Source organism: Phascolarctos cinereus, unplaced genomic scaffold, assembly GCF_003287225.1.
Source record: "Phascolarctos cinereus isolate Bilbo 61053 unplaced genomic scaffold, phaCin_HiC Scaffold_8;HRSCAF=390, whole genome shotgun sequence".
Lineage (NCBI taxonomy): Eukaryota > Metazoa > Chordata > Mammalia > Diprotodontia > Phascolarctidae > Phascolarctos > Phascolarctos cinereus.
Window position 1 is genome coordinate 71,985,807 of NW_027556291.1, and position 576,716 is coordinate 72,562,522.

At 39.6% G+C, this 576,716-nt stretch overlaps 3 protein-coding genes, 1 long non-coding RNA gene and 2 pseudogenes across 6 annotated transcripts; 2 read left to right on the forward strand and 4 right to left on the reverse strand.

Moving 5' to 3' along the window:
* The first annotated feature begins 59,259 nt into the window (after positions 1-59,259).
* Positions 59,260-324,856, forward strand: LOC144455004 (uncharacterized). The gene is made up of 4 exons (XR_013483637.1): positions 59,260-59,345; positions 69,097-69,153; positions 283,948-284,055; positions 316,818-324,856. It is a non-coding gene; the product is annotated as an uncharacterized LOC144455004 (long non-coding RNA).
* LOC110200378 (transcription factor IIIA pseudogene) lies at positions 119,805-130,600 on the reverse strand (annotated as a pseudogene).
* On the reverse strand, positions 142,392-143,553 carry LOC110200377 (ribosomal L1 domain-containing protein 1 pseudogene; annotated as a pseudogene).
* On the reverse strand, positions 194,844-223,066 carry FAAH2 (fatty acid amide hydrolase 2). Its single transcript, XM_078147891.1, is given in 10 exon segments — positions 194,844-198,500; positions 199,447-199,641; positions 200,840-200,951; positions 201,519-201,638; positions 211,135-211,242; positions 216,203-216,423; positions 216,965-217,060; positions 217,063-217,100; positions 217,774-217,856; positions 222,696-223,066. Coding segments are annotated over 10 exon segments (1,347 nt in total). The 5' UTR covers positions 222,894-223,066; the 3' UTR covers positions 194,844-198,324.
* Positions 267,930-375,431, reverse strand: TMLHE (trimethyllysine hydroxylase, epsilon). Of its 3 annotated transcripts, none has more exons than XM_020975549.2 (9): positions 375,130-375,431; positions 332,836-332,899; positions 331,012-331,193; positions 315,829-316,005; positions 284,210-284,486; positions 279,602-279,721; positions 276,595-276,831; positions 275,682-275,820; positions 267,930-273,660 (listed from the first exon to the last, which is right to left on the reverse strand). In XM_020975549.2, the coding sequence occupies exons 3-9, from the start codon at positions 331,190-331,192 to the stop codon at positions 273,529-273,531; spliced, it is 1,263 nt and encodes a 420-aa protein (XP_020831208.1). In that variant the 5' UTR covers position 331,193; positions 332,836-332,899; positions 375,130-375,431; the 3' UTR covers positions 267,930-273,528. The 3 variants fall into 3 exon arrangements, with proteins under 3 accessions (XP_020831208.1, XP_020831207.1, XP_020831211.1); XM_020975548.2 differs by having other exon boundaries at positions 332,836-332,937; XM_020975552.2 differs by lacking the exon at positions 332,836-332,899.
* Positions 375,432-527,374: 151,943 nt separating this feature from the next.
* On the forward strand, positions 527,375-541,756 carry SPRY3 (sprouty RTK signaling antagonist 3). Its single transcript, XM_020975683.2, has 2 exons — positions 527,375-527,593; positions 537,185-541,756. The coding sequence occupies exon 2, from the start codon at positions 537,231-537,233 to the stop codon at positions 538,095-538,097; it is 867 nt and encodes a 288-aa protein (XP_020831342.1). The 5' UTR covers positions 527,375-527,593; positions 537,185-537,230; the 3' UTR covers positions 538,098-541,756.
* Positions 541,757-576,716: the final 34,960 nt, after the last annotated feature.

Here is a 576,716-nt window from a genome sequence, read left to right on the forward strand (position 1 = left end):
TTAATTATTTGTAGTTTTTCCCTTTTGTTCTGTTTCTTCTTTTACGACATGACTAATGTGGAAATATATTTAACATGATTACACATGTATAACCTATATCAGATTGCTTTCTGTCTTGGGGAGGAGGGAGGAAGGGAGAAAAAATTGGAACTCAAAATCTTATAAAAATAAATGTCGAAAACTATCTTTACGTGTAATTGGAAAAAAATAAAATTCTGTTTACAAAAAGAAAAGACTCCAGATATTCTGGTATTATAAAAGTAGGAATGATATAATTTATCAGAGTCTTAACTACTGCTTGGTAGCTAACTTTGAAGTTGGGAAAGCCTCAGGCCAACCTGACATCATATGACAGGGACTAGACAGTATCTCTTACCTGGAGCTGGATTAATTTCAATAAAGTCCCATTTGCCATCAGAGACCTTGAAGCAAAGGCTTTGGAAACCTTCCAGTTCTTACCTTTGGGTTAGGCTGCAAAAAATTTTTTCTGACAGACTGAATACCATGCTGAAACTCCTTTTATAATGTTTTCCTTTTGACAAGAGTCATATGCATTCAAGGCTTTCAACATTCCCTTTTGATCAATATGAGTCTCTTGATAGTACAACATAATAAGGCCATCTAAGCATACAAGGTTTGAGGAATGGGAATAATTCTACTGGGCAGTTCCTACATCCTATTCTTTATCATTGAGACCCCCATAACCTTCCATTTTTGGACTTCTCTTTTGCTGGCATAGTTTTGAAAATGCTTGAATAAGTCACTAGTTATTGGTAAAGGCTTCTCACTAATTATTCTTCTTTTTATTGAAGTTCTCTTTACTTCCCTGTCTGCCAAGTCATTTCCAAAACCACATTTGCTGTGTATATATGTTTACCCTCTTGGCTTTTCCTAATATTACAGCTCTGTTCTCAGCTATCAATTTAGCTGCATGGACACACTAAATTTCATGCAGAATGCCTGTAATGTGTTAAGGGGGACTAGCACAGCATAGGAGGCTCTTAAACTTCCTGGGGAGTCCCATTGACAAGACAAGAAGAATATCAAATTAGGGTTCTTCAAGGGTCCATCAAGGGTCAGGCCTAATATCATCCTCAGTTGCCACTAGGCAATCATGATCCTACACAACTCAGTTCTCTGGAAACAGAGTAGCTAGATTGCAGTGGCCTAGAATAATATTTAGGAATATGCAGCTAGGTAAAATGAGGTTAGGTTTCTTCACATTGAGAGGCAAATACACTTACTGTACAGAAGAGTAGTCTCTTTTCCAGGAAAAGACATTCATTAACCCAATGCCTTTCTTACTAACCTTCCTCATGGTCATTTATCTGAGAGTTAGAGTGGCTTTAGAAAGGACTGAGGAACAGGAGATATGAATGAATTCTTGGACACAATCTTTGATTAAGGTTGTCTATTATTTCTTTTTCTTTCTCTTTATCATTCATCCTCTCTATCTGGGGGGTGTGGGGTGTGTGTTGTCCTTCATTCTCAAAGAGGACCAAAATGACAGCAGTATGTTGGGATCAAGGTATAACATGTCTGATTACGGCTGATCAGAACAATATGAGCTCAGAAGGCTCTACCATAGGTCAGGCACAAAAAAATAGTCCATGTGAACATTTAGAGTGAGATGTCCCTAATTTGCACATCTCATGTTTCCTTTGAGCTACTGAAATTCTGCTTTTCTTATAGAGCACAGCACCTTCTTTGATGTGGGCACACCACGTTGGGCAGTCCAGTGCCAGTGCCTCCCATGTCTCACAAATGATTCCAAAGTTCTTCAGAGAAACCTTGGGTGTGTCCTTATATCACTTCTGACCTCTGTGTGAGTGTTTGTCTTGTGTGAGTTCTTCATAGAATATTCTTATAGGCAAATGTACATTTGGCATTCAAACAATGTGGCCAGCCCATTGGAGTTGCACTCTTTGCAGTAGAGCTTGAATGCTTGGCAGTTCTGCTCAAGAGAGGACCTCAGTGTCCAGTACCTTATCTTGCTAGGTGATCTTCAGAATCTTCCTAAAACAATTCAGATGGAAGTAATCCATGCCAGGAAATGTCATGGTACTGGTTTCACAGGCATACAACAATGAGGTCAGCAAAACGGCTTCAGTTTGGTAGGCAGCCTAATACCTCTTCTGTCTTGTACTTTCCTTCAGAGCCTCCCAAACACTAAGCTAGCTGTGACAATGTGTGCATCAACCTCATCATTTATGTGTACATCCCTGGAAAGTATACTGCCAAGGGCCATGAACTTATCCACAACATTCAAAATTGATCCATTTGCTGTAACCAATGGTTCCACATATGGATGATGTGGTGCTGGCTGGTGGAGAACCTCTGTTTTCTTGGTGTTAATTGTTAGACCAAAATTAGCAAAAGCAGTCAAGAATTGATATATACTTTGTTGTATCTCAGCTTCAAAGACTGCATTGAGTATATAATCATCTGCAAACAAAAAATCATGCATGAACTTCCTCTCCACTTTAGTCTTGACTTGTAGCCTTTTCAAGTTAAATTTATCATCAGAGCAGTAGCTGACCTTGATGCTGTTTTTGTCCTCCTTGAAGGCATCCAACAACATTGCTGAAAATATCGTGCTAAAAATCATGGGAGCAAACACACAGCCCTGCTTCACTCCATTGGTGACTGGGAAAGTGTGAAAGCATTGCCTATTATCCAGAATCCATGCCAGCATGGAACTGATGTACAATACTTATGAACTTCTCTGGGAAATCAAATTTTGCCGTGATTTTTCACAAACACTCATAACCGACAATATCAAAGGCCTTGGTTAGATGGATGAATGTTATGTACAGACCTCTGATCTGCTTCTGGCATTTCTCCAGGAGTTGTCAGGCAGCAAACACCACATCTCCTGTTCCTTGGTCCTTTCTAAAGCCACACTAGCTCTCAGGTAGGTGACCAACTTCCAGGTGAATGATCAACCTACTGAAGAGGACTCTGGCAAGAATCTTGACAGCAATGACTAAGAGGGAGATCCTCACCACCACTACCTCTACTGTGACTGTCACAGGACAACCTATTTTCTTTGCCTTTATAGAGACAGACAGTGGAGGCATCCTTGAACTCCTTGGGGATAACCTCCTCTTGCTGCATAACCCAGATGATTTCAGACAGGTTTTGTATGAGTAGTGGATCTGCTGCCTCATAAATCTCAACTGTAATAGAATCAGCACCAGGTGCTTTGCCACAGGAGAGGAGCCTAATGACATTCAAAACCTCTTCTTCATAAAGTAGATCTACTTCCAGGAGCCAAGATGGCAAAATAAGCAGTAAATCACCATAACTCTCCCATATTCCCCTCCAGACAACCATAAAATAGTGCCCCAAAACAAATCCTGGAACAGTAGAACCAGCAAAAAGATGGGATGAAACAATCTTTTAGGTCAAAAAACATGGAAGATCAGCAAGAAAGGTCTTTATCACTCAGGTATCTGTATCACACAGTCCAAGACAGGAAACCATCCTAGCAAGCCCCACATCAGCAAACCAGTGGGAGGTGCTGAGCCTCAGTGTGGTAGAACAGGCAAATTACAACACCAGGACCCCCTACATGCCTCGGCATAGCCAGAGGAATGGGCAGACTCCAGCTCTGTGAACCACCATGTGCTCCAGTGTAGCCCTGGGCAAACAGGCAGCCTCCAGCAGCCAGACCACAGTTTGCTTCAGTATAGCCCCAGGGAAATGCAGAAACACCCCCACTGTCCTCAGCACATGCCAGACTCCAGCACTAAGATACTGGCTCAGCACCAGGCAAACTGCCAGAACCATGCAGCCTCTAGCAGTGCCAGCCATCCCCCCACCACACTCCATCAGTGCAGCACCAGACACGAGGGGCTCCTGTGGGCCTCATGGCAACATCAGTGCAGCACCAGGTAAACAACCAGGGCCTGTAGCCCCTGGCACAAGAAGCCTGAGACAGTGCCCCATCCTACGAGCAGAGTTCAAACTTAAAAGAAAGGAAAAAGCCAAAAAAGATTAGCAAAAAAAGAATCTTGCCATAGAAAATTATTATGGTGATGGGGAAGATCAAAACACAAACTTAGAAGAGGACAACAATGTCAAAACACCTATGGGCAAAACCCCAAAGAAAAATGGGAAGTGGTCTCAAGCCCAGAAAGAAGTCATGGAAGAACTCAAAAAAGAAACTTTAAAATCATATAAGCAAGGTAGAAGAAAATTTCGGAGAAGATGCAAGCAAATTATGTAAAAAGAGTCAGTAGCTTGGAAAAAGAAAAAAAAACTACTGAAAAAGTAAATTTGGCCAAATGGAAAAGGAAGTACAAAAGCTAACAGAGAAAAACAATTCTTTGAAAGTTAGAATTGGGCAAGTGGAAGCTAATAACTCTATGAGATGCCAAGAATCAATCAAATAAATTCAAAAGAATGAAAAAAATAGAAGAAAATATGAACTATCTCATTGGAAAAACAACTGACCTGGAAAATAGATACAGGAGAGACAATGTCAGAATCATTGGACTATCTGAAAGCCATAAAAAAAAAAAAAAGACTTCCCTGATATCCTGGAACCAGAGGGCAAAATAGGCATTGAAAGAATCCACCAATCACCTCAGGAAAAAGATCCCAAAATAAAAATTCCAAGTAACATTATAGCCCAATTTTAGAACTGTCAGGTCAAGGAAAAAATACGGCAAGTGTCCAGCAAGAAACAATTCAAATATCAGGGAGCCACAATCAGGATAACATAGGACCTAGCAGCTGCAACATTAAAGGATTAAAGGTCATGGAACATGATATTCCAGAAGGCAAAGGGGCTAAGACTACAACCAAGAATCATCTACCTGGTGAAACTAAGCATAATATTTCAAGGGAAAAAATGGTCACTTAATGAAATAGGATTTCAAGCTTTCATAAGGAGAAGACCAGAATTGAACAAAAAATTAGACCTCCAATATCAATATTCAAAAGAAGCTTAAAAAAGGGAAAAGGGAAAAGTAAACATAAGGAATTAATGGAGCTGAACTGTTTACATCCCTACATGGGAAGATGATACTTGTAATTCTTAAAAATTGTATCACTAATAGTGCAACTAGAAGGAATATACATAGACAGAGAGTACTAGTATAAGGTGAATTTGAGGGAATGACATAAAAAATAATTAACAGATGAGAAAGAGGACTGGGTGCAGAAGGAAGGGAGAAGTAGAATGGGGTAAATTATTTCACATGAAGAAGTGCAAAAAACCTATTACAGTGGAGAGAAAGATGGGAGGGTGGGTGATAGGCATTGCTCAGTATTGGCTCAAAGAGGGAATAATATGCATAATCAGTTGAATATATAGATCTATCTTATGTAACAGGAAAGCAGGAGAGGAAGAGATTAAATAAAGGAGGGGGAGACTGACAGAAGAGAGGGCAGACCAGAGGAGGTGTAGACAGAGGTAAAACACGGTTGAGGAGGGAAAGGGTGAAAGGAGAGAGAGGACAAACTGGAGGAAAAATATGATGGAGGGAAACACACAGTCAGTAATCACAAATGTGAATGTGAATGGAATGAACTCTCCCGTAAAACAGAAGTGGATAACAAAGTGGATCAAATACCAGAATCCTACAGTATGTTGTTTACAAGAAACACACTTGAAGCAGAGAGACATATACAGAGTAAAGATAAGGGGCTAGAGCAGAGCCTATTATGCTTAAGCTGAAGTTAAAAAAAAAAACAAAACAGGGGTAGCAATCCTGATCTCAGACAAAGCAAAAGCAAAAATACACATAATTAAAAGAGATAAATAAGGAAACTACAGCTTGCTAAAAAGGTACCATACACAATGAAGTAATATTAATACTTAACATATAGACCAAGTGGTATAGCATCTAAATTCTTAGAGGAGAGGTTAAATGAGTTATAGGTTCATGACCAAACGAGATAGAGAGCATTACAAAATGTAAAATAGATAATTTTCATTATATTAAATTAAAAAGGTTTTGCACAAACAAAAGAAATGCAACAAAGATTGGAAGGAAAGCAGAAAGCTGGGAAACAATCTTTGCAGCAAGTGTCTCTGATAAAGGCCTCATTTCTAAAATATACAGAGAACTGAGTCAAATTTATAAGACATTATAAGACATTGTTCCTCTATTCCCCAATTGATAAATGGTCAAATGATATGAACAGGCATTTTTCAGATGAAGAAATCAAAACTACGTATAGGCATATGAGGAAGTTCTCTAAATTACTTTTGATTAGAGACATGAAAATTAAAACAACTCTGAGGTACCACCTCACACCTATCAGATTGGCTAATATGACAAAAAAGGAAAATGATAATTGTTGGAGAGGATGAAAGAAAATTGGGACACTAATGCACTGTTGGTGGAGTTGTGAACTGATCCAACCATTCTGGAAAGCAGTTGGGAATTATGCCCAAAGGATAAATGAACTGTGATCTAGCAATTCCATTACTAGGTCTATATCCCAAACAGATCATAAAAAAGGGAAAAAGACCTACATGTGCAAAAATATTTATAGCAACCCTTTTCATGGTGGGGCAAAATATTGGAAATTGAGGGGATGCCCATTGATTGGGGAATAGCTGAACAAGCTGTGGTATATGAATGTAATGGAATACTGTTGTGCAATAAGAAATGATGAATAGGCAGATTTCAGAAAAACCTGCAAAGACTTGTATGAACTGGTGCAATTTGAAATGAGTAGAACCAGAAAAACATTGTACAGAGTATCAGCAACATTGTGTGATGATCAGCTATGAATGACTGAGCTCTTCTCAGTAACACAATGATCCAAGACAAATACAAAGGACTCATGAAGGAAAATGCTATCCACATCCAGATAAAGAACTGATGGACTCTGAATGTGGATCAAAGCATACTTTTTTCACTTACTTTATTCTTTTTCATGGTTTTCCCCTTGTTGATCTGTTTCTTCAACTGTGACTAATATGGAAATATGTTTTACATGACAGCACATGTATAACCTGTATCAAATTGCCTATCATTTTAGGAAGGAGGGAGGAAGGGAGAAAAATTTGGAACTCAAAATCTTGTAAAAATGAATGCTAAAAATTGTCTTGATATAATTGGGAAGAAATAAAATATTACTAAAAAGGAAAAAAAAGTACCTAATATAAAGTTAAAATAAAAACCTCTTCTTCAGTTGTAAGTTTGGCTAGAGAAGGATGACTTCAACCTGAGTTACATGGTCAATGGCATCAGCATTGATGATGGTCTGTTGAGAACACTGTGGATGTGTTCAGCCCATCTCTCCAGGATTATGTCTTTATCACTGTTCAATGTGGCTCTATCAATACTGAGTAGTAGTTTAGTGGATCAGGAGGATCAGGAGCTCCCAGAGGTGGAATCAGGATATTTGGAGCTATGGTGGACTCACTTTCCCCCATTACATCCCAAAATAACCCAAGTAGCTCACTTCCCTCCAACATTCCTACTGCATCCTCCCTCACTGTACTGACCGGATACCACCCATCCATGAGAAATCCCTTTCTTTATATATACAGGGTTCCAGTGGGAGTGAAAGGTAGAGAGTATAGGTAAAAAAGAGGGAAACGGAGGAGAAGACAGAGAGAGAGAGAGAGAGAGAGAGAGAGAGAGAGAGAGAAAACGAACCTTTAATTGTTTCACTTGCTCTTCTATTTTCCTTAACTTTTACTTTGCACTCAATCATGTTGGAGCTTGTTGACGGAATGATATCCATCCCCAAAGTACCAGTAATTAATTTACTTTAGATAAGGAATTCCAAAGAATCCCCTTAAGTAAACTAGCTTGTCTATTTCAATTGAACCTTCCTCTAAGCACTGCAAATTTGACTTCTTATAAATATAGCCATTCCACATATAACAGTGATATTAAACTTTTAAAAGAGATATTCTTGCTGGCAATGTACCAGACTTCCCATATTTTTCCACCATTTTATCCAGTGGAGACCCAGATGGGATCTCTTTAAAGCCTGTGCTCCCTATTTTCCATTTTACAATACCTGTCTCCAACTTTCTCCTGGCAGGGAGATTTTTTCTTACAATGTCAAAGTCTCTTCTCTCCTAGAAGGTAGTTATGAGTGCCCACTTACAGGGAGTTCACTTACCCTCCCTCCAGTGCTTAAGAATCCTACTGACTATTCCTTTCTATTCCCATTCAATAATCTTCAAAGGTCATAGTTAACAGGGATGGAAGGATCAAGTGAGGGTTTTTTTCTGAGGATGGGGGAGACATGGGCATGTTTACAGCAGGAGGGAAGAAGCCAGTAGAGAGGGAGAGAGTGAAAATAAGAGGAAAAGTGGGGATGACAGAGGTGACAATCTGTTGGAGCTGATGTGATGAAATGGGAATCTACTGAACTGGTGGAGGGATTAGCCTTGATAAAGAATAAGGCCACTTCATCATGTGAGATAGGGGGTGAAGGAGTAGAAAGTATCAGAAGGCCTCTGAGTGATAGGACATGAGGAAGAGGGAAGAAGAGGGGGTTCATGGTGAAAGTTCTCAATTTTTCTGTAAAATATGACACAAAGTTCTCAGCTAAGAGGGTGGAGGAGAGGGAGCTGTAGGAAGTTTGAGGAGGGATGAGATGGTTTAGAAAAACCTCTGTGGAGAGTAGGATAGTGAGTTGATAATTCAGCTTTGCCTAGCAGCAGTGAGGGCCCAGTTGAGGTTGTATAGCATAAATTGGTAGTGGACCCAATTAGAATTGTGTGATTTTTCTCCCCCTTTATACAGGAGCACATACATAGGAATGAAGGTAAGGAATGGTGGGAGTGATCCAAGGCTAAGACTCAGCAGGGCATAATTGGCAACATGACAAAGAGGCTAGGGATTCAAGAGAGGAGGACAGTATCGAGCTGAATTGTTTCACCAAAGGATCAAGGTGGGCAGAAGAGGAGAGAGTGTCTAGTGCAGGAGAGATGACCTGGGAGAGAATTGAGGGGTCAAAGGACTGGTGGTCATGGTTTGGATAAAAAGTAGGGTTAAGATAAGAGAAGGCAGAAGGAGAGGTGAAAACTCAAAAGATTCTGGTCAGATAAGGGTATTTGAGAATTCTTTTTTTTTTATTAATTTTTTTTATTGTCTAGGCTTAAGAAAAGGCTAATAATAATGCAGATTATACTTAAAGGGTTGTGTGCATATACTTCTACCTCTCCCCTTCCCTAGTCTGATTGTTAAACATTTACCAGTACACCCTTATATTGCTCTAGGAACATTGCTTGAGCCCAGCAGGAGAGCAATAGGAGGCTCAAGGAATGAAGTCATGACACGGCTGGATAATAATAATAACAATAATAATACCTGAATTATTGATATATTATAATAACAATGTAGCAATATTTAAATAGATATTAATATAGTGCTTTAAGGTTTTCAAAGTGCTTTATATTCATTATCTCATTCATAATACCCCTGCTAGAAGGGACCTTAGAGGACATGTAATTCCCCTGCCGCTATTATGTAGATTAGGAAATGGACACAGGCAATAAGTGACTTATCCAAGGTCACACAGGCAGTAAAAGTTGAGCTGAGATTCAAATCCAGGTAATAGGATCATAGACTTAGAGCTACTTGTTGTTTGGTTGATCAGTCATGTCTGACTCTTTGTGACTTCATTTGGGGTTTTCTTGGCAAAGATACTGGATTGGTTTGCAATTCCCTTCTCTGGTTCATCTTACAGATGAGGAAACAGAGACAGACAGGTTTAAGTGACTTGCCCAGGGTCACACAGCTAGTAAGTGTCTGAGACTAGATTTGAACTCAGGTCTTTCTGACTCCAGCACCCTATCCACTGTACCACCTAGCTGCCATCAAAAGCCATTTAATCCAACTCCTTGTTGTTGTTGTTGTTTTAAAGGGAAAAGAAAATAGAGATAAAATGACTTGCCCAAATTCACAGAGGTAATGTCAGAAGTAGGATTTGAACCTAGGTTTCCACTGTACCATGATAACCTATCTTTTAGTTTCAAATCCAGGGCTATTCGGACTGGAGCAAACTGAATTAGAAGACACTAGATGACAATAGGATAGAACCAAATTGGCTTAAACTTTAGGGTCTCAGTACAAATCATATCATATGTTATCATATCATATCATATCACATCATATCATATATCACATCACATCATATCACATCATATAACACAACATAACATAATATGACAGGACATGACATGACATGACATAACAAACATAACATAACATAACATAACATAACATAACATAACATAACATAACATAACATAAATCAGGGCAGTTAGTGGTGCAGTGGACAAAGTGCCTGGCCTGGAGTCAGGAAGACTCCTTTTTTTTAAAATTTATTTTGATTTATCAATAATCACTTCCACAAGCTTTTGAGTTTTAAATTTTTCTCTCCCCTCCCTACCTCCCTCCCCAAGATGGTGCACAATCTGATATAGGCTATACATATATATTCTTATTGAACATATTTTCACACTAGTGATGTTGTAAGTAAGAAATAGAACTAATAGGAGGAACCACCTGAAAGAGGAAACAAAATGCAACAGAAGGAAAAAAAAAACAAATAGTATGCTTCGATCTGCATTCAAACTCCACAGTTCTTTCTTTGGACGTGGATAGCATTTTCCATTATGAGGCTTTTGGAGATGTCTTAGATCTTTGTATTTCTGAGAGGGGTTAAGTCTATCAAAGTCAGTCATCACTTAATGTGGCTATTACTGTGTACAACATTCTCTTGGTTCACTCAACATCAAACCATACAAGTCTTTCCAGGTTTATCTGAAGTCTGCCTGTTCATCATTTCTTATAGCACAATAGTATTCCATTACATTCATATACCACATTCACAATTATGATTACTATCTGTGTTTTTCTCTCCATCTTTACCCTGCCCCCCGGTTTATGCTTTTCTTTCTCCTTTTTCCTTTTCCCTCCTCACTAGTGTTTTGCTTTTGACCACCACCTCCCTCAGTCCCACCTCCCTTCTATTAGCCCCCTCCCTTTTCTTCCCCTTTACCCTTACTATTTCTCCCCTCCCTTCTATACTCCTTCACTTTTCTTTCCCCTTTTCCCAAGTTAGATTTCTATACCTAACTGATTATGTTATTCCCTTCTTGAGCCAAATCTAATGAGAGTAAGGTTCAAACAATGCTCATCTCCCTCCCTTCTTTCCCTCCACTGTAATAGATTTTTGTGCCTTTTCCTGTACTTACCCTTGTCTGCCTCCTCCTTTTCTTTTCTCTCAGTACATTTTCTTAGATCAGCTTGATCCACTTACTTGGATCCATTTAACCCACTTTATTAGATTTTTTTCATCATTACATCAAAGTCAATTTATACCCATCCCCTTTGTGTATACCCATTTAACATGGTGTAATAACAATACAGTTCTCAAGAGTTACAAGTGTAATCTTCCCTTGTAGGGATGTAAAGAGTTTGCCCTTATTAATAACCTGTTGTTTCTTTCTGTCCTGTTTACCTTTTTGCGTCTTTCTCAAGTCACGTATTTGAAGATCAAATTTTCTGTTGAGCTCTGGTCTTTTTATCAAGAAGGTATGGAAGTTCTCTATTTCATTGAATATCCATCTCCTCCCCTGAAAGATCATGCTCTTTTTCACTGGGTAGTTGATCCTTGGTTGTGATCAAAGCTCCTTTGCCATACAGAATATCATATTCCATGCCCTATGGTCTTTTAATGAAGAAGCTGCAAGGTCTTGTGTAATCCTGATTGTGGTTCCATGATATTTAATTGTTTCTTTCTGGCTGCTTGCAGTATTTCCTCTTTGATGTGGTAATTTTGGAATTTGGCTACTATATTCCTTGGTGTTTTCAATTTGGGATCTCTTTCAAGAGGTGATTGGTGGATTCTGTCTATGGCTATTTTACCCTCTGGTTCCAGGACCTCAGGGCAGTTTTCCTTTATGATTTCCTGACAGATACTGTTCAGGCTCTTTTTTTCATCATGATTTTCAGGTAGACCAATAATTTTTAAATTGTCTCTCCTGGATCAATTTTCCAGGTCAGTTGTTTTACCAATGAGATATTTTACATTTTCATCTATTTTTTCATTCTTTTTGTTTCTGTTTTACTGATTCATGCTCTCTCATAGAGTCATTAGCTTCCATTTGCCCAATTCTAATTTTTAACAAATTGCTTTCTTCTATTAGATTTTGTACCTACTTCCCCATTTAGCCAATTGCATTTTTTAGGGACTTGTTTTCTACAGTTAATTTTTGTCCTTCCTTTTCCAAGCTATTGACTCTCTCTTACATACGTCTCATTTCTTTTCCCATTTTTTCTCTCCTACTCTTTCATTTGACTTTTAAAATCCTTCTTGAGCTCTTCTAAGAAGGCTTTTTGGACTTCAGACCAGTTCATATTCCCTTTTGAGGTTCCAGATGTGGGTTTGTTGACAATATTGTTCTCTTCAGAATTTCTGCCTTGATCTTTACTCTTCCCATAATAAGAATCTATCATACATTTCTTTTTGCTCTTGGTGTTTGCTTATTTCATAGCCTTTAAAGAAATTGAGCTCTCCTGCTGGGGAGCAGAGGGAGCTAACCCAAGCTTCTTGTGTTGGGAGCCTAGGGCCTGTTCACTGGCTTTGTGTGCTGGGGGCCTCCAGTGCTGGCAGTTGGAGGCTGTAGGGTTCTGGCAGCTTATCTGGTGTTGGGCTGGAATCAGCAACACTAGAGCTCTAGGGTTAGGATTGAGTAGTGTGGCTCCTGAAGATTTCCTGCTCACCCAGGCCTTTCCTTCCTTTCACTTTCTTCAGCTCCTTTCAGATGGATATTGCAGGATGTTTATCCACCAGGGGCCCCTTGGAGTGCTGCTTCCCTTAGCTTTGCTGAGGCATTGAGAGACCTGGTTGCTGTAGAATGCCAAAGCACCTGGTGGTTTTTTGAGCTGTTTTCCATCGGTTCCCCCACCCTCAATGAGGCACTCAGGGGTCCTGGTGTTGGTGTTTGTCTGCCCCACCACCTGGGTTTCAGGATCTCCTCTTGGTATGCTGAGGTGTGGTTTTCCACTAGCTTGCTGGGATGCCTCCTGTTCTGTACTGCTCCCCTTCCCCAGGGAAACAGTGGCCTTTCCCATTAATCCCTCAAGCTACCTGGGCTACTGGACTGTTGCATCCCATTTTTCTTTTGGTTGAGTTGTTCCAGTGTTTTTCCTGGGGTGATATTTTCTGGGCTTTCAGAGGTTAATAAAAGAGGGTAAGAATGACTCACCTCTTACTCCTCCATCATATTTCAGAGTTCTTGAATATGGAGGTGGTATATGGCAAGATCGAGGGTAGAGGAGCTGAAGATATGATGGATGCATGAGCCATGATACAGTGTGAATCTTTTTTTTTTCCATGGCTTTTCCCTTTAATTCTGTTTCTTCTTTCACAACATTACTAACGTAGAAATATGTTTACATGATTGCACATATATAACCTCTACCAGATTTCTTACAGTCTTGTAGAAGGGGGATGGGAGGAGGGAAGAGCGGAAGAAAAAATTTGGAACTCAAAATTTTATTTTAAAGATGAAGGTTGAAAACCATATTTACATGTAATTAGAAAAAAAATACTATATCCCCCCCAAAATGCTTGTTGACTGCTGTAAAAACAAAGAAGATAGAATGTGACAGGATTAGTCTGAGCAGTGGGGAGGGAGTGTGATATATAACCTGTGCATAAGGACATGTAAATCAAGAAAAATTGTAATAGGAACAATCTACTTGTGTAGTGGAGGGAGACAGTAAACATTAACAAGGACATATGATCCAGGACATAATGTGACATTAAAAATACTGAATGGGAGAGAGGGGAGATATGGTATTTAGAACTGATAGAAACAATCTGCTGGGGAGGGGGAGGGAGCGCAAGAAATTGTGATCCAAAATAAAATGTGACAGGAACAAACAACTCAATCTGGGCTCTGTGTGTGTGTGTGTGTGTGTGTGTGTGTGTGTGTGTGTGTGTGTGTAAGAAATGTGGGGCACTGGATGATGAGTGACATATGACACCTGAAGAAGGAAGTGGAGTACAAGATAGAATATGACAGGAAAAAATCTACTGGAGGGGATGGAGGAGAGATAAGACATGTATAGGAGGAAGTTTGTTGGTAGATAGTGTAAGTAAGAAGAACATCTACTAGTTGAAAACAAGTGAGATATGGTACCTGTACTAGGAATTGTAGTCAAAGATAGAATTTGATGGTTGTACCATTTCACAGCTCCACCGACAATGTATTAGTGTGCCTATCTAGTCAGCCTTATGTGTTATAGGAGATTTCAGCAAAACCTTGGGAGCGCAATGGGGAAAACAACAACAAAACAAAAATAGAATTTCATAGTAACACTCTACTGGGTGAGAAGGAGTAAGACATAGGGACAAAATGTGATCCCAGATGGAATGTGATAGGAAAAATCTTCTGTGGATGAGGCGGTGGGGGTAGGAGGGCCCACGTGCAAGGAAAGGTGAACCAAGGTAAAATGTGATAGGAACAATATATTAGGGAGGGAGTGATAGGAGATATGCCAAAGGAATTTTGATCCTAAATAGAATATGAAAGTAACAACCTTTGGAGGGAGTTGGTGTGATATTATCCATGCACAAAGAAGTGTAATGTGAGAGTGAACGTAACAGGAACAATCTATTGAAGGACAATGGAGAAATATAAAACATGTACAATAAGTCGGATCCAAGGTAGAATGAAACAGGAACAATCTACTTTTGAGGGAGGGAGGAGAAATATTACACACCCAAATGGAAGTCTGATGCAAGGGTAAAAAAAAAAAGCTACTTGGGGAGGGCAGATATTCCACAAGCCCAAATAAGTCTGAACCAAGATGGAATGTAATACAGACCATCAACATGGGGGGAGGGAGCTGAGATATTAAAAATGTGTGAGCAGTTCTGATCCAAGGTAGAATGTAATAGGAACAATCTAGCTGAGGGAGGAGATGGGGGAAGATTTTATACATGCACAAGTGAGTGTGATCCAAGGTAGAATGTAGTAGCAACATTCCATGTTGGGGGTGGAGGAGGTAGAGATATTACATATGCACAAATAAGTCTGATCCTAAATAGAATATATGAGGAATAATCTACATGTGAGGGATGTGAAGGGAGTTATTACACATGCATGAGGAGAGAACAAAATAGGAACAATGAGCTTGGATAGGGGAAATCTTACATAAGCATAAGGAAGTCTTATTCAAGATAGAATATATAGAAACAATCTACTTGAGAGGGAGGGGAGATATTAGAGCTGTCAAGCAAGTTAAATCTAATGTAGGATGTACTACTGGGAGGGAAAGGGAGATATTACACATGCATGAGGAAGTCTGATCCAAGATGAAATATAATAGGAACAATCTACATGCAACAGATGGGATGGTTGATATAACACATGAACAAGGAAGTATGATCCAAGAGAGAATGTAATAGGAAGAATCTAATTGGTGAGGGAGAAGGGACAGGTTATACATGCACAAGTACGTTTGATCTAAGATAGAATGCAATAGGGGAAATCTAATTTGAAATGGTGATGATAAGAGATATTACTCATGCACCATTATGTCTGATTAAAGATAGAATCTAATAGAAATCATCTACTCTATGATGATGAGAGATATTGCATGTGTACAAGTTATTTATTCCAAGATAAAATGTAATAGTAACAATCTACTTGTTGCTCCTCTTGGGAGGGGATGGAGAGGACATATTATTCATGCTCAAGCAAATCTAGATTCAAGTAAGAAGAAAATCTAGTGGGGGGAGGAGTCAAGGGGGAGAGTAAATATTACACATATACAAGTGAGAATCGAGATGTAACATAATAGGAAAAAAATTCATTGGGGCGAAGAGTAAAAATTACACATGCACAAGGAAGGGTTATCCAAGGTAGAATTTTATAGGAATAATCTATTTGAGGGGAAAGAAGATGGGGGGTATGACATATGCACACAGATTGTGATCCAAGAAAGAACGATGTGTTTGGGGTGGGGAAGGGAGATATATTACCCATGAATTAGGAAGTGTGATACCTGATAGAATATTATAGCAACAAGTTCCTAGGGCTTGAGAATGAGCAGTAGATATTATACACACATAAGGAATTGTCATCCAAGATATAATTTAATAGTAAAAATCTACTGAGTTGGAGGGAGAATGGTATGACATAGAATTTGACAGTAATCATCTACTGGGGGCCAAGGAAAGGGGGTAGGTATGACAGGGCCCATGGAAGTGGGAAACAAGTTTGAATGTTACAGGAATTATCTCTGGTCTCAGGGATATGGGGGTGATTTGTGACTCATGCATAAGGAAGCAAGAACCTAGAGAAAATGTAATGGGAACAATCTACTCTGTGTGTTTCTGGAAGGGGATGGCATGATATTCTCATAAGCAAGTGAGATCCAAAATAGTATGTAGTGAGAGTATAGAACTATTGACTTGATATATGAGTGGGGCAGTGGAGGAGACATATAACATGTGAACAAAGAAGTCTGATTCAAGCTATAAGATGACAGCAACATCCTACTAGTTGAGGGTGAGGGAGATATGACACCTGTACAAAGTCTGATCCAAAATAGAATGTGACGGGAACATCTAATAGGCAAGGGGTGGGGCAGACATGAGAGGAGCCCGAGGAAATGTGATCCAAAATAGAGTGTGACTGGAACAATCAACTGAATGTGTGTATGGAGGAGGGTGAAGTGGGTGGAGGGACATATGAAACATGAACAAGGACGTCTCATCTGAGATAGAATGTAAAAGCAGTAATACACATGGGGGGGGGTGGGATGATATGACACACACACAGGGAAGTTTGATTCTAGAAATAATGTGACAGGAAAAATCTAGGGGGTGGGAGGTGTGATACATGAATATGGAAGTGCGATTCAAGACAGAATGTGATAGAAACAATATGGGGGGGGGTAGCTGTAGATATTACCCATTCATAAAGAAGTATGAGCTCAAACTGAATGTGAAATAATCTACTGTGTATACATGCATGAGTACATTCATGTTTGCATGTGTGCTTGTGTCTATGGGGTGAGGGGGGAAAGATCACCCACAGACAAGGAGGTCTGATCCAAGATAGAATGTGACAGGGAAAATCTACTGGGGCAGGGGGAGGTGGGGCACTTGCACAAGGAATTCTGATCCAAAATAGAATGTGCCTGGAAAAACTCCTGGGTGTGGGTAGATGTGACAGGTGCAAGAACAATTCTGGTCCAAAATAGAGTGTGACAAGAGCATCTATTAGATGGGGGTGGGGGGGCCTGAAGGGGTGACATGTGCCTGTGACATGTCCACAAGAAAGTAGGATCCAAGATAGAATGGTGCAGGAATTATCTACTGGATTTGTTTGTGGAGAAGGGAATCATAGGCCATATGCTCAAATAAATGGAATCCAAGAATAATAAAGAAACAATCTACTGGGTGGGCTCCTTTTGTGTATGTTGTGTGTGGGGGGGGAGGTGATATGACATACTCAAAGAGGTGTGACAGGAAGAATAAATTAGATTGGCCCTCTTCCAATGGGTGGACATACAACACTTGTACATTTGTATAAGGAAACATGATCCAAGATAGAATGTGACAGGAATAATCTATTGGCTGGGAGTGGGGAAGAGATGACATTTAGAATTTGACATGAACAATCTACTGAGGGGGAGAGGGGAATTTATGACACATGCACAAGGAAATGTAATCCAAGATAGAATGGTACAGGAATAATCTCCTGAATGTGGGGGGTGGGGTGGAACTACATATGACTGGTGAACAAAGAAGTGATACCCAAGATGACCTAAGATGAAATGAGACAGGAATAATCTATGGGGGGGGGGGAAAGGGCATGGGAGAGATAAGATAGTTGTCAATAAAAGGGATATGACACAAGTAATTGTGATCAAAGATTGTGATAGCAATAATAACATTCTGTGTAGGTTGGGGCAGGAGAGAGTCAACACAGACATGAGATGGTGGTCCATGTGGTCCAAGATAGAGCATTACTGGAAAAATCTATGGGGGGTGGTGGTAGGAGAAATAGTAACATATTCATAAGGAAATGTAATCCAAGATAGAATATGATAGGAATAATATACTTGCAGGGAAAAGCAGAAATACTAAATATATCTTTTATTAACTATAAGGTAATAAAATTATATTCAGTAAAGGGCTACTGAAGAAACAAATTACTTGGAGACTAACTTAATCCTTAAGAATAGATGAGTCAAGGAAACAATCAAGAGTTTCGTTAAAAAAATAACAGTGAGACAACATACCAAAATTTTTGGGATGTAGTCAAAGCAGTCCTTAGGGTAAATTTTCTGTTTCTAAAGGCTTAAATCAATAAAAGAAAGAACAGATTAATTAATTGGGTATGCAACTAAAAAACCCTGGAAAACCAGAAAATTAAAACTCACAATTAAACACCAAAATGGAAACCCTGCATTCATAGAAGAGATTGACAAAAGTGAAAGTAAAAACAAAACAAAACAAATGAATTAATTAAAAAAAAAACTAGGAGCTGCTTAAAAAAAAAACAGAGTAGAGAAATCATTAGCTACCTTGATTAAAAAAATACCAGTATTGGGGCAGCTAGGTGGTACAGTGGATAGAGCACTGGCAGTCAGGAGGAACTGAGTTCAAATCTGGCCTCAGACACATAACACTTACTAGCTGTGTGACCCTGGGCAAATCACTTAACCCCATTGCCTAGCCAAAACAACAACAACAACAAAAAATACCAATATCAAAAATGAAAAAGGCGAATTCACAACCAATGAAGAAGAAATAAAGGAAATTATTAGCAAATAGTCTATTTTTATATCAATAAAATTACAATCTAAATAAAAAGGATGACTATCTACAAAAATATTAACTGTTCAGATAACAGAACAAGAAATAGAGTCACTTAATGTGTCTGAGTCTTAGTGAGATGTCAATGCTTTACTCATAAAAACCACCCAGCAAAACTGGTCAGTTCAAGGCCCGCTTTTTTCCTATGTGCCACTATTTCTCCCTCTAGTTCCCCCTTTATCTCTTTTAATTAAATCTGTTTTAATTGAATCTGTTTTTGCTGACACTGGACAAATCACACAATAAGCAGCAAATAAGCATTTATTAAGCACCTACAAAGAGAAAAGAATCTACACATACAAAAATATTTGTAACAGTTCTTTTTTGTGGTAGCAAAAAATTGGAAGTTGAGGGTATGCCCACCAAATGGGGAATGACTGAATAAGTTGCAGTATGTGATTGTGATGGAATACTACTGAACTATAAGAAATAATGAGCAGGAGGATTTCAGAAAAAACCGGGGAAGACATATATGAACTGATGCAGAGTGAAGTGAGCATAACCAGGAGAACACTGTATATAGTAACAGTAATATTGTATAAGGATCACTTATGAATGACTTAGCTATTCTCAGCTATGCAATGATCCAAGACAATTCCAGAGGACTCAGGATGGAAAAGGCTATCCACATCCAGAGAAAGAATTGATGGAGTATGAATGAAGATCAAAGCATACAATTTTCACTTCATTTTTTTTGTGTTTTTTTTTCCTTTTGCAAACTGTAATTGTTTTGCAAACTGTTTCTTCTTTCACAACATGACTAATATGGAAATAGGTTTACATGCTCACACATATATAACTTATATCAAATTGTTTACCATCTTAAGGAACTGGGAGGAGAGAGATGGAGGGAGAAAACTTGGAACTCAAACTTTTATAAAAAATGAATGTTAGGTTCTGCTGCTGGGAGCCAAGATGGCAGAGTAAGAAGTAAGTTGCTCTTACCCTCTTTTATTAACTTCTGAAAGCCCAGAAAATATCACCCCAGGAAAAACACTGGAACAGCTCAACCAGAAAAAAGATGGGTGCAGCAGTCCAGCAGCCCAGGTAGCTTGAAGGATTAATGGGAAAGGCCCCTCTTGCCCTGGAGGAAGGGAAGCAGCACAGAACAGGAGGCATCCCAGCAAGCTAGTGGAAAGCCCCACCTCAGTATACCAAGAGGAGATCCTGAAACCCAGGTGGTGGAGCAGGAAAACACCAACACCAGGACCCCCAAGTGCCTCACTGAGGGTGGGGGAACCAATGGAAACCAGCTCGAAAAACCACCAGGTGTTTTGGCATTCTACAGCAACCAGGTCTCTCAGTGCCTCAGCAAAACTAAGGGAAGCAGCACTCCAAGGGGCCCCTGGTGGATAAACATCCTGCAACATCCATTTTTTTTTCATGTATATCAATCTTTATTAGCATTTAAAATATATTAAAATATCAATACAGTAAAAGCAGGGGTTTCACTTACCCATAGAAAGATTTGGTAAAATCACAGAAATGGAAATTTACATCAACCAATAATATATTAAAATTCTATCTAAATCAAAGACTCCAAGGAAACATAACAAATGAATATGCTTTAGAGATGATGTTTTTCTTCAAGTAACTGGTATTGTTGACACTTCTATCCAAATAGATACAATATTAGAAAACCATAATATCTAGTTGCAAGTAGAGGGGGTGATAGCAGAACTTTATTATTTTTTCCCCTGATTTCTCTGTCATTCCCCTTCTGCAAACATGGTGGAATTAATAATGTGAGTGCATGTGCCATTCCCTTGTGCATGTGCCCATCCAAAAAGAAGTGCCAATTATGGAGGATCCCATAGGATTCTTGTTTCAGGTATAATTACTTCTAGGTAAACATTAGCTTACAAAACAGTTGAAAGTGGGAGACAATTTTTTTCAAGTCCCCTCCTTCTGATCATTCTTTTATGATGACATTATCTCTAGCTTTAAAAAATACAATAGGCTCATCGTCCATTATAACACAGCTTTTGATTGCACAGATTACATACACAACAGGACAAGCCCGTCCCCTGAATGTAATCAGTTATACAGAGCAGAAGCCTGACATAACACAGCTCATCTATAAAGGCAGATTGTCAGCTCCTTTCAGAAGGAGCTGAAGAAAGTGAAAGGAAGGAAAGGCCTGGGTGAGCAGGAAATCTTCAGGAGCCACACTACTCAATCCTAACCCTAGAGCTCTAGTGTTGCTGATTCCAGCCCAACACCAGGTAAGCTGCCAGAACCCTACAGCCTCCAACTGCCAGCACTGGAGGCCCCAGCACAAAGCTGGTGACCAGGCCCTGGGCTCCCCAACACAAGAAGCTTGGGTCAGTACCCTCTGCTCCCCAGCAGGAGAGCTCAATTTCTTTAAAGGCTATGAAATAAGCAAACACCATGAGCAAAAAGAAATGTATGATAGATTCTCACTGTGGGAAGAGTGAAGATCAAGGCAGAAATTCTGAAGAGGTCAACAAACCCACATCTGGAACCTCAAAAGGGAATATGAAGTGGTCTGAAGCCCAAAAAATCTTCTTGGAAGAGCTCAAGAAGTATTTTAAGAGTCAAATGAGAGAGGTAGAAGAAAAAATGGGAAAAGAAATGAGAGGTATGCAGGAGAGAGTCAATAGCTTGGAAAAGGAAAGACAAAAATGAGCTGTAGAAAACAAGTCCTTAAAAAATACAACTGGCCAACTGGAAAAAAGTACACTGAAGAAAACAAGTCCCTAAAAAATATAATTGGCCAAATAAGGAAGGAGGTACAAAATCTAATAGAAGAAAACAATTTGTTAAAAATTAGAATTGGGCAAATGGAAGCTATTGACTCTATGAGAGAGCAAGAATCAGTCAAACAGAAACAGAGCAACACGCACAGGGTAAAGGTAAAAGGCTGGAGCAGAATATATTATGTTTCAGCTGAAGTAAAAAAAATCAAGGGTAGCAATCCTGATTTCAGACAAAGCAAAAGCAAAAATAGATCTTATCAAAAGAGATAAGGAAGGAAACTACATCCTGCTAAAAGGCACCACAGACAATTAAGTAATATCATTACTAAACATATATGCACCAAGTAGTATAGCATCCAGATTCTTAGAGGAGAAATTCCGGGGGTTACAGGAAGAAACTATACTAGTGGAGGATCTCAACCTCCCCCTCTCTCTGAACTAGATAAATCTAACCACAAAATAAGCAAGAAAGAAATTAAAGAGGTGAATAGAATATTAGAAAAGTTAGGTATGATAGACCTCTGGAGAAAATTGAATGAGGATAGAAAGGACTATACTTTTTTCTCGGTGGTACATGGCACATACACAAAAATTGACCATGTACTAGGGCATACAAACCTCACAATCCAATGCAGAAAGGCAGAAATATTAAATGCATCCTTTTCAGATCATGATGCAATAAAAATTATATGTAATAAAGGGCCATGGAAAGATAGACTAAAATATAATTGGAAACTAAATAATCTAATCCTAAAAAATGATTAGGTCAAACAACAAACCATCGAAACAATCAATGACCTCATTCAAGAGAATGACAATAATGAGACAACACACCAAAACTTATGGGATGCAGTGAAAGCAGTTCTTAGGGGAAGTTTTATATCTCTAAATGCTTATATGAATAAAATAGAAAAAGAGGAGATCAATGAATTGGGCATACAACTAAAAAAACTAGAAAAAGAATAAATTAAAAATTCTCAGTTAAACACCAAATTAGAAATACTGAAAACTGAAGGAGAAATTAATAAAATTGAAATTAAGGAAACTATTGAACTAATAAATAAAATTAAGAGCTGATTTTATGAAAAAAGAAACAATCAAATAGATAAACCTTTGGTTAATTTAATTTAAAAAAGAAAGAAGAAAAATGAATGTTTAAAATGTTTTTATATGTAATTGGAAAAAATAAAATGCTATTTTAAAAAGCACCTACAATGTGCTAAGCAAAAGGCAGTCCCTTCCCTCAATGATAAGATTGAATGGAGGATTAAGTCATGGGAACTGAGTAGATTAGGACCTGAAGAATTATCAATATGTATGTTGAAATACCTTAGAATGGAAGCAGAAGTTGGAGTGACAAGAAAGACCAAGCCAGGCGCTGAGCTCATTGAGGAAGGAAGGAAAATACTCTGGGGCTTGGCCAATAAGGGCCACCGGGATATAGATTAGGTGACAAATTTAAAGACCATTAGCTACAAAGAAGGATGTTTCTGTGGAATGAGTTTACAATCTAAAACAGGGAGACAACATGTAAATAAATATATACAAAGCAAGCTAACAGTCTTTCTATGTCTCAGTTTCCTCATTTATAAAATGGAGTTTACAATAACACCTACCTCCCAGGGTTATTGTGAGGATAAAATAAAATAATATTTGTAAAGCATTTTGAAAACCTTAAAGCACTATATAAAGGCTATTATTGTAATTATACATATTGTTGGATTCTGCTTTATAATTCACTCTACTATCCTTTTCCTTTTCTTTTATGGCTGTGGTAGGAATAATTTAGTGGGCAGAGTAAGGAGGAGGATCTCACATATGGAAAAAGAAGTGTGATCCAAGATAGACTCTAACAGGAAGAATCAGCCACTCTTGCCTAAAGGAGATGGCCCTCATGGGTCTTACAGGATACATCACCAATTGCTCAGCAAGATGGGTGATGTGGGAGGGACAAATCAAACCTGCCTCTCTCAACGGATCTCTTCAGCCACAAGTACTACTAGACTCATTCATTCTTCAATGATTAGCATACATCTCCACATAGACTCCCCATCCAGGTGATTTAAACCTTTGCTACCATTGAATCCCACTTCCCACCCCGACTTTCTATTATACTCTCTGTAATGCCTGCCAAAGTATTAACAACCTTGCTTTCATGTAAAACATTGCCTTTCCCCCTCCTTCCATCATTCAACTCTTACTGAGATCTCATTTGTTCCTGATGACACTATATCCCTGGCCTCCCTTAACAAGAAAGGTTGCACTTTCCCACATGCCTCTCAATTCACTGATTGTTGCGGGAGGGGTCCAGATCACTCCTTGTCATTTTCAGACTCCTTTTACCTCCATCGTTCAGAAACACAGAAACATCCTCTTTTGTAATTTGCTGCCCTTGTTCTTCAGTCATTTCAGTCATGCCCAATTCTTCAGGTTCTCATTTGGGATTTTCTTGGCAGAGATACTGGAGTGATTTGCCATTTCCTTCTCTAGCTCATTTTACAGATGAGGAACTGCGGCAAACAGGGTGAAGCGACTTGCCCAGGGTCACACAGCTAGTAAGTGACTGAGGCCAGATTCGAACTCAGGAGAGGAGTCTTCCTGACTTTATGCTCAGCACTCTCTCCACTGTAGTTAATGGTCTTTAAATTTGTCACCTAATCCATATCCTAGTGGCCCTTATTGGCCAAATCCCGGGGTATTTTCCTGACATCAATCTCTTTTGAAGGACCTATGGACAGTCAGCGACTGACAAAGACATTTACTGCTTGGATGGTGGAGATGAGCCACTAGTGTGAAGACAGGGGAGGGGCAGAATGGGGATGGAGATGAAGGACTGGTTGCTTGTGTAAGTGGTCAGTTCTTCAGTAATTTCACCTTTTCATGATTTTGTGACATTTTGGAGAGGTAATAGTAGATAGAGAGTTAGCCCTGTGTCAGAAAGACCTAGTTTCAAGCCTTGACTTGGAAAGATGTTGGCAAATTACTTAACCTCTTAGTAACTGAGCTAAAATCTCCAAGGGTATAACTTGGGTGAGGGAAAGGCAGAAGGGCCCAGGTAATAACTATTCTCACAACAATAGCCATTGTATATACTTATGTGTGTAGCTCTTATGTTGTTGTTTTTCAATCTTTTCAGTCATGTATGACTCTTTGTGACCTCATTTGGGGTTTTCTTGGGAAAGATACTGGAGTGCTTTGCCATCTTCTCCAGCTTACTTTACAGATGAAGAAACTGAGACAAATAGCATGAAATGACTTGGCCAAGGGTACCCAGCTAGTAAATATTTGAGGCTGGATTTGAACTCAGGAAAATGATTCTTTTTGATTCCAGACCTGTCACTGTATCCACTACAGCACCACCTAGCTTCCCTGTACCTGCTATAGTTACCCTATAAAATGTAAAATCCTTAATTTCATATTTGGAGGCCCAAAGTTTAAGAAGGACAGTAACAAGCTAGAGAGTATCCAGAGCCCATGTGATATAAGGATCAGATGAAGGAACTTGGTGTGTTTAGTCTAGAGAAGAGAAGACTCAGGGACATGATAGCAGTGTTCATGTATATAAATCAGATTTATTTTGTTTGGCTCAGGAAGGAGAGCAAAGGTGAAAATTTAAGTTTAATGTGAACAAAAAACTTCTTATCAAGTACACCTGGTCAAAAAGTGGAATGGACTGCCCCAGGAGGTATATTTTTCTGATTGTGGCTCCTTAATAATTGAGTTCTTTCTGGCTGTTTGTAGTCTTTTTTCTTCAACCTGTAAGCTCTGGATTTTGGCTATGGGGTTCCTGAGAGTTTTCATTTTGGGTTTCTTTCAGGAGGTGACTGATGGATTCTTTTTATTTTCACTTTTCTCTCTGATTCTATGAGATGTGGGTAGTTTCGTGATTTTTTAAATCAATTTAGTATTTAATTACTTTTAACACTCATTTAAAATTTTTTTGAGTTCTGAATTATCTTTCTCCCACCTCTCCCATACCCATTAAGAAGGCAAGAAATGTGATATCAATTATACATGTGAAATCATGCAAAACATATGTCCATAATAGCCATATTGCCAAAAAAAGCAAGAAAAATAAAGAAAATTTAAAAAGTCTGCTTCGACCTGTACTCAGACTCCATCAGTTCTCTTTCTGGAGATGGATAGCATTTTTTGTCATATGTCATTCAGAATTGTTTTGGATCATTGTACCGATTAGAATAGTTCAGTCATTTATAGTTGATCATTGTACAATATTCCTATTGCAGTGTGCTGTGTTCTCTTGGTTCTGCTCACTTCACTTTGCATCAGTTCATATAAGTCTTCCCAGTTTTTTCTGAAAGCATCCTGCTTGTCATTTTTCACAGCACAATAGTACTCTATCACAATTATACATTACAACTTGTTCAGCTATTTCCCATTTGATGGATATCCCCTCAGTTTCCAATTTTTTGCCACCATAAAAAGAGTTGATATAAATATTTTTGTAGCTATAGGTCCTTTTCCTTTTCCTTTGGTCTCTTTGGGATACAGACCTAGTAGTGGCATTTCTAGGTCAAAGGATATGAATAGTTTTATAGCCCTTTAGGCATAGTTCCAAATTGCTCTCGAGAACGGTTGGAACAGTTTACAACTGCACTGACAGTGCTTAGTGTCCTAATTTTTCCATATCTTTCCAACATTTGTCATTTTCCTTTTCTGTCATATTAGTCAACCTGACAGGTGTGGGGTGGTACCTTCACTGGGTTTCCCTAAGCACCTCTCCCACATCTTTCCATTTTCCTCAAGTGACAGTGCCTTCTGCTTTACCAAGATTGATGTCATATAATCTGAGTTTTTTCTACCTCCCTTGCCCTCTAACTCACATTTGTTAAGTTTTTGGACACTGAATATTTATTTGGCACCTATAATGTGCCTAGCACTGTTCTGGTTATAGTACAAGGGTGGGGTTAATAAAAAAAAAGAAGGATAAAACATGACCCAGTAGCATACAGCCCTAACTCATATTTGCCAGATAATGTCTTTACATGGGAAAATGCCAGAAAAGTTCTTACTATCTAGTTCTCCTTTTTAAAATATTACTTGTTGGTCATTAAAGTCTTTGTTTCAAAAACTTCACTAGAAATGCCTTTGAAGAAATGGCAGTTCAGTGAAGAGTTTATGGTACTTTGAGTCAAAGGACCCAGGTTCAGATCTTGCCTCTGTCACTTTTATTTGCTTTTATTTGCCCTAAGCCAGTCACCTTCCTCTCTGAGCCTTGGTTGCCTCATTTGTAAAGTGAGGGGGTTTGATTAGACCCCTAAGGCCCCTTTTACTTCTGAATCTATGAACCTAAAATTATAGTTTAAGATTATAGTTAAATTTTAAATAAATTATATTCTAACTGATCTAAATATTTAGGAAGATATTTTAGATCTTTTCTTTCTTGTATTTTTAAAAATTAAACTAAATTAAACTTTTTTTTTTTTAACATTTTAAGTTCCAAACTCTCTCCCTCTCTCCTTCCCCACCCTGTGCTAGAGAAGGCCACCATTTGATGCAGATTTATAAATACATGTAAAACTATACTTCTATTTATGCATACTTCTATATATGCATACTTCTATTTATCAGTTCTTTCTCTGGAGATGGATAGCATCTTCCTTCATAAGTATTTCATAGTTGATTTGAGTATTTATAATATTCAGAATAACTTGGCTGTTCACAATTATTCTTCAAACAATATTGCTATTACTGTATAGAATGTTCTCTTGGTTCTGCTCATTTCACACTTCATTATTTCATACAAGTCTTTCCATGTTTTTCTAAAATCAACCAGCTCATCATTTCTTATACTGTAGTAGTATCACAATCATATACCACAACTTGTTTAGCCATTCCACAATGGTTTATATATTTTATTGGTTTTTTCATAAGACCAATTTCTAGTTTTATTTATTAATTTAATGCTTTTCTTATGTTCAATTTTATTAATCTCACCTTTAATTTTTAGTATTTCCAATTTGGTGTTTAATTGGAGAGCTTTAATTTGTTCATTTTCTAGTTTTTTTAAATTGCATACCCGATTCATTGGTCTGCTCTTTCTCTATGTTATTGAGGTAAATACTTGGAGATATAACTTTCCTCTGATTACTGCTTTTGCTGCATCTCATAGGTTTTGATATGTTGTCTCATTATTATCATTCTTTAATAAAGTTATTGTTTCTATGACTTCTTCTTTAACCCACTCATTCTTTAAGATTAGGTTATTTATTCTCCAGTTAATTTTTAAACTGTGTTGCCATGGTCCCTTATTAAATATAATGGTGTTGCATTATGATCTGAAAAGGATGCATTTAATATTTCTGTTTTTCTGCATTTAACTAGAAAGTTTTTATGCCTACCTTTTTCTTAGGTGTACAAAGTATGCTAGTCTTTACAGAAACATATTTACTAATCACACCTTCATTATGTATATAAGTAATTGCCCAATGAATTAGTAATCTCACCCATTTATTAATTTTTTTTATTCAGCTTCAATTTCAGCAAGTGATTTTTTTTGCCTCATTCTCATATTCTGGAGATGAACCCCATTTGGGACTTGTGGACTCTCAATCAGTGACTTCTTTACTAAATACACTTCTTGGGGGCAGGGACGATGTCTTATTTATCTTTATATTTCTAGTGTAAAATAAATTGTGTAATATAACTGTGTAATTTATATTTCCAATGTAATTTAACTGAGATTTTTGCTTTTACAAGGATCTAACTATACCTTCCTCCTCCCATCCATTTCCATAAATAGCTAGAGTCCTAAGCCAAGAATTAAATGCCAGGTTAGATTTAACATTGGCTTTTCTTTGTTTCGTACTTTGACTTTAATAATTATTTGTTTCAAGTTACTTGTGATTGATATTCTTCGGTACCCTTCCACTCACCCACATCCCAACCTTAGAGTAATTGCGTCCCATATCTGAATCTCTGCTTCAGTTCCCCACCCAGTGTCTCAATTTCTCCAAGACTAGAATCCTGCATTTTTATCCTCTCAATCTTGCTGACTACAGGAATCCTACACCTGAACATCAGTCCCTGTGACTGGGTTTTCTTTATCTGCTGTCCAATGCCATACAATTCTTTCGTCTATTGCTTGAACCTACTGAGATCCCTGGACCCTATCACTTTGGACCAGGTCTTCCCAGCCCAATAAGCCCCAGGTTGACTCATTTTATTACCAAACCCTGCTCTGCCACTTACAGGGAGGTCATACTCACTAAGTTCTTGTCAAATAAACCTTCGGTGAATAAATCAGTCATTTCTTTTTATCTCCTATCCTTAAATTATTGTCATTTTTTTATTTTTAAGAGAGTAGAACATGAGTGAAATAAGAAATCTTTCTCAAAACTGTCATCACTCTTGTGATTCCTTGCATTCGCTATCTTCTTTGCTGTAGCAGCTCTAGTTGGATGAAAGTGAGTCAGTGAAGAGGAATACAGAAGGGAAATGTAAATGAGAAGCTTAATGTGGACATGAAAGCCATATCAAAAGAGATTGTGCACTCTGCTCTACTGAGGAGGAAGGAGCTGAAAAATTGGCAAGGGCTTGTATAAAAACCATGGAATATGTATGGGTGTGTGGTAGGAAAGGGGCAAGATGTTGTCCTTCCCTTTAATTTACTTGCATAGTGGAAAGAATGTTAACATGCATAAAATAAAGAACCATATGAGCTAATGTTTAAAATTATGAGGTATAAACTGTATGCTACAGGAGTGAAGAACAGTGAACAAGGGTTGGGAGGCAGTGTGGGTGTTATAGTCCAGACAGGGACTGCCCACCCAGATAAGGATCTGACCTGAAGCCTTCTGCAAGTTATATTCCAGAAACAAAATCCTCTCCCTAGCCAAAATTTGTGGTCCCTGAAGATTCTGTGGTAATACCTTGGGACATCTTGACTGTACATTATGAGCATTCATTAGTTAGTATATAGCATAGTCACAGTTAATTTTCCTTAATACACAGTACATAGTATTTATCATCAACCTTAGAAGTGCATGTAACAAGTATGAGAACATGTAAAACAGACTATAAATATGTAAAACAGTAGCATATATGCATCTGTAGACAGATTATCCCCAAAGTCTTAGTGCTTAAAATCTTTTTTTTTTTGCTCTTTTAAACACTTTAATCAGCTTAACAATCTTGTGGTGTACATGCTGTTATTTTATTATATTTATTTGTTATTATATTTATAACATTTATAACTATCTACTTATGGTGACTCACACAGCCAAAGAAGCCACTTCTAGAAGTAACCTACAAAGCACTGTCAATAATTATGAAGTCATGGGCAAAAATCTTCATACCAGAAGGGTACAAGTTGTATTTTCCTCACTGTTGCAACTGAAGGAAAAAGATGAAGAAGGAAAAAAAAATCATTCCAAAAGTGAATAGCTAACTAAGGCAATAGTGTCTGAGAATGAGATTTCATTTAACCTTATTTTTCCTCTGTTCCCTCATTTGTAAAATGGAATTTGGATACAATATTTCTAAGAGTTTTCCTTAAGGGATCTTTTTCAGGAGGTGATTGGTGGATTCTTTCAATTTCTGTTTTGCCCTCTGGTTCTAAAATATCAGGGAAGTTTTCCATGATAATTTCTTTCTTTCTTTCTTTCTTTCTTTCTTTCTTTCTTTCTTTCTTTCTTTCTTTCTTTCTTTCTTTCTTTCTTTCTTTCTTTCTTTCTTCCTTTCTTTCTTTCTTTTCTTGATATACATTTATTTATTTTTAGTTTTCAACATTTACTTCCACAAGATTTTGAGTTCCAAATTTTCACCCCATCTCTCCCCTCCCCCACCCCAAGATGGCATGCATTCTGAATACCCCTTCCCCTAGTCTGCCTTCTCTTCTATCTCTACCCCCTGCTTCTCTTATCCCCTTCCCCTTCTATTTTTCTGTAGGGCAGGATAGACTTCTGTACCCCATTTCCTATATTTTTTATTTCCCAGTTGCATGTGAAAATATTTTTTTTTAACATGTGTTTTTAAAACTTTGGGTTCCAAATTTTCTCCCTTCCTCCCTCCCCACCCACCCTCATAGAAAAGGCAAGCAACTCAATATAGGTTATACATGTGCAGTTATGTAAAACACTTCCATAGTAGACATGTTGTGAAAAACTAACTCTATTTCCCTTAATCCTATCCTGCCTGCCCATTTATTCTATTATTTCTTTTAACCCTGTCCCTCCTCAGAAGTATTTGCTTCTGATTACCACCTTTCCCAATCTTCCCTCCTCTCTACCATCCCCCTGCTCTCTTGTCCCCTTCCCCCCCTATTTTCCTGTAGGGTAAGACAGATTTCCATACCCTATTGAATGTGTGTGTTATTCCCTCCTTAAGCCAAATCCTATGAGAATAAGATTCACTCATTCACTCTCACCTTCCCCCATTTCCCCTCCACGGTAAAAGCCTTTTCTTTTCTGTTTTTTTTTGTGAGATAATTTACCCTGTTCTACCTCACCCTTTCTTCTTCTCCTAGTATAATCCTCTCTCATCCCTTAATTTTATTCTCCAGATATGACCCCTTAATATTCAACTCACCCTGTGCATCTATCTATCTATCTATCTATCTATCTATCTATCTATCTATCTATCTATCTATCTATCTACATATAATTTTTCCCTCTCCAACTACCCTAATACTGACAAAGGTCTCACGAGTTATAAATATCCTCTGTCCATGCAGGAATGTAAACAGTTCAACCTTAATGAGTCTCTTATGATTTCTTTTTCCTGTTTACCTCTTCATGTTCCACTTGAGTCTTGTGTTTGAAAGTCAAATTTTCTGTTCAGCTCTGGTCTTTTCATCAAGAATTTTTGAAAGTCCTCTATTTCACTGAATGACCATTTTTTCCCCTGAAGGATTATACTCAGTTTTGCTGGGTAGGTGATTCTTTTTTGTAATCTTATCTCCTTTGCTCTCTGGAATATTATATTTCATGCCCTGTGGTCCTCTAATGTAGAAGCTGCTAAATCTTGTGTTATCCTGATTGTGTTTCCACAATACTTGAATTGTTTCTTTCTGGCAGCTTGTAATATTTTCTCCTTGACCTGGGAACTCAGGAATTTGGCTACAGTATTCCTAGGAGTTTTCCTTTGGGCATCTCTTTTAGGAGGAGATCGGTGGATTCTTTCCATTTCTATTTTTCCCTCTGGTTCTAAAATATCAGAGCAGTTTTCCTTGACAGTTTCTTGAAAGATGATGTTCTAGGCTCTGTTTTTGATCATGGCTTTCAGATAGTCCCATAATTTTAAAATTCTGTCTCCTGGATCTATTTTCCAGGTCAGTTGTTTTTCTAATGATATTTCACATTGTCTTCTATTTTTTCATTCTTTTGAATTTGTTTTACAGTGTCTTGATTTCTCATAAAGTCACTAGCTTCCAATTGCTCTATTCTAATTTTTAAGGAAGTATTTTCTTCAGTAATCTTTTGGACTTCCTTTTCCATTTGGCCAATTTTTCTTTTTTCAGGCATTTTTCTCCTCATTGGCTTTTTGGATCTCTTTTGCCATTTGGGTTAGGCTAATTTTTAAGGTGTTATTTTCTTCAGTATTTTTTTGGGTGTCCTTTAGCAAGCTGTTGACTTGTTCTTCATGATTTTCTTGCATCACTCTCATTTCTCTTCCCAGTTTTTCCTCTACTTCTCTTACTTGCTTCTCAAAATCCCTTTTGAGTTCTTCCAAGGCCTGGGACTGATTCATATTTTTCTTGGAGGCTTTGGATGTAGGAGCTTTGACTTTGTTGTCTTCTTCTGGTTGTATGTTTTGATCTTCTTTGTCACCAAAGTAAGATAATATAGTCTGATTCTTTTTGCACTTCTTGCTCATGATCCCAGCCAGTTCCCTGAGTTTTAAACTCTTTGTTAAGGTAAGAGTCTGCTTCCAATGTGGAGAATACACTGTCCCAAGATTCGGGTATATACAGCTGTTTTCACAGATACTTGTAGGGACCTGTAAATTTTCAGTTCTTGCAAGGTGGCAAGGTGTTTACTCCTTTCCTGGCCTATGCTTTGGTCTATTAATGACCACAAGCACTCCTTTCTGTCCTGGAACTGTGAGGAAGGTTCCCTCCTCACAGCCACTACAAGTTCCACCATGCCAGTGCTTCTCCTCACCCCAGGACTGCCACCCAGAACTGTGACCCAGATCCAAGCACGGGCAAAGCAAGAGATTCTGCACCAGCAGAGAGATCCCTGCAATCCACCCTTTGATAAGCCACTAGATTCCCCCTTAGTCTGTGGGCCTGAAGCTCAGGAGGCAGCCACTGCCCCAGGGCCAAGCTCGGGGAATGGTGCTGGGACCCTGCGCTTCTCTCTCTCTGCAGAAACAGACTTTTCCTACTGATCTTCTAAGTTGTCTTTGGCTTTCATAGGTTGAGAAGTCTGGAAACTGCCACAGCTGCCTGTGATTTCGTCCTTTGAGGCCTGCTCCAGGTTTGTTGCAGCTTGCGTGCCCACACCAAACTGCGTTCCTCTCCCAACCCAGCATGATATACCTTTCTGATCAACCATCTAGGTTGGCTTGGTCTGGAAATTTGTTTCACTTTGTCTTTTTGTGGGTTCTGCTCCTTAAAATCTTAATAGCTTAAAATGGCACTAAGACTTTTGGGACACCCCATATAACAAAATTACATATTGTAGACCAAGTACTAATGAGATAATAATTGTAAAGTGCTTAGCACAGTGCCTGATACACAGTAAAAGCTATATAAATATTAGCTATTATTAAGCTCAGATTGCACAGGTTATATCACATAGCATCACATAAGGCTACGTGTAATAATCACACAAATCTATGTCACAAGGAAGCATACATGCTCATGTAGCTGAGATACATGATATAGCAAAGGCAATACAATAGGTATATGGGATGGGAAAAGAAGGGAATAAGTATTTATATAGCTTCTACTATGTGGCAGGCACTATGCTAAACAAAACATGATCTGATTTAATCATCACAACAATCCTAGGAGAGTAGGTGTTATTATTATTCTCATTTTACAGTTGAGGAAACTGAGGGAAATAGTGGTGACATAACTTGCCCAGGGTCACACAGCTAGTTGGTGTTTGAGGTTGAATTTGAACTTAGGTCTTCTAAGCCCAGAACTTTTTCCACTGTTCCATCAACTGCTTTTTTGTTCAGTCATTTCAGGCATATCTGACTCTTTATGACCCCATTTGGAGTCTTCTTGGCAAAGATACTGCAGTGGTTTGCTATTTCCTTTTGCAGTTCACTTTCTAGATGAGAAAACTGAGGCCAATAAGGTGAAGTGACTTGCCCAGGGTCCCACAGATAGTAAGTGTGTGAGGCCAGATTTGAACTTAGGGAGATGAGTTTTCCTGACTCCAGGTCTGGCACTGTATACACTGTGCTACCTAGCTGCCCTCACCAATTGTTTATATATGGCATATAAGTCATACACAACACATCATATATTACGGTTTCATTCAAAGTACACAATATACATACTCAATCATGAGGTATCTCAGGATCAAGAATCTTTAGACCTGTAAGGGCTTTTGAGTGTTCTTATGCCTAGAAGGTTCTCCCTTTCTCCTCCCCTCTACAATAGAGAACTCCTAGCTTCCTTCAAAGCCCACCACAGATGCTGCCTCCTCCAGGAGGTCTTTCTGGATCTTCACAGTGTTAGCATTCCTCACTTCTTCCCTGCCCTCCAATTATTTTGTATTTACTCTGCATGTATCATGCTTATACTTACTGTCTACACAGTTTTTTCCCAGTAGAATGCAAGATATCAGAGGCCAGGGACTGTGGCATTTTTGTCTTTGTATCCCCTAGTGCCTAACATGATCAAATTGTGGATAGCTCACACTGAAGATCAGTAGATTGCCTCTCTTTCCTAGAGCAGAGAGGTCAAATTGAAATAGAAATGGATCCCTGCCAGGTACATTGGCTTTGAAAACAACAAATTAACATTATATACATTGTGGTGCATTTTTATTTATTCCGCTCAACATTTCTCAATTATATTTTAATCTGGTTCCTTTGTAGCCCAAAAGCCTGTGGGCCACGAGTTTGACACCTCTGCCCTAGGAGATTCCACAGCTGCAATATTGGGCAACATAGGGACCCTGTCTGGATAGAGGTTTCCCCTGGGCAGATCTGGTATGATTTCTCTGACCTGGAGGATGCCCCTATGAAACTTCTTCATCAGAATAACTCTGTGAATCTTCTCTATGTTAACAATTTTTAACAGTCCATCTTTTGATGAAAATTGTCTACTGATCCATTGATAGGTTCTGCTATCAATTATACAATCAACAACACAGAGATATGCTAAAAACTGGTTTATTATGATCACTGTATACAAGAATCAGTGAGCCCTCAGCAGCAGTTTCAGCAAATTTGTGGAAGTTTTAGTTAAGCAGAATGGGTACAATGGAATTTCAAAAAGTTCATAAGGGAAGATGATGATTTATAGACCAAAGAAGAGATGGCAAAGGGGGAAGATCTATATGTTTCACATGTGCTCATACTTGTTACTTGCAATTCTAAGGTTGAGGCTGTACACTATGTACTGGGTAGTCAGGAAAATTAACTATGACTATGGTACATACTAACTGATGAATGCTCATAGTGTGTAGCCTAGTTGTTGCAGTGTACTCCCACAGAATTTTCAGTTACTGCAAAAACAAGAAACTAGGTGGTATTAGCTGGTATTTGAGGCTGAAGATTTGTAGACAGAGCAAAAAACTAATCAGTTAGCCCGGGGGCTGTAATTAATCTCAACTTTATTTTATAGATTCTGGCTATTTACCTGACATGCACATCTGGCTATTTACCTGACATGCATATCTTAAGGAAAGTAAGAAAGTTAAGCCAGAAATTCTGTCTATCTGCAACTGTTGGATTTGTCCTATTTAGAGACTACTTTTTTTTTTAAAAGGCAATTGGGGTTAAGTGACTTGCCCAGGGTCACACAGCTAGTAAGTATCAAGTGTTTGGTCTAAGGCCATATTTGAACTCAGGTCCTCCTGACTTCAAGGCCAATGCTCTATCCACTGCACCACCTAGCTGCCCCTATTTAGAGACTACTTGACTGATTCTTCCTGGCCTTTATCTTCTTACTAACTGAGAATATGGCCTATGGGCAATAGGGGTTTGTGGTGGATTGCCTCACAAGGACCTAGATTTCTCTGGGATGGCTTTGTATATTTTGAGGGTTGGCCAGTTTTTCAGCTCTTAGATATCATAGCTTCTCACCTGTCCTCAGCTGGAATTTCCTTATAGCACTAAAATCATAGCAGGCACTGTGTTAGATCTTGGGGATATAAAACCAAAACCAAAATAGCCCCTTCCCTCAAGGAGGTGAAATTCTATGGAGGAAACCGGTGAGTGGTATGACATTTATATTTCTTTAAATTTTGCTTTGAAATTTTGTAAATATCTACTCTTCAGAGCTTAGTTATTCACGTTCATATGTATTTGTTGTGTCCCCCAACTAGACTGTAAGCTCTTTGAAGCCCAGAAATCTATTCAACAGAAGGCTGTTGAAAAAGTCTTTTGAAAAATTATTTTTCGTAAGCCCCATAGCATGGAACATAGTAGGGACAGCTGGTGGTGCAGCAGATAGAAGACTAGGGCTGGAATCAGAAGGACATAAGTTCAAATTCAACTTCAGATGATTTTGGGCAAGTCACTTAACCTGCTCCAAGTTTTACAATGGTTCCCTTTTTGTGTGGTATTTAAGGTCCTGCAGAATATGATACTGCTCAACTTTCTCAGCCTAATCTCATACTACTCCCTGGCACCCCCCTCCCATACTCCAGCTGAATTAAAGTATTCTCCACTCCCATACTTCCCTCCCCACTACCTTTCCTTGTTCTAATCCCTGTACCTTAGACCATTTGTGGAATTTCTGTGTATCTTTCAAATCCCAATTAAAATTCTAACTTCTCCAGAAAGACCTTGCTGCCTTGGATACACATGATTTTGCTTGTATCTCTCTCATCTACATATCTTGTATAACATAGTTATTTTCGCATGTTTGTAAGTTCCATGAGAGAAGTAACTACCTTTTTAACTCCCCTAACTTCTCTGGCAATCTTCTAAATAAAGTGGATGTTTAATGAATGGTCACTGAATTGGAATTTGGACTTTATTCAGTAGGCTCCAGAGGGAGCCATTAATGGTTTTTGATCCAGAGAGTGATATCCTGAGAGATGTTCATTCAGATTAACTTAGCTGAAGCATATGGGGTTAAAGGAAAATCACAAATTTAGAGCTGTAAGGAATTGTAGAGGCCATCTAACCCAACACCCTAATTTAAGAAATGAGAAAACTAAGGCTGGACTTGCCCAGAGTCCCATAGGAATAACATGACAGAGGTGAGGTTTGAACCCAGGTTGTCTAATTCCAGATCCAGTACTTTTTCCAGTGTACCATGCTGCTTCTCAAGATGAGCCTGGAGACTGTGAGATTAATTAAGAAGCTATTACAATAACAAAGAAGAGAAGATCTGAGAGTTTGAGCTTGGATGGGTGGTGACAGTGAGGACAGAAAAGAGATTGAATATGAGAAATATTGGAGATAAAATTGACAAAGTTTTTAACTAACTTTGGAAAGGGAAAGGAAGGAGAAGCCAAAGCTAATGGAACAAGGGTGACTGGGAAAATGTGGCATCATTAATAAAAATAGGAAATTTGAGAGAAAGGGCAAGTCTTGGGTGGAAAACATGAGGAATTCAGTTCATTACAACCACAAGATATCATTATAAGATATATGTTGTAATATATCATATTACATATATCTTCATATGGCTTTAATCTCCTTTTTTTATCCCAGTGAATGAAAGGCATGAGTTTTGTGTAGATTATCTCCCCCAGTTTAGCCCATTTTCAATTTACCCAACTGAGTAAGAAAACTCTAATGTTGTGTGACTTTGTATAAGCCAATACTTTGCATAGATGTGGCTTTCGCAAAAGGCCTATTTGGATAGGTAGCAATGGACACCTAGAGATGCCCAACCTATAATAAAAATTTCAGAATGGGGGAACAGTATCCAATTTAGGATGAGAAAGAGAATGACTACTGATGGAAATAAATTCAATGCTAACAAAATAGTTTCACAGGCTGCAGAGGACCTCAATCTCACCAGAGAAAAAAGGAGCAACAACTGATATTTATATAGTACTTTATGGCTTAGGATTTAAATGATGCCCACCAAGTAGGTGGAACTATGGGTCAAGAGTTTAGGGGAAAGATTGGGGCTGGATTGATAGATCGGGGAGGCATTTGCACAATTGTGAGAGGCAGCTTGGCTATGGATAGAAAGCCAGCCTCAGAGCCAGCAAGCATTGGGTTCCAGCCCCTCCTCTGACACATCTTGGCTATGTGACCGAATGAACTTCTAGGTTCTATGCCCTCCTCCCCAGCTACAGGCTGGGAGGGGCTGGGGCAGCATCTTGGGCATTGAAAAACTGTGGGGGAGGGGAGGGTCCGTCCCACCCCCAACTGTTACCTAAGGGGAAGAAACAAAAGTAAAATGCAGAAAGTGGTCCACTGTATAGACAGATAGAGCTCTTTTTTCCCCCTCGGTCTCCATATCCATCTCTATCACTGAAGGGGGATGGGGGTGGGGGTGGTGGTGAAGGGGCGAGGACTATATTTTCCCGTGATGCTCTGCGGAGGCCTCCATCCTTTCGGCCCCAAACTGATCCACTTGTTCCTTCAGACCCCTAAAGGAAGGCATCCAGGGGCGGGGCCACAGCAGGATGGAGTGGGGGCAGGGAAGGCTGAGGTTGCAGTTGCCTAGGAGACGCCGCCAGTATCCGGCACTCATCCTTCTCTGCCCCTAGGTGAGGGCAAGCCTCGGGTAGAGAGAATGGGAGGATGGGCTACGAAGGCGGGGAGGAGCCCTGGGTGCTGAGAGACGAGTCCCAACACACCGGAAGTCCTCGGCTCTGTGGCCTTGAAGCAAGTGAGTGAGGGGATAGTCGGGGTCGGGTTGGGGGGGCGTGGAGTGGGGCTGGGGTGGATATGCGAACCCGCTTAATAGCCCTCCTCCCTTCTCTCCCTCCCCTTTCCCTTGCCTCCTCAATCCCCCCCTCCCGTTCCTCCTCCAGTTCTTCCCCCTCTTCCCCTCCCATCACCACCTTCTTCTCTAAACCCTCCCTTTCCTCCCCCAACCCCCTGCTTTCTTCCACTGTCCCCCTCCTCTTTCTTCCCCTTTAAACCTCCCCTTTCTCTTCTCTCTCCCTCTAGTCTATGCTGCATACATCTTGTTTGTATATAGTTTTTAAATTTATTTTTTGCACTTGACTAAAATCTGCCTTCTCTCCCACCCCCCAAGAAAGAAAAACAAAATTCTTTAAAGAAATGTCTGTAGTCAAGCAAAACAAATCCCTGCATTGACAATATTCCCCCTCCCCAACCCCCCTCCCCGACTCCACCCCCCCAAGTCGCAGTCTGCATGCTGAGTCCTTCACCTCTCTGTCAGGAAAATGGCTAGCATGTTTCATCATTTGTTTTGTTGTTTATCCTTTGTTTTAGAAGAGGACCAGTGATATCAGGAGGGTGATGTCTTAACTTCAAGTGAATTGAATTTGAGTGAGGCAGAGCTGTTGCAAAGTCATTAGCCCCACTCTCTCCTCCAGGGTCGTGGGAGTCCAGTGGCAAGAGATAGGTCTGCACGACTGGTGTGATGGACCCGGATGTAGTGGGAAGCCTTGGCCTGTTTTAGCTAAGATTTTTCCCAGGTCTCGTTTTCAGCAAAATTATAGGATATAAAAGAAATCCACACAAGCCATGAATATGTCTGTATATTACTAATAAAACCTAGCAGGAGGAGATAGAGAAATTCCACTGAAAATAACTACAAAATACTTGGGAGTCTACCTGCCAAAACAAACACAGGAAGAGAAGCGGATCAATGGGGAAAGTAAGCATAATGACATTTTTTTTGATTTTTGTAATATATCCAGCAAAATTATTCTTAAAAAGTAGTTGTGGAAAGGTTTTAAAATGGAAATTCCTGAAGTATTAAAGAATATAATGAAATGCAAAATAGAGAGATCATTTACTTTTTAAAAAGTTTTTGCCTTAAGATCATCATTTCTCTCTTTGCATCCTTCAATTGAGACAGCTTAAATGCTGGACTCTCAGTCAAAATAATTAGGTTGAAACTAGCTGTCAGTTTACTTGGTATGTTTTGCACTGCCTGTTTTCTGTAAAATGGGATAATAACACCTTCTCTCCCTACTTTACAGGGTTGATATGAGGACAAAACAAGATAATGTATGGAAAAATGCTTTGTAAATTGCATAAAGCTCTGTGAATATGTCCACTATTATCTTTCCTTTCGTGAGCTCAGCTTTCATTAGTGCAGCTACAGCTACCTCCATTGCTACAGATCACAACTCTTTATGAGTTGCTGTGACCCAAAATATTCCTCACCTAGTAGTGAGTAACCTTGTGGCAATCAGCTTCTTCAAACTTAGCACACCTGGTGTTTGGATGACAGATATTCATCTATCACCACACTGGCTGGGGAAATTTGTCAGCTTGATAATGCCTACCATAGCTTCTGCTTTACTACCATAGCTTTAGAAAATTCAGGCTTATCTTCTTGGAGGCTTTATAGGGATATAAACACTATAACTGTCCCTCTGAGGCTATCCCTACATTGACAAACTAAATGAAATATTATGAAAGTAAGTAAAATTTGCATTAAATGTAGTTTTTGATTCTACTTTGAGATTGACATTTCTCTCCACTCACATAGCTACTGCCCTAACTGAAGACTTTGTCATTTCTCATCTAGATTAGAGTAATAACCTCATCCTTCTCTTTATTTTCAGCCTCTCCACTTGCTAATTCATACTCAATACAGCTGCCAAATTAAAATTCTTAAAACACAGGTCTGATCATGTTGCTTACCTTCTCAAAAATCTTTAGTAACTACTTACTGCCACTAGAATGATAGTAATCAAAAGCCAAGAAATATTTATTAAGCATCTACTAAGTGTGGGCACTGTGCTAAGCTCTGGGGATGCAAATTCAAAAAAACGAAAGGAGTCCCTGCCCTTGGGGAGCTTACAATCTAATGGAGAAGACAGTACACAAAAGGAACTGAAAAGGGGGAGGGGCACCCTAGGGTACTTGGCTCAGAGGACATGATGTTCTTGGAGTGGAAACCAAGCAGAGCAGCTGGTGGGAAATGACATGCAAACTCCCCAGCCTGCCTTTCCACAATCTGACTCCCATTCTTTCATATGGTTGTTGATTTCAGACCCATAACGGAAGGCATCCAGGGGCGGGGCCACAGCAGGATGGAGTGGGGGCAGGGAAGGCTGAGATTGCAGTTTCTTTTTTTGATTACTTCCTATCTTTTCCCTTCTTTGCAGAGGTGGAGGACTATTGGTATGGAGCACTGCATAGAATGTTAGACTTGGTTGATCTGTCGATTAATTTTCCTGAAGTTTTTTTTTTTTATTCCTTATTATAGAAGATGACTGTGTTTGGAAGAGAGGAAGAGATATGTTAGAAAATGAAGGCGATGTAAAAGCAAAAGAGATCTATAATTATTATGTTTTTAATTTCAGGCTTTTCGTATCCATTGACTTTCTTTATCAGGGAATGGATTTTATTGTTGTTGTTCTTATATCAAGTACGTATATAAATTGCGTATCAGTCCTTTCTCATAGATATTTGCTTCAAAGACTTTCCTGGAATTAATAGCTTTTTTACGCATTTGAGCTGCATTTTATTTGAGCAAAAGCTTTTCAGAATCACAGGTTTACAATTGGAAGGGACTCCATCCATCTAGCCCAACCCCTAATTTTACATATTAGGTAACTAAAGCCCAGTGAGGTTAAATGATTTGCCCAAGGCCACAAAGGTAGTGAGTATAGGAGGGTTTTTTTGATATTAATTTTTAAATTTTTGAGCAGTATATTGGTTAGACATGTGAAGTTATGCAAAACATATTTCCATATTAGCCATATTGTAGAAAAAAAGCAAGAAAAATAAAGAAAGTGAAAAAAAATCAATTTTTTGTGCTGAGTGCTTTAATCTGAATTCAATTAATCAGTTCTTGCTCTGGAGGTGGATAGCATTTTTCATCACAAGTCCTTTGGAATTGTGGTGGATTAGAGTAGTTAAGTCTTTCAAAGTTGATCATCATTATAATATTGCTATTACTGTGTACATTGTTCTCCTGGTTCCGCTCACTCCACTTTACATCAGTTCATATAAGTCTTTCCAGGGTTTTCTGAAACCATCCCCCTCATCATTTCATATAGCACAGTAGTATTCCATCACAATCATACACCACAACTTGTTCAGCCATTCTCCAATTGATGAGCATCCCTTCAATTTCTAATTCTTTGCCACCACTTAAAAGAGCTGCTATAAATATTTTTGTACATATGAGTCCTTTTCCTTTTTCTTTAATCTCTTTGGGATACAGACCTAACAGTAGTATTGCTGGGCCAAAGGGTATGCATAGTTTTATAGGCCTTTGGGCCTAGTTCCAAATTGTTCTCCAGGATGGTTGGACCAATGTGTATATATCCCAATTTTTCCACATCCTTTCCGGCGTTTGTCAGTTTCCTTTTCTGTCATGTTAGCCAATCGGATAGGTGTGAGGTGGTACCTCAGAGTTGTTTTAATTTGCATTTTAATCAATAACAAGGGGGCAGCTATGTGGCGCAGTGCATATAGAGTCAGAAAGACTCATCTTCATGAGTTCAAATCCAGTCTCAGACAAATTACTAGCTGTGTGATCCTGAGCAAGTCACTTAACCATGTTTGCTTCAGTTTCCATCTGTAAAATGAGCTGGAGAAGGAAATGGCAAACCACTCCAGTATCTTTGCCAAGAAAACCCCAAATGAGGTCTAGTGCCACACACCTCTCCTCCACTGTCCTCCTATGTTGTCCTGGGCTGGAAAAATGTCTCACCCTTACCTTTTGTTGGTTATACCGCTCCAGAATTGAATTTGATGTGTTACATTTAAGTTTTTTGGAGGGGGATGTTGTGATATTTGGGCTGGGCTGTAGTGCTTCCTCTGCTCTGCCATCTTGGGCTCAAGGGGCGAGGTTTGATATTAGTTACTTTCATTCCAGAGCCAGTGCTCTTTCTGTTGAACCATGCCATGGTTATCATATTAGTAGCTAAGTGAATGTTGTAGATAGAGTGTGTTTGAATTTCAGCAAAGTATTTGACAAACTCTCTTATACCATCTTTATGGAGAAGTCAGAGAGACATGAGCTAGGTACTGGTGGAATTAGGTGGATTCACAGCTGGTCAAGTGACAGTAACCCAAAAGTCTTCATAGAGTCTTTGGCATTTTTTTTCTTGTGAACTTAACAATCATTAAGAATAGACAGTTGAGGCAGCTAGGTGCCACAGTGGCTAGAGCACCTGCCCTGGATTCAGGAGAACCTGAGTTCAAATCTGGCCTCAGACACATAATACTCACTAGCTGTGTGACCCTGGGCAGGTCACTTAACCCCATTGCCTTCCTCCCAAAAAAAACAACCCAAAAGAATAGACAGTTATTCACACAGCAACAATCTTAAAGCTCTCTACTTATTTTTTTAAATTTTTAATTAATTTATTTTGATTTATTAACAATCACTTCCATATGCTTTTGAGTTTAAATTTTTCTCCCCCTTCCTCCCCACCACCCTTTGCAAGATGGCACAATCTGATATAGGCTTACATTTACATTCCTATTAAACATATTTTCACATTAGTGAAGTTGTAAGTAAAAATTAAAACCAATAGGAGGAACATCAGAAAGAGGAAACAAAACTCAACAGAAGAGAAAAAAAATAGCAACAACTTCCATAGTTCTTTCTTTGGATGTGGATAGCATTTTCCATCACGAGGCCTCTGGAGATGTCTTAGATCCTTGTATTGCTGAGAAGGGTTAAGTTTATCAATATTAGTCATCACAACAGTGGCTGTTATTGTGTACAAAGTCTCTTGGTTCTGCTCACTTCACTCAGCATCAGACCATACAAGTCTTTCCAGGTTTTTCTGAAGTCAGCCTGTTCATCATTTCTTATAGCACAATAGTATTCCATTACATTCATATACCACAACTTGCTCAGCCATTCCCCAATTGATGGGCATCCTCTCAATTTCCAATTCTTTGCCACCACAAAAAGAGCTGCTATGAATATTTTTACATGTGGGTCCTTTTCCCATTTGTTTGATCTCTTTGGGATACAGAAGTGCTATTGCTGGATCAAAGGGTATGCACATTTTTATAGCCCTTTGGGCATAGTTCCAAATTGTTCTCCAAAATGGTTTGATCATTTCACAACTCCACCAACATTAGTGTTCCAATTTTCCCACACCTACTCCAATGTTTATCATTTTCCTGTTTTGTCATGTTGGCCAATCTGATAGGTGTGATGTGGTACCTCAGAGTTGTTTTGATTTGCATTTCTCTAATCAATAATGATTTAGAGCATTTTTTCATATGACTATAGATGGCTTTAATTTCTTCATCTGAGAACTGTCTGTTCATATCCTTTGACCATTTATCAATTGGGGAATGGCTTGTGTTCTTATAAATTTGTCTTAATTCTCTATATATTTTAGAAATGAGGCCTTTATCAGAGAGACTGGTTGTAAAAATTCTTTCCCAATTTTCTACCTTCCTTCTAATCTTAGTTGCATTGGCTTTGTTTGTGCAAAAACTTTTCAATTTAATGTAATCAAAATTATCCATTTTGCTTTTTAATGTTCTCTATCTCCTGTTTGGTCATGAATTCTTCTGTTCTCCATAGATCTGATAGGTAAACTATTCCTTGTTCTCCAGTTTACTTATGGTATCAGCCTTTATATCTAAATCACGAACCCATTTTGACTTCATTTTGGTATATAATGTGAGATTTGGGTCTATGCCTAGTTTCTGCCATACTCTTTTCCAGTTTTCCCAGCAGTTTTTTCAAAGAGTGGGTTCTTATCCCAGAAGCTGGGGTCTTTGGGTTTATCAAATAATAGATTACTATAGTCATTGACTACTGTGTCTTGCATATTTAACCTATTCCACTGATCCCCCTCTATTTCTTAGCCAGTACCAAGCAGTTTTGATGATTGCTGCTTTATAATACAATTTAAGATCTGGAATTGCTAGGCCACCTTCCCCTGCATTTCTTTTCATTAGTTCCTTTGATATTCTGGACCTTTTGTTTTCCAAATGAATCTTGTTATTATTTTTTCTAACTCTATAAAATAATTTTTTGGTGGTTTGATTGGTATGGCACTGAATAAGTAAAGTAGCTTAGACAAGATTGTCATTTTTATTATATTAGCTTGGACTACCCATGAGCAGGTGACGTTTTTCCAACTATTTAGATCTGATTTTATTTGTGTGAAAAGTGTTTTGTAATTGTGTTCATAGAGTTCCTGGGTTTGTTTCGGGAGGTAGACTCCTAAATATTTTATAATGTCTACAGTAAGTTTAAATGGATTTCTCTTTCTATCTCTTGCTGTTGGGCTTTGTTAATATATAGAAATGCTGATGATTTATGTGGGTTTATTTTATAGCCTGCAACTTTGCTAAAGTTGTTTATTATTTCAAGTAGTTTTTTACTTGATTCTCTAGGATTCTCTAAGTATCATCATGTCATCTGCAAAGAGTGATAGCTTTGTTTCTTCTTTGCCTATTCTAATGCCTTCAATTTCTTTTTCTTCTCTTATTGCTAAAGCTAAGTTTCCAGTACAATATTGAATAACAGTGGTGATAATGGACATCCTTGTTTCACCCCGATCTTATTGGAAATGCTTCTAGCCTGTCCCCATTACATATAATGCTGCTGAAGGTTTTAGATAGCTATTTATTATTTTAAGGAAGACTCCATTTATACCTATGCTTTCTAGTGTTTTTAATAGGAATGGGTGTTGTATTTTCAAAAGCTTTTTCTGCATCTATTGATGATCATGTGGTTTCTGTTGGTTTTGGTGTTGATATGCTCAATGATGCTGATAGTTTTCCTAATATTGAACCAACCCTGCATTCCTGGTATAAATCCTACCTGGTCATAGTGTATTATTCTTGTGATAAGTTGCTGTAATCTATTTGCTAGTATTTTGTTTAAAATTTTTGCATCTATATTCATTAGAGAAATTGGTCTATAATTTTCTTTCTCTATTTTGACTCTTCCTGGTTTAGGTATCAACACCATATTTGTATCATAAAAAGAATTTGGTAAGACTCCTTCTTCACCTATTTTCCCAAATAGTCTATATAGTATTGGAATTAATTGTTCTTTAAATGTTTGATAGAATTCGCATGTAAATCCATCTGGCCCTGGAGATTTTTTCCTAGGGAGTTCATCAATGGCTTGTTCAATTTCTTTTTCTGAGATGGGGTTATTTAAGTATTTTACTTCCTCTTCTGTTAATCTGGGCAATTTATATTTTTGTAAATATGTATCCATTTCACTAAGATTGTCAAATTTGTTGGCATATAGTTGGGCAAAATAATTCCTAATTATTGTTTTAATTTCCTCTTCCTTGGTGGTAGCTTCACCTTTTCATTCTTGATACTAGTAATTTGGTTTTCTTCTTTTTTTTTAAATTAAATTAACCAAAGGTTTATCTATTTTATTGGTTTTTTCATAAAACCAGCTCTTAGTTTTATTTATTAGTTCAATAGTTTTTTAATTTCAATTTTTTAATTTTTCCTTTGGTTTTCAATATTTCTAATTTGGTGTTTAATTGAGGATTTTTAAATTTCTTCTTTTTCTAATTTTTTTAGCTGTATGCCCAATTCACTAATCTCCTCTTTTTCTGTTTTATTTATGCAAGCATTTAGACATATAAAACTGCCCCTAAGAACTGCTTTCACTGCATCCCATAAGTTTTGGTATGTTGTCTCATTATTGTCATTCTCTTGAATGAAATTATTGATTGTTTCTATGATTTGTTGTTTGACCCAATCATTTTTTAGGATTAGATTATTTAGTTTCCAATTATTTTTTAGTCTATCTTTCCATGGCCCTTTATTACATATGATTTTTATTGTATTGTGATCTGAAAAGGATGCATTTAATATTTCTACCTTTCTGCATTGGATTGTGAGATCTTTCCATGGTCCTTTATTACATATGATTTTTATTGTATTATGATCTGAAAAGGATGCATTTAATATTTCTACCTTTCTGCATTGGATTGTGAGGTTTGTATGCCCTAGTACATGGTTAATTTTTGTATGTGCCATGTACTGCTGAGAAAAGAGTATATTCCTTTCTATCCCCATTCAGTTTTCTCTAGAGGTCTATCATACCTAACTTTTCTAATGTTCTATTCACCTCCTTACCTTCTTTCTTGTTTATTTTGTGGTTAGATTTATCTAGTTCATAGAGGAGGAGGTTAAGGTCCCCCACTAGTATAGTTTTGCTGTCTATTTCTTCCTGTAACTCCCTGAACTTCTCCTGTAAGAATTTGGATGCTATACCATTTGATGTATATGTGTTTAGTAATGATATTACTTCATTGTCTATGGTGCCTTTTAGCAGGATGTAGTTTCCTTCCTTATCTCTTTTGATAAGATCTATTTTTGCTTTCACTTTGTCTAAGATCAGGATTGCTACCCCTGCTTTTTTTTACATCAGCTGAAGCATATATTCTGCTCCAGCCTTTTACCATTGCCCTGTTTGTGTCACTGTTCTTTTTTCTTTGTTTCTTTTTAAAATTTTTTTAAAAAATCTATTTATTTTTAGTTTTCAACATTCACTTTCACAAGATTCTGAGTTCTATATTTTCACTTCATCTCGCCCTTCCCTCCATCCCAAGATGGCTGCATTCTGAATACCCCTTCCCCTAGTCTGCTCTCCTGTCTATCCCTCCCTTCTCTTATCCCCTTCTTCTTCTATTTTCCTGTAAGGCAGGATAGATTTCTGTACCCCATTTCCTATGTTTTTTATTTCCCAGTTGTATTTGAAAACATTTTTTTAACATGTTTTTAAAACTGTGGGTTCCAAATTTTCTCCCTTCCTCCTTCCCCAGTCACCATCATTGAAAAGGCATGCAACTCAATATAGATTATATGTGTGCAGTTATGCAAAACATAATAGTCATGTTGTGAAAAACTAACTCTTTTTCCTTTAATCCTATTCCACCCCTCATTTGTTCTATTCTTTCTTTTGACCCTGTCCCTCCTCAGAAGTGTTTCCTTCTGATTTCCCCCTCTCCCAATCTACCCTCCCCTCTATCATCTCCCTGCTCTCTTGTCCTCTCCCCCGACACCTTTCCTTGTAGGGTAAGATAGATTTCCATACCCTACTAAGTGTGTGTATTTTTCCCTCCTGAAGCCAAATCTGATGAGAATAAGATTCACTCATTCCCTCTCACCTTCCCCCATTTCCTGTCCACTATAAGAGCCTTTTCTTTTCTGTTTTTTGTGAGATAATTTACCCCCTTCTACCTCTCCCTTTCTCCTTTTTCCAGCATAATCTCTCTCACCATTTAATTTTATTCTCCAGATATCACCCCTTCATCTGCAACTCACCCTGTGCCCTCTGTCTATCTATTACATACATATAATTTTTTCCCCTCCAACTACCCTAGTACTTACAAAGGACTCATGAGTTACAAATATTTTCTTTCTATGCAGGAATGTAAACAGTTCAACTTTAATAAGTCTCTTATGATTTCTTTTTCCTGTTTACCTCTTCATGTTCCACTTGAGTCTTGTATTTGAAAATCAAATTTTCTGTTCAGCTTTGGTCTTTTCATCAAGAATGCTTGAAAGTCCTCTATTTCACTGAATGATCATTTTCCTCTGAAGGATTATACTCAGTTTTGCTGGGTAGGTGATTCTTGATTGCAATCCTATCTCCTTTGCCCTCCGGAATATTATATTCCATGCCCTCCGGTCCCTTAATGTGGAACCTGCTAAATTTTGTGCTATCGTGATTGTGTTTCCACAATACTTGAATTGTTTCTTTCTAGCTGCCTGCAATATTTTCTCCTTGACCTGGAAATTCTGAAATTTGACTACAATATTCCCAGGAGTTTTCCTTTGGGGATCTCTTTTAGGAGGTGGATTGGTGGATTCTTTCCATTTCTATTTTTCCCTCTGGTTCTAAAATATCGGGGCAGTTTTCCTTGATAATTTCTTGAAAGATGATGTCTAGGCTCTTGTTTTTGATCATGGCTTTCAGATAGTCCCATAATTTTAAAATTCTCTCTCCTGGATCTACTTTCCAGGTCAGTTGTTTTTCCAATGAGATATTTCACGTTGTTTTCTAATTTTTCATTCTTTTGAATTTGTTTTACAGTGTCTTGATTTCTCATAAAGTCACTAACCTCCAATTGCTCTATTCTAGTTTTTAAGGAAGTATTTTTCTTCAGTAATCTTTTGGACTTCCTTTTCCATTTGGCCAGTTTTTCTTTTTAGAGCATTCTTCTCCTCATTGGCTTTTTGGACCTCTTTTGCCATTTGGGTTAGGCTATTTTTTAAGGTGTTATTTTCTTCAATATTTTTTTGGTTGTCCTTTAGCAAGCTGTTGACTTGTTTTTCATGATTTTCTTGTATCACTCTCATTTCTTTTTCCAGTTTTTCCTCTACTTCTATTACTTGCTTCTCAAAATCCTTTTTGAGCCCTTCCAAGGCCCGGGACTGATTCATATTTTTCTTGGAGACTTTGGATGTAGGAGCTTTGATTTTGTTGTCTTCTTCTGGTTGTATGTTTTGATCTTCTTTGTCACCAAAGTAAGATAATATAGTCTGACTCTTTTTGCACTGCTTGCTCATGATCCCAGCCAATTACTTGAGTTACAAACTCTTTGTTAAGGTAGAGGTCTGCTTCCAATGTGGAGAATGTACTGTCCCAAGATTCGGGGTTTTGTACAGGTGTTTTCAGAGATACTTGTAGGGACCTGTAAATTTTCATTTCTTCCAAGGTGGTATGATCAGGGGCGAGGTGTTCACTCCTTTCATGGCCTGTGCTGTGGTCTGTGAGTGACCACAAGCACTCTTTTCTGTCTTGGAACTGTGAGGAGGATTTTCTCTTCACTGCCAGTACAAGCTCCACTGCGCCAGCGCTCCTCACCCCAGGACCACCACCCAGAACTGTGACCCAGATAAAAGCATGGGCAAAGCAAGAGAATCCTGCACCAGCAGAGAGATCCCTGCAATCCACTTCTGATAAGCCACTCTATTCCCCCTTAGTCTGTGGGCCTGAAGCTCAGGAGGCAGCCACTGCCCTAGGGCCATGCTCAGGGAATGAGACTGGAACCCCACAACGCTTCTCTCTCTTCCTGCAGACACAGACTTTTCCCACTGACCTTCTAAGTTGTCTTTCGCGTTTGTGGGTTGAGAGGTCTGGAAACCACCACAGCTGCCTGTGATTCAGTCCTCTGAGGCCTCCTCCAGGGTAGCTTTGGCCTGAGCTCCCATGCCAAATTGGGCTCCTCTACCTGCCTGGCACAATATACCTTTCTGACCCACCACATAGGTTGTCATGGGTTGCAAATTTCTCTTGCTCTTTTTGTGGCTTTTACTGCTTTAGAATTTGTTTAGAGCCATTTTTTTATGGGGTATTTGGAGGGGTTTTGGGGAGAGCTCAAGCTAGTCACTGCTTTCACTCTGCCATCTTGGCCCCAACCCCTGTATCACTCTTTTTCAAATGTGTTTCCTGTAAACAACAAATTGTACGTTTATGGTTTTTAATCCATTCTGCTATCTGCTTCTGTTTTATGGGGGAGTTCATCCCATTCACATTCACAGTTATGATTACTATCTGTGTCTTTTTCTCCATCCCTTTTTCCATCCTGTTTATGCTTTTTTTCTCCTGCCCCCCCACTAATGCTTTGCTTTTGACCACCACCTCCTTCAGTCCCTCCTCCCTTCTTTTAACCCTTTCCCTTTTCTTCCCCTTTACCCTTGCTGCTTCTTCCCTCCCTTCTATCCCCCCTCCCTTTTCTTTCCCCTTTTCCCTCCTACTGCCTGTAGGGCAAGTTAGATTTCTATACCTAACTGATTATGTTATTCCCTTCTTGAGCCAAATCTGAGAAGAGTAAGATTCACACAATGCTCATCACCCTCCCTTCTTTCCCTCTGCTGTAATAGGTTTTTGTGTCTTTTCCTATAATGTAATTTACCCTTGTCTACCCCCTCCTTTCTTAGTACATTTTCTTAGATCAGACTAATCCACTTACTTGGATCCATTTAACCCACTTGATTAGATTTTTTTTTATCATTACATCAAAATCAATTTATTTCTACCCCCTTTATGTATAACTCCTTTAACATGGTGTAATAACAATACAGTTCTCAAGAGTTGCAAGTGTCATCTTCCCTTGTAGGGATGTAAACAATTTGCCCTTATCAACAACATATTGTATCTTTTTGTCTCTTTTTATGTCTCTCTTGAGTCTTTTATCTGAAGATCAAATTTTCTGTTGAGCTATGGTCTTTTTATTAGGAAGGTTTGGAAGTCCCCTATTTCGTTGAATGCCCATCTCCTCCCCTGAAAGATCATGCTCATTTTTGCAGGGTAGCTGATCCTTGATTGTAATCCAAGCTCCTTTGCCTTAAGGAATATTATGTTCCACGCCCTACAGTCTTTTTGATGTGGAAGCTGCAAGGTCCTGTGTAATCCTGACTGTGGTTCCATGATGTTTAAATTGTTTCTTTCTGGATGCTTGCAGTATTTTCTCTTTGACCTGGTAATTTTGGAATTTGGCTACTGTGTTTCTTGACGTTTTCATTTTGGGATCTCTTTCAGGAGGTGAGTGGTGGTTTCTTTCTATGAATATTTTACCTTCTGATTCTAGGACTTCAGGGCAGTTTTCCTTTATGATTTCCTGGAAGATACTGTACAGGCTCTTTTTTTCATCATGGAAAATCCTGTGTATCCTCAGGCCCACAGTGTATATAGCCCTGGGAAACAGGGTGTCACACCCAAAGGACCAAGATTGCCTCATTGGCCAATACCTCTAATGATAATGTTTTCATTCTACCCCAACTTTAGAGACCTGGTGCCCTCCAAAACAATTGTGGTTCCAGAAATGGAAACCAAAGTACTAGAAATTTCAGTGTACCTATTGTGACAAGACATTAACCTAAAACTCTGACCTGCAGCAGCATATCCAAGTATACATAGAGGGAAATCCATTGTTTGTAACTGAGGCTCTTTAGCCAATTTTCAATTTACTTCTTGTGTAGCATCATTTAATTTTATTCAATGGCTGGAAGTTTTCTTCTCCTTCCCAAGTTGATTACTTTAGTTCTTCCACACTTAGTTCTATGCCTTTTGATAGAATGATTCAATAGCTATGTTGTTACCTGAGAAAAGTATCAGGACCGAACATCTTATTAGTTGCTTCATTTGGTGTGAGAACAGGGGAGTGAATGATGCGTACCCTTCATATAGTTTGTTCTTGAAATTTATATTAAACATATTAAAACTTCCTTATTCCTAGTTGTTACTCCCAGACTCTCCCTCCATTGTCATTGCTCAGCAGGTTTAGGAAATCCAAGTTTGTCACTTAATCCAGATTCTGGTGGCTGGATCTGCCAGAACCCCTGGGAAATTCTTCCTTCTTTCTCACTGAGTTCAGTGCCTGGCTCACAGTTTTCCTCTCCACAACAACTTCCTCTTTCATACCATGCGAATGCTTTATTGCTGCTTTTCTTAATATGTTTTTCATTAAATGGCTTTGCTTTTATCCATGCCCTTTGGCTAAGTAGACTGGAAGATGGCAACACACTGGTGGAGGCTCATGAACTATCAAGTACCCTGAACCTGTATCTGCTTTTCCTGGATGACCCACTGTGTGAAGTGATGGCTTCCCAGCTGCTATATCTGTAATTCTCCTAGCATTTAGGAGCTCGGCAGTTGTTTGTTGGATTGTCTAATTGTTGACTTTGAATTCTGGATACAGAGGAGGATAAATGAGATGTATGTCCTCAGCCTTGGAAGAGTGGTATCAGCAAAGCCAGACCAATCAAAGGTCAGGGGTAAAGGGGCTAATCATCAGAGGAATGGGAAGGTAAAAGCTCCTTGAACTCATTAAATTGAATGGCAGCCAATTTCTATTTCCTCTTTGGTTCAAAACAGGGTTTTTCGCTGTCCCTATTCATCAAACAAAAATCCTTAAAATGTTTTCAGAATGAAAATGTGTTCATGTAGGTTTAATATTTGCCATTTAGATGAAGATCTGGAGCCAGCCTGATCTTCAAGTCAGGGGATAGAGAGGATAAAACTGGTATTTGCTGTCAACAAAAGGTTTCAGGGCTATTTTCAAAGCCTGAACCTAAATAAAGTTCTCATTAGCCCAGGGCTACAGTTGTGTATCCTGGTCAAAGAGATTTATGCAATGATGACTTTTTTTCTTCATGTGAGAGAAAGGCAGATGAAATATACAAATACTCATAAATGATCTACACATATATAAAAGTTGTCCCCAAAGTCTTAGTGCAGCTCAATCATTAAAGCTATAATAACTTAAAACTACCCTAATACTTTGTTTTGAGGATACCTTCTATATATGTGTAGGTCATTTAGGAGCAGAATATTCCATTTGTTTTAGTCCATTTCATCTTTATGCCATTCTGTCTTCTCTGTTGTGATGTATAAATGGTGCTTTTAAATTTATGACCACGTCTCTAAAGGAGAAGACAAATTCTCTTCAGAGAAATTGAGAAATTATGTTTGTCTGCACACTGAAGCTACTTGTGAAATCACATTTGTATGTACACTCAAGAAGCAGTGTGTCATAGTGGACAAAGCACTGAATGAGAGGCAAAAGATTTGGGTTCAAATGGTAGTTCTGACTCTTATTAGGAGTATGATCATGGGCAAATGATGTGACTTCTGTGAATCTGGATGACAACTGTGTCTCTACAATGGGGGTGGTACTGTTTGCATTGTTCTGTAGAAAGCATTTTGTAAATTCAAAGTGCTGTAAGGGGGCAGATTGTCCTGCCCTAATTACAGGTGACATACCCTCTGAGAGAATACTGAGATGCCAAAGAAAGAGAGGCTCATACCAGTTTGGTTATAAATAGGTTTTATTAGAGTTTGTTAGGTTAATTGAGTTGTTCAAGGGAGTTTACTTAGAAGAGGCCTGTCATCTTGGGTGGCAGCAGGACAAAGTAACTTTGTGGATCCCCACACCAACCCCAGGTCAGGTCAGATATTATATAGAAACAGAACAAAAAAGTCATAGTGCAAAGAATGGTCCAGGGTTACAAGCAAATGCTCCCATGGGATAGTTGGAGCTTCTTTTGCTGTTCACATTTACTCAAGGTAGTTTATATTCTCTGTGAAACTCAAGGTGATGTTTCTAGGCTCTGGTCTACAAGTGCTTTAAAGATATGAGTTATTACCTTATTAATCTTTCTTATTAATTGGGAGCTTCAGATTTCCAAAGAGGAAAAGTTTAACCCAATTGTGTATCCAGAAGATTAATGCAAACACTGGTAGGTGACTTCTATGAGTTTTCCTTTCTTCTTTGACTTATATATCCACCTCCCCCTGCCTACATATGTCCCCACTAGCTATGTGAGAAAGCATCTCAGTCAGTCATAGGTTTTGGACTAAGTATGGAACGTCCTTGAAAGCTTTTGTAGGAAGTGAAATGATGCCAAACAGGAAATCTGTTCTGACTGGCCAAGGGATTTCATCACCCTCTTTGGGGCCCCTATGCAAGCATAAAAGCATTGAGTTAACTGGAATCAGAGCTGGAAAGAGCCTAATTCCATCTAAACACCTTATAGAGTCACTGTGGGGGAGGGTAACTCAGGGAGCTCATTCATCAGTGTTTGTAGATCTTGGGCAGACAGTACAAACAGACAGGGAGTTGCATCTAGGATTGGGGAAATGCAAAACTCCTTTAATGACCCCAGACTTTCCAGAAAAACAAAGGCTTGTCTTTTAATACTGATATTTTTATGTTATTTTGTATGACTCAGAGACATGGAACACAAAGGACTCTGAAAAATTGAAAATGGGCATCCCAAAGGTGGTGATGCAAAAGGAAGTAGTGGGCGTGCACAGGCTGCCTGCCATATTGGCAAAATGGAATGAAAAGAAAATTATCAAGAAAATACATCCTAGAAAAGGACGAGGGGCTGGTAATATAGCAAGGGCAAGGCTGGGTTAACAAGTAGATGGCCCAAGCCTTTCACTGTTTTCCTTGTGATACCAAGAAAAAACCAATGATCTCACCAATTTAGATGTGCGCTTCAATAAGAGAGATCAGAACTCATCAGTGCCTGCCAGCCTATTGTGACTCCCTCCATAGCTTTCAGTAAGTTCATCAAAGCAAGTTCACCCAACATGCTAGAGGTTATCATTGTCAAAAAAAACCAAACAAACTTCTTCCTGTAGGCCCATCAAAGGTAAAATGAATATAAGGTGTGTGCTCTTCAGGCAAAGAGTATAGGAAATTATTTCATGGGATCATGGTACATAGAACTGGATGGGACTATGGAGTTTTCTAATCAGAAATTTTATTTTCTGACAAAAAGAAAAATTGAAAACTAGGAGAGGTGAGAAAGGACTTTTGAAAAATCCGTCTTCTAGGGGCAGCTGGGTGGCACAGTGGATAGAGCTCTGGCCTTGGAGTCAGGAAGACCTGAGTTCAAATCTGTCCTCAGACACTTACTAGCTGTGTGACCCTGGGCGAGTCATTTAACCCTGATTGCCTCAGCAAGAAAAAAAAATCCATTGTTTTGGTATGGCATCCCCTCTGGGCTGTCTCTGGAACCTGACATTTGCAGGTTTGTAGATTGGTTCCTACAGGGTGGAGGGTAGGGTGGGGAAAGGGGAAGACTTCCATCCTTACACATTCTAGGGTAACCTGTGAGTCTAAACACCTAGAAACATAATTCATAAGCCACCATGATCATTTAAACTATGGCATAATATCAATAGTGAGCCAGTGGACACAATTAGATCAAAGCACTGGTGGCTACTAATGGCATATTGAGAACAGTAGCCACAAGACATTCCCCTCCTAAATTTGGAGTAGATTCCCATAAATACTTTGGGAAGATTGGGATAAAACGAGGCCCATATGTAAGAAACACATGGTCAGGGCAGCTCCCACCTCTAGGAGTATACGCCCTCTATCTCCTTTCTCAGGTGTAGAGCCTGCATGCTGCTCTCCCCAGTATAGCGACCCTGCTGGGAAGGGCACTCAGATATGCTTCCCGGGCCACTTCTCTCAAATTTAGTCCTTATTTGCCAGGACCAATTCTCCCTTGTGTTACCAGACCTCCAACTCTTTGGAGCAGCTTCCTGTCTTGAATAAATGAAGGAAAGAAGCATTTATTAAGCATTTACTGTGTACAAAGCAATGTGTTAAGCACTGTAAATACAAATTAAAAAATGAGACAAGCTCAAGGAGCTTACAGTCTAATGGGGGAAATGACACATAGAGAAGGTTTCAGCTGCAAGTCAGAGGAAAAGTTCATCTGGTTCTTAGGGTGATAACAGAACAGATGGGCAGGACTCTTCTTTCATGTCATTTCCACTTATAAAATCCTGCCAGTTTCTGATGTGGAATCATTGGACAGGACCAATGACTCTCATGATAAGGACTTTCCTTTCTGGGTCTTTGGTAGTTGTGTCCCTATCTGCTCCCTGCAGGAACAGTCCCCAGGCCACATCTCCACAGGGGCTGCTCCCCAGGAGGATGGCTGAGGGCACTGGGCTGGGAGCAATGCTATTCTTAAGTCTCTTTCAGTTCAGGGTCCTAGGCTGTCCTCTCTCTCTCTCTCTCTCTCTCTCTCTCTCTCTCTCTCTCTCTCTCTGTGTCTCTCTCTGTCTCTGTCTCTCTCCACAATATCACTACCTGCCATGATGCTGATTCTCAAGGGATAGACAGTCTAACCACCTGCCTCCCTCCATGAACATCTCTCCCTCTATACTGTTTCTCTTGGCAATCTAATCAGTTCCTATGGTTCCCCTTGGCATCTCTATGCAGATGACTCTCAGATCTACTTGTCTGGCCCTAACATCTCTCCCAACCTCCAGTTTCACATCTCTAACTACCTATTAGACATCTCGAATTGTACACATCTTAAAGTCAACGTGTCCCAAACCGAACTCATTATCTTTCTCCCCCAAATCATGCTCCTTTTCTAACTTCCCTATTACTCTCTGGTATAGCACCATCCTCCCAGTTACCCAAGCTCAGAACCTAGGTATCATCCTTATCTCCTCACTCTCTTTCCCCCTCCCCCCATGGTGACAAGCTGTTGTCAAATCTTGTCATTTCTACCTTTACAACATCTCTCCTATATGATACTTTCTCTCCTCTTATGCTGCAACCACTCTGCTACAGGCCCTCATCTCCTCAATTATTGCAATAGGTAGGTCTCCCTGCCTCAAATGTCTTCCACTCCAATCCATTCTTCAGTCACCTAATAAATTGATCTTCCTAAAATGAAGGTCTGACCATATCATACTGCCCCCCACTATTCAATAAAAACCAGTGACTTCCTGTTACCTCCAGGATCAAATATAAAATCCTTCATAACCGGGAACCCTTCATAATCAGGCTTCTTCTTATGTTTCCATTCTCCTTACTCCTTACTGCCCTCCTCTGTAATCCAGTGACAGTGTCCATCTTGCTATTCCTCTAATATGACACTCCTTCAAACTTTAAGAATTTTCACTATCTGTCCCCCATGCTTCCCCATCTGCACCTCCTTGCTTCCCTGGCTTCCTTTAAGTCTCAGCTCAAGTCCCATCCCCAATTTATCCTGTATACAACTTGTTTGTATCTAATTGTTTGCAGGTTGTCTTCCTTGTTAGACTGTGAACTCCTTGTAAGCAGGCACTTTTTTTGCCTTTGTTTGTATCCCAGAGTTTTGCACAGTGACTAGAACATTGTAGGTGCTTAATAAGTGCTGGTTTACTGACTGACTGGATCCGCTACAAATTTATGTTATATAATCTCAACTAAGGATCACAGCAACAAGACAATGCTATGATGCCTACCTAATTAACTCACTATTCCACTCTCCACAGTGGCTCTTCCAAGCCTTTTCATCCCTCCAAAAACCTCTCTTGGCTATCTCTTCCCTGCCCTCTCAACTGAACATCTTGCCTCATGAAAAAAAAATCATAAATTTTTAAAAAATCGAAGCTATTCTCTGACAGCTCTATCTTCTTCTCTCCTCCTAATTATACATCATTTAATTACCTTCCCTTTTTCTCTCCTCCTTCTCTCCCCTTTCTTTCCTCCCTGTCTCTCATGAAAAGGTGGACTTTCCCTTTGGCAAAGCAAACCCCTTGCATGTATCCTTGGTCCCATCTTCTCCAGTCTTCTCTAGCAGGCTGTTCCCTCTATTATCCCCACACTTTCTTTCTAACCTTTGATCTCTCTCTATCTACTACCTCCTCTATTGCCCACAAGCATGCCCAGTTTCTATTCTTTAAAAAATATTATTTGATACTTTGATCCCTGCTAGCTACAGTCCTATAGCTGTCCTCCATTTCTTGGTGAAATTCCCTGGGACAGTCGACAATAGGTGCTGCTTCTGCTTCTCCTCTCACTTGATTGTAAACCCTCTGTAATCTTACCTCCAACCTCATCATTTAACTGAAACTGCTTTCTCTAAAGTTACCAATGATCTCTTTAAAAAATTATTGATATATTTTATTTCTATACTGCCAAAATTTCTCTCAGCATTCCCTCCATCTTCCCAGAGAACTATCCCATATAACAAATAATATTTTTAAAGAGAAAAAAAATAAGCAAAACTTATTAAAACAGAAAAATTCTGAAAATATGTGTAATGTACCACAGCAGTGAAACTCTCGCCTCTTTTAAGGGGTGGAGTGAAGGAGGAGGGGTTTTTTTGCTTGTTCTTTGTAATTTTGCAGCATTTATTTTTGCTTGTTTCGTGGTTGTCCTTTCTATTTGCATTAGTGTAGTCATGGTATATATTGTTTTCTTGGCTCTCTTTACTTTACTCGATGTGAGTTCATGGAAATCTTTCCATATTTCATTGACAGCTGGGGGCCACCATAGTAATAGAGCTCTGCACCTGGAGTCAGGAAGACCAGAATTCGAAACCAGCCTCAGATACTGACTTAGCTGTGCGACTCCAGGCAAGTCACTTCACCTCTGTCTGCTTTAGTTTCCTCATCTATAAAATGGAGATAATAACAGCACCTGCCTCCCAGGGTTGTTGTGAGAATCCAATGAGATAATATTTATAAAGTGCTTAGTACAGTGCCTGGCACATAGTAGGTGCTATGTAAATGCTTATTCCCTTCCCTTCCCCACAAACACATCCATATCTCCTTCATCCTTAACACTTTTCTCATTATTTTTAAAGATAGTTATTTTTCCATAAAAAGTTATTTATGTTGGCATGTAATGGTTTGTTAAAATGAATTAACAAGTATTTAAATTTTTATGAAGTTTAATTTTGAATATGGTAAATAATGGCTATAACCCATACAAACAAAAGCTCTTTGAGGTCTTCAGTAATTTTTAAGAGTGTAAAGGGGTCCTGAGACCACAGAGTTTGAGAATGCCTTATCTAGGCTGACTGCATAGGACACGTTGTGGCCTTTTCTTTGTTTACTCTCTCAGAGAGAATAATTATTTACCTCACCTCTTCCTTACTACCTATTTTGTCTGAGTGCGTAAAAACAAACAAAGAAACAAAAATATCCAGCACCACAACCTTGCTTATGGAGTCAGCCTAGATTTTCTCTTTCTAAATTGCCTAATCATTTCAGGAAGATGGCCAAGGATATGCTCAATGAGGAAAACCTCCATCTGCCCAGGCTTCAGGACCTTGAACAGCTCCATGGCCACTGAGGTAAGAGCTTATGAATGTTTGTTGACTTGCTAAGCAATTGACTGACATGTTAGTTCCATAGCATTCAGGAAAGCTTAGAGAATGAAATATCCACCAGTGCCAGCCAAGCCTTATCAGACACCCCCATAAAGGTGCTCTCTAGAAGAAGCCATGAGGATTCATGGACATTCCCTTCCGTGTCCTGAAGGTGGCAGGCATCACTACAAGGTCCACCATTTTGCTCTTCTTTCGGATGGGAAGGAGCTCACTAGCATACTCACCCTATTCTTTTGCTTCAAATGCCACAGGAGCAAAGGTGCCTTTGGGGTGGGCTGTATGAATTCAGAGTCAAAGACCTTGGCTTTGGTGGTCTCTTCCTAACTGCCTTAGCAGTAGGGTAAGCTTTGATTCATCTTGAAAGCATACAAACTAGAGGAAGGTCATAGAAATGACTAAAGTATTTAGCCCTTCAAATTAAAGCAAGCAGTATGCCAGCAACAATTACAACAAAAGACCCATACTATGTATTTTCTTAATTGTTTTCCTAACATTAAATGCTTTGCAGATGAGGCAGGTACAGCAGTACCACTGGTGTACTGATCAACTGTGGACTGAGGTGATACCAAGTCCTTTCTTTTTGCATATGATTTAAGCTGATCACAGGAGCCAGGTAAATATCACCCTAGGTAGAATGAGCTTGTCTTGTACCAGAGCAAGTCCAAAGTCCCTCTAGGCTAGTATCCCAGGACCCTTACTCCACAGGGCCTTGATGCTGGGCTGGCTGTAACACTCAGCCTGAATTCCTAGACTCCAGAGTTTCTGGGGCTTAAGGTCCCAGACTGGAAACTGCACTCCCTGCATCTAGAACAGAAAAAGATGAAGGAAAAGGCTAAAACCCCAGGCCCATTTCTCAAAACCACATGGCTTAAGTGGGCATAGGCAGGGGGAATAAGGAAACGGCTCTTAAGCTTCTCCCCTTACCACATAGTATTACTTCCTGTCAGTAGAACCCATCACTCTCCGATAGACAGGAATTTAGAAAAGGCCTGAGCATGGTCAGTTGGACACTTTTTTTGTGAGTCAATCAGTGTGAAGTGATTTTCCCAGGGTCACACAGCTAGCAAGTGTCAAGTGTCTGAGGTTGGATTTGAGCTCAGGGCCTCCTGAATAATCCAGGGGTGGTGCTCTATCCACTGCGCTTCCTAGCTGCCCCTTAGTCGGACACTTTTTTTTCTTTTAAAAATTATTTATTTATTTTTAGTTTTCAACATTCATTTTTATAAGATTTTGAGTTCTAAACATTTACCCCTCTCCTTTCCCCTCTCTAAGATAGCATGCAGTCTGATATACGCTATACATGTACAATCATATTAAACATATTTCCATATCAGTCATGTTGTGAAAGAATTAGAACAAAAGGGAAAAACCATGAGAAAGAAAAAAAAACAAAAAAATAAAGAAAAAATGGTATGCTTCAATCTGCATTCAGACCCCATAGTTCCTTCTCTGGATGTGGATAGCATTTTCCATCATGAGTCTTTTGGAATCATCTGAGAAAAGCTAAGTCTATCGAACTTAGCCATTGCACAATGTGGCTGTTACTGTGTACAATGTTCTCCTGGTTCTGCTCACTTCACTCAGCATTAGTTCATGTAAGTCTTTCCAGGTTTTTCTGAAATCTGCCTGCTCATAATTTCTTCCCCCCCACATATGTATGTATGTGTATATATTTTAAATTTTCCCCAGTTACATGTAAAAATAATTTTTAAGGTTAATTTTTGAAACTTTGTGTTCCAAATTCTCTCAATCGGGCACTTTTAAAGACACTTTCAGCTATGCAGCAAATAGAAAAGCTGTTCACATGCTGAAGGTCTCCTCTGTCCTCTTGCATCTTCCACATGAAGGTGTGACATCTTGGGTGGTTTAGGTATGCTCTAAACCCTAATTTTACTCTCCCCCCATTTAAAAAATTTGCTATCTCCCACAAATAGGCAAGAGTGCATTTTGAATGTGTTGTCCATGTCTCCAATCCAGAAAAGTCCTCTGGGGTCTTGAGGAATCATACGAATTGACCCTTTGAATCTCTATTACATAAATACCGGAAGTTTGTTGAATATTTTACCAGTTTTAAATTAGGCATATATGCCTACGTGCCCCATGCTAGTCAAAAAGAACCCCAGAGTATATAAAATCCGATTTTGTATGAGGCTAGAGCCATAGCCACTGTGGTAAGTAATAGAGTTAGTATTTGAATCTGGCTGCTCTGACTCCAAATATATCATGAAACAGAAACCATTTAGTCCAACTCTCTCAGCTTTAGAAGAGGAAGCTGAGGGAGGTGATGCAACTTTCTTGAGCTGACCTTGTGAGGGAGGTCATCTGAGGGAAAACTGCAACCCAGGTCTCCCTGACTCAGAATTCAGCACTGATCACTCTGCATCCTATATGTTCATTTCCCTAGGAAAATTGGACTTTGCCCCTGGAATCTCTCTGAGCCTTGTTAGTCTGACTTTGACCTTATTTTGCTCTGGTCCAGGACCCCACAAGTTTCTCTTTCTCTGGACATCTCTTGCCCTGCCTAGGATAGGTACCATTCCAGTAGGGGATCAGCCAGGGCCTCTTACTTCCTGGCTCACTCCAAGGCCCTCATCCTCCCACTGCCCACCTTCTGCCTCCTGACCAGGCTCTTCTGGCCCATATCCCTACCTGTTCACACCTACCGTGAGTCAGGCCCCCCAGGCCTCACAGGACACATCACTACCTTCCGTGGGCAAGGACCTTGACCAGTCTAATTACCTCCCTACCTCAATGGACCTTTCTCTAACCACTGATAGTCTGCCTGGATTAATTCTATAATGCATATCTATACCCCATTCCATACTTTCCCCATCCCAATATTTCTGAAACCTAGGGCTTTTAAAAAATAAGTCATGGTCCCTAAAGCCAACTATCCAACTCTCATCCCTTCAACCCTACACTACCACCCCTACAATGTCCCACCCTTCCCACTAAGCTTGATAGAATGCTTGCTTCATAATTAATAAACTTGCCTTCATTTTAAACATTTTCCTTTCTCATTTAGTTATATAAAAATAGATAAAGATTTTGATGGTGTTGAAATATGAAAGTAACATTCCACACCTGTGGTTCCCCACCTTACTACTAAGAGGAGACCTGTGTATTCTATCATCTGTTTTACTGGACCAAACTTGCTCATCTCATTGATTCTGAGCTTAGTTATTAGGGCCATTTTAAAAATTTTAATTTAAAAACATTTCTTAATTACATGTAAAATTTTTTTAACATTCATTTTTTAAAATTTTGAGTTCCAAATTCTCTCCCTCCTTCCTTTTCCCTCCATTGAGAAAACAAGCAATTTGATATAGGTTATATATGTACAATCATGCAAAACTTATTTCCATATTAATCATGTGGTGAAAGAAAACATAGACCAAAAAAACCCCAATAAAAATAATGAAATAAAAAAGTGTGCTTTACTCTGCATTCAGACTCCACCAGTTCTTCCTCTGGAGGTAGATAGCATTTTTCATCTTGAGTCCTTTGGAATTGTCTTAGATTATTATATTGTTGAGGATATCCAAGTCATTCAGAGTTGATCATTATATAATATTGCTGCTATTGTATACAATGTTCCCCTGGTTATGTTCACTTCAATTTGCATCAGTTCATGTAAGATTTTCCAGGTCTTTTTGAAAGCATCCTGTTCATCACTTCTTACAACACAATACTATTTCATCATAGTCATATACTACAGTTTGTTCAGCCATTCCCCAATTGATGGGCATCCCCTCAATTTCCAAATCTTTGCCACCACTAAAAAAGCTAGTATAAATATCTTTGTATAAATAGGCCCTTTTCCTTTTTTTAAACCCCTTTGGGTTACAGACCTAGTAGTTCTATTGCTGGGTCAAAGGTATGCATGGTTTTATAACCTTTTGAGCATAGTTCCAAATTGCTTTCCAGAATGGTTGTGTCAATTCACAACTCCACCAACAGTGTATTAGTCTCCCAATTTTCCCATACGCCCTCCAACATTTATTATTTTCCTTTTCTGTCATATTAGCCAGTCTGATAGATGTGAGTTGTTTTAGTTTTCATTTCTCTAATCCATAGTGATTTAGAGCGTTTTTTCATATGTCTATAGATAGCTTTGGAGCAGCTAGATGGCGCCATAGTGCATGGAGTGCCGGGCCTGGAGTCAGGAAGACTTGTCTTCCTGAGTGGAAATCTGGCCTCAGACACTTACTAGCCATATGACCCCGGGCAAGTCACTTAACTCTGCCTCAGTTTCTTCATCTGTAAAATGATCTGGAGAAGGAAATGGCAAACTACTCTAGTATCTTTGCTATGAAAACCCCAAAATGGGATCACAAAGAGTCAGATATGACTGAAGTGACTGAACAACAGCAACAAAATAGATAGCTTTGATTTCCTTATCTGAGAACCACCTGTTCCTGTCCTTGGGCCATTTATCAATTGAGGAATGACTTGTATTCTTATAAATTTGACTCAGTTCTCTATATATTTGGGAAATGAGACATTTATCAGAGAAACTTGCTATAAATTTTTTTTAACCAGTTTTCTACTTTCCTTCTAATCCTGGCTGTATTGGTTTGGTTTGTGCAAGACTTTTTAGATTTAATGTAATCAAAATTATCAGTTTTACATCCTGTAATGCTCTCTATCTCTTGTTTGGTTATAAATTTTTCCCTTAGCCATAGATCTGACAGGTAACTTTTTCTCATGCTCCTCTAATTTGCTTATGGTATCACCCTTTATGTCTAAATTATGTGCCCATTTTGATCTTCTCTTAGTATATGGTGTGAGATGTTGGTCTATACCTAGTTTCTGCCATACTGCTTTCCAATTTTTCCAGCAGTTCTTGTCAAATAGTGAGTTCTTGTCCCATATGCTTGGACCTTTGCATTTATCAAACACTAGATTACTGTGGTCATTTACAACTGTGTATTGTGTACCTAATCTGTTCTACTGGTTCACCACTTTATTTCTCAACCAGCACCAGATTTTTTTTTTCAAAGGCAAGTCAATACTTTTTTGGGGGGGGCAGGGTTTGGCTAGGCAGTGGGGTTAAATGACTTGCCCAGGGTCAAGCAGCTAGTAAGTGTCAAGTGTCTGAGGCTGGATTTGAATTCAGGTCCTCCTGACTCCAGGGCCGGTGTTCTATCCAGTGCACCACCTAGCTGCCCATAGATTGTTTTGATGACCGCTGCTTTGCAATATGGTTTGAGATCTATCAGGGCCATTTTTCAAGCCTTTCTAGCATGGCACAACCTTCCAGATATGGTGCTTGATTGGCAGAGGCTTCAGGACCCATGCTTGTAATGCATAGGAAAATGTTTTGAGCATAGAATTATCTCCTCTGACTGGGGCCTGCAAAAAGGATGAGAATTCTTTCAGTGGGATATAGTGGGTAAAGAGCTAGTAAGAAAGATAAGATCACTTCCCTATGACTGCCTTTGTAACCCTGGACAAGTCACTTCAGCTCTGGGCCTCAGATTTCTCATAAGTACTGGATTGTGCTGGACTACATGGTTTCTGAGATCCCTTCTCAATTAATCAGTATCCATTTATTAAGCACCTGCTATGTGCCAGGCACAGTACTAAGTCCTGGGGATACGAAAAGAGGCAAAAGACAGTCCTTGCCTTTGAGCAGCTCCAAATCCAATAGGGGAGACAACAAGCAAAGAAATATGTACAAATAAGGAATATATGAGATAAATAGGAAATAACTAACAGAGGAAAGGCACTGGGGAAGGCTTCCTGTAGAAGGGAAGATTTTAGTTGGGACTGAAAGGAAGCCAGAGAAGTCAGAGCATTCCAGGCATGGGGGACAGCCAGAGAAAAATACCTGGAGTTGAGAAATAGAGTTTTATTCATGGAACAGCCAGGAGACTAGTGTCACTGAATTGAAGAGTACATGTTAGAGAATAAGGTTTAAGAAGACTATAAAGGAAAAAAAATATTGTAAAGGGAGGAGGGGGCTAGGCTATGAAGAGCTTTGAATACCAGACAGAGCATTTTGTATTTGCTCCTAGAATCAATAGGGAACCACTGGAGTTTGTTGAGCAGGGAGGTGATATGGTTGGATCTTGTAGCTATAAAAATCTGTGGTAAAGAGAAACTGAAGCACAAAGTTCTTAGCACGATCAATTATTGGTGTGGCTAGCAAATACCAGTAAATTGGATTCAAGACATTTCAGGAGTCAAGGATGCATCTGACAACCAGGGCAACTCTTTTATAGCATTTTCACAGTGACTGTATAGACATATTTCACTCCTCATTGGTTGGTGCTGCTTACATCAGTTCCTTGCCAGGTGGACCAACATCCCCTTTGACTTTGAAAAGTCCCATGGTGGGCAAATATTCTATCATCAGATTGACTCATCTTCCCTCATGGTCAGCAAATCTCACAGATTAGAATTTTTGTGGTTGGACTTTAACTCATAGGAATAGGGAAGTTAAACTCTTACAAATTTTATTAATAGGGCCTACACAATCAAATCTGAATTTGATTCACAAATATTGATTCTGATTAGATACAATTCTCTATCAATAATTAATCATGGAATATCAATTTTCAGATTTCATGTTAGGCAACTGAAATTACAGGCTCAAAGGAGCTCAAACTCACATTGAAAATAATACAAAATAAAGCGGGGTACTAATTTTCAATTTTACAACCTGCAGTTTAGGAAAATCACTTTGATGGCTGAATAGATAATGGATTGGAGTAAGGAGAGACTTGAGGTAGGCAGACCCACCATTAGCTATTACAATGATCTAGTCGTGCAGTAATAAGGGAGAGTATAGAAGGGGGTTTATAGGTATGCATTGAGGAATAAGTCAAGGTAGAGTATCAGTGGTTGGAGAGTTGTGGTGGTGGTGTCAGGAAAAGAGGGTAACATGGGAGACGTTTTATTAAGATAAGATCAATAGAACATGTTACTAGATTGGATATGGAGATAATGAGGAATCAAGGATGATTTCTAGGTTGTAAGCCTGGGGGACTGGGAGGATATTGTTTTTCTCTATAATAATAGAGAAGACGGGAAGGGTGGTTTAAGGGGAAAGATAATGAATTCCATTTTGGACATGTTGAGTTTAAGATGTCTACTGGATGTTCAATTTGAGATGTCTGAAAGGCAGTTGGAGATGTGAGACTGGAGGTCAGTAGAGAGATTGGGGCAGGATAGATAGATGTGAGAATCATCATTACAGAGATGGTAATTAGATCTATGACAGCCAATGAGATCACAAAGTGAAGGAGTATAGAAGAAGAGAAGAGGATCCAGTATATTTAGAGGGTGTGATCTGGAAGAGAATCCAGCAAAGAAGACAGAGAAAGTCTGATAGGCAGGAAAAGAACCAAGTGAGATTGGTTTCCCAGAAACCTAGGGAGAAGAGAGTATCAAGGAACAGAGAGTAGTCAACAGTGGCAAAGGCTGCAGAGAGGTCAAGGAGAGAGAGGATTGAGAAAATGCCATTGGATTTGGCAATAAGAGATCACTGGTAACCTTAGAGAGAGTGATTTCTGTGGAATGATGAGGTCAGAAGCCAGATTGTAAGGGGTTAAGAAGAGAGTGAAAAGAAAGGAAGTTGAGGCACCTATTGTATACAGCCTTCTCAATGTGTTTAGCTACAAAGGTCAGAAGATATATAGGATGGTAGTAGTGATGGAAGGATCAAGGGAGGGTTTTTTTTTTCAGAATGGGGAGACATGGACATGTTTGTATGCAGTAGGGAATGAACCAGTATTGAGGGAGAGATTGAAGATAAGTGAAAGAATGGGAATAACAGAGGGGACAGTCTGCTGGAGGAGATGGGATGGAGTGGGATCACTTGAGCAGGTAGAGGGGTTAGCCTTAGTAAAGAGTAAGCCCACTTAATCATGTTAGAGAGGAGGAAGGAGGAAAAAGTGTCAGAAGGCACCAGAGTGATAGGAGATAAGGAAGAGGTGAGAAGAGAGAAGCTGAGAGAGTAGGGGAAGGAAGAGCCGGGGAGATTTGAGAGATGAGAAGGTTTGGAAGAGCCTCTGTGGAGAGTGGAAAAGTGAGTTGATAGGGAAGCAGAATAGGGTTGCCTAGCAGCAGTGAGGGTCCAGCTGAGGTTGTGTAATACCAATTTGTAGTGGATTCAGTCAGAATGGTTGCATGATTTTTCTCCATCTTTGTTCAGCAGCGTGTGTGTAGGAATGATGGGAGTGTTCCAAGGCTGAGGTTTGGCAGCCATATGATAAGGGGATTAGGGATTCAAGAGAGGAGAACAGTGTAGAATTGAATTGGTTCACCAGTTGATCAGAGTGGCTAGTACAAGGCAGATGGTCAGGGAGATAATTGAGGGGTCAAAGAATTGGAGGGCATAATGTAGGGTTTTGTAAGTGAAGGCAGGAGAGGTGAAAAGTCAATTATGGTTGACTTTCATGGTTGGTCAAGGGGATATAATTATGGTTGGATGAGGGGTATGAGTTTCAGAGTTGATATGATCTTGAAGGAAGATGAATTTTTGGAGATGTCGATGAGATCCAGGAGAGCAGCCATGTAACAGAAGACAGACAAGGAGGCTCACAGACAAGGAATGACTTATCCAGAGTCATACATCCAAGGCCCAAACCCTGATTGCTTGACTTGGAGTCTAGGCCTCTATTTTTAAACTTTCATTTTTTTTTCAATTAACAAGTATTTATTTGCCCTCCTTCCTACCTTCCCAACCCACTTGGAAAAAAAATAAAAATAAAATCCTTTTAACTAACGTAATAGGCAAAACAAATTCCTCCATTAGCTATGTCAAAAAATGTAGATCTCATTGTCTTCCTTGTATCTATTTTTCAGGAAATGATTCTCTAGAATCCTGATTAGTCATCACATTCATCAGAATTCTTAAAGTCTTTTAAAGTTGTTTGTTTTACAATGTTGTTATTGTATACATTAGTCTCATGGCTCTTCTTCACTCTGCATCAGTTCATATAATTCTTCACAGGTTTCTCTGAAACTGTTCTTTTCATCATTTCTTCTAGCATAGTAGTATTCCATTACATTCCTATGCCGTAAGAGCAACTATAAATATTCCTCTTTAATTGGCTGGACCAGTTCATACTAATGGGCCTATTTTCCTGAAGCCTCCCCAATATTTGTAATTTTCCTTTTTTGAAATCTTTGGTAATCTGATGGGTGTGAGATGGAAATACAGAGTTGCTTCAGTTTGCATTTCTATAGTTATAAGGGATTTGAATCATTTTTCATATGGTTATTTATAGCTTTGATATTTTTGAAAATTGCCTGTTCATATCCTTTTCTTCTTTATCAATTAAGGAATGACTTATTCACATAAACTTGAATCATTTTCCTATATACCTTAGAAATGAGACCTTTATCAGAGAAATTTGCTGCTGAGTTTCCTCCAGTTGCCTTCTTGCTTCTAGTTTTAGCTGTTTTAGTTTTGTTTGCGTTAAACACTTTAAACTTTTTGCAGTCAAAATTGTCCCTTTTATCTTCTGTGCTCTTTCTATTCTTTGGTAATCTATAGTTATAAAGGGCAATTTCTTCCTGACTCCACTAATTTGTTTATTTTTTTAAACATTCTAAATAATGTTTCTAACCATAAATTCATTTCTAACCCTAACTGTAAATTAAATTTCTAATAAATTATGAGAGAAAAATAAATTTAAAAATAAAAATAAAAGATGTTGTTAAAAACAAAGTTTTATAATATCTTTTTTCTTTTTTACCACAGTCAATTCCAGATATTTTCCTGCTCACATTGACCAACTTTTGAAACAAAGAAAATGAGGTAAGTAAAACTGAGTAACACTGTGAACATGGCTGCTAGTGTTTGCAATGTTTCATACTTCTTGTATCCCCACTCTCTACCAAGAAGATGGAAATGTTGGAGTCAGAATCAATTCTATCATCATTTGCCTTCTGCAACAAAGATTGGTTAGTATATCTCATTGGAGATCACCTTGTGTTGTCATCTTCTAAAAATGCCGGGCTTGGAGTCAGGAAGACTCCTTTTCCTGAGTTCAAATCTGGCCTCACATACTTACTAGCTTTGTGACCCTGGGCAAGTCACTTCACCTTGTTTGCCCCAGTTTCCTCATCTGTAAAATGAATTGGAGAAGGAAATGGCAAACCACTTCAGTATCTTTGACAAGAAAACCCCAAATGGGGTCATGAAGAGTCAGATGTGACTAAAAACAACAAGGCTTTTCTTACTTAGATTTTTATTTATTTGACTTTCTGTCATCAAAGTATTTCTTATTTACAGTTTAATATTTTATTAGGTTTATAATATCAGCACTTTTCAATGCTGCATGAGATTTTGTATTGCCCTCCAGTATCCAGTTTCATTATTTGTTCATGATGTGACCTTTTCTCTCTAGGGCCTCTATTCATTTAGAGATTATCTTGGTGGTGTAAATTGAATTTCTCCCAAACTGCTTTCCAGTTTTTCCAGCAATTTTTTTGTCAGATAACAAGTGCTTACCCCAATAGCTAGGATCATGGGGTTTATCAGACTCTAGGCTAGTAAGTTCATTTGCTTTTGTATGCTGTCTACCTAATCTTTTCCATTAATTGACATCTATTTTTCACCAGTACCAGATCATCTTGATGTTTACTGCTTTTCACAGTATTGTTTGAGATCTGGCGATGACTAGGCCCCTTTCTTTCCCATTATTTTTTATTTTTTGCATTGTCATTCTTGACCTTTTTTTCTTCCAGATGAATTTTGTGCTCTGTGATTATTTTTTCTATCTCTATGAAGTAATCTAATACTTTGGTAGTTTGATTGACATGGCAGCAAATAAACTTATTTATGTAATTATCATGTTTATTATATGGGCTCAGCCTACCCATAAGGAATTAATATTTCTCTGATTTAGTTCTGTTTTGAAACATTCTTAAATGTTGTTTTGTAGTTGCATTCACATAGTTCCTGTGTTGCTCCTATCTTGGTAGGTAGACTTCCAAATATTTGATATATTTTTTACTTGTTAATGAAAACTAAATGGAATTTTTCTTTTTCTTTCTTCCTGCTGAATTTGATCTGGAATAGAGAAATGCTGATGACTTGTGTGGATTAATTTTATATCCATCTAGTTTATCACCATTATATATAATACTGCTTCTTGGTTTTGAATATATATTATTTTGCATGTAAAGGGAGAATCCATTTATTTATGTGTTTTCTAGTGTTGTTGTTTTGTTTTCTTTTGAACAGAAATGGGTATTTTATAAAAACCTTTTTCTGTAATTATTGATATAATCATATAATTTTTGTTGTTCTTGTTATTGACGTGGTCAGTTATTTATTATGTTTTCTTAATATTAAACCAACCCAGAATTCCCGGTATAAGCTCCAACCTGAAGGGCATAATCTTTGTGATATGTTGCTGTAGACTTTTGGCTAATAGTTTGTTTAAAACTTTTGCATCAACGTTCATTAAGAACATTGGTTTATATTTGTCTTTCTCTCTTTTGCCTGTCTCTGATTTACTTGTCAAGGACATATTTGTATCATAGAAAGAATTTGATAGGGTCCCTTATTTTCATATTTTGCAAACAATTTGTATAATATTGGAATTGGAATTAATTGTTTTTTGAATGTCATTAGGCCATAGTCAATAAATATTTGTCAAGTGTCTACTATATGCCAGGCACTGTACTAAGCACCTGGGATACCAAATACAAAAAAAGAAATACAGTCCTTGCTTTTAAGGAGTTTACAATTGAATGGGGGAGACAAATACAAAAAAAGTTGAGGGAGGAGTTCCTGGAGGTCAGAGAAGTCCCCAGGGTAGGGGAGCCAGATGAGAAATGAGATATTCTTACCATGCTCCCTCCTTAAATGGAAGTGTTGTTCACAAGAACAAAGCCCAAAATCTGAAATAGTTTTGGGAAAAAAATTATTAGTACAGAACATAAGGGAATCCAAAACACAAGCTTGGGGAGACCCAAAACAGGAATGCTTCAAGTGGATCCAGGACCTGGGGGAACTCTAGATTCCTTGTAGCCATCTCCAGCCTTCCTGGAGAATTTCTGGGGTCAGGATGACATTCAGGGTGCAGTCTGTAGATAACTAGACATCTATTAAAGACTATAACGATTAAAAGTTTTCCAAACAATATAATGAAGCATTCTTTCCACAATTTTCTCTTCTTGGGCTTTTTGAAGCCCCACATTCTCATACTAGCGAAAGCATAATTACAGAAGCAGAAAGCTGGGTATGATATCAAAGGAAATTCATTGGAGTACCCTGAATCAACTGAGGTATCTTCCTTATTGTCCATTTTGTCTAAAGCTTGCTATAATTTATTTAAAGAGGGGTGGGAGCCAGACTGGTGACAAACTTTTCCCAATGTGTTATAGTCAGAGAGATCAATTTGAGTCTCAGGGGCTGTAAATCAGGAGACTAAAACTTAAAAGAAACAAATGTGGTCACAAGTATCAAAGAAATCAAAATCCCAGGTTTCCTTCAATGTCATAACAGCTGAACAAACTTAATAGAGTCATAATTTCATACATCCTTTAAGGAGACAAATTTCATTAAACAGACTGTTTAGGTAAATTGAGTCAGGCTGCAGATTAAACTACATTTAGAGGGTTCACAATGGACTGATTTAGAGGAGAGATTTACATATTACTAAGGTAACCAAGGAAACTAGGGTCAGGGAAATCTTTTCCTCATCTGCCCTCAGCCAGAGCAGCTGACAAATAACTAAATCACTTTAGTAAGCTCAAATTTTCTTTGTCTTCTATCTGAGAAATGTTAAACAGTTAACATTATTATTCTGTAAGTCAGGTTTTGGTCAGATGCGGTAAATAAAAAAGAAAACAGGCTTTTAATTGACCAAAAAGTTGCAGGAGGAATGGCCTTGACCTCTTAACAATTATAAAAGGAATTTAGGCATACTCCTCTTGCAGGCAAATATAAACACCATGAAACGAAAAAGCCAGAGCAATGTAATAATGATCATCAATATTAAATAACACTAAGTCTCCTTGTAACCCACTGTTAATCAGCACATTTCATCTTGAGGCCCAGCTGTCCCATGTAGTCATCTAGTCCCTGGAAACATTTTCTTTTGGAAATTTTGGAATAGGCCTTGTTCTCAGAGCAGCTCAGGGGAGCTCCTCCTAGTATATCCACTTCTCTAGTTCCAAGTCACTTTCAGAGATTCCCTAGGTAACAGTGCTGAAGTCTGCCAGTAACAGAACTTGATACAATTAAGTACAACCTCCTAAATTTGGTTTTCCAGGAATTAATTCATGTGATGAAAACCAGCTCAAACCTACAGAGCTAATCCAATTAACAACAGAGCTCTAAGAAGAACATCAAATTAGGAACCCATAATTCACCTGAAAATCCAGAGAATTTCAGTTCTTACATACCACTTGACCTTTCTATCTTTACCTGAATCTTTTACCTGATATGAACAATGCCATCAACAGGCTGCAGGAGGAATCTTTAAAAGGACCCATAACGGCCTGACTTGGAAAATGAGGATGAATACAAAATGAAAAATAGGATGAAGAAAACATGATTTAAAAATTCATTTACAATTATTAACACAAGTTTACACATAAAATTCTTAATCTATTTTGAGAACTCTTTACTATAGCATACCCAAGGCCTATATATTGTATTAGAAATATTTAGAAGCCAATTTACACACACACACACACACACACACACACACACACACACACAAACATCCTAGTTCTTAGAGAAAACAGTCTAATCTTGTTGGTTTCTTTTTTTGTTCGTTTGTTTTGTTTTTTATTTTTTTTGTTTGTTTGTTTTTAGGCAGTTGGGGTTAAGTGACTTGCCCAGGGTCACACAGCTAGTAAGTGTCAAGTGTTTGGTCTGAGGCTGGATTTGAACTCGGGTACTCCTGACTTCAGGGCCGGTGCTTTATCCACATAATCTTGTTGGTTTCTTAAAGTGAATTTTTCTACTCTCAATAAAATTTTAGAACTTTTACATATTTATCCTATCCCCCTCTTTTGAGAATATATACTATCATGTCATTCTGTAAGAATGAGATACTTTAAGGACATAAACTTATAGATGGCAAGCCTAAGAATTCATTTAATCAGTTGATTGGGATGTGGGGTCGACCACAAACTCATATTAAAAGTAGTAAAATCTTTCATACTTACATTCCATTATAGTAACTCAGAGATGTTTTAGTATTAATTTATTAATTAATAGATTTAGTATTGCAACAACAAAAACTTCTGTAGTTCACCTGATCTGACTATAGAAATTTAGGAATTACAGGAAAAAGGAAGGAATAGTCAATATGAAGACTGTCCCTTCAAGGTTTGACCTGACATAAGCATAACAGGCTCTGTTTGATTCCAGGTAATGTCATAATTGGAGGCAGCTAGATGGCTAAGTGGATAGAGCAGTGGGCCTAGAGTCAAGAAGACCTGAGTTCAGATCCAGTCTCAGACACTTAATAGCTGTATGACTCTAGGCAAGTCACTTAACCTCTGTTTGCCTTGGAAGCAGCTAGATGGCTCAGTGGATAGAGCACTGGGCCTGATGTTCAGCAAGACCTAACTTCAAATTCAGCATCAGACACTCACTAGCTGTGAGACCCTGGGCAAGTCACTTAACCTCTTGTTTGTCTTAATCTACTGGAGAAGGAAATGGCAAACCACTCCAATATCTTTGCCAAGAAAACTCCATATGGGATCACAAAGAGTTGGACACAACTAAATGACTGAGCAACAAATGTCATACTTAAGAGCTAATCATGCAGTGAAGTAGCCAGGCTCAGAATTAACCAGGTGAGAAAATTTCCTGTTCAGAAAGGGAAATAGCACAATGGGGAAACTGAGTCAAGAGGCTCCTATCTTTGCCTACTCAAGGTTGTCCCCTCAACTTTTCCAGGCATGGACCTTTAGCAGTTCTCAGACTTACTCCCTTTGGGCAGAATGTAGCATTCCTCTTGGTAATGGTAAATCATTGGCTTAACGACAATTCAGACAACCATATCTAAAATCAGAACTCAGAACGATATCAAATTACGGTCCCTAGAGATTTTACTTCAAATGGCAAAATTTCACTAAGCACAGCTTAAAGCTAGGTCATTATTATTATTTTCTCATGTTGCAATAACAATTAGCAATAAACACATATAAGGATATCTTATTTATCCTCCATTTATAAATTAAGAATAATCACATTCTGGAATTTCACACATACAGTGAATACCTGATACTCCAAGATCCCAAAAAAATGCTGGCTACTGTTATCCTTCAGACTCGCAGATTTTACCTACTAATGGTATTGCTTATTAACTCCAAATGCAAAAATGAAATGTTTGAATCTTAGGTCTGTTGTTACTAAATTGGTTTCAAGAGATAACCTTAGTATGTACTGTTCTGGGTACACTCATCATTTCAATAAGTGATAGCTAAACAGTCTATCAGATAAAACTCACTATTTACCATAAGCAAACTTGTAAGTCCTTTACAGCTTTACAAAACTGGTTGTCAGCAGCTTCTCTCAGAGTTGATAAGATTTTATGTCCCAGCTCAAACAAAAAATCCCAAAGAACCTCAGAGATAAGGACAACTGAAGAGGTCTGGGATACTTAATTTTTTCCTTTTCCCATCAGTAAATTATTATTATCCATTTTAAAGTGAAATATACCCAAATAAATACTTAGTAGTTTTCAAACATTGTGACCACATTTTTTAACAGTTTAATTCACAATCTAACAGCATCCAGATTAAAAGAGAGATTACTTTTCTAGTGATACAATTTATACCATTTGGGTATCATTTTTCAAGTTAACAGCATTTCCAAGAATCATAATATAAGAAAAAATTAGAAGCCTAACAATAATATAAATAATATTGTGGATTTAAAAACATAACACAAAACTTTTTTGTCAGTCAAATAACATCAATTCAGCATTTCTGAATCCTCTTATATAGAAAAATCACCATCTATCAATTTGGCATTCTATACCAATTGCATTAAGAAACCAGTATAGAATAAATACATTTAATAAAAATAATAATAATGAACATTTATACAACACTTATCCTATGCCAGGCACAGTGCTAAGTATTTCACAGTTATTATCTCATTTCACCCTCATGACAGCCCTGGGAGTTAGGTGTTATTGCTATCACATTTTACAGATGAGGAAGCTGAGGCAAACAGAGGTGAAATGACTTGCTCAAAGTCATGCAGCTAATAAATATCTGAGACCACTTTTAAACTCAGCTTTTCCTGGTCTATGCAGTTTCCAAGAATATTTACCACAAATATCCCAATAAGAGAAGACATCTCACTTTAAATTGTATAATTTAGTTTCAAGACAAATTTTAACCAAATCAAATCTGGATTTACAGTCATTAATGGTAGCATTCAAAATCTCAATTTTTCCCATGGGCCATTAGCCACCAGCATCTCAAATTATAGAGCCCACTGTTCTCAGCTCACTTTCAAAGGTTTATGGTGGCAATCTCATCTTCCCATTCCTCTTTTTTGGAACCCATGAGGCTGTAAGGATTGGGACATGCTCTTCCTTCAAGGACAGAATGTTAATATACTATATGCAAATTATTCCTGCTGTAAATTTATTTCTATAGTTGCCATTTGGTAAACATTATAACTTGATAGAATATTGTCTGTCTGAAATTGCTAACAGGCATTTCTCCAAAAAATAAAAAAAGTTTCTCAAATCTTTCTTATCTCAGTGCAGTCAAAAACCTTCCTCAAACCTCTTTCCAAAACTCCAAACCTTTGACTTTCAGACCCTCTATTCACATTGTCAATGCAAACAGACTCTGACTTCCTTTAACTTTTTCCTCATCCTTCTCCTCCTCCTTCTCTTCTTTCTCCTCCTTCTCCTTCCCTTCTTCTTCTTCCTCCTCCTCCTCCTTTTCCTCCTCGCCTTCCTTCTCCTCCTCTTCCTTCTTATCCTTCTCTTCTTTCTCTTCCTTCTCTTTCTACTCCTCCCTCCTATCTCTACTTGCTTAAACATTCTCTCTTGCATGTTGTTTTTCCTTCCAGTGGACTTAGAGTAAAGCCTACCAACTTCAAAACTGACCTTTCTTTTTACATTCTGATTTCTCCCTTCTTTTTACCTTTGTTACTTTCATAAGTCGATCTCATTACCTAATCATGTTCTAGACTAATATTCCACTGAATCTCTCCTGTATAGATTTCCTTATGCAATACTATTTTTTAGTATTTAGCAATACTATCATTGCTGTACTTTTATTTCTTAAGTTGTATAGTTTATTTCAACTTAGGGGGCTTTGCTACTAATTTATCTAAACAGTTAAATTCTGTTGAATATTTCAAACTAGCTTCAGTTCTGCTAATTCTCTAGCATATGAAATCACCTTCTACTAGAACAGTACATCTATCACCCTCTAAGAAGGGGAGAGAGACTATGTTGTTTGTGCTTAATCTTGATCCTAGCCTCAAACTTCCAAAAAAATCCACAAAGATATTTTAGCAGTTACAAAAACTTTTAACATAATTTGGAAATTTACAGTAAAGATATTACATTTTGATTAGAATTTTTAGTCTCTAGTTTATAATACCATAAATTTCTACAAACTGGGAAGAAGATTTCTTTCCTTTTCTTGTCTATATTTATCTCTTCAATTTTTAATTCGGCCAGGGTTGTGAAGGCAGAGAGAAAGAAAGAACCTTCTAGTTTTCCCTCTTTATCTCCCACTGAAAGTCTAATAAAAACGTCATTGAGAATATGTCCTTGATTAATATTACAGATATCTGGGAGAGCTGCTTTGAGACTTCACTGGTCTTCCCCACCTGTCTAAGCTCACTTTCTGTGCTGTCTCACAGCAGTCTTTCTGAGTGACAAGGCGTTCCCATTCAAAGTTCTTAAAGGTAAACAAAACCTTGTGTGCTAGAGAACCCTTAAAGTGGAAGGCCCAGTTAAAGCTCACCTCACTGCCTGCCAAATACAAGTTCCCCTCACTAGTGTAGGGTCCTCCTAAGTGAATCAGTGTAGATCTAATGCCTGTGCTCACCAAAGGTGTCGTAGTGGCTACTGGCCAATCGAAGGCCAAGTATCTTGGGAGAGTGGAAGAGAAAGACAGGAATAAAAAGGGAAAGATAAAAGGAAAACGACCACATTTTAATTTATCAGTCTAATTTTAACCAAATTTTTAGTTTTTAGCAACTGCTTACCAAGTTCTTCAGTGATCAAGTCAAGAGGATTACTTATTTGCCAATTAGGGTGGCCTGGGCTAATTCTAACCTCTCTAAGTCTCTCCATGGGCTAAGGCCAAGCACAGTCCCTTAGTTTTCTGAACACCTAGAGTTGGTGCCTGGACTATGTCCAACCTGAACCATGGGGGACTCACCAGGTTCTCAATGTGTGCGAAGTGATCCCATATTGGTCAGTCTCACCCATGCTCAATCCTAGAATCACAGAAACTGACTCAGCTTCCTTGGTCTGGCTACCACCAGGGAATCCCAGTCCTGACACCATTTTATTGTTCATGAGAACAAACCCCAAAATCGGAAATAATTTTAGAAAAAAATTATGAGGTCATTTTGGGGGGAAGGGGAGGGGAGAGAGAGAGAGAGAGAGAGAGAGAGAGAGAGAGAGAGAGAGAGAGAGAGAGAGAGAGAGAGAGAGAGAGGAGTTGGGGCTCACTCCCCCAGGTTCTAAAAGGTTTATATTATATAGGACTTTAACAAAGGTTTCTACCCATGAGTCACACATGAATCATTTGACAAAGGTTTCTACCCATGAATCACACAGGAATTGTTTGACAAAGGTATCCATGCATGAGTCACACAGGAATCATTTGACAAAGGTATCCATGCATGAGTCACACAGGAATCATTTGACAAAGGTAGCCACACATGAGTCACACATGAATCATATATACTTTAGTTAAGCAGTTTTACAGAGAGGGCAACTTGAAAGCCGGGTAGATTGAGATGGATATGAGTAGATGTGAAAAAAATAAAATTTGGGTGAAGCAAAAACACAAAGGGATCCTAAAATACAAGCCTGAATGGACCCAAAACAAGTCCTGGGTGTGATAACCCAAGATAAGAATGTTTTAGGTGGATCCAGGACCTGGGAGATCCCAAAATTCATTGTAATCATCTCCAACATTCCTAGAGAGATATTGGGGTCAGGAGCAAATAATCTCTAGTTAGATTTAAATGGTATAGTAACATGTTTTCCAGACAATTTAATAAAGGATTCTTTCCACAGAGGTTTGGAGTTCATGACCCCACCCTCCAATCAGAAAGGCAGAGGGTGGTGATGAGGGGAAGGACCAAGGCTGATAAGATGAGGGGAAGGACCAACCAAGGCTAATGAGATGGGGAGAATGACCAAGGCTGATGAGATCTTACAGGAAGAAGAGCTTTTCCCAATAATGAGCTTCTTGGGCCTGGCAGAGAAGTCAGAGAAGTCCCAAAGTAGTGTACTCTGGTGAGAAATGAATTGTGATAGGATTTGCTTGTAAATCCACCTGCTTCTGAGGTTTTTTCCCTCCTCCTTTAAGAGTTCATTTAGAGTTTATTTGATTTTTTTTTTTGAGATTGGGTTATTTAAATTCTTTATTTTTTGTTTTGGTAATCCAGATATTTTATATTTTTATAATATGCATTTCATTTAAGTTATTGGTATTATTGACATGTTTGAGAAAATAGTTTCTGATAATATCCATTTCTTCATTTGTTGTGAATTCTCCTTTTTCATGTTTGATACTGGTAATTTCAATTTCTTTTTTCTCTTTTTAAAATCACACTAGGTAATTGTCTATATGCAGTATTTTGCTGGATTTGTTTTTAAATAACTCCTAATTTTTTTTTTACTAGATAATTTTTTTAAACTTTTATTTTTATTTATTTAAATTTTGATTTTCAGGATTTCTAATATTGCATTTAATTAGAATTTCTTAATTTGTTGGTTTTTTGGTTTTTTAGTTGAATGTCTAATTTGTTGATTTGTTCTTAAATAAAGTGCTGATGGGGCATGTAAAGATGAAAAATAACATGGTCTGGGTCGTGGGCTAGGGGTGAGCTAGTGGGAAGGGATAGAGATGACAAAAAAGAAAGAAAAAGAAGTTTAATTAGTTATTAATTTACTTAAGTTAATAATAGCCAGCTATTAATGAAATGCACAGCGTACTGGCTCTGGAGTCAGGGAGACCTGTGTTCAAATGTGGTCTCAGACATTTACTAGCTGTGAGATCCTAGGCAGATCACTTAACTATTTTCTGCCTCAGTTTTTTCAGCTATAAAATGGGGATCATAATATCACCCATGTTCCAGGATTGTTTGAGGGTAAAATGAAATAATATCTGTAAAGCACCTTTTTTCCCCATCAGGGTGTATGGGGGAAGTGCCTTGAGAGCAGAGACTGTTTTTGCCTTTCTTTGTGTCCCCAGTGCTTAGCATGGTACCTGGCACATAGTAGATGCTTAGTTTGTTGACTTTACACACTTAAAAACTACATATAACAGAAATTCAGAGTTGCATGTATGAGCCTTTTTTTTTCTCCTCTCTTATTTGTGTGTTTGAATGTTTGAATTTCTTGAGGATTGCTACATTCATAATCCAAAGAAAATGCTTCATTCAGAAACAGTCTTTGCCTTCAAGGACCTTAGTCTAATGGGGGCCAGGGTGAGGGGATGCAGAGAGAAAGGGGATAGAGGAGTGAGTACCAGAGCAGGCCCAGAAATCATCATGATCCAAGGTAAGACTCAAATGAGATTAAACACATGAAGTGCCTTATAACCTTTGAAATCCTATATAAAAGCCAGCTGTTAATAGAATGTGAGAGCAGCAAATGAAAGATGCAAAGCATCCAGGGAAATCTGATGAGAAAGAGGACATTTTCAAGGCTGTGTGCAGGGAAGGCTTCATGGAGAAGGCCCCAAATGAAATAGGTCATGGAAGAAAGAAGGGGCCAATGGAGATGGAGGAGAAAGGCATTTACTTCAGGCATGGGGAACCATATGAGCACAAACATGATGTTGAGAAAGGGCATGCAGAGAGGAAGACTAGAGGGCACTTCTCTGCCAGGTCTAACTGGCAAGGGGGCAGGAAACTGCTGTTCAGGCAGTGAAAAGGGTATTTTATAATTTCCAAGACAGGCAGCAAGAGTAGTAGAAAAGGCTTAAGAAGTAGAAGGTTTATGTTGAAATCCTGATTCTCTCTGACCTAGGGCAAGTCAAAAATCTCCCTAATCTCCAGTTTCTTCTTTGCAAGCTAAGGAAGTATGAGCTAGGTGTGAATAAGGTTTGGACACCTCTGGAATTTCAGCCAGGTATGAGAGGAAGTCTGTGTGGATTGGTTAGGTTAGGGAGTGCATGTAAAACTATCAATCTAGTTTGGAATTTGGGGCTTTGAGTTCAATGATAGAAGCATCTGGCCAAGCTCCTGAGAGGAAATCACTTGGCATGAGGGTAGTGGGGGGTAGGGGGGGAGGTCAGTAGAACTCCTCAGCCTCCTCTCCCCACTTAAGCAGAGGAGGAACCTTGTGAAATTTGAAAGACTAAAGAATTTGTACTTTTCACTGAAATCCTAGCAGTGTTCTAGGGAGAAATGACAGGACGTGGCAACTGATTGGATATAAGGGGTGAGAGAGTGAGGAGTCCAGGATGACACCTAGGTTGGGAGCCTGAGGGACTAAGAAGCAGGTAGAGCCCTTGACTGTAACAAGGTAGGAACAGGGAAAGTGTTTGGGGGAAAAGATAATGAATTCAGTTCTGCACATATTGAGTTGAAGATGTCTGTGGGACATCTAGTTTGAAGTGTCCAATAGGCAGTTTGAGATACTAGACTGGAAGTCAGGATAGAGGATGAGAATCCTCAGCATAGAGATGGTCATTCAATCCATGACAGCTGATGAGATCATCCACTGAAGTAGTATATGGGGAGGAGAGAAGAGGGCTCAGGATGGAAACCTGGAGGATGCTTCCAGTTAATAGGCTGGAAGGAGGAGCCCACAAATGTTACAGGAGGAGCACTCAAACAGCTAAAAGGAGAGCCAGGGGACAGCAGGATCCCAAAATCCTAGAGAGAAAAGAGCATCAAGACAAGGATGATCAGCACTGTCAGAGGCTGCCAAAAGAATGAGGATTGAGAAAAGACCGTTAGGAAATCAGTGGGGATTTTGGAGATGGCAGTTTCAGCAGAATGATGAGATTGCAAGCCAGACTGAGAGGAGTTAAGAGAATGTGAAGAAAGGAAGAGGAGGTGCCTATTGTAGACAGCCTTCTCAAGGAGTTTAGCTACAAAAAGGAGGAGAGATATGGGATGATAGCTAGTGGGGATAGATAGGTGAGGAATTTTTGAAGATGGTGGAGACATGGGCATGATTATAGGCAGTGGGGAAGCAGCCAATAGACAAGGAGAAATTGAGGATTAGTGAGAGAGTAGAGATGATAGAGGGGACAGTTTGCTGGAGAAGATGAGATGGAATGGGATCACTTGTGCATGTAGAGGTATTATCCTTGGCAAAAAGTGGGGGCTCCTCTTTAGGTGAGATGGGAATGAAGGAATAGATAGCACCAAAATGCATCTGTGTGGTGTGTGATAAGAATCAGGGGAAAACATTGGCAAATGGCCTCAATTTTTCAGGAAATGTGAAGGAAAGGTTAGGGTTAGGGCTCTCAGCTGAGAGGTTGGGGGCAGGGGAGCCATGGGAGGCTTGAGGAGGGAAAAGAATGTTTGGAAGAACTGCTGTGGAGAGTGGGAGAGGGAGTTCATTAGGGAGGTTAGAAGGATTGCCTAGTGGAAGTGAGGGCCCAGTTGAGGTTATGTAACATGAACTTGTAGTGGATCCAGTCAGCATGGTTTTGTGATTTCCTCCACATGAGTAGGAGCAAAGGCCAAGCTCAGTGTTGGGAGTGATTCAAAGCTGGGGATTGGTAGGGACTGGTATCTTCAATAGGATATAGGGGCAAAGTACCTGAGGGTGGAGAGTTGAACTGTTTCACCAAAGGGTCAAGATGAGAAAAGGAAGAGATTTAGCCAGTACAGAAGTGATGATGTGGGAGAGAACTGAAGTATGAAGGTTCTGGAGAATGTGAGGAGAATCAAGAACAGGGGTAGAATTTTAAGGCAGAGAGAGAGAGCCTAGGACAAATTGGACACAATGGGGAAAAGCAGAATGAAGGCCCTAAGAGGAAGAGCTTGAGGGCTCAGCATGAGGACTTCCAGGGGCTAAGGGTTAGCCTTTTTCTATGTGTGCTGTCTGGGCTTGGGCCCACTTTCCTCTTTACTCCATAGGTATCAGTGGGAGACTGTGTCACAGATTTTGATGGTAGGGAGTTGTTTTGTACCAACTCTACCACTGTGGTACATACCCATGTAGAAGTGTTAATTAAGTTGAGTAGGCTACTGGATATGAAGCAATATAATGGAGAATACAAAGGTCATGAACTATGATGTCTTTACCCCACCCCAACCACTCAGAATTACCTGCAGTACCCTGAGGGGAGATGTAGCAACTGCCCTTCAGGAATCTGACTTGGCAGTGCTAGTGGGCATTGGAAGAGCAGCTCCCAGGAATCTGCTGACACGTATGTTATCTCATTTGATTCTAACCTCACTGAGATGTATTATTATGTCTGTTTTACACATAAGGAAACACATTGAGAGAGATTAATTGATTTACCCATGGTCATACAGTTATTAAAATGTCAGAGATGGAATTTGAACCCATGTTTCTTCAGACTGTTAAGTCCATATCCATCATTTTTTCTTCTTTACTACATAGGCTCTTTTCCTTAAAAAACAAAACAAAATGTTTTTATAAGTCATTTGCTGATATTTACCTCTCCACTAGAATTGTTACTTCTAACACAGAAAAAGTCAGGCAAAACTGAGAGCATATGTAATATTCTGCATGTGTAGTCCCCCCACTTCTGTAAAATAAGGAAGACCAACCATACTTGACTTTTGAAGAAATTAGATATTGTAATTCAAGGTCTCATTTTGTAAACTACCTCTAACTGCATCTCCATGATATCTGACAGATGGTTTTATGAATTGATGTGGCTAAAGAAAGTGATCCCTTGGTGAGCTGCCTTCTTGCTGCACCATAGGTAGATGGGTCAGAGGACCATGTGGCTAGAGGTGGAAAGGACCTCAGAGGCCATCAGTCCAACCTTTTGCTTCTACAGATGAAGAAACTGAGGCCCAGAAATGTTGCCCAAGGCTGCACAGGTACTCTGATCATCAGGGGCAAGTTTGGAACCAGGGCTTTCTGACTCTGGAGTAGCCACTATACTTTCTCCTGTACAATTCTGCAGATCACTAGGAAAACCAGCTGTGATTTCCCCAGGGGACATTAGAACTTGGCTTCTGCCTAGGTCCCTACAAAGAAAGAGTAAAGGATCCATATCCTTTGCTTCCATGTGAGCAGTCAGGCTGATAATATAGCAAATGAAGGATAAGTTTTATTTCACTTAATGGAAAATACAAAGCACAAAAGAGTGGCCCTTGATTACATGGACCAGCACATAGTAGGCCGTACTGGTACAGTGGGTAGAATGCTGGAGCTGTCAGTTCTTTTACTTGAGTTCAAATCTGGCCTCAGATACTGGTGTAAGTGTGAATCTCTTCACTTCTGTCTGCCTTGGTTTACTCATCTGTAAAATGGGGATACTAATAGTACCTACTTTGTGGGGTTGTTGTGAGGACAAATGAGAGAATTTCCTGATTTGAAAAATGAGGGGGATGGAGTCAGTGGCCTCTGAGGTTTCTTCCAACACTGAATCTGTGGTCTCTTGAACTGAAATACAGGAGCTACCTGTGTTAGCTGGGAGAATATGAACCCCACACTGGAGTCTTCAATCCCAGCTAAGAAGTTTGGAAATGTCAGAAAAACCTTCCTGTTTAGGGCTGTCCCAAAGTGATGGGGCTGCCTGTGGGTCACAGTGGGTACTCAGGCCAAAGAGGGACCACCACTGGGTCGGGTTGCTGCAGAAGGACATCTTGATCAGGTATGGGGCTGGACTAGATGGCTTCTTGGGTCCCTTCCAGATCGGAGAGGTTCCATGCCTGTGATTCCAGAATCCTAGAAAGGGTTCCACAAGGGAGCTTAGGCTGCCTTTCTGTTGAATGATGCTACATTGCCATCTAGTGGTAAGAAGGTTGCTCTTTCTTAGGATGAATAGCATTTAGAAGTAATTCATTCCAATCCAAATACAATCACTCAACAAGCATTTGTTAAGCACCTAGTATGTTCTAGATACTGAGGATACAGATACAGTGAATGGAACAATCCTCACTCACAATATCCAATAAATATTTAAGTGCCTTGGAGAATTGACAGTGTCCTATAGCCTTGATAAATCATCTTAGAAATGTATGTTATTCATTGGTCTGATGGAAAGTAAGAATGGTTCAGTGCAATTCATAGCCACAGGTAGAAAGAAGCCCACACAGCAAGGTCATAGGCTTCTCACACCCTGGAAGATTCTTGTATATTCTCTGGTTTGGTATGTTCATTCCTGTGACCTGTGCTGGTTAGGAGTTGTGAAGGTCTTTGATGTTGGAGTGGTACTCTACAACAAGGAACCCTTTTTCCTTACTGCCTGAAAGCCAACTGGGTTATATTTGAGGGTCTACAGTACCCTTACAGGGTTGGGAACACTCATTTCTTCCATTGGCTCAATCCCCCACCAAATGTGTTCCCCTAATTTTGTGAGTCCAAGAACCCCAAGTCCATTTAATCACTCAATCAGATTAGCTTCTACAGAAGAATATTTACTTCAAAAGTATAGCAAGAACAAACATGAAAAAAAATCTCTCCCCTCCCCCTACTCACACCTTAGAGGTATAATCGCCCTTATAACCCTTTGGTTTCTGGGAAGTTGGAAGGGTTCACAGGATAGCTCAGTTTCTGAATAGTGTTAATCCCACCACATTCCAAGTCCAAAGCCATCCTTGGGCATGCATCCCAGAACACTGGCTTCTCAGGTTTTTGTTATTGGCCTGGTTGGACAGATATCTGGCCTGAAATCCTGGCTCCAAGGTCTTCATGACTCCAGCTCCTGGGTCGAGGACTTCTTCATCTACTGAAAAGGACAGATGAAACAAGTCCAAAATTCTAAGCCCCAGGGCCACAGGGCCTATGGGAAAGTGAAAAGTAGTTCTTGGCCACCCAGTTTATAGCATTGTACTCTTGCTGTAGAGGAACTATGTCTTGCCTCCTCCACGAGGCTGGAAACAGAGTCCTCAATCAGAAAGATTGAAAGATGCAGTCAATTCTGGCTACCAAGCCAATGGAAAAAGGCTGCTTCCACCTATGTAGTAGGCTAACACAGAATGTCTTCCCCCTGAAGCAGCTCCAACATGGGTGTTTCCATCTTAAATGATCTTGGCATGCACTAAAACCTTCTTACACTGACCTGTGAAACAGAGGAGCTTCACAATAGGGATGTCCCTTCATGTAAGCAGCATTAGGAGTCGCCTATGAAATGTGATTTGAGGCCCTTTGAAAGTATGCTATCCCTAGTTTCTGCCATACTCTTTTCCAGGTTTCCCAGCAGTTTTTGTCAAATAGTGAATTCTTATCCCAAAAGTTGGGGTTTTTGAGTTTATCAAACAGTAGATTACTATAGTCATTAACTACTGTGTCTTACGTGCCTAACCTCTTCCACTGATACACCACTCTATTTCTTAGCCAGTACCAAGTAGTTTTGATGATTGCTACTTTAATACAATTTAAGATGTGGAATGGCTTGGCCACCTTCCCCTACATTTGTTTTTATTAGTTCCCTTGATATTCTGGACCTTTTGTTATTCCAAATGAATCTTAGCCCTATAAAATATTTTTTGGTAGTTTGATTGGTATGGCACTGAATAAGTAGTTAGCTTAGGTAGAATTGTCATTTTTATTATATTAGCTCGGCCTACCCATGAGCAACTGATGTTTTTCCAATTATTTAGACCTGACTTTATTTCTGTGAAATGTGTTTTGTAGAGGGCATCTAGGTGGCGCAGTCAATAGAGCTCTGGCCTTGGAGTCAGGAGGACCTGAGTTCAAATCCAGCCTCAGACACTTAACACTAGCTGTGTGACCTTGTAACCCCTATAGCCTCACCAAAAAAGCAAAAAAAAAAGTGTTTTGTAACTGTGTTCATAGAGTTCCTGGGTTTGTTTTAGTAGGTAGACTCATAAATATTTTATAATGTCTACAGTAACTTTAAATGGAATTTCTCTATCTCTTGCTGTTGGACTTTGTTGGTAATATATGGATATGCCAATGATTTATATGGGTTTATTTTATAGCCTGCAACTTTGCTAAAGTTGTTCATAATTTCAAGTAGTTTTTTACTTGATTCTCTAGGATTCTCTAAGTATATCATCATGTCATCTGCAAAGAGTGATGGCTTTGTTTCTTATTTGCCTATTCGAATACATTTAATTTCTTTTTCTTCTCTTATTGCTAACACTAATGTTTCTAGTACCATATTGAACAGCAGTGGTGATAATGGACATCCTTGTTTCACCCTCAGTCTTATTGGACATGCTTCTAGCTTATCCCCACTACATATGATGCTTGCTGAAGGTTTTAGGTAGATGCTACTTATCATTTTAAGGAAGACTCCATTTATCCTTATGCTCTCTAGTGTTTTTTAAATAAGAATGGGTGTTGTATTTTGTCAAAAGCTTTTTCTGCATTTTTGAGGTGATATGTGGTTTCTGTTAGTTTTGGTGTTGATATGATCAATTATGCTGATAGTTTTCCTAATAGTGAACCAGCCCAGCATTCCTGGTATAAATGCTACCTGGTCATAGTGTATTATTCTTGTGATAAGTTGCTGTAATCTATTTGCTAATATTTTATTTAAAATTTTTACATCCATATTCATTAGGGAAAAATGGCCTATAATTTTCTTTCTCTGTTTTGACGGTTTCTGGTTTAGGTGTCAGCACCATATTTGTATCATAAAAAGAGTCTGGTAAGACTCCTTCTTCACCTGTTATCCCAAATAGTCTATATGGTATTGGAATTAATTGTTCTTTAAATGTTTGATAGAAGTCACTTGTAAATCCATCTGGCCTTAGAGATTTTTTCCTAGAGAGCTCACTGATGGCTTGTTCAATTTCTTCTTCTGAGATGGGATTATTTAAGTATTTTACTTCCTTTTCTATTAATCTGGGCAATTTATATTTTTGTAAATATTCATCTATTTCACTAAGATTGTCAAATTTATTGGCATACAGTTGGACAAAATAGTTCCTAATTATTGTTTTAATTTTTTCTTCATTGGTAGTGGATTCACCCTTTTCATTTTTGATACTGGTAATTTGGTTTTCTTCTTTCTTTTTTTAAATTAAATTAACCAAAGGCTTATCTATTTTATTGGTTTTTTCATAGAACTACCTCTTTTATTTATTAGTTCAGTAGTTTTCTCAGTTTATATTTTATTAATCTCTCCTTTGGTTTTCAGTATTTCTAATTTGGTATTTAATTGGGGATTTTTAATTTGTTCTTTTTCTAGTTTTTTTAGTTTTCATGCCCAATTCATTGATCTCCTCTTTCTGCATTTTATTCATGTAAGCATTTTAGAGATATAAAAATTCCCCTAAGAGTTGCTTTTGCTGCATCTTATAAGTTTTGGTATGTTGTCTCATTATTGTCATTCTCTTGAATGAAGTTATTGATTGTTTCTATGATTTGTTGTTTGACCCATTCATTCTTTAGGATTAGATTATTTAGTTTCCAATTATTTTTAGTCTATCTTTTTATGACCCTTTATTATATATAATTTTTATTGCATCATGATCTGCAAAGGATGCATTTAATATTTCTGACTTTCTGCATTGGATTGTGAGGTTTGTATGCATGCCAAGAAAAAAGTATCTTGCTTTCTATCCCCATTCAATTTTCTCCAGCAGTCTACCGTATCTAACTTTTCTAAAATTCTATTCAACTCCTTAACTTCTTTCTTGTTCATTTTGTGGTTAGATTTATCTAGTTCAGAGAAAAGGAGGTTGAGGTCCCCCACTAGTATAGTTTTGCTGTCTGTTTCTTCCTGTAACTCCTTGAATTTCTTCTCTAAGAATTTGGATGCTATACTACTTGGTGCATATATCTTTAGTAATGATATTACTTCATTGTCCATGGTGTCTTTTAGCAGGATGTAGTTTCCTTCCCTATCTCTTTTAATAAGATCTGTTTTTGCTTTTGCTTTGTCTGAGATCAGGATTGCTACTCCTGCTTTTTTTATTTCAGCTGAAGCATAATATATTCTACTCCAGCCTTTTACCTTTATCCTGTGTGTGCCTCTCAGTTTCAAATGTGTTTCCTGTAAACAATATATTGTGGGATTGTGTTTTTTAATCCCTTTTGCTATCTGCTTCCATTTTATGGGATAGTTAATCTCATTCACATTCATAGTTATGATTACTGTCTGTGCCTTTCTTTCCAGCCTGTTTCCCTCACTAGTGTTTTGCTTTTGACCACCACCTCCCTTAGTCCCTCCTCCCTTCTACTAGCCCGCACATTTTCTTCCCCTTTACCCTTACTATTTCTTCCTTCCCTTCAACCCCTCCTCCCTTTTCTTTCCCCTTTTCCCTCCTACTGCCTATAGGGCAAGTTAGATTTCTATACCTAACTGATTATGTTATTCCCTTTAGACAATGCTCATCTCCCTCCTTTGTTTCCCTCTGCTCTAATAGGTTTTTGTGCCTTTTCCTGTAATATAGTCTACCCTTGTCTGCCTCCTTCTTTCCTTTTCTCCCAGTATAATCTCTTAATTAGATCTGATTAATCCACTTATTTAGATCCATTTAACCCCCTTAATCAGATTTTTATCATTACATTAAAGTCAACTTATACCCACCCCCTCTGTTTATGTATACCCCTTTAAAATGGTGAAATAATAATACAGTTCTCAGGAGTTACAAGTGTCATCTTCCCTTGTAGGGATGTAAACAGTTTGCCCTTATTAACAACATGTTGTTGTTTCTTTCTGTCCCATTTACCTTTTATGTCTCTCTTGAGTCTTGTATTTGAAAATCAAATTTTATGTTGAACTCTGGTCTTTTCATCAGGAAGGTTTGGAAGTCCCCTATTTCATTGACTGTCCATCTCCTCCCCTGAATAATTATGCTTATTTTTGCTGGGTAGTTGATCCTTGGTTGTAATCCAAATTCCTTTGCCTTATGGAATATCATATTCCACGTCCTATGATCTTTTAATGTAGAAGCTGCAAGGTCCTGTGCAATCCTGACTGTGGTTCCATGATATTTAAATTGTTTCTTTCTGGCTGCTTGCAGTATTTTCTCTTTTGATCTGGTAAGTTTGGAATTTGGCTACTATGTTCCTTGGTGTTTTCAATTTGGGATCTCTTTCAGGAGGTGATTGGTGGATTTTTTTTTATGGCTATTTTACTCTCTGATTCTAGGACTTCAGGGCAGTTTTCCTTTATGATTTCCTGAAAGATACTGTCCAGGCTCTTTTTTTCATCATGATTTTCAGGTAGACCAATAATTTTTACATTGTCTCTCCTGGATCTATTTTCTAGATTAGTTGTTTTACCAATGAGGTATTTTATGTTTTCATTTATGTTTTAATTTTTTTTATTTCTGTTTGACTGATTCTTGCTCTCTCATAGTGTTATCAGCTTCCACTTGCCCAATTCTAATTTTTAGAAAATTATTTTCTTCTATTAGATTTTGTACCTCCTTTTCTATTTGGCCAATCCTGCTCTTTAAGGAGTTGTTTTCTTCAGTGTACCTTTTTTTCCTAGTTGGCCAATTGTACTTTTTAAGGACTTGTTTTCTACAGTTAATTTTTGTCCTTCCTTTTCCAAGCTGTTGACTCTCTCTTGCATACCTCTCATTTCTATTCCCAATTTTTCTTCTACCTCTCTTATTTGACTTTTAAAATCCTTCTTGAGCTCTTCCAAGAAGGCTTTTTGGGTTTCAGACTAGTTCACATTCCCTTCTGAGGTTTTGGCTGTGGGCATATTGACAATGTTGTCCTCTTCTGAATTTCTGCCTTAATCTTCCCTGTCCCCATAATAAGAATCTATGGTTGTTTTACATTTCTTTTTGCTCATGGTGTTTGCTTATTTCCTGACCTTTAAAAAAATCGAGCTGTCCTGCTGGAGCACAAGGACACAGACCCAAGCCTCTTGTGCTGGGAGCCTAGGGCCTGGTCACTGGCTTTGTGTGCTGAGGCCTCAGATGCTGGCAATTGGAGGCTATAGGGTTCTGGCCATTTAACTGGCATTGGGCTGAAATCAGCAACACTGGAGCTCTAGGGATAGGGGTGGGGAGTCTGTCCCCTGGAGGATGCCTGTTCACCTGGGCCTTTTGCTCCTTTCTTTGGCTCCTGCTCACCTGGGTCTTGCAGATGGATTTTTCGCTGCTGCAGGATGTTTCTCAGCCTGGAGGTTTCCCTCTTAGAGTTGTGCTTCCCAGAGTTTTGCTGAGGCACTGGGAGACTTGGCTGCCAGGGAACGCCATCATATGTGGTGGTTTTCTGAGCTGGTTTCCACTGGTTCCCCTGCCTGTACTGAGACACTCAGGGGTCCTGGTATTGGTGCTTGCCTGCTCCACCACTCTTGGGTTCAGAATCTCCCCCAGTATGCTGAGGTGGGGCTTGCTGGGATGCTTCCCGTTCTGCACAGCTCCCCTTCCCCCAGAGTGAGAGGGGCCTTTCCTGTTAATCTCCCAAGCTTCCTGGGCAACAGGACTGCAGCATCCCATCTTTCTGCTGGTTCAGCTGTTCCAGGGTTTGTTGCTTGTAGGGGTGAGAGTGAAGGGAAGGGTTTGGGCAAAGTCTCTGCCAGAATTTTGCCACCTCTGCTGGAGGTAATCCTTACAAGGACCCTAGGCACATGCCTATTGGTCAGTTTGTATGTCTCTGCTAAGAATGGGGAGCTGGTTGGGCAAGTGTCCTGAATAGGTGCTGTGAAGAATACTATTCTCTGTTGTTCATTTATCTGGATTTTATCTTGTCAGGATTGTCTCTTTGTCCTGCAGATTCAGGTACAATTGTTGTATAAATGATGTACAAATCCCCATTTCTGGAGATTGGGGGAATTAATGGAGTCTGGAGAAGATGTTGAATATGCTATCTTGTTGGTCCCGATACCCAGAAGTCCTCCTGTTCTTAAGGCAGTCTAAAGTGTTTTTTTTTAAATTCAATTTATCTTTAAGTTTTGAATTCTTTCCCTCTGCTTTCTTCCCCTACTCCCTCCTCCTTGTTATTTAGACTTCTATTCATTGTTGTTGTTCAATTATTTTCAGTCATACCTGACTCTTCGTGATCCCATTAGGGATTTTTATGGCAAACATTCTGGAGTGGTTTGCCATTTCCTTCCCTAGCTCATTTTAAGGATAAGGAAACTGAGACAAATAGGTTTAAGTGACTTGCCCAGGGTCATATAGCTGGTAAGTGTCTGAGTCCAGATTTTAACTCAGCAAGATGAATCTTCCTGAGATCAGATCTGGCACTCTATCTGCTGCACCACCTAGCTGCCCAGACTTATGTACCCCATTTATATGAGATAATTTCCCCCATTCTTTGTCTCCATTATCCCCTCTTCCAATATATTCCTCTTCCCCATCCTTTTCATTTTCCTTTTAAGATCATCAAAATGGAACAGAATCACTCCTAGGTCCTCTTATCACATTAAATACCCTCCATGACCCTTGATGTTGACAGAGTTCTGGGGGGCTACACCTATCATCTCTCCAGGTAAGGATATAAAGAATTTAGCCTTGTCCCTTATCCTATGCTTCTCTTGACATGTATATTCTATGTCCAATTTTTTTTTTGCTCAGTTCTGCTACTCCCTAGGAAGATAGCATCTGGCTAACCCTCTGTAGCCTTGGAGGCTGATTTTGCACAGCATTTTCCTATAAAAGCCTCCATTGTTCCTCAGGAGACCATGGCATGTGAGATTGGTTTTGACTTTTCTCTCTTTCCCTCAGTATCCTTTTCCCCCCTTCTCCCAGATTCCTTCATGGGCATCAGAGCACAATCCACTGTCTGCCCTGCCCCTCTCTCTGTCTCTCCCATCATTTTGTTACTTTGATACCAGTTTTATGAAATACTGGAGGTATAGGAGATAAGGGAAAAGCTGGAAATTCTGTCATCTATGTGGGAGTATTTTGGGGAGTGAAGGGCCCAGTTTTCAAGGTTATTTTCTAGAATCATCTCTAAGGCTAGGAAATGCTAGTTGGGAGGAAGGGCCTGACAGGAAGCAGGAAATCTGGTTCACAATTATTTGGCCTTTTCTTGCCCAGACCTCTACACTTTTCTTTTCTGTTTTTTTTTCTTATGGCATACAAAAAGGGTTTTGTTTTTGGTTTGTTTGTTTTATTTTTATTTTTGTAACCTAATGAAACAAGCAAACAGAAAATATATGGAGAGTATACGTGTATAGGTATAGTGTGTGTGTAATTGTGTGTGTGAAAAGCCCAGTGACTGGGGAAATGCACTATTAACTCTGGGGAAAACACTAAGAGAAGTGATCCTTTACCTGAGTCCTAAAGGGATCTAGAGGATATGGAGTAAGTGTTAGAATGTCTTGTGTCTAGGGAATTTCAAAGAAACCAATCTGCCTTGAGCAGTAGGATGCATGAGGGAGAGTAATGTGGAATAAACCTGAAAATAAGCCCTTTAAAGGCAACAGGGAGTTATTGAAGTTTCTTGAGAAGAGTGATCTGAACTATAGGGCTATCATCGCTTTGGCAGCTACGTGGGAGATTAGATGGGGGAGAGGGGAGAGACAAATTGGAAGGCTATTATGTGCAACCCAGTCTAAGTGAGATGTGATGAGGGCCTGGCCTAGGCTGGTTCTGCTGAAAGTAGAGAGAAGGGATATTGAAAAGGTGCAATTGACAAAACTTGGCAACTATTATGTCAACTATATAAAAAGAGCTACCAAAACATAACCATTTCAATGGAGTTTACAGTGAGATGTAGCTAGGTAGCAGGAAAGTTTGAAAGTTGAGGTTAAAGTCAATCAATTAGGGAATGACTCAGATTCTTAGAATAAATTGGACTGTTTCAGCATGGAAGCTGAGCTGTTTTTAACATTTATTAAGTACCTACTATGTGCCAGGCACTGTGCTGAGTGTTAGTGATACAAAGAAAGGCAAATGACAGTCCCTGTCCTCAAGGAGTTCACAGTCTACACAAATGTGTACGAATAAGCTATAGACAGGATAAGCAGGAAATAATTAATAGCAGGAAGGCAGTAGAAATATGAGGAGCTAGGGAAGGCTTCCTGTAGAAGATAAAATTTTAATTGGGACTTAAAGGAAACCAGGGAGGTCAGTAGTTAAAACAGAGGGAGAATGTTCCAGATACAGGGGACAGCCAGAAAGAATGCCCAGAGCCCAGAGATGGAGGGTCTTATTCTTGGAACAGGCATGCCACTAGATCCAAGAAGAAGGGGCAAGTTATGAAGGGCTTAGAATGCCAAGAAAAGGACTTTATATTTGATACTACAGTGGATAAGGAGTCAATAGAAGCAACTAGGTAGGTGGGGTGCAGTGGATAGAGCTCTGGGCCTGGAGTGAAGAAGACCTGAGTTCAAATCCAGTCTCAGACACTTACTAGTTGTGTTACACTGGGTAAGTCACTTCACCTCTGCCTGCCTCAGTTTCCTCATCTGTAAAATGTAATAACAGCACCTACCTCCCAGGGTTGTTGTGAGGTTCAAAGGAGATGTTTGTTAAGCATTTAGCGTAGTGCCTAGCATGTAGTAGTCTAATCACATTAGTAGTCTAATCTTGTTGCCTTTCCCAAAGTGAAATATTTAGTCATTTTTCAGTTATGTCTGATTCTTTGTGACCCCATTTGAGGTTTTCTTGTCAAATATACTGGAGTGGTTTGTCATTTCCTTCTTCAGCTCATTTTACAGATGAGGAAACTGAAGCAAACAGGGTTAAGTGACTTGCTCAGGGTCATGCAGCTAGTAAGTGTCTGAGGCCAGCTTTGAACTCAGAAAGGTGAACCCAATGAACAAGGAGACAGCAAGTCAAAAAAACTCATTTTCTTCAGTCAGTCAAATTAGGAAGTTGACAATTACTGGTCCCAAATTCAGAAAAATAAAATAAAAGTAATAGACGCCTTTATATTTTCACCTCATTATAGCAGTTCATAGGTGTTTGATGACTGTAACAATAAGATTCATTTTAAAAAGTTGCGATTCTCCTACTATGGTCAGAAAAATTTCTATGAAAGGAAGAAGGACACAATTGTAATAGTATCAGGACTATTCCCTCAGGCCCAAGCCTAAAGTCACAGGTTCATCTATCATACCTTTAACAGGGGAAAACTCCCTTGGCACTGTTTGATTTCAGGTTAAAGTCATAGATACCTTTGGGAAGAGCCAAACACGTAACAGAATTCCAGAGTATTCACAGGGAATCATAGCCAGGCTCAGAATCAGCCAGATGGGGAAATAGCACAATGGGGAAACTGAGTCAAGAAGCTCCTTTCCATCAGATATAAGGCTGACTTCTCAGCCTTCCCAGTTATCTACATCTAGCAGTGGTGTCTTCCAGATCACATTTCTTTTGAACAGCTCATGACATTTCCCTTGAATGGTGAAGTACTGGGTTAAAAACAAACAAACAGTTACACCTGAATTCAAATTCAGAGCCAATCAAATTACAGGTCCACTTACTCAGCAATTTCCACTATTTACAATTTCAAGCAGTATAGTTGTTTTCTCATGTTGCAAAAACAGTTTATAACTGTTTTTTAATTATTATAATAAATAACAATTTATTGTTAAATAAAAATATTTACTTTTAGTTCTTATTAAATATATACAAGATCTTTTCATTTTCTTTTCTAGTTTGAACACATCCTGATATAAATATCAATCATCAGACGTTAAAAAAAGAACCACGTTTTAGAGTTTCCCGCATCCATTGAATACATCATAGTTCTTTCAAAACACAAACACTGGCCACTAGAGGCTTACATAGCCTTATCTTAAGATTCTGCATATTACCTTAAGGAAAAATAAAATCTTTAAAGCTGAAGCCTGTCAGTACTAAGTTTGCTGAAAAATGTAACTTTAATATATGCAATTCCAGGTATAATTTCAAATTTTTCATAGACAAATTGTCATATAAACAATTTTTATACTATAAGCAAATTTGTATGTTCTCTCCCCCCTACTTTGGCTATGGGTGTTTATGATGGAGATGGGGATCTCAGTTTCTCAGTAAACCAATTTATTATTTTAGAATTTGCAAGGCTCTCATTAGTCACAACATTCTTTCAGCAATTTCTTTCACAGAGCTGATAAGGTTTTATGACCTTCCCAAGGCTGAAGATCTGCAAAATCCCCAAAGAACTTTACCGATAATGAGATTTTACAAGGTCTTTTGTATTTCTCCCAAGCAGTAGGTGATGATTATTCTTCCCTTTAAATCAAAATATACAGTTTTTTAACCATTATGACATATCTAAGAAATGATAGCTTTGATTCATAATTTCACAGCATTCAGATCATAAGAGAAATTAATCTCCTAAAAATGCAAAAGTGGTATACTCCAAGTATCATTCTTCAAATCAACAGCATTTCTTATACAGTGGTTTCCCAAAACCACATTGTAAAAAAACATTAGGAGTTGCACACATACAGTGACTACATCAGAGTTCACTGTAAGCATAGAAAAACCTTGACCTCTGTAAGCTTCCAGGCTAACATGACTATCCCTAACCCTAACCCTTCTGGCCCATGTCAAACAAAGCTTGTAAATCATGAGGAATCTCAAAATTAACTTCAACTATAGAGGAAGAAGCAAGCACTACACTGATCTAGAATAAGAATTTTCCAGGTGTGGAAATCTTTCTAGTCTCCTCTTATCCAAATGAGATCAAAGACTTAACTTCAGCTTTTCTGCAGTGCTTTACTAAATTCTTGGCTTTTCTTTTGACCTATGCTGGAAAACATGAGGACCTTGTATTGCCCCAAACTATGTGGAAAGTCACTCGTTTTATATTCATGCTTTGGGGAAATCCAAGTTGAGTAGCATTAAAAAACAACAAAACAAACCCCCCTTTTCTGCTTCTCAGAGCACTTTTATATCCTTATCATTAAGTTCTAACTGAGCTTCACATCCACATCATGTTAGTGCAAATGGGATCCAACTTCCTCCACTTCTCTTCCCCTTTCTCCTGTGAACTTTGATCAGAGCCCTACAAACTACAGAATTGCACCGCCAACTCTGCTTCCAAATCATGGCTCAAGTCATCTTCAGAACTAGTGTCCTGATATCAGATCACGCCTTTGAAAATTTAGCATGTCTTTCTTTATCCAGTACTAATTAATTACAAATTACTTTTGGACTTTTAAAAAGCCTATAAATTCATAGTCCATTCCAGTTTCTTTTAGGTGATTTCATTTCTAATTTACCTAAATGATTAAGTTCTGTTAAATCATTCACTGAAGAAAATACAGTGGTAAGGTAAAACACTCTCCAAAATTAAATTAAATTTTGCTTATTCTCAAGTTGCTTCCTGGTTCAAACAAGCCCTCTGTTTTTCCAAGATTGAGAGAAGTGTTAATAACAGGACTTTCTTAAGCAACAAATAAGACTTAAAACTGCAGACTAAAAATGGCCATTTTGGGGTGTCACAGATAAAATATTTAAATCAGTTTCAGTTCTGTCGATTCTCTAGTCAGTGAAATCACTGGGGAAAGAGAGAGAGGGAGGGAGGGAGAGAGTTAGAGAGAGACAGAGACAGAGAGACAGAGAAAGACAGAGATAAAGGGGTGTGCTGCACCTTAGTTCTAGGGGACTAGAAACCCCCAAGCCCACTAGGATAGTTACACAATTATGAAAACATTCCAACCATGTTTTTATCATAATTTTAGAAATGCAGAGCAGCCATTTTTTTTTCATTTCACAAATTCATTCTCTTATTAGTTTTCAGTTGTTGTTGTTAAGTCATTTTTCAGTCGTGTCCGACTCTTTGTGACCCCATTTGGGGTTTTCTTAGCAAAGATACTGGAGTGGTTTTCCTTTTCCTTCTCCAGCTCATTTTATAGACAAGGAAATTGAGGCCAACAGGGTGAAATAACTTTGCTGAGGGTCCCATAGCTAGTAAGTGTCAGAGGCAGGATTTGAATTCAGGTCTTCCTGACTCCAGGCCCAGAGCTGTATCCACTGTACCACTTAGCTGCCTTATAATTGGCCTCTAATTAGTTTACAGATGCCATAAATTTCTGCAAACCAAGAAGGAAAAGAAATCTCCTTCTCTTTTATTTCCTTCTTTGCATTCTCAACCTGGCCAAAATTAGAAAAACAATGGTGAAGTTTTTCCTGCCTATTCTAAAAATTTAATCAAAGAGTTAGTAGCAGTCTCTGTTTATTGGCAAGTTTACCACCAGAACTGTAGTAATTATTGACATCAATAGTTAACTTAAGCATATGCAATATTTCAATTTCAAAAGATATTTCTGAGGTAAAGGATATTATATAACTGCTGTTACTATAGCCCATACATATTTCTTTTCAGTTTCTTTATAGCTAAGTTTTCTAATAATTTTCCAGGGTGTATGTGTGTGTTATACATATATGTATGTATACATATGTGCATATTATACATATATATATGTATGTGTGTATATATGTCTCTGTGTGTGTGTGTGTGTGTATGTATATACATTTTTTTTACCATGGTAGCTAATATTGGTACCAAGTTGTGGGGGTAATTTATGAATTTCCAGTAAATGGGTTAGTCTATCCAAGGCTAAGCCTGGATCCCATGAAGAGATCACTTTATGAACTTAGTTTGTCCCAGGCTAAGTCTGGATCTCCTCTATCAGGATCTCACCTAAAGAGAGTCTATTGAAGGTTCTTCTGGGAGACTTGTATAATGCAACAAACATAAGACAAGGAAGACAAAACTGAAAGGCTTGGGGAGGAGGAGAAGTAGGATGGGGAAAGGGGCAGTGAGAATCCCTCTTATGCATCCATGTGAATGCTTGTGAACACGCAGCCTTGGGCAACAGCTTATTTACTGAGGATAACTTCTCCAAGTCTCCCTTATAGACTATGGATGCCCTAAGTGTATAGGCATAGACACAAAGATGAGCTTTCCAAGTTTTGTAACAGACCAGCTGGAATCTAAACACTTTGTCTCTGTGCCTCAGATAGGAGTAATTAACTCCTGGAAATATTTTCTCTTCAGACATGTAAGGCAAGAGACAAATATAAAGCATAAAACCCTTCCAAGTCTGCCCCCAACCTGCAGCTGCTAAAAATATTCCCCTTTGATAGTGAAATAATACTTCAGGCCCTCCTTGATAATGTTTTTGATTTATCTCAAATCTCCTCTCATGATTCTTAGCCACCTGACTCTCACTGGGATGGAGAGTGAACAAAAAGTATATTAAAGGTAAAAAACTACCGGTGTGTATAAGAATGGTTTAACTTGAAGTTCATTCCCCACTCCCTTCTCCCAAAGGAGGAAGTGAGGTCAAGTATACTGTCCTCATAAATCCCTCTTCTTATGCCAGAAAACTGTGGTGGAATTAAATTTGAAGTTGACCCTTATGGGTCACTATTTTCCAATCTCAGCAGGTCTGTGTGAATGGGGCCAGTAAGTAAGCAGGAGTCTGGAAATAAAGAGGAAAAATGTACTCGGCTATCTGGGTAAACACTTAATAAGAGAGCATTTACAAGGGGTATAGGGGAGAAAAATATATATTACATACATCTCTTTTAGGTGGCCTCCTGAATCTTTAGCAAGAATAGTTAAAACAGTTACAATAAAGGTCAGCCATAACATTAGTTAAATTCCAAGGAAGAGTTGGCAAGGCTTTTCTCATGGGAATGTTTGTAGAACAAAATAACCTGTCCTTGGATGTGTTCATTTTTCAACTTGTGGAATGTAGAATAACAGATGTTATCTTCACAGCTGCAATCTATAAACCTGTCTTTTCCCACAGTATGATCAAAAGATAGACTGTTGCATATTTTGCAGCTTGGATGAATTACGATTTGAATAGCAGAATAATCAAGCCATCCTTCAGATGCATAGATTGTCCAGCACATAAGATAAAAGCCAAGAGTTGTGTCTACCTTCTCTGTCTTCTGGGGAGCAGAGTTGTATCTTGGGTGGACTCATAGGGAGGGAGGAAGGGATAATGCCTTTTTCTCACTCTGTCAATGCCTCACCCATTTCCAGTATCATGAATAGAGCACTTTGTGATGACTCTAGCTCCATTGTAGAACCCAAAACCACAAAAGAAGGCACACTACAGCACTAGCGAAGTGGGTTTAGCAATCCCATTTGTTTTCCCTTACTATTTAAATACCCCTTCTGCCCAGTTTGTTCATCATGGGACACACTGGAGACCATAGAACTGTACATGTAAATTGAGGGGCTGGGATGGCCACAGAGGAATGGTTATTTCTTTCTCTTCCCAGAAATAGACATGAATAACTTTCTACCAAAAGGAGAATCTATTTCAGTAAGTTAAGATTATTATTAACTTCCTTGATTCTAAATGGAAATCAAAACCCAAGCCATTATGGCCTGAAGACAAGTTAGAAATAAGTGAAAATAGCCAATGTTATCATATTTCAGGTTCCTTCCAGTATTCCCAAATAAATTTATAGTAAAGCAAAGTTGTCACTAATTTTACTGCTGTAAAACATGCAAAACATATGCCATTTTTTTAGTTTTCCCACAGAAAAGGAGTCCTAGCCAAGATGGCCACATGGAATTTGGAAATTTCAATCTGGCAAAAGACGTCTGTATGCCATGTTCCATGTACATTTATAGTTTTATTTTCTTTAAAACATAGAAATCAGCTTACATATTTTGATCTCTTTAAATGATGTAGGCAGCTCTCATCCTGCCTTCTATCCCACGCTCACAATCCAACTGAAAGATTATTTTACCTCTCCCCATAAACCACAAAGAAGTATTAAGAAATTATATTGAATGAACTGAATAGAAATTCACTCTTTTACACATTGTAGTATGCATACTGTGGCTCCACTGTTTTAGGGCCAGTTCTCTAGTAACCCAAGGGTCTTGGGGCTCTCTTCTCTACTGCCATGGGCTCATGACCCACTGGCTGTGTTCCTGCCATTTGTTAGAGGCATGTTGCTAGCACCCTCATTCCATTTGTCCACTTAATAGTGAATAGCTTTTACAAAGGGATATTTACCTCAAAGATAGAGCAAGTACAAAGGCACATGCATTTCCACCAAAACACTGAAGGCATACTCTCCCTTACATCATCTCAGTCTCTGGAAGAGTAGGCTCAAAACTTAGCTCAGTTCGTATATAGTTGGTTCCACTAAGTTCATGTGCAAATGTAGCTTGACTGCTGAATGATCTCTTCTACAGTGATGGGGTCTTGAAAAACACTTCGGAAGCTTGGAGCATTGATGCTACAGGCTTGGTTTCAACTTTGTGATTTCTGTAGCTCACTTTTCTGTGTGTTCAGAAATTCTTCTCCCTGAAACTGGAATGGAAAAGAACAAATGAAAAGGAGAAAGAAGCCCTATTTCCTAGGGGCATATGACTTGAGAAGGGGGAAGGCCCTGAACTCTAATCCTTAATGCATAGTCCAGGGGTTGGGGACCTGTGGCCTTAAGGCCACATGTGGCCCTCTAGGTCCTCAAGTGTAGCCCTTTGACTGAATCCAAACTTCACAGAACAAACCCCCTTAATAAAAGGATTTGTTCTATAAAACTTGGACTCAGTCAAAAGGCCACACCCAAGGACCTAGAAGGCCACAGGTTCCCTACCCCTGCCATAGTTAGTCTAGCACTGGCCATTAAGCTTCCCCTGATGCAAATGAAACCAAAAGGTGATCAAAGCTGACTTGACCAATCAAAAACGGCTCCTCCCAAGCTCATACTTAGTCCATCAGAACCAGTTACATAATGTCCAGGTATTCTCCACAGTCCTCCAAGGTACTCCTCCTATACATCCTCACGATCTCCTTAAGCCATCTCCTTAACATCCTCCACATGAAGAGATGCCATCTGAGTAAGATAATGGGATCTGAGAAGGCATCAAACCCCCATGCCAGTATTAAATAGGAGAACAATTTTAGCTTCAAGGAAAAGAGTCAGGAATCAATGTGGCCATCACATAAAGAAAACAAAGCACTGGGTTTGCATTATTTCTTTGGGAAAAGGCAGCTTCAGTGACAGTATCCATGCCACTCTTCTAGAAGAATTGGACCCACAATCGCAATATTGGTATTACCGCCTTGTTTCATCTTTGCACAAAACAGACAACTGAGGAAGCAAGGAATACTCACTCTTCACAAAGATCTTCACCTATTCCATACATATTACTTCACTGTGAAATGGAAGCATGGCTTTTCTTATAGCAGTAAATATCTTCAGCTTTCAGTGACTTTAAACACCCTCAACAACAATGAGCAAAGAATGGCAGTCAGTGCACATGGGCAAAGGCCTGAAGACTGAGAGTATGCAATGTGTGTCTGGCTTCCCTGTCATTTCTAGTGGTGATGAAATGTCAATCTGGTCTGGCACAAAAGTCCAGGGTTTTGAGAGCAGTGTCCTAGAACAGGGAGAGAAGATGTGTGAAAAAAGAAAAGAGGAGTGGGCAAAGGAAAAGAGGAAGAAGGGACCAAGCAGCAGGAGCAGTGAGAAAGAGGAGCCCTGATGGTAGGGGCAAGCAGTGGCTCTTTTGATGGAGTGAGAACTGACAAATGGAGAATAGCTTAGATCAATAGACATAAAAAAAGCCAGCAGAGCAACTTGGAAGAGTTGAGGCCAAAACTCAGAATAACCTCAGCAGTGTCTGAGAGTACTGCCAAAAGGACACCATGTATGGGACACACCTACCATTAATTGTGCAAACGTTTGATGAAAAGTTGGGGAGAGCACCACACACTGTGTTCAAGTACAGTACAATAATGGACACTAACAATGATGATCTTGAGTTATCCACAAAAAGTTAAATTTTGTTTAGTAAGCTCCTTTACTAAGACAGGGAAATAAGTCTCCTATTTTTTTTTAAAAGATGTCCACCAAGAGTAATTATGTTTAAAAAAAAAGTGTCGATACTTAGAGTTAAAATTCTGTTATCTGGAAAATTCACATATGGTATTTGGAAGATTTATTGCCTGACAATTAGAAAGGGCAGGGTAAAAATCCTAATTCACACAGTTACAAGCTGTGTGACCCTAGGCAAGTCATTGACCTTCTCTTGGCCTCTGTCCTCATCTGTAAAATGGGTATAATAACAGCATGTGATTGGGACCTGGTGTGAGGATCAAAGCTGAAGTCTGTAAAGTGTTTGAAAAAACTGAAAGTGCTATACAGATGTGGGCAGTGATTCTTCATTATGTTATCATTGCTATTATCTCTTAACAGAGTCCTTCCTGACCCCACCCATCCCCAAATTCAACTAGACCAGATCCATTCCTCCCCCAAATTTCAGGCACTGATATTCTAACTTCTGTCATACATTTTGCCCCCCCCCCTAATTTAGAAAATCCTTGAGGGAAGAGACTCTTCTTTATTTTAATTTCTTCTTCTCCAGTGCCATGTATATTAAAAAAACCCCACTTCATCAGTGTTTGGTGGGCTGAATTTGTTGAATTGACCAATAAAAGTTTTTTACAGTTGCTAAATGAGTCAACATGTAAGCAGGCAGACTTGCATACAACTTTATCACTGATGAATGGTTCTTTTTCTCATTAAAATGTTAGAATAAGATTTAATTATCCAGCTGGTCTCCATAAGAGGGTCTCTCCTACCACACTGATGACAATCAAGATCGTGCAGTGATATTTCCATCCCCCCCCCATCTGTCTATTACACATAGTGGCTGTTCACATGTATTAAGTGAGATAAATATGTCTACTTTGGGGAGCTTGGGTATGTCTATGGAAGGGAGCAAAGGAAGTGTAGGTAAAGTAGGAACTCCGTAAGTCCAAATGGTCCAACTCAGTGTTGGGGAGTTTGTTAATTGAGATGTTAATGTGAAATTGACTGCTACACAATTTAATGTGTAGACCCAAGCTGAGGTTCAAGCTCTATACTGCTGAGCTAGGCCTGTGGGGCATAACCTCTAAACACTCTGATGACAACCTGGGGAATTCTCTCTTTTTCAAAACTGATGGAGTTGTTGCAGATGCCAGTGAAGCTGTTGTGGATGAAGGCTGGTCCCTTTCCCACCACTGTGTCCCCATTGGTGGCCACTCCCTCCATCACATGTTGGTTGGTTGGTTGTTGTCTTTCATTCTCGAAGAAGACCAAAGTGACATCACTATGTTGAAGTCAAGGTACAATGTGTCCAATTGTGGCTTATCAGATGAGTATGAGCTCAGAAGGTTCTACCACAAGTCAGGCACAAATAGTCCCTGTGAACGTTTGGAGTGGAAATGTCTAAATTTGTGCATCTTATGTTTCTTTTGAGTTACTGCAATTCTGTTTTGCTCACAGAGCACAGTGCCTTCTTTGGTACAGGTGTAACATCTTGGGCAGTCCTTTGCCAATGTCACCTATGTCATACAATCAATTCCAAAGTTCTTCAGAAAGGCCTTGAGAGTGTCCTTGTATCACTTCTGATTTCCATGTGAGTGCTTGTGTTTGGCATTCGAACAACATGATTAGCCCATCAGAGTTGCACTCTCTGCAATAGAGTTTGAATAATTGGCAGTTCAGCATGAGAAAGGACCTCAGTGTCTAGCACCTTGTCTTGCCAGGTGATCTTCAGAATCTTCCTAAGACAATTCAAATGGAGGCGATTCAATTTCCTGGCTTGACACTGGTATACTATCCAGGTTTCACAGGCATACAACTATGAAGTCAGCGCAAGGGCTCTGTAGACCTTTAGTTTGGTAGGTGGCTTCTTCTGTCCCATACTTTCCTTTGGAGCCTCCCAACACTGAGCTAGCTCTAGCAATGCATGTGTCAATCTCATTATCAATGTGTACATCCCTGGAAAGTACACTGCCAAGGTAAGTGAACTTATCTACAGCATTCAAAATTTCTCCATTTGCTCTAACTGATGTTATACTCTAACCATGTATGGATGGTGTGGTGTTGGCTTGGGGAGAGCCTCTGCTTTCTTGGTGTTAATTGTTAAGCCAAATTTAGCACAAGCAGCAGGGAATTGATCTGTACTTTGTTGTGTATAATCCATTGCATGTAATTCTGTGTGTGTAGCCCAAGGTGGGAGGGAAGGAGGTGATGGGTGGGGAAGGGCCTTAATTCCCTGACTGTTCAGGCAGCTGCTGCAGCTTGCCCCGGGCATGCCTAGAAATCCCTAGGGGTCAAGAGGGGTTGAAGTGAGTATCCCCACCTCAGGGATGCTCGGCTGGACTGTAAGGGTATGTCCCACACCGTACCTCAGGCCCCAGTGCCTACTCAATGAGACTGGCAGGCTGGGAGTTGGCTTGAGGGCGAGGCAGGGAGGCAGTGTTGCTGTACACTCCCCTCCCCCATACCAGCTTAATGACACTGACAATGGTGGGCAAGGCCAGGTAGGGTAGTGCACCAGGGTGGGGCCACAGCAGGGGTCTGGCTGTCCACTATGTGCCCCTCACATACCCACACTCCCTTCTCACAAACACACACATACAACCACTCCTCACACCAATACACATACATACATTTCACTCCAGCCAGACAAATAGATATCATATACATATATACACACACCTCTTAACCCGCCTCCATACAAATAAATATATTACACTATACACCTCCCACAACAAATAAAATACTAGATACATACAAATACACATACACCTTACACCACCCACATACGAGTACACATACTCATATAAACACACATACCCGTACATATACCTTACCCTCCCACCCAAAAATACCACACACATAGAAAAACACACATATCACACCCAACACAAATAGATACACCACACACATACAAAAAGACAAATAACACATACCTCACCCCCACAAATACATACCATACACACAAACATATATTAAACCTTACACCTACTCACACACAAATACACATGCTACACACAAAAGACATATACACATATACCTCACAACCAGCCCCCAAATACACATATACATATGTATAAACATCCATACACTTCCCCCCCAGAAATAGGCACAAAACACACTTAAAAATACACACTGATACCTCACACCAACCCCACACCAATACACATACTATAAACAAATGCACGTACATACTCCCACCCCCTCATGCAAATACACATACACACGCATACAAACATACATACACCTCACACCTGCTACACAAATAATCACAACACAATCATGATGCAGAAATATGAAAACAAAAAGAAAAATGATCCAAAGAAGTAGAGGGAGGTTGGAGAGGAATGTGGTATAAAACAGAGTAGAAAGGCTAGAAGGAATAATGAGCATCTAGAAAAGTGCCCTTTACAGAATAGTATCAGGAGTGCTAAAGCTCAGATCAAGTTGAAGCTGACATTTTTTAAGTATGATTGGGGAAAGATGAGGATAACATCGGGAATATGTTAGCTGCTAGAAGTGGAAGGAGTGATGAAAGGTAATGAACAGAACAGAAAATGGCTTAATCCTTATTTTGCTTCTGTTCTCACCACCAATATAAATGATTTTTGAATTGGAAAAGGAAGGACAAAAATGGCTAGTAGGAATCTGATACTGGAGATGAAGGGGGAGATAGGAAGAGATCGAATGGTTTTCCTTGATGAGTCCAAGTCACCAGGCTTAGATGAACTACACCTTAGGGTATTTGGGTTTTTTAAAATTTATTTTTCTTACAGTTTAAGTTCTGAACTATCTCCCTTCCTCCCTCCCTCCCCACCCCATGCTAGAGAGAGCCATCGTTTAATGTGTGTGAGAGAGAGAAAGAGAGAGAGAGAGAGAGAGAGAGAGAGAGAGAGAGAGAGAGAGAGAGAGAGAGAGAGAGAGAGAGAGAGAGAAACTATGCTATGCATGCTTCTATTTATCAGTTCTTTCTCTGGAGGGGGAAAACATGCTCCTTCATAGGTACTTTGTAGTTGATTAGAGTATGCCTAAAGTTAATAAAACAAATTGACAGGTATGGTTGCTGAGCCACCCTCAGTGATATTTGAAAGATCATTAAAAAAAAAAAAGGAACTCTGTCCCAGTTTTCAAATGGGAAGAGAATGGAACTATAGCCAGTGGGCTTGACTTTGATTATTGGGGGGAAATCTAGAATGTGTCATTAAAGGAATGTTTAGTGAAAATCTAGAAAAGGAAGCACTGATCACAAAGAACCCACATTAAAAGTGTCGTTAACTCTTTTTTTTTTCATAATTACTACTACCCTAGTTGATCGGGAAAATGATGTATGCCTAGATTTTAGTGAAGGATTTAACAAAATCTCAGGACTGGTCCATTGACTGAGTACAAGAAGTAGTTATTAATGGTTTAAAGTCAGGTGGAAGGAAGTCTCTACTTCTGGGCACCACAGGCATCTGTGCTTAGCCTAGTTCTGTTAAACATATCTGTCAGTGACTTTGATAAAGGCATAAATAGCATCCTGACGAAATTTGCAAATGAAAAAGTTGGGAGGAATAGCTAGTAAAAATCTTGACAGGCTAGATCACTGGGCAGAATTTAATAAAATAAAATATAATAGGATAAATCAATAAATAAATATTTCTTAAGGGCCTACTATGTGCCATACACTGTGCTAAGTGTTAGGGATACAAAAGGATGGAAAAGATAGTTCCTGTCCTCGAGGAACTCTATTCTAATGGACATTCTTACATTTGGATTTTAAAAAATCAACTTCATGGGCAAAAGATGAGAGAAGCATGGCTAGATAGCAGTCCATCTAAAAAATATCTGAGTCTTTTATTACTTTTTTTTTGTGTGAGGCAGTAGGGTTAAATGACTTGCCCAGAGTCAAACAGCTAGTGAGTGTTATATGTCTGAGGCCAGATTTGAACTCAGGTCCCCCTGACTCCAAGGCTGGTGCTCTATCCACTGTGCCGCCTAGCTGCCCCAATATCTGAGTTTTTTAGTAGGCAGCAAGTTCAAGGTAAGCCAATGGTTTAACATAGTAGCCAAGTTAATGCAATTTTAGACTGCATTTGAGAGACAGAGTACCAAGGGCTAAGGAGGTCATTGTCTACCCTGGTCAGCCAACAGCTACAGTTTTTTTTCTACTTCTGGGTGCCACATTTTAGGAAGGAAATTGATAAGCTGAAGAGCATCCAAAGGAGGTCACCCAGGAGTGAAGAGCCTTCGGTTAATGCCATATGAGGATCTAGAAATGTTATACCTGGAGGGGAGAAAAGTTAGAGGGACATAATAGCTGTCTTCAAATATTTGAAAGGTTGTGGAAAGAGGGATTAAACTTATTCAGTTCATCTCAGAAGGTAGAAGTAATAAGTAGAAATAGTAAAGAGTTAGATTTGGGTCAAAGTAGAAGTGGTCCTTTCTCACTGAAGATCCTTAAGAATAGGCCAAATGATCCCTCCTCTGGTATGTTGCAAACAGGTGTCAAGTCCTGAAATAAATCAAAGCCGTGAGTTGAGGAATAAAGCATCTTTAACTGAGATAATAGGGTAGCAAACCTGTCATCCTGGAGGATGTCCAGTAGATTTCTTAACTCCAAGACCCATGCAAAAACTTCTTATACCTTTAGGAGGAGAGGGGGTGGAGGCAGTATGAGGTGGCAATGCCCAGTCATGAGACCCCCGTGGCCCTTAGCAGTCCAGGAAAGGAAAGTCACCTCCTTCTGGCTGTTTTGCCCTTCATGCCATGAATCCCAATGGAAAGGGGCATATACACTAGAAGCTGAGATCCAGCTTGAGCTGGGCTCCCCATAAGACAAAATCTTGGCATGGGGGGCAGTGCCTAGGATGTGGTTCAACTTAACCTGGTCAAGAGTAAATATGTTAAGAGTAGGAATATAAGGACATTACTGAAATTCGGACATTACAAGGATCACTTAAGGGAGTGACAGTCCATATTACATTTGGTTTTAACAATTTTCTGGCATTCCTCTCTCTGATTCTGAGAAAGTGGAGTCTTCTCAATGAATAACTAACTGGTATGACATTCAGTAATATGGGGAAATGGGGGACAGATTGATAGAAGCATTGGCAAGAGCTCGTTGGGGGCAGTCCCTAGCAAGCAAGTAGGCATTACACAGAACAGAGGAACATAGGGAAGAAGTAAAAAAGGAAGGCTCTATTTCATCAAAAGCAAAAAGGGAAGGGTAACCCACTTCCATTTGTCCATTCATCAGTCCATATCTTAGTGCTTGGACATCTCATAAAGTTGTTTGGTTTCTGAGAACATCTCCTAATGCAGTCTTTTGGTTTCTCCTCTTAGGCATCCTGGGATAGGTAGGATTTTGGAAGAGTTTCTAGTGGATTTGCTTCAGTTCAGGTCACTTGTAAAGATTCCCTTTTTCTGTTAAAATCTCTTATAAAAATAGGTCTAAATACAATTCAAGTATGCTTTGTTAATAACCAAGTCAAGTAGTGAGATCTAGCAGAAACCTTATAAAAATATCAAATTATGCACCAGAGAATATACATTTTTCCATATTGTATTCCTTACTGCTCCTTATCTAAACCAGATATTTGGATACTGCCAAAAACAGGCTGAAAGGAGAATCTAGAAAGAATCTATGAAGATATGATTTCTAGAATGAGGCCTTTTAGTTTTGAATTTGATATCTGCCAATATAGTTATGTAGGCAGAGGTTAAAAAGGTGCCTTTTAAATTGGCATAGACTCCACCATCATTTAACTTCTGGTGTTCATCTACTTCGTACTTCACCTCAGATTCAAGTTCCAGAAAGGGAAGGAACTTCAGTTAATTTCCTATATTTGTTGATATATTTAGGAAATTCAAATACAAGCTGAAAAATCAGAAAATACTGAACCCAATTCTTATATTTGACATAATTATCTGATCTTGTTATTAAATTCTCACTCAAACCAAAATCTAGTTAGTTATTCATTCCCCCTCAGAAGGATAAGATTCTGCTAAGGAACTAATAACAGAACATTTTTTTAATAAGAAAATGACCTATAACACAAAAATGAATTCATTTGAAAGTTGCTGTATTAACTTCAATTGTAACAAAAAGTCCCAGGATGGGATGTATAAATGCATTAAGTAATCAATTTCAAAATAGTGCATATCAAGTAAGTCATTTATAATAAAAAATGTTTACACTTTAAGGCATGCTCAATACACAGGTTATAATTCCAAATTAAAAAAAAAAACCTAAATAAAAATGACTTTTCCCATTTAAGTAACACAAGATATTTCATAAATTACTCTCCTCTAAGGAAATTGATTGCACTAAAATCCTTTCCTCCAAACAAACCTGAAGATGTTTCTGATCTAGTTTCAATAATTAATAAAATACAACTTGATCCCATAAACTGTTATATTAATACCCAAACATTCTTATGTTGTTTTGAGACATTTAAGGACCTTATCTTATACATAAATATTTAACTAGTAACAGATGACAAGGCCAAATATTTGTTTACTTAGTTGTTTAGACTATAGAAAAGATTAAATTCTAGACTAAATAGCTCAAACTAATTAGTCAATTAGTAATTAGTCAGATAAAGATCTAATACTTTGTTCATACTGATCACATGACATGCTTATAGAAATTTGCCATAAAAGAAGAATAGAGATGTAACTATACAGTAAGAGAGTAATGCTTCCTTAACTTTGTGTCAATCCCAGGCAAGAGCCATGTAAGTAGCATAGCCAGGCTTAAAGTCAGCCAGGTGAGATAGATTCCATTCAAGAGAAAATTCATATTGAGGCAGTTGAGGCAGGACAATTGTATCTCAGCCCATGCCAAGAGTCATTCTCCTAGCCTAGCCTTCCCCTCTAGAACTCCACCTGCAGTTCAGGGATATCAACCCCAATGGGTTGCTGGCGTCATGGATCACTGGCTTAATAGCACTCATTGATGATCATACGTAGTCAGACTCAGAATAATAGTATCAGTTACAGTCCCATGAGGTCTTAAATAGCAAGTTCCAATAATAATAGATTTGGATTCAATTATTAAGTATCACATATCCTAGAAACAAGTATTGACTATAATCTCACATTGGTAACAGTAAGAGATTTATCATATAAAAATCACAAGTTATCTGACGTGGTTGGAGCTTTTTGGTATGAAAGGAAGAAGCAGGGACACAGATATCATGAATATCACAGATCAATACTGTTCCTAAAAGCCTATGCCCAAGACTGAGAGTGATTATAAGTAGCTATGTGTATGGAGCCAGGTGGGAAAATGTCATGTATGGGAAAATGAATTAAGAGAGTCCAACCTTAGCCTTCCCATGGTCACTCTCCTAACATTATTCCCAGGAACAGATAGATATTTACTGGCCTTAGATCTCATATGTCACTCCTATTGAGCTGTTGACATTTTTCTTGAAGTCTCATTTAAACTTGGCTTACCGACACAACAAACCTAAGAATGAAGCTCAAAAAGGATTTTCAGGGTCCCAAAAAAGTTTCACCTCAAACAGCAAAGTTTCACTAATTATAGTAGGGCTGGCTAAGGCCTATTTCACTTTCTCAAAAACAGCTTAAACTTTATGCTGATGTAAAAAGGTAGTTATTAGACTTTCATGAAGTAAATTAGTTGGGATCCTTTTAACTGCCAGATATGTATCTCTTATTCAACCTTTAATGTTCAAACTAGGGTTGGTATAAAATGTAACTACAGTATAGACTATTCCAGATATAATGTAATAATTCACAATAAATAGTCTTATATTATAAATCCCTAATTACCACAAATAAATTCCTAATTACCACCACCCTTTCATAAAAATTTGTTTGCAGTGGGGGAGGAGATTCAGTTTTCTAAGTGAAGCAATGCCAAAAATATACCCAATTAGATTAGCCTTATCATAATAACCCCTAGTAACTTAACCGATAATCTTCCAATTTTCATGTGATAGCAAAATAATTTTAGATAAAATTTCCTCTTTACTATAGGCAAGTACTTCAGAATATTAATGGTTTTCAAACCTTTTTCTTTTAACAGTTCAGCTCATAATGTAGCATTATCCAGATTAAGAAAAAATTTTGATCCTATCAGTATATCTACATAATATCATGGATTTGAAACAAAACAAAACCCATTTCTAGTCAGGATACCTCAATACTTTTGGATAAATCTCTAAATTACCTTACACAGAAAACCATTTTGAATAAATTTAAGTAGAACTTGCATAAAACTGATATATAAACTTTCCCAATATAATTAGGGATACTAGGTATTTTTACCTCAATAGCTCTTAGGTTTAAGCATTAAAGAATTCATAACATGTCACCATCATAGTTGAAATAAACTTATAACCTGATACATCTCATCAGATAAAAATAACAAAAAGAAAATTTTCCATTATTATAATCTGTATAAAATAAAATACTCTTTACACGAATAGTATAACTTAGCAATAGCTAAATTAAAAGAAAATCTATTTTTCTAACTATGTTGGTATTACCAAGTTTCACAATATAGACATACTTAATTTTATATTAACAACATTAGGAAATACATATAAAGTTTTATACTTTGAATGCACACCTGTTACCATTAAGTTATTTTAAAGTGAGATTCTGAGACCTAATGTATTTGATCTAATGCTGGCAGAGTGTTGTCTATTTTCCCAGGCAGAAACCTTAGAGAGCTTTCACAGGAGTTAATTAAATAATTCTCAATCTGAACAGTACAAGGAAACATATCACAATAACTGATATTTTCGCCATATCCAATATTTATAGTGTTACTATCTTCTCTATTTCTGAAGAGTTTTTTTTAACATTTACATTAGTCTTTTAACATTTAAATCTGTAACCCAAAAAAATTAGAGTTCATTTTTCTTTTTTTTCTTTTTTAAATTAATTAATTTATTTTTAGTTCTCAATATTTACTTCCACAAGATTTTGAGTTCCAAATTTTCTCCCCATCTCGTCCCTCCCCCCAGCCCAAGATGGCATGTATTCTGAATACCCCTTCTCCTAATCTGCCTTCCATGCTATCTCTCCCCACCTTCTCTTATTCCCTTCCCCTTCAATTTTCCTGTAGGGCAGAATAGATTTCTATATCCCATTTCCTGTATATCTTATTTCTCAGTTGCATGTGAAAACAATTTTTTTTTAACTTTTGTTTTTAAAACTTTGGGTTCCAGATTTTCTCCCTTCTTCCCTCCCACCCCACCCTCATTGAGAAGGCAAGCAACTCGATACAGGTTATACATGTATAGACATATGAAACACTTCCATAGTAGTCATGTTGTGGAAAACTAAATATATTTCCCTTAATCTTATCCTGCCCCCCATTTATTCTGTTCTCTCTTTTGACCTTGTCCCTCCTTTGAAGTGTTTGCTTCTGATTGCTCCCTGCCCCAATCTGCCCTCCCTATCAACCTCCTGCTCTCTTGTCCCCTCCCCCCCCCATTTTCCTGTAGGGTAAGATAGCTTACCATACCCAATTGAGTGTGTATGTTATTCTCTCCTTAAGCCAAATCTGATGAAAATAAGATTCACTCATTCCCTCTTACCTCCCCCCGTTTCCCCTCCACTGTAAAAGACTTTTCTTGTATGTTTCATGTGAGATAATTTACCCCATTCTACCTCTCCCTTTCTCCTTCTCTCCATATAATCTTCTCCCACCTTTTAATTTTATTCTCCAGATACCACCCCTCCATCTTCAACTCACCCTTTGACCTCTATCTATCTATCTGTCTATATGTATATGTATATATATATACACACATACATACATACAATTTTTTCCCCTCCAACTACTCTAATACTGACAAAGGACTCATGAGTTACAAATATCATCTTTCCATGTAGGAATGTAAACAGTTCACCTTTAATGAGTCCCTTATGATTTCTCTTTCCTGTTTACCTCTTCATGTTTCTCTTGAGTCTTGTATCTCAAAGTCAAATTTTCTATTCAGCTCTGGTCTTTTCATCAAGAATGCTTGAAAGTCCTCTATTTCACTGAATGCCCGTTTTTTCCCCTGAAGGATTATGCTCAGTTTTGCTGGGTAGGTGATTTTTGGTTGTAATCCTGTCTCCTTTGCCCTCCGGAATATTATATTCCAAGCCCTGTGGTACCTTAATGTAGAAGCTGCTAAATCTTTGTTATCCTGATTGTGTTTCCACAATACTTGAATTGTTTCTTCCTGGCTGCTTGCAATATTTTCTCCTTGACCTGGGAGCTCTGGAATTTGGCTACAATATTCCTAGGAGTTTTCCTTTGGGGATCTCTTTCAGGAGGTGATTGGTGGATTCTTTCCATTTCTGTTTTTCCCTCTGGTTCTAAAATATCAGGGCAGTTTTCCTTGATAATTTCTTGAAAGATGATGTCTAGGCTCTTTTTTTGATCATGGCTTTCAGATAGTCCTATAATTTTTAAATTCTCTCTCCTGGATCTATTTTCCAGGTCAGTTGTTTTTCCAATGAGATATTTTACATTGTTTTCTAATTTTTCATTCTTTTGGTTTTGTTTTACAGTGTCTTGATTTCTAATAAAGTCACTAGCCTCCAATTGCTCTATTCTAATTTTTAAGGAAGTATTTTCTTCAGTAATCTTTTGGACTTCCTTTTCCATTTGGCCAATTTAGATTTTTAAGGCATTCTTCTCCTCATTGGCTCTTTGAACCTCTTTTACCATTTGGGTTAAGCTATTTTTTAAGGTGTTATTTCCTTCAGTATTTTTTTGGGTCTCCTTTAGTAAGCTGTTGACTTGTTTTTCATGATTTTCTTGCATTACTTGCAGCTTTCCCTCTACTTCTCTTAGTTGCTTCTCAAAATCCTTTTTGAGCTCTTCCATGGCCTGGGACCAATTCATATTTTTCTCAGAGGCTTTGGATATAGGAGCTTTGACTTTGTTGTCTTCTTCTGGTTGTGTGTTTTGATCTTCTTTGTCACCAAATAAGATTCTATGTTCTGACTCTTTTTGCACTGCTTGCTCATGATCCCAGCCAATTACTTGAGTTATAAACTCTTTGTTAAGGTAGGGGTCTGCTTCCAGTGTGGAGAATGTGTTGTCCCAAGCTTCAGGGGTTTTGTGCAGCTGTTTTCAGAGATACTTCTAGGGACCTGTAAATTTTCAGTTCTTCCAAGGTGCTATGATCAAGGGTGGGGTGTTTACTACTTTCTTGGCCTGTGCTCTGTTCTATGAGTGACCACAAGCACTCTTTTCTACCTTGCAACTATGAAGAGGATTTTCCCAGCACCAACACTACAAGCTCTACCACGCCAGTGCTCCTCCTTGCCCCAGGACCACCACCCAGAACTGTGACCCAGATCCAAGCATGGGCAAAGCAAGAGAATCCTGTACCAGCAAAGAGATCCCTGGAATCCCTCTCTGATCAGCCACTTGATTTCCCCTCAGTCTGTGGGCCAGAAGCTCCAGAGGCAGCCACTGCCCTGGGGCCATGCTCAGGGAGTAGGGCTGGAACCCCACAGCGCTTCTCTCTCTTCCTTCAGATACAGAGTTTTCCCACTGACCTTCTAAGTTGTCTTTCTCATTTGTGGGTTGAGAGGTCTGGAAACCACCACAGCTGCCTGTGATTCAGTCCTCTGAGGCCTCCTCCAGGTTAGCTGCAGCCTGAGTGCCCACGCCAAATTGGGCTCCTCTACCAGCCTGGCACAGTATACCTTTCTGACCCACCATCCAGGTTGTCTTGGGTTGGAAATTTCTTTCACTCTGTCTTTTTGTGGGTTCTGCTGCTTTAGAATTTGTTTAGAGCCATTTTTTACAGGTATTTGGAAGGGTTTGGTGGAGAGCTCAAGCAAGTCACTGCTTTTACTCCGCCATCTTGGCTCCACCTCAAGAGTTCATTTTTCAAACAATATTTCTAATACAATGAATTATCATTAATGTTAGGTACTTTCTTTTACACATTTAAAATCACATAAATAAGGTAACCTGGCCTAAAATCACATAGCTAACAAGTTCTGAGTCATATAGTATAATAATAATAATAATGATAATTTCATTTAAAATGAAACCAGAATTAATTCAATTACATCTGCATCTATTTTCCAAATGGTATTATATAGAACCTCAATTTATAATTTCAATTATATAGTATATGTTTTACACAAGGGATATTTATTCTAAGCATTTCATATTATGGGATTCATGATTTCCAGCTGATCTACTGCAAAAGATTTAAAAGTAACAATATGGAAGAGATTTTAATTCTCACACTTAGCAACACCTTGCTTATCAAATTTCTCCTAACCCTCTATAGTTATCTGTGTTGGTTTTCAAATCAAGTTACAAACTATTCATTCTCAGTCTATCTACTGACACAGAAGTTAAACTTGCCCATACCTTCTCAACATGCTTAGACCATCTGAAACTGGCACAGGGGCACCCAGAACAACTCTCCAGAGACAAGACGGGTTTGGAGCTTTTGCCTACCTATTGTGTGCAGGGTGTGTCTCCCCTTTGTCCCCAGACCTTTGTAGCTATATTCCATATTTTCACTCCAGCCTTTATTTCTCTTTCCAAATCTTCATTCCTTTACATTTCAACCATATCATTGCACATACTGTTGTTAAACTGGTGTCTTACTATAACCCTATTTTCCCAAACTATAGAGTTAATTTCAACTCAAGAGATTCTCTTCATCAATTTGCATATTGCAATTATACTGTTGCTTGATTACGTACAAGTCAGGTGTTCTCTAGGAGATCAAAAGCTCTAAATCTCTCTTATTCTCCCAAAAGAAATAGAAACCTGTATTGCTTATTCCTAGTCCCCATATAGCAATAAGTTTGTGGGACAAATATTTTTAAAAATCCATAAAGCTGGGTGGCACAGTGGATAGAGGACTGTCCCTGGATTCAGGAAGACCTGAGTTCAAATCCGGCCTCAGACATATAACACTCACTAGCTGTGTGACTCTGGGCAAGTCACTTAACCCCAATTGCCTCACAAAAAAAAATCCATGAAGTTGTAGTTGTTGTTGTTGTTTTTAGTAATTACAGAAAAACTTTTAAGAGCCCTCTTGAAGCCCAGAAGTGGAGTTCCAGATTCTCCCAAGCTTATTAACAGTTGATCTATTATGTTGTCTGCAGAGATCAACTCAAAGCACTTAATACTTAATAATTCATAAGTCAAGAGTTGTATTTTTTCCAATTCTTATCATATTTCATATACAAATAGCTTTCACAATGCTAATAAACATTTTAAACAAAAATTGCTGAAATTCTAAAGTGATTGCATTTAAGTCTATGACATAAAAACCTTAATTAAAGTGTCTTAAAAGACAAAAGCTAGGCCATCTCCAGTTGTCCTGATTGACATATCTGGCCACAGGACCGACATGGCTCCAGAGGAGAAAGTGAGGCCGGTGACTTTGCACAGCCCTCCCTCACTGTCGTGGTCCTCTCCCAGAATGAAGGGCAAACCGCAACCTGTGAGTAGTCCAAGCTGGCCCACTAGGGACCCAACTCACCATTTCCAGTTGGGTAACTCAGCTCCTCCTCTCCTCTCCTCTTCTTTTCTCTCCTCTCACCACATGGGGTATCATGCCTTTACCTGAGGGTGCTCGGCCCCAAGGAAGGTAAATTTTGAAGGCCGAAACCTACCTGGATATCTTGGAGTTTAGAGGCTAGATTTCTTTCTTAAAGACCAAGCCTTCAACACAATTCACTCTGGCTCTTATTGATTGGCCAACAATAGGTCCCTACCCAAGCACCACTTAATGGTTATTGTTTGGGCCCTGATGGCTCAGAGTGAATGTAAATAGTAATTGTTTCTCTTTTGGCCAAAAACACCCTGAGGGTCTTCCCCTCCCAGTTTGATTTAGTATTATTATTATTATTATTATTTTTTTTATTAAACAGCCCTAATCACTGAATGGGCATTGCCTCAGTCAAAGTGAGAACTCAGAAATACCTTAGCTTAAAAAGGCCAAAGCCTCCCACTGCATCCTGGGCCATCTCCAGTTGTCCTGCTCTCTATCTGGCCACTGAATCCAGATGGCTTGAGAGGAGAAAGTGAGGCTGGTGATTTTGCATGCCCTCCCTCACTTGAATCCATTTCACTTGCAAGTTATGGCATCCTCTTCCTGATGTCATGGTCCTCTTTGAGAGTGAAGGGCAAACCAAAACCACAACCACAAATGACAAAAAAACTTATTTTGGAGTTTTAAACACATTGCCCTGATGTCAGATATATGGGGTGAGCAAATATAGTTCCCCAGATTTAAATGGAATATAAACTATAAATTTTAGCTTTGGGATCCAATTAAATCTGAATTCATAAACTTTTAGTATTCAAGAACATTTTCCAGTTAAAGTTTTTAGGCTAAAGAGCAGGAATGGATGAAACTTACCCTAAAGAGGCTTCTGAGTTAAACCAAAATTCATTTCCACACTCAGCTTCAGTTAGTTAGCATTTGTTGAATTTCACAGAAAGTAGTTATTTAATTTCTGTTGAATACCTTATGGGTAGAAAGATTAGTTATTCAACTGAAGAGATCACCTGGAGAAAGGGTTGGGTATAGGATCTGATCTTTCTCCAATTCCTGCCCCTCCTTTTCTCTCTCTTGTCTCAATAGACTATACCAACCAGGTTATCTGTTATAGAAATGTTTGGTTTTTTTTTTTTAAATGAGTAAGCTAAAGGGCTCTAGCCTTACATGTAGTTTAGCACTTTTGCTTAGCCTGTTATAAAAATGATTAGGATTCTTGCCCCACTCTTGTATTGTTGAGGTCAGATTCAGGAGAGTGGTTTGGTGTGAAAGAATTCACTTAGACATTCTCTGTAGCCAATGGGAGCTTTTATTTTATGTGAAAAAGCAACACCGGCCCTATTAGCAAGAAGCTAATGAAAAGGTGCTGTTATTTGGGAGGACCAGGTTTATATAGACAGGAAGTTATATGGCCTGTAGATGATGATTTAGTTTTAGGGTTTTGTGGTGGTTGAATATTAAGGAAGAATTTTGTGATACAGGATGAGGGAGGTGGTTGCTTACAAGATATAGAAGAATTTTATGAGACATAGGATGAGGAAGATGGTTGACAGGATAAGAAGGACTGGAGGACACATGATAAAGAAGAAAAAAAGCAATTCTTTTGGTCTTAGAAGATAAGGTGAAGTTTTGTGGTATTTCAAGATAAAGGGAAAAGGACTTTAGGATGCCCTCAAGTTACTGGATAAGCTACAGAATAAGCCCGGACTCCCTTGGGGCGGGGGAGGGCGCAGCGGTCCTTCACAAAGTACTGGAAAAGCAACCCTTAATATTCTTCTTAACCTCTAGGGTACAGTTTGTATGTACATCAGTATTATTTACTGAAACTTTCTTACTTTTCCAGGTGGAGAGATCAAAAGATGAGAAAGGTTTATGTAGTTTAATAAAAATCACATTAGCCTGATTTGACAGAGGGAAAAAGTTCTAGTAAATCTTTCATTTTAATTTAAATTTGACCAAAATTCTAGTTAGACAAAAGGGAAGAAGCTTTTAGTTCAATTTTAATTTAAATTTAGCTGAAATTCCCTCCTGAGGGACCACACAGCTTAAGACAGATGGGAGACTATCAATTAATCTAAATTAAAACTAAAAATTAAAGGTACAGGACACAAGAACAAGTACATTTGGAGGTCTCCTTTCTTTTTAACTATGAAATAAGTCTGAATCCATTATAAAAATGAGTAGGAGTCTCATATAATTTATAGTAAAATTTCTAAGTTCAAAAGACACACCAGTTCAAAAGTTATTCCTAAATTGCTTCCTACTTCACTTTAATTTACAAAACTCCCAAGCATACAATTAAAATTTCCAACACTTACTTGCAAGCTTCTTTTTCTCTACCTTTGCTCTTCTTGGTGTAAAACCAGGACTCTTTTTTCTGGGAAGAGTTTGTTCTTATCTCCCTTGATTCTAAGAGTTAATCTAATTCTTAGCTTCCCAAATTGTACCAGTTCTGGTAAGTTAAAAGAAAAAAATCCTTTCAAAAGCTCAGAGCTTCCCAGAGTGTATAACTAGGGTGTGCACAATTTATGCTGACAAAGGCTTTGAGGGCCACATAAATATAGAGAAACATAGAAACAGCCTAACAGGTTAATGGACAGACAAACAGAAAACATTCAAAGGTCTACTCTCAGCATTAGCTGTCTCCAGTCACGCATACATAAATACAAGCACTACATCTAACAAACATACCACAAAGACTGACGAAAGGGCTGCCTGCAGCTTCTTAAAAAAGTGTGTGCACGGTGCAGTGGATAGAGCACCGGCCCTGGATTCAGGAGGACCTGAGTTCAAATCCAGTCTCAGACACTTAACACTTAATAGCTGTGTGACCCTGGGCAAGTCACTTAACCCCATTGCCTAACCAAAAAAAAACAAAACAAAACTGTGTGCACAAGGAAGCCCTTTTTTTAAAAAAAAGATTTTTTTAATAAAGGTATTTACATAAATCTACATGTATGATGTTTAGCCACGGGTCAGTGTTGCAACAGTTTTGTGACCATGTTTTCTTCAGAACAGTCTGATGACTTGCCATTTTTAGGCAATGTTTCTTTAATTTTGGGAGGAATGTATCCACTGAAGCGAGAGGCCAGTCTCCATTTTCCAAAGGGTTGTTTCACTTTGATCTTTAATTTTCCCTTGTAAGGACAGTGTATAATGGCATGTCTTGTAAGACTTTGTTTCATGGCAAATGATTTTCCACAGTCAGCATGCTCACAAATAAATGGGCCCTGCTCCTCATGACAAGAAAATATGGCTTTGAAGATTGAACAGTTGTGTACTATCTGCCACAGCCTTCTCTTGGGCATTGGCATACCTCCTGTTCTGGAGCATGGATTTTCTTAGGCTGCTTAAGGTAGTCTTTGCATTTAAAGGTTTTTCTACATAGATCACATGTTATTTCTTTATGAGTTTCCTTCATGTGCTTCTGTAGCTCTGTCCATGTTTTTGCCATGAAGGAACAACCCTTTTGGCACATATATCCTTCATGTATCTTCTCATGTCATTTGAGGTGGCCAGGGGAAGAAAAGTGTTTTCCACAGTCTTTGTTGTTACACTTGAATAGTGCTTCATTAGTATGTTGGCACTGATGGACTTTCAGCTGTTGATGTTTCTTTTTTTTTTTTTTATTTTAGACTCAAACACCAAAACACAATTACAGAATAGAGAACAGAAAAAAAAATCATAAACTTAAATATTGAAAGTTAAATACAACATAAGAAAAGGAAAAAAAAAAGCATGTCATGTGCATAGCAGAACATGAGAGGATTCAAAGTATATAGCAATAAATTTTCATTTCAAGAAAGCCTGTATAAATAAATACTACAGGTTGTGTTGAGAACTGTCCATCTTTTCTTTCATTCCTTGTAAGTTTTCTTTTCTTCTCTGCTGTGCACTTTTTACTTTGTGCTTTTCACCCCTTCCTTCTCCCACCCCAAAGGCTGCAGTTACGTGCAGGTATATTTATATGTAGATATAGACATATACACACATATATACATACATATATACATACATATATATAGACATATACTTTCCCTAACAAATTCTACTCCTGATCTTTGTTTTTATGTTTTTTGCATATCTCTTATTTCCTATCCCTCCTGACTCCTCTACTTTACTTCTCCCCACTGCCTTGCCCTCCTATTACTTAGCCTAACCTCCTCCAAGGATCCCTCCCCTATCCTCCTATTCCCATAAATCTAAACACCCTTGTCTAGCCCCCATTAACTGTTCTGTCACCTTCCCCTCTAGAGATCCTTCCCTTATCTTCCCAAGGATACATCCCTTATCCTCCCATTCCCATTGATCTTTTTATCCCTTTTTAACCCTTTTATACCCCCTTTAACCTATTCCCTCACTCTCTTCTCTAGAGATTCCCTCCCTTATCCTCTCCCCTCCTTATCCCCTTACTGTTTTATTTCTTCTGAATTTAGAAGACTTTTATATTTTTCTAGATATATATGTATTGTTGCCTCTTAACCCATTCTTGATGAACAGGTTTCTAGCACTCATCTAATTCCTCTGTTTTGGTTCTTCCTCTTGCAACTCATTTGTATAAAATGACTCTTTTTAGCTGTTCCTAAATGGTTTTATTTTTTAAGTCATATTATACTCAAATCTACACCCCAGTCTTTCTTAAGAACTACCCAATTACTGATGACAATCTTAGACATATGTTTTACATTTAACATATATAAAAGGTATATGGTCTGTCCTTATTGAATCCCTTGTAATCAGTCTTTAGTATTTACCTTATGTTTCTCTTGGCTCTTGTATGTCAAATCTTCTGTTAAGTTTAGGTGTTTTTTTTAACAAAATCCTGAAAGTTTGACAGTTGATCAAATTTCCGTTTTTTTTTTCATTTACGATTATGCTTAACTTTGCTAGGTATGACATTTTTGGCTGGAACCCCAGTTCTTTTGCTCTTTGATGTATAGTGTTCCAAGACCTGTGATCCTTTAGTGTCTCTGCTTCTAGGTCTTGTATGATTCTAATTGTGGCACTGTCGTATTTAAATTTTTTTTTTCTTGTTGCTCTTAATATTTTATCCTCGACCTGGGGGTTTCAGAATTTGAGTTTAATATTCCTATGAGTTTTCCTCATAGGATCTCTTTCAAGTGGTGATTGGTGGATTTTTCTATTTCTACTTTCCCCCCTTGTTCTAATGATTCAGGACAATTTTCTTTAATTATTTCTTGTATTATTGTATCAAGATTCTTTTTTTTTTTTTGATCATAGCTTTCAGGTAGTCTGATTATTCTTATGTTTTCTCTTCTTGATCTGTTCTCCAGATCATGTGTTTTTCTCATAAGATGTTGCATTTTCTCTTTTATTTTTTCGTTCTTTATATTTTGTTTTATTGTTTCTTGATCTCTTATAACTTTGCTGGCTTCCCCTTGCCCGATTCTAATTTTCAAGATGTAATTTTCTTACTTAAGATTCTGGATCTCCTTTTCTAATTGTTTGACCTTCTTTTCATAATCTTCCTGTTTTTCCTGGATTCTTCTTCTTCTTCTTTTTTTTTTTTTAGTTTTTCCTCAATCTTTCTCATTTGACTTTTAAAGTCTTTTTTTTTTTAACCTTCTATAAATTCTTTTTGGTTAAGTGGTCATTTGACCTCTTTGAGGTAGAAGACGGTTTCTTTGCTTCAGTATCCTCCTCTGAATCCTAGTCTTCTCTATTCCCATAATAACTTTCTGTAGTTGAATTCTTTCTCCTTTGCCTGTGCATTTCTTTTGTAGTAATGGCTTAATTTTTGTAATCACCTCTAGTCCTGGGATATGGGTGATGGTGCCTCTTGCCCCAGATCTTTGGTTCTCCCCTCTGGCCTGGAACCAAAGCCAAATCTCCAGCCTCCTGTAAGTGTCCACAGCTAGGGGCCTTCTGCCCAATCACTTCTGGGCTTACCAGGTGGGAGTGGCTGGTTCCTTCTTGCCCATGCCATTCACAGCACAGTTGAGTCTAGCTTCTTTGTCAGCAGAGGTTCCCTCAATCTTCCCTGCCTCAGACACCCAACTTCCCTTACTGTCCGAGGGGTAAAAGCTCTGGTGGTTGGTGGCAAGGCAGCCTCTCAATCCAGCTAACCCTAGGGCTTGCTGCTTCTTGTTTAAGTGGCTTGCTGCTAGTTAACAAACTAAGACACTAGCCTGGAGGTGTTTACTTTTCACAAGGACCAAACACCATCCTAGGATTTTTCTTCTGATCTTCTCCAATTGTCCAAGGAGGACTCCTACTGTGTCTCTATTCTTATTTATTCCTCCCCTCCCTACCACACACACTTTCTTTGCCCTGAGGTGCTATTTTATCTCTTTTATGGAAGAAAATCTTGAGAGCTTGGAATTTTCTGACCTACTCTGCCAGCTTCCCAGAATTTTCTTACCCTGATGTTTCTTTCTTTTTTAAAAAAATTAATTTGATTTATCGACAATCACTTCCATATACTTTAGAGTTTAAAATTTTTCTCCCCCTTCCTCCCCACCACCCTCCCCAAGGCAGCGCACAATCTGATGTAGGCTATACATGTACATTCCTATTAAACATATTTTCACATTAGTGACGTTGTAAGTAAGAATTAGAACAAATAGGAGGAACCATCAGAAAGAGAAACAAAACTCAACAGAAGAAAAAAATAGTAATAGCTTCAATCTGCTTCCATAGTTCTTTCTTTGGATGTGGATAGCATTTTCCATCCAGGCCTCTGGAGATGTCTTAGATCCTTGTATGCTGGAAGGGTTCAGTTTAATATTAGTCATTGCACAATGTGACTGTTATTGTGTACAACGTTCCCTTGGTTCTGCTCACTTCACTCAGCATCAGACTGTATAAGTCTTTCCAGGTTTTTCTGAAGTCAGCCTGTTCATCATTTCTTATACCACAATAGTATTCCATTACATTCATATACCAAAACTTGCTCAGCCACTCCCCAATTGATGGGCATCCTCTCAATTTCCAATTCTTTGCCATCGCAGAAAGAGCTGCTATGAATATTTTTGTACATGTGGGTCCTTTTCCCATTTGTTGATCTCTTTGGGATATAGCCCTAGAAGTGCTATTGCTGGATCAAAGGGTATGCACATTTTTGTAGCCCTTTGGGCATAGTTCCAAATTGTTCTCCAAAATGGTTGGATCATTTCACAACTCCACCAACAATGTATTAGTGTTCCAATTTTCCCACATCTTCTCCAACATTTATCATTTTCCTGTTTTGTCATGTTGGCCAATCTGATAGGTGTGATGTGGTACCTCAGAGTTGTTTTGATTTGCATTTCTCTAATCAATAATGATTTAGAGCATTTTTTCATATGACTATAGATGGCTTTAATTTCTTCATCTGAGAACTGTCTGTTCATATCCTTTGACCATTTATCAATTGGGGAATGGCTTGTGTTCTTATAAATTTGTCTTAATTCTCTATATATTTTAGAAATGAGGCCTTTATCAGAGAGACTGGTTGTAAAAATTCTTTCCCAATTTTCTACCTTCCTTCTAGTTGCATTGGCTTTGTTTGTTCAAAAACTTCAATTTAATGTAATCAAAGTTATCCATTTTGCTCTTTATAATGTTCTCTATCTCCTGTTTGATCATGAATTCTTCAGTTCTCCATAGATCTGATAGGTAAACTATTCCTTGTTCTCCCAGTTTACTTATGGTATCAGCCTTTATATCTAAGTCATGAACCCATTTTGACTTTATTTTGGTATATGGTGTGAGATTTGGGTCTATGCCTAGTTTCTGCCATACTCTTTTCCAGTTTTCCCAGCAGTTTTTTTCAAAGAGTGGGTTCTTATCCCAGAAGCTGGGGTCTTTGGGTTTATCAAATAATAGATTACTATAGTCATTGACTACTGTGTCTTGCATATTTAACCTATTCCACTGATCCACCTCTATTTCTTAGCCAGTACCAAGCAGTTTTGATGATTGCTGCTTTATAATACAATTTAAGATCTGGAATTGCTAGGCCCTTCCCTGCATTTCTTTTCATTAGTTCCTTTGATATTCTGGACCTTTTGTTTTCCAAATGAATCTTGTTATTATTTTTTCTAACTCTATAAAATAATTTTTGGTAGTTTGATTGGTATGGCACTGAATAAGTAAATTAGCTTAGGTAGGATTGTCATTTTTATTATATTAGCTTGGCCTACCCATGAGCAACTGATGTTTTTCCAATTATTTAGATCTGATTTTATTTGTGTGAAAAGTGTTTTGTAATTGTGTTCATAGAGTTCCTGGGTTTGTTTCAGGAGGTAGACTCCTAAATATTTTATAATGTCTACAGTAAGTTTAAATGGATTTCTCTTTCTATCTCTTGCTGTTGGGCTTTGTTGGTAATATATAGAAATGCTGATGATTTATGTGGGTTTATTTTATAGCCTGCAACTTTGCTAAAGTTGTTTATTATTTCAAGTAGTTTTTTACTTGATTCTCTAGGATTCTCTAAGTATATCATCATGTCATCTGCAAAGAGTGATAGCTTTGTTTCTTCTTTGCCTATTCTAATCCTTCAATTTTTTCTTCTCTTATTGCTAAAGCTAAGTTTCCAGTACAATATTGAATAACAGTGGTGATAATGGACATCCTTGTTTCACCCCGATCTTATTGGAAATGCTTCTAGGTCCCCATTACATATAATGCTTGCTGAAGGTTTTAGATAGATATGCTATTTATTATTTTAAGGAAGACTCCATTTATACCTATGCTTTCTAGTGTTTTTAATAGGAATGGGTGTTGTATTTTTCAAAAGCTTTTTCTGCATCTATTGAGATGATCATGTGGTTTCTGTTTTTGTTTTGGTGATATGCTCAATGATGCTGATAGTTTTCCTAATATTGAACCAACCCTGCATTCCTGGTATAAATCCTACCTGGTCATAGTGTATTATTCTTGTGATAAGTTGCTGTAATCTATTTGCTAGTATTTTGTTTAAAATTTTTGCATCTATATTCATTAGAGAAATTGGTCTATAATTTTCTTTCTCTATTTTGACTCTTCCTGGTTTAGGTATCAGCACCATATTTGTATCATAAAAAGAATTTGGTAAGACTCCTTCTTCACCTATTTTCCCAAATAGTCTATATAGTATTGGAATTAATTGTTCTTTAAATGTTTGATAGAATTCACATGTAAATCCATCTGGCCCTGGAGATTTTTTCCTAGGGAGTTCATCAATGGCTTGTTCAATTTCTTTTTCTGAGATGGGGTTATTTAAGTATTTTACTTCCTCTTCTGTTAATCTGGGCAATTTATATTTTTGTAAATATGTATCCATTTCACTAAGATTGTCAAATTTGTTGGCATATAGTTGGGCAAAATAATTCCTAATTATTGTTTTAATTTCCTCTTCCTTGGTGGTAGCTTTACCCTTTTCATTCTTGATACTAGTAATTTGGTTTTCTTCTTTCTTTTTTTAATTAAATTAACCAAAGGTTTATCTATTTTATTGGTTTTTTCATAAAACCAGCTCTTAGTTTTATTTATTAGTTCAATAGTTTTCTTAATTTCAATTTTTTAATTTTTCCTTTGGTTTTCAATATTTCTAATTTGTGTTTAGTTGAGGATTTTAATTTGTTCTTTTTCTAGTTTTTTTAGTTGTATGCCCAATTCATTAATCTCCTCTTTTTCTATTTTATTTATGTAAGCATTTAGAGATATAAAACTTCCCCTAAGAACTGCTTTCACTGCATCCCATAAGTTTTGGTATGTTGTCTCATTATTGTCATTCTCTTGAATGAAATTATTGATTGTTTCTATGATTTGTTGTTTGACCCAATCATTTTTTAGGATTAGATTATTTAGTTTCCAATTATTTTTTAGTCTATCTTTCCATGGCCCTTTATTACATATAATTTTTATTGCATCATGATCTGAAAAGGATGCATTTAATATTTCTGCCTTTCTGCATTGGATTGTGAGGTTTTTATGCCCTAGTACATGGTCAATTTTTGTGTATGTGCCATGTACTGCGAGAAAAAAGTATATTCCTTTCTATCCCCATTCAGTTTTCTCCAGAGGTCTATCATACCTAACTTTTCTAATGTTCTATTCACCTCCTTAACTTCTTTCTTGTTTATTTTGTGGTTAGATTTATCTAGTGCAGAGGGGAGGTTCAGGTCCCCACTAGTATAGTTTTGCTGTCTATTTCTTCCTGTAACTCCCTGAACTTCTCCTCTAAGAATTTGGATGCTATACCATTTGGTGCATATATGTTTAGTAATGATATTACTTCATTGTCTATGGTGCCTTTTAGCAGGATGTAGTTTCCTTCCTTATCTCTTTTGATTAGATCTATTTTTGCTTTTGCTTTGTCTGAGATCAGGATTGCTACCCCTGCTTTTTTTACTTCAGCTGAACATAATATATTCTGCTCCAGCCTTTTACCTTTACCCTGTATGTCACTCTTTTTCAAATGTGTTTCCTGTAAACAACATATTGTAGGATTATGGTTTTTAATCCATTCTGCAATCTCTTTCCGTTTTATGGGAGAGTTCATCCCATTCACATTCACAGTTATGATTACTATCTGTGTCTTTTTCTCCATCCTTTCCCCCTTTATGCTTTTCTTTCTCCTTTTTCCTTTCCCCCTTCACTAGTGTTTTGCTTTTGACCACTGCCTCCTTCAGTCCCTCCTCCCTTTTATTATCCCTTTCCCTTTTCTTCCCCTTTACTTACTGCTTCTTCTCCTCTTCTCTCCTCCCTTTTCTTTCCCCTTTTCCCTCCTACTGCCTATAGGGCAAGTTAGATTTCTATACCTAACTGATTATGTTATGCCCTTCTTGAGCCAAATCTGATGAGAGTAAGGTTCAAACAATGCTCACCCCCTTCTTTCCCTCTACTGTAATAGGATTTTGTGTCTTTTCCTGTAATGTAATTTACCCTTGTCTGCCTCCTCCTTCCTCAGTACATTTTCTAAGATCAGATTGATCCACTCATTTGGATCCATTTAACCCACTTGATTAGATTTTTTTTTATCATTACATCAAAGTCAACTAATATCCACCCTCTTTATGTATACTCCTTTAACATGGTGTAATAACAATACAGTTCTCAAGGTTGCAAGTGTCATCCCTTGTAGGGTTTAAACAGCCCTTTTAACAACATATTGTATCTTTCTGTCTCCTTTTTATGTCCTTCTTGAGTCCTGTACTTGAAGATCAAATTTTTTGTTGAGCTCTGGTCTTTTTATCAGGAAAGTTTGGAAGTCCCTATTTTTGAATATCCATCTCCTCCCTTGAAAAATGATGCTCATTTTTGCTGGGTAGATCCTTGGCTGCATTCCAAGCTCCTTTGCCTTTGGAATATCATGTTCCATGCCCTGTCTTTTAATGTAGAAGCTGCAAGGTCCTGTGTAATCCTGACTGTGGTTCCATGATATTTAAATTGTTTCTTTCTGGCTGCTTGCAGCACCTTCTCTTTCATCTGGTAATTTTGGAATTTTGCTATTTTTCTTGGCGTTTCAATTTGGGATCTCTTTCAGGTGGTGATGGTGGATTCTTTCTATGGTTATTTTCCCTGGTTCTAGGACTTCAGGGCAGTTTTCCTTTATGATTTCCTGAAAGATACTGTCCAGGCTCTTTTTTTCATCATGATTTTCAGGTAGTCCAATAATTTTTAAATTGTCTCTCCTGAATCGATTTTCCAGGTCGTTGTTTTACCATGAGGTATTTTATTTTTCATATTTTTTCATTTTTTTGTTTGTTTGACTGATTCTTGCTCTCTCATAGAGTCATTAGTTCCATTTGTCCAATTCTAGTTTTTAACAGATTGTTTTCTTCTGTTAGTTTTTGTACTCCTTCTTCATTCCAATTGTGTTTTAGGGACTTGTTTTCTTAAGTTTACTCTTTTTCCAGTTGACCAACCGTATTTTTTAGGGACTTTTTTTTCCAGTGTACTTTTTTTTCTAATTGGCCAATTGTATTTTTTTAAGGACTCTTCTACCTCTCTCATTTGACTATTAAAATCCTTCTTGAGCTCTTCTAAGAAGGCTTTTTGGGCTTCAGACCAGTTCATATTCCCTTTTGAGTTCAGATGTGGTTTGTTGACAATGTTGTCCTCTTCAGAATTTCTGCCTTGATCTTCTCTCTTCTGATAATATGAATCTATGGCATGTTTCTTTTTACTCATGGTGTTTCTTTATTCCCTGGCCTTTAAAGAGATTGAGCTCTCCTGCTGGGGAGCAGAGGGCACTAACCCAAGCTTCTTGTGTTGGGAGCCTAGGTCTTGGTCACTGGCTTTGTGTGATGGGGTGTCCGATGTTGGTAGTTGGAAGCTGTAGGGTTCTGGCAGCTTACCTGGTGTTGGGCTGGAATCAGCAAGGCTGGAACTCTAAGGCAACTCTAGATTGACTGCTTTTCCTTTCCTTTAGCTTTCTTCTGCTCCTTTCAGATGGATTTTGTAGGGTGTTTATCTGCCTGGGGCCCTTTGTAGGGCTGCTTCCCTTATTTTTGCTGAGGCACTGGGAGACCTATTTGCTGTAGAACGCTGAGGCACCTGGTGGTTTTCTGAGGTGATTTCCACCGGTTCCCCCTGCCCTCACTGAGGCACTGGGAGGTCCAGGTTTTGGTGTTTGCCTGCTCCACCACCTGGGTTTCAGGTTCTCCTCCTGGTGTGCTAAAGTGGGGCTTTCTGCTAGTTTGCTGGGATGTCTCCCATTCTATACTGCTCCCCCTCCTCCAGGGCAAGAGGGGTCTTTCCCTCAAGGTACCTGGGCTACTGGACTGCTGCTCTCTGTCTTTCTTCTGGTTCAGCTGTTCCAGGGCTTTTCCTGGGGCAATATTGTCTGGGCCTTCAGAGGTTGATAAGGGAGGGTGAGTGCAACTACCTTTTTGCTCTGCCATCTTGGCTCCTGAGAGTGGAAGTCCCCCTAATGTTTCTTAAAATGCTTGCTACAGCCTTGAAAGTCACATACATATTGTTTTTTGTTGATTTTCATGTTTGTGATTAGTTTGTTTCCTCAAGTTTGATTTTGTGTTGAATTTCTGACCACAATCAGTAGCTGTACAAATGAATGGCTTCTTTTCAATATGTGTCAGCACATGGAGACTCAGATGGTAGTCTCTGATAAATGTTTTCCCACAGCCTTCCCAATGACAAACAAATGGTCTCTCCCCTTGTGCTTGCACAGGTGTGTGTCCAGCTTCCAGGCCTTGCAATCAGGGAACAAGCAGAAATACTTCTTAAGGGTGATGGGCAGTGAGGATGAGGAGACTGAGACTGGGGCAGCTTGGGGCCCACCCTCCTCCTTGCCATAAAGTTCTTTTTTTAGGTTTAATTATGGGACCCGTATATAATGCTAATATAGAAGTTCTTGACCACCTCCCTCAGGTTCTTCACATAGCCTGAGAGACTATTTTGACTTTCTTTTTTTTTTTCCCCTCATTTGGAGATTCCAATTGGCCTAATCCTTCCTGAAGGAGAAATAGTTTAGATCCAGCCTCCTTCTTTTAAATTTTAATGATTGCCAATGTTCCAAAAACTTGCAAGTATCCAAACCCATACTGTGAAACCATTTGACTGCAGTACCTTTTGGTACAGGTAAAGTGGACCATGGGTCTTTTTTTTTTTTTTTTACCAATTCTCAATTAAAGAAAAAACTCAGACTCAACCAAAGGAGATGTGAGTCCAGATTCAAACATGATTATGTACTTACCTAGTCCAGAGGCTTGGTAGCTCAGGAATGGGACACAAAAAGCTGGTGTTGGTACCAGTTTGTCCAGAAGCTCATTCCTGAGACTGTGGAAGATATAATCTTTGATAAATCCCATCAATGCTGCCACCACTTAATGTCATGTCCTGAAATAAATCAAAGATATGTTGAGGAATAAAGTATCTTTAATTGAGATAACAAGGTAGTAAACCTGACATCCAGTGGATTTCTCAACTCCCAGACCCATGCAAAATCTTCTTATACCTTTAGGAGGAGAGGGGGAGAAGAGAGTATGAAGTGGCAAAGCCTGGTCATAAGACTCTAGTGGCGCTTGGCAAAAACAGACAAGGAAAGCCACTTCATTCTGACTGTTCTGCCCTTCATGCCATGAATCCCAATGGAAGGGGGCAAGGACTCTAGAAGCTGAGATCCAGATTGACCTAGGCTCCCCACAATGCAAAATCCCTGGGTGGAGGAACCTAGGGTGTGGTTCAGCTCAACTTAATCAAGAGTAAATATCTTAAGAGTAGGAATGTAATGACATTGCTGAAATTCTAACATTACAAAGATCATTTAAGGGAGTGGCAGTCCATATTACATTTGATATTAACAGTTTCTGTCATTATATTAACAATTTTCTGTCACAGTATTGTTATTCAGGGATTGGTTCTGACATTATATCCATCTCACAGGTTCTGTAATTCTGTGAAGACAGCACTCCATGTGATGTAGTGGAAAATGGGCTTAATTTCTAGTAAGGATGATTGGATTTGAATCTTGGCTCTGACAAAATAGCTATGCAGCCAGAGGTGATACATTAAAAAAAAAAAGATAAGAACCTAATAAAAATGGCAGCAGAGTTTTATATGTGAAATGGTTAAGAAATACATAACTACTATAATAAATTGTTCCTCATTGATAACCTCTGACTGTTGTGTGGCCTGAGCCCAGGATTGGGAGGGTAGCGGGTTGCTGAGGGGGTTAGCAAAGTTGGATTGGTCATAACTCTGAGCCATAGTGAAAGGGGAGAGGGTGGTGTGGACCATCTTTCCTTTTCCCACAGCATCTACTGTACCAGTAGATATGATGGGGTTATGAAACCTGGACCCCTAAAAGGAAAAGACCATGTATTTGAACACAACCCAGCCCCTAAACTTTCCCACACATTTCAGCAACCCAGTCCCTGGCTTTTTGCCTGAGGCATCTGGCCCATCCCAGTCTACATAGATGCTCAATAATCCTTTTAACTGCCCTTTCACTTCGGCTTTCCTACCACTTAACTCTTTTCATTGTCTGCACCTGGCCCAGCTTAGGCTATTTGCCACTCCTCAATCCCACCCAGATCTTCTCACGGTCTTTTTTGTATGTAAGTATCAGTTCCATCCTTATCAAATTTGCAGACTCACTAGGAATCTTGCCCACTTCTATTGGCATTACAATACTGCTGATTTACTAGGAATCTTGTCTGCCATTCTAGTGTTATAATAAAACCTTGCTACTCTGACTGAAAGAAGACTTGAATGGTTGAATTCTTTCAAGGCAGACCCCATATACCCTTACATTTTAGGGTTCTAGCACCCTAAGCCACATCACATATACAATAAGTATGGTACTTTACCTTAAAAAGGACCTGCAATTTGCAAGTAGAAGTGGGCATCAGAAGTGTTGTAGCTATTGAGTTATTATAAAGTGGTCCTCTTTTTTCTTCCCCCTCCCCTCTTTGCTTACCCCATCCTGGGCTCTTTACTTACATTCATGGCTGAAGTTTAAGTGATTTAGCCAGGCTGTAAGGGTGAAGGTATGTGCCTAGGCTATTCTAGAACTCCAGTTACCTCCAGGGTGCCTTCCTGAGTGCCTCACTTGGTGACTGAGGAGAAGAATGGCTCCTAGAAGCTTTCCAGAGCTGATTGTTAAATTTTCAGTGTGAAATTGGAAGTCAGCTACAAATCAAGGCCTGGTTTATTATTGTGTTAATTGTCATTCTAGAGTCTCCAAGAGTCAGCAAAATACTACCCTGCCATTTCCACTTTTTGTAGGACCTGGTCTAGCTAAGAATAGTTTTTACATTTTTAAATACAATAAAACTTTCTTGCACCACAACAAAAGAAGGCAGATTTGGCCCAGGGAATGTAGTTTGCCAACTGAGTCATCTAAATTTTAAAAGGTTTTGGAGAGAATATGAATAATGTGGATTAAACTTAAAAATATGTCATGTACATTTTTTTTTTTGGAGAACTGGTTGTTAAACATTTACCAGCACATTCCTGATTACTTTAAAAAACATTTTATTGGTGTTTTATTTTTACATTTGTGATAATAATTTTTCACTTTTGATTTCCTTTTGTTTCCACATTTTGGTAAATATATTTTTGGCAGCAGTTACCCACTGCATAAACTCAGAGATGAAATATTCCTCCCGTAACAAATTTGGTGACCCACAAAGGGACAGGCAGTAAGGTTGAAAAGACTGAGGCTTCTACTTCAGAAATTCTTCAGCATGTACAAGAGTATATTTACCTTGGAGAGATTTTGAAGGGAAAACTCAGCCAGACCATAAAAACTGCTATCCAAAAACAAAAAAATATTGCAGAAAGGGAGGTAAGCTTGTTTATTATGTGTGTCCTTTGGATGTCTATATATCATTCTATATTTTGGTTTTGGTCTCTTGAATTTGAATAGTCTGTTAAAACTTTTGGGGGGCTTAGTCTGGTGACTCCTTGGGTGCGGCCTTTTGACTGAATCCAAGTTTTATAGAACAAGTCCTTTTTATTAAGGGGATTTGTTCTGTGAAGTTTGGATTCAGTCAAAGGACCACATTTGAGGACCTAGAGGGTCACATGTGGCCTTGAAGCTGTAGGTTCCCCACCCCTGGTCTAGACATACTGATGAACAAGCCTCAGGTGTCTAACAGGGGCTGGAATGAGAAACTCTGGGTTTTACAGGCAGCTCAAGGCATTTTTCCCCAAAACCAATGACCTGTTTACCTCAATACCTTCTGACCTTTTTTAGCTCATTTTTTTGCAAGCACATAAGCAAGAGACTTGTCTATGTATTATAGCCATTGTGTCTGATCTGACTCTGCTGTGGTTTGATCACTGGTTAAGGGACCCTGAAAAGAATGCACATCTGGCATATTTTGTTGTTCAGTCATTCAGTCACGTCTGACTCTTTGTGAATCCATAGACCATAGCATGCCAGGCCCTTCTATCCTCTTTTAGCTCCCAAAGTCTGTCCAAGCTCAGGTACCCTGCTTCCATGACATGCTTTTATCTCATCCTCTGCCTTCCCTTTTTACTTTTACCTTCAGCATTTCCCAACGTAAGGGTCTTTTCCAATGAGTCGCATCTTCTTATTATGTAGCCAAAGTGTTCAAACTTCAGCTTCAGTATTTGTCCTTCCAGTGAATAGTTTGAATTGATTTCTTTAAGTATTAACTGATCTACTCTCCTTGCTGTCCAAGGGACTCTCAAAAGTCATCTCCAGAATCATAACTCAATAGCAATGTGGAAATGAAATAGTTAATGACTTTACTAACCACTTTGATTTGCTTGGGCTCCCTTACTATCCAGATGAGGCTGAACTGACCTGGGAATCAGAATCAGCCAATAAGAAGGCAGACTGAGCATCCCTTGAGCTTGACATACCAGAGATCCTTGCAGTGTTCTCTTACTGAACCTGGAACTCCCTCTTGCAGTGTTTGCTTGCTGAACCTTCTGCTGTACTGTGTCCTTGAAGGGGCAGTCTTGATTTTGTTAAGACCATGTCTCTCTTTCTTCCTATCATAGCGAACTTCTATAACTAGGGCAAGTGAATTTTAAAAGCTTTTGTAAATGATTAATCTTGTTGTTTCAACATTCAAACATCTCTGAATTACTATGTTTGGATGCAAATATGAAAGAGCTTAATATTTTTAATTTTACTGTTCTGAATTTGTGGTCATTCTTTGTTTCAAGTCCCTAACCTAAGCAGCTAGATAAATAAGTTGTTAGGTTTGCCATCCATCCTCTTGTTAATGATTAAACACTCATGTGTAGCATCAGGTCTGCACAGTGTCACCTCTTTTCCTGATGATATGATATGTGTGTGTGTGTGTGTGTATGTGTGTGTAGGCTTCCAAATATTTCTATTATGATCAGTGAGAAAAGCATAAATAAATATGATATTCCTAGATGATATTTTTTTCCTTCTCATCCTGAAGGGAATTAACGAACAAGACTGAAAAAGTAGAAAAAGTACTGAACATCTTTTAGGTTCAATTGAATATATACAAATTAATTTTTTTTTTTAATTTCCTTTCTTTTTTTGGGGGAACATAGACCTTGATTATGTTTTAGTAAGAAGGTCTCAAAATTGGATTAAGGATTTTTCCTGTAAAATTGCATTAATAATTATAAAGAAATTTTAAAACATTATTTCTTTTCCTGTTTTGAAGTCTCTGTCTGATGGTATTAAGAGACAGAAGGGCTCATTTTAGAAGTCAGGTTCTCATGGATCCTCTGTAAGATTCTTCCTTCAGGGGCAGCTAGATGGCGCAATGGATAGAGCACTGGCCCTGGAGTCAAATCTGGCCCCAGACACTTGACACTTACTAGCTGTGTGACCTTGGGCAAGCCATTTAACCCCATTGCCTACTCGCCCCCCCAAAAAAAGATTCTTCCTTCATCTTGTAGATAGTATTATCTATGTCAGTTACAGAGCTCAGATAAAGACAGAAAGAACAGGAAATGTAATGTAAAAACTGAAATTCTGTAAACTTTTAGGTGAATTATGGGTTCCTATTTTGGTGTTCTTCTTGGAGCTCTGTTGTTAATAAGATTAGCTCCATAATATTTGAATGTGTGCTGTTCACCACATGAACTAAACTAGGGAAACTGTGCAAGTGACTTCAAACCAGGGACTGATCTTCTAGGAAGGCACCTCTTCATAACTGCCTTGGGGGTGAGGCCTATTCCAGAATCTCTAAGAAAATATTCTCATGGCTCCATGGGACAACTAAGACCCAAGATGAAATAAATTGATTAATGGACGTTTGGAGTGGATGACCAGGAACAAGCTACGTCAAGGGGACTTTGTTTAATTCAGTATTAATGATCATAGTTATATTACTCTTGGTTTGTTGTTATATCCATTTTCTTTTGATGTTCATGTCTGCCTAGAGGAATAAGTCCAATTGAAAATATAGCCAAGGCAGAGATTGATAGAATGTATAAAGGAGTGATTAAAGAGAGGTATTACATACTTTCCTATGATCAGAACAAGGGACTGTTACTAGAATTTTAATTTTCCTTTTATTATTGTGACTCAGGGCCATCACTCCTGTAAATTTTGGTTAATATTAACCTCACCTGACCAAAACCTGCCCCATGGGATGTGAAAATTTACTTGAGTCTTAAGTATTTGTTAAATAAGGAGCCAGAAGAAGAATCTCCACTGTCTCTGACTCCTTGGAAACATGTAAATCCTCCTCCTTAATCAGCCTATTTGTGAACCCTCCAAATGTAGTTTAATCTGTTACCTGACTTAGTTTACCTATTGATAAAGTTTGTTTCCTTAGGGGAATGTATGAAATTATGGCTCTGTTTTACCAAGTTTGTTCAGTTTTTTGACATTGAAGGAAGTATGCGATCATAGATCTACCTTCTTTTTAACTTATATGGCCCAAGATGAATGTACAAGATTACAGTATGTAAAAAAAGCTATTCCTTTGTCACTCTTATGTAATTTTGCCTATAAGAAACCTTGTCAGAATCTTCATGATTGTTCAGGTTTTTTCTGAGGCCTGAACCTATGCTTGAGCATAATAACAAAACCTAGGTTTTTACCTCAATAATTTCTGCATTATGATAAATATGTACCCACCACATGAATTCAGAGAGGAGCTATTTCTCCCATACCACCTATGCAATATTTCACATCTCTAGCACCCCCACCACCTATCTTTTTCTAAGTAACCAAAATCTGTTTTCTCTCTTATCCTCTGTCCTTTTTTGGGGGGAAAACAAATTTCTAGTAATAAAAATGCATAGTCAAGGAAAACAATTCGCTCAGTAAGCATATACAAAAATATGTATTGTGTCCACAAAGGTAAAGTACTTAATGAATGCTAATTACTTCCTGACCAACTGGTATTTGAGGGTAAATAATAGTAAGGACAGCTAGGTCCTTCAAAGCTTACTGACTCAGAGTAACTAGACATTGATCTCAGTCCTTTTGAGTTATGGGAGAAATATCTCCCACTGAGTTCATGTGGTAGGTCACTGCTGTCAAAACAAATCTGCCACAACACAGAAATTATAGAAGTAGTAACCTAGGTTTTATTGTGCTTAAACACAGATTCACCAGGTAGAAAAAATAACCCTGAACCAAAATCAGGATTCTAATGAGGCTTTTCATAGACAAAAATTATGTCAGAAAGTCAGAGGAATAATCTTTTTAACATAAAACCATCTTTATGATCTCTTAGGTCATACAGGTCACACAGGCCTAGTCAAATAGCTTCATTATTTCATAATTCCTTCAATTAAGGTTGAACAAACTAAGTGAGAACAAATTAGTAAACAGCCTAAGTTACAGATGTAAACACTGAGTTTGAAAAAGGCTGCTTTATAGAACTACAAGGCTACATTCTAAAGAAGTCACAAAGGCCACCCATTCAGGTGGTCATCTTGGCAGAAAGTCCTTCCCCCCTTTTTCAATCCTTGCCACCTCTCTCACTCCCCTGTATCCTCTTTCCTTGCTGAGAAACTATAGGAATTACCTTCTCTTTATTTATTACACACTCCTCTCTATTCTCTAACTTGCCTTTTCTCTTTCATGGATGTTCCTATTCTGCAATTTTGCCTGACAAAATACATTTGTTCACCTGTAGGAGACTTATAGTTAGGGTTACCCCATGATGGAGGAACTTTGGACCTGCGGCTTATGACCCAGAGCGTGGACTCAGGACCTCGGTGGGATTAGAGGAAGATAGGAGCTGTTCTTGTTTTAAAATTAATTATTTTTCAATTATTGAAAATTCACCTCTCACAGGGAGGAAATAGTCACAAACAAAACAAACTTCCTGATGCTGAAGGGAGAATTAAAAAAGGAAAAGAAAGAACCAGGATCTAAGGAGATGCCTTAGATTGTCTCAGACAGTTGGGGAAAAGGGCTGAACAAATTGTGATATAGGAGTGTAATTGGGCCATAAGAAATTACTAAAGAGACAATTTTAGAGAACAGTTAGTATATTAGAACTGATATAGTGTGAAGTGAGGAGAAATGAGAGGAAAATGTATACAAAGGCAGCAATATTACAAACAAAAACAACTTTGAAACACTTGAGAACTCTGATCAATAGTCAGTCAACAAACATGAAGCACCTACTATGTGCTAGGCATTGTGCTGGGCACTGGAGATAGAAAGAAGGGCAAAAGACACCCCCTGCCCTCAAGGAGTTCCCAATCTAATGGGGGAGACAATATGCAAAACTCTATGTGCAAGCAAGCTATGTACAGGATAAAGAGAAATAATCTCAGATGGCAGGCACTAACATGAGGGGGCATTGTGAAAGACAGGTAGGGATATAGAAGGTGGGATGTTAGCTGGGATTTGAACAAAGCTAGGGTGGGCAAGAAGTGACAGAGATGGGGTAGGGGAGAGCACAGTCTTGTGAGAGGAGCAGACAGGATGTCAGGGTCACTGGATCACACAGCACATAGAAGGGGCATAAGAAGACTGGAAAGGGAGGAGGGGCTTGGTTATGAAGGGCTTTGAACTGCAAACAGAGCATTTTGTAGTTGATCCTGGAGGCTGTGGGGAGCCATTGGGATTTGTTGAATAGTGTATGTGTATTTTTGTGCATGCGCGTGTACATGTGATGAGGTCAGACCTGAGCTTTAGGAGGATCACTATAGTGGCCAAATGAGGGATGGACTGCAGTGGGGAGAGACCTGAGGCAGGTGGACCCACCAGCAGCTACTGCAATAGTCCAGGTGTGAGGTGAAGGCCTGTACGAGAGTGGGGGCAGTGTCAGAGGAGAGAAAGGAATGTATTGGGATGTACTGGGGAGATGTTACAAAGGTAGAATTTATGGGACTTCACAACAGATTGGGTATGAGGGATGAGAGAGAGGAAGAAGGCTGGATGACACGTTGGTTGAGAACCTAGAGGACTGGGAGGATGGTGACATCCTCAATGATAGGAAAATTAGGATTGGAGGTGAGAGTTTAGGGAGAAAGATAAGGTCAGTTGCTAAGGACTCCCTCCATTTCTGCTATTCAGCTATGACCCAATGGGATTGGGATGCCTCAAACTCACAAGTTCACTAGGATTGCCTCCACACCTGGTTTGAGAAAGGTGCTTATTTGCCTAAGACCTCAAAACAACAGATGTGGATGAGTCAGCCCAAACCCAAGCTCAGGCTTGGTTAGGCAGGACATGTGATTCAGACTCCATGTGATCAGGACGATCACGCGATGATACTGGAGTGGAGAAAGGCTATACCTTCCCTACTGCTCACTGAAACATGTGGTATTTCATGATGTCACCTGGGTAGAGTTGCGACTTTAACAGGTGCAGTACCCTGCCTCTCTCAGAGGATGGGAAGAACAAGAGACACTCCGTGCTTACCATATCATGCCAGCCCTGGAATTCACACCTAATTCACACCTTCAAAGTAGCCTCTCCCTCTGACTGGATGGCTCCACCCCGACCTCCATCTAAGGTGGTTGCCCAGGTGGGCCATGCCTCATTCCTTTGAGGCTTCACTCCAGATTTCCTCTACCATGCCCCTGAGCTGGGAACCTTGCCCTTTCCCCAAAGCTTTTTAGCTCTGTCTTAGGTTTATCTTCCCCCACTGGAATGTAAGCTCCTTGAGGGCAGGGACTGTTTTTCTTTTGGCTTGTTGACTGACTGACTGACACATAAAGTTCTTTCAGCCTGGGTCATCACATGGCCAAAAACATGTCCCAAAGCTCCTACACGGTTGAATAGAACCAGGAATGGTAATTGAATGAGCTGAGTGGAATGTCCCATTCAACATTTCTACGTAAAGTAGAATTCCTTAAAAATTAGAGCACCTGAAGGCAGAATTGTCTGCCTTGAGAGATAGTAGGTGTCCCCTTGGTAGAGGGCTGAGAAAAAGCTTGTTCATTCCCTTCCTGGATATGTTAAGAAGGGAGCACATGTTGGACTAGACTCGACCTTTAAGGCCCATTCCAACTCTGAGATTCTCTTCCTTCACAATCTCCATGCCTGGCTTTGGAAAGGCAGTGAGTGTACTATGGTGCCATCAGTCTCTAGTTGAGAAGATCCAGATTTGCATCTCAGCTCCAGCCCTTCTAAACATTTGGCCTAATTATACCTGAGCCTCAGTTTCCTCCTCTGGGATATGAGGGTAATGACAATACTCACACCATATACCTCACAGCGTTGTCGTGAAAGAAGTACTTTATCAACCTTAATGTTGTATGTGTGTGTGTGTGGTTTGTCCTTTGTTCTTGAAGGGAGATGATGACGTGACTTGCAATTTAATTTGATTTGAGTGAGGGAGAACTGTGCAAAGTCACCAGCCTCACTTTCTCATTCAGAACCATCTGGGTCCAGTGGCCAGATACCTACTGAAGATGGCTCAAGGTGCAGAACCATAAGGAGACTGGAAGCTTGCTGTCCTTTTGGCCATGATGCTAAACTGACGGCCACTAGATGGTGGAAGAAAACCACAGATTCAAATAGCATCTAGTCTTTCTTACTTGAAGTGAATGTTGAAACATCCAGCTGAAATTCAACAAATTCATATTTATTAAGCACCTGCCGTGTGCAGGGACTGTACTAGGGGATATGATGAGGAGAAGTGATGCAGACCTTTTTCTAAAGGAGCTTATGAGGGGTAGCTAGGTGGCACAGTGGATAGAGCACTGGCCTTGGAGTCAGGAGGACATAAGTTCAAATCCAGTCTCAGACCAGATACTTGACACTAGCTGTGTGACCCTGGGCAAGTCACTTAACCTCAATTGCCTCGCCAAAAAAAAAAAAGTAAATTGATGTACCTGCTCTCTCATAAACTCAACAAAAAATCATACCTAAAAGAGCTTATGGTCAGGGAGGGAGGTGAGATACATACCTAGTAGCTATCGAGTAGGTCTATTACTTGCCTGTGCAACCACCAACACATGGCATACCACAAGGGCTTCACGAATGCTTGTTGTCGGACGGTTTGACAAGACAACTATGATATGAGCCAGACTCTGTTAAGTACCTAGGACAGTAGCAGGGACTATTTTTAGTTTGGAGGGTTGCTGAAGGCTTCATGGAAAAGCTGCTCCCTACTTTGTATAGAGAAGGGCTTTAACAGGTGACTTGATTCAAGGGGTGGAGGCCTGGCTCAGATATGGACAGAGCAAGATCAGAAAATGGCACAGCTCAGCTGCTTTTTTTCTTTTTTTTTTTTTTTACTAAAGCAAATGATTTTCTCTTAGTCAACCAAATGACAAAATACTAGATTTTGGAATAAAATAAACATTAATCCCTGATAAAGTCCTATGTTCAGCAATATATTCTGGCCTGAGAACCACATTTTTAAGAAAGATAATGTTATACTAGAAAACATACAGAGGAAGGTAACCAGGAGTGGTGAGAGGACTGGAAAAGATATCATATGTGGAGGAACTGAGAATTTTCAGTCTAGGGAAGACTCTATTCTAATGCATTAGAAAGTGTTATATCTAGCCACTTTCATTAAAAAAAAAGCACAGATCAACTAAGTGGGCATACAACTAAAAAACTCTAGAAGCATCCTGCTTATGAGATAATTTTTCCTAATTTTACTCTCCCTGATTATTCCTCTTCCCTTCTATTTCCCTTCTTCTCTGAAGATCAAGACATAACAGAACCACTCCCAGACCCTCTTGTCTAATTAGATTACTTCTATGACTTCTGATGATGATAGAGTTTTGAGGGGACACATATCATCTCCCCACATTAGAACATAATGTTTATCTTTTTTTTTTTACTTTTTCAATTACATTTATTTAGAAGTAGGAAAGCTTAACAAAAAAAGCAAAATATAAGTGTGTTATATTGACTAGAAATATACTGCCATACCCACACGTCTTCTGGTAGACCAAAGAGATTATAGCAACTGTCTAAACTTTATAGTGGTTCCTTCATTATTTTGAATTTTTTTATTCTGCTACCTATATTTTAAACTATGACTAAGTGAGAAATTGTTCCTGGGTGGAAAATCTTAAAAATGACCTATTAGTTTCTGGGATTGTCAAACTAAAATAAAAGGTAGAGGAATGAAATGAACGCACATAAATTTCTTCTCCTGTCTTTGGTTTCAATCATAAGCAGTAAAAGCTCCAAGAATGCAAACATAATGCATTTTTACTGTTTTAAAAGAAAACCCAAAACAGTATTTTCAGCCATTAGACCTAGTCTATTCTGAATATTCTAACTCTATAGCTAACCCTACTTATAAGCTTGGGACCTTTTGGCCATAAAGAAAATAAGGGAAAAGAGAAAGGGGAAAGGTCTTACAAATGCAAATAGCATTCTTCTTGCCTTCATTAACTTTGTATCAGTTCACTGAGTGCTTTCAGGAATAGCCAGACTTATTTTAAATTACTAGTATAGTAAACAGATGCATTAAATCTGACAAGAAACAGTTTAAGTCATAAGGCTGAAGTTAACATTTGCAAGAAAATCGGTAAAGCAGACACATTTTAAACACATGAGGAACAAATGCTACAGCATATTAAGGGAACTGAAGCACATTGATAATGGCATTTATTTTTTTCATTGTGTGAAGTAACTAGAAAAGAAAGTAAAAACAGATTTTATTTCAAAGCCATTCAATTTTCCCTACTTTATTATGAGTAGTAAATGACCTCTTAACTTCTTGGGAGTTTATTCCAGGGCTTTGACCTCTACTGAGGAATTACTTTCTTTCCCAGGTTTTTGGGGGATTGGATCCTTGGCTTCTTATGTTTGCCAGTGACTGGAGTCTTCTTCACCTTTGTGGAACTTTTGTCAATCTGTTTTGGAGTCTCCAGAGGCCTTTCTCTTTTTACCAGGAGTTTTAGCTTGTGGCATTTTAGTGCTGAGGCTCTCTTCTGTAGACTCTTTTGTTAGGGCTGCTTTCTGAAGCTCTGGGCACTTTTGAGGCGATGTTGCTTGAATTGGAACTAGCTGTGGAATCTCATCATCAGAGTCAGGGTTTGCCCTCCTTTTCTGCCTCTAGCTTATGACCATCCAAAGCATGCTCACTTTCAGGCTTCACGGCAGCCTGAGCAGGCTTGGTGGCCACTTTCTTGTCTTTCTTTTGCTTCTTACTTTTCTGAGAACCCAAATGGGAGACAAAAGAAGAAAAGACTGGAAGGGAAAGAGATTTTTCTGTTTTCAGGTGCAGAATTTTTACACTCTCCCACTTCTCGGGCAACTTTTCTGAAAGCAGATCTACAGCAGCAACAATATTTTCCACTAGATGATCTACACACATTCCTGTGTGACCCACATGTGCTGTATTGCAACAGCCATGATTAGTGACAGTTAATGAAGTTCCATGGGCAATTCTATTGAGGTGTTCTGACAAATTCTTAGTCATGAGGTCTACTGATAAAGGTACCTTCTTTCTGCGATAGAAATGCTTTCCTATGTGTGAGGGTAAAAATAGTGTAATTCTTTTATCAGCAAGGAAGAGGTCAAAACTGCTCAAAAGGCGCCATTTAGCTTCATAAGGTTTATGTTCATGTTTTAATCTTGTACAATGTTTGTAATCTCATTCTTTTTCAAAAGCTGTTTATAGAAATTTTCTGTCTGTTCTGAAGTTAAATTGGATTCATCCTTGGTAAATAAACAAACTTTTTTTGTATCAGGTCTAACACCCTGAGGCAAAGATATTCTGATTTCTTTTCCATTTGGGGGAATTTTCCATAATGTCACCATTAAAAACTAATTCTAATTTTCATTCAAAAGCAATGTATTAGCATTTTGTTTGTTCTTTCTATATCCCAACAAAGCTTCTGTAGCCTTTTTAATCTGCTCCTGGGACAAGAGCTGAGGCTCCTTCTCTTCTGCCAGAACACCCATTTTCCTTGGCTGCATGTGTCTTGTTTATCTTTCTTTAGTCTTTTATGATTGCTTGCTCATGTTTACCTTTGTATGTTTCTTGATTCCTATATTTTGTATTTCGAAGTTTCTGTGAAACTGGTATTTTTAGAACAGGGTGTGAGAGATGAACTCTCAGAAGTGAAGCCTCCTCAGGGGGATCAATGGTTCTTGTTGAGTGGGATGAGGGGTCCTGTGAAGACTTCTTAGAAAAATAAATAGAAATTGTATTGAGACTCAAGGTAGGCATAACAGCCCGACAGGCCTAAGTTTCGATTTATGGGAATCCAGCCCCAAGTACCCCCCCACACACTTCTATGTCATTGTTATCTCAGTAGTTAAAATTTGCCAAGCCTGAAACCCTTGAAACCCCCCCTGTATTTTGTTGTTACACCTGTTGCTATATTCTGGTCATGGTGGTAATCTTGCCACAACAGCACAGCGTCTAGCTTGACTGCACATTTTTAATTGCTTCTTTGGTATTACTTCAGCAAACTAAGGGGCTAAATATAGATAGGTATATAGTTTCTTTGTTTTGTTTTCTGTTTCTATGGTATTGTGAGCCATACATTGGCCAGTTGGTGGGAGGGGGCTTTTCCCATTAGGGTTATTTAATCTGGCTTCTGCTTCTGTACTTTGTCTCACCTCTTCAGAGTATACTGGTCGAGGGACACCCGATTCTCTAGAATTGAAATAATAAAATTTTAACTTTCTGTTTCTACCTTGAAAAACCTCTAAGAGGTTGTTTAATTTGAGTTGCATCCCACACAAGGGGATTTCAGAAATGCTTTTAAGTTCTCTATTTCTCTATTATCTAAGTTCTCTATTTCATTAAAGATCTATTTCTCCCTTTTAGGATCAATGATTTACTGGGTAAATCATTCTTGATTGTAGTAAGCCTAATCTTTTGCCTTCTGAATTATATTTTAAGTTGTCTACTTCTTTATGATGGTGGCTAGTAAATCTTGTGTGATCCTAACTGTGATTCTTTCAATTCTAGTGGAATTTTTTCTGGCTTTTTGCAGTATTTTTTTTTAACCTAGTACCTTTACATTTTTACTATAATATTCCTGGGAGTTGTCATTTTGGGATTGCTCTTAGGGAATAACTGATGGATTCTTTCTATTTTTACTTTGTCTTCTGGTTCGAAGAAATCTGGGCAATTTTCTTTTATGATTTCTTGAAATGGCATGTCTAGGCTCTTTTTATTGAGGTTTTTGGATAGTATGATGATTTTAAAATTATCTTTTCTTGATCTGATTTCCGGGTCAGTTGTTTTTCCTTTGGGATACTTTGTTTTCTTCTTTTTTCAGCCTTTGCCTTTGTTTCAATATTTATCTTTTCCAGAAATTTTGGCTGGGCTTGTGACCAAGGTATGTTTTTATTTGAAGCTTTGCTCATAGATGCATTGAAGTCATTCACTTCTGTTTTAAACAATTATTTTTTAATCACAAAAAAATCTTTTTTCTCACCCTCCCTACCCAGCTTCTCTCCCAAATGAGAAAGAAAGAAAAACAAAACCTGTTACAAACATGTATAGTCAAGCAAAACAAATTTCCCCATTAGACATGTCCAAAAAAAAATACGTATATATAATATGCATATATATGTATATGTAGGTGTATATGTGTATGTGTGTGTGTGTGTGTGTGTGTGGTGTGTGTGTGTATGTATGTATGTATGTCTGTCTCATTCTAGACTCCAAGTCCTTCACTTCTCTGTCAGGAGGTGAGTAGCATGTTTCATTGTTAATGCCCTGGAATCATGGTTAGTCAGTTATATTGATTAGAGTTCCTAAGTTTGTCTTTACCATAATGTTATCCTGGTTCTGCTCACTTCACTGTACATCAACTTATATAAACCTTCCTATGTTTCTCTGAAACCATCCCCTTCGTCATTGCTTACAACTTACATTCATGTATCATAACTAGTTTAGCCATTCCCCAATTTATGGATAACTTCTCTCATTCCCATATTTTTGTACATCCTTAAAGTTTGTTTTCCTTCGGACAAATCCCTCCTTCACCTACCCACTCTCTAATTCCCTCTAACTCTCTTCTCCCCATGCCCTCCTATTCCCCTGAGTGAAATATATTTCTGTACTCAATTGTGTATGTTCCCTCTTTTGACTAGTTCAGATGAGAGTGAGGTTCAAGTGCCAACTGCTGCCCCCACCTTTCCCCCTCATTTTATAGCTATCTAATTTCATACCATGCTTATGTGAGATAATTTCCTCTAACCTTCCTTTCTCTTCCCCTGACCAGGGTGTATTCCTCTTACCCTCTCTTTTCATTCTTCTTTTAAGATCAGGACATGAGAAAACTACTTCCAGGCCTTATCTAATTAGACTCCCTCCATGACCCCTGATGATACTAAAGTTCAGAAATGACTCATGTATTATCTCCCCATTTTAGAATGTAAACAGTTTATCTTTGTTTATTCCCTTATGATTGTTTATTCATGTTTACCTTTTTATGTTTTTCTTCATTCCTGTTTTTGAACTTCAAAGTTTGTCTGCAGCTGTGGTCTTTTCATCAGGAATGCTTAGAAGTCCTCTATTTCATTAAAGGTCCATCCTCCCCCCCACCCCCAGTATGATTATACTTGGTTTTGCTGTGCAAATTATTCTTGGTTACAAGGCAAGATCCTTTGGCTTCTAGAGTATCATATTCCAAGGTCTCCTCCTTTATAGTGATGGATGATAAATCATATGTGATCTTGACTGTGACTCCTTGGTACTTGAATACTTTCTTTCTAGTTACTTTTAATATATTTTTTCTTTGACCTGGAAGCTCTGGGTTTGGGAATATTCGTTTTGGGGTTTCTTTCAGGAGATGATTGGTGGACTTTTTTTTTCTATTTTTACTTTGCCCTCTGGTTCTAAGAAATCTGGGCAGTTTTCTTTTGTGATTTCTTGAAATAAGATGTCTAGGCTCTTTTTTTTTTGGTTATGAATATCAGGTGGTCCAATGATCCTTAATTTTTTTTCTCCTTGATCTTTTTTTTCCAGGGCAGTTGTTTTTGCTATGAGATACCTTATATTTTTCTTCTATTTTTTCAATCTTTTCATTTGGTTTTAGTATTTCTTATTATCTCATGCAGTCATTAGCTTCCATTTGATCCATTCTAACTTTCAGAGAGCTTATCATCTGTGCAAGATTTTGTACCAGGCTGTTACCTTTCCAATTCTTTCTTCCATAGCTGTCCTTTATTTTCCATATTTTTCCTTAAGTGCTCTTGTTTCATTTATAAAAACATTTTAAAGTCTTTAAAAAAAAACTATTGTTTCACTTCTTCCAGGAATTCTAGTTGAGTTTATACCTAAGCTATCTTTTTCTCCAAGCCTTTGCTTACAGATGTTTTGGTGACATTCTCTTCTGGGTCTGTGTCTTAAGCATTCCTTGCCACCATAATAGTTTTTTATGGTGGGGTTCTTTTTTGTTTCCTCATTCTTTGAACCCACCTCCTGCCTTTGGATTTTATGTTAAGGATGGACTCTGCTCACTTTGGGGGTGGATATCTGAGCTTAGTTTTTATCTTCTTGAGCTCTTCTGCTGTTTTCTTGGGGTGTTGAATATTGTGTTATTCTAGAATTTCAGGGACAACTCAGGCTCAGAACATTCATCTTCTCAGTTCTCTCAAAGTTTATGATCAAGAGAAAAGTCTGTTCACTTCCCTCTTGGGTGGAGGTCTGCAAGTTTCTAACTAAGGTTTGGGTCTGAGCAACCTGCTCATCTCTGGTTGGCAGTTCTGGTTGATGCTGCTAGCCACATCCACTATCAACCAGCTAGGAAACTCTGCAGGTTGATGATAGAACTGCAGGCTCCCTTTTAGTCTGGGCTTCCTGCTCTGTTTATTCCGCTGCAAGCTTCAGCCTGGGCTGGAGGCTGGAACTGGGTCCTTGCTATGCTCTGGGAGTCAGAGCCACATATTTGCTTCTTGCTTCTGAATATATTACTTTAACATACAACCTAGGAACATTGACCTCTCATCTCTTCTATCCCTAAGCACAGGTTCCCCCCTCTGTCTTGGATCTTTGACTTATAATTGGCTAGTGAAAGACAGAACTGCTAGATAGCATGATTCCCACATCCTGTACTAATTTAGGGATCTTTTCCTGCCACAGTGCCTCTTATCCAAGCGCTTAGCCTCAGTCCTTTTTCAGTCCTTGCTCTCCACCGTGTGTTCCTGGACAGATCCTGTTCCCAGTATGCTTAGTCTACCTCCCTGTGCTGACTTGAACTTGAAAAATGACTCACTATGATTTTTTTCATGGAGTTCCTGATCAGGACTCAGTTGAATGCATTTTCTAGATGTTTGTGGAGGGATAGTATTGGAGGAACTGGGCTATATATCTTCCTACTCCTCTGCCATCTTGATTCTGCCCTGCTAGCTAGATGCAGCTACGAACAAATTCTAAGAAACATTGGTACAAAATTTAATTTCAATATTATGAAAGCTATTTTAAAAATAGAAAAAGAAAGGGCCCTATCAAATTCCTTCTATAATACAAATATGCTATTGATACCTAAACCTAAACCAAAGAGAGCTTAAAAAGAGAATGAAAATTATACCTTAATATGTCAAATAAAATATATGTAAAACCAAGAGCTAGCTTTATATGTAATAGGAATAAAGTAGAATCCATTCCCATAAGCTTAAGGGTAAACCAAGTACACTAAAAAGCACAGACATCACTGCTACTCTTGGACCTTGCTCCCCTCCAACCCTCGTGAGACAGACCTTTCCTACTGTGCTGGTAAGCTGCTTCCCTGCTCCTAGATCAATTCTGAGGCAGTTTTCATGTTGTTTGGAGGGGAAATTAGGAGGGCTTCAGAGGGTTCCTTTCTCACTCTGCCTCTTGCCACTTAAAATCATCTCACTTTTTTGTGATTTTCTTGCATCACTCTCTTGCATCACTTTTAATATTCTTGCGTCACTGTTCTTACATTATTTTTGCGTCACTTTTATTACATTATTCTTTTCCCAATTTTTCTTCTACCTCTCATTTGATTTTTCAAATCCTTTTTGAGCTCTTCCAGGAATCCTTTTTTTTGGGCCTGAAACCAATTCACATTTTTCTTTCAGGCTTTGGATGTAGCAGTTTTGACTTTGTAGTCTTCTGAGTTTGTGTTTTCATCTTTTCTGTCACCATAGCAACTTTCTATGGTCAGGTTCTTTTTGTTGTTGTTTGTTCATTTTTCCAGTCTATTTTTTGACTTTGAACTTTGTGTTAAAGTTGGTCTGTGCTCCCAGGTTGGAGGGGGCAGTGTCCTAAGCTTCAGGTTTTTTGTGCTGCTGTTTTCAGATCTAGTCCTGGAGTCTCTGTAAATGTTCACTTCTTCCAAGGTGGTATTATGTAAGGAGGTGTGTGGTCAATCACTGTTCTCCTGGCCTCTGCCCTGGTCTGTGAGTGACCACAAGCCTTCTTTTCCACCCTGAAACTATGTCCAAAGTCCTTGCTTCCCTGTGGCTGCAAGCTGTGGTGTGCTAGTGCTCCTTTGCACCCTGGGACTGGGACCTAGATGCACATATGGGCAATGCAACCAAGTCCTACACCCAGTACCAGCAAAAGGACCTCTGTAATCTCTTTCTGACCAGTTTCCAATCACCTTACCCTCTGTGGGCTGAGAGCTCAGGACACCGCAGCCACAGATTCAGTCTCTCACCCTGGTCTAACAGACCTTTCCTGCTGACCTAAGTTGTCTTAGGCTAGAAAATGGTTTTTACTTCATCCTTTTGTACATTCTGCTGCTTTATAATTCATTTTGAAGCATGATTTAAAATTGTTTAGAGGGGAATTTGAGAGAGCTCAGGTGAGTCTCTGCCTTTTCTGCACCATCTTGGCTGCATGACACAATTTTATTACTCTTTTCGAAGAACCATCCTTTAATTTTATAATTTCTTTAGGGTTTTTTTCCAGATTATTTATTTCTTTTTTGTTATCTAATATTTCCTCCTTTGTGCTTATTTTAGGTTTGTTTACTTTTGGATTTCTAATTTCTAAAATGTGTACTAGGTTTATTGATCCTCTCTTTCTCCATTTTCTTAATTTATCTTTTTAAGGATATGATTTTTCCCCCCCTAAGGTTTTCTTTAGCTGCATCCATCCCAGAAATTTTGGTACTATGTTTCATCATTATTATCCTTTTTGCATAATTATTAATTATTTCTCTGATTTGTTCTTTGAACCACTCATATTTAGGATTTTGTTGTTTAAGTCCCCATTTGGATCAGTATCATTTGTTTGTGCTCCCTTAACTGACTACTATTTTCATTTCAGTATGGTCTGTGAAAGGATGACTTACTATTTCTGCCTTTTAAAATCTGTTTGCAACATTTCTATGCCCTTAATAAATGGTCAGTTTTTATAAAAGTTACATAAGGTACTGAAAAATGTTAATTCTTTTTTTTAACAAATTAATGTATTTAAATTTTTGAATCTATATTCATTAGGGAAATTGGTCAGTAATTTTCTCTCTCTGTTTTCACTCTTTTTGGTTTAGGTATCAGTGCCATATTTGTATCATAAAAATAATTTGGTAGGATTCCTTCTTCACTTATTTCCCCAAATAGTCTATATAGTATTGGAATTAATTGTTCTTTAAATGTTTTGTAGAATTCTCTTATAAATCCATCTTGACCTGGAGACTTTTTCCTAGGGAGTTCATTGATGGCTTGTTCAATTTCTTTTTCTGAGATGGGGTTATTTAAGTGTTTTTACTTCCTCTTCTGCTAATCTGGGCAATTTATATTTTTGTAAATATTCATCCATTTCACTAAGATTGTCGAATTTATTGGCATACAGTTGTGCAAAATAACTCCCAATTATTGTTTTCATTTCCTTTTTATTGGTGGTGAATTCATCCTTTTAATTTTTGATACTGGTAATTTGGTTTTCTTTTTCTTTATTTTTTAATCAAATTAACCAAAGGTTTATATATTTTATTGTGTTTTTTTCATAAAACCATCTCTTAGTTTTATTTATTAGTTCAGTAGTTTTCTTAATATCAGTTTTATTAACCTCTCCTTTGGTTTTCAGTATTTCTAATTTGATATTTAATTGAGGATGTTTAATTTGTTCTTTTTCTAGCTTTTTTAGTTGTGTGCCTAATTCATTGATCCCCTCGTTCTCTATTTTATCCATGTAAGAATTTACAAAAATAAAACTTCCCCTAAGAACTGCTTTGGCTGCATCCCATAGGTTTTGGTATGTTGTCTCATTATTGTCGTTCTCTTGGATGAAGTTATTGATTGTTTCTATGATTTGTTGTTTGACCCACTCATTCTTTAGGATTAGATTGTTCGGTTTCCAATTAATTTTTTAGTCTTTCTATATAAATATATTTTATTAAATATATTTTATTAAATATAGTTTTTGTTGCATCATGATCTGAAAAGGATGCATGTAATATTTCTGCATTTCTGCACTGCATTGTGAGGTTTTTATTCCTTAGCACATGGTCAGTTTTCTGTAGGTGCTATGTGCCACTGAGAAAAAGGTGTATTCTTTTTTGTCCCCATTCAGTTTTCTCCAGAGGTCTACCATATCTAACTTTTCTAAAATTCTATTCACCTCCTCAACTTCTTTCTTGTTTATTTTGTGGTTAGATTTATCTAATTCAGAGAGGGAGAGGTTGCAAACGGTCCCCCATTAGTATAGTTTTGCTGTCTATTTCTTCCTGTAATTCCCTTCACTTCTCCTCCAAGAATTCGGATGTTATACCACTTGGTGCATATATGTTTAGTAATGATATTACTTCATTGTCTATGGTGCCTTTTAGCAGGATGTAGCTTCATTCCTTATCTCTTTTAATAAGATCTACTTTTGCCTTTGCTTTGTCTGAGATCAGAATTGCTACCCCTGCTTTTTTTTACTTCAGCTGAAGCATAATATATTCTACTCCAGTCTTTACCTTTACCCTGTATGTATCCCTCTGTTTCAAATGTGTTTCTTGTAAACAGCACATTGTAGGATTATAGTTTTTAATCCATTCTGCTGTCCATTTCCGCTTTATGGGAGAGTTCATCCCATTCACATTTACTGTTATGATTACTATCTGTGGCTTTATCTCTATCCTATTTCCCCTCCCCACCTTATGCTTTTCTTTTCCTTTCTCCCTTTCTCTCCTCAAAAGAGTTTTGCTTTTGACCACCATCTCCCTCAATCTTCCCTCCCTTCTATCAGCCCTCTCCTTTTTCTTTCCCTTTTCCTTCCTACTTTCTATAGGGCAAGTTAGATTTCTATATCTAACTGAGTATGTTATTCCCTCCTTGAGCCAAATCAGGTGAGACTAAGGTTCAAATAATGCTTGTCTCTCTCCTTTCTTTCTCTCTACTGTAATATTTTTGCCTCTTCATGTGATGTAATTTACCCTTTTCTGCCTCCTCCTTTCCTCTTTTCCTATTACAATCACTTTTCACCCCTTCATTAGGTTGTTTTTATCATCACATCAAAGTCAATTTATACCTACACCCTCTGATCATGTATATCCCTTCTAAATGTCATAATAAAGAAACAGTTCTCCAGAGTTGCAAGTATCATCTTCCCTTGTAGGGATGTAAACAGTTTGCCCTTATTGAATAACATGTCATTTTAGTTTTCTTTTCCATTTATCTTTTTATGCCTCTCTTGAATCTAGTATTTGAAGATCAAACTTTTTGTTGAGCTCTGGTCTTTTCATCAGGAAGGTTTGGAAATCCCCTTTTTCATTGGATATCCATTTGCTCCCCTGAAAGATTATGTTCAGTTTCACTGGGTAGTTGATCCTTGGTTGTAATTCAAGCTCCTTTGCCTTACAGAATATCATATTCCAAGCCCTCTACTCTTTTAATGTAGAAGCTGCAAGGTCCTGTGTAATCTTGACTGTCCTTCCATGATATTTAAATTCTTTCTTTCTGGCTGCTTGCAGTATTTTCTCTTTGACCTGTTAACTTTGGAATTTGGCTACTATGTTCCTTGGCATTTTCAATTTGGGATCTTTTTCAGGAGATGACTGGTAGATTCTTTCGATGACTGTTTTACCTTCTGGTTCTAGGACCTCAGGGTAGTTTTCCTTTATGATTTCTTGAAAGATGCTATCCAGGCTCTTTTTTATCATCATGGCTTTCAGGTAGACCAATAATTTAAAAATCCAATAATTTTGGATTTATTTTCCAGGTCAGTTGTTTTTCCAATGATATATTTTACATTTTCTTCTATTTTTCATTCTTTTGATTTTGTTTTACTGATTCTTGGTGTCTCATAGAATCATTAACTTCCACTTGCCCAGTTCTAATTTTTAACAAATTTTTTTCAATTAGCTGTTGTACCTCCTTTTCCATTTGGCCCATTTGACTTTCTAAGGAGTTCTCTTCGCGAGTTTTTGTACCTCCTTTTCCATTTGGCCATTTATACTTTTTAAGGAGTTGTTTCCTTCAGTGTACTTTTTTTCCACTTGACCAATTGTATTTTTTTAAAAAATTGTTTTTTAGAGTCAATCTTTGTCCTTCCTTTTCCAAGCTATTGACTCTCTCTTGCATACCTCTCATTTCTTTCCCCAATTTTTCTTCCACCTCTCTTATTTGACTTTTAAAATCCTTCTTGAGCTCTCCCAAGAAGGCTTTTTGGACTTGAGACCAGTTCATATTCTCGTTTGAGGTTTTGGATGTGTGTATATTTACAATGTTGTCCTTTTCTGAATTTGTGTTTTGATCTTCCCTGTCCCCCATAGTAAGAATATATTGTCATTATCCATTTCTGCTGTTTGCTCATGGTATATGCCTATTTCGTGGCTTTTTAAGTTGAGCTCTCCTTCTGGAGCACAAGGGCACATACCCACACTTCTTGTGCTGGAGGCCAGGATCACTGGCTTTGTGTGCTGGGGCTTCCAGTGCTGATGGCTGGAGGCTGAAGGGGTCTGGCAGCTTACCTTGTGCTGAGCTGGGGTCAGCAACACTGAAGCCATTGGGATGGGAGGGACATCTGGCCCCTAGAGGATTCCTGCTCACCTGAGCTGCTCTGAAGCACAGGGATATTTAGCTGCTGGAGTGTACCAGTTCCACTGCCTGTGCCAAGGCACTTGGGGTTCCTGGTGTTGGCGTTTGCCTGTTCCATCACCCTAGGGCTCAGGATCTGCTGCTGGTTTTCCAAGGTGAGGCTTGGTGCTGGCTTGCTGGAACACCTCCTATCTTATATTGCTCCCCTTCTACCAGATTGAGAGGGACCTTTCCCGTTAATCCCCCAAGCTTCCCAGGCTCAAAGACTGCTGCATCCTGTCTTTCTGCTGGCTCAGCTGTTCCAGGGTTTTTCCTGGAGTGATATTTTCTGGGTTTTTAGAGGTTGATAGGGGAGGGTGAGAGCAAATTACTTCTTACTGTGCCATCTTGGCTCCTGGAAGTCAGGACCACCAAAAATGTTAATTCTTTAGCAGTTCCATTTAGAAGATGCCAAAAGACTTTTAGCTCTTGTTTTTTGTTTTGTTTTGTGTTTTTAGCAATTTGCTCAGTTTTGTTTTCCCTTCTGTTTATATTTCTTTTAAGCTTATCCAAACCCAAGAGAGGGACATGAACAGTTTCTATTACCATTGTGTTACTGTCTTATGTCTTCTTGTAGCTCTGTGTTTTCTTCATGAGGCAACCAGGTGGCACAGTGGACAGAGCATTGCGTCAGGAGTCAGGAAGGCTGGAGTTCAAATTTGTCCTGGGGACACTTACTAGCTGTGGGACCCTGGGCAGCGCAGGGTTTTTCCCAGTTTCCTCAACTGTAAAATGTGTATAATAATAGCACCTACCTTGTTAGGTTGTTGTGAGTATCAAATGAGATAGATATATGAATTTAGATCCCAAAGTATCAAAGCATGTAAATTTAATACTGATATTGGTTTGTTGTCTATGGTTCCTTTCAACATAATGTTTCCTTACTTATCCTTTTTTAGATTTTGAATGTTTGCTTTTGTTTTGTCTGATAGTAGATTACAACTACTGCTTTTTGTATTGACTTGATAGATGGTAGATCTTGTAAGGAACAATCTTTTAAGATTGTGGAGTTTTATGTTCTTAGTCAATCTATCATTTTCATTTTATTGGATTGGTTAATCAATTTACCTTTAAAGTTTATAAAAACTAGGTTTATATTTTCCTCCATTTGTCTCTAATGTTGTTTCTTTTTCCAAATGAGTATCTCCTTCTTCCTTCAGTTCTATTAATCTGTTTGAAGGCAACTTTATTTCCACCAGGTCTCTTACCCTTGCTTTTAACCCTCTGACTTTTCATCTCTTTTCCTAATTTTGGAATTTTGCATATTAGTTCCTTTTTGCTTGCTTTTATATGTTATTTAATTCTTTCCTTCATTTTCCTCTCTAAGTTAAGTAGTCAGGTAGGATCCCCCTTTGTTTCAGGCATATTGAAGTACCACACAGATGCATGACCTTTCCAGCCCACCTTCCTCTATTCTTCAGTTCTCTGTTCAAGTTCTGTTGTGGTGCTGAGACAGCTTCTTGCTGTTGTCATGCTCTTTCTGCCTTTACAGCCTGTGCAAATTTCTGTCATTTAGTTAGCTGAGGCACTAGAGAAAAAAAAATAGATTTTGGAGTATAGAGTTGAGTTCTTTTGCAAGATTGTGAGTCAGCTTGTGCAGTTCTGCTACTGGGAGCATAGGCTGTAGAGGGGAGTGTTGAGTGATTGCATTAAGGGTTAGAACTAGCATTCTCTGCTGTTAATTCATCAGGTTTGTACCTACTTTGAGTTCTTGGCACACCCTCAGTCTGAGGTCTTCTCACCTGAGGAAGCTGGCTATGAGGCAGCAAAAAAAGTGTGGACTCCTTGTGCAGATGGATGATGGCCAGCCTGGCCCCTAGCACCTTTTCCTCAGGGAACATGCTGGGCCCTTGTGCACCCACAGTAGGAGTTCAGATAAAGAAGTATTTAGCTTTGGGAAAGAGTAAACTTAAAGGTAACATGAAAGATACTTACAAGTATTTTAAAGTGTCTTTGAAGCATGGCGATGAAAAGATATTGAGCATTTGAGGGTAGGCTCTGCAGTTTTCTCTATCTAAAGGAAGATATCAGGAGATATTACACAAGGATAAGGTATAGTGCATTCACATTGGGAGAGAAGCAGGAATGATATTTTTGAACAGTTCGTGGACAGATGATGCCCAGGGGTTGGAATATGATAGATGTCATGGACCAAAATGTTCTGGGAGGGGAAGAAGCGTAATGGATATTTTTAATATAGAGATGCCCTTCAAAGCATCTACTCCTCATATTCTACCACATGGAAAGAATTTGATATCTGAAGAGTTATTGGAACAGGTTATGAGAGAAGTCACAGGAATTATTTTGGAAATTGAAATACTTGTGGTGTAAACCTGTGAGAAGCCACTAAGCTGTTAGGGATAACTAGCAGCACGAAATTTGAGAATAATCCCTAGGAAGAGCTTGGTGGCAATACAACCTTAGTACCCAGGACAGATGAAGTAAAAAATGGGAATCTGTGAGTTTGAAAGAAGCATTTTAATCATAGTTTGAAGATATGGGCTGAATTAGATTAAGTTCTAAGAGATAAAATTAAAGGTTAGTTGCAATACTAATAAATTTTTATTTGAAAAATTTTAATTTTTTTACAAAACAGAATTTATTAATTGTACATTTTCAGTTATCTAAATGAAGAATGGACCTTTTGTTTTTTTAAAAAAAGAAAAGATTACTCCTATTTGTCCATACCTCCACTGTTGGCAGGCACAAAGTACTCTTGGATACCTGGGGGACAGGTCACGTGTGCATAAGGATGGTCCATAGATGATGAAACACTGAGCACACACACTGACTATTTACATGGCCACAGCTTCCATACTGAATCCCACTGGAAATAACTCCCCTGGATTTGATTTTTTGGTTCAGTTCCTGGTTTCCTACTCTATAGATTTTCCTGACCTGATGCTCTGATTCCTACTCTGAATGGCTCTTCCATTAGTGGAATTCTTTTTTTTTAAAATTTATTTATTTTGATTTATCAACAATCACATCTATTTGCTTTTGAGTTTAAAAATTGTCTCCCTCTTCCTCCACACCATCCTCCCCAAGACAGCGCCCAATCTGATTTAGGCTGTATATTTACATTTTTATTAAACATATTTTCAGATTAGGATGTTGTAAGTAAAAATTAGAACCAATAGGAGGAACCCCAGAAAGAGGAAACAAAACTCAACAGAAGAGAAAAAAATAAAATAGTGCATCTGATTCAATTCCATAGTTCTTTCTTTGGATGTGATAGCATTTTCCATCCAAGGCCTCTGGAGATGTCTTAGATCCTTGTATGCTGAGAAGGGTTAAGTTTATCAATATTAGTCATCACACAACATGGCTGTTATTGTGTACAACATTCTCTTGGTTCTGCTCACTTCACTCAGCATCAGACCATATAAGTCTTTCCAGGTTTTTCTGAAGTCAGCCTGTTCATCATTTCTTACAGCACAATAGTATTCTATTACATTCATATATCACAACTTGCTCAGCCATTCCCCAATTGATGGGCATCCTCTCAATTTCCAATTCTTTGCCATTACAAAAAGAGCTGCTATGAATATTTTTGTACATGTGGGTCCTTTTCCCATTTGTTTGATCTCTTTGGGATATAGCCCTAGAAGTGCTATTGCTGGATCAAAGGGTATGCACATTTTTATAGCCCTTTGGGCATAGTTCCAAATTGTTCTCCAAAATGGTTGGATCATTTCACAACTCCACCAACAATGCATTAGTGTTCCAATTTTCCCACATCTTCTCCAACATTTATCATTTTCCTGTTTTGTCATGTTGGCCAATCTGATAGGTGTGATGTGGTACCTCAGAGTTGTTTTGATTTGCATTTCTCTAATCAATAATGATTTAGAGCATTTTTTCATATGACTATAGATGGCTTTAATTTCTTCATCTGAGAACTGTCTGTTCATATCCTTTGACCATTTATCAATTGGGGAATGGCTTGTATTCTTATAAATTTGTCTTAATTCTCTATATATTTAAGAAATGAGTCTCTTATCAGAGAGACTGGTTGTAAAAATTCTTTCCTAATTTTCTACCTTCCTTCTAATCTTAGTTGCATTGGCTTTGTTTGTGCAAAAACTTTTCAATTTAATGTAATCAAAATTATCCATTTTGCTTTTTAATGTTCTCTATCTCCTGTTTGGTCATGAATTCTTCTGTTCTCCATAGATCTGATAGGTAAACTATTCCTTGTTCTCCCAGTTTACTTAGTATCAGCCTTTATATCTAAGTCATGAACCCATTTTGACTTTATTTTGGTATATGGTGTGAGATTTGGGTCTATGCCTAGTTTCTGCCATACTCTTTCTCCACTTTTCCCAGCAGTATTTTTTTCAAAGAGTGGGTTCTTTTCCCAGAAGCTGGGGTCTTTGAGTTTATCAAATAATAGATTACTATAGTCATTGACTACTGTGTCTTGCATATTTAACCTATTCCACTGATCCACCACTCTATTTCTTAGCCAGTACCAAGCAGTTTTGATGATTGCTGCTTTATAATACAATTTAAGATCTGGAATTGCTAGGCCACCTTCCCCTGCATTTCTTTTCATTAGTTCCTTTGATATTCTGGATTTTGTTTTCCAAATGAATCTTGTTATTATTTTTCTAACTCTATAAAATAATTTTTTGGTAGTTTGATTGGTATGGCACTGAATAAGTAAATTAGCTTAGGTAGGATTGTCATTTTTATTATATTAGCTGGCCTACCCATGAGCAACTGATGTTTTTCCAATTATTTAGATCTGATTTTATTTGTGTGAAAAGTGTTTTGTAATTGTGTTCATAGAGTTCCTGGGTTTGTTTTGAGAGGTAGACTCCTAAATATTTTATAGTGTCTACAGTAAGTTTAAATGGATTTCTCTTTCTATCTCTTGCTGTTGGGCTTTGTTGGTAATATATAGAAATGCTGATGATTTATGTGGGTTTATTTTATAGCCTGCAACTTTGCTAAAGTTGTTCATAATTTCAAGTAGTTATTTACTTGAGTCTCTAGGATTCTCTAAGTATGTCATCATGTCATCTGCAAAGAGTGATAGCTTTGTTTCTTCTTTGCCTATTCTAATGCCTTCAATTTCTTTTTCTTCTCTTATTGGTAAAGCTAATGTTTCCAGTACGATATTGAACAACAGTGGTGATAATGGACATCCTCATTTCACCCCTGATCTTATTGGAAATGCTTCTAGCTTGTTCCCATTACATGTAATGCTTGCTGAAGGTTTTATATAGATGCTATTTATTATTTTAAGGAAGTCTCCATTTATACCTATGCTCTCTGGTGTTTTTAATAAGGATGTGTTTTTGATTTTCTCAAAAGCTTTTTCTGCATCTATGGAGATGATCATGTGGTTTCTGTTAGTTTTGGTGTTGATATGCTCAATGATGCTGATAGTTTTCCTACTATTGAACCAGCCCTGCATTCCTGGTATAAATCCTAAGCTGCTGTAATCTATTTGCTAATATTTTGTTTAAAATTTTTGCATCTGTATTCATTAGAGAAATCGGTCTATAATTTTCTTTCTCCATTTTGACTCTTCCTGGTTTAGGTATCAGCTCCTTATTTGTATCATAAAAAGAATTTGGTAAGACTCCTTCTTCACCTATTTTCCCAAATAGTCTATATAGTATTGGAATTAATTGTTCTTTAAATGTTTGATAGAATTCTCATGTAAATCCATCTGGCCCTGGAGATTTTTTCCTAGGGAGTTCATCAATGGCTTGTTCAATTTCTTTTTCTGAGATGGGGTTATTTAAGTATTTTACTTCCTCTTCTGTTAATCTGGGCAATTTATATTTTTGTAAATATGTATCCATTTCAGTAAGATTGTCAAATTTGTTGGCATAATAGTTGGGCAAAATAGTTCCTAATTATTGTTTTAATTTCCTCTTCCTTGGTGGTAGCTTCACCTTTTCATTCTTGATACTAGTAATTTGGTTTTCTTCTTTCTTTTTTAAATTAAATTAACCAAAGGTTTATCTATTTTATTGGTTTTTTCATAAAACCAGCTCTTAGTTTTATTTATTAGTTCAATAGTTTTCTTAATTTCAATTTTTAATTTTTCCTTTGGTTTTCAATATTTCTAATTTGTTGTTTAGTTGAGGATTTTTAATTTGTTCTTTTTCTAGTTTTTTTAGTTGTATGCCCAATTCATTGATCTCCTCTTTTTCTATTTATTTATGTAAGCATTTAGAGATATAAAACTTCCCCTAAGAACTGCTTTCACTGCATCCCATAAGTTTTGGTATGTTGTCTCATTATTGTCATTCTCTTGAATGAAATTATTGATTGTTTCTATGATTTGTTGTTTGACCCAATCATTTTTTAGGATTAGATTATTTAGTTTCCAATTATTTTTTAGTCTATCTTTCCATGGCCCTTTATTACATATAATTTTTATTGCATCATGATCTGAAAAGGATGCATTTAATATTTCTGCCTTTCTGCATTGGATTGTGAGGTTTTTATGCCCTAGTACATGGTCAATTTTTGTGTATGTGCCATGTACTGCCAAGAAAAAAGTATATTCCTTTCTATCCCATTCAGTTTTCTCCAGAGGTCTATCATACCTAACTTTTCTAATGTTCTATTCACCTCCTTAACTTCTTTCTTGTTTATTTTGTGGTTAGATTTATCTAGTGCAGAGAGGGGAGGTTGAGGTCCCCACTAGTATAGTTTTGCTGTCTATTTCTTCCTGTAACTCCTGAACTTCTCCTCTAAGAATTGGATGCTATACCATTTGGTGCATATATGTTTAGTAATGATATTACTTCATTGTCTATGGTGCCTTTTAGCAGGATGTAGTTTCCTTCCTTATCTCTTTTGATTAGATCTATTTTTGCTTTTGCTTTGTCTGAGATCAGGATTGCTACCCTGCTTTTTTTACTTCAGCTGAAGCATAATATATTCTGCTCCAGCCTTTTACCTTTATCCTGTATGTGTCACTCTTTTTCAAATGTGTTTCCTGTAAACAACATATTGTAGGATTATGGTTTTTAATCCATTCTGCTATCCTTCCATTTTGGGAGAGTTCATCCCATTCACATTCACAGTTATGATTACTATCTGTGTCTTTTGCTCCATCCTTTCCCCCCCTATTTATGCTTTTCTTTCTCCTTTTCCTTTCCCCTTACTAGTGTTTTGCTTTTGACCACCGCCTCCTTCAGTCCCTCCTCCCTTTATATTACCCTTTCCCTTTTCTTCCCCTTTACCTTACTGCTTCTTCCCTCCCTTCTATCCCCTCCCTTTTTTTCCCCTTTTCCCTCCTACTGCCTATAGGGCAAGTTAGATTTCTAACTGATTATGTTATTCCCTTCTTGAGCCAAATCTGATGAGAGTAAAGTTGGAACAATGCTCATCCCCCTCCCTTCTTTCCTTGTGCTGTAATATAATTTACCCTTGTCTACCTCCTCCTTTCTCAGTACATTTTCTTAGATCAGATTAATCCACTTACTTGGATCCATTTAACCCACTTGATTAGATTTTTTTTTATCATTACATCAAAGTCAACTTATCCACCCTTTATGTATACTCCTTTAACATGGTGTAATAACAATACAGTTCTCAAGAGTTGCAAAGTTATCCCTTGTAGGATGTAAACAGTTTCCCTTAACAACATATTGTATTTTCTGTCCTTTTTTGTCTCTCTTGAGTCTTTACTTGAAGATCAAATTTTGTTGAGCTCTGGTCTTTTTTAGGAAGTTTGGAAGTCCCTATTTCGTTGAATATCCATCTCCTCCCTTGAAAATCATGCTCATTTTTGCTGGGTAGTTGATCCTTGGCTGCAATCCAAGCTCCTTTGCCTTATGGAATATCATGTTCCACCCTTGTCTTTTAATGTAGAAGCTGCAAGGTCCTGTGTAATCCTGACTGTGGTTCCATGATATTTAAATTGTTTCTTTCTGGCTGCTTGCAGCATTCTCTTTCTGGTAATTTTGGAATTTTGCTATTATTTCTTGGCGTTTTCAATTTGGGATCTCTTTCAGGAGGTGATTGGTGGATTCTTTCTATGGTTTTTTCCCTGTTCTAGGACTTCAGGGCAGTTTTCCTTTATGATTTCCTGAAAGATACTGTCCAGGCTCTTTTTTCATCATGATTTTCAGGTAGTCCAATAATTTTTAAATTGTCTCTCCTGGATCAATTTTCCAGGTCAGTTGTTTTACCATGAATTTTATGTTTCATCTTTTTTTCATTTTTTTTGTTTCTGTTGACTGATTCTTGCTCTCTCATAGAGTTTCCATTTGTCCATTCTAGTTTTTAACAGATTGTTTTCTTCTGTTAGTTTTGTACTTCCTTCTTCAATTGGCCAATTGTGTTTTTTAGGGATTGTTTTCTTCAGTGTACTTTTTTTCCAGTTGACCAATTGTATTTTTTAAGGACTCTTCTACCTCTCACATTTGAGTTTTAAAATCCTTCTTGAGTTCTTCTAAGAAGGCTTTTTGGGCTTCAGAGCAGTTCATATTCCCTTTTGACATTGTAGATGTGGGTTTGTTGACAACATTGTCTTCTTTAGAATTTCTGCCTTGATCTTCACTCTTCTGATAATATGAATCTATGGCATGTTTCTTTTTACTCATGGTGTTTCTTTATTCCCTGGCCTTTAAAGAGGTTGAGCTCTCCTGCTGGGGCAGAGGGCACTAACCCAAGCTTCTTGTGTTGGGAGCCTAGGTCTTGGTCACTGGCTTTGTGTGGTGGGGTGTCCGATGTTGGCAGTTGGAAACTGTAAGGTTCTGGCAGCTTACCTGGTGTTGGGCTGGAATCAGCAAGGCTGGAACCCTAAGGCAACTCTGGGTTGCCTGCTTTTCCTTTCCTTTAGCTTTCTTCTGCTCCTTTCAGGTGGATGTTGCAGGGTGTTTATCTGCCTGGGGCCTCTTGCAGTGCTTGTCTCCCTTAGTTCTGCTAAGGCACTGGGAGGCTCCTTTGCTGTAGAATGCCGAGGCACCTGATAGTTTTCTGAGCTGGTTTCCACCAGTTCCCCTGCCCTCACTGAGGCACTGGGCAGTCCAGGTGTTGGTGTTTGCCTGCTGCACCAGTTGGGTTTCAGGATCTCCTCCTGGTTGTCAGTTGGAGGCTGTAGAGTTCTGGCAGCTTACCTGGTGTTGTGTTGGAATCAGCAAGGCTGGAACTTTAGGACAACTGTAGGTTGCTTTCTTCAGCTCCTTTCAGATAAATGTTGCAGGATGTTTATCTGCCTGGGGCCCTTTGTAATTCTGCTTCCCTTATTTTTGCTGAGGCACTGGGAGACCTGTTTGCTGTAGAATGCTGAAGCACTAGGATCTCCTCCTGGTGTGCTAAAGTGAGGCTTTCCACTAGCTGCTGAGACGTCTCGCATTCAGTACTGCTCCCCTTCCCCCAGGGTAAGAGGGGCCTTTCCCCTTAATCCTTCAAGGTACCTGGGCTACTGTACTGCTGCTCCCCATCCTTCTTCTGGTTCAGTTGTTCTAGCGTTTTTTCTGGGGTGATATTTTCTGGGCTTTCAGAGTTTGATATGGGAGGGTGAGAGCAACTACTCCACCATCTTGGCTCCCGGCAGCAGAAGTCAGTGGAATTGTTAGACCTCATTTTTCATTCATGATTTCTGGCTCTTGTGCCTTTAATATTTCAAGGCTCTGTGCTTTCATGCATGTGGAACCCTCTTCATATGAGTCAGAATATAGTCCCTTTCATGCAAACCTTTTCGTTGTGGCTGGAAAAAGTCCTTATCTGGTTGCCCACCTTGTAATGATAAGATAACACTAATAAATAGAAAATGTTTATAGAGGGATTTTAACTTTTCAAAGTACTTTCACCTCCATTATCTCTTTTAATTATCATAATTGTGAATGGATGAAAGAATAAAATGTTGTGTTAAGCAAAGAGGATTCAAATGGAAAAGTAAGCCGATTCCTGCCCTCCCCAGAAACTGAAGACCCAAAGAGTTCTTGCCACTAAAGTCCTTGGCCCTGTCAAATTGTTTAACTTCAGAAACTAATGTGAGTTTTGTCCATGCAAATGACATTAAAGATGTGAGAAATGAACATTTCTCTCTTGTATTTAATAACTAAATATTGTATTAGGACCAAGGTTTTTCACCTTTTCTACTTCCTCATCCAGAAACCAATTAGTGTGGGAAATCTCTCTTAAAGATTTACCCAGACCAAGATCTAATCAGACAGTACAAGAAATTCTAAGTTTAGACTAATAGGTGTATTCCTGCTCATGTTTTTCCAGACACATCTGGGAAAATATGGATCCTTTCTTTTGTCTTAACAAGCAATATGGAAATTGATGTCTCTCACCAAGATTTGAGTGACGTAAGTCATGTACCCCAAGATAACCCACCTCCCATTGTGTTAACCAATCAGAAGTGATTGCACATCCCTCAGGAACACCTCTTAGAAGGGCATATAAACTGTGACCCTATTGCCATTAGGGGTCTTTGGTCTGAGAGAGATGGCTAAATGATCATCCTTTTATTATTAACCTGCTGGCCTTATTATTAAAATGATTAAATTACCCAGAAATTATGTCTCTCAAACCTTTTTAATCATCACAAGGAAGAGGAGTGACCATTTGATTTGTCACTACATCCTAAGGACCATAGGACTTTTCCATCTGCTTCCCAGGAGGTTGGCTGTGAACCCTGAATTAGAAGCATTGTTCTTCCCATGTTATTTGGGTCAAAGTCTCAGGCTGTCCCCATCAGTGTCTGAGGGGAGGTAGTAGTCAAGGTGGTGGTGAGTGTGGTTTGACTTGCTTGGTACATTCTGTGTCCTCTTTCTTCTCCAAGGTACCTGGTTATTTCAGGAGGCTGGCTTGCTTGCCCTGTGAGTAGCAGGTAGTTGGCTATTGATGGGGGTGGCTAGCAGCCCCTTCTCCAAAGGAGTTGCTTCCCCAGATGATGGCTGTGAGGGCTAGGATGGAAGCAAGACTGGTAGTGTGTAGGTGTGATGCTGCCACTCCCAGAGCTCCTATGCCTAACCTGGTGGTGGTGGTGAAAAGGAAAATGGGCCCTCTTTCTGCAATAAGTTCCCCCCTCAATGGTGGCTGCAGGGGCACATCCTTCGAGGCACATAGAGCACTAGGATACGATGGTAATTATGTAAACAGGAGCTCTAGCGTGGGAGAGTGCTTATCTAGAAGTCAGGAAAAGTTGGGTCCAAATTGAGCTTCTCACCCTTACCAGCCTCTCTGAGCCCCAAGTTCCACGCTTGTAAAATGAGGGTGATAATTAATACCTGTGGGCCCTTCCTCCCAGGCTTCTTGAGAGGTTTCAATGAGTATGGAAGGCACTTTGCCAACTTCTAAGCATCCTAGGATATGTTGAGTATCACCCCTGGCCTGTGCAGTTCACTAACTTTCACCTTGGGTCATTCCATTCCCACCCAGAATGTCAGCCTTTCCCCAAACTCAAAGAGCAATTCTGGTTTTAGTTAGCGGGTGTATAAGGGAGCGCAGACCATAGCTCAGAAGTTTACCTTTGGGTCATTCTTGTTGCTGATCCCACTCTAACCCTGTACTCTAGCTCCAGGACCTGGGCTCTTGACTTACATCCCTCTTCCAGTAACTAGGTCCTCATTTTGTGTCCCTATACTCCAAATACTTGTGCTTGGTTCTTCTGGGCCTGGGGGTCCTGCCTTCTCCTCCCTTCTCTCAGTCCTTCCCCAAAGTACCAGTTCCCTGGCTTGGTTGACATTATTTGCTTGTAGACCTCCCTGATATTTCTTACCTACTTGTACTTCAACCTCTGCCAATGTTAGAACTTTCCCCCACATTCCCCCCATGCTGTACTCCACTCAGATACAAAGGCCTCTTCCCACTTCCTGCTACTCTGATGTCCTTCCATCTCCTGTCTCTCCTGTATCAGCCCACGAAAGCTTTGATTAGCCAACCATCCTCTGTTCTTGACTGGTCCTGTGACTGCCTGAGTCACTGAGCAGTTTTCTTCATTTGATAAAAGAAGAAACTGTTTCATAGGGATTAAGTATTTTGTCCAAGGTTACACAGATCCTTGGTGTGAGAAACAGACAGAATGTGATTCTCCAAATTCATAAATTTCTGCTCTTTCCACTAAGCCATGTGCTTTTTCTCTGCTAGAGGGAGCCACAGTGCATAGAGTTCTGGGCCTGGACTCAGAAAGACCTAAGTTCATAAGTGGCCTCAGACATTTACTAGCTGTGTGACTGTGGCCAAGTCACTTCACCTCTGTTTGCCTCAGTTTCCTCATCTGTAAAATGGACATAATAACAGCACCTACCTCAAAAGGATGTTCTGAGGATCAAATGAGACCATAATTACAAAGTGATTAGTGCAGCTCCTGGCACAAAGTAAGTGCTATAGAAATGTTAGCTATTATTATCATTATTTTGCCTACAGTGGTACTCTGTGAGTTCTTTAGGACTCACAGGACTCAGAAGGCTAGGTCACCAGCGACTTTCTCCTGTGCCATATTGTCTCCTTACATCAAATAAAACCCATTTGGAATTCAATTTTTATATTCCTGGGTATCTGCACTCTCACTTAGCCTGCTTCTAGATGTAAACTTAATTCAGCAAATGACATGAAGACTTCCTGGTGGTTTTGGTCACATATTACATTTTACAGGGACAAATAATCAAATACCTGATAATATTAAAGGTGCAATATAAAATCTCAAGAAGTAAGCATTACATTCTTACATTACATACATGTAAAATTCAGTTATTACATTAATAATCAATCAATCAATTACTAAGTAAATCCAGTTAGTCCATTTGATTTGAAAATAGACCAACTAGCAGCTGTAATGTGAATTCAGCCTTCACTACTGCCTCTGGGTTCCTATGCTGCAGTAGCTAATGGGAGCCCAGTGCAGCTAATTGTAGCCATGTGGAGAGGGGTTTTAGAGGACCATATCTTTGGGCTAGATCCCTGTGAGTCATCATCTTCCTCTTATGCCATAATTGCTCATAACTTGGTTCAGCCATTCCTTAATCTCAGAGGCTGTCCCAAAACATTCTGTTCTTGCTGAACCAGTTCAACCAAACTCTTGTGATTGCCTCCCATTTCCCCCATTCCCACCCAACTGCAAGGAAAAATCACCTCCATGCTACTGCTTTTCCAGGGGACTGCTTAGTCTAGGTGTCACCATTCAGTCTCCTTTCCCTATTTCCTTCACTCTTTGCTGAGACTTCTGTTTTACTGAAGGCCTTACCAAAACATATATTGTTCAGTCTTTGCCCTCTTAATTAACAGTCTTTGCAAGAAAAGATAAAAACAAGAGATGGGAAGAGTGTAGGAAAGGAAATTGTTGTTGTTTGCCCTTCATACTCAAAGAGAACCAATGACATCACAAGGGTGATGTCTTGACTTGTGAGTGAATTGAATTTAAGTGAGGCAGAGTTGTGCAAGAAGGAACAGGATGAGGGGAATACAAGAAGAGGAGCAGCCCTACTGGGGAAAAAATCCCACTTGCCACACAAGTAGTGATCAAACCCTGATCCTCTGTAATAAATGCAATACTCCACTGCACTGTGGCACTTTCATTCTTTGTGACAATCTGTCAAATTGATGGAGCTCCTGTTTTCTTTCTTTGTTTTCCTCTATTCTGACATCACTTTTAATGCTCCTTTTATTTGGGCCGTGCATATTGAACTTGCTTGTCAGATTTGTATCTCCTAGACTATCAGCTGTCCACGTGCAGATGGTCATGCTGAAGAGGTCTAGGACTTTTGGGGTGCTGCAAACCCAAAATGGCGGTACCAGGCCCTGCTGAATGAATTCAACTCAAATCTTCTTCAGTCAGAGGAAAAGTTTATTAGTGATAAATCACAGAGGCCAGGTGATGCCCATAAGGACAGGCAGGCATGAGAGGTTCTCAGCCTTGTGGTCCTGAGATTCTCAGCATCTGAATGACGGCCAAGGTGGATCTTAAATACTAAAGTAACTTTGGCCAGAGAAGGGGGTTGGAAAAAGGGTCTAGGTAAGAATTCTAATTGGGGAGGTCTGAAAGATTGAATAGACAATGGGAATAGCTAATGGAGGGAACAGGAAGGCAGAAGTTTGAAAGGCATCTGCACAAAATCAAAGGGTGGGGCTAGGACTTTCAAAAGGAGATAAGGGGAGTCGATAAGGAACAGTTTGAGACCAGAGAAGGCCTTTCTGGGGCCTATAGACAAAAGGGAGCCAGATTTTTTTAGGGCACATCTGAATAAGATTAAAAGGTAAGGCTAAGGCTTTCAAAGGGAGATGAGGGTCTGGGGCCTGTGAGTCAGATTCCCTTTGGGGCAAAGGGCAAAGATCTTGACTTGGGCCCTGCCCCCATCAATGCAACAAGAATACCTGTTCCACCCTCTTCTCAACCTCTGGACACTGCTTCAGCTTCATTTTACTACCTTCTCCACCACCACTTAAGCAGGGAGAGCTCTATGCCCCCTCCCAACAGGAAGTAGCTCCAGAAGAAGAGACCTTCATCCCTCTCCCAAAAGCATTTAGGTAGATATTTCTTGAGGGGGATATGATGAGATAAAAAGGAGAGCTTGAGGCAGGTGGAGCAAGCAGGATGTGGGATATAAGATATACAATAAGATGCAGGATGTGACCAGCCAGAAAAAGTGATCAAAGAAGACTATGCATTGATGCCCCCACTGTGGACTTATCTATGTGCTTTCACAAAGCACCCCCAACTAAGTGACATCCTGGAGCAGCCCTTCCTCCTTTCCTGTTCTCCTTGTTTCTCTGTATGACAAAGACACCTCTGTACTACCTGATATCCCAGGCATTTTGGAGTCATGCTTGTGCCTCCTCCCTTCTCCTGCTCCTCTTCCCTATCCCTCCTGCTTCCCTATTCCATCAAACTGTATATAGACCAGACAGCTAACCCCAATAATTGGTCTGCCTCCTATGGGAGCAGCCCCACTGAGTGCATTACCCCAATAAATGCCTTTCTTTAAGCTGGAGACTGAGTAAATTCTTTCAGGACACTAGGACCTACCCATCTATTCTTCATCAAAATGAAGGCATTGGATTTGATGACAACCTCCAAGGTTCTTTGAGCTCTAAGAGTGTAAACCCTGTGCTTCACTTGTGAGTTTTGGAGAATCTTGGGTTGCTGGCTCCTCAGGCTTAGTGTAGCCTCCTCTGCCCACATGCAGAAAAGGGGATTTGAGAGTTGTCTCTGATCTAAAAAGAAAACTGCTGTTCAACCAGTCTACAGTTTAGTGGTTGACAGGAAGTTGCTTGTGTCTTTTCCTAATGCCAAATCCAGAATGTTCTCTACTGCACCAAACTGTCTCTTAATAGATAAGGAAAGATGAAGGTGTAGGAAGAAAAATTATGTTGTATTCATGGAGGAGATACAATCTGGATATGAAATAGAAATCTGACTATTTGTAGAACAACACTGAATCACCTGACAAAACTATTTGTGGTTACTTCAGAAGTGCTGTTCCAGCTCCTTAAACTGTAAAAAAGTAGAATTATAGTTGATGGCCTTCGTGTATTTGCCTTTTGAAGATGACTTTCACAAGTGCTGTTGTTGAGATCAGAAAAGGGGGGAAAAAAGACAGAGCTTAGAAACTAAGCTGGATCAAAGTATATGCAAAATAACCCCTGCCTTTGGGGGCATATCAGTCCCAGTGAAGTAATAGCTAGATGTTGACCAGGCAATCCAAAATTGCCTGGATTCATTTCAGCTGTGCAAATGCACAATGCTGATTAACAATAAACTGTCTACAAAAATTAGGGTAGAAATGGTAAACTCTCTAGGGCTATCCCTAATTTTGCATCACAACAAAATGGGAAGAGCAGAAGCTAGGGGTCACCCATTGTGCAATAGAAATGTGTACCAAGTATCTCTTTTGTAAAACATGATCAAAGATATGGAGTAGAGCTATCTAATCCAACCCCCTCATTTTACATAGGAGAAAATCTCAGAGAGATTAGTTGCCCAAGGTCACAGAGCTAGTAAAGGACAATGGCTGGGAATGAAACCCAGGTCCTCTGACTCAAAAGCCAGTATCCACTTCAGTAGGCCCTAGTATGGCACAGCTAGGTGGATAGAAGGCTGGGCCTGAAGACAGGAAGACCTGAGTTCAAATCTGGCCTCAGATACTTACTAGCTATTTGACCCTGAGCAAGGAACTTAATCTGTATGCCTCAGTTTCCTCATCTGTAAAGTGAGCTGGAGAAGGAAATAGCAAACCACTCTAGTATCTCTGCCAAGAAAACCCCAATGTGGTTTCAAAGAGTGGACATAACTGAATAACACCACCACCAGTTGATGTTCAGTCATCATTGTTGTTGTTCGGTTGTTTCAGTCATGTCCATCTCTTTGTGACCCCCATGGACCATAGCACTTCAGGCCCTTCTGTCCTCCACCATCTCTTGAAGTCCTTCCAAGTTCATGTTCATTGTTTCCATGACACTATCTTTCCATCTCATCCTCTGCTGTCTTCTTTTCCTTCCTTGGTACAATACAGCTACCTCCCTATATGACAAATGAAGAATGGTACTGAAGAAGATGTACTGCTGGTAGACTATTATGGACCATGTAGCAAGAATGACAGAAAAGAGACAAACTACCCAACTAATGGAATGTATCCCAAATGACCACAAATGCTCAGTAGGAAGCCAAAAACTTAATAGGATGCATCAATGATCCAGCCAGTTGCACAGCGAGTATGGAGTCAACAATTCTGGTGTTCTGCAAATTGGCCTTGGCATCTTAAAGAGTGCCAAGGAATGCATAAATATTTGTAGCTCTTAGGAACTAGGTACTTACTGAATGGAAAAGTTGGAGGGGACCTTATTGCTCATTTTGTCTAATTCTTTCAGCATGGGCTAGTGGGAAGACAGCTGAATTTGGAGTCAGGAAGAGACCTGGGTTTGATTCCCACCTCAGACATTCACTAGCTATAAGACCATGAGCTCTCTGAGCCTCAGTTTTCTCATCTATTAAATAGGAATAATAAATACTTTCATGTCTATCTCATAGGGCTATTATTAGGAGCAAAGGAGGTAATATATGTAAAGTGCTCTGTAAATCTTAAAGTGCTACAGAAATCTCAGTTTATTATTTATTATTTAGAAGAGGAAGACTGACAAGCAAATTGAGGGGCACTAGTTAAAAGCAGAGTCAGTAGTTAATCACCAAATACTAGCTATTGTGGGGAAGTAGGTTAAAAAAGGAATAAGAACATTCATGAATTATGCTTAAGTTTACTCTTCTTTTCCAAGATGACACTTTAACAAAAGTCTTCTCTCAAAGTGATTGCCCTTTTTAAAAATGAAAATGTTGGCTAAGCTTTGTTCTGACATGACTTGCAAATTTCATCTGCACTAAGAGGAAATGCAAACACATTTCAATTAACTAATCCATAATAAAAGCAAGAGGCAGTATGCTGTAGTGGGTACTGGGCTGTCCTCAGAACTGAGGGTTCAAGCCTGACCCAAGCTGGCCTTGAGACCTCCAGGCAAATCACTTAACCTCCAAAATCCACTTGAACTCAGAATGACATTGATAGAGGAAGTTTTTTCATTGGGAATTCCCAATACTAATGAAATCACAGATCAAACCCCTATCCTTATTCAATCAGGGCAGATATATTTCATTTACTAAATATTTAACTTTTGATAAGAAAGATGTAACTTTAAGTACAATTCATTAACCTATTAATTGTTCTTCCCTGTAATATGCCAGCAATTGCTTTGTAATCATAAGTTCACTAACCACATGTTCGTTGATTACTGCCCAATAATCCTAAGAAGTTTAATAAAGAAGTGACTGCTCCTATTTCATAGCTGGAAAAATGTCACCAAAGAGACAACTGAAGGAACTAAACTAAGGTTATGCCTAAGGAGTCCTCCATGCAAACTGAGAAATTCCAGCTTTAAAGCAATTCTCTTAAATCAGATCCATGAATCAGTCTAAAGCCTGATTTTACCTGACTGCCCACATACTCAGAACTCTGTTAGGCAGTGGTGTGTGTGTGTGTGTGTGTGTGTGTGTGTGTATGTGTGTTGGGGTGGGAGGGTAGACATAAGAGGAGAAGACATGGTCCCTCTCCTTAAAGAGCTTACAGTATAATTCAGGATAGAAAAGGAGAATCACAGAATTTAAGAGTTCAAAGGGACCTTACTGGCTGTCTAGTCCAGCCCTTAAGTGACCATGTCTGATAAGTGGTCATCCAGCCTCAGCTTGAAGACCTTCAGGGAGAAGGAAGCTACCACCTCCTTCACCTTGGGCCAATTTGAATTCCTAGGGCGATTTTCCTGACCTTAAGTCTAAATTTTCCTCTTGATAACTTTCACTCATTGCTTATGCTTCTCCCTTCTGGGGCCCACAGAATAAGAAGCCATTAGCTTCCCAACATGGTAATTCTCCAAATACTTAAAGACAATTCTCATGGCCCCGCTGAATCTTCTCTTATACAGGCTAGATAACCCCAGTTCTGTTGAAGTTTAGATGTTAGGGGTTTAGGGACCCCAAAATCATGACGTGCAGATCCTGCCCAAATGAATTCAACCCAAGCCTTCTTTCAGTCAAAGACAAGGTTTATTAACGATCTGCCATATTGGCCAGACTCTTAAGGAATCTGAACATTTGTGAGATATTGGCTAGATTATAAAAATCTGAGCCTTGGCTCAGTTCTTAGGGAATCTGAGCACCTTAATGGAGACAAAATGGACCTTATATACAGAAAGACTGTGGGAGGGATCTAGGAGTGGCCAAGTAGTTTGGGGTGACTGGAGGAGGGTCTAGGGAGGATCTGGATGAGAGAGACTGGGAGGTTGAATGTAATCTAGATAGGATCCAGGATGGGAAGTATCTCAGGCAATTGGGAGGTAACAGACCATAGGGAGATGGGCTAAATTTAGGGTAACAAAGAAGTGGGAGATTGGGTTAGGTGATAAGGAACAGCTAGTTGATAGGATTAGAGCCTCAGTCGAACACTAGAGGCTCCCTTGATCAAGAAGGAGAGTTCCGTAGACAAATGGGACCCAAATTCTTTTTGGAGTGAGGGGCAAATGTCTCAGCTTCGGCCCATATCCCATCATTTCCTTCAACCAGTTCTCATAAAACATGCATTCCAGGCTCTTCACCATCCAGGTCATCCTCCCCTGGACCCTCTCTGGCTTATCAATGTCTCTAAAGGGTTGTTCCCAGAACTTAACACAATACACCCAACAAAGTCTAATGAGTGCAAAGTATAGAAAGATTACCACCTCCTTATTCCTGTAATATATGTCTTTCTTAATGCAGTCTAAAATAAAATAAGCTTTGTTGGCTATCCTATCATATTGAGCTTACAGTTCACTAAAAACCTCAGATTTTTTTCAGATAAACTGCTATCCAACCAGGTCTCCCTAGTTTTTATACTTGTGGAGTTGATTTCTTTTTTGTTCCCAAATGTAAGACTTTGTCTCCACTAAGTTTAATCTTATTTAATTCAGTCCATTCTTCTAGTTTATAAAGATCTTTTTGATTCCTGACTCTATTATCCCATATGTCAGAGATCCCTCCCAGATTTGCTTCATCTGCAAATTTGATGAACATGACATCTCTGCCTTTATACGATTCATAGATAAAAATGATGAATAGCACAGGGCCAAGCATATATCCTTGAAGTACTCCACTGAAGATCTCCTGCAACTTTGACATTAAATTATTAAAAATATTCTTTGAAATCACTCATCCAATCAATTCTGAATCCATCCAGTTATATTATCTCAATTCCCCATTCCACCATCTTTGCCGCAAGAATAATAGATTTTTTTTTAATTAAAAGCTTTGCTAGAAATTCAGATACAATGGAGAATTGCCCAACCACTTTAAGGCTGATCCCACTCTTCCAAGGACCATGTGAGTATGTAGAAGAAAGAGTGTGCCCCATTTGAGGGGATGTTTTATAATTCCTTCCTTGCTACATTTTTTTTTTGTAGAAGCTAATTGTTTTTAATTAGTTAGTAGAGAAACATGTTACCTACCTCCTGATAGAGAGGTGTAATCAATGCAGAATGAGACATATTTTGTTGGGCATGGTGAATAAAGAAATGTTTTCCTTGACTATACATGTTTATAACAGGAGTTTTGTTTTTCTTTCATTCTCATTTGGGAGTGGGATGGGATTAGAATGGGAGGAAGAGGATGCATGTTTGCTAATTGAAAAAAAAATTTTTAAAAAAATCGTAAAAAAAGTAGTTCATATTGAGGAGATATATAGAGGTTGACTGATTATAGGGAATACACTAACTGATGAGTGATATTGAGGAGATAGTAACTGGCAAATTGATATTGGGGGGAATCTCTAGATAAGGAAGTTGATATGAATATATAAGAACAGAAGTCATTCCCCAATGGAGAAGTGGTCAGAGGATATGAACAGTTATTAAAAGAAGCAGAAGCTATCAGTGATCATATGAAAAAATGCATCAAATCACTAATAATAAAAAAAGAAAATGAAAACAACCATGAGGTCCTATGTCACACCCATTGGAAAACAATTTAGATCTAAACCTCAGAAGACACTAAGTTATGCATTTGATTTACCCAGTGATACCAATACAATGTTTATACCCAGAAGGGTTCAAAGAAATAGGCAAAGGACCCATATACACAAAAAGATTTATAAAAGCCCTTTTTGTTGTAGCAAAGAGCTAGAAACTAAATGGATGCCTATCAGTTGTGTAATGGCTGAACAAATTATGCTTTAAGAGGCAGTGGATTATTATCGTACCATAAGAAATGATAAAAGGCTAGGTGGACTCAGAGAAAACTGTGAAGCCTTGCATAGAGTCATTCAGAGTGACGTGAGGAGAAACAGGAAAACAATTTATACAGTGTCTACAATATTATAAAGAAAAACAGCAATCAAAGACATGATCTGAATTTTTTTCAATAACTTGCTGGTGGGGCTGCCGATCTCAAGTCTCTCCCCACTTCAGCCCATTTTCCACTCGACTGTCAAATTACTCTTCCTAAAGTGCAGATCTGACCATGTCACCCCCTTTTACCTCCCAGATAATATGTAAAATCCTCTACTTGGCATTCAAAGCCTTTTACAACCCGGCAGGGACTGTCTTTTGCTTTTCTTTTATCCTGAGTGCTTAGTACAGTGCCTGGCACATAGTAGGTACAAAGTGATGAGGGCCCATATCAGGGAGATGGCAGTATCAGAGGAGAGAAGGGGGTATTTTCAAAAGATGTAAAGCTACAACAAAGGAAGAAACAACAGGACTTGATTGATCCATTGGTCCATAGTTTTCTTTCTGCCCAAAGAAGGGTAAAAATCCCTGATCTTCCCAACTGTCACGTTGTACAAAGAGGAGACCCGAGACCCTGAGAAGTCTAGTGACTGTTCCAAAGTTAGCCCTACAGTTAGCTACTGATCAATTAGGTGGGAAAACTCCCAGAAGTCTCCCAGCCTGGAAGGGAGGACAAGTCATCCATGTCTTTAGACGGGGCTTGATATCAGCTTCCTTCTTCAGTGTATTCAAGGAAAACAATTGATTCATTACATCTCAGAAAACAGGATCAGGATCAAGAGCAGTGAATTTTCCTTCTAATGTCTTAACTTGTAGGCAGAAGACTATGTCACATGAACAACAAATTATGAAAATAATGTAATTGAGAATTTTGGACTGGCTTTAAGTGAACACGCAGTGAAATAAATCTGGCACACTTAAGAATAAGCATCCTCAGTATTATGCTGTGTCATAACTGGGTAGACATGGTAAAAATTCGTGTAAGTGACTGCAGTATTATCTGTCATGCAGCCAAGTATTCCTGGGGTTAGATAAGGGAAGGGGAAGAGGGAATATAGTTATCTAGCTGTAAGATTATTTCAAATCCTAGGGCTCCTAATTTGGACTTGGTGAATAACTTTTGGGTTCATATAGCAGAATAACTATGAATTTTGTGCATTGGGGCACAAGACAAACCTTTACCTTTCAAGATGTAATATTCCCATAAGGCCTGACCTGAAATATGTAATTCAGAGGAGCTAGCTTGCAGAGGCCACACAAGCCTATGGGACTTGCTTTTGATAGATTGTTTCATGACTCAGCATTGTTGTTGTGCCTTGATGTACCCGAATCCACTTTGTATTCCTGAGACTGTTCGTTTTTGTGCTTGCACAACTCAGGGGCTCTTTTCCCATTCCTTTCACCCTCAGCTCTAATTAGATAATGTCTGATCTCTCTGGCATGGTTGGCTAGGCCTTAATATTCACCCATGACTGGACATGCTGCATTAAGCTATTTCTCAATGTTGTAAACTGACTGGTATAAGATTTGTGATTTTTTTCTTTGACTAATGTTGTTTGAAGCTATATTAAAAAGCCTAGTCACTCTCTTGAGTCATCTCACATGGACAGATTTTTTTTAAAAATTATTTTTATTTTTATCTTTTCCTCCTGTATCCCTCTCCCTTCTCCCTCTCGGAGTGTCATCCTTTATAACAAAGGATTCTCAGGTGAACAGTTTATCCCACAGTATTAACTGTAAATCTCCTGGTTGTTGTGTGCTCTGATGACATCTGTTTATCCCAGAGGTGGTTAATCCTGCCAATCCAAGGTCTACGGATTGCTGCCTGATACCTTTTACCTGACAAATAAATGGAGCTGAGTTGCTATGGGCCAGTCTTTCTGGGCTGGAAGCTCTACTACTCCCTCCCCCACATCCCCGGTATCATCTGGTGGACACTTTTATTGTGTTCTAGCTCCTTCAGGGGAAAGATCATGCCTCCTGACTCCCCTACTTTTCCCCAGTGGCAACCAGCACATGCTAGGGGGCAATAGTAGATACTTAGGAAACATCTGCTTCTTTCCACTCCTGGCTCAGCAGCAGCATTCTCAGCCAGTAGCAAATAGAGCCTAACTTCTCCTGGCAGAGGTTAAAGCAGGATTTTCTTTAAATAGAAATTGCCAAGTCCATAGGCAGAATAGGCAGCCAACACTGTGATATAATATGAGTAATATCAAGTCCATTTCTGACCTCGAATATCTTCTTTTTTACCTATCACTGCTGCCTAAAATTCTGCCAGTAGAGAATGATTTATCTATTCTTAAGACATTTCAATCCTGACTCTGCTGGATACCAGGGGCATACAGATGACTGAACCTCTCAAATAACAGGTAATCCCAAACTCAACTTCCTCTTCTGTATGTAATCTAGGCCCCCAAACCTATTGATATGGATATATAGTAAGACACTGGGCTAAATATTGGGAATACAAATACAAGTAAAAAAAAAACAGTCCCTGCTCTCAAGGAGCTTACATTTTAATAGGGGAAATTAACACATAATAAGCTTAAAAGGCAGGAGTGGAGGTGGACAAGGGAAGGTACAAGTCTCAGGGTCATGATGAAATCCAGAGTACAGCCTTGTGAAAATTGAAGAGATGGCTAGTCTGGGCACCCTCCTTAAATGAAGGCTCGAGGAGAAACCATCTAGGAGGAGCTGCAGGGTACTTCTGAGGAATGGGTTTCAGGCTGAAGTGATTTTCCAGGATGAAGAGTTTTCTGTATCATGATAGAGAAGAAGAAACTAAAGGGTTCGACTAGATAACCTCTAAAGTCCCTTCTAATTCTAAGCTCTATGAACTGGTTCTTTTTAAAAAAAATTATCATTAGGATTTTAATTAACACGAATAAATATTTCAATATACAAAGAGGAGCCAAAAACCCCCCCGAGATTACACAGGCACATACACACACACACACACACACAAATATACATACACAGACATACATATATCTGTTTTTATATGTATACAACATATGTGTGTATATATATATATATATATATATATATTTGGCATTTTATAGCACTTTACGGTTTGCAAAGCACTTTACAAGTATTATTGTATCCTCACAACAACCCTAGGAAATAAGTGCTGTTATTACTCTTAATTTTACAGATGAGGAAACAGAGGCAGACAGGTTGGCTTGCCCAAAGTCGCACAGCTAGTAAGCATCTGAGGCTGAGTTTGAATTCAGGTCTTCTTGATTCTATCCACAGTGCCACCTAGCTGTATATAATAGAGGTAAAAACTTCTATTACATAATTTTTTGAAGGTACATGTGATATTTAACAAGTTTGTAACATTATTCCCCTGTCTGCGTATTTTTTGAAATTCTTTTGTTTTCTTCTGTGTATTTTTGTTTTATTGATTTTTTTAGCTTGACTGTCACTACTCACAAACTCATCCCCTCAACCTCCATAGAAGATCCCCTTCAAAATAAATAAGGATAGTCAAGAAAAACAAATTAGCACATTGGGCATATTTGAAAGTATTCTCACTTTGTATCTCAGTTCTGGGCAATTTTTAAAAAATATATTTTTTTTGTTCAGTCATGGTTTTCAGAGAGTCCAATGATTTTTAAATTATTTCTCCTATATTCATTTTCTAGGTTAGTTATTGATAGTATTATGTAATATGTATAGATATACATATCTATACATATCTATATATGTATAATAGTATCATGTATTCTTCTAATTGTTCAGTCTTTGGTCTCATTGTTCAGATTTTGGTTTCTTTTTGTTATTGTATTATAAAACTGTTGAATTCTGTTTATATCATTCTATTTTTCAGGATAGTCACTATTTTGATAAAGTTTTCTATCTTCTGTTCTAAGCTGTATACTTTCTTTCCAAGTGCTCTAATTTAATTCTGTGTCTCTTATTTCAGCTTTTCATTCATTTCTTCCATTCCTTTTTTGGAGTTCTTATGGCCACTCCATTTTTTCTGGGGCTTGTTGAAAGTGAATTTTTGGGAAGACATAACTGACCCCTTTTTGTTCTGTATTCACCATTTTGCTATGTGTGACCCCTGCCTGAACTGCAGGATGAGTTGCAACAACTGGTTCCCTTCAGTGGCTTCTTTGCTCCCCTAATTGGTACAAAAAGAAAGAAAAAGGAAGGCTTCAATAGCCTAAGGAATGTTCTCTTCTTTTATCTAGTCTGGCAGATGATGTATATTTTTTTAAATTTGGTGCAACTAGCTATCCTAACAAGGTCATATCCCTTCTTGATATCCTGTAACAAATGATATCCATCTTCCTTATGAATACACTTAAAAAAATAACCAGCTGTGCTATGGTGAGCAGCCATCTTTTCTTCTTTGTTTCATGTAATGTATAGCCAAATTGTGATGGACACATTTCCAGCTGCTGGTGGGGGGTGTCACACTCTGAATGAATAAACTGCAGTAAAATATGTCTCAGTTTCATGCTGGCTTATTGGCAGTGGCTATTTGCTGACCTAAAGAAAATTTACCCAACTATTTTAGTGACCCAGACAGGACTGACTAGCCCAGACCTCAAATCCCCATCTCCAAGAACATTCCAGTTCGCATCTGGTGACTTCACCAATTCAGAAACTTCTAGAGAGGAAGAAGTGCTGATAGTTACAGTCGAGAATCTTTGTGTTCTAAGTTGAGATTTATAGAGACAAGTTAGTGCTTTGTGTATTTTTGTACTGTTGTCTGATTGTCATTTGTTGTTTATTGAGTGTCTTGGCTGCTCTTCCTATCTAAATTCCCAGTTCAATCTGTTACAGAGTAGTTAATGGCATCCCTTTTACATAATGACAGAAGCCTGACAGAAACCTCAAACATTGTTTGGGGTGGTTAGTGGTCATTATGAGATCTGGTCATCCTGTTCTGAAACATAAGCTCTTTTGGGCACATTTTGGTTAATTGGAGGGAAAAAAATCCCAAGAAGGGCTGGTATATCCAAGTCTGCATTTGTTAAGTTTTGTCTATCTAAATGGCTGAAATGTGTGGCATTATAAACTAGAGACTAAATTTGTGACTAAAATGTAATTTGTTTACTGTGCATTTCCAAATTATGGTGAAAATGTGGTTTGTGTGTAATTATAAGTGCTGAAAAATATCCTTTGGGGATTGCAACCCCCTAAAACTTTTAGAAATTGAAACTTTATGAAATATACAAATATCACACTTCTCTATCACTCTCCCTTCCCTGGTGAGTGACAGATTTATTATTTTAGGGTAAGGGAAGAAGGCAATTTCACTGATCAGAGAATAAATAGAACTGAAGCTGGTTTAAAAGTTTTATCTCCAGTGATTCCAAAACCAGAGAAAACCAAGAGAAAAATGGTTTTGCAGTCTGCAGTTTCCAAATTTTTCTGGTGCTTAGAACCATTTAGTCCAATTAATTCTTCTCTTCAACTTGGAAGGAAGGAGATTTGTTTAAATCAGAATGAAAATAATTTGGGAATAAGCACAATTTTAATTCTAAGAGAATATTTTACTTTGCTACCATTTTGGTTTTTTTGTTTTGTTTTTTGAGGCAATTTGGACTTGCCTGGGGTCACACAGCTAGTAAGTGTCTGAGACTGGATTTAAAATCAGGTCCTCCTGATTCCAGGGCAGGTGCCCTATCCGCTGCACCACCTAGCTGCCCCCACTGTGTTCTTTTGTGTATGATTTAGTAGAATTTTATTGCCTAGATAGATTAGAAGCAAAGTCACCTAAAAGGAGTTACAATAGACTGCATTTGCAAGATCTCAATCAGGAAAGTTTTATCTGGCAAAATGAGGAACTATCTGTAAACTTTGACATTTCAAGATCAGGGAAAAGTAAAGGTTTTGCAATTAATTGGTTTTGAAGTTTGCACTAATTTGCAAAGGAGAGATTTAGTAGAATAAAGAAAACTCGTTCTGTAGCTGGACTGGGATATGATTGGGAAATAAAAATGTGAGGGATTGAGAAAGAAATGAAGGATCAAATCAGAGTGTGGAAAGAGAGATTCACTTTTGAAGTTTGTAGGGCTTTAATAAAAGTCTATAGGAAGAAAGAGAAAGAAAGTGAAATGAAAATTGGAGCCCACATGCATGTGAAACTCAATAAGAAGGCAAGCATTTGGGTTTCCTGAAGAACAGGAATATAGAACTGGTGATCGGTTTTTACCCAAGTTGGAATAATACAAGGTCCTCCTGTTTGCCAGCTATCAAAATGTCCAGCATAGGTCAAAAGAAAAGCTGAAGATTTAACCAAATATTGCTAAAAATTGTAAGGCATCATATCTCACTTGGATAAGATAAGAGGAACATTTCCAGGCCTATCAAAATGGGGATTTTATTTGGAGAAGTGTTTGTTTCCTCCTCAGGTGGTTAAAGTTAGTTTTGAGATTTCTCATGATTTCACCTATTTGGATGTTCTTGTTGATGTAGAAAAGTAGCTGGAATTATGTCGCAGAATTTAAAATTCAGCAATTCAAGATTTTGCTTTATATTGGGTTTTGATCAATTACTTAGGGAGAATTAGTATTCACAGCATGGTTGATCTGTGCCCTGAACCATAACTGTGAATGCTGCCTTTGTGATTGTAAGACGCAACTCAATCCTAATTACTCCATTCTGGTCTCTCGATGCTACTTAGCATGGAATGCCAAAATTGATTGATGACTAAGATGATTTTTCTATGTAAGATTCTTCAAAAATATATTCATTTGGACTATCAGATTGGTAATAAGTTTCTTGTTCTAAGTCCATAATACTGTTTTATGTTAATATTATGCTCTTTTTTGCATTGTGATTTGTAAGAAAAACTATTCATTTGAGAAATGATACCTAGAGTATACTGCATTTGTATCGTTAGGAGATTAGCTCCTCTTTTGATCTGAATGCTGTGAAATTATGAATTTGAGCTATCATTTATTAGGGAGTTTTGTCCTTATGTCTAAAAAAAATCTTAAATATTTAATTGGTTTATTTTGCTTTAACATGAATAATAATGATAATTACTTAATGTTTGGGTAAAGTCCAAAAGACTTTGTAAATTTTCATTATCTATGGAGTTCTTTGGGGATTTGCCAGGTCCTCTGGGTATTCAACCTTGGCAAGGTCATGAAATCTTAACAGCTCTGTGAGAGGAGCTGTAAGAATGTTGTTGTTTGTCCTTTGTTTTTAGAGAGGACCAATGACATCATGGGGTGATGTCTTGACTTGTGGGCAAATTGGATTTAAGTGAGGCAAGCTTTCACAAAGTCATCAGCCTCACTCCCTCTTCCAGAAGTCACCAAAGTCCAATGGCAAGACAAAAGTCAAGATGACTGGCAATGGCTTGGGGTGCTGTAGATGACCTTGGCGTCTTTGATATCTGACCAAGGTCTACGTGTTCCACAGTGCCTGCCTGCTTCAGCCACCTTCATGGTGTTTGGAACAAATTGTTCTCATCCATCCATTTCACTGGGGGAAGTCTTTACATGCTTGGGGTAGATACCCCCCCCCAAATCATCAATGGGTTTGAGGCCCCTCAGTTACTCTCAACCTGGGTTAGCCTGTCAGCTGAGGTGCTTTACAGTTTCTTAGAGCCACAGGTGAGAGTTGAGTGCCAAGTAGACACAAAGGTGGAAGAGCAGCCCTGAAAAAGGCTTGGTAAGTCCTCATACAAGAAGTGCTAGTGCTCCTTGAACACCCCATACTCTCCTGTAAGAATGTTATGTGACTAGCGAGAGCCTTGTAAATTCTAAGATAGTAAATGAGTTTACTGAGGAACTAAGATCCCCTCCTCTGTCACAAACACCCAGCCAAAGTGGAGGATGGTTTACAAATTTGTTTATAGTATAAAAGTGATTTTTATGGTTTATCTGACTACTAATTATGAAATTTTTGAAAAAAAATATAGATAAAATTATACCTGGAAGAGTATGTATTGGATTTACATCTTTGAGCCAACTTAGAATCAATAGATTCTACTTTAAAAGATTTTTTTTCTGCCTCAGGGATTAATATGTGATATCTTGAGATAGTCAAGCTAACAGAAGCCAATGTCCTTCTAAATTTTGAATAACTATTATGTATGAATGTGATTACATATATTTATGAATATATATCATATATATATGTATATATATGAAAGTTGTCTTTTAAGAAAGATCTTGAATATACTTGATGAGCAGTGAGAATAAATTTTTTAAAAATTGTTACTTATTTTTAACTGGATGTTATTGCAACAACAGGAAAAACAACTCTACTCTCCCCTAAGCCACATATAGTGAAACTTGTCATGTTACATGAAATCTCTTAGGACTGTAATTTGATTTGCTCTGAGTTTTGAATTAAGGTATACCTGTATGAATTATTGTTAAGCCAGGGAAATGTCATAAGCTATTCAAAGGGAGTGTGATCTGAGAAATATCACAGGTGGATGTAGATGACTGGGAAGGTAGAGAAGTTGGTCTTATGAAGGTAATGGCAGGAGCCTCTTGACTCAGTTTCTGCGCTGTGCTATTTTCTTTCTGAACAGGAAAGTTTCCCACTTGTTTGATCCAAAGCCTGGCTATGATACTCTCTGAATAAAATGGAACTCTGTTGCGTGATTGGCTGTTCCAAAAAGTTATCTATGATTTTTTACCTGAATTCAAACAGAGCTAAGGAGTTTTATCCTCTTATATGTGTGGTAGGTGAGTCTGTGCCTTTAGGCTTAGGAATGAGGGAGCAATCTTCATATTGTTACAATCACATCCTTCCTTCCTCCTTTCATAGCAAATTTTTCCAACCATAGCAGGAGAACTTGCAAATGTTTTATAATAAATTTTATTAAATTCAATAAATATATATTAAGCACCTACTATGTGCCAGGCACTATGCTAAGCCCTGGGAATACAAATAGGAAAAAGAAAGACAGTCCCTGCTCTCAAGGAGCTTACATTCTTAGGGAAGATGACACATTAAAAAAAAGCTGGAAGGAGAAGGTGAAGAAAAGGGGATGGGGAGCACCAGGGGTATCTTGTTCCATGTAGTTTAAAACCAAGCAGAGATATAGATGGAAAGTGGAGAGTTAGTTGGAAAGCTCAGATCCCAGTCCTTTAAAGGAAAGCTTTGGGAAGAGTTTAGTACTTGGCCCTCCAGCCCTCCAATCAGAGGGGAGGGGGGCTGAGGGAGTAGGGAAGGTATGGAGTAGCCAAAGCTGAGTTAAACAGGTGATGAGACTTCAGGTGTTCAGCTTCTCCTGGGAGGGACACCATGTTCCCTGGAGTTCAAACCAAGCAGAGCTGAAGATAGAAAGTAGAGAGTGTCCCAATCATCAAAGCATTTCTGAGATACTCTAATGGGATGCAGCCATGAAGTACTTTGTTTTTGGTTTTCCTATTCTGAATTTGTGGCCACTGTTTGTTTCTATTTCCTAACCTGGGCAACTAGAACAAATCAGTTCTTAGAAGTGCCATCTCCTTGCTCGTTGATTTAATAGTTGTATATTCATATATAAGATCACATTCTTGTAGTATCATATTCTTTCTGAATAAGGATAACAGATTCTCAAAAGGGTTATATGACAAATGTGATAAAGATGTAAAAGCCTTAATTTTTAAAAAAGTAGTCATCTTTAAAAAAAGCAATAATATTAAACTGTTTCTATTTGGGAACTAAGATATATGTGATTGGCTTCTCTTGAAAACAGTGACAAAAGATCAAGTAAACTCCATGGTCCTAGATGATGTATTTTTAAATTGATCCAGTAGGTAATAGAGAACAAGACTGAAAAAGGTAGAGCAAAGTAATAAACTTCCTTCAGGTCTGTTTAAAAATCCATAGAATCCACCAAATGGCCTCCCAAATGAGTTTTGATTATTTTTTAATAACTGTTTATAAAGTTTCAAATTGGATTAAGGGTTTTATGTATAGAAGGGCTCAGTCAAGTCCTCAGGGATCCTTTTCAAGATTTTTTTAACTCATAAATTGTAGACCACATACAGTATTCAGGCAAGGTAGAAAGAACAAATAGCATGTGAATATTAAAAACTCTCCAAACTTTCAAGTGAGTTACGAGTGCCCAGTCTGATGTTCTTCCTGTAGCTCAGAGGTTCATAAGGTTAATTCCATAAGACTTGCACTGGTTTTCACCACATGAACTAATTATTGGAAGGCCAATGTAGTTAGATTTTTTGCAGGCTATCCTAAATTGTATTAAGACTTATCACTAGCAGGTTTGAATAGCATTACCTAAGGGAACCTCTACAGATGGCAAATGGATCTACTGGAAAAAACAACTCTGTGAATCTGCCCAAGACCTAAGATAAAAAGGCCCATTCTGAGTACTGTTAACAATTAACAGCCCAGTTAAAGACAACAAGATGTTGATTTAGGAATGCATGTCTGTAAGTTTAAGTAGTTCAAGTTGGACTGTTTGTGGACAGTAGTCCACAGACCCCTTTGTTGCAGAATTTTCATGGGAAAAATGTTTCCCAGAAGCAGATGACTTTATGAAATAGATAGCTAAACCCAAGACAACAGAATAATAAACTTATTTTCTAAATGAACATCGATGCATTCTCTGTTCCTTTTTGGTCCCAATAGAGTTATGTTTATTGTCTGTTGTCTCTTAGTCTCTTGATTTTTAAAAAATTATTATGACCTTCAAATCTTACTAAGAAGCTTTGTTCAAACTATTTATTTCTTTTCGTATTCCTTCTCAGATTTACTGTAGTATCATTGATTTTATTGGTTGATGTTTGATGCTTCATTTTTAAGATAATGAATTTTGTATGATTTGTTAGCCACTTTTTTTTTTCATAACCACTATAATCTTCTTTGGCCTGAGTTGTCTATTTCGTTGTACAAAAACCTGACTTACTGTACTGTGAATCTTACACTTAGTTTAGGTGGCCTGAGATAATGGTTTTATCTAGGAATAAAGGAGGGATTATTGAAAATGGATTTTGGGGAGGACATGATTGACTCCATTTTGTTCTATGTTCACCATTCTGCTGTGTATGACCACTGCCTGAACTGCAGAGAACCAGCTGCACCAGCTGGTTCCCTTCAGTGTCTTCTTTGCTCCCTCAGTTGGTACAAAAAGACTTAACTGCTTAAAAAAAGGAAGACTTCAACAGCCTAAGGAGTGTTCCCCTCCTTTACTTAGTCTGACAGGTAAGGTATATTTACTTTAGATTTAACACAACTAGATATACTAATAAGGACATATCCCTTCTCAATCTTTTATGGTTAATGATAGACATTTTCCTTAAGAAGCACACTTCTTAAAACTAACCAACTGCACTATAGTGAGTGGCCATCTTCTTTTCTTTCCCTCATGAAATGTACAAATACTACTAGCCAAGTTGTGATCCACACGTATTCCCACCACCTGCTAGTTGTGGGAACAATTCTCTGAGTGAATAAACGTCATAAAATCTGTCTCTGATTCATTCTGGCTTATTGGCAATGGCTAGCTAGTCGATGACCTAAAGAAAATTCACACAACAAATTCTGTTTGTAATTTTTGAAGATTCATTTCCTTCTCCTGTAATTTTATCTTGAAGTTCTCTTAACCCATAGTATTTCTTCATTATATTAGGACTTCTGTTTATTCATGTCTTCAACTTTAATTCTTTGATTGGAATATTTTGCTAGGACAAGGGTTTAACCCTCTGTCACAATCTTGGATAGAGTGTTTAGGCCCAGTTCTTGCAGTCTTGTCACTGTAGACTTGGAGTAGGACAGTGCTATGAGGGGGATAAATTCCTGCCTCTGCAGAAGTCTGGATGCTTTTGCTCAGCTGTGGCTTGAGATGAGGTGGATGTGTACTGGTTCCCTCTTCTGTCCGTGACTGGGAAGCTACATGGAGCCAAGCCCTGTCCCTTTCTGCAGCCCTATTCTGGGACTTGGAACTGGGATAAGGCTCTGCTCACTTCCACAGTCAGGAGCTTCAGCTGTCTTCTAGAATGGTCCCCAGCTAGGAGATCATGCTAGCCTCACTCTGTCTTATGGTCAGCTGGGACTAAAAGCTCAGATTGACTTTGAGCCTAATCCATATGACTGGATTTAGGAGGTCATTGGTGGTTTTGTTAAATATTTTGTTTTTCAATCTTTAGGTATTTCTCACAGGAGGTTGGCTTGGATAGAACCTTGAACACTACCATTTTGGACAGAAGTCCTGAACTGATTCTTTTTAAAATGTAAACACTCTCTAGGAGAGGTAATGCCATAAGCCTTAGTTATTAAGCTCAATGTGAATTTGATTATCAGAGCTGTTCAGACATGACAACTGGCTAAGAGCTTCTCCCTGAGACAATGAGAGGTAGATTCAGTGGGGAAAAGGGAAGAGAAAGTAGAGCATAGGGCACTCACTGCCTGAGGAAGACAGGACTGGCTTAGAAACCCTGGGCCCTAGAAGGACATTAGAGGAGTAAGGGAGAGGAAATCTGGAAAAAATTTTGGCCTTACAGTGAGTGTCAGAGATAAGGGGAGGGCAAACCTGATCTGGCTTTCCATGTTTTCATGGGTCTTCTGTGCCTAGACTAATTCTCATTTGTGATGCCTTTGAATTTTGAAGCAACATTAGAAGCAATTTATTTGAAGGTTTCTTCACTCTAATTGTGGCTGCAGCTTGAATGAGTGATCCTTAGGCCTCTGTCCTGGGCTTTCTGCTTTTCTCCCTCAAAATTATTTCACTTGGTGATCTCATTAACTCCCATGGATTTAATTATCATCTCTATGCTGATGATTCTGAGACTTACTTATGCATTTCTAACCTTTCTCCTGGCCTCCAATTTTGCATCTCCAACTGCCTGTTATTGTTATGTCATTTTTCATTCATGTCTAGCTCTCTGTGATCCCATTTGGGGTTTTCTTGGCCAGATATACTGGAGTGGTTTGCCATTTCCTTCTCCAGTTCATTTTACAGATGAGGGAACTGAGGCAAACAGGGTTAAGTGACTTGCCCAGTGTCACACAACTAGTAAATGGCTGAGGCCAAATTTAAACCCAGGAAGATGAGTCTTCCTGACTGCAGGCCCAGTGCTGTAGCCACTGCAGCACCACCTAGCTGCCCAACTGCCCCAACTGCCTGTTGGGCATCAAAAACAAGATGTCTCATAAACATCTTAAGCTCAAAATATCCAAAACTTAACTCACTATCTTTCCCCCAAACCTTCCCTTCTTCCTCCTAACCAGAAGGACAGCCAATGAAAAGGCACAGAGTCAGGAAATGGAGAGTTGTGTTTGAGAAATAGCCAGAAGTCCAGAAATAATTAAAGAAAATTGTCCTGAAGCATTAGAACAAGAGGGGAAAGTAGAAATAGAAAAAATCCACTGATCACCACCTGAAAGAAATCCTAAGAGGAAAACTCACAGAAATATTATAGCCAAATTCTGAAACCCCTAGCTCAAGTATAAAATATTATGAGCAACAACAAAAAAAATTTAAATGTGGCAGTGCCACAATTAGAATCACACAAGACCTAGCAGTGATGACACTAAAAGACCACAAGTCTTGGAACACTATATATTAAAGAGCAAAAGAACTGGGGTTCTGGGGCATCTAGGTGGCTCAGTGAATAGAGCTCTGGCCTTGGAGTCAGGAGGACCTGGGTTCAAATCCAGCCTCAGACACATAACACTTACTAGCTGTGTGACCTTGGGCAAGTCACTTAACCCCAATTGCCTCACCAAAAAAGGCAAAAAAAAAACCCCAACAACTGGGGTTCTGGCCAAAAATATCATACCCAGCAAAGCTAAGCATAATCCTGAATGAAAAAACAAATGGACATTTAATGAACTGTCAGACGTTCAGGACTTTGTTAAGAAAAAAAGCCCTAAACTTAATGGAAAATTTTACATACAAGATCCAAGAGAAACATAAGGCACATACCAAAGACTAATTACAAGGGACTCAGGAAGGACAGACTGTTTACCTTTTACGCATGTGAAATGTAAAATTTTTGTTATTGTTTTTAGTAATTGGGTAGTTCGTAAGAAGATTAGGGTAGACCTGAGTATGATATGACTTTAAAAAGTAAGACCATTTAGGAAAAACTAAAAAGAGTAATTATTTTATACAAATGAGGTGCAAGAGGAAGAATCGATTCAGAGGAATTAGATGGGGGAGGAAGGCTGTTAGTTCTGGAAACCTTCTTTCATTGGGAATGTAAATACACACATATACATATATATTTATAATTAGAAGAGTATAAAAGTCTTCTTCTAAATTCAGAAAGAAGTAAAATGCTAAGGGAATAGGGAGGGGAGAGGATAAGGGAGGGATCTCCAGAGGGCAGAGTGAGGGAATAGGTTAAAGGGAGGTATAGAAGGGTGTTCAAATTTATGGAAATGGGAGGATAATGGAGGGATCCTCGGGAGGGTAGGTTAAGTAATAGGAGGGCAGGGTAGTGGGTAGAAGTAAAGTAGAACAGTCAGGAGGGATAGGAAATAAAATATAGGCACAGACATAAAAACAAAGATCAGCAGTAGAATTTGTTAGGGAAAGTATATGTCTATGTATGTATGTATGTACGTATGTATGTATATGTATATGTGTATTTATATATCTATATATAAATATATCCACACTTAATTGTAGCCTTCTTAGGGGTGGGGGAAGGAGAGGAGAAAAATAACAAAGTAAAAAGTACACGGCAGAGAACAAAAGAAAACTAACAAAGAAGCAAAGAAAAGATGGACAGCCCTCAATACAACTCATAGTATTTATTATATAGTCTTTCTTGAAATGGAAATTTATTGCTGTATATTTTGAACCCTCTCTTAAGTTCTGCTGTGCATGGCATGCTTTTTTTCCTTTTCTTATTTTTTATCTGTTTCAATATTTAATTTTATAATGTTTCTTTTTCTTTTTATATATTTGTTTCAGTCATTTAAAAAAAAAGAAATGTCTATAAATTTTCACATCTCATCTTTTTTGAGCTACTGCAATTCTACTTTGCTCATAGAGCATAGCACCTTCTCCTTTGCCAGGGTCTCTCATGTCTCAGACAGACCTTGAGAGTGTCCTTATGTTGCTTCTTCTGACCTCCACATGAGCACTTTGTTTGAGTTCTCCATAAAATAGTCTTTTAGGCAAATGTACATTTGGCACTCAAACCCGTCAGGGTTATGCTGTCTGCAGTAGAGTTTGCATGCTTGGCAGTTTAGCTGAAGAAAGAACCTCAGAGTCTGGTACCTTTTTTTTTTTCTTAAGTGAGACAGTTGGGGTTAAGTGACCTGCCCACAGTCACACAGCTAGTAAGTGTTATGTATCTGAGGCCGAATTTGAACTCAGGTCCTCCTGACTCCAGGGCCGGTGCTCTTTTCCACTGCGCCACCTAGTTGCCCCCCTGGTACCTTTTCTTACCAGGTGATCTTCAGAATCTTCGGAAGACAATTCAAATAGAAGCAATTCAATTTCCTGGAATGTCATAGGTATACTGTCCAGGTTTCACAGGCATATGACATGAGGTCAGCACAACAGCTTTGTAGACCTTCAATTTGGTAGACAGCCTAATATTTCTTCTCTCCTACACTTTCCTTTGGAGCCTCCCAAATACTGAGTGTGCATCAACCTCATCATCTGTGTGTACATTCCTGGAAAGTATGCTGCTAAGATAAGTGAACTTATCCACAGTATCCAAAACTTCTCCATTTTCTGTAACCGATGGGTCCACATATGGATGGTGTGGTGCTGGCTGGTGGAGAACCTGTGTTTTATTGCTGTTGAATGTGAGGCCAAAATTAGCATAAACAGCAGAGAATCGATCCAAACTCTGTTGCATCTCAGCCCCAGAGGCTGCATTGAGTGCATAATCATCTGTGAACAAAAAGTCACACACCAATTCTCCCTCCACTTTAATCTTGGCTTGTAGCCTTTTCAAGTTAAATAATTTCCCATCAGTGCGGTAGCTAATCTTGATGCCATTTTTGTCCTCTTTGAAGACATCTGACAACATTGCTAAAAACATTATGTTAAAAAACATGGGAGGGGCAGCTAGGTGGCCCAGTGGATAGAGTACTGGCCCTGAAGTCAGGAGGACCTGAGTTCAAATCTGGCCTCAGACCAAACACGACACTTAGTAGCTGTGTGACCCTGGGCAAGTCACTTAACCCCAATTGCCTTAAAAAAAAAAAGCATGGGAGCAAGCACACAGCCTGCTTCATTCCATTGGTGATTGGGAAAGCTTGAGAGCATTGTCCATTGTCTATAACCCAGGCAAGCATGCTGTCATGAAACTGGTGTACAATACTGATGAACTTCTCTGGACAACCAAATTTTGCTGTGATCTTCTACAAGCCCTCCCAACTGATGGTATCAAAGGCCTTGGTCAGATCCACAGATGTTGCGTATATACCTCTATTCTGCTCCTGGCATTTCTCCTGGAGTTGTCCAGGCAGCAAATACTATATTAACCAGTCCCTTTCTAAAGCCACACTGGCTCTCAGGTAAATGGCCATCTTCCAGGTGAAAGATCAGTCTTTTAAGGAGAACTCTGGCAGGAATCTTACCAGCAATGACTGAGAGACCCCTGTGTGATTGTCACAGGACAATCTATTTCCTTTACCTTTGTAGAGATGGACAGTGGAGGTATCCTTGAATTCCTGAAGGATAACCTCCCTTTTCCATATAGCCTAGAATATTCCAGTCAGCTTACCCACAAACCTTGTAAATCTCAGCTGGAATAGAATCAGCACCAGGTGCTTCACTACAGGAGAGGAGCCTAATGGCATTCAAAACCTGGTCTTCAGTTGAAAGTTCCACTAGAGAGGAATTGACTTCAGCTTGAGGTATAAGGTCAGTGGCTTCAGCATTGATTAATGACTGTTTAGAACACTATGGAAGTGTTCAGCCCACCTCTCCAGGATTATGTTCTTATCACTAATCAGTGTGGCTCCATCAGCACTCAGTAGTTGAGATGTAGCATAGGTCTTTGGCTCATAAATAGCCTTCAGGGCATCATAAAAATGCTTTGGATTGTTAATATTGGCATAAAACTGAATTTCATCTGTCTTCTTACTGAGCCAAGAATCCTGCATCTCTCTAAGCTTTGCTTGCACTTTACTTTTGATGGAGTTAAACGCTGCTTTCTTAGAGATGGAGTAACTACCCTGCTGGTAAACCCTTTGGAGTTCTTGGTTTGTTTTTTTTTTCCATTTAGTAGCTTCTGAATTTCCCCATCATTCTCATCAAACCAATCTTGATATTTGCAAGTGTTCTGACCCAGATAAGTAGGTGCAGTACTCTTTTTCTGCTCTACTTTTCCCAATAGTGTGCTAGCTCAGCTCTCCCTCCAAGTTAGCAACAAACTATTCATGCAAGGAGAATCACTCTAATCTGTTGACATTAAGTCTTCTGATAGTTGTCTTGCCTTGGGACTGCCACTTTAAGAATGTTTACCTTGGAAAAGATAAGTCTATGATCAGTCCAGCATTCTGCACCACACGTTGCTTTCACCAATCTCATATCCTGCTTGTCTCTTCTTCTTACAATGACATAGTCTATTACAGGGCTTTTTAAATTTTTTCCACCCATGACCCCTTTTTCAGTTTCAGCAGCATTCATTGGTGTTGCATGGCCTGAGAGCATGCACAGTGCAAAGTACACATGCTGTGTGTTCAGAACCAAGGCTGTGGTGAAATTGCACAATATAACATGGGCAAGTGCTGCCAGAAACACCTCAGACTCATTATGCCTTTGATTTTTAATTAATTTCTAGTTGTTGAGCTTTCAAAAACCTTTTACTGTTGCCAAATTTTTCATGACCCCATATGGAGTTTAAGAAGTGCTAGATTAAATGCCAATGTTTGCTGTGAGGGTGAATCCATGAAGTTTTATTTTGTTTAGATATGGAAGACAGTGTTGGTGATGAAAAGATCATGAGATGCCCAAGTCTTCAGTAGTAAATAACCATTGCTATTGATGTTTCTGACTCTGTTCCTCCCAAGGATTCCTGCTGTGTTTGATATTCTGTGCCTACTCTGGCATTAAAGTCAGAATTATAAGCTTGTCATTTTTCAGCACATTGATGATGAGGGTCTCCAGGTCTTCATTTTTTTGTGTGTGTGTTTCATCTGCAGGGTGGGATCCCCACCTGCGTGGTAAGCACACCAAGGTTGGGTGAGGCAGACAATTTTTAGGGCACTTTTTCTAGCCCCTTTCTCATGCCAGGAGGTGAGCAGTACAGTACTTCCAAAAAGTTCCTCAGACACCCAAGGAGGCTGCCAAATCCCACTGCTGTTTTAGTCCAGTGAGAAGATGACCTTATGGTCTAGGCTACCTGTGTACAGGGTTCTGACTATAGCTCCCAGTGTATCTGCATCTGCTGCTTCATCACCACAGGACTTTGAGGTAGGTAAAAATAGTAAAATGGCATGGGTGATGTCTTTTGACTCATGCATAAGTTAGATTTAAGTGAGCCAGAGTTGCACAAAGTCTTCAGCCTTACTCTCTCTTCCAGAGTCATTAAAGTCCAGTGGCAAGACAAAAGTCAAGATGACTGGTGGTGGCTCATGATATAATGGATGACCTTGGCATCTTCAATGTCTCACCAAGCTCTAAGAATTCAAAAGTGCCTGTTTCCACTGCCTTCATGGTCTGTTGGAACAAACAGTTCACATCCACCTATTCCACTAGGGATGTCTTCATATGCTTGGGGTAGACAGCCCCCTAACTCACCAATGGGTCTGAGGCCCACCAGTTAGCCTCAAACTGGTTTAGCCCATCTGCTGAAACAGTTTACCAGGGTGTGGCCATTGTGTATGCTACAGCTTCTTGGAGCCACAAGTGAGAGTTAGGTGGCAGATGGACACCAAAGATGGAAAGCAGCCCTGAAAAGGGCTCAGCAGCCCTCACACCACAGGTACTAGTCTTTCCTGAACACACCCTACACCTCATTGAGCAACAATATGGGAAAGATGAAGCCATGGGGGGGGGGTAATGAGGGAACTTATATCAGATGACCTTGACCTCAGCAAATCAGGAAGCAAAGTCACCTACTGAGTAGAGATTAATGAGGATTCTTAATTAACAGGCTTTTGAAAGTTAATAAATCTTCAAGAATCAGAATTGTGTGCCTTTTACTTTGACCTAAACAACTTCCTCTCCAGTCATATATTTAATGGTATATGCCAGATTTGGGGGGACATTGCTGATCTGAGATTAAGAAGACTTTTTTTTTCTTTTTCTGTTGTTTTTTTCTGTGATGCAGCACACAGTGACTGTATGCTTGTCATTCAAGTATCACTCTAGCTAAATTTGGAGAAGCTTATCATCATGGGTTAACCACATAGTAGTGATTTGTTTTTTATGACCACTCATGACACTGTCCATTAAGGTAATGAAGAGCCACAACCACAGACGCTAGAAACATTGAAGCATTAAAATAATCTAGTCCACATTGGTGACAACATGGAACCGAGGAAGTATGTTTAAGCACAGGTCAAAGCATCCTCATGGTTCCTTGGGGTCCTGCCTGGTCTGCCCAGGAGGGTGGGACAATTTGAACAAACATTCACAAATCTGGAACCAAGAGGTGTGATTTATATTTCCTTTTAGTTTTACATGTATCAGATAGCAATGGAGATCAGTATTATTGTTGCTGAGCCCTAGTTTTCAAATTTATTCAGAAGGAGCAACCCAGAAGTAGACCCAAGGAAGAGAAAATTCATAATGCTGCCATAGCAGAGAATTTTGGACATGCATTTTTGGGGACCTCTGGATCCCTTTCCTCTTGAATTTCCCAATATTTGGGTGGCCTCCTCCCACCAGCCTTTCACCTGGTAGATAAGCTTTCTTATGGAGGTAAAATTAAGTTTTTCCTAATAGTGCATCACTATTTATATAACTGACCCTCAATCACCTTTTTTCTTTCACCATCTCATCTTTTCATATGTATGAATGTGTATTTATATATTTATCTCATCTAGGAACTGTTTGCTTGTTGTCTCCTCATTAGAATGTGAGCTCCTTGAGGGCAGGGACTACCTTTTTCCTTTCTTTACATCCCCAAGGCTCAGCACATGTACATGGTATATGCTTACTAAATGCTTGTTGCTGATGATTTGGTGCTAGCATTCTGGAATCCAATATCTTCTTTCATAGTAGGACTTGATTTTTGTTTTTGTTTTTTTGTATTTGAACTAGCCCACAGGTTGCCAATTTAGCTACAGTACTAAGATGCCAAGGCCCAAGAAATGGCAATCCAGGACAGCAGAATGTAATTTGGTTTCTGATGGCATTTGGCCAGAGAGACACCGCCTCCCCCCCCCACCCCGGTCCTTGGACAGATCCTTAACCACACTGGGGTGGTTTGCTCTAGGATGGAAAATTTAGAGGAAGACAAGAGTACTATCCCAGGACACACTATCTTCTCTCCTTCCCCAGATAGCCCTAGGTACCAAAAAGGCTAGTTAAGACTTTACTCCTTAAATCTGCTAAGACCCTGCCCCTAAGGGTTATAGTAAGGAAAAAACTCCAGTTTTTAAGTAAAAATCAAGTGATTCAGAACAAGTGAAGATTAGGTTGTGTGGCATTTACATCAAAACAATGAAGAGGAAGAGGAAACAGAATTGCCCAGACTTTATTTGTTAGATATACTCTGTGCTTCAAGAGCAACAGTGTGGCTTTTACTTGTGTCATTTGTTTTCCAAATCTGTCAATTAGGACCTAGAGTTGGAAACTCATATTTTAGCCAAGAGAGAGTTGCAATTAAATGTCTGCACTGAACATGGCCCTACTGAAGATAAGATCAGGCAAGCAGCAACAAGAGCTACATGGAGAAAAGATTGAAGCATTTACTAGGGTACAGCAACAGTAGTAAGGAAAACCTGAGAGAACTAAGAAAAAGGTTGGGTGTGAAACATAGGAACAAGGTGAGAAGACAGTCTGGACCCAGAAAGTACATGGAAATTGATGCTCAAGACAATTTGGTGGGTATGAATTAAACTTTGAAAAACACAAAAACTTCCTAAGCTGTACCTAGTGGAGCTTTACAACTCCATATACAATCTTCTTTTTTCTGTTCTTTATATAGGAAAATGTTCATTTTGTTGGCATTTGTCAAGTTCATGATAATAGAAAGGAAATCTTTTTTTAAAAAGGGAAAAGCAGCAAATGCATTGACTTCAGCCCTTGAACTTCAGAGGGATGTGAGGTAGCCCTGGGGGGAGAAGGTATGGGGACAGGTATGACAAGAAAGCAGAAGGCCACAAGTCCAAGTTCTAGCTTGGCCTTGCCTTCTGGGACATGGGCTTTTAAGCTAGAAGGAGAAGAGGCCATATAGTCCAATCCCCTCATCTTATAGATAAGAAAACTGAGACACAGGTGACTTGTCCAATATTACCTTAGTTTCCACATTCATAAGACAAAGGAATTGGAATAAATGATTTCAGAAGCCTCTTTTAGCTATAAAATTCTATGTGCTTGTGGTTAAAATGCATGCTGAACCAGGGAGCCCTCAAACTCTGGAAAGAACTTGTGGTTAAAATGCATGCTGAATCGGGGAACCCTGAAGCTCTGGAAAGAACTACTTTTCATGGGCTTTAATTGCCAGCAGGATCCAATGATCAGCTTTTTAAGGCTCAAACAAGCCAGCACCCAGGGCTCAGAAATCCGACTAATTCAATTCTAAAAGAAACTTGCCATAGAACAGCTTTCTAGATACAGCAGAACTTGGCAACCCCAAATCACCACTCAGGGAAAACGAGACCCATAACTATGTGGTTTAAGCTGAAGCTGAAATACTTTGGCCACATGAGAAGATGGGACTCATTGGAAAAGACCCTGATGTAGGAAAAGATCAAAAGCCAAAGGAGAAGGGGATGGCAGAGGATGAGATGGATAGATAGTGTCATGGAAATAACAAACATGAGCCTGGACAAACTTTGAGAGAGAGTGGAGGATAGAAGGGCCTTTGTGTCCATGGGGTCACAAAGAGTCCAACACGACTCAACAACAACTATGTGGTCATCATTTTCCCTTTTTTCTTCACCATCTGGACATGAGAAGGATGGGCATTGGTTGGGAAGTGCTTAATTAGTCTTTGTGGGCTACTAATCATCAGCCATCTTTTTCTAAGCTCTCAATCTTTCATATTCTCTTTCTGCAGCATTAGGGGGAGCTCATTATTGATGGTCTTAATCACTAAGCTCTTAGGCCATGGACCAACATCAAAACAGGATTCACATATATCCCTAGAGATACAGAACTTCTGTGCAATGCGGAGTCTTGGAGTGTATGGAATAATGAGGAAGGAGGGGAGGAGCACATTTGCCTCCCCTGCCCCATAAGGATTCAAAACAGCATAATAAAACTTTGAGAAGGTAGGCAATGTTAGACCACGTGCCTAGATTGAAGTAGACACTTTGTTGTTAACAGGAAAAGAACTTATTGATTCAAACTAGAATAATCTCTTAGAAAAGGGAGGCACATCAAAATGAAGTTGGTTGCCATCCAATATAACATATATAACAGCTTGGGATGCACAAGTTAAGTTTTTGCCTACAAATCCCAGCAAGCAGTCTAAGGAGATGCCAAAGAGGTAATGGGCAATTTTTGTCAGACTAGCTTCCAAGTGTCCAGGAGGAGTGGGAAGAATACTGTAAGGAAGGCTCTTGCAGAGTGCTTGGCACATAGTAGGTACTTAACAAATACTTGCTGGCTGTCTCTGCGGGGCACTGCTTAGCTGCATCTCTCATACAACCCCCCCCCCATCTCTTTCTCATCATGCCTGTCAGGCCAGATGATGGAGCAATCAGTAACTCTTTCCTCCTCTCCTCTGCACAAAGAGCTATCCTTAATCATCTTCCTCTTCTTTCGCCCCACTGGACCTGCAGTACAAATCCCTCTATGTTCGTTGACCTTGAAGGCTTGTGAAGTCTCCATTTTCTCTCTGTTCTTTTCTCTCCTACTTTCTCTCCATCTTTTAAAGACCATACTCTGGCTTTATGAGCTATAAAGCTATGGAATCTTGTGTCTAATGAAGAAACCCTCACTGGGGAGGACGAGGGCATTGATTTATGATTGACTGCCATCTTCTTTATAGAAATGTGCATATGAATGTTAAAGGTTAGTTTTGAAAATGAATGTTCAGTTTCTGGAAATTATTTTCAAGAGATTTAGCCATTTGTACTGCTCCAGGAGTTTCCCTCAGAAGGTACTCTGCTTGCTAATCCTCATGAATTATCCCTCTCCTTTGAATAGCCATTTTTTTTAAACTGAGATCTATTGGCCAAATGTGAAAGATGCAAAAGAAGGGGAGTTCAAATGAACTCCAGGCCCTTCTAATTGCATTCACTACAGTGCTAGCAATAGGATCCCCCATTCAGCCAATACAATTATAGAGGGCTGTTTGGAAAGGGGAGTTCAAATGAACCCCAATCCCTTCTAGTCACAACCACTATAGTGCTAGCGATAGGATTCTTCTAGCCAATACAACTATGGCCTGGCCAGAAGAGATGGGGAAATAACTTTCCAAGGAAAGGAACAGTGAGAGTCCCCTGCTCCAACTGCTGATTAGATTTCTAGCTCCTGCTTCCTAACATCCTTAAAATGTTAGGATCATAGATGCTACACTCAGAGGCTAAAAGTTCCCTTATATGATATGATTTCTACTTCCTTGTACCCCACACTTAGGCTTATTTGCATCTTGCTTGAAATATGGTGCCAGAATGGAACAAAACACTCCATACGGCTTAACCAGGACAGAGTCCAAAAAGGAATATGATGTCTCCTCAAGCCCCGTGACTCAATGCAACCTAAGATTGTTTGCACTTTGTGGGCTGTTGTGGTCATGTGGAGCTTACAGTCCAATAAAGCCTCCAACTCTTCTTCACATGAATTGTCTAGTCATGTTTTCTCCATTGTCTTGTGCCATTGATTTCTTGAATCCAGATGTTGAACTTTATCCATCATTAAATTTCATTCATCTGTTAGATTTGCTCTATAAAAGCTTATCAAGATCTTTTTTGAACTGAATGTTAGTTATTCCTCTTAGCTCTTTGTTACTCACAAATTGTATAAATCTGAATTGCGGAAAGGTCATTCTAGGACTTTCCAGGACAGACACAGCCACCAAAACTCTTCTCCAGGTACTGAGCCATGGCCAGAGTCAGGTGATCATTGAAGGGACCAGCTACCACCTGGATACCCAGAGGAAGTCCCTTGCTATTCAGGCCAAGTGGGCACTGAGTCACAGGCAAGCCCAGGGCATTGAAGATGCCTAAAGGGAACAGAAGAATAACATTCTGAAAATCACACTTGCTTTCTAAGATTCATTCATTCCACTTTCTTCACAGAAAATTGTAGCTGTTTCATTTGCTTTCTCTAAGTTCAGAGGGCATGCCAGCACAAAAGGAAAGGTCATAATTAACCGTGTGCACGTTACCTTATTTTGGCACTGTGGCTGTGTGAGTTTTTCCAAAACTACAAATGAATGGTGCTGAAAAGATCACTGTGCGATGAGGACAACAAGTAGGGGAATGCACCAATGAAATGAAACCATGCTTGGTGCAAGAGAAGCAAGGAGATGAGATTGGGGACTGTGTGTGCAGTCAGGAAGGAGCAGAGTGCCACCTGGTTTTGTGACAAGGGAAGGTTTGCTGGTAAGGGGAATGGAGAGAGGAGTATGCTCAGAAACAAATGAGTCTCAATCCATTGGGAACCTTGTGGTCAGTGCATATGAATACCTACTGAGGATAAGGAGACGACCTTAATGTGGCCATTCCAGCAAATTAGTGCAAGGGAGGGCAAAAAGTAGGGAAATCTTGATAGTTTTATGGGAATTTACTACATTAAGAAGGCAGGAGTGTGTGGTTTTGTAGAATCACAGAATTTGAGAATAGGAAAGGACTTCAGTGGCCATGTAGGTCTGTTTTCTGGAGCTATCAGAACAAATCAAATCCCCCCTCCACCTGGCAATCCTTCAAACACAACTACAACATCCCCACTGAATTGATTCTCCAGGCTACACATGCCCAAAGCCTTCAAGGGCCTCACAGTTGTATTAGAATTCAGTTGGAATGGTTATGAATAGAGGCACTGAACAGGTAAACTGGCAGACTTTGGCTTTGTAAGACAGTTACAGTGTGCACCTATGAATGCCCCAAGACTGACAGCTCTGTGGATGAACAGTGGACAACCTCATCTCTTTCTAATCTGGAACCCACCTGTGTAAGCAAAGTCGAAAAGCCTTGTCAGAGGGAAGTGGTATTTAGGAGCCACTTGAGGATGGGAGGGGTATAAGAAGACCCCATCATTTCCCAGCATGCCTACAAGCTCTGACCAAAGGTTTTGCCTTAATTCTTCAAACTTGGCATAGGTTTGAGAGTCATGTTTGAGAACTGACTCCAGCAGGCCCAGACCTATGGGTGACAATAAAAATCAATATGAAATTAGAAAGAGCACTCACATTTAATACCTCCTGATTGGGACAGTATTTTCACATATAGTCTCTGTTCCTCATACTTTACCTCACAGGAATTATCCAGGCCTTGCGAACACTAGACACCTAAGGAAGGAGAGCTTTCTCTCTTTCCTTAGATTTCAGCACCCTTTCCTGCTATATCCATGGCACAACCCAGGAGGTCATTTATCTCTCATCACCAAGAAGGACAGAGTCAAGATGCTCTGCCACCAAAAGTTTTCATAGACCATCAGCTTAGGGCAGCTTAAACTGCTGCCTCTTCCTAGTAGCTAAATAGCCCTATGGTAGCTTCCTGCTCCAAATCATAGGCTACATTTTCATGCCCAAATCCTCTGGGACACAGTATATCTAGCATACAAGGCTTGTCTGCAGACTATAATCATTAAAGAAAACAGCGAAAAGAAACCTAGCATACTCCCCTGCCCCCCAAACTGAAGCCCTCCCAGTAATGAGGCTCTAGACTAGGATAGTGCCAGTGGTGATAGGGAAGAAATGTATTTGTTCAATATTTGGAAGGAAGAACTGTCCAGACTTGCTGATTAACTAGATATGGGGAAGTGAGGGAGGAAGAGGAGGCAAAAATGAAGCCATGGTTTCAATAATGGATGACTGAGTGACACTTGGGTGTGTAATTTTCTTCAGATCACTATCTTAAGTGGTTTAGCATTAGCAATAGAACTCCAATGCCCTGATAATCCTACTCCATGAACTAGAAAACATGGCCTACCAATAGGTAATAGTTCCACTGGCCAGAAGAACAGCAAGCTTGTGGCTAAACAAAAGTCTGGCCAATCATTACCAGTATTAGAGGGGATAAGCAAAGCAATGTTCCAGGTTCATGAGATCACAGGAGCTTCCATTAGAAATACAATAGGCTAAACCCACTTTCTGTTTCTTCCAGGGCAGTACCTACCACCCAACCCTTTTCCTCATGACTAGTTTACAAGTTATAACATTTTGGCAATACTCCCCAGATGGAGAGCTGTCTTTCTGGCAGGTTAGCCACCCCCACGATTCACAGATGGCCTCATCCATTGTCTTGTGCAAAATGGTTTTCAAGGATTTTCAGGACTAAAAATTTGCCAAGGCTTCTTGCATGCTGCCCTTTCCCTGTGAGAGAAGATGGCTGGATATACCAATAGAAGGGATGGTGTATGTTGACATCCCAAGGACCCACTTCACCAGTTCCCAGAGGGGCCACACAGGCTTTCCATGATCTCCTAGCAGCTCCTGGAATTTCACCGTTTCCTTGAATTTGTCAAACAAAACACACATAGTTGAACACTTGTTTGAATGATGTTTTGAAGCAAATGGGTCAGGGAGATCTCCTCAGCTGCTCTTCCCAGGTCTCATAATGAAAAGTCTATAGAGAGAGATACAATTGAAGAAATTAACTGCCCCCCACAATCCCTTTCTCCTGAGGACTGACCAGGCCATCCTTTTTGTCTATAGGAGAAAAGTAATACTGTGGCTTCCTTTACCCAGCTTCCTCCTGACCTGCAGCCAGCCCTGAAATTCTGAGACTCTGAGATACAGCAGAAAACCATATAACAAGGAATATTAGAAAATTTGCTGCCTTTTCATGTTAGTATAAAATTTGCCAAGAGAGCTAAAAACAGAATTGTAGAAAGAAAAAAAAATATGATCAAGGAAGAAGCAGGCTTCCTCCAAAGTTCTTGTCACTATAAACATGAGTTGCAGGATTAAAAATCAGCATTTCTGTCACCCACTGCATGAAATGGGGTGTATTTTCAGCCACATCAAACCCACAGTCCTCAAAGCATATCATGATACCACAATCCCATGACACCATACCGTGCCATCATGGTTCTTGGCCGACATTATGGTGACCCAGATCTGGTAAGAGTATTTCATTTGTCTAAGTTTTACATGCTGAACTGAGGCACCTAGCACAGTCTCCAGATGTCTCACCACCTAAGACCAAAGAGAAGTAAAAACAAAAAAAATTCATCAGTTGAAAACTCTGGCTACATCAAAGTGAGTAAAGTATCCTATGGATCACAAACAAGGACTCCAAGGAGGTGAATTCGGGAACCGATACCTCTTGGATGGTGAATGGCTAACTTACCATTCTGGCTGAAAGGTAAACAGACAATGATAGAAGTGCTGCCAGGCTAAGGTTGTTGAGTCAGACCTGGTTATGACCAAGACCCCTTTTTCACTCCTTACATGGCTCCAAATAATCCATTGTCATTACACAGACCCTGCTGGGCCATGCACAGAGTCGAGGGTTTGTTTGGGAGGAAGTTTCAGATTCACAAGGAAACCCAATCTGATAGAAAACAGTAAACTGTTTCTATATACTTCAAGCAAGGTATTATCTTTTAGTTATTGCTTTACAGCAGAACACAAAAAGATTTCATAGAAAACCATGAATTTCCATTCCATACATGTTGTTTTAAACAGTTTCAAAACTGTCCCATTGATCTGTGCTTCCTTCTGAACTTCTTTCAATTCTCTTCTGCACATTTTACTTTTAAAATACTTTATTATTCCCAATTACATTTAAAAACAATTTTAACGTTCATTTAAAAAAAAATTTTGAGTTCCAAATTCTTTCCCTCCCTTCCACTCCTCCCCCCTCATTGAGAAGGCAAGCAATTTAAAGTTAAACATTTGCAGTTTTGCAAAACATTTTTCATGAAAGAAAACACAGACCAAAGAAAAACAAGAAAAATAAAGAAAGTGAAAAGTAATATGCTTTGATCTATATTCAGACTCCATCAGTTCTTTCTCTGGAGGTGGAGTGCATTTTTCATCTTAAGTCCTTCAGAAATATCTTGGATCATTATTGCTGAGATTAGCTAAGTCATTCTCAGTTGATCATCATATAATATTGCTGTTACTGTGTACAGTGTTCCCCTGTTTCTGCTCACTTCACTTTGCATCAGTTCATATAAGTCTTTCCAGGTTTTTCTGAAATCATCTTGCTCATCATTTCTTATATTTTAAAAATATATTTAATATTTACTTTTCCCAATTACATGTACAATTTTTAACATTTGTTTTTTTAAATTTTGATTTCCAAATTTTCTCCCTCCCTCACCTCCCCCCTCATTGAGAAAGCAAGGAATTTGATATAGGTAGGTTACACATGTGCAGACATGAAAACATATTTCCATATTAATAACTTTGTGAAAGAAAACAAAGACAAAAAAACCCCCAAGAAAAATAAATAAAGAAAAAAGTATGTTTTGATCTGCATTCATAATCTATCATTTCTTCCTCTGGAGATGGATAGCATTTTTTCATCATAAGTTCCTCAGAATTATCTTGGGTCATTGTATTGCTGAGAATATGTCATTCATAGTTGATCATCATACAATACTGCTGTTAGTATGTACAATGCCTCATGGCTCTTCTTATTTCACTTTGCATCCATTTTTGTAAGGCCAGGTTTTTCTAAGAGAATCCTGCCTGTCATTTCTTATAGCACAATAGTATCCATCATAATCACACACCACAATTTGTTCAGCTATTCCCAATTGATGGGGATTCCCTTAATTTCCAGCTCTTTGCCACCATAAAAAGAGCTGCTATAAACATTTTTGTATATATGGGTCCTTTTTTTAATTTTTTTTTTATCTCTTTGGGATACAGACCTAGTAGAGATATTGCTGGGTCAAAGTATTTTATAGCCCTTTGGGCATAGTTCCAAATTGCTCTCCAGAATGGTAGGGTCAGTTCACAACTCCACCAACAGTGCATTAGTGTCCTCTCCAACATCTTCTCCATCATTTTTCATTTTCCTTATCTGTCACATTAGTCATTCTGATAGGTGTGGGGTGGTACCTTGAAGTTCTTTTAATTTGTATTTCTCTAATCAAGAGTGATTTAGAGCATTTTTTCATATGACTGTAGATTGATTTAAAATATTCATCTGAAACTTCATGTTCATATCCTTTGACCATTTATCAATTAAGGAATGACTTAGTATTCTTATAAATTTGACTTAGTTCTCTATAAATCTGAGAAATAAGGCCTTTAGCAGAGAAACTTGCTGTAATTTTTTCACAGTTATGATTACTATGTATTTCCCTCCATCCTATTTTCTCTGTTTATCTTTCTCTCTCTCTCTCCTTTGACACCATTCCTCCTCAAAAATATTTTGCTTCTGACCACTGCCTCCTCCAATCTTCCCTCACTTCTATCAGCAACACACTCCCTTCTCTTGTGTCCTTCACCTACTGCTTCTCTGTAGGGTAAGAATAGATTTCTTCTTTGATCCAATTCCAATGAAAATAAGGTTCAAGTGTTTTTGCCTCCCCAAATCTTCCCCTGCACTATAAAAGCTCTTTTCTACCTCTTTTGTGTGAGATGATTTACCCCATTCTACCTCTCCCTTTCCCCTTTTCCCAGGGCATCCCTCTTTCTCACATCTTAATTTAGTTTTTTATGATAACATCCCATCATTGTTATCTCTCTTTGTTACCTTTTACTTTTGTTTTATTTTTTTGAGTATCATCCCACCATGGTCAACTCACACCCATGCCCTCTCCCTATGTTGTTGTTGTTGTTTCTCCTTCGTTCTGGAAGAGGACCATGACATCAGGGAGGTGATGCCATGACATGCAACAAATTGGATTTAAGTGAGAGAGGGCTGTGCAAAGTCACCAGCCTTACTTTCTCCCCTGGAGCCATCTGGGTCCCTGATTGACTCAGAGTGAATGTAAATAGGAATTGTTTCTGTTTTGTCAAGAAATCCTGAGGGTCTGCCTATGTATACTCCTTCTAACTGCCCTAATAATGAGAAAGCTCTTTGGAGTTACAAGTATCATCTTCCCATATATACAAGTATCATCTTGCCAATATAAACAGTTTAATTTTATTGAATCCCTTATGATTTCTTTTTCATGTTTGCCTCTTTATGCTTCTCCTGAGTCTTGTATTTGAAAGTCAGATTTTCTATTCAGCTCTGGTCTTTCCATCAGGAATGTTCAAAAGTCTTCTATTTCATTGAATGCTATTTTTCCCCTGAAAGATTATATTCAGTTTTACTGGGTAAATGATTCTTTGTTGTAATCCTAGCTCCTCTGCCTTCCTCTGGAATATCATACTCCAATCCTTTCATGTAGAAGCTGCTAAATCTTGCGTTATCCTGACTGGCTCCATGATGTTGGAATTATTTCTTTCTGGCTGCTTGTAACATTTTCTTCTTGACCTGGGAGCTCTGGAATTTGGCTACAATATTTCTGGAAGTATTTATTTTGGGATCTCTTTCAGGAGATGATCAGTGAATTCTTTTGATTAATATTTTACCCTCTGGCTCTAGGATATCAGGGCAGTTTTTCTTGATAATTTCTTAAAATATAATGCTAGGCTCTTTTTTTTAATCAGGTAGTCCAATAATTTTAAATTATATCTCCTGGATATATTTTCCAGGTCAGTTGTTTTTCCAATGAGATATTTCCCATTTTCTTCTATTTTTTCCATTATTTTGGTCTTGTTTTATTGTTTCTTGGAGTCTCATGAAGTCACTAGCTTCCACTTGCCCAGTTCTAATTTTTAAGCAATTATTTTCTTCAATGATCTTTTGTATCTCCCTTTCTACTTGGCCAGTTCTACTTTTTAAGAAGTTCTTCTCTTTGGTGAGTTTTTTTTAACATCTTTTTCTGTTTGGCTGATTTTGCTTTTTAAGGAGTTTTTCTCTTCAATGGATTTTTGTTCCTCTTTTACCGTTTGTCTTATTCTGTTTTTAAGGTGCTATTTTGTTCAGTATTTTTGTGCTTCCTTTAACAAATTGTTGACTCCTTTTTCATGATTTTCTTGAATCACTCTCATTTCTTTTCCCAGTTCTTCCTCTACCTCTCTTATTTGATTTTTCAAATCATTTTTAAACATTTTTGAAATCCTTTGAATCCTTCACTCTTCCAGGAATTCTTTTTGGACCTGAGACCAATTCACATTTTTTTCTTTGAGGCTTTTGACGTAGCAGTTTTGATTTTGTTGTCTTCTTCTGAGTTTGAGGTTTTTTCTTTTTTTTTTTTTGTTTTTTTGGGCAATTGAGGTTAAGTGACTTGCCCAGGGCCACAAAGCTAGTAAGTGTCAAGTGTTTGGTCTGAGGCCAAATTTGAACTGAAGTCCTCCTGACTTCAGGGCCAGTGCTCTATCCACTGCACCACCTAGCTGCCCCTGAGTTTGAGTTTTGAACTTCCCTGTCACCACGGTAACTTTCTGTGGTCAGGTTTTTTTTTTTTCATTTGCTCATTTTTCCCGCCTGTTTCTTGACTTTGAACTTTGTGTTAAAGTTGGGCTCTGCTCCTGGGGTAAAGAGAGCACTCCCAAACTTCAGTTTTTTGTGCTGCTGTTTCCAGAGCTAGTTCTGAGAGTCTGTAAGTTTCCAGTTCTTCCAAGGTGGTATTGATGTAAGGAGAGGTGTGGTCACTGCTCTACTAGCCTGTGCTCTGGTTTGTGAGTGACCACAAGCACTCTTTTCCACCCTGGAACTATGACCAAGTTTGCTGCTCCACTGCAGCTGCAGGCACTAGTGTTTTAGTGCTTTTTCTCTCTCTGGGATTGTGACCAAGAACTGTGTAATGGACATTGCAACTGAGTTCTGCTACCATTGCCAGCAAAGGGTCCCCTCCCTCTAACCAATTATCTAACCCCCTTACAATCTGTGGGCTGATAGCTCAGGAAGCCACAGCCACAGATTCAGTCAACTTCAAAATATGCTGCTGGCTTGCTAGGGTGGGGCCTGCACTGGATTGTGCTCTACTCTCACCCCAGTGAGAAGACCTTTCCTGCCAACCTAATTTGTCTTGGGCTGGAAAATTATTTCACCCCACCCTTTTGTTAGTTCCTTTTAAGGCATTATTTTAATGTTGTTTGGAGGGGAATTTGGGAGAATTCAAATAATCTCTGCCTTTATTGTGCCATCTTGGCTCCGCCCCCTCTTCTGTGCATTTTGAAAAAAAGTTTCAATGGCCCTTTTATTTGACATTATTATTTCAATTCTCCTTTGTCCATTTAAAATAAGAGTAAGGCTCGTCTAATACCTGTTCTCCTTACCCTTTCTTCTATGTCTGTATAGTCTTCATGTTAAACATCCCCATTCTAAGTTCTACCTTCTCCTTCCTCCTTTCTACTTTATAGTATTTTTTCCTTTTTTCCCTCCTTCTTCTTCTCCCACTTCAAACCTCCAGAAAAGAACCAATTTATTCAGGACCTCTGTTTTTTTTTTTTCTTACTTAATTCCTCAATATCCCATAAAGACATTAAGGTTCTGAATTGATACTTGTTTTTTTCTCCCCAATTAGAATGTTAGCACTACATCATCATACAGTAGCTCAAATAAATCTAGAGGAATAGTGAAATTGGGCCTCTCATCTGACTGTATCCCTCTCATCTCATGCTGTATTTGCCTCCAGCTGGATCTCCAGCTTCCTTTGGTAAGAATGATGTCCTCCACTCAATGATGAACATTTTCATTTTTGGTCATACTCATCACATTCCAGTGATTATGAACTCCTGTAGATCATCATCCAAAGTCCATTCCTAACCCCCCATCACCCAATTCCTTTTTCTCATGCCCCTCAACCTTCCTACCCCAAAGTTCAAACCTAACTCCATCCAGCCCTTCCACTGTGCCCTCTGGAATTCCTGTTCCATCAACAATAGACTTCCCTTCATCTTAAATCTTTTATTCCATCTGTTAGCAGTTACCAAGGCCTGACTCCTCCCAATGACACAGAGTTCCTGGCCACATTTTCCAATACTGGCTGTACCTTCACTTACTCTCCTTGGCTCACTGATCAAGGCAAGGGAGTTGGGATGCTCCTTGCCTCTTTGTTGCCATTTCCAAGTTCTCCCCCTACCTCCATCACTCAGTAACCTCTCCTCCTTTGAGGTTCATGCTATTTCTAACTACCATCCAATCAAAATCTTGGTAGCTGTTGTCTACAGACCCCCAAGTCACTACCCTTCCTTCTTCAATGTTTACAGTACCTGGCTGCAAAATGGATACAGTGCCTGCATCATAATTTTTCTCTCCTCCTCAACCCCTGCTCTCATACTTGGAGATTGCAACATACATATTGACTCTCCCTCAAATACCGTAACTACTCATCTCCTCAGCCAACTCACTTCCCATGACCTTTATCACAGACAAAGATGGTCATATCCTTAATCTTGCTATCATTCACAAATATATCACTTCCATGTTCAAGAATTCTTAAATCCCCTTATCCAACTATAATCTATTGGTTTTCCACCCTCTGTCTTCCCTTACCAAATACTACTCTTTGTCCAGACTGTGAATACCAGTCCCTCAACTCTTCAATTCTCTCCCAGGCTACCTCCTCTATACTAACCAATCTCTCCTCTTTTCTCCACCTCCTACGGGAAGCCTTTCCCAACCCCTCTTAATTCCAGCATCTTCCCTCTGTCAATTATTTCCTGTTTATCCTGTATATCCTTTACTTTGTATATATTTGTTTGTATGTTGTCTCTCCACTAGATTTTAAGTTCCTTGAGGGCAGAGACTGTCTTTTGCCTCTTTTTGTATCCCCAGCACCTAGCACAGTACCATAGTAAGACCTTAATAAATGTTTACTGACTGACTGACTAAAGTTCTCATTTTGTAATAAAAGAATTAGTTCCAATTGAACAGGCTACTTAAAACTGGGGACCCTCATCCTCTAACTTCAGGGTTTATCTAAGTCTCACTCTGTCTGAGACCATTAAGTGAAGGCAGCAGAACAAATTCTTCCTTATACTTTGGCTGTTTCCTAGAGGGTACCATCCAATCAGATACTGCAGACAACAATAATGCTTACGACAGGGATACCTGAATGTTTACCTGCTTATCAGAGACAGTTAAGTTTCTAATTAAAATATATGTGCATATACACACATATGTATTCATACAATATATCTGTATTGACTCATGATTCTATTGATGCAGGACCTTCTGGTCTAGAAACCAATGCAGATCAGCAACTCAATTATAACTTAGAGTCTTGTCGAATTGCCTAAGAGTCAAGTACTGGATTTGACTGAGATAAGACTTTTATTTTCTTCTTGCCCAAAGAGCTCACAGCTGGATCCCAGATCAATTAATCTAAGGGCAAAGTTAACCCAAACTGCTTCAGATTGGCACCACAACTTCCTTTATCGCTATAGTCCCAGCTAGTGTTCCACTAATATCCTGCCCCATAACATCACTTAAATTAATTTACAGATTTAGTGCTAAACCAATCAAATTACCTGGGAGAAGACACTTTTTAGAACTAGACAAAATCATAACAAAATTCATTTGGTCTGAAATGTTAGAGGAAACAATGAGGAAAAAAAGGTATGAATAAAGGAGATAGCATTACCAGGCTTAAAGCTGTATTATAAAACAATAATCAGCAAAGCAATTTGGTATTAAGAAAAAAAAAGAGAGAAGTAGATTAATGGAACAGACTAGATAAGCAAGAAACAGAAACAATCCAAAACAGCGAACATTTGATAAACTCTAGAACATAAATTACTGGGAGACAAGAACAGCTAGGAAAACTGAAAATCAGTTTCACAGAAATTATGATTAGATAATTTTATACCATTTATTACCAAAAACTCAAAATGGATATACAACTTAAATATAAGAACTCTCAACATAAAAAAATAACCTAAAATGAGATCTGGCAATTGTCACAACTAGGGCTAGAAGGAGAATTCCTAACCGAACAAAAAGAAAAGATGGCAAGAGATATAATAGATAATTTTGACTACATAAAATTAAAAATATTTTGGACAGATAAAATTAATAAATAGAGAATTAGAAGCAGTAGAGTAGAAAAAATATTTTCATAAAATATTACTAATAAAAGTCTGATATCCAAACTATATAGGGGCAGGTAGGTGATGCAGTGGATAGAATGCCAGGAAGACTCATTTTCCTGCGTTCAAATCCAGCCTCAGACACTAGCTATGTGACCCTGGGCAAGTCACTTAACCCTGTTTGCTTCAGTTCCTTATCTATAAAATGAGCTGGAGAAGGAAATGGCAAATCCCTCCAGTATCTGTGCCAAGAAAACCCCAAATGGGGTCACGGAGAGTTGGACATGACTAAAAAACAACTGAACAACAATATTCAAACTATGTAGGAAATTGACACAAATATATAACATCAACTCATTCCCCAAAGGATAAGTGGTCAAAGAATATGAATTGCTTTGAAAATAAAGTTTACAACCACAGAAAAACATGCTCCAAATGCAAATAAAAGCAATCTGAAGTTTCACATTACTCTATACAAACTGGCAAGGATAAAAAAGAAAAGAATATTGGAAGGGCTGTGGAAGATAAACACACTGATGCACTTTGAATGAAGCTATGAAATGAGTGGTCTAACTATTTTGGCTTTCAATTTTTAATTATTAAAGAAAAATTACTAAATTGACCATACCTTTTATCATGGCAATCACACTACTGGACATATAACTCAAAGAAATAAGCAAAGGTCCAATTCATGCCAAAATATTAATAGTGGCCTTTTAAATTATAGCAAAGAACTAGGCATAAATTGGATGAAGAAACACAAACACACACACATATATGTATACATACATACATACATACATACATATATATACACACATATATATACACATACATATATCTGCCAGTTTTCCCAGAAGTTTTTCTTGAACAGTGAATTCTTGCCCTAATAGCTGGGATCTTTGGGTTTATCAAATACTAGGTTTACTGTCCTTATTTACTTCTGTATATTGTAAAACTAATGGATTCCATTGATCAACCACTCTATTTCTTACCTAGTACCAAATTGTTTAGATGATTATGGCTTTGTAATATAGTTTGAGATTAGGTACAGCTAGGCCTTCCTCCCTCCCAATTTTTTCATTGATTTTCTTGATACTCTTGACCTTTTGTCCCTCCAGATGAATTTGGTTATATTTTTTTCCTAGCTCTGTAGAGTACTCCTTTTGTTTTGATTAGTATGGCGCTGAACAAGTAAAGTAATTTAGGTAGGTAGAATTGTCATTTTTTAAAATTTGGCCAGGTCCGCACATGAGCAATTCATATTTCTCTAATTATTTAGATGTGCCTTTATTCATGTCGTATTTGTGACTAAGACATAAAGGTAAGAGACGTCAATAAAACATTTTTAAAACAAAACAAAATGTGGAGTATACTAGATGACTTCTAAGATCTTTCTGAGCTCTAAATCTATTGAAACTATGACTTCTCTCTACCACATACATACACACAAACAATTATTTTAGTTGAAGCTAGGAGTATGAGTCTGGTAGAACTTTTGCTATCATCACATGAAATGGTATTTAAACAGTTCAACTTGGCTTTGGACAGTATTACCCACATATCCATCATTAAAGGATAAAGTTTAGTATGTCACTTCTTAGGTGATGACTATCATAAATAACTAAATCCTGCTCCTACTTACTTTCTGTTGGGCCTGAAACAGTTCTTGGTCCACTTGGGAGACTAGAAATGAGCCACCATCATGTTCCATCCAGTAGAATTTTATTTTTTTGTGCTGGAACCTTTTTATCTAACTTTAATCTGAGGTAAAGAAAAGGAAAGGGATATTAATAAAAATATTTACCCCTGTCTCCTCCCACTACCTAAACTACTGTGCTATAAAATACTAACCAAGATTGTCAGAATCTTCTGACTTCAGATATAGTGAGCTCTTAAAAAAAAGTACCTATAATGCCTATATAAATAAAGAAAGATAAGCAAAGTATGGATTTAGGATTAGGGCAGCACCTTCAGTCAGAGAGGCAAGAGAAGGCAGGGGCATCTAATATCTGCTTGCAGAAGACACAACAAACTTGGGTATATGAATAAGTTCCTATCTGCCCCTGCAAATTAGATCATTAAGAGATCTTAGAGACAAGAATGGAATTTAAAATGGGTTGGGTCCAATGTTCCCCTCTAATTTTTTAACAATTTTAAGTGGATGACTACCTACAGGAGCAAGCGATAATGGAGGCTGGGCACACCTAAAGCATTTTGTTTTGTAGCCAACTAAGCTTGACATCTCCCTCTCCATGGCTGCCATCCCCCCACCTCCAATCAGTGGCCACATCCCTGTTACTGTACTTCGACAATCTCACTCTGGTGGCATCTCCTTCCCTTTCTACTCTCATGGCCATGCCTCTTGCCAAGCCCCCCTTAGTTATTCCCTAGACTAGTGCCTGAGGTTCCTAACCAATTTCATTGCCTGTAGTCTCTCTCCATTTCAGGGCCTCCTCTACAGAGCCAATCTGATCACATCATTTGTCAATGAAGATAGGAAATATTGCTGTTACCAAACAGACAAGTTCTAGTTTTTTTAAAAAAATTGTATTTTTCATACAAAGATGCAGACTGAAAAAGCATGCTAAATCTCTTGATTATTCCACTGGCCTAAAATCACCTGACATTGGACAGCTGGGACTTTTTTCTTGCTCCCTGAAGGCAGCAGACATGAACTAGAGGCAGGGTGGTTTGAGGGTTAGATGAACTCTTTTTAAAAAATTTATTTTATTAATTTATTTTGATTTATCAACAATCATTTCCATATGCTTTTGAGTTTAAAATTTTTCTCCCCTTTCTTCCCCACCACCCTCCCCAAGATGGCACACAGTCTGATATAGGCTATACATTTACATTCCTATTAAACATATTTTCACATTAGTGATGTTGTAAGTAATAATTAAAACCAACAGGAGGAACCTAGATGAACTCTTTTAACTGCTGAAATGGTATATCTCACTTGAGTGAGAGTTTCAAAATATGGGAAAGCATAAGTAAGAATACAACAAAATTTTGAAGATCAACCACATTTTCCCACTGATTCTTTTATCTATCACTTTTCTATGTTGCTTGCCCTCTCTAATTTAATAGCAGATATTTATATAGGATCATAGGATCTGAGTTCTAGAGCTGACAGGGACCTTTCAGGTCATCTAGTCCAATTCCCTCTTTTTATAAATGAAGAAACTGAGGTCCATGGAGGTTAAACATCCCACCCAAAGTTATACATATAATAAGAGGCAGAAGTGGGATTTGAATCAAGGTCGTCTGACTTTAGATGGGGTGTTCTTTCCATTTTGGTTTAAGGTTTACTAAATGGAGAAGGAAATGGCAAAGCACTCCAGTATCTTTGGCAGCACATCACTACATGATCTCATTGGAGCCTTATAACAACTAGCCTGATATAACAACATTGTAAAGACAATTTTGAACAATACAAGAACTCTGATCAATGAAATGACTAACCATGACTCCAGAGTACTGATGAGGAAACTTACTGACTAAGCCATACGTTTCTGGACATGGTAAATGTGTGGATTTGTTTTCCTTGACAATGTTTATCTGTTAAAAGGATTGTGATTTTCTTTTTTTTTTTTTAGGGGAAGGATTGTTGGAGGCAAGGGGGAACTATTCATAGTGCTGCTAAATAAACAGATAAACAAATATATAGATAAATGAATGAATAGATAGATGAAAAGCAGGTCGTTGGAGCCTTTTTAGAATGTAAAAAAGAGAACAGAAGCATGTCCAAAAGGCAATACAGATAGGGCAGGATGGCCTTGAAAGTAACAAGTGAATTTGAGATTCTACTTCATACCCATGGCAGAGTTGACGGAAGGAAAAAGTGAAAAATGTTAAAAGTGTTGAAGGAAAACAGGTACATTATTACACTTTTGGTAGAGCTGTGAACTTGTGAACTCATTCTGGCAAGCAACTTGTAATTTTTCCTCCAAAGCTAGTAAATTGTGCATAGCCTTTGACTTAATGATACTAGGCCTATACTCCAAAGAAATCAATTAAAGAGGAGAAAGGCCCATGTGTACAAAGTATTTATAGCAGTTCTTTTCATAGTAGCAAAGAACTGGAAACTAAAGGGGCCCCCACTTAATTGGGGAATAGCTGAACAAATTGTGGTATATGAATGTAATGGATTGCTATTATGCCATAAGAAATGGTTACTGCATTATTCAGAGTTGTTATGCCTTTCAAAGTTGTCTTTCAATTTTATTGTTATAGTTCTGCTCATTTCACTCCATATCAGTTTGTACAGGTCTTCTCTGGTTTCTCTATAATGGTTAAAAACAACTTTGAAAGACTTAAGAACTTTTCAAAAGATAAAATAGATCATTCTTATTATGTGAAATTGAAAAGCTTCTGCAAACAAAATTAACTCATCTAGGTTTAGAAAGGAAGTGGTAGAATAGGGAAACATGTTTGTATCCAATTTTATCAAAGATAAGGATTTGTTATCTAAGACATATAAATAATAGATAAATATGGATACATACATACATTATTGTATATCTAACCAAAAGCTACTCTTCAACATATAAATAGTCAAAAGATATGAAGAAACAATTCTCAAGAGAACTGCAAATTATTAACAGCCATGTGAAAGAATGTTCTAAATAACTAATAATAAGAGAAATGAAAAACCAAAACAACCCTGAAGTTTTACCTCATACCCTGCAATTTGGCAAAGATGATGAAAGATGAGAATAGCAACTATTGGAAGGATTGTGGGAAGACAGGCACACTGGTATAACTTGGAATTGTGCAAATAAAGGGACTAAAATGTCCATATCCTTTGACTCAGAGATTTTATTATTAGGTATTTACTCTAAGTAGGTCATTGATAAGGAGAAAGTCCCCATACACACCAAAATCTTTATAGCAGCACTTTTTGTATTAGCAAAGAATTGGAAACAAAGTAAATACCCATCATAGAGGGAATAGCTAAACACATTGTGGTACATGAATGTAATGGAATAAGACTGTGCTGTGAGAAATGATGTATGTGATATGTATAGAGAAGATCTACATGAATTGATGCAGAAGGAAGTCATCAAGGAAACAATCTCAATGACTGCAACAATGTAAATGAAAAGAATGAAAACCACAAAACAATCAAAAGCAAATGTTGCAAAGTTACAAAGAACAAGCACAGCCCCAAAGAAGGGATATGAAATGACATTTCCACCCCACTCCTTTGCAGAGGTGAGAGGGCCACAGGTGTGGAACATGGCATATATTTCAGACTTTTTTTTTAGGTATTGATTGGTTTTGCTGATTTAATTTTTTTTTCTTGCTCTTTCTTTTCTTTAAAAAAATATTGTTATTTGGCTTGGACAAAAACTCTGATCAGTGCAATGAGTAGACAGGATTCCAGAGGACTCATGATGAAGAATACCGCCTACCTTCTGACAGAGAAACAATGAGGCAGCTCTGGGGCATCACAGTGCACAGAGTGCTGGGCCTGGAGTCGAGAAGACCTGAGTTCAAATTCAGCCTCAGATCCTTCCTAACTGTGTAATTCTGGGCAAGTCACTTCACCAGTTTGCATCAGTTTTCTCATCTTTAAAATAAGGATGATAATAGCACCTACCTCCCAGTGTTGTCATGAGTAACAAATGAGATAATATTGGTAAAGTGCTTAGCATAATACCTGACACATAGTAAATGCTATGTAAATGTTAGCTACTATCATCATCATCATCATCATCATCATCATCATTATTATTATTTAGTGATAGAGTCAAGATGTAGAATGAGACATATATTTTTTCACATGATCAATGTGGGAACTTGTTTTGCTTGACTATGTTATAAGTTATATGTTTGCCTGACTGTAAATAAGACTCTGTTATAAGTGTTTTGTTTCTTTTTCAATGAGGGTGAGGTGGGAGGGAGAGAAAATAAATGCCTATTAATTGAAAAAAATTAAAAGGTAAAAAAGTAACAAGGTTAATTTATTATATACATTTTAGGGGTTTTTTTTGGTTTGGGGGGGTTTTTGTTTGTTTTTTTGGTGAGGCAGTCAGGGTTAAGTGACTTGCCCAGGGTCACACAGCTAGTATCAAGTGTCTGAGGCTGGACTTGAACTCAGGTCCTCCTGACTCCAGGGCCGATGCTCTATCCACTGTTATTATATACATTTTAAAAGCAAACTGTATGTCATAAAGAGTCTAGTTTTCACAAATTATCCTCTTTCTATTCTACTTTGTGTATGAAAATGTTCTTTTTGTGTTTGGAAAGTCAGAATAAAAACTAAAATTTAAAAAAATATATTAAATTAGAAAGGAAGGCAGTGTAAAACCAAAGCATAATAATATTTTTTTAAATAAAGGAAACCACAGTGCTAGATATATAATAGCAAATAAATACTTATTGACTGAATCTCATCCTAAAGCTAGAAAGTCTTCATGAGAAAAATAACCATTTTGAACTGATCTCTCTTCAAAGTTTACATTTCTGTTGAAAAGATTTTCCTAAAGTAGCTATGTCTTTATCTACTAGCTTATAAGTCAGACCAATTGGGCAAACAGGACCATTTGTCAGCTCCATTAGACAACAAGCTCCTTGAGGGTAGGGACTGTCTTTCTTTTTCTCATTTGCACCTATGGTGCTTGATCAATGCTTAGTGATTGATTGAATGATCCTTATTTCACTTTGTAGTCTTAATATACTACTTCCTTCCTTCTAACTCAAACATGTAACTCACCTGAACTACCACCTACAATGCACTGCACATCATATGGGTTGTTGGTTCTGCCATAGACATTGTTGCTGGACTCATACCACATGCAAAGCTCACTGCAATTGGTCACTCCAAGGGGAATGGCACCAGCTTGCTTTAGCAATGCCACTACTGCAGCATCTGATTTGGAGACAACATTCTGACGGTTCACCAGGCCTGAAGAATTGGGCATTCCTAGGACAAAGACAGGACAAATTGGCTTCAATTCTTGGATTCTTGGATTCTAGGTAGTAGAATATGAAAAAAAAACAGCCTCATGTTGGTCTAATGATCACAGTTGGCCCATGTGCCCAGTGTCCCCCCCCAAAAAAAAAAAACAAACAGAGCAGCCTGATTAAAAAAATAAATAAACTAGAAAGTCTAATGGGACTCAAGCCATTAAGTGAATGGGCAACTCCAAACCTTGTTCTTCATTGTACATATCAATGCATTGACCATCTCCAAGCCTTTGCACATACTGGTCTCCAGAACTGGAATGTACACCCACTTCACTCTAGCTTCCTTAAAGCTAAGTCCTACAGGAAGCCTGTTTTGATTCCCCCAATTCCTAGTCCCTACCCACCCACCCAAATTGCCTTGTATTCCATTCAGCTACATTAATGCTTGGCACATAGTGGGCACTTAATAAATGTTTATCCTTTCTGCTAGAGGATCAGAGAAATATATATCACCTATAAGTTCAATCCAAATACCCCTTGAGAAAAATAAAGGATACCATGCAACTCAAAGGCTTCCTTGACAGTCAAAGGGACCCCTAAGAAGGGCCATTTCTTTTCTAGTGTTGCTTCATCTTCTTGTTCCTCTGACAGCCTTTATCTACTGCCAAGGCTTCTTGCTGAACAGCCTCAAATCTGGAGAGGAAAAAAAACCCTCTCATTTAAGCAAAAAGCATAAAAATATGGAAACTGGTAAGCAAAAGTGCATCTTCTGTGAGTATCTGAACTATACTCTGCTACTCCAATGAAGCCATTATTTCATGTGATAGCACAAAAAAAGTCCATCTCAAATGCATGGAATTAGGGCTTTTCAGTATCTCAGTTTATATGTCTTCTATATAGGAGTGGAAATACTCTACTCTTGTGAAAAGCAATTTGATTTTTAATCACGAAAGGATCTTGGGTCACTTAGAACTTGAGTCACAGAAAGACAAATAGTCCAAACAGGAATATAAGGGTTATTCAGTGGAAAGGAGTCCAAGATGGGCAAGCTTCATTCCCTTCCCTGCAGGATTGCCCCCCCTGCTGCTTGCCAAAGCATTTTTCCTAGCTGTTAGCTGTGGTATAAAATGTTGATGAAGATAGCTGATCAAAAGAGAGCTGTCATGGACAATGAAACCAAAGCATCTAGAATCCCACAAGCACCAGCCTTTTCCCCAAGGGATATGGAGATAAGAATTTGTTTCCCAATCATTGTCACTAAAAGAGATGACAAACTTTGGAAAAAATTATAATTCCCTCTCACTTGCAGCAAGTTCATGCCTGCTTATGAGTAATTATAAAGGCCTGTCCTGGGACTCTGACTCACCTATCCTTGACAATTGCATTGATCATTGGGTTCACTTCCTTTATTCAGTCAATATATGTGTTAATGACATCTGTACACTTCACCTGCAAAATTTAAAAAAAAAAAACACCCCACATTAAAAAGCAAGTAGCATTGCACATTTGGAAAGGTTTCAATCAATGATTCCATTAATCAATACTTATGGTACACTTACCTGGAACAAAGCACTATGAGAGGCAGAATAGGCATAGCCAAGGATACAGGAAGGATTAAGACACAGCTCTTGTTCTAAAGGAACTTACCATCTAGTGGGTATAGAAATAGGACCCAAATTGTCATAACATAGAGCAGACTGTAAATGCCATAATAAAGAAGGGAGATAAACCAAGATGGGAAGAAAAGGTCATTCCAGGTGGAGAAAGCCACTTGTATCAATGTATGGTGACAAAAATAAATGCGAAACCTAGCCCTGGGGATACAAAGTAAAAAAAAAAAAAACCCAAACCAGAGACAGTTCCCTGCTTACAAGGAGCTCACATTCTAATGGGAAAGACAACACATGTAGTAGATTTCAGCTACAAGTTGGAAAGGCCCAGTAGTTCTTGGGGTAGAGTAACAAAGCAGATGGTAATGTATAATTTTGAATGTCATTTCCACTGATAAAGCCATATCCATATGTAATGGTGAATCATTTGATCCACCTACAGAAGCCATTGACAAGTCTCATCTCCACAGAAAGTGATTTCCTGGATGATGACTTCAGGGGCTGAGCTAGGAAGCAGGGTCAGTGGGGAGCACTGATATTTCCAGCAGTTCTGGGATATTGCCTTTGGGACTCAAGGGGAACAAAACAACCACCTGGTGAGTTGCCAGCATGCACTGCCTCCTGTCTATCCCTTTGCAGCTCAGCTAGGTTGGCTTTCCTGCCTCATAGATGGTAGTTGGTCAGCATTTGGTGGGGATCTGACCTATGTTCTGGAGACAGTGGAGGGTGCTTCAGTAGGTAGGAGAATAACAGGACAGAGGAGATATTTTAGGAACATTCACACTGCAGTACTGTGTAGGATAGAGTAGAGAGGGTAGGAGATGGGGAGGCAGAGAAACCAGTCAGAATGCTGGTCAACAACTTCTGTTGAGATAAAGCCCTTTGTACTCAAGAATGGAATTTAGGTAGATGCCCCTCTCTGTGTCATCAGGAAACAGTGGCCACCCCTTAGCCTCAGAGAGCTGTTCACAATCACTCCCAAACTGAAGGTTCCCACTATCCTGCTGAGTAGCACATGCCCAACTCCAGACAGCTCTTTCATCCCAACAGCGATGCCAGGATGTGAATGAAGTTCAGCACAATACCTGGCACATGGGATGGGATGAAGAAATATTTAACAAAAAAAATGAAAGTATGGAGAGAATAGAAGGAGGAGGAGAGAGACAAAGAATGAACCTTGAGGCATGTTATGTTTAGGGGATGAAAAGAAAAAGAATAACATTGAGTGAAGTAGGAAGACAACTCAAATGGTAGTATCAGAAGAATGGTGAGGGGAGAAGCTAGATTGCAAAGGATTGTTGGAAAGTGAACAGAAGCAGCAAGAATCCATAGCTCGTTCATTCAAGAAATTTGGGAGTGAAATGGAGGAGCAGAATTTCAAGTATTGAGGAATAGTGGATGGTGAAGGGATTAAATGTGGCCTCAAAATCCCTTGTGTCAGCAAAATAGTCGTTAGACTTTTTCTAAGGAATGCAATGTACTTCAAGAATTCAACTATAGCTCTCTAACAAGAAAAGCTGTAAGACAGGGTTTGCTCCCCACTTTGCTGTTAGGGTTATGTCCTTATGTTCCTACATGGGTGAGCTGGGGACTAGAAGAATGGAACATAAGGTAATTGGCATACAGAGAAAGGAAAGGAATCCTGACCCTGCTTACTTCCTGTGTGACTTTATGCAAGATTTGTGAACCTTGGTTTTCTCATTTCCTAAAATAAGGGGATGGGGGGGGTCCTTTTCAACTCTAGGGCCAATGATTTTTAATAAAATCATTAATCATATCCAAGCTTCATTGCTCTCCATCATTGCCTATTTTTGAGCAGGGGCTCTTCACCTAGCAACTATGAGCTTTTTTTTTTTTAATTATTTTAAAAATTTTGATAACTGTACTTCAATATAGTTGTTTTCCTTTGTCATAATATGTATTTTATGTATTTAAAAATGTGATTCTGGGGGCAGCTAGGTGGTGTAGTGGATAGAGCACTGGCCCTGGATTCAGGAGGACCTGAGTTCAAATCTGGCCTCAGACACATAAAACTTACTAACTGTGTGACCCTGGGCAAGTCACTTAACTCCATTGCCTAGCCAAAAAAAAAAAGAAAGAAAGAAAGAAGGAAAGAAAGAAAAAAAAGAAGGAAAGAAAGAAAAAAAGAAAGAAACAGACAAAGAAAGAGAGGAAGAAAAGAAAGAAAGAAAGAAAGAAAGAAAAGAAAGAAAGAAAGAAAGAAAGAAAGAAAGAAAGAAAGAAAGAAAGAAAGAAAGAAAGAAAGAAAGAAAGAAAGAAAGAAAGAAAGAAAGAAAATGTGATTCAGAGAAAGGGTCCTTAGGCTTTATCAGCCTGACCACCAAAGGGGCCCAGGACACACCAAAAGGCCCTTGCTTTAGAGTATATTCAATGAACAGAAAGGCTTTTGTTAATAACAAGAGCTAACATTTCTATGTCATTTAAGTAATACAGATGCTGGCATCTCTGTCCAAAGCCAGGAAGATCTTAAGAACCCTGAGGTTAGGGAGGAACTACCCTTATGGTGGAACCCAACAAAAATCACAGTAGACTGGACAGGATCAGCCGCCTTAATGAAACCCTCCGCAAGTCATGCCTCCTACAGCTGCATTTGGGCTACTTCACCAGGGAGGTGAAAGTGTCACCCTCCTGAGAGGGATTGAGGTTGATGATCTGAAAGTGAATCCATACAAAATGAACACAAAATATATCATTAATGTTGAAACAAAGAAGGGAGTTAGAGTTACTTGAGAGATCCCAATAGGAGGGTTGTGCTCACAAGAACTTCCAAAAAGTAAAGTAACAAAGGGTAAAGTTGAGTCACTGAATCACAGAGCTCAAAAGAGGGTCAGAGACTGTGTAGTTTAATCCATGTTCATGTTAGTTCATGCAATTCCACAATGTTAAGTATCTGCCAAGTGAAAGGCACTCTTTCAGGTACTAGGAATATAACAAGAAAATGCCCCTTGTCTTCAAGGAAGTCTCTCAGATCGACTGATTTTTCTGAACCTTCTTGGCATATTTTGTTTTGATCTATTGGAAGGAAGGGACTAAGTCTACGTGTTTTTGTTCTGTTTGCTCCTAGAACTGATATGCCTAGAAACTGCAATTGCATCCTGCTACTTTTTTTCAGCACAGATTCCAAAGAATTGCTATCCCAGCTCACCTAAGGAGAGAACACAAAGGGAAGCTACTTCTCCCTCCTCCCCTGACAAACGCTAAACATACACACATACTACCTGAGACTGCTGTAGGAGCTGGTTGTAGAGATTTACCAGAGAGGAACCAGGTTTTGATAATTAGCAAGTCAGTAATTGTCCTGCTTTTCTTTCAAAGTCCTTATACAGTTTCCTTAGCAGACATGGTAATGAAATTGGACTGAACTAACCTCTTTAGCCATTAGAAAGAGCTCAGTGCTAGAAGAATGGAACATAGGGTAACTGGCATATAGAGAAAGGAAAGGAATCCTGGCCCTGCTGCTTCCTTCCCCTGCCATCTTACCCAAGAGCTGTGGACCTTGGTTTTCTTGTGTACTAAAATGAGGGGGGTTTTTTTTGGGGGGGAGGGCCTTCCAATTCTAGGGCCAATAATTTTAATAAAATCATTACATCCACATTTTGTCATTCATCCATCTCCAACTCTTTGTAGATCATATCACATCAATGCTGTCCATGAGGTTTTCTTAGCAAAGATATTGGGAGTGGTTTGCCATTTTCTTCTCCAGTGGATTAAGGCAAACAGAGGTGAAGTGACTTACCCAGGGTCACAAAGTACATGTCTGAGGCTGAATTTGAACTTGGGTCTTCCTGGCTCCAAGTTCAGAGCTCTATCCACTGAGCTACCAAGGTGCCTCTTAAGTCCATATTTACTAACCATTTAATAAAATGTGGATATTTCCTAATTCAGCATGATGTATAGTACATTACAATTTTGGCACCAGGTCTGCTTCTACTGGACTTATTCAAGGTCCATTACATGACATACCTTCTGTTTCCCCATTAATATTTTTATGCATATTAGTGAAACTAGTTAAGGTTATCATCGAGGCAGCCAAACATTTTTGAGATAGGTGGGTCCTGTAGTTTGGGACCTTCGGTTCTGGTCTCAGCTCTGCCGCTCACTAAGCCTTTGTGGGGCATTTTGTGCTATTGTGGGCCTCAGTGTCCCGTTTTGTTAAGGGAAAGGAATAGACTAGGCAACTGGTATGGCCATTTTCAGGCCTCAAGACCTAAGGACAGGAGGTGCTAAACGTGTTTTTGGCGAAAAGAGACAAGGGAAAGAGGAGGCGACCTGAATGAGGAGGGGGAGAGGGAGAAGCAAGGAAAGGGGAAGGCCGAGGAAGTCAAGAACAGGCTCATTGCCAGCTAATGATTGGCCTTGAACGTGGGTAAGGCGCTCGTTCCGGGGGTGGGGGTAGAGTGGGCCCGCTTGGAGTGAGCCCCCGGTGGAGTGGGCCTGGAATACTTGTGAGGCTGTCTCGACCGAGGCCGAGAACTGCAACTCCCAGAAAGCCTTGCGGCCCGGCGGCTCGCCTCACGCCGCAGCCCCCCAAAGGCCGAGGAGGCCGGGGGGGGGGGTCGCGCATACGCGACCCGCCCGCGCCCAGTCCCAGCCTCGTCCTCCTCCCCTTCCCCCCGCCTCCGTGTTGCCCCGCCCCGCGCCGCCCCGCCCCTCTCACCTTCCTGCGGCGGATGAGTTTCGCTAGCTGCGCCCCTGACAGGAGCAGCAGGAGCTTGCTCATGGGCTGGGTTATACGGCAGCCGCGGTGGCGCAGGGGGAAGTCGAAGGCTCGTGCAGCAATGCCGAAGAGGTGGATAAAGAAGCCTGTGGCGCGCATCAGCAGCATAAGGCCGCGCTTGGTGAGCGACAGTGGCATGGCGCTGACAGGAGCCCGGCTGGACTGCTCCTAGCCGACTAGGCGCGCGGGGACATCTTTTAAAGCGCTTACCCACAATCCCTGGCGAGGCCCTGCCCGCACCTTTAGGGCGCGGTGCCAGAGATGCCGGGGTCTGAGCACCTCCGAGGCCACGGGCTGTCCGGCGGCGCGGGGGCTCTGCGGCCCCGGAGAGAGGGTGGCGCGACGTGGGCAAGAGCTGGTTCGCTTTGATTCCGCCCGGGCGTGGCGTGGGGGTGGTGTGTGGGTGAGTGCCTTGGGGACGAGGAACGTTTCACCTCTTTCATTGTATCCCTAGTGCCTAACACAGGCCGAGGCATAGACGTGGTACTCGACATGTAAGTAGTCACGTGTTTCCCCATAGAGTGGCCATTCCTTGAGAGGAAGGCCTTTGATTTTTGTGCGTAGCACTTAATAGGTGCTTAGCAGATGCTACTTGATTGATGAATGAATGAATCTAGGTTACCCCCTTCTCCAAAAGTAGCTTCCATCTGAAAACGACCAACAGCCTTGGAAGAGCCCCATTGAGGGGAACCTTCACCTCCTCACCTCAGCCCGTCTCATTCTAAGGTTTTCCAGATGGGAGTCAACCTAGATCTATGCAACTCCTGCCTGTTGTTCCAGTTTTCGCCCTCTGACCAAGCGGAACTTACCAATCCCTCTTCTACCTAGTTGTTATTGTTCAGTCGTTTTCAGTCCTGTCTTACTCTTTGTGACTCCATTTAGGGTTTTCTTGGCAGAGAAACTGGAGTGGTTTGCCATTTCCTTCTCTAGTGGCTCACCTTTTCTCAAAACTTTCCACGGTGACCTCTCTGTCTTGGGTAAGTGCACGGCATAACTTACAGTTTTATTTTGCTATTCAAGCCCCTGCCACACCACAGTGATCCAGGAGGGGGGTTATTCTAATATATTATTCTTAATATATTATATAATCTAATATGTATACTTCTAATATAAATATATTATTACTTCTAATAATAATAGACAGCATTTATATAATGCCTACTATGTGCCTTGAACTGAACTAAGCATTTCACAATTATCATCTCATTTGATCCTCACAGCAGCCCTGTGCAGTAGAGGATGTCATCCCCATTTAACATATGAAAAAATGGAGGCAGCAAACAGGTTAAATGACCTGGTCACAAAGGGTCACATAGCTAGGAAGGATTTGAACTCAGGTTCTGACTCCAGGCTCAACACTTTATCCACTATACTCTGAATAAGTAATAGAGTCAGAATTAGCACCCTGGTCCTCTGACTTCTAAGCCAGTGCTCTCAGTGTGCCTGCTTACTGAACCTAGAGATCTAAAAAAGAACTTCATAGGTCAGCTAGTCCAACCCACTTCTTTTACAGATGGGGAAATTGAGGTGAAGGAGGACAAAGTGACTTGCTCAAGATCACATAGGTCCCAAGGGTTAAAAGTGAAATTTAAATCCAGGTCCTCAGGCTTCAGAGCTGGGACTCTCTGGTGCACTACATCAGTAAATTAGATATTGGTTTTTTGCAGCACACTTATTTTCTTATTTGCTCCCTAACAAAAACTCTATGAGGCAGGGCCTATTATTTACTCTACTTTACAGCTAAAGAAACTGAGGCTCAGTGAGATCAAGTAACTTCCCCAGGGTGATAAACCTAATGGGTGTCTGAAGTAGGATTTGAACAGAACTCTGAAGGGCCCTACATCAGGTCTGAAGATCTGTCTAGCTGAATGAATGGAGAGAGCCTCTCTAGGCTGGCCACAAGTTGATGAATTTCTTATCCAAAATGACCTCTGCAATTAATGCAATAAATTACAAAGGACTGTGAACTTCTAGATTTAGGAAACACCTACACTGATGAAAGAGAACAAGAAGTCTAGAATGCTCATTGACATGAAAGAACCAGAAAATGTAAAAACTGGAGGGCCCTGAAAAAACTATCTTATCCAATTCCCTTATTTTAAGGTCCACACAGCATCTGCAGCAATTCAGATACTTAGTGACTGAAACAAGACTCAGAGTTCAAGCCCTTTGACTACCAATGAAACTCTTTGCATCACAAATCTGGCCTCCAAACTATATATTGTCCCCAGTGAGGAGGAAAAGGATAAGCCTTAGCAAAGTCACCAAGGAGAGATTTTCTGTTCTGCACACTCCACTCTTTCAAAAATCCCCTATTTGGGGGAGAGCTAGGCGGCACAGTGGATAGAGCTCCGGCCTTGGAGTCAGGAGGACCTGAGTTCAAATCCAGCCTCAGACTTACCTAACGCTTAGCAGCTGTGTGACCCTGGGAAAGTCACTTAACCCTGATTGCCTCACCAAAAAACAAACAAAACAGATGAAACAAAAATCCCCTATTTGGTTCCCCTCCCCCTTTGTGCTTTCTAACCTCTCTCTGCTATCAAAATGGTAAATATGATTGACACACATACATGTATGTATATGTGCATATATGTGTACATGTGTGTGTGTATAATATAGTTTAAGGATCTTTACTACCAAAGTCATATTGGACTGGACTTGTAGGTAATGTATTTTGCTCATTTCTAGGGGGAAAGAGTGAGGGAAGAAGAGCATTTTTATCAGCAGGGAAAACAATCTGGTCTTTCCCAAAAACAAACTCCACCCTGCTCTCCAGAGGAGGAGCAATTCCAGGCTGCCTTTGCTCAGTTCCTGGGAAATTATGGAGATATGTGCCTCAACATTCCTGGTTTCTTATACAGAACCAATCCCCTACTAGCCATCTATCCCCCTACTTGTAATCCCACAGAACTGGCTGATAGGCGGTCTCCTTCCCTTGCCAAAAGCCTCCCAGGAATCAATCAGTCAGTCAGCAAGCATTTTATTAAGCACCATTGCTTTGAAGCACTGTGCTTAGAGCTCCTTCACCATGCCTTCCTCCTCTCTTGCTCCTCCTGGCATAGGTGGTTTCCCAGCACTCTTACTCCCATGTTGATCATGAACTTAGAATCCTTATTTTGAAGAGCAATTATGATCATGCATCCTTATACTGGAGATATAAAACACATTGGTACTGAGTTAGTCCTGGCTCTTTCACTAACTAGCTGTATGACCTTGGACAAACCACTTCTTTCCTTGAACCTCAGTTTCTTCATCTGAAAATGAGGTCAGTTGGACTAGATGATTGACATGTTCCCATCAAGCTCTGCCATTTTGTGGAATCATAATTCTATGAAATTTTTGGTCCAGACAATACAAATTTAAAAACAGGTTATGTCCCCAAAATTCATCACTTATTTGGACTAGATGATCTAAGTTCCCCTTTGTGTCTGATAGTCTGTGGTTTGATAGTCTCTATCTTGGAAAACATTTTATGCATAGAAACATTGTTGTATGTCACATTTAATTAACAGCCAAAGCCAGCTCCAAAAATCTGTTTAATTCATGATTCATCTTTCCATAACTCCATAACTCATCTCTCCATATTCCCTCTTTTAGCAATCTCATCTACTCTCCTGCCTACAGTTATCATTTCTACATGGATGATTCTCAAGTCTATATTTCACATCCTGATGTACCTCTGGAGCCCTAATCTCAAGTCTCTAGTAGCCTGCTGTATGTCTTCACTGAGGATGCCCGTGAACCCCAACATGCCCTAGACTGAACTCATCTAAAACTGCTACATGCTAAAATCTCTCCCTACCTTGTCTGTTTCTGTTGATGGCACCACTGTTCTCCTAATCACTAGGTTTGAGATAAATAGAGTGCTCTCAATGGAGGAAGTAATCCCCTGCATTTGAATCGTTCTTTTTCTTTTATTAATTTATTTTGATTTATCAACAATCACTTCCATATGCTTTTGAATTTAAACTTTTTCTCTCCCTTCCTCCCCACCACCCTCCCCAAGATGGCACACAATCTGATATATGCTATACATATATATATATATATATATATAGCATTCTTATTAAACGTATTTTCAGATCAGTGATGATGTAAAATTGGAACCAATAGGAGGAACTACCAGAAAGAGGAAACACAACTCACAGAAGAGAAAAAAAATAGCAAATAGTATACTTCGATCTGCATTCGAATTCCATAGTTCTTTTTTTGAATGTGGATAGCATTTTCTATCACAAGGCCTTTAGAGATGTCTTAGATCCTTGTATTGCTGGGAAGGGTTAAGTTTATCAATATTAGTCATCGCACAACATGGCGGTTATTGCGTACAATGTTCTCTTGATTCTGCTCACTTCACTCAGCATCAGACCATACAAGTCTTTCCAGGTTTTTCTGAAGTCAGACTGTTCATCATTTCTTATAACACAGTAGTATTCCATTACATTCATATACCACAACTTGCTCAACCATTCCCCAATTGATGGGCATCCCCTCAATTTCCAATTCTTTGCCACCACAAAAAGAGCTGCTTTGAATATTTTTATACATGTGGGTCCTTTTCCCATTTGTATGATCTCTTTAGGATATAGCTCTAGAAGTGCTATTGCTGGGTCAAAGGGTATGTGCATTTTTATAGTCCTTTGGGCATAGTTCCAAATTGCTCTCCAAAATGGTTGGATCAGTTCACAACTCCACCAACAATGCATTAGTGTTCCAATTTTCCCACATCTTCTCCAACATTTATCATTTTCCTGTTTTGTCATATTGGTCAATCTGATAGGTGTGATGTGGTACCTCAGAGTTGTTTTGATTTGCATTTCTCTAATCAATAGTGATTCAGAGCATTTTTTTCATATGACTATACATGGCTTCAATTTCTTCATCTGAGAACTGCCTGTTCATATCCTTTGACCATTTATCAATTGGGGAATGACTTGTATTCTTATAAATTTGATTTAATTCTCTATGTATTTTAGAAATGAGGCCCTTATCAGAGATACTGGTTTTAAAAATTCTTTCCCAATTTTCTACCTTCCTTCTAATCATAGTTGCATTGGCTTTGTTTGTGCAAAAACTTTTCAATTTAATGTAATCAAAGTTATCCATTTTGCTTTTCGTAATGTTCTCTATCTCCTGTTCGGTCATGAATTCTTCTGTTCTCCATAGATCTGATAGGTAAACTATTCCTTGCTTTCCCAGTTTGCTTATAGTATCAGCCTTTATAGCTAAATCATGAACCCATTTTGACTTTATTTTGGTATATGGTATGAGATTTTGGTCTATGCCTAGTTTCTGCCATACTCTTTTCCAGTTTTCCCAGCAGTTTTTGTCAAAGAGTAGGTTCTTATCCCAGAAGCTGGGCTCTTTGGGTTTCTCAAATAATAGATTACTATAGTCATTGAGCACTGTGTCTTGCATATTTAACCTATTCCACTGATCCACCACTCTATTTCTTAGCCAGTGCCAAGCAGTTTTGATGATTGCTGCTTTATAATACAATTTAAGATCTGGAATGGCTAGGCCACTTTCCCCTGCATTTCTTTTCATTAATTGCCTTGATATTCTGGACCTTTTCTTCTTCCAAATGAATCTTGTTATTATTTTTTCTAACTATAAAATAATTTTTGGTAGTTTGATTGGTATGGCACTGAATAAGTAAATTAGCTTACGTAGAATTGTCATTTTTATTATATTAGCTCAGCCTACCCATGAGCAACTGATATCTTTCCAGTTATTTAGATCTGACTTTATTTGTGTGAAAAGTGTTTTGTAATTGTTTTCATGGAGTTCCTGGGTTTGTTTTGGGAAGTAGACTCCTAAATATTTTACAATGTCTAAGTTTAAATGGAATTTCTCTTTCTATCTCTTGCTGTTGGGCTCTGTTGGTAATATATAGAAATGCGGATGATTTGTGTGGGTTTATTTTATAGCCTGCAACTTTGCTAAAGTTGTTTATTATTTTAAGTAGTTTTTTACTTGATTCTCTAAGTATATTGTCATGTCATCTGCAAAGAGTGATAGCTTTGTTTCTTCTTTGCCTTTTCTAATACTTTCAATTTCTTTTTCTTCTCTTATTGAGAAACCTGCATTTGAATCTTTTTTTTTTTCTGGCAATTGGGGTTAAGTGACTTGCCCAGGGTCACACAGCTAGTTAAGTGTCAAGTGTTTGGTCGGAGTCCAGATTTGAACTCAGGTCCTCCTGACTTCAGGGCTGGTGCTCTATCCACTGTGCCACCTAGCTGCCCCTGCATTTGAATCTTAACCTCCAACATTTAATCATTGTAAGCTTGGGCAGCTTACTTAACTTAAGGTCTCAGTCTCCTTTTCTGCAAACAAGGAATAAAACTACCTGCAGTATCCTTATATTTAGATTGTGGAGGGACTTAAATGAGAAAGTGTATTGAAAGAACTTTGCACATTTTAAAGCACTATGTAGAGGCAAGCCACTGTTTTCTTTCACTCCTCCTCCCCCCTTAGTGCCTTAGCCACCAGATCAGATTGCCAAATTCTCTCAATTCTAATTCCAACAATATCTCTAATATCCCTCTTTTCCAGTTTCATCACAGACATCATTTAAACCCTCATCACCTTTTATCTGAATTATCTCTAACTGGTCTTCCTACTTCCATTCTTACCTCTCTGTAGTCCATTCTTCACACTGATGCTCAAATATTATTACTAATGTACTGCTCTGATTGTGTCAATCCTCTACTCGGAAGTCTTCAGTGGCTCCTTATTGCCCCCCAAAAAAGTATAAACTCCTTGGCCTGGCACCTTGAGGGCCTCTCTTTGAATCTCTGTTGATTAACACAGTGCTTGACATAGTAAATGCTTGATAATCCTCTCTCTGTCTCTGTGTATTTTGATCAATGTAGATGTCTTGGAAGCCATTGGATAAACTGGGGAAACCTTGCACAGGAAGTCTGTTGAAAGCCTTCAGCAAACTCCTAAGAAGGAATCTCTTGGTGGGGGGAGGATAAGAGTAGGGGAGGTGTCTGTTTCTTATTTGTTCGTTTTAATTGGCTATGGAGCCAGAATTGGGTGTACATACAAGATCCTCTAGTGGAGAAACTCAAGCCTTTTCTCTCTTTTCTGGGGATGAGCAAGAAAGAACTGCCTCCAGGTTGGGGGAGGGTAGAGGCTTCAGCTACCACATCTCCCTACCTGGGATGTCATGTATCCCATGAACACATGGCCCTGCTGATTACACCCAGATGAGCCTCAGCCTTAAATAACCCCCATCATTCATTGCCTTCCCTCCCCATACATGTGCTGCTGAATGAAAGTGGAGAAAATTACCCAAAGGTTTTGGCGGAGTCTGTTACAAATTGATGTTACGCAACCTCAACTGGGCCCTCACTGTTACTAGGCAATCCTACTTATTCACTCACCATCTCTCTCTCTCTCTCTCTCTCTCTCTCTCTCCTTCAGCTATTCCTAATCTTCTCATCCTTCCTCAAATTTCCCACCCTTTCAGTTGAGAACCTTGCCTCATATTGCATAGAAAAAATTGAGGCAATTCACTGTGAACTTCCTCTCCTCCCGTCTTCCTTATGTCTAATCACTCAGTTGCCTTCTGCCCCTGTCTCCTCCTTCACCCTCAGTCTCATGATGAAATGGCCTTACTCCTTACCAAGGCCAATCCCTCTACATGTTCAAGTGATCCCATTCCATTTGATTTTCTGCAACAGATTGGCCCCTCTGTTATCCCTATTGTCTCACTTATCTTCAATCCTCCCCTGTCTACTGTCTCTTTCTCTGCTGCTTACAAATGTGTCTGTGCTTCCCTTACCTTGAAAAATTCTCACTTGATCCATCCATCTCCTCTAGCTATCATCCTATTTCTCTTCTACCCTTTGTGGCTAAACTCTTCAAAAAGGCCATCCACAATACATGCCTTCACTAACTCTCCTCTCACTATCTTCTTAACCCCTTCCACAGAAGATTTGCAGTCATTCCACAGACTCTGGTCTTTCCAAAGTTAATGAGTGATTTATTCATTACCTAATCCAATGGTGTTTTCTCCCTCTTCATTCTCCTTGATGTCTCTGCAGCCTTTGTCCATGTCCATCACCCTTTCCTCCTTGATATTCTCTTTCTAGGTTCTTGAGATACCACTATCTCCTGGTTCCCCTCCTACCAATCTGACTGCTCCTTTTCTGTCTCTTTAACTGGATCCTCTGCCAGACCACATTATCTAACTATAGATATCCTTAAGGCTTCTGTCCTAGGCCCTCTTCTCTTCTCCCTCTAGACTACCTCACTTTGTGATCTTATCAGCTACCATGGATTTAATTACCATCTCTATACTGATTATTCTCCAGTCCACCTTTCCTACCCCAGCTCTCTGCTGACCACCAGTCTTGTATCTCCAACTCTTTCAGACAGCTTTAACTAGATGTTCTTAAACTCAACTCAAATTAAATTCCAAAACAACTAATTATTTTCCCCCTAAGCCCTCCCCCTCTATCCACCATCCTCCCCTTCCCCCCAGGCTCATAAGCTAGGAGTCATTATGGACTCCTCACTTTCTCTTATCCTTGTATCCAATCTGTTGCCAAGGCCAGTTGACTGCACCCTTTGCAATATCTCTTGGATACATTACCTTCTCTCCTCTGACACTGTACCAGAATGGTACAGGCCTTAACCTCACACCTGGATGATTTCAGTAGGTACTGGTGGGTCTGTCTGCCTCAGGTCTCTCCTCACTTTAGTCCATCCTCCATTCAACCACCAAAGTGATCTTCCTAAAGCACAGATACAACCATGTCACCCCCCCCCCCATAAATTCCAGTGGCTCTCTATTGCCTCCAGGATCAAATACAAAGTGCTCTATTTGACATTCAAAGCCCTTCATAATCTAACCCTCTCCTACAATACTCTTCGGTCCAGTGACACTGGCTGTTCCACAACCAACACCCTCCCTCTCTTGGTTCTGAGGCTCTGGGCATTTTCTTTGGCTGTCCACCATGCCTGGAATTCTGTCCCTCCTCTGCTCTACCTACTGACTTCTGTGGATTCCTTTAAGTGCCAGCTGAAATCCTACCTCCTACAGGAAGCCTTCCACAATCCCTCTTAAATCTAGTCCCATCCCTCTATTAATTATTTCCTGTTTATCCTGTATATAGCTTGATGTGTGTGTGTGTGTGTGCACGTGCATACACACACATATTTGTTTGCATGTTGTATCCCCCATTAGATTGTGAATTCCTTGAGGTCACGGACTGTCCTTTGCCACTTTTTGTATCCACAGCCCTTCATACAGTGCCTGACAAATAATAGGCACTTAATTGATTGAATAATTGATTCACCCTGCCAACATCTGTTTGAAGATCTTCATTGTAAGTGAAAGTCATTGCCACTGAAGGCAGCTGCCCATTCCATTTGAGGAGAACTTAGCTAGAGAACTCATCTTCAGATTGAGCCAATGCTCATGACTTACACCCAGGGCTACTATTTCTGCCGTTCTGGAGCCAGGCAGACGCTTCTTATTTATCTCCTGGTACCAGGCCTATCTTCTAGTTGTATGTCTAAGACATAGCCAACTTGTCTTCTCCAACAGTCATGAATTCCAAAGTGTTGGGAATATTGACAATACAATGAAATGGAGCAATCAGCAAGAAGAATCATGATTGTGACCTAGTTATAAAAATTTTATTAAAAAGTTAAATGACTATTATCTAAAATGTTATATAGTTTGAAGTCATCTAGATCAGTGATATCTTTGGTCTTTATCATCTTAACACTTTTATAGAGGTTAATTTGTTTACTTAAAGTAAAGCATTTTTAGCAAAAACATTTAATCTGATTTTAAAAAATCATTGATTTTTTTTTTATCTTGCTGTAATGCTGTATGCTTTCTTAAAGGTTGACTTGTTTTTCTGGGAAGTTAAAAAAATATACTCAGATAAAAAGTCATTCATCTTAATTTGCCAAATATGTAGACAGCAGCCAAAATACCAATACATGCAAAAAGTCAGGCCACTGAGTGCCTTCCTCCATCAATCAATTCTTTAGTGCATAAATATTGATTGAATGCTCAGCACTATGTTAAATGTCATAAGAGATGCAAAAGAAGTATAAGGCCTGATCCCTACACTGGAGGAGCTTGTCTAGTTGGGGAAATAAGTCACATACATGAAACAACTGGAGAAAAATGTAAACCGTTGTTTTAATTGCAAGATTGTGTCCTACAGATTCTACTACAAGGAATGCACAAATGTATGACCTGGAATAGTCAGGGGAGGCTTTGTGAAGTAGGCAGGACTTGAGCTAGTCCTTAAAGGACTGGAGGAGGTGGAGGGAGAGCATTCTAGGTCCTGTGCATGTACCTATAAAAATGAAGGTGGCTGTGGATACAAGATGGCATCCTTGGTGCTTCTCACCTGTTTAAGCTTTGTTTGCCTTCCAGGTTGGTAATTGATGAACATTGCCAAACCTGGTCTATGTTATTCTTCACAAATTCATTGAGAAACACTTGGTATTGAAGAGAAATTGTCCTTGTCAGAGCAGGAAACTGCTACAATCTGTTACTCCTTTTTGTGTAGTTTTTATTTGTCATTGATACACAGGCTGCTGCTTTTGACTGTGAACAATCTCTTAGGGGCAGCTAGGTGGCACTGGGCTTGGAGTCAGGAAGTACTCCTCTTCATGAGTTCAAATCTGGCCTCAGACACGCATTAGCTGTGTGACCCTGGGCAAGTCGCTTAACCCTGTTTACTTCAGTTTTCTCATCTGTAAAATGAGCTGGAGAAGGAAATGGCAAACCATTACAGTATCTTTGCCAAAAAACCCCAAATGGGGTTGCAAAGAGTCAGACGTGACTGAACAACAACAAATCTTTTATACCACTGACTCAAAAACTTTAAAAAAAAAAAAGCTGTGCTATCCCCTACCCTATCTCCGTTTCCCCTCTTCTGAGGAGATGAGTATTGTTAGTAAAGCAAATAGGTACTGAGAAGAAACTAGTGTAGGTTAATTGGGAAAGAAATAATCACTTACATTTTTATAGTACTCTTTTAAGGTTTTCAAAGTTTTGTGCATACATTTTCTCATTTGATCTTTACAGCAATCCTGGAAGGTTGGTGTTATTATTAGCCCCAATTTATAGATGAGAAAACTAACATGCAGAGAGATAAAGTTTTACCCCAAGTCACATAGCTAGTAAGTGGCATTTGAACCTAGGATTGAACCATTTCCGGATTCTAATTCCAGTGCTCTATGCACCATGCCCTGCTGCCTCTCCGTGTCTCAGGTAGCACTGGAGGAGAAGGGAGCAAAGGGTAAGGATATGTTAGCCTAAATTGAGAACCTCTGACATAGAAAACACATGTGGCACAAAGCCAGGTCACACCCACTGTTATTAACATAGAGATGCACACACACAGAGATACCCAACCAAACACAGACACACCTGTCCGTGTGCCAATTCATATGCGTAAATCACATTCCTACAAAAGACTGATGCACATGAATACTCACCAATATAAATGAGTGCATGACTTCTCACACAAAGAGGAGTAGGTAGATGAAAGTTTGATGAGTGGGTGAATAGATAAGCAGATAAAATGAGGGTTGAGTTTTGAACCTGAGTGATTGGGACAAAGATACATCGTCAACAAAAATGGGGAAGTCAGGAGAGGAAGACAGGTATTTTAGTGGGGGGAGAGAAGATAATGAGTTTCACTGCAGACGTGTTGAGTTTGAAATGACAGCACAGGAACCAAGGAAACATTAGAAAATGAGGGGAGTAGGCTGCTGTCAAAAATACAATAATAACAAATTAAGCACCTACTGTGTTCACAGCATTTGGTAGGCATTGGGGAAAATTTAGATAAGATGATTCTGCCTTCAGGGAACTTGAGGGTCTAGTAACAAAAGATATTACCAAAGATAGCTAGCTACAAAGCACACATAATATTGGCTATGTACATTAAAAGAATTGCAAAATACATTAAGTGAGGTCTGAGCAGAAGGTTGTTACCAGTTGAGAGTGTGGGGTGGGGAAAAATCAATACACAATAAGAAGAGGCTTCCCAGAGGAAGTCAGTTTCAGTCAGCTGGTTTGAGAGGATAGGTTCCAGTATTTCAGTGGGCAAGGCAAAAGACAGAGGGTGATAGGGAATTTTGTTGTTATTCAGTCATATCTCTTAGTGACCCCATTTGGAGTTTTCTTAGCAAAGATATTGGAGTGGTTTGCCATTTGCTTCTCCCATTCATTTTGCAGATGATAAAACTAAAGTTAACAAGGTTCATTAACTTGCCCAGGGTCACACAGCTAGTGTTTCAGGCAAGATTTGAACTCACGAAGATGACATGTCTTCCTAACTCCAGGCCTGGCACTCTATCCTCTGTGCCACCTAGCTGCCTGTGTTAGAGAATAACATGACTAAATTCTCATAGGCTTATAGATTTATCCTTGGAAGTCACCTTAAGGATCATATAATTCAGCCCCCTCATTTACAAATGAACAAACTGAGGCACAGAGATGTTAACTTTCCCAGAACCCAGATTTCAACCAAGGTTTTCAGACTACAGATTGAAGGTAGATCTCCTAGAGGCAGAAGAATGCAATTCATCATTTGGGGGTAGGGAGAGAAGTTGTCTAGATTGGTCAAAGCATAGAGTTCATGGAGGAAAATAACCTGAGATAAGGCTGGAAATATAAAGCGGCACCAGGTTAAAGAGGATTTTACTTGGGGAAAAAAAGAGGAGCCACTGAACATTTTTAAGTAGATTCAAGTAAATATCTAAGATTTAATTATTTAACAAGCTCCTACAATGTCTCTAATATGACACAATCACAGCTGTACAGTGGTCAAAGAGAATTAGGACTTAAAAAAAAGAGACCAATGGATTTGGTGACCAGCATGATGTTGATGATCTTTAAGAGAACAGTTTTAATAGCTAGAACGTACTCTATCTTTACCTCTATCTTTTAGAATCCCTGGTTTACTTCAAGGCTCAACTCAAGCACCACATTCTACATGAGGCCTTTCCTCCTCTGCTCCCCATCCCAAGCTCCTAGATACTATCTTCTCCCAAATCACTTTGTATCTACTCTGTATATATCTACATATGTACATATTGTCTCCAAAAGTTAGAGTATAAGTTCTTTGAGATCAGGGTCTGTTTTAGCTTTTGTCTGTAGCATTACTTTTGGGCTTACTCCCCCAACATGCATAGGTATAGGTATTTTGGGTCTTTAGATACTATGAACTCACCCATAAAATAAAAGTGGATAGTAGAGTGGATTAGAAATCAGAATCCTACAATATGTTATTTGCAAGAAGCACGCTTGAAGCGGAGAGACACAAACAGTAAAAATGGATGGAGCAGAATCTATTGTGCTTCACTGAAGTTTAAAAAAAAGGAGGGATAACATTCATGATCTCAGACAAAGCAAAAGCAAAAATTAACCTAATTAAAAGAAATAAGCAGGAAGAGGACGTTTTACTAAAAGGTATCGTAGACAATGAAGTAATACCAATACTAAACACGTATGTACCAAATGGCATAGCATCCAGATTCTTAAAGGAAAAGTTAAATGAATTGTGTAAATGAAATAGACAGAAAAACAATACTAGTGGGGGATCTTGACTTTCCCCTCTCAGAACTAGATAAGTCTAACAAAAAAATAAACAAGAAAGAAATTAAAGAGATGAATAGAAGTTTAGAAAAGTTAGATATGATAGACCTCTTGAGAAAATTGAATGGGAACAGAAAGAAATATAGCTTTTACTCAGCAGTACATGGCACCTACACAAAAATTAGCATAAGAACTTCACAACCGAATGCAGGATAGCAGAAATAGTAAATGCACCATTTTCAGGCCATAATGCAATAAAAATTACATTCACTGAAAGGACATGGAAACAGATTAAAAATTAATTGGAAACCAATCTAATCCTGAAGAGTGAGTGGATCAAATAACAAGTCATAGTAACAATCAGTTTCATGAAAGAGAATGACAATGAGACAATATACCAAACTTTATGGGATGCAGCCAAAGCAGTACATAGGGGAAAATTTATCTCAAAATGCTTACATCAATAAAATAGAGAAAGAGCAGATCTGTGAATGCAACTAAAAAAAACTAGAAAAAAAACAAATTAAAAATCTACAGTTAAACACCTAATTGGACATCCTGAAAATCAAAGGAAAGATTAATAAAATTGAAAGTAAGAAAATCACTGAACTAATAAATAAAACTTGGAGTTGGTTTTATGAAAAAAATAACAAAATAGACAAACCACTGGTTAATTTGATTGAAAAAAGAAGAAAACTATACTAGTATCAAAAATGAAAAGGGTGGATTCATCACCAATGAAGATGAAATTAAAGCAATTATTAGGAGCCATTTTGCCCAGTTATATACTAATAAATCTAACATTGTAAGTGAAATAGATGAATATTTACAGAAATATAAATTGCTCAGATTAACAGAAGATGAAATAGAATACTTAAATAATGCTATCTTAAAAAAAGAAATTGAACAAGCTATCAATGAGCTCCCTAAGAAAAAATCCCCAGGACCCAATGGATTCACAAATGAATTCTACCAATCATTTAAAGAACAATTGATTCTAATACTATATAAATTATTTGAAAAAAAAACTGGGAACATTGGAGAGCAATTTGGCAAAAACTAGGTATAGACCTGTATCTCACACCATATAACAAGAAAAGTTCAAAATGAGATTTAGACATAAAGGGTGATACCATAAGCAAATTAGGAAAACATGGAATAGTTTACCTTTCAGATCTATGGATAAGGGAGGAGTTCATGATCAAACAAGAGATAAAGAAGATCATGGAAGGTAAAATAAATAATTTAATTACATTAAATTAAAAAAGATTTGCCCAAAGAAAACTGATGTGGCCAAAATTAGAAGGAAAGCAGAAAACTGAGGGAATAAATTTTACAGCAAGTGTCTATAAAGGCCCCATTTCTCAAATATATAGAAAACTGAGTCAAATTTATAAGAATACAAGTCAAAGAATAATAAATGGTCAAAACATGTGAAAAAGGAGTTTTCAGAAGAAGAAATCAAAGCTATCTAAAGTCATATGAAAAAATGCTCGAATCGTTATCAATTAGAGAAATGCAAATGAAAAAAACCTCTGACATACTACCTCATACCTATCAAATTGGCTAATATGATAGAAAAGGAAAATAATAAATGTTGGAGCAGATGTGGGAAAATTGGGACAGGTATGTACTGTTGGTGGAATCGTGAACTGATCAAACCATTCTGAGGATCAATTTGTAACTATACCCAAAGGGCTATAAAACCATACTCTTTGACCCATCAAATTACTATAACTAGGCCTATCCCAAAGAGATTTTTTTAAGAAAGGAAAAGGACCTATTTGTATGAAAATATAGCAGATCTTTTTGTAGTGGAAAAGATTCAGAAATTTAGGGGATCCCCATAAATTAGGAAATGACTGAACAAATTGTGGTCTATGATTGTGATGGAATACTATCATGCATAAAAAATGATGAGCAGGATGCTTTCAGGAAAGCCTGGAAAGACTTACATGAACTGATGCAAAGAGGAGTGAGCAGAACCAAGAGACAGCATTGTTGTATGATGTTCAACTTTGAATGACTTAGCTATTCTCAGGAATACAATGATCCAAGACAATTCCAAAGGACTCATGATGAAAAATACTATCCACCTCTAGACAAAGAAGTGATGGAGTCAGAATATAGATTGAATCATAATTTTTTCACTTTATTTTTCTTGCAACATGGCTAATATGGAAATATGTTTTACATTATTGCACATGTATAATTGATATCACATTTATTACGTCCACAGTGGGTGGAGGAGGAGTGGGAGGGAAGGAGAGGTTTGGAACTCAAAAATTTTTTTTTAAATGGATGTTAAAAATAAATAAATAATATTTTAAAGAAATAACCCTAAGTAGGTATTTGTGCAACTGTAGATTTCTTGTACTATATTTGCAGATCATTTTATGGCTCGTAGATTAAATTTGTCTTTTATTAAAAGAGCAATACTGAGATCAGTTGGCTTAGCCCACTGTTGTTGCTTTCTGTCCTTAGTTCTCAAAGAGGACCAATGAATCACAGTGGGCTTAGTCCATACATAGTAAAGGCAGCAACACACTTGAGTTCTCCCCCAAATCCCTCTTAACACCTTTAAATAATGCCATAAAGGGGCAGCTAGGTGGCACAGTGGATAAGCTCTGGCCTTGGAGTCAGGAGGACTTGAGTTCAAATCCAGCCTCAGACACATGACACTTACTACCTGGGTGACCCTGGGCAAGTCACTTAACCCTGATTGCCTCACCAAAAAAAAATTAATAATAATGTCATAAAACAATTCCTGGAATAGCAGAACCCACAAAAGGACAGGGTGGAATTATTTTCCAGCCAATGATAAATTAGAAGGTCAGCAGGAAAGGTCTATCACATGAAGGTTGGAGTGAAGCACAGTCCAACACAGGCTGTGCCAGCATGAACTGGGCTCCAGTGGATGAAGGGCTGGCATCGGGAGCCACTGGGTTTGTGGCAGTGGTGGCTGCTTCAAGAGTTCTCAGCCCAGGTTCATTGGTGGGGTCAAATGGCTGGTCAGGAGGTGATTACAGGGGTCTCTTTGTTGGCACTGAGGCAGGACTCTGTTGCTTTGCCTGGTCTTGAATCCAGGTTGTAGTCCTAGGAGGTAGTCCCAGAGCAAGGAGGTGCTCTAGCACACCAGAGCTCGCAGGCTACAGTGGAGCAAGGACCCTTGTCACAGTTCCAGAGCAGAAAAGAATGTTTGTGGTCGCTCATACACCAGAAAACAGCCCAGGAGAGTAGAAAACACGTCTCCTTAGATCATACCACCTTGGAAAAATGGAAAATTTACAGGTCCCTAGAAGTATCTATGAAAACAGATGCATGAAAACCCTGGGACGTGAAAAACTTGGGACAGTGCACCCTCCATCCTGGAAGCAGAGTTCCACTTTAACAAAGAATTATGAGTCAAGAAATAGATTGGAAAATTAGTAAACAACAGAAAAAATATCCTGACCATAAAAAGTTACTATGCTGACAAGGAAGATCAAAACACATACTCAGAAAAAGATAACAAAGTCAAAACTCATACATCCAAAGTCTCCGAGAAAAATATAAATTGGTCTTTGAGCCCTTGGAAGGGCTAGAAAAGGATTCTGAAAATCAAGAGAGAGAGAGGAAAAATTGAGAAGAGAAATGAGAGTGATGCAAGAAAATCATGAAAAAGAGTCAACAGCTTGGTATAGGAAACACAAAAAATACTGAAGAAAATAATATCTTAAAAAACAGAGTAGGCCAAATAGTAAAGGAGGTACAGAAACCAATGAGGAGAAGAATGCATTGAAAAGCACAACTGGCCTAATGGAAAAAGACACAAAAAAATTCACTTAGGAAAATAATTCCTGAAAGATTAAAATTGAACAAATGGAAGCCGAGTCAATGAGAAATCAAGAAACAAACAAACAAAAAAAAGAATGAAAAAAAGAAAACAATATGAAATATTTCATTGGAAAATAGATCCAGGAGAGATAATTTGAAAATTATTGGACTACCTGAAAACTATGATAAAAAAAAAAGCTTAGACATCATCTTTCAAGAAATTATCAAGGAAAGCTGTCTTGATATTCTAGAACCAGAGGGTAAAATACAAAGCGAAAGAATGACCCATCACCTCCTGAAAGAGATCCAAAATGGAAATTGCCAGGAATATTATAGCCAAATTCCAGAGTTCCCAGGTCAAGGAGAAAATATTGCAAGCATCCAGAAAGGAAAAAATGCAAGTATCATGGAGCCATAGTCAGGATAACACAAGATTTAGCAGCTTCTACATTAAAGGATCAAAGGGCTTAGAATATGATATTCTGGAGGGCAAAGGAGCTAGGATTATAACCAAGAATCACCTACCCAGCAAAACTGTGTGTAATCTTTCGGGGGGGGGGAATAGATATTCAATGAGATAGAGAACTTTCAAGCATTCCTGATGAAAAGACCAGAGCTGAATAGAAAATCTGACTTTCAAATACAAGACTCGAGAAGCATAAAAAAGGTAAACAGGAAAGGAAAATCGTGAGATTTAATAAGGTTAAACTGTTTACATACCTATATGGGAGAATATTTGTAACTCATAAGATCTTTCTCATTATTAGGGTAATTAGAAGGAGTAGATATGGACAGAGGGCACAGGTGTGTGTGGAATATGAAGGGATGATATCTAAAAATATAAAATTAAGGGTTGAGAGAGGAATGCACTGGGAGAAAGAAAAAGGGAGAGGTGGAATGGGGTAAATTATCTCATATAAAAGAAGCAAGAAAAAGCTTTTACAGTGGAGAGGAAAAGTGGGGAGGTGAGAGAGAGTGAGTGAACATTACTCTCATCAGAATTGGCCGAAAGAGAGTAACATACTCAATTGAATATAGAAATCTATCTTACCCTACAGGAAAGTAGGAGGGGAAGGGGAATAACAGAAGGGGGGAGGGGTGAAAGAAGAGAGGGCAGATTGGGGGAGGATATAATCAGGAGCAAAGCACTTTTGAGGAGGGAGAGGATGAAATGAGAAAGAGAATAGAATAAATGGGGGGTGAATAGGATGGAGGGAAACACAGTAATAGTAACTCTGGAAAAAATTTTGTAGCAAGTTTCTCTGATAAAAGCCCCATTTCTCAAACATATAGAGAACTGAGTCAAATTTATAAAAATGAGAGCCATTCCCCAATTAATAAATGATCAAAAGATATGAACAGTTTTCAAATGAAGCAATCAAAGCTATCCTTAACATATGAAAAAAATGCTTTAAATCACTTGACTGGAGAAATGCAAATTAAAACAATTTTGAGATACTACCTCATATCAATTAGATTTGCTAATGGGACAGAAAAGGAAAATGACAAATGTTGGAAAGGATGTGGGAAAAACGAGACATTAATGCACTGTTGGTGAAATTGTGATCTGATTCAACTATTCTGTAGAGCAATTTGGGACTATACCCAAAGTGCTATAAAACCATGCATACCCTTTGACCTAGCAGTACTACTACTAGATCTGTATCTAAAAAGAGATAAAAATGAAAAGGACCCATGTGTACAAAAATATTTATAGCAACTCTGTTCTGGTGGCAAAGAATTAGAAATTGAGGGAATGCACATCAATTGGGGAATGGTTGAACAAATTGTAGTATGTGATTTTGATGGAATATTATCGTGCTATAAGCAATGATGAGCAAGATGCTCTCAAAAAAAATCCTGGAAAGACTTACAGAAGCTGTCGCAAAGTGACATGTACTGGGGCAGCTAGGTGGTATAGTGGATAGAGCACTGGCCCTGGATTCAGGAGGACCTGAGTTCAAATCTGGCCTCAGACACTTGAAACTTGCTAGCTTTGTGACCCTGGGCAAGTCACTTCACCCAATGGGGTGACATATACTGTATACAAAGTAACATCAGTATTGTGAGATGATCAGCTGTGAATGACTTAGCTATTCTCAGCAATACAATGATCCAAGACAGCTCTGAAGGGCTTGAATGAAAAATGTTATCCATCCCCAGAGAAAGAACTGATGGTATCTGAATACAGTTTGATGCATACTTTTTTTAACTTTATTTTTTTGAGATTTTTTTATCTGTGTTTTCTTTCACAGCATGACTAATATGGAAATATGTTTTGCATGACTACACATGTATAACCAAAAAAGAACAAAGAAAAATGAAATTTTTACTTATCACAAAGTGTATGTCATATGAAAACAATGCAGGAGGGTATCAAATGCCTCCCACTATTATGCGCTATCCTCTTCAGAAGCATGCAATCCAGCTTGTATTTATCAAACACAAATATGAAACAGCTTCAGAATAGGAAGGAACTTTCATCTAGTTCAACCCTCTCATTTACAGAACAGCAAACTGAGGCTACCACAAAGGAAGGAGGGAAATTTATTCAAGTTCAACCCAAATCTTCTGACTCCAAATCCAGTACTCTTTCTACTTTCTTTTTTAAAATGGTTTAAATATTTTTCCAAATAAATTTTTTTCTATTAATCTGTCGTCTCCACTACCCCCATTAAGCAAATTTTGAAAACAAAACAAAATCCTTCAATATATATCTCCATAGTTCATCAAAACAAATTCCTGCATTAGCCATGTCTAAAAACACATCTATTTCTGCATTTTAAGTTCATTACCTCTGTCTAGAGGGGAGTGGTGTTTTGGACCTCTGGTTCATTGTTGCAGAGGTCATAGTTCTAAAGTCTTTCACAGTTGCACTCCTCTAAAATGTTATCATTTATGTGTCATGGTATTGCCTCTCTGATGTCACAGCCCTCTTAGAGAATGAAGGACAAACAACAATCTTTGTGAGTAGTAGTGGGAATTTCCCCACTGGGGACCCAACTGCATCTGGCCAATTGGGCAACATAGCTCCTTCCTTCCTTCTCTTTCTTCCTTCCTTTCTTCCTTCATTCCTTCTTTCCTTTATTTTTTTTTCTTCTTTCTTTCTTTCTTTTCTTTCTTTCTTTCTTTCTTTCTTTCTTTCTTTCTTTCTTTCTTTCTTTCTTTCTTTCTTCTTCTTCTTCCTTCCTTCCTTCCTTCCTTTTCCTTCCTTCCTTCCTTCTTTCCTTCTTTCTTTTTCTTCTTCTTTCTTTCTTTTTTCTTTCTTTCTTCTTTCTTTCTTTTTCTTTCTTTCTTTCTTTTCTTTCTTTCTTTCTTTCTTTCTTTCTTTCTTTCTTTCTTTCTTTCTTTCTTTCTCTTCACTTTCCTTTCCCTTCTTTTCCCTTCCCTTCCCTCTGTATAGGGTATCATAACCTTACCTGTAGGTGCTCTGTCCAAAAGAATGTAAATTTTTGATCACTGAAATGTCACAAGATATCTTGGGATTTATGGGCTAGATTTTTTTTTCTTAAGAACCAGGCCTTAAACCCAAATCACTCTGGCTGTCATTGATTGGGCAGCAATAGGTCCCAGGCTTGGTCATTGTTTGGGACCTGATTGGCTCACAGTGAATGTAAATAGCAGTTGTTTCTGTTTTGGCCAGAAACCCTGAGGGTCTTCCCCTTTCAGATTGATTTTTTTTTAACTAGGTAAAAGGGGCCGCTCTCTGCCTCATTTCTTACCTAGTGTTAGTCACTGAATGGATATTGCCTTAGTCAAACTGAGACCTGTTAAAGACCTTAGCTTAGCCAAGGTCTCCCCTTGCATCCAGGGTCATCTCCAGTCCTCCTGATCTATATTTTACCACTTGACCCAGATGGCTCTGAAGGAGAAAATGAGGCTGGTGACTTTTCACAGCCCTCCTTCACTTAAATCCAACTCACCTACATGTCATGGCATCACCTCCCTGGTTCTCTTCGGGAACCAAGGAAAATAACAATAATAATTTGGAGGGGAAGGAGGACCCCAAGCTCTGTACCCAAGGCTTGACCCCTGTCCCATTAAATACTGGTTCCACAATGAACACACATAGAACATAGCAAGGAAAATTAATTTATTCAAATCATAGCAAAACAGAAATTAGAGAAGGTATACATAGGAGGATATATATTAGACAATACAGTGAAGGAGCTCTTCCACTGTGAGCAAAGTAACTCAGCCCAACAAGAGAGAACATGCTGGTTCTCACCCAAGGGAAAACATGAAGTCTCTAGTATAGCAAACTGGGAAAAGGGAAATGATGGAGTCTGCCCACTCCTCTTAAGTCTTCCTAGAGTCATTTCCTTCAGCAAACTGAAGAGGGGTTAGCCTCATCCAACTATCTCCAATCTATAAGCCAGAAGCACCCAAAGTGACTCAATACTTGAAGAGTCCTGAAGAAGGCTAGTGGTCCAAGAGTCTCAAACAGGACTTGACCTAAGGAGTCATGAAAGGGTACTCAAGGAGACTCTCATTTGGAAAATTCTGAAAGAGACTGGCAAAGGCTGGAACTCTCTCACCCCTCACCAATTCCACCCTGCCCTTGCATAAGGTAGGACACTCATCTACATCAAATAAGGAGAGAGTCCCATACCAATGGACTTTGGGACAGGGATTGCACTTGTAAACACTTTAGCCCAGTTACTTATTCCCTTCTAATTTTTACTACATTAAATTTGTTTATGCAAAAGCTTTGTATAGCAGCTAGGTGGTGCAGTGGATAGAGCACTGGCCCTGGATTCAGGAGGACCTGAGTTCAAATCCAGCCTCAGACACATAACACTTACTAGCTGTGTGACCCTGGGCAAGTCACTTAACCCCATTGCCTAGCCAAAAAAAAAAAGCTTTGTAATTATTTTCTAGCTGTATAAAATATTCTTTTGGAAGTTTGATTGGTATAGCACTGAATAAGTTAATCAATTTAGGTACTTTTCTTACTTTTCTTATATTGGATCAGCCTACCCCTGGGCAATTAATGTTTCTCCAATTATTTCAGGTCATCTTCATTTTGGCAAAGAATATTTCATAGTTAAATTCCCTGGGTGAATCTTGAAATATATATTTCCAAGCATTTTACAGTTTCTGCAGTTATTTTGAATGGAATTTCTCTTTTTAGCTTTTCTTTTTGGGTTTTGATGATTATATATAAGAATGCTAATGATTTATGTGCATTTTAATATCTGAAACTTTCATGAAGTTATAAGTTATTTCAATTAATTTTAGTTGATTCTCTAAGATTCTCTAAATATGCCAGCATATCATCTGCAAAAATGCTACTTTTGGGGGGCGGAGCCAAGATGGCAAAGTAAAAGCAGTGACTTGCTTGAGCTCTCCCCCAAACCCCTCCAAATACTTGTAAAAATGGCTCTAAACAAATTCTAAAGCAGCAGAACCCACAGAAAGACAGAGTGAAACAAATTTCCAGCCCAAGACAACCTGGATAGTTGATCAGAAAGGTATATCGTGCCGGGCCAGGAGAGGAACACAGTTCAATGTGGACACGTAGGCAAAACAGGCCTCAGTGAACCTAGAGCAGCCCTCAGAGGACTGAATCATGGGCAGCTGTGGCAGTTTCCAGACTTGTCAACCCATGAATGCCAAAGATAACTTAGAAGGTCAGTAGGAAAAGTCTGTGACTGTGATGAGAGAGGAACTCGGTCCCAGCTCCAGTCCCTGAGCATGGCCCTGGGGCGGCAGCTGCTTCTAGAGCTTCCAGCCCACAGACTGAGGGGGAATCAAGTGGCTGATTATAGAGGATTGCAGGGATCTCTTTGCTGGTGCTGAGGTAGGATTCTCTTTGCTTTGCTCATGCTTGGGTCTGGGTGGCAGTCCTGGGGCAAGGAGGAGCTGGCGTGATGGAGCTTGTGGTGGTGAAGAGAATATCCTTCTCTCAGTTCCAAGGCAGAAAAGAGTGCTTGTGGTCACTTATAGACCAGAGCACAGGCCAGGAAAGGAGTGAACACCTCTCCTTAGATCATACCACCTTGGAAGAACTGAAAATTTACAGGTCCCTAGAAGTATCTCTGAAAACAGCTGCACAAAACCCCCAAAGCTTGGGACAGTACATTCTCCACACTGGAAGCAGACACCTACCTTAACAAAGAGTTTAAAACTCAAGTAATTGGCTGGGATCATGAGCAAACTATGCAAAAAAAAAGTCAGACCATAGAATCTTTCCTTGGTGACAAAAAAGATCAAAACATACAACCAGAAGAAGACAACAAAGTCAAAGCTCCTACATCCAAAGCCTCCAAGAAAAATATGAAATCAGTCCCAGGCCATGGAAGAGCTCAAAAAGGATTTTGAGAAGCAAGTAAGAGAAGTAGAGGAAAAACTGGGAAGAGAAATGAGAGTGATGTAAGAAAATCATGAAAACCAAGTCTACAGCTTGCTAAAGGAGACCCAAAAAAATACTGAAGAAAATAACATCTTAAAAAATTGCAACTTTGACTTACTTAAATCTAATTCACACACAAGTCAAGACATCACCCCATGATGCCATTGGTCCTCTTCAAAAAATAAAGGACAGACAACAAAAGCTATGTTATTAGGTAGCTCGTTGGATAGAGCCTGGAGTCAGGAAGATCTGAGTTCAAATCTGCCTCAGATACTTGCTAGCTATGTAACCCAGCAAGTCATTTAACCCTGTTTGCCTCAGTTCTTCATCCATAAAATGAGTAGGAGAAGGCCATGGCAAACTATTCCAGTATCTCTTCCAAGAAAATTCTATATGGGGTCACAAAGAGTTGGACATGACTTAAACAACTAAACAACACCACCACCAAATGCTATGTTATTAGGTACATATTAAGTATTGATATTGATTTTGTATCTATGCTGCCATTAAGCATAATGTGATTTTCCTGCTTATCTCTTTATTTTTTCTATATTTACTATAGCCTTATCTGAAATCATGATAGCTAATCCTACTATTTTGAGTTCAGCTGAATTGTGGTAGACTTTGCTCCAGCTTCTCCTTTTTACTCTAAATCATTGTGTTTACTTTTGTGTTGCATTGTGTTAACTTTAAATCATTGTATTTCAGTTGTGTTCTGTTTTCTAACCCATTGTACCATTTTCTTCCATTTTATGACAATGCATTCCATTCACATTCACAGTTATGATTGTTAATCATTCTGTCCTCTTGTGGGGTTTTTGATCTTTCCTCCTCCTTCCATCTTGGGAATTTGCCTGATATTTGGGACCTTATAGGTGAAATAGCTTCTTTTCTCTCTGTTGCAGCCCTTTTCCTCACCCTACCCCTGATTCCAGGTTTTTCTTTCTTTCCTTTTAGCCTCCATCCTTCACATTCTTCCTTCCAGTATTTGAGATTATTTTGCATATGCCTATACTTTTTTTTCTTGCCTTCCCTCCTAGACTCCTTTCTGCCCCTCCCTTGTCGCTGTCCCCTATTTCCCTTTTGAGTTTAGTGTATTTGTGTGTAATTGTACTCAGTCTTCCTTTATCTGATTCAGATGAAAATGAGGTTCACTAAATTCCCATTTATCCTACCCCTTCTTCTACAAGTATGTAGTCTTCATCTTACCTCTGTTGTTGTTTTTCAGTCATGTCCAACTCTTTTTGACCCCATTAGGGGTTTTCTTAGCAAAGATACTGGAGTGGTTTACCATTTCTTCTCCATTTCATTTTACAGATGAGGAACTGAGGCAAACAGGATTAAGTGACTTACCCAGGGCCACACAGCTTGTAAGTGTCTGAGGCTGGATTTGAACTCAGGTCTTTCTGACTCTAGGATTTCTTTATCCACTGAGCCACCTAGCTTCCATGTATGGTATACTGGAGTGGATACTGGCTTTTGAGTCAGAGCTCCATACTATTCATGGGATTTTCTTGACAAGGATGCTGGATGCAAGGATACTTGGCAAGGATACTTCTCCAGTGAATTAAGGCAAACAGAGGTTAAGTGCCCAAGGTCACACAGCTAGTAAGTGTCTAAGGCCAGATTTTTTTTTCTTCCTGAGTCCAGGCCTGGCCCTCTAACTATTGCACCACCTAGATGTCTCTTTTATACAGTAGTGATTACAGTAGTAAGCTTTCCTTTTTTCTCCCCAATATTGTTTACTGGCTCTCATATTTTGTTTTTCTTCTAAGACTATTAAAACAGAAAAAAAACACCCATATACTCTCTTTCTATTTGACATCTATTACTCTTAGAAATATCAGGGTTCTGAGAATACATTTTTCTTATTTCTTTATTAACATGTGAATAATTCATCCTTACATATTACCTTTCAATTATATAAAGACACACACACATACCCTTTCTGTGTTTCTCTTAGCATCTTCATTTCTATTTCTAAATATCTACTCAATTATAGGCTTTTCATCAGAAATGTTTGGAAATCTACTCTACTAAAGGTTTACTTCCATATGTAGGATTTTATTTAGTTTTGCTGGATAGGTTATCCTTGGATGCAGACCTTTATCTCTTGCCTTTTGGAGTATATTCCAAGCACTCCTCTCCTTTAAGTGCAGCTCCTAAGTTTTACATCTTCCTTGATGTGGCTCCATGGTATTTGTATTCCTTTTTGGATGCCTCAAGTATTTTTTCTTCCACTTGAGAGCTCTGGATTTGGGCTATAATGTTTCTGGAGTTTTCATTTTGGATTTTCTTTCTGGTGGTAACCAATGGATGCCTTCTATTTTCACTTTCCCCTTCGGATCTAAAAGTTCTGGCAATTTTCATTTATAATTTCCTGAAGTATAGTACCCAGACTATTTTTCTGATCATAATTTTTGGTGATGCTAATAATTCTTAGATTGTCTCTCCTTGAATTTCTTTTTTTAGATGAGTGACTTTTTAACATATGTCTTAGATTTTCTAGGTTTTTTTATCTTTTGATTTTTTTAGTTTTGTTCTGTTATTTGTTGTATTATTGTCATTGTTTTCTGTCTTACTCATTCTACATTTCAGGGTACTCAGTTTTTGTATGTGGTTTTCCATTACTTGTTTTAAAATGTTAGGGGTTTTTTGCCTTTCTTTCCTCCCTAGTTTTTTCCAGGCTGTATCTCTTGTTTCATTTTCTCTTGGTACTCTGGCAGTTCCTGTGGCTAGTGCAGTTTTTTTCTTTGTGGCTTTACTTGGACTTTGGTGTGTGGTTGCTATCCTCTTCAGGGTTTATCCAATGGGCCTTTCTCATACCAAGGTAATTCCTCTTGTTGGTGAGAGTTTTCTTTGGTTTGCTCATTAAGGGTCAGGGGGCAGGGGAAAGGTTGTGTTTGGGTTAAGCTCCACAACATGGGAAGGGCCTACCTGATCCTAAATATAGTAGATCAGACTTGTCCCTTCATTCAGAGAATTTTGGGACTCTGCCTGGATGCTCCATCTTGTTACCAAGCTTGCAGACTTTTCCCTGCTATGGGCAGGGGCGGGAGGAGAATAAGTAAGGAACTATGGTAAAGGGCCCTCTCCCTTCTACACATAACTTTTAGAGAAGGAGGAGGGAAACAAGCATTTGTTATGTACCTATCATGTGCCTAGCACTGTACTAAGCAATTTACAAGTATATAATCTTTGCAACAACTTTGGGAAGTAGGTGTTATTATTATCCCCATTTTACAGTTGAGGAGACTGAGGCAAACAGAAGTGAAGTATGTTGCCCAGGGTTACACAGCTAGGAAGGCTGGGTTTGAACTGTTTTCCTGGCTGAAGGCCCAATATTCTCTCTATTGCATCACCTAGTCACCTTAGGGGTAGAGTTTTAGCTTGTTAATCTCCAAGTGGAGGCACTGGTAGACCTCAGGTTGGCCCATCAAGGAGGAAATCCCTAGCCAAACCTCTGACCATCTTTAGCAAATGAATAAAGGAGTGAAAGAGTTACAAAAATCTCTGTTTACCTAATGCCTTGTAAAAACATATTTAAACAGAGCGTAAGACTTTAACAAGAACATAAGCACATTTTAAAACATTAAAATTTAAAAGAATTAAATGTAAAATATTAAAGCTAGGCAGCATAGTGGATAGAGTGCTGGGCCTGTACTCAGGAAGACATGAATTAAAATGTGGCCTCAGACATTTTCTAGCTGTATGACCTTGGAGAAGTCACTTAAGACATACAGAAGTGTCTGCCTCAGTTTTCTTATCTGAAAACCAGGAATAATAATAGCACCTCCCTCCCAGGGTTGTTGTGAGGATCAAATGAGATAATAATTGTAAAGTTAAATGCTAGTTATTATTATTACAACTTAATTTTCAGTATAGATAATGCAGAGTCAACATAAGGTAACAGGAGCCCTAATTTCTATTTACAAGGAGGAAAAGGACCTAAATCAACTCAGAGGTTAACAAGTTAGATTGCTACCCAAAAGAACATTACAGAGTATCTTCTCCAAGAACCAGAAGAACTTACTATACAAGGGAGAGAATTACAATGTACGCTTACCAAGTTTACTGAGCCTAGTTTCTCTCAATCCAGTTTTGATTCGAGGGGAAGTTTTTTTCCCCTGTGTAGTAATACAAGCAGTATGTCTTTAGGCTATTCAAGACATGTGATGGTTAGGCTTATAGTCAACCAAGTGGGATTGATCACATCTATCCAATTTGTTCTACATGTAATTGTCATATTAATCTTCCAAATGCCAAAAACTGATCATATCATCCTTCTACTTAAAAATTTCTTTGGCTCCTTGTTGCCCACCAAATAAATCTCACATTCTTTAGCCTGGTATGCAAAGCCCTCCACAACCTGGGCTCTAGCATACCTTTCCAGACTTAAATCACACAATATTCCCATTCAAACACCTTGAACAATAGCAAAACTAGACTAATTACTATTTTTTAACACATCTCACAGGAAATCATAGAATTTTTGAGTTGAAAGTAGGGCTATACTGGAACCAGCTGGAACAGCCTTGTAAGAACAAATTGTTAAATTTTCAGTGTGACCATTTACACCTTGGAAATTGACAAATGCTACAAATCAGGGCTTGACTTATTGGCAAGAGGTTGGCAAACTATGACCCCCAGCCCATGAGCTTATTCTTAGCTTGAGGATTGTACAAAAACAGGCAGAGAGCCAGATAAGGCCTGTAGGCTATAGTTTGCTGACATTCTTAGCTCACGGGCAGTATAAAAACAAACAGGTGTCTGGATTTGGCCTAAGAACTGTAGTTTGCTGACTCCTGGTCTATACTTAAGAAAATGCTAATAATGTAAATTAAACTTCAAGTACATCCTGAATTCATTTGGGGGCAGGGTGAGGAGTTGTTAAACATTTACCAGCATATCCCTGGTTGAAAGGGATCTTTATAGGTGGCTAAAGGTAACAGAAGATGTCTTGTACAGGGTTGAAATGGAAGGATTCCCTATAGATGAAGAGGCCTTCTAGAAGTTCCTGTTTGTGGATGACATTGTAGCAATAGCATCAACCTCCAGAACATCACAGAGTTCCTGAAATGTAATCCATGATTATTCCAAAGGATTAGCCTAAAATTCCATACAGGAAAAACTAAATGGATGGAAAATACCTAGCATCTAGATTATGATATACAGTTAACCAATTCACTGAGTTAATACATCAGTACCTATGCAAGATGGTCAATTAATTGGACCTGGAATTGAGAGAGCAGGGTAGTTTGCAGTGCTTTTACATATGCCAAGTTGTTCCCTAGCATAAAGATTCATCTTTTCAAATGTTCTCCTAGTAATATAGTACAGCTGTCAATCCTGGAATACCACAGTATCTAAGGAATCACAATTGCAGGTGACCCTAAGGGCAATGGAGAGATATATATGGAGGGAACAAATAGGCTTCCAGTTATGACATGCTCAGAAAGTGGCATAAGGGACATTCAGAGACAACCAGGTGGTGCAGCAGATGGAGTGCTGGGTCTAGAGTCAGGAAGACCTGATTCAAATCTGACCTCAGACAAATGACTTTCCACGAAAATAGATGTAACACAGTAACCACTAGAGTTTTGGACTCCAGCCTCTAACAGGTTCACTCTTGATCTGGGCAGCCAGAAAAATAGGAAAATAGCTTCGGAGGATTTATATAATAATTTATTCTTACCATTCTATCTCAATGGGTTCCTAATAATGGGAGCACCAACTCCTACAGGATCCCCTAATCACCCTTCTTACAGGAGCCAGCAAGAAAGTGGGGCAACCACCCCTACATCTCAATGGGGGCCAATTGAGACAGATACAGCATTCCACTTTGTGCACTCCTTTAAATCCCCTGAGCCTCAGTGGGGGCAGGTTGAAGCAGATACACATGCATTTCCCTATATGTTCTCCAAATCCCCCAAAGCCTTGATGGGGGAATGTCAAGGACATGCAACACACAACATTATACTGTCATATTCCCCAAATCCCCACTCCCCACTCACTGACCAGTACTATCTTGATTTATAGAGAAGCACACAAAGAAGGCAATTTGCCAACAATAAGCTCATAGGTTCACATTAACTCATCCCTATATCTCACTGCACAGTCACAGTAGAAACTGTTTTGGCCATGGATCCTGGGAATTATTATCTAAAAAAGAATAACAAAATCCTCCTTACTTACAGTAGATCATAAGCTATCCATACTTTCTCATCCTGTGGTACAAGTTCTTCCATAGAGCCTCCATATATAGATATCCATCTGATACTCACCACTCTTGCTCACCTTTCTCAATCATACATTTTTTCATTGGTATGGGGGGGGTCATTTAACCTCTGTTTGCCTCAGTTTCTTCAACTATAAAGTGATTTTTTTTAGCACCTACCTTTCAGGGTTGTTGTGAGAATAAAATGAGACAATATTTGTAAAAGCCTGGAATATAGTAGGCATTATGTAAATGCTTATTCCCTTCTTCACACACATACCATGTATTCCACTGGCACCCATGAAATGTAAAAGATATAGAGCAAGGCCCCTAGTACATTGAGTGGATACTTTGTAGAAGCTCTAAGGAAGAACTCGGACCACAGGATGAGAAAGTATGGATAGCTTGTGATCTGCACTGGTGGAGGAATACCCATAGCAGTGAAATCATGGATATATTGAAGTCTAAAAGGGACCTTCCAAATCACATGGTCTAATCCCTCCATACAGAACAAGCCTCTTCTTGGATACCTGCAGCAATGGGTAATTTCTTTAAGCAGCCTGTCTCAATGTGGGATATTCCTAATTGTTTGGAAGTTCTAATATCTCTATCTGTCACCACCTTTCAGGATCTTGGCTCAGTGTTTGTTAGCTCTCCCTCCCAACTGCTTCCTGTTATCTGTAAGTCTGAGATTTACCACCTATGTCTTCAATTTATTCATTGATAAGAAGGCCAATCAGAGTAGAATCAAGCATAGATCCCCAATTGATTACACTCCACTGGAGACCTTTCCTCAAGTCAACATCAGTTTTTTAATTGAAATTTTTGCAGTCTGGTTATTTTATCTTTCCCTAAATCTATCTCACTGTAATATCATCCAGTTTGTGATTTTTCCATTTTGCCCATAAAGAAATTCTGAAAGACCTTGTTGAAGATCTTTCTGGTAAATCTAGGTGTATTACATCTAAAGCATTTCTCTGAACTATCAATTTAGTAACTATCTAAAAAGAAATGTGGTTATTCAGGCATGACTCATCTTTCAAAACAATGCCTTATTTTTATTACTGGTGCCTTTTATTTTTATATCACCTTTACTTCTAAATATATTTCTTCCTCTTGCCCTATCAAGGTAGGTGTCCTTTGTGGCAAAGATTAAACAAGGGGAGAAAACAATTTGTCACAATGATCACATCAGTCAAATCTGACAGCATATACATTCCATATCCCTATTTCTTTACATTTCTAATGAAGGGAAAGAAGTGAATTTTTTTCATTTCTTCTCTAGAACCAAGTTTGGTCATTATAATTACATGATCAATTTTGTTTTAATGTTATTCCCATACTCTGGATGCTGTTAAATTGACCACACTTTTAAGTTTAATCTGCATTATTAACATATTCTTAAGTCTAGATTAGTGCTTCTTTAACTGTGGGTTGTGATATGGGGTCTCAACCCACAGTTTAAGAAACACCAATAGGAGTCACGAGTGGAAAAAGTTTAAGAAGCCCTGGTCCAGACAACCAACCAACAAATTGATGGAGCCCTGGTTGGTAATGATTGCTGATTTCTGAGGTACAGATGCTCCCACTGAAAATTTAACAATGTGCTCTCTCAAGCTTGTTAGAACTAACTCCAGGACACCCCTGGATCAACTACCCAAATAGAGGAGTCTGGCCTTGGAAAGGAGAAGGGCTCTATCATTGGCAAAGATTGAGAGAAAGGAAGCAAGAGCAGGGAACAATGCTGAGTTTTGAGATGAAGAGGAACTCACATTGAATGCCTTCAGGTTTCCCAGAAAGGCAAAAGTCTTTATCTGTGGTGGGGTTGGGAGGGGTGGAGGGAGGTTGAGGTATGGGATAATTGAAGAAGGAAGAGAAGGTTTGGAAGTTTGGAATAGCTTTGGTGGTGATTGAGATTGGTTGGTTGTTGTCCTTTGTTCTCAAAGAAGACCAAAATGATATCACTATGTTGGGGTCAAGGTACAGTGTACCTGACTGTGGCTGATCAGCCCAATACAAGTTCAGAAGGCTCTACCATAGGTCAGACACAAATAGTCCGTATGATATGAAATAGGGTAAGGAATAAAAGGGCTGTGTTGATGCAGTGAAGGGTCAGTTGATTTAGACTGTATAATTTAGAATGTACCCATTCCTCTTACTCATTCAGCAGCCCCTAACCCAAGGCTGAGAGACAAGACAAGGGAGTGAGGGACTTGAGAACAGAAGTCAGAATTGAGTTTAAATTGCTAACTATAGAGTGAATATTAGAAAGGGAGGAAGTGAAAGGGAAGTCAGAGCAGGCCTAATGAATGGTCTGAGAAAGTACTAAGGGTAAAGGAATTAGAAGTCTCAAGGAGAGTGAAGAATGTTTAAGAAGGGTGAGGTACAGGGAGAGATGGATTGATAATATGGTCAGAAAAAGTAATATAAATTTCTAATTAATAAAGTGGGATATTTGTAGGTAATAGCAAGATCCATTGTGTGACTGCCCCTATGTGTGCCTGAGCAAAGGAATAGATCAAGAAAGAAGGGAAGTCTGTTTACTGTGGAATGGAGGACACCATAGAAAGCTTAAATGGAAATGGAGTGGGACATGAGTGGGGTAGGGTTGAGGAGGATGGGGATGAGAGAATAGGAGGTGAAGGTAGAAGATAGTTGCCTACCATGTGGCCAGTGATCAATAAATATACAGAGAGAAAGAGATAGGAGATTGGTAGCTACTTCATTCTTGCCTCTATGGCCATTTCCTCTATATACTCCTCACCAAACACCTCTCACCTCACACTAGAGACCACTTCCTAAAGGATCTTTCATCCTGCAGTGTCACTTTCCTGACTGGTGACTGCCTCTCCCATAATACTTCCTCCTCTATAGCCACTTCCTCCAAAACCATCTTGTCAAATCAACACCCTTTACTCCACCTTCCCTCCTAATCCCTCAGTTCTGGAACCCACAACTCTACCATTGCACCTGGATGGGTTGTGTCAATCTATTCCTTCTAGTCTTACAAACCATGTCACTTTCCTCACCAAAGTGCCCCACATCTCGGCCACCCCCCCAATGTGTGTTTCTTCCCCCATTAAAATTTAATATCTTTGAGGGCAGACTGCCTTTACTTTTGTAGTTGTATCCCAGTACTTAATAAATGCAAGTGGACACTGCATTGTAATGATTTATAAAGAAAAACAACTTTGAAAGACTAAAACTTTGGTCAGTACAATGATTTCAGAGGACAGAAGATGGAGCACACTACCCATGAATAATTGACTCAAAATACATACATGTGTGGATATATCCAACAAGCACATTTGTTTTGCTTGACTCTGAAGGTTTTCTGTTTCTTTTTCTTATTGTTGTTGAATTATGGAGGGTATGGAGGGAGAGGAAGTGAGAAAGAGATTTCTCTCTTTCATGCTTGTCAATTTTTAAAAATTAAAAGTAAAAAATAGATGTTTTTACATTTATTCATTCATTCCACCAAAGTAGTAGTATAGGGCAGATGAATTATAAACCTCAGTCTCCATTTTGCAGAGGGTACTGGGCCAGACCTGGGTCTGAGCAGTGATCACCCACAACTTGGCAAAGGGTGCTGGTCAGTAGGCCTAGGTTTGTGTCTGGTCCAGCCTGCTGCCACAGCTGCTCATCCTGTATTAAATGATAAATGTACTTAAAGCTCAACTGTATATATTGTTTCATTTTTAACAATATTTATATATTTATATTTAACAACATTTATATACGAAACAATCTTTGCAAATGTGTTTTTCTTCTCTTCTACCATTTGCACTGGCAACTCTCACAAAACTCTACTGAATGACTTACTAGTGTTACCAACCAGTTTATTTGAAAATCCACCAGATAGAATAGTAACATAAGTGGAAGATATCTAAATCAGAAAACTGAGTTACTATTGTAATGAAAGGCAACATAAGGTTTGTTTCTGAAGAACATTTGTGATGGTATGTGATGATTTGTAAAGATGACTTATAATGAGTATGCCCAGTGATCATGTTTTTCAAAGTGCCTGACATCTTGTAAGAGATGGCTCATTGCACAGAGCTTTGGGCCTGAAGTCAGGAAGATCTGAGTTCAAATTCCACCTCAGACACTTACTAGCTCTGTGACCCTGGGCAAGTCACTTCATCTCTGTCTGCCTCATTTTTATCCTCTGTTAAATGGAGATAATAGCACCTCCCTCTCAGAGTTGTTGTGAGGATCAAATGAGATAATATTTGTGAAGTGCTTGGCACATAGTAGGCACTATGTAAATGCCAGCTATTATTATAAGGACATAAGCATTCATAATTTGTAACATCTTGATCATGTGATTATAAAGCTGATGAAGTGTGATTACGGAGTTACAGAGGGGAACATGGGAGTTACTCTGGTACAGAACACAAATGAGGGTGTATACCTACAAATCAGTTTGCACTTGAACATTGAATCCTTGTGCAAATCTGGAAACAATTTGATGACAGGTTGTTATGAGAACGTGTTGTGTTTAGTCAAAAATTTGATACCAACATCACTGTGCAAATGATCAACCATGATTTCAAATCACTGCAGAAACATTCACATGTTTGCTGTTTACAGAGGAAAAAGATATTTAGAACATTGTGGACAATTATTTATTGCTTAGAGTGCCATTAGAGGACTTTTGTTGAGAAATCTTTGGACCACTATTGTGAATTTCCAGGGGGTTTGCAGACCACTTAAATGGGAACCACTGCTCTAGGCCAACTATATTCTTTATAACCAATTCTATTTCTTATTCCTGATTTGGTTTGTTTACCATGATGGTGGCCATAACTCGGGCTCTCTCTCAGACATAAGTATGACTTGCCTCTAGTATGTCCTCATACTCTCCCTGTCCTCACCTTAGCACCAGCTAGCTCTGTGAGGGCAAGAAAGTTCAGCAGTTTCATATGTATTACATGACCTCTTGTGGAGAGCATGGCAGTGGATAAACACAAGCTGTTGAACTGTGCTTAAGAGTCACTTGATGTTAGAATGCCTTTGTACTGAACCAGAGTAGGAAGATTGGACCTTCCAAAAACAGGAATGAAATGAATAGTCATCCAGGATTTGGGATTGGCACATCTAGGTCCTAGCAGAATCTTTTCCCCTGTGATGGTGGGTATGATTGGAGTTAATAATGTATGATACTCATGATTTAGAAACAGATTCCAAAGCAAGTTTGGGAACTTAGAAACAAAGGGCTGCTCAATTATTAATTTGGATACTGATGGTTGGTTGTTGTTCTTTGTTCTCAAAGAGGACCAAAATGACATCATATATTGTAGTCAAGTTATGGTGTATCCAACTGTGGGTGATCAGACCAATATGAGCTTGGAATGCTCTAGCACAGGTTGGGCACAAATAGTCCATGTGAACATTTGGAATGGCGATATCTCTAAATTTGCACATCTTATGTTTTGAGCTACTGCAATTCTGCTTTGCTCAGAGAGCACAGCACTTTCTTTGATGCAGGTATGTCTTGCTGGGCAGTCCTTTGTCAGTGTCTTCCATATCATGCCATCAATCCCATAGTCCTTCAGAGAGGCCTTGAGAGTGTCCTCATATTACTTCTTCTGACCACCATGTGAGCTCCTTCCTCATGTGAGTTCTCCATAAAATAGTCTTTTAGGCAAGCATATGTTTGGCATTTAAACAATGTGGCCAGCCCATCAGAGTTGCACCCTCTGCAGTAGAATTTGAATGCTTGGCAATTTAGCTCAAGAAAGGACCTCAGTGTCCAGTACCTTTTCTTTCCAGATAACGTTCAGAATCTTCCTAAGATAATTCAAATGGAAGCGATTCAATTTCCTGGAGTGGTGCTGGTATAGTGTCTAGGTTTCACAGGCATACAACAATGAAGTCAGAACAAGAGCTTTGTAGACCTTCAGTTTTATAGGCAGTCTAATACCTCTTCTCTCCCATACTTTCCTTTGGAGCCTCCCAAACATTGAGGTAGCTCTGGCAATGTGTGCGTCAACCTCATCATCTATGTGGACATCCTTGAAAAGTATACTGCCAAGGTAAGTGAACACTGTATTCAAAATATACAAGTATAGCACAGAAAACATATAGGTATTTTTTAAAAGCTGTATACTCTAGTGGATGAGTCAAAAATGGGACATGGTCATGGAAGAATATGAAGCAATCTTAGTTCACATGGTTATCTAGCCGAGGGGAAGTGACTGATTGCCTGATGTCAGACCCTGGTCAGTCCACGGCTGGAGGGGGGTGTTTGGTCCTGAGTACCAGTTTAGGAAGGGCACTGACAAACTAGAGGGATCCAGGATGGAGATGGGACTCAAATCTTGTCATCTGAAAAGTTGGGGGTGTTTACTTTGAAGAAGAAAAGATTTAGAGAAACCATGATTGCTATCTTTAAAAATCTAAAGGTCTATACTATTGGAGGAGGGATCTGCTTCATATGATCTTGAACCCAGGGGGAAAAACTTGTATCAGTGGTAGAAGCTGCAGGGAAACCAATCACCAACTCAATCCAAGGAAGAATTCTATATTTATGTGTACATGTGCTTACCTCAAAGTAAGTGGACTTTTGGGAGCCAAGATGGTGGAGTAAGCAGTAAATCACTGCAACTCTCCCAAATTCACCTCCAAACAACCATAAAATAATGCCCCAAACAAATCCTGGAACATCAGAACAAGCAAAAAGATGGGGTGAAACAATCTTTTAGCCCAAGAAACTTGTAAGATAAGTAGAAAAAGTCTGTCTCACTCAGGTAAAAGGGGAGCGCAGTCCAGGACAAGAAGTGTCCCAGCAAGCCAGCAGCAAGCCCCACCTCAGAGAATGAGTGGGAGATTCTGAGCCCCAGTGGGGTGGAGCAGGTGAATGTCAACACCAGGACCCCCCATATGCCCCAAGAAAACAGGTAGCCTCCAGCAGCCAGACTACCATGTGCTTCAGTGTAGCCCTGGGAAAATGGAGAAACACCCCACTGGCCTCAGCACACACCAGACACCAGCACTAGGACCCTGGCTCAGCAAAGATAAGCTGCCAGACCTCTAACGCCTCCAGCAGCACCAGCTACCCACGTACCACCCCCTCAGTGCAGCACCAGACATGAGGGACCCCTGTGGGCCTCAGGGCAACATCAATGTAATACCAGCTAAACAGCCAGGGCCTGCAGCCCCTGGCACAAGAAGCCTGAGACAGTGCCCCTTCTGCCCCAGGAGCAGAGCTCAAATTTAAAAGAAAGGGAAGAGGCCAAAAAAAACATGAGCAAAAAACAATAAAAAAGAATCTGACCATAGAAAGTCATTATGGTGACGGGGAAGATCAAGACACAAACTCAGAAGAGCACAACAATATCAAAACACCTATGGGTAAAGCCACTAACAAAAATGGGAAGTAGTCTCAAGCCCAGAAAGAACTCATGGAAGAGCTCGAAAAGGAACTTAAAGATCATATAAGAGAGGAAGAAGAAAAACTAGGAAAAGAAATGAGTGATGCAAGAGAAGTATGAAAAGAGTCAATAGCTTGGAAAAAGAAAACAACTGCTTAAAAAGTAGAATTGGCTAAATGGAAAAGAAGATACAAAAATCCACTGAAGAAAACAACTCCTTAAAAAGTACGACTTGCCAAATGGAAAAGGAAGTACAAAAATTAACTGAGGAAGACAACTCCTTAAAACTTAGAATTGGGCAAGTGGAACCTAATGATGCTGAGACATCAAGAATCAATCAAATAAATTCAAAATAATGAAAAAATAGAAGATAATGTAAAATACCTCATTGGAAAAACAACTGACCTGGAAAATAGATCCAGGAGAGACAGTGTCAAAATCACTGGATTACATGAAAGTCCTCAAAAGGAAGGCCTGGACAGTATCTTTCAAGAAATTATCAAGGAAAACTTCCCTGATATCCTGGAATCAAAGGGCAAAATAGGCATTGAAAGAATCCACTGATCACCTCAGGAAAGAGATTCCAAAACAAACACTCCAAGGAACATCATAGCCAAATTTCAGAACTATCAGGTCAAGGAAAAAATGCTGCAAGTGGCCAGAAAGAAATAATTCAAATATTGGAAGTCACAATCAGGATTACACAGGATTTAGCAGCTGCAACATTAAACAATTGGAGGTCATGGAACATTATGTTCCAGAGCAAAGGAGCTAGTACTACAACCAAGAATCACCTACCCGCAAAATTAAGCAGAAAACCTCGAGGGAAAAAATGGTCATCCAATGAAATGGAAGGATTTCAAACTTTCATAAGAAGACCAGAACTGAACAAAAAATTTGATCTCCAATATCAAGACCCAAGAGAAGCCTAAAAAGGTAAAAAGAGAAAAGAAAACATAAGGGATTCAATGGAGCTGAACTGTTTACATCCCTAACATGGGAAGATGATACTTGTAATTCTTAAAAATTATACCACTAATAGAACTGTTGGAGGAATATACACAGAGAGTATGGGTATAAAGTAAACTTGAGATAATGACATAAAAAAAAAATTAAGAGATGAGAAAGAGAAGTACACCAGATGCAGAAGGAAGGGAGAGGTAGAATGGGGGAAATTACTTCACATGAAGAAGCACAAAATGTTGCCCACAACCAGATAGTACACCAAATGGAAAGGCGCGAAATAAATGTGAGATGTGGGCCAGGTGGAGCAGTAAGGACTGACTCAGTTTATTCATCTGAGGGTACAGGATATATAGAGAAAATCTATCCTAACTTCAAAGAGTCTTCCTCGTGAGACACTCCCTGAAACATCTGCTAAGGATGTGACAACATACATTTCCTCCTTATCAGAGTTCCTAGATAGGGTTATAAATTCCAAGGCTTTTTCCTGGCACCTGTCTAGAGGAGTGAATATGGAAATTTAAGGTTCAAAGAGTGAGAAGGAATGTCTCAGGACCCTCCTACCAGGGGGAAATTTGGAGAGCCCTGCTTCTTAATGATTGAGCCCTTTGGGTTAAAGCCTGGGCAAAGGTCAAACTCTGTCCTGGATCTTAAACCCATATCAGACTCTTAAGAGCAGCCCTCAACAAACTCCTCCCTTTTTGAATTAGCAAGCAGCTTGAGGCAGTGAACATCCATTCCCAACACTGTGATCCTTGATTTAATTAAGGTAACAATGCAGGGGATAATGAAACAATATGATAAATAACACTGGCCAAGAAAATGCATGAAGTAACAAGGCAGGTAAATTCTTAAATATATTGATTGCACTTAATTTCTCTAAGATCTCTACAGCCAGATTTTTTTGGGTTGGCCCCCGGGGAATGACTGTCTGCAGTCTCCTGGGTGATATTTAGAATTGTGCCAGGCCCCCAATAGGCAGGCACTGGTCTTGTCTCATGAGATATTAGGATCTGAACATCATAGGGTAGCAGGATAATGTAAATATATGAATATCTATAATCACATTGCAATAGCAACCTTGTTTTCAAGGGTTCTAACTTATCTGCTAAATACAATACTGATTGTTCTAATAAATTGACTTTATACAATGTATCAATAGCTTCTTGTGCATTAAGTACTAAACATATTTTTTGCTGTCATTATGCAGTTTAGATTTCAGATTGTAGCACAATAGATGAAACAGTAATAGATACAATAAAAGAAGCAACAATGATTAAACCAATAATAAGGAGACCAATAAATTATTTTGTTTGACTTAAGGAGGAAGTAATAATTTGAAGAACATGTTTACCAGAATTCTGAAACTATTCATGTAAAATGTTGGTAGAGAAAATAGCAAATGATGATTGTTCTACCAAAAGTACAATATAGTCATTATTATCAATACATTGTTTGAGAGTATAATTGACACAAGTAACATTCTATTCAAAAGTAGTATTAGATTGAGTAAAAGTTACATATCCATTAGACAAACTGGTATTAAAAACTGATGTAACAAGAAAAAGACAGGATTCAATACTGTTGCTAATTTTTGAAAAACATATAGGTGTTCTGGATGCTAGAGATCTGAGGGTAATTGTAACATCGACTTTGTCCTGGAGATAGGGATCTTCTTGTCTTCCGAATATAGAGGTGTTATTAGTATATATATATATATATATATATATATATATATATATATATATATATATATATATATAATATATATATATATATATTATATATATATATATATATATATATATATATATATATATATATATATGTGTGTGTGTGTGTTATTAGTATGTGTGTATATATATATATAGTCCCAATTTGTCCATATATGTGATAGGTTGCATCCAGGGTGGAAGAGGAAAATAAGTCCAGTGCTGAGCACTCTGTACATTACACACTTGAGCAGAAAGTAAAGCTACTATTACTAAAAATACAAGTTCAGGAGTCTTTTATCACTTGATGAGAGGGAGCTTTCACTGGGCCCCATGTGGGAAGGTGACTCGTCACTGTAAATTGGCTCCTTCTGTGCTTTCCTCAAATTTTCATACCCTGCATTCGAGCTGTGAGTTGTTATACACGCTCTGACATCTTTCTCCGGTATCCGGACAGGTTTATCAAAGTTTTCTGAAAAAATAGAAGCACACCCTCCTCCCCTTGTTAGTAATGGATCCAGTAATGGATCTAGGCCTCTGGATGTTTTTAGGCTGGAGTGTACTCATCTTTGTTAATATTTAGAAAATTAATAGCCAATTATAAAAATTAATAGCCAATTGTCAAAAATTAATAACCAATTATCAATGAGGGGTAATAGCCCAGATTCCCCCTTTTTTTGTTTGAAAAGAATAATTTTAATATCTTTGTTTTTAATTATATAAAATGTTTGTGATCAGAGAAATGTTATAAAGAGCATAAAAGGAAGAAAATGTTTTGCTAATGGAAGCTCCTCAGGAGCATTATCTGTTTTAATTCATTTAAGTACACTCATAATATGATTGATCACATGTTTAATTGTTCCACTTGTTTGTAAAGTGGCAAAAATGAAAGAAGAAAAAAACATCAACTCTAACATAAATATAAGAAAGCTTTTCAAAAGAAGGCATATAAGTTACATCCAATTGTCAAATATGTTTGGGAGAAAAGCCTCTTGATACATTTGAAACAGGCTGTTAATTAAAAAATAATCATTATTCTTTATACTATGTTTCTAATACTGTAGGAGTTTATTTATTCAAAAATAGTCACAAAATGTTTCTTCTCTACAGTTAAGGTTGTTGTATTGGCAGAATATAGTTAATAAAAGGCTCAATAAAAGCTTAATAAAAGTTAAGTGGCAGCATTGTAGTTAAGAATCAATAATGGCATTGCTTTCAGTATATAATTGTGTATTAGTAATATATTTTAACTTTGCAGTCTCTATATTTTGAGAGACATAAACAGATTACTTGTTATCAGAAACAACATTAATAGGCTCATAATATCCTGCTATACCTGTACTTAACCCATTGATGAATGTCATGGGTGCTGAAGGAATGGGGTTAAATCTAACAATCTTTTTGAAATACCTATGAATAATTAGTAAAAAAGGTTAATATCTTAAGAAATGGTAAGTAATTATCAATATCAATATGACCAGAAAAAATAGTAATAGCAATTTGCCAATCCTCTAAGAGGAAACAAGAGTGTCTATTTGCCTTTTGTTATAAGGTTGATTAATAACAGAAAGTAAATTTCCTGTAAGTTAAAAATTGTAGGGGACACTGGAGTACTAAGAATAGCACCTGGTACCTCTTCATTTAAAAAAATATGGGTGAGTTGAGCTTCAGGAATTTTTCTGTTTGACTAAATAAAGCTCCTTTTTGCTTCAGGAGTTAATGTCCTAGGGGAATTTAGATTAGGATCTCCTCTAAATGTAAAAAAGAAATTAGCCAGTTGTTCTGTAGTAATTTGGAATGATGGTCAAAACTAATTAGTATCCTCTAAAAGTTTTTGAAAATCATTAAGTGCTTCACTGTTGTTTCGGTGACAATATGACCTAGGTAGGAAAATGGAGATTTTTCTTAAACTTTTTCTTGGGCTATAATAAGCCCATATTCTTGTAAAGCTAATTGAGGCTGAGGAAATAAATGTGTGAGTTTTCAGTGGAACAGCTACAAAGTATGTCACTATATAGTGTATTATTTTTGCATTGAGAAATTTTTTCCTAATTGGTTGTATAGCTTTATTAACAAAATTTTGACACATTGTAGGGCTGTTTTTCATGCCTTGAGGAAGGACTTTCTATTGAAACCTGGTTGCAGGGTGTTCTGCATTAACACTGGGTATTGTAAAAGCAAAACAACATTTGTCAGCTTCTTGCAGTGGAATAGTAAAAAGCAGTCTTTTAAATCAATAACTATCAAAGGCTAGGAAACAGAATTCATAATGGGTGAAGGGAGACTTCATTAATAGCTCAGAGGTCATGAAGCATCCTCCATTTCACTGACTTCATTTTAATAACAAAAACAGGTGAATTCCAAGGATTTGTAAAGAATTCTATATGTCCTTTTAAAAGTCTTGTTCAACTAATTGCTTTACTGTAAAAAGCTTCCTTTTTGTCAAAAGCCACTGTTTCACCCAAACTAAATAACAGCTCCCCTTAGATGTAAAATATCATGCCCCCACAAATTAAAGGGAATTAATTGAGTTTCAGCTATCTATTATTCTACTTAGTTTAAATTCATCTTAAAATAATTAATTAGTGGTGATCTACTAGGCAGGCTAAAGCTAATTAATATCTTTAAGAGTTTTTAAAGAATCTTGCCTATTTTGTAATATTTTGGGGGTCTAATTGCAGACTGTGAAACAATATGTCTAAAGTAAGCAAAGGGTGATTTCTTTTGTGCCTTATCAGGAGCAATTATAAATCTTTGAGACTGAAGAGCTTGTTAAAGCTCACACATTAATAAGGAAAGTTTGCTCAATTTATCATCCATATAATAAATTATTTTTGTCTGGGAATATTTTTGCCTAACAGGTTTAATAGTGTCATGAACAAAATTTTTGCACATGGTAGAAAACATTCCTTCTTAAAGGAACATAATAGGAAAACTTCAAATACTAATTTAATAGAGATGACTATACCCAAATTAAAACTCAAAACAAAATTAGTTATAGTCCTAAGATTCTTTTACGTTAAGCAGTAAGTTTCACTAATCATGGCTTAAAGCCAGATATAGTTCATTTTACTCCCATGGAGTTGTAATAAGTAACAAAGATTTACCATAACTCACATACATAAGAGATTTCACTTAACATCTTTCTTTCTCAAATTTAAACTTGTTCTGGTAAAAAAGCCAATTATTAGAAATCATTTCATATAGTTGCAGCTTCTCAGCAAGCTAAATTAATTGTTTAGGAACTGCATAATCCTAACAAGTTCTTCTTCTTTTTTTTTTTTTCAGGGCAGATGACCTTGCCCACAACAGATAGTTTTCAGGAGCCCTGGCAAATTTACAAAGTAGAGGGAATTGCCTTGTGCCCCTCCTTTTCACTCATAAGTAATTAAAAATTCTAGGTTTTAACATTAAAACAGTAACTTCAAATAATTTTAATTAACAATCTGGTAATTTTCATAAGTGATAGTCAAATTGTTTTAACTATAAGCTGTTCTTTAATTACAGGTAAAGATGGAAATACCTGACTTTCTAATTGACAGTTATAAAACATTACAAAGCAAGATTAACCGGACTTGATAAAATAATTTAGCTGGTTTTTACACAGCTTTCCCACTGTCTTTCAGTCTTTTTTAATTCACATTTTAATAACATCTAAATTATCAAAAATTGTTTGACATAACACAAAACAATACAAACGTTTACCAATTTGTAACAATACTAGATTTTTAAAACTTGAAACAAACATATTACTAATTTGAATGAGCTAAATTATCTTTTAATTGTGTTCCAAATACATAAAAAACTTTTCTTTACGACCTGAGGGGTGCACCCTCCTTTTCACTATTCTCATTCTGTCTCTCACACACCAACTTGGCCAGGGTTGGAACGGAGAGAAAGGAAGAGAATATTTTCCAACAACTTATCTTTGATAATCTTTCAATTTTACACCCAAAGCTTTGGCCAGGGCTTTAGAATGCAAAAAAGAAAGAGAATTTTTTCCTAACAATTCTCAAGAAGTTTCAAAACCTTTTTACTTTCAAAACCTCTAATCACACTGTGCAAATAAATTATACCTTCCTTAAGCTTGCTACACATACTGCTCTCTCCTACATGCTTAAACTTACTTGCCTTTTGGAATAGCTAATTTTAAGTCCATGGGTACTTATTCCCCTCTGCTTTCTGCCCTTTGTATCGCCTCTTCTAACAATCCCTTGCATTTTAACTTTCTCCCAGGCTGTTATTTAACTGAAGGTAGATATACATTTTTCTGTTGTTTAGGAGAATGCACATCTTTCTGTTGCACAACGGAATGTACATCTCTCACATCTTCCTCATAATCAACAATGCTCAACTGTTCCTCAAAGGCCTTATGCATTTCTTCTTCCTCATCTGTTCCTGCCCCTTTATCTATCCGAATCACTCTCTCTGCTACTAGTACTTTCTCCGGGGGCGTAAGACATATTTTTGACACATTCCACATTAAAAAGGTAGCAATCGAGAATGCACCAGGGCCCTCTTCTCTGTAATATTCACTTAGTTGCTTGCCTACAATCTCCCATTTCTCTAAATCAATTGTTCCTTCTTGTGGAAACCATGGGCAGCATTTTTCTACACATTCTAAAAATTCCTGTAGCTGAATGTTTGGAATAACTAAACCTCTTTCACTATTTTCTTTAGTAATCTTAGTTAATAATCGCTATCTGTTTTTCCACTTTGTACCTGACCCATACTTTTGATCTTAAGGGCGCCTCTTAAGACTGAAAGTATATATGTGGGCCTTTCCAAAGCGGCACTATTTCTTATGCTCTAAGTACCGAGCCTGTTTCTAAACTTTTCTTCTAATCTTTTTCTTCTAATTTCTAATCTCCCACTTAAGCCTGGTGGTTCCCCCTCTTAGCCCTAAAACTGCTAAGGGATTATCTGTAATGACCTTCGCTTCCTTTACCTTGATTCCGCAGTGTCCAGCTACCAAGGATCTTGTTTCATAGCATAATAGCCACCAAGGGTTTTTCTCTGGAGTGCAAAGGAGCCACCTTTCTCAGACTTTCAATGTTGTTACTGTTCGAAGCGCCATAATGTTGCCCACAACCAGATAGTACACCGAATGGAAAGGCGTGAAATAAATGTGAGACGTGGGCCAGGCGGAGCAGTAAGGACTGACTCAGTTTATTCATCTGAGGGTACAGGATATATAGAGAAAATCTATCCTAACTTCAAAGAGTCCTCCCTGTGAGACACTCCCTGAAACATCTGCTAAGGATGTGACAACATACATTTCCTCCTTATCAGAGTTCCTAGATAGGGTTGTAAATTCCAAGGCTTTTTCCTGGTGCCTATATAAAGGAGTGAATATGTAAATCTAAGGTTCAAAGAGTGAGAAGGAGTTTCTCAGGAGCCTCCTAGCAGGGGGAAATTTGGAGAGCTCTGCTTCTTAATGATTGAGCCCTTTGGGTTAAAGCCTGGGCAAAGGTCAAACTCTGTCCTGAATCTTAAACCCATATCGGACTCTTAAGAGTGGCCCTCAACAACAAAAAACATATTACAATGGAGGGAAAGATGGGAGGGTGGACTATGGACATCACTTGAACCTTAGTCTTATCAGTATTGGCTCAAAGAGGGAATAATATACATAATTAGCTGAATACAGAAATCTATCTTATCTGGCAAGAAAAGTAAAGGGTGGGTGGGTGGGTGATTTACAGAAGAGAGGGCATACTGGGGGAGGCTGTAGACAGAAAAAAAATACTGTCAAGGAGGGAAAGGGTGAAAAGAGAGGAGAAACAGGAGGAAAAATAGGATGTAGGAAATACACAACTGTGTATAGTAATCAAAACTGTGAATGGGATGAACTTTCCCATAAAATGGAAGAGGATAGCAGAGGGGATCAAAAAACAGAATTCTACAATATGCTGTTTACAAGAAACACACTTGAAGCAGAGAGACACACACAGAGTAAAGGTAAGGGGCTGGAGCAGAATCTATTATACTTTAGCTAAAGTGAAAAAAAAAAAGCAAGAGTAGCAATCCTGATCTCAGACAAAGCAAAAGCAAAATAGACCTAAATAAAAGAGACAAGGAAGGAAACAACATCTTGCTAAAAGGTGCCAAAGACAATGTAGTAATATAAAAAAGAAACATATATGCACCATCATATATGGCATGAAAATTACTGAAGGGGAAATTAAGTGAGTTACAGGAAGAAATAGACAGCAAAACTATACTAGTGTGGGACCTCAACTGTTTCCTCTCACAACTTGAAAATCCAAACAAAAAAGAAACGAGAAGGAAACTAAGAATATTAGAAAAGTCAACTATGACAGACCTTTGGAGAAAGGAATATATCTTTTTCTCAGCAGCACATGGGACTTAAACAAAAATTGATCATGTATTAGAGAATAAAAACCTCACAATCAAATGTAGAAAGGTATAAATATTAAATGTATTCTTTTCAGATTATGTTGCAATAAAAATTACATTCAACAAAGGGCAGTGGAAAGATAGATTAAAAATTAATGGGAAACTAAATAATCTAAGCTTACAGAATGGATCAAAGAACAAATCATAGCAACAATCAATAATTTCATTAAAGAGAATGACAACAATGAGACAACATCCAAAAATTTATGGGATGCAGCCAAAGCAGTACTTAGGGGAAAATTTATTTCACTAAATTCTTACATCAACAAAATAGATAAAGAGGAGATCAATGAATTGAGCATGCAACTAAAAAAAGTTAGAAAAAGAACAAATTAAAAATCCCCAATTGAATACCAAATTGGAAATCCTGAAAATCACACGTGAGATTAATAAAACTGAAAGTAAAAAAAAAAAGAAGAGTTAATAAATAAAACTAGGAGCTGGTTTTATGAAAAAAAAAAACCAATAAGATAAGCCATTGGTTAATTTAATTTTTTTTAAAAAAGAAAGAAAACCAAATATCCAGTATCAAAAATGAAAAGGGTAAAATCACCACCAATGAAGAAGAAATTAAAGCAATCATTAGGAAATATTTTGTCCAATTATATGCCAATAAATCTGACAATCTGAGTGAAATCAATGATTATTTATGAAAATATAAATTACTTTGATTAACAGATCAGGAAATAAAATGCCTAAATAACCCCATCTTAGGAAAATGAAATTGAACAAGCCATTAATGAACTCCCTAAGAAAAAATCCCCAGGGCCAGATGGGTTCACAAGTGAATTCTACCAAATATTTAAAGAACAATTAATTGCAATACTATATAAATTATTTGGAAAAATAGGTGGAGTCATACTAAATTCCTTTTATGACACAAATATGGTGCTCATACCTAAACCAAGAAGAGCTAAAACTGACAAAGAAAAATAGTAGCAAGGAGACCACAGCAATATATCACAAAGATTATACACTATACTAAGGAATGCAAAGTTGGTTCAGTATTAGGCAAACTATCAACATAATTGACCATATCACTAACAAAACCAATAGATTATCTCAATAGATGCTGAAAAAGCTTTTGACAAAATAGAATACCCATTCCTACTAAAAACACTAGAAAGCATAGGAATAAAGGGAGCGAGCATTCCTTAAAATGATATGCAGTATCTATCTAAAACCAAAAGCAAGCATCATATGTAATGGGGATAAGCTAGAAGCCTTCCTAATAAGATCAGGGATGAAGTAAGGATGCCCATTATTATCACCACTATTATTCAACATAGTACTAGAAATGTTGGCTATAGCAATAACTAAAAAGTTTTGGGAAAAAAAACCCCACCAGTCTAGATTTAGGGTTCCTCTTGTATGCTGCCATGATCTTTAGACAATTCAGCAAAGCAGCCCTCTATTCCCTTGACCAAAGGAAAGGTGGAGAGTGAAGAGTGTTTTATACTGCTCCAACAGTGAAAGAACAGGGTTGGAACCATCCTGGGTAGGGGCCACAGATCTGGGAACACTCTGGATGGCCAGTTTCCTCATTCTTTTAAAAATGTTCTGCATTTCGGTTTTGTTGTTTTTTATATGGATCTGTTCTTTCTTAAGGAACTCCTTGGGTGATGTGATACCCTCTATTAATGGAGAGCAACAAGTCTTTTGCAGTTTCTCTCAGAGATTTCTCCAGAGCACTGAGAGGCTAAGGAACTTCCCCAGAATTACACAGGCAACAGGTGTCTAGGTGGGATTGGAACCCAGGTATTTCTGACTCTGATGTAGGCTCTCTATCCACTGTCTAGACCATGACACCTCTCTGCACCTCCATCTGCTCATTTGTAAAATGGTGCTATTGCCTCTTCCATCTACTGGACAGGGTTGGGAAGCTCAAATGAGAGAACGTATGTGGAATTTTCTAGGAACATTCAAGTGCTACATAAATCTAGGGTATTATGAATATCAGCAGCAGCAGAGCCATTGGCTCTGAACTATACCCCCAGGCAGTCAGGGGGCACCACAATGCACAGAGAGTTAGACCAGGAGTCAGAAATGTCTAAATTCAAATTCAGCCTCAGACACTTTTCTAGCCATGCAACTCTGGACCAACAACTTCATCTGTTTGCCTCAGTTTCCTCCTCTGTAAAATGGAGATCATAATAGCACCCACCTCCCAGGGTTGTTGTGAGTTGTCTGTAAAGTGCTTAGCTCAGTTCATGGCACACAGCAGATTCTCTAGAAATGCTTATTCTAGGGGCAGCTAGGTGGCTCAGTAGAGCTCTGGCCTTGAAGTCAGGAGGACCTGAGTTCAAATCTAGCCTCAGACACTTGCCACTTACTAGCTGTGTGACCCTGGGCAAGTCACTTAGCCCTGATTGCCTCACAAAAAGAAAGCAAAAAAAAATGCTTATTCTATTCCCTTTCCTTCCTCTGAATGCATACAAGCTTCCCCACCTTTTTCTGCCTTTCAAAGACAGACAGACAGACACACACACACACACACCGTCTTCCACTCTGTGGCTTCTCATCTCATATGTCTGGATTGTCCTGTAGGTCGCTTCTTAGGGCCTCTCATAAGGTCTGTAATATCTACCTCCTAGGGTTATTGGGAGGCAGAAATGAGCCAAATTAAAGTGCTCTGCAAACCTGGAAGCCCAATAGAAATGGTAGCTCTGGCACTCACTGGTCAGGCCAGATATTATCTCCCTGCACAGCAAACTGCATAACCAGAACAACACAGGTACTTTGGTAAAGAAATCATCCTTCTTTACTGCTTGCTGAGAGGTTTGCCGAGCAAATTCCTTTCCCTGTCTTTGCATCCAGTCCTTCCATGTAAAATTCAGGCAGTTGGCCTAGTTTATTTCTAAAATCTCTTCAAAATTGGACATCAACTGTGCACTAATCCAGAGTCATAGAACCTGGGTTTAAATCTGAGTTCTGCCACTTAGTGTGTGGCCTGGGGTAAAATCATTTTAGCTCTCTGGGCCTCTGTCCAGTGACAGACCTGGCCTTGGTGGCCTCTGTGGGTCTTTGCTCTAAATCCATGAGCCCATGAGCCCATGAGCCTGTCTTTTTTTTTCCTCCTTGGGCCACAGTTTACTCATCTATAAGATTAGGGGGTTTTATCAGATGGTCCCTAAGGTCACTTCTATCTCTGCCATCCTGTGATTTCCCCCCCCCCCACGTCCCAAGGGAGATTTATGGGGCTAAGAACTAGAACCATAACACTAAGTTCTAGGAAACCACCACAGCTAGGAATGAAAAGTATGAGAATTCTGAAATGGAAGGCATTCAATGCTTTCTAGTAACCAAATTATGAAATGATGGATACTGCAGAAAATAACCATGTTCTGCTAACTAAGTTATAACTTAAAGATGTTTCATTCTGAAGTGCAAGCAAAGTCTTTGGTATTCAAGGTTCTTGCATCCCCAATGTATTCCTTACTGCCTGCATAATTTTGGACCTGTCTATGCCTCAGTTTCCTCATCTGTCAAATGAGGGGCTTGTACTGGATGATTTTTAAGGACCCTTCTTGTTCTGAATCTTATGATTCTGATGTCAATGAAGGAGAGAAGACTGGATTTGAAATCAGAAGACATACTGGCTCTGCCAACCCAAAAGCTGTATGATCTTTGAAGTCAAAGGACTTTGGTTTAAATCCAAGCCCAGTCACCTGTGTGAGTCTGGGTAAAATCACTTCCCTCTGAGTTCCTATCTACATTTAAACTTAAGATTCCCTGATTCTACCTCTGCTCACTGACCTTGCTAGGAAACAAAGGATGGATGGTAGAGACCTCCTGAGACTCCCTCTGACCTTGAGGGGCGAGTAAGGAGACCTGGGTTTGGGTCCTGACTCTGATGTAAATTAACTATAAGACCTTGGAAACAGTCATACAATTTCTCAGGGCCTCAGTTTTCCTAATTTCTAAAATAAGGGGGTTGGATTAAATGATGAAGTCTCTTCCAGCTCTAAGCAATATTACTCCTAGTCTAGGCCTGTTTTAAGGGATTCAGATACAAAGGGATTTATTGTGGGGATAGCATGGGAGTGAGCTGATCTGGATTACACCAAAAGGCCGAAGAACTAAAAAAAAAAAATGCCTGCTCTGTGGAAGAGAATGGGAAATGCTTTGCCATTGGATGGGGGACTTTGGAGCCCTCTCTTATGTATGTCTCCATGTCACTAGCAAGAGAATGCTTAAATACTGTGGGGTGCTCTAGGAGGCCAATCTAAAGACTGATATAAGATTTCCTGCTCTTTAGGATAAGCAATTCTTTCTGGTATTCAGCATTCTCAGTGGCTGTCAGACTTCATTTCCATGGATGAAGTTTTAAGCTTGAAGTCCAAGGAAGCGGGCTGTGCTTAACACATCATCTCTTGTCAGGTAACAGCCACATAGCTGGCGATAGCCTGTGAATGATTCCCGGCCATGTAGAACACGCCAGTTGTCTATAAATAGAACCTGTGAATGAACAAAGGGAAAGAGAGGACACTATCAGAAGAGGAGACAACTATGAGATTCTGAAATCAATGGGTTACTTTATTTATTTATTTATTTATTTATTGGGTAAATAGTATTTTATTTTTTCCAATTACATGTAAGGATAGTTTTCAACATTAATTTTTTATAAGATTTTGAGTTTCAATTTTTTTCTTTCTTCCTTTCCTTCCCATCCCCCCCCTTCCCCAAGACAGAAAGCAATCTGATAAAGGTTATACATGTGAAATGATATAAACACATTTCTACATTAGTCATGTTGTGAAAGAAGAAACAGAACAAAGGGGAAAAACCACACAAAAAAACAGAAAATAATATGTTTCGATCTGCATTCAGACTCCATAATTCTTTCCCTGGATATGGATAACATTTTCCATCATGAGTCTATTGGAATTCTCTTGGATCAGTGTATTGCTGAGAAGAGCTAAGTCAGTCATAGTTGATCATCACACAGTGTTGTTACTGTGTACAATGTTCTCCTGGTTCTGCTCAATTCACTCAGCATCAGTTCGTGTAAGTCTTTCCCGGTTTTTCTGAAATCTGCCTGTTCATTATTTCATCATCGTGCCAATGATATTCCATTACATTCATATACCACAACTTGTTCAGTCATTCTCCAAATGATTGGCATCCCTTCCATTTCCAATTCTTTGCCACCACAGAAAGAGCTGTTATAAATATTTTTGTACATGTGGGTCCTTTTCCTGTTTTTATTATCTCTTTGGGATACAGACCTAGAAGTGGTATTGCTGGATCAAAGGGTGTACACAGTTTTAGAGCCCTTTGGGCATAGTTTCAAGTTGCTTGGAAGTTACTTTAAAGAAAAGCTTTAAATGGATTGCTTTCAGTGAGCTCAAAAAACCAGTCACCATGTTTGAATACTCACAATCTGTGGAGTTTCTGGGGTAGGTCCTGTGGTAGGCCCTGGTAGAAGCTACAAAGGAAAATTGTAGCACCATACAATACCTAGACTTGAGGAGCTTGTACTGGCTGAAATAATGGCCTCTCAAGGGAGAGGACCCAAGAAGCCAGGCAGCAGAATGGGAAAACTCTACTGAACTACCAAACGGTCCCTGTCCTCAAAGTTCTGCCACTTATGGCTAGGTGGCCTTGGGAAACTTACTGAGTCTAAGTCATAGCACACTCTACTTGAAAGGAATGTTGTGAGGTTCAAAGGAACATTTGTAAGGGACACATAAATGAGAATTTTGTTCTTAGGATCCAGGGCTTCCTTTGGAGTTCTACCCAAGTGCTGCCTCATCAATGAGACCTTTCTGGATCTCTCTTCTTCTAGTGCCTCCTCCTCATATTACCTTGTACGATATTTATTTTGTATCTGCTTCTATGACAGAATGCAAGCTCTGTGAGGACAGAGACATTTCCATTTCTGTCTTTATATGCTTAGTGATTTAGTGAGCTTAATGACTACTTTATGATTGACTGATTAATAACAATTATTCCTCTTTTCCTGTTATTCTTCCACTCTTCTTCAAAAGATATCAGATTTCTCACAAGGCATAAACAATAAAAGCTCTTTAACGATCTTTTACTCTGGAAGGAGTAGGGAGCCACTGGCAGTTCTTGAGCAGAAGAGTGATATGGTCAGAGTTGAGCTTTAGGGAGATAAACTGGGCAGCTCTGTTTCTGATGGACACTTTTGTAATATAATCAGTGCCATTGAAAGGACCCTTCTATTTTTTCCTTTACACAAAATGCTATCACTGTGCTATTTCCCTAGAGTTTCTTATGATCTAGTCTGAAGGCCCAAGCATTTGAATGATCTGTCCTGAGCCCTCTTCTCTTCTCCTTCTACCCTACTTCACTTGGGGTTCATCAGCTCCCATGAGATAATGACCATCTCAAGTTCACACTGAAAGTAAGAGCAAAGAAACCACCCGGAAAGACCAATACCTAACTCCTTGGCTCAATTACCATGAGATCCAGGGCAAACAACTTTCATTCTAATCCTAAAGTGAGAAGCTCACCTTGCCTGGTTTCAGTTTGATCCATAACTCATTCTCTGGCCTCCTCAGCTCTGTAGTGAGTGTCCGGTGTGCTGCGTACCAACGGTGGACAACATTGTAAGGCACAGTGTTGATGACAGCACGGTCATAATTGTTGTACCTATGGTGCAACCCAGAAAAAAAGTGGAAATCTTTCTTTATAAACAAGGCTGTAAGCTAGGTTGAAGTAACATAGTGGTTATCCTGAGAGCCTGGGAGGGCTGGGGAGATAATACTGATTAGCAACTTCTGTGGATTTCTTATCTCAGAGAGTTGTTTGGGGCATTGAGAGCCAGGCTGAGCCAGAGGCAGACTCTAAACTCAGGCCTTCTGGACTCTGAGGCTGGCTTTCTATCTATCCTGTTACACTGCCTCTTAACATAATGTAGCATGTCCATATTGCAGAGGAGACAACTGATGCCTTCATCAGTAAAAGTGATTGTACACATTTGCGGTGACTATTGCTTTTCTACTTACTAATTTTGTTGAGAGTCAATGAGTCAGGCAGGCCTTATTTAGATTTAACTTTTGGGTTTCCACCTCTTTTAGGAAATGTATGACATTGAATTTCCCCGAACCTAAGTCTATTGTGCGATTGTTCTCACTTTTTAATTTCTGAGCTTGCCCAAAACCCTCTTCTGAGAGTCTCCCTGGAGCAAAGGTCTTTATTGATAAAGCCTGTGGCAGCAGCACACCATTCAACTGATTCCCAGGAAGCCCCTCAAAAGGAATGAATGCTGTAAGATGTCAGTATTATGGTGAGCACCGATGTAAGGACTTGGAAGATTTTGATCAGGAGGGTAGGCTTAAGGATCAAGAGTCACTTTGGGGAATATGAGCTCTAGTAGCTTTTCACATGCTCTGCCTAGGCAAGGGGCAATTTTTTCATGCTCACCTGATCAAGTAGAGCTCTTTGTTCCATGGGTAGATATTCAAGACTGGCCCAACCCCAATCATGTGGTTGTGACATTCTCCCACATTTTCAATATACTCATGTTTCAGTGGCACCTTGCTGAGGAGGTCAAAGTCTGCAGGAGCCCTCTGCAGGACCTTTTCTGCTGCATAGAATCCATCCACGAGCAGGGTCCTACCACCAGTCCCTTCATGTTTGAGACAGTGAAATACCTGAATGCTAAAGAAGGGGAAAAAAGGGACATCAAGAAATACCTCTGTTCATTGGTTAACAGAGGATCTTATTGGAACACAAAAGAATTTTGGGGAAAAAGAAAATTCCTTTCATTAGCACCAATCCTATTACAAAAGTATCCATCAAAAACATAGCTGCCCAAATGATCTCCCTAAAGCCCAACTCTGAGCACATCAGTCCTCTGCTTAACTGCTGGTGGTTTCCTACCGATTCAAGGATAAAAGATAAATGACAAGTAAATGTCTTTAAAGCCCACCTTTCTAGGCTCATGAAAATTCTTCCCCTTTCTAACTCTATGTTCCAGCCAAACTCTATCTTTTGCATCTGAGCTTGGCCTAGGCTAGCCATCCCAGGACTGCAATGTCCTCCCTCCTCATAAAATGCCTACTTCCTTTTGAGATAGTTTAGGAAAACTCTTCTTTAAAAAAAAAATTAGGAATTTTTTCTTGATGTCCTTAGTTGTTAGTGTTCTCTAAGTTAACATTTGATTACCTTTCCCTACCCCACCCCAATGATAACTTCTTAAGAGGAGGGACTGTTTTTTTGTTTTTGTTTTTTTCATTTTTGTCATTGTACCTAGCACGGTACCTTAAAAAATTTTCCTAAACTATCTCAAAAGGAACTTGGCATTTTCTGAGGAGAGACTTAAAAACAGGTAGTTCTTAAGAACTGTTATTGGGGGTAGCTAGGTGGGGCAGTAGATAAAGCACTGGACTTGGAAGCAGGACTACTCATCTTCTTGAGTTTAAATCCAGCCTCAGACACTTACTAGCTGGGTGACCCTGGGCAAGTCACTTCACCCTGTTGGCCTCACTTCCTCCTCTATAAAATGAACTGGAGAAGGAAATGGCAAACTACTCCAATATCTCTGCCAAGAAAACCCCAAATGGGGTCACAGAGTTGGACATGACTGAAACTACTCAACAACAACAAAGTAAGCCACAGGCCAAGACTGAGGCTAGTAAGCCTCACAGCTTTCCCACCTTTCCCATCAGTTGTGATCCGAGCTTGTCCTCAGCCTGGTCCCATAGGGAATCTTACATTCACCTTCTTGGGCAGCTAAGTGGTACAGTGGATAGAGTGCCAGACTTGAAGTCAGGAGTCAGGAAGACATGAATTCAAATCTGGCCTCAGACACTTACTAGCTGTGTGACCCTGAACAAGTCACTTAACCCTGCTGCCTCTGTTTCTTCATCTGTAAAATGAGCTAGAGAAGGATATGGTAAACTAGTATCTTTGCCAGGAAAACCCCAAATGGGGTCACAAAGAGTCAGAAATGACTGAGCAACAACAATGACAGTTTCATTAGAAACAATGACGTTTCCTTTTATCCTAAGCTTAGGTAATCAACCACTGCAGCCAACTAATACCCATAGTTAGAACTATAAGAAACCCACCAAGAGACCCCTAGTCTTCAGCCTGCTCTTGGGTCATGACTGAGGTTGACTCTTGCATTCCCTGCACTTGAGACTGGAATCTCCTGTGTTAGCTTGGGGGCAGTGCTGATTGCCTAACAGAGATTTGGTGACTTTCTGGGCCACTGCCTCAGAGGGAGACACATGGCTTCTGTCTGGGCAGAGAGGGAACCTCATGGTTGAGTAAGTATAAGACCTACTTACTGGGAAGCCCTAAGATATAGTGATGTTAATGCTTGTATTGTCTAATAAGTAATATAAACAAATGTTTGCATGCATTCCATTAATGAAGTTGATTGCTAGCTTTGAGAAGTGTAAGTCAGATGAATGTTTCTCTCTTGCTAGTTAGCATAAGTAATGGTGACTCCTTTGTGCATAGGCATCCGGCATTAGTCTTGGTGCTTTTACAAAACACCATTAGTCTGATTTCAAGTCTTCCTTTGGAGAAGACTAATGACTCACTGTAGGTTCCAGTGTTGGTGTAAACAAGAGCTTTAGGTATAAGAGATTCAAGGGGAAGGAAGGTGTGGCCATCAATGACCAGTGACTCAGAGGTGGGATTTATGGGTGTTTCACTCCCTAGCACAGAGCTGAGAAATAAACTGTGGCAGACACCAGTGATGGTCAGATGCGCTAGCAGCAGCTAGTGGAAGCAGTGACATCAGCAGCCCATCATTTTCTTCATGGTGGATGCAGGGGGTAGCTAGGTGGGTCAGCTAGACAAGGTTGGAGTGGTAATGTCTGACTTGCTCTCACTTCCCTGACCTCCTCTCCTGGGAGAGACAATGACCTCTCCCTTTTAATGTCATCCTTTCTGGTTTCATTAAAGAAAAAGCATATCCTGTTTAGGAAGCTTAACATTTCAGAGGAAGAAGAAAAAAGCAATGCGGATTGTGTGTGTCAGGGGACAGGAAGGATGGATATCTTGTTATCGGTTTTCTTTTCAAAATGTGTGGAGAAAGGGATTTTTTCTCTATCCCATATAATAATCACTCCATGGAACAAAATTACTTAAAGATGTCAATTGCTTTGGGAAAAAGAAAATCAACTCAATAAAATATAAAACCCCTTAGCTCTATAATTAGATTGCTTTCTTTTCCCATTTAAAATGTTACAGTTCACCAAGCTAAAAGGAGGCTGATGAGTATTATTAAATCATAGAGTGACTGTGGCTTCCAGGAGGACAAGGTCAAAAAAAACAAAAACAAAAACAGTGCAACTCACTGGATTTTAAGCAAGATTTTGATATGTCACTGAAAGGGCCAGTAGCCTACAGGTATACACACAGTTGCTGTCAGCCTAAGAAGCACGCTCTGATCCTGGTTAGTTGGTTCACATACCCACAGGGCTCTTGGAAATAGGTGGTGTCTGTGTGGCGATCCAGGGCTAGCTTGGTATATGCTGTGTCTCCCCTGGAGAAATCAGAAGTAAAATTCCACATTCTACCGTAGATGGTTTCTCTGTAAGGTAGAGATGGAAGATGAATTGCTTGACATTTTAATTTTTTCCCCTTCAATCTTCCCCCCTGATATCTACCCTGAAATACTTTCTTATTTTTTTCCCCATGAAAATCAATTAGACAACCAGGCTGCTATCTGGAAAAAAGATAACAAATTTCATCAGAGCTGAATATGACAATATCCTCCACAAAGGTCTGTTCACTGATCTCCTTGTCAAGAAGTTGACATTAAAGTATAAAATATAATAAGTCATCAGGGGCTCTGAACCCTTCAATGACCTCTTAGAATAACAGACTGGAAAAACTGGGTTGGAAGGACTCTGGAAATTATTCAACACGACCCTCACCCAATGACTGCGTCTACCCCACAGCACCCTAAGAGGTGGACATTTAGCCTTGGCTTGAATACCTCCAATGATGGGGAGCTCACTTCCAAGGGGGCTGATTTCTCTGGCCAGCTCTGGCCAGGAAGTTGTTTCATAAAGTCAGCTAAGATAGAGCTATCTGAATTTTAACTCCATGCTGACTGGCTTACTCATGACAGCCCCACAAATATCTGAGGATAGGCAGGAGACCTCTACCTCCCTATGGATTCTCTTTTTTCAGGCAAACCATTCCTATTTCCTTCCTATTTCTTTCTGGCCATAGTCTTCATATCCCTAACCATCCAGGTAACAGATGCTTTTCATCTGTGTCCTAAGACTGTGGCACCTAAAACCCAAATACAACTGGTAAATCTGTCTAAATGGGAGCTAGCATAGAATACCTTGAAACTACTGCTTTTGCAAAAAGCATAAAGTCAGGAGACTTTATTCCTGGTTCATTTGCTGAGAAAGTGACTTAAATTTGGAATTTCAGCTGCTTTAATGAAGTGATGATACACACCATCTGCTTTGTCTCCTCACTGGGCCATTATAAGGACTGAGAGCAATCTAGGTGAAGTATTATAGGAATTGAAAGGATTGTCAGGATTGCAGTAGGACGAGATTTCATTGATCCTTTCACATTTCGTGGAACAGATGGTCAATTGCGAACTTCAAGTCCTTTGCCCACAAACCCCTATTAAGCCTGGCAGCCCTCTTTCCTCCTATTCTGTACCCTGCCAAATTTATTTTTCTTAATTGACTTTACATTTGTCCCTATTCATTTCTCTTACATTTTAGCTCATCTTCCTAGGTTGAGATTTTATGAATGTGGATTCTGTCATTTGACATTACTACCTCATTCATTCATTCATTCATTCAACAAATTATGGGACCTCAAAGAGAAGTACCTCAGGGACCATCTAGTCTAGCCTAAATCTGAATAAGAATTTCTTCTATAGCTTAACCACTTATTGGCTAGCCAGCTTTTGCCTGAAAACCTCTAGCGAAAGGGATCCCTCACTTCCCAGGGTGGCCCCTCCCACTTTGGGATAGCTCTCATTCTTAGGAAGTTTTTCCTGACATCAACCTGTTTTCCTTTTTGCAACTTCTACCTGTGGCTCCTGGTTCTGTTGTTCAGGACCAAGCAGAGCTGGTCCAATCTGTCTTCTCTGGGATAGCCCTTTAAATACTTGAAGATACTTGTGATGTTCTCCTCCACCCAATTTTCTCTTTTCCAGGTTAGACATACCTAGTTCCCTTAACTAAGCCTCACAGCAGGCTTTCCCCCTCCTGACTGCCCAACTCTGGACATTCTTCAACTTAAAAATATCCTTTTCAAAATGTGCCTCCCCCGCCCCCCCAACTACACCACATGTAGTCTGACCAGGGCAAGTAAGAGCAGGACTAGCACCTCCCTCAGCCTGCATGATGTTTCTCTCTGATTGCAGCCCAGGATTAGATTAGTGTTAGTATACTGAACTGTATGTAGCAAAGCTCTGAGGGGCTGTTCATGTGCACTGTTGTTTAGCTGTGCCTCCCCTGTCCTTTGTGTATGAATTGCTTTTTGAAACTCAAGTGTAGAACTTTATGTTTCTCTCTATTCTACATTTCCTCTTATTGGATTCTTTCAGCCCATCATTATAGACTATTAAGATTAGAGATCACTCCCTCCCCCTCATCCCTGGGCTGAAGAGCATCTTCTCAGTGGAGTGTTATAGAGACAGTGTAGGCCAGAGAAGCCAGAGACCTGGTGGGAACCCTAGCTCTGCTCTTTCCCTTCCTGGGACATGCTTGGGATATGCATATGGAATACATGTAGTTGTTATTTGCTACTACATGGAACCCAAACATATACAAGCGGGGCTCCATAGTTGCAACAATAGAGATCCTCAGTCCTCCCTCCCTCTTGCTGCTAGCTCTTGTGACAAAATGCCACAGTAATCTCCAGTTTTCCATGTAGGCCAGATTTGAGAAGTGGCTAACCACATCCATGCACTCAGTTTAATTTGAAATTTTCATTTGTGAAAATCTCCAATCAGCCCCAGTCTCAAGCTATCACAGGATTTGTGAGAGAGGATGCTGTTAGGGCTGTGAGAGCCTCAGTCCATCAGAGAAATCTAATGAAGACCGTGGGATCCTGGAGATGGAATGGACTTTGGAGGTCATCAAGTCCATTTCTAACCCCTTTTTACAGAGGAGAAAACTCCTGGAAACTTTTAAGGACTAAGCTTTTACCCAAGCTCCAGCCTGAGGATACAGAGGACCCTTGGTCACACAGAGAAGATGTAACCAATGAGCTGGGGGAACAGATCTGCCCTACTGGGCTGGACCCTTTGAAATGGCTACTCTTGGGACAGTAAAAGGAAGATCGATGCCATTGAGTCTTCCGATCTATCTTGGTAGATCCCACCTTTTTCACCTCTTCTCCCATTTGATCCTGACAAAGCAGACCAGAAAGGTGTTGATTCTTTGCATCATTTTACAGTTTGCAGTCAAACAACTGGTATGGGATGAAGGCAGAAATAATTCCTGGGCTCCTGAAGTCAGCCCAGGGCTCCCACCAGCATGCCACAGCAAATCACACAGCAGAGCTCACATTCATATAATAGAGCTTACTGAATGCTTTTCAAACAGCAACCTTGTGAACTCTTGGCAATAACTAAAATCATCTCCAGGACATGAGAGAAGAAGTGACTGCCCATGTGGCTTGTGACTTCTCTTTGGACTCCAAGTCCAATGCCCTAATCTCCCTCCCCCAGACTCCCAACCATGCTATGGACACTGCTTCCAACCTTTTGCTGCTATAACAGGAGGCACTGAGAATGAGTCCATACCAAAACTCTAGCTTTGGCCTCTCCCCATCCTCTCTCCTTGGCCTTCAGACCTCCTACAGCTCAGGCTGCCCACATCTACTTCATCAGGCTTCAATTCCTGTCTGTGGCATGAGCCGTGAATGCTTGCTCCAGTAGAAGATCCCCAGCCTAGCCCATCTTCTAGTACCAGCTTCCTAACTGGTATTCCTGACTCTGGTCTCTCCCAACCTATATTCCACACAACAAACAGACTGATATTTCTAGAGTATGGGAATTTCGAATTACCATGCCATTCTCCTGCTCAAGAAGCTTCAGCAGCTCCTATTGCTACTTAGATAAAACAGAAGTTCCTCTGTTTGATTATGTTCCTTTACAGATTGGCTCCAGCCTATGTCTCTAGACTCCCTCTCATTCATTCTCTGCTGAAGGCACACAGTCCTACCTGCTGTCGCCTATACACAACATTTTACCTTCTACCTTGGATCTGTCTGCCTGACCTGGAAGACTCTCCCTCCACCTCACCTTCTACTTCTGCCTTGGGGAATCAAGGCTCAGCTCAACTTCCGAGATCTCTTCAGGTGTTAGTGGCCTGCCCCCCCCCCCCTGCAGCCACTACAATCACCAAATTACTAGTATTTACTTTGCTAATGTTTTGTGTAAAATACATGTTGGATCTGAATAGTAGAATGTCAGCACCTCCTTAAGGTCCCCCGTATTTGTGCCCCCAGCACCAAGTACAGTGCCTGACACACTGCTGAACTGCATGGCATTGAAATGGGCTGCTGAGGCATTTGATCACCCCCTTTTGTTTGAGCTCTAACAGAGACTGTCCAGGCCTGTACTTCCCTTTTACTTAAATCCTCCTCTTGCCACACCTGTTCCTATTCTCCCCTGGAAAGTTGAGGCCATTTATGACTTCCTCCTGAACCCATGTGAATTCTTTATGATCATTTTGCCTTTTAATGTGCAATCTATTCTAGAATTTTGCCAGGGATTAGCACCAAGTGTATCCGGAATTCACCTTTCTTTCCCTTTGTTTTGGTTTCTAGGATGGACTGGAAATACAGTATTGCCCAGTTTGTACTTAGAGAATCAATGGGCTGGAAAATCTCTCGGATTGCTCCATATGCCTCCATATTAGAAATTGCAGCATAAAAGTAAGTATCTGAGGCCTTACTGCCACATGATATTTTGAATTTATGCATGAGAATGAGTAATCAAGTCATGTTTGATTTCTGGCCCTCAGGCTCTGTACATTAATCATGGTGGACTTGAGAAATTGGATGTTGGCTAGGTCCTACTAAAGTTTACCTGATCAAACTGATTCTGCCTGCCAACTTTTCTGTATCCTCTCGAGTTGGAGGGACATTCTCTACAAATGCAATTCCATAGAGCAGGAAGTTTTGTAGAAACTCCTTGAGGCCATCCTTGGTCTCCAAAAAGCTCTGGAAGTCGACAGGCAGCACCTGGGCTTGCCGGTAGATCTCTGCATTCCACAAAATTCTAGGCTGGACGGTCTGCTTCTGCCCTTCATAGCTATTCTTCAGCAGCCACTCCAAACTATACCTGGTCACATGACCATCCGGCCCTTTAGAGGGGAAAAAAAGGAAGCATCATAAAATGTACTATCTGGGTGGGATCCTTAGGAACTTGTTGAATGAAACTGACACTCTCAGTAACCAGTTACCCAGGGCCACATTCTTCAATAAGCAATTTTTTAGTGGTTTAAAGGCTTATGGCAGCACCTAACCCCTCAACAGCCCCAGCTACCAAAGACTCAGAAAAGAACATTCTCATAGTCAAAATAAGTCTTTGACACTGTAAAATGGCTCAAGATTAGAAAGGAATATCATTTTATCAATGGAAATCATTTTAAAAATATATATTACCACCTGTTTTGCCACTTAGGGGGCTAATGATCAGGAGGGAAATGAAAAACCAAATGGAGGAAATGAAAAATCTGACTTGCGGGTGAAACCCACATTTGTATTGCTGTCTCTCCCGTTAGAACAGAGGCTTCTTGAGAGCAGTCTTACCCTTCTCTTTATTTCCTCAGTGCTTAGCACAGGGCTTTGTACATAGTAAGCATTGATCATATGCCTTTTATTGTCTAAAACAAAACTCGGTATGCTTTTCCCTAATCCCTCCCCCTCATCCAAGTCAATAACTTCAACAAGCATTTATGAAGTACCTGTTATGTGCCAGTCACTGAGCCAAGCACTGCGGGTTCAAAGAAAAGCAAAAAATAGTCCCTGTTCTTAAGTTCATACTCTAATGGAGGAAACAACATAGAGACAACTCTGCGTAAATAAGATCTATGCCTGATAAACTGGAGGTGGGGAGATGGTGTCAGAGGAAAAGCGTGAAGACCAAGGAGGACTAGAAAAAGGCTGAGACCTGAAGGAAGCCAGGGAACCCAGGGCACAGAGATGAGAAGGGAGAGAGTTCTGAGCTTGGGGGACAGCCAGTGAAAATGTGCAGAACTAGGAGATGGATTAAGATGGAGCCCGAGGGAAAACAAGACCAGTGCCACTTGACTATACAGCATATGGGGGGGCAGGGTGAAAGGAGTAAGGTGGAAGAAGCCTGGAAAACTAGGAAGAGGCCAAGTTATGAAGGCCTTAAAGGCTAAACAGATGATCTGATATTTGATTCTGGGAGCAATAGGAGACCACTGAAGTTTACTAAGTTAAGAGGGGTGACATGGTCAGACTTGTGCTTTCGGAACATCTGAATGGAGGATGGACTGTAATGATGGCTATAATAGCTAACATTTACATAGCACTTACTAGGTGCCAGGCACTGTGCTAAGAGCTTTACAATTATTATCTCATTTGATCCGCACAACAACCTGGGAGGGAGGTGCTATCATTACCCCTATTTTATAGATAAGGAAACTGCGGCAGACTTGCCTAAACTTGCTAAGTGACTTGCCCAAGTTAACACAGCTAGTAAGTATCTGAGACCACATTTGACCTCAAGTCTTCCTGACTCCAAGCCTGGCACTCTATCCACTGCAGCACCACTGGCTGCTCTCCACTGTGGTGGGGAGACACTGGAGGAAGGGAGTCCAACTATAAAGGTCCGGGCATGAAGTGATGAGAGTCTGCACCAGAGTGGTAACAGTGTCACAGGACAGAAGGGGGCATATAGAAGTCTTTGGTCATTTCAGTCAAGTCTGACCTTTTGTAACCTCATTTAGGGTTTTCTTGACAGGGATACTGGAGTGGTTTGCCATTTCCTTCTCCAGCTCATTTTATAGATGAGGAAACTGAGGCAAATGACTTGCCCAAGGTCACACAACTAGTAAGTGTCTGAGGTCAGATTTGAACTCAGGTCATCCAGACTCCAGGCCCAGTGCTCTATCCATTGTGTCCCATATAGAAGACAGGACTTGAGAACTGATTGGATCTGGGGGATGAGAGTCAAGAATGACACCTAGTTTGTGAACCTGGGGGACTGCGCCCTTAGGGAAGTTAGTAGGGAGGAAGGTTTAGAGGGAAAGATGACGAGTTTAGTTATGGACAATGTTGACTTTAAGATGTCCAGTAGGTAGTTGGAGATACAAGCCTGGAGGTCAGTAAAGAAGCCATAGAAGAGCTGCACTATCATCCTCCCAGTCACCCTAGTGAAGGCCCTCATCCTCTCACACCTGGACTATTGCCAGAGCCTTCTAGTTATCTCCCTCCCTCAAGACTTCCCCACTGCAATCCATCCTCCATGCAGGAGTCAAAGTGATTTTTCTAAAAATCCCCCCCATTGAAAATATTCTAATGTCTTCCTATGGCCTCCAGGATCAAATCCAAAATTCTCTGCTTGTTGTTCAAATCTCTGCATAACCTGGCTCCCTTCTCCCTTCCCAGTCAGTGCCTTCCACACACTCAATGTTTCAGTGACACTTGCTGTTTCTCATATGTGAATCTCCATGTCCCACCTGTGTGCCTTTTCATTAGCTGACCCTCATGGCTAGAATGCTCTCCCTTCTCACTCTGCCTCCTGGCTTATACAGGAAGCCTTTCCTCTAAGATTACCTTCTACTAACCCTATATGCAGGCCATGAAGCAATAGTTAGAACCGAACATAGAATAACTGATTGGTTTAGGATTGGAAAAGGAGTATAACAAGGCTGTATATTGTCACCTTATTTATTTAACTTATATGTGGAGTACATCATGTGAAATGCCAGGCTGCAAGAATCAAAAGCCAAAATTAAGGCTGGGAGAAATATCAACAATCTCAGATATGCAGATGAGACCACTCTGATAGCACAAAGTGAAGAGGAATTAAGAAGACTCTTGATGAGGGTGAAACAGGAGAGTGTAAAAGCTGGGTCGAAGCTTAACATTGAAAAAAACTGAGATCTTGGCAACTGCTACCATCATTTCCCAGCAAACTGAGGGAGAAGAAATGGAAGCAGTGTCATATTTTGTATTCTTGGGCTCAAAGATCACTGCAGATGGCCACTGCAGCCACAAAATTAAAAGATGCTTGTTCCTTGGAAGGAAAGCTATGAACAACACAACCCTGTAGAGAGCTGGTGTGCACAACTGTTTGCACGCTGTATCCCCTATTAGAATATGGGAGCTCCTCAAGGGCAGGGATTATCTTTTTGCTTTTCTTTGTATCCCTAACACTTCCTGTCCCATAGTGGGTGCTTAATCAATGCTTGTTGAGTGGCTGAGTTTTTCATTCACCTGTTCATTATAAAATCATTTTTACAGATGAAGAACCTGAGAGGTTTGAAAATGATTCACCTAAGAACACAAATAAAGTCAATGGAAGAGCTGAGCTATACTTTCATTTCTCCTGGTTCTCTGTTGAGGACCTTTAAACCCTGAAAAATATACTTTAAAAAGGGGGTTATAATTTATTTCCAGAATGAAAGTGTTAATCTAAGTGGCCATCTGGGATCCTCCCAACTAAGACCTCTAAAATAGAAACATTTTTATGTAAAATAATTATAGCAACCACTTCATTTGAATCAATCTATTTCTGTCAGATGTTCCTCACCAAATGGCCCCAAGAAAACCAATTTAGTGTGTGTGTGTGTGTGTGTGTGTGTGTGTGTGTGTATATATATATATATATATATACACACACACACATACACACACACATATATATATATACTATATACCATATACTAATATATATATACCCCCACATAATATCTATGAGTCTTTCTACTCATAAACACAGAAGAAAAGTGAAAGACATTATTAAAAACAGGAAAAATTTTGATATCAGTCCATTTATGCTGCTGCTTATATATTTGATCCAAGAATCAAATGCAGAAATACAGAGGATAAGAAATCTGCTACTGAGATTGCAAAACACACTTAGAAGCTGATGTTGGGAAATATTTTTCTAAATGTTGCAGAACATAAAACAACCAGGAAGTCTGCAAGTCCATCCAACTCTGCAACACGGTGGTAATATGTTTTATGTAACATAGTCTGTGACTTCTCTTGTTTCTTCCCTATCTCAGATCTCATTACCTTCCACAGCCCATCAAAGGAAATTGCCTATAGCAAGCAAGTAGCCTTGAGCAAAACACAGCAGGTGTCATAGCAAGGCATCCTTGCTTGCAATGAATCCTTCAAGCAAACTAATAAATGACTCCAGAAAGAGAAAGCTTTCCATTTAAAGTTGAGGGAACAGGAATACTAGCTACAATGAAATGAACATTTATAATATCAGAATATCAAGGAGAAATAAGCTCATTTTGTTACATGCTAGATCTGAAGCTAAGATGCAAGAACTATGTTCTTGAATGAATGGCTTTGCAGGTAGGAAAGGATGGGGTACCCAGGGAAGCCTGTAGGGAGAATGCTTTGGTCCAATACCTGATGACACAGGTTGAATTGCCCACCAGGAGAACTCCTGGGAAGTAAAATCTCATTGCTCCTGACTAGGAGACCAAGGAACCACCAGGTGAGAATCCCCCTCTTGGGAAAGAAAGGCTACAGGTCAAAGGCACCTTTGGAGGAAGGAATGGGTTAAACAGCCAAAGGCTTAGACACATTAAAACAAAGCTAAGTCCAGGATTCCATTATGAGGCTGCACATGAGTTGAGCTTTAAAGGAAACTAGGAATCCTAAGAGGCAGGGGTGAGGAGGGCATGCATTCTAGGCATGGATAAAAAAAAAAAAGAGCTCCAGCCTTGGAGTCAGGAGGACCTGAGTTCAAATCTGGCCTGAGACACTTGACACTTACTAGCTGTGTGACCCTGGGCAAGTCACTTAACCCCATGAGGAGGAGGAGGAAGAGGAGACCAAATTACCAGTATCAAAATGAAAAAAGTGAATCACAAATAATGAAGATGAAATTAAAACCATTGTTAGGATTTATTTTGCCCAACTATATGCCAATAAAACTAAAAAACCTGAATGAAATGAATATTTTCAAAAATATAAATAGCCTAGATAAACAGAAGAGGAAATAGAATACTTAAATAACCCTATCTAAGAAAAAGAAATTAAGTCATAAATGAGCTCCCTAAGAAAAAATCCCCAGGACTAGATGGATTTACAAGCAAATTCTATCAAACATTTAAAGAAAATTAATTCCAATATTATATGAACTAGTTGAAAACATTGGTAAAGAAAGAGTCCTACTTAATTCCTTCTACAACACAAATAAGGTTTCAATACCTAAACCAGGGAGAGCAAAAACAAAGAAGGAAAACTATAGACCAATTCCCCTAATGAATATCAATGCACAAATTCTAAATAAAATATTTGCAAGTAGATTACAGCAATATATCACAAAGACTGTGTCACATTATGACTAGGTGGAATTTATACCAGGAATGCAGGGTTCAATATTAGGAAAACTAGTAAGTATAATTGACTATATCATTAACAAAAACAACAAAAATCATGATTATATCAATAGATTCAGAAAGTTTTTGACAAAATTGACACCAATTCCTATTTAAAATACTAGAAAGCATAGGAATAAATGGAACTTTTCTTATAATTACAAGTAGTATAAAACCAAGTAGTATTTATCTAAAACCAAGAGCAAACAGTAAAAACTGGGATAACTGGACAAGAGTACAGCAGAAACTAGCTATAGATTAACATTTCACACTACATACCAAGATAGGGCCAAAAATGGGTATGTGATTTAGACATAAAGGGTGATATTATATGCAAATTAGGGGAGTGTGGAAAATTTTACCTGTCAGAACTATAGATAAGGGAAGAGTTCATGACCAGACAAGAAATAGAGAGGATCATAGGAGGTAAAATGGATAATTTTTATTACATTAAACTAAAAAGGGTTTGCAGAAAAACTCAATGTAGTCAAAATTAAAAGGAAAGCAGGAAACTGGGGAAAAAAATCTTTACAGTGAGTTTCTCTGATAAAGGCCTCATTTTTCAAATACATAGAGAACTAAGCCAAATTTATAAAAATAAGAGCTGTTTCCCAATTGATAAATGGCCAAATGATATGGACACTCATCAGATTGGCTAACATGACAGAAAAGGAAAATGACAAATACCGGAGGGGATATGGAAAAATAGGGATACTAGTGCATACTAGTCCAACCATTCTGAGAACAATTTGGAACTGTTCCCAAAGGGCTATTAAACTATGTATATCCTCTGACCCAACAATACTGCTATGAGACCTGTATCATAAAGAGATCAAAGAAGAAGAAAAAGGATCCATATGTATAAAATATTTATAGTAGCTCTTTTTGTGGCCACAAAGAATTGGAAATTCAGGGGATGCCCATCCATTGGGGAATGGCTGAATAAGTCGTGGGATATAATTGTGATAGAATACTACTGCACTCTAAGAAATGATGATGGACGGTTTCAGAAAAACCTGGGAACTGATGCAAAGTGAAGTGAGCAGATCCAGGAGAACACTGTACACAGTATTAGCAATATTGTAGAGATCAACTGTGAAAGACTTAGCAACCTATTAGCCTATTGGTGGGTGATTTGGAGGAATACTACCCCTGTCTAACAAATAAAATCTGCTCTCAAGAAGGCAACATTGAGAATAAGGCAATAGATTGACAGATATTGGACTTAAGTGGAGAGTTAGCTAGACATTCCCAAAAAAGGTAGTTATGTAGATCAAAGGGAAATAGGTATTGGATAGACCTGAAATCCAACAAGGGCAACTGATTCATCAGGGAGCAATAGGGATTCCCTGCACACAGAGACAGCATCAGCCAAGGATGGGGCACACCTCTGGAATAAAAAGACCTAGGCTTCCTGGAGGCAGCTTGAGTTCCATACATTAAATGCATGCATTAAGTGCACTGGGGATAGAGACAATGACTAAACAATAACACATACTTTGCCCTCAAAAAGCTCTCATTTTACTGTTGAAAAAGAGATACAAAATGTACACAAATCTTTATAGAGAATATGGGACCTGAGAAGAATCTTGAAGGAAGAGAGGAGAGAGGCTTCTGAAAAGGAGAAATGAGGAGGGTATACATTCCAGACCAGAAAGATAGCTTTTACAAAGGCATGTGAAGGATGTGTTAGAGAAGAGAGAGGCCAAAGAGGAGATTAGCCAGAGTAATTGTAGTAGTTCAGGTGAAAAAGGTTAAAGGATTTACCTGAAGTCATGCATCCAATAAAATAAAAAGACTGGGATAGATGATTCCCAAGGTCCCTTCAGACTCCAAATTTTATGAACCTATGAGGGTGATAAAGGTTTTATCTGAGAGAGGGAGAGGAGGGGAAGTGGTCGTATGAGTGGAGATAGGCAGTTATAAGATGGTATGTATATGGATGCAAACTGACTGGATCTGGGTGGGGAAGGGAAAGGAAGAGAAAAGGTTCAAAGATAATTCCAAGGTTGTGAGCAAAAGTGACCATGAAGATGGTGGTGTTATCAACAAAAAGGGAATCTGGGAGGAGGAGCAAGTTTAGGGAGGAAGGTAATGAATTCAGTTTTGGAAATACCCAGGTGAATATGTCAACCAAGAAATTAGAGATCAGACACTACAATTCCAGGAAGACACATTAATTTAGAAGTCATCTCTGTAGAGGGGACAACTGAAATCATGGTAATGACAGAGCCTTGAGAGAAACCCAAGTGATGAGAGAAAGACATTGAATCACTGAAAGAGACTTAAGAAATTATAAAATAGGTGTTAGTGTGGTGCAGTGGAAAGAGCACTGGATTTGAACTTAAAGGGCCTGAATTCAAATCCTAGCTCTGTCACTTACTGTTTGCATTTGATTCTGGACAAGTCACTTATCCTTTCTAGACTTCAGCTTCTTCATTGTAAAATGAAGAGAATGAACTAGTTGACCTCTAAGGTCCTTTGCAGATCTCAGTTTATGAGCCCATGAGGTAGGAGGAGAACCAGGTGAGCACAACGTCATGGAAAGCAAAGGAACAAAGGGTAACCAAGTCAAGATATGTAGAGAGATCAAGGAGAAAGAGAAGAGGGAAAAGACCATTGGAGTTAGCAGTGAAAAGAGCACTGGTAATCTTGGAGAGGGCAGTTAGTAGCCAGGAAGTTGTGCTAGTAGCTAGGAATGTAGCAGTAAAGAGAGGAGAGAATTAGGCCTTGAGAGGATGGAAGGGTTAAGTGAAGAGTTATTAAGGAAGGGGAAACTTGGGCATGTTTGGAGGTGTAACCAATGACCAATACATGTACATAGTGTATCAGCATGCTTCTTGTTGTTGTTGAGTCATTTCAGTTGTATCTGACTTTGTGACCCCATTTTGGGGTTTTCTTGACAAAGATACTGAAGGCGTTTGCCATTTCCTTCTCCGTCTCATGTTACAGATGAGGAAAATGAGGCAAAAAGGGTGAAGTGACTTGCCCAGGGTCACGCAGCTAGTGTCCAAAGCCAGATTTGAACTCAGAAAGACAAGTCTTCCTGACCCCAGGGCCTGGTACTCTATCCACTGCAGCACCACCTAGCTGCCCTTCAGCACACTTAGCTGACATGAAGTCTCCCTGTGGGAGAGGGTGGAGAACCTGTTTCTAGGATAATCATGATGATGTGTAATAGAAGTGCTTTGGAGAGATAGTGAAATATGCCCAGACATTCTGGAACTGGAGTTCTAGACTGCTAATTACATGAGGGCAAGTTTCTTTGACTAGCTGAACTTGTGGAACTGAAACTAACTAGAGGCACTTTCAAAGAAGCCTTGGACATTCTCTTCTCCAGCTGTTCTCTCTCTTGGTTTGACTCCTTTGTTTATGGTGTCTGGTAAAAGATAATGCTGGAATGGGGGAAAACTTCTCCCCTTTGAGGCCTATACATGGTCCATTGAAAATGGCCCTCTATCTTTTTTATTTTTGTATTTGCTCCTTTCTGTTTTAGGAAGGGATTGGAAATACTAAACTTAGGAGTTTTGAAGGGTCCAGGTAACCTGGTGTCTCAGTGTATGGGTTCTGTAGCCAGCTCAGCATCAATGCCTCTATGAGCAAGAAATGCCCTTCAGGAGCAACCTTCGGGCCATTAGTAGCTGAAACAAAGACTTTCATTTGGCAGTGATATTATTTTAAATATGACAACAACAACAACATGAACTTGGTAGGACCAAGGCTATATAGAAATTGTGAGCCCATTCTTTCCAGATTGAGGTGGGATCAAGGAAGTGTACCCCCACATTGCTGGGAGGGAATGTTTGTACTTTTGTTTTTGTTGTATCTTTCAAGGAAATATGCCTTTTGTAAAAGCTAATTAATGTTAAGTAGTTAATTGGAACTAGCATCTGACAGCGAGGGCAACACAACCAGTGGGAGCTTGAGTCAATGTCATTAGAATTGAGATACTCCTGAATTCTTCAGGCTACTCTAGAATCTAGAGGGGCAGATGGAGCCAGCCAGGAGTGGGAAGAATCAGAGGAACTTGATACATAAACAGGAAGGAGTCAGTAAATAGGGAGACACTGGAGGTGAGAGTGGGAATGATCAGACAAAACCCTAAGTTTCCAGCAACATTGGCTTGCTAGATAGAATGCCAGGTCTGGAGTTAGGAAGGCTCAACTTCCTGAGTTCAAATCTGACCTCAGACACTTACTAGCTGTGTGACCCTGGGAAAGTCACATCACCCAGTTTGCCTCAGTTTCCTCACTGGTAAAGTGAGCTGGAGAAGGAAATAGCAAACCACTCCAGGATCTCTGCCAAGAAAATCCCAAATGGAGTCATGAAGAATCAGATGTAACAGACCAAAACCAACAATATTTAATCCCCTTGGCTTTAAACTAACTAGCAACCTACCCAAATAATGTCTGAGCCTTTGGCTATCAATGCTTCCCAGTTACTCTGAGATTCTGGTGTAATCTGAGTCCCAAAGCTCATTGGTGTGGGACTTTCTCTTCATTGGTGGGGATCAACACCCCACACTGGCATGAGGGGTAGGACAGAATTGGCAAAAGTGGAAAAGAGAAGAGGTTTGGTCTCATCAAATTCTTGAGTCTCTTCATGCTCTGTAGTAGCTTTGGGCACTTCTAGCTTCCAGCTTTGAGAGAAAAGATGAAAGATGCCAACGCTACTTTAGTTGATAAAGGAAAAATAAGATTCTGGAAAGAAGCTGACATGAGAAGAGCTGGCAATCTCCATCATGTCCCCATCTCCTGCTTGGGTGAGGTCTAGGATTTTCTCTGTTAGTTGTGCTGAATTACCTTACTCCCAATGGAAGAGCTCATTCACTCTGTATTTTCTGATATATGTTCTCCTATGTATACTTTCTCTGATTTCTGTTTTGCTATCAACTGAGATAAATGGGTTTCTTTTCTATTTACTATGTGAGTTCATTGTGTGAGTTCAAGTCAAGCCTCAGATATAAAGCTTGGGGTCTTCCTTTCCCCATTAAAGATTAGCAATCAGAAGTTTAGTTTGAACCTGAAGATCACATCTCCTAGATATAGTTTAACCCATAACATTTAAGGTAGCAGATAGATACTGCAGATAATATTTAAGGGAGTAGATAGCTAGAGTGCAGTACCCCTTCACTCTGAGGAGAACAGAGTGGTGGCCTCCAGCCCCAACTTCCTGCTTCCCCTCCTAGCAGGAATGAAAGTCTCCCTTAGAGAAAATGGAATGGGGTGGGTGAGAAGAGACGAACTATGGCTCTTCTTCCTCCTTTTGAGCCACATGAGGTCATTCCTCTGCTACATGTAGGGGACAGCCCTCCCTACACTGGGGATGGATTGCTCTAGCTTTTGGATTACACTTTTACTTCCTCATCGCCAATATAGCCTCTACCTATAGCCTCCTAGTTGTACCCTGGCCCAAGATTCCTCTTTCCTCTTGCCCTGATTTCACTAATTACTAACATTTGGGGGGTGCTTGACTCTCAGATAGCATATGACATCATTGTCTCAGCTCAGTACACAATCTGCTTTTAGCTGTAGTGACAGGGCTGTCTGCTGTACTACCATTCCCCAGCAGGGGGACCCAGAGACTACTGAATTAATCAATCAAGGGATTTAAAAATAGATCTTTTGTTAATTAAAACCTACTATATACCAAGCTATGGATACAAAGAAGAAAGTGAAATGGTCTCTGCCTCCAATGAGCTTACATGTTATAGGAGAAAACAACACACATATAAATACACACAAGAAAAAAAATACTGCACCTAAGGGGAGGGGGCAGGTAAAACCCTCCTAAGTAGGTGGCCTGTGAGCTGGGCTTTGAGGGAAACTAAGGATTACAAGAGGCAGGGATGAGGAAGGGAAGGTGTTCCTGGCAAGGGCCATAACCAATGCAAAGGCATGTAGGTGGAAGATGTAAAGGTAAAGCAGATGTAGGTAAAGATGTGCAAGGAATAGTGAAGTCTACCAGGTGACTGGATCATAAAGTATGTGAAAGTACAATAAATTTGGAAAAGTCAGCTGGAGCCAGATTGTGAAAGGCTTTATGCCCAACAGAAAAGTTTCAGTTTTACTCTAGAGTCAGGGGTTTTAATTCTTGATGTGTCACGCGCCCCTTTGGCAGTTTAGTGAAACCAATGGATCCTTTCTCAGAATAAAGGTTTGTGGCTCCATTCATAATTGAAGGAAATGCTAAATTTCATTTAGCAGTTAGTGAAAATAAAAATGTTATGGTTTTGTTTTCTTCCCATTCAAGTTCCTGGGCCTCCTGAATGAGGTTAAGAACTTGTTATGAAAACAGGAGAGAGGCATTAATGCTTTTAAAGTAGAGGACTGGCACGATCAGATCTGAACCTTAACAATATTCTTTTTGCAGCTGTATGGAGGATGGATTGGAGAGAATCACGGAGATCAATTGGGAGGCTATTGCAATAATCCAACCAATAGGTGATGAAATTGTTTAAGAAGGGGAGAAATGGGGGCAGCTAGGTGGCGCAGTGGATAGAGTACCGGCCCTGGAGTCAGGAGGACCTGAGTTCAAATCTGACCTCAGACACATAACACTTACTAGCTGTGTGACCCTGGGCAAGTCACTTAACCTCACTGCCTAGACAGAAAAAGAAGGGGAGGAATGGGAGGAAGGTAGAAAGGACAAGATGTAGCAACTGACTGGATAGAGAGGAGTAGGGGTAAGGGACAGCAAAAAGCTGAGGATGACTCCATGGTTGCAATAGCAGAGAATCCATCATCTAAGTGGAAAGTGGTATCAGAGGTCACTGAGCACACATGCGCACACATCCATACCCACACACACACTTTAACAAGTTGTCACACCCCAGCATAGGCCCAGAATGAAAAGGAACTCACTACCCTCAAGGGATTGTGACCTACTTGTATTATTAGGGATGTTTCCCCTTACATCTAGGTTGGCCTATGTGCAGCTTCTACCTACAGTTCCCAGTTCTGCCTTTGAGGTCAAGGAAAAGATGGCTAAACTTGCTTCTATAGGACAGTCATCCAAATATTTGAAAATGACCATTGGATCCCCTTTCCCACTCCAAATCTTCTCTTTTCCAAGTTAAACATATTAGCTTTCCCCCTACCCAAAAACTTGTGTCATTACAAATCTGATAAATATCTCATCTTCAACCAAGTCATTAGTAATTTTACTAATTTTACATGCTAATGTGTATAAAGACAAGGCCAGACCCGTGAAGCACTCCATTTGAAATCTCCCTCCATGATGATCCACTGATCCACCTCTCTTCAGATTACATTATTTGATCAATTCTCAATCCATCTGACTCAGCTGCCATCTGGCCCATAGCCCTCCATTGTGTCCACAAAGACAGCATGAGAGACTCTGTCCTACATCTTGCTGAAATCTAGATAGACCATGTCCACGTAAGGTTTTCCCCTTATCTATCTACCAGTCCAGGAAGCCAACTAAAGAAGGCCATTAAATGCACCTGGAAAGACCTGTTCTTATGATGCTCTACTCACACCCTCTTTGTGCTCCCTATTTCCCCTCTGAAATATTCACAAGACATCTCTCTGATGATGTTCTAGAGTTTTGTCAAGTATTAAAGGCAAGTTCACAAGACTATATTCTTACAGATTCTACTCTTCCTTCTTTGAAAATTGGGTGATTTACCCTTCTGCAATACTGTGATGCTCTTTTCTTCCTCCTTGATTTTTCTTTTTTCCCCAAAAATGTTTTATTAATTTATTTTGAATTATCAACAATCACTTCCATAAGCTTTTGAGTTTTAAATTTTTCTCCCCCTCCCTCCCTCCCCAATATGGTGTGCAATCTGATATAGGCTATATATATATATGTTCCTATTAAACATATTTTCACATTAGTGATGTTGTAAGTAAGAATTAGAACTAATAGGAGGAACCACCAGAAAGAGAAAACAAAACACAATGGAAGAAAAAAAAATGGCAAATAGTATGCTTCAATCTGCATTCCAACTCCATAGTTCTTTCTTTGGATGTGGATAGCATTTTCCATCATGAGGCTTTTGGAGATGTCTTAGATCCTTGTATTGCTGAGAGGGGTTAAGTCTATCAAAGTCAGTCATCACTCAATGTGGCTGTTACTGTGTACAATGTTCTCCTGGTTCTGCTCATTTCACTCAGCATCAAACTATACAAGTCTTTCCAGGTTTATCTGAAGTCTGCCTGTTCATCATTTCTTATAGCAGAATAGTATCCATTACATTCATATATCACATTCACAATTATGATTTCTGTGTCTTTCTCTCTATCCTTCCCCCCCCCACCCCCTGTTTATGTTTTCTTTCTCCTTTCTCCTTTTCCTCACTAATGTTTTGCTTTTGACCACCCCTCTCCTCAGTCCCACCTCCCTTCTATTAGCCCTCCTCTTTTCTTTCCCCTTTTCCCTCCTACTGCCTATAAGGCATGTTAGATTTCTATACCTAACTGATTATGTTATTCCCTTCTTAAGCCATATCTGATGAGAGTAAGGTTCAAACAATGCTCATTTCCCTCCCTTCTTTCCCTCTGCTGTAATAGGTTTTTGTGCCTTTTCCTGTGATGTAATTTACCCTTGTCTGCCTCTTCCTTTCCTTTTCTCTCAGTACATTTTCTTAGATCAGATTAATTCACTTACTTGGATCCATTTAACCCACTTGATTAGGTTTTTTTCATCAATACATCAAAGTCAATTTATACCCACCCCTTTATGTATACCCTTTAACATGGTGTAATAACAATACAGTTCTCAAGAGTTACAAGTGTCATCTTCCCTTGTAGGGATGTAAACAGTTTGCCCTTATTAATAACATGTTGTTTCTTTCTGTCCCATTTACCTTTTTATGTCTCTCTTGAGTCTTGTATTTGAAAACCAAATTTTCTGTTGAGCTCTGCTCTTTTTTTATCAGGAAGGTATGGAAGTCCCCTATTTTATTGAATATCCATCTCCCCTGAAAGATCATGCTCATTTTCGCTGGGTAGTTGATCCTTGGTTGTAATCCAAGCTCCTTTGCCTTACAGAATATCATGTTCCACGCCCTATGGTCTTTTAATGTAGAAGCTGCAAGGTCCTGTGTAATCCTGACTGTGGTTCCATGATATTTAAATTGTTTCTTTCTGGCTGCTTGCAGTATTTTCTCTATGACCTGGTGATTTTGGAATTTGGCTACTATATTCCTTGATGTTTTCAATTTGGGATCTCTTTTAGGAAGTGATCGGTGAATTCTTTCTATGGCTATTTTACCCTCTGGTTCTAGGATCTCAGGGCAGTTTTCCTTTATGATTTCCTGAAAGATACTGTCCAGGCTCTTTTTTTTCATCGTGATTTTCAGGTAGACCAATAATTTTTAAATTGTCTCTCCTGGATCATTTTCCAGGTCAGTTGTTTTACCAATGAGATATTTTACATTTTCATCTATTTTTTCATTCTTTTGTTTTTGTTTGACTGATTCTTGCTCTCATAGAGTCGTTAGCTTCCATTTGCTCAGTTCTAATTTTTAACAAATTGTTTTCTTCTATTAGATTTTGTACCTCCTTTCCCATTTGGCCAATTGTATTTTTAGGGACTTGTTTTCTTCAATGTACTTTTTTTCCAAGTGGCCAATTGTATTGTTTAGGGACTTGTTTTCTTCAGTGTACTTTTTTTCCAGTTGGCCAATTGTATTTTTTAAGGACTTGTCTTCTACAGTTAATTTTTATCCTTCCTTTTCCAAGCTATTGACTCTCTCTTGCATACCTCTCATTTCTTTTCCCATTTTTTCTTCTACCTCTCTCATTTGACTTTTAAAATCCTTCTTGAGCTCTTCCAAGAAGGCTTTTTGGGCTTCAGACCAGTTCATATTCCCTTTTGAGGTTCCAGATGTAGGTCTGTTGGCAATGTTGTCCTCTTCAGAATTTCTGCCTTGACCTTTATTCTTCCCATAATAAGAATCTATTGTATGTTTCTTTTTGCTCATGGTGTTTATTTCCTGGCCTTTAAAGAGATTGGGCTCTCTTGCTGGGGAGCAGAGGGCAATGACCCAAGCTTCTCATGTTGGGAGCCTAGAGCCTGGTCAATGGCTTTGTGTGCTGGGGCCTCCAATGTTGGCAGTTAGAGGCTGTAGGATTCTGGCAGTTTACCTGGTGTTGGGCTGGGATCAGCAACACAGGAACTCTAGGGGTAGGATTGGGTAGTGTGGCTTCTGAAGATTTCCTGCTCACCTGGGCCTTTCCTTCCTTGTGCTTTCTTCAGCTCCTTTCAGATGGATGTTGTAGGGTATTTATCCACCTGGGGCCCCTTGGAGTGCTGCTTCCCTTAGTTTTGCTGAGGCACTGGGAGAGCTGGTTGCTGTAGAACGCTGGGGCACCTGGTGGTTTTCTGAGTTGGTTTCCACCAGTTCCCCTGCCCTCGATGAGGCACTTGGAGGTCCAGGTGTTGGTGTTTGCCTGCTCCACCACCTGGACTTCAGGACCTCCTCCTGGTATGCTGAGGTGGTGCTTTCTGCTAGCTTGCTGGGATGCCTCCCGTTCTGTACTGCTCCCCTTCCCCCAGGGTAATAGGGGCCTTTCCGGTTAATCCCTCAAGCTACCTAGGCTGCTGGACTGCTGAATCCCATCTTTCTTCAGGTTCAGCTGTTCCAGGGGTTTTTCCTGGGGTGATATTTTCTGGGCTTTCAGGGGTTAATAAGGGAAGGTAAGAGAGACTCACCTCTTACTCCGCCATCTTGGCTCCCAGTCCTCCTTGATTTTTCAAAGAACACTGCCGTTGACTTGGCAATCACACCAGGTGGCTCTTTCAGGGCCCTGCTGTGGAGTTCAACTAGATCTATTGAGGAACTTGTTGAAGGCAGCTAGAGGCTATGCATGATTCTCCAGGACTGAGAATCCCTCTGCCTTTGCTTGGGAAGGGTGGAATGATATGGCCAGCCAGACTCGCATAGAAGTGGTAGAAGCTTCCAGAAACTTCAGGTAAATGGAAGGAGGTAGGGAAGGTGAGACTAAAGCTGAAATCAGTTGGTCTTGCCCTTTCCCTTGTCCTTGACCTGCTGCTGTAGTCACCAGGCCTCAGCAAAGCTATGGTGGCTCTTGCCTTGGTATATCTGCTCTGTAGAAGGTGCTGTGAGGTGGCAGCCCACTTTGTTCCTCTTAGGACCAGATGGTCTCTGAAATTCCTTCCAACTTTTGATGGCCTGACTTGAAACAGGCCCAAACACTGAGCGTTTGACTTTTTGGAATGGACCCAACTTGGCCTCAAACTCTATATAAGCCCTTAGGTAGGCAGGAACCTGCTACAGACTTTAGTACAACAGACTCGGTTGGCCATATCCAAGACAGAAAATGGTTCCTAGTGGTGGTATCACACTGCTACACCAGGTGGGGTTCAAAAAGCAGCTTACTGCTTAGAGCTGTGGTAGCCAAGGAGAAAGAAGTGGCCAGAGTTGGATAAGCCACCTGATCCTTTCTTCTCTTTTGCTGCCTGGAGTATGTATGGCTCCTTCCTTCCTTCCTCCTTCCAACTGTGTATGCTAAAAACATTATTACTGGAGCTGTTCTGCTTGACACACTTGCTGAGTGGAAATTTTGTCTATGAAAAATTCTTAAGTCCTATTGGAAGGGCACTGATTTCTGATGCTTTCCTGGAAAAAAAAATAGGGCTCCCTATCTGAGATCACTAGCAGGTGCCACAGTACATATAGCCTCGGGCCCGGAGGCAAGAAGACATGAGTTCAAATCCACCTCAGACACATACTAGCTGTATGATCCTGGGCAAATCACTTTACCTCTGTCTGTATCAGTTTCCTCATCTGTAAAATGGAGATAACAATAGCACCTCCCTCCCAGGATTGTTGTGAGAATCAAATGAGATAATGTTTGTAAAATGCTTAGCACAGTGCCTGGCATGAAGGAGGTGCTGAACAAATGTTTGTTTCCCTCCTTCCAGACTGATACTTGGAAAGAGTTGGGACTTAGGTCACATAAATAACAAAATATATTTGTCCATACCGTGCAGTTCATGGCAACAAATGAACAAATGGATGTTTCATTGAGTAGTTACATGTTTGGCTTTTAACCTAATTTCCTAATATTAATTTACATAATCCCACAAACCTTTGGATCTGAATCCCAGGCTAAATGGGGCTTATGGTATGTTCTCCATACACACCATTCCATGTCCCATCTCCATGCTTTTAGACACGTGGCTTCCTCAACACCTTACCAAGACTGTAAATCCTCCTCATCTTCCCTTCCTTGAATCCCTAGCTTTTTTCAAAGCTTAGCTCACAAGTGCCACCTCCTACCTGATGGATTTACTCTGTTTGATTTTCTATTTACTCACACATTGTTTCCCCCAAGAGAATATAGGCTTCTTGAAGGTGGGGACTATTCCAGGTACCTAATGACTCAATAGCAGAAAAATGCATCAGTACCAGCCATGGAGTCTGGAGGACCTGAGTTCAAATCTGGCCTCATACACTTAACTAGCTTTGTGACCCTGGGCAAGTCAACTTAACCACATTGCCTAGCCAAAAAAAAAAAAAGAAGAAGATAAAATCATATTTTGTGGCCTTTGTTTAGCTCCTTGCTAACCTCGGGCCCATGAAGCCTTCATGAAATAAAGCTCCCAATGGTTACAGAGAAGGTCTAAGTGAATTCTTTCACACCTGAACCAGCTCTCCCAACTCTAAACCTCAACAAAATCACTAATGATGAGAAACACAAATCAAGAAAACTGTTAGAACTTGACTTTCAGCAAATTGGCAAAGATGACAGAAGATGGAAGGAGTCAATTTCAAGAGAACTGGGGGAATATGGGTACATGAATAAGTTATTAGTGGAGTTATGAATTGCTATTGTGAAGAATAAATTAGAATTATTCTAAAAACAGTGACAAAAAACAAGCGTCCACACCATTTAACCTAGAAATATCACTTCACCAAGGAGATCGAAGACAAAGAATTTTCCCCTTACAACAAAATATTTGTAACAACCTTTTTGTAGTAGCAAAGAACCAGAAACAAAGTGGATACTCCTTGGTTGGGGAAGAGATAAATACATGTTGTTGGTACATTAATACAATGGAATGTTACTGTGAAATGAAAAATAGATTCAGATTAAAGTGAGCAGAACCAAGAAAACAATACATGTGATGACCACAAAAATGCAAAAACCGAAATTGAAGTTTGTGTAACTATAATGCCCAAAGAAAATACACCTGCAGGTGTGGGGACCGATGGGTGTGTGGAATTATGCATCTACTTCAGGTGGCATTGTTGTTTTTGTTGGCCTAGCTGAATTATTTTTCTCCTCTTTTAAAAAAAATTTGTAAGGGAATGACAACAGGGAAGGGATATATTTGGAAATGAAGCAAAAGATAATAAAAATAAGATTAAAAAAAAAGAAACTGCTTTACTAGATCATCCTCATTCCCCCTACCCAGGGCTATTCTCTAATAGGCTCAGGAAAGTGGTTATTCAATTTTCAGTGCGAGCATTTATGTCTTGGAAACTGGCAAACACAATAAATCAGGGCTTGATGTTGTTTTGTAGATATCTAAATTTAGGAAAGTGATGGAAAAATGTTAATAATGCAGATGAACCTTATAAGTTTCTCATGTGCATGTTTCTTTCTGGAAAGTTGGTTTTTAAGCATGTACTAGCATGCCTCTGCCCCCTCCCCAGTTATTCCAGTGGGGGAGAGGGGGAAAAAATAAAGGAAGAGATTGCTATTTGGAACTTATTGAAATAAGCTATGGAACAATGAGAGGAAGCCTTAGGGATAGATATCAGTTTCCAAGTTGGATCTCCCTGGCCCAATTTTCATGACAGCTGCCAATCTGGTTGGATCCCACTTTATCTTTGGCTCTGGCTACTGGTCTGTCTCCTGTCCCCATCCCCAATGTCTAGGCCCTGTCTCTGCTCCAAGCTCTAGCTTCCAATTGATCCCAAATCTACTTTTGCAAATGCAGTGTCTGCCCCTCCTCCTACTAGCCAGAGCCACAAGGAGGCAACAGTTGTAGGCTGTTTGCCTTACCTGGGCTTCTGCTGCAAGGCTGTGAAAGAAATGGGAAGCCAAAGGTATTTTTTTTTTCTTTTTAGGCAATTGGGGTTAAGTGACTTGCCCAGGGTCACACAGCTAGTAAGTGTCTGAGGCCAGATTTGAACTCAGGTATTCCTGACTCCAGGGCTGGTGCTCTATCTACTGCACCATCTACCTGCCCCCAAAAGTCTTTTTAAGGGCAACAGAAGAGAGAGCTAGGATGTTGGGAAACGGATACCTCATTCATTTCCTATCTGTGTCACTGTGTTGCTAAGTGATTTCCTTCAGTCAGATTCCAGAAGACATTATGAAAACCTTCTCCATTCCTCTCCTGCTTCTGCCTGTCTTCTGGTACCCACAGAAATATGGCTCCCTACAGAAGACACTGCATCCTTAGCTCCCCTCTACAATGTTAGATGGAGCTTATTTCATGCTCCTGCTCATCCTCTGATAGACATACTGGGCCCAGGGGAGTAGGTACGCTCCTGCCTCTCCATTGCTACTTCCTGAGCCTCCCACTACCACCACTACCCAGCAAGCTCTTTTCCTTAGAGGTTTATACTCTCCAGTTTTATTTATTTATTTATTATTGTGCAAATCCTCATAGTCATATATCATCTCCCAATGTAGACTGGAAGGGACCTGGAGAGACCATGCCTTATTTATCTGTCTCCTTCTCATGGCCCAGCACAGGGCACACTGTAGGCACTCAATCAATGTTTAGACAAATGGATGATCCAAGCTTTAAAAAAACATCCACTCTCTTCTTTCTCAAGAAGTTCAGTACTTGGCTTACAATCTTACTCTCTATCTCAGGCATTACCTTTATTAATGTCCCCTCAGGAAATCTGCCCTCCTAGTTCATCAGCCTCTTAAATTCCCATGGTGAACACTTTCAATCCATTCCCGTAACACACAGAGATGGTCAGACCTCTGATTTTGTTCTTACTGGCATCTCAAGCTCAGCATGTTGAGTGAGATCTGAAGATCATCAAGGATGACCAGGACCTGGCTTTCATAAAGAATGTGACAGAACTTTCAGATAGGAACTCAACTGTCAGTTTACACCCAAGTAAGATGACAGTAGTATACTGAAGAAGGGCCAACACTCAAATGTGATCCCCTAGATATGCCAAACAAGGGCTTAGATGACCCTGTGTCAGTGAGGGCCAAGGGCTTCTGACCTGCAAAGGTCTGAGTAGAAGAATCTGATTTGCACATGTGTCATGCATGAAACACTGAAACTCCTGTGAAACAGCTAGCTAATTAACTCCTTTCTCTAGCTTGGGGATTCCAGTTTATGAACCAGGACATGCAGGAGACCGCTAGTGAAGAATGAACTTCTGGGAAAAGCAGATCATGTGCTCCAGGTCATTTTAATGTTTAGCCTAGGGATATATGTGCCCCCACATCCTTTTTTTATAGTTGGTTGGTCAATATGTTAGGAAAAAAAATCTTTGTAACGTATTATGATCTTGAGTTTACTGTTTTACTAGAAGAAATATCAGAATACAGGATGCTATGGTTGAGTTGGTTTCCCCCATCCTGCCTCCCACCTTCCCACCCATTCTTATGGCTGACAATCTGAGAGCAAGTACTTTCTCTGTTTGTGTAACGTTGTGGATGACACTAAGTCCAGAAAAATGTGATAATTTACTTTGTTATACAATAACATTGTTAGTGTCTAACTTCCTCTGGGTTTTGCCTATGATAATAGCTTTCAGCTAGAAGGGACCTCAGAGGCCATAGAGTTCAAACTCCCTTGTCTGTTAGGGGGATGGGGAAATTGAGGCCCAGAGAGATGTGGCTCAAGTTCACCTGGTGAGTGGATGGATGTTGAAAAATAAATTCTCTTTAGTCTGTAAAGGATTAAACAAAAGTGCTTAACAGAAACCTGAAACTCCAGGTGAGGAAAGGGATAATAGTAAGACAATGCCCCAAGGGGTGGAGCCAAAATGGCTGAGAAAAGCTGGGAAGTTGTCTCAGCTCTCCCCAGTGTCCCTCAGAAACAATGTTAAATCAAGCCTCTAAACAGATTTTGGAGCAACAGAACCTACAAAAAGATGGAGTAAAACAATTTCCCAGCTTAAGATAACTTGGAGGGAATTCAAGGAAAGGTCTGTCTCACTTGAGTAGAAGGAGAGTGCAGCCCAACACAGACAATTGTCTAGGCAAGCCTGTAGGAGGCTCTTAGCCATGGCAGAGATCAGTAACCAAAACCCTGTGTTTCTGGCTCAGCAGGCCAGTGGCACAGCAGGCCAGCTGTGAGGGGCTCCAGCCCCAGCACAGAAGGCAAATTTCCAGTCCTAGAACCAAGGGCACAACAGGTGTGATTAGGGTGGGCCACTCTAGCTCAGTAGACAAGCTGGGAGCACCTGAGGCCCCAGTGATCAGGCCCCTGGCCCTCAGCACAAGAAGCTTGGGACACCACCCCCTGTGCCCTAGAAGCAGAGCCCAACTTTAAAAGCCACAAAATAGGCCAAAAAATGAGCTTCTTGGTCATTTCTGTTTCTTTACAGAAAAGAGTCCTGAGGGGCAGCTAAGTGGTGCAGTGGATAGAGCACTGGCCCTGAAGTCAGGAGGACCTGAGTTCAAATCCAACCTCAGACCAAACACTTGACACTTACTAGCTGTGTGACCCTGGGCAAGTCACTTAACCTCAATTGCCTAAATATACAATTGGCCAAATGGTAAAAAAAAAAAAATCCACTGAAGAAAATAATTCCTTAAAGAGCAGAATTAACCAAATGGAAAAGGAGGTACAAAAGCTAACTGAAGAAAATAATTCCTTAAAAATTAGAATTGGGCAAGTAGAAGCTAATGACTCTATGAGACATCAAGAATCAGTTGAATAAAATCAAAAGAATGAAAAAATAGAAGAAAATATAAAATGCCTCATTGGAAAAACATCTGATCTGGAAAATAGATCCAGGAGAGATAATTTAGGAATTATTGGACTACCTGGAAGCCATGATCAAAGAAAGAGTCTGGGAAGCATCTTTCAAGAAATTATCAAGGAAAACTGCCCTGATATCCTAGAACCAGAGGGTAAAATGGTGATTGAAAGAATTCACCAGTCACCTCCTGAATGAGATCCCAAAATGAAAACTCCAAGGAATATTGTAGCCAAATCCCAGAATTATCAAGTCAAAGAGAAAATACTGCAAGTAGCTAGAAAGAAATAATTCAAATATCAAGGAACCACAGTCAGGACTTAGCAGCTTCTACATTAAAGGATAGAGGGACTTGGAATATAATATTCTGGAAGGCAAAGGAGCTTGGATTACAACCAAGAATCAAGTACCCAGCAAAACTGAGCATAATTGTTCAGAGGAAAAGATGTATATCCAATGCTCTTACTAGTTCTGTGACCCTGGGCATGTCACTTAACCCCATTGCCTGGCCAAAACAAACAAACAAAACAGGTGAAGGAGTCCTACAAAATTCTTTCTATGACACAAATATTCCTAAACCAGGAAGAGCTAAAACAGAGAAAGAAAACTATAAGACAATTTCCCTGATGAATATTGATGCAAAAAATTAAATAAAATATTAGCAAACAAATTACAGCAATTTATCAGCAGGATAATACACTATGACCAGGTGAGATTTATACTAGGAATGCAGGGCTGGTTAATTATTGGGAAAACTATCAGCATAATAGACCATATCAATAATAAAACTAACAGAAATCATGATTATCTCAATAGATGCAGAAAAAGCTTTTGACACAATACAGCACTGATTCCTAGTAAAAACACTGTCTTCTCCTCCCTTCCCTATCCCAACTCCTTGGTGAACCAGTTCAGATCTATTTTTGAATCCCTTATACAATTGTTTTTATCACAATCATATCTTGCGCAAACCTGGATTACCACCATCCAGATACTTCACTCTGATTGCATACTGATGAATGGAGGAAATCCTGAAACTATGCTGTCAGTCAGTCAATAAGCATTTATTAAGCACCTACCATGTACCAGGCACTGTGCCTCCTTCCTTACCACTTTTTTTTTTCATTAATTCACTTGATATACCTGATGTTTTATTCCTCTCAACAAATTTTGTTATTACTTTTTTTAGTTCCGTAAACTAGATTGGTAGTTTGATTGGTATGGCACTGAATAAATGAATTGATTTAGTGAGTATTTTCATTTTTATTATATTGGCTTGGCCTACTCATAAGCAATAAATATTTCTCCAGTTGTTCGGATCTGCCTTTATTTGTGTAAAGAATGTTTTGAAATCATGTTCATGTAGTTCCTGTGTGTCTCAGGAGGTAGCCTCCCAATTACTTTACACATTCTATAGTTATTTTTTATGGAATTTCTCTTTCAATCTCTTCCTACTGGATTTTGTTAGTAGTATACAGAAATGCAGATGATTTGTGTGTTTATTCTATATCCTGCAACTTTGCTGAAGTAGAAGCTGAAGAAATTAATTGTTTTATTTAGCTTTTTTACTTGACTTTCTATGGTTCCCTAAGTAAACCATCATAACATCTGCAACAATATTAATTTTGTTTCTTCTTTGGCTATATTTATTCCTTTAATTTATTTTTCTTGTCTTATTGCTATAACTAGCATTTCTAGTACAATATTGAATAGCAATGATGACACTGGACCTTTACCCATGCATGATCTTACTGGAAAGGCTTCTAGCTTATCTCAATTACAAAAGATGCTGACCCTTCATTTTAGATAGATATTTCTTATCTTTTTAAGGAAAGCCCCACTAATTCCTGTTTTCTAGTGTTTTTAACAGGAATGGGTATCCTGTCTTGTTCAAAGCCTTTTCTGCATCTATTAATATAACCATATGATTTTTGTTGTTTTGATTATTAATATGGTCAATTATGTTTATAGTTCTCCTAATATTGAACCAGCCCTGCTTTATAAATGTAATAAATATATAAATATAAATCCATCCTAGTCATAGTATATAATCTGTGATATATTACTGTAGTATCCTTGCTGTTTCATTTTTTAAAATGTCTATTAATATTCATTAGAGATATTGGTTTTAGTTTCTTTCTCTGTTTTAACTCTCCCTCTTTTAGGTATGAAGACTATATTTGTGTCATAGAAGGAATTTGGCAAGACTTCTTTTTATATTTTTTCAAACACTTTATGTAGTATTGGAATTGATTGTTCTTTAAAAGTTTGGTAGAATTTGCTTGTAAATCCATCTGGTCTAAGGGTTTGGTTTTTTTTTAATTTTTCTTTGGGAGTCCATGCATAGCCTGTCCAATTTCTTTTTCAATGACAAAATTATTTGAGAACTTTTTTTTCTAGTTCTTTTAATTGGACTTTCAGGTCATGTGACTAATAAGATGGTAGATTATACATGTTCTCTGATTCTCACAACCTCTCAAACCTCTCCAAAACAGAAGTTATTCACCAAAGATAAAGCAACCTTAGCTAGTTCCATGATCTAGGACACCAAGAATCTAAAAGGTTAAAAAAAAAAAGCAAAAAACAAACATAGGAACATCAATTCTCACTAACCCTGAGCTCACTCATCACCTGCCATACTAGCAGCAACATAGCCATACTGGGAGACCCAAGGACACTACACAGACATACATCAAAACCCACTTTCCATCTGCAGCTCTGCTTGGCTTCAATTCCACAAAACAAGACACATACTCCCTCCATCCCTCACTGCCCCCCTCCACCCCATGATGGACAGCTCCAGGGTCCCGCCTTCCAGCTTCCCTTTGTGTGTTGTCTTCTCCCCTCCTCTATTAGATTGTAAGTCCCTTGAGGGCAGGGACTATCCTTTTTCTTATTTGTATCCCTAATGCTTAGCACAGTGCCTGGCAGGCAGTAGGCACTTATAAATGCTTACTGAATTAAAATTAATTAAAACTTTTTCTAATAAATACAAGAGTGAAATAAGGATGCCCAGTAAGACAAGAGAAAGGAATTAAAGGAATAAAGACAAGTAAAGAGGAGATAAAACTATCCTTGTTTGCTGATGATATGATGGTTTACTTAGAAAATTCCAGGGAATCAGCAAAGATACTAATTGAGACAATTAATAGCTTCAACCAAGTTGCAGTTACAAAATAAATGGTATGACCATTTTGGAAAGCAATTTGGAATTATGCAGATAAAGTCACTAAAATGTCCCAGAGACTCCATTACCAGTCTTATACCCCAAGGCAACCAGTGATAAGAAAAAAGTCCCCATATACTCTAAAACATTTATACCAACACTTTTTGTGATAGCTAAGAATTGGAAGCAAAGTAGATGCCCATCGAATAGGGAGTGACTAAACAAATTATGATACATCAACGTAATGCTATATTACTGTGTTGTAAGAAATCATGTGTTCGATGAATACAGTGAAGCATGGAAATATCTATACAAACTGATACAGAGGGAAGTCAGCAAAGCCAAGAAAACAATATATACATTACTACAATAATGTAAGTAGAAAAAACAATGACACAAAAAAATCAAAAGCAATTGTAATAAAATTATTAAGATCAAGATCAGAACAAAGAGATATGAGAGGACACCACAAACCTACCCCTTCGTGGAGGTAGGAAGTTCACAGGTGTTATATATGACACATATTTTTGGACTTTTCCAATGTATTGATTAGTTGTAATGACTTTTTTTCCTTCTATAAAATATTATCTGTCACATGAGATGGATGACTCTTGGGGAGGGGGAAAGGGAGGAATACATGGAATACTATGGTGATATAAAAAAAACAGAAAATATCAATAAAAACTTTTTAAAAATTAAAAATTAATTGAAATTTAAAAATTTAATTCTAAAGAACAGATGAGTCAAAGAACAAATCATAGTATCAATCAGTAATTTCATTTAAAATAATGACAGCAGCAGTATACCATAATTTCCTGATGTATCCAATGCAGTCATTAGGGGAAAATTTACATCTCTAAACTCCTTCCTCCATAAAAAGGAAAAAGAACATATCAATGTGCAACTATAAAACTTTAATAAAAACAATAAATCAAAACCCCCTAGTTAAATACCAAAATAAATATCTTGAAAACCAAAGAACTTCATAAAATTGAAAGCAAAAAAAAAATTAAATTAACAAATAAAACTAGTTATCTCTTTTGAAAAAAAAATAAACTATTATTAACTAATTTGATTTTTTTTAAAAAAGAAAATAATCTCTAGCATCACAAATGAAAGGGTAAATTCACATAATAAATTAATAGAAAATATTTTACCCAATCACATGCCAATAAAATTGACAATCTAGATGAAATGGATGAATATTTACAAAAATAGAAAATGCACAGATTAACAGAATAGCTAAAATAGCTCAATCTCACAAAAAGTAACTGAACAGGCCATAAGTGAACTCTCAAAGAAAAAACCCTAGGGCCAGATGGATTTACAAGGGATAACAAGAAAATTTTGCAAAACAAAATCAATGTAGCTAATTAGAAAAGAAACAGGAAACTGATTTGCAGTAAAGTTCTCTAAGCTCTTATTTCTAAAATATAAAGGGAACTGATTCAAATTTATAAGAATAAAAGCCATTCCCCAACTAATAAATGATCAAAGGATATGAATAGCTGTTTTCAGAGGAAGAAATCCATGCTATCACTGGCCATATAAAAATGTTCTAAATCACTAATAATTAGAGAAATTCAAATTAAAATAACTCATACCATCAGATTGACAAGGTTGAGAAAAAAAAGGAAAAATGACAAATGCCATTGGGGCTGTGAGAAAACAGGTAGTTACTGCACTAGTGGTGGTGCTGTGAACTGGTCCTGCCATTCTGGAAAGCAATTTGGAACTATGCCCCAAAAGGTATTAAACTGTGCATACCTTGTGATAGCACTACTAGCTTTATAGACAAAAGAGGTCAAAGAAAGAAGAAAAGAAACTATATGTACAAAAATATTTATAGCAGCTTTTTATGGTAGAAGAATTGGAAACTGAGGAGATGCCCATCCTTTGGGGAATGGCTGAACAAGTTATGGTATACTATTGTGTTATAAGAAATGATGAAGGGGATGGCTTCAGAAAAACTTGAACAGATTTGTAAGAACTGATGCAAAATGAACAATTTAACAATAACAATACTGTAAAGACAAACAACTTTGAGATACTTAGGAATTATGATCACCATAATAACCGTCCATAATTCCAGAGGATTTATGATGAAACACGGCCTCCTGACAGAGAAGTAGTGGATTCAGAGTGGAAACTGAGACTTAGTTTTAGTGGCATGGCCAACATGGGAATTTGTTTTGCTTGACTCTGCCTGTTTATAACTTTTATTTTTCTCATGGGGGCTGGGGAAGAGGAGGGATAAAATGGGAAGGTGATTTTTTTTATTGATTAAAAAAATTAATTTTAAAAAAGTGTCCCTTAAGAGCAATGACTGGTTTTGGTTTTGTATTTGTATCCCCAGTGTTTAGAATAGTGGTTGGCACATAGTAAGTAAGTACGTAGCAAGTGCTTTAAAAAAAAAAATTAATGGCCTAAAAAGGCAAGAAGGTCCCTATCGTATAGACTAATTTTCCTAAAACTTACCTAAGAAGGCAACAAAACTATCCTTGAGACTTAATAGGCTAAGGCGACCAAGGCTCAAAGTGTTGATGCAGCTTCCTAGGCACTTCCAGTTAGACAGGTATCCATTGCTGTACAAATTCATGTAGTCTTCTGAATTCTGAGAGTGTGTCACAGTGGCAAATGAGGAGGGAGCTGCACCTACCTGAAATGATGCTGAATCATTATTGAATATGCTTTCTGTGTAATTGTGGAGTAAAATGCCTTTCACTGAGGGTTAGATGGCCTATAAATGATATTTTGTTCCCATTTGGAGCATGAGTCACTGGCCCAGAATGCATAATAGGGCCTGGGACACCAGCAGTGTGAAAGTAGTGTTCTACTCAGGGCCTCTCATCATGAAGTCTTTGTTCTCCTCACCCTCCTTTCTCTCTTTCCACCCACCCACCTTGTATCATTTGGTTTCTAGTCCCTTGGCAAGGAAGTTGTGCTTCAGAAAACCCACAGTATAAATATGGGCCTCTTGGCATAGTGCCAGATCTTCCTGGCTAATTTCAATTCCTAATAAACCTATCTTAGTGATACCACCAATCTTCATGGGCTCCTCTGCAGCCAGGGCTAGGATGTTTTCAGTGGGATATATATGGATCTGGCTATTAACTGAGGCAGGGAGTGGCTTAATGAGGCTTGATTCCCTGCAGAAAAGAGCTTCATAAAACTGCTCAGCAGCAGCTTTGCTTCCTTATTATTATAGCATGTGACCTGTCTAGGCAGCTGGGAGACCAACCATTCTTTCTTGTCCATCTTGGAATGGCTTGTGGAGAACTCCTATGGATGAGTGGCTATGAACAGCTTGAATTAAATTGGCCAAATTTTATAGAGTACTTCTGGTTCTGGTGACCATTCCCTGCCCCCTTTTGCCCTGAAGGGATTTCCAGCTGACCCTCCAACCACATGATAGTGTTCATTCCTCCAAAGCATGAATTCATATGGGCCCAACTCCCTGGGTAAGATCAACTTCTGGGTTTATAGCTCAGGCTAGGAGCTATCCATGGTGCCAGCAGAACTCTAGTAAGGAAAGGCCATATGGATAGTAATTAATCAGTTCTAAGAATCATAGGTTTAGAGTTGAAAGGGACCTTAAAGGTCATCTATTTCAATCCCCTCATTTTACAGAGGAGGAAACTGAGGCACAAAGAGGCTAAATGACATGATCAGGATCACCAGATATTAAGTGACAAAGCTGAGATTTGAACTGAGATCCTCTAGCTCCAAAACTCTTTCCACTGTGAGAGTATGACCCAATGGTAAAAATAAAGTCAGTAGTGCTAACCCTTAGACAGAACTGAGGCCAGCAAGGGAAAGTAAGGACAACAAAAAGGTGTGAGTTTTTCAAGCTATGAGTGCAGAAAAAAAAAAAAAGAAAGCTCAAGAAAGGACAGAACTACCAATAGAAAGAAGGCAGAGCTGTTTAATTCTGATCTGTCTTCTGTTTGCTCTGGCAAGGAGAGGGGCCTTTAAAGGGAAAGTAACAAGTCAAAAATGGCAAAAGACAGGTGCTATGTAAGAGAAATAAGGGGATGTAAGAAAGCACCTAGTGCTCCTGCGATTTAACCAATCACTTGGCCCAGATTAACTATATTCTCTGATACTAGAAGAGCTGACATTTACAATTTCAAAGCCATGGTAACACAAAATTGGGAAAGGCCAGAAAAGTATAAAAGTCTTCTAAATTCAGAAAGAAATAAAACACTAAGGGAATAGGGAGAAGAAGAGGATAAGGGAGGGATCTCTATAGGGGAGAGTGAGGGAATAGGTCAAAGGGAGGTATAAAAGGGTGTTTAGATTTATGGGAATGGATGGATAAGGGAGGGATAGGGGGGTAGGTTAAGTAATAGGAGGGCAAGGTAGTGGGTAGAAGCAAAGTAGAGGAGTCAGGAGGGATAGGAAATGAGATATGCGCCAACATGAAAACAAAGATCAGGAGTAGAATTTGTTAGGGAAAGTATGTATTTTTGTATGTATGTATATATGTATATAGGCATGTATATATCTATGTATAAATATATCTGTGCTTAATTGTAGCTTTGGGGGGTGAGAAAGGAGGAAAAAAGAACAAAGTAAAAAGGGCACAACAGAGAACAAAAGAAAACTTACAAGGGAGCAAAGAAAAGATAGCTGTCAACACAATGTGTAGTATTTATTACATAGGCTTTCTTGAAATGGAAATTTACTGCTATATATTTTGAATTTATTTATTTATTGAATTATTGAACATATATTTAATCCTCTTACTTTCTGCTATGCACATGACATGTTTTTTCTTTTCTTATTTTGTATTTAAGTTTTAATATTTAAGTTTATAAGATGCTTCTTTTTCTTTTCTTATTATATATTTAAGTTTTAGTTTTTAACTCTAAAATAAAAAAGATAAAAATAAAAACATAATAAAAAATAAAGATTGGAAAAGGCCAAATGTTCCAATTTTCAAAAGAGGGAAGAGAAGTACAGACCACTGAGCTTGACTTTGACTTCAGTGAAAAATCTATAATAGATCATTCAAGAGATGGTTGGCAAACACCTAGAGAAGGAAGTGATGAGAACAGGTCATGCCAGACTAACGTCATTTTCTTTTCTCAAAGGGTCACTTGACTAGAGGATAATAGGCATACTGTGGAGACAGTTTATCTAATCTTACCAAAGCTTTTGATTAAGTTCCTATTCTTGTGAATAAGACAGAGTTTGTCTTCTGACCTCCAATTTCACATCTCCAACTGTCTTTCAGACATCTCAAACTGGATGTCTAGGAGACATCTGAAACTCTTTCCTATGTCCAAAACAGAACTCATTATATTTCCCCTTAAGCCCTACTTTCCCTATTATTTTAGAGGGTACAACCATCCTCCTGGTCCCTCAGGCTGGCAACCTAGGTATCATCCTGAACCCCACACTTTCACTCCCCAGATCTAGGCTGTTGCCAAGGCCTATCGATTTCACCTTTACAGCATCTCTCAAATATGCTTCCTTCTCTTCTCAGACATTGCCCCTACCCTGGTGCAGGCCCTCAACACCTCACCCTTGGACTATTGCAATAGCCTTTGAGTGGGTCTGCCTGGCTCCAGTCTTTCCCCATTGTAGGCATGGGCAACCAAGACGGTGAAAGGCCTTAAGTCCATTCCATAGGAAGATCTACTGAAGGACTTGGGCAAGTTGAGCTTGAAGAAGAGAACACTCAGGGGGATCATGTGGAGCAGGGATTAGATCTGTTTTGTCTCATGAGAAGGACACAACCAGGAGCAATGAGTAGGAGTTGCAAAGAGGCTAATTTATAATTGATATCAGGACAAACTTTTTAACAAAAATGGAAGAGCTGCTTTGAGAGGTGGTGGGATCTCCATTCCTGGGAGCTCTTCAAGTGGCCTTTGAAGGACCACTTGCTGGATCTGTTATAGTGGGAATTGGACTCAATGGCACACCAAGATCATTTCCAATTCTCCAATTCTGTGATTCTTCTTCTTATCATTATCATCATTATTATTAAATGCTTCTTGGCTACACTTATCAATCCTGAATTTACTTACATGTGAGAAAGAGCATGGTCTCATTCATACGGATAGTCTGAGGCTTGATGCCCAAGTCCACACTAGCAGTATCCAAGCTGCGCTGATTGGTCTTGGAGTTGTAGCAAGATGCTGAGTGACAGTGATCTCTGAGCCAAACATAATCAAATCTCATCACAGTGCCAGCATAGCATAGTTCTGGGAAAGAGACAGAGAATATTGACAATACAGAAATTTGTTTGGCAAAACTGAAAATTCAGAGATTCAGAAAGTAATCCACAACCCCAACTAGGGACCATCAAGGTGAAGATCCTGGAACACATTTATGGATACCCTAAAAACCCTATCTTCTCAAGCTGGTTTGCAGGCAGGAGAAAAGTTGAGATGAGCGTTACCAAGGTGTGGATGTCTTTTCCTCCCAAAAGCCTGGGGCCCTGTCATATGTGGCTTTAGTCCCATAGCTTTTTTTCACATTCTTTCTTGTCCCTTCCACTCTTGTATTGACAAAGGCACTTTATAGTTTACCATGTCTCTGAAGTACCAGAATATAGGGCCCTCAATTCAAGTCAATCAGCATTTATTGAGTGACTGTGATAAGTTTGATTTATTGAGTGTGATAGGCCATGTGAATACTGGTGGGCGTACACAGACAAAAATGGCAAAAATATATGTATATATGTGTGTACATATATTTATTTACTAGCTTTATATACATACATATATATATATATATATATATATATATATATATATATATATATATGTGCACACACACATACACACACACACATACATATGTATAAATACAAAATAATTTGCAGGAAGGTACGAAGATACTGACTTTGGAGGGTGCTTTGGAGGAAGTTAGTGATTCCACTAGGCAAGGATGAGAAGAGCCTATACAAAGGTGCCCAAGTGGGAAGACCCATAGGCTTCTGTACTTAGAAAGCACCTCATAACGCCACTGGGCACATCAGCTGACAACATGGAATACTTGCTTCACCTTACAGATCCTGGGCCCTGGTGGTGATTTGGGAAATCTCTGTGACACAGCAGTAATGAAGACAAGGCCTTCATAAGCCCTAAACAGTTCTACTGGATCACCCCATAGCAGAGGTGAAGAGCACTGACCACCCACTGATGCCAGGCTCCACTAACTTTTAACTCCTGCCCTAAAATACTGATTTTTGCCTGCTAGTCCCCACCTTCAACTGCATGAGTTTGAGGTGTATGGGAAGTGAAGCTGCTTGGATCTGATTCTTTCTTTGCATGCCAAGCTCATATGCTTGCTGCTTCCCCTGCCCTGGTCAAGCCATCTCCACTCCCAAGTCATGGTCAATACCTCCTTTAAAACCAGCCTCCAAACATCCAGCTGGTACGATGTTTCCCTAAATAATGCTATATCCCTTTACAGAACTGATGTGCTATACAGATACTGTATTAGTTTATTCCATTCACAAATACTGAATGAACACCTATAATGTGTAAGACCCTCCACAAAGGTGCTGTCAGTAATATAGTTCAGTTCAACTCAATAACCATCTGTACGAGGCCCTCTGTTGGGCCATGGGAATGCAGAATCAAAGACAAAGAATAGGCACTGCCCTCATTTTTTTTTTTGTTGAGTCATTTTCAGTCATGTCTGACTCTTTGTGATCCCATTTAGGGTTTTCTTGGCAAAGATACTGGAGTGGTTTACTGTTTACTTCATGAGCTCATTTACAGATGAGGAAACTGAGACAAACAGAATGAAGTGACTTGCCCAAGGTCACACAGCTAGTAAGTATCTGAGGCCAGATTTGAACTCATGAAGATGAGTTTTCCTGATTCCAAGTTCAGTGCTCTATCCACTGCACCACCTAGCTGCCCTATTCTATCAGAAGTAATATAAGATTCCACAGATAAGGAAATACAGGGGAATTGGAATATGGTGAGAGTATCAACAACAAGAAGACTCAGAGAAGGCACCTGAACTTAAATGCATGGAGGTGGGAGACAGCATGTAGATTCTATGGTCCAGTTTGGCTGTAACACAGACTACTAAAGGCATTGAGGTATGACATATGAGATAAAGCTAGAAAGTTAGGTTGAAGCCAGATTCTGTAGGGTCTTAAAAACCAGGCTGAGGGTTTGTATATGGCCCTAGAGGCAATGAGGAACCACTGAAGAATCTTGAGCAAGGGAAGGCCATAGTTAGAGATGTGCCTTAGAAAGCTGCTTCTGGCAGCTGGGTGGAGGCTGGATATAGCAAGATTGATTAGGAAGCCATTATAATTGTCCAAGTGAGAGGGGATGAGGATCTAGACATGATGCCTATGTCTTCAAGAAGCTCACTAGACAAACCAGTAATGTTATACCATACAAGTGGCACCATGTCAATGTGCTAAGGGTATTGAGCAGGGAGAACAGGAGGGAAGGCATTGAAGACATGGCCATGTGAGCTGTGCCTTAAAGGCTAAGCAGTAGTTTGAGAAGTTGCAATGAGGAGGGTATTCCAGGCAGAGGAAATCATGGAAGCATATGTTTTAGGGAATTCTGAGCTAATCAGCTTAACTAAGATATGATTTGTGGAAGGGAGTAAGAGAGAATTTGAACAGAAAGTCAGGTTTTTGCATACTTATTGGGTGTAGATCTGTGTACTAGAAGACAAACAGATACAAGGCAAGCCTTCTGAGAATTTACAGGCTATCTTAGGAGGAAAAAAACCTTCCTATAAAGTTAATTTAGAACATGGATCACCAAATGCTCCCCTGCTCCAAAGCTTACAATGGTTCCCTATTGTACATGTAGTATATAGTGACTTCATTTGCCTGGGCCTTAGTTTGCTTAACTAAAACAAAGTGACAATAACCCTTCTACCAATGAACCCACAGAGATATATTGAAAAAGTCTGAAAACGTGGATTCCCCTACAATTCCACCACGAGGCAGATGGGGGTGTTTCCTCATCTCTCTTCATTCAAGTTCCACTTAATGTTTATAATTTTGCTACATTTACTTCTGACTTTTTGGTGTGTCCTCATTCTTTCCATTTACATCATTGTAGTTACCGTGTATACTGTTTTCTTGGCTCTGATGATTTCACTGGGCATCAGTTCATATAGATCCCTCAGTGCTTCTCTGTATCCATTACATATATCATTTCTTACAGTACAGAAATATTCCATTACATTCATATACTTTATACATTCATGTAATTTGTTTAGCCACTCCCCAATCAATGGGCATCTACTTTGTTTTCAATTCTTGGCTATCACAAAAAAGGCTGCTATAAATATTTTGGAGTATATGGGGACTTTTTCTAATTGATGGCTTACTTGGGGTATATGCCCAGTAATGGAATCTCAGGGACATTTTAAGTGACTTTATTTGCATAATTCCAAATTGCTTTCCAAAATGGTTGTGCCATTTCATAGCTCCACAAATGATGTATTCATGTGCCCATCTTTCCACAACTCATCCAACATTTAACTGTTGACATTTTTTGTCATTTTGCCAATTTTCAGAAACCTCAGGACTATTTTGACCAACATCGCTCTTATTGTTAGTGATTTGGAACATTTTTCATGTGGTTGTGTATAGTATGCAGTTTTTCTCTTGGGAACTGTTCAGGTCCGTTGACCATTTATCTACTGAACAATGGTTATATATACATATATGTGTATATGTATTCATATATATTTATCAATATGGATACAAAAATTTTAAATAAAATACTAGCAAAGAGATTACATCAATATATCACAAAGATCATAACCATGCTGGATTTATACTAGGAATGCAAGGCTCATTTAGTATTAGGAAAACTATAAATGTAATTAACCAAATCAATAACAAAAACAACAAAATCATATGATTATCTCAATAGATGTGGAAAAAGCTTTTGACAAGATACAACACCTATTCAAACTGAAATAACTCATACCATCAGACTGATAAGGTTGAAGGAGAAAAAAGACAAATTTTGATGGGGCTGTGGAAAAACAGTACATTACTGTACTGTTGGCAGAGCTATGGACTGATCTACTCATTCTGGAAAGCATTTGCAATTATGTCCAAAAAGGTATTAAACTTATTATACCAAGAATATCACTATAAGGAGTATACATAAGAGATGAAAGAAAGAGGAAAAAAGACCCATAAGTATAAAAAATATCAGCTCTTTTTGTAGTGGCAAAGAATTAGAAACTGAGGGGATGCTAATTAATTGGGAGATGGATGAACAAGTTATGGAATATAAATGTGATGGAATATTATTGTGATATAAGAAATGATGAAAGAGTTGATTTCAGAAAAACTTGGGAAGACTTGAACTGATGCAACGTGAAGTGAGCAGAACCAGAAGAACAATTTATACAATAACACTATTGTAAAGACAACCAATTCTGAAAGACTTAGGAACTCTGATCAATATAATGATCAACTACAATTCCAAAGGAATCATTATAAAATATACTATCTACCTCCACTGAGAGAACTGATGGACTCAGAGAAGGATCTGGTCAGTTTGATGTGTTCTAATAGACTTGTAGATTCAGAAGTTAAAGCAGTCCCTTGTAGAATCTGCTCTTGGTTTTAGAGCTCCTGTTTGGTTAAAATAAAAATAAGTCAGGGCAGCTAGGTGGCACAGTGGATAGAGCACTGGCCCTGGATTCAGGAGGACCTGAGTTCAAATCTGGCCTCAGACACATGATACTTATTAGCTGTGTGACTCTGGGCAAGTCACTTAACCCCGTTGCCTAGCTGTAAAAAAAAATAAAACTAAAAAAAATAAATCTTTCCTGAACTGTGGAAAAGGCCAAAATAGAACTTCCTTGACTCCCACCCCCGCCACTTCCCCCAGGGTCTTATAAAACTGAAATCTTGTGTATCCTTATGTTAATTTATGAAGCTTCATATTTAAATTAGTTGGGGTACTTTGTGATTCTACAGCGAACCTTGCTTTCCTACAAACCAGGGATTTCCACTGTCCCCTAAGTTGAATTTAAGTAGGCAGGAAAACCTGGAGATTTTTTCCCCTTATCATTCTGCTCCTGATTCTTGGGTGCAAAGGGCTGGGAAAAGGGGGGAATCAAAGGTTTCCCCTTAGCAGAAAGTACTTGAAAGAAAACTGGTTTACCATGTATTGATTATTCATGAAAATGTGGTTTGAAAGATCTGAAATATTCTACTGTTTGGGAGTAAAGGGGATCTTTGTTATACAAAACACCCCTCTGACTCACTCTTTAGTCCTGGGGATATTCTCCTGGAGGACTCTCCAGAGAAAATGAGGAAAATCGATTATCTAGTGATTATAACATTTAATTCTCAGAGCAGAATTATTACCTTCACACTGTAAATGATTTAACTGAAGCTAAGCTAAAATACAAACTGGGACTGACCTTTGTTTCTGTGAAGTGATAAAGGTCTGATAGGTGGGGTAGTGGAGTAGGAGGTATCTTAGCTGATTCCATAAAAATATTCAGGTAGAGCAGGAAATTTCTTAAAAGAGTGGAGATTTCCTTCAGGATAAGAGTATGGATTTTATCTTGGAGTTGTTTTGGCCAGAAACCCTGAGGGTCTTCCCCTCCCAGATTAATTTTTTTTTTGACTAGGTAAAAGAGGTCATGTTTTGCTTCATTTCTTACCTAGCCTTAATCACTAAATAGGCTTTGCCTCAGTCAAACTGAAACCTGGGAAAGACCTTAGCTTAAAAAGACCAAGGTCTCCCATTGCATCTGGATTATCTCAGGTAGTCCTGATCTATATCTTGCCACTAGATCCAGATGGCTCCACAGAAAAGAGTGAGGCTGGTGACTTTGCACAGCCCTCCCTCACTTAAATCCAATTCACTTGCAAGTCATGACATCACCTTCTTGATGTCATGGTCTTCTTTGAGAACAAAGGACAAACAATGAACAAAGGAAAGGAGAGTCAGTAAATTGAAAGGATAGTTTTGAAAATTAACTATGAGATATGTTTGGGCTGTGAGGGAATCAAGAAAGCATAGTGTTAGATCAGTGTGGAGAAATATGAAGATTTTTATTCCTGTAAATTTGTGAATACCATTTCAAGATAGGCTTGTTATACTCAATTGTGAGATATCTACTTCATTACCAATTAACAAAGATTATGCTGGCAAATCCTTTGTTTCAGAAAGTACTTCAAAATTTGGTTTTATAGCACATACTTCAGGAAAAGCTTGAAAGTACAATATCAGTTCTCTTCTTTACCTTATCTGATAAGGTTCTGTTTTCTTGGATCTTGAGTACAAGGCTATGCTAATTAAGCACCACTCCTTTGTAATCTGCAGATTTACTTGTCTGCATCCTATGCTAACTTCTGTCCAGGGAGCCTGAAACAATATTGTAATGCAGTCTTATTTAAAATAGTATGTTTTGTCTTTTTTCTCCCTCTTAGAATGATTACAAAATCTTTAAAATTTTTAATTATTTATTTATTTTTAGTTTTCAACATTCACTTTTATAAGATTTTGAGTTCTAAATTTTTTCCTCCCTCCTCCCCAAGACAGCATGCAAGCTGATATAGGCTATACATGTATAATCATATTAAACATTTCCAGGGGGCAGCTAGGTGGCACAGTGCATAGAGCACCGGCCCTGAATTCAGGAGGACTTGAGTTCAAATCTGGCCTCAGACACATAACACTTACTAGCTGTGTGACCCTGGGCAAGTCACTTAACCCCCATTGCCTAGCCCCCCCCAAAAAAAACACATTTCCACATTAGTTATGTTGTGAAAGAAGAAAACAATTATGATATTTAACCCTCTTTAAGTTAAACAGGTTTTGATGTAAAATACTTTTGGAATTTGACATTAAGGTAAAATGTTTATAAACTGCTAGAATAAGAATCACTTTTGTATCCCTGAGTGCAACTGGATTTTTAATTGCTTTATACTGATTTCTGGACATACCTAGTATAGAATGCCTAACTCCACAGACTGGTGATTTTTTTTTTCTGTAAGAAAATTTAAGAATTCATTTAACTGAATTGATGCCATTTGCCTGGCAATAAGTTTTGTTTTAGATCTGATTTAAATTCTGAATGTTATATTATTATGCATAGTTTCGTCCATTATACTTTTGGGAAACCATCATATAAGAAATGCTGTTGAATTGTACCTCGAATGTAATAATTTCTTTATAGTTTTATTTGGATGGCAGCTTGCCCTTCTGATTATAGATGGCCTGTAATAGCTAAATGAGGCTCCTTTGGGGTTTATTTGGAAATCCCTTTTTCTTGCAGGAGACAAGCCCCTTCCCCCAGGACTCTCAAAGCCATGGTGTAGAATGGCTTGTTTCTTCTTTATATAATGAATGGTCTGGGTGATGTGTGAATGTGATTCATTTTATGTACAAATTTCTAGAATGTGGATATTTCCTCAACTTCTTAATTGATTTTATACCAGAACATGTTTAACCTGACAAAGTAAAATGGTGAATGAATGCTTTTGTTAAGATGTTTTATATACTCAGTAAATATTGTTACTTATTGCTTACTGTTTATACAACATGAAAACTGTCTGTTTCTCTAAATTATAAGCAGTAGAAAGTCTGCTATGTAGGATGGAACTGTGATTTGAATTGCCGTAAGTTTTGAATTCAGGTATAATTGTTTTTCTTAAGCTGTAAATCCACCATTTAAGAGAAGTGCTAGATGTTGCTTAGATTAAGTCCCTTTTGGGGATGTTCCTAATGAATGTTAAAGAATGGGAAGGTTGAAAAGATGGAATTATAGGGGGCAGCTAGGTGGTGCAGTGGATAGAGCACTTGGCCCTGAAGTCAGGAGGACCTGAGTTCAAATCTGGCCTCAGACCAAACACTTGACACTTACTAGTTGTGTGACCTTGGGCAAGTCACTTAACCCCATTGCCTAGCCAAAAAAAAAAAAAATTAAAATTTTAAAAAAGGAGGGAAGAAAACTAGGAGGAAGTAAATTATAAGGAATGTCAAACTATTGGGGCAGCTAGATGGTACGGTGGATAAAGCACTGGCCCTGGATTCAGGAGGACCTGAGTTCAAATCCAGCCTCAGACACAAAACGCTCACTAGCTGTGTGACCCTGGGCAAGTCACTTAACCCCATTGCCTACCCCCTCCCCAAGAAAAGATGGAATTATAAAGATAATAGCAGGATTCTCTTGACTTAGATTCCCCATTGAGCTATTTCCTTTCTGAATAGAAATGTTTCTTACCTGGTTGATTCTGAGCCTGGCTATGATATCTTATGAATACTGTGGAATTCTATTGCCAGATTGGCTATTCCAAAAGGTATCTATGGCTTTTACCTAAATTCAAACTGAGCTAAAGGAATTTTCCCTTGCTATACCTATAATTGATGAATTGATAACTTTGGGCCTGAGGAACCAGCCCTGACTTGGATCAGCAGAGTCCTTCCTCCTTTCATAGTGTGATGATAATTTTTTTCATTTTTGATTTCTTTTTATTAAAATTTATTATACCATTCCTTCTGGAACATTTTAGCTAACTGGAGCCTGTTTTTTGTTCATATTAACCTCACCTGGCTAAATTTGACTCATGGGAATGATAATATTAAGGGAAGACTTTTTGACAATCCTCTGATAGGAAGCGAAAGAGGAGTTTGAGCTTCCCAAGGCAATTTAGCTAACTATTTGTGAAGAGATTCTACTGACTCCTATTCTGTAGTTATCTCTGAGGCATGTAAATCTCCCCTCTCAATTAGCTCATTGTGAACCCTCTAAATGTAGTTTTTAATCTGTAACATGACTTAATTTGCCTATAGAGTATGTTTAACTAGGTTTGTTTCCTTAGGAGATATATGAAATTATAATTCTGTTTAACTAAGTTTGTTCAATTTTTATGGCCTAGGAAGATGTGCTAGATTGCCATGTCTCAAAAATTATTTCTTTGTCTCTCTGACATAACTTTGTCTATTAAAAGTCTCATTAGAACCCTAATCTTTGTTCAGGGTCATTTTTCTACTTTATGAACCTGTACTTAAGCAAAACAAAACCTAGGTTTTTACCTCTATAATTTCTGCATTGTGATATGCTTATTTAGCAGCAGTAACCCACCACATGAACTCAAAGAGAAGATACTTCTCTCCTAACAAAAGCAACTTTCTCTAATGTTTTATAATAGATCTTTGTTACAATCAGCAAGCATCTCTGAATTGTTAGGTGTAAATGACCCCATTGCTTTGAGAGCTTTTTTTGTTTGTTTGTTTAACTGTTCAGGCTTTGTGACCACTACTTTTATCATTTTCTTCATCTATCTATCCATCCATCTATCTATCTGTCTATCTATCTATCTATCTATCTATCTATCTATCTATCTATCTATCTATCTAGTACAAGGATCAGGTAAAGACAGAAAAGGCAAGTGGTACATAAAAAAAAAATTCTCTGAACGTTCAAATGTACTTCAGGCAGTCTAATTTAATGTTCTTCTTATAGCTCTGCTGTTTGTAAGGTTAGTTCCATAAGGCATAAGGTCTGACCTTGTTTTCATCACATGAATTAATTACTGGAAAGCTAATGTGATTAGATTTTGTCAGGTTATCATATTAAATTATACTAAGTCTTATTGCTAGAAGGTTTAAACAGCATTATCTAGGGAACCTTTGCAAGTGACTTGGAACCTGGGAAATGGATCTACTGGAAGGAACACCTCTCCAAAACCCTACTAAGGAACAAGGCCTTATCCAGGTATTATTACCAACTAATAATTACTACCAATTAATTAATCCTAATAAGGACACTAGGATGTTTGAACTAAACTGGACACTTCATAAACACTGGGCTAGGACAGACCCTTTTAGCACAGTATTTGCAAGGGAAAATGTTTCCCAGAAGCAGATGACTTCATGGGACAGCTTAACTCAAGACAATGAAATAAGAAATATGTTGTTTAAATTGACATGTGGGGTTGGTAGTCAAGAATGGGTTGAACTAAGGAAACTATGGCATGATGCCAATATCTGTTGCTTCTGTTTTGCTGTTGTATTCAATACTGCCCAATACTTGTATCTGCCTATAGAAATGCTTATCATAAAATTGATATTGAGGCATTCAGAGAGGTGATTGATTGACAGGATATATAAGAATATGGTCACAGAGAGGCATTTTATTTCCATTTCCCTCTATTACCAAGAGGAGGGAATGTCTTAAAAGTTTTTAAATTCCCTTTCTATTTGGCTCCAGAACAGCCATTTCATCTGTAAGGAAAATCATGTAGCCAGCTGAGGTTTAGAATTTAGCTTAGACTTCATTATAATGGCTTCATTTTGAGATAATCCTTTGGTATACTAATTTCTGGTTATGTTTGATGATCAATTTACAACTAGATCTAACAGAATTTTTCTTTGATCATCATCTGGCATGTAAAGTTCTTTCCTGTCCATTTGTCTGCTATGAAGTTTACAAGTTTATCTTAGAAATGAAAATTTTTACCTTTTCCTTTTGGCAACTGTATTTTTTCCCCTCTGATGTAACTGGTAACTAAATAAGCTTTACCAGAACTTTGTCTAATGCCCAGAGGTAATTTAGAATCATGAGCCTTTGCTCTGAGCATAATAAAACCTGATTTTAAAATGTCTCTGCATGTTGATAAGTATGACTGGCAGCAAAATCATTGTCTCAATGAATCAATGTCTCATACATGTCTCATCTCCCCACATAAGAATGTAAACATTTTAATCTTGTTTCATCCCTTATAATTTCTTTTTTTTTTTTGTGAGGCAATTGGGGTCAAGTGACTTGCCTAGAATCACACAGCTAGTGAGTGTTATGTGTCTGAGGCTGGATTTGAATTCAGGTCCTCCTGACTCTAGGGCTGGTGCTCTATTCACTATACCACCTTGCTGCCCTATCCCTTATAATTTCTCTCATGTTTATTTCTTATACTTCTCTTGAGTCCTATGTTTTCTATTTCAATTTTTTACTTCAGCTCTGTTTTTTTTTCATCAGAAATGCTTAGAAGTCCTTTATTATATTACAGATACATTCCCACCTCCTGTCCCCACCCCCTCTTGTAGTTTTACTGGGTAGGTTATTCTTGGCTATAAGCCTAGATATTTTGCCTTCTGGAATATCATATTCCAAGCTCTCCATTCCTTTAATGCAGTGGCAATTAAATCTTTTGTGATCCTGACTGTGGCTCCTTGGTACTTGGATTCTCTCTTTCTGGCTGCTTTTTCTCCTTAACCTGGGAACTCTGGATTGGATTTGGGCTATAAGATTCCTGGGAGTTTTCATTTTGGAGTTTCTTTCAGAGAGTACCTGGCATATTCTTTCAATTTCTATTTTGTCCTCTGGTACTAAGAGATCTGGGCAGTTTTATTTTATGATTCCTTGAAATATGATGTCTAGGCTCTTTTTTTGTTCATAGCTTTCAAACAGTCTAAAGATTCTTAAATTATCTCTCTTAGATCTACTTTCTAGGTCAGTTGTTCTTCCTATGAGATGTTTCACATTTTTCTATTTATTCAGATTTTTTACTTTGTTTTATTATTTCTTGATATCTCATAGAGTCATTAATGAGTTTCCATTTGGCCAATTCTGATTGTCAAAGAGTTATTTTTTTCAGTAAGGTTTTGGACCTCTTCTTTCAAGCTGTTAATTCTCTTTTCTCATCTTTCTTCCACAGCACTCATTTGATTTTACAAATCTCTTTTGCTTTAAAATAATACTCTTGTAGGAATTCTTGTTAGACTTGTGTCCCAGCTGTATTTTTTCCTTGCGGCTTTGCTTGTCAATGTTCTCAAGTCATTGTCTTCTTCTGAGTTTGTGTGTTGAGCTTCCCCAACATCATAGAAGCTCTTTTCTGTCATTTGCTCATTCTTCCAGCCTTCTTCCTGACTTTGAACTCAATATTAAGTCTGGGCTTTATGCACTTTGGCAGGAGTACAGGTGCTGTCTGGACTGAACTTCTGTCCTCTTTCATCCTTCTGCTGCTTTCATAGTTCCAGTTGGAGGCCTGCAGGCTTTCAGTGCTCCCGAAGTGGAGTGATATGAGACAAGTTCTGTTCATTGCCCTTCTAATCTGTGCTCCACAAGTTCTTAACCCAGGTTTGAGTCTATTGACTTGTCCCAGGTTGGGAATTTCAGCAGACAATTGCTGGACTCAGTAACTAATGGCCTGCTGGGAGGCTCTGCAGGTTCAGAATGACTGAACTTCTGGCTCCCTGCAGGTTTATGGTACTTGGGAAAAGGCTAGAACTGAGTCATCATTCTGATCCAGGAATCAGAGCCACAAGGCTACATTTTCAGAACTTGTTTCTTATTCATTACACAGCTAAGATCCATTCTTGATACTGCTCCTCTTTGCTCCAGTATCTAGAACTGGGTAATGGGCAACAGAGTTGCCAGATGGCACCTGTTCCTGAACTCAGCACTAGTTCAGGGATACCATGAGCAGCTAGGTGGCACAGAGGGCAGATACGTGTTCCAATGGATAGACCACTGGGCCTGGAGTCAGGAAGATGTAAGTTCAAATCTGGCCTCAGACACTTAGTAGCCGTGTAACCCTGGGCATGTCAATTTATCTCTTACTGCCTCCGTTTCCTCATTTGCAAAATGGGGATAATAATAGCACCTACCTCCCAGGGTTATTGGGAAGGTCAAATGAGATATTTGTAAAGTGCTTAGCATAGTATCTGGCACATAGTAGGTGTTATATAAATGTTAGCTATTATCATTATCATTATTATTAATAATCATCATCCTCTGGGATCTCTTTCTGCCCTGATACCCTGCCTTGGTTCTCTTTCTGTTTCTGGGCACTGGAATGCTCCTTGCCACTGCCACACACATTCCTGGCCAGACCCTGTTTCTAGTGTTTCTAATTGCTGCTCCCCATACACAGTATTTCCACAGACCTCTGTCTATCTCCTGGAGCTGTCCTGGGCAGGAAAAATGACTCACTGTGACTTTTTCTTGGCTTTCTCCATCAAAATTTTGATTGTGGCAGGTTTTAGATTGTTGTGGAGAAAGGATAGAAGCAAGCTAGGTTCAACCACTTCCTCTTACTCTGTCATCTTGCCTCTGTCCCCCCCTCTAACCTAGTTTAGTCTCTTATCCACCCAGACCAATGTGACAACCTCTTAATTAATGACATAGCTGCCAAATGGATTTTTTTTTTGGCTAGGCAATGGGGTTAAGTGACTTGCCCATGGTCACACAGCTAGTAAGTGTTATGTGTCTGAGGCCGGATTTGAACTCAGGTCCTCCTGACTCCAGAGCTGGTGCTCTATCCACTGTGCCACCTGGCTGCCCCCAAATGGATATTTCTAAAACACAGCCTAGTTATGTGACACTGCCCTGCTCCAGAATCTAGAGGATAAAATCTAAACTCCTCCAGCTGGCATTTGCAGCCCTTCCTTGTTTACTTCTATCCTTTCTTTTCAGGCTTACTGCACATTACTTGTTTTTGTGCCCTTTATGTTCCAACCAAACCCCTAATCGCTGCTCCCCATACACAATATTTCATCTCCTATATTTGCCGAAGCTTCCTTCCATTCATGGAATGGCCCTCCCTCCTCACCTTCACTTTGTACAATCTCAAGCTTCCTTCAAGGCTCAGCTCCAGAGCTACCTTCTAAATAAGGCCAACTTTTGTGCCACAAGTTTGGGACCACTTTGCATATGTTTTGTATTTACTTATTATTGGATCTAAAGTGCTGTAGATGGCATGGGGTCAAATCACCTCATTTATCACCATGGAAACTGAGACGCAGAGAGGAGAAGGAACTTACCCAAGACCACACAGGTAGGACATTATGGAGCTGGGATTCATACTCAGAGTTCTTATTCCATCCCATAAGTAGAATATAAGCTCTTTGAGGACAGAGATTGTTTTGTTTTTACCTTTTGTCTCCCTGATGCCCAGGCAGCTAGGTGAAGCTGCAGTGGATAGAGTTTTAGACCTGGAGTTAGGAAGACTTCTCTTCCTGAGTTCAAATCCAGCCTCAGATACTTACTAGCTGTGTGACCTTGGGCAATTCAGTTAACCTTGTTTGCCTCGGTTCCTCATCTGCAAAATGAGCTGGAAAAGCAAATAAGTGACAAACCATTCCAGTATCTTTGCAAAGAAAACCCTAAATGGGGTCACAAAAGTTGGACACAACTGAAAATAACTCCTCAATGCCCAGCATAGTGCCTAATATTTAGTAGGTGATTCATAAATGCTTGTAGAATGGATGAATGAATGGTCTTCTTGCTTTCCCTGTTTCCCCTCTCCAATCCATCCTCAATAAAGCTGTTAAATTCATCTTTATAAAGCACAGATCTGGCCACATCACCTTCATGCTCTCACCTGGCAATAAAGACCATCCACATCTTGGCTCTTACATTCCTTTCAAGACTTAGGTCTTACCACACTGCTTCACAAGTTATATGTTCTTGTTAAAATGGACTGTTTGTTAGCTGTTGACCAAACTCATTGACTATCTCTGATCTCCATGCATTTACATGGGTTATATACCCCTACACCATCCACCTCTCAAAATTCTTCTCTTTCTTCAAGGTCCCCCTCCAATTCCCTCCCCCCCCCATCACTGTCAGGACTTTCCCTGTTCTCAGTGCTGGCCAGGAACACTCTGATTGGATTTCTCTTTTTCATTCCCCTTGATGACTAGCTTCTAGTATGCTTTTTTGGGTCCTCTCCAATCCTCCCAGGTAAGCACCCTAAAGACAGATACTCTGTCATTTTGATCGTTGTGTTCCTGGAGCCCAGCACAGAGCCACCCACTGAGTGGAGGACAGAGGCATTGATGGGCAGTTCTTCTGGGGAAGAAATATTCATTGCTATTCAATTCACAGGGTTGTCATTGTCATTAACCATTATTGTAAGTTACTAATTGGTTGACATAAGTCAGGCACTTTCTAGGACACTACCTTTGCTGACCTCATCTCTAATTGGTGTGGGGAGGGGAGGTTCAATTGCTTTTTTTTTTTGCTTTTTTTTTTTGGTCTAGGCAATAGGGTTAAGTGACTTGCCCAGGGTCACACAGCTAGTAAGTGTTATGTGTCTGAGGCCAGATTTGAACTCAGGTCCTCCTGACTTCAGGGCCAGTGCTCTATCCACTGCGCCACCTAGCTGCCCCGGGGAGGTTCAATTGCTAGAGATTCTCTAGACATCTCAGCAAGCATCTCCAGATGGCATCAAAGTCCCCTTCCTCAGTATATATCTCTGCACTCAAATTCTGCTATCAGCCAGCCCCTACCCAAATGATCCTCATGCTGCTGCCAGGCACAGTTCAGAGGCCCCACCGCTGTGTGTTGCCATCGGCGAGCTGCTAGAAGTCTGTTTTGGAAGCAGAGATACTGAAGGGCCTGGTGTCTGACTCCTCCCTTCAACTGGTGTTGAATGCTGCAGTATATCTGGGATAGCCTGTGGTACCACATTCTGGGGAAAAGAGCAAAAGGAAAAGTGAGTCAGAGGCGCCATGAAACATAGTTAGAGGTGACAGGGACTTAATGATCTCAAGTACAGAGGGTCGACTTCAATTTGGAAAAGCTAAGCACAAAGGGCCCCAAGTCATTGCTTTCAATTGCCTCACCCACTATTTATTTGGTCCCTAGTAATCTGCTTTTTGCCTCCATCACCACAAATGAACTTTAATCACAAAATCTCACAGTTGGAAGAGAACTCAGAGGTCATCTAGTCCAATCTCTAATTGATGGAGGAATGATACTGCAATAAAAGGGGCATAATTTTCAAAGATAGGGAAATGATATTCCCTTTGCCTTCTGCCATGGTCAGACATCATCTGTAGTATTGTGTTCAGTTCTGGGCACCAAAGTTTAAGGACATTGATGAAATGGAGAATGTCCAAAAAAGGGAAATCAGAATGAAGAAAGGTCTTGAATCCAATGTCATATAAGGAACTGGGCATGTTAGCCTAGAGAAGAGATGTCTCAGGGAGGACATAAGAACTTGTCTTCAAGTATTTGAAGGGCTTTCACATGGAAAAAAGATTTGATTTTCAGAACAAGGAGCAATGGGGTGAAGCTACAAAAAGGAAAATTTAAGCTTGATGTCAGAAAAAAAACTCCCTAACAATTAGACCTATCCAAAAGTGAAATAGACTACTTCAGGAGGTAGTGGATTTGCCTCAGGAAATCTTCAAGCAAAGACTGGATGACCACTTCTTAGAGACAGAAAACCAGGATTCTTTTTCAGTGATGGATCAGCCTACATGACCACTGACGGATGTCCCTTTCACTTCTGAAATGGCATGATTCTGTGAATACCCTCTATGGCAGCCCAAATGTAATTCACTAATGGTGCCTAAAACAATGGCCTCTTTCCAATTCTCATCTTCCATGATTTTTTTTTGGTGGCATTTGAATTCCAATGATAAATATCCCCTTCTTTAAACTCTCCTACTCCCTCCTTCAAATGTTCTTTCTTGCCTGGCTTTTATAACACCACGTTCTTCTGATTTTCCTTCTTTTCCAACCACTTCTCTATTTCTTTTAATTGGCTCTCCTTGTTCTTCCTACCTCCCATGCCCTTACCTTATATTCTTTTAATTCTATATTCAGTCCTTTGGAGATGTTACCCACTCTCAAATCACTAGGCTGATTACTTCAAGATCTCTATCTACAGAGGGGCAGAGCCAAGATGGTGGGGTAAATGGAATGCTTTTACTGAGCCCTCTAAACAACTTTAAAAAAGCATGTCAAATCAAATTCTCAGTGGCATAACCAACAAAAAGGCAGAGGGAGCCATTTTCCAGCCTAAAGCTGCTTAGAAGAAAAGTCTGCAGCACTGGAGTAGGGGCTGGCCAGGAGCACAGTGCAGCAGAAGTAACACCAGCTTGGACCTTGGAGGTGGCAGGGCAGCAATAACAGGAGCACTCAGTGCCCAGGGATGCGAAGGAGATTGAACACCTGGTCAGAAAGAGATTACAAGGGACCCCTGTGGGACACAGGGTATAGGACCAGGTGCCATTTGACAACTCCACTGCCCCCTTAACTAGTTCTGGGTTGCAGTTTTAGGGAAGAGAGGAGTGCTTGCAGTCACAGGGGACCAGGAGCCCTACCTGGGTAAGGACCAGAGAGCAGATCAGAAGAGCAGTGGCCACACCTTTCCCCGGATCACACCACCTTAGAAGCACAGAAAACATACAGGCCTCTAAAACTAGCTGTGAAAACAGCAGAAAGACATAAAAAACAGAAGCTCAGGTCAGTTATTTTCCCCACCCCCACCCCCCACTACAACTCCCACTCCCAGAGGTGAGTAGAGCCCAACTCTAGCATAAAGTCCAAAGTAAAAAAACTGGCTGTAAAAATGAGCAAACAGACAAACAAAAAGAGAACCTGACTATGAAAAGCTACTGTGGTGATGTGGAAGCTGAAGACACAAACTCAGAAGAAAATTTGAAAACAAAGCTTCAAAGAAAAATGGAAAAAAAACTTACAGCAACTTTCTCTGATAAATGTTTCATTTCTCAAATATACAGTGAACTGAGCCAACTTTATTAAAATAAGAGTCATTCTCCAATTGAGAGATGGTAAAAGGATATGAACAGGCAGTTTTTAGAAGAAGAAATCAAAGTTATCAAGTCATATAAAAATGCTCTAAATCACTAATAATTAGAAAAATGCAGATTAAAACAACTCTGAGGTACTACCTTGTACTCATCAGATTGGCTAAGATGACAGAAAAAGAAAATGATAAATGTTGGACAAGATGTGGAAAAATAGAGACACTAATGTGCTGTTGTTGGAGTTGCAAACTTGCCCAAACATTCAGGAGAACAATTTGGAATTATGCCCAAAAGGTTGTAACACTGTGCATACCTTTGACCCAGCAATGCCACTACTAGGTCTGTATGTCAAAGAAATCAAAGAAAAAGAAAAAGGATCCATAGTTATAGCAACTCTTTTCGTGATGGCAAAGAATTAGAAAGTGAGGGGATGCCCATCAGTCAAGGAATAGCTGAACAAGTTGTAGTACATGAATATGATGGAATACTATTGTGCTATAGGAAATGACAAAGGGGGATGGTTTCAGAAAATCTTGGAAAGACTTACATGAACTGATGCAAAGTAAAGTAAGCAGAATGAGGAAAGCATTGTACACAGTAACAGCAATATTGCAAAGATGATCAACTGTGAAAGACTTTAGCAACTCTGATCAATATAACAATCCTTAACAATTCCAAAGGACTCATGATGAAAAATACTATCCACTTCCAAAGAGAGAACTAATTAACTCTGAGTGTAGATTGAAGCAGATTTTTTTCACTTTCTTTATTTTTCTTGCTTTTTTTTTTTGCTTTTACAATATGGCTAATGTGGAAAAGTGTTTTGCATGACTTCACATATATATGTGTGTGTATATATATTATATATATAAAATGTATATATATGTATGTGTGTATATATATGTATATATATGTATGTGTGTATACATATATATACATATCTATCTATCTATCTATCTATCTATCTATCTATGTATCTATCTATCTATATATAGAGAGAGTCTATAGCATTGCTTACCTTCCCAATGAGTGGGGCAGGGTCGGGAGGGAGGAAGAGAATTTGGAACTCAAAATAAAAAAGGAAAAAAAAAGATCTCTAGAGATAGATCTCCAGTCCAGATTTGTCAACACAGCTGACTACAGAGCATCTACACTTGGATGAACTCAACAGATCCCAAATAATCCTTCCCAACACTCTCCCATCTCAAAACCCACTGCAAATTTTCAATTTCTTTCAATGTCACCATCTTCCTAATTCTAGTCTTTCAACCTCAGTAAGAGTTTTCTCTGTCTTCTTATACATATGTCACATTGGTTCTCTCTTTATGTCTCCTGAATTCATCCTTTTTCTTTCTATTTCCCTTGTCAGGCCCTCATCAATTTATGCCTGTATTACTGTAATAATTTCCTAACAAGTTTTCCTGCTGCCAGTCCATCCTGCATATTATTGCCAAAGTAATCTTCTTAAAAACCCTGTCACTACCTTATTTGAAAACTCATGATCACTCTCAACTGTCCATCAAATCAAGCTCCTCCAACTGGAAATATAATATTCCAGGTGTGAATGTTGCTTATGTTCTCCTCTTTTTTCTCTTCTAGTGATGAACACGGGGCAATCAATAAAGACTCATTTGTGTGAAATTGTTCTTAATACGAATCATAACTTTATGTCAGATGGTTTACAAACCAACTGGCCTCTTTCTGGACAAATGAAAAGAAAATTCTGTTCTTTTTTCCATTTTTTTCCCTACAAAAATGGCTTCAGAAAATTTGTCCTTTTAAAATATCAAGAATTAAAGTAGGGCATTTTTTATATTCCATACTTCCTTGGAGCTTGAAATCAAAAGCAAAGAAAGCCTCCAGCCACTCTAATCCTCCATCTTCTGAAGTTACAGAGGGGAAACAAATGTCAATAAACATTTATTAAGCACCTACTATGTTCCAGCACCATGCTAAATGCTGGGGGCACAAATATGAAAAAGAAAGGTAATCCCTGCCCTCAAAGACCTTAAAATTGAATGAGGAAAGGCAAGACACAAAAGAAACTAAAAAGTGGAGGACAGGGGCTTGACATGGGGGCATGATGGAGAAGTTCCAAAGTAGTACAGTCAGGTGGAGAAATAAGGGATGTTCTGAGTTAAACTCCCTCCTTAAATGGAAGTATAGAGTTCATGGCCTCACCCTCCAATCAGAGAGGCAGAGGGTGGTGAGGAGAGAGAGGACCAAGGTTTTTGAGATCTTACAGGATGATGAGGTTGTTCCAATAATGAGCTTCCTGGGGCCTGAGGGAGAAGCCAGTCAGAGAAGTCCCAAAGTAATGTTAAAGATGGTCAGGGGCAGCCGCCATTTCAGCAGAAGTGAAGAAGTAAAATTCCCATCACCAAAAGCAAAACTTTAATATTGTCTCACTCACAGCTCTCTCCCACTTCAAGCTGTTTTTTTTTTTAACACCACACCCCATGATCCTCCTCCTGGCCCTAGTCTCCTGTGTATACTCCTGCAGAGCCCTCCTCTTTTGTAGAGTTGGCAACTCCTAGCCAGTAGGCAAAAATATAGAGTGGGGGAAAATGTGTCTTGATCCCTATCTATTCTAGAAAAATGCCAGTTGTCAGAGCCAGAGGTTCTACATGGGATGTGCCAGATTGGAACAAATGCAACTAAGCAATCACATATTGATGTGACTTTGTCTGAAATTCCATCGTTTCTCTTCCATTAAGCAGCAGAGGCAGCCCTCTTTAGAAGAACAAACATTTATACGTGGACTACCTGAAAAGTATGTGTTTCAGGTTTCTTTTGCCTAACCCCTGGCACGCTCCTAGACTGTCTACCCAGTCAGTACATGCTCAGACAATGTTTCCAGAATCTGAAAAACCCTTTTTCTTTGACTCTTCTACCCTATTAACCTTCTTCTTCATCTCTCTTTTCCTTCACTACTAAACTTGCTAGGGGAAAAATTTGGAAAAGTAGAGCCCTGCTCCCTAGCCCCTCTCCATCTTTTCTCCATTACCCTCCTCTTTCTCTCTTCCTCACCGAACCCACCTTCTCCTTCACCTCTTTTTGTCATCAGGCTTCTGCCTCCTCCACGCTATTAATGCCTCTCTCCTGCTAATAACATGGTCCAATACATCAGTCTTTCATCAGTTCTCATCCTTCCAGATTTCTCTGCATCATCTAACACTACTGACCATTGTCTCTTACTATCCCATAGGCAATCTCCTCCCTTGGCCTCAGATATCACAATTCCCTGATTCTCTTCTTCTATTCCTGCTCTTCTTCACTGACTCTTTACTCTCTTCTCAAATTTTTCCTGTAGTTGTTGACCAGAGCTGTGTTTTAGGCTCTTTCTCCTCCCTACATACCTTTTCCTCTCTCATTTACTCCTACCTTTCTAGCATTTTTTTCATCTTACTCCCCTCTAAGCCTTCTGCACTCCAGCCAAATTGTACTGGTTGCCACCTACCAAATATACCTTCTGCTCTTCTACTGCCATACCTTCGCTCGTGCTTTTCTCTGTGTAGAATGTCCTTCCTCCCCCTCTTTGCCCAATGAGTTCATACTCATCTCCAATACTACCTCACCCTGAAAGCTTTTCCTTAGGTTGCCAGGCTTTTCTACCTTTGACCTTACGTAGCATTTTGGATTTCAATTCCCCAATGCACTGATCATATACTAGTGTTCCATGTTTACTTCTTACCCCCCTATTATATTGTAGTAAACTCCACAGACGATTAAACTTTGTGTCATCTTTAGTTTCCCACAGCATCCAGTACATGAAAAACACTTGATAAATGAATGCATATGAGTCTGATGAAGAATTCAAGTCAATTCAACAAACGTTTACTAGGCATCAACCACATGCAAGACACTAAGCTAGGTACTGAATACATTCTAAAATGAAATTATTGTGAGATTACACACAGTTTGGGATTATCTCTCTTTGCCACAGTTCTAATATGTTATTATGCATAACTTTTAAGAGTGTCTCTACTCCACTCACTCTCCCTCAAAATGAGGCAAGTCTATCAATGAATACAATGAAGACAACAGAATGGGTCTTTTAAAAATATGTTGGAAGGGGATAAGAAGTTGATTAAAAAAGGGAAAGGTGCTTGGGGCCTATGAAGGTATGATACAGGATTATGGAAAGAACACAAAAGTACTCAACTTTTTATGTTACTTCTGCACTCTCTACCAAAGAGAATGATCTAAGGACTGAGAGGGCTACAGCAGAAAAAGGTTAAAGGGGAACTGAAACCCAAGATGATAATGATTTAAAGGGGGAATTGAAATCCAAGAGACTGTAAAAGAGGACCTAGTTACCCTCCATTAGTTCAAGTCACTAGGGGCCTAGATGGCCTGCATCCCAGGGCACTGAAAGAATTAGCAAATGTGATTGCTGAGCTACTGTCAGATGTCTCAGAAAAAAAATGTGGTCAATGGGAAAGATAACACAGGACAGGAGATTTGGACTTTTGAAAAAAACAGAGTGAAGCTCCGCCCAGACTATTAAGCCTGGGGTACTGAGTTTGATTTCTGCCAAAATATTAGAGCATATTTTTAAAGGGATAATTTTGTGAGCACTGAGAAAGGGAAGTAATGAACACAGCATGACTTCACTAAAAATTATGATATAAGATTAACTTCCTTTTGTCTTTTTTTTTTTTGGCTGTGCAATGGGGTTAAGTGACTTGCCCAGGGTCACACAGCTAGTAAGTGTTATATGTCTAAGGCTGGATTTGAACTCAGGTCCTCCTGAATCCAGGGCCACTGCTCTATCCACTGCGCCACCTAGCTGCCCCCCTTGTCTTTTAGTAGTATTACTATAACTGATAGATGAAAGGAAATTCCATTGTCAGAATACACATTGATTTCAGTATAAGGAGATGGAACAATGGGGTCTAGATAATAGTACAGTTATAAAGATTTAGAACTGGCTGAATGAGTAAATCCGAAGAGTACCCTTTATTGAATTGATGCCAAGCTGGAGGAACATCCCTAGTTGCCCCATGACCTTCAACATTTTAAAAATTTTATTTTTATATTGAACTTAACAGCCCCCCTGCCAAAGTGGGTATTTCCATATACATAGGAGAACAGAGAAATGTGAATGTTACTGTAGGTCTTCATTAAGTCTAGCTTGTTTTTCTTTTTAAGGAGATAATAAGTTCCACCTGTAGCTTTGAAAGGCCATTCAATGTTTTAAGACTAACATAGATAAAGGCATAGGTGACATGTTTATCAAATCTACAGATGACATGAAGTGGGAAGGGAGAACTCAGGCACTGGCTAGAAGACATCTCAGCAGGTTAAAACAACAGGAAGAAGTTAGTAAGATGAAATGTAATAAGGATCAGTATAAAAATCTTACACTGGGGTTTGAAAAAAGTGAAGTCCAATATGGAAGATGAATGGACAGACAACAAATCCTATGATAAAGATCTAGGGAATTTTAGAGGACCACAAGGACAATATGAATCAATAGCATGAGATAGGACCAAAGCATTCCATAGGTTTCATTAAGAAAAATGTACCATCCAGAATGGATTATGTGATAGTTGTGCTATATTCTAGCATGAGCAAACTACACCTGGAGTATCATGTTCTGGTGGGGCATGTTTCAGGAACAACGCTGAAAAACTAAAGCATTTCCAGAGGAAGGGGAGGATTACAAGCAGACTAGAGACCAAGACAGACAAGGTTTGATTGAAGGAATGCAGATGTTTAACCTGGAAAAGATAAAACTTGTGGAAAAGTAGTGGAACTAGAGGTGACCTCCTGTATTTCAAGGGCTGTCACATGGAAAAGGAAGATTTTCACCCTCTAGCCCAGAGGGCAGATGTTGCTGGGAGGCAGATTTTGACTCAATTTGAGAGAGAAAACTTAATATCAAATAGAGTTGCAAGACTAAATAACTACTTGTCCCTGGATTAGAAAGGGGATTTGGGTTTAGGTACAGGTTGGATTAGATGACCTCACAGGTCCCTTCTTATCCTGAGACCTATAAGAAACATTATGGCACTTTATTCCCTTCTGTATTTCCTTGACCTCTACTCTAATAGTTTTATGTCTATAAGTTTGATCTCCCTAGTTAGACTGCAAACCCCTTGAGGACAGTGTCATGACCTCCTTTCAGAAGTGCCTGGCTTACAGTGGGTACTCACTCTACTTTTGTCCAAACATCAGGCACAGTAGCCAAAGCTCCTGGAGAATTGTTTAAGCTTTAAATTCTAGTCATAGCCAGCAATTACATAATGGGTCCGCCTACATTTCTTCATCATTATTACAAAGGAAGAAAGATCGCTTCCTGGAAGGCTTTAAGCCAAAAGTCCATTTTGCTTCTGTTGATTTTTCCTTCAAAATGTGTCTTCAATTCAGCCTTCTCTCTCCATTCCTATTGCCACAACCCTAGGACATGCCCTGATTACTTCACACCTGGACAAATGCCATAGCCTAGCTGGTCTCCATGCCTGCAGTCACTCCCCCCCTTCCAATTCGTCCTGCACACCCCTGCCAGACTAATTTGTTTAAAACACCACTTTCATCATATCACTCCCTTAGCAAAAGGACAATGGCTCCCCATTATCTCCAGGATATAGTTCCAGTTCTTCAATCAGGCATCCAAGGTCCTCCATGATTGAGCTCCATCTAATTTATCCAACCTTAGAGCCTACCATACCCATGGTTCCCATAGTTCCCTCTGCTTGTCATTTCCTCCTTGGTCTCCTCCACCCATTCAAACCTATCTATATTTCACAGCCTATCACAATTCCATTCAATTCAATTCAAAAAATACTTTCTGAATACCTACTATGTGCAAGGTTTGAGGTTCTGCAAAGACAACTAGTTACTGCCCTCAAGAAATTTATATTCCACTAGGGGGATACAACATGTAAAGAGAAGGAAATGCAGGATCATTTGAGAAGGGAGAAGGTAGTAACAACTGAGAAGAATCAAGGAAGGCTTCAGGGAAGAGGTAGTAACCAAGCTGAACTTGGAAAGAAGACAAGGATTCTGAGAGGCAGAAGTGGGAGGTGGGGGAGTATATTCCAAGCTCCTACAAATATATGGATCAAAAGTAGAACAGGGAGCTTGGGGGACAGCTAGCATGCCAGTTTGGCTAGAATGTCATATGTTCAAACAGGACTAAAGTGAAATAAGTTTGAAAATCCAGCCTAAGAAATTTGTTTTTTGTCCCATAGTCAATGGGGAGCCATGGAAGGTTTTTGAGCGGGAAAGTTCCACACAACCTCAATTCAACAGGCATCTATTAAGCACCTGTTATGTGTCTACATTAGTTCCTAGGGAAGCAAAGACAAAAACAAAACCAAAAACAGTCCTTGTTCTCATAGAGCTTACATTCTGCTGGGGAAACACAACATGTATACAGAGAAGCATATACAAAATAATTTCAGAAAAGAGAGAACAACTGAGGGTATCAGGAATGGCTCCTTATATGAGGCAACATGTAAGCTGAGGCTTAAATGAGGCCAGAGATTTGAAGAGAAAGAGGTGGAGTACATTCCAGGCATGGGCAAAAACATGGAGGAAGGAGATGACAGGTCAATTTCTGGTAATATCTACTAGGCCACTTTCTCTTGAACAGAGTAAGAAGAAAAGTACTATTGAATCAGTCTTCAAAGGTAGGTGGTAGCCAGATTGTAAAATATTTCAAATGTCAAGTTGAGTTTGGATTTTATCCTGGAAGTAACAGGGAGTCATTTTAGGCAGAGGTGATTTAGGAATATCAATTTGGGAGCTGTGTAGAAGATGGATTAAAGAGGGAGTAGGGAGAATCAGAAACCAAGGAGACCAGTTAGGAGGTTATTTCAATAGACTATTGAAACCTAGAGTAGGTGAGAGGTGATAAGATCCTGAACTAAAGAGAAACTGTGAATTCTGGGAGTAAGAAAAGAAGAGTTGAGTTGAATAAGAAAGAGAAGGAAATTCTGACTGATTTGGAGGAGTTTGTACTAGAAGTCAGTCACTAAATACAGCAAAAAGAAATTTAGACTGCTGGACAAATATGAGAGAAGACTGAAAAAGAATGAGATGGTTAAGGATCTTAAGGAGTAAGGATCTGAAGAGAAGGAAAAGGAGAAGGTAGCTAGCAAGGCAGGGTAGAGAAAAAAAATTGATAAGTGAAACAGATTGATGAACCAATTGGTAAGTAAAACAGGTTAATGAAACAAATGGAGAGGCTGGCTGTGAGTGGCTGATAGGGGGCAACAGAAGGCTGTAAAAGGTCTTTAGAAAATACTTAGGAAGTTGTAAACACCCATGAGTAGTTCAAAAAGCAAGGCTGAGAATGTCAATTAGTATGAACAGGGTAGGGGGAATTTTGCAGTGATTTATATAGAGTGTCCAATGTTTATATTTCTGCCACAATCAAGTAACTGTTATCTGTGTTCCAAGTGTCTGCCCTCCTCCCTGGAAAATTAGGTGAAGGAACTCAAGGAATATCTTTCCATACTCCAGATTATCAGAGACAATAAACTAAGGAAGTGGGGCATTATTAGGGGTGAGGAATCAGGAAGGACCTGAACTAGCATAAAGAGTTTGGGGAGTGAAAGGATGTCACACAGAAAGATCCAGAACTTTCACACACACACACACACACACACACACACACACACACACACACACACACATATACACGCACTGCAAGCATCCAGAAAGAAGCAGTTTAAGTACTCAAGAACAATGGCCAGGATTGTACAAGACCTGGCAGCTTTTACTCTAAATGAAAGGAAACCTTGGAATCAAATACTCCAATAGGCTTTATTTTTTAAATTTATTTTTAATTTTTTTTTAAATGCATAGTTTAGTGTAATCTGGGGGGGAGGGGGGAGAGGCAGTGAATGGACCTTTAATGGAATATTAAATTCTCAAGCATTTCTGATGAAGAGACCAGAGTTGAATAGACACTTTGAAATACAAACTTAATAGTCAATGGATACCTAGAAAGTTAAAAGCTACATTTGTTTGAACAATTAGAAGGGGCTGCATGATGATGTAGTGCTAACACTCTAAAAGAGAAGAGACAAGTATTCCTTCAGAACCTGAATGTCTTCAAAGGATACTAAAGGAGTTAAAGGGAAAAAAAAGTCCTGGGGATGGATTGATTCTGTTCTGAATGTTTAATAAGGGGATGGCGAAGAGAGAATAAAGGAATAAACTAGTTTAGAAAGGAAGAAATGAATGGAACTTGCACTTTCTTATAATTAGGGCATGTAAGAATATACAAACATGATGGAAGGGATAGGGATATCAGATGAACCTCATTCTTCTCTGAAATGGACAAAGGTGGGCTCATCACATGCAAAGAGAAATACATAAAATTCACTGGGGAAATAAGTCAGGGTTGGGAAGGATAGGGAGGATAAATAAGGGAGGGAATAACCACAAGCAAAACAAACTTCTTGATTCCAAAAAGGGGGGTTAAAATATAAGGTGGTACTCATAACCTGGAGATTAACTAAACAAAATGTGGTATATAAATGTAATGGAATATTATTGCCCTTTTAGTAATAATGAAAGAGATCATTATAGATAATACTTAGTAGTATGAATTGTTACAGAGTGAAGTGATCAGAATCTGGAGAACAATTTGTGAAATGACATCAATAGTGTAGAGAAGAACAATTTTGAAAGACTTAGGAACTCTGAGCAATACAATGATCATGTCTCTAGAGGATATATGATGGAGTATGTTATTCACTTTCTGAAAGAAAGGTGATGGAATCAATGTGCAGAAAGAGGCATACATTTCTGGATGTGGCCACTGTTTAAATCTGTTTTGTTTGACTGTTTATCTGTTAAAATGTTTTTCTTTTCTATGGGGGGATAGTAATACTTATACTCCCCCCAAAAGAGGTCCAATGAAACATTTTTGTAAATGCCCAGAGGAGAAACAAAGAAAGTACAGACAAGCAGCAGAGTTAAAAATAATATAAAGTCAACAAACATTCATTAAACATCTATTATAGGTCATATTATGTATTTTTTTAATGAATGGTATAAAACGGAGACTCATGGTTTCATATACAGTCTTCTTTTTGTGTTTTGAAATGGAAATCTTTTTTTATGTTCTGAGTTCAAAATAACAAAATAAAACAAAAAAGAACAGGCATGGCTTTATCAAGAACAAGTCATGCCAGACAAACTTAACTTCCTCTTTTTGACAGATCCTAAACTGAAAGATCAGAGGAAAATAAACTGTGCCATAGTTTACTTAGATTTTAGCAAAGTATTTGATAAAGCATTTCATACTATTTTTTATGGAAAAGATGTATGCTAGATAATAATACAACAACAATAATAAAAACTAGCTAACATATATGGTGCCTACAGTGTGCCAGGCACTGTGCTAATCACTTTACAAACATTATCTCATGTGATCCTCACAACAACCCTAAGAGGTGGGTGGTATTATGATCCTTATTTTACAGAGAAGAAACTGAGGCAGGCAGAAGTGAAGTGATTTCCCCAGGATCACATAGCTGATGAGTATCTGAGGCCATAGTTGAATTCAGGTCTTCCTGACTCCAAGCCCAGAGCTCTATTTACTGTGTTGCCCCCTGGCTGCTTCCTAATACAATTAGATGGATTCAGATCTGTTTGAATGGCCAGTCTCAAAGAAGTTGATAGTCATTTAATGTGAACTTGCCAGGATCTATGCTTGGCCCTGGATAAAGGCAAAAATAACTTGCTCATCAAATCTGCAGAAGACTGCAAAACTGGGAGGGCTAATACAATGGATGACAAAGCCAGGATCCCAAAACATCCCATCAGGCATAGGCCTGAGGCTAATAAGATGACATTCAGAAAAGGATAAATTTCAGATCTTACACTTAGGTTCAATGAATCAATTTCACAGTTAGAAGATAGGAAAGGCCTGGTTAGACAGCAGCTTGCTTCAAGCTTTATATGAGTCAGCTGTGTGATATAGTGGCCACAGAAGCTAAGCAGGGGTGGGGAACCTGGTCTCAAGGTCACGTGTGGCCCTCTAGGTCCTCAAGTGCTACCCTTTGACTGAATCCAAACTTCACAGAACAAATTCCCTTAATAAAAGGATTTGTTCTGTAAAACTTGGACTCAGTCAAAAGGCCACACCCAAGGACCTAGAAGGCCACAGGTTCCCCACCCCTGAGCTAATGCAATCTTGGGCTCCGAACAAGCAAAGTCCAGCAACTAGGAATAAGGAGGTACTAGATCCACTGTCCTTTTCCCAGACAGATAGATAGATAAACTGGAGAGCATTCAGAGGAGGGTAACCAGGATGGTGAAGGGCACTGGATCTCTGTCACATAAGGATTAGCTAAAGGAATGATTTATAGCCAGGAAAAGACTCTGGGGGAATAAGATAGCTGCTTTTAAGGACTTGAAGGACCATCACAAGGTGGAGAGATTAGACTTGTTTTGTTTAGCTCTGAGGGCAGAACCAGTATCAATATGTTAGGAAAAACTTAACAACTGGAGCTGTCCAAAAGGGGAATGGAAGCTAGGTGGCACCACAGTAGATAGAGCATTGGTCCTCAGCCAATCAGGAAGACTTATCTTCCTGAGTTCAAATCTGACCTCAGACACTTACTTACTAGCTGTGTGACCCTGGGCAAGTCAATTCACCCTGTTTACCTCAGTTTCTTCATCTCTAAACGAGCTGGAGGAGGAAATGGCAAACCACTCCAATATCTTTGCCAAGAAAATCCCAAGTGGGGTCACAGAGTCCAGCTGAAACAACTGAACAACAAAAAGGGGAACACACTGCCCTGAGAGGTGATAGGGTTTCCATTCTTGAAGTTTTTCAAGCAGAGGCCTGATGACAGCTGACATATGTCATAGTGGGGAATCCTTCTGAGTATGAGCTAGACCAGATGGTCACGAAGGTCCCTTCCAACTTTCAAATTCTATGGTCCTGTGATTTTAAGTTTAATACAATAAACATTTATTAAGCACCTACTACGTGCCAGACACTCTGCTAAGTTCTGGGGATACAGAGAAAAACAGTTACTACCCACAAGGAGCTTACAATGTATTGAGAGAAGACTCCTTGAGAGCAGGAACTGTCTTTCTTTTGTATTAATTATATCCTGATAAGCACTCAATCCCTCCTGCCCTAAAAGCAATGAGTTACCATATCTTGTCAATTCTGCCTCCACAACACTCTCTTGCATCTCTCCTCTCTCTCCACTCACACAGTCATAGGTGTAATAATAGTAGAAGGAGCAACAGAAGCTGATCCATGGCATTACAACTTTAAGAAGCACTGTTATTATTTCAACTTTACAAGTGGGGAAACTGAGGCTCAGCAATGAAATGGAACCTAGTTCTTGCCTTTGCAGTATGGCCTAATACAATATCTTCTTAACTGATTTCCTTGGTTTCTGGTCTGCTCGCTCCTCAATGCATCTTGCACGAAGCTGCCAAAACCGTCTCCCTTAAATCACAAGTCTATCCATGCCATGCCCCTACTCGACATCCTTGAGTGGCTGCACTTTTTTCTCTAGGATAAAACAAAAACTCCTCAACTTGACATTTCAAGCCCTTCACAATCTGGTTCCTGCCTTCAGCCTGATTCATGTCTACCCTATACTTTAGCCACCAAATTGGCTTTATTGCTATTAACCCAAAGGGAACAGGCTGTCCTCTATGCCTAGAATGGCAACCTTGCCCACATTTACCTTTTAACATCCTTAGTTTCCTAAAAGACTCCATATAGGTGCCACCACCTTCAGGAAACCTCTCCTGAGCCTCCTCCTTGTTAGTAATTTTCTCTCATCTCCAATTCTCCATACATACTAAATGTAAGCTCACTGAGGTCAGGGACTGTTTTTCCTTTGTCTTTATATCCCCCAGTGCCTGTCTTAATTTATACTATTAGACTGGACTGGATCAGATGAGGAATCAAAGCTGTATGCGTGTGTGTTTCCCACAGCTAATAGCAGAGCTGGGGCTAGACCCCAAGTTTCCTGCCTTGCAAGCGGATACTCCTGCTACTGCCCTGCTGCCTGCTGGCTTCTACTTGGGCTTCCTTTCCTTTTTCTAACTTCCCTTATTCATGGACTAGGTCCTTACACTGGCCTCTAATTGGTTCACTTACCTAAGTCATGTCCCCATTTCAATCATGAATCCTGGGAAGGGAAAGAATCTGTCATGTTATGAGCTCTGTGGCTTTCCCAGGTGCCAGAAACACAGTAGGTGTTTACTATACTCTTGTTCCCTTGAATTGCATTAATATTCCCCAAGCAGCCAGCAGAGTAGCCAAAGCTGCTGGAGGTTTGCCATTGCTCTAAGTTCTAGCCGTAGCAAGCAATTATATAATGGGTCTACCTGCATCTCTTCCTGGTTATTATTAAGAAATAAATAAGAAGATTCACCTCCTACAAAGCCCTGAGCCAACAGACCATTTTGTTTGGAGACAGTGACAGTTGTTCCTGAGGAGAATCAAAATGTCCTCATTGCACTGTATTAAGGGATTGCAAAAAGACAAATGGCTCTGCTCTCTCCTCTCCTCTCCAGGTCCCTCCCCTCCCCTCACTCATCCTCTCACCCCTCTCCTTTCCCCTACCCCTCCCTCTCCTCCTGTCTCTCTTTCTCCCTTCCCCCCCCTCCACCCCTACCCTTGCAGTTCCCCATGGAAGCACAGATCTCTGTATATGCTGGGCCTCCCATCCAATTAGAAGATAACAACCAATCGATCCACAAGTATTTATTAAGCACGTACCAAGTGGCAGGCACTGCATTAGGTCAATATAAATATAACTTTAAATTTAAATTATATATACATATATACATTTATATGTGTGTGTTTGTGTGTGTGTGTGTGTGTGTATAAATTAGGTCAATATAAATCAATGAGAGAAAACCCCCTCCCCAAAAGTCAAGTGCAGAAGTGCAGGGGAGAAGACTTGGCCCAACAACAAGTTATGAAGAATAGAGAGCTAGACATGGAAAGTCAGGGAATTAGAGAATTTTCTGCAGCTCAGAAGGCTCTGAAGAGACTGAATTTAGACAATTTAGTTATCTCCCTCCCTCATTCCCCAGAAGGTGACAACTGACCACAGCATTAGTATGGGCCAACAATCTGGCTCAACTGCTCCAAAAGGTAGCATCACTAGGAGTAGAAGGGTTCTGCCACTAACTTGCTGTGTGACCTTAGCCAAGTCACCTTCCCTCAGTTTTCGTTTGTGTAAAATGAAGCAGTTGTCTCTTCTCTCTCTAAACTGTCCCACTGGGGTACAGACTGGCATTACATGGCAACAGCTCTTAAGTTTCAGATGCGAAGAAGAGCTCACCTGGGGCCCAGTGACTTGGCCAAGATCCCAAAAGTAGTAAGGGGCAGAACCAGGGCTTCCAAGACAGTTTAGGAAGTCAGGATGCAGCCCAGACAAATTTTGATGCTGTGTTGCTTCCCTGCAGATGAGGTAGAAAAGAGTTCTTGAGGCAGATGGATGCAGGATGTCAGATATGAGATAAGATGCAGGGTGTGACCAGCCAGAAAAGTGATCAAAGAAGACTATGCATTGAAGCCCCCCACCGTGGACTTACCTGTGTGCTTTTACAAGGCACCTTCAATTGCAGAACAGCTCTTCCCCTCCCCTCTCCTGTTCTCTTTGCTTATCTGTATGATAAAGGCACCTCCAGAGTACCTGATATCCCAGGCATTTTGGAGATGGGTGTGCTCCTCCCATTCTCTTTTCCCGTTTCCCCCCACTCCATAAAATCGTATTTAAACCAGATCTTTAACCTGGCTAACTGGTTTTTTGCCTCTTATGGGAAGCAGAGCTGCTCTGCATGCCTGAGGGGGGCAGGGCCTGCAGCCTATGCTCTGCCCCCGACATGGGAGCAGGCTGGCTTGGGTGCATCCCCCCAGTAAATGCCTTTCTTTAACTTGGAGACTGTCTTAAGAGTCAATTCTTTCAGGACAATAGGACCTGAAAGTATATTCCTCATCATTTCAGGTGGCACCCCAACATTCCTGGGGTGCACCCTCAACTTATTTATCATTGCCCTCCAAAAGAGTTCACCATGGAGCTGGGGAAAACATCCCTCCACACCTGAAATGACTAACAAACACAACCTAATCAGTTCCTGCCAGCACATGATTAACTGTGGCTGAGACCTAAGTCCTGTCCAAGGGCCCAGGATTCCTCACACTAGCAGTTCCCAAAGGGCCCTAATCATACTTCAGGTCTGAATATTTACTGGGCAGCAGGGAACAACAGGAAGAATGTGACAAGCGTGGGAAAGGAGTAGATCCACTAAAGCTGCTCAGAGGACATGTTAATTATGGGCTTATTTATCTTAGCCATCCTAATGTGTCTTCAGGGGCAAGGGCCAACCTCTTCATTAACATACCTCAAGCACCTAGTACAATGCAGCCTCTTTGTTCCATGGGGGCCAGATAGACCCTGCTGAGGCTTTCACGCCGTCAAGGCTGGCTGGCTCATCATCTATGGCCCACCCCCTAGTGCAAGTGTTCCCCAAGTCTTTCTCCTGGGCCTTCTACTCTTCTCTCTCTCTAAACTCCTCAGTGACCTCATTAGCTCCCCTGGCTCTGCTATCATTTCTGTGCCAATGATTGCCAGATCTACAGTGAAAGAATAGCCTGGGCTATCAGGTGCCACCTCACCAATTGCCCATCGGATGTTTCACCGTGGATATGCCAGATATCTCAAATGCAACACACCCAAAACTGAACCCATTATCACCCCACCCCACCCCTGCCCTGGCAACCCACTCCTTTTCAAAACTCCCCTATTTCTGTCTGAGGTACCACTATCCTTCCAGTCTCCCAGGATTGTAACCTTGGCATTTCCCTTAACTCCTCTCCCCTCAACACCAATCAGTTGCCAAATCTTACCATTGGTACCTTTACAATGGATTTCTAGATTTTATTTTATTTTTCCAATTAATGTAAAAATGATTTTGAACATTTTTTTTTTTAATTTTGAGTTCCAAATTCTCTTCCTCCCTCCCCTCCCCCCTTCTTGAGAAAGGCAAGCTATTTGATGTAGATTCTGTATGCTCCACAACGGATTTCATGTCCCATCCCTCCTCTCTATTCACACAGACACTCTTCCTTCAAGTCCTCAACATTTATTATCTTACAAAAGTCTCCTAATTGGTCTCTCGGTCTCAAGCCTCTCCCCACTCTATTTTATCCTGTTTCCAAAGTAATTTTCCTTAATTACAGATCTATGTCACTTTCCCACTCATTTAAATGCAGGGGTTCCCTATTGCCTCCAGGAGTAAATAGCAACTCCCTCTTTAGCTTTTAAAGTCCTTTACAACCTGGCCCCAACTTATCATCTCATCCTCATTCCATGCCCATCCTCATGTGGCACTCAAATGTGGGGTCACACTGACCTTCTCCCTGTTATACCACACACATACCCTCTCTCTCCCTCTCCTCTCTCTCTCTCTCTCTCTCTCTCTCTCTCTCTCTCTCTCTCTCTCTCACACACACACACACACACACACACACACACACACACACAACACAGAGTCTTTTAGCACTGACTATCCCCCAGGGGCAACTAGGTGGCCGATAGAGCACCAGACCTGGAGTCAGGGAAGACTCATCTTACTGAGTTCCAGTCTGGCCTCAGACACTCACTAGCTGTGTGACCCTGGGCAAGTCACTTTACCCTGTTGACCTCAGTTTCTTCATCTGTAAAATGAGCTGGAGAAGGAAATGGAACACCCCAAATGGGGTCAGCAAGAGTCAGATAAAACTGAAATGACTGAATAACAGCAACAAAAAGTCCCCCATGCCTAAAAGTTCCTCTCTCCTCACCTCTGTCTTCTGGACAAGACAAGAGTGTAGTCAGTTGAAGCCAAGCTTATCACCGTGAAGTAATGTAGAGGGAACAGAGAAGTTATAGTCAGGAGGCAGAGTCCTTACTCAGGATCTACAGAATTCAATTCAATTCCACAAGCATTGCTGAAGTTCCTATTATACACCAGGCACAATGCTAGGCACAAGGGATACAAAGACAAAGAATAGAACAGGCCGTGCCCTCAAGCAGTGGCATGAATTCTCCTGGGTGTGCAACTAACTGATACACTCAAATACTCCGACAGATCTGCAATCTTCTCAATTTGGATATTCCCTCCAAAGATGCAGACTGTTACATAATTCAGGTCCATGTAGCTCTTGCCCATGTCCTTCCATAAGTTTGCCACAGGACATCTACTTAATGTGCTGGAACCTATGCTCTCTTTCTCCTCCTGACACTGAAAGAATGCCAGAGAAGCAACCTAGGCTGTCTATCCATTCCTCCTGGCCCTATCACAGTCCATCTTTTTTTCCGGTGACATCCTTTATTTCTCTTCTGCTCTGGAGTTTCCCATTGGTTATGTGTTGGTGGCAATAGTACACAGAACTCTGGGCCTGGAGTCAGAATGACCTAAGTTCAAATCTGACCTCAGATACTGGCGTGTGACCCTGGGCAGGTCACTTCACCTGTCTGTCTCAGTTTCTTCATCTGTAAAATGAGGATAATAATAGCCCCTACCTCCCAGGGTTGTCATGAGGATCAAATGAGATAATTAATTGTACAGCACCTGGCACATGGTAAGTACCCTATAAATGCCAGCTATTAGCTATTATCACATGTTACAGCCTTTTCATACCCATCACAGGCCTTTCTAACAACGTTTATGTGATATTCCCTTCAAGTTCTTCAGAGGTCTCCAAGCCATATAATACTGGTATTAGAAAGATGAGCCTTAGTTTCTAGGAGAAGGTTGAGGTTGTTAGAAATAAGGCCTTAGAAAAATAAAGGCTTCTAGTTAAAAATGAAATTAAGCTCAGAGTAAGTGAAGAATCATTTATTACACTTTTCAAGAGAGAAGTGGGCACGAGGCACTTTAGTAGCATGTGGGCACTAGTTCAGTGGTAGAATCAACTTTTAAACCGTTAGTAAGATCCATACTCCACCTATCAGGGCTACAATTGGTCTGGTTCATCTGAGTTACACCCTTTCTGGACAGCCCATTGCATGTTCGGCCATGTTCTGTTAACTCCTCCTACTTCATGAGTTCCATGTTCCAAAATGGCAGCTATCTCTGCCCTTGGGGTGTGTCAGTTCATATTCAATAAGCTTATTAAGCTAGCGCAGTGGAGAAAAGCCTTTGCCAGGTAGAAGCCCAGTCCTGGAACCCAGCTGGTTGCAACTGGTTTAGCCTCTAGGGCTCTTTCTTACAGAAAAGTTTGGAGCACTTTCTGATTACTTGAGGGACTATCCACAAGATCTTAGAATTTCTTATCCTGCTGTGGAAACCTAACCCCCTAAAATCTTTCTTACAAGGTCATTAAGGGAGCTTTGCAATCCAGCCTGCTCTCCTACTGCTGTTTAAATTTGGGGCCCACCTCACTGTCTATCTAGACTGCCTATCCCAGATATCTACACTGAGGTCAAGCTTCCAATTGGATGGCATAATCCAGGCAATGGACATGCTTCATCTACTTGATCTTTTCCTGTGTAGATGGGCAGGCCAACTCTTTTGAGTGATTAGAGATATCTTCTAGGAGGCCTGACCATGTTTTAGAGCAGAGGTGGGGAACCTAATGAGCAAAGGGCTGGAAGGCTGTGTACCCAGGTGAGATGGCAGCTACAACACAGTGGGGAAGATAAGTCAGAAGCTGAGCCAGAAAAAGAATCTAGCACCGTAGCCAGTATTTCTGGTGATCGGCTACTCTCTGTCCATCACATCCTGATGTTGTTGAATAGGGTTAGTTAGCTCTCTTGGTACACCTTTCAGGGTCCTGGCCCTAGATCTGAAAGGGACTGAAGAGGTCACCTTGTCCAACCCTCTCATTTTAGAGATGAAAAACTGAGGCCTGGAGAGGTGAAGCCCCCAGACTCTGAATTCAGCATTCTTTCCTTTGCATCATGCTGCCCCCATCATGTCTAATTGGACATCCCCATCCCCAGATAAATAAATACAAAGTACATCCCAAATAGCCTTGCTCAGGAGGTGGCCCCACTGAATTTCACTTGAGAGGAACTTATGACTCTAGGTGAAGAGGGAGTACATTCCAGACATGAGAGACAGCCAGGCAGCCTGTGGAATAGAACACTGTGTACAGGAAACAGCTAGCTGGCCCATTTGGCCAGAAAAGAGAGTGGTGTGAAAGGGAGTAATGTGACATAAGTATAGAAAGTTGGGTGGAAGCCAGGTTGGGGAAGGTGTTAGATGCCAAGCTGAGGAGTTTAGATTGGATTCCAGAGGCCAAAGGGAGCCCCAGAAGATTTTTGAGTAGGGGGGTGATGCAGTGATCAGATCTCTGTTCTAGGAAAATCAATCTGGCAGCTGTGTGGAGGGTGGATTGGAGAGGGGTGGCCAGACCACTTACAAAAGCTGAGACTGAATGGTCCCAAGAGGCAACTGTTGGCTGAAGTTTGGGTCCTGGGCTTGAAAAATCCAGGAAGGGCTTTGCCGATCTCTGACCCTTGTGTCTCTGACCTGCATGTCACCTTCTCAGAGAGCCAGTGTGAATACCCTAGCCCCCTTCCCTTGTGGCTGTTCTCCTGGAAGGGCCTTGTAGGGGCTCTCTTCTGTTTACCAGGCACCCTGACACATTCAGGCGAATAAATACTCATTCACTGATTGATTCTAACACCATGCTTCAACTGCACCAGGAGGGGAACATGGGTCCCACGGGGCTCTAAACCATACAAAAGTGGAGTTAAGAGATATTTGCTGAAGTTTGAAACTGGGAACACATTTGTCCTTAGAAATATTAGAAATTGTGGTTAGGTTCCTAGGCCAGCCCACAAAACCCAACGGAGTCTTCTGTGTAGCAGCAATGCTGCACATTTACAAAGAAAAATAGGAGCAAATAATGCTGTAGGAGCAGGCCACTCCCCTCATCTGGAAGCCGGCCTTACAGCAACCTCAGCAATCCAGAACACAAACACAGAGAAACAGGAGGTATATGAAAGTTCCCCTCCCCCAACTTGCATAAACTGCTACCTAAAGTAGGGGAGGCCCTCAGGCTGCCATTTGGACTCAATTTACACACTATTCTAACAAAGAGCTGGGTTCTCTAATTTCTCAGACTCCTACAGAAAAGCAGCCAATTAGAAAGGGGAGGGGGGGCGGGGCACGGGGAAAGGGTTTGCCGCTCTGGTTGGACGTTCTGGCAACTCAGAAAGGAGTCCAGAATCTGACAGCTAGGGAAGAGAACACACACACACACACACACACACACACACACACACACACACACACACACATACACGCGCGCGCCTCAATAAACCCAGTAAGAGTACACACTTAGTCTTATTACCAGAGGCAGAAAGACCCATGGCAGGCCATGGGTGCATTCTAGGTGGTCCAAATGGGCCAACCTTGGCAGTAAGCAGAGCTGTAATTTCAGCTGCCCCCACCGACAAATAAAAACTTATCCAACTACCAACTCATGCCTGCAATTACTCTGCCAGGAACAGAATCTTTCTGTACACAATTAAGAGATAAAAGACTGAAAATCCCCACGCTCAGAGAGCTGATACACACTAACATCCATCTAAACGCAGAACAAAGACAGGGATCAAAGTGTTTTCCTGTTTTCTTAGGGATGACCAGAGAATGATGAAGGATGAAGAGGATGAAGAATTGTTTCCTCGATGATCTCAGAGGTCAGCTAGTCCAACCCCTCATTTTACTGAGGCCAGAGCAATTGACTCGCCCAAGAACAGTTATTAAATGGTAGGGGCCTTGAACCAGACCTTCAGAATTCCAAATCCAGTGTTCTTTTCCAGTGACTTGAGACTACAGCACAGAACCAAGGGAGCCTGGCTCTTAGTCCCCCTGCTTCCCAGTCTCTGCAGGGCTGCCCCCTTGGCACACTGCTGTCTCCACCTTTCCCAAGGCTCTCAGTACTGCTTGTGACTCCTGATTGCCAACTCCTCTAGGGCCTCCCAGTTGAGGAGGCTGCCTCCAGCTGCTGAACTCTGGGGACAATTTTCCAATCAGGGGCCAGCCTTTTGTTGTATATTCTTTGTTCCTGCTTAACCTTTCTGGTGACCACTGTCTCACTCCTTGCCATTCAGCTAGGGTGGCCTCTCCCACAGACCAACTGTGTAGTGAACACACAGTGTTTCCCTTTCTCATAGAAGCATGCAGCTGCCTGGTCCCCTAACATCTGCTCTCCTGCTCTCCTCAGGAAGCACTTCCTTCAGGCTCCAGTCTTTCTGCTCCTCACACTGCTCTCTCAGCCTTTTATCACACTCATTCCTCTGTCTACATGTCATATCCATAAGCGGAGAACAAGGTCCTCTGAGAAGGAGCTAGTTTTCTTTTTACCTTTGTACCTAGTACCTAGCGGCATGCCTCACACTCTGTAAGCATTCACTCAATGTTTGCTGCATTGTAAGCCTCTGACTATGTGGCTATGTTCAACTCACTTCAGTTGTCTGTAACTCAGCTTCCCTCTCCATAAAATAAGGAAGCCAGGCTCAATGGCCTCTAAAGTTTCTACCAGCTCTCAGTCTCAGACCCATCAGCACGAAGCACTTAGCTTAGACTGCCACACAGTAAGCCTTTTAAAATGTTTGTTGATTGACTAATTGGATGGTCCTTTGTGAACCCTCAACTTTGGCCTCTTGATTCATCTCCCCTTCAGCCTTTCATTCCTCTTCTATAGCTACACTCCAGAGACACTGTGGGGGCCCTAGACCTCTGCTTGGGGTGGGGGACTTCTTTCCCCCAGTGCCTAGCAGGAGTTGAACTGAATTGAATTGCATATAGACCCAAGGATGGAGGCTAAAGTACTAATACATAGCTATCAATATGATTTGGATAAAAAGGACTGTAGTGAGATTTATTTGTAGGAAAACTCTCTTTACCATTAATGGGCAAGCACTAAGAGGTTTAGTCCCAGAACCTGACCTTTGCCATAGGAGTCCAGGCTGAAGGGCAGCTCTCTAACCACTAGGCCATAAGCTAGCTTTCAGATATTCATCACATCTCTTCAGAAGAACTGGAATTGGTGCAAGTCACTAGACCTTGCTGAATCTCAAATCTCTTATATCAAAAGTGGAGGTCTGAATCCATCTATTACTGCCCACATAAGACTAACGCTAAGAAATGGCTTTGTAACCCTGGGAGAGCTCCATCCCTCTCAGGCTCAGCTCAAGGGACCTCAGAGGTCCCTATAAGCCCTGCTCCCTGGGAGAATCTCTTCACCGAATTAAGGCCTGTGGTGATGGCTGCACCCAGCTTCCCTTCCCCCTCCCAGTGTGAATCAACAACAGCAGGCCCCAGACAGCCCCAAGCCCTGGCCCCCAATGCCTGCTCTCACTTGACCCAGATTAGAACAGTTAAACGTGGATATGAGGGAGAACAGAACTGACTCCATTTTGCCCTATACTTGCTGTTTGTTACTATATTTCTTTGTGTCTCTGGGAGATGCCTCTTTGACAAGGACTGAATGTGTCCTTGTGTACCTCCCTTCCCCCAATCACTTTATGGTTACAAAAGAAAACTCATAGCGTTTGAATAGCTCCAGGAACTCACTCCCTTCTCTTTATCCCATCGAAGAAGGCCCTGTAGGAGCTTAACAGATGCTAATTAACTAACTGACGGATAAAGAAGATACTGTTTTCTTCTTTCTGCTGTGAATAGGCTACAAAGGACACATTCTTTCCTTACTAGAACAATTAAAGCATCCAAAGAAGTATCTTTTCCTGCCCTACATGATCTAACCCCAGACTTCTGGGTAAGGAGCTGCTTTCTTAGCAGCTCTCACAGGCAGGTATCTTGGGAGGAGGAAATCTATATAGGCCTGCATGCTGATAGATGGATGGAGTATGGATGTGTGGATGTGTGGATGTGTACATGTGTACATGTGTGTATGTGCGTATGTATGTATGTATGTATGTGTGTGTGTGTGTATGTGTGTGTTGTGTCATCCCTGAGAGGCTGAGGCACACAATGCCCACCACCTTGTGATGGGGTATGCCATCCTCTTGAGTGGATAATAACCTATTTGTCTGAAGGTAATGCACCTGTCTACCTGGATCCTGTGCTGACTTCTTTAGGGCAGTAGCTAGCCAAGGACCCAGATAATTCTTGCAACCGATCCTAGCTAAATTCCATTAGCTTTTGGTGCCCAATTCCCCTGGGATCCCAGGGAACCTGTTTCCGCTCTCCCTTACTGTATTTCCCCTCAATAAAGCTGGCTTGTTCTCCTTTTTGGCTGCTGACTGCCTATGTTTCCAACTTCCTTGTAATGAGCGCATTTTGGAATCCCCCAAACTTCATCCCAAACTAAGGCATTCCTTCATTTAGGCAGAAGAGAAGACTGAGGGCCAGAGAGGGGAAGAGATTTGTCTGAGGTCCTACAGAGCCAGAATCAGAATCCATAACTTGTGACTGCTTCCCAAACCAGGGCTCACTCCCTCCAATCCACCATTATAATTAAAGGTATTTTGTCCCCTGTCACTTGGTAGCCTGGGAACACTGATGTCAGGCCATGTGACTCACTCCAATTCTGCTACTAATGATTTAAGGATCCCCTTTCCTTTTTTTTTTTTTAAAACAGGAATCCCATTCCCAGAGGGTTCATTAATTGCATGATCACTGTTGGATATTACAACACCCAAATAGAATTTCTGTGCTTAACTATAGTTAAACCCGGGTTCTTCAGGATGGGGGAGAAGGAAAAGGAGATGTTCTAGTGAACAGGGAAACACAGAAAGAATGCACGGCAAAACCTTTCAACAAAATCATTAAAAAACAGTTTGGGTCCACATGGCAACAGGCTTCAGTACTTTGGAAAACTCATTTCTGTGAAACAACTCATTTGTGGACAATGGAGGGTAAATAAGGTACTATGGTAACTGAAAACAAAATGGAATGACTGATCAGAAACATTGGTATTTAGGGAAAAGTAGGTCCCATGGTAGGAGTATGAGGGCTCATTGAATCTCTGAGCTAGAAAGGACATTGGAAGCTGCCTAGGCCACCTATGTCTATACTCTAGTTCATGGCCTAGTGGACAGAGTGCTGGCCACAAAGACAAGAAGAGTTCTAATCTCTCCTCCACTGCTGGCTAATCATTTCATTTCTCTGAGTCTCAGGGTGTTCAGAGTCTGAGCAGTTGTTCATCTGCATTAGGAGGAGTTTTCCTCCCTCCCTAGAAGTCCCTATGTAGATTAAAATCACAAGTCTGGTCCAAAACAACCACCCCAAAATGACCTCCCTTCCAGGCTTGTTGTAAATCATACATGAGTGTGCTTCTGCCAACCTTTCCATGCTTTCTAAACATCGACTTGGAATGTCCTCCATCTCCACTGCAAACCCTCTCTCTAGTGACAGGGCACTCACTACCTCCCGAGGTAGCCCCTTCCACTTTTGAGATACTTCTCATTATTTGTAGATTTTTTCATTCCATCAAGCCTACATCTGGAGAGCCTCTGGAACTTTCAGCACTTGTTCCTCTTTCTTCCCTCTGGGGCCATTTGAAAACAGTTAGTGTGTATGTGTGTGTCATCCCCCCCTACCTTCCCCTCTCCCCCCTTTTCTTCCCAAGTGATCCTCATGTAGCTTGGGCTGCATTCTCCTACTCCCCATCCTGTCTGCTCTCATCTGGACACACTCCAGCTTATCAGAAATTCAAGAGGTGGAAGGAGTCTCAGAGGCCACCTAGTTGAACAGGAATCTTCTTTACCACATCAAGGTCTTTCCTTAAGAGGTGGTACTGAAAATTAAGGACAATCTTTGAAACACTGTCTGATCAAGGCAGGGTCTAGAACAATTGTCACCTGTAGTCCTATAAGTTCTAGCTCTCACTAAAATCCAAAAGTACATTAAGCTATTAGCCATACCATATCCCACAGTGGATTCATAAAGAGCTAGCAGTCTGCTAAGCCCCCAAGACCTTCTGCATAGGAACTGTTGTCTAACCAGGCCTCTCTGATCTTGTACCTGAACAGCTGATTTTGTTAACCCAAATGTAGGACCTGACATTTATTCCCATTATATTCCATCAGATTAAGTTTTGGCCTGTCATTCTAACAGTGGGCATCATTGTGACTCCTGACTCAATTATCCAACACTTAGTTACCCCTCTTTGCTTTGTTTCATCTGAGAATCAGCCAAGCATCTCAATTTGTACCTTCAGCCAAGTCAATGACAAAAAACAAAAAGGCTAAGAACAGATCCCTGCTGCTCACCTTGAAACTCCCTTCCTGTCTGTCCTTTCCTACCTATGAAGATCACTTGGACTTTAGATTCAGTCCTTCTAGGATATGGATAAGGTTTTATAAGCAGTTGACCTCCCAGCTGTGATGACTTGCCTCTTGAGGTTGACAGAGTCATAGACAGGTAAAAAAGGAAGAAGGAGAGTGGAAGAGAATGAAGAATGCTTTAAAACTATTTTCTAGGCTCATGGTGTTTGCCCTCTCCTTCCCTCCACCCCTTATATTACAAAGGAGGAAACTGAAAGTCAGGGGGAAAAGAACTTGACACCATAGCCTGTGACTCTGAACCTTTCCCACTGTACCTTGCTCCCTCTCAAATCACTTCAGGTCTCAGGCTTGTTTCCTTCTCTGTGAAAATGTGGGTACTAATGATACTTAGACTACCTACATCACTGGGCTACTGTGATGAAAGCCTTTGGAACCCTTAAATTCCTATATCAATGTACATATGCTTATTATGATTCTGAATATGGGAAGTGCCAGCTGGAGGGGGTGAGGAGCTGGCTCATTGGTGTAACCACCATCAGCTCAGCCCAGCTCAGGCCCAAGTTCACCACTGCCCTCTGGTGTCTGAGAAACCTCCTTACTCTTGGTGGTTGGGGCCCATCGCCCATCCTGGGCTTCACTGAGAAGGAAGGAGCTTTTGACAAGGTTTTACCACTTCTTAAGGTGAAGGGAAGAGCAGCTAGGTAGTACAGTGCATAGAGTGCTAGGCCTGGAGTCAGGAAGACTCATCTACCTGAGTTCAAATTTGGCCTTAGACACTTACTAGCTGTGTGACCCTGGGCAAGTCATTTAACCCTTTTTGCCTCAGTTTCCTCATCTGTAAAATAAGTGGGAGAAGAAAATGGCACACTAGTCCAGAATCTTTGCCAAGAAAACCCCAAATGGGATCATGAAGAGTCGGATATAACTGAAACGACTGAGCAACAACAGCAACAAATCATGGGTTGATCACTTGATAATGAGAGTACACCAGGCCACATCTTCTGATAAGAAAAGCCCAATGCCTTTCTCCTTAGATATCATCTTCTATAAATTCTTAACAACAACAAAAAATGAACTCCATTAGAGAACTTTCAAGCCCTCCTTATCAAGAAAGGCAATCAGCTCACCAAAGCTGGTGAAGGTCCTACCAGAGAGAACCATGTCAGGTATCAGGTTTGAATGCTGCTAACACAAGCACCCTCAGAGGATGCAAGGCAACATCCTTGGGCTCCAAATCTTTGTGCCACTGACCATTATGGAAATTTTTTCAACAACAATAAATATTTCTTAAGCCCTTACTATGTGCTAGGCCCTTGAGAGAGAAAAACAAAAATGAGATACCCTTTGTTATCAAGGAAGACCATTTTGCTAGAAGAAAACATAGGCACAGACAAGTCAATACCTAATATATTCAACATGAATACAAAATCACTGTGGGAAGGGGTGGTCAGTATTAACCACTGGGAGAGGCAGGAGAGCTCTCTAGTAGGAAGTGGCACTTATGGGAATCCTTGAAGGGAGCCAGCAGCCCCACAAAGTCAGGCACCAGGCTTCACAGGTCATCTGAGCCAACCAGAGTGATTTCATCATGGGGTCAATGCAAGGAACTAAGTACATTCAAATTATAGGGCTCCCTGAGATGGGGGGAGGGTGGCACAACTTAGGGCTGGAATAGGGAAAACTCAGGGTATAGTTGATTCCAAAGGATCAGATTGGATCTGTGTGGCAGTGATATAATACTGGATCTATCAACAAGATAAAGTACTGGGTGGAAATTCATGAAATACAGTCAGAAACATTTGGGTGAGAACCAGTGGAAGGGGAAAGAGAAGAGAGATTGTAAGTGGAACATGTCACAAGCCATCCAGACAAGAGGAAGAGAGGGATGAAATGGTCCAAAAGCACAGCCCTAGGCAGCAGGATACTGTCATGCTAAGATGCCATAATTATTAGATACTAGTTGAAGGAATTAATTTCTCTGCTAAAAGGAGAACAAAGAAGAAATTCTTGACTTTCAAATCATCTTATCCTTTAGAAAACAAAAATGCAACAAGGGTATCTACTCTTGTGGACATGATTCTGACCAATGTGGCTGGCAAGAAGTGACAGCAAGCTTGGGAGAAAATGACCTTAACATCTCATCTTAGCATTCCTGTCAGATAAGGATCAAAAATTTTTGAGAAAGGGTCAAAGAAACTGGCCAAATGAAATGACATGTGTCTAGCAAAGTGATATATAAATTCTATCTTAAAAAAATAAAGGCTAGGCAGAGTCCCAAGGCTTAAGACAACATAGGAAAAGTGAAATAGAGAACAGAATTCCAACAGCCCCAAAAGAAGGAATTGTCTAAATAGACCAACATGGCTACTCAGGAAACTCAGCAACTGAGTTAGATTTTGAAAATACATATACAGAGGATGGAAGCAAAGGTGCATGAGAAAGGAAGGATGAAAGCATGGCTCCATTCTGTAAGAATGCCAGGAACTCGAAAACACAAAAGGAGCAGAGTCTGGCAATGAATGGATGCTAAGGGTGATCCAAAGCACTCTTTGAGCTATGTTGGAGGCAAGAGGAAGATAAAAGAAGGGACAGCACCACTACTTGGGAGAGACAATCTGGACACTAGAGAACAACTACTCAGCTCATATTTTGCTTCTGTTTCTTCAATCAAGGGGGATGTTCAGATTGAAAAGGTTAGGGAATTCAAGTGGTTAATAGACAACTTGATCCCAAGATCAACGAAATAAAAAAGAGAGCACCCAAGCATCAAGGGAATTCAAGTCCCCAGGTGGCCATGAGATATAAGAACTAAGTTGTTGTTTAGGATCTTGGCAAAGTCACCAAGAATAGGAGAGGTGCCACAAGGCAGAATAGGAAGAAATGTGGGTCTGGTTTTCAAATGTGGGAGAAATGAAAGAATTTTTCAAACTAGAGGCCTAAGTGCTTGACTTGGATTCCTGGCAAATTGGGAGAAAGTATTATGAAAGGCTTGTAAGAAGGCCCACATCAGGGAAAGGCCTGATGAGAACAGGAGAAGGGAACAGACAGGCTTTCATAGCCAATTCGCTGCAGCAGACCACATTTTCACAGTAACACTGTTGAGTGAGTGGTAGAGAAAATATAAGACCCTTCAGTGTTTACTGACTACATTGAACTCAGCAGAGCAAAATTTAGCCTTTGGGACTCTCCTTAGGAAAGGTGGCACCCTCGCTCAGGTGGGGACTGAGCAAGCTGACAATTTTCAACCCTGAAATTCTATCATTCTCATGGCATTCTTCTCAAAAGGGGGGCTTCCTAGAAGATTCAGTACCTGTAACACCTCTGACTCCTGAAAATTTCCATGCAGACCCCCATTTCAGGAGAGAGAGACAGAGAGAGAGAGAGAAAAAGCCAAAGTATCAAAAAAATTTTAAAAAAGAGAGAGGAAAAGTTACAAGAATGGAGACAAAACAAAGAAAATTGCAAGAATCTTAAAAATTCTAAAAGTAATGCTACATACAGTCCAGAAAACTTGGGATGACACAAAAAAATAGATAACTACAAAAATATTAACAACCAAAACTGATGAGCATGAAAGAGATAACAAATGAATCTATTTCTAAAAGAGAAACTGGAACAGCTTATCCAGAAGCTGCCACATTAAAACCAAATCATAAACTCAAAGACTCATGAGTGAATGCTTACAAACATTTCAAAAACTCAGCAATTCTTTTGTTGCAAAAACTGTTTTTAGAAAAAAGAGAGAATAGTGTGTTCTACTCAAGCTCCAACAGTTTCAGAAGGATGTTGATAATCTGGAGAAAAGCTACAGAAGTGCGAGCCCAATGGCCTTGGCCTCCCACCATAACATGATCAGTTGAAAACCTAGGAGCTGTGTATCCTGGAGAAGGGAATACTGGAGTGGGAATAATAACTGCCTCCAAGGCCTGTTTGGTAACCCCAGATGGAAAAATCAGAAGCAAAGGGCAGAAGTGGAAAAGAGGCCAACTGAAGCTAGACTATGTTACAATGAAATTAAAAAAAACAAAAAACAACTATCATCTGGACAGGTGATTTATTCAACAAGGCGTACAGTTGCAAAAACAAATCAGGCCCAAAGCTCTCAGTAGCACAAAAGGCCTTGAACCCTTGTTTCTATATGGTTAATACACAATTTGGAGAAAGTGATAAACAGGATGTAAAGATTAAGCCACCTAATTTCTTTTTTAGTAGAGGGAATAGGGAGACACTCAGGTAAGTGGTAGAGGGGTATCCTTGTGGTTGAGTGATAGTGGGGAGGGGGAGTAGTCTTGCAAAATCATTAAAATCAGGTGACTCACATGGAGCTGAATCTTAACTTCACAAAATGGTGGATAAAGGCAAAATGGAGTCCCTAACGTTAATGTAACAAGTGCAAGAAAATGATTCCTAGTGCTATCAATCAACCAATCAGCATTTCATAAGGTGCTGAATGCTGAGAACACAGATCAAAATCAAACAATCCCAGCCCTCAAGGAGCTGACATGTTTGGGGGGTGGGGGGAGGACATACACATATACAAAATCAGGATATACAAGGTAAATCCAAAATAAATACAATGGAACTTTGTAAGAGAGGCACAAACAGCTAGAGGGCAAACAGGAAAGGCCTCATGGCACAGCAGCATTTGAGCTGGGCTTCAAAAGGAAATTAAGGATTCTGAGAGGTAGAGATGAGGAGGGAGGACATTTCAGGCACATGGGACAGCCTGTACAAAGGCATGGAGACAGGAGATGAAATGGTGTAAGAAATAGCAAGAAGACAAGCCATTCCCCAATTGATAAATGGTCAAAGGATATGAACAGGCAGTTTTCAGATGAAAAATTAAAGCTATCTATAGTCATATGAAAAAATGCTCTAACTCACTACTGATTAGAGAAATGCAAATCAAAGCAACTCTGAGGCACCACATCATACCTATCAGATTGGCCAACATGACAAAACAGGAAAATGATAAATGTTGGAGAAGATGTGGGAAAATTGGAACAGTAATGCATTGTTGGTAGAGTTGTGAAATGATCCAACCATTTTGGAGAACAATTTGGAACTATGCCCAAAGGGCTGTAAAAATGTGCACACCCTTTAACCCAGCAATAGCACTTCTAGGTCCATATCCCAAAGAGATCAAAAAAAAAAGGGAAAAGGACCCACATGTACAAAAATATTTATAGTAGCTCTTTCTGTGGTGGCAAAGAGTTGGAAATTGAGGGAATGCCCATCAATTGGTGAATGGCTGAATGAGTTGTGGTATATGAATGCAATGGAATGTATTGTGCTATAACAAATGATGAGTAAGTGGACTTCAGAAAAACCTGAAAACATTTATATGAACTGATGCTTAGTGAAGTGAGAAAACCAGAGCATTGTACACAGTAACAGCCACATTGTGCAATGACTAACTTTGATAGACTTAGCTCTTCTCAGCAATGCAAGGATCTAAGACATCTCCAGAAGTCTCATGATAGAAAATGCTATCCACATCTGGAGAGGGAATTGTAGAGTCTGGATGCAGATCAAAGCATACTATTTGCTCTTTTTTTTTCTTCTGTTTTGTTTTGTTTTTTTCTTTCTTGTGGTTCCTCCTAAATATGTTTAATAGGAATGTATACGTAGAGCTTATATCAGATTGTATGCCATCTTCGGGGAGGGGGAGGGGAAGGAAGGGGAGAACTCAAAAGCTTATGGAGGTGAATGTTGAAACTAAAAATTAATTAAATTTTTTAAAAAATAAAGCATAAATATTAAAAAAAGAAATAACCAAGAAGGCCAATTTGGCAAGGCCTTGGTCATGTGTAAGACTAGAAAGCAGTAGGGAGCAATAGGAAGAGCACTAGATTTGTGCAAGTCCCAGGACTTAAGTTTAAATCCTGCCACTGGCATTTACTACCTATATGACCTTGGGCTTCCATTTCTTATATAAAAATGAAGGAGTTAGGATACCCTCCAAGGCTTCTTTCATCTCTACATCTATAGAAAGCTTGTGATCCTATGAAAGGTAGGCTGGGCCCAAGCTGGGAAGGGCTTTAAAAGGCAAACAGGAATTTGCATTCAATTCTCATGACAATAAGGAGTTTCTTTAGCAGGACCATGACATGGTCTGAGCTCTGCTTTAGAGATATGACTTCGGTTAACTGTGTGGAAAGGGAAGAGACTTGAGCCAGGGAGATAATCCACCAGCAAGTTGTTATGAGGATCCACAGGAGAGCATTGGCTATGTGAGTAGGCATAAGTGAAAGGATTTGAGAAATGTAGTAAAGGGAGAATCTTCAAACCGACAAATGGTCACTTGTGATGTGAGGGAGAGTAAGAAGCTCAGGATGACTCCAAGGTGACTGGAAGGATGGTTTCATTCTTGACAGATATAGGGAAGATCAGAAGAAAGATGGATTTGGGGAAGGAGGGAGAGAAAGAAGTTCTCTTGATGATATACAGAGTTTGAAATGCCTATATCAGAGATGTCCAAATGGCAGTTGGTGATTCAGGACTAGAGCTCAGGAGAGAGGCTAGGGCTGGAAACTTAGACCTGGGACTCATCTGCATACAGGTAATATTTGAATCCATTGACCAGAGTTCAGTAAGAGAAAAGGGCCCTGAGTAGAGCCTTAAGGTACATCTACATTTAGGATGTATTAGATGGATGATGATCCCAGCAAAGAAGACTGAGAAGAAATGACTAGACAGGAGAACCAAGAGAGACCAGCATCATCAAAACCTAGGGGGGAGAGGATAGCCAGGAAGAAAGGATAGTCAATAGTGTTGAATGCTATAAAAAAGGCAAGAAGGATGAGAACTGAGAAAAGGCCATGAAACTGGTACTTGAGAGATCACTGATAACTTCTGAGAGACAAATTTCAGTTGGGTGATGGGACTGGAAGCCAGAGAGGGTTTGAGAGATAACTGAGAGAAGTGGAGGCCACGAGTATAGACAGTTGTTGCATTTGCTCCATTCCCTCTCAATCCTAAAACCCAAAACCAACCTGTCTAGAGCCTTCCAATCCCTCAAGCTATTGTCTTCCTTCTCCTTTTCCTTCTCCTTCTCTTTCTCTTTCTCTCTCTCTCTCTCTCTCTCTCTCTCTCTCTCTCTCTCTCTCTCTCTCTCTCTCTCTCTCTCTCTCTCTCTCCCTTTGTCAGGTCAAGTCCTAGAAGAAGCTTGTCATACTCATTGCCTCCACTTCCTCTCCTTCTAAAACTCTCTCCACCTGGAGTTTTCACAACACTGCTCTGACTTTCTTCAGTTCTGAGCTGTCTGACCCCTCCTTCTTAGCTGCCTTTACTGGCTCATTCATCCATATCACTCATTTTGGGTCTCTTGCAGCATTTAGCCTGTTATACAAGAACTAGCTTATATAAATTAAATGCCAAGTTTCAGTCCTAATTCAGGAAAGTGTTTACTAAGGCCTAGAGTGATAAGGTTTTGGTCTGTGCCGCAGAAAGGTGGGGGGAGTACCCACATGGATGAATTCTCATATCCTTGAAATATAAAAATTATCACTCACCTGAAAAGGCCTCCTTAACTGATGAGGCCATGTCAACAACCATCTTCTCCTGCTCTACCCTGCCTTCTTGACAGAATGCTATCAAGCCTAGCTTGTCTTCCTCCAGACAAAAAGGTCAAAATATAAGTATTGCAGAGATACAAGATAGAAAAAATCTGGTTGAGGGGGGCCTTTGACAGAGAGTTTGGCTATTCATTCCTATAACCTCTAGAATCACAGAGCTAGAGTGAGAAGGAGCCTTAGACACCATCTAGTCCAAGCCTACCCATTTTACAGATGAAGGTGAAGGATTTGTCTACAGTCACATACACATAGTAATAAATGGCAAAGCTAGGATGTGAACCCTTGTCCTCCAATTCCCAATTCAATTCCCTTTCCACTTTGGGCAACAGGATTGACTAGCTTGGAGTGGTACAAAAGGCATTTGGGAGCTGCACTGGCATCTTCCAGGAGTGGCATGGCTTCCAGCACTGGCTGTCCTAAAATGGGCAGGCCAAGGCCTCCAGATTATCTACAGGCTATGCTCTTGGAGCATCTACACTTTTGTTTCTGACATAAAATGGTAGGTTTTTTTATGTTCATTTCACTGATATCCCATAAAAAACAATAACTAAGAGCTAATTCATTTTCATGAAGTTTTATCTACAGTGAGAAGCAGGAATAAGTGGGATAACATGAGCTCAGAGTGACCTAGTATATGGAAAGTCAGCTTCAGAGCAGGGAGACCCAGGTTCTAGGCTCTTAGAGGCAGCTAAATGTAGTTGAAGCCAGGAAGACCTGAGTTGAAACCCTGCTTCAGACACTTCCTAGAGGCACAAATTCCACAAGCACCATTTAAGGAAAGAGCCCAGGTCAGAACATGTCCTCAGTTTCTCAGTTGGATGTCCTACTTTGGGATTTCTCTGTCTTTTCCAACATGCTCCCACATCAGAACCTTTCCCAGGGCCTCCCCACCCTAAACCCCTACTTCTCAGCTTCTTTATGTGTGTCTCCTCCATTGGACTGAGCTCTTCATGGGAAGGGACTGCCTTTTGCCTCTTTTTGTATTTCCAGTGCTTAGCAAGTGCCTGGCACATACCAGGAGCTTAACATATGTTTATTGTCTGACAGGTGTGGTGTGATTCTGGACAAGTCATTTAGGGTTAGAAACTGTAAGCCTCAGTTTCCTCATCAGTAAAATGGTGATAGTAAGGACAATACCTACCTGGTAGGGTGTCATGAAGGTCAAATAAGATAACATATGTAAGATGTTTGCCACAAACCTTCAAGTGCTACATAAATTGTAGCTATTATAATGATTGTACATGCAGGCTGATCAATCCATCTTTTGAGCTCTCGGTGTCCTATGAGCTCCCTGAGGGTTGGATAAAGGAGTGTACGTACTGGGAGTTTCTTATTGCACTGAATTCCGTTGTCTGCTCTCCCCCACCCCCCAAAAAGCACTTACTTTCCTAATGTGCTTCAAGCTGACGAGGGGCTTTCTTCACAAAAGCCCTAAGAGGCAGGAAATGTGGGTCTGAGAGGTCAAGCAACTGTCCCACAGTCACACAGCCTACCTCAGAACTCAAGTCACCACTTCCAAAGTTAGTTAGTCACAAGCCTTTATTAAGTATTTATCATGTGCCGGGCACTGTGCTACAGTGCTAGGGATACAAAGGACAAAAGGCCCCTGCCCTCAAGGGGTGGACCTCCTAATAATGCAGGAAACAAAATGTAAGTAAATAGGTCTTCCATATACACAGGGTAGATGGAAGGAAAACTGGAAGGACTGGGCAATTAGCGCCTCCTCTAGAACAGGGCACTTGAGCTGAATCTTGAGGAAAGCTAGGGAAGGGAGGTTGAGGCAAGGGGACAGAGCATTCCAGGCATGAGGGAAAGTCAATGCAAAGGCTCAGAGATGGGATGCTGTATCCACAAAAGGTCAGTGGTGCTGGCTGGTAGAGGGCATGGAGAAGAGTCAAGAGTAAGCAGACTGGAAAGGTAGGAGAGGACCAAGTTATGGAAAGCTCTAAATGTCAAACAGAGGTGTTTATATTTGATCCTGGAGGTAACAGGGAGCCAATGGAGCACACTGAGCGGGAGAGTAACATGGTCCCTTTAGAAAAATCACCTTCGTAGCTGAGCCAAGATGGACTGGAATAGAGATAATAGTTAGAAGGTTATTGAAATAGTCCAGAGGAGAGTGATTAGGATCTGAACTAGCAGTGACTGTGTGAGTGGAGAGAATGGGACATATATAAGATGCTGTGAAGGTAGAAATGACAAGATTTGCCAAGGGACTGGACCTGGAAGATGAGTGAGAGGTAGTGAACCAAGGCTGTGAACCGGGGTGACTGGATGGTGGTACCCTCTGAAGTAATAGAGAGGTTTGGAAGAGGGAGGGATTTGGGGGAAAAGACAATGAACTCTGTTTGGGTTGTATTGAGTTTGAGGTGCCTGTCTGATGGACATCCAGTTTGGGATGCCCAAGAAGCAGCTGGAAGTATGTGGGCATAGCTCAGTGGAGAGACTAGGGCTATATACACAGATATGGGAAGCATCTACATGGAAAATGAGCATTGAAAGCATGGGAGTTAATGAGATCACTGAGCAATACAGTAGATGGTAAAAAGAACAGAGCTCAGGACAGAGCCCAGAGGCACATATGCAGTTAATGGCAATGGCCCAGACCAAGAGCTAGCAAATTTTGAGAACTGCTGCCTACTGCAGATCCCAAGAACGGGCTACAGACAGGCTGTACATAGGCCTCTACATCCTACCCATGTGGTTCCAGGGCAGAAAAAAGTTTCCAAATTGCTCTCCTTGAATAGCAGCTTTGCCCCTCACTTGAGAGCTCCCTAGGGAGAGAGGAGGAGTCAAGGCCATAGCTAGTGACAACATCTGAGAGAACCCAGGAGGATGCTGGCTATCAGCCTGGCCCAGAGAGTCAGATCTCAGGACCCAACTTGGATTGGAATCCTCAGACATGAGTCCCAAATCTCTTCCTGGAAGTGGATCCTCTCTAATACTTAATCCTAAACCTTAGACCCTGACCTTCCATGTCTTCCATTTTTCTTTTTGAAAGCTAAAAAGCAAAGCATGAGGCTATGGGCATGAGGACTTTGCAACTCAGTTATATTTTGACAGGAAGAAAAGGTGTCTATTGTAGCAGAACTTAGGAAAGTTCTATTTCAGTCAATAAGCATTTACTAAACATCTACTATGTATAAGGCACTGGGAGAAGATACAATGATAAAGAAGATATGACCCTGCCTTTAAGAAGGTTAAAATATCACAGGAGAAACTAGATTCATACAAATAACAAGAAAACAGTGCAGAATTTGATACCTGCATGAGGTACAAAAAGACTTGGAAGATTTCATGATTCCCTCCAACAATGGGAATCAAAAAAGACTTCATAGAGGTTTGAGCTGGGCCTTGAAGGATGGGTGAAATGTCAGCAGAGAATGGGGGAGGAAGGGCATTCCAGGTGTAGGAACCAATATGAACAAAGCAATATGCAAACATGGAAGAATGGACTACTTTAGGCCAACACAAAATAAACATGAAATGCCAGGATGTCAGAGGCAGAAGACACCTCAGAGGCATCCAGGCCAATCCACGTCTAAATGAGAATTCCTTCTATAGCGTAGCTGACAGGGGTCCTACAGCCTTTGCCACCTCCCAAGGCCAACCACCCCATAGAGATAGCTCTGATTGTTAGGAGGTTCTCCCTTGTGGCAATGGGCCTGACATGTCAGTCTAAGCTTAGCATGCTGCCTACTGGAATGCTCATGAAAGACATCCACAAGTCACACTCATGTTTCTCCCTACCACATTTGAGTACTGAATTGGTCCCAGGCAGATATTCTGGGAGCAGTGAGAAGGAAGGTCGAAAGCAAGAGCCCCCCTAATGGTGGTGGCAGGACTTTTTGGAAGAACTCATTGTTTTCCTCCCTTGAAAGGGGTACCCTTCCCTCTGCTTCATCTGATTGATCATAGGCTTGACTGTTATACTTCTGAAAATACACTGCATGCAATAACAATTGTGGGAACAAACTTTACACAGGAATGCAGCAGGTTTAAGAAAAACTACAATCAGCAAAACCTTTACAAGGTCACTCTGTGATTCTTAGGGCAAAAGCTGGCAGAACACAGTCTACACAATGTCCCTACAAAGCTACACCTCCTTCCTTCCCACGGGAAGATTTTCTAGTCCTTGAAGAAGATACAAGGATTGTCTATAATGCTCTTCTATCTAACTTATGAGTACAAAGAAGAAACATATTTGCCAAGTCAAACTGATACAGGAAGAAATGTGACAGAACCATGAACATTCCTGAGATACTCCAATCATGGGAAAGAAGGGGAGTGACTAATGTGATCAATATCTTCCCTGGTTTTTAAAAAGGCTCAACCCCAACAAAGAGACAAGTCTAAGACTTGCTCCCTGTCTTGCTGTCTCTGACTTGGAGAGCTCAGTGGGAACAGCTCTCCTTCTCTCTCCCTGGACATCGGCTTGCAAGTGGGCTCTGCTGGAGGAGACCAATGCTCTCAGAGCCCATCTCCAAGGAGGCCCTAGCTTTTCGAAGAGATCAGGAACTCTCACAGCCCGCCAGCAAGAAGGTCCAGCCCGGATTCTGAGAAAGGTATTTGTCTTGCTCTAGCCTAGCTTTGCCTAGTTAGCTCAGGTCCAGCTTTGGTCCCCAAGGATACATGTGTCTGCTCCCTTCTGTCAACAAGTCTTTTCTGTCTGTGATATGTCTGTTACTGTGGGAAGTTCTTGCTAATATAAATTCCTCATGATTTAATTCCTATTTTGATGAATGATGGTTTACATATGTTTTTGAGCTAAAAATTCTCAAGATAATCAATGAGTATTTTAATTCTACATGCTTAATATAGTCATGCTACTGTTTTCAAGGAAAGACATATAAGAGTAAGAGATTAGGAGGACTTTTAGCAAAAGCAAAAAGGTGTAAAAGGAACCCAAGGCCAGGGTAGGCTTATTTCTCACAATTCTGGTTGGAAATCATAACACAGAATTTTGAAAGAAAGAAGCATCACTTAACACTGTGGAATTTGGATTTCATGTAGCCCGCAATGGGCAGCAGTGAAAGACTGTGAACAGTGGGGGATATAATCGAAGCTGTGCGTAAAAAGTATTGAGATGTTTTTAACCAGCAGGGAGGCTGGACTAGAAGGGAGAACAGAGTGGAAGCAGGAGCATCTATTGGGAGGTTGTTGCAATAAAATGTGTGACAGGTTAGGAGGGCCTGAACTAGGCTGGTAGCAGAAGGGATGGGAAGGTGCAGGTTTGGGAGCCATTTGCCAGAATCCTAACCAAGGCAGCTTAGATGAAAAGCTGGGGCTGCAATGCAGCCCAGGTCAGTGGGCTGTGAATGGACAGATCAAGAAGGAGAGAGATAAGGAGAGGGCTAGAAAAAGAAAGAATAAAAAGGAGAAAAGGGTTTTTTTTCCTTTGGTGCTTCTTTTGTAAACTTTTAGGAACTTCCATAATAAATAACCCCTTCTGCATACCTGCAAAAGCCAACTAGGGGAAGGATGCAAGTACCAGGCTGGGGGAGTGAACTAGATGACTCAGGAAGGTACTTCCCAATCCAATTCTAGGCTGTCCTTCATCAATTATTTCATAGGCCAATTCTACTGTCTATGATTATAGATTTCTAACTGAAAAGGCCTTTCAAGATCACATAATCCAAACTCTGCATTTCAGACATGAGGTACTGAGGCCCTCGTGGGAATTAAGGGACTTCCCAAATTAACATAATTAATTAGTGGCAGAGACAGAATTTATACTCGGGACCTCTTTATACCAAATCCAGAACTCTTTCAATGGTTTTAGGTTGAGAGGCCAACGCATCTCCTGCACTACTAGGCTAGAAGGGACATCCATATCATTCTGCCACCTGGCAAGGTCTTTGGTTGCAGAGGGTGGCAAGGAGTCATGCCCCTGAGCCCTCTGTAGTACCTCAGTAACCTGGGGGCCCAACTATGGAAAGAAATGGAGAGAAGTAAGACCTCTCACTCTACTAAGTGAGGGTGACCTCAGCAGTGCTCCATTCGAGCCACATCTTGGGATTTACACTTCTCAATCATGCTGTCTAGCTAAACAGGAAATGCTGTCAGGCCACATCTCAGCCAGCTAGACTCCAGCCCTGAATTCCTTACTGCTACACTGGCCTGGGGCCATTGAAAAATGGGAGCTAAAGTGGAAATGGGGCTTGAGTGATGGAATGTTGATTAATGAATAACTGGGCTGGAACCCATCACATAGAAAGGCAATGAAGTAGAATGTGAGTCAGGACACCATGGTTCTAGTTTCAGCTCCATCACTAGCAAGCTCAATGACCTCAGGGCTCCCTTCTCTGGGCTTCAGTTTCCTCATCTATAAAATGAGAAGGTAGTATTAGATGGTCTCCAAAGTCTTTGTCACTTCCAAAATTATGTGATTCTATTCTGAAAGTATCATACGGCCCCACTTCCCACTGTGACAAGAAAGGGGGAGGGAGAGGTTCTTTGACTCCTGACTTCTTCGGGCATTGGGACCAGGAGACCTGAGCTTGAGGTGGTTAGGATGTGCCACCTACTGATTCATGTCCTTAACTAGTCATGTCACCATCACCACCTCCAACCTTACCCTCTCCCACAAACTCCAAATATAGAATAAGTTGGAGATAGAAATGAGGTCTCAAGTTCCTTCCATTTTGCAATCTCTGATTTCATGTCCTCCAGAGGAGCTGTGTTCCCCATTCTTTAGTCTCCCTTTCTACCTATTTGGGTGTCCAGTCAATTCTTGGGTGCCTAGTTTTCTCCTGCTCATTACCTCAGAGAGATCACACACTGCCATTTCTTTAGCCATCTCATTCCTCTGCAGAGGCCTACAACTGGAGGCGGTGTGGTAGAGTGGGAAGAGGGGTAGACTTGGAATCCGAGGTCCTGAATTTAAATTTTGACTTTGCCTCTTACTGCCAGTATGAGTTCCTTGGTAAACTGCTTGAGCCTCTTTGTGCTTCAGTTTCCTCATCTATAAACTGAAGAGAGTCAATAAGTTGATGTCTAAGGTCCATTCTAGCTCTGTACCTACAAATTTGTGACCTTAAGTTCTAGCCTCTTATCCTAGCTTTAGTTCCATATTTACAGATACATCCCTTTGTATCATCTCAATAGGCTTAAAACCCAATTTACCAAACTCTCTACCCACATCCCTGAGATCTCTCCGAATTTTCTCATTTTTATAAATAGCACTGTCAGTCTTTCAGTGCCCTAGAAGTGAAATCTCGGTGACATCTTTGTCTTTTGTAGCCTCGCCAGTTCCCACTGATAACAAATCCTTTGCAGATTCTCTCAGTCGTCCCTTCCTCTTTATTCACGCTGCTACAGTTCAGGCCTCTTCTAACCCTAATTCTAACCCTCAAATCAGAATCTGTACAACTGCCTCCCCTTGCTGGCCTCCCAGACTTGGCTCCACTTTCAATTCATCCTGTGCCACAATTTTATATGAAATAGCCTAAAGCACTGCTTTTATGATGTCACCATTCTGCTCTAAAACCAGCATTGGCTCCCAATTGCCTGTCACAGAAATCAGTGACCTAGACAGGGATACTCTACTAGGTCTTCTGTGGCCTCAAAGTTGGCTAACAAATCCAATTAGACCCAAGGAAAATTTAGGAAGTAAAGTCTTTTGTTAGCATGGACTAAGCTGTAAAGTATTCATATTAACTGGGGAATTTACACTTTAAAAGAACTCAGTATCTCTCATGAATCCCTGGGAAGTGGTAGAACATTTGCCTCCTATGGCTGCCCTCCTGGGTATCTCCTGCATACCCCAAGCTTATCTTCTACCTCCATCCAGGCTTTACTTTTCTTTTGCTTCACCCTTTCTAGAATGTCCTCCCCATGGTCCCTACCTCTGTCTGAAACCTCACTTTGCTTTGAGATCCAGCTTGGAGTCCCACCTCTTTTTTAACCTGTTCTCCTTTCACACATGTGTGTGTTTAGCACACCAGTGCCTGGCACTTGGTAAATGCTATGTAAATGCTAGTTATCAGTATTAGTGTTATTGTTATTATTATTATTATTATTATTATTATTGGTATATCCCAGTTGGCTTTTAAGCTTCTCTACTGTAAGCTGGACCTTCTATTCTCCCACACACAACATAGCTGATGGAGAGGGTGGCTCTGGAGCTCTCAAAGGGCCTACAGTTGGGTATGCCAACGACATCTTAGTTCCCTCCTTTAGCCTCTACATTCCTTGACAATATCCATATCATCTCTACTTTTTTTTCCAATTCCAGCTACCACCAACCACTGTTGAATTTTGCTGAATAGGCTATTTTCAATTGAAAGACTGAGGAAATGGCCAAAGAGGGCGGGGAGACTTGTCAGTGCTAAGATTAGGTACCGATCAAATGAGAATGTCAAGGGGAAGAAACCTCTGCACAGTGCTCCAATTAGCTGAAGCCTCCAGATGGAGGGAGCTACTTGTGGAGAGGCCAGGCTCTGGTAGAGAAGAGAGGAGCTAGGGAATAAGATTATTCGTGTTAACAAAAATGCCACCACTCTGTTCTGGCTACAGGTCATTGATGAGAACAGGCCACCTTCTTTTGGAGGCACTTGGTCTTAGCAAATAGAAGTTAATTAAGCATTCCGGGTTGAAAGTGAGGCCTGTTCCTTAGAAAGTGAGAGGGCGGAAAGAGCCTCCTTCCCACCTTTCCAAGTAGCTATTTCCTCCCTTTCACCCCTCTCTGCGAGCCACGCTGTGCCGTGTCGAAGTCTGCCCTGGGTCCCCTCATCTGGGAAATAATGGGGTTAAACTCAATGACCTCTGAAAAGTCCACCCCGGCGCTCGAGCTCACATCCTGGGTCCCAGGGTTCCAAGCTGCGGCCCATGGCCCATAGCAGCAGGCTGGCAGACTGGCCAGGGGCGCCCCAGCCCCCTGCCCGCCCCTCCTTACTCTGTGCTTGCGGGCAGCCCCCCCCGCCCCCCCCCCGCTTAGCTGGCGCAGAAGGAGCCCCTTCAGGGGCGGGAGGGAGGGGCAGACGCCCCTTCCCAACCCTGAGCCCCTCAAGGCAGCCCTCCCAGCCCCGCCCCGCCCCGAGCCCACCCTGTCTGCGGTCTGCACCCACCTGCGCGGGAGGCGGCGGGCGGGCTGCGGGCGGCCCCAGGGCACCGGCGGGAGGGGGAGGACAGGGGGAGGGGATGGCGGCCCGAGACTTCGGCCCCGCCCCCACCCAGCTCTTTCCGGCCACGAAGACTACGCTGCCCTTCCCGGGCTCCCCCGGGCCTGCGAGGGAGAGAGGCGGGGAGAGAGCCTAGGGGGGCCCGCGGGAGGGGGTCGGCCCGCCACGTGGAGCCTGCCAGGCCCGGGTAGCGCCGCGCCCCCTGATTCCCTCCCTGCCGTGCCGCGCTGGCACTGAGCTAACACTAGGGAATGGCAACTCTTGCGCGCGCCGGACCGCTGGGGGCGGGGGTGGGGGGTGGGGGTGGGGAGGCGGGGAGACGGGGGGCGGGGAAGGGGGGCCCAGAACTGGAGATCCAGGGCGGGCCCTGCAAGCATCTGACTGGTGGAGCCGGCAGACCCCTGAGCTAAAGAGAGAATAGCTTCGATGGCTCAGCGCGGCAACTTAGGGATCAATTTCCCCTAACCGACTTTTCATTCTTTCTCAAAGTGATGCTTTTCGTACTTTTTTATTATTCTCCACCAACAGTTTTTGTTTGCTTTTTGCAAATAATAACTAACGCTTAAAAGTTTGCAAAGCACTTTACACATGTTAATTCCCATTCCCATTTTACGGATGAGGAAAGGGAGACTCAGAGATTGAGTGACAGGGTCACAAAGCTAGTAAGCTTCTGAGGCAGCATTGGACCTCGGGTCTTCCTGACTCCAGGTCCCGAACTCAAACTGCTCAGGTCAGATGAGTTTGCACTCCCACTCCTACCAGCTAAAGAGACCTGTGTAGATATTTCTACAATAAGATCATTTCCAAGCCCTTTCAGTCTCACTAGGTTATGAGTTGGACGTTTTTAAAGATCTCTAAGAAATATTTGCTTTGGGCCATTATTTTGAGCAGGTGGAATTAGAGAGCAAGAGTTGGAAGGGACTTGGGAGATCTTTTACCCCGAACCCCTCAATTTAAAATGAAACCAGCACAGAGAAGCTTTGACTTGCCCAAGGTCACACAGATAATAAGCATCCTAGGTGAAATTTGACTGCCTCCTGTCCTTGGAGGCCAGAGCCAGTGGCTTCTATCCCATCCCTCATATCCTAGGATCCTAGATCTAAGAGCTGGCAAGGATCTAGAGGCCATATAGTTCAACTCCTTCATTTTACAGATGAGGAAACTGAGGCACAGGTCTCAGATGTGACTTACCTTTGGTTACCTGAATAGTGGGGGATAGAGGTGAGGGTTTAGAACAAGGGCTTCTTGTGAGAGAGCCAGGGATTCTTGCGTTGTCCAACACTGACTCCCCAGTTCCTCCTTCCAGGTGTGGGGAACCTGTGGCCTTGAGGCCACATTCAAACTTCACAGAACAAATCCCCTTAATAAAAGGATTTGTTGGGTAAAACTTGGACTCAGTCAAAAGGCCACACCCAAGGACCTAAAAGGCCACATGGCCTCGAGGCAGCAGGTTCCCCACCCCTGTGGACCTTCACCCATGGGGTTGGAACAGCTATCATTACACTCAGTGACCTTGCATCTTTATCTTTATATCTATTTTAGTATGATTTTTACCTTTGCTCCAATTTTGATGATCTGACTTACACAGAGCACATAGTTACTGCTATGTCAGTAAGCAATTCTTTTTCTTTGTTAGGAGAAACAATCTATTCCCTTTTTTTTTTTGTGATGATGTCCCCTGTCTCTCCCAGTGCGTTACAACTGTCTTCCAAAAAAAGAATCCTCTTTTACTTCTTTTGGTCCCTTATCATAGTTTCCAACAGTTGTCATCCCTGTCCTTACCTATGCATTAAAATGATAAAACTGTCCTCTTCTTGGTGGTCTGCTTACTTCTATTCATCCTTAGTACTTCAGGATAAGATGACCAAATATTCCATGAAATAATATTGCTTGATGCTTTGAATAAAACTAACTCTACCAGTTCCTTTATTTCCCTCTTCAGACAGAAGCTGTGAACTGTATTTCCATTAACTGCAACTGATTTGTATGTTCTGGCATCATTTCTAGTGAAAATACCAATAGGGATGTGGTTTTTCTCCTTTTCCCCTTTTCAGTACATATGCAGATAAGTAAACGAAAAGTAAACACAAAGGAATTGGGGAAGAGGGGCAGGGAAGGAGGAGTACCTGACTTGAGTGACCTCTAAGTCCCATAAGCCAAAGCCTAAATTGCCCAATGGGATACATACATACAATAAGTGCTGGCATCCCACGACTCACACTTCTGTCATCTGATACAAATATACATTTTTCCTTTTGTCATTTCCTTTTTTATTTTGAATTTAAATGCCAAAATAGCATTTACATACGGAACATGCATCCAAAATGATGATTATATATGAAACCATGAATCAGTTTTCATAACCACTTGGTTTTTTAATTATATAATATATTCCGGACATGACTTCCAAAGCTGTTCTGCTTGCCTGGGCTTTCTTCTGTTCTCTTTTGTGCACTTAGAAGAGTATTCCAATACCTCTCTCTCTTTTTTCTGGTATCAATATTACTTACCTTACCTTCCCCAACTCCCCAGCTTCCAAACTCAAAAGCAAAAACTTGTAACAAATAAGCACAGTCATGCAAAATGAATCCACATGGTGGCTATATTTGAAAATGTATGTGTCTGCACCTTGTATCTATCACCTCTCTGTTGGGAGAAAGATCCACTTCGTCATAGTTCCTCTGTCAGCAATTGGAAGGGTCTCATGGACTGTTAGGCATGGAAGGAACTATTGAACAAAGAAGATAAAATGATATAACTGAAAGATCCCTAAGAAAATGGAAGGGCAAGTGGCATAGAAGGGTCCTTAAAACAAAATGTCAGAACTGAGATAGACCTTAGATCATGGAATGATAAATCTTGAAGGCACCTTGTAATTCACTGTGTCAAGACCAAAAGAGGCCTAAGAAGCCAGATTGTCACATTGGCATATGACCTTGAAACACAGTCTGTTAGGGCCCTTAGAAGATGGAGAATCAGGGCTGGATAGTATCAGATGGGATTCTCTTGAGGCATAGATTGGACTATATGATCCTCTCCAGTTCTGAAATCCTGTGAGTCTAAGATTCTGTGAAACTCAGAACATTGCTATATTGTTTTGCTGTGTGAGGCTTGGAAGGGGCTTTGTTAACATAGGCTGACATGGCTGGAACAGACAATGCACTGACAGGACATTATTGACTGTCAGACTAAAAGGGGCCATGAACCACAGAACACACATGGCCATTTGTTGGTTATGTTGTTGAGAAGATACTTATTCATGAGTGGGTTCTGCTAGAGGGGTTCTGAGGTACTCCTCTCTGCAGTTCTCTGTTCAGTGATGTCAGGGCTGGCAGGAAGAGGTCTTGTAACATGGATGGATGATCAGAACTGTAATGAACTTTGGAACAAAGATTCTCAGAGCTGGAAGGAGCCTTAGAATATAAATTGTCAAGTCTGGAAGAGACCTTGGAACACAGAACATAGAATGGCAGAAGGTACTTAGAGCATAGAATTTTAGGTCTGGATAGAACAACGTAAGATCTGATCCTAGAAGATCAAAGCTCGAATGAACATTACGATGTAAAAGTCAGAGCTTGAAGAGTCTGCAATAAAGAACATAAAAACTATTGTTTTCATTGGTTATATTGCTTGTTCATTTTTGTTATGAAACTAGATGGCCCCTGAGCTCTTTGTAACCTTGTGAAACAGACCATATAGAATGTCAATGTAAGACAGAACCTTATAACAAAGAGTGGACAATGAGACATGGGTTGATCTAGGTAGAAGAACTCAAGAACTTGGAATGTCATGCCTATGAAGACTCCTTGAATGGAGTATACTAAATAACAGAGTGAGAAGAGATCTCAGACCATATAAAGAAGGAATATCAATCCCCACAGGTCTTTTCATTTTAGGTCGGTTGTAATCATAGCAGAAAGGGCCCCCTTTACGACTTTGAAGGACAGTGTTGGAAGTCAATAGGATAGAGACTATGAGGGCTAAAAGATACATGGAAAGATGTAACATAGACTGAGAGAGCTTGAGACAAGGATTTAACTTTAGGGGGAAAAATTATCGCAATGAGAAGAAACTGTGCATCATTGAACGTGGATAACCATTCAGAGGGAAGTGTTACAAGTCATTGCTGTGCGGTTTTGCTTTGAACTAATCAGTATCCAAGGTCCCATCTAGGTCTGATAGTCTATCTTTCCATGATGTACAACTTGGAACTTAGTCTATCGGATTTGGAAGTGCCCTTTGGCTCTCAACTGTCATCAGAAGAATGGACAATCAGATATAGGTTGATCGAGGCAGAAGAACTCCAGAGCATGGAGTGTCCTGTATGTGAAGTCTTCAAACACAACACATGTAATGAGAGAGGAAGAAAAGGCCTCAGATCATAAAAAGCAAGAATGTTAATGTCCATGAGGCTTTTCACTCTAAGGCAGTTACTATCAGAGCAGAAAGAGCCCTGTAAACCACGCGGGATGTTCTACAACTCATAGCTCGACATTCATGTTCTCATCCAGGTCTGAGAGTCTAGCTTTCCATGATGTTATAAACTTTGGAGCGTAGTCTTTCTGACCTGGAAGTGTTCTTTGGCTATCAACTGTGCTCAGAAGAATGGACGATGGGATACAGGGAAGTGCATAGGACACAGACTGTCAGGGCTAAGAGATGCCTTAGAAAACATAACCTAAACTGACAAAGCTGGGAATGACTTTAGAACAAAGATTGTGCAGTTAAATTGTATTGGAAAGTGCCAATAAAACACAGAAAGGCAAGGCTAAAAGACACATTAAAACATTAAAACAGACAATCAATCCAAGGACATTCACACATGGATGTGAAGCATATAACTTTAGAAGGCTAACAAGTATCATGAGGAGAAGTTGTGCATCACCAAACATGTATGATTTTTGGGAGGGATGGTTTGCAAATCGTACTTCCACAGGTTTTGCTTTGAACTAATCAAAATCCAAGGTCTCATCCAGGTCTGATACTCTATCTTTCTATGCTTTTGTAAACCTTGGAATATAGTTTATCTGACCTGGAAGTGTTTTTTGACTCTTAACTATCATCAGTGGAATGAACAATGGAATTTAGATTGATCAAGATAGATGTATGTGAGATCATGGAGTACATGAATATAAACTAGTATCTTGAGGAGCTATGCGTCATTGAACATGGATGACCATTCAAAAGAAGGAGTTTCAAGTCATCCCTCTTCAGGTTTTGCTTTTGAATTAATCGATATCCAAGGTCCCATCTAGGTCTGATAGTCTATCTTTCCATGATGTAAAACTTGGAACTTAGTCTATCGGATCTGGAAGTGTCCTTTGATTCTCAACTGTCATCAGAAGAATGGACAATCAGATGTCACGGCTGAGAGATGCCTTAGAAAACATAACATAGAGTGACAAGGCTGGGAATGATGCTTGAACAAAGATTATACAGATGGGAAGTGCCGACTGAACAGAGAAAAGCAGAACTGCATGGGATGTTAGAACTGAGAACACAGACTAAGCGAGTTATAAGGCCTTTCATACATGGGAAGTATGTACATACATTAAAAACATGTAACTTTAGAACAGAAACAGGTATCAAGAGAAGTACTTGTGCATTATCAAACATGAATGAACTTTGAGAAGGATGGTTTGTAAGTCATTGCTCTTTAGGTTTTGCTTTGAACTGATCAACATCCAAGATCCCATCAAGTTGGACAGGCCCAATATCATGGAGTACATGGATACAAACTGGTAACTTGAGAAAGAGCCATGCATCACTGAACATGAAAGACCACTCAAAGAGAAGAGATACAAGTCAGGTCTGCTTTGAACTAATCAATACCCAAGGTCCTATCTAGGTCTGATAGTTTATCTTTCTATGATGTACACCTTGGAACTTAGTCTATCTGATGTGGAAGTGTCCTTTGACTCTCAACTGTCATTAGAAGAATGGACAATCAGATATAGCTTGATCAAGGCAGAAGGACCCCAGAGAATATTGCGTGACAATGTTGGAAGTCCATAGAACATAGAATTTCAGGCTGATGGATGCCTTGCAACAATGAAACACAGAGGGACAGAACTGGAAGTGACCTTAAAATGTGGGAGGTAAAGGTGGGAAGTGTCAATTAAAAGCAGAAAATCATTGCAGGGAGGAACCTTAAAATTGTGGAGACAAATTACCTGAGGAGAGGAGGTAGCATACTAATTTAAACTATCTACATTTAAAATATATACTGTCATGATTAAAAGTAGCTGTGCATCGTGGATGATTGTAGAGAGGGATGGGTTAAAAGTTACCATCGTGCAGGTTTTGCATTGAACTAAGTAACATCTAAGGTCCCATCCAGGTCTGATATTCTATCTTTCTATGATGTAAAACTGGAAATGTAGTCTATCCAGCTTGCAAGTGTCCTTGGGTTATCAATTCTCATCAAAGGATGGAGAATGAATAGGATTGATCAAGGTTGAAGGACCCAAGAGCATAGAGTGGCATGACTGCAAATAGTTTTCAAATACAGAGCATGTAATAACAGAGGAAGGAGGGGTCTCAGACCACAGAAAGTAAATACATCAGTACCCATGGAGCTTTTCACCTTAAGATAGTCACTATCAGAGCAGAAAGGGCCTCCTTAAATCTTTGAAGGAAAGTGTTGGAAGACCATAGGACAGAGACTATCAGGACTGAGAGATGTCTTAGAAGAAATAAAATAGAGTGACAGAGCTGGGAATGATTTTTGAACAAATATTGTTAAAGTGGGAAGTACCAATTGGACACAGAAAGGCAGAGTTTAAGGGATGTTAGAACTGAGAACACAGACAAATCCAAGGTCTTAGCCCTTCGTACATTAATTTAAAGCATATACTTTTAGAACACAAACTGTTATCATGAGAATAATCTGTGTATAACTGAACATGGATGACCATTGGTAAGAAAGGTTTATAATTCACCATTCTAAAGGTTTTGCTTTGAAATACTCAACATCCAAGATCCCATCCAAATCTGGTATTCTATCTTTCTGTGATGTAAAACTCAAAAAGTAGTCTATCAGATCTGGAAGTGTCCTTTGGTGATCAACTGTCATAAGAAAACCATATAATGGGATATCGGTTGTTCGAGATGGAAGCACCCAAGAGCATGGAGTGGCATGTCTGCAAAGAGTCTTCAAACACAGAACATACAATGACAGAGGAAGAAGAGGTCTCAGACTACAAAAAGTAAGTACATCAGCACCCATGGAGATTTTTACCTTAAAGTAGGTCAGAATCAGAAGAGAAAGGGCCTCCTTCAATCTTTGAAGGACAGTGTTGGAAGTCCATAAGACAGAGACTGTCAGGGCTGAGAGATGCCTTAAAAGATATAACAGAGAGTGACAGAGCCAGGAATGAAGTTAGAATACAGATTATACAGGTGGGAAGTTCTGGTCGCACACGGAAAGGCAGAGATAGAATGGATTTAAAGCATATAACTATAGAACACAAACAGATTTTGATAGGAGTTGTGCATCATTGAACATAAATGACCTTTTGGAGGGATGCTTTGTGAGGTTTTGTATCCAAGGTCCCATCCAGGTCTGGTATTCTATCTTTCTATTACTTTGTAAAACTTGGAATATAGTCTATCTGACCTGGAAGTGGTTTTTGGCTCTCAGCTGTCATCAGTGGAATGGACAATGGAAGGAAGTTTGACTGAGGTGGACAGACCTGAGATCATGGAGTACATGGATACAAATTGGGATCTCGAGAAGGAGCTGTGCATCATTGAACATGGATGACCATTCAGAGGGAAGGATTACAAGTCATCATCGTGGAGGTTTGCTTTGAACTAATCAATATCCAAGGTCCCATCCAGGTGTGATAGTCTATCGTTCTATGATGTTGTGAAACTTGGAGCATAGACCATCAAACCTAGAAGTGTCCTTTGGCTATCAATGGATGATGGTAGAATGGCCAAAGAAACACCAGTCAAGAGAGCTGCAAGATCCCAAGAGAATAGGTTCCGAAGCCTGAGAGCAGCCTTAAACACAGCATATGGAACGAATGCAGTGCAAGTCCTTCTAATATAAAATGGCAAGCCTGAAGAGTAATTGAATGGGGAACATAGTGTCATAGCTTGAAATGCCTCTTAGAATGGAACTAGAAAGAATATCCGAAAATAGACCCCACATTGTCATAGCTGTAGGAGAACTGAAGAAGAGGAATGATCAAACAGGATTTTGACAAGATTTACCATTAAAACATAGACAGGGTTAGAGGGGACCCTATACAGGGACCACAAATGACCTCATTTGAATGGTCCATAGCACATGGATTTACAGCATGTACCTTTAGAATATACACTGTTAACATTGGAAGGGGCTGGTAAACTTGAACATGGCTCACCAGAAGGGCATATGTTACAGGGAATACCTATTCAGGTTTTAGTTAGACTGAATCATCTCTATAATCTCCTCTAAGTCTGACATTTCAGATCTTTATGATTTTGTGAATCTTAGAGTTTAGAAAGTCAGGTATACAAATGACCATAGATAATCAACATTCAGGAGGTGGATGGAATGGAATGTAGACTGTTTGAGATGGAAGGAAACAAGATCATGCAGTGTCAGGCCTCAGGTCAGTGTTGAAAAATAGGACTCGGGAAGACCAAGATAGAAGAAGAATGTGAAATGAATAAGAACAGGATCCTTATAATATGGAGGAGTAGGACTCTAAGGATACCTTGAACAGGGAACACAGAGAACTGGACTTGAGGCAATCTTAGAATTCAAAAACTGAGGCTATAAGGGACCATGAAAATTAGAGCACAGAATATAAGAGAAAGAGCTTGAGAACATGGAATGACCAAGTAGAAGTTCACAAATCCTAGAATATCAAAGCTGAGAGATGCCTTAGTGACAGAACTGGAAGGGGCCTTTCATCACACAATACAGTTTCAGAGCAGGAAGGACCTGAATACAGAACAAAAAGACTGTGGAAGGACCATCAGAATCTTGAATGTCAAGACTAGAAAAACTGAAAAAGATTCTCTAGGAAGTATGGGATTAGGTACAGGGACAAGCAAGGTCAATAATGAATGTAAACCATGAACTTTTGGGATCAGAATGACCTCTGCAATGATGAACATTGATGGGGATGGTTAATAGGGTTTAAGGTTTTGGTTGAATCTAGACACATGTAAGGTCCGTTCTTAGTCTGATATTTTATTCTTCTATGAGTCTGTGAAACTTAATAAATGAAATGTCTGGCCCAGAAGTAGCATTAGGCTATCAATAATCAGCAATGAAATGGACAATGGAATATGGATTGAGAGAGGTAGAAGGAACTATAGAGCGTGGAATATCATACCTGAGAGGATATTTTAAAATACTATATAGAGTGGCAGGGCTATAAGAGACCTCAGGCCAGGGCAGACATTCTTTAAGAAATAGAACAGCAGAGCACATACCATGAGTGGCCAAGGGGCCTATCAGCTTAGGATAGGTAATATCAGAGCAAAATGAAGCACCTTTGAATATTGAATGACAATGGTGGAAGTCCATAGAACATAGAATTCAAGGCTGACAGGTGTCTTGCAAAAATAAAACATAGAGGGACAGAACTAGAAGTGATTTTAAAAAATGGAATGGAAAGGTGGGAAGTGCCAATCAAAGACAGAAAATCAGTGCTGGGAGGAACTTTGGAACCGTGGACACAGATTACCTGAGGAGAGGAGGTAGCATATGAATTTAACCTACCTACTTTTAAAAACATAGATTGTCGAGAAAAAAGTAGCTATACATCATGGATGACCATAGGGAAGTATGGGTTAAAAGTCATAGCTCTACAAATTTTGCTTTGAATTACTTAACATCCAAGGTTCCACTCAGGTCTAATAAATTGGAAGTGTAGTCTATCCAACCTGGAAGTGTTCTCTGGTTATCAACTATCATAAAAGGAATGGAGAATGGAGTATCAATTGGTCTAGTTGGAAGGGCCCAAGAGCATGAAGTAGCATGCCTGCAAAGAGTCATGAAACATAGAACATATAATAATTGAGGAAGAAGAGGTCTCAAACCACAGAAAGAAAGTATGTCAATGCTTATGGAGGTTTTCCCCTTAAGACAGTTTCTATGAGAGCCAGAAGGGCCTCCTTAGATTTTTGAAGGACGGTGTTGGAAGTCCATAGGACACAGACTGTCAGGACTGAGATATGCCTTACGACAACATAGACTGACAGATCTGGAAATGAAGTTACATAGATTGTACAGGTAGGAAGTGCCAACTGAGCACAGAAAGGCAGAGGTAAAAGGGATCTTTGACCTGAGAACACAAATTATTCAAATTATAAGACCCTTCAGAGGCAGATTTAAAGCATATAGTCTATGTTATCATGAGAAGGAACTGTGCGTCACTGAACGTGGATGAACTTTGGAAGGGACTGTTTACAATTCACCGTTCTGCATGTCTTGCTTTGAACTATTCAACATCCAAGATCCCATCCAAATCTGATAGTATATCTTTTTGTGACGTAAAACTCAAAAAGTAGTCTATCAGATCTGGAAGTGTCCTTTGGCTATCAACTGCCATAAGAAGAACATATAATGGGATATCGGTTGATTGAGGTGGAAGGACCCAAGACCATGGGGTGGCATGTCTGCAGAGTCTTCAAACACAGAATATATAATAACAGAGGAAGAAGAGGTCTCAGACTACAAAAAGTAAGTACATCGGCACCCATGGAGATTTTACCTTAAAGTAGGTCAGAATCAGAACAGAAAGGGCCTCCTTCTGTCTTTGAACAACAGTGTTGGAAGTCCACAGGACAGAGACTGTCAGGGCAGAAAGATGCCTTAAAAGATATAACACAGAGTGACAGAGCCAGGAATGAAGTTATAACACAGATTATACAGGTGGGAAGTTCCAGTTGCATGCAGACAGGCAGAGGTAAAATGGATATTAGAATTGAGAATGCAAGAGTATATAAGATGTAAGGACCTTCAGACTTGAATTTAAAGTATATAACTTTAGAACTCAAACTGTTATTGTGAGAAGGAGCTGTTCAACATCGAAACCTAACCCTAACCTTTTGCTCTACAGGTTTGGGTTTGAACCAATCAACATCTAAGGTCCAATCCAGGTCTGGTATTCTATCTTTCTATTACTTTGTAAAACTTGAAATATAGTCTATCTGACCTGGAAGTGGTTTTTGGCTCTCAACTGTCATCAGTGGAATGGACAATGGACGAAAGTTTGATTGAGGGGGACACACCTGAGATCATGTAGCACATGGATACAAATTGGTGTCTTGAGAAGGAATTGTGCATCATTGAACCCTAGTTGACCATTGGGAAGAATCACTTACAATTCACTTTCCTCCAGGTTTTGGTTTGGATTAATCAATATCCAAGGTCCCATCCAGGTGTGATAGTCTATCTTTCTGTGGTATAAAACTCAGAATTTAGTCTATCTGACCTGGAAGTGTCCTTTGGCTATCAACTGTCATGAGAAAAACATTTGATGAAATATCAGTTGATGGAGCTGGAAGGACCAAAGAGCATGGAGTGGCATGTCTGCGAAGAGTCTTCAAACACAGAAGATATAATGATAAAGGAAGAAGAGGTCTCAAACTACAAAATGTAAATCCATCAGCCCCCATGGAGTTTTTCATCTTATGGTAGTTACTATCCAGGCCTGATATTCTATCTTTCTGTAATGTAAGACATGAAATGTAGTTTATCAGTCCTGAAAGTGTCTTCTGACTATCAGCTCTCACCAGTGGAATGGACAATCAGATTGATCCAGGTATAAGGACCTCAGTTCAGGGAGAACCTGGATACAAACTGGTATCTTGAGCAAGAGCTGTGAATCTTTGAACAAGGATCAACATCCAAGGACCCATCTAAGTCTGATAGTCCAATTTCCTGTGATGTACAACTTGGAATTTGGCCTTTCAGACCTGGAAGTGTCCTTTGGCTGTCAACTGTGTATTCCATCAATGGAATGGAAAATTGGATATAGGTCAATTGACGTGGATGGTCTGAAGAAAATGGAATGGCATGCCTACAAAGAGTCATGAAACATAGAAGATATAATGACAGAGGAAGAAGAGGTCTCAGACCACAGAAATAAGTGTGTCAATGCCCACAGAGGTTTTCCCCTTAAGACAGTTTCTATGAGAGCCAAAAACCTCCTTAGATTTTTGAAGGACAGTGTTGGAAGTCCATAGGACACAGACTGTCAGGACTGAGACATGCCTTAAAACAACATAGAGTGCCAGATCTGGAAATGAAGTTGCGACATTGATTGTACAGGTGGGAAGTGCCAACTGAACACAGAAAGGTGGAGGTAGAAGGGATGTTTGACCTGAGAACACAGATTATCCAAAATTAAGACACTTCAAACACAGATTTAAAGCATATACTTTTAGGACACAAACTGTTATCATGAGAAAGAACTGTGCATCACTGAACAAGGATGAACTTTGGAAGGGATTGTTTACAATTCACCATTCTGCAGGTCTTGCTTTGAGCTTTTCAATATCCAAGATCCCATATACATCTGATAGTCTATCTTTTTGTAATGAAAAACTCAAGAAGTAGTCTATCAGATCTGGAAATGTCCTTTGGCTATCAACTGCCATAAGAAGAACATATGATGGGATATCAGTTGATCGAGGTGGAAGGACCTAAGAGCATGGAGAGGCATGTGTGCAAAGAATCTTCAAACACAGAATATATAATGACAGAGGAAGAAGAGGTCTCAGACTTCAAAAAGTAAGTACATCTGCACCCATAGAGATTTTACCTTAAAGTAATTCAGGATCAGAATAGAAAGGGCCTCCTTCAATCTTTGAAGGACAGTGTTGGAAGTCCACAGAACAGAGACTGTCAGGACAGAAAGATGCCTTAAAAGATATAACACTGAGTGACACAGCCAGGAATGAATTCAGAACACAGATTATAGAGGTGGGAAGTGCCAGTTGAACATGGAAAGGCAGAGGTAGAATGGATATTAGAATTGAGAATGCAAGACTATATAAGATGTAAGGCCCTTCAGAAATTATTTACAGCATATACCTTTAGAACACAAACCGTTATTGTGAGAAGGAGTTGTTCATCATCGAACTCTAACCCTAACCTTGATCCATTCCTCTACAGGTTTTGGTTTGAACCAATCAACATCCAAGGTCCCATCCAGGCCTGATATTCTATCTTTCTATTACTTTGTAAAACTTAGAATATAGTCTATCTGACCTGGAAGTGGTTTTTGGCTCTCAGCTGTCATCAGTGGAATGGACAATGGAAGGAAGTTTGACTGAGGTGGACAAACCTGAGATCATGGAGTACATGGATTCAAATCGAGATCTCGAGAAGGAGCTGTGAATCACTGAACATAGGTGACCATTGGAAGAGATCACTTACAATTCACTTTTCTCCAGGTTTTGCTTTGAACTAATCAATATCCAAGGTTCCATCCAGGTGTGATAGTCTATCTTTCTGTGGTATAAAACTCAGAATTTAGTCTATCTGACCTGGAAGTGTCCTTTGGCTATCAACTGTCATGAAAAGAACATGTGATGGACCATCGGTTGATTGAGGTGGAAGGACCAAAGAGCATGGAATGGTATATCTGCAAAGAGTCTTCAAACACAGAATATATAATGATGGAGGAAGAAGAGGTCTCAGACTTCAAAAAGTGAGTACATTAGCACCCATGGAGCTCTTTGTCTTATGATAGTTACTATCCAAGCATTAATATTCTGTCTTTCTGTAATGTAAAACATGACATGTTGTTTATCAGTCCTAAAAAGGTCTTTTGACTATCAACTCTCACCAGTGGAATGGATAACCACATTGATCAAGGTGTAAAGACCTCAGTTCAGAGAGTACATGAAGACAAATTGGTACCTTGAGCAGGAGCTGTGAGTTTTTGAACAAGGATCAATATCCAAGGACCCATCTAAGTCTGATAGTCCAATTTCCTGTGATGTACAACTTGGAATTTGGCCTTTCAGACCTGGAAGTGTCCTTTGGCTTTCAACTGCGTATTCCATCAATAGAATGGAAAATTGGAGGTCAATTGAGCTGGATGGTCTCAAGAACATGGAATGCCATGCCTGCAAAGAGTCATGAAACATAGAAGATATTCATGACTGGGGAACAAGAGGTCCCAGGCCACAGAAAGTAAGTATGTCAATGCCCACAGAGGTGTTCCCCTTAAGACAGTTTCTATGAAAGCCAAAAGGGCCTCCTTAGATTTTTGAAGGACAGTGTTGAAAGTCCATAGGACACAGACTGTCAGGACTGAGACATGCCTTAAGACAACATAGACTGACAGATCTGGAAATGAAATTACAACATAGATTGTACAGGTGGGAAATGCCAACTGAACACAGAATGGCAGAGGTAGAAGAGACATTTGACCTGAGAAAACGGATTATTCAAGTTCTAAGTCCCTTCAGATACAGATGTAAAGCATATACTTTTAGGACACAAACTGTTATCATGAAAAGGAACTGTGCATCACTTAACATGAATGAACTTTGGAAGGGATTATTTATAATTCTCTGTTCTGTAGATCTTGCTGGGAACTATTCAACATCCAAGATCCCATCCAAATCTGATAGTCTATCTTTTTGCGATGCAAAACTCAAAAAGTAGTCTATAAGATCTGGAAGTGTCCCTTGGCTATCAACTGTCATAAGAACATGTAATGGGATCAAGGTGGAAGGACCCAAGAGCATGGAGTGGCATGTCTGCAAAGAGTCTTCAAGCACAGAATATGTAAAGACAGAGGAAGAAGAGGTCTCACACTACAAAAAGTAAGTACATCAGCACCAATGGAAATTTAACCTTAAATTAAGTCAGAATCAGAACAGAAATGGCTTCCTTTGATCTTAAAAGGACAGTGTTGCAACTCTATTAGACAGAGACTGTCAGGGCTGAAAGATGCCTCAAAAGACAAAGCAAAAAGTTACAGAGCCAGGAATGAAGTTAGAACACAGATTATACAGGTGGAAAGTGCCCATTGAACCCTGAAAGGCAGAGGTAGAATGGATATGAGAATTGAGAATGGAAAACTGTATAAGATGTAAGGCCCTTCAGAGTTAAATTTAAAGCATATACCTTTAGAACTCAAACCGTTAATGTGACAAGGAGCTGTTCAAGATCGAACCCTAAATCTAACCCTAATCCATTGCTCTACAGGTTTTGGTTTGAACCAATTAACGCCCAAGGTCCCATCCATTCCTGATATTCTATCTTTCTATTACTTTGTAAAACTTGGAATATAGTCTATCTGACTTAGATGTGGTTTTTGGCTCTCAACTATCATCAGTGGAATGGACCATGGATGAAAGTTTGATTGAGGTGGACACACCCGAGATCATGGAATGCATAGACACACATTGGCATCTGGAGAAGAAGCTGTGCATCATTGAATATAAGGTACCATTGGGAAGGATGGTTTACAATTCACCATTCTCCAGGTTTTCCTTTGAACTAATCAATATCCAATTTCCCATCTAGGTGTGATAGTCTCTCTTTCTGTGCTCTAAAACTCGGAATGTATTCTGTCTGACCTGGAAGTGTCCTTTGGGTATCAACTGTCATGAGAAGAACATATGATGGAAAATCAGGTGATCAAGGAGGAAGGAGCAAAGAGCATGGAGTGGCATGTATACAAAGAGTCTTCAAAAACAATATATAGTGACAGAGGAAGAAGAGGTCTCAGACTACAAAAAGTAAGTACACCAGAACCCATGGAGCTTTTCATCTTATGATAGTAACTATCCAGGCCTGATATTCTATCTTTCTGTAATGTAAAACTTGACATGTTGTTTATCAGTCCTAAAAGTGTCTTTTGGCTATTAACTCTCACCAGTGGAGTGGACAACCAGATTGATCAAGGTATAAGGACCTCAGTTCAGGGAGTACGTGGATTCAAATTGAAATCTGGAGTAGGAGCTGTGAATCTTTGAACAAGGATCAATATCCAAGGACCCATCTAAGTCTGATAGTCCAACTCCCTGTGATGTACAACTTGGAATTTGGCCTGTCAGATGTGGAAGTGTCCTTTGGCTCTCAACTGTGTATTCCATCAATAGAATGGGAAATTGGATATAGGTCAATTGAGGTGGATGGTCTGAAGAACATGGAATAACATGCCTGCAAAGAGTCATGAAACATAGAAGATATAATGACATAGGAAGAAGAAGTCTCAGACAACAGAAAGTAAGTATGTCAATGTCCACAGAGGTTTTCCCCTCAAGACAGTTTCTATGAGAGCCAAAAGGGCCTCCCTAGATTTTTGAAAGACATTGTTGGCAGTCCATAGGACAGAGACTGTCAGGGCTGAAAGATGTCTTAAAACATATAACATGGAGTGACAGAACCAGGAATGAAATTAGAACACAGCTTATACAGGTGGGAAGTGCCAGTATAACACAGAAAGACAGAGGTAGAAGGGATGTTTGACCAGAGAACACAGATTGTCCAAGTTATAAGACCCTTCAGACACAGATTTTAGCATATGCTTTTAGGACACAAACTGTTGTCATGAGAAAGAACTGTACATCACTGAACATGGATAAACTTTGGAAAGGATTGTTTACAATTTACCTTTCTTCAGGTCTTGCTATGAACTATTCAACATCCAAGATCTCATCCACATCTGATAGTATGTCTTTTTGTGATATAAATCTCAAAAAGTAGTCTATTAGATCTTGAAGTGTTCTTTGGCTATCAAGTGCCATAAGAAGAACATATAATGGGATATCAGTTGATCGAGGTGGAAGGACCCAAGACCATGGGGTGGCATGTCTGCAAAGAGTTTTCAAACACAGAATATATAATGACCGAGGAAAAAGAGGTCTCAGACTACAAAAAGTAAGTACATCAGCACCCATGGAGATTTTACCTTAAAGTAGGTCAGAATCAGAACAGAAAGGGCCTCCTTCTGTCTTTGAACAACAGTGTTGGAAGTCCATAGTACAGAGACTTTCAGGGGTGAAAGATGCCTTAAAAGACACAACAAAAGTGACAGAGCCAGGAATGATGTTACAGATTACACAGGTGGGTAGTGCCAGTTGAACACAGAAACGCAGATTTAGAATGGATATTAGAAGTGAGAATGCAAGTCTATATAAGATGTAAGACCCTTCAGACATGAATTTAAAGCATATAACTTTAGGACACAAGCTTTTAATATGAGAACAGCTGTTCAACATCGAATCCTAACCCTAACCCTAATCCATTGCTCTACAGATTTTGGTTTGAACCAATTAACGTCCAAGATCCCATCCATTCCTGATATTCTATCTTTCTATTACTTTGTAAAACTTGGAATATAGTCTATCTGACCTGGAAGTGGTTTTTGGCTCTCAACTGTCATTACTGGAGTGGACAGTGGGATAAAGTTTGATTGAAGTGGACAGACCTGAGATCATGGAATACATAGATACAAACTGGCATCTCAAGAAGGAGCTGTGCATCATTGAACATAAGGTACCATTGGGAAGGATGGTTTACAATTCACCATTCTCCAGGTTTTCCTTTGAACTAATCAATATCCAATTTCCCATCCAGGTGTGATAGTCTCTCTTTCTGTGCTCTAAAACTCGGAATGTATTCTGTCTGACCTGGAAGTGTCCTTTGGGTATCAACTGTCATGAGAAGAACATATGATGGAAAATCAGGTGATCAAGGAGGAAGGAGCAAAGAGCATGGAGTGGCATGTATACAAAGAGTCTTCAAAAACAATATATAGTGACAGAGGAAGAAGAGGTCTCAGACTACAAAAAGTAAGTACACCAGAACCCATGGAGCTTTTCATCTTATGATAGTAACTATCCAGGCCTGATATTCTATCTTTCTGTAATGTAAAACTTGACATGTTGTTTATCAGTCCTAAAAGCGTCTTTTGGCTATTAACTCTCAACCAGTGGAGTGGACAACCAGATTGATCAAGGTATAAGGACCTCAGTTCAGGGAATACGTGGATTCAAATTGAAATCTGGAGTAGGAGCTGTGAATCTTTGAACAAGGATCAATATCCAAGGACCCATCTAAGTCTGATAGTCCAACTCCCTGTGATGTACAACTTGGAATTTGGCCTGTCAGATGTGGAAGTGTCCTTTGGCTCTCAACTGTGTATTCCATCAATAGAATGGGAAATTGGATATAGGTCAATTGAGGTGGATGGTCTGAAGAACATGGAATAACATGCCTGCAAAGAGTCATGAAACATGGAAGACATAATGACAAAGGAAGAAGAAGTCTCAGACAACCGAAAGATAGTATGTCAATGTCCACAGTGATTTTCCCCTCAAGACAGTTTCTATGAAAGCCAAAAGGGCCTCCTTAGATTTTTGAAGGACGGTGTTGGCAGTCCATAGGACACAGACTGTCAGGACTGAAATGTGCCTTAAAACAACATAGAGTGACAGATCTGGAAATGAAGTTAGCACATAGATTGTACAGGTGGGAAGTGCCAGTATAACACAGAAAGACAGAGGTAGAAGGGATGTTTGACCAGAGAACACAGATTGTCCAAGTTATAAGACCCTTCAGACACAGATTTTAGCATATGCTTTTAGGACACAAATTGTTGTCGTGAGAAAGAACTGCACATCACTGAACATGAATAAACTTTGGAAAGGATTGTTTACAATTTACCTTTCTTCAGGTCTTGCTATGAACTATTCAACATCCAAGATCTCATCCACATCTGATAGGATGTCTTTCTGTGGTATAAAACTCAGCATTTATTCTACCTGACCTGAAGTGTTCTTGGCTATCAAGTGCCATAAGAAGAACATATAATGGGATATCAGTTGATCGAGGTGGAAGGACCCAAGACCATGGAGAGGCATGTCTGCAAAAAGCCTTGAAACACAGAATATATAATTATGGAGGAAGAAGAGATCTCAGACTACAAAAAGTAAGTACATCGGCACCCATGGAGATTTTACCTTAAAGTAGGTCAGAATCAGAACAGAAAAGTCTTCCTTCAATTTTTGAAGGACAGTGTTGGAAGTCCGTAGGACAGAGACTGTCAGATCTGAAAGATGACTTAAAAGATATAACACAGAGTTACAGAGCCAGTAACGAAGTTAGAACAAAGATTATAGAGGTGGGAAGTGCCAGGTGCACACAGAAAGACAGAGGTAGAGCGGATATTAGAATTGAGAATGCAAATCTATATAAGATACGAATTTAAAGCGTATACCTTTAGAACTCAAACTGTTATTGTGAGAAGGAGCTGTTCATCATCGAACTAACCCTAATCCTAACCCATTGTTCTACAGGTTTTGGTTTGAACCAATTCACATCCAAGGTCCAATCCAGGCATTATATTCTATCTTTCTGTAAAGAAAACATGAAATGTAGTTTATCAGTACTAAAAGTGTCTTTCAACTATCAACTCTCATCAATGGAATGGACAACCTGGTTGATCAAGGTGTAAGGGTCTCAGTTCATGGAGTACATGGATACAAATTCGCATCTGGATTGGAGCTGTGAATCTTTGAACAAGGATCAATATCCAAGGACCCATCTAAGTCTGATAGTCCAATTTCCTGTGATATACAACTTGGAATTTGGCCTTTCAGATGTAGAAGTGTCCTTTGGCACTCCACTGTGTATTCCATCAATAGAATGGAAGATTGGATATAGGTCAATTGAGGTGAATGGTCTGAAGAACATTGAATGGCATGCCAGCAAGAGGTCATGAAACATAGAAGATATAATGATAGAGGAAGAAGAGTTCTCAGATCACAGAAAGTAAGTATGTCAGTGCCTACAGAGATTTTCCCTTTAAGACAGTTTCTATGAAAGCCAAAAGGGCCTCCTTAGATTTTTGAAGGACGGTGTTGAAAGTCCATAGGACACAGACTGTCAGGACTGAGACGTGCCTTAATACAACATAGTGTGACAGATTTGTAAATGAAGTTAGAACATCGATAGTACAGGTGGGAAGTGACAGTTAAAGACAGAAAGGCAGAGGTAGACTGGACATTAGAAATGAGAATGTAAGACCACATAAGAGGTAAGGCCCTTCAGGCATGAACTTAAAGCATATACTTTTAGAACTCAAACCATTATTGTGAGAAGGAGCTGTTCACCATCTAACCCTAACCTTAATCCGTTGCTATACAGGTTTTGGTTTGAACCAATCAACATCCAAGGTCCCATCCAGGCCTGATATTCTATCTTTCTATTACTTTGTAAAACTTGGAATATAGTCTATCTGACCTGGAAGTGGTTTTTGGCTCTCAGCTATCATCAGTGGAATGGACAATGGAAGAAAGTTTGATTGAGGTGGACAGACCTGAGATCCTGGAGTACATGGATACAAATTAGCATCTTGAGAAGGAGCTGTGCATCATTGAACATAAGGTACCATTGGGAAGGATGGTTTACAATTCACCATTCTCCAGGTTTTCCTTTGAACTAATCAATATCTAATTTCCCATCCAGGTGTGATAGTCTCTCTTTCTGTGGTATAAAACTCAGAATTTAGTCTATGTGACCTGGAAGTTTCCTTTTGCTATCAACTGTCATGAGAAGAACATATAATGGAATATCTGGTGATCTAAGGTGGAAGGACCCAAGAGCATGGAGTGGCATGTCTACAAAGAGTCTTCAAACACAGAATATAAAATAACAGAGGAGGAAGAGGTCTCAGACTACCAAAATTAAGTACATCAGTACCCATGGAGTTTTTCATTTTATGGTAGTTACTATCCAGGCCTGATATTCTATTTTTCTGTAATGTAAAACTTGAAATGTAGTTAATCTCTCCTAAAAGCATCTTTTCTCTATAAAATCTCACCAATGCAATGGACAACCAGATTGATCAAGGTGTAAAGGCCTCCATAGAGGGACTACATGGATACAAGTTGGTATCTTGAGTAGGAGCTGTGAATATTTGAACAAGGATCAATATCCAAGGACCCATCTAAGTCTGATAGACCAACTTCCTGTGATATACACCTTGGAATTTGGCCTTTCAGATGTAGAAGTGTCCTTTGGCTCTCAACTGTGTATTCCATCAATAGAATGGAAAATTGGATATAGGTCAATTGAGGTGGATGGTCTGAAGAACATGGAATGGCATGCCTGCAAAAAGTCATGAAATATAGAAGATATAATGACAGAGGAAGAGGAGGTCTCAGAGCACAGAAAGTAAGTATGTCAATGCCTACAGAGATTTTCCCTTTAAGACAGTTTCTATGAAAGCCAAAAGGGCCTCCTTAGATTTTTGAAGGACAGTGTTGAAAGTCCATAGGACACAGACTGTCAGAACTGAGACATGCCTTAAGATAACATAGAGTAACAGATTTGAGAATGAAGTTACAACATAAGTTGTACATGTGGGAAGTGCCAATTGAACACAGAAAAGCAGAGGTAGAAGGGACGTTTGACCTGAGAACACAGATTATCCAAAATTAAGACCCTTCAAAAACAGATTTTAGCATATGCTTTTAGGATACAAACTGTTATCATGAGAATGAACTGTGCATCACTGAACATGGATGAACTTTGGAAAGGATTGTTTACAATTTACCTTTCTGCAGATCTTGCTTTGAACTATTCAACATCCAAGATCCCATCCACATCTGATAGTCTGTCTTTTTGTGATGTAAAACTCAAAAAGTAGTCTGTCAGATTTGGAAGTGTTCTTTGGCTATCAACTGTCATAAGAAGAACATAGAAGGGGATATCAGTTGATCGAGGTGGAAGGACCCAAGAGCATGGAGTGGTATGTCTGCAAACACACTTCAAACACAGAATATATGACAGAGGAAGAAGAGGTCTCAGACTACAAAAAGTAAGTATGTCAGCACTCATGGAGCTTTTTACCTTAAAGTAGGTCACAATCAGAACCAAAAGGCCTCCTTCGATCTTTGAAGGACAGTGTTGGACTCCATAGGACAGAGACTATCAGGACTAAGAGATGCCTTAAAGATATAAGAGAAAGTGACAGAGCCAGGAATGAAGTTAGAACACAGATTACAGAGGTGGGAAGTGCTGGTTACACACAGAAGGACAGAGCTAGAAGGGATATAAGAATTGAGAATGCTAGTCTATGAAAGATGTAAGGCCCTTCAGGCATGAATTTAAAGCATGTACCATTAGAACTCAAACTGCTAGTGTGAGAATGAGCTATTCATCATGAACCCTAAACCTAACCCTAATGCATTGCTCTACAGGTTTTGGTTTGAACCAATCAACATCCAGGGTCCCATTCAGGCCTGATATTCTATCTTTCTATTGCTTTGTAAAACTTGGAATATAGTCTATCTGACCTGGATGTGGTTTTTGGCTCTCAACTGTCATCAGTGGAATGGACAATGGAAGAAAGTTTGATTGAGGTGGACAGACCTGAGATCCTAGAGTACATGGATACAAATTAGCATCTTGAGAAGGAGCTGTGCATCATTGAACATAAGGTACCATTGGGAAGGATGGTTTACAATTCACCATTCTCCAGGTTTTCCTTTGAACTAATCAATATCTAATTTCCCATCCAGGTGTGATAGTCTCTCTTCTATGGCATAAAACTCGGAATTTAGTCTATCTGATCTGGAAGTATCCTTTGGGTATCAACTGTCATGAGAAGAACATATGATGGAAAATCAGGTGATCAAGGAGGAAGGAGCAAAGAACATGGAGTGGCATGTGTACAAAGAGTCTTCAAAAACAATGTATAGTGACAGAGGAAGAAGAGGTCTCAGACTACAAAAAGTAAGTACACCAGAACCCATGGAGCTTTTCATCTTATGATAGTAACTATCCAGGCCTGATATTCTATCTTTCTGTAATGTAAAACTTGACATGTTGTTTATCAGTCCTAAAAGTGTCTTTTGGCTATTAACTCTCAACCAGTGGAGTGGACAACCAGATTGATCAAGGTATAAGGACCTCAGTTCAGGGAGTACATGGATTCAAATTGAAATCTGGAGTAGGAGCTGTGAATCCTTGAACAAGGATCAATATCCAAGGACCCATCTAAGTCTGATAGTCCAACTCCCTGTGATGTACAACTTGGAATTTGGCCTGTCAGATGTGGAAGTGTCCTTTGGCTCTCAACTGTGTATTCCATCAATAGAATGGGAAATTGGATATAGGTCAATTGAGGTGGATGGTCTGAAGAACATGGAATAACATGCCTGCAAAGAGTCATGAAACATAGAAGATATAATGACATAGGAAGAAGAAGTCTCAGACAACAGAAAGTAAGTATGTCAATGTCCACAGAGGTTTTCCCCTCAAGACAGTTTCTATGAGAGCCAAAAGGGCCTCCCTAGATTTTTGAAAGACATTGTTGGCAGTCCATAGGACAGAGACTGTCAGGGCTGAAAGATGTCTTAAAACATATAACATGGAGTGACAGAACCAGGAATGAAATTAGAACACAGCTTATACAGGTGGGACGTGCCAGTTGTACACAGAAATGCAGAGGTAGAATTGATATTGGAATTGAGAATACAAGACTGTATAAGATGTAAGGCCCTTCAGGCATGAATTTAAAGCATATTCCTTTAGAACTCAAACCATTATCGTGAGAAGTAGCTATTCATCATTGAACTCTAACCCTGACCTTATCCCATTGCTCTACAGGTTTTGGTTTGAACCAATCAACATCCAAGGTCCCATTCAGGACTGATATTCTATCTTTCTATTACTTTGCAAAACTTGGAATATAATCTATCTGACCTGGATGTGTTTTTTGGCTCTCAACTATTATCAGTGGAATGGACAATGGAAAAAATTTTATTGAGGCAGACAGACCTGAGATCATGGAGTACGTGGATACAAATTGGCATCTAGAGAAGAAGCTGTCCTTCACTGAATATAAGGTACCATTGAGAAGGATGGTTTACAATTCCCCATTCTTCAGGTTTTGCTTTGAACTAATCAATATCTAATTTCCCTTCCAGGTGTGATAGTCTATCTTTCTGTGGTATAAAAATCGGAATATAGTTTATCTGATCTGGAAGTGTCCTTTGGCTATCAATTGTCACGAGGAGATCATATGATGGAAAACCAGATGATCAAGGTGGAAGGACCCAAGAGCATGGAGTGGCATGTCTACAAAGAGTCTTCAAACACAGAAGATATAATGACAGAGAAGGAAGAAGAGGTCTCAGACTACAAAATGTAAATACATCAGCACCCATGGAGTTTTTCATCTTGTGGTAGTTACTATCCAGGCCTGATATTCTATCTTTCTGTAATGTAAAACATGAAATGCAATTTATCCTAAAAGTTTCTTTTGACTATCAACTCTCACCAGTGGAATGGACAACCAGATTGATGAAGGTGTAAAAGCCTCAGTTGAGGGAGTACATGGATACAAATTGGAATCTTGAGCAGGAGCTGTGAATATTTCAACAAGGATCAATATCCAAGGACCCATCTAAGTCTGATAGACCAACTTCCTGTGATGTACAACTTGGAATTTGGCCTTTCAGATGTAGAAGTGTCCTTTGGCTCTCAGCTGTGTGTTCCATCAGTAGAATGGAAAATTGGATATAGATCATTTGAGGTGGATGGTCTGAAGAACATGGAATGACATGCCTAGAAAGAGTCATGAAACATAGAAGATATAATAACAGAAGAGGAAGAGGTCTCAGATCACAGAAAGTAAGTATGTCAGTACCCACAGAGGTTTTCCCCTTAAGACAGTTGATACAAAAGCCAAAAGGGCCTCCTTAGATTTTTGAAGGACAGTGTTGAAAGTCCATAGGACACAGACTGTCAGGACTGAGACATGCCTTAAGACAACATAGAGTGACAGATCTGAGAATGAAGTTAGAACAAAGATTATACAGGTGGGAAGTTCCAATAGAACACAAAAAGGCAGAGGTAAAAGGGACGTTTGACCTGAGAACACAGATTATCCAAAAGTAAGACCCTTCAGACGGAGTTTAAAGCATGTACTATTAGGACACAAACTCTTTTCATGAGAAAGAACTGTGCATCACTGAACATAGATGAACTTTGGAAGGGATTGTTTATAATTCACCATTCTGCAGATCTTGCTTTGAACTATACAACATCCAAGATCCAGTCCACATCTGATAGTCTGTCTTTTTGAGATGTAAAACTCAAAAATTAGTCTATCAGATCTGGAAGTATCCTTTGGTTATCAGCTATCATAAGAAGAACATATAATGGCATATTGGTTGATCGAGGTGGAAGGACCCAAGAACATGGAGTGGCATGTCTCCAAAGAGTCTTCAAACACAGAATATACAATGACAGAGGAAGAAGAAGTCTCAGACTACAAGAAGTTAAGTACATCAGCACCCATGGAGCTTTTTACATAAAAGTAAGTCAGAATCAGAACAGAAAGGGTGCCCTTTGATCTTTGAAGGACAGTGTGGTAAGTCCATAGGACAGAGACTATCACGGCTAAAAGATGCCTTAAAAGATATAACACAGAGTGACAGAGCCAGGAATGAAGTTATAACAAAGATTATACAGGTAGGACGTCCCAGTTGTACCCAGAAAGATGGAGGTAGAGCGGATATTAGGACTGAGAATGCAAGATTATATAAGATGTAAAGCCCTTCAGACTTGAATTTAAAGCTTATACCTTTAGAACTCAAACTGTTATTGTGAGAAGGAGCTGTTCATCATTGAACCCCATCCCTAAACATAGCCCATTGCTCTACAGGTTTTAGTTTGAAACAGTCAGCATCCAAGGTCCCATCCAGGCCTGATATTCTATCTTTCTATCACTTTGAAAAATTTGGAATATAGTCTATCTGACCTGGAAGTGGTTTTTGGCTCTCAACTGTCATCAGCGAATGGACAATGGAATAAATTTTGATTCAGGTGGACAGACCTGAGGTCATGGAATACATAGATACAAATTGGCATCTTGAGAAGGAGCTGTGCATCATTGAACATAGGTGACCATTGGAAGAGATCACTTACAATTCACTTTTCTCCAGGTTTGCTTTGAACTAATCAATATCCAAGGTTCCATCGAGGTGTGATAGTCTATCTTTCTGTGGTATAAAACTCAGAATTTAGTCTATCTGACCTGGAAGTGTCCTTGGGCTATGAACTGTCATGAGAAGAACATATGATAGAAAATCAAATGATCAAGGTGGAAGGACCCAAGAGCATGGAGTGGCATGTCTGCAAGGAGTCTTCAAACACAGAATATATAATGACGGAGGAAGAAGAGGTCTCAGACTACAAAAAGTAAGTACATCAGCACCTATGGAGTTTTTCACCTTATGATAGTTACTATCCAGGTTTGATATTCTATCTTTTTTTAATATTAAACATGACATGTTGCTTATCAGTCCTAAATGTGTCTTTTGATTATTAACTCTGACAACCAGATTGATCAAGGTGTAAAGGCCTCCACAGAGGGACTACATGGATACAAATTGGTATCTTGAGTAGGAGCTGTGAATATTTCAACAAGGATCAATATCCAAGGACCCATCTAAGTCTGATAGACCAACTTCCTGTGATGTACAACTTGGAATTTGGCCTGTCAGATGTAGAAGTGTCCTTTGGCTCTCAACTGTGCATTCCATCAATAGAATGGAAAATTGGATATAGGTCAATTGAGGTGGATGGTCTGAAGAACATGGAATAACATGCCTGCAAAGAGTCATGAAACATAGAAGATATAATGACATAGGAAGAAGAAGTCTCAGACCACAGAAAGTAAGTATGTCAATGCCCACAGAGGTTTTCCCCTCAAGATAGTTTCTATGAGATCCAAAAGGGCCTCCTTAGATTTTTGAAAGACATTGTTGGCAGTCCATAGGACAGAGACTGTCAGGGCTGAAAGATGTCTTAAAACATATAACATGGAGTGACAGAACCAGGAATGAAATTAGAACACAGCTTATACAGGTGGGATGTGCCAGTTGTACACAGAAAGGCAGAGGTAGAATCGATATTGGAATTGAGAATACAAGACTGTATAAGATGTAAGGCCCTTCAGGCATGAATTTAAAGCATATTCCTTTCAAACTCAAACTGTTATTGTGAGAAGGATATGTTCAAAATTGAACCCTAACCTAACCCTAACCCATTTTTCTGCAGGTTTTAGTTTGAACCAATCGACATCCAAGGTGCCATCCAGGCCTGATACTCTATCTTTTTGTAATGTAAAACATGAATTGTAGTTTATCAGTCCTAATTCTGTCTTTTGACTATCAACTCTCACCAGTGGAGCAGACAATCAGATTGATGAAGGTGTAAGGCACTCAGTTCAGGGAGTTCGTGGATATAAATTGGTATCTTGAGTAGGAGCTGTGAAGCTTTGAACAAGGATCAATATCCAAGGTCCCATCTAAGTCTGATAGTCCATGTTCCTGTGATCTACAACTTGGAATTTGGCCTTTCAGATGTAGAAGTGTCCTTTGGCTCTCAACTGTGAATTTCATCAATGGAATTGAAAATTCAATATAGGTCAGTTGAGGTGGATGATCTGAAGAACATGGAATGGCCTGCCTGCAAAGTGCCATGGAATATAGAAGATATAATGACAGAGGAAGAAGTGGTCTCAGACCACAGAATGTAAGTATGTCAATGCTCATGAAGGTTTTGCCCTTAAAACAGTTTCTATGTGATCCAAAAGGGCCTCCTTAGATTTTTGAAAGACAGTGTTGGAAGTCCATAGGACAGAGACTGTCAGGACTGAGACATGCTTTAAGACAACATTGAGTGACAGATCTGGGAATGAAGTTAGAACATAGATTGTACAGGTGGGAACTGCCAACTGAACACTGAATGGCAGAGGTAGAAGGGACATTTGACCTGAGAACACAGAATATCCAAGTTATAAGAACCTTCAGACACAGATTTAAAGCATATACTTTTAGGACACAAACTGTTATCATGAAAAGGAAATGTGCATCATTGAACATGGGTGAACTTTGGATGGGATGGTTTACAATTCACTGTTCTGCAGGTCTTGCTTTGAACTATTCAACATCCAAGAACCCATCCAAATTTGATAGTCTATCTTTTTGTGATATAAAACTCAAAAATTAGTCTATCAGATCTGGAAGTGTCCTGTGGCTATCAACTGTCATAAGAACAACATATAATGGGACATCAGTTGATCGAGGAGGAAGGACCCAAGAGCAAGGAGTGGCATGTCTGCAAAGGGTCTTCAAACACAGAATATATAATAACAGAGGAAAAGCGGTCTCAGACTACAAAAAGTAAGTATATCAACACCCATGGAGCTTTTTACCTTAAAGTATGTCAGAATCAGAACAGAAAGGGCCTCTCTCGACCTTTGAAGGACAGTGTGGTAAGTCCACAGGACAGAGATTGGTAGGGCTGAAAGATGCCTTAGAAAATAAAACACAGAGTGACAGAACCAGGAATGAAGTTAGAACAGATATTATATCAGGTGTAGGATGAACACAGAAAGGCAGAGGTAGAATGGATTTTAGAATTGAGAATGCAAGTCCATATAAGATGTAAGACCCTTCAGACATAAATTTAAAGTATATACCCTTAGAACTCAAACCATTATTGTGAGAAGGAGTTGTTCATCAGTGAACCCTAACCCTCACCCTAACCCATTTCTCTACAGGTTTTGGTTTGAACCAATCAACATCCAAGATCCCATCCAGGCCTGATATTCTATCTCTCTATTACTTTGTAAAAACTTGGAATGTAGTGTATCTGACCTGGAAGTTGTTTTTGACTCTCAGTTGTCATCAGTGGAATGGACAATAGAGTAAAGTTTGATTGAGGTGGACAGACCTGAGATCATGGAGTACATGGATACAAACTGACATCTTGAGAAGGAGCTGTGCATCATTGAACATAGGTGACCGTTGGGAGGGATGATTTACAATTCACTGTTCTCCCAGGTTTTACTTTGAACTAATCAATATCCAATTTCCCATCCAGGTGTGGTAGTCTCTCTTTCTGTGGTATAAAACTCAGCATTTATTCTACCTGACCTGAAGTGTCCTTTGGCTATCAACTGTCATGAGAAGAACATATGATGGAATATCAAGTGATCGAGGTGGAAGGACCCAAGAGCGTGGAGTGGCATGTCTGCAAAGAGTCTTTGAATGCAGAATATATAATGGCAGAGGAAGAAAAGGTCTCAGACTACAAAAAGTAAGTATACCAGTACCCATGCAGCTTTTCATCTCATGATAGTTACTATCCAGGCCTGATATTCTATCTTTCTTTAATATAAAACATGACATGTTGTTTATCAGTCCTAAAAGTGTCTTTTGATTATTAACTCTCACCAGTGGAATGGACAACCGGATTGACCAAGGTGAAAGGCCTCCGTAGAGGGACTACATGGATAGAAATTGGTATCTTGAGCAGGAGCTGTGAATATTTGAACAAGGATCAATATCCAAGGACCCATCTAAGTCTGATAGACCAACTTCCTGTGATATACAACTTGGAATTTGGCCTTTCAGATGTAGAAGTGTCCTTTGGCTCTCCACTGCATATTCCATCAATAGAATGGAAAATTGGATATAGATCAGTTGAGGCGGATGGTCTAAAGAACGTGGAATGGCATGCCTGCAAAGAGTCATTAAACATAGAAGATATAATGACATAGGAAGAAGAGGTCTGAGACCACAGAAAGTAAGTATGTCAATGCCCACGGAGGTTTTCCCCTTTAGACAGTTTCTATGAGAGCCAAAAGGGCCTCCTTAATTTTTGAAGGACAGTGTTGGAAGTCCATAGGACAGAGACTGTCAGGACTAAGACATGCCTTAAAACAACATAGAGTGTCAGATCTGGGAATGAAATTAGAAAAATAGGTTGTACAGGTGGGAACTGCCAATCCAACACAGAAAGGCAGAGGTAGAATGGATATTAAAATTGAGAATGCAAGACCATATAAGATGTAATGCCTTTCAGGCATGAATTTACAGCATATAGCTTTAGAACTCAAACCACTATTGTGAGAAGGAGCTGTTGAACATCGAACCCTAAACCTAACCCTAATCCATTGCTCTACAGGTTTTGGTCTGAACCAATCAACATCCAAGGTCTCATCCAGGCCTGATATTCTATCTTTCTATTACTTTGTAAAACTTGGAATATAGTCTATCTGACCTGGAAGTGGTTTTTGGCTCTCAACTATCATCAGTGCAATGGACAATGGAAGAAAATTTGATTGAGGTGGACAGACCTGAGATCATATAATACATAGATACAAAGTGACATCTTGAGAAGGAGCTGTGCATCATTGAACATAAGGTACCATTGGGAGGGATCACTTACAATTCACTTTTCTCCAGGTTTTGCTTTGAACTAATCAATATCTAATTTCCCATCCAGGTGTGATAGTCTATCTTTCTGTGATATAAAACTCGGAATTTATTCTATTTGACCTGGAAGTGTCCTTTGGCTATCAACTGTCATGAGAAAAACGTATGATGGAAAATCACGTGATTGAGGTGGAAGGACCCAAGAGCATGGAGTGGCATGTCTACAAAGAGTCTTCAAACACAGAATATATAATGACAGAGGAAGAAGAGATCTCAGGCTACAAAAAGTAAGTACATCAGCACTGATGGAGTTTTTCATCTTACAGTAGTTACTATCCAGGCCTGATATTCTATCTTTCTGTACTGTAAAACATGCAATGTAGTTTATCAGTCCTAAAAGTGTCTTTTGACAATTAACTCTCACCAGTGGAATGGACAACCAGACTGATCAAGGTGTAAAGGCCTCCGTAGAGGGACTACATGGATACAAATTGGTATCTTGAGTAGGAGCTGTGAATATTTCAACAAGGATCAATATCCAAGGACCCATCTAAGTCTGATAGACCAACTTCCTGTGATGTACACCTTGGAATTTGGCCTTTCAGATGTAGAAGTGTCCTTTGGCTCTCAACTGTGTATTCCATCAATAGAATGGAAAATTGGATATAGGTCAATTGAGGTGGATGGTCTGAAGAACATGGAATAACATGCCTGCAAAGAGTTATGAAACATAGAGGATATAATGACAGAATAAGAAGAGTTTTCAGACCACAGAAAGTAAGTATGTCAATGTCCCCTTAAGACAGTTTCTATGAAAGCCAAAAGGGCCTCCTAAGGACAGTGTTGGAACTCCATAGGACACAGACTGTCAGAACTGAGACATGCCTTAAAACAACACAGAGTGACAGATCTGGAAATGAAGTTGCAACATAGGTTGTACAGGTGGGAAGTGCCAATTGAACACAGAAAGGCAGAGGTAGAAGGGACTTTTGACCTGAGAACACAGATCATTCAAAATTAAGACCCTTTAGACACAGATTTAAAGCATATACTTTTAGGACAGAAACTCTCATTATCAGAAATAACTATAAATCACTGAACACGCATGAACTTTGTAAGGGATTGTTTAAAAGTCACCATTCTGCCGGTCTTGCTTTGAACTATTCAACATCGAAGATCCCATGTACATCTGATAGTCTTATCTTTTTGTGATATAAAACTCAAAAATTAGTCTGTCAGATCTGGAAGTGTCTTTTGACTGTCAACTGTCATAGGAAGAACATATAATCGGATATTGGTTGATTGATCGAGGTGGAAGGACCCAAGAATATGGGGTGGCATGTCTCCAAAGAGTCTTCAAACACCGAATATATAATGGCAGAGGAAGAAGATGTCTCAGGCTACAAAAAGTAAGGACATCAGCAGCCATGGATCTTTTTACTTTAAAGTAGGTCAGAATCAGAGCAAAAAGGGCCTCCTTTGATCTTTGAAAGGGTGTGGTAAGTCCATAGGACAGAGACTGTCAGAGCAAAAGATGCCTTAAAAGATATAACACAGAGTGACAGATCCAGGAATGAAGTTAGAACACAGATTACATGGGTGAAAAGTGCCAGTTGAACACAGAAAGGCAGAAGTAGAATGGATATTAGAATTGAGAATGCAAGATTATATAAGATGTAAGACACTTCAGACATGGATTTAAAGTATATACCTTTAGAACTCAAACCATTATTGTGAGAAGGAGGTGTTCAACATTGAACCCTAACCCTAATCCATTGTTCTACAGGTTTTGGTTTGAACCAATCAACATCCAAATCCCATCCAGCCCTGATATTCTATGTTTCTGTAATATAAAACATGAATTGTAGTTTATCAGTCCTAAAAGTGTCTTTTGACTATCAACTCTCACCAGTGGAATGGACAACCAGATTGTTCAACGTGTAAGATCCTCAGTTCAGGGAGTACATGGATACAAATTGGTATATTGAGTAGGAGCTGTGAATCTTTGAACAAGGATCAATATCCAAGGACCCATCTAAGTCTGATAGTCCATCTTCCTGGGATGTACAATTTGGAATTTGGCCTTTCAGACCTGGAAGTGTCCCTTGATTCTCAACTGTGTATTCCATCAATAGAATGGAAAATTGGATATAGGTCAATTGAGGTGGATGGTCTGAAGAACATGGAATGGCATGCCTGCAAAGAGTCTTCAAAAAAAGCACATGTGATGACAGAATGAGAAGGCCATAAAAATCAAGAATACAAATGCTTATGGCACTTTTAACTGTAGGACAGTTCCTGTCAGAGCAGAAAGGACCCCCTTGCAACTTTGAAGGATAGTGTTAGAAATCCATAGAACACAAACTGTAAGGACTGAGATATGCTTTAAAAGACATAACATAGAATGATAGATCTGGGAATGAAGTTAGAACACAGATTATACAGATAGGACATGCCAGTTGCACACAGAAAGGCACAACTAGAATAGATTTAAAGCATATAACTATAGTACATAAACTTTTGATAGGAATTGTGCATCATTGAACATAGATGACCTTTGGGAGTGATGCTTTGTGAGGTTTTGCATCCAAGGTCCCATTCAAGTGTGATAGTCTATCTTTCTGTGGTATAAAACTCGGAACTTAGTCTATGTGACCTGGAACTGTCCTTTGACTATCAACTGTCATGAGAAGAACTTATGTTAGAATCTAAATTGGTCTAGGTGGAAGGACCCAAAAGCACGGAGTGGCATGCCTCCAAAGAGTCTTCAAATGTAGAGCATATAATGACAGAGGAAGAAGAGGTCTCAGACCATAAAAAGTAAGTACATCCACAGCCATGGAGCTTTTCACCTTGAGATAATTACTATCAGCGCAGAAAGGGCACAGCATCTTTGAAGCACAGCATTGGAAGTCCATAGGACAGACTGTCAAGTCTGAGAGATGTCTTAGAAGACATAACATAGAGTAACAGAACTGGGAATGACTTTGGAACAAAGATTGTACTGGTGGGAAGTGCCAGTTGAACACAGAAATGCAGAGGTAGGAGAGGCATTCTAACTGAGAACACAGATTATCCAAGATATAAGGCCCTTCAGACACAGAGTTGAAACATATAACTTTAGAACACAAACTGTTATCATGAGAAAGAACTGTGCATCACTGAGTATGGATGATCTTTGGGAGGGATGGTTACAAGTCATACTTCTGGAGGTTTTGGGTTGTACCAATCCACATTCCCATTGAAAGATACTCTGTCTTTCTGTGATGTGGTAAACCTTGGAGCTTAGTCTATCAGACCTAGAAGTGTCCTTTGGCTATCAACTGTCATCAGTGGAATGGACAGTACAATATAGATTGGTCCAAGTAGAAAGACTTGAGTTCCTTAAGTGCATGGATACAAATTAATATCATGAGAACACATTCTGCATCACTGAACATGGATGACCATTGGCTGAAATAGGTTAGCAGATGTACTTCACATTTGGGATGGCCCTAATCTTCTCTAAGGTTTCTTCTTAGTCTGACATTCCATGTTTTGATGATGTTGTGAAACTTGGAGGATAGAATATCAGGCCTAGAATTTGCCTTAACCCGTCAACAGATGGCAGTGGAATGGCCAAAAGAATATAGATCAAGAGGACTGGAATGCCCCAAGAGGATGGATTCTCAAGCTTGGGAGCAGCCTCAAAATAAACCACGTGCATTGCAAGTTCTCACAACATAAAAGGCAAACCTAAAGAGAGCCTTTGAAAAGTTACACGAAGTGTCATAATTCCAAGTTCTCCTTAGAATAGAGAAGAAATAACGTTAAAAAGTAGAAGCCATATTGTCATGTGGGTTAGTGAGTGGCCTGAGAACCTAGAATGAATAAGCAAAAAATGCCATTTGAGCATAGAAAGTCAGGTGTTTAGGGATCTCGAGAATATTGATTAAATAAAAAGGAAAGCCCCTCACTTTTTTAAAAATAAAATTTATTACTTATTCATTTATTTTTAATATTCATAATTTAAGATTCTGAGTTCCCTGGCGAACAGTTTGGAACTATGCCCAAAGGGCTACAAAAATGTGCATGCCCTTTGATCCAGCAATAGCACTTCTAGGGCTATATCCCAAAGAGATCAAACAAATGGGAAAAGGACCCACATGTACAAAAATATTCATAGCAGCTCTTTTTGTGGTGGCAAAGAATTGGAAATTGAGAGGATGCCCATCCATTGGGGAATGGCTGAGCAAGTTGTGGTATATGAATGTAATGGAATACTATTGTTCTATAAGAAATGATGAACAGGCTGACTTCAGAAAAACCTGGGAAGACTTATATGGTCTGATGCTGAATGAAGTGAGCAGAACCCAGAGGACTTTGTATACAGTAGCATCCACGTTATGCAATGACTAAGAATGTTAAACTGAACCCTTCTCAGCATTACGAGGATCTAAGACATCTCCAGAGGCCTCGGGTTGGAAAATGCTGTCCACATCCAAAGAAAGAACTATGGAAGTCGAATCGCTCTCACTTATTTTTACCTTAAGTTGAATTTTGTTTCATCTTTCTGATGGTTCCTCCTATTGGTCTTAATTTTTACTTACAACTTCACTGATGTGAAAAAATGTTGAATGGGTAGGTAAATGTAAAGCCTATGTCAGATTGTGCGCCGTCTTGGGGAGGGGGGGAAGAAAAAGGGAGAAAAAATTTTCAACTCAAAAGCATATGGAAAAAAAAAATTAAAAAAAAAAAAGATTCTGAGTTCCCAATACTCTCCTTCCTTTCAGCTTCTCCCCCACCCATGGAAAAAAATAAGCAATATGATATCGATTATACATGTGAAGTCACACAAAACATATTTCCATATTAGCCATGTTGCAAAAAGAGAATGCAAGAAAAATAAAATGAAAAAAAATTTTGTTAGTTTGCACTCGGAGTTCATCAGTTCTCTCTCTGGAAGTATAAAGCATTTTTTATGATGAGTTCTTCAGAATTGTTTTGGATTTTTGTATTGATCCCAGTAACTAAATATTTCACAGTTGATCATTGTTATAATATTGCTTCTATGGTGTATAATGTTTTTCTGGTTCTGCTCACTTCATTTTGCATCAGTTCACGTAAGTCTTTCCAGGTTTTTTCTGAAATTATCCAGCTCTTTGTTTCTTATGGAAGAATAGTATTCCATTACATTCATATACCATGATTTGCTCAGTCATTGCCGAATTGATGGGCATGTTCTCAATGTCCAATTCTTTGCCACCACAAAAAGAGCTGCTATCAATGTTTTTGTACGTATGAGTTCTTTTCCTTTTTCTTTGATCTCTCTGGGGTACACACCTAGTGGTGGTATTGCTGGCTCAAGGTTATGTGCTATTTTATAGCCCTTTGGGCATAGTTCCAAAATGTTCCCCACAATGGTTGTACCAGTTCACAGCTCCACCTTGATATTCTTGATATTCTTGAGAATTCCCTTTATATTCTTGACCTTTTGCCCTTCCAGATGAATTTTGTTATGACTTCTTCTGGCTTTATAAAATAATTCTTTTGGTTAGTTTGGTTGGTATAGCACTAAATAATCAGATTGGCTAACATGACATGAAAAGAAAATGAGAAATGCTTGAGGGGATGTGGGAAAATGGGCACATTAATGCACTGTTGGTAGAATTGTGAATCCAAGATAATTCCAAAGGACTCATGATGAAAAATGATGTCCATGTCCAGAAAAAAAAAAAGCTGATGCAATCTGAATTCAGATCAAAGCATATTATTTTCCACTGCATTTGCTCATGTTTTTTTCCTTTGTTCTGTTTTCTTTCACAACATGACTAATAGAAAAATATTTTGCAAGATTGCTTATGTATAACCTATATAAAATTGCTTACTGTCTCAGGGAGGGGGGTTGAAAGGGAGGGAGAGAGAGAATTTGACAATCAAAAAATTTTTAAATGAATGTTAAAAATGTAATTGGGGGAAAATAAAATGACATGATGTCAAAAACAGACAGAAGCATTCAGAGCCAGAACTCTAAGTAGAACATATGTTGTCTAAGCTAGAATGGGCCTAAAAACATAGAATGTCACAACTGGAGTGAACCTATGGAAGAATAAGAAAAAGTCTTGAAGCAAAGAATGTCAGAACTAGAATTCTTCACAACATGTAATGCCAGGATTGGAAGGCATCTTAGGATATAGAATACAGTGTCAGAATTAGAATATAAAACAAAGAAGGAGAATGGTGGGACCTTAGAACACAGAATAATATTAACATTTCTTTAGATCATAGAATGCCAATTCCAGAATGGGCCTTAAAATACAGAACAGGTTTATAGTTGGAAGGCTCTTAGAATGTGAAATGACACAGTTTGAAGTCCATAACACAGGATTTCTGGACTAAAATTCCTTTCCATCTGTCATAGTCCTGTTAAGTTCTTGAAAAGAAGAGACAAGTTAGAGGAAAGAATTCTGGGCTGCCCCAATAATGGGACTTGATCCGTGGCCAACTGTTCATGAGCCCAAAGGCACTGCCCTGAGTCCTCTTATCTCATTTCTCTAAACCCTCTCACTTTGTGTTTAGTTTTCATCTCTTTGTAGATGATACCTTGGATCAATATATCCAGCGCTAACTTTTCTCCTGAGCTCCAGTACTGCATCACCAACTGCCTTTTGGACATTTTGAACCGGATGTACTGTGGACTTTGCAAATGCAATATGTTAAAAAAAAATAAATAGAACTTGCTATTCCTATCCCCCCAAACCCTTCCCTCTTCCAAATTTCCCTATTACTGTTGAGAGTACCACCATCCTCCCAGACACTCAGACAGACTTGACAGCAAGGTTTCATTCTTGACTCCTCACTCTCATTTTCCCCACATATCCAATCTGTTGCCATCACATGGTTTATACCTCCACATCTATCAATAGGTCCTATACTCTCCACTCACATAGTCATCATGCTGCTTCATTCTGTATCACCTCATTCCTGGAATATTACAAATTCTTCTGGTTGGTTTCCCTGCCTCAGTCCTTTCTCTAATCCCATCAATCCTCTATCCTGGTGCCAAAAGAAGAGAAGAAGGTTCATGGGGTGGGAAAATTAATGAGATCAGTTGTAGACATGTTGAGTTTAAGATATCTACTAAACATCCAGTTTGAGATGTCTGAAAGGCAGTTGAAGATATGAAATTGGATGTCAGCAGAGAGGTTGGAACAGGATGTGAGAATCATCAGCATAGAGATAGTAATTAAATCCACAAAAGCTGATGAGATCACCAAGTGAAGTAGTATAGAGAGAGGAGAGAGGAGGGCCCAGGAAAAAAAACCTGGAGGTACAACTACAGTTAGAGAATGTTATCTGGAAAAGGATCTGGCAAAGAACACTAAGAAGGAGTAGTCAGACAGATAGGAGGAGAACCCAGGAAAGAAGGGTGTTCCATAAACCTAGAGAGAAGAGAGTATCAAGGAGAGGAAGGTAATCAACAGTATGGAAGGCTCCAGAGTGGTCAAGGGGAGTAAGGACTATAAAAAAGGTTCTCAGATGAAAGAGTGGGAGGAGGTGGAGCCATGGGAGGTTTGAGGAGGTATGAGAAGATTTAGAATAGGTCTAGAAGAGCTGTTTTGGAGAGTGGGATGGTGAATTGATAAGGAAGGTATAGAGTGATTGTCTAGCAGAGTGAGGGCCTGTTTGAATTTGTATAACATAAGTTTTTATCTTTTCTTAGTTTTTAATAGCATTTTAGATCTCTCCATTTCACTGATCACATTCTGCCTTGTTATAGGTATCCGTATATCTTATTACCCTGGTCAGATTGTTAGTTCTTTGAGGGCAGGGACTGTGTCTTAGTTCATATTTCTATCTCTAGACCCCAGCACGGCACTTTGAACATAGTAAGTTTAATAAATGTCCATTTAATTGAATGGAACATTTCCAAGAGTTTCTATAAAGCTCCTGACTCTAGGACACATCTTTTTTCCTGTCCCATGAGGATTCCCCGGAAGACAAAGTTCCCACTGACCAGTTTTACAGACCCTTTGACATCACAGACATCCTGGAAGAGGTCTAACACAGTCCAGAAGACTGATGAAGATATCATGATAGCTAGCAGAGAACATTCAGGGTGGGTTAAGATGATTCTTCTACAGTGTTCCTTCTTCATTTCCTTTACTAGATCTTTACTCAGGTCATGTCCCCTAATAAGAGGTGTCTCCCAGGATTCTATCTTCTTTTCTCACCATTTTGTCTCACTTGGTGGTCTTAGCACCCATGGGTTCAATGAACATCTCTATGCAAATGGTCTCTCCTGACTTCAATCCCTTATCACCAGCTGCCTACTGGATCTCTCTACATAGATTTCCCACAGACATCTCAAACTCAACACATCCAAAATGGAACTCACTACTTTCTCCCCTTAAACATACCTGTTTTCCAAACTTTGTATTCATAGCACAACCATTCTTCTAGTTAACTATGTTTGTAACATCTGAGTCTTTTTCAATTCTCCCCAATCCCTTAACCTATTGATCAGTATCCAAGTCTTACCAATTATATCTACAGAACATTTCTTGCATTTGTCCCCTCTTTCCACTCATATGACTACACCCATATTAAGGCCCTTCTCATATTTTGCCTGACATTTTAATAGTCTCCTAATTGGTCTCCAATTAGAGACACAGGGCAGCAAAGTGGCTAGAGAATCAGTCTTAAAACTTGTGTAAGGGTAGTGTTGATGGCTATTTACATAATCAAATCACAGACCCCCATTTAAAAGGTGATAAGCTGCTTAATCAATCAATCTCAGTCATGGACTTTGAACTGTGAAAAGTCTTTGAGAACCACTAGATAAAATAAAATGATGCCAAAGAAGAAGCCTTCCAGTTGGCTAAAGGATTTTGTCATACCCTCTCTGTCTTGCATAAAAGCATTGAGTTCACTGGAAACTGGGGAGTTCTACTGAGTGGGTATCTGAGAGAGGAAACTTAGAGGGAAGAAAGGGGGAGAGGCCTCAGATCTGGCCTATACCAACTACTGGCTCAGGTCTAGAAGCAGGAAGAATCATTATACTAGTTGCTAAACTAACTTAGGATGTTGCAGAAAGTCAGTCAGCCAAAAAGCATTTTTTATCTATCATATTTTATTTTTTCTAATTACATGTAAAGACAATTTTTAATATTCATTTTTTGAAAGATGTTTGAGTTCCAAATTTTTCTCCCTTCTCCTCCCTCTCCTCCCCCCTCTCCAAGAGAGCAGGCAAAAAATAGGACATACAAGTGCAATTATGTAAATTTATTTCCATATTAGTCATGTTGTGAAAGAAGAAACAGAATAAAAGGGAAAAAACTATGGAAAACAAAAAACAAAACAAAAAAGTGAAAATAGTATGCTTCTATCTGCATTCAGACTCCATCAGTCCTTTCTCTGGATGTTTATAGCATTTTCCATCATGAGTCTTTTGGAATTGTCTTGGATTGTGAGAAGAGCTAAGTCAATCACAGTGTGTGCAATGTTCTCCTGATTCTGCTGAAGTCACTCAGCATCAATTCATGTAAGTCTTTCCAGGTTTTTCTGAAGTCTACCTGCTCATCATTTCTTATAGCACAATAGCATTCCATTGCATTTATATACCACAGCTTGTTCAGCCATTCTTCAATTGATGGGCACCTCCTCACTTTCCAATTCTTTGCCACCACAGAAAGAGCTGCTGTAAATATTTTTGTACATGTGGGTCCTTTTCCCATTTTTATGATCTCTTTGGGATACAGCCCTAGAAGTGCTATCACTGGGTCAAAGGGTATTCACAGTTTGGTTGCCCTTTGGGCATAGTTCCAAATTGCTCTCCAGAATGGGAGTCTCTCACCAACAATACATTATTTTCCTACATCTTCTCCAACATTTATCATTTTCCTTTTCTGTCATATTAGCCAATCTGATAGGTGTGAAGTGATACCTCAGAGTTGTTTTAATTTGTACTTTTCTAGTCAATAGTAATTTAGAGCATTTTTTCACATGACTAGAAATAGCTTCGATTTCTTCATCTGAAAACTGCCTGTTCATATTATTTGACCATTTATGAATTGGAGGATGATTTGTATTCTTATAAATTTGAGTCAGTTCTCTATATATTTGAGAAAGAAGGTCTTTATCAGAGACACTTGCTGTAAAAATTGTTTCCCAGCTCAAAAGGTATGTATTAAGTTCAGGCAAATCTTATAATAGTTACATAAGTCAACAATATTAGAAATTGCCCAAGGTAAGTATACCCTGTATGAAATTGCACATATTCATTGCCATACATGTTAATTCCTACATACTTGAGTATGCTTGTTTGTTTTTTACTCTGTTCTATTATGTTGATTAGAGAAATGTTTGTTGTTTTGTTAATTGTTTATGTTTATACACTAAGGCTTCTAGCGTTACTGTTTTTGTTAAATATAGGCCTGTTGATAGTATTACTGTTATAGCTAGCTAACTTTGCTTTTTCAGCCATGCATGGCTTTGTTATTTATGATTAATTGCTGTATAAGACAAATATGCATGTACTCTCAAGTTGTGCATGTACTCTCCTGCATGTAACTTAGATATGTTCTTACTATAGTACCCTATCAGATGACGCTCTGTATAGTTCCATATCTATTGCATGTACTGTTAATGTATATATGTTTTCTATTCAAAAGTATCATAGATGGGTTACCTTTGACGCCTGGAAAATCAACCTTGTTGTTCTAAAGCACTGATGTTTGTATTTATGCTGTACCGCTAGAGTTTTCAGGCATACACTGGTTAATTTTTGCACGAGACTGCAAAGAGTTTTCAGCCCAGAGGAAGAACATAATACCTTTACCCCTGGTGAATTGGATGGTTTCCTAAAAGACAGCCCTGTGGTGCTGTATGTATTTGGAGGGAGATAAACTTCTGATTGACTGAAAGACCTCTGAGCTAATGATGATGGACAAAGACTTCAGATTCAGAGAGACAAGTGAAGAAGCAAAGATATAGTTTAAGAGAGTCTGGGATGAGAGAAAGGATGAACTTTTGAATGGCAGGTGGGAGGTCTCCCTGGGGAAGCCAGCTCCCAACATATCTTTCAGTGTCACAATCCTAGAGACTGCTAGTTGTGGACTTACCCAGTGAGAGATTAGAGTTATCTTGCTCCCAGTTGAAGAGCTTATATCCTCTTGTGTATTATTTTGCTTACTCTACATTTACTTATACTTACTATACATTTACTGTACTATACATCTGTACATTTTCCTCAATTTCTGCTGTCTCTTTGCTTGGGTAATTGGGGTTGCTCATTATGTGAGATTTTTCTTTGTGTAAGAAGCAAAAGATGGGAGGGAACTAAGGTGTTACCCACCTCTTGAGAGCAATCAGGGAAAGTGGTATTCATCCTTACCTCCAGAAAAATCATACCCTTAGACTACCAATATTTGAGGTGTGAAATATAGGTATAACTATAGCCTAATATCTGCTGTCTGTGAGATAAGTTGTTTTGCTTGCATCATGAGCATATTTTCTTTTATTGTTATTGGTGTTTTGCTTCTCTTCTTCTAGGTTTTCCTTCATTTCTGTGTATTTGCATTTGTTTATTCTGTTGTACTTTTTTTCTTTTGGGTTTTTTTTTTGTGAAGCTCGACATGGTAGATTCCAGTTTTTCTATTCTGCTCATTATTCTTACTCTGAAGGACATATATTGTACTCTCATAATTCTTATTTCTCTTTTATTTATTTATTTTTTTAGGCAATTGGGGTTAAGTGACTTACCCAGGGTCACACAGCTAGTAAGTGTCAAGTGTTTTATCTGAGGTCAGATTTGAACTCAGGTCCTCCTGACTTTAGGACTGGTGCTCTATCCACTGTGCCACCTAGCTGCCCCATCATCTCTCTTCTAAACTACTTAGGAACCACATTATCCTTAAATTCCAGAGGGTCCTCTGCCTCATCCAGTATTCGACTGTTTTCCTTCATTTTGTAGTATTTATTCATGGATTCCTGAACTTGTTTACTAGATCTGGAAGCCATATTTCCTTTTGTTGTTCCTGTTTTTCCTGTTGATTTATCCATTTATGTTCAAGATCTTTGAGGTTTTTTTTTTTCCTTTCCAAAATCATTGGTGATTTTAGTCTCTCGCCATCCCTGCCCCGGAACATAACTCCAGTTTCAAAGCCCATTTGTATTGGACTTTCTCCTTATTGGTCAAGACCAATATCCTACACCTGTGTGAAGGATCAGAACAGGAGAGATGAGAGCTATTCAGTCTTCTTGAATCTTCTTTGAGTTCTCTTCCAGTTGCTGAATCTCTTCAGATTGGGCACTTCTGACTTCCAGCTTCAAGAGGAAAGATGGATGAGGCCAACTCTGCTTCAGGTTAATGAAGGAAAAGCCCCTGGGAAGGCATGAGAGGAGCTGGCTTTCCCCATCACATCCCTATTCCCAGCTAGCTATGGTAGCAACTTTCAAAGAATTTCCCTGTGGGTGAGATCTTGGACTCTATCTGTTGGACTCCATTTCTCCCAGTGGGAGAGCTTCTTCACTTTGTATTGTCTGGCACATATTCTCTCATGTGTATTTTCTCTGGTTTCTGTTTTGCTCCCAATTTGGATAAATGTTTTTCTTGGCTAAATGCTATGTGTATTTATTGTGGAACTGCTATTTGGAGGGAAAGGAGTCAGGCATATATTGAGAAACTTTGGCATTCAAGGGACTCACAAGTTAGCTGACTGATGGAAAGCTAACCCATTCAAAGTAAATGAGAGATTGCAACCACCTATTGCCCGTAGGAAAGTTAGTTGGTGCAAAGAACTGATGGGCCTAGGAAAAGGCTGAGAAAAAGAGACTGTCCAAAACTGTACAAAGACTTTCTGACTCAAATATGGACACTGAAAATGATGCATCCAGCGAGGGAAACTGTGTGTATTATTACAAGGCAGAAGAACTGACCCACAGGCAACTCCTCTCTTGCCCCAAACTACTACAGAGATTCCTAGGGTAAGATTCAATTTGCAGAGCTCAAACATACTGACAGCAAACCTCACATAGCTGCCAGCCACGACACAAGTTTATAATTATCCTGATCATTGGCCCACACCAAATAATACCAGAGTATAGGAGCTGAAAGATCAGTTGGTGACAGGAGAAGTAGGCCTATTGGACCAGTCACTAGGCTAAGTTATGATGTTACAGGTAAGCCTGAAAATGTAATTACACAGATCTCTAGATGATAATACTAGAGACTGCTCATATGAAAAATGCCTTACATGAAATTGCATATGTTTACTATTGCACATGTGAATTACTACATATTTGAGTATGCTTGGTTTTTTTTTTATTCCGCTATTTTATTCTTTTGACCATGTTTTTTGCTATGTTCATGCTGTAGCAATGCCTATTCATTGTTCATTGTTTTGTATACATGTTACTACTTATAGTTAAATTATGTTTTCTATATAGGCCTGTTGAGAGTGTTATTGTTGTAGCTAGCTAACTTTGTTTGTTAGCCATGGCTATTGCTTTTGATTGATTACTGTGTCACTTATGGTGCTATATCTACTGCATATATTGTTAATGTGCATTTGTTTTATTTTAGTTTCAATGATACCTAAAGTTGGTTACCTGGGATGCCAGGAAAATCATCCTTGTTGTTTTAAAACACTGATATTTTTGTTTATGTTATACAGTTACAGGTTTTTTACTTGCCCCAGGTGATCTTTGCAAGGGACTGAAAATAGTTTTGGCCCAGAGGAGGAATGTAGTAACCCCAGTCCCAATGCCTATCAGTATGAGACTCTCTCCTTATTGTTGGATGTCCCATGCCTGTGTGAAGGGTGGAGTAGAGACAACAAGAGTGGGAGAAAAGATTGCTCTTCAGTCTTCTTGAATCTTCTTTGAGTTATCTTCCAGTCACTAAGTTACTTTGGACTTTGGGAGCTTCTGGCTTCCAGATTTAATAGGTAAAATGGAAGGGATCAACTCTACTTCAAGTTGCTGAAGAAGACTCTGAGAAGACATGACAGCAGTCAGCAATATCCATTATATCCATATCTTCAGCTTGCTATGCTAGATACTTTAGGGAAATTCCCAATGCATGAGACCCAGGACCCTCTCTCTTAGTTGAGTTACCTTGTTCCCAACAGGACAACTCCTTTATTCTGTATTGTCTATGTATACATTCTCTGATTTTTCTGCTGATTTTGATAAATGATTTTTTTTTCTTAAGTGCTATGTGTATTCATTGTGGAACTAATATTTGGAGGGAAAGAGGGTCAAGCTTTGGATACAGAGTTTGGGGTCCTCCTTCCCCCAATACTGAAATGGCAATCAGAAGTTAGCTTGAACCTGAAATTCACATCCCCTAGACTAATAATATTTAAAGGAGAAGATAGATATAATTCTAGCTTGGTGGCCCCTTTCTCTGAGGAGAGCAGAGTGGCAGCCTCTGGCCTCAACCTCCTGCTTCCTCTCCTGGCAGAGAAGAAAGTCTCCTCTGGAGAAAAGTGGGGTGAATATAGGCTAGAGATGTCTATTCTGCCTCCCTTTGAGCCACACGAAGACATGCCTATGCTACATGTGGGGACAGTCATGGAAGCAATGAACATGAGTTTAGACAGACTTCAGGAGTTAGTGGAGGATAGAAGGACTTGATGTGTCACGGTCCATCAGGTCACAAAGAGTCAGGCATAACTCAATGACTGAACAACAACAGCACTTTTTTTCCTGTGGCACTTCCTGACTATGATGATGGTTTCATGGGGGACTGGGCTTCAAAGCATCTCAGACTCCTCCCACACTGCACAATTCACAGCTTACTTGTCTAGGTCTCTGTGGTCAGAACTGGTCCCAGCTAGATGCTTGAAAAGAAAAAAAAAAAGAAAAAAGAACACAAACTTGTATTCTCAATGAACAAAAATGTACAATTTAACATCTGGAAGTTGATTTTGTTGGATTAGTCTGCAAGTGAATTTCACTGATGTTGATATTCAAGAAGCCATTAGGCTTGGTGCACAGCCTCCCACCCACACTGTGTCCTGTCCTGGTGACCTGACCTGCTCCTTCTGTTCCTTAGTTCTTTGGCCAGGCACTGAAACTTCAGACCTTTGTAGCACTGGGAGTTTGCAGCTTTGCAGTACAGATGCTACAGAATTGTCTACCCCGGCACTGGCTCTGTTGGTATTTTTGCTGGAAGCTTGTTGAAATCAACCAGGGCAAATTTCTGCAGTCTGGAGCCAGAGTCTTCATGGCACTGAAAAGAGAGAGGAGGGACAAGAGGAGTGGGTTTAGTTGTAAGCTTTTGTTGTGTCCTTGACTCTGCTAGTATAGCTTCATTGTCAGTATTGTGGAAGGTAGGGTATGGGTGCTGAGTGATCTCAGGGCCAATGAACATCAGTTCATGGTTTTTAGGGTATTTTTAACCTCCTTTTGGATTCTGGGTATCCTAGACTATGGAGACAACTGAAGTTACCTTATCTTTGGTGCATAATTTCTGTTCTGGAGATGTTTAAGAGGTCATAGGGATCAGAGAATACGTCTAGTTCTCTATTTTGTTGCTCTTATATGTTAAGGGGAAAGAGAATATATTAGAGAAGAAATTAGGAAACTAATATTTCTCATAATTGGAGTACATGAGGGAAAATAGTATAGAAAGGTGGAAGAGGGAAGTGGGTATCAAACCTCACTTTTATCTGAACTGGACAAAAGAGGATTGAGCACAGAAAAGTACACAAAACAGAGGTTCTTAATCTTTTTTATATCACAGACTCTTTTAACAGTCTGGTAAAATCTGTAGACCCCTACTCAGACTAATATTTTTAAATAATTGAAGGAAATGCTTCATTTCAGTTAGAGGTTAGTAAAAATAAAGATGCAATTTTTCCCATGGACCTCCTGAAATTTCTCCATGAACCCCCATGTGTGTGGGGTGGGAGACGGTTCTGTGGACCCTAAGTTAATCAAGCATGGTGCAGAAATACAGTAAATGCAATAGGACAAGATGAGGACAAAGAGGGCAGAGTTTAAGAGGGTATTGAAAGGAAAGAAAGAAACTGTAAAAACCAGTACTCAGAGTCTGGACTAGGTGAAGAAAGGAGAACTATAATGAGAGAATATTCCTTCTCTTTCTCTCCTCTTCTTTGTAAAGAGGTGTGGGGGCAGCAAATAGAGGAACAATTAAAAGAGCAAGTGATGAAGGGAAATACACAGTTAACAATCATATTTGCAAATGGAAATGGGATGAAGGTTAGTACAATAGATGAGAATACAACCATATATTGTATTCAAGAAATATATTTGAAACATAAAGATTCACACAGAGTTAAAATGAAGGGTTGAAGCAGAAGTTATTATGTCTCAAACTAATTTAAAAAAGCAGGAGTAGTAATCTCCAATATTAATCTCCAAGAAGACAACAATAAAAATAGACACGGTTGAAAGGAACAAGCAGAGAAATCATATTATGCTTAAAGGTACTGTTGATAATGAAATAATATCAATATGTTATACACACATATGCACTAAATGGTATAGCATCTAAGTACTTAAAGGAACAGCTAATCAGATTTAAAAAGGAAATGAGAGCTAAACTATACTGGTGGGGCAGCTCAATGTGCCCCTTTCATACATAGACAAATCAAAAAAAGATTAGAAAAAAAGACATTAAGGAACTAAATAGCATTTTAGAAAAGTTTAATATGGTAGATCTCTGGCAATTACTGGATGATGATAGAAAGGAATATATGCATTTCTCAGCTATATATGGTGATTTTACAAAAACTGACTGTGGTTCTTTGGATCATGTGACCAACAAGATTGAGGATTTCCTCTGATCCTTAGGACCTCTCAAACCTCTCCAAAACAGGACCCTATGCACAAAAGATAAAGCAATTTTAGCTGTCTCCATGGCCTAGGACACCAAGAACCTTAGTGAAGTAACAATTCAATGTACTTTTAACAGAAAAGGCTAAAATCCCAAACCCCTAACTCCCTCGCTCAGCACCCCTCTTCCACTACCAATGACAGAATTAAGGCTGTATAAGCCAATTCATTGGCTTGAAATAGAACAAAACTCTACCACAACTTCCTCTCAACTGCCAGGAAAAAAAACAAAACAAAAGACAGAAGCTTGCTCTGGCTGGGACAGAGCATGGCGGTGCTAAATAGAGCTCAACCAGAGAACTGAGGATGGAGGGAATTGGGACAGGACATGTTTGTGTGACTCTGTGGAACTCCATTAAGCCTGAGGGAAAGAGAACAGCATCCAGCTGGAGCCAGTTGTGTCACTCCAGAAGTCACTTGGGACAGAGACTGAGGCTAGTATAATGTGCTCAGTGTGGGAGAAGGTTGGATGACTTTGAGGTCCAGTATCAGGGAAACCACAAAATTGAAAAAGTCAGAAAGTAAGCAATAATGAAAAAAAGACTAAAATCACCAAAGATCTCAGGAGAAAAAAAAACTCAATTAAAGACCTTGAGCATAAAAACTGACTATGCCTTTAGGCATATGAAACCTTATAAACAAATGTAGAAAAACAGAAATATTAAATACATTCATTGTTGACTGCAATGCAGTAATATTATACACAATCAAAAGTATTTGAAAAGAGGATTGAAATATAAATGGAGACTCCATAATTTAATCCTAAAGAATTTGTGGGTAAAAGAGTAAGTCAGAGAATCAACAGATATCAGCAAAGAAAATTACGACAATGAGACAGCATACTAAAATTTGGGAGATGCAACCAAAACAGTCCTTGGGGAAAATTTATATCTCTAGACTTGTATCAACAGATGAATTCAATTCAATAAATGAAGCACAAAATTACAAAAACAACAGCAACAAACAAGTACCCCAACTAAACATAAAGGTAAAAATTCTGAAAATTTAATCAAATAGATAAACCATTAGGTAAATTGATTTTTTTTTAAGTAGCAAAACTAAACTGCCAAATGTCAAAAAAGTGAAAAAGGAGAATTCACACACACACACACACACACACACACACACACACACACACACAAAATGAAGAGAAAAATAAATGAAATTATTAGGGACTATTTTGCCCAATAATATACCAAGAAAACTGGTAACAAATTAAATGGATGAGTATTTGTAAAAATATAAAATATCTAGATTAAGGAAACAACAAATAGAAAATTTAAATCAGCATACCTCAGAAAAATAACAAGTGAAACATAAATAAACTCTCATAATGGAGAAAAAATGAACAGATGAATTTACAGGTGAATGATATCAAACATTCAAAGAAGAATTAATGAAAATATTATGTAAAATGTTTGCAAACATAGAAAAGAAAAGGATCTTACCAAATTCCTTCTATGAAACAAATATGGCCTTCCTACCTAAACCAGGGAGAGACAAAGTGGAGAAAGAAAGCTGCAGACCAATATCTCTAATGAATTTCAGAGAAAAAATATTGAATAAGATATAGCAAAAAGGCTGCATCAGCATACTGAAAATGTTATACACTTATGCAGCATAACATTATGTCCATGTTGGATTTATACCAAGAAAGTAGGATTGATTCAATATTAGAAAAAACACTCAGTACAATAGACCATATTACTCTCCAGACTGCACTGCTGACTCATTTCCATAGGATTTTCTTTACCATTCCATAGAAACCTCTTCACTCTGGAAGCTCACTCCACCCATGGAGTATCCTCTACCTCTAGGGCCTCTTTCTCTGGTTGATTGGTTCTTCTTGGAACCTCCATTTTAAGGAGGACAATAATAATAGTATCTATAAAGACTAACATACAGTACTTATTATGTGTCAGGCACTATGCTAAGTGCTTTACAATTATTATCTCATTTGATCCTTACAACAACTCTGCAAGGTAGGTGTTGTTATTGTCCTTATTTTATAGCTGAGGAAATTGAGGCTGAAAGAGTTTAAGTGACATGCCTAGGGACACATGACTAGTAAATGTCTAAGGCTAGATTTGAACTTAGATCTTCCTGACTCCAGCCCTGGTATTCTATTCATTGTGACACCTAGATGCTAATAAAGAAATCACATGATCATATTTAATATATGGAGAAAACCTTTCAACAAAATGCAATATCCATTTCTGTTGAAAATACAAAAAAAAAAAACACAAACCAGAGAAATAAATAGAACTTTCCTTATTATGGTGTATAGTATCAATCTAAAACCTGAAGTGAGCATTATCTGTCTGTGATGGAGAAATATTATAGACCTTTTCAGTATGGTCTGGAAATCCCCACTATCACCACTCTTATTTGACTTAGTCCTAGAAATGCTAGATATAGCAATACAATAAAAAGAAATTGAAGAAATAAGCATATTGTGGAAGCATATTAAAATCTATTTTAATTCAACTGAAAATATTGAAACAAATATTTTTTTCCTCTATAAAGTCCTTTCCAGACTTAGCAAAGTTCTGAAGAATGACCTCCACTAAAATCCTTCTCACCTTTTTCTTAGGCTTAACCCTTTTGTTTGGGAAAGCTGAGTACAAGGTTGAACAGGGTAATCAAATTAGGAGGAAAAATACTTCATGTCTAGTTAAGTTCATTGCCTTCTTCCCCTCTCTCCTCCCCACTTATCTTCTGAAGGGACTATAGGGTAAAGACCTACCTATGGAGTAGCTAGGTGGGGCTACAATGAATAGAGTGCTGAGCCTGAAGTCAGGAAACTCATCTTCTTGAATTCAATCTGGCCTCAGACACTTACTAGCTGTGTCACCCTGGGCAAGTTGTTTCGCTCTGCTTGCCTCAGTTTCCTCATCTATAAAATGAGTTGGAGAAGGAAATGGCAAAGCACTCTCATATCTGCCAAGAAAACCCCAAATGAGGTCATGAAGTTGGACACAACTGAACAACAACAAAGGAAATTCCCTCTTTCTCCATTTCCTGAAGGGATTAAACTACAGATCAGAGGGAGGAGGTCTTTTTGATTAATTCAGGTCTTCTGTGACCAGCTGGAGTTGGGGGAAGAGCCCTTGAGGAGACTGGTCAAAAAAGGATTGAGTTGTTTTAGGAAAATAATTCTCCAGGGTTTTTCCCAAAGTATTAATGGACTAGAGCAGGGCTTCTTAAACTTTTTCCAGTTAAATAACTTCTGAATGTATAAAAGATATAGGAGTCCACTTATCAAAACATACTAAGGAATTAGATGATACAAATAGAAGACACACAAAACAGAAACAGAGAAATAGTCATATTACTCATAGTCGGGCTATGCCAATATAATAAAATGATAATATTACCTAAATAAATGAATATGTTCAATGTCATATCAATCAAATGATCAAGGAGTTACTTTACAGAACTGGAAAAATCCTGGCATAATCAAAGGTCTTGAATTTCAAGGGAAATAATGAAAAATGTGGTAAGGAAGGAGGCCTAGAAGTACCAAATTTCATACTATCCTACGAAGCAATAATCATTAAAACTCCTTGGTTCTGCTTCAGAAAAAGAAAAGTTGATCATGGAACAGATGTTTACATACACAAGCTCCAGGAGCAAATAACTGTGTATGTAGGTCTTTGTAGTATGTCTATTCAGGAATTCCTTCCCAGAATTTCTTGAGAAATGTATGTTTTTCTGAATCCCAAATCCCCAGAAAAAAATTATTCAAAAAATTGGGGAAAATATTAAAATTCTCCTTTGAGAATTCAAGGTTAACAATCAACATTGAGATGTTACTGGTTAGAACCAGTTAGGAATCTATTGACATCAAGTTGAAAGCAAGAAAAAAAGAGTTGAAGATCAGGTCAACATTTCTGGAAATTAGGACAAGAGCAGATAGGAGAAAAATAGTCATGATCTAGTTAGTTAGTCTTTCTTCTCATTGTCCCCATGCTATAATTGTGTATTCATAGTCCTGTCTGCTATGAATGGTGAGTGATTCTTGCAAATAAAATAAAAATTACTAAGTTTATACATATAGTATGCTTTGTGCAAATTCTATGAATGACGTTCCAAGAAATAACAACTTTTAGGAGCAAAATAGATCCTTGAATTGACAATTTGGACACATGATTCTGTGTACGATTATTAACCTTGCTGGGAGATCTGAATGCTACATTATTCTAATCCTACTTAATAATGTTCTATGGTTTTTTCAATAGTTTGCTTGTAAATACTACTAAGCATAATATTTCTTGTTTATTGAGCAAAGGTTTTTTTTAGATATTCATAATAATGAGTGAAAAAATATGAAAAATGTTGGAAGTATTCTGAGAAAGATAAAGGAAAATCAGTCAGCTTTTCATATGTTTTAAATCATTGTCACAATATATTGATTCGTATTCCATAAGAAATGATGGGCAGGCAGACTTCAGAAAAACCTAGAAAGACTTACATGAACTGATGCTGACCAAAGTGAGCAGACCCAGGAGAACATTGTACAAAGTAACAGCAACACTGGGTGATGATTAGCTTTGATAGACTTAGCTCTTCTCAGCAACAAGGATCTAAGACAACTCCAAAAGACTCATGATGGAAAATGCTATTCACATCTAGAAAAAGAACTGTGAAGTCTGAATGCAAATTGAAGCATACTATTTGCTCTCTTTTTTTTTTGTTTTTGTATTTTCTTCTTTTTTGTGGTTCTTCCCATTGGTTATAATTCTTCTTTACAACATGACTAGTGTAAAAATAAAAATAATAATAATAATAAAAGACTAATATATTGATTTGGAATAATAATAAACCATGTTTTTATTATTATATCTCTTTTTTTTTTAACAAAACATCTCCAAAACTTTTAGTGTAACTATCATAGAAAAGCAATTCATTGTTGTTTATTATGGTCACTAATTATTATGGAAAAACATGTAAATATAATGTTATAAAAATACAGAATTACTTATGATTTTGATAATTCCCAGGAATTCTGATTTCTTCTTCCTGAATCCTAAAGATTAATATCTGTCAGGAATTTGGAAACACCATCTAGTAGTAGATTGTCCCAAAAAATCCACAACTCTCTAAGGATCTAACTACTGGAGTAAAGATTCAGTATTCAACAAAACAGCTGGAAAAAATTGGAAATTAGTCTTCAGACCATGGCAGAAGGGGTTCTTTTGTGTTTTTTTTCAAAATGTTGCTTCCAGGACTTAGAACATTGTTACCCCAAGATCCTGGTAGAACTCCTGGGTCCATCTTCACTCTATGCACCAGGATATCTCAGAACAGGGCAATTCAGATGATTTAGAAGAAGTGGGGTCTCACTTAGGTGATTCAGCTTGTTTTCCCTTCCTCTGAGGTCCTGGAAGCTACAGAGAGCCAGAAAACTGTATGTTTCTAATCTGGAAACTTCTGAACACAGAAGATCCTAATATAGGGAGTTCCAGAAAGGGAGAAGCACAAGAAGGAGAGAGTACCAGGCAGGATGTCAGTTTCCACTTTAGTTGAGGGGGGTGATATTCTAGTATACTCCCCTTGTTGCTCTTGCCTCCTCCTATGCACCTTTGAGTGTCTGTGGTTAAGCCACATGGCTTTCCCTTAAATATGTCAAATAAAAGGACTTATTGCCTTCAGCATTGACTGGTTCATCTGATGTTTCTCAAAAGCCCTTTTTAATCCTACCAACAGATCACAGCAACTTGGCATCTGATTGGATATGTGAAGTGAGGAAGAAGGGAGATTCAAGGATTACTCTGAGGCTGTCAACCTGAGTGACTAATGATGGTGGTGCCCTGGACAGAAACAAGGAAGTTGGAAGGAAAGGTGGGTTTTAGAAGGGAAGACAATTAATCCCTTTGGACATATTGAGTTCAGGATGCTTATGGGACATCCAGGTGGATATATTCAGCAGACAGTTGGTGATCTAGGACTGGAACTCATGAGCATGATCTTCGAGTTATTAGCATAGAGATGATAATTGAATCCATGGGAGCTGATGAGGTCACTGAGAAAGAGTATAAGAGGGAGAAGAGAAGGGGACTCAGGACAAAATCTTGGTTGACACCAATAGTGAGGAGAAGTAACATGTATGAAGATCTAGCAAAGGAGGTTGAGAGGAAGCCTTCAGAAGAGTAGGCAGAAAACTAGAAGAGAATAGTGTCATGAAATCAGAGGAGAAGAGAGTATCCAGGACAGAGTAGTCAGTAGTATTAAATGCTTAGAACTGAGCAAAAAATAAAATCAAAAAATACCAACAGCAACAAAATTAGAGTTGGCAGTTAAAAGATCCTTGGAAACTTTGGAAGGAGTAGTTTCAGTGGTGGGGTTGGAAGCCCAGTTGCAAGCGGATGGATGATAAGCCCATGAGAGGTGAGGAAGTAGGTGAAAGGAGTGTAGAAGGGTTTTTCTCCCCTAGAAGTCTGGATGTTAAGGGAAGGAGATATGGAGGAGGATATGTTGAGTCAGTGGAAGGGTCAAATGAAGATTTTTTAAGGGTGAGGAGATTAGAGTATGGTTTTTTTTTTGGCTGCCATTTTTACCACTGTCTACAAACGTCTCCCCCTTCTTATGGTTTTGCCTGATTGATTTTCTGAAACCAGTCACAGGATTATTAGGTTTGGCTCCCATTCTATCCTAGGGAGATTTTTAAAATTAATTTATTTTGATTTATCAACAATCACTTCTTTAAGCTTTGTTTGTTTGTTTGTTTGTTTTTGGCTAGGCAACGGGGTTAAGTGACTTGCCCTCGGTCACACAGCCGGTAAGTGTCAAGTGTCTGAAGCTGGATTTGAACTCAGGTCCTCCTGACTTCAGGGTCAGCGCTCTATCCACTGTGCCACCTAGCTGCCCCCACTTCCATAAGCTTTTGAGTTTTAAATTTTTCTCCCCCTCCCTCCCCAAGATGGAGCACAATCTGATATAGGCTATACATATACATTCCTATTAAACATATTTTCACATTAGTCATGTTGTAAGGAAGAATTAGAACCAATAGGAGAAACCACAAGAAAGAAGAAACAAAACAAAACAGAAGAAAAAAATAGCAAATAGTATGCTTCAATCTGCATTCAAACTCCATAGTTCTTTCTTTGCATGTGGATAGCATTTTCCATCATGAGACTTCCGGAGATGCCTTAGATCCTTGCATTGCTGAGAAGGGCTAAGTCTATCAAAGTTAGACATCACACAACATGGCTGTTACCATGTACAACTTTCTCCTGGTTCTGCTCACTTCACTCAGCATCAGTCCATACAAGTCTTTCCAGGTTTTTCTGAAGTCTGCCTGCTCATCATTTCTCCATTATATTCATATACCACAACTTGTTCAGTCATTCTTCAATTGATGGGCATCCCCTCAATTTCCAATTCTTTGCTATCACAAAAAGAGCTGCTATGAATATTTTTGTATATGTGGGTCCTTTTCCCATTTTTATGATCTCTTTGGGATGCAGTCCTAGAAGCGCTATTGCTGGGTCAAAGGGTACGCACATTTTTATACCCCTTTAGGCATAGTTCCAAATTGCTCTCCAAAATGATTGAATCATTTCACAACTCCACCAACAATGAATTAGTGTTCCAATTTTCCCACATCTTCCCTAGGGAGATATTTTTAAATGCCAATGCCTTCAATCCATATAATAATGTTATTCTTTTGTTTTTGTGTCATCTGAAAGTTTGATAAGTCTATGGAAGTAAGACAGTGGAAAGAGCCCTGGACATGGGTTCAAGAAGACCTGGGTTCAAATCCCACCTTTTACACTGACCAGTAGTGTGTAAGTCACTTATGAAATCTCAGGCTTCACATGTGTAAAATGAGCACAATAGAAAACATCTACCTCATATGACTTTGGTAAGGCTCCAATGAGATCAATGTGTATAAAGTGCTTGGCAAACTTTCCAAAGCCCAGGAGGGGTGTGTGTGTGTGTGTGTGTGTACTTTGTCTCTGTCCAAATCATAGGTTAAGATATTGAATAGAATATGACTGAGACTAGATCCTTGGGATAGTCCTCCATCCATGTTAAAAATTGAACAATTTCTGACTTCTCTTTGGGTCTAGCCATTAAACTAGCTCTGAAGTCATGTATTTGTTTCAGCTTCTCTCTCTCTTTTCTATGAAGATACCATGAGTGACTTCATGAAATACTTTTGTGCTATACCCCTGATTTCTCAATATAGTAACCCTTGTCAAAAAAGGAATTGAGTTGAGGCTGGTGAGACTTGACTTATTCTTGATGAAGTGATGTTGGCTCTTTATGATCACCACTTCCCTTTCCAAATGATCACAGACTATCCCTTTGATAGTACATTCTGGAATTTTATAAGGAATGGACATCAGTCCCACTGGCCTATAGTTTGAATCATCTACTCACATCTCTTTTTTGAAAACCAGGATACATTGTGATGTTCCTTGTGATGCAGTTCATGTAGGCCCCTTAACCTCATCAAGGACAGCTAGGTACTATTCTATCTCCTTACTTATTTGGGGTTTGAACGATTGTTATTTTGTCTTTTCCAATTGTCTTCCTTGGCTGGGAAAACAGAAGCAAAATCAGAGTCAAGTAGTCCTGGCTTCTCTGTTGTTTGCTTTCAACCCATCTACAAGTAATGATTTTATTCCTTCCTTGATCTTCTTGACTTAGATGCAGCAAAGATCAAACTAAACCAAACCAAAATGTCACTTTGGTTGTCTTTCGCATTCCTTTCCACCATCTGCTCATTGAGAGTTTCAGCACTGCTGACAATATGCTTATAGGCCTGAGCCATTCATTAGTATTTATCTGTCTTTGTTGTCACCTTCTGTATGTATCTTTCAAAAACTCTAAATTGATCAATGTGTTCCCTGTGCATCTACAATGCTCTCTTTAAACACTAACTACCTTGTTTTCTCATCAAAATTGTTTCGTTGCTTGTGTTACCACTAGATGGTCACTGAGGTTCCTTCCAGTTCTGTGATTTTGTGAACTAGGAGGATCAGGAAAATTATCCACAGGAAATAACACCTGAGTTGAGTCTTGGAGGAATGCAGAAATTCTGGGAGGCAGAGGTGAGAAGGGAAAACATTCCAGGCACTCAGCCCATGTCATCCTCCCCAGAGTAGGCAATGGACTAAGGCTTGCAAATTTCTAGAACATCAGGTCCCTCCAGCCTCTTCCAGATAACAGATTTGGGAAGGATGGTTGTTTCAGGTTTTTTTTTTTCTTCAGGGGGAAACCTCTACAGGAGGCCAGTGTCTAGTCTATTGCAGTCAGGAACTCAAAGCAGCCCATGGATCTCTCCCAGAGAATAAGTGCTAGACAGGCAAGCCATACCTGCCTCTAGTCTCCAGTCCAGGTAGCAGTCATTTCCACACCTTGATCCCTATCACCAATCAGATGTGCTCATGGAGTATATCTTTGACCTAGTAGTACTGAGCATGCTGCTAGGCTATTGGAGTTCAAGACAGGCTTGGAAAACCACACAGGCTCCCCTGGAAGGCCACCATTCTCCCAATCTCTCCTCTTAAATTCAACTCAGCCCTTCTTCTAATTCCCTCCTCCACTTAATTCCCTTCATTTGTTTGCCATCAAAGGGTTGTGCTCTACTTGTCCCTTAGAATTGTTTGAGTGGGTAGGAGCATTAAGTGGACAAATTAGGGAGATCAACAGGTTCAGAACTTTTCAGGTATCCAAGGAGCATCCAAGAGCTGACCAGAGGATGGAAGTTAAGCAGGTAAGGCTGGGGAGATGGCAACAGATGGCAGACAATGAGTTGACTGAAACACCAAGTAGTCCAGAAAGGGACAGAAATGAACAGGCCACATGGTCTCCTCTGGTCACAGGCAGATGGAGCATCACAATAGATAGATGATTGAGAGGGGAACTTGTGTTTGGAGGAAGAATGAAATTCTCTGGCATTTGGGGCTCTAAGTATACATACTTTTTTTTTTTGGTGAGACAATTGGGGTGCCCAGAGTCACACAGCTAAGTAAGTGTTATGTGTCTGAGGCCGGATTTGAATGCAGGTCCTCCTGACTCCAGGGCCTATGCTCTATCCACTATGCCACCTAGCTGCCCCTCTAAATATGCATACTTGCAGAAGCAGGGTAGAGCAGGTGGGAAGGTTAGCTCAGGACATGACCAGGTCCTGAAGCCTGTTTGCCCCTGTACTCTTGCTCAAAGACATTCCTTCCCTTTGACCAATGAGCTTCTGGGCTTCTTCTGTTCTGCTCCCACCCCCACCCCATTTTTTTCTTCTGCCTTTCACTCCTTCCTCTTTGACCTCTTCCAATTCTTCTCTGCTCTTAAGGAGAATCTCTGACACCCTTCAGAAACATCATTTTTCATCAGGGCAAGCTGAAACAAACGGACTTACAGCCATTGATCCCCCAACAGAAGGAATTCAACCTAAACTGGTTTTGCGACCCCAGGAGGACAAAGCCAAATCATTCTGTAATTCTGTTAGTGCAGTAGGTAAGGCGGTGCAATGAGCCTGAGTAGGTAGGAAGCAGACAGCTACAGCAGCGTGCCAAGGGATTGCTGCCCTGTGTTGCATTAGCCAGGGTATTTAAGGGGAAGGAAGAAATGCTAAGACTGTCAGTATGTTTTGGTAAACCAACTGATGAAATTCTGCAGTCACAGAGAGATTTCTGGAAAGAGAGGGAGAGAAAGGTCAGGGTAGGACTCAGACATCTCCAAGCAGCATGGTTGCTATAGCCATGGACCTTGATTGTGTTCTTTCCATTTGTGTCTGTGTGCAGTGCTCCTCATTTCTACCCCCTGGGAATGGCAGCCAGGAGGGAATGCAGCATCTCTGTCTCCAGGCAGCTTGCCCATGTAGCTTTTGCCATTTTAGAGCTGGACACGTTTCCCTCTATGAGGTGGTCTGGTATAAATATGCATCTCAGGTTCAGCAAATAGCATTTGAGACCCCTGCTGTGAGGCAAGGGCAGCGTTGATCACTAATTGGGGATTCATTACTCGAAAATTCTGATGAAAACAATATCATTATTATTCCCTCTAGAAAAAGGATATTTTACAAGGGGATTCAGATGAGGAGCTAAAATCCATTTTTGCTACTGCTTTCTTTCTCCTAAATCCCTGTGTTCAGATCCAGAGCTAATCCAAGATTCTTACGAGGATATCCTTGAAAGGATGATGGATGTTTATAACATGATTTAATGGGGATAAGAAAAATGAGCAGGAGATTTTTTTCCCAGACAACAATATTTCAGACTTTGACAAAATACAGCCAAGGTAATTGCTTGTTTTTTATCCTCCTTATATTCTTGGGGGGTTCAAGTATAGTTCTGGGTCATTATGAGAGTTTATTATTTTGCATGTCTGTCTCCAGTAGTTTCAGGGTACCCAGGACTCTTCTGGGAAGATGTCACATATGGAGAGGAATTGGAGACTTCTTGCTTAGTTTCCTTTATACCTCCATTTATGCACTGCCTAGAGACAGTGATAGACTGCACTGAAACTCCCTAAGCAGCCCTCCTTAGAGAAGGAAGATTATAGCTCTGGCAACATGAGCTCTGACCTCAGGGTACTGCAGTAAGAATCATTATTATTGTTGCCGTTATCTGGTCCTCACCTTTGGTGATGGAGTTCAGATAGAAATGGTCTGAGGTCAAGTTGCTCTCCAGCTATTATGCTTTTCTATTAAGGTTCTATGGATTATTGCACAGGTGGATGCAATGGCTGTTTTTGGTACCTGAGTTAGAATCTTACTTGGGCTGTTGGATCATCTTCAGTAGCCTCAATCAAGGCATTTTGAGGACAACTCCCAGAGCAGACAGGATGAGAGGGATGCCATACGTATTTTCCTGTTCTTACATGGTCTCACTGTCATGGATGCTTTTTATTCATTGGTGTTCAGAAATTATTAGGATCTAGTACAGTGGAGACTATTGCAGATACTGTTCTTAAATTTGTAAGGATCAATGTTATATTTCCAAGGTTATGGGCAACAGTTCTGTCTGGATACAGTACAGTTCACTTATTGACTTCTCAATGATATTTTGGAGGCTCTAAGGGAGGAAGGGAATAAACATTTATATAGCACCTACTATGTACCAGACACAGTGCTGAGTGTTATATAAACATCTCATTTGATCCTCACACCAGCCCTGTGAGGTAAGTGCTATTATTATTCTCATTTTACAGATGAGGAAATTGAGATAAAGGTTAAGTAACTTGTCCAGGGTTATGCAGCTAAGAAATGTCTGAGGCAAGAATTGAACTCAGATCTTCCTGACTTCAGGCCCAGTGGTCTATCCTCTGTACCACCTAGCTGCATTTGTAATACGAAGATTTGTCAACTGTGAGTGTATAAAGAATATCAAACTTCTAGTGTGTCATTCTAGCTAACTATCATGTCTTTCTAGGCATCCAGTAGATGCTGAATTTTTGCAGTAATGGGTTTTCTTCATCAATCTACTAGGATGACCTTTGTTTAATTTTTAGTAATAATGACCTGATCCTGAATCATTATTATAAACTCCTGCATTTCTATAAATAAATTGAGTGATGGATTTGTTTAATGCTTCTTTATTAACATGTTGATTGAATTTAAGTAGATATCACTCATGGAGTGATTTCTGCATATCTAAAATTATTATTGCTAATAATAATAATGAATGAAATATTTCAGTGGCTCTTTGGTCTTCTTGACATTGGTCCTCCTACTAATGCAGATCATAGTTCATTCATCCTTCTCATTCTTTGTGATTCTCTTCCCTGTTCTTCCATAAATTCTCCATAGTCAATGCATCAGAGGGCTTCATTTTGGCTACCAGTGTAACAATCAGGTTATTGATTGTTATCCTTTGTTCTTGCTACAGATAAAGTCTGCTTCCCTTTTCAGTCACATATGCCTTTTATGTCTTTGGTGTATTTTGTTAAGCATAAAGTATTGTTGGTGAAATGCTGGAGTCTACTTGTACTAATAATATGTCTCCCCACTGACCTTTGAATCACCTGCAATTTCAGTTCCTTGGAAATTGTGCTGTGGAGACTCCTCAGTATCTGTTGCTGGATTTTCATCCTGGTCATACCCACTAACCTTAGGTGTTCCTGGGCCCTTTTCTCTTCTCCCTCTATACTACTTCACTTGGTTATTTCTTCAGCTCTCATGGATTTAATTATCAACTCCATGCTGACAATTCTCAAACCTATCCTTTCTGCTCAAATCTCCCAGCTGACCTCAGGGCTCACATCTTCAACTGCCTTTCAGACATCTCAAATTGGATGTCTAGTAGACATCTGAAACTCAATATGTCCAAAATTGAACTGATTATCTTTCCCCCTAAACCCTCCCCATTCCTACCTTCCTTAGCAACACCATCTTTCCAGTCCCTTATGATCAAAACCCAGGTGACATCCTCTACTTCTCACTCTGTCTCACTCCACCCTCCATATCAATCTGTTGTCAAGGGTCTGTCAATTTTACCTTTGCAATATCTTTTGAATATGCTTTCTTCTCTTCTCTGACACTGACACCACACTGATGCAGTCCTTTGTCACCTCGTGCCTGGACTATTGAAGTAGGCTGCTGGTAGGTCTGCCTAGACTCAAGTCCATTCTTCACTCAGTTGTCAAAGTAACTTTCCTAAAGAACAGGCCTGACCATGTCATCCCTCTACTCAATAAACTCTAGTGTCTCCTTTTCACCTTCAGGATCAAGTACAAAATTCTCTGTTTGGCATTCAAATAATCTAACCCTCCCACCCACACACACTTTCTTTTTGTACATCCCCCATCACATCCTCTTCTTTCTAGTTCCTTGGACAAGACATTCCATCTCCCGACTTCTGGTGTTTTTTCTGGCTTTCCCCCATGTTCTCTCCCTTCTCATCTCTACCTCCTTGTTTCCCTGGCTTCCTTCAAATATCCTCTAAAAATAAACAAATACAGCAAATAATAAAAAATGCAACTACTGAAGAAATAATAAGTAAAGAAATAAATTACTCCATCTCTAAAAACTATTCAATAAAAAAAAACTAGAAAGAGAAAGATACCTAAGAGGTTAAAAAATTGTCATTTGACTTAAAGAGTCCAGTAATCTTATAAATATTATCATTCATCCTCTCAAGACTCCTATGAGGTAGATCATTTCAAAAATTGAACTATGAGCCTCCTGGAGAGATGGATAGAATAAAAATAGGGATATAAGCCATGACCAAGAGAACCAAGACTGATTTTGAGACCAGGAATTATATAGAAACTGGAAGGTTGTACAAAGTAAGATTGGTCAAAGCCAGGTAGGTATTCTGAAGAACAAAATTTAGGTACAATGAACAATGAAGGTGAGGTAAGATCACAGCTCCCATCTGATTTAAAGATTGATGGAAATTTTTACTGTGAAGTAGAACTGTTCATAGTAGGCCATTTATAAATTATGGTGAGAGCTTGAATTAGATGACCATATTCTTAAGGCACCTTCTACTTATAGGATTGGGGTATGTAAAGTGTTCAGGGAGAACTAGCACCTCTGGAGTGAGGGCTTGCTGAGCCCTTTTCAGGACTGCTCATCCACTTTTGGTGTCCACCTCCCACTCAACTCTCACCTGTGGCTGCAAGAAGCTGTAGCATGTGCAGCAGCCACACCCCATTAAAACCATCTTGGCAGATGGGCTAAACCAGGCTGAGGGTAACTGACGGGCCTCAAACCCATTGGTGAGTTGAGGTGAGGATGTCTACCCAAATCATGTGAAGACTTTAGAATGGGCCGATGAGAACAATTTGTTCCAATGCCCATAAAGGCGGCTTAGAGCTTGGTCAGGCCTCAAAGACACCAAGGTCATTCACTGTATCCCAGGCCATCACCAGTCATCTTGACTTTTGTCTTGCCACTGGACTTTGATGATTCTGGAAGAGAGAGTGAGGCTGACAACTTTGTGCAACTCTGCCTCACTTAAATCCAATTCATGTGCAAGTCAAGATCCCTGCGATGTCATTGGTCCTCTTTTAAAACGAATTGTGAACAAGAACAACCTCTAGGACTCTGTGATGCTCAATTTGTAAGCTAGGGTATATTTCTGAAGAAGTAGCTTTCAGAGTGTCCCTTAACTTTTTAATGATCTAGTTCTTATAAGCTGATTATAAGCTATTAAGCCTTCATTTCAAAGTCCATTATGACTTCATCTGCACTTTGGGTTGTATGTGTGACCTTCACTGGAGATCTTCATATGTAGGATCAATGTCCTGGTATCCCCACTGTCAAGGGGATCATTGATGACATGTGGCCTGGTCTAGTTGTGACTCCTGAAGTTTCTTCCAAACTGAAGATTCTAGAATGCAGGAATCTCTTCTATCATAATCAGCACCTTTTTCTTCTCTCCCCTACTCTCCGCTTATACTCCCTACCCATTTGTTTTCTCCTATTTCAAGAACGCCAAGGCCAGGAACACTAATCTCAAACGTAATTTTATTATGCTGGTGCTAGCTAAAAATAGTAGAAGGCATATGGATATAGCCAATTCTGTGGACCTAGCTTCTGAAAGAGATGGACATCCCAGGACTCCAGATGAAAGCATTAATTTATTTATTAAAATAATAAACACAAAATGTGAGTATTTACTTACTATCTTTTGGTTTTATGTCACCCTTATTACTGAATATTCCCAACTTGTCTCCCATGCACAATGAACCATCTCTCATAATAAAATTTTTAAAAAGGAAGAGAGAGAAAAAAAACAGTTCAGCAAAAACAACCAAGCCCTAAGGACATGGAATAGACATAGACCATCTTACAGGATGTGTTCCCCACCTTTGCATAAGGGAAAAAGTGTATTTTTTTCAACTCCTCTTTGTGACCAAAGTTGGTCAAAATAATTTCACAGTGTGCAGTTTCATGCATTTTTCCTTTGTTGTAGTCATTGTATGTATTGTTTTCTTGATTCTACTTATTTCATTTTACATCAGTCTTTACATAAGTCTTCCCATGTTTCCCTGAATTGATCATATTCATTGTCTCTAATCATATGGTAACAGTCTATTAATATATTCATCTGCCACCGTTTTTTTAGGCATTCCCTGTTGGTGGGCATCTACCTTGTTTTCAGATCATTGATAATACAAAAAAAAAGTGCTGCTATGTTTTTTTGTTGTGGCCAAGACCTAGAAACAGAGAAGCCCATCAATTGGGAAATAACTAAACAGTGTGGTACATGAATGTAATAGAATATCACTGTCCTGTAGAAATAGTGCATATATTCATTAATAGAGAGAAGCTTGGAAAGATCTATATGAATTGTCACAGAATGAAATAAGCTGAGCCAAGAAAACAATGTATGCCATGGCTACAATAATGTAAACAGAAGAAGCAACCACAAAAGAGTTTAAAATCAATGTTACAGAACTACAAAGAACAAGAATGGCCCCAAAGAAGAGATATGACAAGATACCTCCTCCCCTCACTTTTTTACAGAGATGGGAGGTCCATAGGTGTGGAACATTGCTTATATTTTCATATTTTTTCAGTGTATTGATCAATGCTACTCATTTTTTTCCTCCCTCTTTTGTTCAAAATATTATTTGTTATATAGGCTGGATCTCTAGCGGGGGAAAGGAGAGGGTGATGAGTTCTGGATTCAGAAGTACAGACTCTTACAAAGTTGAAGGAAACTGTAAAAGTTACCAACCTCCTGCCCCATGCAGGAATCCCTTCTATAGTAGTCCTCATAGGTGATCATTCAGATTGCTCCTGACCATTTCCAAAGACAGCTAATTCACTAACTTACAAGTTAGTCCACTTCATTGTGACAGAGCCCTGATTATTTAGAAGCTCTTTCTAAAATGGAATTTAAACCTCCCCTCATAAATTCCACAGGTCGTCCTTAGCTCTATCAATTGTCCCTACATAGAATGAGCCAAATCCATCCCCCATGTAACAGCCCTTGGAATATTTTATGACAGCTATCATAGCCCTTGTAAATATTTTCATTGTCCACACTAGATGTCTCCATCTCCTTCAGCCATTCCTCACAAAACACGGTTTTCAGAGCCCATGCTCTCTAGCTTATTGTGGTCCTCTCTCGAATGTAGCCCTCAGAACTGACCACAATCCTTCAGATGTGGCCTGACCAGGGCAGAGGACAGCAGGGCTTCAAGAACTTCCTTTGTTCTGGACAATGAATTGATATTAATGCAGCAGAAGATTGCATTAGCTTTTTTTGGCTGCTGTGTCCCAGTGTTGGCTCATATTGAGATTGCTGTTCACTCAGACCTTTAACAGTATTTGAAATATGGAACTCTTTGTGAGATTGGGGCTTCAAACACAAATTACTGAGAGTGTTTCCAAAGTGATCTTCTCATATTGAGTTTGGTCATCAATAAGAAATGTCATTTGTACTAATAACTAAGATAACAAGTTTAAGGGAAATTCTCTGTAATTTATTAACAGAGCTTTCACTTTTCAAATTAGCAAAGGGATTTGCATTTGAAATTTGGATGCTCTTTTACTGTCCCTTGGCAAGGCAAATATAAATTGTATTAATGAATTTGGATGACTCTTGTTATATGACCATATGATTGATGAGTACTCTCATATTTTTAAGGAGTTGACAATTAGGAAAAATTCAGATGGATTCTTAACTTGTAAAATCTATCTTGCAGAATGAAAGAAATAATATCCTTATATCCTGTGGGCAAGTAATGATTATTTTGATACTTTCCGTTAGGAAGCAACTCTAAAAAGAAGAATTCTATCCATGAGCATTGGCCCAATAGGGATATATATGTCCTTCTGCCTGGGTGTGAGGGAAAAGAACAAAAAAACCTGCTTTACATTGAAGTGAAACTAGCCAGGGGCATCTACAATGTTCACTCCTGGATCTGCACACAAAGGAAATTCCCAAACTTCCATTTAATGAGGCGTTTCCATATTGAGAGAATTGATTTTTTTTAACTTAATAGTAAAGCCTTGCACTGGATTTAGACTCAGAGGGTCTGGGTTCAAATCCCAACTCTGATCCTTACTGCCTGTAAGACTTTGGGCAATTTTCTTCATCTCTTTGGGGCTCAGTTTTCTGATCTCTAAAATGAAAGCAGTGGACTAGATGTCTTCTAAGGGTTCTTCCAGCTCCAAATTCAATCTAAGTCTAGATCACATGATTAATGCTATAAGAATATTTGTCATATGGAAAATGATTTCTACTTCATATTCAAATTTGTTGCTACATAGTTTTAATATGATTAACAATGACTTTTTGCATAGTGGGGAAAATGAGTGATTTGCTCTAAGTAGCTTTCAGAGTGTACCTTAACCTTGTCTACACTAACTTTTTAATGATCTAGTTCTTATAAGATAAAGATTAACTCAATAGAGATAGAGGTTTGCTTCTGAGGTTAAAGTATCTAGTACAGAGAAGTACTAGATAAACAGGTGAGATCCAGAAATTTGTGCATTTCTTTTTCCTTGCAAATCAGTTTAAACTTTAAAAGAATGAAATTCTGGTCCTTGGACTTGGCTTGGATTTTGAGTTCCCTGAAGTTTCAGCAAATTCAATTTATCAAGTATCTATTGAGGGCCTACTATGTGCCAACAACTGTGCTAGGTTTTGAGGATTCAGAGGCAAAAATAAAACAATCTCTGTCCTCAATGAACCAAGAATAGACAGTAAGTACAGTAATAAATACATAAAATGTCATTTGGGGAAGGAGACAACACTCATAACTAGGAGGCTTGGGGAAGCAGAGTGCAGTGGAAAGATTGCTGGATTTGAGCTCCATTTCCTCATCTGTATAATGAGATAATTGTACCAGATGCCCTCTAAGGTCTCTTTCTGCTCAAAATCTATGATACTGTGAAAGTTTCCCTTGAGGCAGGCCTTGGAGGAATATAGGAAGCTAAGGAGGGAGAATATTCCAGCCATGGTGGATAATTTTTGAGAATGTAAGCAATCAGAAGATGGTCTAGGGGAAGCTGGATTCCTAAATTTTAAAATGCACCTATGTAAACAGAACTTTAAAACATATGCTCCATTTTCCCATGGTTCTAAATCTATTTCAATTGATTTTGAGCTGATTCCTACCCATATGGTGATGATTTCCTCCACATGTTTAACCCATAAGTATAATATATATGCTATATAATTTTGATTGTGCTAAACCTACTCAGTTTTATGCAATTAAAATAGTGCATTTTATCTTCTGAAGTGTTAGTCTGAAGCAGAGGTTCTTAATGTGTTTGGTGTCATGGACCCCTTTGCCAGTTTGGTGAAACCTATGGATCTCTTCTGAGTTCAACTCTTTAAAATAATTGAAGTACATACTAAATTTCAGTTATAGGTTAGTGAAAATAAAGATGACTTTTTCCCATCCAAATAACATCGCTCATTTTATATATATATATATATATATATATATATACATATATATATATATATATATATATATGTGTGTGTGTGTGTGTGTATGTATATATGTACATATATGTATATGTATAAATGTATATATATACACACACTATATATGTATATATACACATACATGTATATGCATCATATATATAATATACGTTAAATATAAATAACACTACATAATATACCTAAAGTATAACCTCTGTTATTAATGTAACCCCATTACAATAATTAGCTTGTTTTAAGCCTAGCAAACACTAATGGCCTCTAAGGACTACTTAGTTCCCTCTTCTTTAGCTTTAGGAAGTTTATTTTTAAAGACATTTTATAGATGTATTTTGTTTTGTACATCACCAGAATATCTCCAAGTGTCCCCTCCCAGAAACCACCCCATGTAATAACCAAAAAAAAATTAAAGAAATAAAGTAAAAAAAAAGAGAGAGAAAGTCAGCAAAATAGACCAATACATAGAAAAAAATCTGAAAAGATGCTCAATGTACCACACTCACACTTCCCACCTCTGCAAAAAAGTAGGATACAGATTTCTTCTTACATCTCTTCTTTGGAACCATGCTTTCCCCCCATAATTTGCAGCATTCACTTTTAATTGTTTTGTGGTTGTTCTTTCCATTTACATTATTGTAGTCACTGTATTTATTGTTTTCTTGTCTCTGTATCAGTTCATGTAGATCTTTCTGCGCTTTCTGTTTTTTATACCCTTTGCCCACTCATCCACTGGGACGTGGTTTTATTTTTTAAGCATTTGCTTTCACTTTGATAACATGATGGCAACTCCTGCTTTTGTGGATTCACTTGGTACATAGTACATTTTTTCATCCCCTTGATTTTATTTTGTATATGTCTGTGTTTTTTAAATGTGTTTCTTGTAAGCAACAGATTGTAATGTTTTCTTTTCTTTTCCAATGTCACTCTTCTTTTTTTCATTTATGGTTAAGCTCAGATTTTCAGGGCAGGTCACCCCGGACTGCATTGTGAGCTCCACTGCTCTTCAGAACACATTTTTCTATTTCCTCCTGTGTTTTCTGGTGGGTGTAAAATAGTCTTGTGTTATTAGAATTTCCTTTCCTTTGTATATGAAAAATGCTTCTTATCCCTTGAAGTACTTATTTTTGTTTTTCTCAATGAAATTATTTAATTTAACCATTATATTTTTTGGAGTTTGCAGTCTTGGGTTTTTCTTTTCTGAAGTGGTCTATGCATTCTTTTGATTTGTACTTTGTTTTCTATGTTTAGAAGTCATGGGCAGTTTTCTTGTATTATTTCTTGCATCTCTGCTCTCCTGTAGAAATCTTTTGCATCACAGAATGCTGCCACCACAGTACTGGCCACTAAAGCCCCAGGCAATTTCTGCAACCTGGATCTTTATGGCTCTGGAAAGAGCAAAGAGGTGCTGGGGTGTTAGGTTGGGTTTTGTTGTAAGTCTGTGGGTCAGGTCCTTGGGATGGCTAGTGCAGCCTTGCTACAGAGTGTAGTGGGAAATGGTGTAGGGTATGCTCTGTGAGATTAAGGTAGATGTCCATTAATATTTTTAACCTTTGTTTGAGTTCCAGGTGTGCTAGACCACAGAAACAGCTGAAGTTGCTTTACTTGAGGTCACAAAGATCAGAGGAAATATCTAGTGCTCCATGTTATTGTTCACATCCTCCTTTGCATTTAAAAAAAAATTCTTCAATGATCCTCTTTTTTTTCTTTTTTTTTTTTTCTGGGGAGGAGGGTAAATCCTACAGCTATCTCCTCTCCCCCAAAGAAAAAAAATAAAAACACATTTTAAAAAAACAAATAAGCATAATCAATCAAAATAAATTCAAACATTTCATATATACAAAAATGTGTTTCTAATTCTGCATCTTGAGTCTATTATCTCTCTGTCACGAGATTAATATCATGCCTTCTCACCATTCCTCTAGAGTCATGGTTGGTCAGAGTTCTCAAATTGTTCAAAGCTGTTTGTCTTTACCATAGAGTTACTACTATATAAATTATTCTCTTGGTTCTGCTCATTTCATTCTGCATCAGTTCATACAAGTCTTCCAAAATTTCTCTGAAATATGCCTTTTGTCATTTAATATAGTGAAATAACATTCAATTAAATTGAGGTGTTCTGAGGTCAGTTTGTATCTCCTGGAGAGCCAACTGTTATACCTCAGAAATTGGTGAATGCTATGAATCAGAACTTGATTTTTGTAGTAGTTGTTGTTATTGTTGTTGTCTACACTTAAGAAAAGGATGGGGAAAATGTTAATAATGCAGATTAAATTTAAATGTATCATGTATGCATTTTTGCAGAGGGTTGTTTTTTTTTTAAAATATTTACCAATACACTGCTGAATTAAATCCACATACCATAACTTGTTCAGCAATTCCCAAACTGAAGGCACCCTTTGGGTCCATTTCTTTGCAGTGACAAAAAACATTTCTATAAATATTTTTGTAGATATGTCTCTTTTTATCCTTTATTTGATCTTTTAAGTCTAGTATTAGTATCACTGGGTTAAAGGGTATGCCCTTTAGTGACTTTGGAACATGGTTACAAGCTGCTTTCCAGAATGGCTAGAACAATTCATAGCTCTATGAATAGTGTACCAGTGTGCCTCTCTCTTCCCACAGTCCAACAAACTGTCACTTTTCTTTCTTGGTATCTTTGCCAATTTGATAGGTATGAGTTAGAACATCAGTTTTAATTTTAATTTCTATAATTATTAGTGATTTGGAACATTCTTTCATATATGGCTGTTGATCATTTATATTTTTCCTTTGAGAATTGCTTGTTAACATCCTATTGTTTCACCATTCATAAACTGGGAAATAACCATTATTCTTATGTATCTGAATCAGCTTCATATATAACTTGGGTATCACACTTTTCTGCAAAGATTTTTTTCCTCAGTTACTGGTTTCCCTCCTAATGTTAGCTGTCTGATTTTGTTTGTGCAAAACCTGCACAGTTTTATGCAATCAAAATTGTGTATTTTATCTTCTATAAGTTGTTAACCCAAAACAAGGGTTCTTAATGTGTTTTGTGTCATGGGCCCCTTTGCCAGTCTGGTGAAACCTATGGATCTCTTCTGAGTGCAACTGTTTAAAATAATTGAAGTATATACTAAATTTCAGTTAGAGGTTAGTGAAAATAAAGATGTTATTTTCCCCATCCAAATACATTGCCCATTAAAATCTATACGGGAATGGAAGTTAAGAACTCCTGATCTAGACTTAATTTCTGCCAGACCATTTTTTAGTTTTCATAGCATTTTTTGCTAAATAATGAATTATTACTTTAGAAGATTTATTTGGGCTTATTGAACACTAAACTACTATGTTGGTCTGATTCTATATGTTGTGTATCTGATCTGTTCCAATGATTAACCTCTTATTTTTTATCATTATCCAATAATTTTCATGAGTACTGTAGTGTACTTTAAGATTTGGCACTGCTGGGTCCCTTTCCTTCTTTTTTTCCCCTTTATTTCCCTTGAGAATCTTGACCTTTTATTCCTTCAAATAAATTTGGTTATTTTTTTCTAGCTCTATAGGAATGGCACTGAATAATTGAATTGATATTGTTGTAGTCCCGTCATTTTAATTATATTGACATGGCCCAACAATGTGCCATTAATATCTCTTCACTTATTTAGGTGTCTTTATTTTCATAGAGTGTTTTGTAGTTACTATGTGTGAGTTGGTAGATGGACTTGAATATTTTATATGCCCAATAATTATTTTAAATGAAATTTCTTTTTATCTTTTCCTGAGAAGAGATCTATCTCAACCTTTTGTTGGTAATATATAGAAAGGTGTGGATTTATTTTATATACTGATGTTTTGCTGAAGTTATTGTTTTAATAACTTTCTAGGGTTCTCTATGTAGACCATGGTGTTATATGCAAAACCCAGTATTTTTCTTTGTTTACCCTTATTTCCTAGATTTCTTTTTCTTGTCTTCATCACTATAGATAGCATTTCTAACATTATACTAAATAATAGTGATGATAATAGACATCCTTGCTTTACCCTTGATCTTTATTGTAAAGGCATTCAGTTTGTCTCCATTATGTATAATGCTAGCTCTTGGTTTTAGATAAATCATATTTGCCAAATAAAGGAAAGGTTCATTCATTCCTAAGCTTTTTAATGTTGTTAATATGAATGAAAGTTGCGTTTTGTCAAAAGCTTTTTCTGCATTTATTGATATAATCATACAATTGTGAGTGTTTTTATATTGACAGTTTTCCTAATACTGAGTCAATTCCGCATTCCTGGTGTAAACCCTACTTTGTCATAATATACAATCTTTTCATGTATTGTTGTAACCTCCTTACTAAATTTTTTTAAAAAAACTTTGTGTTGATGATATTCATTAGGGGAACAGCTCTATAGAATTCTTTCTTTGATTTGTCTCTCTTGATCAGGTATCAAGATCTCCTATTTATATCACAAAGGGAATTTGATAAGAATCTTTCTTTTTCTATTTCTTCAAACAATTTACATAACATTAGGATTAATTATTCTTTCAATATATGGTAGAATTCCTCCTGCATGTGTTATTTAGTATCAGTACATTGTGGCCATTAATATAAAATAAGATATCAAAAAGGGAGATGCGCATGCCAAGAGGTGCAATGTGTTCACCATTGGCATTGAGGAGATTGCTCATAAAGTACAAGTTGAGGAAGAATTCTCTACAGATGAGAAGATCTTCCTCCTATTTACTAATGACATTATACTGATAGTAACATGCCATAGATAATTTCAAAGCCTGTTAAATGACATTTGTAATCACTCAAAAGAATTCAGTCTATGTATAAAAACCAAGTGAGTAAAGAATGCCTATTTTTATCCATTACTACATATAATTTGGACAAATACTACAAAAGACAGTGTGTTTATCCCAGGATTCAACCTATGAACATGCTGCGTACTCTATTGGTATCCTTGTTGTATCAAGAGAACATGAGGAAGACCTCCAATACATTAGAAGAACTACTTGTGCTGAACTTAAGGGAAAACATGAACCAGAGTCACAGAAGCATTGTTGGAGAAAGTGCCCAAATAGATGAGATTGCAGATACCTTTGAGTGCTGAAATATCTTATAATGCCTGCAAAAGTCCTCCTCTAGTGCCTTATCACTGTGTGGCAGGGACCTGAGACACTTGAAGCACCAGGAGAACATAAACTCTGTTGGTTCTAATAAACTGAAAAGACTTTGAGTATGGCACTGGTGACAAATTGTGTCCACTCTCCAAAGACCAGCTTAGCTAAATATGGAGAAGCTCATCACCAGAAGCTGAACTAGTAGGAGACAAATACTTTAGCCATGGGGACCCACTAAACAGATAAAAATACAAAATAGCCTTTAGTCCTGTACATTCCTCCTCCGCTTCTGCAGTGTTGATGGTGGACTGAAGCAAGAGGTCAGAGGGTGTTAAGAATCACACAGTTTTTGGGACATCTGCAAATATTAATTTAACTGTTGGCACCCTAAATATGAAATTTTGTCCAATGACTAATGAGTTGGTACGCTACTGGAAGAATTGAACCATATCCATATTGACATTATTACTACAAATGAAATGAAAAGAAATAAAGACATTTCAGCTAAAGTGAAGGACAATCACAGGTTCTCCTCAATGAGGTGAATAAAGAAGTTGGTGTGTGTGTGGGGGGGGTTTGGTGTGCCCCCAAAGGCGGATGACAAACAATAATTCCCTGGGGCCCTTGGTTATTTCACCTAGTGGTGCTCATGAGGTGTCTACACAAACTGATGCTTAGGAAGATGACTGCATCTTTCATGAAGGATAAAAGCTTAAAAATGTTTAACTTGACAAGCTTCTGAAAAATAAGTCAGCATATATTTTGCTACTTGGAACCTTCAGGAGAAGGCTGGTACAAGGAGAGGCTGCTGGAAAATAGGCTCTTAATTAGGAATACTTATAGGTCACATGGTAGCTTCCTACCTGCTGATGCAGTGTCAACAGGATGAGATACTTCCCTTAGGAATAGGACACAGGGAGATAGAAACAGTTTGGGTGACTGATCATTTCATGAGGACAGGCCCTCAACACCCATCCACATACCAAAGGAGTATTAGCAATTTCTGGACACATTCACATAGAGTTTTCTCATTCTCAGTATATTCCAAAAATCCCTGGGGTTTGTTGGTATGTTTGAAGGCTCCAGTGACTCCCAAATATAAAACAGGGTCACCCTTAACATTTAGGGCTGCTCAGATCTAGCCTGGAATACTGGGAAGGGCTAGGGTTACCTGAAACTATCATATATGTCACTTTGCCCCTCAGGGACCAGAATAGACAGAGAATTAATTGACAGAGAATTGGATATGGCCAGTAGAGCCAATGGGCACATGAATTCCTTGTATCCTTTTGATGAGTCACATAAATGGTTTTTCTGTTCATTAATAATTTCTTTTCTCGGTTAGGCTGTTGGGTCACACAGCTAGTATCATTAATAAATTCTTAAGGAGTGTTCAGGTAATTGCTGTTCCTTGAGATCTAAAAACAGAATGATTTATTTCACAACAAAGGATGGTATCTCAAGGAATAGTGACTTTACTTAGAAGGTGGTCTCCAAAGGGAAAGAGATATATCTGACCACATAGCTTGGGACAGCTCTGTGTGTGTGTGTGTGTGTGTGTGTGTGTGTGTGTGTGTGTTCACATGTGTCTGTCAGAGGCATTAGTCAGAGGGGCGAAGGTGAGGCATGAGCTGATGGACTGTGTGCTTGAGGGGAGAAATGGATGGCAAATAAAGGGGAGCTCCAGACTCAGCCATGGATTTTTTTGTTTTTAACAGTGGCTAAAGTGTTTTAAGTACAGCTCAACTTGGCTGCAGAGGAACGCCAAGAGGAAGCAAGCAAAGCTTCCCAATTTAATATTGCTAAGTGTGCGCCTGCCGGGCATCTCAGTTTTTTGACCCCTCCCCCCAAACTAGAGGAAGGAGCCTAATTATTCCCTGCCCTGCCTCTCCTCCCCACTCACCAACTCCACAAATACTGCGATAGAGTGAGGAGAGAAAGTCTTGGATAGGTAGTCACAGTCAGCCCAGGGAAAGGTAACTAAATTAAATCTCGGCTTGGATGATGTTTGAGAGAATTTCCCTGAAGGAAATGAGTATTTGAAATTTTCTTGGTGTGCTGTGGAATCCCTGGATGTGAGCTAATATCCTTTCTTGTCTCCAGAAACTTTCATCTGTTTGAATGCATGTACTTGTGAAAATTGTACCAGAGAGTTGGCAAATTATCTTGAGGTTGCCTTATGGGTAATCCTAAATTTGAAAGGTCCCAAGTTAGGAGCTTCTAGAGAGAGAAAGAGATTTCCTAATACAGTGATTCTCTCCTTGGAGAAGGAAGAGGATCATTTTCCATAGTTTCTACATAGCACCCTCCTTGGAGAGTAAAGCCACAGAGTTGCTTAGACACTGGAGATCAAATAGGAAGGAGAAACTTGTTCAGAAGCTCCCCAAAACTACACGGGTGTGGCATTCCCAAAGGGGTCATTTTCAAGTATTGTCTTGTTAATTCTACCTGGAATTACTCCAGAAAAATCTCTCCATATCCTCAGAGTATGGCATTATGGGGAATATTAGCACATTTGGTTTCCCCAAATATGGGCTATATGGTTCCCAGCAGCCGTTATTTCACCCAACCTCAAATGCACACAATGCAAAGTACTCACAAGACTCAGAGGACATAAACAGATATGGAGACTTGTAAAACACTCTTTCATAAGGGAGCTGAACAGGGAGCTGCTGTCTGGTTAATACTCTAACATACAGAGTACTATATAGTCTCGTGAAGACTTGTAGTACCACTCTGTGGTTTAGACTTCCCCAGAAAGTAACCACAGTTTGGGGGCTGCTGAACAAGCAATTTCCTTCTTCATTGACCTGCATTTTCTGGGTAACTCACTGGCTTTGTTTTCCAAGTAGGATAGTGTACAGGAAGGATGCAGATAGTCTTCTTCTTTCTCCAAAGAGCATACAGCATCAGGAAATTCCCTTCTCTCTCTCCAGAGAAAGAATGAAAATTTGGAAACTCTCAAACTTGAGTTTAACAATGAGGCAACATGGCTGCTGCCCAAAGTAAATGCTACCCAAGAAAGCTCCTTTCTCCAGTTTGAAGGTTAGATTCTGGGATCGTGCTGCCCAGGGAATTTAGTCCTCCCTCTTTCACACAGGAGACTGGGCTCACCAATGTTGCCTATGAACAACCCTGTCAGGCACAGGTGTGTGACCACATGTCTACCTCTAGCATGTGCTTCTGGTATAAGTCATTTCAGATTTTCCTGGTTGGAGCAAACTGCTGAGGGACACAAATTTCTTGATCCTCTTCCCACCTCAGAACACTGTTCCACTCTGCTGTGCACTGGCCTGTCTTCTCAAAGTCCAAAGGAGAGCAAGAGAGAAGTAGAAAGAGTACTGGTTGTGAAGTCAGGAAGACTTGACTTCAAGTTGAGTCTGGAATTGGAATTGTTGGTGGAGCTTATGAATGAGTCTAGCCACTGTGGAAAGCAATTTAGAACTATGCCCCCAAATACCTTTTGACCCAAATGTACCGTAACTAAGGTTAATCCTGAAAAAATCAAAGAAAAAGAAAAAGGACCTAAAGGTGTAAAACTCTTTATAGCAGCTCTTTTTGTGCTAGCCCCAAACTGCAACCTAAGGGGATGTCCTCCTATTGGGAAATGGCTAAACAAACTGCTATATAAATACAATGGAATATTATTGTTCCAGAAGAAATGATGAAATGGACAATTTCAGTGGAAAATAGGGAAATCGCCATGAAATGATACAGAGCAAAGTAAGCACAACCAGGAGAACAATTGATACAATGACAACAACATTATAGAAAAAAAATTACTTTGCAAGACTTTAGAATTCTGATCAACACAATGATCATTCCAAAGGAGTGGAGATGAAACATGCCACTCAACTCCTGCCAGAGAGGTGATGAACTTAAAATGCATTTTCAGGCATGACCAATGTGGGAATTCATTTTTCCAGCCTATGCATATAGAGAAGGCCTTATTCTTCTTTTTCTTTTCTTTTCTTGTCTTTTTTTTGTCTTCTCTTTCTTTCTTTTTCTCATTGGAGGTTGTGTTTATTTGGAGGGATGAACTAATAGAAAATAAAGCCAAAAAAGGACATGTATGCATGTATATTCTAAAACAACAATGGGTTTGTGATCTCCCTGATGTGACTATTCTCTCCAATGCTGCTGATCACAACCCATTCTTGTTGGCTTATGTTGTCCATATCGTCCCATAAGTTTGGCACAGGTGCTCACCTCAGTGTACTAGGGGCCTTCTTCCTGTTCTCTTGACATAACAAGGAAACCAACAGAATGTTATGTACTGGTCATTACTCCCTCTTAGTATGTGACCATCTTACATTGCTCTGGTGACATTTCTACCCTGTTTCTCTTTTGTTTTGCCTTGGGCATAAAGTATGGCAGCCTTGCTCTCACCCAACCCACACCTTCCCAGTATTCATTGGATAAAGCTCAGCTTCAGTTCTTCAAAGACCAGTTGTGGTACACCATCACCAGAAGAATATTGGTATGAAAAAGATGGGCCTAAAATGACAAAGGAAAATTAACAACCAAGGAAGGAGAAAGGAGATATTTGTCCAATTATATGCCACTGAAACTTGACAGCTTAGATGAAATAGATGATGACTTGCAAAATATAAAATTAACATTACAAGAAACAGAGAATTTCAACAACCCAAATTCAGAAAAAGAAATTCAGCAAGCCAAAATTTATTCCCAAAGGAAAGAAGATAACAATCAAGGACTAGATAGATTTGTAAGTAAATTCTATCAAACATTAAAAAAAAACAATTAATTTTAATATTACATAAGATGCTAATAAAAATAGTAAAAGAAAGGATACTACAAAACTCCTTCTATAATACATTGTCTTCATACCTAAACCAAAGAGAATCAAAACAGAGAAAGAAAACCAATATTCTTAATAAAGATTGCTATAATTATATATATTGCCACATATCACAAAGATTATATACTATGACTGGGTTGAATTTATACCAGAAATGCAGGTAGGTTTAATATTAGGAAAACTATAAAAATAATTGACAACAAAAATCATATGACATATCAATAGAAAAGGCTTTGTTGTTGGCAATCAGGATTAAATGACTTGCCCAGGGTCACATAGCTAATAAGTGGCTGGATTTGAACTCAGGTCCTCCTGACTCCAGGGCTGGTGCTGTATTCACTGTACTACCTAGCTGCCCCTAGGGGAACAAAAAAAGCTTCTGACAAAATCTGATACCCATTCCTGTTTAAAAAGGAAAAAAAAACACTAGAAAAAAGGAATAAACAGACCTTTCTTTAACATGTTAAGGTAAGGGGGACAGGTAGGATGCACAGTGGAGAGAGAGGGCCAGGCCTAAAGTCAGGAAGATCTGAGTTCAAATCTGGCCTTAGACACTAGCTATGTAACTCTGTGCAAGTCCCTAAAATTCTCTTTGCCTCTGTTTCTTTAACTGTAAAAGGGGGGAAATGGGGATATCTCTCAGGATTGTTGTGAGATAATATCTGTACAGCCTTTAGCCTAGTGCCTGGTACATAGTAGGCACTATATAAATGTTAGCTTTTATTACTGTTAGCCATTAAATATTATATATCTAAAACCAAAAGCCAGCATTACATATAATGGTGATAAACTAGAGGCTTTTCCAATGAGATCAGGTTAAATCAAGGATGTCCATTGTCACCTCTACTATTTGGTATAGTGCTAGAAAGGCTAACTATAGTAATAAGGCAACAAAAATAAATTGAGGAAACAAACATAGAAAAAGGAGAAACAGAAGCATTCCTTTTTGTAGATGATATGACAGTGTTCTTAAAAAACCCCAGAGAGTTAACTAAAAAAAAATAATTGAAACAATAAACAACTTCCACAAAAATTTAGGATATAAAATAAATTCATATAAACCATTAGTATTTCTTTATAATACCAACAAAATCCAACAGGAAAAAATAGAGAGATTCCATCTAAAATAACTACAGATCGTATAAAATTCTTTGGAGTCTACCTTCTAAGATATACACAGAAACTCTATAAATACAACGACAAAATAGTATTTACAAAAAATACAGACCTAAATAATTAGAGAAATATTCATTGCTAATGGGTAAGCCACACCAATATAGTAAATATTACAATGCACCTAAATTAATTTACTTATTTAGTACCTGACCAATCAAACTACCATGGATTTTTAAATTTCATTTATTTATTTATTTATTTATTTATTTATTTATTTATTTATTTATTTGGGTTTCTTTTTAGTGAGGCAATTGGGGTTAAGTGACTTGCCCAAGGTCACACAGCTAGTACATGTCAAGTGCTTGGTCTGAGGCCGGATTTGAACTCAGGTCCTCCTGACTTCAGGACTGGTGCTCTATCCACTGCACCACCTAGCTACCCCTACCATGGATTATTTTATAGAGACAGGAAAAACAAAAAAAGAAAATTGATTTGGAGGAACAAAAGTTCAAGAATCTCAAGAGAAATAATAAAAAAGAGGGAAGGAAAGGGGCCAAGCAATACCAAAATATATCTCAATCACCACTACAAATAGCAATCATCAAAATGATTTGGTAGTGGTTTGAAAACAAAAACAGCTAGAGGGTGTAATGGATAGAGCACTGGGCCTGTAGTCAGGAGAACCTGAGTTCAAACTTGGCCTCAGACACTTACTAGCTATGTGACCCTGGGCAAGTGACTTAACCCCGTTTGCCTCATCTGTAAAATGAGCTGGAAAAAGAAATGGCAAACACTTGCAGTATCTTTGCCAAGAAAACCTCAGGTGGGGTTATGAAGAGTTGGACATCACTGAACAACTAAAAAAAAATAAAAAGGTTGATCGCTGGAACAGATTAGGTACAGAACCAAACAGAACTATTCAAGTAATATTTAATAAACCCAAAGCTCCCAATTACCAGGAGAAGAACTCACTATTTGACAAAAATTTATGTAAAAACTGTATAGAAGTCTGGCATAAATTAGGTTCATAACAATGTTAATCATATACCATGATAAGCTTACAATAAATGCATGACCTAGAATAAAAGGTCACATCATAAACAAATTAGAGGAACAAGGAAGAAATTACCTGTAAGATCTATAGATAAGAAAAGAATTTATGATCAAGCAAGGGATGGGGAGGATCATGGAAGATAAAGTTGACAATTTTTATTACATAAGAATTAAAAAGCTGCTACACAAACAAATCCAATGCAGCTAACTTTGGAAAGCAAACAGTTAAGTGGGGAAAAAAAAATCTTTGCAGCAAGTGTCTCTGATAAGGGTCTCATATCCAAGATATTCCAAGAAGCAATTCAAATTTATAAGAATAAGAACCATTCCTTAACTGATAGAGGGTCAAAGGGCATGAACAGGAACGGAAAATATCAATGTTATCTATAGTCATATGGGGAAAAAATGTTCCAAAAAACTAATAGATAAATACAAATTAAAGAAACTCTAGGTTTTACCCATGAGGTTGGCAAAGTTATTCAAAATGTCTATTGGTGGAGCTGTGAATTCATCCAGCCATTCTGGACCCACTTTACACCCCTAAACTTAGTAAAGTGTGCATACCCTTTAACCAAGTGCTACCACTGCTAAGTGGCAGCTAAGTGGAGCAGTGGATAGAGTACCAGACCTGGAGTCAGGAAGACTCATTTTACTGAGTTCAAATCTGGCCTCAGACATTTACTAGCTGTGTGACACTAGGCAAGTCACTTAACCCCAAATGCCTTAAAAAAAACCCCACAAAGTTATCCTTGAACCTATTGGCCTGAGATCGGCACTTTTTCCCTATTTTCCCAATTTTGAAAAGCAGCTATGAAATCAACACAGAGACAAAAGCATTCACTTAGCAGCAAGAAATTTGCAAATGATTGGATATTCAGAAAACCGAATAAGAGTTTGGATCAGTATAGCAGTAGACCTGAACTCAGTCAAAAGCTAACCAAAAGAAAGAGTAAGTAGCTGGAGATACCCTGGGCATGAAAAGAGAATCTCAGAAATGTAGAGAAGGGGCAGCTAGGTGGCACAGTGGATAGAGCACCAGCCCTGAAGTCAGGAGGACCTGAGTTCAAATCCAGCCTCGGACCAAACACTTGACACTTACTAGCTGTGTGACCCTGGGCAAGTCACTTAACCCCAATTGCCTAAAAAGAAAAAAAAAATGAGAAATGTAGAGAAGAAAGGTTGCCACTTTGGAGCCAGGAACATCTGGATTTCAACCCCACCTCATGCAATCTTTCTAGGACTCAGTTTTCTCACATGTGAAATGAAGGGGTTAGACAAAACCAGATGGCCTCAAAGGTGGCTTCCAGTTCGAAGTCTGGGAGCCTATGAAATAGAAACTGGAAGAAAGAAGCTTGGCCCACATTGAGTGACATAGAGATATCAGTAGAAAGGGCTCTTTCTCCTTTTACAGGGACCAAACTAAGAGCATCATTGACCCCCCACTTCTAGAAGCATCCAGCAAGGGACCTCCATAAGGAGTAAAAAGCTGCAGAAATGGCATTGGCTAGTTAAATATGTTTTGACATTCTGGGGTCAGAAGAGAACAGGAGTACCTCATGGTATTCAAGTGTGCTGTGCCATGGATCTGGGAGAAGTAGCTGATCTCACCTGGATGACCAAATAGTTTGTATATTTGTCTGAAAAATGTGATACTACCCTCCTGTGAACATATGGTTTTACTTGGTATATTAGGGATCATTGATGTTAATTTGCAGGTAATACAATAAATCTCAAGATGTAAATGGAGGGATAAGTGCACTTGGTAGAACTCTATTGATAGACAGTATGACATAGTGGGTAGACATCTGCTTTTTGAGTTGGGAACACCTAGCTTCAAAGCCTGCCTTCAACCCTTACTGTCTGTGATCACGGACAAATCACTTCTCTTAATGTCCCAGACAACTAAGACTAGAAATTACTGAGAAGTTGTAGATCTGCATAAGTGGAAAGGGTTCATATACTGGACATTATCCATGTCAATGAAATCATAGATGAGGAGGAAAAAATGAATCAAACTGGATCCACTCTGTTATTTGGGAATATAGCTAGTTGGTGTTATTAGTTGGAAACATTAATTATAATAACTAATCCATATTAGTTATTTTTTTCCAAAGCATTCTTGATGTTTATTGTGGATGGTAAGTTGAAATACAATGGGGCCACACTTTTGCAGGCATAGCATTAATTTCATAACAGTAACAAGGTAAAACTGTGCCTGGGGCAAATTCAGCAGTGTCACAACTCTCAAAAAAGATCATTTGATGAGGAAAGTGAGGCATAACATAGGACAGTCCAACTTCCAGATGACTGAAGATGGCAGATCTCCCAGGTCAGTCAGTCAAGAAACATTTATTATGTACCTACAATGTGCTAGGCACCCTGCTAAGTACTGGAGATACAAAAAAAAATAAAGACAATCTCAAGAGAAGAAAAGAAATTGAAGGAATTAGAATAGGCAATGAGGAAACAAAACTATCATTCTTAGAGAACCCTAGAGCATCAACTAAAATATTACTTGAAATAACAACTTCAGCAAAGTTGCAGGATATAAGATAAACCCACAAAAATCATTAGCATTTCTTTATATGATCAATAAAGCCCAGCATCAAGAGATAGAAAGAGAAATTCCAGTTAAAATAACTGTAAACAATATAAAATACTTAGGATTCTACCTGCCAAGACAAACCCAGGAACTATATGAACACAATTACAAAACATTTTTCACACAAATAAAGTCAGATTTAAACAATTGGAAAAATATCGATTGCTCATGGGTAGGCTGAGCTAATATAATAAAAATGACAATTCTATCTAAGTTAATTGACTTGTTCAATGCCATACCAATCAAACTACCAAAAAATGATTTTACAGAGCTAGAAAAAATAACAACAAAAAGGTTAAGAATATCAAGGGAATTAATGAAGAAAAAAATACAAAGGAAGGTGGCCTAGCAATATCAGATCTCAAACTATATTATAAAGCAGCAATCATCAAAACTATCTGGTACTGGCTAAGAAACAGAGTGGTGGATCAGGGAAATAGATTAGGTATACAAGACACAGCAGTCAATGACCATAGTAACTTAATGTTTGATAAACTCAAAGATCCCAGGTTTTGGGATAAGAATTTAGTATTTGACAAAAACTGCTGGGGAAACTGGAAAACAATAGGACACAAACTAGGTATACACAAACATTTCACAATATACCAAGATAAGGTCAAAATGGGGGCATGAGTTAGACATAAAGTGTGACACATTAAGCAAATTGGAATAGTAAGGAATGGTCTACCTGTCAAATCTATGGGGAGGTGAAGAATTCATGACCAAACAAGAGATAGAGAACATTACAAAACGTAAAAGAGATGATTTTGGTTATATTAGATTAAAAAGCTTTTCTACAAACAAAACCAACACAACCAAGATTAGAAGGAAAGCAGAAAGCTGGGAAACATTCTTTACAGCAAGTATCTCTGATAAAGTACCTCTAAAATATATAGAGAACTGAGTCAAATTTATAAGAATACAAACCATTCTCCAATTGATAAATGGTCAAATGATATGAACAAGCAGATGAAAAAATCAAAGCTATCTATAGGCATATAAAGAAGTACTCTAAATCACTTTTGATTAGAGAAATGTAAATTTAAAAATAACTCTGAGATGTCACCTTACACCTATAAGATTGGCTAATAAGACAAAAAAAGGAAAATGATAAATGCTGGAGAGGATGTGGAAAAACTGGGACACTGATGCACTGTTGGTGGAGTTGTGAACTGTTCCAACCATTCTGGAGAGCAATTTGGAACTATGTCCAAAGGGCAACCAAACTGCATACCCTTTGAATCAGCAATACCACTACTAGGTCTGTACCTCAAAGAGATTATAAAAAAAAGGGAAAAGGGCCTACATGTACAAAAAATATTTATAGCAGCCCTTTTTGTGGTGGCAAAATATTGGAAACTGAGGGGCTGCCCATCAATTGCAGAATGGCTGAACAAGCTGTGTTATATGAATGTAATGGAATACTATTGTGCAATAAGAAATAATGAGCAGGCAGATTTCAGAAAATCCTGGAAAGGGGGCAGAGCCAAGATGGCAGCGTGAAAACAGTGACTTGCTTGAGCTCTCCCCCAAACACCTCCAAATACCCACCAAAAAAATGGCCCTAAACAAACGCTAAAGCAGCAGAACCCACAAAAAGACAGAGTAAAACAAATTTCCAGCCCAAGACAGCCTGGATGGTTGATCAGAAAGGCATATCGCACCGGGTTGGGAGAGGCATGCAGTTCGGTGTAGGCGTGCAGGCTGCAGCGAACCTAGAGCAGGCCTCAGAGGACTGAATCACAGGCAGCTGTGGTGGCTTCCAGACTCCTCAATCCACGAACGCTAAAGACAATTTAGAAGGTCAGTGGGAAATGTCTGTTTTTGCGGTGAGAGAAGAGCTAGGTCAGAGCCAGTTCCAGAGCACAGAGCATGGGTGCTGGGGTGGTGGCTGTGTCCTGAGCTTCCGGCCCACAGACTGAGGGGGAATCGGGTGGCTGATCAGAGGGGGACTGCAGGGATCTCTTTGCTGGTGCTGAGGCAGGAATCTCTTGCTTTGCCTGTGCTTGGATCTGGGTCACAGTTCTGGGAGGAGGTCCTGGGGTGAGGAGGAGTGTTGGCATGGTGGAGCTTCTAGTGGCTGTGAAGAGGAAATCTTCCTCACAGTTCCGAGACAGAAAAGACTGCTTGTGGCCAGAGCTCAGGCCAGGAAAAGAGTAAACACCTCGACCCTTATCCTACCACCATGCAAGAACTGAAAATTTACAGGTCCCTGCAAGTATATCTGAAAACAGCTGCACAAACCCCTAAAGCTTGGGACAGTACATTCTCCACATTGGAAGCAGACTCTTACCTTAACAAAGAGTTTAAAACTCAAGTAGTTGGCTGGGATCATGAGCAAACCTCACAAAAAGAGTCAGACTATATTATCTTACTTTGGTGACAAAGAAAATCAAAACATACAACCAGAAGAAGACAACAAAGTCAAAGCTCCCACATCCAAAGTCTCCAAGAAAAATATGAATCCGTTCCAGGCCTTGGAAGAGCTCAAGAGGGATTTTGAGAAGCAAGTAAGAGAAGTAGAGGAAAAACTGGGAAGAGAAATGAAAGTGATGCAAGAAAATCATGAAAAACAAGTCAACAGCTTGCTAAAGGAGACCCAAAAAAAAATACTAAAGAAAATAACACCTTAAAAAATAGCCTAACCCAAATGGCAAAAGAGGTCCAAAAAGCCAATGAGGAGAAGAATGCTCTAAAAAGAAAAATTGGCCAAATGGAAGAGGAAGTCCAAAAGCTTACTGCAGAAAATACTTCCTTAAAAATTAGAATAGAGCAACTAGAAGATAGTGACTTTATGAGAAATCACAACACAGTAGGACAAATCCAAAAGAATGAAAAATTAGAAAACAATGTGAAATATCTCATTTGGAAAAATAGATCCAGGAGAATTTTAAAATTATTGAAAGAATCCATCAATCTCCCCCTGAAAGAGATTCCCAAAAGAAAACTCCTAGGAATATTGTAGCCAAATTCCAGAGTTCCCAGGTCAAGGAGAAAATATTGCAAGCAGCCAGAAAGAAACAATTCAAATATGGTGGAAACACAATCAGGATAACACAAGATTTAGCAGCTTCTACATTAAAGGACTGGAGGGCATGGAATATAATATTCCGGAGGGCAAAGGAAATAGGATTACAACCAAGAATCACCTACCCAGCAAGACTGAATATAGTCCTTCAGGGGAAAAAAATGGTCATTCAGTGAAATAGAGGACTTTCAAGCATTCCTGATGAAAAGACCAGAGCTGAATAGAAAATTTGACTTTCAAATACAAGACTCAAGTGGAACATGAAGAGGTAAACAGGAAAGAGAAATCATAAGAGACTTATTAAGGCTGAACTGTTTACATTCCTGCATGGAAACATGATATTTATAACTTATGAGACCTTTGTCAGTATTAGGGTAGTGGGAGGGGAAAAATTATATGGATAGATAGATAGATAGATAGATAGATAGATAGATACATACATACATACATACATACATAGAGGGCACAGGGTGAATTGAAGATGAAGGGGTGATATCTGAAGAATAAAATTAAGGGGTGAGAGGGGATTATACTAGGAGAAGGAGAAAAGGAGAGGTAGAATGGGGTATGATATCTTGCACAAAACAGACAAGAAAAGGTTCTTACAGTGGAGGGGAAACAGGAGAAGGTGAGAGGAAATAAGGGAATCTTATTCTCATAGGATTTGACTTAAGGAGGGAATAACATGCACACTCAATTGGGTATGGAAATCTATCTTACCCTACAGGAAAATAGGGGAGGAAGAGGACAAGAGAGCAGGGAGATGATAGAAAGAGGGGCAGATTGGGAAAGGGGTAATCAGAAGGAAGGACTTCTGAGGAGGGACAGGGTCAAAGAAAGAATAGAATAAATGGGGGGGGGCAGGATAGGATTAAGGGAAATAGAGTTAGCTTTTCACAACATGTCTACTATGGAAGTGTTTTGTATAACTGCACATGTATGGCCTGGATTGACTTGCTTGCCTTTTCAATGAGGGTGGATGGGGTGGGAGGAAGGGAGAAACTTTGGAACTCAAAGTTTTAAAAATACATGTTTAAAAAAAATGTTTCCACATGCAACTGGGAAATAAGAAATACAGGAAATGAGGCACAGAAATCTATCCTGCCCTACAAGAAAATAGAAGGGGAAGGGGATAAGAGAAGGGGGGAGAGAGATAGAAGGGAGGGCAGACTAGGGGAAGAAGTATTCAGAATGTATGCCATCTTGGGGTGGGGGGAGGGCAAGATGGGGTGAAAATATGGAATTCAAAATCTTGTGGAAGTAAATGTTGAAAACTAAAAATAAATAAATTTTTATATTAAAAAAAATCCTGGAAAGACTTGTATGAACTGGTACAAAGTGCAGTGAGCAGAACCAGGAAAAAAATGTACACAGCATCAGCAACATTGTGTGATGATCAACTATAAATGACTCAGCTCTTCTCAGCAATGCAAAGATCCAAGCCAAGTACAAAGTACTTACGAAGGAAAATGCTATCCACATCCAGATAAAGAATCAATGAACTCTGAATGCAAATCAAAGCATATTTTTTTTCATTTCACTTCATTCTTTCTTGTGGGTTGTTTTCTTTTTGATCTGTTTCTTCTTTCAACTATTGGCATGTAATCCTGTTTTGATCTTGGTTACACGCATTGGCTAGAGGACCAAAATTGTTCTAGAAATTATAATTGATACATTGACAGGCTGATAAATCAGCCACTTATCACCAAGGGGAGACCATCACAACTGTGACTAATATGGAAATATTTTTTTTACATGATAGCACATGTGTAAACTGTATCAAACTACCATTTTCAGAAGAGGGGAGGACAGGGAGGGAGGGAGAAAAATTTGGAACTCAAAATCTTGTAAAAATGAATGCTAAAAATTTTCTTGACATGTAACTGGGGAAAACCATAAAATACTATTAAACTTAAAAAGAAAAAAATAAGAAAGTCTCTGTCCCCAAGAATCTTCTAATCTAATGCAGAAGCTGAAAAGCAGATGAAGAAGGAGTTCCAGGGGAAGTTCTCCAGGGACATGGTGGAAAATAGTACATCTGGGGAGAAATTTGAAGATGTTCTGAACTGGACTCCCTTCTTAAATGGAGCTTTGGAGTTTGTGGCCCCACCCTCCAACCAGAGGTACTGAGAGTGGTGATAAGTTGGAGTCCCAAGGTTAATGAGATCTTGCAGGATGATGATGTTATCCCAATAATGAGCTTCCTTGGGACTGGGGGAGAGGTCAAGCCCAAAAGTAGGGCAGCCAGGTGAGAAATGAAGAGAGTAGTCCTAATAAGGCAGTCAGTTATATATTATGTCTATGGAGAAGACCTCCAGATAAGGTAGGGAGACTGTGCTCCCTTGGGGAGAAATCACAGAAGCATGTTCTGTCCAGGTTATACACATAGTCCTATATGTGTCAGTTCTGGCTTGGATTAACATTGATATCTAGATTTTATTTTTGAAGGCAAGCAATGTGAAATAATAGCCGAACTGGTGGCTCATGCTTGGAGCAGTTTATCTATAGAAGTAATTTGGAGATTAATTCACTTCAATTCACATTATTGAAAATGTGGTTTTGTTTTTAGGTTTGACGTTTTAATTGTTTAAGGTTGACTTTTATGTTTGTGTCCTATATGTGACCAAGTTTGGGGGCATTATACTTTGGAAGATATAACACTATGTCATCAATGGTTGGGAAAGGATTTGAACAGCATTGAGGAGACAGGGAGTGTGATTCATATGTAATGTTGGAACTGGGATTAGGGCTAAAGATCTGGCTGCTGTGATGGGCTTATTCATATAAAGTGGAGCAATATTACAAGCTATAGGTAACTGACTTTAGCTGACACAGACCAAAGAGAAGCTATAGGCTTTTTCTAGCACAATTTCAAGAGTCTGATCTCTGGCTAATGACTATATAATAGACTTATATTGGCAACTGAAGGCAGGCTTATAAAAGCATGTAGATTCCCTTTATCGTTTAAATAGTTAAAATTTATTTAAGCTCTTCAACTTACTCTAGGTTAACTCCTGAATTAATTGGTTCTAATGAATAGTGATGTAAGGAAGGTAATAGTTAACCAGCTGTATAATGTTCATGCAGAGAATTTGAGATGACTTGCAATGCTTGTAAATAATGAAGGTCTCTAGTTTAGCGTATAATCCTATTTTGATCTTCATTCCATATATTGGCTGGAGGACCAAAATGGTTCTAGAAATTATAATTGATGCACTGACAGGCTGATAAATTAGCCACTTATCATTAATGGGAGACCATCAGCAGCTTGCTTTCCTGAGTGTTCATGAATGAAATGCTGTAACCATAGTATTAGCTCTGAGTGACACATCTGTCTATCAAATGATTCCCAGATAGATAATTAGGAGCAGTGGGAAAGAATGGAAAAGCAGTCTCTAAAGGTGACAGCAGAATTGTTCTGAATATCCTATTGATTATGAAGGGAAAAGAGCAGATAGATGGCTCAATGGATAGAGCACTGGATCTGAAATCAGAAAGACCAGAGTTCAAATTTGACTTCAGACATTTACTAGCTGTGTGACCAGGGGCAAGTTACTTAAAACCCTGCCAGCATAAAACTAGAGAAGGAAATGGCGAACCATTCCAGTTTCTTTTCCAAGAAAACCCCAAGGATAGTTGGTCCACGGGGTCACAAAGAGTCAGACAGGACTGAACAAAGACGATGATAACAAAAGGAGAAGCATTAAGAATTAACCACCAGACACTGGGTTAAGTGCTGGGCACTTAGCAAAGACAAAAGTGAGACAGTTCCTTCTCACAAAGAATTTCCATTCCAATAGGGCAGGAATTCTTAATCTGGGCTTGTGGATAGAGTTCAAGGGGCCCATGAATTTGGAAGGGAAAAAATGACATCTTTATTTCAATAATTGGTTTCTTTTGTCATCCTTTAGTACTTTAGTTTCTGCATTTCAAACCATTTTTTCTGAGAAAAGGTCCAAGACGTCACCAGACTGCCAGAGAGTTCCATGCCACAAAAGAAAGTTAAAAATCCCTGCAATGTGAAGAGACAACACAAAATGGAATTGGGGCAGATGACCAAGGAAGGAATTTTTTTTTTTAATCAAGGGAGGCCCAGGGATGGTGAGTGAAGCCACAGGGCAGTTGATTGACATGCCCTCTCCAAAAGCACTGATGTGATTAACATGCTGCAAGGGGCCCTAAAAAGGACTAGATATGAGTTTGAACTCACCAATCAGGTCAGCTCAGTGCAGGGTGGGAGTTTCTAAGGGTCTGTTCCTCTGGCTGAAAAACCTTCAAGGGCTCTCTAATGGCCACAGGATAAAATACAGACTCCCTCTTGCTTCCATCCTGCATTTCCAGACTTATCTCACATTCTGTGTTCTAGCCAAACTGTAGCTTGTCTTCAGTATCACCTTTGATTCTCCTGCCTCTGTGCATTACATGGATTCTTCCTGTGCCTATAATTCACCTCATCCTCACTTTTTTTTTTGAGGCAATTGGGATTAAGTAATTTGCCCAGAGTCACACAGCTAGTAAGTGTCTGTGATTGGATTTGAACTCAGGTCCTCCCAACTCCAGACCTGGTGCTCTATCCACTGCAGTGCCACCTAGCTGCCCCTCATCCTCACTCTTGCCTTTTAAATTTCTTCTACTTCAGGGCCCAGCTCAAGAGCCATCATCTCTATGGAGCATTCTTTGATTCCTCTAAACTGAAAATGATCTCTTTCTCTCTCTCCCTGTTTTTTACTGCATTTACTGATTTACTGCATTGCACCTTATATAAAACTTACTTGTGTATGTAGTTTATTCTCCATTAAATGACAACTCCTTAACTCATATTATTCCCACATTGTTGTTATCTTTGTAGTCCCAGTGCCTAGAAGGGGCTTGTATGTAACAAGCACTTAAAGGTTGGTTGAATTGATCTAAATTGAAGAGAAATTCCATGACTGACTTAAGACATAGAACTGTTTTTCACGTATACAAATAAATCTGTAACACATCTTCCAGTTAACCTTAATTTGGAAAAACAGACAGAAATTACTACTTCAAGTAAGCAAATTGAACATTTATCAAGTACCTCTTATTATGCACAATGTACCATACTGATATAGCTGGGGGGGGTGTCTATAAATAAGATATTGTCCCTGCCACCTAGGAGTTTATAATCTCTATGGAAGAGGGAAAATTGGAGCCAGGACTTGAAGGATAGGGAAAAATCTCGAAGTTGGAGATGGTGTGACAGGATGGGGGAATATTTCAGATGCTGAGAATGCTGTGAGCAAAGCAAGAATATTGGAGTACTGTATTCAGTTCTGGGTCCCACATTTTAGGAAGAAGACTGATGAGCAAAGAAACTTTGAGTTTCTTTAGAGTAGGGTAACCTTGGAATTAAGATTGGTGAGAGACCTTAAAATCATTTCATCACTGGGGATCACTGGAAGGAACTGGGAATATTTAGCCTAAAGAAGTGAAGACAAAAAGACAGAGACAGGATGGTAGAGAATTCCAGGCATGAGGGACAGCCAGTGAAAACAAATAGAGTTGAAGGGGCAGAGTCAAGATGGAGGAGTGAGAGGTAGCATTTTTAGCTTAGCTCTTCCACAATGACCTAGAAAATGCACCAAACTGAATTCTGATTGGAAAAGCCAAGAAAAAAAATCACCATGAGTCATTTTTCTAGCCTAAGGAAGCTTAGAAAGATAGAGACAAGGGTGGTGGGGGTGGGGGCTGGCTAAGAGCACAACACATGGCAGTGCATTAAAAGCAGCAATAGCAGCATGGGAGCACAGGGAGCATTCCAGTGCACAGGGACAGTAAGGACACCAGGGCAGGGAGTACCAGTGCAGAAAGAGAGCGCCCTCAGGCCATTCATTCTCTTTTCATCATTTTCTTGCCTGGCTCTCCTTTCTTTTCCCAATTTTTCCTCCCTACTCTTATTTGATTTTTAAATTATTTTTAGGTCTTTTGGAAAAATCTTTTCCTTTAAATCTTCTAGGAAATCTAGAAATTTGGTCTTGTTCCAAATGCTGTGATTTGGGGAGGGGTGTCTTGACTGCCCTCCTGTCCTCTGCAAATTCCTGGTCCAGCTTTGGGTCTGTTGGATTGTATATGGTTGAGTTCCCATAGACTGCTGCTGGATTCAGTCACTGTTAGCCAAGTGGAAGGTTCTATAGGTTCAAGGAGACTGAATTGCTGGCTTCTCCGTGATTTTGCCGTGGTTTATTCCACTACAAGCTTATGCTCAGGGCTAAAGGCTAGAGTCCTTGCTTTAATTTTTAGGCTCTGAGTTGTTCAGCTGTGGTTCTGGAACTCATTCCTTGCTCTCAGACAGGTAGAGTCCTTCTCCCTCACAATCATGACTGCTCCTCTCTGCCCTGGGACTGGGTAATGGGTACCAGAGGAGCCACATGGCATCCGTTCTTGCTCCCAGTGCTAGTCAAGGAGAAAATATTGCAAGTAGCCAGAAAGAAACAGTTCAAATATCATGGAGCCACAGTCAAGATTTAGCAGTTTCAGGGGCAGCTAGGTGGCGCAGTGGATAGAGCACCGGCTCTGAAGTCAGGAGGACCTGAGTTCAAATGCGACCTCAGACCAAACACTTGCCACTTACTAGCTGTGTGACCCTGGGCAAGTCACTGAACCCCAGTTGCCTTTAAAAAAAAAAGATTTAGCCCTTTCTACATTAAAGGATCAGAGGGCTTGGAACACAATATTCCAGAAGGAAAAGGAGCTAGGATGACAATCAAGAATTACCTACCTAGTAAAATTGAGTATAATCTTACAGGGGGGAAACATATTCAGTGAAATAGAGGACTTTCAAGCATTCCTCGTAAAAAAGATCAAAGCTGAATAGAAAATTTGACTTTCAAAGACAAGACTCAAGAGAAGCATAAAAAGGTAAACAGGAAAGAGAAATCATAATGGATTCAATAAGGATAGACTGTTTACATACCTACATGGGAAGATGATTCTCGTAATTTATAAGAACTTTCTCATTATTAGGGCAGTTAGAAGAAGTACATGTAGACAGAGGACATGGGAGTGAGTTGAATATCATGGGATAACAGCTAAAAAACATAAAATTGAGGGGTGAGAAAGACAGATGCACTTGGAGAAGAGGGAAGGGAAGGTAAATTATCTCACATAAAAGAGGCATGAAAGAGCTTTTACAGTGGAGAAGATGAGGGAGGTGGTGGGAGGAGGTGGGGTACTTGAACCTTACTCTCATTATAATTCGTCCAAAGAGGAAAAAACATACATACTCAGTTGAGTATAGAAATCTATATTACCTTACAAGAAAAGCATTAAGAGATAGACATGGGTGAGAAATCATAAGGGACTAAGCAAGGTTAAATTTTTTACATTCTTATATGGAGAAATGTTACATGTAACCCCTCAGAACTTTGTCATCACCAGGGGTCTTAGAGGGAGACAGAGGGCCTGAGTGTGATTCTATTATGATGAAATACCCTCAAAAGAAGAATAGAAGGGTAAGGAAAAAGGATGCACTGGGAAAAGAGGGAAGGGAGAAGAAAGGGGGAAATTATCTAACATAAATAGGGTACAGAATTACCCCATAGGTTATATAAAGGAGGAGAGAAAGGTGGGGAGCAAGAAAAAATTGAACTTCCTTCACATCTGAACTGGTAAAAGGTAAGAAAATACATATACACACTATTATGGGTACAGAAAATCATCTTATTCAATAGGAAAGTAAGAGGAAAAGGTAATAAAGGAGAAAAGGGAAATGGGGTGCGGAATAAGGGGATATAGTGGTCGGAAGCAAACAGATTCTTGAGGGGGGGGAGAGTGTAAAAAAGAGAAAGCTAAGCATAAGAAAATATGATGGAAGGAAATGCAAAGTTAGCAATCATAACAGTGGATGTGAATGGAATGAAGTCACCTACAAAATTTATATCTTTAAAAGCTTACATCAAGAAAAGAAAGGAAGAACAGATAAACAATTAGGCATTCACTTAAAAAAAAACCTGGAAAAACAAGAAGTTAAAAACTCTCAATCAAATGCCAAAATAGAAATTCTAAAAATTAAAGGAGGAATTAATAAGAATTAAAAGGTTTAAAAAAAAAACACCATTGAACTAATAAATAAAACTAGGAGCTGGGGGTTTTTTTGAGAAAAAAAGAGAAATGATCAACTAATTTGCTTTTAAAATGAAAGAATAAAACCAAATTACCAGTATAAAAAATGAAAAAGGTGAATTCACAACCAATGAAGATGAAATTAAAGCAATTATTAGGAATTATTTTGCATAGTTACAAAAATACAAATTGACCAGATTAACAAAATAGAAAATAGAATATTTAAATAATCCTGTATTAGAAAACAAAATTCTACAAGCTATAAATGAGCTCGCTAAAGAAAAAAACTCCAAGACCAGGTGGATTCACAAGCAAATTCTTGTTGTTGTTCAGTTGTTTTTCAGTCATGACTCTTCATGGCCCCATTTGGGTTTTCCTGGCAAAGATATTGGAGTGGTTTGCAATTTCCTTCTCCAGCTCATTTTACAGATGAGGAAACTGAGGCAAACAGAGTTAAGTGACTTGCTGAGGGTCACATAACTAGTAAGCCAGATTTGAATTCATGAAGATAAGTCTTCCTGACTCCAGGCTTATCAGTCTGACACCTAGCTGCAAATTCTACCAAACATTTAAAAGAACAATCAATTCCAATATTACATAAACTGAAAAAATAGGTAAAGTAGAAGTCTTACCAAATTCCTTCTATGACATAAATATGGCATCGATACCTAAACTAGGAAGAGCCAAAGCAGAGAAAGAAAACTATAGATCAATTTTTCTAATGAATGTTGATGCAAAAATAAAAATAAATTATTAACAAGGAGATTCCAACAATATATCACAAAGATCATACTCTACGACCAAGTTGGATTTATGCCTAGAATGTAGGGCTGTCCCATTATTAGGAAAACTATAAACATAATTGACTATTTCAGTAACAAAAACAAAAACAAAAAACATATGATTATTTCAAAAGACTCAGAAAAAGCTTTTGACAAAATGGCAAATCTTATTCTTTATAAAAATAACAACAGTACTAGAAAGTGCAGGAATAAATGGAGCTTTCCTTAAGATGATAAGTAATATCTATCTAAAACCTAGAGCAAGCATTATCTATAATGGACATAAGCTAGAAACCTTTCCAATAAGATCAGAGGTGAAGCAAAAATGTCCATTATTATTATTATTTCTCAATATTGTACTAGAAATAAAAGCTATAGTAATAAGATAAGAATAAGCATAGGTAACAAGGAAACAAAACTATTTTTTTTTTGCAAATGATGTGATGGTTTAGTTAGAGAGCTCTAGAGAGTCAACTGAAAAACTAATTGAAAAAAAAAACTTCAGCAAACTGGCAGAATATAAAATGAACCTACATAAATCACCCACATGTATATTACCAACAAAACCTAGAAGGAAGAGACAGAGAAATTCCATTTAAAATAGCTATAGCTAGTATATAATATTTGGGAGTCTACCTGCCAAGTCATATTCAGGAACTATATGAACACAATTATAAACCACTGCACATGAAAAGAGACAATTCTAAATACTTGGATAAATATTCATTGCTAGGGGCAGCTAGGTGATACAGTAGATAGAGCTCTGGTCTAGGAATCAGGAGGACCTGAGTCCAAATCTGGCCTCAGACACTTGAAACTTACTAGGTGTGTGTGACCGTGAGCAAGTCACCTAACCCTGATTGCCTCACCACAAGAAAAGAGCATTAAATATTTGTTGCTTATAGATATGCTGAACCAATATAATAAAAATGTCAACACTACCTAAATTGATTTACTCATTCAGTGCCATACCAATCAAATTGCCAAGGGATTACTTTATAGAGCTAGAAAAATAATAAAATTTATGTGGTGGTCAACAAAAGATCACAAATATGAAGAATATCAATTTTTCATTGATTCAATGGGGAAAGATGTGAAGGAGGCTTGTTGGTACCAGATCTCAAGCTATGTTACAAAGCTGTAATTATCAAAACAGTTTGGTACTAGGTGAGAAAAACATTAGGTAAACAATATAGGGAAGCAATGAACACAGTTAACCTGGGGTTTGATAAACCCAAAGATCTTAGTTATCAGGGCAAGAACTCACTATCTGACAAAAACTGTTGAGAAAACTGAACATAGTTTGGCAGAAATTAGGCATAGACCATCATCTCAAAATGTATACCAAGATAAACTCAAAGCAGTTTCCCAAATTAAATCATACGTACTCTCTTTTCTGCTTATTTAGTCTTCACTTTTCAGAATCTGGAGTTAATACTTTATAATTCATAATTCAAAAGAGTTGTATTTTTGAATTTTTACCAACATTTCTCATAAAAAGTTTTTCTCACAATGGTAAAATATATTTCAAACATAAATTGCTAAAATTCTAAATTGATTGCATTAAAGGTTACTATAGACAAATCTTGATCAAAGTGAATCTTAAAGGACAAAAACCCTACCTTTGCAGTTTTAAACACATTGTCCGGATGTCAGACATTGTAGGGAACAGAATATCATCAGAGAGCAGGGAATAGTACCCCTTTAGACTTCCTAGGAGATCTTGTCCTCAGTAGCTCACAGGAGGATTTAGGCATAAGGAGAAAGGAGTATTCTTAAAAGCAGGCAGAAAATTTATCCTCTAGCTGCTGCTTCTCTGAGTTAAAACAAAATTCCTTACCACACTCGGTTTCAAATAGTTTGTTTCTACTAGATACCTTATTGATAAAGAGAGTTGTTATTCAACTTCTAAAATTGGGGGAGGGCATGGGGAAGGTGAAGAGAATACCTAGAGAAAAGCCAGGGCTAGGATCTTGGGGTCTGGGGAAAAGAAAATCTATTTTTAAGATCCACAGCCCTGACCCCTTCCCCTTCATGCATTACTGCTCCCTAGGGAACCTACAACTGCTATTTCTTTTCTTATTTTAGGGGCCTCGTTTTTTCTTTCTACAATTTTGGTCAATATGGCCCTTTTTCCTGCAGTTAAATGTCTTTAGGTGACCTAATTGCCTTTTCATTACCTATATTCCCCAGCTCATTTAAGGGAATCCCTTTTGCTATTTTTAGTTCCCATTATCTGTAAAAATTCATAAAGTGACCTAGGCTTAAATCTTCTAATTCATTCTTTTGAGAGGCCAAAAATCCCTCTCAACGGGCCACGCGGCTTTGCATGGATGGGAGACTATCAATTAATACTAATTGAGACACAGGGGGTCTGCCCTTTAAGAATTAAAGGTACAGGAAACATAAACCTGGGGAGGGGAGGGGGACAGAAAATTTCCCTCATCAGCCCTTGCTTTCTATGACTAGATTCACAGCACCATGCTCGCCCAATATAGGCTCCATTTTCTGTTCCGGGGAACGCAGGCCATAAGCTAATAGGTGGCAAGAATGGAGGCAGGATGGAGAGGCAGCTAGGTAGCACAGTAGATAGAGCACGCGCCCTGAAGTCAGGAGGACTTCAGTTCAAATCTCGCCTCTGACCAAGCACTTGACACTTACTAGCTATGTGACCCTGGGCAAGTCACTTAACCCCAATTGCCTTTAAAAAAAAGAATGGGGGAGGCTAAACTTTTCTATATCTTGGATCATCATTGTTGTCATTTCATTTTTCAGTTGTGTCTAACTCCTCATAACCCCATCTGGTGTTTTTGTGGCAAAGATGCTCTAGTGGTTTACCATTTCCTTCCCCAGTTTATTTTATTACAGATGTGGAAACCGAGGCTTTCAGGGTTAAGTGACTAATAAGTGTCTGAAGCCAGATTTGAACTCAGGAAGATGACTCAGGCCAGGCACTCTATCTACTGTGCCACCTAGCTGCCTGGATATCTTCTGTACAGTGGTCATTAAAATAAAAATCTATTTTCTATATTCCACTTGCTGCCTACTTCACTAATGCTTGTGAGAGGGTCGTTTGCATAGTGGCAGAGTGATCATTAACTGTGTAAGTGAATAATAGTAGAAAGACAGCAAAAATGACAAAAAAGACAAACAACAAAAAACCAATCAATCCTCTTGCTTGATAAAGAATATCTAAGAAAACATAAAGTGGTTGGTTTAGAGTAACCATGGACTCACAAACTCCATCTAAATTGGACACAGTATTAGAAAAAAGGCAGATTCTTCCACTTGTTCTAGCACTGTTCTTGAATGGTCAAGCCCTCCCTTTTCTGGCTCCATCCCTACTGCCTATATATCTACTTGTATCATCAATCTAGCTAGGTGGCATAGTGGATAGGACCCTAGACCTGTAATCGGGAAGACCTGGGTATAAATTGAGCTTCATACTCTTTATGAGCTGTGTAACTCTTGGTAAATCACTTAACCTCTGTCTACTTCAGTTTCTTCATCTACAAAGAGAGGATGATAATAATAGTACCTACCTCCTAGTGTTGTTATGAAGCTTAAACAAGATAATATTTGCAAAGAGTTTTGAAAACCCTAAAGCTATTATTATAACATACAGGAACCACTGTCAGTGGTAAAGGACCCGTCAATCTATACCACTACCTCTTCTATGCCCAGCCACTGCAGTTTGTGCTGGCTTCTTGCTTTGGGAGCCTGTCCAGGTTACTATTCTTCATCTGGTTGGTCACTCGGGGCCAAGAGATCAAAAAGATCCTTTTCCTAAAAGTATATTCCAATGCTCTTAGCAATTCTCTTAGGCAATTTATAAGTAGACCAGAGGATAAAAACAAACAAACAAAAAAACCTGATTTGCAAGAAGGTCAAAAAGCAACCATAGTGGAGTTTCCCTGGAACTCTTAGCCAGTCCTAAGAATTGTTTTACACTCCTCTGTCCAAAGGTTCCACATGTGGATCCCAGATCCCAGATCAATCCACTTTGGAGCAAAGTTAGCCACACCTGCTCCAGGTCTGCATCACAATCTTCTTGCTTGCAACAATCCCCGCTGGGTACTCCAACTTGAGGCTACCAGCATCTCAAAATCCTTATCTTACTATCTCTTCTTTCACTAAGCTCACATGAAAAGGTGGTCCCTCTCACTGCCAAAGCAAATTCCTTTACATGCACAAGTGATCCCATTCCATCCTGTCTTCTCCAGCAAATTTTCCCCTCTGTCATTCCCACTCTTTCATCCTTCTTCTATCTCTCCCCATCTTCTGGCTGCTTCCCTCCTGCCCACAAACATGCCCATGTCTCCTCCATCCTCAAAAACTCCTCACTTGATCCTCTATTCTCACTAACTATCCTGCCACCCTTTAGTGACTAAACTCTTTGAGAAAGTCATTTGTAATCAGTGCCTCCACTTCCTTTCCTGTCACTCTCTTCTTTAATCTCTGCAATCTGACTTCTGATTTGATCATTCAACCAAAACCGCTCTCTCTAAAATTAGTAATGATCTCTTAATGGCCTTTTCCCAAACCTCATCCTTCTTGACCTGTCTGCAGTCTTTGACATTATTGATTGTCCTCTTCTCCTTGGTACTCTCTTCCCTCTAGGTTTTAACGGCACTGTTCTTCTGATTTTCCTCCCATCTACTACTAGTTCCTTTACTGGATCTTCATCCAGGTCTTCCCTGGTAACTGTAAGCTCTGAGCTCGGTCCTCTTCTCTCTATATACTACTTTGCTTGTTGATTTGACCAGCTCCCATGGATTCAATTTGATCTCTGCAAATGTTTCTCAGGTCTGTTTATCTAGTACTAAGCTCTCTCTTGACCTCCATTCTCACATCTTTAACTGCCTACGGAATCTTAAACTCAACAGATCCAAAACTGAATTGATCTTTCCTCCCAAGCTCTCTCCTCTTCCCAACTTTCTTATTCCTAGTCACCTAAGCTCACAACCTGGGTGTCATCTTTGAATTCTCACTCTGCCTTATGCCCCATATCCAACCTATTGCCAAAGCCTATCGATTTCACCTTTGCAACATCTCTCATATACAACTCATTACTTCATTCCTAGACTATTGCAAAAACCAACTGGTTGCTCTCCTTGACTCCAGTTTCTCCCACTCCAGTCCATCCTCCACTTGGCTGTCAAATTGATCTTCCCAAAGTACATATCTGACCATGTTAACCCCTTATTCAATAAACTCCAATTGCTCCATATTACCTATAGGATCAAATATAAAATGCTCTGTTTGGCTTTCAAAGCCATTCATAACCTGACCCCTTTCTACCTTTCCAGCCTTCTTATGTTTTATTCCTTTCCATGTATTCTACAATCCAGTGACACAGGCCTCCTGGTGGTTACTTGCCCTAAATCCTCTATCTCCTGCCTCTGGGAATTTTTGTTGACTGTCTCCCATTGCTTCTTCCTCATCTCCATTTCCTTTCTTCTTTCAAGTATCAGCTAAAGTTGTACCTTTTGTGAAAAGTCTTTTCTGACCCTGTTTAATCTTAGTGCCTTCCCTCTGAAATTATCTCCAATTTATCCTGTTTATATCATGTTCCTATGGTGTCTCCCCCATCAGACTGTGAGCTCCTTGAGAGCAGGCATGGGTTTTTGTTTTTTGCATTTCCAGCACAAAAGCTTCTTGATTTGACTTATAGGAATGCAAGAGATTAACTCACACCTTCCCAGTTCTGCCAAGCTTCTACACTGTTGTTAGAAAATAGGAATAGTGACTAAGCATGGTCTATTGGGGGAGAGGAGAGGGGAAGAACTTTTTTATAGTAATAAGAAAAGGACTTGTAGCCCATTTAATTTCCCATCTGTTTTCTCCCTTCACAACTAATAGTGTGAAGAAAATTCCCTAGACCTCAGAATCATTATCCACTGTCTCCTTACCTACTATTCAACTGAAACTGCTCTCTCAGAGGTTGCCAGGGAGTTAATGTGGTACTGGTTCTGAAGTCAGAGGCCCTTGGTTCAAAATCTACCCTTAAAGTGACTATAGTATCCATGTAAGCCTGGGTTAGTCATTTAACTTTCTTGGGTCACAATTTCCTCATCCATAGAATGAGTTTGAGCAAATGCCCTCTGAGGTCCCTCTAGACCTGCTCATGTCCACAAGGGTTCAGAATCTTAGTGGGCATCCCTCTGCCTCTTCTGCCCTTGGACTGCTGAAGTTCTTGGGCAGCTGCCTCCTCTCATGTAACAGCTAATTCCTGGCACAGGGGTGTGAAACAAAGGAGCAAGGTGAATGATTTATCCCAGCAAGGGAATAGGCAGGGAGGGGGTCCTGAAGGGGATTTTGGAGGCCAAAGAAAGTGATAGAGGCACAGAAGACTCAAGCTCAAAGGGACCCTAGATGTAATTTAATGCAGCCTTCTCATTTTCCAGAAGAGGTAGCTGATTGGCTAAAGAAGAAATGGGTGCTTTCTTTCAAGGTGACACAGTGAGTGAGTGAGTGGTAAGACAAAGACAGCTCTTCCAACTCTGCCCCACTGTGAAGCCAGGAGGGGCCAAGAGACAATTCAGGGAGGTGGGGGGCAGAGCACAGGGCCACAGAGCTCAGACAGGGCCACAAGGCTCAGACAGGGCCACAGGGCTCAGACAGCTTGGTTGATAGAACCTCTGGGTCACTCCCTGTGTCTCCCAGTGGGGTCAAGCTGATAGCAAGGCTACTCATTTGCAAACAGCTCATCGTCTGTTCTTTTTTTCTTTAGCCAAATGTTCCCAGTGGAAGGGGGAAAGCCTGGCCAAGTCTAACTGGATTCCTTACAGTAATATAGCTCTGGCAAGAATTGCTGGATGGCAGAGAACCTTTGTTTGTGTTGTCATTCCTTAGGAAGAATTGATCATGAGAGTGGCCTCATTTTCCTGATCTCACACCGTTTCTGGGCTCTTCACTTTCCTTTTGGCTGAATCACAAGTTCCCAGTCTCTCCTTTTCCCTGTCCTCACCTCTCCCCAAGTAGAGGACTTTCTTCACTAGGTCCTTCTTGGAGTACGCATGATTTTAGACTATTGCTTATCCTATGGCCTTGCAGTCCTTTCGTCTTCTCTATGCCCCTTTCTGTCCATCCCACTCCCACCCTGGCCCACTTCCCAAAAGCATAGGATTCTATTAGTAGGATAACAGAAAAGAGAAGAAAAATCAAGAGGAAAAATGATGCCCCTTTTCAACATCCTCTGCTCCACGTACTTATTCCCCTGTGGTAAGTGCATTGTCATTATGAATGCATTTATACAAAAGGTGGCTGGGATTTACTCCTCACATGAGTCATTCAGCATAGGTTACTGCAGAATCAACAGGAAATAAGTCTGCAAAAACTATATACCTTATGCAAAGTGTCCCTTCACAGAATCCTAGACTCTCCAAGCTGAAAGGTATCTCAGAGGCTGTAGAGTCCAGCTAGTCACCAACCAGGAATCCTTTCTCCAACACATCCACTAGGGGATCATTCTGCTTTTGCTTTAAGATCTCCAGTGAGTTGAAACCCACTACCTCTTGAGACAGCATACTCTACTTCTGGGTAGTTCTAATTATTAGGAAATTGTATGTGTCTATTTTTTTCCTCCTGAAGCCTCCATTCTGTAGAAGGGTCCAGGTTGGCCAGTCTTCATTCTTCTCTTTGCCCTATACCAGACTTTCTGGACTCAATCAATACATCAATAAACACTTATTAAGCACCTAATATATGTCAGGCACTATGCTAAGTGCTGAGGATACAAAAAACCAAAACAAAACAAAAAATAGTCCCTGCCCTCAAGGAGCTTACAAGCTAATGGGAGAGACAATATGCAAATAAATATATATAAACCGACTATAGACAGGATGAATAGGAAATAATTAACAGAGGGAAGGCACCAGAATTAAGAGGGGCTGGGGAAACCTTCCAGTAAAAAAAAAGGAATTTTAGTTGGGACTTAAGGGAAACCAGGGAGATCAGTAGTCACAGCAGAGGAGAGAGAGCATTTCAGGTATGAGGGACAGCCAGAGAAAATGCTTAGATCCAAGAAATGGAGGGTCTTGTTCAGGGAATAGCCAGGAGACCAGTGTCACTGTATTGAAGAGTACATGTCATTTCTAATAGCACAACAGTATTTTTTTACAGTCATATACCACAACTTGTTCAGGCATTTGCCAATTGATGGACATCCCATTAATTTCCAATTCTTTGTTACCACAAAAAGAGCTGCTATAAATCTTTTTGTGCATACAGGTCCCCCTTTTTTTTTTAATCTCTTTGAGATATAGACCTAGTAGTGGTATTTCTGGGTAAAAGGGTATGCACAGTTTTGAAGCTCTTTGGGCATAGTTCCAAATTGTTCTCCAGAATGGTGGAATCAATTCACAACTCCATCAACAATGCATAGTGTCTCAATTTTCCCACATCCTCTCCAACATTTATAATTTTCTTTTTCTGTCATATTAGCCAATCTGATAGGTGTGAGGTGGTACCTCAGAGCTGTTTTAATTTGCATTTCTCAAATCAATAATGACTTAGACCATTTTTTTCATATAACTATAGATAGCTTTGATTTCTTCATCTGAAAACTGCCTCTTCATATCCTTTGACCATTTATCAATTAGGAAATGACTTTTATTCTTATAAATTTGACTCAGTTCTCTATATACTTGAGAAATGAGGCCTTTATCAGAGAAACTTGCTATTAAAAAATTTTTACCCAGCTTTCTGCTTTCCTTCTAATCTTGGCTGAATTAGTTTTGTTTTTTTCAAAAACTTCTAAATTTAATATAATAAAAATTATCCATTTTACATCTCATAATGCTTTCTATATCTTGTTTGGTCATAAATTCTTCCCGTCTCTATAGATCTGACAGGAAACTATACCTTGCTCTCCTTATTTGCTTAAGGTATCACCCTTTATGTCTAAATCATGCACCCAGTTTGAACTTATCTTGGTATATGGTGTGAAATGTTGGTCTATGCCTACTTTCTGTCAAACTGGGCTTTCTTCTTCAGTTTTCCCAGCAGTTTTTGTCAAATAGTGAGTTCTTGTCCCCAAAGCTTAGATCTTTGGGTTTATCAAACACTTGATTACTGTGGTCATTTACTACTGTGTATTGTGTAACTGATTTATTTCATTGATCCACCACTCTTTTTCTTAGCCAGTACCAGACTGTTTTTATGATTACCACTTTATAATACAATGTGAGATTTGTGGTACAGCTAAGCCACCTTCCTTCATGTTTTCATTTTATTGATTCCCTTGATATTCTTGACCGTTTATTCTTCCAGATGAATTTTGTTATTGTTTTTTCTAGCTCTATAAAATAACTTTTGGTAGTTCTATTGGTATGGCACTGAATAAGTAAATTAATTTAAGTAGAATTGTCATTTTTATTATATTGGCTCATCCTACTCATGAGCAATTAATATTTTCCCTGTTCTTTATATCTGACTTTATTTGTGTGAAAAGTTTTTTGTAATTGTGTTCATACAGTTCCTGGGTTTGTTTTGGCACTACCATTTGGCTACAGAAGTGCAGCGAAAGTTTTCAAGAATTCTCTTTATAATTTTACTTCTCATATCCTCTTTTTAAGGTATAGTAACAGTATCTATATAGTCTCCCTACATATTGTCTCTCCTGGTTACTTCTCAGCCCCCATGGGTTTAATTATCATCATTATACAGATGGCTCCCAGATCTCTAGATCCGGCCCTAGTCTCTCTACTGAGTAGCAGTCACATATCACTAACTTCCTATTGAACGTTTTGAACTGGAGGCTCCCAGGTACCTCAAACTCAGTATGTCCATAATTCTATATCTCTCTTCCCCAAACCTGAGGGGGTGGTTAAGGATGTAATTTTTTTTTTTCAGCAACCACCTCCTCAACCCCCTTTTCTCTCTGGGAGGTTTAATCAGTCACATCCTGTTATGATAATTAGCGCCTTTTAAGCTTAATGGCAACATTATGCCCTTCACCATCCATGTGGTCCTTTGCTGTTTTATGGAGTTTATACCTGATTAAAAATAAGTTAGTAGAATGGTCACAATAGTTCATTACTTTTGATTCAGAAAATTCCTAACATTCAGTAGAGGTTTGGCTTTCTGCCCTAATTTAAATTTATGTTTATCTCTAGCCAGTTCCTGGCTTCTTTTCATTTTAGGTCAAAATCAGGATTTGGGAAAAAAGCAAACAGTATATTACAGTATCTATTACTGGATAGGCATAGGGAGGGAAATTTAGGGAAAGAATAGATCTTTTTTTGGAATTTCTCTTAGTTTTTCAAGAGGTGAGTGCAACCCATAGCTTGGGCCCTCCTGTCAGTTTCTCCTTTTACCTGTTGCCCCTCTAGCCACCAACTTTTTGTGGTTCAACTCATTAACTCATTGAGTTAAGGTGGCTCTATGAATGCTATCTCTCCATTTCTGTTGCTCAGCTTCTGAAGTCCTCTTTCCTTCTTCTTAATATAGCTTTTGCAGACTTTATCCTTTGAAGAACCCACAGGTATGACCTTCTGGTTCAAAGATTGTGACAGTCCCCAATCCCTTTCCAGGCAGAGAAGGAATGACACATTCTGCTGATGCAATTGCTACATGGGCTTTGGAGCATGTGCAGTTTATGTTTCTAGCTTACTTACAATGGCAGAAAAGAGAAGGGATCTTTCAATCAGCTTGTGAGCCAAACATGAGGGTGCATTTAAAAGGTACTCACTGACAAAGACGTTTTCTCTTTCCTGCCAGGTTGCCTTGGTCAGTGAGTGCAAGGACTGCTATAAGCCTCCCTGTAGGGAGAGAGGCCTCTCTGTCAGGGCCATCACCATGTAGCCTGTGAGTGCATGGCCTTATTGTCGCTTCTATCATTGTATCTATTCTGTCTGGCCCTTGGTGACGTATAGGACTCAGTTGCAAACTAGCAAGCTTGGGAGGCTCAGCAGAGCAAACTGCCAGAGGTACAGAGGGAAGACTGAAGGCCAGCATTTGTAGTTCACCAACACAACTTCAAGGGGTGACTGGGACTCAACCTCAGTAGGGGATTGACTCTGTATCCAGAGTGTTGACTCCTACAAGAAGGAGAGACTTAGCCATTGTCTATGTCACTTTCAGAAGAGAAAAGCCCATTCTCTCTAGGGACTGAGGTGATCTAGGGGGAGTGTGCCCCATGTGTTTGAGGAAATGTTAGTACTTTTTTCTATTCTTGCTGTATCTTCTAAGCAAAATCCCTCTGGAAAGCTAATTCATTGTTCTAAGCTAATTCAAGCTCATTAAAAGGACACTGGGGCTCCAATCACTGTTGATTGATAATGGGGAGAATACACTATCATTGAGATGATAGCATTAGGGGAAGCTAGGTGGCACAGTGGATAGAACACCAGCCCTGAAGTCAGGAGGACCTGAGTTCAAATCTGGCCTCAGACCAAACACTTGACACTTACTAGCTGTGTGACCCTGGGCAAGTCATTTAACCCCACTTGCCCCCCCAAAAAAAGAGAGATGATAACATTAGAAAAGAATCACCTTGACCTCCTTAGGAGGACCCCTAGAATTCTTAGGGGGAAATTTAACTGGCTGCATGAGAGAATGAGTTCATGTTTATCACTACACATGAACTGTCTCCCTCCCCAAATAAAGGTCCAAGCAAAACATAAAAATATTGTTGGAGAAGGCATGTCTGATTTTGTGTCTCTTGTCCAGGAGTCTGTAAACTATGACTTGAGGGCAAAATCTGGCTCACTGCCTGCTCACCGCCTGGTTTTGTGCAGCTTATGAGCTAAGATTTTTACATTTTTAAATGCAATAAAACTTTATTTTAAAATATAAAAATCATTCTGAGTGCAGGTCTTGCAGGCCAGATTTGGCCTATGTGCTATAGTTTTGCCAACCCTTGCTCTAATCCATCCAAGCTAAGAGGTGGGAGGTGTGTTTCAGCCTTAGATTTTTGTCTTATAATTGGTCACTGCTTTAGTCAGAGGTCTGAGGTGCTTTAATGTCATTTGCCCTTGCATTAGTATTGGATCATCTCATCTTATAGTTTGTAAGAAGAAGGAGAACACTGGGAAGAGTGTTAAATTCACACTTGACCTCAGGAAAATGAATTTCCAAGAGTTTAAGGAAAATATATATAGGATATATATAGGAAATATAGGACATATATATATATACATATATATATCAAAATATAAGATGCCACAGCCTGTACCATGGGAAGTCAACCCAAGAGCAACGGAAAATTCTGAAAGTGTAATTTGGACAATGTTGAATTTGCCTCACTGGAAAGAAATTGTTGCTAACAAAGTGTAATGGACTATCTCATGAGTCCCGCTCTCTGGGGGTCTTCAACTGGAGGCTGGATGACCAGCAGTTAACAATGTTGTGAGAGCCTTCATGCTTAAGGTTGACCTGTGTGCCAATTATATCAGCAGGTGATCAGAAGCCTCTAGGGAAGGAGAAAGCACACTGGAACAGCAGGCAGGAGCCCTGGGTTCTAGTTAAGGCTCTACCATGAACCTACTGAGTGATGCTGCCTTCATCTCTGGGCCTTCATTTCCTCCTCTGTAAAAGAAGGTGAGTGGGCTAGACGATCCCTAGCCCAGCACTTATATCTTCTGATCCTGTGACTCTAGCCTCTTCTTCCTCTATCATTTATGCAAGAATAGAGTAGGTGATGAGAGTTCCTCAAGATGCCTCTTTCTGCTTTCTTCCTGCAGTTCTGGGGATGAGTGCCTCTGGCTTTTACTCTGCTAGATGGTGAAGAAGTTTCTTTGTCCCCTGCCCCTTTATGCTGAGAATTTTCCTTTTATGTGGAATTGTGCCCAGGCCTGACACATCACTTGCCACTTCTCTTTTCAGACAACTCTAGTCTTCCTTCCTTCTGCTGAATCACTCTGCTCCCCAGTTTCTGGAGCGTTGGGAGGTAGAATGGGGCTAATGAGATGAGGCAGCTAAGAGCTTGAGGTGATGGGCTAGGAGAAATGATAGAATGATGGGCTAAGAAGAGGAAACCAGCTACATAAGAGGAACAGTAACCATCTTCTCTCTTTTCCTACTCATGACTTAAAAAGGGATCTTTCAGACTGATTTTGTATCTTTCAATTGTCCTGTCCCCTGAGTCATCCTGATCCTTGAGGCAAGAAGCCAATTTTGTTCAGCACAAAGGTTCTTTTTGCACTCTGCAGCAAGGGGGATGGGTTGCAGTTAGACATGACGTTTCTAGGCCTTGAGAGAGGGGCTGCTTATTATTGGGGTAAGTGGCCCCAAGGAAATCAGCACAGTAACTCACTGCTGACCTGGCTTTGAAGGCATCTATATTGTGGGGAATAGGACTGTGCTGGCTTTTCTAAGGGCAGATGTAGAAAGAGGGCTGGATTTGCAGTCCAAGGACCTGGATTAAAGTTTTTGTTTTGAAACTACCTGTGTGACCTTGGGTAAGTCCCTTTCCTTTGATTTCAGTTTCCTCATTTGTAAAACAAGGGGTTTGGATTAGATGACCTTCATTGTCCTTTCCAGCTCCTAGCCTGTGATTCCCAACCAATGGTCACCAAGCCTTAGCTTTAGCTTTCCTGGTGATAGAAAATTCACTACTTCCCCAAGCAACCAACCCCACTTGAAGACACATCTCATTAAATGGATTCAAAGAATCATAGCTGCCTACCTGGACAGGATCTCAGAAGTCATCTGATGCAGTCCCCTAAAGAGTTCTGGGGAGATTAAGTGATTTGCCCAGGGTCACACAGGTGATAGGCCAAAGTGGTAGCATTTGAACTCAGGGCCTCTGATATCAGAGCCAGTGCTCTTTTACTTCCTGGGGCTGGGGAAGAAGCATTGCAATAATTGGATCAAAGTCTTCAACTCCTACCATCCACCTCCTCCATTCTTCCTCAAATGCTATGGAATAGAGCTAGAGAAAGTCATGAAATTGTCCTCACTAGGTCCACTACAAATTTTTGTGTAATACAAGCTCTAGGCTCACTTTCCCAACTCATACTAGGACTAGCAGGTCAGGGTACCAGAGCTTGGCTCCATATATTTCCCTTCAGGGTTACCCTGAGGAAATGAAGGTCCTAACACTATCATTCACAAGCCCCATTCAGTATGTTTCCCCAGGATTAATCGACCACTAAACATATCCCAAATATCAATGAGCTAATTAACATCAATTTGCTTTTTACAAAGGGATATTTATTAAGAAGGTATAACAAGAAATGATATACAACATCTAAACTCTCCCCTCAACACAACTTGGTTCCATTTAAAGTGGTAGCAAGAACTCCACCCCCCAAAGGTCAATTGGGGTGTTGTCATAGCCAATGGATAATAAGTTGCTCCTTTGCTTGTAGGACATGGTGTCTCAGCTGCCAGGTTGATTCACTGCTCAGCTGGGTCAAGGCTGGCTTCTCCATTTCTCCATTCTCTTCTTAACCCCTTTCAATCTGGCTTCTGACCGTATCATTCCAAGAAAAAGCTACTCTCTCCAAAGTTATAATGATCTCTTAGTTGTCAAATCTTAGTTGCCTTTTCTCCATCCTCATTCTCCTTGACCTCTCTGCAACCCCTGACACTGTGCATCACTCTCTTCTCCTTCATACTCTATTCTCTCTAGGTTTTTCAGGATTCCCCTCTCTTCTGGTTCTCCTTCTACCTATCTGACAACTCCATCTCTGTCTTCTTTGTTGCATCTTCTTCCAGATCACAACCTCTAGGTGTCCTTCAGGTTCTGTTCTGGGCCCTCTTCTCTTCTCCCTCTAGACTACCTCACTTGGTGATCTCATCAGCTCCCACGGATTTAATTACTATTTCCATGCTGATGATTCTCAAGACTACCTATCCTGCCTCAAACCGTCTGCTGATCTCCAATGTCACACCTCCAGTTCTTCCAGACATCTCAAACTGGACATCCATTAGACATCTTAAACTCAGTGTGTCCAAAACAGAACTCATTATCTTATCGCTCCCCCCCCCCAAATTTCCTATTTTTGTAGAGGGCAACACCTTCCTCCCAGTCCCCTAGACTAACAACCTAGGAGTTATCTTTGACTTCTCACTCTCTCTCATCCAAGTTGTTGCCAAGGCTGGTCCATCTCACCTCTGCAACATCTCCCTAATATGACTTTTTCTCCTCTGACTCTTCCCCGGTGCACATCCTCATCACCTCACACCTGAATTATTGACGTAGCTTGCTGTTAGGTCTGCCTGCCCCATGTCTCTCCCCACTCCAATTCATTCTCTGTTTAGCCACTAAAGTCCAATCATGTCACCTTCCACCCCACCCCTACTCAATAAACTCCAGTGGCTCCCTACCACCTCTAGGAGCAAGTACAAAATGCTCTGTTTGGCATTCAAAGCCTTTCATAATCTAGCTCCTCCTACCTTTCTGATCTTCTTACACCTTACTCCCTGACATGTACTCTTTGATCCAGTGATAACAACCTCCTGGCTATTCCAACAAGACTCTCCATCTCTCAGCCCCCCAGGAATTTTCTCTGACTGTCCTCCAAGCCTGGAACACTCTCCCTCCTCTGCTTTGCTTCCTGGCTTCCTTGGCTTTATTCAAGTCCCAACTAATATCTCACCTTTTACAGGAAGCCTTCCTCAACCCCTCTTAACTCCAATGCCTTCCCTCTGTTAATAATTTTCTAATTATCCTGTATATAGCCTTTTTTGTCTATATTTGTTTGCATGTTGTTTTGCCCATTAGATTATAAACTTCTTGTGGGTAGGGATTGTCTTTTGCCTCTTTTTGTATTCCCAGTGCTTAGCATAGTGCCTGACACATAGTAGGTGCTTCATAAACGTTTATTGATTGATTGATTCTCACTGGGCTTAGCTGCTACTGCTACACGCTCCAGTTGCTGAGATCTCAAAGGGTGATGGCTCTTCTACCCTTTAGAGGCTTACAAAGTCATAACCTGGTGGAGCTACTGATTCACCTAAGATCAGGAAAGAATGAAGCATAACAGAAACAGAAGAAATAGATGCACCGTAATTTCATGACCATATGATGACCAGCCTTGTGAGGAGTTAAGGCAGCAGATTCATCACTATTGCCTATGCTGTTACTGTTGCTGCAACTGTGACCCTGTCACTCTTTCTCCATCAAAAGGCTGGGCCATCTCCAGTCATCCTGATCTATATCTGGCCACTAGACCCAGATGGCTCTGGAGAAGAAAGTGAGGCTGGTGACTTTGCACAGCCCTCCCTCCCTCAAATCAAATTCAATTGCAAGTCATGTCATCATCTCCCTGATGTCATGGTCCTCTTTAGGAACAAAGGACAAAACACACACACACATACACACACACACACACACACACACACACACACACACACACCCCACATTCATCAACAAGGAAGAGAGAATTCACCTGTTTGAGCCTTTTGTATGCACATTCAGTCCCAGCTAGCAGCCAGTCTTTTCACCTCTGTGCACTAAGGTAACAGAAAACAATCAGAGGACGCCTGCATGAACTCAGAGATGGGAGGGTAAAGGGATCCTATGTCCCACATTTCTAGAAGCAGCCTTACCAAGCCTCCATGGACATATTGGACCCCCATTGGCCAGTGCTCCTATTTAAATGTTACCAACTCTCAAACAGGCCCCTGCAACCCTTTTATTCCTCTCTAATTAATTGTTTCTTTTTATTGCCTTCCAACCCTTCTATGCCTGTAATTGATTATTCTCCTTTCTACAATGGATGAGTCAAACTACTTCTTCTCTCCTCAAGTTTTCCACAATATTCTCTGCACCCACTCTCTCTGCTGACCTCGTTACCTCTTCTTTTATTGAAAAAAAAAATGAAGACCATTTATCAAGAGCTTTCTCTTCTCCCCTACTCTTCATCTGACAACCTTTTGGCAGGGCCCCCACCATTTTCTCCTTTATTCCAATCTCTGATAATGAGGTGGCCCTTTTCCTTGCCAACACAAACTCTTCTACATATACCCATGATCCTATCCCTTCTCATCTCTTCCAGAAGCTTGTCCCCACTATTATCCCTCATGCCTTGTCCCCACCCTCTTCCCTGGTGAATTGAATTGAATTAGCTCAGAATAGGAAGATACTGAAGACAGGAAAACCCAGTTAAGTTTCCCATAATAATGCCAGCTCAAGATGTTAAGGGCCTGGATTAATGAAATCACAATAGAAATTTAAAGAAAGGAACAAATAAGAGATATTTTAACTCCCTCAGATTACCCTCTGGCCATTTTGCCCAAATTCTCTCCTCACCCTCCAACATGGAAGTAGAGTTCTAGAAATGATTCTAGAAATTGGCTCTGCACTTTTAGTCAATCAGTAAGTCAGTCAATAAATACTTAGTAAGCACCAAATATATGCCAGGCATTGTCCTAAGTACTGAAAATACAAAGAAAAGCAAAAAACAATCTCTGCCCTCAAGGAGCTCACAGTTTAACAAGGGAGGCAACGTGCAAACCACTATGGACAAATTACATACAGGATAAATAGGAAATACTTAAGAAAGGAAGGCACTAGAATAAGGAGGGATTGGTAAGGTTTTATGTAGAAGGTGAGATTTAAAGAAGGACTTGAAGGAATCCAGGAAAACCAGGAGGCAGAGATGAAGAGGGAGAGCAATCCAAGCGTGGAGGATAGCCAGAGAAAATGCCTAGATCCAAGAGATGAAGTGTCTTGTTCAAGGAATAGCAAGAAGACCAGTGTCACTAGATCAGTGAGGATGTGGGGGGAGGGACGCAAAGCTGTAAGGCATAAGAAGGCTGGAAAGGTAGATGGGGACTAGGTCATGAAGGGCTTTGAATGCCAGAAAATGTTGTATTTGATCTGGGAGATGATAAAAAGCAACTAGAATTTACTGAGAAGGGGGGGGTGGTGATATGGTTGGACCTATGCTTAGGGAAACCACTTTAGTGACTGAATGGAGGATGGATTGAATGGGGGAAAGATTTGAAGCAAGCAAACTTTCCTCTCCCCACAACAGGCTATTGTGATTGTCCAGGCATAAGGTGATGAGGGACTGCACCAGGGGGATGACAATGTCAGAAGATAGATGATGGAGAGTGGTATTCAAGAGTTGTTGCAAAAGTGAAATTGACTAGCCTTGGCAATAGGTTGGACCTGGGGTGGGGGGAGGTGCAAAAGAGGGTGAGGAGTCCAGAATGACTCCTAGGTAGGAAGCCTGGGGAACTGGGAGGATGATAGTGCCCTTGAGAGTAATAAGATACTTTGGAAGGAGGCAAGGTTTGGAGGGAAATACAATCAATTCAGTTTTGGACATGGTGGGTTTAAGCTGTCTGCAGGCCATACAGCTTGATACATCTGATAGGCATTTGGAGATGTGAGACTGGAAGGCAGCAGAGGGATTAGGGCTGGATACTTATCCATTTGAGAGTCATCAACCTAGAGATGATAATTAAATCTGTGGGAGTTTCAAGGCAGTTAGTGGTTCAGTGGATAGAGCACTGGTCCTGGAGCCAGGAAAACCTGAGTTTAAATTTAGACTCAGACACTTACTAGCTGTGTGACCCTAGGCAAGTCACTTAACCTCTGTTTACCTCTTGTTTAGTTATCTCATCTGTAAAATAAAGATAATAAGAGTATCTATTGCAAATGGTTGTTGTGAAGATTGAATAAGAAAATATTTGTTAAAAGTGCTTAGAATAGTGCTATATAGATGCTTATTATCTTCCCTTGGTGATGAGATCACCAAGTGAAATGGAATAGAGGGAGAAGGGAAGAGGGCTTGGAACAGAGCCCTCCAGGATACCTACAGTTAGTAGATGTGACATGGATGAAGAACTAGCAAAGGAGACCAAGAAGGAGCAGTTAGATAGATTAGAGGAGACCCAGGAGAAAGTGGGGTTTTTTTTTTAACCTAGAGAGAAGAGAGTATTCAGAAGAGGACTAATTTGCATAATGATTTGTTAATTGTGCTCAGATGGAAGGCATTCCATTCGTTCTAGCTGGAAGGTCAGTTTCTATGTAATTCTACTTTGGTAGAAATGGAGAGGGATAAGTTCCAGGTCACATGAGCAATAAGATGGCAGACTAGACATTTTCTCTGATCCCTATAACCTTTCAAACCCCTCCAGAACAAAAATTATGTACCAAAAATAAAACAACTTCAGCTGTCCCCATGGTCTAGGATACCCAGAATCCGAAAGAGGGTTAGAAAAAACCACCCTGAATTTACATTCACTGACCCTGAGCTCATTCAAGATTCTTTCCCAACTTCCTATGACAATGTCAGGGAAGCTGCACTAGCAGGTCTAAAGATTTTACACAGGTTTATAACAAAATTCACCCCTATAATGCAGTCCCCCTCTCTCTTTCCAATGCTATGGAGTTCCAGGTTCAAGGCTTGTCGAAGTTTATTCAGACCTTAACAGTCATCACAACTGCAATCTTTCTAGAGTGAAAGCCTACCTGGGCTACAACCCATGGTATCAGCATTGCAAAGTTTTGAATTGCTGCTGTCAAGGTGAACATAACTACAAAGCTCAGAACTGCTGGTGCCAGTTAGAGAACTGAGGAACAGAGGGAGTGAGACAGGTCACCAGGGCAGAACAGCATGGGAAGAGGGTCTGTGTCTGAGGGAAAGAGTTCATCATCTAGCCTGGGACAATTCTGAATACCTGAAAGTTACTGGGGCCAGAAACATAGGCTGATGAACCATGAATTGTCCAGCATGGGAGGAATCTGAGATTCTTTGATATCCAGCTCCTAAGGAAACCACAGGGAAAAAAAAGCCTGAAATTACCAAAGATCTCAGGAAGAAGATAGATAAATCAACAAAGAAAACATTAAAAACAGAAGGAAATACATTCTCCAGGTCCAGTAAAGGTGAGTGTAGGCACCTGTGGAAAAACTACTGCAAAACAAAAGAATGTTATTTGATGATAAAGAAGACCCTATGGAAGTTGAAGAGAACATGGAGTCACAACATGCTATTCCTGAGTGGTTTAAAAGAGAAATGAAAATCATGAGAACAGAATTTATGACCTATACAGCAGAAATAATGGGCAGAAGAGAAAAACTGGGATCTGCCATGGCAAGTCTCACCAAAGAAACAAAAGAGACAACAATAGATTGGGAATGCAACATAGAACATTGAAAGACAATGTGTTCATTCTGCAAGCAAAACATGGATCTTGAAGAGAGGGTGTATAGAGACAACTTAAGGACCATAGGCCTCCCAGAAGAACATAGCAAAACAAAAACATGATAAAGATGGAAATAATAAAAGAGAACTGCCCAGAGCTTCTGAACATAGTAAATGAAATGCCAATTGAAAGAATTCATAGATGGCTTCCAGAAAAAAAGCCAAGGCTGTAAACTCTAAAACACATAGGGTCTAAATTTAACAATTCAATTCAGAAACAGTAAGTTCTAAAAGTAATCAAGAGAAAGTCTTTTAAATACAAAGGGAAATACATTTGAATAATACAAGACTATTCTTTACCTACTAGAAAAAGGAGGAGGGAATGCAATAATGTGTTCAGAAGAGCAGAATCTTATGATGGAGCCTAGGATGATCTATTCTGAAAATCTAAGTTTCACCATACATGAAAAAAGATATTCAATAATAAAAGAGAACTGGAATATTTTTAGAAGGAAAACCAGAACTGAAGAGATTATTTGCTTCTTGAATACCCTAAATAACAAAAATACAGAGGAAGTGAATAAGTTCATCAGCCAAGAACAGCAACACAGTAACAGCAGAGAGATCAATAAAAAACTTTTATATATATGAACACAAGGAGACAGGGATGAAGGTGGAATTTTGTTAGAGGTAAAAGTAACTGAAGGAACATAGAACTGTGTTCACAGCAAAAGAGGGAAAACAATCATAACTTGGAGGGGGAAGCAATATTAGAGATAGACTGAGGAAAATATAAACCTAACCCTCATAGCTTTAAGTGTGAATGGATTAAACAGTCCAATAAAATGAAAAAGAGTGATAGCTTAGGTAAGAAAATAATACCCTACAATCTTTTACTTAGAAGAAACACATTTGAAAAAACAAAGACAGAATAAAATTGAGAGGAAGGGGGAAAGTTTAGTATGCATCAAGTGAATCTGAAAGAGCAAGCATTACTATCATGTTATCAAAGAAAAAGTAAACATTCAAAAAATAAAAAGGGATAAACAAGAAAACTATATTATGCTGAAAGGAACCATAGACAACAAATCAATGTGAGTAATATTAATTACTGACATAATTAAGACATGCTACAAATGGCTTAGCACCCAAATTCATAAAGGAAACACTATCTGAGCTACAAGAAGATATAGACAATAACACACCAGTGACAGGAGACTTCAATATCCCTTCATCGGTTTTGGATAAGTCTAACAGAAAGATAAACAAAAGGGAAAATATGGAATGGAATAAATTGCTAGAGAAACTAGAATTAAAATACTTATGGTATCTTCTAAATGGGACAGCAAAAGAATATACATATTTCCCTACACCATATGAAATTTTTACAAAAATTGACCACACACTATGGCACAGAGATATTGAAAACAAATGTAAAAAGGAAGAAATAGCTAATACATCCTTTACAGATCATAATACAATAAAAATATAAATGGGTTCAGGGATCACAAATAAAAGACACAGACCTAAATGGATACATAATAATGAAATCTTAAATAACAAGTGAGTCAAAGAACAAATCATAGAGACAATTAATAACTACGTAAAATAAAATTATAATGATGAAGCAAGATGTCAGAATTTCTGGGAAACAGCTAAAGTAGTCCTCAAGGAAAAAATCATATCTTTACAAACATGCATTAACAAAATAGAAAGAGAAGATTAATGAACTGAATATATGTTTTTAAAAATTAGGAAGCCAATGAAGAAACAAACCTAAAAATGCTTGAAAGAGGAAATGTTAAAAATTAGAAAGGAAATAGAGGAATCAAAAACAAACAAAAAAAAACTGGTAGAAGTGACAAATAAAACTAAAAGCTGATCTTTTGGAAAATACTAATAAAATTGATAAACCCTTAATTAATCTGATTAAAAAGAAGAGAGCAGAAAATCAAATCAATAAACTATCAAATGAAGGTGAAATCACAACAGAACCAGGAGAAATAAAAAGAATAATCAGAACATATTATGCACAGTAATTATATTAATAAAACTGAAAACACAAAAGAAATAGAGGAATATCTTCAAAAATATAAAATACCCAAACTATCAAAAGACCAGTTAGAAATCATAAATAACCCAACCTCAGAAAAGGAAATAGATCTACCTGTAAAGGAAATAACAAAGAAAAAACTCCTAATCCTGATGGATTCACAGAAGAATTCCATCAAACTTTTAAAGAACAGTTAGTACTTGTGGGGTCCTGATTGGTGAAAAGCCATAATACACAGTAAGAAGTAAAAAGCCATTAACTTAAAACTCTGTGAAAGATAGAAGCCCAGATATGGTGACCTATTAAAAAATCATAATTTAGACACTGAGTCATAACTCAGATAATGTTTCTGGTAAAAGCCACAACAAGAATACAGTGACTTGTTTGTGACCATTTTGACCAGTACACAATCCTGCGTTTGGGCATTTGCCCATCAATATCGGCTTAACACCCAAGTTTGGAAATGAGCTTATTACTAAGCAGAAATCCAAAATATACACCAACCAGTAGTGATGTGCTTTATAGTTTCACCTCCCTTTGTTTGATTTCTGTAATTACCACTGGGCTTTCCTGGGGTCTTTGCAGGGATCCACCATTAGTTTGGCTACCACCCCAGACCTTTGATTATCTGAACTCTTGCCAGGGATCCATCATACTGCCCCAGTGTAAGTAACCCAAATTGATTAAACTACTATGTATAATCAATCTGGAGCCCCGTGGCCTCTTCCTTTGGTATCGAACTTGTCCCACCGTTTGGGAGGGAGATGCAGGATTCCCTAGGTGGAGGAATTCTGGACCTTACAGTACCCATACTTCACAAATTATTTTCAAAAAGTGAGAAAGAAAGCATACCACCAGAATTTTTTAGGAAGCAAATATAGTACTAATACCCAAACCAGAGAAATATAAAACACAGAAAGGGAACTATTGGCCAATATCTTCAGTGAAGAATGATGAAAAATTTTTAAACAAAATCCTGTCAAACAGATTACGCTGATTCATCCAAGAAATCATTGATTAAAAGACCAATTAGGATTTATACCAGGGATACCAGGATAGTTAAACATTAGGAAAACAATAAAAATAACTAGTCATATTAAAAACAAACATCCAAAACCACATGATCATCTCAATAAATGCAGAAAATTTTTTTGAGAAGGTACAACACTCTTTCATACTAAAAATTCTACAAAGTAAAGGCATAGTAATGTTATAAAAGGCATCTATCTGAAACAAAAAACAAGCCTTACATGCAATGGGGATATACTAGAACCTTTTCCAATAAATTCAGAAGCAAAATAAGGACCAGGGCAGCTAGGTGGCACAGTAGATAGAGTGCCAGGCTCATCTTCCTAAATTCAAGTCTGGCCTCAGCTGCGTGATCCAGAGCAAGTTACTCAACCCTCTTTGTCTCTGTTTCCTCATCTGTAAAAGAGCTGGAGAAGGAAATGGTAAACCACTCCAGTATCTTTGCCAAGAAAACCCCAAATGGAGTCAGAAAAAGTCAGACATGACTGAAAAATGACTGAACAACAATTGAAGTAAAAATGCTCATTCTTACCACCATTATTTGATATAGTTCTAGAAATGCTACCAACAGTAATCAGACAAGGGAAAGAAAAGATAGGTAGAAGAGATGAAACTATGTCTATCTGAGGAAAAAATGATGGTATACTTTAAAAAATCTTACAGAATAAGCAAAGATTGAGACTACTGTTAACTAATTGAAATAGTAGCTTTAGGAAATTTGAAGGCTATAAAATAAACCCTTTGAAATCAGCAGCATTCCTACATAATAATAACAAAATCCAAGAGGCAATAATAAAATGCAAACCCCATTCTAAACAACTGAAAAATCTACAAAATATCTGAGGATCAACCTACCAAAGCATGCAAAAGACTTCTACAAATTCAATTTCAAAGCATTCCTTAAGGAAACAAAGAACAACTTAAATAACTAGAGGAACATTCAGTGCTCATAGCTAGGTCATACCAATATAATAAAAATGACAATACTACTGAAATTAATCTACATTTTTAGTGTTATACCAATCAAATTATCACAGAGATATTTTATAGAACTTGATGAAATAATAAAAAAAATCATTTTAAAAGACAAATGATCTAGAATGTTAAGAGAAATGATGAAAAACTAATACTATTCTTAAGCTATATTATAAAGCAAAAGTCATCAAAACCATATGGCATTGGTTTAAAAATAGAGAAATAGATTAATGGAACAGACTAGACAAGGAAGAATGAAAAAAAAATCTCAATAGCTCAGTGTTTGATAAAGCAGGAAACAAATTACTGAGGGAAAAAAACTCCTCATTTGATTTAAACTTCTGGAAAAACTGGAAAACAGTCTGGGAGAAATCAGGTTTAGACCAACACTTAACATCATATTCCAAATATATTCTAAATGGATATATAACCTAAATATTAAATATTATACTATTAATAATTAGAAGAGAAAAAGATCATATACCTCTCAAATCTTTGTTTAGGAGATATAGTTTTAATCAAACAAGGGATAAAGGCAATTACAAAACATAAAATAGGTAACTTTGATTACATGAATCTGAAAAGATTCTACACAGACAAAATGAATGTATCTGGAATAAGAAGGGAATATTGAACAGGAAAAAGTCTTTGCATCAAATTTCTCTGATAGGGGCTTGGTACCCAAGGAGAAAAAGAAACATATATATATGACTAATAGCAATTCCCCAATAGATTAATGGTCAAACTATATGAACAGTTCTCAAAAGAATTGCAAAATATTCACAACCACGTGAAAGAATGCTCCAGATCACTAATGACAAAAGAAATGCAAATCAAAACAGCCCTAAGGTTTTACCTCATACCTTGCAAATTGGCAAAAAATGACAAAAGTAGCAACAACCAATGTTGGAGGGGGCATAGGAAGATAGGCACACTAATACATTGTCCGGTGAAGCTGTGAAATGGTATAACCATTTTGGGAAGCAATTTGGAATTATGCAAATAAAGTGACTAAAATGTCTATACCCTTTAAACTAGAGATGCCATTACTGGGCTTATACCCCAAAGAAGTCATCAACAAGAAGAATGTTCCTGCATGCCCCCATAAAAATATTTATAGCAGCACTTTTTTACAGTTAACAATTGGAAACAAAATGGATGCCCATTATTTGAGGAATGGCTAAACACACTGTGGTGCATGAATGTAATGGAATATGACTGTGCTGCAAGAAATGATGTGTGTCATGAATACAGAGAAGTATGAAAAGATCCACACGAACTGATGAAAAATGAAGTGAATAGAGACAAGAAAACAATATACACAGTAACTACAACAATGTAAGTGGAAAGGACATACCAAATGTCAATGGAAAGAACATACCAAAAATATTAAAAGTAAATGTGACAAAATTATAGAGATCAAGCATGACTCAAATGAAGAGATATGAGAGGACATGTCCGAACTACCCCTTGGTGGGGGTGGGAAGTCCAAAGATATTACACATTGCACCAGTTTTCAGACTTTTTCAATGCAGTGATCAGTTGTGCTGATTTTTTTCCTCTCTAAAATAAATACTATTTGTTCTGTGAGATGGCTTTCTGGGAGGGAACAGAGGAGGGATATTTAAGGTAATTATAATGATATAAGAAACAGAAGATAATAATAACTTCTTTTAAAAAAAAGAAATGGGAATGGATGAGTTAACTCCCCACACTCTCACAACACTAGTGGGGACTGTTGAGAATAAAGAAGCTACAATGCAGACCCAGCAATTCACTTTGTTTCCATGTGAATTGATCTGAATGAAACCCAGCTATGGGTCTTTTGGACAAAAAGAATATGAAAGCAGTTTTTTTTTTAAGTCTTTGGTAGAGAGTTCCTGAAATGCCAAGGAACTGCCTTGCTCACAGTTTATTTTTAGCTAACTTTTATTTTCCTTTTTTTCAATTATCAAAACATATTTTCTTATCTTGCCTCATGGAAAAAAAAACTGTAGGAAATATATATGATCTGCAAAAAGTGATACTTATAGGATGGGGGGGGTTATTTGGCCTATGTTTATCCCATTAGTTTCTTTTTCTTGTCTTTTTGCTATAGGTGACACTTCTAGCACCATATCAAATAATAGGAGTGGTAATAAACATTCTTGCTTTACTCCTGATCTAACTGAAAAGGCCTTTAGTTTATCATCATTATATTTAATGCTGGTTCTTTGTTTTAGATAGGTACCATTTATCATATTAAGAAACAGTCCACTTATTCTTATGTTTTCTAGTGTTTTTAACAGAAATTGTTGTCAAAAGCCTTTTCAGCATTTATTGATATAATCATATGATTTTCTCTTATTATTAATATAGTCTATCATTTTTATATTTTTCCGTACATTGAACAAACCTTGCATTTCTGGTATAAATTCAACGTGGGCATTATGTATTATCTCTTTAATATGCTGCCATAGCCTCTTTCCTAATATTTTATTTAAACATTTTGAATCTATAGTTCATTAGGGATATTGGTCTATAATTTTTTTCTGTTTTGACTCTGATTTAGGCATCAAGACTATGTTTGTGTCACAGAAGGAATTTAGTAGGATCTCATATTTTCTTATTTTTACAAACAGCTTATTTAATATTAGAATTAGTTGTTATTTGAATATTTGACAGAATTCACTTGTAAATCCATCTGGCCTGAGGCTTTCCCCTCCCCCCTTTGGGAATACATTTATGGCATGTTAAATTTATTTTTCTGAGATTTGGTTATTTACATTTTCTATTTCTTATCCTGTTAATATGGATATTTTATATTTTTCTAAATATTCACATATTTCATTAAAGGTGTCAGTTTTATTGGCATATAGCTGAGAAAAATAGTTTCTTATTTGTTTGATTTTATTTATTTTTTAATTTTGAACTTAAAACCAAAAAAGAGAGATCATTTCCATATACACACAAGAATACAAAAGCAGGATTGTATATGAAACTCTGAATCTACATTTTATCCTGCTTGTTCAGTTTAAGTATATAATGAATTCCACACATTACTTTCAAACTGTCCTGCTTGTCTGTGCTTCCTTCTTAACTTCCTTCTGTTTCCTTCTGTGCATTAAAAAAAAAAAGTTTCAATGGCCCTCTTTCTTTTTTTTGCACCAGTATACTAACCACTCCTTCTGTACCCCAGCCTCCACCCCCAGCTTAAAAAAAAGGAAAGAAAAAAATCCTTGTAACAAATAAGCATAGTCAAAACAAATCCACACAGTGGTCATGTACAAAAATGTCTTTCTGCACTTCGAGTCTAGCACCTCACTGTCAAGAGGTAGATAACATGCTTAGGTCCTCTGGAGACAAAATCAGTCATTCGTTTGATAAATTTTTAAAAGTCTTTCAAAATTGCTTTTCTTTACAATGTTGCTGTATTTGAATGAATTCTCCTCCTGGTTCTGTTTACGTTGCTCTGCATGCATTCATGCTAGCCAGTATTCTCTGCCATCATACCTTTCCTCATTTCATACAATGCAAAAATATTCCATCACTTTGACATACCACAATTTTTTCCCAGCCATTTCCTGATTGAAGAGCACCCATCAAGGTTCTAGTTCTATGCTTTTCTTTCTTTCCTTTTTTAATCCTCACTTCAGGAGCAGGAGGCTTGTTTTGCTATTCCTTTCTCAAATTATCCTTCCTCTTTAATGCTGCCCCCAGTCCTTACTTGTTTCCCGTTGAAGTTTCATGTATTTCTGTACCAGTTTCTCTCTCTCTCTCCCCGTCTCTGTCTGTCTCTGTCTCTGTCTCTTTCTCTCACTGTCTGTCTCTCTCTGTCTGTCTCTTCTCTCTCTCTATCTCTCTTTCTCTGTCTCTCCCCCATCTCTGTTTGTCTCTATCACTCTGTCTCTCTCTCTGTATGTAGGTGTGTATGTGTTCAACCCACCTTTTCCCTTTGAAATAACAGTAAAGTCCATCTCATTCTTGCTCCTGCCATCATTTCCTCCATAGGTACAGCCTTTTCCTTTCCCACACCACAGTTATAAGAAATAGAAAGTTCCTCCCTCCTCCTTTCTCCTCTTTTTTCTACATGCTACTCCTTTTACTCTACCTTCTGTTTTTCAATTCAATAAACACTTTAACAATATTTAATTTTTTAAATTATTATTACAATTATTTAATTGTTAAAAAATATTGTTAATGTTTAACAATAAACACTTTAATACAATTAACACTTGTTAATTGCCTACTACTAAGTAGGCTTCTAAGTAGGCATTGTGCTAAGTGCTGGGAGATACAAATGAGAGATGGTCCCTGCCCTCAAGGAGTTAACAGTCTAATGTAATGGGGATTGTGTAACCACACATAAAAGGAAGCTGAAAAGGAGGAGGACTCTGTTAGTTATTGTTTGTCCTTCATTTTTGAAAGAGAACCAATGACATAATGGGGTTATGTCTTAACTTAGCTTGTGAACTGGACATAAGTGAAGCAGAGTTAAACAAAGTCATCAGCCTCACTGGTCCAGAGTCATCAAAGTCCAGTGGCAAGACAAAAGTCAGGACAAATGGGGACGATGGCCTGAATTGCAGTGGGTGACTTTGGCATCTTTGATGTCTAACCAAGCTCAAAGCACTCCACAGCACCTGCTTCAGCTGCCTTCATGGCCATTGGAAACAAACTGTTCTTGTCCACCTACTCTGCCAGGGGAAATCTTCACGTAGTTGGAGTAGACATCCCTTGAAGTCACTGTCAGGTTTGAGGCCCATCAGTTACCCTCAACCTGGTTTGGCCTATCTGCTGAGAGAGTTTTACTAGAATGTGGCCACTGTGTATGCTATAAGCTTCCTGGAGCCGCGGGTGAGAGTTGCATGACTTGTTGGACACCAAAGGTGGATGAACAGCCATGAAAAGGGCTCATCAAGCTTTTACACCCCATACACTCCTGGTATGCTGGTAGAAGAAAAATAGAGCAGCTGATACAAAATGGATTTACCAGGAAGATTAAGAGACCTCTATAAGGAAAAGCCTTGGGAGGAGTTTAGTGTTCTGCCCTCCAATCAGAGGAGCGAGGCAACTTACTGAGGGTGAGTTGAGAAGGTGCTGAGTATCAAAACTGGAGTCATTCTTTCTAGTGCTGAGATTTCAGGTGATTAGCCTATGGATGGGAAGGAAGTGGGGTGGGGAAGGTGTGTTGATTCCTCTCTTGTCTTTTTTTAGCTATATTTTATTTTCGAAGATCAGTCTTTTGTCCCTCCCACTTCCTTCTCCCCTACTTTGAGAAAGCAAGAAAAACAAAACACCTGATTGGTCATAATGCTCATAAAAGTTCAGAGTATTCCATCACATTCATATACCATAGCTCATTCACCCATTCCCCAATTTATGGGAAGCTCTCAGATTCCTATTCTTTGCCACCTCAAAAAGAGTTATAAATGTTTTTGTACATCCTTAGTTAAGAAATTCTTAAGTAAAAATTTTACTTAGGACTAATTCCTCACTTAATCTATCTTCCCCATGACTCCCCTCCCACCTTCTTCCCTTTGCCTCCTATATCACTGTAGTGATGTCATTTTGGCCCTCTTCCAACACTAAGAACAACAACCTATATCACTGTTGAGTTAAATGTATTTCTGTACTCAACTCTGTGTATGTGTATTGTTCCTTCTTTTGACTAGTTCAGATAAGAGTGAGGTTCAAGTGTTAACCACTCCCCTCTACCCCCTTCTCCTAGTTTATATAGATGTCTACTTGTGTATTCTGATTATGTGAGATAATTTTCCCTAATCTTCTTTCCCTCACCCAATGTATTCTTTTTTCTCTCTCCATTCTTTTCTTAATGTCATCAAGAAATAACAGAACCACTCTGAAGCCTTACTTAATTTGACTCCCTCTGTGAATCCTGATGATGATACAGTCCAGAGGGGACACATATATCATTTCCCCATATTTAAATGTAAGTAGTTCATCTTTGTTTACTCCTTTATCATTGTTCATTTGTGTTTCCTTTTTATGTTCTTCATTTCTGTTTTTGTGCTTCAAAGTTTCTCCTCAGCTCTGGTCTTTCCATCAGGAATGCTTTTTGTTGTTGCTCAGTCATTCGGTCATGACCAACTCTTCTTGGCCCTATGGACCACAGCAAGGCAGGCCCTTCTATCTTCCACTATCTCTCAAAATCTGTAAGCTCATGCTTGTTGTTTCCATGATACTATCTATCCATCTCATCCTCTGCCATCCCCTTTTCCTTTTGTCTTCAATCTTTCCCAACATGAGGGTCTCTTCTTACTCTTATTATGTTGCCAAATTATTTAAACTTCAGCTTCAGTATTAGACCTTCAAGCGAATAGCCTGAATTAAGTTCTTTAAGTATTGACTGAATTGACCTCCTTACCATCCTAGGGACTCTCAAAAGTCTTCTCCAGCACCATAATTTGAAAGCGTTGATTGTGGGGCACTCAGCTTTCCTTAGAGTTCAACTCTCATAGTCATACATTGCTACTGGAAAAACCATAGCTTTGATTATACAGACCTTTGTTGTTAAGGTGATGTTCTGCTTTTTAGTATGCTGTCCAGATTTGTAATAGCTTTCCTTCCAAGGAGCAAGCATGGCTGCAGTCATGACCTGCAGTGATCTTTGAGCCCAAGATTATAAAATCTGACACTGCTTCCATTTCTTCTCCCTCTATGTGCCAGGAGGTGATGGAACCCATTGCCAAGATCTTTTATGCTAAGCTTCAAGCCAATTTTGACTGCTCTTTCACCTTCACCAGGAGGTTTAATTCCTCTTCACTTTCTGCCATCAGAGCAGTATCATCTGAATATCTGAGATTATTAATTTCTCCAGCAACTTCAAGTCCAGCTTTTGATTCATCCAGCCTGGCACTTTACATGATGTACTCTGCATATAAGTTAAGTAAATATGACAATATACAGTGCTGTTGTAATCCTTTTCCAATCTTAAACCAATCAGTTGTTCCATGTTCAGTTCTGACTTGCTTCTTGACCTTCATACAGCTTCCTCAGGAGACAGGTAAGATGATCTGGTAGTTCCGTCATTTTGAGGACTTGCCACATATTGTGATCCACAGTCAAAGGCTTTAGTGTAGTCAATGAAGCAGAAGTAAATGTTTTTTCTGGAACTCTCTTGCTTTTGCCTTAATCCAGCAAATGCTGGAAATTTGGTCTCTAGTTCCTTTGCCTCTTTGAAAACCAAAATTTTAAAAAATCTTCTGGGAATTCTTGGTTCACATATTGCTGCAGCCCAGCTTACAGAATGTTAAATATAACTTTGCTGGCATGTGAAATGAGCATAGCTGTTCAGTAATTTAGCATTGACCTTCTTTAGGATTGAGACATAAACTGATCTTTCCCAATCCAATGGCCACCATTGTGCTTTCCAGATTTGCTGGCATATTCAATATAGTTTAACAGCATCATCTTTTAGGGTTTTAAATAGTTCAGCTGCTTCCATCACCTCCACTAGCCTTACTGTTAGCAATGTTTCCTGAGGCTCATTTAACATCATTCTCCAGGATGAATGGCTCTAGATAGTAACATATTTCTTGTGTAGTTTTTTTGTGTGTGTATTCTTGCCACCTCTTTTTGTTCTCCTCTGCTTCTGTTAAATTAAATCTCTACCTTTTTTTTTGTCTTTTATATGCCCATTCTTTAATGAAACTTTCCCTTGATAGCTTTAATTTCCTTGAAGAGATCTCTTGTCTTTCCCATTCTATTTTTCACTTCTACTTCTTTGCACTGATCATTTAAGAAAACCTTCTTACCTCTCCTTATTCCCTGGAATTCTGCATTCAATTGGGTATACCTTTTCTTTTCTCCTTTTCCTTTTCTTTTTTTTTTTTTGGCTAGGCAATGGGGTTAAGTGACTTGCTCAGAGTCACACAGCTAGTAAGTGTTATGTGTCTGAGGTCGCATTTGAACTCAGGTCCTCCTGAATCCAGGGCCAGTGCTCTATCCACTGCACCATCTAGCTGCCCCCCCTTTTCTTCTTTCTGCAGCTATTTGTAAAGCTTCATCAGAGAGCCATTTTGCTTTCTTTCTCTTCTTTTTCTTTGGGATGTTTTTGTTGCTGCCTCCTGCACAATATTGTGAACCTCTGTCCATAGCTCTTCAGGCACTCTACCAGATCTAATCCCTTAAGTCTATCTATCACCTCTACTTCATATTCATAAAGGACGTTATTTAGGTCATACCTATAAGGTCTGATGGTTTTCCGTTTCTTCAATTTAAGTCTGATTTTGCAATAAGAAGCTCATGATCTGAGCCACAGTCACCTCCAGGTCTTGTTTTAATGGACAGTATAGAGCTTCTCCACCTTTGGATGCAAAGTATATAATCAATCTGTTTTCAATATTGATCATCTAGTGATGTCCATGTGTAGAGTCATCTTCTGTCGAAAAAGTGTTTGTTATGACTAGTAAGTTATCTTGACAAAACTCTATTAGTCTCTGCCCCACTTCATTTTGTACTCCAAGGCCAAACTTCCCTGTTATTCCAATTGTCTTTTGATTTCCTACTTTGGCATTCCAGTCCCCTATGATGAATGTGACATCATTTTTTTTGGGTGTTATTTCTAGAAGATGTTGTAGGTCTTCATAGCACTGATCAACTTTGACCTCTTCAGCATCAGTGGTTGGAGCACAGACTTTTATTACTGTGTTACTGAATGGTTTGCCTTTGATTCAAAAAGATATCATTCTATCATTTTTGAGATTATACCGCAGTACTGCTTTTCTTACTCTTTTATTGACTACAAGGGCTACTCCATTTCTTCTAAAAGATTTTTGCCCACACTAGTATATGTAGTGATCATCTGAATTAAATTCACCCATTCCCATCCATTTAAGTTCACTGACTCCCAAGGTGTAGATGTTTAATCTTTCCATCTCCTATAGGACCATATCCCGCTTCCCTTGGTTCATAGATCTTACATTCCAGGTTTCTATGCAATACTGATCTTGGAATGCTTGAAAGTCCTCTATTTTATTAATGATCCATCTCCCACCCCACCTCACCCACTCCCTGCCCCACGGCATTATATTCCATTTTACTGGGTAAGTTAATTTTGGCTGGAAGCCTATATACTTTGCCTTCTGGAATATTATATTCCAAGTTCTCTGCCACTTTAGAGTCATGGCTGCTAAATCATGTGTGATTAGACTTTAAGGTCGACTCCTCAATATTTTAATTCTTTCTGACTGATCATTGTTTATCTTTTCTTTTACCTGGAAGCTCTGGATTTGGGCTATGATGTTCCTGGCAGTTTTCATTTGGGTGTTTTCTTGGGACTTGATTTTTTTTTTTTTGGTGAGGGCAGTTAGGGTTAAGTGACTTGCCCAGTGTCACACAGCTAATGAATGTTATATGTCTGAGGCCAGATTTGAACTCAGGTCCTCCTGACTGAAAGGCTGGTGCTCTATCCACTGCACCACCTAGCTGCCCCTGGGACTTGAATTTCTTATTCCTGGATGTATAATTTTTTTCCTCCCTTTAATGTAGGAATTCTAGATTTTGGCTATGACATTCCTGAGACTTTCCTTTTTGGGGGTTCTCTCAGGAGGTGATTGATGCATTCTTTCTATCTTCATTTTATCCCCTGGTTCTAACAGATATTCACTGGTTTCATTTATAATTTTCTAAAAATTAGTGTCCAGGCTTTTAAAAAAAAGATCATGATTTTCAGGGAACTCAATAATTCTTAAATTCTTTCTCCTGTTTTCCTATTTTTTTTTCTAATCTGTTTTCCCGGTCATTTGCTTTTTGCTATCAGATGTCTTACATTTTCTTCTTTTTTTCCAATGAGCAATGATTTTGCTCTAATTTTTCATAATATCTCATGGAGTTCTTGATTTCTTTTTGGTCTATTCTTGTTTTCAGAGAGTACGTTTCTTGGGTGAAATTTACCCCCTTCATATCTAAGCTACTTATTCTCTTTCCAATTCTTTCCTCCAATGGTTTTACTTCATTTTATTTTTTCTATATTATTTTCTTTATTATTTTATCATTTTTTCTTTACTTTTACTTCATTTGTTTCTTGTTTCATTTCTTCTAGACATTCATGTAATCCTTGTAGGCAATTCATTTTCCCCTTGAGTCTCTGCTTGTAGTTGTTACAAAGTTACCAACTCCTCGTTTTGGGGAGATATTTAGATTAGCAGTGAGTTTTATACTACATTAAGATTCAGAAGGAATATTTGTTTCTTCTCTATTAGAATAGATAAAAGAGCGGATGGATGCAAGGGATGTTATGGAGATTGAGTCAACAAGACTTGGCAACTGATTGGAAATGTGGGTTGAGTACAACCAGATCATAACTCTGATGACATTATAAGTTTGCTACAAACAGTCACTATGCTTTATTGATCTAACATACTTTATTTCCCCAAAAATATTCTAGGATCTAGCTACAATAATAGCCTCTGTGCTCTTCTTTACACATAACACTCCATCTTTTGCCTCCTCCCACTAGCTTCCCTCATACCTGGAGTACTGTTCTTCCTTACCTCCACCTCTTACTTCCCTTGGCTTCCTTCAAACTTAACTCAAATCCCACATTTTGAAGATGTTTCTAGGTATCATGCATTCTTCCTCATCCTCCCTGGTGCCTTCCCACTGAGATTACCTTCTATTTCCACTTATTTATCTTATATGTGCAGTTATTTGAATATTTTAAAATTTTTTAAAATTCTGAACTTAAACACCAAAAAAAAAAAACATTCCTGTACATACAGCAGAACACAAAAAGAGGATGGAAAAATATATAATAAATACATTACTTTTGAAACTGTCCCACTGGCCTATGCTTCCTTCTGAATTTCCTTCTGTTCTGGGTATTTAAAAAAATGCTACCAGGACTCCCTTTTTTGCATCACTATTATAACCCCCTGTTCTCAGCTTTCCCCCTAACAACCAAGAGAATGAAAAAGGAAAAAAAAGAGTTGTAACAAATAAGTGTAGACAAGCAAAATAAATCCACACAATGATCATAAAAAATGTATGGCACTTTTTATACTTTATACCCACTACCTGTCTATTAGGAGGTGAGTAACATGTTTCACCATGGATCCTTTGGAGACATGGTCAGTAATTGCATTGATCAGAGTTCAGAAGTCTCTTAACGTTGTTATTCATTATAATGTTGCATAAACTGTTCTTCAGCTTCTGCTGTTTGTTTGGGGGTTGTTGGGGTTTTTTTTGCAATTTAGGAGGGTATTTATTTATTTTTAAAATTTCAGTTTTATTTTCAGTTTCAAATTCTCTCCCTCCTTCCATCTTCTCCCTCACCCATTGAAAAGTTAAGAAATATGATATCCATTATACATGTGATATACATTATACATATCTCCACATTAGGCATACTTTTTAAAAAGCAAGAAAAATAAAGGGAAAAAAATATGCTTCAATTTGCACTTTGAGTCCATCAGTTCTCTCTCTGAAAGGAGATAGCATTTTTCATCATGAATCCTTTGGAGTTGTGATTGGTCATTGCACTGATCAGTTACTAAGTCTTTTACAGTTGATTATCATTATAATATTGTTGTCATTATGTATGTTTCTGTTGGCTTCACTTGGCATCAGTTCATATAAGTTTTCCCAGGTTTTTATAAAATAATATCCTTCATCATTTCTTGTAGCACAATAGTATCCCATTGCATTCATATACCATAACTTGCTAGGCCATTCTTCAATTGATGGCCATCCCTTCAATTTCCAATTCTTCATCACTGCAAAAAGAGCTGCTATATTTTTATACATGTGTCCTTTTTCCTTTTTCTTTCATCTCTTTGAGGTATAGACCTAGTAGTGGTATTGCTGAGTCAAAGGCTATGTACAGTTTTATAGTTCCAAATTGTCCTCCAGATTGGTTAGACCAGTTCACATCTCCACCAATAGTGTATTACTGTGTCTATTTTCCCACATCCCCTCCAACATTTGTTATTTTCCTTTCCTGTCATCTTAGTCAATCTAATGGATATGAGATGGTACCTCATAGTTTCAATTTCTCTAATTATTAGTGATTTGGAACATGTTTATGTGACTACTGATAACTTTGATTTCTTCCTCTGAGAACTGCCTGTTCTTATCCTTTGACTATTTATCAATTGGAGAATGGCTCCTATTTTTATAAATTTGACTTGGTTTTCCATATACTTGAGAAATGAGATCGTTATCAGAGAAACTTGCTTTAAAATTTTCAGTTTCCTGCTTTTTTTCTCATTTTAGCTGCACTGGTTTCCTTTGCACAAAAACTTTTTAATTTTATGTGATCAAAATTATCCATTTCATTTACCCTGAACCTTTATCTCTTGTTTAGTCATAAATTCTTCCCCTATCCATAGACCTGATAGGTAATTGCTTTTATACTCCCCTAATTTGGTTGATATTACCCTCTATGTCTAAACCATGAACACATTTTGTGCTTATCTTGGTATGTAGTGTGAGGTGCTGGTCTATGACTATTTTTGCCAGACTACTTTGAAGTTTTCCCAACAGTTTTTTTCTTATCAAGTAGTGAGTTCTCGCCTTAACAGCTTGATGTTTCTCTTCATTTTACTCTATCAGTTAATACTACCCTGGATTCTCTGATATCTGCATCATTTCCCACAGCAAAATAATAGGCTGTTACTTTGCTATATTACAATTTGTTCAGTCATTGCCTAATTGAACAACAGGAAATAAGATACCCCACTTATATTCTAGTTTTTTCCTCCTCCACCCTTTAATCTTTTCTTAAGGATCTGGCTGGTTGTTTGCTTGTGACTATTCCTTCCAAGGTATTACTCTCCCTCATCACCACCTCTCCTTATCTTTGCTTGTTTTCCTGTTGATTTTTATATATTTCTACACTCACCTGCTCATGTGTGTGTATGTGTGTACTCTCAATTCTCCATTGACTATTTCATATGAGTGAGTAATTGCATTGAGCAGAGTTCATCTGATGCCCATTCCCGAACCCCTCCCTCCATGTTTCTAAACTTTTTTTCCTCTATAAGATTATATTCACGGGGGTGGAGTCAAGATGGTGGAGTGAAAGCAGTGACTTGCTTGAGCTCTCCCCCAAACCCCTCCAAATACCTATAAAAATGGCTCTAAACCAATTCTAAAGCAGCAGAACCCACAAAAAGACAGAGTGAACCAAATTTCCAGCCCAAGACAATCTGGATGATTGATTGGAAAGGGATATCGTGCCAGGCTGGTAGAGGAGTACAGTGTGGCATGGCTGCAGGGAGCCTGGAGCAGGCCTCAGAGGACTGAATCTTGGGCAGCTGTGGCGGCTCCTGACCTCTTAACCCACAAACATCAAAGACAACTTAGAAGGTCAGTGGGAAAAGTCTGTTTCTGCTGTGAGAGGGGAGCTAGGTCAGAGACAGTTCCAGAGCACAGAGCATGGGTGCTGGGGCGGTGGCTGCCTCCTGAGCTCCAGGCCTACAGACTGAGGCGGAATCCTGTGGCTGATCAGAGAGGGATTGCAGGGATCTCTTTGCCAGTGCTGAGGCAAAATCTCTTGCTTTGCCCATGCTTGGATCTGGGTCACAGTTCTGGGAGGAGGTCCTGGGGTGAGGAGGAGTGTTGGCATGGTGGAGCTTCTAGTGGCTGTGGAGAGAAAATCCTCCTCATGGTTCCAAGAGAGAAAAGACTGCTTGTGGCCAGTCACTCATAGACCAGAGCACAGGCCAGGAAAAGAGTAAATACCTCCAACCTTATCATACCACCTTGGAAGAACTGAAAATTTACAGGTCCCTACAAGTATCTCTGAAAACAGCTGCACAAACCCCTAAAGCTTGGGACAGTACATTCTCCACATTGGAAGCAGACTCTTACCTTAACAAAGAGTTTAAAACTCAAGTAATTGGCTGGGATCATGAGCAAGTAGCGCAAAAAGAGTCAGACTATATTATCTTACTTTGGTGACAAAGAAGACCAAAATATACAACCAGAAGAAGACAACAAAGTCAAAGCTCCTACATACAAAGCCTCCAAGAAAAATACGAATCAGTTTCCAGGTCTTAGAAGAGCTCAAAAGGGATTTTGGGAAGCAAGTAAGAGAAGTAGAAGAAAAACTGGGAAGAGAAATGAAAGTGATGCAAGAAAATCATGAAAAACAAGTCAACAGCTTGCTAAAGGAGACCCAAAAAATACTGAAGAAAATAACACCTTAAAAAATAGCCTAACCCAAATGGCAAAAGAGGTCCAAAAAGCCAATGAGGAGAAGAATACCCTAAAAAGCAAAATTGGCCAAATGGAAAAGGAAGTCCAAAAGCTTACTGAAGAAAATACTTCCTTAAAAATTAGAATAGAGCAACTGGAAGCTAGTGACTTTATGAGAAATCACAACACAGTTGAACAAACCCAAAAGAATGAAAAATTAGAAAACAATGTTAAATATCTCATTGGAAAAACAACTGACCTGGAAAATAGATCCAGGAGAGAGAATGTAAAAATTATTGGACTATGTGAAAGCCATGATCAAAAGAAAGAGCCTAGACATCATCTTTCAAGAAATTGTCAAGGAAAACTGTCCTGACATAGTAGAACCAGAGGGCACAATAGAAATTGAAAGAATCCACAGATCTCCTCCTGAAAGAGATCCCCAAAGGAAAACTCCTAGGAATATTGTAGCCAAATTCCAGAGTTCCCAGGTCAAGGAGAAAATATTACAAGCTGCCAGAAGGAAACAATTCAAGTACTGTGGAAACACAATTAGGATAACACAAGATTTAGCAGCTTCTACATTAAAGGACCACAGGGCATGGAATATAATATTTCGGAGGGCAAAGGAAATAGGATTACAACCAAGAGTCACCTACCCAGCAAAACTGAGTATAATCCTTCAGGGGAAAAAATGGTCATTCAGTGAAATAGAGGACTTTCAAGCATTCTTGATGAAAAGACCAGAGCTGAATAGAAAATCTGATTTTCAAATACAAGACTCAAGTGGGACATGAAGAGGGAAACAGGAAAGAGAAATTGTAAGGGACTTATTAAGGTTGAATTGTTTACATTCCTGCATGGAAAGATGATATTTACAACTCATGAGACCTTTGTCAGTATTAGGGTAGTGGGAGGGGAAAAAATTATATGTGTGTATGTATGTATAGACAGACAGACAGACAGACAGATAGATAGATAGATAGATAGATAGATAGATAGATAGATAGATAGATAGATAGATAGATGGCACAGGGTGAGTTGAAGATGAAGGGGTGATATCTGGAGAATAAAATTAAGGGGCAAAAGAGGATTATACTAGGAGAAGGAGAAAGAGAGAGGTAGAATGGGGTACATTATCTGGCACAAAACAGACAAGAAAAGGCTCTTACAGTGGAGGGGAAACAGGGGAAGGTGAGAGGAAATGAGGGAATCTTATTCTCATAGGATTTGGCTTAAGGAGGGAATAACATACACACTCAATTGGGTATGGAAATCTGTCTTACCTTACAGGAAAATGGGGGGGGAGGGGACAAGAGAACAGGGGGATAATAGAGAGAAGGGCAGATTGGGAAAGGGGTAATCAGAAGGACATACTTCAGAGGAGGGACGGGGTCAAAAGAAAGAATAGAACAAATTGGGGGGGGCAGGATGGGATTAAGGGAAATAGAGTTAGTTTTTCACAACATGACCACTATGGAAGTGTTTTGCATAATTGCACATATATGGACTGTATTGAGTTGCTTGCCTTTCCAATGAGGGTGGGTGGGGTGGGAGGAAGGGAGAAAATTTGGAACCCAAAGTTTTAAAAACACATGTTTAAAAAAAATGTTTTCACATGCAACTGGGAAATAAGAAATACAGGAAATGAGGTACAGAAATCTGTCCTGTCCTACAGGAAAATAGAAGGGGAAGGGGATAGGAGAAGTGGGGGGAGAGATAGAAGAGAGGGCAGACTAGGGGAAGGGGTATTCAGAATGCATTCCATCTTGGGGTGGGGGGAGGGGCAAGATGGGGTGAGAATTTGGAATTCAAAATCTTGTGGAAGTAAATGTTGAAAACTAAAAATAAATAAATTTATATTAAAAAAATCAATAAAAAGATTATATTCAGCTTTTCAGGGAAAGTTATTCTAGGTTGTAAGCCTTTATCTTTTGCCTTTTGGAATTTATATCCCAAGATCTCCTCTGGTTTTTAGTAAAAGCTGCCAGCTCTTGTGTGATCCTGACTATGATTCCTTGGTTCTTGAACTGTTTTTTTTTTTTTCTGGATGTCTGCAGCATTTTTCCTTTGGCTTGGGAGTTCTAGATTTGGGCTTTTGTTTGTCACTCCTTTGGGAGACTTTTCCTTCTGGAGTCCCTTTCTGGATGTGATCAGTGGATTCCACTTTACCTTCTGGTTTGAATAAATCTAGGAAAGTTGAAATTTTGAAATATTTTGAAATATGTGCAGGCTATTTTTCTTATTATGGTTTTTAGGTAGTCCAGCAATTCTTAAATACTCCCTTCTTTGGGGATTTGCAATAACATTTTATTATGTAGGTCAATGTTTTCTTTTATTTACTCATTTCTCCAGATTTAATTCCTAAAGCGGAGCTTAGTGCCAGAGCCAGGCGCTCCCCTTGATGCACTTTTAGGTGGGATAGTTGGTCCTGTTTGTTCTCACCCTGGGTCTCTTTGTTCATGTGCTGATCTCCTCCTGCTGAGGTAAACCCTCCACCCACCACACTGGACTATCAAAGCCCTCTATTGCATACTAGAACATACTACTAAAAACCTGGGAGCCCTGGAGTGTCCTAGTCTGAACTACACTTATGCTGGTTGACACTGCTCCCTGAGCTTCTAAGGGTCCCCCACTATGTGTTTACAACCATCCTAGGATTTTCTCAAAGGATCCTTCTAGTTTTTCTGCCTCTGAACAGAGAACCCTACAGACTATATACTTATCTCTCCCCCTTTTCTGGTCAAGCTAGAAGGTTGCAGGGTTGTTTGACTGAAAAGATACTGACTTTGTATGCAGTTTTTGGGTAGAAGTCACCTGTTGCAGTTTTTCATTTAATTTATTGATTATTATTCAGTCTGATGCAAACTTCAAATTTTTGCTATAGTAGATGTGGGAGAGTTTGGCAGCCTGCCTTTATTCAAATATCTGTTTTAGCCAAAAGTCTGGGCAAAGTAATATCTGGTCATTTCCTTTATTTCATCTTCATTTGTTGTAAATGTTCCTTTTTCATTTTTGACATTGGTAATTTGGTTTTCCTCTTTATTAAAAATTAAAACAGGTCCTGATATTTCTATCTTATTAGCTTTTTAAAAAACTAGCTTTACTTATTAATTACACTTTTTGCTTTGAATTTCATTCCTCTTTTTTGATCTTCAGAATTTTTATTTTAGTGTTTAATTGTGGTTCTGTTTCTTTTCTGTCTCTAGCTCTTTTAGTTACATGCTCAATTCATTGCTCCCATTCCTTCTTTTTTGGTAATAAAAGTGTTTAGAAATACTCATTTTTCTCTGAGGACTGTTTAGAGGGCATCCTACATATTTTAGTATATTGTCTCATTGCTGTAATTTTCTTTTATGAAATTATCTATAGTTTCTATGATTTGTTCTTTGATTCACCACTTCCTTAGGATTAAATTATTTACATTCCTAAGAACAGTCAGTGGAGCTGCTAAAGGAACAAACAAAGAGATCTCTCCAGATAGGGTGCTTGAGGGGGTGCAAGCCAGGGACCTGTTTTTTGGTCTCTGACCCTCAGGTTTAGGTTCCTGCTGAGATAGGAACAATGAAATTGTAAGAAAGCAGGCTTGGGGCAGAGACTAAGGAACTCCCACCAGTGGTTAGAAAGTCCCAGGCCTATCCTATCACTGTGGCAGATAGGTGGTACGGTAGATAAAGTGCCAGGCCTGGAGTCAAAAAGATTCATTTTACTAAGTTTAAATCTGACCTCAGATACTTACTAGCTATGTGACTCTGGGCAAGTCATTTAACCTTGTATGACTCAGTTGCATCATCTATAAAATGAGCTAGAGAAGGAAATGGAAAACCACTCCAGTATCTCTGCCAAGAAAACCCCAAATAGGGTAACAAAGAGTCAGACACAACTGAAATGACTGAACAACAACAACAACACCTACCACTGCTCCCTGGAGGACAGTGACTCCTTGCCCAGAAGGAAGAAGGCATAGGTGGACTCTTTCAGACACAACTGAAATGACTGAACAACAACAACAACACCTACCACTGCTCCCTGGAGGACAGTGACTCCTTGCCCAGAAGGAAGAAGGCATAGGTGGACTCTTTCAGACACAACTGAAATGACTGAACAACAACAACAACACCTACCACTGCTCCCTGGAGGACAGTGACTCCTTGCCCAGAAGGAAGAAGGCATAGGTGGACTCTTTCTGCCAAATAGAGCAGGTGGTGATTGTAGAAGTTCAAACAGAAAGCTAGGAGTATGTGGAGCAATGGCTCCTATGGCTCTTTGCTTTAGATTTCCTTGGGGGGAACTCTCTAAGGACCTCTTTTCACAAGGCCAACTAAATGTATTAAAGCCTCCAGAAAGGATAGTCTCTTCTCCCTTTTTAGGTGGCTAAGATATGGAGTTATGCACACCAGGCGTTCTGAAGATAAATCCCACTTGCAGCCAGCTCCCAGATAGGGAGGAGATGAAGTTCTGAAAGGAAATGAGTTTGATAAATTGGATTTATTCAGACCTCGTCAAGGCCTGCCTTACTCTATGTCCAGCCTTTCTCAGGAGCAAATAGATCCCACCTTCTGGGTAGAGCCCCACCAGAATTGCCTCAGACTTTCCTTGTGGGGTTCATCAACCACAGAACCATACAGATGAGCCAATCAACTGGTGAAATTTGAGCAGATATTGGGACAGTCGTGGCCTGGGCAAATACTGCTGTTGGTATAAATAGACACTTTGGGAATGAGAGGAGAAGTCACAGAGCCTTCCTTGCTAGGTGGGCAGAAGAGCATAATGCCATCTCCAGGACAAAGCTTTGGGTATGACTCTGGAATCATGAGGTTGATAAGAAAGTAATAGGTAGGGGCAGCTAGGTGGCACAGTGAAGAGAGCACCGGCCCTAAAGTCAGGAGTACCTGAGTTCAAATCTGGCCTCAGCCCAAACACTTGACACTTACTAGCTGTGTGACCCTGGGCAAGCCACTTAACCCCCAATTGCCTAAAAAAAGAGAAAGTAATAGGTAGCCAGCTCATTAAATACCTGAGCAGTAGAGGCCCTTCAGCCCCATCCAAGCCTGACGTATCCTCCAAAGCCCCTGTCTCATTTGAATCCTTCAGAAGGCTACAGAGGGAAGTCCATTAAGGGAAAGGGAGCTGTGGACTCAGTATTTATGTGGACACCCTCAGCAACCTCTAGGCATATGAGTACAGACAAATGGAAACCCATTAGAGATACTCAAACCATCCCATGTAATTAACAGCATATAATATCAGGTTGGGGGGGGGCAGGAAGGTATAAAAGATATTCCTTTTCCAGGGATGAAGATGAAGGAAGCTGGAATACTTAATTATACCAGGTATCCTTATAACAACCTTGTGTTTGGGCAGAGCCAATATGGTGGAGTACAGGCAGCAATATTGCTGAACTCTCCCAACATTCCCCTCAAAACAACTTTAAAATAACTCCTCAAGGGATGCCCATCAATTGGGGAATGGCTGAACAAGTTGTGGTATATGAATGTAATGGAATACTATTATTCCATAAGAAATGATGAGCAGGTGGATTTCAGAAAAACCTGGAAAGACTTACATGAACTGATGCTGAGGGAAGTGAGTTGAACCAGGAGAACATTACCTAGAAATAGCAACATTGCATGATGACCAACTTTGATAGACTTAACTCTTCTCAGCAATGCAATGATCCAAGACAATTCCAAAAGACTAAAGATGGAAAATGCTATCCCCATCCAGAGAAAGAACTATGGAATCTGAATGCAGATCGAAGCATACTATTTTCTCTCTTTTTTTGTTTGTTTTTTCTTTTTTGTGGCTTTTCCCTTTGGTTCTGATTCTTCTTTACAACATGACTAATGTGGAAATATGTTTAATATGATTGTACATGTATAGCCTATATCAGATTACATGCCATCTTGAGGAGGGGGGTGGGAGGGAGGGAAGGGGAAAAATTTAGAACTCAAAATCTTATAAATGTGAATGTTGAAAACTAAAAATAAATAAACAATTTAAAAAAATAACTCCTCAAATCAAATTTTGGAGTGGCAGAATCAACAGACGGTTAGGGTGAGACATTTTTCCAGACTAAGACAGCTTAGGAGGTCAGCAGGAGAGGTCTGTGATATTGAGATGGGGAATGGCCAAGAGCATATGCAGCCACAGCCAACAGTGGTGGCAGTAGCAGCATCTTCAGGAACTGTCAGCCCAGAGATGGTAAGGGGGTCAGACAATTGGTCAGAAAGAGAGTATATGGGGACCCTTTGCTGGCACTGGGTGCAGCTGGCTGTGACTGGCAACTGCAGTGGCAACCCTGGAACTCTGCCTCCTTGCCTGGCCCAGTGGGAACAAACCTATAAAGACCTAGCTCTTGAAGAATGCCATTTTTAATCAATCAATAAACATTTATTAAATGCCTACTATGTGCCAGGCACACTGTGCTAAACACCAGGGATATAAGTTGTTGCCCTCAAGGAGCTTACAGCATAATGGGAGGGGCAACATACAAACAAGTATAGACAAGGCAAATGATAGACAGGAAATATTTAACAAAGGGAAAGCACTGGAATGAAGAGGGGTTGGGGAAGGCTTCCTATAGAAGGCAGGCTTTTAGTTGGGACTTCAAAGAAGCCAGGGAGGTCAGTAGTTGAAGTGGAGGAGGGAGAGCATTCCAGGCATGGAGGACAGCTAGAAAGAATGCCCAGAGCCAGAATGGAGTGTCTTGTTCACAGAACAGCCAAGGGGCCAGAGTCATTGGATCCAAGGGTATATGGGAGGGGGTTCCCTTGTCCAGCTGTCCCTTGGAAGTCTTCAGGACGACTTACGTAATAAGAATGAAGTGAACAGAGTTCTAGCTGAGCCTCTCTGGTCCTTCCTTATTCCACCCCCAGCAGATTTGCCTTAGCCTCAAGGTCCTTGACCCTTCAGATGTCTCTATATACCCAGGTCCCCCTCAATTGGTAGACTTCCTTTCTTTTGGATTGATTCAGGGAACTCTTTCCCAGGAAGGGTTTGGAGAACCAAAAGGTAGTATTGGTGGGAGGCTTCTTGTTTTCTACTAGCATGGGGGAGGTAAAATTGTTGCTATATAACTTGTGAGTGTTATTTACCTAGAAGAAAGGTGATTCTCATAGTTGACTCAGTGGTAAATCTGAGTCACTAGATGAGGGTGAGACAGAGTCCCTATTTAGCCACTGTGGAAGAAGGGAGAGGCTGTTCCACAGAAGCCCCTAAGGGGGCAAAGATTTTGTATTATTCCTCTAATATAGCTCTCAATGAAGAGGAGGTTTGGGCCAGGGGGCCAGGGAATACCAAGTGAATAATGATACAGGGAGAGACTGGATATCCACTTAAATCCAAAGTTAGGTTGTGTGTAAGAGGCTTATGACCTCTTAGTCACTTTACTACAGATGATCCTGATGCAAGAAAATGGTTGTCAACAATTCTTTTTCTGTGTTCCTGGAGCTTTTTCAGAAGTGCCTTGATGTTTCTGGAGTGGCTCCTGCTTATCATCACCACTTCACATCAGGAGAAGAAATCTGTAACTACATTGGATGTGTTATCATCTGGGTTTGGACTTGTTCTTCATCACTGTTTTGTTTTGGGAGACCCACTGTGAAGCTCAAAGATGTCACATTACCCATCACATGAAGAAGACTGAGACTTGGGGACTTAGTTTTTCTGAAGGAAGCAGGAGAGGCATAGGACTTCTAGCTTTTGTATCCCTCCCCAGTTTTGTTCAGTTTTGTTTTTTACTGTTCCCTGCACATACTAGGAGGCCTGTCTTGTAAAAGAGTTGAGACTTGGCCCTTCCAAAGAAGGGAGGGAAGGCCTAGACTCTACATTTTTGTTTGTTGGTTTTTATTTGTTTGTTCTTATTTTTCCCCCTTTCCTCCCTTTCCCTCTCTTGGTACTACTCATGACAAGAAGATTATCTAGTCATTTAAATGGTGGAAGTTCCTCTAGAACACTGGCATCAAACTCAAGTAGAAATGGGAGCTAATAATCCACATATAAGAATCCCAGCAGACTGCATATTGACTTAAACTGTAATCTCATCAATGTTTTATTGTATTTTTGTTTATTTTGTTCAATATTTCCAAAATCTATGTTAATATGGTTTGGGCTACATGCAGCCCACATGTGCTGGACATCTCTGCTCTAAGAAGATTATTAGAACCTTGCCACCAAGGATTATATGTGTCAGGACTAGCAGTTTCCTGATGCAGCTTCCCTGCCCCTGACGCAGTTTTTTCCTTCCACACAGCTTGATTGAGCCTAGCTTACCTGATACATCTTCCTGGTCTGAGGGCATAAAAGGTCCCAGTCACCTGAAGTTGGCATCTCTCAGACTTGGTGAGTGCCTGAGACCAAGTTGCCATGCCCCAATGACTGATTGACCAGATGCATCCATCAGTGGACGTGAGGGGGAGGCCCTCTTTTCAATACTATCAGTGTTAGTTACTTGGTGTCAGCAAGACTTGGAATACAACTGCCTGTGAAGATAGAGATGAGCATCACCTAGAGGGCAAAGGAGAAGAGAGGCTCATGGTAGGTGTTGGCAGGCTGAAACCCACAACTAATGAGAAACTCTGTAGGAGTTACTCTGTAGGAGTAAATGATGTCATCAAGGAATTGTACAATAAAAAGAAAAGATAGGCTTGTCACTTAACAAAAACAAAGAGAATTGTAATAGCACACATTTATTTTTCACCTTAAGGTTTGCAAAGCACTTAACATATGCTATCTCATTTGCTTCTCACGGCAATCTGTGATGTAGATGTTATTATTACTCTCATTTCACAGATGAGGAAACTGAGACTAGAGAAGGAAGATGAGTGACTTCCCAAAGGTCATACAGCTAAGAAGTGATTATAGGTGGACATCCAGAGTACTCCACTGGCCTACCTCCATTTTTCCCATCACAGCTCCTTAGTCACAGATGCCTAGAAATAGCAGTTGATCATTTGAGGCCAAGTTATAGAGCTTGAAGACACTGCTGGTAATAATTATTAAGAGAAGAGCCTTGAGCCTGCAGTAATGGAAGGGTTTTTGCTGTGATGGAGAGGAGCTAGCAGAAGAACTTGAACTATGCCTTTATGTCAGGCTTACAAGTCACTGTCATGCTTGCCCCATCCCCTTGCATGGCCCACATTCCCAAAGCACCCCCTGAGATGCAACATCAAGAAGGGCATTGATATTGCCCCTGTTCCGGTGCTTGACAATTTTAATGTCATCCTCAACTTGTCTTTCACACTCATTCCCCATCCCCAATCTGCTGCCAAATCTTGTCATTCTCATCTTCCCAACATCTCTTCTATGAGGCACTGTGCTAAAGCATAGCCTTGCTATGTTAGGGCTACGTAGATGTCCTTTCATAAACTTTGAAATGAATAAACTTCAGTTAACTGCAGGAGTGCCTCCTTTCATCCCAAAATCAAATATAATGGTGTCAGTCCTGCTCCTGACACAATGAGAAGGCCCAGAGCCAAGATCAAATAACAACACCTCTGTCTGGCAATTTAAGCTGGCCTCACTTCATTTTTCCAGACCTCTTACACATGATTTCCCATCACATAAACGACTGTCCCACTAAACTAACCTTCTTACCATTCCTCATCTGTGGCACTTTAACTTCCTTTCTGTGCCTTTCCCCTGGCTGTCCCTCACATCTAGAATGTACATCCTTGTCATTGCTATTTCTTGTTTCCTCTACGGCATTTTCTCCATCCTCATCCTCCTGGATCTCTCTGCAGCTTCCAACACTGTGGATCATTCTCACCTCCTTGATACTCTCTTCTGGCTAGGTTTTCAGGGCACCACTCTCTCATAATTGACCTCTTACCTATCTAACTGCTTTTTCTCTGTCTCATTTGTTAGATTCTATTCCAGATCATGCCCTCTAACCATAGGCCTCCCTCAGGGTGGACTCCTCCTTTTCTTCTCCTTCTATACTACTTGGGGATCTCATCAACTTCCATGGATTCAATGACCACTTCTATGCTGCTGATTCTGAAATCTACCTATTCTGCCTTAGCCTCTCGGCTGACCTCCAACTTGTTTCTGGCTTCACTTGGTAGTGTTATGGGCAATGTGTTTGATGCCTCTGGCATGTACCTGGAGAAACTGATGCTAGAGAAGATAACAGCTTGGAAGCACAGAGACATTCCTCAAAGAAGGGAAGATATAAAAAGGAGAAGAAAAAAAATCACTAACAATATAATCACCTCAAAAGGTGATTGAGAGAATATCTATAACTACTGATTCATGTGACTATTTTCTCCTCTTTATAAAACCTTGATGAGAATAACCAACACATAAAGTCATGAAAATCTGAGAAGAGCAGTTTTCCATCAAGCATTCTCAAGAAAAGAGCCACACAATTAACTGAAAGATGCAGAGTCAAGATGCTGCTGCTTTCCAAAGGGGACTGCCATTGTCATGGAGGGCCTTGGCAAGTTCCAAATGGAAGTGAAATCACCTTTAGGAGAGTAAGCTCCTGCCAAGTTTCCTGTTTGCAGATGATGATAAGTGCAGTGATCACCTCAAGCTCCACATCAGTTGAGGTTTGAAAGTATAGTCTTGCATCTCATAGCATCACTCCAATTGGAATACTTGGGTTTGCTCACTGGGCTACTTTGTTTGTTCACAATCCTTCAGATTGTGTGGGCAGACGGAATAAATAAAAGAATCTCTAGAACAGTACTTTCAGTGATCTGCCTCCTACTCTCAGTATGACTGGGCAAGCACCCTACCACTCAGTCACTGTGATCACGTCCTTAGCTCACTCGTCTATCCAGAATGTGCCTTTCTATGTGAACTATGGCTTCCACAGTTCTTGCAATGACAACTTGAGGGAATTGGAGGACTTGGATTTTCAGCAGCTGAAGAGGTGTCCCAAAAGGAACAGCTGCCATTGTACCCCCAAGGAGCCCTTGCATGGAGAGGCTCAGATCTAGCTATGCCTCTACATCTTTTCACACACTAGCAGAAGGGTGCATTAGGCTCCTTTCCCATCATGGGCCCCTTATTCTGCTCACTTAGACCTTAAACTGTAACCTCCATTTCCTTACTAATTGCGAATAGGTAGGAAGAATGCATTGTTTATTACCTTCTTGACTACTCAGTGGACTGGCAGGGTCACTGCCCTGAGGAGAGCAGGTGGTAGCCAGTATGTAGTGTATGGAGTCCAGAATTGGCAGAAGATTCCTACCAATGGCATACCACCAGACTTTGCCTATAGAGTCCAGGAATGCATTCTATAGGAAAGGGTGGCATCAGAACCCAAAAACCTTACTTGAATAAATGAGTCAGGAGGGGACATAGGGGATCAGGTCCATGACCATGCTGCTATACTACTGATGGTTTGGGAAAGGGAATATAAGCAGCTGCCATAAAAGACTGAAGTTTGGGGGAGACTCTCTGATCTAAACAATCAGTTCCCTGGCATTTCCTGTATCATGTCTCCTGATCCAGTCCTGGTGTCCTGAAAGTACCCCTGCTCCAGCAGCTGGTTTCCTATTCATTTCAGACTCACCATTTTTACCGACACCAATTGCCATCAAAGGCAAGCCAGCTTCACTGAAGCAGCAAGTATCTTGAAGGAAAGACAAGTACTAGGTAGGTCAAACCATAGCTACTTCCTTGACCACCACCTCCCATTAGAGTTTTATGGAGACAGCCCAGGACTAGATGGAAATACTAACCTGGATCTATAATTCCAGTCTCTCCCCACACCCCACCTTGCCTTTTTTTTTTTCTTGGAGGTAATCAGGGTTGTCTTACTGACTCCAGGGCCAGTGCTCTATTCACTGTGCCATCGAGCTATCCTCTACTCCCTGCTTATAAAGCCTACAGTAAAATCTGTAGTCTTTCAAGAATAAAAGATCCATATGAGTCCTTCTCCAGTGATGTTGTGGTGGATCCTGCTTGCTTTTGGAGAGCTAATAACCAGGCCTACCTACATGGAGAAGCTGGGAATATAAGGCTCCAGCTAGATCACTCACCATATTGCCCAGAATAGTGACTGCCTTCCTCCCCCAACAGAATGTAATTCCTGAAGGGCAAGGATTATTTGAGTTTTTGCATTCACATCCTCAGTGCTTGGCACATAGTAAGCACTTAATAAATGCTTTTTCATTCATTGATTCATTCACTCTCTCACCTTGTATGGACCAGACATCGTGCCAAACACTGGAAACACAGAGACAAAAATGAAATAATCCCTGCCTTAATGAAACTCACATTCTATTGGGATAAACAACAAATATATAGATAAGTAACTACAAAATATATACAAGTGAAAATGCAGATTGATAAACTGACTGCTCTGACTGCCTTGAATAGAAACCAACCCTTCACTTCCAAGGGTAGAGAATAACACAAAAGACATCCTAGAGTAGAATACAAAAGATGGGCTCACCCCACCCAGGGCAATATTATTTTTCAAATCAATCAATCAAAAATGATTTCTTAAGTGTCTACTATGTACAAGGGATTATACTAAGCAATGTAGATGTGGTCAGCTCTACTATAATCTGTATTTCTTTTCTTTTTAATTGTTTAACTTTATTTTAATTTCAGCTTCAAATTTTTTCCTCCTCCTGCCACCTCTCCCACACATTGAGAAAGCAAGAAATATGATACCCACTACAAATTTGAAGTAATGCAAAACAAATCTTCATATTAGCCATGTTCCGCCCTCTTCCCTGCCCCTCCAAAAAATAAAGAAGAAACAAATATGCTTCAATCCACACTGAACCTATCAGTTCTTTCTCTAGAGGTGGATAGTATTTTTTCTTCATGAGTCTTTTGGAATTGTGGTGGGTCATTGTGTTGATCAGAGTTACTAAGTCTTTCACAGTCATTTTTCTTTATAAATATTGCTATTACTATGTAGATTCTTCTCCTGGTTTTGCTCACTTCACTTTGCATCAATTCATATAAGTCTTCTCTGGTTTTTCTGAAACCATCCCCTTCATCATTTCTTATAGCACAATAGTATTCCATCCCATTTATATGCCATAACTTATTCAGCTATTCCCCAATTGATAGGAATTCCTTCAATTTCTAATTCTTTGCCACCACAGAAAGAGCTTCTATAAATATTTTTGTATATCTGTGTCACTTTCCTTTTTCTTTGATCTCTTTGTGGTACAGACCTAGTAGTAGTATTACAGGATCAAAGGGTGTGCACAGTTTAATAGCTTTTGGGACACAGTTCCAAAAAGAATTTCCAGAATGATTGGATCAGTTCAGAACTCTACCAACAATGTATTAGTGGAGGCAGTTAGGTGGCGCAGTGGGTAGAGCATCGGTGCTGGATTCAGGAGGACCTGAGTTCAAATCTGACTCAGACACATAACACTTACTAGCTGTGTTTGCCTAGCCAAAAAAACAAAAACAAAAAACCAATGCATTAGTGTCCCTATTTTCTCACTGTCCCCTCCTTTTTCCTTTCCTGACCTCTTAGCCAATCCAATGGATATGAAATGGTACCTCAGAGTTATTTTAATTTGCATTTCTCTAATTATTAATGATTTAGAGCATTTTTTCATGTGACTAAAATAGCTTTGATTTCTTCTTCTGAAAACTACCTGCTCATATCCCTTGACCATTTATCAATTGGGAAATGGCTCTTATTCTTATAAATTTGGCTCAGTTCTCTACATACTTAAGAAATGAGACCTTTATCAGAGAAATCTGCTGCAAAGATTTCCCCTCAGTTTCCTGCTTTTCTTCTAATTTTAGCTGCATTGGTTTTCTTTGTGCAATTTCTTAAAAAAATTATATAATCAAAATTATCTATTTTACCTTCCACGAATCTCTTTATCTCTTATTTGGTCATGAACTCTTCCCCTATCCATAGATTTGACAATTGCTTCTCCAGCAGATTACCTCCTCACTCTATCACTTATCTTCAACCTCTCCCTGTCTACTAGCTGATTCCCTATTGCCTACAAACATGCCCAGGTCTCCCTCATTTTCAAAAACAAATGCTTCACCCCCACTAGCTATTATCCTATATCCTTCCTGGCTTTTGTGGCTAAACTAGTTGAAAAGGCCATCTACAACAGGTGCCTCCACTTCATCTCCTCTCACTCTTTTATTAACTCTTTTCATTCTGGCTTCTGGCTTCATCATTCAACCAAAAACTGCTCACTCCAAAGTCACCAATCATCTCTTCATTGCTAAATCTAATGACCTCTTCTCAATCTTCATCCTTCTTGACTTCTCTGAAGCTTTTAACACTATAGAACACCATCTCTTCCTTCATACTCTCTTCTCTCCAGGTTTTCATCACCACTCTTTCTTTACTGATTCTCTTCCTACCTGTCTGACCACTCCTTCTCCTTTGCTGGACCTCCATCCAGGTCATACTCGCTAACCATGGGTGTCCCCTGAGGTTCTGGCCCTGCTTCTTTTTTCCCTGGTATGCAGTTTTGCTTGGTAGTTTCATCAGCTACCAGGTATTCAATTATCATCTTTATATAGATATTATCAGATCTCTTTATCTAGCCCTAACCTTTTTCCTGAGCTCATCTCACATTTCAAATTGGTTGTCCTATAAACATCTTAAACTTCAACCTGTTCCACACTGAACTCATTATCTTTCCCCCTAAACTCTCTCCTTCCCACTCCTACCTCCTCTAGAGCCCCCTAGTCACCCAGAATCACAACCTAGATGTCATCTTCAGTTCCTCACTCTCTCTCACTACCATCTCACCACCCCATTCAATCTGTTTGAATGTCTGTCAATTTTACCTTCCTAACATCTCTTATATATTCTCTTCTCTCCTCTAACATTGTCCCCACCCTGGTGCAAGCCCTCATCACTCATGCACAGGCTCTTGCAATAGGGCAGGCGTGAGTGATGAGGGCCTACACCTGGATGGGGAGACAGTGTGGAGGAGAGAAGGGGGCATATGTGAGAGATTTTATGAAGGTAAAACCAACAGATCTTGGCAAAAGATGTACTCTACATATTCTGATCTGGTGACTAGCTTTACTGTTCCTCACATAAGTCATTTCATATGTTAGCTCTGAGCATTTTCCCAGCCTAGCCCCCATGCCTGGAGCTCTGCCTCCTCATATCTGCCTCCTGGCTTCCCCAGTGTCCTTCAAGTTGCTGCTAGAGTTCCCCCTTCTGCAAAAAGCCTTTCCCAACACCTCTTAATTCTAGTGCCTTCCCTCAGAGATTCTCTCCAACGTATCCTGTACATAGGATTACATCACGTACATTGTTTGTATTTCACTATTTGCATGTTGTTCACCCCATTGGACTGTAAGCTCCTTGAAAACAGAGACTGTTTTTGCCTTTCTTTGTATCCCCAGCACTTAGCCCAGTGCCTTGTATATATTAAGCACTTAATAAATGCTTCTTGCCTTGAATTATTGACTATATAAAAGGGAAATCATTTTTATGGTGGAATCCTTTTATTACTGTTGTACACAAAGATTTGTAGCTGCTTGGTTTTAAAAATAAAATTATTATTATATTAGCAAAACCACTGAGAAACACAAATATTCAAATACAAAATAGAAACACCACAAGAAAGCAATTGCAACAAAACCAGGACCTCCCATTATTTATGATGTCTTTTGGAAAAGTCTAAATTCAGGGGCAGCTGGATGGCGCAGTGGGTAAAGCTCCGGCCCGGGAGTCAGGAGGACCTGAGTTCAAATCTGACCTCAGACACCTGATACTTACTAGCTGTGTGACCTTGGGCAAGTCACTTAACCCCAATTGCCTCACCAAAAAAAAAAAAGTCTAAATTCATGTGAATAAGATAGTAACCACATCATATTCTTTGTTTCTAACAGAATCATCCTGTTTGTTTCTCTGTCATCTGAACTTTAGTTTTCTCCAGTGTATTGTCTGAATTATTGCTGTTATTTGGCTCAATTCAATTCAACAAGCATTAATTAAGCATCTACTTTATGTTCAATATGGTGTTGGGCACTGGTTATATAGTGAAAATACAGGTAAGAAACACTGTGTATCCAGGCAACTAATTACAAAGGATTTAGAAAATCAACTCTATACAATCTCTGGGGTGGGGAGCATTGAGCACTCCAGAAAGGCCTTCTCTAGGAGGTGACACGAGGCGAATCTTGGAGCTAGGGATTCTAAGAGGTGGACCGGGTTGGGGGTGGGGGGAACAACTGGTGCAAAATCATAGAAGTAAGAGAAGAGACGCCCTGGAGTCAGGAGGACCTGAGTTCAAATCTGACCTCAGACACTTGATACTTACTAGCTGTGTGACCCTGGGCAAGTCACTTAACCACGATTGCCTCACCACAAAAAAACAAAAACACACACATCATGTTCATCAAGTTCAGGAGGGGTAATGAAAAAGTCTGGAAAGATGGGGTATCCAGGATGTTAAATGCCAAATAATATTAGTATGGCTTGCTTCACTCTGAATCACTTCAATTAAGTCTTCCCATACATCTTTGTATCAGGAGAATCACTTAATACCCAAACTTTAGTTTTGGATTTTCTCAAAATCGATGAATTGATATATCAGTGAACATGTAATAATTTGTTCTAAAAAGGTTTAAAAACCAAATATTAGCCATTGATTTCATTTGCATGTGAGAAGCAAACCAAACCACCACCAGCCCCTTAACCACCATCTCCTTTCAGACCCTGATGGGGACAGCCCAGGCCCCTGAGCTGAAGAACCTCCCTTCCAGGTTAGTGCCCTCAGCCTTCCTCCTTGTAGAGATGCAGTCTGGGGACTGCTTTAGCAGATAATACAAACACGGAAAGGAGAGTTCACGCCACCAAAAGTTGTTGGCCCCGTCCAATGGTTCAACATCAGAAAATGAAATAATTTTATCAGTGGAAATGACTACAGAAGAGGCCTGACCATCTGCTTTTGCCCCAAGGGCCATGGGGACTTTCCATCTGATGTAGCTGAAACTTTCCCTGTATGTTGTCTCACCCGTAGAATGGGAGCTCCTTGAGGGAAGGGGCTGTCTACTTTTCTAATTGTGTCCTTAGCTCTCTTCATTACACCATAGTATTGCCCACTAGCAACTCCATGTCATGTGAATGATGGGGTAACTGTGGCACACAGAGACATCCCTGGGTCATTTCCTCAAATTTCTAAATACCATCATTACTCAGAAAGGGTCTTCCTTTCTATGCCATTTCCTGTCATCATCCTTGGGGAACTTCAATTCATGTTCATAACTCTCCTGACAAGCTGACCACACCAATCTTTGATTTCCTCAATGCTAGGAACCACCATCTGTGTCTTGCCTCAGCCACACACCTACAGTCACACACTTCAGAGATCCCCATCTCTTAGGATTTCATCACCTTTAAGACCCTGTTTTCTTGGCAAAGACACTGGAGGGATTTGCCATTTCCTTCTCCAGCTCATTTTACAGATGAGAAAACGGAGGCGAGCAGGGTTACGTGATTTGTCCAGGGCCATACAGCTAGTAAGCGTCTGAGGTCAGATTTGAACTCAGGTCCAAGCCCAGCACTCTATCCACTGGACCACCTAGATATCCTTCCTCATATACAACATTCTAATTCCTGTCTCTATCTCTGCACAGGCATTCCATGCCTGGAATGTTCTCTGACTCTTGAAACACATAGCTCACTTCAAAGTTCAGCTCACATGCCACCTCCAACATGGAGTCTTTCATGATCCCTGAGCTGAAAGTCCCCCTTTTTTAAAATTTAAAATTTTTTAAATTTTTAAATTTTTAATTTTTTAAATTTAAATTTTTAAATTTTAATTTTTAAATTTTAAATTTTTTAAATTTAAATTTTAAATGTTAAATTTTTTAAATTTTTAAATTTTAAATTTTAAATTTTAAATTTAAATACTTATATGTATATATGTTGTTTTTCCCAATATGACAAAAGCTCTCTGAGAGCTGGGATGTCATTGTTTGTATCATCAATGACTAGCACAACATCCAGTACAAAGTAGGCAATTAACAAATATTTGTCTATTGACTGATTGGTGGGTGGATGGATGGATGGATAAGTTACTAAGGCTACCATTTCTACCAGGGTCCTGCCCCAGCAGCCATCCCTGCACTCCTGCACCTTCAATCTCTTCTACATCATTGCCTCTTACCCATTTTGCCTGTAAACATTCTGGCTAAGGTCTCCCACTGGAGTCCTAAAATAAGCCTTACTTTGGTCCTTCTATCTTATCCAGCTGCTGTCTAAATCCTTCTCTCTTACTCTGGTTTCAGAGTTTACATTGTTACCTAGTTCTTCTCCTCTTTTTTCTCACTTCATTCCTCATTCTCTTCCTTCAATGTGGGCAGTTCTTAAGTATCTGGGCTTTGCTCCCCCCTTTTCTCCCCCTCCTCTCATCTCCCTCTCTCCACTCTCATGTCTCCAACAGCTCGTTCTATGCTTATGACTCCCATATCTCTATTGACCTTCTGAGGTCTTGACCTCTCTTCTGAGTTCCAACCCTATATCTCTAACTACCTTCAGGACATAATGACCCACCAGCAGCACCTAAAGCTCATTGTGTCTAAAATTGCTCATTAGCTTTCTCACTGACTCTTAACTCTAATTCTGTCTTCTTTGTTTGTCTGTGACACTGCTATCCCTTTGATCACCCGTGTGTGTAATCCTGGAGTTATTTTTTGACTCTCCCCTCTCCCCTACCTTTCCTATCCCATCATTTAACGAAGCCCTTTGAGACCACATCTGCAACCTCTCTCCCATTCATCCCTTCCTCTCTATTCCTGTAGTTACTAGGGAATAGAGTCTCTAGTGGCTAATAGAGTCTGGGTCCTCATCACTCGCCTAGATTACTGCCATGAACCTCCTAACACTTCTTTCTGGCCCTTTCTCCCCTTCCCATCCAGCTTTCATGCTGCTCTTGGAATCATCTTTCTTATACATAGATCTGGTCATGTTGCTCCTCTGCAGGAAAATCTACAGTGGCTCCCTATGGCCTTCTGAATAAAACTCAAAGTCATCTACCTAGCATTCAAGGACCTCCACAATCTGATATTAGCTGATTTCTCCAGACATCTCATTTCAATCTGCTCCACACACTCTGTATCCCAGGCAAGCTGGGACACTCCATGAGCCTTAAATAAGCACAATGCTTGCTTGCCCCCTGTGCTTTCACTCAGGCTGACCCCTATGCCTGCAGTGTCCTCCTCCCCCTCCAGTTTCCATTTTTTTTTGTCCTTATCCCCCTCCTCCAGGAAGCTTTCTCTGATCTCATGGTCAGTAACAAATCTCCACCCCCACCCTAGATTCCACGGAGCACTTTGTCTAATGCAGTTACCATATGTACGTATTCTAGCCCTCTGTGGTGTGACCCTGAATGACTCAAACGCTGGATTTCCCTCCGTGCCTGAGCACTGGTTGTTGCTATTCTTGCTGGCAAGTGTATGGCCTTAGATTGCACAGTCTGTCAGTGATGAGGCAGGATGCGAAAAGCCCAGTCTCCTAATGCAGCTCGTTGATGCTCCTTCTTAGCATGTAGCTCACTCACTGAGTTCAGGGAGAAAATGCTTGGGTTCCTCTGCACCTCCCCCAAAGGAACAGCCCTAGGGTTTCTCTTTAATTCATGCATCCCGGTGAAAAGCCTGGCTCGGGATGGCTCAGCACAGGGCCCTACATACAGTAGGTAACCAAGAGCTGGGGGAGGAAGGGAGGGAGACAGGGAGGGAGGAAAAAAGGAAGAAAGGAAGGAAGGAAGAGCTTTATTGGGAAGGAGAGAGGAAGGAACTGAAGGAAGGAAGGAAAGGATGGGAGGGAGGAAGGGAGGAGGAAGGAGGAAGGAAGGAAGAAGGTAGGGCTCACAATGTCATAGCAACCTGTGGAGGAGGAAGCTCCTTTGCCTGACTGCCACAGCCTTTGCTGTGGTGACCCAGCATCCAGCATAAAGGCCTTTGTGCTGAATGCTCAGGGTCAGTGGAGCTCCCAGGTGAGACAGAGAGGTTCAGGCAAAGGAGAAGCTTTCTCCTTTCATAATCAAACTGGACCACCGAGAGGCTTCTGTGAAATGGGGAATGGCTGGTAGCCAGGGGGAGTTGGGGAAGATTTAAACAGATTCCCCTTAAAATTATGACTGCCCCTCCCCCACCTCTTCCCTCTGTAAATTCCGTTGCAGTCATTATTCCAGGATCTGGATACAGAGATTCCTATGGGGAGTTCTCAGAGACGATTCCATTTCAATTGAATGATGCCACTTAGCCAAACATCAACAGATTTAGCCCAGAGAATCAAAGGGGAAGAGGAAAGGGAAAGGGAAGGGAAGAGAGGGGAGAAGAGAGGAGGGGAGGACAGGGAAGGGAAGGGAAAGGAGGAGAAGGGAAAGGAGATGGGGAAAGGAAGGGAGGGGAAGGGAAGGGAGGAGAAGAGAAGGGGAGGAAGGGAGGGGAAGGGAAGGAGGAAAGAGGAGGAAGGGAGGAGAGAGAAGGGGAGAGGGAGAGACATTCCAAGGAGCAATAAAGCTCTCCCCTCCTCCCCTGGAACTCATTCACAAGACCTGCGGAAATCATCTATATTCACCAGCTAGCCAGCAGAACCGAGTGAGCACACTGCACCTCGAACTGCCAGCAGCCCCCCGCCCCCCCATTATACCCAAACACAGCGAGATTAGAGCACTACACGCAAGCGATAGCTATTGGTCTGCTGAGATACACTGAGGCTACAACTGCATTCCCTTCATTCTCTTCATCTGTCAAAGAGGAGGAGGAGGAGGAGAAGGAGAGAAGGAGGAGGAGGAGAAGGAGAGAAGGAGGAGGAGGAGGAGGAGAAGGAGAGGAGTTGGAGCAGCAGCAGTAGCAGCAGCCGCAGCAGCAGCAGCAGCCCCAGCAGCAGGAGGAGGAGGGAATTTGCCCTGACTGGCTTTCTTTGGGGAATATGTGCCCCTTGATTTATATCTGTATGTAAAACCTATACAAAGTATCTGCCAGTAACAGGTCTCGAATTTTTTTTCCCCTCCCACTCTGCTGTGTCAGAGGAACGCAGACAGAAGTACCTCTGTTTCGGGCTCCACCGCTGGAGGAGGAGTTTTCATTCAGACTTTCTGAAGAGGTGGAGATACTGAGAGACTCACCAGAAAAAGGTCCCCTGAGCCAGCCTGGGGATTCAGTCCTTTTCCTGCTCCTGTTCGCCATGGACCTGCCTTCCTTTCCAAGTAAGTAAACCTCAGTAGACAGGAACTTCCCTCAGCTTATGTGTGAATGTGTGTGTGTATATGTGTGTGTGGTGTGTGTGAATATAGTGTGTGTGGTATGTGGATGTGAATGTGTGTGTGGATGTGTGTCTATGCGCGCGCTTGTGTGCGAGTGTGTGTTGTGTGTGTGGTGTGTGTGTGTGTGTGTGTGTTGGGGGGTGGGGGTGGAGGGGCTGTAGCCTGCTAGCAGTTTTAAATACAGAACCAGGTCTCTATCTCACCCTATCTATCTATGCAATGTATCGATTGGCTTTCCTTAGAGCTGCCTAGCCCTGGGCTCTGTGGATTACACCCAGCCTGGGAAAACAGTGAAATCCATTGACATGAGTCAGCACTTAGAGAAAACTCCAAATTGGACATTTGAAAACCAAAAGAATACTCTTCATAATCACCCCTTTTAGAAGCCCGAAGCTCCATCCATTTCTCTCCCATTGACCTTTAAATACCTTTGTGTGTGTGTGTGTGTGTGTGTGTGTGTGTGTGTGTCTGCGTGTGTATGTATGTATGTGTGTCTATTGGCGCGCGCGCGCGCGCCTGCGCGCGCGCCTGTCTGTCCTAGCTCCAGACAGCTCCAGGTCATCAGCACTAGCTGACTGGAAGAATAACAGACAAACAGGCTACCCAAAGGAGCGGACCACTGAGGCAGAGGCCAGGCCGAGGCCTCCTCTGCTAATGGCTCCGGGGTTGGATTGGTGTAGCTTTCTGATTTCATCATATCACCTTGCCCTGGGAAAAAGCTGGCCCAAACTGGTAGAGTGTAACCCCTTCCTCACACTGAGCCAGAGCAGTTGTTGAGAAATCTAGGGATTTATGTCTTGGTGGGCACATGACTGAAAGTGACATTTGAGTTGGGATTGTTGCCCCCCGCCCCGAATTTGGGGAACTGCACACAAATCAATTTAGCCAGTGGCTGCTTGGGAGATTCTGGGGCTGGTCATTCTGAAGTCCATCCTTCTAGGTGCTTGTAAAATATTGAAAATCAGGCTGGGTGATTAGAAAAAAAAATTGAACTCTTAGAAAAGCTCTTTCAAAGTGCAAATATCCTGTCAGGTCCATTAAGAATTACATGGATGTGGAAATATTAGAGATCCAGTGACTTATGCCCCCCCAACCACATACAATAAAAAGCTTGCTTGAGCACAGTAAGCCCCCAAACTGTTGATCTGAAGCTCAACCTAATTTGTGGCTCAGGGTTTGGGCTTCTTTGTGGCCACGGTATGTAGCTTATAAGCACCTGTAGTCATTTGTATTGAGAGAGTGCTTTTCAAAATGGAAGGTCTTTAGAGTGGGGTGGGGGGGGGAGCGGGAAAGAACACTGGGTTTTTACCAAGCCTTAGAGACTGAGAAGTAGAATTAGTTATTTTTCTCACCCTACTTCGCTCCCAGCATAGCCCCCTAGAGTGTCATAGCTGGCTGGGACCCTATTGATCTAGTGGTCCAACCCCTCACATTTTACTTTCAGGGAAACTGAATCCCTAAGACCCAGATCTCTTAACTCTCATCAAAGCAGCTTGGGGTAAAAAAGAAAATCCACAGAGCCCTTAGAAAGGAAAGACTAGTTTCTCAACATGTTCTGGTGTGTGAAAAGTATTTTATTCATTAGGTCTGAGCATTTGAAATCTTCAAATTGCCCGGGTTAGAAATGAACTGCCATCAGTTCCTAAGCTAAGGTAGGGTAGCAGTGAGATGAGATAAGAATTAAGCAACACATGGACCTGCAGTGAGATGCAGAAATGATAGTTGAATTGAGATGAGATTACTCTGGCAAGTTGTGAACAAATCATGGAATTTAAAAGCCATAAGGGGTCTCAGAGTTCTTCTAATACCAACTGTCTCATTTTACAGATAAGGAAACTGAGGTGCAGAGCAGGTAGGGGAAATTGTCAGAGGCCACAACTTTGCAGATCAGAAGACCCTTGGTCTTCTAAGTCCTAAACCTGAGCTCTACCCAGTGTGCTCCATAGGTTAGAGTAAGGCATGAATAATTATAGAGGGAGAGTTTAATCATGTAGAAAGGGGACAAGTGGGGATTTTTGAAGTGGGGTGTAATTTGTACAATGAGTAATTTTTAGATAATGAAGGTCGAAACAAGGAATTAAACATAGTTAAGACCATTGTGAGATCCCACTATTTGCTGGAAGTCATTCTTAAAGTTAGCTCATGTCATAGAGAAAAGACAGATGACTAGATGGGGGTGGGGAAAGAGGGGTCAGCCTGTCTTCTACTGACCTTCCCCATTTTCCTCTAAAATCAACATTGATTCCCATTATGTCAGCAGGGAATTCAGCCTTGAAATAAGAACTGTCCACAGTTTTCATTCAGCAAGGTAATGGTAGATGGACACATTTTGGAACTTCAGGCTCAACATTACAAAGCAATCAGGGCTTGTAGGAATTTGTTCTGAAGAAAAATCCCGATCCCCTGAATGGACTTTGACTGTCTCTGTCTACTCAAAGCAATCTGGAAAACAAAATTCACATCAGGTCAGAGAGAGCAAATTCCAGTACCAGAAGAAAACTGTTCAGGAAGTTGTGAGTACCTGAGCAGAGGGATGCCGATGGGAGTGGGCTTACAATGCATCATTCATGACTGCAGAGGCACTATGCATCCGTCTGAAATAACAAGATCTCTCCACCCTGCAGTCAAGAATTTGCAATCTCCTAAGCCACCTTTTAAGAGTGTGTGCCTTGTTAAAAAAAAAAAAAGCCCCTCCTCAAAGAGGAAAAGAAACTGCCCAGCAGCATTAGTAGGTTGCACTGCTGTTGCTTCAGGGTTTTTCTGGATCAGAAGAAACATGTTTGTAGTCATTTCTCCCTGTATCTGTTTCATCAGCCTGTTCATTTCTGAGCCTCTGTTCCCCTTTCCCTTCCTCCTGTTATTTAGATTGGATTCAGCAGTCTGCAATGGTACCCAATTTGCTGTCATTCATTCAATCTTGTATTCTGTTCAGCACCCTAATCCTATCCAGGTCTCCTTGAAGGCCTGCTGTATTGCTATTCCTCCATTTGGGAATTGAGAGTTCCTGCTGATTAAAAGCTTTTGCCAAACCAAAAGGAACCTTGTGGATTCATCTTGGACATCCCCTTGCAGAACCATACCCAAACCAGAGGACAAAGTCTGGTCTTAGAGATTGCTTCCTCCTCCCTCCTTCCCCACCTCCCACCCCCGGGGAAATGTTTTAACCCCTGTTGGTCACCCAGTCCCATAGTGTTTCTCCTCTTCATTACTCTGATAGTCCAAAATCAATTCCCAGATCTACCCTGTGTGACCTTGGGTAAATCACTTGCCCTCTCTGGGCTGCAGTTTCCTCCTCTGTAAAATGAGGAATTTGAACTACCTGACCTCTTGAGGTCCCTTTCAGCTCCACAATCTAGGAGCCTGAGATCCCATAAGCCCTACACTTATGATTCAAAGAACCCTAGAATCTTTTGTCTACAAGGTTTCTTTGTCTGGGTTGTTCCTTTGACATCTTTTGAGGCCCTTGGTCCTGAATGCTCAGTGCTGTGCCCCAGGGCCCCACCCCCATGCCTCACTTCCTTTCTTTATGTCATCCTTTTTCTCTTCCCTGTCCTGAGCTGCCCACTGTACTCCACTCCAAATCTCAGAGGTTTGGAGTTTTGTGGATCCTTGAGCCCTGCTGCTTCCTTGGTCTTTCTGTCTGAGGCCAATATTTAATGGGATCTCCAATCTAACTCACAGTCTCTCCGGTCCTCTCAATCCTATTGAATATTTGTACTTCTCTGGCACCATGTAGGAGATGGATATTAATGCTTCTGAATTCCTCATTCCACAAGGAAGTTCACTGGAGACAATAGGATCATTCTTAGCTCTACCTCTGGAATCCATAGGATGTTAGGCTCATTTGGACAGTGCCCCTTAGTAAATCCTGGTGTTGTTGTTGATTAAATTGGCCACATGCAAATTGCTTAGACCTAATGAATGCATTACGCACTCCTCACCATTATCAGTGGATCCCAAATCACTTCCCAACTAATCATGTCTTCTATTTCGAGTGGCTCTTACCCATGTTCTCCCAGAAACAGAATCAGAAAACCCTAAAATGTCGGAGTTAAAAGGGACCCCTGGGAAAGTCCTGTGTTTTACACCTGGAAGGTACATTAGAAGGCATCTCATCCAGCCCCTCTCATTTTACATAGGGAGGTGAAGATACTTGCTCATACAGGTAGTAAATAACAGAGCTCAGATTGGAAAATCCATGTCCTTTGATTCCAAATCTGGGATTCTTTCCATTAAATAATAATGATGATGATAATAATAATAGCAAGCATTTATTTAGAGTCTACTAAGTGCTGGGCAATGTGCTAAGCTTTTTACAAATCTTATCTCATTTAAACCTCATAAGAATCCTGGGAGGTGGGTGTTGTTATTATTCCCGTTTGACAGATGGGGAAACTGAGGCAGACAGAGGTTAAGTGACTTGGCCGGAATCCCACAGCTAGTGTCTGAGGCCGGATTGGAACTCGAGTCTTCCTGACTCCAACGCTAGTGTTCTGTGCACTGTGGCGCCCCTTAGCTGCCCACCCTCTCTCTCCAATCCCTTCATTTCTCTTTTAAAATGTTATTGATGCTTTTTATTTTGATACTGTTATAGGCACTTCCCAATACATATCCCTTCCTCCAAGAACCCTCTTTTGTCACAAACAAAAATGACTGAGGAAAGCCAGCTGACACAGTGACCACATCTGACAGCTTATACAACATTCCACACCTGTGGTCCTCCACCAGGCAGCAAAGAGGAAGGAATTGTGTTTCATCATCTCTCCTCAGGAACCAGAATTTCAACCCCCTCATTTTATAAGTGAGGAAACTAGCCCAGAGAGGGAAAGTGATTTTGCCCAAGACCAAAGACCTATTTGTATTCAGGACCTGTCTTGAGGTATTGAGTCTCAGGTGTGTCCATTGTATCCTGGACTTCCATGAGGCCAAATAACCAATGCGAAAAATACAACTACATTGGCTTTTGGGTGCATTGAGATTCTTTCCTTCGCCTCCCCTCTCCCATCCCCCCCCCAAGTTATTTCACTGATTAACCCTTGGGCAAACATTTCAGCTGAAATGATTTGTGTGTATACCTCCCCCAAGCCACCTGAGCCTCTCACCAGATAGATTCTCCTCCACTGAGTGTTTAGGGCCTAAGACCTTTCGCTTCCTCATTTCCCTCACCCTCTCTCTTTTCCTCTGAGTCTGATCATTTGCCTTCCATAGCTAGGTTTTATTTGTTTCTCTACCATGTTCATTGAAGGAAACCATACCCTTTCAAACCCATTCAGGTCTATTACTCATTCAAGCCATCCACACCATCCAGTTTGTATGACTAATTGTTCTATTTTGAGCTGCCCTGAAATCTGATGGCTTTTGTACATGCTCCTGTTTTCTGGGGCCTGGTGCCCCCTGATTGGCTGTTGCATTTGTATGCAAGCTTGCTTAGCTCCCCTTTTCTCCCATTTAAATTGCCAAGGGCTCAGAGGGCACAGGAATGGTTAACATGTGCTCATCACTCCTGCCTGCCTCTCTGGAATGGGCAACCTTGAAGCTCCCCTGAATATTACATTTAGGAGAACAGTGCTCCCCCAGTTCTTTCAACTAATGGCCATCTGTCTCCTCCATATTGGTAGCCAGTAGGCTTTGCATCCATTGTCCTTAGCTTCCTGAGACAACCCTGGATGTTGTCTTTGCTGACTCTGCAGCCTGAGTTTCCAGCAAGGATGGTGGCCGATGGGGGATGGGAGTGGGGGTGATATTGAATGCAATTCCATTCACTTCAAGAAATGTCTTACATCTCCACTCTGTGCCAATCATTTCACTTAGCCAATTGCTCCTATAGGTTAGGGTCAGAGAAAACACTCACTCACCTTTTTTTTTTCTACCTAGAGGTCATCTGACAACCCAAACCAATGCTTAGACACCCATTCATGGTGGGCCTACACCTAATGGGCAGAAACCCAGTTGCAGGTCAGCACCTGGCTCCATCTGGATCCATTTGGCGCCTGGGACAGCCGAGAAGCACACTGATATTGTAGAAGAAGATGGGACTTAGGAGGCCAATGCCCTGACTAGGGGCTTGGCTTTGTCCCTTACCACCTATATGTACACAGGTCATATCATGTCTCTGGGCCTCAATTTCTCCTTTCTTGAGCATTGGGAATAGATGAGAGTCTCATCCACCGAGTCCTTTTTCCAAGCTCATACCTCCTGATTTTCTTTGTCCTGTCTCTGCTACAAGCAAGATCTAATGTGCTTAGGATCCTTTTGCTGCCACCCTACCCACAGAGAGCACTCACATCTTTCCAATGTACTCTCCTCCTGACAACCCTCTGAAGTACCCAATGCAAGGGTTATTATCTTCATTTCATTTCAAAGAGGAGGATGCTGCAGATTAGAGATGCAGGGAGACTTGCCCAGAAATGCAGGCAGAAGGTGACAGTGCCCAGATCTCCTGGCTCATAGTCCTAGTGTTCTCTCTCACCACCTGGCCTTGTCTCTATTCCTCTGTGTCTTGTTATTTCCCTACCACTACGCTGCCACAGTCTCCCCTTCCAAACATTCCTAAGAGATTCCATCAATATCCATGTTACCATGCATTCTGGGAAGGCAGAACCCTGCTCCCTCCAGCATCCTGAGATTTAGGAACCTGGATCATAGCCATGCCAAGGCTTTAATTAGCTGGAAAGACAGCAAGGGAGGAGTGGAAAGAATTTTGAACTTAAGAGGCAAAAGAAATGGGTTCATGTACTATAGCTGCATGAGACTCAGTTTCCTTATCTCTAAAATGGAAAGAATCATACCTGCCCTACCTCCCACAGGGGACTGTTAAGAGGCCCTAGTGAGAAAGAATGAAAAGAGCTTTGTAACCCTGAAGGGTTCTCTGTAAGTGTCCTTTAGAATTATTATTGTTGTTGTTGTTGTTATTGTTATCATCATCATCATTATTATTATCATTATCACTATTAGAAACTCCTACAAAGCCTCCTAAGGCTAGAGATCACCTCCCATTCCAGATACAGCCTGTCTTCTTCTGACAAATGCCCAGCCAATGAAATGCTACAGCCTCCATGACTAACAATAAATAACCACGGCCATCATCTCCAGGGCCATTTCTAGAAGGGGAGGTTATTCTGAAAGTTCTTTAGCTGGAGTCAGCTCAGGGGGTCCTCCTCTGCTGTCTGCAGCTCTAGCCCTGACTAAATAAGCCCTATGTCATGGGAGGTACTTTGGTCACTGCTCTTGGGAGATGTAGGCTCTCTTTTGCATGTGTTGCCAACAAATTCTCTTCCAGTTTTCTATTAGGGTTCTGGTACTACAGGTAAGCAGGGTCAGAAAAATATGGCATGTATTAGCTGACAAGCAGTGTCGCCCATTACTGTAAACCCAGCCAGGCAGAGGAGGGAAAAATAAAATGACTAGACAAAATACTCTATGATAAGTTTGATTTCATTCCATTCCTGGCAAAATCTTTCAGAGAGGGAAGGTATGATCACCAAAAGCCAGCATGGCTTTTTCAAAAACAGGTCATGCTAGAATAATGTTATTTCTTATTTGAACAGGGCCACTGAGTTAGTATATCAGGGAAATGTCAGTGATACACATAGATTTCAGCAAGATGCTTGATAAAATCTTTTATGTTGTCCTTGTGGACAAGATTGAGAGATACCAGGCTAGATGATAATAGAGTTTGTCGGACCTTGTAGGATCAGCCCCAAGGACTGGTAATTAATGGATGATGATAATGGGGATTTGAGTTCCTCAGTAGAGCACTCCAGGGACCTGTCCTTGGCTCTGCTTCTTACATGTTTTTGTCACTGACTTGGTGAAGGCATAGATGGCATACTTATCAAATTAAATGGGGATAGGAAGCTGGAAGAAAGAGCAAACACACTGATTGGATGACAGATTTGGGATTTCAAAAGGTCTCACTAGTCTATGCTCCACCTCCACCCCCACCCCCACTTACCTCTCAGCAGAGTCTAACAAGATGAAATTCAAATGGGATAAATGTAAATTCCCATAATTGGGTTCCAAGAAATGAACTGTACAAAGTACAGAATGGGAAAATTGTGGCTAGACAACAGTCCCTTTGGAAAAGACCTGGGGGCTTAGAAAGACTATAAACTCAGTATGAGCCAGCAGTGTGACTAAAAGCAGACTGTCTAGAATAAGAGTCCCACTGTCCTCCTGATGAGACCTCACCTAGAGTATGGTGTTCAGTTCTGGGTACCACATTTCAGGAAGGAGATTGTCAAGTTCTCTGAGGTCGAACAGCATAGTGGGGGGTCCAGAGGCCAAAGCATACAAAGATTCGTTGAAAGAACTAGGGAGAAGAGAAGATTCAGGGAGACCCAAGGATTGTGTTCAAGTATTTGAAGGGCAGTTATGAAAAGGGGGACTTGTTCTGTTAGGCCTAAGGGGGCAGAACCAGGAGCAATGTGGGAAAGTTTGCAAAGGGGCAAATTTAGCTCAATATGAGGAGGGATTTTCTAACAATTAAGGGCATCTACCTTGTTCTGTAGGGAGAGCTTTCTGCCAGTGCAGCAGAGGCTATTAGACAGGAGGGGCTTGTGCCAAATTGTAGCTGCACTAGGAAGCCACTAAGATCTCTTCCAGTTCTTGGTAGATGTCACAGTTCTGTTGTGAGAATCTGCATCTCAATGGGAAGACAAGCTGCACTTATCCCTAGGGGAAATATAAAATGTCAGTCCTTAAATACATGAATGCTGAGAAGTGATCAGAGATAGGGGAGAGGGGCAGAGCAGAGGATGACAAGTGGGTTATGAATACAATTCCCTTGCCTCTTCTTCTATTGAGTTTTCATTCTTTGGTGTGTAGGGGCAACTGGTCCTGCTCATGCCTTATGCCTCTTCTTACTCTTTGGTGATGGTCCTGCCTATGTGGTCTCATTCTCTTCTCTTCTCTCTCTCTCTCTCTCTCTCTCTCTCTCTCTCTCTCTCTCTCTCTCTCTCTCTCTCTCTCTCCTCTCTCCTCTCTCCCTTCCTCCCCTTTTTCTTCCTCCTCCTCTTTCTTCTCCTCCTCCTCCTTCTTCTTCTTCCTCCTCCTCCTCTTCCATTTCCTTCTCCTCTTCTCTCTCCCTCCCCTCTCCCTCCTCTCTTCCTCCCTCCTCCTCCTCCTCCTCCTCCTCCTCCTTCTCCTCCTCCTCCTCCTCCTCCTCCTCCTTCTTCTTCTTCTTCTTCTTCTTCTTCTTCTTCTTCTTCTTCTTCTTCTTCTTCTTCTTCTTCTTCTTCTTCTTCTCTTCTTCTTCTTCTTCTTCTTCTTCCTTCTCTTCCATTTCCACCTCTTCTCTCCCTCTATCTCTCTCTCCCTCCATCCCTCTTTCTTCCTCTCTCTCCTCCCTCTCTTGCTCTCCCCACTTTTCCTCTCTCTCTCTCTCTCTCTCTCTCTCTCTCTCTCTCTCTCTCTCTCTCTCTCTCTCTCTCTCTCTCTCTTTCTCTCTCCCTCCCTCCCCTTTTCTCCCTAAGGCTTTTCAGATGTGCCCTGATGCCTACATAACTGCAAGCCCTCCCTCCTCTTTACCACCAGAGTGCCACCCTCACTCAACTCCAAAGAAGTCAAGAGCCAAGACAACATGGATGCCCCAATAACAGACGATTTTCCTCCAACCCTGCCCATTGAGCAACTCTGCTCCATTCATGTCAGCAATGAGTATGTGGAACGGCCTGCCATCTCCTGCCAACAGACCCTCTCCAGCTCTTCCCTTGCCCAGCAGGCCCACAAGTCCGATTGGTCCCTGTCTACCATACCCTCTGATCTGCCTCGAAGTCTCAGCCAATGCCACCAGCTTCAGCTGTTGCCTCAGCATCTGAGCCAACCCAGCCTTGCCAGCTCCATATCCCACACCACCATCACCTCTGACCAAAGGCTTCTGACCAGCATCACTCCATCACCCTCAGATCACTCCCTCATCTGTACCCAGCCTCAGGCAGGGGCTTTGAAAGTGGATGAGTCTCAGAAAGGTGCAGCAGAGAAGCTGTCCCTCCATACTGGTGGGCACCTCTTTATTTGTGAAGAGTGTGGCCGTTGCAAGTGCATCCGCTGCACAGCCACACGCACCCTCCCCTCCTGCTGGCTCTGTAAGCAGCGCTGCCTCTGCTCCCCAGAGAGCCTCCTCGACTACAGCACGTGCCTCTGCTGCGTCAAGGGTATCTTTTACCACTGTTCCACTGATGACGAAGATAACTGCGCTGATGAGCCCTGCTCCTGCGGGCCTGGCTCCTGCTGTGCCCGCTGGGCAGCCATGAGCCTCCTATCACTGGTCATGCCTTGCCTGTGCTTGTACCCTCCAGCCCGAGGATGCCTGAAGTTGTGCCAGCAAGGCTATGACGGCCTACGGAGGCCAGGATGCCGATGCAAGAGCCACACCAACACCGTTTGCAGGAAGATCTCCTCTTCCAGTGGAGCCGCCTTCCCCAGGGCCATGGAGAAGCCAGTGTAAATGCCTTGCAGCCTCCACCCAGCCCCTTCTCTCCCCCTCACCCTTCACTCTGTAGGAAGGAAGGGTGGGGGTCAGAGAAACCAACCAGCCAGGACTCAAGGGCTTGCCCCCATCAATCCTGCCATGCCATGGGGTGGGCCAAGTGCATCTTGAGTCCGAGGCAGCTTGTCCTTCCTTCATTGGCTCTCTGTACCCCCCCACTCCTCCCTTAGCTTCCCCACCCCCCACTTACCTCTCAACTTTTTCTGCCCCAAAGCAAAAAATAAATTAAAAATCAGATGATCCAAAGACGTGGGACTTGCACATTGAAGACAAATTGAGCCAGCTTCTGGCCATCTGCCCATGGCCTCCTCAGCACTGTGTGGCAAGCAGGAGGCTCCCTGACATGGCCTTCTTCCACACCAGACTCATTTCCCCAGTGCCTTCGGGGGCTTTCTCCTGAGAAGAGATGGCTTTCAAAGAGTAACATGGGGCCACACAGCAAGCATCCAGGGAGTACCTAATCTAATTGTTCTTTCTTCCTTCCTACTTCCCCTCTCTTGGTCCTTGCCTTTCTCATTCTTTCTCTTCATCATCTGCACTCCACTCTCTCATTCTCAACTTGCCCCATCATCCTCTCCTTTTTCCCTTCTTCCTCCATCTTCCTCCCTGCTCTTTCATCCCCTCCCCTCCTTCATTTCTCTCTATCCCCCCTTATCCTACATCCCTTTTCCCATCTCTCATCTTCTCTCTGTCCCTTTATTCTTTCCCTTCCCCCCACCTCCTTCTTCATCCCTTCCCAGTTCCCTAATCCCCTCCCTTACTCCATTTCATCCCTCATCTCTTGATTTTTCCTTTATCCCCTCACTCTCCCTCATTCACTCTCTCATACCTCATCCCCCCTCATTCCACATTTCCTTCTCCATCCCTCAACCCCTCCATGCTCCCTCATCTCCTCTCAGTTCCCTAATCCCTTGTCTTCTCCCTTACCCAACCTGATTCCTCATCCCTTCCCTGATCCTTTCTCCTCTCATTGGCTTTTCAATCCCCTTCCTTTTCCCACATCTCCTTTGCCGCCCCTTGTCCCAGCCCAACACCGTCACCCCTCCTCTTCTCTCCTCACCCATCTCCTCATTGCCTCCCTGCTCCCTCCCCCCACCTCTTCTTCATGCCTTCTTCCCTCCCCGCCTCTTTCTCTAGCACCTTCAGGAGTGGGGTTTTCCCAAATGCCTTCCCTCTGCTTTCTTCCCCTTGCTGTGCTATTACCCAGTCGTACAAAAAAAGAAGGATTCATGTGATATATTTACCAAGAAGCCTGCCTGAAACCCAGATGTATGAGTATGTGTGTGTGTACATGCACTGCACCCACCATACCCACACATCTCAAGGCATATGGGATCAGGATCAAGTAATCCAGGCTTGGTCAGCTGGAGTCTTGTCCTTTTCCCCCCTCCCCAAACACGATGGCCTTGGGCAGTAAAGGGTGGAACACATAGCCCTTCCCTAGATACTAATAGCCCTAAGACTGCATGATTCATGTTCTGTGGATGTAATTATAAAACCACAGAACTTAGGGCTGAAAAGGACTTTAAAGATCTTGCAACCCATTTGACAGACGAGGAAACAGAGCCCCAGAAAGGGGATGTAGCATGCCCAAGGTCACACGGGACAGTTGTGATAGAGCTGGGGTGAGGACACGGACCTCCATTCTCCCAGACCGGTGCTCTTTCCTGGCACCACTTCAGGCGTCTTCTCACCTGGCCTCCCGTTAGCAGGGGCAAAATACAGCCTCCACTTATCTACTGTTCAAGAATCAGGGAGAAGTGAGTCAATGATCACTGTCCAATGTCTGTTGGACACCTATACATTTATGAAGTGTTAAGCATCACTCGTGGACAGCCCTGTTGGCAGGGCCAAGGTTGCAGCTCATTGGTACAGTAGCTTAGAAGGAGACAGCATCACTATTTGCCCGTCTTGGTGACCAAGGGCGGCCTGTTGGAAGATTGAAAACAAGGACCCCAAAAGGAGACCTCGCTGTGTCATCTCTCCTATGGTTCCCCAAACTGGCAGTGCCCCCCCCACCCACGCCCCAGAGCCTCTGCAGAGGCACTGGCCAACACACCTGGTAGCTCAGAACCAAATTTCAAGGAAAAAGAAAACTTGCAGATTCAAAAGTCCAAGGTCCCAGGTGTGTAATACAGGGTGTACATCCCTCTTTCCTAAATTGAACTTAAAGTACCCAAGCTAAACTTCCTTACTTGTGAGAGAGACTGCCTCTACGATTCTCCAATTGGTCAAGGTCATACTCTGTGGAGGAACTGCAGGGATAGGCTCCTATTGAGGGCTACTGGGAGGAGAAATTCCCCAGTGCTGCAGCTTTCCCCTCCTAGTGAACCTGAAGCTCACAAAAGGATTCTGAGGTGGAGGCCACCTTCTCCAAAAAGAGGAGCTCCAGCCTGGTTTGCTACTTACCTGTTTCATCCATACAGCTCCTGCCCTCCAAAGTGGCTGTGCAGGTGTATGTTTCAGGTGCGGGTGGGGTGGTCAGGGAAGAATAAGAGGGGAAAATTCACACATTCTGCATGAATGCCAAAGGCAGGAGATGACTCAAGAGCACTAAAGTCATCTGTGCTGCAGGTCCTGGGTCAGTCTTGAATCTTCTGGACCAGACAGGCATGTACTGCCCAGCAGCCCTGCCCAACTCACTTGCTCCTCTCTGTGGAGAATTGCTTCGGTCTATTTTTGTATATAGAAACATACCGGTATGATGGTTAGAATGATTGCTTTAATAATATTAATGATACTACTGTGAATGGTGCCATATGCAAAGGTTTGCCTTCTCGGTACAGATATGAACCCAAACAAGTATCTCTAGCCTTCTCTGTTGCTTTTTAATCCCTCCTTTGGAAGCCACTTATTATTCTCCGGAGCGTGCTTCAGAATGACCTTCCACTAAAGGCTGTGACTAGCTCTCTGGAACCCAAGGTGTAGGGAGGAAAAGTTCCTCCTTTGTCTCCACCTTAAGTGTGCCTAGAGCTGAGCTATATAAAGATTTGCTGATACTAGTGCATTGTGCCTAAAGCTAAAAGCTATTCTATGGGTGTTTGCTTATTACTCCCGAATCCTGTGCTGACAATAGCCTTTTTCCCTAACCCCCTTTGACATCCATGGGTCTTCATCCTGTAGTCTTCATTAAGGCCAATTGCCCCCAGTCACCAGCAATGGGTCCCCCAACTCTGTCATACACTCAGAGGGTCTTTTCTCTCGGTGGACTTCAGAATGGTCCAACACCAGCCTCCAGGAAGCTGAGAGGTTCTCAGAATTCAGTCTGCTGATAAAGCAGGAGTTTCACTTGGTTCCAAGTTGACTGGACTTGGGCAGCATCAGGTTCACCATAGATAGGTTCAGTGGGGGATTCTTGTATGTGTGTGTGTGTGTGTGCATATATCCTTCCCATTATGTACAGACATGTATCCATATCCATATATATATAGATATATGTGTGTATATGTATATACACACATGTATATTTAAAATATAGACAACGAACTTCTAAATCCTCCAGAAAAGCTTGGTTTTCATGATGTTTCTACTTTGTGTCATGTATGTTATAAACAGCAACCTTACTGAGTATTTCTTGATTCTATCTATGTATATATCTATCTATGTATATATCTATGTGTGTGTGTGTATATATATATATATATATACACACATACATACATATATATATATATATATATATATATTCTGTGTGTATATATACACATATATGCAATTAGGCCATTTCTTTCAACCTCTTAATCTCCTTGCTTTCTCCATGTTGGTCCCTCAATATGGTCCATGTCATTTGTGCTAAGGGTTTTCCTCAGGTTCCCCACACTAGCATAGCTTTAGGAGTCTGGAACAGTGATAAGCCCTGGTACAATGACAAACCCATATGAGGGACTCTTCCTTCTGCCAATTCAAATCTCCCTTCATCCCAGACCACCAGGGAAAAGAGGACATACTCTATTTATCTGGGTATAGATATACTCTATCGTGTGGAATTGAGCCCCAATTCTCAGCCAATCTTTCATGATTCTCTTAGTTTTCTAAGATGTTAGCAGTACCAGCCAGTGCCACCCCTGTCTCCTCCCAAAATGTGCCTGCCATTAGCAACATGTCTTCAGAGTCTTTATGGCATAGGAAAATCTTACCAATGCCATGGATGGTTTCTGTATTCTTTGTGGTGACTTGGTGTAATAGATTTGATCACTCTGAAACACTGGAAAAGAAAAGCGGTGTCTCTGTTAAACAGGAATCAGAAAAGGTCGGAATGCCTTGCTCCCAATCCAGTGATCCAAGATGCCCTAGACCAATGGAAAATTAGGGATAACAGTGCAGAGAGAGAAGGAAGGAGGCCGGTCTACCTCTGACATCGAAGTTCGTGAGTGCCTGATGATTGATCCAGGTGTTAGTTAACCTGGCCAGCACTCCAGTGTGGATGCTGCTGGGCTCTAGCTAGCATGATCCCATGGGAGTGCCCTGGCACCCTCTTGTTTTTGTTCTTCCTAACTAGTGTCTAACCTTTTCAGTTCTTCCCTCTTAGTTCCAACAGGGTATCCCTCTCTTCCTAAACCCATGAATGCCCCTAATAAAAAGGTTTTAGTTGAATGTTGAAGTTCTGACTGATGGGACACAGCTGCTCATGGGTAGGATTGAAATGATAGTTTCATCACCTGAGCCTAGACTGAGTTCAAAACCTGAACAGGGAGAGAGAAAGCTCACAGAGCCTGGGAGAAGGCTTGAGAACATTGCAGAGCCAGGGTGTGCTATCACTTCAATCCTTCAGAGAGCTGTATTTTGGTTTATTGATGGAGTTAGGGGAGGGCAGTTTGCAGAATGAAGAAAGTGAAGCATTGACTTGCAAGTGTGTCTAACACCTTGAGCTTTTGCAATTCCAAACTTTCCTTTACTCCATGCCCTTCATTACAGAGCAGAGTGGCCAATAGGTGTGTGGAGCTCAGACTACCCACTGAGGGCCTCCGAAGAATATCAGAACTGAAGGGTCATTTAGTCCAGGTCCCTCTTTTTAGAGGGTGGGAAGCTAAGGCCCTGGGTGGTTGGAGGATTTGCCTAATTTCCCATGATTTCAACCAACAAGGATTCCTTGACACCCCTTATGTGCCCAGCATGTATAACGCCTATCAATCTAGACTGTGCTATCACTGTACTACTCTCTTTCCTGCTTTCTGCAGGAAAGAATTTGGTGACTCTGATTAACTGGTGCTAAACATACAAATGAAAAATGAATTTGTCCTTGCAATCCAAGGACTAACCAAGTCTGAAAAGACCATTCTTCAGAGGAAACAAAAAAAAACAGTTATTACTTTGGCTAGCTTTTAGAAAAGTGTGTCTACATGTACACACACACAAAATCGCTTATGAACTCATGCTTTTAGGCTATGTCCACATGCAATCAAAACAATTGGTCAATTGAGTCAAGCCAATGATCAAATAGTCAAAGAGATTTGGGTGTTGCGGGGATCCAACAACTTGTTGATTACCTTGAGTTTTCCCATTTCACCCCATTATTGTGGCATCTTTCCATTCCCACTTTCATCCAGTAAGAACCTGGTGCATTTGTGACAACCCTGAGGAGGCACATTGATTTTGTATTTGCATTAAGTTAAAGCATTCTGACAAAACCTCGAAATGTCAATGACCTGCATGCATTGTCCATATAATGTCAAATATTTAAGTAATTGGCAGAATTTTTTCATTCTTTGTCCAGAGGAGTTGACATGTGAGAGCAGGACTATTGAAGCTCTGGGAAAATTTTAAACCAAGGTTCCAGTTTCTGTTGGTCTTTGTAGGAATAGAGAGCAAAGACGAATCTTAAAAGTTATTCTAGGTGAAGAATGAAGCCCAACACAAAATATCCTCATTGGATCTCCATGGGTCAAACAATCCACGTAGACTTTTTTTTTTCTTTTCCAATTCCTTTCTAGGCTAACTTCTAATATTGTACAGACTTACATTTGGAGACATTGATTCCTCCTAGAGCGATCAGAAAAATATCCTATGTTGATGTTGGGATTGCTGTATGGTGACTCTTGTGATAGAAACAGTATCGGACTGGGAGTCAAAAGATTCAAGTTCCAGGCCCAGCTCTGCTCCCAACTGGCCATGTGACCATAAGTACATCATTTAACATCTCTGGATGACCTCATCTGATCTGTAGACTAGGGATAGTAATATCTCCCCTTCTCGTGGGGCTTTTATGAGGATTAGCTGAGATAGTAGATGGGAAAGTGCTTTGAAAAATGCAAAAGGTCATAGTAATAGGATTCTTCTGGGGGTTTTTTTGAAGTCAGTTCACACAAGGTCAGAGGATGGCTAAACTGGAAGAGACCTTTGAGGTCATCTCATTCATCCCCTGACATGTTACAGATGAAGAAATGGAAATCCATGGAGGTTAAATGACTTCCTGAGGTTCACACAGGTGTTAAGTGGTAGAGATAGGATTCAAACCCAGCTCCTCAGTTTCCAAATCCAGTGCTTGCTCATTTCACTAAGGCCTAGATGATGCCCAAATGTCTGGTTGAAAAATGAAAATCAGTCACTTATCAGGACATTTTAAAGATCAATATGAACCCCAACCATCCAGACTGATTGACCTTTGGAGTGGATTTGCTTTAGTGATACCTTGAGAGGATGGAGTTTGGAACTTGAAAGAGGTCATTGGACTCCATGGGTCCTGAACCAAGAGCATTCATTGCCCCGGAGCATGACTCTTGCCATGGAGCCTAAAGTGAGTGTGCAGGTCTAGACCCAACTTCCACTCACTGAGTAGAAAGAAAATAATCTTTGCAATTCATGCAGTATCTACTGTCCATATGCTCCAGTTGTTTCTAAATGATAAAGAACTGAGAAATGTTGGGAAACCGTCATTCCTGGCCCACGTATTCTACAATTTCATTCTTACTCCTTTGAGACTTCTGGATTTCCTTGAATGGCCCACTCCCTTCTTCCCCCTCCCCAAACATTCAGAGGGTTGCCATTGTTTCTTTGGTACAAATGGTGTCCCAAAAAGTGTATACAATGGTCTTTAATTATTGGTCTTGTTTTAAGGTATGATACTGTATTTGTAGTCTAGCACTCATTTTGTCAATGCTTTTTACCATTCATATGCATTTATTTTCAAAGTTCATTGTAAAGAAAAAAAATCTTTATTTTGAAAAGCACCATTTTGTGCAATCTCTTTGCAATGCTGAAAAAAGTCTGAACTAAATAATCCTATAGGTGGTGTGACATGACACTAACAACAACTATTCAATAAAGTTTTATATATATATATGCATACTATACATATGCATAATATATATGTATATCTATACCACCACAATGTCTACTATTCTCATTTATGACGGGGGAATTAGCATTTGGTATCCTCAGGTGGATTTCAGGTGGATTCTGATTGGGTAGAGCCAGCTGCTTCCAACAGGGCATTTCCTTCCAGGAGCTGGGCTAAGAGGTTGCAGCATCCCCAGGCTGCTATTTGGGAATCTACACTTTCCCGGAAAAAGGAGCTGAAGAAGCTCCCCAGTAGTTCAGGTGCGGAAGCAGAGGAACAGGGAATGAAAGTTGCTTCTCCCATGGACAGAATTAGGTCACATGAGTAGAAATGCCAAGAACACAAGTGAAAATTGAAGAGTCAGAAGAACTTATTAATGATCAGAGCTGTCTAAAAGTAGAACAGACTGCCTTGTGAGGTGCTGAGGTCTCTTTCACTGAAAATGTCCAGACACAATTTGGAACAACAACCTGTTACCGAACTTGTCCATGGGTTTCTTTTATGGGTAGGAGGTTGAATTAGGTGACCTTCAAGGTCCTTCTCATCTAAAAGAGCTTGAGATAATATTCCATGCTCCCTAGGATCAAGGACGTCATAGCATATGACCCAAGAGCCTGGGAAAATGAAAATTGACTCTTGTCGATTCCTGCTTACTGTGACCCAATTCCAGTGACTTCCAGAAAAACATGCATCCTCTGAAATATGCATTCATCTGGGTGTGTTCTGTGGATATTTGGGGAAAGGAGTGTCAGAACTTGGACACGACTTGAAACATCTGTCCTAGGACAGGTAGCTAAAGACAGATGGGAGGGAGGAGAGCCAACCAGAAAACATGGACTGGACCAACCATGAAATGTCTCTTGAAAATGGAAATGAAAGAAATGGAAACATTTAATAGTAATAAAATAAAGGAGGGAAGGGGTAGGAGGAAAAGAGGGGCATTTTGGGAAACCTGAAAGTTAAAATCTGTCCTAATGCTCTCTTTCTCTGAGCTTGCCATCTCTCTGAGATTCCTGGGAAGCATCCTGACACTCAAGTAAACATTTGCTTTCTCCGGGGGAGCTGGGATTGAAGTAGATGGCTTTGGAGAGTGAGCCAGTTGGGTTAAGAGGTGTTTTTGTTCTCTTTTTTTCATTTCAAATTGGTCTATAAGGGAAGTGTCAGACACACTGCCTAACAGCCACATGTAGCCCCCAACATTTCTGAGGATGGCCTGAATCAGATTCAAATGGAATTAGGAAATAGTTTTAAAAATAAAGAAAAATACAATAAAAGATCACATTCCGTTTTAAAACCAAGTCAATATGTGGTGGCAAGAATCCTTATGTATGGATTAGTGGCCCTGTTTCTGTCTGGGTTTAGCACCACTGGTCTGGGGTTCCTACGTTCTCTAATCCTGAAAGATGTCATGAAGAGTAGCAAGCGTAAGACAAACACATATCAGAGGTTCAGTCATTCAGGGGAAAAAATATTCAAGAGGAGTAAAAACACTGGAGAGAGGTAAGGAGTAAAATGAACTAGCTATCTTAATCCAAGGATGTAAATGCAACCTTACAGGCATCATTTAGACTTGGTGAGACTTAGCTATGACTGCGATGTGGGTGAACAGTTGAAGTAGAAATGAACAAAACCTTGACCATGATATCTGAGAATCTTTTATGGAGAAGGAAGGAGGGAAATAAACATTTGTTAAGTATCTACTATATGCCAGATGAATTTAGGCTCTGGGCAGGTAGGTGGTGAAGTGGATAGCCCCAGGCTCAGGTCTTCCTGACTCCAGGCCTAGTGCTGGGTCACCCAGTTGCCAGGGAAAGCCAAGCATAGGCTAGATATGGGAAGAGTAGATTTCAAAGAGCTCAACTAATGGATAAGTAGGATCCCACAGCCAAAAACACTAGGGAGTCAGTCCAAGAAGTCTAGGGTACTTTTAAAAAACCAAAATTCAGACATGTTCATAAACATCAAAAACAGCTCCAATGAGAATAAAGTTGATGTGGGGATGAGGGTGGGGGGTGGGGAGTGGAGAATGACTGTTCAAAAGACTGTAATTCAACAGGAACTGCTGTCACCAAAGTTCCCAAAGATCTCTCAATGGCCAGATCTCATGCCCTTTATTCCATATGCATTCTTTTTTTTATCTCTCTAGATCCTTTGACACTGGTGACCATTTTGTCTTCTTAGATAACCTTTCTTTGGGTTTTCATGAATCTGTTCTTTCCTAGCTACCTGTCTGATCACTCCTCAGTCTCCTTGGCTGGATCTTCATCCAGGTCGTGCCAAGTAACTGTGGGTGTGCCCTAAGGCTCAGTCCTGGCTCTTGCTCTCCTCCCTGAACACTTCCTTTTGTTACCTTATCAGCTCCCAGGGGCTCAGTTATCCTCACTATGCTGCTGATTCTCAGGTCTCCTGTGTCTAATTCCAGTCTCTCGCCTAAGATCCAGTCCCACATCATTGTGATGTCATCCTCATTTCCTCGTTTTCATTCACCTGCATACCCAATCATTTGTCAAATCTGGTCACTTCTTTCTCTATAATTTCTCCCATGTATCTCCCTCCTCCTCTCCATTCACACAGCTATCACTCTAGTTCAGTCCCTCACCACTTTTTGCATGGACTAGTCTCCTTGCATCAAATATTTTCCTTCTCCAGTCTATCCTCCACACAACTAACAAAATGATTTTCCTAAAGCCTAAAGTAACCATGTTACTCCTTTCCTCAATAAACTTCAGTGGCTCCCTATTGCTTCCAGGATCAACAAAATCCTCTTTTTAACATTTAAAGTTCTTTTCAACCTGGCCCCAAACTACCTTTCCAGTCTTACATTTTTCTCCTCTCCATGCACACTACAATCTAGCCACATTTCTTATTTCTCACAGAAGATGCTCCGTATTTCCATCTCTTCACGTTTGCACTGGCTGTGCCCCATGCCTGCAACGATCTTCTTCTTCACCTTTGCCTCTTAGTTTCCCTGACTTCTTTCAAGACTCAGCTCAAATTACACTTCCTGCAGGAGGCCTTTCACTATTCCTGCCAGCTCCCATTGCCTTCTCCTTGAAAGCTCCCCTTCATCTAGTCCATACTTATTTTCTATATATCAATGTCATCCCTGTTCTCTCCCCCATTAGAATGGGAGCTCCCAGAGGGTTGGAACTGGTTTTGTCTTTCTTTGTATCCCCAGGGATTAGCACATAGTAAGTTTTAATAAATGGTGTTGACTAACTGATTAACAAATTCTTGCCAACCTGGAAAGAGACTTCTAGGGGAATGCCCCAAGGATCTGTCCTTGATCCTATGTCATTCAACATTGTTATTCTACTACATGGATGAGGACACAATGTAAATTTCTTTTTGAAACTGGATCTCCCTATGTCAACCAGGCTGGAAGTGCAACAGTTGCTCATTGGCCCAATTCCGCTGCTGATTGGCACAGAGGCTCCATTTCCAACCTGAGCTGATTTGCCACTCCTTGGGCAACCTAATGGCCCCCCACTTCAAGGGGATCATCATATTGGTTCTGGGCTTAGTGAGGACACCTTATTGGCCTTAGATCTACTGTAGCTCAGAACTCCTGTAATCAAGCAATCCACCAGCTTCAGCCTCTCCATAGCGGAGATTACAGACGTGTGTCACCACAGATAACTAATACACTGGATGACAGTATCAGGAGCCAGGAGGGGAAAAAAGAAGACACTGAGAAGCTAGAACAATGAATCTAATAAGCCTGAATCTAATAAGGAGAAATGTAAGGTACAATAATTGGGTTCAATGCTTAAAGAAATTCATCAGGCTATTCACAGGAAGGCCAAATACTGAAGCTGAAGTTTAAATACTTTAGCCACACAATGAGAAGACAAGATTCATTGGAAAAGATCCTGATGTTGGGAAGGATTGAAGGCAAAAGGAGAAGGGTATGGTAGAGGATGAGATGGATAGATAGTATCATGGAAACAACAAACATAAGCTTGGAAAGACTTTGAGAGATAGTGGAGGATACAAGGGCTTGGTGTGCTATGGTCCATGGGGTTACAAATAGATACGACTGAACAACAACAAAATGAGGGGATTGGACTTAATGACCTCTAAGGCCAAAATCTAAATCTTCAGATTCTTGGAATTAGTGAAAGAGGAAGTCTGTAGATAAACTGGAGGGGTGCGTTAGGCATTGGGGAAGAGAAATATTGTGCGCGTCTAAACTTTTTTTTAGAAGTGTCAAAATGGGTGGCAGTGAGGTGGCACAGTGAATAGAGCACTGGCCCTGGAGTCAGAAGGACCTGAGTTCAAATCCAGCCTCAGACACATAACACTCACTAGCTGTGTGATTCTGGGCAAGTCACTTAACCCCAATTGCCTCACACACACACACACACACAAAAAGAAGTGTTGAAATGATGAGAGCCTTAGCCAGGAGTTTAAAACTTTAGGCATTTTTACATTTCTATTGAGAATAATCTGGGATGCAAATACCCTTATTTTTCTTTTGTGAATGATTTTGAGCAAAGCATTCCTGATCAAAACGTTGATTTTCCTCTGAAAATATCCTTTGGAAGTGGTTTGCTGTACTCTTAGGAATGATTTTTATCATACAAGGCCCCAGTGAACAAGTCTTTTTATAATGGAAGTCAATTGGAAAATTACATTCACTAAACAGACATTTGTTTTTTAACCACAAATGGCTGAACCAGCCTAATCTGTTAAGAAAGAGATACATGTAAATACTTCACTGCCAATTTTACTTCCCACTGGACTAAGTCTATTACTAATACAAGATGTTTTACTGGAAATCAAAAGTGAAAAATCCAAGTCCAAATATTAATACAGCATAATAACTAGAGATAAGATTTCACACCCTGACAAAAACAGTACTTAACTTTCCTTGCCTGCAATATTCCTTGGGGAGACAGTATGGCCCAGTAGATAGAAAGCTACCCCCAAAGTGGGAAGGTTCAGAAGCTGACTCACACTGTCAAGTGGCCTTAGGCAAGTTACCTAACTCCTCAGGATTCTAGGTAACCCTGTAAAACTGCATTAGTTGCAAAGAAGGTGCTGACTGATAGTGGTGGAGGGAATTTCCTCATCTGGGAATCTACTATACCAATAAATTCACAAGTTCAGGTCTTGATACTCCCTGAAATTAAGGGAAATAGTACTTTGGACAACCTGGCTACTGAGTCAGGACCAGGACTCTGTAATCACCTCCATTGAATGGTTTGACCTGCTCAAAAATTTCCTCTTACTGGCCCTAAAATTCCCATTAGGCACACACACACACACACACACACACACACACACACACACACACACACCCACCACAGAAGACAGGAGCATTTTCTTCTGAAGGAAGCCATTTAAATGCACAGTTATGCCATGACAGGGGAGGGAAGGAAAAAAAGAAAGGGAGGACCCTGGGGATATTCCCCAGTCTTTTCATGTGCATACAACTTGAACACCAAGGCTGCTTGATTTCCTCAGCAGGGGTGGATAGTGGGGAGCCCCTCCACTGAGCTGCAGCCTCTCTGTTTCCCCAGTAGATTTTGGAGTTGCTATGGCACATTATAATGGAGTAATTTAGCTAATTGTCATCTTGGAAGACACTGAGAGCTTAGCTCTGTATTTATAGTACAGATAAGTTTCAAAGATGATGAGATGCTTTAGTCTAGTCAATTGGAGGATCAACATGAGGACATTGGGTCAAGTCCAGCAAGAGAGTTTGATTGGTAGGGCGTTAAAGAAGGTAAGGGTAGCAAAAAGAAGGGGGAGAGCCTGCAATGATAAACATCATCTCCAGCCCTTGGGATGTTCTGGATGACAGTGATCACCTTGGCCTTCATTGATGGTTGTCTGCTGACTTTGGAGGGCAAGGGAAAAAAAATTGGTTTATTAAGTCTTATTAGGTTTCTGATATCAAAAGTAACCAGCAGATTCACCTGCAACTTCCTCAGACATTTATTTATTAAAGACCTGGGAAAAAACCATCTACACAGATACATATACATATATGCATTTACACATATAAATATGTATTATTAGTATCATCTTGGTCCAGATTTATAATTTTGTCAGTGGAAAAGTCCTGGTGTAGAAATTCACTAATTCTTCCACTACAGATCTGTGATTTCTAATCTCAGGGTTGCTTGGGGTGCTGAGAGATTAAATCAATCAATCAACAAGGAATTAAGACATAGCCAAGATCACATGGTTGCTGTACGTGTGTCGGGGCATAACTTGAACCCATGTTTTCCTGACTCCAAATCTGTCTTCACTAAGCCTATGCTCTCACTAGAGATACTAGGATATACATGCAACTGGGCTGCTGGTGAGCAATCCCTGCACCCATTTTGTAATTAGTTCTGGTCTGCTAACCATGTGGTGACAAGAACAATTGATCGGCTATGGACCTTGAAGGTCTGGAATTCAAGAGGCTCTAACCCCTCCTCCCTCCTCCCTCATCTCCCCTCTCTGGAAAAAAGCAAAAGACACTCCCTGTCCTTAAGGAGCTTACAGTCTAAAGAAGGAGACAACATGCAAACAAATAGCTACAAATAGATGCCTATGTATTGGATAAATAGGAAATAATGAATAGAGGGAAGGTACTGGAATTAAGGGGAGTTTCAGAAGGCTTTCTGGAGAAGTTGGGATTTTAGTTGGTACTTAAAGGAAGCCAGAGAGGTCAGTAGTTGGATAGGAGGAGAGAGAGCATTCCAAGCATGGGGGACAGCCAGAGAGAATGCCCAGAGTGGAGAGATTGGGGGTCTTGTTCATGGAACAGCCAAGAGGCCAGTGTCACTGGATAGAAGAGCATGTGGTAGAGAATAAGGTGTAAGAAGACTGGAAAGGTAGGAGGGGGCTAGGCTATGAAAGACTTTGAATGTCAAACTGAGCATTTTGTGTTTGATCCTGGAGGCAACAGGGAGCCATTGGAGCTTATTGAGTGGGTACAGGTGTAGATGTAGGTGGGGGAGTAGATATAGGTGTAGGTGTAGCTTTAGGATTAGGTCTAAGTACAGATATAGGTGCAGACATAGTTTTAGGTATTGGTGCAGGTATAGGTGGAGGTAGAGGTGTAGCTGTATGTGTATGTATAGATAGAGATATAATTTTAGGGAAAAAATAGGTGTAGGTGTTTGTATACATATGTATATAGGTAGGTATGCATGTATACAGACAGTTCTAGCTTTACGTAATCCATAGACCTCTAGCAAAACAATTTTAAAATAATGCAAATTTGCCCCTACAGAACCACTTTACTTAGCCTAAATAAGTCATACACAAAATAATACCTTAACACAAGTCATAAAATGTACTAAAATGAAGACATGTTAAATACCTTACCATGATAATAAACAGAATTATGAAATGAAAGGTAAAGTTAATGATAAAATATGCACAACATTGTACAGTAAAGTTAAGATATGTTTGAGGTATATTGGTGGAGGGAATTTCCTCATCTGGAAATCCACTATACCAAAAAAGTCACAAGTTCAGGTCTTGATACTCCCTGAAATTAGGGGAAATAGTACTTTGGACAACCTGGTTACCAGGACCAGGACTCTGTAATCACCTCCATTGAATGGTTCGACCTGCTCAAAAATTTCCTCTCTTACTGGCCCTAAAATTCCCATTAGACACACACACACACACACACACACAGAGAGAGAGAGAGAGAGAGAGAGAGAGAGAGAGAGAGAGAGAGAGAAGACAGAAGCATTTTCTCCTGAAGGAAGCCATTTAAATGCACAGTTATGCCATGGGAGGAGAGGGAAGGAGAGAAAGAAAGGGAGGACCCGGGGGATATTTCCCAGCCTTTTCATGTGCATACAATTTTATCATGGGGGTTTGGCAGATGTGCAACTTTTTTTTTTTTAATGAAGCTATCAAGAGATGTTTGGACAGTGAGTTTCTTTTTTTCCTCATATACCCGACAAGCAATATTATCTTCAACTAGTCTTCGAACTTTTAAAAATCTTGACATATTAGATCCTTCTTTTCAATACAAGAAAAAAAATCACTCAATTGATAAGATGCTTCTGCCACCTGTTTCAATGTAAACCTTTTTGGTTGGACCTCGATTCTGAAGTTTCCCTTTCTTCTTCTGCAGTTGTAGCTAGCAGCTCAATCAGATCCTCATTTGACAGTTCTTCGCCAGGAGATTCAATCAACTCCATATCATTCTCCTCCACTTCTAGCTCCAATTCTTGTGCTAATTTTACAACCTGGCTATTCATGTCTTCCATGAAAATCACATCAGGAGTAAACTATTGACTTCAAAGATATAACAACAAATATACCAGCATGCCCCCCAATTCTTTTGAAATATATCGTATTAGTCTTTGGGGAAGTAGGCTTAAAACTTAGTTCCTACATGGCATTGGTCTCACTAAATTTATGTACAAATGCAGCATAACTACTGGGGAATCTTGCAGTTAAGCTAAGGTTGCTTCTAAAGGTGGCTCTCCTTGCTCCTCTGGGTATTGATACAACACTTACTATGAAACCTGGCCTAGATTCCTGGTGCTTGATCTTTGGACTAAGGTCAGATACTTCCACTCCTTGCACTTAGGGAAGAAGAAAACAAACAAAGAGGCTAAAGACTGAAGCCCATTGTTGGGAGAGCAAATGGACTCCAAAGAGAAGAAGACCCTAAAGCTTTTCCCCTACCCTATGGTTTCTTACTGGATGTCATAAGAAAAATTATTACTGAGATCCCCTGGACATGAATGAGGCAAAGAAGCATTAATTGAAGCTGACAGGTCTTTTTGAAGATGTCTAGAGTCCAAAATGGCTCCTTCTAACCAGATTAGCCAACCAGAACCAATGACAAAATGTCCACGCATGCTTCACAGTTATCTCCAAGGTACTTCCCTTAAATGTCATCATGATTCTCCCATAGAATCTAGGTAATCCCAATTTGTAGATGACTTAAAGAAGGCATGTCAGTAGTCTTTCACTTTCTCAATCTGCCCTTTTTTTAATACTTCTAGCAGGGCTGGTTTCTCTCAGGCTGGAGGGGTTCACAGTTGGCAAACCCTGTATTAATATATTCAGTCTCCGCCCAGCCACTGAGCCAAATTAGCAACATCTTGGTGGCAATATTATGCTGACAGTGAAGATACACAATGACAAAAAGGATATTGGCTTTAAGCTACTGTGATGATGATGCTTTGACAAATTTCTGATGAACACAGTTTTAAGCCCTTGGTAGTTTTTGCACGGGGAAAAGCACTTGGAATCTGGGGGTCAGGAGAGGGGGCAGGTGATGTCTTTATAAAAGGACTTCCCAATCCAAATTGCACACTCCATACCCATTCATAACAAAGACCACTCAGTTCAGCATGGAGAAAATGTGTGAAGTTTAGTAAAAAAAAAATGCTCATTTACATGGTTCCCTACATGTCAGCATTTGTTCCATTTCTCCTGGAAGGTAGGGCAGGAAAGGGGGAAAGTGAAAGAGAGCAGAAGGAAGCTTCAGACAATTAGAAAACAGCTGAGCTTGTGAACATTCTTATCATCATTAACTTATTTCACCTGTTGTCTGCTCAATCAATCCACCAAAAAGCATTTATTAAATACCTACTATGTACCAGGCACTACCCTAGATTGTATGGCTACAAAGACAAAAAAAGGAAACATTTCCTGCCATAGAGGAGCTTCAAGGAAACAGCACAAACACATAGAAGTAGACACAAAATCTATATATAATAATTTTGGGGAAGAGATCCTAGCACCTGCTTGGAGATGGAGAGGTAGGGTCAGAAATGACCTCATGTAGGAGGCCGTGACTGAGATGACCCTTGCTCAGTTCCGTTTTTTCTTTTGTTTATCTTTCCATTAATCTGAGAGAGGGACATTTAAGTCTTCTATCATTATTATGTTGCTATCTATATATTCTTGTAGCTCAGTTAAGGCTTCCTTTGCAAATTTGGTTGCTAAGATATTTGGAATATAGAAGTTTATTACTAACATTGGTTTGTTGTCTATGGTTCCTTTCACCATAATGTAGTTGCCTTGTTTATCCTTTTTTATTTTTTCAATGTTTGTTTTCGCTATTGTCTGAGAGCATGATGGCAACTCCTGCTTTTGGAGATTCATTTGATGCATCGTAAAATTTCCTTTCCAATCCCCTCAGTTTTCTTTTGTGTATGTCTTTGTTTTGCAAATGTGTTTCTTGTAAGGAACAGATTGTAGGATTTGGTTTTCTTATCCAATCTGTCATCTTTTTTTTTTTCATTTTATTGGATTGTTTAATCCATTCAAATTTAGAGTTCAGAGAGTTAGATTTCTCTTTTCCTCCATTTGCCTCTAGCATTAGGGTTTTCTTCACGTTATGGTTTCTTCTCTCTTCTGTTGTAGACACAATATTATGTTCCTTCCGTAATTTTACCTTAATCTTTTTTTAGGTGGCCCTGTTTCCACTGGCTCTCTTTCCCTCCCCTCTGATTCCCTCCTCTTGTTTGTTACACTTTTCCCTTCGGAATTTTGCTTATTATAAAATTTGCTTATTTCCTGTTTTTAATCTGGTGATTCAATTTTTGCTCTTTTTTTCCCCCTCTCAATCAAGTAGATTTCCCCCTCCCTTCCTCCTCTTCAACTAGTACTGTTGATTAGTTGTTTAAATTTCATTTTTAGTGCCCCTTTCCAGAGAGGGCTTCTCTCCCTCACTCTTTTCACTATCCATCCTCCCTTCATGATGTGATTCAAGGCTCCTGTGCGTATTTGGGCCTCTGTTCTCTGCATTCCTCATGGAATCACAACTCAGAGGTATCCATTCTGCTCTCCCCTTTAAGCAGTTTTTACCACTGTCTTATAGATTGTGGCCTCCATCTCCCCCTTTTCCATTGTGCCTTGCTCCCAGAAAATGTCAATTCCTATAGGTAATGGGCTGGGGGACAATACCCATGGCAGACACTCCCCCACTCCCGATTATGCAGCCCATTACTGACCTGTATCATCTCCTTGGTCACCTTCCTCCCATATTTCCTTCAACATCTTCCTCTCTGAGAGGTCCAAGCCCTCTCATTCCCTCAGGTTCTAGTTGCCTCTAGTTGCCTCCAAAAGTTCCAACCTCCAGCCAAGGCAAGATGAGTACTCTTTTTAGACACTAAATCCCCACAGACATCACCCAGTACATGGTCCTTATCTACCTTCACAAAACATCTCCACTCACTTGTAGCAACATTCATTAGTGGAACCCCCTCCCACCACCAAAACAAGGTCTCCTCCTTCCCCTCCCTCCCCTACCATTTCAATCCCTTCTCCACCTTCCCTACAGGCTTGTCTCTTCCTGAGAGAACACCGTTGCTAGTCTTTGAATTAACCAGAGAACTTCACACTCTTCCTTCTATCCTCCTCCTTCTCCTCTGCCCTCTCATGAATTTTGTTCCATGCATTTTCCATTTTGTTATTTGGACCCCATAAAAAAAAAATAAAAACACTGATTAACCTGTAGGCAGGGTGCTATGAAGTTCCATCCATAATGCACCAGGACTGTCTCTCCACCTCCATCTGATTTCTGCTTTGGCCCCTATCTTCTTGTGCACATTTAGAAAGAAGCCTTTTACTAATCTCTCTGTTATCCCTCTGTTGCTATTGCTGTCCTTAGCTTCTACATCTCTTCAACCCTCTTGCATTGCTGTTGTCTGGGGTGTTGAAGAAGCAAATAATCTCCTCAGGGCTGGTTTTTCTTTCAAAGTAGGTTTTACACATTTCTTTATTATTGAACATCAATCTTGTCTCATGTATGGTTAAGCTCAGATTTGCTGGGTAGGTCACCCTGGGCTGCATCCTGAGCTCCATTACTCTTTGGAACCTGTTATTCCATTCCCTCCTGAATTTTCTGACTGGTGTAGAATAGTCTTGTGTTATTTGAGTTTCCTTTTCTTTATATTTGAAGGCTTTTCTCCTGGTTGCTTGCAGAATATGTTGTTTCTAAATGGAATCATTAAATTTAACTAGTATGTCTCTTGGAGTTTTCAGTCTTGTGTGTGTGTGTGTGTGTGTGTGTGTGTGGTGTGTGTGAGAGAGAGAGAGGAGAGAGAGAGAGAGAGAGAGAGAGAGAGATTTATGGAGGTGATCTATGGATTCATTTAATTGGTTCTTTGCTATTTATGTTCAGAAATTCTGGGAAGTTTTTTTAAGGCAGAGGTGGCATGCTCATCTCCAGTGACACCAAACAAGGAGGGAAAACCACCACACTAGATGACAGAGTCAGAATCTAAAGAAGATTCAAAAAACTAGAATAATAGGAGGAATATAAGAAGTTCAAATTTAATAGGAATGAACGTGAAGTCAGATACTTTGGCTCAAAAAATCAACTGTATAAATATATGATGAGGTATATAGCCTATATAAAATTGATTACCATTTTAGGGAGTAGGGAAGGGAGGGGAGGAGGGGAAGGAAGGAGGGCAAAAATTTGGAAATCAAATTTTTTTTTAAGAAATGAATGTTAAAAATTGTCTTTACATGTAATTGGGAAAAATAAAATACTATTTGTAAAAAAAAAATATGTGATGAGGGACATGTAGTTCAATAACAATGTGTGGGGAAAAGGTGTAGTGTACATGAAAGGAAAGTGAGAGTTCCGCTGTCCTGTACCCAGGTCAGACCCCATATGGCGTATTGGGTTTGGTTCTGAGCACCACAGTTTATGAATGATGCTGACAAACAAGAGTGGGTTCAAAAGAGGGCAACCACAATGGTGATGCCATCTCTGCCTTAATCTAAGGACACACAGGTACTGCACTTAGGAGAGTCAGAATTCAAACTCAGTTCCTTTGATTTGAACTCTAGTGTTCTGACAATGCCCTGGTATAGGAGAACCACATTGCACTGCTACTACCTTAAGCCTTGACTCAGGACAAGTTATAATACCTTGATGGAAGGGCCTGATCCTGTGGGCCCTGGATGCTACAAGATCTTGAGCTGATTAATGCTGGGCTGCCAACAGAAGATGATTTCATATTTTAGCAATTGGTGGATGTTGATAAGTTTGCCAAGTTGGTATCTTGAAATTAGTAAGAGATCTCAAATTGGCCTGATCCAAGGACTTAATTAAATGTTGGCCAGATATAGTCAGAGACTGACTACTTAATAAATTGGCATGCAAATTGAACAAATGGAATCTAACACTCTGAACAGTTTACTGGAAAGGAGCTGGGCATTCCACAAAGAGATTCCAGGGTACCTCTGCTAAGGAGAGGGTTACCCTGACTCACTGTTACTATCCTCTTTCCAATGAGGCAGTTTTCTTGGTAGGCAGTAATAATGACTGTGCTGGGGTCTAGGGATGGGGAGGGGTGGTATGACATATGTAGACATCATTATGCTATAAAATGTGGAAGGGGGTGAGTAAAGGAACGAGCCAGACTGAATGTTCACGGAAAACTGACAAGGGAGAGGACACTTAAGACTGCAGAGATCAGGGCAGGCTTCCAAGTAGAAGTAGCACCTTAAAGCAGCAGAAAAATGGGTAGTATCATTGCTATTGGAAGACATGGCTGTTGCAGTGTGGATTTGAATTGATGCCCTCTGCAGCCCCTAATTCCAACTCAAAGATTTTATGAGAGCAAGGGCTTTGATCACATCTGTCTTAGTATCCTCAGCAACTAGCATAGCACAGGAGCTGTTTTACTTGGTTTTCATGTCTCTAATGTCTACCACAGTGCCCAGCACATAGGAAGCATTTAACGAATAATTGTTTAATTGAGCTAGGAAATAATTCACTGAAAGTCCTATTACAAAATTTACTTTTCAAGGGTTGTGAGCTCAAGTCCTGTTCCTGCCCAGGGAAAAGTCTAGCAAAGGAAAACTACTGTTGTCTGTCATTATCATCTTTGGACTAAAGGAACAAGGCCTAAAGATGAGAATGACAATGCCATATTTACCTAGAGATTAACCTCCAAATAACTCCTAAACCCTTTAAAATGTCATTTCACCAAGCCTTACAAAAGCCCTGAGAAAACTGCTGATTCACAGTGAGACCAGGGGAGAGGAGGATAGAAATAAATTAGTTTAAGGAACAGAGCATAAGCCTGCCACAGAGGAATGATATAGTAGTGATGGGAGATTTCAATTACCCAGACATTAATCAATTAATCAACATTTACTAAGTATCTTCTATATGCCAAGCACTGTGCACGGTACTGGAATTCTCTTTATATGTCACCTTTTGAAGCACCTGAGCCCAGGGTAAGCCTTCCCAGAAACCTGTGCCTGCAGAAGCTCAGGAAAAGAGAAAGTTTAAGGCATTCCAGGCAGGTCCGGTGAACCAACCAGTGCCTAAACCCAGCCCAACAGAGACCAAACCTTCCCCCAAAGAACATGACCAGCCAGAAAGAGCAGCCTTGGGGCTTTCAGGTTAAAGTAGATTCAATGAGACCAGTAGTCCAAGAATAGTTGAGAAAAGCCTAGGAAAAATCCAGTCTGGGAATTTGTGAAGTCTGTAGTATTTAGGGAAACTAGCATAGGAGCAGTCCCTAAGTGCTACAGCAGATGGAAATGAGCCCAGGCAAAGCTTATAGCAAAACTGATAGCAGGAAGTTCCAGAGCGGTGTGCTAAGAGGGACCCAGCTAGGCAGAACCCAGTGCTAGAATAGCCCCAAAGTCACTGGAAAGAGGGGTCTAGTCTGGACTGCGATGCACACACCCTTCAGTTGTGGGGCTTGACAAAGCACAAGACTCCCAATCTGAATACTGAGGTGGATAAGAGGAGCAAATCAAGGAAAACTCCAAATTCCATGAGGAAACACCTTGGTTTGAGAGACCCCCAGAAGATAAGACATGAAATGGATACCAACCCCAAAATAAGTCCATGAAAAGCCTCAAGAAAAAAATGTCCTGGTAAAAGGGATTATAAGAATATCTGGAAGAAATGAAACAAGAGATACAGAATTGAAAAGCTAAGGAGAAAAGAATGGAAAGGAAAACTGACATCTTGAAATAGACAGTAGAACTGAATGCCCTGAAAATTAGAATGGGCCAGACATAAAGAACAATGATTCAATAAAACAAGACAAAACCAAAAGACTGAAAAAACAGGAAAATCTAACCTATGAAAAACAACTGACCTGGAAAACAGGTCAGGAAAAAATTAATAGACTGTCTGAAAACTATGATCAGGGAAAAAAGGTTTGGCTACCATATATGGTGGAATTAAATTTGAAGCTGACCTTCAGTGTCATTGCTCATCAGTTTCAAAGGGTCCATGAAGAGGGAGTCAGTAAGTGAGCAGGAGTCCAGAGATTAAGCAAAAAGGTATTTATTTGGCTAGTCAGGTAGATGTTCATCTAGAGCATCTACTCTGAGCATAGAGTAAAATATTAGTTTTATACACTGCTTTTAGGCAGCATTCTGCAGCATTGGCAAGAAAAGTCTAAACCAATCACAGTGAAGGTCAATTTTAATATCAACCAGATATCAGGAAGGGTTAGACTCAGTTTATCTCAAAGAAATATTTCTGAGGGAAGGGGATAGGTGCATTTTTTAACCTATGGAATATAGAATAATAAGAGTCATCTGCACAGCTGGAGTCTACAATCTTGTATTTTTTTCACATATATTTCAAGAAGGCATAAATTTAAACTTCTGAGAATTCTTATAACCAGAAGACAAAGTAAAAAATAGAAAGAATCCACCATCCACATCCAGGGGAAAAAAAATGAAAACTCCCAGGAGTATTACAGCCAATATTCAGAGATTCCATGTAAAAGAAAAAATATAAGCTGCTAACAAGAAGGTGTTCAAGTACCAAGGAACCGCAATAAGGCTCACATAAGACTTAGCAGTTACTGTTATAAAGGACAAGGGAACTTGAAATATGACATCCCAAATGGCAAGAGATAAAAATTTACAAGCAAGGATAACCTACCTAGCAAAATTAAACATACATACAGAAGGGAAATAGATTTTAATAGGAAAGAATATTCCAAGTATTCCTGATGTAAAGGCCAGAAACAAGTAGACATTATAAAATGGAAACACAGGTGCAAAGAGAAAGGTATGCATATTTGTTTACTTGAAAGGGAGATAAATTGTTTACATCTTAACAGTGGGATAAGAAACAAATGTCCACTCAGAACTCTAATATCTTTAAGGGTTATAAATAAAGGTTAAAATGACAAAGAATCTATGAGTGGCTTTGTCCTGTTTTAACAGTTTTAGGAGAACACAAAAATAAGAGGGACAAGGGACTATAATGGGGAAGGAAGGAGGAAGAATGGGAGGGAAATCAATATTACAAAATAGTGGTGCATAAAATGAAGAGTATATAGTCATGGAGGAAGAAGTGGTGGGGGCATCCTACAAACCTCACTTTTATATAGTGATATGCTGGTAAACGTTTAACAACTGGCTCTGGGGGGAGGGTGGCATGAACACATGCACACTTTTAAATGTAATCTGAATTATTAGCATGTTCTCTGTCACCTTATTAAGCCTAGACAATCAACAAAATAATAGATCAAAACTTGATTTGTAACATTTGCTGATTTCCAAAGTGTAAATGCTCATACTGAAATTTTAATAACAGTCTCTCATACACCAGTATGAGTTGGCCCTGGAACACTCCTACTTTCACCTGAATCAGCTAAAGGAAGACTGAACACAAATCCCATACACACACACACACAGAGTCATATACACACAGATTTCAGTACAGAAATAGATTAAACTCATGAGGGAAATAGGAGGGGACAAAGACAAAGGAGGATTAGAGAAGGGTCTAAGACAGGACAGAATGCATAATGGAATAGTCATAAGCAAAATATACTAGGATGTTGGAGGGAACAATGTAAAAGAGAGATTAAAAGGAACAAAAGGAAGAGTAAAAACCTGGATCAGGAGTGGGATAAGGGCAAGAGAAGAGCTACAACAAAGGGGAAGCAAGTAATTTCATTTATAAGATCACAAGTATAAGGCAAACCCTCTTTTCTGACACCTTATTTATAAAGCTAGAGGTGAGAGAAAAGAGAGGAAAAAGTACAAGAGGACAGAATACAGGGAAATACATAATTAACAATCATAAATGTGAATGTAAACACAAACTCACTTATAAAATGGAGGATAGTAGAGTGGTTTAGAAAGCAGAATCCTATAATATGTTGATTAAAAGAAACAATTAACATAGATTTAAAATAAGGGACTAGAGCAAAATCTATTGTGCTCATATGAACCAAACAATAAACAAGAAAGGAGTTAAGAATCTGAATAGAACTTTAGAAAAATTAGAAATGACAGATCTCTGGTGATTACTGAATAGTAATAGAAAGGAGATTACATATATATATATATGGTGTGTGTATACATATGCATATATGTATATGTATGTATACACACATACACATATACACACATATACATACATAATACACACACATGCACACGCACACACACACACATGCACACACACACACACACACACACACATGCACACACGTATTTCTCAGCAGTATGTGGCACCTTAACAGAAGTTGACCATAAGTTGGGACATAAAGACCTTACAAAAATATAGAAGAGCAGAAATGTTAAACACATTATAAGGTCCAGCTTTTGATTCATCCAGCCTGGCATTTCACATGATGTATTCTGCGTATAAGTTAAATAAACAAGGTGACAATACATAGCCCTGTTGTACTCTTTTTCCAACCATAAACCAATCAGTTGTTCCATGTTCAGTTCTAACTATTGCTTCTTGATCCTCATACAGATTCCTCAGGAGACAAGAACAAGTAAGATGATCTGGTATTCCCATCTCTTTGAGAATTTGCCACATTTTGTTATGATCCACACAGTCAAAGGCTTTAGTTTAGTCAATGAAGTCGACGTTTTTCTGGAACTCCCTTGCTTTCTCCATAATCCAGCAAATGTTGGCAATTTGGTCTCTAGTTCCTCTGCCTCTTCAAAAACCACCCTGTTCTTCTGGTAATTCTTGGTTCACACATAGCAGAAGCCTAGCTTGTAGGATCTTAAGCATAAGCTTGCTGGCATATGAAATGAGGGCAATTGTTCAGTAATTTGAACACTCCTTGGTATCGCCCTTCTTTAGGATTAGGACATAAACTGATCTTTTCCAATCCAGTGACTACTGTTGAGTTTTCCAAATTGAGTGCAACATATTAATAGCATATTGAGTGCAACATATTAATAGCATTATCTTTTAGGGTTGTAAATAGCTCAGCTGGAATTCTATCACCTCCACTAGCCTTACTGTTAGCAATGCTTCCTAAGATCCACTTGACATCATTCTCCAGGCTGAATGGCTCTAGATCAGTAACCCAGTAACCATACAGTTCTTTTGTGTACTCTTGCCACCTCTTTTTAATCTCTTCTGTTTCTGTTAAATCCCTACCTTTTTTGTCTTTTATATGCCCATTTTTGCTTGAAACTTTCCCTTGATATCACCAATTTCCTTGAAGAGATCTCTTGTCTTTCCCATTCTACTGTTTCCTTCTATTTCTCTGCATTGCTCATTTAAGAAAACCTTGTTATCTCTCCTTGTTATTCTCTGGAATTCTGCATTCAGTTGGGTACATCTTTCCCTTTCTCCTTTCCCTTTCCCTTTCCTTCTTTCTGCAGCTATTTGTAAAGCCTCTTCGGAGAGGCATTTTGCTTTCTTGCTCTTCTTTTTCTTTGGAATGTTTTTTTTGTTGCTACCTCCTGCACAATATTGTGAATCTCTGTCCACAGTTCTTCAGGCACTCTATCTACCAGATCTAATTCCTTAAATCTATTCATCACCTCCTTTTCATATTCATAAGGGATGTTATTTAGGTCATACCTATAAGGTCTGATGATTTTCCATTTCTTTAATTCAAGTCTGAATTTTATTGTTATCTTTTTTTTTTTAAGTTTTCTAGCTAATTGGGGTTAAGTGACTTGCCCAGGGTCACACAGCTAGTAAGTGTCCAGTGTTTGGTCTGAGGTCAGATTTGAACTCAGGTCCTCCTGACTTCAGGGCTGGTGCTCTATACACTGTGCCACATACCTGCCCCCTTAAGTCTGAATTTTGCAATAAGAAACTAGCCATAGTTAGCTCCAGGTCTTGTTTTGATTGACTGTATAGAGTTTCTCCACCTTTGGAGGCAAAGTATATAATTAATCTGTTTTCAATATTGACCATCTGGTAATGTCCATGTGTAGAGTCACCTTTTGGGTTATTGAAAGAGAGTGTTTGCTATGACCGGTGAGTTATCTTGACAAAACTCTATTAGTTTTTGCCCTGCTTCATTTTGTACTTGAACTTACCTGTTATTTCAATTGTGTTTTGATTTCCTACTTTGGCATTTCAATCCCCTATGAAGAAGTTGACATCTTTTTTAATGTTATTTCTAGAAGATGTTGTAGGTCTTCATAGAATTGATCAATTTTGGTCTCTTCGGGATCAGTGGTTGGAGTATAGACTTGTATTACTGTGATGTTGATTGGTTTGCCTTGGTTTCAAACAGATATCATTCTATCATTTTTGAGATTATGCCCCAGTACTGCTTTTCTCACCCTTTTATTGACTGTGAATCAATAATAGTCAATGAGCATTGACTAATCCATGTCTTTCAAGGGATTCTTGCCCATAGTAGTATATGTAGTGATCATTTGAATTAAACTCACCCATTACCATCCATTTACATTCACTGACACCCAAGATGTCAGTGTCTGATCTTCCCATCTCTTGTTTGACCACATCCAGCTTACTTTGATTCATGGATCTTACATTCCAGGTTCCTATGCAATATTGATCTTTACAGCATCAGACTTCCCTTTCATCAGCAGACATCCAAAAGCTGAGCTTCCTTTTGGCTTTGGACCAGCCACTTCATTTGTACTGGAGCTACTTCTAGTTGTCCTCTACTGTTCCCCAGTAGCATATTGGACACCTTCTGACCTGGGGAGATCATCTTCCAATGTCATCTCTTTCGTCATATTAATACAGTTCATGGGGTTTTCTTGGCAAAGATACTGGTGTGGTTTGCCATTTTCTTCTCCAGTAGATGGTAGTGAACTCAAATGAATTAGGAAAATTCAGAAGAAGGGTGGGTTTTGGGGGAAAGATAATGAATTATATTTTAGACATATTGAATTTGGAAAGTGTGCTGGACATCTGGTTCAAAATGTCCACTGGACAGCTGTTACTGCAGGCCTGGGCTCAGAAGAAAATCCAGGGCTAGAAACATAGATCTGGGAGTCAGAGGCATAGAGATGATAACTGAACCCATGGGAACCATGAGGCGATCAGCAGAGAGAATATAGAGAGAAGAGAAAAGGGCCGAAGATAGAGCCTTATCTGACCACAGTTTTTTGGCTTTCCACCTCTGCCTCTGCCTTCCCTTACCAAATTCTACTCTTTGTCCATACTGTGAACTCTAATCCCTCACCCCTTCAATTCTCTACCAGGTTATTTCCTCTGCACTAGCTACTCCCTCCTTTTTTCTTCTTTAAACCTAAGCCTAACCCTTGGTGAGCCAGTCCAACTCTAGACCAGAATAGAGAAAAGAAAAAGAAAAAAATATCATAAACTTAAATATTGGAACTTAATTACAAAGAAAAGAAAAAAAAAGAGAGACATTTTAAGATGGTGCCAATGTGAGAATTTGTTTTCCTGGACAATGAAGCTATGTATTGAAGGCTTTATTTTTCAAGTTTCATTTGTTCAATGTGGAAGGGAGGGGAATAGGGGATTATAAGTGAGGGGTACAGATCAACTAAAAATTTGTTTTGCTATGAAACACCACATTTGTTTCAATAGAATTCATTGTTGTATTGTGGTATTGCTTTGAATGAAAACTGAGGGACTGAAATACGCTGACAAAGAGGAACAGTGAAAACATATTGCATTGTTTTGTTACTAAAAAAAAAGTATTTGAATTCACCACCTTGTTTGGGCAGGACTGCTATTGATATTAATGTTATTGATAAGAATGAGAAATAGTTATTGAATAAATAATGTAAGTGTACAGGATTTTAAGTGGACACGTGTATTTTTAAATAATTTTATTGCTAAGAGACATGTTGCTCAATAAAATTTTTTTGGAAGAAAGAAAGAAATATAAAAGAAAAGAAAGCCCAACATAGTCTGACATGCACCCTAGATTAGGGGATAATTTGTTTTAAGGAGTTCAAAGGAACACCATATAGGATCCCTTGGACAAAAATTAGGGAGAGCAAATCATTATAGGAGGGATGGGAAACACTTAAGAATGAAAGTCAGCAAATACACAAGGTAATAATTCTACTGAAAAGGAAGAAAATGTAGTTGCACAAAGAACTCACCAAACTAATATTTTAAAGACATGTACAGAATATGGAAGCAAGGCCATGTAACAAAGAATGAACATGAAAGCATGGCATGGTCCTGAAAAATTGGTGTCAGGCGAGCTAAGGTTTCTCAAGAAAGCTAAAGACAATCAAAAGAACTTTTTGGCTAAATATTGTAAGAGAAGAGAATCAAAGAGAACAGGAAAACTGGGTAGGTTGGATTAGTCAACAACAGAAAGAAGGCAGAGGTGCTCGATTTTTGTTTTGCTTCAATTTTCTCTGGCAAGGAAAATGGCCTTTTCACTGTAAATGACAACACAAAGTTGACTAACAGCTGTCTTTGTTGGACTAAAGTAGCCTGGTCCTGAAAGAATTGGCAGGTATGATTGTTTAGTCACTGTCAGCAATCTTGCTGTGTTTTTTTATTAGTTTTTTTTACTAAACAAAAATTTATTTTCTCTCTCTCCCAACTCCATACATCATTAAAAAAGGAGAAAAGCAAAACCCTTGTAAAAATATGCATAATCAAGCAAAGCAAATTCCCACATTGGCCAGATATAGTAATATATTTGTCTTTTTCTGTACCCTAAGTCCATCACCTGTTTGTCAGAAAGTCGGTAGCATATTTCATCATCGATCCTTTTTAACTGTGATTGGTTATTGTATTGATCAGAGTTCCTAAGCATTTCAAAGTAGTTAGTGTTTCCAATGTTGTTATCATATTATTCTCCTGGTTCTCACTTCACTCTGCACCAGCTCATACAAGTCTTCCCAGGTTTCTCTTCATTGTTTCTTAGTACAATAAAATTCCATTCTATTTGTATACTATGATTTGTTCAATCATTCCTCAACTGATGGTAATCTCTTTAATTTCCACTTGTTTGCCAGCTCCTAAAAGAACTGTTATAAAAGTGCCCTTTTCCTTTTTCTTAGATCTCTTTTGGGTATAAGCCTAATACTTGGTCAAGGGATATCAACAGTTTAGTGATTATTTGGGCATAGTTCCAAATTACTTTCCAGATGAGCTAGAGCTAGACCAAGTCATAGCTCCATCCACAGTGCACTAAAGTGTTTGTTTCTCCAAAGTTCCTCCAACATTTTTAGTCATTTTTGCCAATCTGATAGATATGAGGTGGAACCTCAGAAACCTTTTAATTTGCATTTCTCTAATTATTTGTGATTTGGAACATTTTCCATATAGCTATTGAAGCTTGAGTTTCTTCCTTAGAAAATTAACTGTACATTTCCTTTGACCATTTCTCATTTGACCTTTGGAAAAAGGATTTTTGTCTTGCAAAATTTAATCAGTTGAGCATGTATGTGTGTGTATGTATGTATATACATATACATACATACATATATACATATATATATATACCAGAAATGTGACCTTTATCAGAGAAGCTTGCTGTAAAACTTCCCAATTAACTCCTTCCTTTCTAATTTAAGTCAGCCAATAAGCATTTATTAAGCACCTATGATATGCCAGGCACTGTGCTAAGCACTGGGGATACAAAGATAGGCAAAAGATTATCCCTGCCCTTGAGGAGCTCGCAATCTAATGGAGGAGATAACATGCAAACAACTATGCACAAACTAACAGCTACGTACAAACAAGCTATGTAGAGGATAAATAGGTAATAATTAACAGAGGGAAGGCATTAGAATTAAGAGAGGTTGTGGAAGATTTCCTGAAGATGGGATTTTAGTTGGGACTTAAGGAAAGCCAGAGAGGTCAGTAGTTAGAGTGATGGAGAAAGAGCATTCCAGGTGTGGGGGACAGCCAGAGAAAGTGCCCACAGCTGAGAGGTGGAGGGTCTTGTTCATAAAATGGCCAGGAGGCTAGTGTTACTGGATTGAAGAGTACGTGGAGAGTAGTAAGGTGTAAGAAGACTGGAAAGGGAGGAGGGGAGCAGGTTATAAAGGACTTTGAATGCCATTTTTATTTGATCCTGGAGGCAGTAGAGAGCCATTGGATTTTTTTTTTAATGGTGGAGGGGTTGGATCAGGGGGGACATCATCAAACCTATGCTTTAGCAAAATCACGTTGATGGCTGAATGGATGATAGATTGAAGTGAGGAGAGACTTGAAGCAGGCAGACTCCCCAGAAAGCTATTGCAATAATCCAGGCATGAAGGGATGAGGGCCTGTACCAGAGTGATAACAGTGTCAGAGGAGAGAAGGGGAAATATTTGAGAGATGCTGTGAAGGTGAAATTGATAAGCCTTGTGTTATCTATATCATGAATTCCACGAAGCCATTGGTGAATCAAGAAGCTTTATTAACAACCTGGGAAGGCCAGGTATCCCACATGTGTGAGAGGACGCATGTGAGAGCATATATGTCAACAGAGGCACACCTTTTTATTCCCTATTCCCCATTCAAATTTCCTTCCCCTGTTTCCCCATTGGCTGGGTACCATAGAGATTACAGTCTATCTGAATAGCCTAATTTCCCTCACATGAGTCTCCACCCTTAATTACATCTCCCACTCCCCACAATTTGACAACCCCATCTCTTATTTGGGAACACCCTTATTTGAGTATGCCCACACCCCTCTGCCTGGGACATGGATGTTTCAATCCACACCCAACCTCAAAACTGGTTTTTGCTGGTCAGTCCATTCACCCACCAATTCTACTTTTATGGCTTCCTTTGTTCAACTTCCACCCAGCCCCTACACTGCACCCCCGTGGAAATGAAAACCAGTCATTTCCCACACTCCCTCCCAGCCCAAACCTATTCCAATGCTGTCACATAGGCATTCAACCCCTGATTGAGTGATATGCAGAAGCAATATTCCCAGCCACATTTTCTACACCTTGGATATGGAGGTTGGATATAGTTATGGGGGTAAGATATAGTTAGGGATCTAGGAAGATTCATAGGTTTTGAGACTGAGGGACTGGGAGGATGGTGTTGCCCTCTGAATGGGAAGGGTAGGAAGGGGGCAAGGATTAGGGTGAAAGATAATGGGCTCTATTTTGGACATACTAAGTTTGAAATGTCTACTGGACATCCAGTTTGAGATGTGTGAAAGGAAGTTGAGGATATGATATTGGACATCAACAGAGAAATTGTGGCAGAATAGGTTGATTTGAAAATCATCAGCATAGAGATGGTCATGAAATCCATGGAACCTGATGAGCTCACCAAGTGAAGTAGTATAGAGGGAGAAGAGAAGAAGGCCCAGGCAAAGCCTTGTGCAACTCCTAGTTAGAAGGAATGATCTGAATGAGGATCCAGCAAAGGACACTGAGAAGGAGTGGTCTGATAGGTAGGAGGAGAACCAGGAGAGAGTGGTGCCCTGAAAAGCTAGAGAGAAGAGAGTATCAAGGAAAAGAGGGTTATTGATAGTATCAAAAGCTTACAAAGAAGTCAAGAAGAATAAAGATTGAGAAAAGGTCAATGGATTTGGCAATTAAGGAATAATTGACAACTTTGGAGACAGCAATTTTGGTTGAAGTTAGAAGCCTGATTGTAGAGAGTTAAAAGAGAGTGAGATGAAGGAAATGGAAGCACCTATTGTAGACAGCCACAAAATGTGGAATAGATATGAGATGATAATTAGCAGAGATGGATAGATCAAGTGAGGATGTTTTGAGGATGGGGAAACACCTGGGCAAGTTTGTAGGCAGTGCTATGATCCAGTAGACAGAGGGATATTGAATATAAGTGAGAGAATGTGGATGATAAAGGGGGCAATCTATTGGAGAAAACAGGTTGGAGTGTGATCACTTGTGCAGAGAGAGGGGTTTGCCTTGCCGAGGAGAAGGGCCACTTCTTTGTGTGAAACAGGAGTGAAGGAGGATGTAGTGGCAGAAGGCATATGAGTAATATGAGATGGTGAAGAGGAAAGAAGAGAGAGCTCATGGCAAAGGGCCTCATTTTTTCAGTAAAATATGAAGTAATATTCTCAATTATGGTGGTGGTGGGGAGGGGGAGCTGTGGGAGGTTTGAGGAGGGTAAAAAGATTTGAAATTGCTGCTATGGTGAGTGAGATAGTGAGTTGATTTGGGAATGGTGAGAAGGATTGCAGCAGTAAGGGCCCAGTTGATAATATGTGACATAAATTTGTAATGGATCTAGACATAATGGTTGCATAATTTTCTCTGCCTTCATTCAGCAGTACTCATGTAAAAGCAACAGATGGTGGGGGTGATTAAAGACTGAGGCTTGATACATCTGAGATTTCATAAGGTGGCTAGAGACTCAAAAGAAGAGAATAGTGTAGAATTTAACAGTTCACTAAAGGATCAAGATGGGAAAAGGAGGAGAATGTGGCTAATGGAGGGGGCATGGCCTAGAAAAGAACTGAGGTGTTGGGGAATTGGAGGTCATGGTATGGATAAAGAGCAGAGTTTAGTATAGGAAGGCAAAAGGAGAGTTAAAAGCCAATGGATTGTGATTAAAGAAGGGAATTTCAGAGTTCTTGAACATGGAGGTAGTGTATTTGTAGGTGATGGCAAGATCAAGGGTATGATCATCTTTATGTGTTACTGAGGTGGGGTGGAGGAGTAGGTCATGGGAAAAGAGTAAGTTAAAGAACTATGAGGTTATAATGTTTGAGGGTGTGTCAACAATATGTATGTTGAAGTATAGGGGCAGGAGTTAAGGGGGAAAGAAAAATTTTGATCCAGGTTCTGAATTCATTTAGGAAGGAAGGGAAGTGTCCTGGAGGTTGGGGGACAACAGCTACCAGGATTTTGATTGGTTGTTAGATATGAATTGTATGAGCCTCAAAGGATGAGAGATTAATTAGTGATGGTGGTAGAGGAAAAACCTGGAAGTGGCAATGGGGAGCAAGGAGTAATCCAACTTCCCTTCATGATGACTGAGTCAAAGGGAATGAGTGAAATTGCACCCAGTGCCAGAAAGTGTGAGCAGGGAGGCTGTGTTATCAGGAGGGAGCCAGGCCTCAGTGATAGCCAGAACATGGAAGCAATAGGAAAGAGAAAGATTGAAGAAGTGAGTAAGTTTGTTGCCTATGGAGCAAGCATTCCAGAGGGCATAGTGGAAGAGGTGAATGATATTTTGTTTGGGACTTTGGGGTAAGGACATCGAGGGGATGGAAATAAGGTAGTAGGGAATGGGGAATGAGGTTTAGATAATAAACTATAGAGTTTCAAAATCAATGGGATGTGGAGAGTGCAACTAGGTAGGAGCTTACTAATCAAGTGAAAAATTTAGGTAGATTTTCAAATTCAATAGTATTGTGACTTGAGGGTGGGATCCTTTCAAATCCTTGGACAGTTTAGATGAGTGAGCAAGAACTTGGAGCAGATGGAGTAGGTACTCTCCCAAAGGCAGGAGACTAAGTTGAAGATTTGATAGAATGGTACTCTCTCTCTCACCTCAGCATCAGGATCCTGGTAAGATAGAATAGCACTGGAGAGCTATTAATTACTCATGGGTAGGCTAAAGCAATATAATAAAATTGACAATGCCACCTAAATTAATTTAGTTATCTAATGACACGCCAATTAAACTACCAAAGGATTACTTTATAGAATTAGAATCAGTAATAACAGAATTCATCTGAAGGAACAAACTGTTAAGACTATCAAGGGAATCAGTGAAAAAAGAATGGGAAGGAAGAGTGCCTAGTAGTATCAGATCTCAAACTGTACAAAGCCACAATCATCAAAACAATTTGGTGCAGTCAATTTTGCTATAATGTGACACATGTGTTCCCAAAAAGCACTATACTATACAAAATTGCACAATAAAAACAACAGAGCTTATGGGGGAAATAGAGTTAGGGACTAATGATTAAAAATTTGATCAATCATACATTTTTTAAAGATATAAGATCCTAATAAAATAGTAGCAGTTTTATATATGTTAAGTGGTTAAAAAATAAATGAATACTACAATAGTAAGTGGTGGAGGCCATGGACTTAGGCTGCTGCTTGACCTGTGTCCTGGTTGCCACAGCTATATCAAGTTGACAGAGACATGTGCAACTCTGGGCCTCGAGGTCTATGGTAGAAGGTCGGGAGGAAGAGTGGAATACAAACCAGCCCTCTGCCTGCATCTCCTATTACACTAGAAGAAAAACAATAAATATGGCACTTTACCTTGGAAGAAGGCCTGATGTCTGCTTGTGAAAGTGAGAGTTAGAAGGGTTGCACTTGTGAGTTATAATTCTCATGGAAGAAATTGCACATACACAAACTAGAAATTTGCGTTATGCCCAAAATATTCTCAACATATCAATTGCATTGGAACAAATTTGCATTTTTGAGACAAATGTCATAGTAGAACTGACTGTACTAGGTAAGAAATAGGTTGATCAGACTAACAGATTAGGTACACAGTATATGAAAGCAAATAACCTCAGTGACTCAGTCTCTGATAAACTCAAAAATCCCAGCTACTGGGACAAGAACTCACTATTGGACAAAATCTGTTGGGAAAACTGGAAAACAGTTTGGCAGAAACTACATATAGACCAATATCTCATACCATATACCAAAATAAGTTCAAAATGAGTACATGATTTAGACACAAAGAGGGACATCATAAGCAAATCAACTGAGAAACTTGCCTGTCAGATCTATGGAAAGGGAAAATTTTCAGAACCAAAAAGTAGGTAAAATGGAGAATTTTGATTATGTAAAATTAAGGGTTTTTTCACAAGCAATACAGGCAAAATTAGAAAAGAAACAGGAAACTGAAGAAAATCTGTGCATCAAATTTCTCTGATAAAGGTCTCATTTCTTAGACATACAGGGAACTGAGCCAAATTTATAAAAATAAGAGCCATTCCCCAACTGATCCACTTCCATCAGAAGATAGGAACAGATAATTTTCAAAAGGAAGAAATCTAAGGTGTAGTCATGAAAAAAAATGCTCTAAATCATTAGTAACGAAAGAAATGCAAATTAAAACTCTGAGGTATCATGTCACACCTATCAGATTGGCAAAGTTAAGAAAAAGGGAAAATAGCAAATGCTGGAAGAGCTGTGGGAAAATAGGTACATCGATGCATGGTTGTTGGAGCTGTGAACTGGTCCAGTCATTATAGAAAGTAATTTGGAACTATGTCTCAAAAGCTATTAAAATGTGTATGCCCTGTAACCCAGCAATACCACTACTAGGTCTATACTCCAAAGAGATCAAGAGAAAAAGAACCCATATGTACAAAAATATTTATAGCAATTCTTTTTTGTGGTGGGGAAGAAACGGAAATTGAAGGGATGCCCATTAATTGGAGAATGATGTAACAAGTTATAGTATATAATGTGGTAGAATAGTATTGAGTTGTAAGCAATTATGAAGGATATGATTGAAGACATACCTGGGAAGACGTATATGAACAATGCAAAATGAAATGAGCAGAATCAGGAGAACAATTTACATAGTAACAACAATATTGTAAAGATTATGAAAGACTTAGAAACTCTGATCAACATAATGACCCACCACAATTTCAAAAGACTCATGTTGAGACGAGTTCCCCATCTCCAGACAGAGAGCTAATGGACTCAGAGAGCAGATTGAAGTATATTTCTTTTCTTTTGTCTTCCTTCTCTTCTCTTCTCTTCTCTTCTCTTCTCTTCTCTTCTCTTCTCTTCTCTTCTCTTCTCTTTTCACCTCTTTCTTTCAACATAGCTAGTGTGGGAATTTGTTTTGCATGACTATACATATTTGTAGTAAGTTTTGTTTTTTGTGCCTTCTCAATGGATGGGGGGGAGGGGGAGGAAAGAATTTGGAACTGAAAACAAAATAAATTTTAATTAAAAAAAAAAGAGGGAACATTTCTTTTCCCACAGGAGGCTGGAAATCAGAGAAGAGATGTACAGGTACAATGGTAAGGCACCCACTTCTCCATTTCACAATTCCAGAAGAGGCTAGAGATCAGGCAGAAAGCAGACACCATAGGATGGAAGTTGCAAAATCTCTCCTTTTCCTATAAGAAATCTGTGCAGCAAGATGGAAGGCAGGTGGTCAGATGAAACTCCCCTATTCCTTTTCACACTCCTACTGGAGGTTAGAGATCAGGCAGTATAAAAGCACTGCAAAATTGAAAGCACTTTGTCTCTCCTCCCGTTAGCTGCACTGATTTTGTTCAAACAAAAACTTTTTAATTTTATGTAATCAAAATTGCCCATTTAGAATTTAGAATTAGGCAAGTAGAAGCTAATGACTCCATGAGACATCATGAATCAGTCACACAAAATCAGAAGAATGAAAAAATAGAAAAAAATGTAAAATATCTCATTGGAAAAACAACTGACCTGGAAAATAGATTCAGGAGAGATAATTTAAGAATTATTTGGACTACCTGAAAGCCATGATCAAAAAAAGAGCCTGGATAGCATCTTTCAAGAAATTATCAAGAAAAACTGCCCCAATATCCTAGAACCAGAAGATAAAATAGTGATTGAAAGAATCCACTGGGGGCAGTTGGATGGTGCAGTGGATAGAGCACCAGCCCTGAAGTCAGGTGGACCTGAATTCAAATGCGACCTCAGACCAAACACTTGACACTTACTAGCTATGTGACCCTGGGCAGGTCACTTAACCCCAATTGCCTAAAAAAAAAAAAAAGAATCCGCAGATCACCACCTAAAAGAAATCCCAGAATGGAAACTCCAAGGAAAATTGTAGCCAAATATCAGAATTATCTTGTCAAGGAAAAAAATACTGAAAGCAGCCAGAAAGAAACAATTTAAATATCAAGGAGCCACAGTCAGGATTGCACAAGACTTAGTAGCTTCTACATTAAAGGATCAGAGGGCACAGAATATGATATCTGGAATGCAAAGGAGCTTGGATTACAACCAAAAATTGACCACCCAGCAAAACTGATCATAATCTTTCAGGGGAAAATATGGGTATTCAATGAAATAGGGGACTTTCAAACTTTTGTGATGAAAAGACCATAACTGAACAGAAAATTCAATCTTCAAATACAAGACTCAAGAGAAGCATGAAAAGGTAAACAGGAAAGAAAAAATGTTAATCAATAAGATTTAAACTGTTTGCATCCCTACATGGGAGGATGATATTTGTAACTCTTGAGAACTGTTTCTCTATTAGGGCAGTTAGAAGGAACATACATAGACAGAGGGTATGGGTATAAGTTGATTTTGATACAATGATATATAAAAAAAGTGAAGGGGTAAAAAAAGGATTGTACCATTCTGAAGAAGAGGAAGGGGAAGAAGTGCAAAAGATCTGTTATAGTAGAGGGAAAGAAGGGAGGGGGTGAGCATTGTTTGAACTTTATTCTCATTGTATTTGGCTAAAAGAAGAAAACACTCAGTTGGGTATAGAAATGTATGTTAACCTATAGGGAAGTAGGTGCAAAGGGAAAGAAAAAACTGCTAGAAGGAAGGGCAGATTGAGAGAGGTGGTGGTCAGAAGCAAAACTGGTGAGGAGGGACAGGGTGAGAAAAGTATAAACAAAGGGGAAAATAGGATGGAGGCAAATCCATAGTTAGTAATCATAACTGTGAATATAAATGGAATTATCTCTCCCATAAACAGAAGCATATAGTAGAGTGGATTAAAAACCCAAATCCAACAATATGTTGTTCACAAGAAACACATTTGAAGCACAGAGATACACAAAGAGTAAAAGTAAAAGGCTGGAGTAGAATATATTATGTTATTATGCTATAATATAGCAATCCTGATCTCAGACAAAGCAAAAGCAAAAATAGAACTAATTAAAAGTGATAAGGAAGGAAACTACATCTGGCTATAAGGTATTATAGACAGTGAGTTGCAGGAAGAAATAGACAGCAAAACTATACTAGTGGGGGATCTTAACCTCTTCCTCTCAAAACTAGATAAATCTAACCACAAAATAAGCAAGAAAGAAATTAAGGAGGCGAACAGAATTTTAGGAGAGTTAAGTATGATAGACATCTGGAGAAAATTGAATAGGGATAGATAGAACCATACTTTTTTCTCAGTGGCAGATGGCACCTACACAAAAATTGACCATATATTAGGGCATAAAAATATCTCATAATCAAATGTAGAAAGGCAGAAATATTAAATGCATCCTTTCCAGATCATGTTACAATAAAAATTATGTATAATA

Excerpts from the sequence above, each read along its gene's own strand:
- SPRY3 (XM_020975683.2), top strand. The coding sequence starts at position 537,231 with ATGGATGCCCCAATAACAGACGATTTTCCTCCAACCCTGCCCATTGAG.
- TMLHE (XM_020975552.2), bottom strand. The coding sequence starts at position 331,192 with ATGTGGTACCACAGGCTATCCCAGATATACTGCAGCATTCAACACCAG. Across the intron at positions 284,487-315,828 it reads GACCATGCTCTTTCTCACAT|GGCCGGATGGTCATGTGACC; the intron begins GTAAGTAAATTC and ends TCCCCTCTAAAG. Across the intron at positions 279,722-284,209 it reads GGCAGAATCAGTTTGATCAG|AGAAACCATCTACGGTAGAA; the intron begins GTAAACTTTAGT and ends TCTACCTTACAG.